At 40.3% G+C, this 486,898-nt stretch overlaps 13 protein-coding genes and 2 long non-coding RNA genes across 23 annotated transcripts; 7 read left to right on the top strand and 8 right to left on the bottom strand.

Annotated features, from left to right (window-relative positions):
• Positions 1–1,045: 1,045 nt before the first annotated feature.
• On the bottom strand, positions 1,046–10,606 carry LOC142390964 (uncharacterized). 3 transcript variants are annotated; one of them, XR_012770503.1, is made up of 4 exons: positions 10,393–10,606; positions 7,493–9,385; positions 7,051–7,151; positions 1,046–6,819 (listed from the first exon to the last, which is right to left on the bottom strand). It is a non-coding gene; the product is annotated as an uncharacterized LOC142390964 (long non-coding RNA). The 3 variants fall into 3 exon arrangements; XR_012770504.1 differs by having other exon boundaries at positions 7,493–7,685; XR_012770502.1 differs by lacking the exon at positions 10,393–10,606 and having other exon boundaries at positions 7,493–10,382.
• An 18,427-nt stretch (positions 10,607–29,033) lies between these two features.
• On the top strand, positions 29,034–31,957 carry LOC142390133 (cytochrome P450 3A40-like). The gene is given in 8 exon segments (XM_075475503.1): positions 29,034–29,088; positions 30,489–30,513; positions 30,965–31,058; positions 31,127–31,255; positions 31,368–31,486; positions 31,575–31,654; positions 31,657–31,736; positions 31,862–31,957. Coding segments are annotated over 8 exon segments (678 nt in total).
• A 1,578-nt stretch (positions 31,958–33,535) lies between these two features.
• Positions 33,536–48,808, top strand: cttnbp2nlb (CTTNBP2 N-terminal like b). Its single transcript, XM_075476866.1, has 5 exons — positions 33,536–33,909; positions 36,223–36,330; positions 43,529–43,780; positions 44,363–44,470; positions 45,660–48,808. The coding sequence occupies exons 1-5, from the start codon at positions 33,904–33,906 to the stop codon at positions 46,938–46,940; spliced, it is 1,755 nt and encodes a 584-aa protein (XP_075332981.1). The 5' UTR covers positions 33,536–33,903; the 3' UTR covers positions 46,941–48,808.
• Positions 48,008–54,093, bottom strand: capza1b (capping actin protein of muscle Z-line subunit alpha 1b). Its single transcript, XM_075476867.1, has 10 exons — positions 53,988–54,093; positions 51,967–52,030; positions 51,799–51,850; positions 51,494–51,557; positions 51,201–51,407; positions 51,031–51,110; positions 50,805–50,883; positions 49,733–49,804; positions 49,557–49,619; positions 48,008–49,449 (listed from the first exon to the last, which is right to left on the bottom strand). Exons 1-10 carry the CDS (start codon positions 54,024–54,026, stop codon positions 49,309–49,311), a joined length of 861 nt encoding a protein of 286 aa, XP_075332982.1. The 5' UTR covers positions 54,027–54,093; the 3' UTR covers positions 48,008–49,308.
• A 429-nt stretch (positions 54,094–54,522) lies between these two features.
• On the top strand, positions 54,523–65,880 carry LOC142390961 (acylamino-acid-releasing enzyme). Of its 2 annotated transcripts, XM_075476865.1 has the most exons (23): positions 54,523–54,608; positions 55,101–55,230; positions 55,322–55,448; positions 55,540–55,627; positions 55,812–55,887; positions 55,972–56,063; positions 56,529–56,603; positions 56,727–56,864; positions 56,974–57,065; positions 57,165–57,205; positions 57,594–57,715; positions 57,867–57,927; positions 58,043–58,140; positions 58,283–58,334; positions 58,483–58,571; positions 58,747–58,885; positions 59,778–59,861; positions 60,222–60,302; positions 63,761–63,849; positions 64,123–64,313; positions 64,914–65,016; positions 65,106–65,212; positions 65,325–65,880. In XM_075476865.1, exons 1-23 carry the CDS (start codon positions 54,597–54,599, stop codon positions 65,428–65,430), a joined length of 2,193 nt encoding a protein of 730 aa, XP_075332980.1. In that variant the 5' UTR covers positions 54,523–54,596; the 3' UTR covers positions 65,431–65,880. The 2 variants fall into 2 exon arrangements, with proteins under 2 accessions (XP_075332980.1, XP_075332979.1); XM_075476864.1 differs by lacking the exon at positions 54,523–54,608 and having other exon boundaries at positions 54,655–55,230.
• A 1,145-nt stretch (positions 65,881–67,025) lies between these two features.
• tlr9 (toll-like receptor 9) lies at positions 67,026–70,698 on the top strand. Its single transcript, XM_075475694.1, has 3 exons — positions 67,026–68,419; positions 68,678–69,989; positions 70,083–70,698. The coding sequence occupies exons 1-3, from the start codon at positions 67,026–67,028 to the stop codon at positions 70,287–70,289; spliced, it is 2,913 nt and encodes a 970-aa protein (XP_075331809.1). The 3' UTR covers positions 70,290–70,698.
• A 920-nt stretch (positions 70,699–71,618) lies between these two features.
• On the top strand, positions 71,619–229,788 carry LOC142390960 (ERC protein 2-like). 5 transcript variants are annotated; one of them, XR_012770501.1, is made up of 19 exons: positions 71,619–71,764; positions 73,725–74,837; positions 78,295–78,318; positions 78,444–79,187; positions 86,954–87,109; positions 90,389–90,556; positions 105,576–105,743; positions 121,856–121,993; positions 125,557–125,745; positions 132,986–133,027; positions 134,208–134,401; positions 142,280–142,373; positions 147,601–147,753; positions 151,233–151,393; positions 183,187–183,334; positions 187,970–188,134; positions 191,661–191,725; positions 225,856–225,879; positions 228,381–229,788. XR_012770501.1 is itself a non-coding variant. In XM_075476859.1 (18 exons), the coding sequence occupies exons 2-17, from the start codon at positions 73,989–73,991 to the stop codon at positions 191,685–191,687; spliced, it is 3,420 nt and encodes a 1,139-aa protein (XP_075332974.1). In that variant the 5' UTR covers positions 71,619–71,764; positions 73,725–73,988; the 3' UTR covers positions 191,688–191,725; positions 228,381–229,788. The 5 variants fall into 5 exon arrangements, 4 of the variants coding, with proteins under 4 accessions (XP_075332974.1, XP_075332975.1, XP_075332977.1 ...); XM_075476859.1 differs by lacking the exon at positions 225,856–225,879; XM_075476860.1 differs by lacking the exons at positions 225,856–225,879; positions 228,381–229,788 and adding an exon at positions 217,347–217,397.
• A 1,905-nt stretch (positions 229,789–231,693) lies between these two features.
• wnt5a (wingless-type MMTV integration site family, member 5a) lies at positions 231,694–244,699 on the top strand. Its single transcript, XM_075476858.1, has 5 exons — positions 231,694–232,831; positions 235,653–235,801; positions 237,900–238,147; positions 241,828–242,120; positions 242,671–244,699. Exons 2-5 carry the CDS (start codon positions 235,665–235,667, stop codon positions 243,127–243,129), a joined length of 1,137 nt encoding a protein of 378 aa, XP_075332973.1. The 5' UTR covers positions 231,694–232,831; positions 235,653–235,664; the 3' UTR covers positions 243,130–244,699.
• A 30,078-nt stretch (positions 244,700–274,777) lies between these two features.
• Positions 274,778–401,240, bottom strand: cacna2d3a (calcium channel, voltage-dependent, alpha 2/delta subunit 3a). Of its 2 annotated transcripts, XM_075476855.1 has the most exons (37): positions 400,748–401,240; positions 400,302–400,383; positions 374,664–374,780; positions 358,045–358,104; positions 343,013–343,175; positions 337,106–337,237; positions 336,079–336,290; positions 333,696–333,770; positions 330,285–330,374; positions 329,600–329,713; positions 322,500–322,578; positions 318,345–318,478; positions 315,708–315,725; positions 312,049–312,120; positions 311,605–311,685; positions 310,908–310,982; positions 307,766–307,849; positions 307,594–307,665; positions 306,922–306,983; positions 306,763–306,830; positions 305,324–305,369; positions 304,782–304,879; positions 304,557–304,650; positions 304,283–304,378; positions 304,048–304,169; positions 303,331–303,408; positions 290,378–290,439; positions 287,707–287,751; positions 287,551–287,613; positions 286,112–286,182; positions 284,148–284,223; positions 283,963–284,015; positions 282,377–282,432; positions 280,095–280,209; positions 276,523–276,635; positions 275,719–275,801; positions 274,778–275,597 (listed from the first exon to the last, which is right to left on the bottom strand). In XM_075476855.1, exons 1-37 carry the CDS (start codon positions 400,936–400,938, stop codon positions 275,505–275,507), a joined length of 3,345 nt encoding a protein of 1,114 aa, XP_075332970.1. In that variant the 5' UTR covers positions 400,939–401,240; the 3' UTR covers positions 274,778–275,504. The 2 variants fall into 2 exon arrangements, with proteins under 2 accessions (XP_075332970.1, XP_075332971.1); XM_075476856.1 differs by lacking the exon at positions 315,708–315,725.
• On the top strand, positions 295,695–301,412 carry lrtm1 (leucine rich repeat transmembrane protein 1). Its single transcript, XM_075476857.1, has 4 exons — positions 295,695–296,214; positions 298,027–298,411; positions 298,542–298,747; positions 299,972–301,412. Exons 1-4 carry the CDS (start codon positions 296,178–296,180, stop codon positions 300,487–300,489), a joined length of 1,146 nt encoding a protein of 381 aa, XP_075332972.1. The 5' UTR covers positions 295,695–296,177; the 3' UTR covers positions 300,490–301,412.
• Positions 401,241–424,024: 22,784 nt separating the features above from the next.
• Positions 424,025–436,815, bottom strand: atp6ap1lb (ATPase H+ transporting accessory protein 1 like b). Its single transcript, XM_075475693.1, has 7 exons — positions 436,615–436,815; positions 428,718–428,755; positions 428,139–428,221; positions 426,437–426,675; positions 426,187–426,237; positions 425,800–426,043; positions 424,025–425,438 (listed from the first exon to the last, which is right to left on the bottom strand). The coding sequence occupies exons 1-7, from the start codon at positions 436,746–436,748 to the stop codon at positions 425,202–425,204; spliced, it is 1,026 nt and encodes a 341-aa protein (XP_075331808.1). The 5' UTR covers positions 436,749–436,815; the 3' UTR covers positions 424,025–425,201.
• A 6,681-nt stretch (positions 436,816–443,496) lies between these two features.
• b4galt3 (UDP-Gal:betaGlcNAc beta 1,4- galactosyltransferase, polypeptide 3) lies at positions 443,497–451,021 on the bottom strand. The gene is made up of 7 exons (XM_075476854.1): positions 450,751–451,021; positions 448,720–449,282; positions 447,036–447,271; positions 446,036–446,226; positions 445,814–445,936; positions 444,853–444,957; positions 443,497–444,256 (listed from the first exon to the last, which is right to left on the bottom strand). The coding sequence occupies exons 2-7, from the start codon at positions 449,000–449,002 to the stop codon at positions 443,905–443,907; spliced, it is 1,290 nt and encodes a 429-aa protein (XP_075332969.1). The 5' UTR covers positions 449,003–449,282; positions 450,751–451,021; the 3' UTR covers positions 443,497–443,904.
• Positions 451,022–452,736: 1,715 nt separating this feature from the next.
• Positions 452,737–467,014, bottom strand: bgnb (biglycan b). Its single transcript, XM_075476853.1, has 8 exons — positions 466,769–467,014; positions 459,854–460,124; positions 457,045–457,157; positions 456,296–456,509; positions 456,039–456,149; positions 454,942–455,035; positions 454,218–454,356; positions 452,737–454,127 (listed from the first exon to the last, which is right to left on the bottom strand). Exons 2-8 carry the CDS (start codon positions 460,107–460,109, stop codon positions 453,930–453,932), a joined length of 1,125 nt encoding a protein of 374 aa, XP_075332968.1. The 5' UTR covers positions 460,110–460,124; positions 466,769–467,014; the 3' UTR covers positions 452,737–453,929.
• Positions 467,015–471,121: 4,107 nt separating this feature from the next.
• LOC142390132 (extracellular matrix protein 2) lies at positions 471,122–482,937 on the bottom strand. Its single transcript, XM_075475502.1, has 8 exons — positions 482,908–482,937; positions 482,587–482,824; positions 482,172–482,287; positions 480,761–480,893; positions 480,517–480,674; positions 480,153–480,292; positions 471,749–472,075; positions 471,122–471,506 (listed from the first exon to the last, which is right to left on the bottom strand). Exons 1-8 carry the CDS (start codon positions 482,935–482,937, stop codon positions 471,350–471,352), a joined length of 1,299 nt encoding a protein of 432 aa, XP_075331617.1. The 3' UTR covers positions 471,122–471,349.
• Positions 482,938–483,025: 88 nt separating this feature from the next.
• Positions 483,026–484,076, bottom strand: LOC142390298 (uncharacterized). Its single transcript, XR_012770448.1, has 3 exons — positions 483,591–484,076; positions 483,271–483,425; positions 483,026–483,142 (listed from the first exon to the last, which is right to left on the bottom strand). It is a non-coding gene; the product is annotated as an uncharacterized LOC142390298 (long non-coding RNA).
• Between the last annotated feature and the right edge of the window lie 2,822 nt (positions 484,077–486,898).

The following is a 486,898-nucleotide window of genomic DNA, read 5'->3' as shown; positions in this document are numbered from 1 at the left end:
TATAAACACCAGAGATGGGAGCCTGTTCATATTTAACCACCTAAAGAATAACAGGTGGCATTTAGGAGGTGTACCGTTGGCCTCATGCGCTGGTAGCAATCATCTATTTGAAGGTTATCCCAAAGGCATATAATCAAAAGCTTAAAGGTAGAATATATCCATGTTGTAGATGGATCTACTTAAATGCAATTTCATGCTAGTGGTTATTTGTTTTCTGAATGCTGCTGTGAGTGTATGTTTGTACTCAGACCATAAGTATGAGAGTACTTAGCCAAGGACACACTATAAAGAAGTGTTTCCTGTGTACTGTGATAAAATGTTTGTTTTCTAAAAATGAATACCAGTGATACCACATTCCAAGCATTATTTTGCCGTGTTTCCAATCTCAAATAGTTTTAAATCTCTACTTACACATGAACTTTACACAGAAATGTGAATTTTTAATAGGAATAAAATTGGCCTGTCATGTCTTCTTGCTAATGCTTTATATTATTCATGAATGTAGCAATAATGTTCTTGGACCATTTCTCTTTTCTGTGGAAGCATTTTATACTGCTCGTCTCTGGTACATGTGCCTTTGCTTGGACAGTGGATTTACCATCTAACAAAAGCCCCTGCAGAAAGACAGGAAAAGGGAAAAAAAACAAGATTTTATCTTGTGTGTCCACATCCAAATCGATATTTGTGATCATAAAGAAGAACTCTTCTCTTTCAAAACCGATTCAAACTATAATCTAAGGCAAAGTAGAGCCCATCAGTTTGTCATCAGTCATTACAGCAACTTACTAATCAATGATCTGATTAGCTTCTCAGACAATTACAGTTAACTCCAAAATGCAAATGCATAGATTAACAGTCAACAGATGTGCTGCAACAGACCCTCTCCACAATGAAGCTTCACACTCTCATTAGTATGCAATGTGTCCAATATCCACTCAAGAAATTAGTTAGTAATGGATGACGTCTGATGTGCTGCTGCAGATGATGATAAAGGTGCTTATTCTATTGGAACACAGCAAGTGAGTTATTCTCATGACTGTCTGGAAATCTTTTTTCTGTCAGAGATGCTCTTATCAGATACTCAAAGAAAACAGCTATTAGGAGCTCACCACGCAATCCCAGTCTGTCTCATCCTCCCAAATTTCCCTGGAAAGTGACTGCAAACACCCAGATTACTCAAAGCAGATAGCTTTGAAGACACTCCATCTTCAATCAGCCCCCAACTTCCCCTAAAGCACAATCAGTGCTTACCAACAAGGTTGCCTAGCACCAGTTGCTTAGTAACCGCCAGGCCATTGCCTTCTACTATAAAACGTCACACTAATTCTATGTCAGAACTAAATTTAGAAACCCCTTTGATTTATCCCCCTCAGTGGATTGACAGAAGGACTCTTAGTTGAACGGTATCAAGCTTGATTTTCAGCCTCAGCTGTCTTTCTCAAGTTGAAATCATAATCCTGCAGGTGTTGTAAACAGGTACGTTTTCACTAAATCTGTGTCAAGATGGAAAAATGATTCATACCTCCAACTGCAAGTTAGTGCTACTGAGCGTACCCAATTAACTGTTTTTGTGGCTCATTCACAAAGAGAAGTAGTTGTGATTCTCAGTGTAACTGACATTTTTGTTTCAGTCATTTTGTTTTTTGATTAAGTTGATCAGAGCACACAGTAGCTCTAAATATGTATTCACTGCATTTTGCGGTCAGCTCTCCCCATTAAGTCGCTCAGTCTGATTTTTAAACGTTTAATTTATCATTCAAAAGATTCTGTTGTCAACATAACAGTGGGGTGGATCTTTTTATTCATAAATGATAAAGAATATGTCAACACAAATCCTGTTGAGTCATTAGTAAGGTAAATGGAATGATATCAAACCAGAAGGTTGACCCTGAAAAAATTTTAGAAAAAAATTCTCCAGCACACATAACAAACACAGTGGCACCAAGACAAGGCACTCTTTTCTTTTATATAACGACTGAATACCCTGCCTCTGCCAAAACTGTGGAAGTCCAAGGTGCTGACACATCCAACTCATCTCAAATTCAAAGGGACAGGAAGGAAAAGTAAAGAGTAAGGCAAAAATATAAAACAAGGAAGGGATGCTTAGTAATGAAAGAAACAGAGGTTGAAACAGAGCATCGCCGAAAACTGAAGGCAATGGCTCTTCACATTATGGTCTATGAGTTCCCCTTATGTTTAGTATCTTAGAGTGAATGATGATATCGGTTCATGTCTGTATGGATATACTGTATGTTTTATCTCTGTTTTGTTTTCGGGTGATTTTCTTGTGTGCATGTTTGCTTATTTTCTCTTTTTAAGTGGCTTTCACTTTCTAACTCTTCAAACATCTATCAGAGTATTAATCATAGAGAAAGGTGGTGGTACCAGATATACAGCGCAACAATTTGTAGTACATCCAATTTAATGTCCACATACAATGTAGAATATACGTAGCTTTAACGATGAAACCCAAAATGCAGCAGACGATCTCAACTATTTTGCTCAACCCTGGTCCTCAGGGGCCGCTGCCCTGCATGTTTCCATGCTTGGGGATAAATGATCTATTCATTATCTATCTCATAATAACTAATCGATCTTATCATAACTTCACAAGGATGTATCAAGTCCTTCTCTGCTTTACAACCTTGTTATTGTATGGTTTAATTTTATGTGTTAGACTAATGAGCAATATCTGCTGTCAATGCTGTTGCTGAGGATTTCTGCTTCAAAACTGCAAAGTATTACCTACTTATGAGCTCAGAAAGGCAAGGTCAAGCAGCTCATATGTTCCACATACTTGTAGAACGTTGGAAGAACCAATCCTGACGCACTGGATGGGGCTGTGCAGCCAATCTGCATGCACTTTGAGGAACTGAAGACATGAGAAGCTACAAGCAAGCGACAGGAGAAGTTAAAGCGCAAGCTTTGAGGAGAGGCTATTTTGTGTGTTTTTGTCTTGTTGCAAAGTTGTGCAGACCTAATTTGTTCTTTATTCTGAGATATCATACCCAGATAGAAAACGGACTCCGGACCGGATCCGTTCCGGATTTCGGGTAGGCTCAGGAACGAATCCGCAAAACGGACCCGGATCGGAGTCCACTTGCACACCGGAACGGAACAGATCCAGATCACGGATCCGGGTTGGATCCGCCCCGGACCCTATCCGGATCCACACATTAAGTGCCACATCCGGCTCGGATCCGTTTTGGATCCGTTCATAGAACACATCATCCGCCCCGGAGTCCACTGCTATCTGGGGAGCGCGTACAATGTGCAGATCCGCCTAGAGTCCGCAACGGGTCCTATAACACTGTGTGGAAGCGGGGCGAGCGGTTGATCATGAAGGTGGACCTGCCTGGCTTGAGGGCGGATCCGCCCAGGAGTCCAATGCTATCTGGGTAATATCGCATCTAAATACCAGAGACGACACTTGTCTGCAGACTTCATTTTAAGAATGCACATTTAATTAGAATTTAAAAAAAAAAAACAGCTGGGATTTCGCCACTTACTAATTCTAAAGACTGACACTGTTTCAACCGTTTATCCTGAAGCCATCATAAGTATGAGCAGCAGGCATGATGGTCAACTTTTCTAATATCTAATCTCTTTGTCCAGCTTTTGATGGCAAATCCTGCACTCAAATCACTGGAGCTTATTGCTTGAGAGGCCCGCAATGACTTGCAGGCTCAATGACTCTCTACCTGGCAGAGAGCTAGCCAAGCTTCCTGCTTTGGCAGTTTGAGTGCAGGAATCGCAAACAAGAGATGAACAAAGAGATAACACATTAGAAAAATAAACTTGGTAGACCAACATCCTTGCTTGTGTCCCCCAAATAAATACTTGAAGCTGGGTTAGTCTTCTTCGCTTGAGAGGCTCTCACTGACTCCGTACCCGGGGCCAGAGATTTTCCCTGTGAGAGGGGGAAATATCTGTGACCGTCTTGCTGAAAATTAGACGATGCAAAAAAGGTGCCATTCTAAAAAAAGAAGCCGGAGTCTGGCCCTCAGTTGAACACAGTTAGAGACCTAATTGTTATTTTTTGCTGTTTGACCTGTACAGTATGAGATCAGAGGAGACTTTAGAGAACTGCAGATGTTGGCAGGGCTATATAGGCTTATTCATTGATCTTCATTCCTTAATATGAAGAAGAAGTCCCGTTCCGTGCAATACTAAGGACACTATAAGCTTCTATATATATAATTTAAAAAAAAAACTTAACATACACTTCTCAGGAACACGGTTGAGTTGGTATGGGATTGATAATTGCTGGAATGGGATTTACGTCTGAATTCATTATTTTATACAGTGCATTACTTTCATCACTTACATAAATAAGGCTCAGGCTCACTGTGGAATTGTTTCCTTTTTTTGAATGCTTGCGGTTTGTATGGCTATTATTCAGCCCTGCAGAGCTCTCTGCACAGGCTAAATCCCCCACTATGCCGAGATGATATGGCCAACCATGCAGAGTCGCTGAATATAATTAAAGACTTGTTTGCATTCAGACGCACTTATTTTCCAAACACTGTATAATGCATAACAGAAGATATTTTGGATTTTTCTTTTACATGGGATATAAAGTTGATAACTCCTTACAAAAGACATGTAGCTTTGCAGTGTTCTGCAAAGGGCCAAAGGGTGTTATTTTCTCCTACAAAGCCTGTCAAATGCCTGAAATGTCTAATTCCCAGTATAGGTTTTTCTTACAATGCTTCTCCACATCACCATGTAACAGAATTATTGAATGCCTGCTTAGCATGTCAAAGTTAGGTGGAATAAGCAGCTGTTTCACTATCAATAGATTATGAAGCCACCAAATCCTCATCAACGAGGAAGGATGGGGCAGATAAGTGCAGCAAAACCAACATACGTTCTGTCAATAACAGCACTTTATTAAATCTTATATGTCTCTTTCTGGTTTGATTTAAGCAATAATATTACTTCATTAGGTTTAGAAAGCAATAATGGTTAAGTTAATGCAACCCGACCATCCCCATCATGGACACCATTTTGCTGGCTGCCTTAGTTACATAAAAGCACATCAAATTGTTGTCACTTTCTGGTAGGCTTTAGAAAATGTCCTCACTTGATTAGGATTAGAAATCCAAATGATGTGGGTTAGGTTAGAAAATAATCATGGTTGGGGCTAAAAAAAAACAACATAAGATTGTTTTCATCCCTCACAGGCAGTTGCTCTCATGACTACTTGAGGTCACACACAGTAAAGAAAGTAATTCTTGGCTGCATGAACAAGCACAATGTTGGCACATCTTGGGGAGAACAGTTTCAGTAACTTATTTACTGGGTTACACTGTATGTTACAGCTGCGTGGGCTCACGGCTTCCCTTTGCACTTATTTGCTATTTGTTAGAGAAATTAAGTCAATGAAAACATCAGTATCTGGAAAATGCTGATGGATATCTTCGGTATATATGATAGACTTTTAAACACAATGAAACACTTTTTCTTAGTGCATCTTAGTGCAGCAAGTAGTGGTAGTTTGAAAGTAATGTCGGTAAACTTTGTTTATTTAAAACAGCCTGTGCAATTTTGGTTGGTTATGTGATAAACAGTTTGGAAATTTCTCATCACATTTTTTAAGTGGGCCTTAAAACTGTAGTTTTAGGGGCTAAATAGCCCTATCATTGCATCCTATTATTAGTTTGTGGCGAGGAAGGGGAGGAACTAAATAAAACTAGTCTTAACTAAAGGGAAAACAAGGAAATCCAACAACGCCACCCTGGGAATTGCACCCAGAGAATTAGGTTACGATATTAAAGGCACACAGGTAAGTCACTCAGGCAACATGAGATGAGGTTCAAGGGTTAAAATACAACTTTTATCAATTTATAAAAACTTAGTTAAAAAGGGATTCACACAAAAATAAAACTGAATAAATGCTGGGGCCAAGTGAGTGGACAAGAGCTAGTGCAAATAAGGGGTATTCCAAAATAAAGCAAAACAACCAAAATCACCCATGTGCCAGACACACTATAACGTAGACCTGGGGGGTATTCCACGAAAGTAGCTAAAGAAAGCCAGGCTATAGCCGGAAAGCGTCGCTTGAACTAGCGCCATCTCCCAATTAAGCCTCAAGTCGTTCCACGAAGACATTTTAGCTGCATCTCGGTGAGGCTAATCCAAGCGAGGCTTACATAGCCTAGCTAAGTGCGAGTGCACGAGGAACGTAAGAAGGCCTGACGAGTGGATGGTGGAAAAACGGAGATGGCAGAAAAGGAGAGCAAGACAAGAGCTGTTATTTTTTCGGCAGCTGAACAAATAATGCTTATGGAGCTGTATGAGGATTTTTGACCTAACGTGTGGAAAGTTATAAATCATCTCTGTCCATTTAGCCTTCTTACACTTGCTCTGACTTAAACTGCTACTGTGTCAATGCTAAATTATGAAAATAAGTTCTAACTCAAAGGTCACAACAATAAGGATCAAAGGAAATATGTGTCCCTGTACACTGTGTCAGGATAAACTGAGTCCTTTCAGGCACTAGAACCTGCAGGGACTCAACGAAGAAAAGACTTGAGCCTGAAAAGTTGTCCACAAGACAAAATGTATAAAATATGAAGTATACTATTAATTTAAGATGGCTCCGTCAGAAGTCAGCCATGGTGCCTGAGAACTTTAAGCAATGAACCTATATTTAATTTGGCCAAAGGTCATTTCTATCCGTGCCCTTGTTTTAGCATGTGCATGTGCATGTGCATGTGCATGTGCATGCCCTTGTTCCTGGATCAGGATATGGCGTGAGGAGGTACGGCCAGCATGCATAGCCTCTGTCCCCAAGCAGGACACCATTGAACTCTCCTGCAGAATAAGAGAAATGTTGGATGGATATACATGAGTTAAGACTTGGCAATTTGATGCAATATGTGCCTTATATGGCTATCTATAATAAAGTATGACGAGCACTTTAAATTCCTTAAGATGACCTCTACACCTGACCTCTCATTAGATTACCAAAATTCTGACTATGCTACACATTACTTCAAAAGTACACTCCTTCGGGTAAGTCAAATTCTTGCGCTTTGTGCAAACCTCTGTGCCAGTGAGGATGCTCGGAAGATCCAAGAATCATGAACTGATCCCGGCCATTTAGCCTCAATGTTGGAAATGAAATGACTTCCATCACAGATCATCTGTATGCACAGAGGATAGGAGTCAATGATGAGGTTTCATAGGGCATAAATGTAACATTGTTCAGTGTGGCGAACCGAGCTCAATGGGAATATAAGCTGACAGTTAAAACCCAACAACGCCACCCTGGGAATTTCACCCAGGGAACTAACTTAAAAATAAATTAAACAAAAATGTGATATGATGCTGCAGTTGCAACCCCAAAATCAAAGACACTCAGGTCCGTTTTACCCAAAGCAGTAGACGTGTTCCAATATGAAAAATATTTTATTAAAACAGATATGGTTTAAAAAGGAGTTAAAAACAATGAGGAAATGGCTGTAATAATAATGCTAAGGCTTACCAGTGGGGGAGGCAGGTTAGGAGGAAGACATCTCAAAATCACCCCACAGCACACGTCACACTCTCACTCACAATCACAATCACAATCACACGGTGGTGCAGCCCAAACCCAAATGTGCGACACATGCAACCACACTAGGGAGACTCTGCCACCAGAAGGACCCTGTTCCCCACCACTGGAAGCTCTCCAGCGCCTGAAATAAGAATTAATTAAAAAAAAGAAGTTTATGTAAAAAAAGGAAATTTAAACAATATATTTACAGTTTTAATACAAGACATAAAATAAACAATGAATCAATTAAGCATCAGCGGCGTCCTCTGTTATCAAACAATGATACGAATCGATCGGCACCATATGCGCCGCGCAACCAGAGGCTGCATAAAATCCAGGTCACAGAAATGAAACTTAAAGGCAAAGCAGCAGCGTTCCTGCAGTTTAGGCCAAAGCGGCAGTCAGGCAAGCAGTAGTATGTCCCAATTACTCCGGATTTGGAGCCAGTCTAGAATCCAATCAGGCAGGTGATCCAAACAAGCAGCAGCGTGAGGCTTATCCACCTTTGGAAACGAGCGCATCTACTGGGAACGTTCCAGACACACGGGAGGTCACAGAGGGAGACGATCTATCCGAGTGACAACAGTACATGGGCGGATGGCACTCAACACCCAAGTTCAATCGTCAAACATGAATCACCATCTAGCATTTATAACTAGGATGGTGAGACCTGATTGGCCAATAATCTCAACAAGCCGGAAACTCACGGGCATTTCCTGCCACATCAGCATTACTCAAAGGGGTTGATGTGGTATTTTTCAAAATGAGAAATCCAGTTGAGAGTCTTTGGACAATTATCCCCAAGTGTACCTGTACATTTAGGAGATGGAAAAATTTTTGGTTTACATAGTCAGCCTCCACGGGTCCAGCAGCGGCTTGGACAATGTTTAAATCCAGACTGAAAACAGTTCTATTTAGATGTGCATATGACACCTGAAAGTATTTTATCTGCACTCTTCACTTTTAAATTAATTAATGATTTTTTTGTTTTTTGGAATGATTTTATTGCCTTTTTGTGATTTTATGTTGCTGTAAAGCACTTTGAATTGCCTTGTGTATGAATTGTGCTCTACAAATTGCCTTGCCTTGGATGCGTACATGGGTACAGTGTAGTGCACCGATAACATTAGGGAAGCCTGAGGGAGATGATGAACTTAATGCAAATACTTCAGCCAGTAGGTTGTTTCACATTATCGGCTACTGTAAATGTGGAGCAGCAGCCTGAAAGGACAGAGGTCTTGTCCCCCCCCTTCCTTTTTCAAGACAGTGAAAGTGGTGATATGATAACAGGGGCAGTTCTAGGGTCGGGCCGACCGGGCGGGCCGACCGGGCAGGCGCCCGGGCCGGCATCGTGGGGGGGTACAAAAAATAAAAAACACTATCCAAAAAAAACGAGGGCGGGGGCGGGGGCGGGGGGCGCCAGCACCGGGTTTCGCCCGGGTCGTAAATCAGTGTGGCACCGCCACTGTATGATAACCAAAGTTTTTGTTTAATTTTTTATACAAGACATGAGTTTCGGGAGCGCAGAATTCTAGGTGAACATTTCTTTCGGAGTCTGTTTCAGCCGGTCGGACATTCTTTGAGATGCAGGCAGCTCAGCTAAGCTTCAACTTTAGCCTGCCCGAAACCAGGCTAGTTTAGCGGCATAAGTTACCATGGTTACAGCGGGCGTTCAAATAAGCCACGTTCGTGGAACGGAACTCTCGAAGTTTAGCCAGAAGTAGCGAGAAAACCCAGGCTTTCCACTAAGCCAGCTTCGTGGAATACCCCCCTGTTTCCCAGACACAGCAAAACAAAACAGGAAGGGGGAGGGGGGCACCACCAAGACACCAGCACCAGCAACTGCAAAAGAAAGACAAATTAAAAAATTGCAAAAATAAATAAAACTAATGAAAAAGTAATAAACTGAGTCAATAACAAACCACAACTAACAAAAGTAAAAGAACAAAATAAACTACCTACTCAGGACAAACAATTTATAAAAGAGGAGTTTAAAACCAACTCCAGGTATTTATGTCTTTCTTAATCATCTGGTAGGCCAGGCAGACTAAGGCTACGGCTACATGAAAACGAAACAAGGTTTTTTTTTAAAACGGGTACGAAAACGATTTCGACCACACGCTTGCTGAAAACGATGCAGTACACACGAAACACCTCTAGGTGCGCTGTAAGCCACCCCCACCGGTTACACCAGAATAGAAGAAGCAATGCGCATGCGTGTACGCCCCTACTTCTACCAGCGCATCACCTGTAAATGTTCCTTCAACAACGCCGCTGTAGATAGCAGTGTCTGCAGCAGTGCTACTATCAATGTTGTGGGGTCCATGATGATCGCTGTCTGTCCTTGTTGTGTTGTCTTCTTCCGGATTTTGAATGGAAGCCGCTTTTTTTTCTGGTCACTGACGTATGTGTATACGTCACTGCGTTAGCCATGTGACTGACGCAGAAACGTTTTCGCTGTAACAATGGAAACAAAACGACACCGTTTCAAAATCTTCCCACTCTGGAACCCGTTCTCAAAAACTATCGTTTTGGGGTAGTGGGAACGCCGGCTCCGTGTGGCCGCGACAGCCAAACGATAAGAAAAAGTATCGTTTACAGTGAAAAACGTTTTCGTGTAGCCGTAGCCAAAGACAAGGTGGTTGCGAGGCAGCGGCAAAACGCAACCGCTTCGGACGAGCAGTAGACGAGCAGCAGAGAAGCGGAGCGGTGAAGTTTGAGCAATTAAAACATCAAGCAAAGCAGCAGCAGCTCCAGTGAGCCGATTGTGGTACCCTGTAGAAAAAAAAAACGCTATTAGCAGCACTAAATGATCAGCGTATTGGGTGTGTATTTAAAAACAAACATACCTGTAGCCACAACACACGTACACACAACAACAGAGGGAGGGCGAGAGAGAGCTCGGAAACCGATGCTGGCATTCACCAGTGAAGCCCACACAGCAGCATACACAGGGGCAGGGAGCAGCACCTAAGCCGTCACCCTATGGCACAACAAGCACCATGAGCACATAGAAAAACAACAAGCACCGCGATGAAGCACCGTGCAGCCATACCTGTCAGGCCAAATGATTTGACCCGGAAGAACCTGTGGGAGGACTGGTGCTTTTATAGTCGCCAGCTCATTGATTGGCTGCAAGCAGCACTCATGGCAAGCAGCTGTAACAACATAAAAAGGCACGTCTATGCTGCTACAGGTACAGCGAACTACCTTATAGAATAGAATAGAATAGAAAAATACTTTATTCATCCCCCAATGGGGGCAATTAAAAAAATCCTTATCATTTATCAATTATTATCACCTCTGTTTAGCATTGGCTCTGCCAGACAAACTGAGAGCAGTGTTGCTTATGTTAGTATATGAGACATTTCGTTTCTTGCTAATGTTGCCTTTGCTAATGTCTCCATGATGTCGCCATGAGAAAAAGTACGTCAGATTTTCTGTTGTTGGAAAAGCAAATAAAATGATTTTACTGCCCTCCTAACATTGAAGGAACTGAGGAAACAGTGTTTTTCTATATACTGGACCAGATTGTAGACAGGTTGCTAACACAGGTAGGAGGTAAGGATTAGCAATACAAAGTTGTTTTGTTTTTTAGTAGACTGGCTGATCAGTGAGAGAACTGAGCTTTTTCGTAGGTGTGCTTGAATTTAGCATTTCGGACAGCTGGTGCCAGAATTATCAGCTGTGCTGATATACCCAATTTATTCTAACCCCGACAACCAATCATATGCAGCACACCTTTAAAAAAAAAGATCAAATAAGGTCAAATGAAATTAATATCAAAGCATGCATACCTACATAGCCCCTTTGCTTGTTTTTTTTAAAGAGCTTGCTTTCAGTCATTGCACCATCAAACCTAAATTTAGATTTTTACACCACAATTTACATTTTTATAAATTAAATTAAGCATGGGAATGTTACAACAATTATCTCCATCCACATATTGCTTATTTGATTATGACACAGCTGTCCTCTTCCCCTGAGATAGAGCCACGGACACTTCACATTGACAAACAAGCTAACTCTGAGGTAAATTGACAGAGTCACAGGCATCTACCGTTAGCAAATATTACATGAGCAGAAGGCTGCGGGACCGTGCTGGATCAGAAGAGACAGGTCATCAGAATCTCAATCAGGGCCGTGTGATTGTGTTGCTGCAGCACAGATGAAGCAGCTAACAGGTTTGATCCGTCTGTGCTCTACAGCTGCTTTGGCAGTTATATTTGGTGTTCCTTTTCTCTGCTAGAGGAAATGAATGGCCTGACGAGAGCAACACACACCATGTTCTCATTAGCTCGATGAAGCGTGGTGTTTGATTTACTGTCAGAGGCAGTGGTCGGCCTGATAGTGTGATCATGTGATACACAGACTAATGTCACTGCAAACAGCCCCAAAACATGTCAGAAAATAAACGTGTTCTTTGAGGTTATGTTTAAGAAAATATTAACAAGCTTTTAATGTCTTCGGTTTCTGCTTTCAATTCTAATTTTTCTTGTTCAGTATGATTAAAAGCAAATCTTTCATCACAAATAAAGAACTCAATATATCTAATATTCTAGTGAGTTTACCCCTCTATAGAATATAGTGATACACTGTATAAACAAACCAAAGAGTCGCCGTGACAGCTTTGGCTTAAATTCTAATGTTGTAATGCTTCAGTGTTTGCAGCCAATGTTTTTGTTCACCATTTCAATTTATTTTGGTACTTGCAAATAGCTGCAAAGTATTCATTGAGTATATTTTCTGATTAATTGGTCTCCAACATCTGTTGGAGTGGTAAAAGATTTGACCGATTGCTGCTAGATTGAAGGAGACATATAATGTCCACAAGATGATTAACGTCCGCTCTGTGACAATTATTTTTGTCCAAATATCACAGAAATACAGGAGAAGAGGCAACGTTTTTTTCACCCAAAAATTTTGCCCTCTATTCACATTGAACTGATGTAGGGCTGGAAGTTACCCACTCACTCCACTCCAGACCTCTCTTCTGCAGGGTCAGCCTCTGTCATATTATTACATGACAGAGCAAACAGTTAATAGGCTGTGAGGTAACCCTTGCACACAAAGCAAAGCCAGCTCTACCACCAAAGTAAAGCTACCACCAACCAGACTTATCCCTCCTGTTGTCTTGCGGGTCAAAAGTGGCCCACTACCATGTTTAGCTGTAGAAAAAATACCTTAAACTATCTTTTTCCAACTTGAAATTTTATGACTTTTCCTAAAGGGACCCCATCATTAGAAAAAGTCATACTTTATTTTTGTTTTATGTTTCCATGTGGGCTCTACACCACTAGGGTACAACGATTGTCTTATGGGTAATTTTTGACCCGTGAATTATAAAAAAATTTAAACACCAGAAAAAAGTTTACTGTTTTTTTCCCTTTCAATATAATTAATTCAAAGGTAATTACTTCACATTTATATAATAGCAATAATAAACCTTTAGTATGTAAAAGAAAACTGAGAAAACAAGAAAACTGTTGGTCCAACTGACAGTTGGTTTGTGGTTAAAAAAAAAAAAAAAAAAAGTGTAATCCTGAAAACTGGTGATTTTTGTATTGTGTAACAAAAAATACATGATACAAAATGTATTGAATTGAGTTGACTAGATAAATAACAGGTGGTTTCATCATACAAAATAGATTTTGGATTTAAAATTCAATTAAGTTGCTTTATTTTGGGGCTTTGGCAGGGCAGGTCATTTTTGACCCATAGGACAAGGGGAGTAAACAGAATGTTAAGACCGCACAAGGGTTAAAGATACTCAACTTGCAATATCATTCTCAAATTCACGCATTTTGCTCATGGTTGTTGATGCAACTGGTACTGATGCCTCTTTACAGAACCTTGGGCAGAGAGGACAAGAGCACTAAAAGAAACATGTCAACCTTCTAGGTTGTCCTGCACCCACACATGCTACTACACTTTGCTGTGAGTTGTTGTGACACCAGCCCTCCTGCTGTCAGTGTGCACTCAGCACAACCTTTTGACATACAATGTGATATGGCAGAAAGATTGTGAATTATGAAGTGAAAAAAGCTCTCAGTTGAACAAGCTAGATTTAAAGAAAGGTGTCATTACACTGCATAAAATACCTCTATGGATGGTACATTGTTTGTCCAGTGTCAGTCAGTCATGAAAGAGTGGAATACCATTTCATTTGATATTTCTCAAGAAAAAAACAATACAACCCCCCATATATCTATACATCTATATAGATATATATGTGTGTGTACAGTATATTACGTTGATTTAAATTAACCAACATTGAAACAACAATACTGGTCTGCCTTGATCTTCCTGAAATACTCCTTTGCTCTTTTCCCATAATGAAACCATGAGAGGGCTCTGTTAGGCTGTCGATGTGAAATACAGATCTGTGCAGATGTCAACACTTGGCTGATTGCTTTTTTTTTTTAATCAGTCTGAATGATTTCACCTACTCTATCTACCTGCTGCGATTTCCCATGAGTTTCACCGGTTCGTTTGTCTGAGCTAAGGAATCAGGCCCAGGTGCATCTCCTAGAAACTTGTGGAACATGCCATATGGTTTGCTACACTAACTGGTTTGTTTGTTCACATAAAGCACCATATCGTACTCATTTATAGGCTCATGATTTTATTTTTAAAGAGTACGAGAATATCTGTAAATGTTTTAATGTTAGAAGAAAAAAACCACAATTATTTTCAGATTTCAGCTGCAACACCCTCAGTTACTTTCTGTCATAAACAACCTATTTTACCTCCCTACAGCCCCACTCATGAAAAGCCCAGTCTGCCCTGACTGGTCTGCTGATTGGTTAAAAATGAGGAACAAGTGGACAGCTCCTTTTTTGTCTAGAAATACCTAAATACCTACACTGCCAACAAAGGGGTCTGGGAAATTTAATTTTCATTTTGAAAACTAAATTCAGTCGGTATGAGGTTTGTAAAATGTCTTTTTTTTTCAGTACAAAAAAGCTGACAAAAGAGACAATAATAGACAGATGAAATAAAGCAAATAAGCAAATTTCTCTTAACCTCTTTTACTGATAATGTGTTTGTTTATAGTGTTGTTTTTTAGGCTATGAATTTGCATACACTGCTAAAATTTGTTTAAACAAAGCAGATATATTCAATGCACACAGGTTCTAATACAGAACGAAAATAAGCTTAAACAGATGAAAGGCCAAAAATATAGTTTTAACTACTATTTTGAAAAGCCAGTCTCGTTGATTGTTATATTAAATGTAAATTCATCAGACTTCGTGGTCCATCCAGCAACAGCTTAAAACTCTTTCTCTTTGGCTGCTGGTTTTATACGTTTATAGTCAGTTGTAACAAGTTTTTGAGATAAAGATTCAGTTGAAATCCCAGCTATGTGGAGGAAATATTGAAAAACATAATGGCCCATTTTTCCAGAAATGACAGTTTCATCTCCCAAAACCATGTGAAGCACGCAGATGAGATAGTTATAGTCTATGTTACTGTGGTGGTTCCATCCATGTGGCTGCCCCACAGTAACAGCTCGACAGTGGGAAGGAAAAGAGCTGGAAGGTGGAAAGGTCTCCATGGTGGAGCGGTGGGTTGAGAGCACCTTACAAAGGCTTTGCTCTCCACATGACACTTTATAGCATGACCTTCGATCACAGCGTGACTGTGTCTTTTGTGCTGTGCATTTTCGAGCGCCGGCTAAAAGCTTTTCCGGGCTCCTCTGAGGAAATAGATTTGGTCATGGAGAGATGAGGGTGACACAGAATGACAATCTATACTCTGGGATCTGCAATTTTTTTCTGTCTTTCTCTCTCATGTTGGATAAAATGATATGAAGAAATACCCCTGTGCAGTCAATTGATGTGCATAGTTGTAGGGAGCTCTTTCCATTGCAGTTACACCACAGATTGTATTTCTTAAAAACCTCCATGCACTTTTCTTCCTCTCATCATTTTCCATTTTTTGTCCCCCACATTGCATGTTGTCTTCTTAATTTGCCTTGATCTTCAGTGGATGGATTAGAAAGAACAACAGATTGGGGTTATGTTCCTTACTTGACTGCTTTTCTGTAAAAAAAAAAAAAAAAAAAAAAGCCTTCATCTATATTGACGTCTTTGAAAAAAATCGGTTTCATAACTCGTGAATGAAAAAAAAATACGGATTTGAAAATTAGGGTCACTTTAAAGACATCTGCATCAACATTGCTCTGGGTCCTTGAGTATCTCTGCATGCACTGTAGTTTATTCTGGTCACGGAGGAACAGTCTCTGCCCTGAGCTGCATGAGACTGATGTTTATATAGCGAAGACCCTTTTATCCTTTGATCTTATTCATTGACATCCAAGATGAGCAGATCAGACCCTGCCTGTTGCAGCACTGACATTTAACTTTGCAACACCTCATGCAGAGAGTTGGTGAACATAGTGAAATGCCCAGTGTAATACATCCTGAATGTGTATGTGCTTCTCTATTTGTATTGTTTTGTATGCTGCTAAGAAGCGGGCAGAGTAATTACTAATCCTTTCACTGTATGAAACATGAAAAGCTGCATTTGACTGTGATGATGTCTCTAGAGTGATGCAAAACAAAAGGGCAGTGAGAAATGGCTGAGGAATGCGGCTGGACAGCGGAATGGGCTGAGACAGATTTATCTGGAGAGGCGCATTTTAGAAACAAAATCCGGCCAAAAAAAATTTAATTAAAGCAAACCAAAGGAAATTTAAGTTGTGATATATGAAATCGGGATTCAGTCGGCCTTAAGTGTATGCTGCTATTCCACTGTGTCTGGTGTCTGGGAGTCTGAAACACTATAAAAGAAGCTGCAATAAAATAATCCATCTGATGCAGTGGTAGCATGTAAGTTTAATGATACACTGCATACACCGAGGTATAAAACTCGGGTACCAAAGTTTTACAGCTACTGCTTTTTAAATGTTTAAATTTGATGAGTTTCCCATTATTTTGATCATTTAGAGCTTTTGGGCTAATTCAGGAGGCTGGAGGGTCCGTCTCCTTTTCAGGACCCAGCAGTCCAAAAAAAATTCATTTCCAAAAATGATTTCACATTTTGCTTTGTTAGACAACAGAACAAGTTTCCACTTGGGGAACCCAGAAAAAGGCAGCTGTGTTTCTCTTTTTTTTCCAGAGATGGAGTCTTAACTTATTTAATGTATGGCTGCAATGAGTGTGTTCAGAAATGAAACTCTGGTTTCTGAAAGTATTTGAGCCACATTCTAAGGATATAAATGAGCACGACTTCCGTACCAATGAGAGCAAGTGGGTCTCATTTTACGTGAACCAGGTTTTTCACCAGGGCGAAAGGTACCACTTAAGTGGTAGTGACGACACCACCGTTTCTAGGAAGAGTTGGAAGATTAATTTCTTCAAAGCAGAGAACAAATTAAGCTCTCTTGTCATTTTCTAGGTAATTTCAGGTTACTGATATCAGATATATTTCCCTAACCTTGATCAAAGCTTTTTGTGCTTAAGCCTAAAATGAGTCAGTGGAAAGAATGAAGAAACCTGAATGTGTTCACCTTGATGACTTTCTAACATTGCTTACTTTGATGCTAAAGGAAAGTTTCATCTCATTTAAAGCCATCGCTTCATGATATTCTGTGAAAGAGGTCGTGTACACTTCACACATTGTTGTGTTTCCTGTGTTTTAAAAGCATTACTTTAAGGATCTGAAGATCACATTCATCAGTGTTTGTCCTGTGAATACAGATATTTGTGTCATTTTTCTATCTTTCTTTCTACATTGAAAAACTCTATCGTGTAGGAGCCTCAGTAAAGCGTGTTTGAAACAGCTAGTGCCATGCAGGCTTCATGTCAGGCTTCTGTTCGCATAAGTGCTGAACTTAACTGCTTGATGCGTATTGCAGTTAATGTAATTACAGTTCACACCACCTCCATGTCAGCAGCCATTTAGTTTAATATTTTGGAAAACTAGCTTTGTCATAAGGTGTCTCCAAGGCTCATTAATTAACACACACTCTTATTGGCTTAATCTTTAGAATAAAATCATCTATTTACTGGATGTAGGGTTGGGTTCTGGACTGATACTTGTAGATGCATACGTTACCTTGATGCAGAGCAAGGCTGTTTTCTCCAGTTTTCTTTTTTTCTTTCATCCAATCTGCTGGCTGTAGTATATATTATAGCTCAAAGGCATGGGAGATTTTCTTATGTTTCTAGATTATTAATAAGAAGAAGTCAAATTATATTGCTTTAATTTGCACAAACCTTAACTGCATTTGCTCTGAGGAAACAGATCATTGCTGGATTTATGGGTTTTTACTTGAGCTCACTGTTGCCTCTTTTTTGCGAGTGAGTGTACAGCGTTGCAACCTTAAATTATTTATTCCTGCGTTCTCTCACACCTTGGGTTATTCAAACAGGCAGCAGAGCGATGTCGGAGTAGCATAAATAAGTCAACAACATGGCTTTATACCTGACACATAGCCACACACATCAGAGATTGCATCAGTGTTCAACAGTGGAGCATCACATTTGCAAAGGAGAGTAAAGGTGCACTGTTATACACACGTGCACGAACAAAACCGCAAAAAAACAAAACAAAATCCACAACAAAACTCAACTAACAACACTGCAGGAGGCTTGTCAGTTGAGACAGAAAACAAAGCAGCAGTACAGGGTAAGGCACACAAGCAAACACTCATCTGTGTGTAGTTGGTAAATGTGTCCTTAAGTAAAAAATAAAAGATGCTGTCACCTATCCACTGCATGACATATCCACTTCGACATGATGCGAGGCAATCTTTTTTTTAAAAAGCACCATTAGTTTAAAATACATCACCACCAGCCCGCATTAGATTTCTGCTGAAGTTAATGAGCAGGCCTGTTTACATGCAGGGTTTGTGTACCACTGCTGCACATGTGTTCCTACTGTGGCATCAGTGATGATGGATGTGGGTCGACATGGGAGGCTGTGTGATTCAAGAGCAGCGTGAGTCCATCACGACTCTGATAGACTGGAGTATGATAAATTGCCACTTCTTCAGGACATTTGTCACGAAGCTTTGATGTGTGCGTGTATGCCATGATGTGCTTCTTTCAACGCTGACAACTGGAGAGTTTGCTGAGGGAGGTTGAGTAAAATGGCTTGACATGCATCTTTTCCATTAAAATGTCTTATTTCAAGAACTATGTTCAAACCAAATCTGGCAGCAAGTAAGTGAAACTGAGTAAGTTTCATTAAAACATATTTAGGTTCATAAATACTGTTAGGGCTTTTGGGATAATCAGAAGATATTGCCAACTCATTCTAGCAAAAAATAGATAAAATAATGAATAAATGAAAATAAAAAGTCAAGTATAAGACTGGGAAGCTTATTGATTAACACAACTTCATTGTCACTCCTGCCACACACTCTGACGAATGTAATTGACTCTAATACAAGAGGCTGACAAAGTAAGTCCGTCTGGGTTGGGCTGCCTTTAATCTGTTGTGTTTGCAGCTCTCTGATTGTGACATTAAAGAAGAGAGTAGACAGAATTACGAGACTTTTCATTCGTAAATCCATGAAGATTTTTGCTCAAGCAACAGAGCCCTAATCCAACAATTGCAGGTTTTAGGACCTTTGCAGCAATGTTCTGTGGGGATTAGAGAGTTTGAGTGCAAAGCGAAATGAAACCTTTTGCAGATATACAGTACACACACTCATTCAGGTTCACGGACAGATTTTTGTCCTGTAATTGGATGAGACCATATGACCTGTGTTTGCCTGTGTGATGTGTGTTGCTTCTGTCTGATTTTCATTTCTGAAAACCTTAGACTAGGCTCAGTGTCAGAATGGCTCACACAGTCGGGGGCTTTAGTATGACATCTGTGTCACCTTGTACATCTTAATAAGCCACCATACTGTGGCATGGTGGGACTCAGAGAGGCACATTGCAATATGATGAGAGGCAGACAGAAATAGATTTGGTCTTTAATGGGATTCACCTTCTCTGTAACTGGGGAGCTGGAAGGTGAAGAGTTACATTGTCCGACAATGACGACGGACTCCTCCACAGACATCCCATCAACACCATGGACACTTCTCTTATTGTTACAGGGCTCTGCAGATATCACATAAATATGTCTTGTGTTGTCCTGAAAAGCTGTGTATAGCTGTTTGATTCTGCATTGCAATTGCAGCATTCCACTGAGAGACTCAAAAATAGCCACAGATTTATACATAACAGACCTAAGGAGCCAATCCTGTCATATGGAACTTGCCTGGGCTGATGAGTGGAAACCAGGCTTATCTAGCATTGGCAAAACATTATGAGCTTCTTGATGTGGTAGTCAAGCCGAATGTTCGTGTTTATTACCATTGTATTTTTCAAAGCTGTCGAGAGCAGTACATGGAATAAATTGCTGGTGTGATACATTGACTCGCAAGCAGCATTGAACAATTCTGCTCTCTGTCGTCCAATTCTTCAGAGTTGGTCTCACACTTGCACGTGTATGTCTGAATTGTCACGACTTGCCACATTGTAGCGTGGTGCACTTGTACAGCGTCTGAGTGAGCAGAGTTACACGCAAGCGTTGAAGTTGAGTCCAATTTACATATTCATAGATTCGTGAATACTGAATGAGGCAAGAGTTACATCTAAGCCATTTTAAGGCATGAAGGGATTAGTGATTAACAGAAATGAGTTTGATGAGTTTAATCAATTCCAGCAGTGTAACTTTAAAAGCATGAAGTTGTGGTATTACAACCCGTTCTTACTCCAAGGGCATCAAATACAATTGTTTTCACAAAGCCTGTGGTGTCCCTGAAGCATAAACATGGTGTCCTTCAGCGTTGGTGTGCTGATGTATCAGCCATGATAATATTACAGTGATAGCTTGTACTTTGACATCACATTAGGGTATTTCCTTCGTAACAAATGAAAAGGTCCCCATAAGGAGGTTGGAGGGAAGGAGGTGAAAAGGACTTGTTATTTACTCTTGATATTAGTTGCTTTATTCTTTGTTAGTTTAGGTATAGGCAACATGATTTTCTGGTTAATCTTAGGCACTAAAATTGGTTGTTTTGGTTTTGTGCTTTGATTTAAAATACTCTGCTTTATAAAGGTAATGCAGTATATTAGAGCCATAAATATGTAGTCTTACTACCTTGGCAACTAATACTTCAGGGATCCCTTCATTTTTATTTTCACGCCAAGAGATATGTACCAACAGCACTATGTGATGTAGTCGGAAGCCAAATTGCATAGTCAACCTAAAGGAACTTACCACTGTTGTTTCAATAGGCACAACCAAATACTGCTCAGTCTTTTGTGCCAGTGACCATATTCCCACCAAGACCTTTCAAAACTTTGTTAAAGAGGTGTGACATTTCATAACAAATATGACAAATCCAAAAGAAAAAGAGACCGAAAAAATGTGGTCGCATTTCAAAATGTCTGTCACACCCATGGACTCACGTTTTTAGTTTCATGTTTTAGGTTATGTTTGTGTGTCACTCCATGTTTAGTTTTTGCCATTTTAGTTTCCCTGCACTCTGTTTATCAGTTTCACTCACTTCACCTGTGTTTTTTCCCTCAGCTGCACTCACTCCCCAATCACTCTCACTCCCTATTTAGTTTCCTGCCTCCCCTTTCAGTTTTGCGGGATCTTTGTTTGATGTCAAGTTGTAAATCCATGCCATGTTCCACGAGCCCTGAGAAGCTAAGTATTTATTTATGCCATGCCATGCCATGCCATGCCATGAAAGTTCTTTGTTTGTTTGTTTGTTTTTTGTCCAGAGTTACGTTTTTTGAATCCGGCTTTGCCGCGCCTTTGGTTTGTACTTTGTTTCTTTGTTTAATAAATCAAGCCTTTGTTTTTTGAAGTCCGCATCCGTGTCCTACCTTCCCACCTTCACCCCCCAACCCCGAAACCTGACAATGTCAAAACACGCCAAAATGAAGCCTGGTAGAAGAAATAATTGAGAACGGTTCGTGTGCATTCCCAGCATGATAGCAAAAACATTAACTGTTTTAACATGAGCACCAGTATCTGATTTTGTATTGCACAGGTAAACATCCAGTTCTGTTGTCAGAAACCTGCATATTCTGTTTTTGAGAAAATTGTAATGTGATAATGTAAACAGAATCCAGGTTTCTCAACATGCTCTGCAATTGAAGATTATTGTGGCCAGGATACTTAAATGACCATGTAGACAAGGATAGAGAACCTCATAAATGTAAAAAAAAAAAAAAAGTGTAAGGGATACCATTAAAAACTGAGGTGAAACTTAAAACTAGCATACTAATGTGCATCTAAACATATTTCGTACATTTATGTTGCAAGAGTAAACCAATAAAACCCAAACCTACTCATTTTATTATACTTATAATAATAATTTAATCATTTTTATTGAGAGTAATAAAAGTTGTAGTGGCTAATGAGGGCAAAAAGCAACAATTTTTCAAATAAGATTGTTAGTAGTATTAAATGTTTTACAACCATTGTGTAATTTGCCCTGAAGTGCTGGTTGTTATAGAAGAAGATTTATAATGCACGAGTCTGACGGTGCACTTCCTTCTGTGCGATCTGTTTGTGACTTTGCAGAGCATTTTGCTTGTCAAGCTGAATGTGTGTGTGTGTGTGTGTGTGTGTGTGTGCGTGCGTGCAATACTACTTTTATCTGCCCTAGTAAACAAGGTCACCATTCACTCAGACAGTGGCCAGACATCCTAAATCCAGGCTCATTTCTAACAAATCAGAAAACATTTTTCAAACGTACTAAAGATAGACAGAGAGATTATGACTCCTCATCTCAAAGCAACTTTCACTCATTCAGAAATACTATTGGCATTACAGAGTAATCTCAAAATGTGACCCTGAAAATCCCTAAGACTCAATAGAGAAACTCCCTGAGAATCTGCTACTGCTACCAAAATCTGAGTTATTTTTGCTACTTCGGGTCCAGAACTGCTTAACTCTGCACAGAATAGACTAAACACATGAAGTTTATGTATCATGTACAAGTGAGTTTGATACATATTCGCATTTACTGACCAATTATTGCTCAGTCAATACAGTGGCAGTCAGGGCCCTCCCTTTTCTTTTTTTGATCATTTTCAAAAATACATCTCAGAGATTGGATAACATTTCCGTCATCTTTACATTTTTGCCACAAGCCTCTATAATATTCAAATAATACACAGGGACACATTACTTATTACATTATTCCATTATTTTAAAGACGCGTGTAGAACTAAAACTTAAAGAAACACAAATGAAAAAGATACATGCCTCTGAAATGCACTGGTTCCAATATGAAGTATTCTTATAAATCAGGTCCTATTCATTATCAATTTATACATATATGTGTCACATCTGGTTACAGTTTTATTTTTATTTAACCAGCGTAACTACAGCAACTAAATGTGGTTTGATGGTGGTACATACAGCATGAAGATTTAATATTAACAGCACTTTTATATATCAGTTTGGCACTACACATAGCTGGGATTTGCAATCACAAGTAACTGGCTCTTTACCTCCCAGATATCCTTTGGAACTGTATGAATGGGAATTTAGCAGATTCAGCAATTTAGCGCATGCATCTGTTGACATTGATGGAGTCCTACAGAGGAGATCTATGTGGGTTTCACTGCTCACTCTGCAAGACATGAAGCATCGCAACAAACTCTCAAGCCCTCTAACCCTGTAACCCATGAAACTCATGAGCATTCCCAGTGACTGACAGAAGTTAGTTTCTATGTTGTACCAATGTGTGTAATAATAACTGCTGTGACAGAGAAAATGACAGGCAATTTAGTAATGATTAAAAGCCACTAAATCTCCCTGTCACTGTACTGTGTGTGTACCAGTGCATTGTAAATCTGTGTGTTCTTATTGGTTTCCCAGCAAAGTTGACTTTCATCACAATAGTGTGCTCGGATATGTTGCCATAACTCATCGAACCTGGTCACCAGATATGGTACACACCTTTCTGAGTAAATGAATAATAAAGATTTGACATTAGACAAGTAAACAGTACACATACACAGGAGCTTGGATGACTGTTTCTGACAAATTTATACTCTCCCTTTTCCTTCTGTTCTCTGTCACACAGTGCTGTTAAACACAAAGAGACACAAGGCCTAAAGTGAGCAGCCTGCTGTCACGGTGATGCAGGTACATGACTTTGCAGTCGCTCTTTTGGGCCACAGTCACAATGTTACTCAGCTCCGTTGGGTGGGGGTCTATTGGTACATCTTTCTGCACTGAGGCATATTGCACCAGCCTGACTGCCATTAACTGTCCCTTCATAGCTCCCACCCGTGACTCAACTCTGCCATGTGACTCTTCCCGTGAGATAGCGGTCAGAGAAGAGCATCTGGACCAATGCTCGGAGGACTGAGAATAGTTGGCAAAAAGTTCAGAAGACTGCACTGAACAAAAGCGGTAGAGTAATAAACACCTAAAAGCAAAAGAACACAGATATGAAAGTGCATGTCTCATCAATTTCTATCTGAGCAAATGGTGATACTGTAGAGCGTGTGGACGTATTGAGAAGGTAATGAGGTATCATGTCATATGACCTTTTAAAAAGCAGGAAAAGGTTATTTGTTTCCAGGATGTGGCCATCATTCATTACCCTGTACTGCCCTCTGCTGGCATCAACTGTGTTTTAAGTTGACTGGATAAGTGAGAACTATAAGGAAATATTTTCAAGCCAAATGTTTTCTTTTCTTTCACACACACAGTCAGAATAATTCTCTTTGATGTGCCTCATCACTACACACTAACGATCATAAGCCTCCTCTCCATGCTCCAGTTCAAATGCCTCCTCCTTCTGTCCAGTAGCCATGGTGAGTACCTCTATCCAGCATGACTCACCATGCATTGCTAACTTATTCAAGACACCGAGAGAGAAAGGTACACAGAAACACACTCATTCTGGGTATAAAACCAAAGCCAGGGTGGTCACAGCTGGCCACACACACACATTAGCCTAACTAACTTTCAGCTCCTCCTTATAACTCTACTACGATTTGTTATGATAAAGAAAAGTGCAATACAGCTGGCTGATTAAGACTGTGTGCTAATATGTTACTTCCCATTTGTTAAATGGAATTTCACATTTGCGTATTCATGCAGCATACTCGTGCATATATGCGTGTATGAGTGTCTGTTCTGCAGTCTGTGTATAATCTTCTCTATTTAAAACTCAGGTTTGCTGTCATCTGGTCAGATGAGCAGGTGTCCACTTCAATGTCATAAACTGTCTCTGAGGTGGACAGCTGATAGGAGGAGACCAGACTTCATTAGCAGGTCAATCACTTCCTCCCAGACAACACCTGGAGGACAGGTCCACAATTCAGCTGCTGCTATACACCTGTTCATTTTCCATATGTTTAGAATAGCATCAAAGCAGAAACCCAGTCTAAGACTGTATTAGTGCGCGAGTGCTGGACTATAAAAACTTAGTGGCAACCTGAAGTAAAGTCAGATGTATTGGTTATGGGCGTGTGAGAAATTTGATATTAACGAGCTAATCATCTTTGACTTTCCATGTATTTTGTGCTCACAATTCCGCATCAGCCTTTCCTTCTGTTTTTTTAATGTTTTTTTTATACCTTGTGTCTCTCACGACTGCCTGGAAACTCATCTTTACAAAAGTGATCTGAGCCAAACAGAGACAAACAAATATATTTTCCCTCAGTGTGGTGCTGCAGGCAGATATACAAACATTTGCCGGATATTGGGCAGCTACACGCAAACATCCGACGTGTTGACATTGATACATTCACATGAGATTAAAGGAGTACATGACAAGAAATGAGAAAAACAACTCTATTTTTCTCAGCTGACCCAGCCACAGCCACGAGCAACCTCCTCACATCAAAGATGAATATATATTTTTTCGGCCAAGTCAGCTAACACGTAGGGCTGTATTCTATATGTGACCCCCCCCAACCTGTCTTTTTCCTATTTCTACAATTCAATCAAATAAATAAAATTATATATTTATGAAAAATGAGGAAATGAAGACAGCTGACAAACACCTAGAGAATTACTGTGGAGGACACAGATTTAAACGTGTCTATGTAGAAAAAGGAGATGAACAGGAAATGCTGGTAATGGGTAGTCTGGGAAGAGTCTGACCAAAGGGCTTTTAAATAAGGGGAAGTCAGGTGAGATCAAGCAATACATTCCAAATCAAATTGGGTGAATAGGGATGGTTGAATGGATCATACACAAAGCTTTCCCAAAAAAGACTTGGGTTCTTCAAATCTGAAAGGAAAAGTGAGCGGAGGCTCACCAATTTTACACTTTCTTCAGTCATTTAAAAAAAAAAGATGACTTGGGGTTTTTATATTTAGTTTAGTGAGGTTAAGGCACCAAAACAGAGTACAGTTTTGGAAAAAATCATGTTTTGATTTTCTTTTGCTTAACTGAATAAACTTTCCGTCCACAAAGGTCCACTAAGATTTCTAATACATAGCCTCCTGTAAACACAAATTCATAACGACTGCATGACTTTACAGGACTTCAATGTGCAATCCAATAATTATTTGGAGCAATGGGTAATGAATAACACTCTAAACTATCTGAACTGAACTGCGGAAAGGTAGATTACCTTGATTTACAAATCTTAGAAAAATAATATAGAAAATGGCTGAATATTGTTGATATATTTCCAACCAGCGATTGAAAATCACACATCAATTTCCCCTTCCCTTTACCCATCACGAGTTTGTTTTAGAGCCAACTGACATTTAAACAAATCTTTTGAAAACTTCGATACTGCGCTTCACAAAACAGTGACAGATAACTTTATAACATTTCAAAAATCTTTTGTTATTGGTTGTGTTCTGGTTAAAAATTTTCATAGTCACCATCCGTAATTTCAACTCAAAGATTTTCTCATCTACCCATAAACTGTGGGCCTGAGTCAGAGCGTCCCAGAGCATTCACAGCAGTTTCAAGATGCTGGACTTGGGATGAAACACTCTTGTCTTGATCAGTGGCTTCTATTATCTCATTCAGCCTGGTTATCATGCCAGCGCGGTATCAGATAACTGTTAATGGATCAGACTGTGTTCTTTCTATTTAGTTGGCTCTTCAAGACTTGCACTACTTTTTGTAGGGATACATACAGTCACATTAAAAAGTTCCCTCTCTGTCAAGTCTATGGTTTAATGTATCAGAACACGATTTAAAAAAAAAACATTAAGCAAAAATGCAGAATCAGTGTGTGAGAAACTAAATACACCCTTACTGCTTCCATAAGAATTAAGGGCTTCTCTCTTAATTCTTATGGAAGCGGTAAAGAGCAACCAGGTGCTTTTAATCAAATGCACTTGATTAATTGATCATCAGCAGGCGTGAGCGCCTTTATAAATGCAAAAACTTTAGCAGTTTGATGGTCTGGAGCATTCAGGCGTGTGTTAATACAATTCCAAGATGGAGAGACAGCAACAGTGATCTTAAAGAAGCAATTGTTGCTGCCCAACACTCTGGGATGGGTTATAAGGTCATTTTCAAACAGTTTGAAGTACATCATTCAACAGTAAGAAAGAAGATTATTCACAAGTGGACAACATTCAAGACAAAACCACAAATTAACCCCAAGGTCAGAATATGCAATCTTCAGAGAGATCGCAAAAACCGAAGAGCTCCATCTGGAACTCGACACTTGTGCAGTTAGCACAGTTAGACTGAATAAGTAAAACCTTTGTGGCTGCACAGCTTATGTTTGCAAAGTTACACCTGAAGAAACCACAAGACTTCTGGAACAATGTCCTTTGGACATGCAAGATCAAAGTAGAAATGTTTGCCATAATGCACAGTGATAAATTTGGCAAAAACCAAAAAGAGCATATCAGCTCAAACACCTGTCAGCTGTCAAGAACAGTGGTGAAGGAGTGATGATTTAGGTTTGTTTTGCAGCCACAGAACCTGAACACCTTGCAGCTACTCAGTTGACCATGAGTTCCCCCGTGTACCAAAGTCTTCCAGAGTCAAAAGTGAGGCCATCTGTTTGACAGCAAAAGCTGGAATAAACTATGACGGTTATTATTCCAAGCACAGCAGCAAATCTATATCAGAATGGCTGAAAAAGAAAAAGAACGGACCTCAAAGTTCAGACTACAACCCAATGAAAATGTTGTGGTGGGATCTTAGGAGAGCTGTGCATAAACAAATGCCTGAAAACGTCAATGAAGTGAAGCAATGCTGTAAAGACGGAAAGTAATCTTATACACACACACACACACACACGTAGGGGGCAAATGGAGGCACTAATTATGGCCACACAAGAACAGCCGGGGTCTAGCACACCAGACAGAAACCCAAGTATAGGCTGTGCAAAAAGGTCTCTGAGTCCAGCACACAGCAGCTGGGTGTCAGATGCAAGCAATTCCAGTGTGTATAGAACCCCTTAACCAAATGGCTCGAATAATCTACTGGGGCATTTCCAGTAAAAACTGGAGAAACCTCAAAAAGGGGTTGAGAATGACAGAGTTGATAACATGTGGGACCTGCTGATCCAGGCTGAAAAACTGGTAATGGCTAACAAATGTCAACAAGTTAAAACGAATAAAAAATACCAAGGGCTGAAAGAGGAAGTAGAAACGATGGGGACAATGGAGGAAACAGTGGTGCCAGGGGTAAATGGTGCATTCAGGCCTGCAACTCTCGACCAGAAGAGTGACATCAGGCTTCAGAGATCTCTGTCCCAAAGAGCATAATCCATGGAACAGCTAAGATACTGCACAGAACCTCAGGCTTCAAGGCCTCTGGTAGTATCTACTCTTATTCAATCTGACTAAATAACTTGCTTTAATATTCCCAAATGTTTATGATATCAAAGCAGAAGAATGTACTGGCTTTATAAAAAGTTAAAGTTATTTTTTGAAAGCTTCTGTGAAATTGAAATAGCCAGTCACCTGTTGCCTTATATGAACACTAGAAGTTGTATTAAGTTCTATTTAAATCTCTGATTTATAGCTCTGCGATTAAAAGAAAACGTGCTTACCGGAGACTGCTAGAAGTATATGATACAGACGTGACTGCTTAATGACAAAAGGCAGTTAATTGCAGAGTGCAAGTCTGCATTAATAATATGAAATTTGCACAGTGTGACTACAATGACTTCATCAGCAAAGCGTGATGATAAATCAAATCAAATCAACTTTATTTGTATAGCACATTTCACGTACAAAACAATTCAAAGTGCTTTACATAAAATAAAAGTATTGCAGCAGGGAGTGGAAGAAGCATTGAAAATACATAAAAGAATATAAAGAGAAACAAATAAAATAATTTAAATGAATTTAAAAACAAGCAACAGTCCAGATAAATTAAAAGATATCGTGCAGATTTCATGCATAGACTCATGAGAAAAGAAATGTTTTTAACCTGAATTTAAAAATGTCGAAATGATAGAAATGATGTTATGTACTATGTGTACATTCCAGCGTACTGGTACATCCTGAGCTTGTCTTTATTAGAAAGTGACTGAATAGATCCTACAGTAGTGAGCGCAGGAACAAAGATGAGATTCTTTCCAGACTTTTCCATCGAGACCTTTTTATTACTCTCATCTCAGTGTAAGTATGATAGTGTTCGTACATCGTGTTATTACTTTTTAAAGGCTTTTCTCCAAGTGTATCAAGACAAGACAAATCAGTCTGCTCTGGTTGGATTTCCCCATGACTAATGAAAATGAAATACAGCAAAGCATTTGTTTTTTCTACTTCTCTACCTCATGATAAGAATGGATTCTGAGGTCTGCCATAAACAAAATAATGGAGCAAACCAACTGATAACTATGTCCCTTCCTACAGCAACGCTAACATGAGAGCAAGATGAATGTCAGTCACTCACACAGTGAGCGTTTGTGTAAAACTATAAACTAATAAAATTGTCAAATAAATTTTACCTGTCAAATTTGTTTGTTTGAAATGAGTGTAAATTGCCTTAGTTTGTTCACTTTGAAGTGAACTCTAAATCCACGGCTCAAAAAAGTTGACATGTTTTTGGTGATTGTTAGATAGTCTGGTTGCATTACCCGAAGAATTCATTTAGATCTTTCACCAAAGTAAAAATAGAAAATTCTCATTGTGAAAATACTCCACTACAAGGTGGACACAAGTATTGCAGTGAAAACTGTACTGTATACAAGTGACTAACTATAAAATGTATGTATTCTACAGAGAAATCTTCCTTGTGATGTCTTACTATCATGAATGAATTAATATTACGGCTGTGTTAATGTGCAAATTTCATTGTACTACTTGCATTCCTTTAAGGTTGAGCTCATTTTAACTACTTAAGTTGGATAATAGACAGAAGTCATAAATTATATTATTGTTGTGTTGTTCTCCTGTACGAACTCTGTTTCATTCATGAATGGATTCAGTCACATTAACAGTGTACAAGTCGGTCCAGTCCAGAGTTCAGACTAAACATGGAGAAGCAGCATTTAGCTGTTATGCTGCAAACAAGTGGAACAAACTGCCAGTGGAGATTAAACTTTCACCAAATGGAGACATTTTTAAATCCAGGTTAAAGACATTTCTGTTCTCATGTGTCTATGCATGAAATATCTTTTAACTTATCTAGACTGTTGCTTGTTTTTAAATTCATTTAAATGATTTTATTTATTTCTCTTTATATTCTTTTATGTATTTTTAATGCTTCTTACACTCCCTGCTGCAATGCTTTTATTTTATGTAAAGCACTTTGAATTGTTTGTACATGAAATGTGCTATATAAATAAATTTGATCCTGATCCTGATCATTTCTGACTACATGGTGCACTCAGGACTATGTGCTATGCTGAGTGATTAATAAAGAACAATATGTCAGGGAGTTCGAAATGTGTTAACAGCTATAAGGCTGCATTGTATTCAAATAATAGTTTCTTGACAACTGGATCACAACTTGATAGATTGCAAAGATGTGGGGAATAATGTCATTAGCTAAAAACATTAAATGTCAAATTAAGTACTCGCCAGTTTGATTATTGCAGTGTCACACACTTATATAGACGTATCAGAGCCAACATGGGGTTCAGGGTCTTAACCAACGACACTTTGACATGTGGTACATTTGGTTTTACCATAGGTTTACGTTATTGTTGTCATCCAGCTGCTTATTTAGAAAAAGGCTATCTTAATATAGATTTATTGCTGCAATGTAAAATATAAAGTAGTCTGACAAATATGGTATTGAGTATTAGCCTAATATTTAAAAAGCAACTTACACAAACAGGAGTCTTTGGTCGAAAAGGTATTACATGTATTAAACACCCTCCGTACTCTAGGCTGGACAAAAATAAAAGAAAGCAACATAAAGAAACGACTTGAAAGGACAAAAGCCCAGGGGATTTCCACAGGAGAGAACAAAGATAAGAGATAAAATGGCTTTGTGTACTAAAAGGGTCACTGATCTCAGTTTTCCAATCCTGCTTTTATCTCTCAGGTATGGATATGCTCCATATGGCTTTTTCAAGAAGATAGGAATCCCATGACCCAAACCTTTACCCTTCATTGAGACATTTTTGGAGTACAAACAGGTGAGCCATATCTCTCAATTTGGTGTAGTGACCCATGCTCATCCTAATTCTCTTCTTCTATTCCCCAGGGCATCCACAATTTTGACACAAAGTGCTTTCAGGAACATGGAAAGGTGTGGGGTAGGAGTTTGATATTAAAGATAGACTATCTTATACCTTACCATAAATCATTCCATACATTCCTTATGCTGTCCCAGGTTGTAACAAAGTCTATAAAAAAATCTGTTTTTATATTTCAAGGATGTATGATGGCAGAAATCCAGTACTGGTTGTAATGGACACAGCTATGATCAAAAAATCTTGGTTAAGGCTTCAGTTGAGGTAAAGGGCGTAACCATCCCAAAGGGAACTATTGTCGTGGTACCAGTTTACACTCTCCATCGTGATCCTGCTCTGTGGCCTGAGCCTGAAGCCTTTAAACCAGAAAGGTTGTATATTTAATGAGCATCAGGTCACTAGATTTTGTCTTATGCCTTTTGTTAATCAACTTAATATCTTCCCTCCTTCTTTTTGAAGGTTCAGCAAAGAGAACAAAGACAACATAGATCCGTATAATTTTCTACCATTTGGAGCAGGGCCAAGGAACTGGGTTGGCATGCATTTGCTCTTTTAATGATGAAGCTGGCAGTAGTGGAGGTCCTACAGAACTTCAACATTTTCACTTGCGAGGAGAAAGATGTGAGAAAATACTTGATAAATCTAGTTATTAAAAAAGTGATTAAAAAAAGTTAATATATGTTCAGAGGGCAGTGAAATTAAGCTATAATGAAGCCTTGTTTTTGTACATTTTTGTGTTTTTCTAGATTCCGTTGGAGTTGGGATCTGACGTCTTTACCTCACCAAAGAACCCAAAGAAGCTGAAGCTCAAGTTGAGAACAACGGATGCTAATCCCAATTAACTGTAACTTCGGTAGTTTTACTTTCACCTCCTTTATTCTCATTAGAATATTTCTTTTTATTTAGTAATAAATTCTGTTGTTCTAAAATAAACTAAACCCTAATTTGCCTAGAGGCATATGTACTGAGTTTCAAAACCAAATTCAAAATGAAGCGTTCATGGACCAGATTCCATTTATACAAATGAAACGCTCCTGTTCTGAGTCTCTTTGAGAACTTGAGAAACAACAACAACATTTGTTCGGGCATGAAAGACAAAATGCATGCATCAATTGCTTTGTATTCCTTTTTGCCTTTGCAACATTTTGTTGTTGCTTTTTTTTATATTTCAAGTTCAATTTTTCAGGGATAGAAAAAAAGCCTCATATCAACACATTAAACAGATCACACTGATCTGATCCAGCTCAGAGTGAATCTTCAAGCAGACTCAAAGAGTTGGTGCAAACGTTTCCATGATCTGATATGTAGGACAATATTACATGTATACTGAATAAAAAACATATATTTGACTGTTTACAGAGAGCAGGAGAAGTAGGCCTTCATGCTATTTAGATTGCTGCTTTTGTAGATGGCGCACCAGAAACGACAAACTTGTTCTTAGGATACAGCATTGATCATTTTCTCTGATTTCTTTAAGTGTTTGTAAAAGATTCTAATCATAAAGCTGCGAAAAGGTTTCATTGGGATTAGACAAAAAATTGCGGCATGCAAATATGCAATTTGAGAGATGGCTTTATTATCCATACAAACATTTAAGTTGTATTCTTTAATCACAATGACCTTTGTCAGTTTGAAGAAGCACTGTATCTGCCCATGCAAAATATACATTAGGCAGGGTTAAATATCATCTGGGACTTTGTAATTGAGGCATGGAAGAATTATTTTGGTCCGTGTGTGGTCTTCCTAGATTGGGTTAGGGTTTTAAACAAGGGCATGTAGAATAAACTAGAAACATTTTCTCACAACTTCCTCTCAACAGGCAGGCTGATTTGCTGGGGTGGAAAAATATGCGATGAAAATTCTCTTTGTTAAAAAGCTACGTCCTATAAGCCCAATATTGGTTTCTCGATATAAGGAAAACAACACTTCACGATGTACTTTACAACTTTTTTTCCTGTTGTCATATTCTTAATTGGGAACTGCCGTGGCTATTTTTTTAATTCCTTCTATTGTCCTCATTGCAGGGTTCAATGCATGACCTCTCACTGTATGGCAACATCTCACTTGGGCAGGCGTAGCCTATCAATACAACGGGTTTCCCTCTTAATTCAGACTGACAGGCAGTTGTCTTGCGCGGCATAAATAAGTCTGTGGGGATGTATAACATTTTGGAGGAAAATGCCCCGCCCTGGTGCACTAAGTTGTGATACTGTCGTTTGGCCATAAAGGGGAGTTGAAACGCCGTGAGACAAGGCGCAAGCGCTCCTTCTTCTGAGCCAGCTTGAATATTTGTTTCATTATTGGTTCAAAGTTAATTTACGAATGATCTGCACGGGAGTTAAATCTTTTTTTCAGATTTTCACTGCTGCAGTGTCTTCGTAACTACACAAATCCACTCTCGATGCACAAGTCTACTTTCATACTTTGAACCTACCTAACCAAACCAGTTTAACGTTTAAGACATAGGCTACATGTAAAAAGTCTTCGACAGATCGTCCCACTATGCAAGAATGGGCAGAAAATACACCGTTGGACGTCCGAAACAAAGAGGTTTATCCCGCAGACCCGGGAACGCCTTATCTCCGCCCCCTAGTGACAACACCGCCATTTTATTGGTCAGCATGTTGCACTACGCCTCTCTGATTGGCTGGGAGCCTCGTCATTGAGCGTCTGTTGTTCACGGTCGCCTGAGAGCAGGAGCGCCTGTGAGTGGAGTGCTCTGATTCATGGTGTTGTGGAGTCTCATTTTTGGGTTTGGAGAACAATTAATACGACCAGACCAGAGCGCATGAAGGTATGTTCTCACGGTAGGCTGTAGAAACGATGTGCTGGCTTCTAGAAATTATATCTCAAATGTGAACTTGCTTATTAGTGAAAAAAAAAAAAAAATTGATAAAATAACAAAATACAAAAGTACACACGGATTTAGGTCTCCTACCAAATCGTTTTCTTTTTTTTTGTACGGTAAATAAAGCAGGACTTTAAGTTAAGTAATAACTCACAAAATGTTGTTGCATAGATACGGAAATATGGCAGGAAATCAAGGTTGTATGTTGAGTTCAGTTTCAGGCAAATGGGTGTGAGTACTTCAGTAATAATGATGCAATAGGCCTATTGATTATACCATTGTCACTAGAGGCAATCTATAGATGATAGCTAATGTGATATTTCTGCGAGGTCTGTGGCACTTACTTTAAGTGAATGTTGCCAACTCGGAAAAATAATGACAGTGCCATGTGTCAGACAAAGGCCCAGGACGGCAGGTGGATCCTCCGCTCCTGAGCAAGCACTGCGATCTTGTGTTGTATTCAACACACTGAGCAGTCTTTTATTATCAGCGCAGATCCTTCCTGGTTTCTAACCAAAAACAAATACACCCGAACCTTATTTTCCATCTGAGAGAAATCACTGTTTAAATAAAGCATAGAAAAAAATGTTGATAAAAGTGTGTCTGGTGACACTTGCAGGTAAACAGACTGAGGCCTTCAACAAAGCACATTAGTTGCTATGTTCTTCTATGTTGACTTCTAAATCTGGTCTGATCATGAACTGCTTATTCGCTTAGATACAAGATATCATAGCAAAACCATATAGAAATGTATATTGGCTGGCTCTTGTGTCATCTGTCAGTGCTCACACAGGCAAACCACATCATTGCCACTTACAAGTATGTGGGCTTCAAAGAGGGTTTCAGCAGTTTACCCCTGAGTGATGATTCCCATGGTGTGGGTATCCTTGGAATGCAGGAATGATTTTCCATGGTAGCTGATTTATAAGCCTGGATATCAAGTGACATATATGGGGGTAAGGCCAACAGCTAAAATGCACACTAACTCTGTACTAATATCAGAGTATCTGTGGTTTGGCAAGACTGAGAACCACGCTCACAGTACATGTGACAAGTTAGTAGCTAATGATTACTGTAACTACTGATTCACACTCTTGCTTTGCTTTGCTGTGATTGTGTGGCGAGCCTCAGAATGCACACAGGAATTTTGGAGACGGAGAATGTTCTAGGACGTTTCTGTAAGAAAGTAAACACTCGCAAACTTCATGGCAGTGAGGAGGAAAAGATAGGCTCTTTAAAAATGAAGACGAGGACCAGTCGCTTTCACTTTTAACACAGAGAAAAACTCAAATGGATAAGCAGATTGCGCGTGCTTCTTTACAAGGGCCCAAAAGATATGTGGATGACTTTAGAAGTATGAAAAGAATGTGGAAACAATGAAAACAACAAAACATTTCTTTTCCCCCGTGGACTTTGCTAGAGACAGATCTCAACTCAGTTGTCATGCTTTAGGTTTTGAACCCACGTGACTCACAGTTCTCACCGTCATCAACACATCGAGTTTTGCGTTTGACCGCCCAGCAGAGTTACAGGTGAAAAGCTGTGCCATGCAACTCCTTCTGGCTGCGCAGCACTTCATTAAAACACTACAGGGTATTAAAAACAAGCTCATTAGAATTGAGTCTGTCATCTGATGTCAAAGCTCACACATACCTTGTCAAACATATAGTTAACACTTAGAGGAGCAGCCTTATTCCCAGGAATAGACTTGACTTCATTGCTTAATTTAAAGGAAGAACTTTAACATAAGTTTTTTTTGCTTTCTCACAATTTGACTGATGTTGTCAGGTTGGTAGGATGTGTTATGTCTGGCCTATGTGAGCACACAGGACCTTGGTGATGACTCACAGGATACAGTGGATTAAGCAGGATGGCTTAGACCATAAAAGTCTTGGGGGAAAAAAGGCTTCAAGCAATCAAAATTGCCAAACCATTGTCTTGGGATTTGGAGAAATGGTCATTTGCGGCTGAGCAGAGCAGGCAAATGTCCTCAGTCCCTCAGCAACTTAATGTGCAGATATGCTAATAGCTTCCTGTGTATTACCCTGCGCACAACCCAGTGAGGCCACAGATGGGACCCTAAGTCCCACTGTATATTACCTCTGTTTGAAAATGCACATAAAGAGGCCACCTCTATTCACCATGCTACAAATGAACCCATTCTAATACCCTTGTATTCCTATTTCTTCGTCCATAAGATTCTTCTTGTTTAATCTTGTTTGTTTGCTTTGTTTGTTATCTCCCTCTTTTTTTTTTCAGGTAGAGAAGATGAATGTGGAGGCTCTGAGCAGAGCAGAGCTGATGACTCTCCTCAGTATCTTGGAGGGAGAACTTGAGGCCCAGGATGTGGTCATACATGCCCTCAGAGTGAGTTCAAAAACAACAAATCCCCCAATGGACAGTCATGCTTATTGCAAAGCATACATTTACATTACATTTAGATTTATGTTTGTACATTAATAATACGATAACATAATTGGTAATATCTTTGCCATCTAATCAACACATTAACTGAAACAGTAACTGCAGCTTTTAGTATTAAAATGAATTAGTTTTAGCATTACACTACCAAAAAGAATGTGAGCTAACTGGGAGGGGATGTGTAAACAGGAACCTCAGGAAACAGAGCTTGTGAAGACAATGGCATGGGGGCTATTCAGGCCTTTTATTTCAACAGAGCAACAGTATTATTGCTGGTCAGACCAGTCTTTGGCACCCTTCAGAAATGGATACAATCATTTTGTGGATGGACCAAGTTCAAACGAACAGTTCATAGATGGTGATGTCTGAAATGTGTCTTGACCAATAATTTGCCTTCACCTTGGTTTTAATGTATGAAAATCTACTTGATGCTTAAGAAGAGTTACAGAAGGTGACTTTAGACCCTTTATGGCATGCTTTCTCAAGTGCATACTTCAAAAACTTGTAAGAGCTCTGTTGCCTGTATCCAGCTGTGTTTGGAACGCAAAACACTGCCTGTGAGAATGATTACAGATGCAATTACATTCACGTTATGCTTACTATGTGGGCACATGCAACCCAGACAATCTGTGAATGCTGTCATTTTAGACAGCTTGACTCACCAAAGTGCGCATTGTGAACAGCACCTCAGACATTACTCAGCAACAACTTTGCAAATGTCTACTGTTAGATGACTGTTTCTCCTGTACTTATACAGGCCCTTGTTTCTCCTATACTTGTTCCTTATATCCCCTGTTTTTTTTTTTGTTCTGTGTGGCTCATTCACTCATACACGAATGAAAGAGCGTAGCTTTCCTTCGCAACAATGCTTTTCAGTGTGTGTCTAGTCCAATTAGCTTTCTCCATGCCACTGGCTGCTTTTCACACTCATGGCTACAGCAGCTGCCCCGAGCTTGGATGAAAATCTCCAGCCCCCCCAAATGCTTGACTCATTGTCTAAAGTAGGGACTGTGGATCTGTGATAAGGACAAGTGCTAACCAGGACTATCTTGTTGTAACAGATAAGCCTTGATGAAGAAGTTTTTCTCGAAAGCTGGCGAGGCTGTAATCACATTCAATTTTCAGTGCCAGGGCTTGAGGGAAAGCCATACCCACCACACAACTCAGATCTGAGGCAGCCAATGTTTGACTAAAACTCAATGCACACACCCAATCATTCCCTGAGGACAAATGTATGCTCGGCTTGTTGTCTGTACTCTCCTTCTTACTCAAACACATCGACTTTACGGGGGGTCTTTCGTGTTCAAACATAACCCCTGTCCTGTCTGCCCACCCACACACACACACACACACACACACAGGGACATTTTGGTGGTCTCTGCTGAGCCACTTAGAGAGACTGTAGTGTTTATTGGGAAGAGGATGTACAGCGTTGTAGGCTGAAATCACTGACTTCCCTTGTTCCCGCTGGGGGCCTGAACAGCAAATTACTTACAAGTCAATGCAAGGGCAGATTGTGTGTAGAGGGGAGTGTCAGAACTTGATAGCAGGATAAAATGTCCAGTATTGAGCTCTGTTTGTCACCCCGGAAGTCTATTTATTACTTACGTCTTTCTCTGTCTTGTGCCTCGAGCAGTAACAGTAATGTTTGACTCTAACCAGTGTGTGACCAAAACACTGTGTGTGCTGTGTGTGATTGAAAAAGAGGCTCTCAAGTCTTCCTTCTCTTCTTTGAATATTTTCTCGTCACAGCAGCAAGTACTTGGAATGCCTGTAGATTGCTCGGGACAACCGTGTTGGGTCCCATTTTAACCCCTCCTTTACACAAAACACTACAAAACTTGTAAATGTGTCAGTGTTCTCTCATATGCAAAATGAGATGGCTATGAGACTTGTCTGTACAGATTCTCAATTGCACCGTTTCTAGTTCTCATTAAAAAGTAAACTTAGCAGTTTTACCCGAGGGAGCATTCCTGAGAACTTACACCAGGCAGTGCCTGCATTCCAAGAGGTGTGGCATATCTTATGAGCTGTCAATTGTCTTTCTCTATAGAGATGTAATGCTATTTTTATCCTGGTTTAAATCCAGCAAAGAGGAAGTTCTTTGTAGCTCAATAGAAATGCCAGTCAGAGGCCTATCTGACAGACAGTTGCTCTTGATGAACTTAGTGAGGCTGTCCTTCTTGAGAACATGTTAACACAGTGATAAACAAACGGGTGACACTGTAGCTTGTGTGACCTCAAAATGGTATGAAACCTTTGAAGAATTGCTTTCAATTTTTCAGTTAAGGATGCTTATTGTCTTGAATAACAAACGTTGCCGTTTGAGAATGGACTTTAGCGTTATTGTTTACCTAGAAGATAAGATCTGTGTGGTCAAAATGTTGTGTTCGCTCCCAGCAGGACCTTTTTTGTTGTTCTTGTCATGTCCTATAATCCTAAAATGTTTTGTCTATTTTTGAAGGCTGACGTGTTTTCCTGACTCCAAAAACAATAGGGCTTGGCAAGGGTGTGTTGCTGAGATAAGAGTGTGTGTCCTTTTACTACTCAAGAGTCACTGCCAAATGCGGATATGTTGTTAGGCTATGTTGTGGAAATATGATGAAAAAAGGAAAGAGCTGTAACCACAAAGAGGGGTTGCCTGATAAGCAAAGTGGTGCTTATGACAATGATGTTGTAATGGACGCTGGCCTGTGATATCAGTGGAGCGCTTCCATATCAGCAGTCTGTGGTCTGCAGTAGTAAATGTCCAGATGACATTAAAGTATTTGAAGTATATCTTCTTTCTTAGATTAGCACACAAAATCAGGTCAGGTCACCAGGTAACCTCTCTTTTTCCTGGACCCAACTTGTACACGGGTTGATATGTATCAAAACCCCTCACTGCCATTTTCACCGATTTGAGGAGTATTTGCCTGCCACAAATAAAAATAAAATGAATAAACAATCTAAGAAGTCAGATCAAATAAAGACAACAGCCACTCCAAGATTATAAAAAGTTGCTCTCTCACCTGAGTTTTCCCATGTTCAAGTGTAAACTAGTTGTCTCGTCAGTTTAATTTTCGACTCATTCTTAAGAAATGCCAAAGCACTTCCTCCACTTCCACCCAATGATACCACCTGTTACGCCTCTCTGAGAGTCTGACCGAAGGCTGAGAGCACCTGCTCCCATATTTCAACACTGGCCACTAATGATAACATTGGAGGCAGTTAAACATTACTTTTTTTCTTTCTTTCTTTTTTCCCTCCCTTTCAGTTATCTTAGAACAATCTGTGGTTGGTGTGTGGGTGGCAGGTGTGGCAGACATGATTTGAACCTTAACCTGATTACACTTTTTAAAGTGCAGGCCTAAAATCTCATCTGTCTCTCTGTCTTTTATTTTAATTTGGAGACTGAAAACCTTTCCCAAACTATATCACCTTATACAAGTTAAATATTCTGTAGTAACTCTTAACTTTTGGACATGGAAAGGATTTGTAAACTTAGAATAATCAATAAACAAATGTCATAATAATTCAGCAGTGTTGATAAAAAAAAAAAAACAGTTATTCCCTCTAATCTCGGCAGGATCCTTCCCTATTTTTAGTGCCAATATGGTGTTTGAAGTAGCTGTTGACATCAAGACCTAGTTTCTGAAATAGATGATGGGTTTATCTCTCTGTATTATCAGGACTAACTAATCAGTGCAGCTCTCTCTGACTGAAGTAAACTGAAAATGAGTTTGTGTGGAACTGGCATAATTTAGCTGTGTGAAAGTGCAAATGATTTTTACTCACAGCTCATTCACCAGTAAATCACAGTAGATTAAAAAAAACAGCCCACGCCAGGTCTCGCTACTGTATGTTCAGTAGCCGGTGAGTTCAGGGAAAAAATGACAAGCGATTCTATAAATGTCAGGCTGTTAGTGTAAACAGTTATCAAATGCATTTGTTTCAGTTTGACCCACTTTCTTTTTATTTTAAAGCCCACTCATGTGATGAATGGCTTAATTTAGGTGATTTCATTATGCAGTGACAACAAAGTTCACAAACACAATTATTTTTGCTCAATATTGAGATCACAAGTATGTATCATGATTCCATCTATTGATGTATATTGTATCAAATTTCAATATTTTGTTATCTTTTTTTTCCTCTTCTAGCTAAAACGGGTCTCCTCTTCTTATTGGCTGCCTTCAAATCAAACAAGTGTGGACTCTCATAGAGTCTGAACAGCTGTATTTACTCAGTACTTTAGATCTGGCAATTTCGCCATCATTCAGTCTCTGAAAGCAGTTCTGGCAACGGTGATCAACCCAACCATAACAACATCTTTTTCCCTTTGAAAGATTTGCTATTTGGAATCTGTGCTCTCACAGACATTAAACGGGTAAAAGGGAAATCGCTGAAGCATAACAGAGACTCACGATGTCCACAGCTTCAGCCCTGAGGGATTTCACAGACAGTTCCATTTAAAATGCAGCAAAGCTCCCACCTTCATTCTCACTCCCAACACAAATTATCCCTCATCAGTTTAATTTTTTTCTATTCTTCTTGGAGAGTAAAATCTGCTGAATGTTATCAGTCATTGTGTGAACCTTTGTCTTACTTGCCTCACATGTTCACTGTGATTAGAATATTCTTCATCAGACTACATGAAAGTATAATGCTTTCTTTCTGTCATTTTAATTCAAGCTGAACTAAACAAAGTGAAGCACTGCAATGGAAAGGTCTGAGCTGGATTTATGACACTAAACAAAATGAGAGCCTTATAACAAAACGGGATACGAAACTTCTTCCCATAATCACTTGTAGCAAAAAAAAAGTTAATTAAAATAAAATCTGATATATTGCATAATCCTAGCTGCTACCATCATTGCTTTGATAAATCCTTACTTTTTAGCACTGCAAAGTGCCTAGAATCTTCTCTGAATAGGAACAGTTGTAATTTGAAAATCTCCCAAGATTATTTTTCATCCTATCCTGTGAAAGATCTCTTAAGAATGTTTAAGAATGTTTGTGTTACTCTTCGTGACCAGTTAGTTGATCATCGGCCCCCAGCACCACTGTCCCAACAAACTCTGTCTTCTATGCTAAAAACACACTAACTACAATTAAAACTAGTGAAAGGTAGTGATTCACAACAAAGTTTTTGAGAGGCAAGATACACACAGTAGAGCATATGCAGAGTCAGAGTGAGGACTTATTGTACATTCGTAATCGGAGAAATGCACTCAGTACCATTCAGAGCTGTGATTTTGTCCGTGCTAGCGGTTGAGTTCATTGTGTGACAGTCATTAAAGAGACTCACCAAGGAAACAGGACTCTGTGGCTCTGCTCAGCTCACAGAGGCCATGTTTGTTCCCTGAGGCTTCAGGTAACTGAATGGCAGACAAGCTTTCCAGGTGAAAGGTATCAGGTTGTCCTTCACACCTTGTTAAAGCAGGAGGAATGCATTAGAGGGTAACATGCTCCAGCACATCCATTTCAATGGCAATAACATTAAAATCTCCCAAAATACACTTGGAAATTGTTTGCATGTGATGTATTCTTTCCCACAACTCGCTATAAGAGACATTTGTCATCAGCAGTTGGGCAGGAATGAGAGCTTTTCAGCCGACAGGGTTCGCTTGTAGTGCCCTCTCATAAAGGAAAGCACACCCTGTCATTATGATCAGAACTATCCTGGCGGAAAACCATGAGAGAGAGACCAGATTCTAGGCTTGGGCCTCCACACACACACACACACACACACACACACACACACACACACACACACACACACACACACACACACACACACACACACACACACACACACACACACACACGTAGAGCCCAGCCCCTAATAGTCTGTTTAAAGAGTTATTTAGCTGGGCAAGCTGCATTTTTTTGTCTCCAGCTAAATAAAGAAGCTTTACATCTTTAACTCTAAAGACCGACACAACCCCACATAAACATACAATGGTTTACACACATATTCAAATTCTCTTGAAAAGTGAAAAAGAAGAAAAAATGTTGCACACATATACCCATACCCTCTCTCACTCATAGAGGCCTACTGGGTCAAACCTGGAGACAATACATAAGACGGAAGGCATTGAAACACTGTCTTTGTGGAAATTCTGTAATCTCTTCAATAAGGGTCACATTCTTTGTTCAGCCAGAGAAAAAGCCTCAAACACAGCGTCTTTGCTGAAGCCCTCAGGTTGTGGGTCTATGTGTGTGTTTTGCAGCGTGCTAAAGTCTGTGAGAAAAGAAGCTAATGGAAAGGCAGAAGTAGAAAGACGTGTTTTTCTAAGAAACAGCAATGAACCAGCACAGGAATGTAGTGATATGTGAGTTTGTGCAGGGAGATGACGGGGGCTGATGGACTGGGGTGTCTGATGAGGTCTCCACGAGGAGGCAGAGACGGGTGTCCCGAAAGCATGTGGAGTGAACCCTTGTTGAATGAGCTTACAGCACTTTGATTCCAGGCTGACCCTGAAGGCCTCTAGAACTCAGACCTACTAATGAGACCCCCTGATGACTCAGTGACCAGTAGTGAGGTCAACGAGGCCCTATCCTGTTTCACTCAAACCAGCTCGACAAATGTCAGCTAAAGTAAATGTAGCTCAGTTGGCTGCAATGTTTCACGCCTTTCCGATTTAGTTTTGGCTTTAAAACAAATGTATTGTCATTTAGTTTTAATCTAACCACTCAATGGAAACAATTCTATGTGTGTATGTGTGTGAGACAGGGATTTAATGACCCAGTCTTTACCCCTGCATCCCTGGGGAGGGGTTAACATCTGCCCCTTGTGGGGGGTTGGACAGCCGTGCCTCACCTCTTTGTGTTTGGGTTGACGGGAACAGCCATCTGCTTGCGTTCATGATGACGAGCACAAATCTCCTGCACACATACAGAACCACAAAATATACTTCCCGATGTTCAGTGATGATATGTAACTCTAAAGCGAACGTGTATACTTACATTATGTTTGGGATGAGTATCTTTTGTGGTTTTATTGGCACTGGCACCAAGGAATCATCATCCCATCAAACCTGTACACTGAGAAACATTCCCTTAACCCACTGGGTTCTCTCCAATCAGGACTGGACATGTCTGCTCTCCTTTAGCTCACATTTAATGTATTACATTTGTGCCATATATGTGTTTCTTTAAGGCCCAGCACAAAGATGCTTTCGTCCAGGAGCATTATGGACAGTACGACCTCAGTGATCCATTCCTGGCTCTTCAGCGGGACAACGAAGCTGCGGAGCGACAGCAAATGCTCTCCCAACCCCAAACACATCTGCAGGGCCGGGCAGTTGGCCCAAACCCTCTGGCTGTGCTTAAACTGGTCATGACTCACTGCAAGAGGATGCAAGAGAAGATGATGGGACAGTTGGCAGCGGCTGAGAGCAGACACAGGAGGGTGAGTGGCAGTTCACGCCTGTATGCAGTCACCCAAACTCATGTCACATTTGCAAGAGGGAGGCGCTCACGCTGGTAAAATAAGCATCTTGTGTGTGTGTGAAAATGTCAGTGTATCTGTTAGTTCCCATGTTTCAGCTACTGAGTCGGCTTAGGTTAGTGAAGCAGACAAGCAGCAGCTGCACCCAGGGAGGGCTTACAGGGGTGATATGGAGCTTTATCACAGCAACACAGCAGAGCTGAAGTTGGGCAGTGGATGAGAGTGATGAACACTCACACTCACACACAGACCAAACCTTGTTATCAGTTGGCAATTTGCTATTCTTTAAAAGGGAGGATATCCAAATGTGAACAACCTCTTTCTCCCACCCCAACATAGAACACACACACACACACACACACACACACACACACGTTCAAGAGAAAGATGATGCTTTTCTGTTGATTTGCTAACAAGTGAAATGCAACTACCTCACTCCCTGTTTACCTTTGGGTTTATCACAATAAGTTATGTTGTAATTATATGAAATTGTACGCCCTGAGCCCATGTCATAGTTTTTTAACTTGACTGTGTCTTTGACAGATGATATCTGATCTGGAGAAGGAGAAGCAGCGTTACGCCCAGGACTCTGCACGGCGTGCTGATTTCGCCCTCATGCTGCAGACAGAGAGAGATAAAGTGCTGCAACAGGTGTGACTGACTTGTCAAACATACAGTGTGCATGTGCATCTGTGTTCAATGTTCAACTTTTGTTTAAAAACAAAAAAACTAAAAAAAACATGCTCACTTGTGAATAGATGAGCACATTTGGTTGATCTGCTTCCTTTTCCTTTCCCTTTCCTGTCTGCACAGTGTCTGTTTTCATTGTTCTAGCTGTGATTTAAAACCCAGTGACTGAACAGGCAAGCATCAGTGTAGCTCCATGGTGTAATCCGGTAGGGCGGAGAGGGCTCAGCCCTTTTAAATTATACACTGACTCACACACACACACACACATACACACCCACACACAGAGGCACTCTTACAGTATGCACAAGCACAGAACCGTTCCACGGGAAACAGATGAGGAAGAGGCCATTGTTTAGTTGTCCAGCAGCCTTGCAGCTTTATGGCCTCAGGAAACCTGAGATAATGGATGTCCACATCTAATGCAAAGTCAGCTGGCGCACACACACTGTGAAGACATAATAGGCTTCTACACAGGGACCTTATGTAAGAAGGGTTTCCCGAGTGTCTTCCTCAGGCTTTCCTGCCTTTGGTGTTTCTTCTTTTTCTGCTAAACAACCATATACAAATACAATTGTATTTCATCCCCTCTCATTTCCTCTTAATACTCATAAAAACAGCCTGGTCACCCTCCAATGACCTCACAGCAAACAGAACTTTCCATAAACGTGCCACGCAAGCAAATAAATCTTTCGCGAGATAAAACATGAACAGCAGCACCTTTCAGTGTCTCCTCTGATGTTCAGGGGACATACTACATTCATTTTCCTCATTTTCTTATAGAGCCTTTTTTTATGTCTCTCAATCAATTAAAAAGGACCATTTGAATGAATTGATTTTAGCCAATATCATGAGTGTAATTGACAAACAGTAGAAGATAAGGAAATGACCCTTAAATAGGTCTTAAATAGGCCTAGTTTAACATTTTTAAAAAAGACTATGTAAACTGCTGCCAACTCAGTTATAGAATACAGTCGGAATTGCTTTAATGCAAAATACACAACAGAAAGTTTTAAATGATTATATATTCCTAAAAGGGGAAGGTTCCCATTCTCTGTTGGACAGTGTAACAGGAAAGTGCTTTTTTGCCTCCTTGTGGTCAAATAAGGAAAAGCTGCCCGGCTATGATGCATTTCTCTGGTTCTCTTTCTAGTTGGAAGCAGAGCATGCAACAGTGCGGAGATTAGAGAAGGAACAGGCACAAGTGGTGAGCAAGGTGGAGGAGTCCCTGTCCCAGCAACAGCAGCTCTCCTCAAGTCTGACAGTGGAGCTCCAGAAGGCCAGCAGCCAGGTTCAGGAGGAGGCTCAGAAGGTGTCACACCTTCACACGTTGCTGCAAGAGGAGACCAGTGCGCTAGAAAAGCTTCGGCAAGTTCTTGAAAATGAGAAGAGCAGGGCAGCCCAGCTGGAAGCCAGGTCTGAGAGACAGTTGGCCGCGTTTGACACAGAAAGAGAGCAAATAAAAGCCAGGCTCGAAGCGGAGGAAGAAAGGAGCAAGGAGCTGGCGAAACAGGTGGACGAACTGAGGAAGAGGCTGGCTGAACCTCAAGGATGTGAAGAGGAGGTGAAGGAGGCTGTGACCGAGGAGTCACATTCCAAGATAATGGTGTCCACCTCCGTTCAGACTGAGCTGGATGGAAAGGTAACTGTCCCTCCTAAATCCACCCCACTGCCAAAGGTCAATGGCCTTCACACTCATAAAGACACAAACTCCTCACAGGAAGGGAGAGGACCAGAAAATGGAGTTGACACCGGAGGTGGAACACCTTTGCAATTCCCTCCTCATCCTCATCCTCACCCTCACTCTCCTTCTAGCACTGCATCTTCTTCCCTCTCCTCTTCCCCCATTTCCTCTCCAGTTCTGGCTAAGCGTCTGGGAAGCCCAGGCTTCCATCAGTCCTCCTATCAGGCTGGAGTTAATCAGCGATTCCAGGCTGCCAGGCACAAGTTCCAGAGTCAGGCTGAGCTGGAGCAGCAGCATGGTGGGCCCCTATCCCCCAGAGACCTCTCCCCCACCACCTCATCAACCCCTCCTCCACCAGAGCACAGCACAGCTAAGCAGCTGGCCCGCAACACTGTCACTCAGGTGCTGTCCCGCTTTACCAGCCAGCAGGCTGGAGTCAAGCTGGCACCAATCAGTAGCTCTCCATTTGGCACAGACTACCGCAATCTAGCAGCATCTCCTCCAGGGGGGAGGTCGCCTTCTTCAGGGCCATTATCTCCAGGCATCCGCTCCCCTCTTATTCCTCGCTCAGAGAAGACCCATCCTCCTCCAATTCCACCCAAGAGGCCAGGCATGAGTCCAACTCCAGGCTCACCAAGTCACTCCGCCCGGATAACCCTTTTCCCCGAGCTGACAGGGACCTGCGGACACAGCAACAGCGGGCAGGAGGCAACCCAGGAATCAGACCTGGTTTTATCCTCCAGCAGCTAATGGCAAAATGCAAACTCATTCCTAAACACCTCGGGACTAAATCGAGAGTTAATATTCAAATTGGAATTGGAATCATTCCATCTGTGTTATCCCTGTGACTTTATAGTTGTACTATTTCAAACAGACGCAGCGTTTGTTGCACCATTGTTTCTATACCACAGGCTGAAAAACGATTTAGTTATTGTTTTTAATGTCCCTGCCTTTATGTGGAACAATTCTACAATTTAGAATTCACATATTTATCAGCTGTTTTCTACTCTATAATAAGGATGTTCAAAAACCATATGTAGAAACCCAAGCAAAAGACTTATTTCAGGAAAGAAATGTCAATGGGATTCCATTGTACAACATTGGTTTACCTTTCCTGTCATGCTTAAGATGTGCATATGTGCAGCAGCATAGAGAATGTGTGGCAGTTCTTTTTAACATGTTCCCCATGAATACTTATGCAATTTTTCTGGAGATGCACCACAACGACATTGTGATGGAAATGTTGAATAATTCAGTTTACTTCCTATTAATGAACACCACACTCATGTACTGTTGTTTCTGTAATAATGAAAACACTGAATCTTGTCTTGAAAAGGGAGAGCACACTTTGCACTGCATTACTTTGTGTCTACGCTTTCATTTTCTTTTTTTGGTTTTCTTCAGGGAAGGTTGAGACTTGCTTTCACCCAAATAAGGATGGGAAAGATATCCCATTTCATAGGAAATCTTAGAGATATTCATCATTTTTAACATAACAGGCACAAAAGGTTTTAAATGTTGCTATTGTAATTAAATATACGTCTTTCTTAAACATAGCATTGTTTTATTGTTAAAGTGTTAGACATGAGATGATTTTAATAGGCATACCCTTTATGTCTCTTCTGTCACTGGTAAATAAGCTTATCTCGAACACCTGCAACATTCAGGGCTTTAAATAAACTGTCCATGTGTTGATGCTTCTTGTTTCTTACAGTGTGTCCTATATCGACAATCTCAGTTGGATATTTTAGAACCCCTGATTAGAGACTTTTCAAATCTGTGCATGCAACAGGAGAAAAAGAACGTTAAGGTCTGGCCAAGATGATCAGTTCATTTATTAGAGCACAGTGGGGCAGTACAGTCTTGAACTTTATAACTGATCGGCACACAGTTGTACTACATTGTGAAGGTTGAACACAGCACATGATATAGCTAACAGAAACTGATCGAGAGTCAGCCTTCTTAGAAGTCATGTAACACAAGAGTTCCACGTGGCCTTACAGAAGTCATGTTCCATTTACAGTATATGATCCTGCCATTAGGCGACTGCTTTGCATTCACTTGGCATTGATTAATACACAGTTTGCTGCAGTTATGAGTGAAATACTCTAAGACTCCAACAAAAGCCAGCGTATTAAAATAGAACTTTGCATACATGAGTGGGAGGATGGAGTTCTTTACCATAGGAAAGAGATTTGGCAAATAAATCTTGGTTATTATGAGTATGTTTTCCTTTTTACAAAGGAAAAGCTGTACAGCAATGGAGGTGTTGCCAAAGCAAGAGAACAGAGAATGTGTTATGGATGCAGCAGCGCAGAGGTCTCTTTATCTCACTTCAGTCATCAGAACTTGCATGGGTGGAGAGGTCATACATCAGTGGAGCACAACGGAAAACAGGTTAACATTCCCTCAGACCTAAAAGATACTGAGAAACACAGGTGCAGGAACAGAGCTATGCTAAGGATTGTGCTCTTCTTGAAAGCCATCAATTTCATTGGCAATATGTATGTGGTCCTTGTCAGAAAAGCAATACTGCAAGTTAAAATGTAAGATGACGGTAATTCGATTTCCTGACAATGTCCTGATGTCACTAATACACTTGATGTCCAAATACGCCACATGTGGAATAAACATTTCAAAAATTCATATTTTACCAAAGTCAAACCCTGATATGTGAAGCTGTGCTTAGTTTCTTCCCATTATCTGCCTTGTGCAGAGAGCTGATGACACGTTCACAGCTCTGCATCACTTCCACTAAGAAAAGAAATTTCACTGGGACGTGTCAACTTGAATTTATGGAGGACTCTGATTCCTTGGATGGCTTAAGGAAATAAGTCCTCTAACACAGCATTCCCGAGCACAGCCCTGCACACTGTCATAACACAGCTCAAACATCCAAAAGTAAACACTTTCTCCAAACCATGACCATTTTCACGACTGCAGGCAGATATTTTTGCCTGACAGTCTGCAAGTCTTCAGTTAAACCTTTTTTTTTTTTTGTTTGTTTTTTTTTTTTCTTTCTTGCCCCATATTGATATAGTTATGCTTTGGTTAGTCCTTGCACATGTAAAGATGGGTTGTGGGCCCATGGGAGCGTGCCTCAGTGCCCGACCCTCCTCTAGGCATTCTGCATCTCCTTGCCTATTTTGTAACTTAGGATCTTATTCCAGTCGATCTTAGTGCGTGTGACAGGCAGCTGGCGACGCAAGGCCTTAAAGGTTGTGTCAGACATGGTCTGGTAGTTCTCACTGATTGCAGTCTAAGGGTAAAGACATGCAGAGAAACAAGTGTCAAATATAGATATTTTTTTATTCATACACTGCTTTAAATGTATTTTTACATTGAAACCAGCAATGAACACTTTACCTGGTAGTCATTTTCTGCATTCTCGATAATGTCAACAAATTCCTTAGCTGTTTGGCTTTCATTCTGTCCAAAACAAAAAAAAACAAGAGAAGGATGAGCTCCCTTGTATACAACCTGGAGGTAATTCTGGCATTGTTGGGATACTGTGGAAGTGTATGTAAAACATTTTTACTTACAGTCACAGGTACAGAGTCTTCTATCTCCTTATGGCTTACCAGTTGCACGTTCCCATCTTCATAATAGTGCACCTGGAGACAGACAGGGTAGCTGGAGTTTTGGAAAAATACCTGATTTATTTATAATCAACAGTTAAGGTAAAAGCTATTAAACCTCCTGTATGAAAATCAAATAAAACTTTTAGCTGTACAGGTGACCAGTGCCAGAAGTGCTTCAAGTGTAGTTCCAAAAGGAACAAAAACAAAATCTCAGTCCAGTAAAATGAAGATATTTCACTCGTGCACAGAGTTAAAGCAAGAATACACAGAAACTGAGTCAACTGACGGCAGCCTCTTTTTTCACAAGAGACGTGCATCTCTTTAAAGATTAGCTTACTGTTCCAGGGCAGATTGTTCCAACTCATGCAAATGACAAGGTTTCAGGCATGGATCTCAAGTTTAAGCTTATGCCACACTTTCTAAAAAGAACAAAGACCAGAGCTGTGAGATGGAAACTGCAAAACTTTGATATTCTGCTCATTGTTTTGAGATGTGCCTCGGGTCATTGTCCTGATGGAAACCCAGCAATGACCTCAGCCCAAAACAGAAGCCCGATTCCAAAATTATCCTTAAAAATGTTAATGACTCCACTAATGAATCATCAAAATAGTATAATAATATTATGCAACCACCACCTTATTTAGGGGCTGTGGTTTTTGGGTGAGAGACCTCTACTTTAGACTGTTAAACAAAGGCTACAAAAATGCAGCCCAGCAGCTCCATGTGAGCAACAGAGTTTTCAATAGGCTTTGACCCCAGAGCACACCGACATAAATGGCATTTCTGATGATCTGTCACTCAAAATTCTTCGACATCTTGAACCACATACTTCTGCTTTGTTTCAAGCAGAAGAGGCTGCATATTTCATATTGCTGCATATTCACATGACACTTCCTGCAACTCTTTTACCAACTATGAGACATGTGGAAATAGCAGTACAGCCATCCCCCTAAACATGGGAATGGACATGTTCCATATCCTACGGGGGATTGATTGGATTTGACCCTTGTGTGAAGTACATGTACACACTGACCTGGATTTTCAATACTCCAATCACATGAGCGGTGGACTGACCGAGGGTAAGCTTCCACTCGGACCTACAGCGACCATTCCTTTGTTGAAACAAAAGCAAGATAAGTCTTACACTAAAATAAAAAAGGGGCTTTTAAATTCTTTGACAGACTTTCCCAAAAGTCGTTGTGAGCTACAACAACAACAACAGATGCCATTAGATATATATTCTACATAGGACACCATACCAGAAGTTTTTGGGTTGAAACTGATGTCCTTCGATGCAGGCTATAATCGTTTGCTGACCATCAACTGTTTTCTCGTATACCTGCAATGCAAAGATGATAAAGATATGGTTAAGATGCAGTGAGTGATGCTTAAAGTCCTATTTTGCCACACATATTTTTGTGCACCTTACCGTACAGACTCCAGTAGGGTAGTGCTCTTTGACGTAGGCACTAAGGGCAGTATCGCTGGCATCTCTCCAGCTCCTCAGAGCCGTCTCTCCTTCATAGGGCTGCACGTCGCTGACCTCTTTTCTTAGGTGGTCGAAGCGAAACGATAAATGGTTGCGGGGGTCCAGGAAACGTCCCTGACCCAAGTCACCATGCTCTGTGATCAGGACCTATACAGAGGTAAAAAGAGAGAGATTAAAGGATCGATGTCGCACACCTTTGCTTCACTGAAATTAGAATAAAGGGGAAAGCATACTGGCTCTTCATATCCCTCTAGTTTGGCAGGAGTGAACTGATCCATGTTATACTGGGCAAAGGAGCTGGGGAAAAAGATAAATGAAAATGATGAAATGATGAAAGATGCAATGAGCATTCATAATATCAAAAAGCTTTTTAAAAAAGCCACTTTCCGACAGACCAATTAGAGGACGATTGGCATGTTTGCATTAATCTCTACCTAAGAAATAATAAACCTAACTTAAAATATATCACCGCATATGTAGGCTCTGGTGTTCAAAATAAGTAATTTGTGAATTTGAATTTTAGTTGAATGTTACTCACTGCGAAGCTCCCTCTCTGAGAAGGTTGTCGTCATTGAGAAGAAGCCGCACATCTAGTAAGGCGGAAAGAAAACCATTGTTTGTGTCATGCCTTTAAGAGGCAAAGCAATCAAATAGGAGATTAGAAGCCAAGTATGCAATATAATTCAGTCATCATCAAATGACTTACCATTGAAGACTTCATTGAACTCTCCTGGGGGGGCATGAGTCACAAAGTTGGCCGCTATGCGGACCTATGGAAATAAATTCAACGCATGTCATTAATTCATATGGTTATATGACAAAAAAAAAGAGAGAAAATGATGGCGTGGTTAATATGACTTTCAGTTCTCATCAAGCAATACAAAACCTAAAACCAAATTCGCCATCAGCGAGTTTCTAACAAACTTTTTACAAACTTGGCATCAATTTGTAACCATTTTGCTTAGATTGTCTGCATGCCCCAGATATAACATATTTTATGTTCGTATGAATGTAGATATTTGAATTTAAAAAAAAAAAATGTCAGTTAAGAATTAGACAAAGAGTGAAATAGGGCTGCAATGGTGAGCAATTGCATGAATTAAAATATTTTAATTGCAGTACATTTTTCTCCTGGTATCTTTGACCATCTAGAAGAGTAAACTGCTTGTCTTGGATTTTCTAGACCAAACAAGACACCATTGTGGACTTTGGACAACAGAATGATTGAAATCTTCCCAGTTTTCTGACATTTTTATGTCCAAAGAACTTACTGATTTGAAAGGAATGTAACCAAGAGTGTTAACTAAGACCAAAAAAGTGGACCACGTCAGTCCAGCTCTGAGGTCTTTACACTGGCTGCCTGTCCATCAGAAGATAGACTTTAAAGTTCTGATGCTGGTTTATAAAGCTCTGAATGGTCTAGGACCAAAATACATCAGTGACCTCCTGACCCAGTATGAACCTTCCAGACCCCTCAGGTCATCTGGATCTGGTCTTCTATCAGTTCCCAGAGTCAGAACCAGAAGTGGAGAAGCTGCATTCAGCTTCTATGCTCCACATGTCTGGAACAAACTCCCAGAAAGCCTCAGATCAGCTGAAACACTCAGTGTATTTAAGTCCAGGTTGAAGACACACCTATTTTCAGCTGCATTTGAATAAAGCTCCAAATCTGAAGCTTGAGTTTCAAAACTTAATCACATTTTAACTACTGATTTTATCTGATTCCACCTATTGTTCTTATTTCTTTCTTTTTTGTTTAAAATTTAAATCATGCTTTTTATTTCTACTGTTTTAATGCATCTGTAAAGCACTTTGAATCGCCTTGTAGTTGAATTGTGCTATACAAATAAACTTGCCTTGCCTTAATAAAGGAAGCAACAATCAGTTGTAGATTATGTGATTTACAAAATAACTGTTTAAACTTTTTTATTTGGTAAGGATTATCAAGACACTAAATTGTTAGAGCCAACTTGTCTGGACTGTATTTTGTCTCTAAAATCTTATCAACTTTGTCTGTGGTATGTCAACAGACCTGCATAAATGTCTCCTGTTGGAATGAGGAACATGCCACCTCTCTTAATTCCAGCTTTGAAACACCCATTTAGAGTTAATTTTTATTTTGAACTATTTTTTTGTTTAATTTGTTTCTTTTACAACCAGTATTTACCTTTCGTGGTAGAAAAGCAATGCAAAGTCTCTTATTTGTACTTTTATTAACTCTGCGTCCAGCTGATATTGTGTCCAACTGTCACTGCCTTATAGAGGGCCACGACAAGACTCGATCCATACTGAACTCAGGCCAAGCAAAGTATCTGAGATGCCACCGAATATGTTTGACCCAGAAATCTACAGCAAAGTAATGTTAGCTCCCGAAATGAGCTGACGGTAAAAGATTGAAACACGTAGCCCTCGCTGCAGTTTTTACAGCCAAGCTTGGACATTTCAATATACCCTTTGAAACAGATGTAAATGTTTAAAATAAACAATTTATCAAGTTGTTAAAGCCTCATCAGCATTTGATACCGCGGCTAGCAAACTATAAGCTTTCACTAGCATGGGATAGTTAGCCAACGGTAGCTTAAAAACACAAGTTTATCAATTCAATAGGTGACCAAAAGCTGTCATTATTTTCCAAGGTCATAATCATTAACTAACAAAAACATACAACACGGATGTTTCTATGCAAATAACATTAATCTGCAGTGAGCAAAGCTTTAGTACTCAAACCTTCTCTTCATCTGACAGCGGCTCCTCAAAGTCAGCCATCTTGGCTCTCAGTGACCCCACCTACCCCTGCTGACTGAAAGAGCCGCTGCACCAGCTGTCATTCACACGCACCCAAAAAAGTTGCACAAAATTTCATACCTAGTCTGAATACACAGTTATTTATGTGTTACATTATTTCGGCATTCAACAAACAAACAACTTGTTAAAAAATGTTATTGTTGATTAGTTAAAACTCAAGAGGGCGTTACTAGCTTAGTTAATATCTGTATTGCTTCCTGTTCGGTGTTGTGGTGGTTGTTGCCTACAAAAATAAAAGCGCATGTGTGTGTTATTGTCCCGACTAAACCTTTTAAATCTATTTTCAGTACTTTAAGTAGTCTAAATGCATTGCAGTTTTGTTTTTATTCAGCATAAAGTCATTCATAAGCTCCTATATTTCGGCACACCCAAAAGATATTAATTCAATATGCTTTTATTCTTGTACCAAGAAGCTGTAACGTATCCTAGCTTTATTGTTTTGTGGCTAACTTTGGACTGGAGCGCCCACTTCATTGTGGACTCAACTGAATTGATACGGGGTGACCAGCAGCGACACACATCGTCCCTGTCATGGAGACACAGGTATGATGAAACGTAACTAACTGAACACCGTTATCGGTGTTTACTTCCACACGGCTAACATACACAACTAATGTTGTATATATGTGCAAACGGAGAGCTGGCTGAATTACGCTGTCACTTTTTTTGATAGCAGCCTAATTAACTAGCTTTCGAGTCAAGCTAGCAGAGAGACGCTGGCGCGGTTGTTTATTGTCAGCTCCAGCAGGAAGTTCCTGGTCAGGTCGATCAAACTGCCAAAGCTCACACAACTAACAAACTACCTTGCTCACTCGGTTGCTTTGTTTCACACGTAGCTGTTGTGTAATCTCTTTCCACAACAAATTTGGCAATTTAAGGTAAAACATATCTCTAAACTGGCCTGTGTTTTAGTGCTGTAATTGTACTGATTTTTGTATGGAGGAGTAGCTTCCCAGCTAGGACATGAATAGGGCATTGTTCGCGGTCAGGCAGTTCACTTCACTGAGACGTAGTTATTCTGGTGCGGGCTGTCAGGTGATGACCAACCCGGAGGAAATCGCCAAACTCTACAGAGAGCTCAGTCTCTTCCCCTCTTTGAGCCGAGCAGACGTGGGACCCGTCGTCACCTCTCAGTATGGAGGCAAATACAGCAACATCTACACAGGTAGATTCAATCGGTGCCAACGTCGAATGTTCTCATTTTTTTACACGGGGATCCCTGTTGATGGCCTTGTGGCTTGTTTTTTCTTCTGCAGAATGGAGCCAGCGTGATCTGGAGAGGAATGAAAATGTCAAGTTTTGCCGGCAGTACATTGTATTCCACGATGACAAGTCAGTGGTCTACTCTGGAGCGTCGGGAAACTGCACGGAAATCAAAGGAGAGTACGTACAGAGATGCCACATATTATCTATGCCTCCCAGAACTAGCTCTGAGCGAACTGAACCACATCTCCACGTTTGTTTCTCATCTCAGGGTGCTGAGCAAAGATTCGCCTTCCGGTGAAATGAAGGCAGTTGTCAGAGAATGTTCTGTAAAAGGAGAGGAGAAACAGTTTCTGGAGGTGTGTGGCTGTCTGTCTGGCCTGTCTTACGTCACATTTTGCTTGTCTTTGTTCTATTTGACTGTTTTATTAGCTGGCTATAGTCTGTCTGCCTTGTCTCGTTTCTGCAGCCTGTTGTCAATATAAGATCTTTGGTTTTCTCCTCTCCTTAGCTTTTTTTTTTGTTGTTGTTGTTGCTTTTCAGATCTGGAGTAAAAACATTAAGATGAAGAGCATCAATCTGTCAGCCCTAAAGAAGCACGGCAAAGTCTACGAAGATGGTGAGTCTTCTTCAGGGAAAATGAGTATTTATCCCAAAGCAGCTTGTCTGTGCCAGTGTTCATCACTCTGTTTTGCATCCTCAGAGCAATTTGGCTGCTTGGTTTGGTCACACTCTGAGACACACCTCCTGTATGTGGCAGAGAGAAAGAGACCCAAGACGGAATCCTTCTTCCAGGTGGGTCTGCAAAACTTGCTTCGAGGTGTTAATGAGCACGGAATCTCACAGAACCCGACAGATGCTTCCCTGCTGGACTTAGAGAGCATGAAAGCTGGCACAGCGCGGTTCCATTGCTTCACAGTATTTGGAAAGATTTGCCAGATAGTTGGACGCACATGGTTACATTGGCACACTGTTACAGTGCTTCAGATTTACACACGAAGCACACTCACCAGCCAGATCAGATACTTCTCAGCGGTCGTTCCGTGCCATTGAGAGGAAAACTTTTGCACAGTCGTGGAAACAGGAAAAACGGGTTCATTCTGTCATCATTTTCAGTGATGCATTGCGTATCCGTACCAGCGTAACTTAAAAGCACTAAGTATGATAAAGCCACAGGAGCAACATTCACAAAAGTAAATTATTTTTGATAAAACGCCAATGTTCGAACTCGCTATTCCATGCTTCCTACTGTCTTTGTAGATGGAGTCGCCGGAGTTGTCTTCTATCGGCGATGAGGAGGAGACCATGAGGGTGGGGAAAAGGGACGCTGTCAGAGTAAATTCAGTTTGATTTCTTTAACTTTAAATTTCTTAAACCGCAGCATTTTTATAGGTCAGGATTTTAATTCAGTCATCAGTTTACCTTTCCATTTGTGCTTTTTCCATCTTATTCCTGCAGGGGGAGCAGTTTGTCTACCATGAGGACTGGGGAGAGACCTTAGTTAGTAAGAGCTGCCCAGTGCTGTGTGTCTTGGACATCGAGGGGGACAATGTCTCTGTGCTGGAAGGAGTGCCTGAAAATATCTCCCCTGGACAGGTTTGGCACTACAGTTGCAAGGATGTGTGGCTTTGTTCTAATATTTCTGCACTCCCAGTGGGTTCCACTTCTTTTGGCCCCTGTTGTTACTCTGTTTCCGTCTCTGCAGGCATTTTGGGCACCAGGTGACACCGGCGTGGTTTTTGTGGGCTGGTGGCACGAGCCTTTCAGACTTGGTCTCAAGTACTGCCCGAACAGGAGGTGTTCACATTTTTCACTGATCAGATAAAAGTCAGAACTGAACTTTTCGGGTGTGTTCTCATGATGCAGACCCATTAATTTTTCCATTTTCTCTGTCAGGTCATCTTTGTTTTATGTGGATCTTACTGGTGGGAAATGTGGTAAGTTAACTGTTGCTCCCTTTAAAATTGGAGCTCATACCCTTTTTCACACATGTGTAAAGACATGTTATCACGAAACCTGTGAAGTGTTATGACAAACACGTGCTGTGAATTATAGGTATAGCATTTACAATGCTTTAAAATGCAAAGCAAGAGGTTATTGTCTTTATTCTTGTTCTGCGATCTTACTGTTTACACCAGTACCGAGTATAGAGTTTTATATAGTCCTATAAAAGCATTATAATGTCATGAATTACATTGAACAATATTCAATCACACACTTGTCTTTCCTACGTAGTGTTCCCTGGACATCTTAGTCCAATTCATTGTGGTTGCAACAGCATGATGTAGCTGGTGAGGATGTGTTTTTGTTGATTGTCTCCATCAGAGCAGCTCTCATCAGACACCAGTGCGGTGTGCTCTCCGAGGCTGAGCCCCGACCAGTGCCGAATTGTCTATCTCGAATGTTCTGTCTATGGCCCACACATGCAGTGCAGCAGACTCTGCGTGGTAAGGCAGAACGGAGCCCCATATACTACTCAATTTGCCTTTTTTTTAAAAAGTGGACTATAATCACCAAAGATAATAAAGTGGAGTCAGTTTCCCTCAAAATCGAGTGAATTTGTGAGTAAGTAGCTGCATTTGTTGGCTTTATTTTTAGTATGACTGGTATACCAAGAAGACTTCAGTGGTGGTGGATGTTGTGAAGCGACCCAGAGAAGGTGAGGCATTTTTTTTTTTTTTTTTTATCTGGCCACACGAATGCACCTTTTTCGTTATTTATAAACCCCATCTGTGCATTTAAAAAGAAAAGTTTGTTTCTGTGCGGCTTTACAGATGGGTTTACTGGCATCTACAGTTCTCAGTTGTCACCCCAGTGCTGGTCAGCTGACAGTCAACGTATTATCATTGCTTGCCCTCAGCGCAGCCGCAAGGTATGTACTGTCACATACTTGGAAATTTGATAATGAGAAAACTAAGGCTGAAGAGACGACAACACCCTGCTTTATTATAAAATGCTTTCCTCTTTGGTCTGACAAAAATGGTTCATATTGTGCTGTTCTCTCTGTGTTACAGGATCTCTTAATGGTGGATATAAGCACAGGGATGATCACCTCTCTGACTGCAAGTGAGTATCTGAATGCACTTAGTTCGCACAGTTCTTAAAAGGTCTGATTAGGCGTTGTCAGTTTCTTACAGCTGCTTTGCTTCCAGATAATATGACTGTTTTTATGATTGTATTTTCATTTTGTATTGATGATGTCGTTTGTTTGTAGAGTCTGATATTGGTAACTGGTGTCTGCTGAACCTGGAGAGAGATCTGATGGTGGTCAGCTGCTCCTCTCCCAACATCCCTCCGAGTCTGGTAGGATCAGCTTTTTGTTTTTGTTTTTACATTTTCATACCTTCCTAAAGTATGGACGGTCACCTAAATGGGATCTTTGGGAAAGGTTATTTGGGTGCTTTATACGCAAAAGCTGAACTTCAAATGACAGAGGAGCTCATTTGTCACTCATGGTTGTGTCATTCCTTGTGTCCAGAGGGTGGGCTTCCTTCCAGGCAGGGATTCCCAGGAGGAGGTGGCCTGGGTTATCTTGGAAGACTCTGAGAAGTTACCTGAGATTGACTGGAAGATCATGACTTTCACTCCTCCCCCAGATCAAGAAAATAGTCAATACCGTAAGAAGACAAAGACTTTATTTATGAATTTATTTATTTATTTTTTGGTATTTTAACAGGAGTCATAGATGAAGGATTTGTAAATCAATAGTTTCAGTAGTCTTCATCAAGTTTTATGAAACAATAGTTAGTTTTGTCCTCCCTCTTATATCATTAAGATTGTATTGATTAGACTTATCGTATTGGATTACATTTGCTTTCCTTTATCTGGTAATGAGCTACATATGATATGAACTCTGTATATTACAGTTAACAGGCTTTTTAAAGAAAAATTAGGAACCTATTTGTGTATTTGTTCTCTTTGGACTGTACAGAGTTCCAAACAATGAGCGAAACATGACCCATTTTTTTATGTGCAAGGTTTGCAAAACGAAAGTACAAGTACTTCAGGAAAAGCCACAAAGGGTACCGTGTTACAGATCAACTTGCCGCAATGTTAACTGACAACCTTCAGCCAAAAGAGGCGGCGTCTGCTGGCTCTTACAACAGCTGGAGGAAAAATGGAAATAATGGCTTCCATACGCATTTCACCAAACAGGCAAAAAAAAAAAAAAAAAAAAACACCCATTCAATCTGAAAATATATAATATGAATAAATATAAAGACTCCACAAACTGATAGACACTTGACTTTGTTTCCAAGCTTACTTCTGATTTCTTAGCACATGATGGATTTGAACAATTTCGTAAACTGATAATCTCGTTGACCCCAAGAAACTGAATCATACCGTGTGATATCTACATTAAGCTCCCCCATCCGCTTTTTTAGGTAAACAGAGGTAAACAAATGCTCCTGAGATGACCGCAGGATTGATAATGTTATTAGAGTTTACTATGAATGAAACGCAGCAGATGTAACATTAATGTTATTTACTAATTTCACTGTTTTCTAGCGGGCCTTGATTTTGAAGCAGTGCTGATCAAACCAAAGGAAGCTAAGAATGACCTGAAGTTGCCTCTTATCGTCGTCCCTCATGGTTGGTTATGCACACACACACACACACACACACACAAAGAAATAAAATCTTACTGGAGGAAGTAATAAAAAGTTATACTCTGTGCCATTGATCTATGCTGGATTTATTAGGATTTGGTCTGTGTTGCGATTTGATTCTGTTCAGTCAGGAGCCACTTCTGATAGGATTCGCATTGCAGATGGTAGTTGCTATGACGATGGTGCCCTTGGTGGCAAAAACGCTTGATTATATTCTGAAAACATAGCTTGGTCTTTTTTTTCCCTCAAACAGCTTATAGCAGTTTTCGTCAGGTACCATATTCCTTATATTTGAACTCTAATCTCTTAACCTCTGTTCACATCTCTTATTTTCTTTCGACAGGCGGTCCCCACTCTGTGATTGTAGCCGAATGGCTTCTGTCCTCCTCCGTGCTGTGCAGGATGGGCTTTGCTTTGTTACTGGGTAAGTTCATTTAAGGGTGTGAAGTGCTGTTCCGTGTGACCTGTTCTGACTGAACAGTCATTTATAGGGGTGGAACGGTACAAAAAACTCACGGTTCGGTACGTACCTCGGTACGGACCCTACGGTTCGGTACATTTTCGGTACAGTGCCGAAGGAGGCGTGTAGCGAGGTTCGAGCACATGTAATAGATATCTGAATCCTGCCTCTTCTACAGTGGAATATGGGCGCATAGCAGATGCGATGTAAATTCCAATTGCTTTGGTAATTTTTTTTGCTCTGCATGTATTCGTATCCAGGGGTTGTTGTAATACATTTGGGAGACGTAATTGGTCGGGTCTTTTCATGGTTTCTATAGAACACATCTGACGGAGGTGTGTGGTGGTCGGTAGCTACGCCCCATGTCATGCTATCACGGCTGAAATGTTTCATCATACCACACAGACAGAACCGGCGCGTGTTTAATAAGTTAAACTTACACGTTGTCTCCTTTGTCTGCGGCGCGCTGCTCTCCTTTCTTCCTTCATGAAATGAAAAAGTATCGTCTCCTGACTCTCTCTGTGAGCTCTTCCAGCCTCGATGTTAGACGCCTGATGTGATCGTCCATGATTAATATCACCATCATGCAGACCATGAACACGGTGGCCTCCTAGCTCTCCATATTAGCTTCTTTGTGGTGTTTTTTCTTCTCTCGGGTTTTGTTTTGTTCCGTTTTGTTGTTGAATGTGGCGCTAAACGGCTAACGGCTAACACGTCGCTGACGCAGACGGCTGCGCGCGGCGTATCAGTCCCGACTCATGTGCGAATGCAGACTGAAACAGCTCCGCTGGGGAAGGACAGTTATCAGAACGAAATTCGAGTAGGACAGTTCTGATAACTGCGTTCTTATAACTACTCTGTCCGAAAGCGTATATCTCTACGGACAAATCAGAGCTTGCATGTGGCAGTGTTTAAATGGGTCCTGAAGGAAACTCTTGCAAAATAACAGTTCCGTGTTCAGAAAACTTCCGTACCGTGTGTAGTCTGCGTGGAAATGCGCGTACCGAACCGTGACCCCCGTACCGTGACGGTTCGGTACGAATACATATACCGTGCCGGCCCTAGTCATTTATTGATATGACAGCACACTTGGTGGCTTACCGCACGCTCAGTCTCTTCGATAATGTGCTTCTCGGGAGCATGAATGAATAACAATTTTCTTATTGAAGATCATTTTGGATCTGATCATATTTTTAGCTGTTTCATCGGTAAGTCGTACTTGCTGAGTAAATCTGAGTCTGCTGGTGAGAGCGCAGCAGAAATTCACCGACTGATGAACCAGCGAGGACACAGACGGCACAACCGTTTAGGAATTTAACTTGTAGTCACTTTTAGGGCTGGGCGGTATACCGTTAAAAAACCGTGATCTCGGTTCACACCTACACAAGGTTCGCTTTTTTGATGAGAGACGGTTTTGTTCTGTTTTTTTTTTTTTTTTTCTTTTTTCATAACGAGCCGCGTAAAGGGCCGTTTATACTCTCTCAGCAGTGTGTCGCAGTGAGCTTGTCGCAGACACGACGCAGTTATTTTTGATTTATGCCTACTTTTGAAGCGCTGTCTGCGCTATGTTAATCCCATGCCACAACGCAAGAGGGACAATCACGAACAAGCTAGGATTGTGGGTGTTACGGTTACGGAGGTCATTCAACAACAATGGCGACTGGACGAATGCGCACTTTGATTGAGATGCAGCTGATCGATCTAGAAATAGAAGAAATATTGCTACTACTGGAGCTGGCAGAGAGGGAAAGAATCGTCACGGTTAGCACGGTTAGCGTCACCATTAGCCGGTTAGCAAACCGGAAATACGCATAGTGTAGAGCGGATGTAGAGTTGACCAATCAGAGGCCTCCTTTCTCTCCTCCTGCGGCGATGTCTGCGGCACTGTCGCCCAAATTAATAGTTCTGAATAATCTCCCCATTTTTGTCAGAATTGTTGGTAATAGTTCAGTCAATGGGTCTTCTCTGTTTTTATTACAGTGTTCTGGATAACACAGTGTGTGTAAATGCCTGTTGTAGGTGAACTTCATATAGTTCATTGCAGTTCATTTTAGAAGTAAATGGGTCTTCTGTGCTTTTTTATTTTTTATTGTATAGGTGTTCTGGCTAACAGAATGTATGAATATCTGTTCTAGGTAAACTTCATGGAGGTTATAGCCATGGACATTGTGCACATTGCACATTACCAAAACAGCCTTGGCCGTATTAGTCATGCTGTATTTTATGTTAAATATTTTTGTTAAGCAAACTGAATAATAGCAGAAATTGACTTTGGATTTGAGTTAAATAAAGATTTAAATTTGTTTAAAAAAAACTGTGCAGAAAACCGTGATATCATTTTTTATCAAAAAAACCGTGATACTCATTTTTTCCAGAACCGCCCAGCCCTAGTCACTTTCTTTATCTGCATTTTGCAAAGATCTAAGCTCTAAGATAAAGTGCTCTCTTTTCCTGCTTGTTGTTTTCTCAAAATAAGATCCATTACCATCAGATATTTTAGGTGATATCCTCCAAACCAGACCAGTTACTGATTCAGCTGATTAACTGTGCTCATCATATACCATTTTGCAGTGGTTAATGCAGCTTAGCTTTGTAAATTAAAGACACCCTTTTCTTGTTGGTGTGTTTAAACTGAATTATCAGTTGCAATAACAAAAAACAAATGTATTGCTATTATGTATGGCATTACACATTGGCAGTTGACTGTAAGGATTCCTTTGTAGTTTGTAGTAGTTTCTCACCTGCTTAATTGTTTCTTCCCAGAAAGCCTTTACACTTGCAGACTTGGACCGTCTTTCCCATTACAGCAGTTTGCCAGATATTTCCTTCATGTTTGATCAGGAGGAGTGAATAATTGTTGAGCGTGGGATTCTAATTAAACCTCCTTCGGGGCAGTCATGTTTGACTTTAAGTGACTGGTGAATCCGAAGCCACGGGATCTGTTTGCAAAAAGGGGCCCTCCAATTTCAAGAAGCGGTTGTTTCACATCAATAGTCTCTCCGGGTTTCCTGTCTCTAATTTTGGAATACACCACATTAACGCCTTTTTTTGTGTGTGTGTTTCTGTACAGCTGAATCAGTTTTGTACATCAAAGGATGTGATGTAATGGCACATTTTGATGCCGTTTTCTGAAGAACTAAAATCTATTTTAGAAGTTGTACCTTCAGCTTCTTCTGTTAATTTTGACTGTGCTCTTATATTCGTCAATATATATAAAAAAAACTACTACAGACTACTACACCCTGGGATCATAACCAAAAAGCTCCATTGCAACTCACACAAGCAATTCCCATCCCACACTAATATACACTGGCTCCTACATGTTTTCAGCTGCAAAAGAATGCATCATAACATTGACCGCTGATGTTTTAGTATTCATGAGACTTATCGGTGTTTGCTTTATGTCTTTTTGTCTTTTTTAGTAAATTATCGTGGTTCTATTGGGTACGGCCAGGACAGCATCCTCTCATTACCGGGCAACGTGGGCACCCAGGATGTCAAAGATGTTCAAGTAAGAATAAAGCAAAGCAATACGGACAAAGCTGTGCTCATGCCTGTTGAATATAGCGAGGATTAGATTTAACTGCCTTCAAGTGCTAAAAATGACTTTCTGTGCAGCTTTATCATGTGATCATATACCACTGAGTTACTTAGTTTCTTTATTAAGTAAAAGTTTGTTGCCATGGTTTCTGCTCAAGTTCAGGCTCACAGCAGCAGAACTTCTGTTCGTTTCTTATCTTCATGTGGTTTCCAGATCATGTTTTACTTCTTTTCTTCCCACCAGTTTGCAGTTGAAAGTGTTCTGAAGATTGGCGAGTTCGACATTAACAAAGTAGCAGTGTCTGGGGGCTCCCACGGCGGTTTCCTGGCCTGCCATCTGATTGGCCAGTACCCAGGGTTCTACAAGGCCTGTGTGGCCCGCAACCCCGTCATCAATATGGCCTCTATGGTCGGCAGCACAGACATCCCAGACTGGTAGGTCTTGGGATGCACAGCCCCACACATGTCAGAGTTGGGCGTTGTTGTGCATCTGTGGTGTTTTATCAGTGGCAAATTATTGACATTCACCTCTGACCGGCAGAAAGGGCCAACAAATGAGCTCTTGATTTGTTTGCTTTCAACATAAACAAAACGGAAATTCTGAAATGGTTTTGTCCGCATTATTCCTAAGTGACGAGGACTGACTGTGTTTGCAAGGCGATGAACCTGTTTCTCCATGTTTCAAACAAGCATCTCATGCTGTAAACCGACTGCCTGTTTTATTTAATGACTGTGAGCTGCCGCAATTTAACTCGCACAACTCAGTCATTTCGCTGTTTCCAAGGAAATGGCAACAACTCACATTTCTCACTGCTCGGGCTGGTTTTTGAGACAGCAGAGGAGACACACTTTTCAGTTGATAGAGTTTTTTTTTTGTGGATTGATTGAATTGATTTTGCTATATTACCCACCAGCGAGTGAGTTGGATTAGGTTTGTGTGTGTGCCTCGCCGAATACGCGTGTGTAGAGCAAAAGCCCGCAAAAATCGTGCTGTGAAATTTCATCCCTGTTGATGTTTATCTATGATCTTTGCAGGTGTATAGTCGAGGCTGGCTACGACTACAGTCCAGACTGTCTTCCTGACCCTGCTGTTTGGGAGCAGATGTTAAACAAGTCCCCCATTAAACACGTGGAACAGGTATATTTGTGGAAATCTCTTGGTTCCCTTCATGCGACTTCATTTTGGTTGTTACACAATGTTGTAATCCAAGGTGATTTCTCATTTAGGTACAGACACCAGTGCTGCTTACTTTAGGGGAAGATGACAGGCGTGTACCTAACAAACAAGGAATCGAATACTACAGAGCACTGAAAGCAAAGCAGATCCCAGTTAGGTAAGCAAACACCTGGTTGACAGGTTTTATTTGTTATGTGAGAAATGCACTGCATAAGCTGATCTATTTTGCCGTGGCTTATTCACCAACACTCTCAACTTGTGTTGCTTAGGTTACTGTGGTACCCAGGCAACAACCACTCTCTTTCCAAGGTGGACGCAGAATCCGATGGATTTATGAACATCGCTTTGTGGATAATTCAACACTTTAGTCAGTGATTGTGAATTTAAAATGATACACGGTAGGGTGCGAAAAACGTTGCTTTACACTGCCTTTGTGTTAGTGATTTTTGCATTCCTTCTGTTGAGGTCCTGTCCAAAGCCAAAGCATTCTCTCCAACCAGAACACGCCTCTAAACTGAGCTTTACTCATAATTTATCTTGTGTGGAAGCTGATTTAGAAATGACTGTTTTCAACATGACACTTGAATAACATCAGTTTTGATTTAACAGAATGGTTTTATTGATACTGTTTTTGTCTATCTTTAAATTTAGAAAATAAAGGGCTTTACAGTGTGTGCTAGCTTTGTCTGAGCTTATTTTACCAAAGGAAATTCATTTCATAATCTGTCTTTTCTGTCCTTAGTGTTACTTTATCTCTGTTTTAAATGATAGCGTTTCTGAAATTAAGATCTAGTGCACTTAATAAAGTGATTATGAAAATGATAACGGTGTGGGACAAATCTTTGAGAGTTCAATTTGAGAGGGTTTTTTGAAGCAGGTGTTCAAATGTTATATATACTGGTGGTGTGGTTGGTATTGTTTTCACCTTGTGTGTGTGTGTGTGTGTCATTATGATACATTTGGTTCTTTTTAGAGGGAACAACCAAGGCTGGCAGCAGGTGTTCTCTGTCTGAGAACAATGAGTTTGCACGAAAGCATCACAACTGTGCAAGTTTTATCTATGAAGGTTTCATACCGCCATCGAAATGAAGCCAGAATTAGGAATTTGTTGTGGTCCGAGGGTTTCAGTGTCGAGGGCCGGTGCGATTTCATGTCTACGTAGTCTGTGGCATTTCTTTAAGAGTTGCTGTAAATGAAGAAAGTCCCTCTTTCTGACACTTTTCTTGGTCTGTATTTCCGAAACTTCCGACCTACTGCAGGAAAGCACGTATACATATTTGAGTTTTCATATACCAAGTGTATTTTTTGTCGAGGACATGAGGGATTATTTATTCATTTTTTTTTAAGTATTTCTGATTTTTTTTTTATTTTTTTTTTTTATCTGCATTTGATGTCTCTAAAACCACCTTTGGAAAGATGCTGAAGACCCAAATTGCTGTATTACTGCAGAGAAGTCTTTAAATGCATACAGTTCACTGTTAATATGATAAGTAGTGTTGAATGTGAGTGAGAAAAGCATTGTAAAGCGATTGTAGAACCACAATGATGTTAAAAGATGCTATGACATTTGGTGACCATAAATTTGACTTATGTCACATGGTTTGCATTACCACCGCATGCTTTCACTTCTGCATCAACGGATTCCGTTTCTTGGCACTGCACAGACCTTTCATTGTCTTTTTTTTTTATTTGTTATTCAACCTGCGCTCTCTCTACTTGGATGAAAGATTGCTGCTTTTTTTCTCTCAATTGGAATTTCTTATCCATTATGGTAAGTGACAACATTATGTTATGTTAGAAAGTTACATGCATTTTGCTGTGAGAAAATTCCGGAAACTATTGCCTCACTTTAAGAACTTAAGTGTGTATTCAATGAAAAGGCTTACATTTGCTCTCATATGCTGCTTTAATTTATATAGGATGATATGAATTAGATGCATTGCGCAATTTGTTTTCAGGCTCTGGTGAAAATGATCCTCGTCCTCAGTCAGCTTTTCATTCATGGGAGGACTATAAATCTCAAGTTTTTTCCGTGTGATGCAGATGAGACTTCCACCACGGTGGACTGCTCTGAGAGACCTCTCAGGCTCATCCCCTACTTCAAGGCTACCTCTGTGTTGTTCGTCGATTTGAGTTGGACTAAAATACAGCACGTGGGGCGGGATGTTTTCGCTGGTGTCCCAAACCTTAATGTTCTGAAACTAATGGGCAATTGCCAACCAGGTAAGCCGAGAGCCTCGGACGACCGCTCGTGCAAAATGAAAATTAACCCTGAGGCTTTCAAGCATCTGAAGAATCTTACATCTCTGTATCTGTCAGGAAACAGCCTCACCTCCATACCGTTTTTACCAGAAAGTCTGCAGCTTCTTGATCTAGAGTATAATTACATATTCAGTATTACTGACCCCTTAAACACTCCTAATCTTGAAATACTCTTGCTTTCCAAGAACTGCTTTTATGTAAACCCTTGCAACCAGTCCTTTTACATCAATGAGACTGTTTTCAGAGAGCTCCCTAAATTAAAAAATCTTACATTAGGGTATAATAATTTGACAGCTGTCCCTAAAGGACTGCCACACCCGTTGAAGAGCCTGGATTTAAGAGAGAATACAATCACAGAGGTTTTTGAAGGAACATTTGCCAACCTTACTCTTCTCGAGTATCTGAATTTGGAGTGGAATTGTCAGCGCTGTGACCACGCAGCAAGGCCCTGCTTTCCCTGCCCACACAATCTCCCTCTCCACTTACATCCAAACTCATTTTATGCCAAGAACAGCTCCATCACCTTCCTGAGCTTAAGGGGAAATTCTCTGAAAACATTTCCCGAGGGCCTTTTCAGACCATTAAGGAATTTAAAACGATTGGACCTATCTGACAACCTCCTGGCATATGCTATACGGAATGCCACCTTCTTTGGAGAGCTAGCGGGCCTCACTTGGATTAGCCTTATCTATAACTATGAACCACTGAGGACATTTCCGAAACTGATTCTCTCACCTCATATCGGCAACATGTCTGGTCTTCAAAGTCTTCTGCTGAGTGGTAACTTCTTCCACACAATATCAGAGGAAAGCTTTAAAGTTCTGTCCAGACTTCAAAATCTGACAAAACTAGAACTGAGGATGAACTTCATAAGTGCATGTAACGTGACCGCTATGAAGCAGTTGCCATCTCTCACCACCATTGACCTCTCCCAAAACATGCTTAATTTTCTCCCATCCTGCTCAAAGTCGTCATCACCTGGGACTGTTGGACAGGACAACTTTAAGAACGAGAACTTGTATAGAGAATCTTTCCAAGACCAACCTCCTATTATAATAGATCGGGAAACGACATCTACAAGTGTCATCTGGGAATCTAACCAGTCAAAGGTGCTGAAAACCACAGCCAACACTGAATGCCAAATTCCACCGCTGTGGTACTTTAAAAATAAGTTTTGCAAACACAAGCTGACATTTGACCTGTCTCAAAATGACATCCTGTCGCTTAATGAGAAAGTGTTTTTAGGCATGGAAAATGCAGTTTGTTTAGACCTTTCTTTTAATTATATGAGCCAGACATTGAGAAGTGGACTATTTAACAGCACGAAAAGTTTAGTGTTTCTTAATATGTCTTACAATAGGCTTGATCTTTATCGTAATAATGCTTTAAGTGAACTTAAATCCACTCTGAAGGTATTAGATGTTAGTAACAATGACTTTCATTTCAAAATGAGGGGCATGGGACATCGTTTTGAGTTCCTTCGTTATCTGACTCACTTGGAAGTGCTGAGTCTGGCAAACAATGGTATTTCGATGCGAATAGATCAAAGACTGATAAGCAGTTCTTTGGAGTACTTCTACTTTTCTGGAAATCACCTAGACATCATGTGGGAGTCTTTTAACAATAAGTACACTAATTTTTTCCAGAATCTGACCAAGCTCAAATACCTAGACATCTCTAACAATGATCTGAAGTCGGTGTCATCTGAAGTACTGTGTAACCTCCCCATAAGCATTAAGGCCCTCAGCGTCAGCAGAAATTTGCTGAAGTATTTCCCCTGGCAAAACATCTCAGCACTCAGAAATTTGTGTCACCTGGACCTGAGCCGAAACTTCCTCAGTTATTTGCCACCAAAAACAATAGAATTTGGAGTCAATTTTTCCATTCTGGACCTCAGTCACAATTACCTCACTTTTATCCCTGAGAGTTTCCTCAGTGAGGCAAAGTCCTTGCAATGTCTGTACCTCAATCACAATCAGATCAAAGAGTTGAACCACCAGCATCTACCCTTCCCTTTTAGAAATGGTAGTGCCCTTGAGAAACTCACCCTGCACGATAACCCCTTCAAATGTGACTGTGATGCGTCCTGGTTTGCTGATTTCTTGGGCTCCACTACGGTACAGATTCCTCATCTGACCACGCACGTTCGCTGTGAATTCCCAGAGTCTCAACAGGGTAAGAGTCTACTGTTGATGGACCAGCGTTCCTGCCAAGACATTTATGGTAGCTTAGCCTTCCTCGTCTGTTCCTTCTTGGCTGTGACGTTTACAGTTCTTCCTCTTCTGCATCATCTTTATGGCTGGGATGTATGGTACTGCTTACAGGTGCTCTGGGCGGGACATAAAGGCTACTCACAGCTACCTGGTAGAGATTCATGTTATCACTATGATGCCTTTGTAGTGTTTGACACCACAAACCAGGCTGTGAGGGATTGGGTTTACAATGACTTGACTGTCAATATGGAGAACTGCGGCCACAGGAGATTTAGCCTCTGCTTGGAAGAAAGGGACTGGACACCAGGACTTTCATGTATTGACAATCTACATCATGCTGTGCACAGCAGTGGGAAGACAGTGTTTGTGCTGTCAAGAAGCGCAAATGGGAGTGAGATGGTAAATGGCATGATCCGCCAGGCTTTCTTCATGGTTCAGCAGAGGCTTCTGGACGAGAAGGTAAAATTTCATTTTCATGAGTATTTTTAAGGCTCTCGCCCCCCCTCATTCAAAGATGTATCTCTGAAATATCTCTGAAACTCTTTTCGAAAGGTGGATGCAGCTGTGCTCGTTCTGCTGGATGAGATGTTTCCGAAGCTGAAGTACCTCCAGCTGAGGAAGAGATTGTGCAAAAAGTCTGTGTTGTCCTGGCCGAGAAACCCAAGGGCTCAACCGATTTTCTGGAATCGAATGAGAATGGCATTGTCATCAGATAATCTGAAATTTTATGACAACAAGATGAGTGAAAGTTTTATTTGATTTCCCATAAACTGATTAAAAACTACACGAGTGGAATTGCTTGCTTTTGCCATGACGTCATGTTGATAGTCTGAGAATTCTATTAATACTGCCAAATACATGACATTTTCAAGGTAATTTATTTCTTGCATACAATTTAAAAAAAAAAAAAAAAAAAACTTTTCTATGGACATATTTTACTCTTTGATATTGTTATGTTGTATTATCTGGGGGGGGGGGGAAATTGATGATTAATTGCAGACATTACAGGTTGTCACAGCAGGGAAAGCATAGATGTGAAAGCTCAGTTTTATTAAATCATTGAATATCCTATGATAATGAACCAGCAAGGGCAAGAAAAGCAACCTCCATGACATGGACCTCCACTTGAAAACTCCTGTGCTTTTCTGTTATGAGGTGTCAAAATGCTGGCTGTAAAGATAAGTTGTTGCTGTGGTTCGCTGTTAAGTGAAGCATTTATAAAGGACTATACAAATAAACTTTGCTTGAATTCACTTGAGTAACTTTCATTTCATAAATATTACGAGAGAGTTCAGTTGTGGCGTGTACCTGTGAAACACCCCCACTCTGATTTTTTTTTTAAATTTCACTTCTCTTTAGTGAGACGCTGGGAGGAAATGAAACTTGTGAAGATTTCTTGCAAGTTACAACTCCATTAACTACCATCCGAGTACAAAGAGCCACTTTAAAAAAAAAAGTAAGTTTAAGAGGAAAACTTATTAGTGGTCTGTTGTGCATCAGTGTTATAAGTAACTGAGCACAGCTTGATGGTAACACTGCATGCTGCGAAATAATAAAAGAAACGAATTTTCATGTACGCTTCCAATGTGAGCAGTGGCCTGCAGCTTCGCCCTGCTGTCTAATCTAGCCTGTGGACTGGCATCCCGAATGCTTTTTTTTTGTCTCATGATCTGGCAACACAAACCGACAGACGTCATCGCTTTTCTGAGAGTGAAACCTCCGATTAAAAATAGTTATTAGCTCATTTTCTGGTGAATGAAAGTATGGTAAACCGAACAGCTGCAGCCTCCTTATAGCCATTCAAAGAGCACCTGAGCACTGCCTCTGGTCTCCACATATAGCCTAATATTTTTACATCTAATATAACACTTTCAGCCCGATTTGTCTCCAATGTTTAAAAAAAAAAAAAAAAAAAAAGTCTGAAATAAACCTCTATTTGTTAAGTTGCTTTAATTTCTCAAATTAAATTGATCAGACTGGTTAAAGACCTTTTTAGTACTTTCTTTTTGCAGTTGACGCTTATGTGGGTGTACGGGGAGATAAAAACCGTCCAATCGTTGCTATTCGTGCTTCCAGCCACAGTGCTTGCTCGCGCACGCCCCAGCTGGGTTTGCGCGCCCACGCGGACCTGATGGCAGGACAGGTCATATCTGAGCCGATGAGATCATGGAGCCTGCGCCGAGGTCGGACAGGATACGGCTGGGACTCATCGGTGATGGAGAGGTGCCTGACCGGTAAGCTGGAGCAACACGTAGAGTGCGCACCGCACTTTGTGGCGTTATATGAGCACATTATTCAAACAAATCAAATCGTGTGCGGTCAGTTTGCGTGTCAGATTAATCATTATGTAAGGCACTAGCTCCAACTCATGTAGCCGTGTGCATATGAGCAAGAAACTAATCCTTCCAGCCGTGGTAGTGGTAGTAGAATCATTCGGGCGTCTGTCTCCAGGCTGCATGGTCACATGCACAAAGACCGTTTTCCTCGTGTGAAAACTGTTTCGGGTCTTCTCGCTTTGTCTGTTCATCACTCTAGGTTGCTGAACTTAATGAAGAGCCGTGCATGGATGATAATTGTTCATGCAAATGCAAACGGTCTTCGCTCTTGCAGTTGGGGTGGTAACTCGACTTTTCTCTCTGCAGCAACAGCTGGTTCTCAACTCCAAAGTAAGTGCAGGCAGGCGCTGGTGGACCTAAATGAAGTGAAACAAGCATTCATTTTTGAGCACTCCCATTAGTCCTCTTTTTTTTCTGTCCATCTTTTCGCTCTGTCACCGCGGTTTGACACGAGAGAGTACACAGCTGCGCAAACTTAGCGAGTGCCCATTGAAATGGACTGTTGATTGAGGATACCTCCATCTTAATGCGAATTATGTAGACAAATATTTAATAGCACCATCTGATATTTGTGCTATTCGTGTGTTTAAAACAGTCTACATCTCTACACCACGAGCTTGTCATACGATTAAATTGTACTATTCCAACAAGGTCCAACAACGTGCAATTTAATTATTAACGCAATTGGTGGTTCCCTTGTCTGCACGGGAGGCTCAACTTATCGTCTCAAACAATAATGGATAAGGGATTGACAGCTACGTTATGAGTGACAAGCAGACTTCACCAATCTGTCAGTGCCATCCCGTGCAGTGACTCCCAGCACCCAATCCTCTTAGATTAGAGGAGGGATTATGATTTGGATTTGCCTCTGCTTTGCAGACAGACCCCAATATCTGGTCCATCATGGACTGGGCTATGTTTACTTTGATTCCCTGAGGATATTTTTAATATTGGATGGCTTTTTTTCCATATCAAATCCAACTAGCATCCATAACACCACTGAATATGACCCAGAAACGCCATGTTATATGTGTGATTTATTGTAATGTAGGCACAGTACTAACATGTTATACTAAGTAGAATATAGCCTCAATCCTAAATGCCTATTTTTGTCCTCTATTTTTAGTTGAAGCCTCAGGTATGTCTACAGCATGGCAAAGTTTGACTGTAAATTTTAAGTTGCCCCTAAGGGACAGTAGATAATGAGGAATGGTCTTCCAATTCCCCCTGCTGTTTCAAGTCATAGCAAATTGCACATTGTTGCCCCCCCCTTCTTCAAGCCTGAGTAGGGATTCAAGACCATGCACTTTTCAACGATTATATTTAGTGCTGTCCATGGTGCTGAAATGGACACACCACTCTAATGTGGTGACTGTGGCCATGTTTTAAACACAGTGGGTATGTGTGTATGTAGTGGATTGTAGTATTCTATGTACCACCACCAATCTATAGTCTGGTGGTTAAGTTAGATGTCAATTTCCTGTCCTCCAAAAACTCTCAAAACCCTTGATCACCAAGTTTTGCAGAAGTTGTTCAGAAGATCAGTGGCTTCCAGCCTCCTTCTGAGGATTCACAGTCTTGTTCATTCTCTTTGTCTAGTCTCGCTGAGGAGCAATAAGGAAAAGTAGAGACTATTTCTTCAAGATTCTTGTACTCCTGTTTGTGTTTGAGCAACTTTTAACATTTGGGAACTGTGATGAGCTTCTCATAAAATTAAAAGTTCTGTGGGAAGTGTTTGTGTTTGCTTGAAGCATACAAAGTTGCAATTATCTGTCATTTTTTTCTATTACTTTTTTAATTCCTGATTCTTTTTGTATTATGATTAGTGTCAATATTTGTCTTACCTTTTCCGGTTTAGAATTCATGATGACCTGCTTTGTAGCAAAAATCACAAGACCTCTGGCCTATGTGTCTGAGATCCCTGCTGCCAACAGTCACGGCCATTTTCTTCTAAACGTACTAAATAAGACTCAAGTCCTACACATGCAGGGATGGACAGGTAAAAACTGAGAGGCTGAGAAGTGGCCTTTTCTTTTAGTATTCGTGCTTCTTCCAAAAAGGGATACAAACATTTTTCCAACTTGAACAGTTTCTTCTCAATGTCATATTTTGTCAAATAACAATGCCTTTAAACATAAGAGCCAAGCCCTCACACGGTAAGCTGCCTGCTGGCCCAAAGAGCACTGGGCACACTGATGGCAGCACATCTCATTCACGCTTCTCAAGGTCCCCTAAGGGCAAAGGCAAACAGGCTGTAAACTCAGCACCAGGGTCCCGCTCAGGGCTTGAGCCAGGCTCTGTGTCAGGGGGTGGGCCTGCACCGACATCTAAACTTACAGGGACCCAAGGGTCAGTGTCAAAAATCAAAGGTGGTACAACAGCAGGAAAAGGCTCAACTCACGGCTCTGCAACAGCTCCAGGTGGTAAAACCCTCTCCATGGAGAACATACAGTCTTTGAGTGCTGCCTATGCCACTTCCGGCACCATGTATCCCAATGAGCGAGAGACCTTGGAACCCTCTGGTGGGTACCCCAAAGGCACTATGACGTTAGGACGGAGTACCAGCCGCTCCTCCTACACAGGCCGGACAACAGCCACGGGAAGCAGCCCAAACATCACATCCTCCGGGATGCATCACATGTCAGACCCTTGTGGAGACCAAACTATGCTTTCCGTAGGGACTTCTAGTCTACGGCGTCAATCTGGAAGAAATACACAGACACCGGATTTGGCCGGGCGGGGAGAGGCTTCGTCCTATGATCTCCAGGTTCAGCTGAAGGAGCTGCAGAGGGAGAATAACACCCTCCGGAGAGAACTAGATGGAGGGAGGGATGGAAAGACAGGCCACAGCATGAACAGTGTCAACTTCTGGAGCCCAGATGTAAAGAGAGACAAGGGGGTCAGGCGTGAGGAGGGAGTAAGGACCTCGGTTGTGAAGGACCAGTACAGGGGGAACCAAGAGGATTTACAGGTAAGAAAACCTGACAAATGTTTCAGCAAAGATATTTCAAATTTTACTATCTACTGTTTCAGTTATTGAAATTCGAAACACCTGAACATTACAGGTCTTTCTTTTTGGAGATGATACGATGATCACTTTGTCGAATCACATGTTGCAAACACATGTTTTAAGTTGACCCACCCATCTCCCCTGAACATCATACTTCTCTCATTATGCCACTTCTTCTCATCGTCAAGGTTGCATTGACAGGCTTCTGTGCAGATTATTCGTAATAATGTTTGCCAGGCTCCATGTGTTTCCATGGGAACGTACACTGGTGGCATCTACTCAAGGTGTTTGCCAGATTCTGAAAAAGCTCACAGTTACTCATGAAAGAATGGTGACCAGTCTCTCCTCAGCTTCTGTCTCACTCAGTCTGAGGTGTTATCCATCTGTCTGCATGGCCACTGTGTAGTATCTGTTATCTGTTTATCTTTCCTCCGGTTTTTATCTTGTCAGCCCTCTGTTTTTCCATTTGTCTGTGAATCGTTTTACTTCCTTGCATGTCTGTGTTGTCTCGTATTATCACTAGATTTTTTGCTGTCCATGATTTATTTGAAATCCACACCATCATTTATATGAAAAAATATCTCCGAAAATATTTCATGCCATTGGAGAAGCTTGTGTTGTTGAATTTGAGTTCCTTTGTCACACAAGCATGCAAAAACTTTAATCATATCTGCGCCCTCCCATCGTGACCAAGTAGCCACCTCTGCATTTGTATTTATAGCTTTTTCATCTCACATTGTCATGCAGTGAGAGGACACTGTGACACATGCGCAAATGTTTCAAAACCAAAAACGATAAATGACAAAAGATTTGAAAACTTAAACGGAAGCGATTAGATGCCAAAGTTATGCAACATCCTTTTCACTCTCATACAGTAAGCCTGCCACAGGAATATTTAAGGACTGCTGATTAACAGTTTTTTTTTTTTTTTTTTCTCTGAACAATACTGAGCTCAGTTGTCCTTGATCACTCCTCTGCATTTTTAGTCACACAATCTGTCCAGTTTCCAGCAAGCTTAGAAAGTTCACACAGAAAAGAAGCTAACGTACACCTTTTTAGCATCTGTAGTCATTCAGTCAGTTGCTCCACATAATTTTACCATTTGTTTCTTCACATCAGTGTATATTGTCAGCTTTACTATTCCCAGCAGATATTGTCATTAAACATGGAACTCTCTCTTTCTTTCTGTCATCCACACACAGAGTCTTGGAGTTGTTCAAAACACAGAATAGGCAGCTTATTATACAGTTTCCACGTTTTGTTGCTTAACCTTATTGCGTCTCACAATGTTTAGAATCCAATTAGTAAGATTCTGAAATAATAGACATCTCTGTCCCTGATAAGGTGATCTTACAGAATAGATGACACCCCCACCCCACCCCTTCCACCCTTTTATGTGACACAGTGGCAAAAAAAAGTGTTCAGTCTGACAAGAGTCATTTTCAATTAGCATAAGGAATGTCACCTTTTCTCTCAGCCGAAGAGATTGTTGTTGCCTTCTCAGCCATCTGTTTGTTTGTGGTGTTTGCCGGCTGTGTGAATGTGTATGTGTACACATATGCATTTTGGTCTGCAGTCTCGGTTGTGTACGTGTACGTGTTTGTGCGGAGGATTGTCCTCCCACTCGAACTTGATATTCAGTGCTGGCTGTTGCATTGATTATGTGTGTTCGCCTTCGCCTCCCTCCTACATCTCAACTCTGTCTCCTTGGTGCTCCCCGCCCTCTGGACACAAGAGTCCTATTATTTGAGCAAAAATGAGTAATAGCTTTCTACAGAAAAAAAAAAAAAAAAAAAAAAGAATATACATGACATTTAAAAAAAGTATTTTTGTCAGTCATAAAGATGCCATGTGTGTATGGTTATCAGTTGTTTCATTGATGAATATATTGGAATATCACTAGTCACAACTTTTAAATTTCTTCTTTTATGCACATATTGATAAGTTGATCTCTACAAACTTATTAATATTATTATAACATTATTTAAGCCGACAACAGTTTTAACTTTTATGTGAAGATAAACTAAACTAAACTAAACTAAACTAAACTAAACTAAACCTCTTTAGTTTAGAGGACCAAGCATTCACTTTTTACAAAAAGAATTTTGAACAGAACAGTTTTCCGCTTTGCTTCAGTCAATTTTAAATGTTTTTTGGCCCAGAGAAGATGGCAGTGTTTCTGGATCATGATCATATGTGGCTTTTTCTTTGCACGGTAGAACTTTCACCTGCATTTGTGGAAGGCACGGTGAACCGTGCTCCCAGACATTGATATCTGGAGTGTTTCTGAGCCCTTGCAGTGATTTCCATTACAGAATCATTAAACCAGTGATGCCTGAGGGCCCAAAGATTATGGGGCATCCAGTACTGCTTGTCAGCTGTGTCTCTTTCTTAAAATGTTTTGTTGATATTTTGATACTGTACATGATGAAATATTCAAAGTCTTCACAATTTTACATTGAGGAAAATTCTTCTGTAATTTTTGCACAATTTGTAGGCTATTTTTTATTTATTTTTTGTAGAAAGCTGAACCTTTGTCCATCTTTATTTCTCAGAGACTCTGCCTCTCTCAGATGCTCTTTTTTTTTTTTTTACCGAATCAAGTTACTAACCTGTTGCCAGTTGACCAAATTGTTTCCAACATGTTCCTCCAACATGTTTCTTTTTAGTACCACTTACCTTTCTAGCCTTTTGTTGTCCTGTTTAACTTTTTTTAGTTGCTGCTATCAGTTTCAACAAATTACAATTTTCTTTAAAAATACATTATTAAATGAGATTTGAACAGAACAGTACAGTACAGTACAGTACATTTTTGCTCTTGTTGACATTTTACATAGAGTCATAACTCTTTTGTATTTCATGTCGTGGAACCACACTCAACATAACTTTTAAAGCAAGCAAGAGAAAATGTGTCATATGAGGGTATAATATTTTGAATTCCAAAATAAGTTTCATTTATCATTTTTATTACATGGAATAATTAATATTTCAGCTAATCATTAACTTTAGTTGCAGCGCTTTCCCTTATCATTTGAAATAAATATGGGCCCTGATTTTAGAAGATAATACAGATTATTGAATTTCTTAGTTCACTTGTAAAAAAAATAGCAATTTTCAAGCTCTCGAGTGGAATTTACTACACTTTGCGTTCCCTTTCCTCCATTTGATATTCATTTCATTGCAAACAAACTCATTGTACTTCTCCCTCCATCAGCGTCCTGGTTCTCACTCTGTTTCCAAGAGAAATCTTGCCCCCTTGTGGCCAAACTATGTAACTCTCACCTAACGGTAAACCCAAGAAGATTGAAGTCATTTACATGATGTTTGGTCTTTAGAGGCTTTTATCTGCTTTTGAATGTGGCTTTATGTTTTGTATATGTTTTGCGTTCCCTTCCTACATCACCTCTCTCTGCTGCAGCCAGGGGATATCAAAAGAAACAAGGTGTGTTTTTATGTGTCAGTACACATTTTTAGACACATTATGTTGTGTCATTTGTTAAACTTCCCTTTTGAAATTGATGATTTTTGTGAGAGATTATTGAATGAAATGGAACTTTCTCTTTATAGCAACTTCCCTTAACAGTTCAGGAGCTTCAGGAGGAACTGAGAGCTCACAGAGAGATGAACAGTCGCTTGCGGCAACACCGGCAGCAGGGGAACTCCTATCGAGAACACCATATGGACCAGGACTTCAGAGGGGGGCTCAGCCCTGGCCCCAGCCCCAGACATAGTTCCAATAACCTGCACAGTCCTGCACCAAAGAACAGCCCCAGAGCCAGCCCATCCAACACCTATAATCCAAGGCAACAGGAAGCTGACATCATCATTCACAGTCCTGGGTACGGTTGTACCACTGCAGTAGCCTCACAAAGACTTAGCCCAGCCAACACCCTTCAGCCCGCGATTAGAAACAGCCCAAATCAGCCGCTCTACAGTCTCAGCCAAGGTCCGGGAGGAGCGCCCAGCTCGAGTGCCCTTCGGCCCTGTAGCCCCTGTCAGGTGCCTGGGTGTGACGGCTTTTCCTCACCTCCTCCAGCGGATCCGTCAGAGGAGAACTTCTTCCAACTGCAGTCGGAGCATGAACGGCAAGCCAAGGAGCTGTCCCTGCTGAGGAAGACCATGGAAGAGATGGAGATGAGAATTGACTCTCAGAAGCAGACACTGGGTGCTCGGGACGAGAGCATTCAGAAGCTGTTGGAGATGCTTCAGGGTCAAAGTCAGGGCCACGGCGGACAGGGTCAGCGGTCGGGCATAATAACGATGGCAGCACAGGAGGCTGAAGCCCAGCTGGAGAGCATGCATTTGAGAGAGGTATGTTTATCTTCCTTATTGTTTCCCAAAGTATCCCCCGATATCTCAAAGTAGGCGGTGGTTATGTATGTGAACTAAGAATCTACAATATTTTTTGTTAAAAACATAATCAAGCAGCTTGTTATTGTGGTGGCTGAAGATGTTTCAGAATGTGGAGTTAAACATCCAGACAACATGCGATTTTCAATACAGATGCAGATTTTGTAAATATTTCTTCAAATATTGTTGATTTGATGGATCCATCTGTTTTTCAAGATTATTTTGTTGCCTATGATAATTGATGAGATTATCAACACGAACGTTTGGCCGTGCACTTGTGTTTGTGTCGGTGTGCGCACCAGTTAATTTGTCAGTATTATGTGTGAGTGTGGGAGCAGAGAGCAGCTCAGCAGGTCTTATCAATGGGCCAGATTAACATACGGAGCGCTCTAAGCTTGTGTTCAGCCATGCAGTTTTACAATCTCGCTCTGCTTGTGTGTGTGCATGTATGCCTGTTCCTGAGGACGAACGTGCTCATAAGGTCGTTGTTCATATACCACTTTTCTGTGTGGTGTTCTTTGCATTTGCCAGGCATTCTTCTAGATACGGCATGTGATCTGTGTGCAGCCATTTGAATAATGATTAAATTAGCAGTGAATATGTTGCAGCCCATCCAAAAACAAACAAATGTATTGTTGTATGCATCTTTCCTGATAGTCTGTTTGCTGCACAGGTGTATCCGTATTCTGTATGTGGGCTGGCAGTAGGCTGCTCTTTAGCTCCTCACTCCTGCCTTATCTATTTTTAACTCCTAAATCTTCTTAGCCTTTAATTTCTCTACCTCTATATCTGTGTGTGTGTTTTGTGTGTGTGTGCGCATTCCATTTCTGTGCATGCCTCTCATATTGTTTGTGTCATAATGTTCTTGTTTTTCTGTGTCTGTGTCGTTACTCTCTGTGTCCAGTCCAAATAAACGTGTGCGTTTGTGTGTATGTGAACATGCGTACACATCTGGATCCCATCGGCTTAGCATTTCACGCGAGAACACTCCCTCTCAGGCTTGCCGGTGGCTGACGGGATATCTGCCCATGGCCATTGAGGTGATTTTGTCATAGGGCAGTCTGGGTGTCTCACCCCATGCTAATTCAGCCGCTGCTGTGTGTGTGCACGTCTGTCTGTGTGTTATGTATGGGACCCAACCACGCTTTGTGTGTAAGAGGTGAGTACCTGTTCACACACACTGGGTGTCATGCTATTTTTAACCATTTGACAGCTTAAGACATGCTGTGTAAGCTACACAGGGTCTGAGAGGCCTGTCAGAGGGAGAGGGAGAGATGGGAGAAAGGTTCTGTTTTTCCTAAAGTAGAAAAACAGCCTGTGTTTGTCTGAATATTAATGTATGATTAATGAGCGAACACACTCTGACCTCCCTGATTGAAAAGAGAGCTGTTTGTTGATCTTGCTTTTTTTCCCTCTAGTTTCCCTCTGGTCTCTTCTGCTGTGAGATGGGGGTTGATGGAGAACTTTTTCTTTTTTTTTTTTTTTTAATTGTCAAGTTGTCTGGTAGCTAGATTCTTTCAACGCTTTGTGGTTGGTGTGGAGTTGGTCTTACTGAAGGAATTCTTTGCACAACAAGATGAACCTTACTTCCAATGTAGGCCTCTCCCTTTGTTTATGTGTTACGCTTGCACTTGTCATGGTGAATGCAAGCCAGCATTGATATAGTTTTACAATTACTTCTATTAGGGGGCACCCCTTTTACTTTTCTGATTAGCTCCAACGGAAACCAACCCAACTGCTTTTCATTACTGCACCCAAAGCACTCTTCTTAATGACCCAGCGTGTTTACTTTGAGCTGGTATCTTAAATGGCTCCATTTTCAATTTGTCCCATCTTATATTTGTCCTTAAAACATAGCTGAGAGTTGATGTTGGGTCTTCGTATTCTTGATGGTGTGATCTTAAATTTGTGTCTATGTTAACTTTTCTTTCAGTAAGCAGAAATTAGAACAGTTGATATGTGAGAATGCATGAACTTTCTTTCCTTTGTTGTAGCGTTAAAGACTAACATACCATGTCCAGATGTGAAATCCCTTGAACCAGCTGTATATGTGTGTATGGTCTGTGGATGTGCAATATATTTGGGTGTACATCCCTCCTTCACCTGCTGATGTATGTTGTCATGGTATAGTGTGTGTAGTGGTGCACTCTCACTTGTATTTCCTGTTCAATTTGGTCAGCTGTCAACCTGGCTGAACATAGCAACTCTGGCACATCTTTGTCAGTCTTCTCACTTTACTGTTTGAATGAGTACACTGGGCTGATTGACACCAGATGAGAAAAAAATTACATGTGATAAAACAGTAGGTAGGTAGGTACAAAAAACAGTATTTCATTTACCTCTTTAATTGTAAATTATAAATCTTGTAATTGCAACTGTAAATCTTTGCAGTACCAGCGAGGTCCACAAAGAGGCAGTGTTCTGTCACGGTTTGACCACTGCCGCGATTTGTGAACCAAACTTATGTTGGGACACACAAACACACACATATACACGCTGAGAGGCATAAATCTGGGCCTAATTGACTCTCCCCAGCCACCTGGTCCCTGTAGACCCAATGATAACAGCCGCACCACTGGTCTGTTCCTGCCCAGCCCTGACCTGATGCCAAAGGCGCACACAGACTCACTTGAGAGATTTTTACTTTGGCATTTCTTCTCTTTTACATATCACTCTACTGATAATGTTACATGCTCTGTAAAGACTCTGCATACAGTCAGGGTCTCTCTTTTTTATGTGAAGACACCTCACTCAATGTTATTGATCATTTAAGCCGAGTATATTGCTCTGCTGTTAAGGAAAAGCAAGCATTTATGGTTCCCTTGGCTTCAGAACTCCTGCTGCTTGTTTTTGGAGCTCTTATTTATCTTGAACCCTCTTTCAAACAATAACAGAACTTCAGAAATTTTGTTTTTTAAAACTTTTTGGTGCCAACATTTTTGAAGTGAATGTTCATGTCAAGTTTTTTTTTTTTTTTTTAGCTCTTTTTCCTAATTTTTCCTTGTGCTCACTTTCTCATGCCAACAGATTCTTAACTTCGATGTTTCCTTTGGTTGTCTGTCCATCAGTGTTTTCCACTCTCCTTTTCGTCCCCTCCAGGCTGATGTGCTATCTGTTGTGGTTTGGTTAATTGTGGAACAGCCTTTCCCGGATGGAGCTTTCTAGGCCTGCATACTCGATTGTCCACTTTCAGCCTTTTTCTAACAAAATCAGGGGACTACTGTTCTTATCAGCAAACACACACACACAGCAATTCTTTCCCTTTCCCCGCTGAGACCCGGGAATCATATACCTGCTGCACTCTGTTGATCTCCCTGCATGTTTGGGTGGAAAACCCTATTTCTCTGAAAGGCTTTCATTCACTCTGACATTCCATTTGTTTTGTTAAACTGCCTTTTTCAGCCGCTGAACTAAAGGGGCAGTGCATTTTTAACATTTGTGACAGACTTGTGTTTCCTTTTTTCCTCTTACTGAGGGAGAAGGGATGGGCATGTGACTGATAAGAGTGTGTGTGTGTGCGTGTGTGTGCGTGTGTGGCTATCTAGAAAACTGTGTAGGCTCTAGTTTTTTAATGCTGTACATGACACCATTGCCTTGAGGCTAGAATTGAACCTTTTGACCGTATCCTTCATTCAGGATGGTGGGACTTATTGCTATAGTATTACGTTTGATCCTATTCGTTCCATATGCTCTGCAAACTGACACATATGGAGCAGAAAAGACAGTCTTTGATGACATGCTCTCTTGCATGACTTAATTTCCCCCACTGAGAGACACAAGTTTCAAGAATTGTTGTTGATCTGTTGTTGATAAAGAGTTCGTAAATGCTCCATGGGACAGAAAAATGTCCACAGGCAGTCAAAGTGACGGACAGGGTGGCTTAACCACACCCAGAGTGACACTTTATTACACATTTGGTCAGTGGAAGATTAGGACTGTGGCAGCAGTAGGAATGCCAGTCTGTGGGAGGCATGTTCTGATAACAGTAATCCCTCTTATTCACAACTGACATGGACAAGAGGATAAGGTCCTTGTCTCCTATCATCTCAATTCAGCTATAGAACTGAGAAGAAACATTTCATTCTGCTGCCTCTCCCTGCTGGTCTATTCAGGATTTTTATGTCCTCTGACTGCCCGACTGCTTTCTCAATCTGAGAATTCCCTCGTCTTGTTTGCCTCTTTTATGTTTTTGCCTCTGATATTTTTTTTGCCCTGTTGAGATTTATTTCCATGTGGCCTTTTGATTTTGTGTGCATTTTTTATTTTTTATTTTCAACCCTGAGTGAAGAGGACAAGACATGTTTGCCACTTTCCCGCAGCTGCAGCAGGCAATTCTCCCACTATGATGTGGGCTGGCATTTTTCTCATTAGTAGAAACACGTGTGTGGATATTTCATCACCTGCAGCTTGTATTGTTTCCATGGAGTATGATAAGCCTCTGTTTTTCAATAAAGACAGATGTGGGTGTGGACTGAAAGAACTGTTTGGCATCACCGAGGTGCCTCTTCATTTAGGGCCACTCCCTCATTACCGCAACTGACTTGAGCTGCTTGGTGGTCAGCAAATCAGACTGTGGTTGTTAGAGCAGCGTCTGGGTGTGAATATATTTGACTGTGCTGGCGTACAGATGGTCTTTTTAAAAGAAGAACATTCCTCTTGTTCTCCTATTTAAATAACCGTTTGAATATGCTCATAACTTAACGGTTCTTTGTTCTTATTTTTTCCCCCCATATTTGCTACAAACCCACACACATGTACCTACACAGAAACTTGATGGTTGTTACAAGAGCAGATATCTTCCCTTCAAGATGAGTGAATGCTGTCCTGGTGGGGAGGCAGTTCAAAGTTATGCAGCTGCAGCAATGCTTTGGTAGAGCAGAGGGGTCAACTTGCCATTTTTAAGAGAAAACTTTTTATGCATCAGAATGTGTGTGTGTGTGCCCGTGTGTCCGTTAGCTTGAGCGTGTGCATGCTTTTGTGTAGGCATGGCTGTAGGCCAGGGCTACCATTAATTATTGATAGAAAAAGCTTAGCGCATGTGCTGGCAGAAAGTGTTGCTAAGCAGTAGCTTTTACATGCCAGAGACATCCGAGAGCGAGAGACAGAGAAAAACAAGTGGGAGATAAGCAATCGAAAGATTCAAACTGAAAAAGAAATGGACACATTCATATGCTCTAAAACTGAATGTGCTGGTCGCTAGTGAATCAGAAAGGTAGAAGAAGATAGGGCAGAGAAAACTGCCATTTGCACTTGATTTTAGATACAGAAAACGTCTTCAGGAGAGTATCAGATCAGGGACCAACCTGAAGGTCACAGAAAAACTTTTTTGGCAGCTTTTTATGGAGGTGCAGTAGATTATGCTATAGAATTCTTTAATAATACTTCACTTAAGAACAATGGAGTAAAGCAGACAGGGAGGGACAACAGCAGGGACTGGTGCGGCGTATAGGTATATCTTTTTAAGTGCTTCAGAAGCTGTAGGCGTTAGAAAGTGCTAAAGATGATGAGCCGGCAAGCTTATTTTTACCGAGTCCCTCCCCAGGAGCTCCATCGCCGGAATCAGCCCCAGGCCGATCCTGCTAAGACCAGGGCGCTGCAGACTGTCATTGATATGAAGGTAGGATTAAGACTGGATCTCAAATCTGGAGCATTCAATCTTTTAATATCGTGCTCCATTACGAGTGACCGTTACTGTAATAGGTCAGTTCTCAAATTCATAGTTAGGGTTAGGGTTCAGCTGTGTTGTGTGTTGTGGTGAGGCTGTTATGTTATTGTGTCAATGTACAGCAGTTTCCCTCTTCTGTTGCAGCATATCCTCTAATTCCATTTGATATCGGCTTCATACCCACAGACCATTGATTATCAATGGGCGCTTCTTTGATCACCAGCTGAGAATCTCTTTCAGCTATAAATGCATAGCCAAACCTACATACATAAACATTTGAAGGAAGATCGCCTTATTGTTACCCAACATCTGTATGGCAGCCATGCCCAAGTAAAGTCCATTATTGGCCCATGCAGCGTTGAGCACTTATTCAATTTGTTTCAAATGTCACATATGGAAGCTTTCACTCTCATCTCAGTCCTTTGAAGTCGTTAGTGCTGTGAAAAATGCAGTTGACTCCACATGTGTCTGTATGTACTCCCCCCACACACACATATTTAGTGTTCATTCACCAAACGCTTGTTCCAAAAGTGGCTCCTTTACAGCAAAACCACAGTTATTTTTCACACATACTTTGCAATTTGTCTGCCTATTAACAAACTGCACATGTGCAAACCAAAGATGCCTACAGTGTTGTAAAAGTATAAAAATGGCCAAATTAAATCTGACTGAAATGATTTGGAATGAGAAAATAAACATGCTTACATGAAGGCTTTGACATTTGAGGGGTAGAGTAAGACAGATAGAAACCATAACTTGCTTTGGGGGAACCTCGCTGCTTTTTGAAAGTGGCCTCTATTTTTATTGTTAGATATTGGTGCAAATGTTTTCTTCATGATCTGTGCTATGTGCATGATGTCGATAAATTTTCTCCAGTGTTTGTGTTGTTGCTTTTTCTAAGAGGTGCGTATGTCCCCTTTTTAATTGCAGAACACAAACCCCCCTTTCTGTTTTGATCCTGATGTTATCTGGCAGGTACTGTACTGAGTGCTCACGTCTTGATCTTTTCGCTAACTCAACATTAGCTACCGTTATGCGGTATTTGTGTTCACTGCTTTTCCCTTTCATAAGTTCCATCTGGGTGGAAGTGCACCGACTTCAAATACATAAGTTAAAGTTTCAGCGGCTTTGAGTTTCAGCCTTACATGCAGCGCTGTTGTGCTAAATGCTGTCTCTGGTAATCTTCTGTTCATTTTCCTTGGTAGTACTTTAATTCATGTCATCTAGGTGACAGCTAATCCAAACATAGCTTAAGATGTGTAAATCATGTCTTGTCTTTGACTTGTTTTTCTCGGTATGTATGAAAAGTACACGTCCCTGCGTCCATTCTTTTGTGTGTGTGTGTGTGTGTGTTTGAGTTATTGATGTACTTTTATGAATTCTTGCTTGGTGCATGTGTGTCCTTTTAGGAATGTACATGTAACAGCTTGTGTTAGGCAGGGCTGATGTCAGAAGATGTAATAGAGGTCAGATGCTTACATGGTGCCTGTGGTTTGTGCTGATGGCATCATGCAGTCTGCTTCCAGTTATTTAATTACCTTTCCCTTCTCTTCCTTCTCTTCCAAGGTTTAGCGTTTAACGTTGCAGCCCACGCAACTATACAACCTCAGGACCTGTCCATGACAGACCCTCCCATTCCTTCATAGATACTGCAAACATATTCATACATCTTGGCTGTATACAGATGTGTGCTTTGATCTTTCGCCTGCTTTTCCAAACATGCTGGTCATAGTGCTGAACATGAATAGGTTTATCCAGATACAGGCAGTTACTCTTAGTGCTGTTTTATAATTTGTGTGTGTTCTCATACTCCCAAATGCACAATATTTCAAATGGGCTATATTATCATTCTCCCTATCATTATCCTTGTACAGCTCGTAATCATGGAGATTTATCTTCTTAGCTTGCTATCCGTTTGTTATCTTTTATCTCTATGTGGTATTTTATGCTTAATAATTGATTCATCAACAAACAGCTGTCTCACTAAGAGAACATTCCAGAGATTCATAGTCTTACCCTGCTCTTTGCTGACTCTTTGCGTGCCTACCTGTTGCTGGTGCAGGACACCAAGATCTCTTCCCTGGAAAGAAACATCAGAGACTTAGAGGATGAGGTCCAGATGCTAAAGACCAGCGGCCTGCTGCACCCTGATAACAGACAGGATGAACTCAAGCAGGTGGAAGTCTACAAGAGCCACTGTAAATTCATGAAAACTAAGGTAGAATATCTGTGCATGGAACTCAAGCCGAAGCCTCGCTGCATGAGCCAAATGATGCATGTTTGTCCTGAGACATAAATACGTGCATGAGAATCTGTTACTGTAATGAGCATGTTATGTGTCTCCATTGCATGCTTATGGACAACGAGCCCAAAGTGTACAGAGACATTTTGGCAAAGTGTATATTACAGAATCTTGTTACTTTTAGCTGCTTTGGCTCAGAGCCCTGGCGATGCATGGATACCAAGAGCTCCTACACTCATTTCTTATAGAAAGAAGTAAAAAGTTTGTCTTGCTTATCTTACATCCTATGAAGTACTTTTGTGTTTTACCTGCCGAAGCTGTGTGATGACCAGTTATTTTACAACTTTATCTGTGGCACTTGTCTGTTCTGGGGCAGCAAACTCAGGAACTATCAGCTTTCAGTGCACCGTGTCAGCTTACTGTTTGGCCTATGGTTGCCAGCTAGGTCTTTGGAAAAGCCTGACCGAGCTTACTCCATCTAAGGCTGTAAACAGGTTTTTCATCACAAGTGTGCAGGCTACTGCACAGGTGGACACACACGTGTTTAAATAAGTCTTTAAACATTGTGGCTCAGGAGATAGGACAGGTCATAAAGCTGGATCCCACCTCCTATAGTTTCCATGTTGAAATCTCCTTTGGCAAGATACCAAACCCCGTAAGTGCTCTTGATGTTTCAGTAGTGTGTGGGTGTACATGACAGACAGAAAAACTGCCGCACAAGTAGCCTAAATATTAATGTGCGCTTGAAATGGTAAATGTGGATTAAAATGTGAAGTGATCAGAATGGTCCATAGGATTTGAAAAGTCGTTTATTAAACTATTTGTAAATCACATGTAGATAATCCCTGTTTAATCTTCAGTTTCCCTGGTTTAGTATGTAGGTGCTTGTTGACCTGTCATTCCTGCACTCAACTGAGTCTGGTTCTGCTGGAGGTTTCTCCTTGTTAAAAGGGAGTTTTCCTCTCCACTGTCGCATCCTACATTCTCAGGATGGGGGCCTGCATTCAAGAAGTTTTAATGGGATCTTTTTATTATTTTTTTTTTTTACTTAATTGGCAGTTTATTAATTTAACTAATTTGGATTTAAATTAATTTAATTTAATACGGTAATAAACAGATTGCAGTGAATTGGATTTGAATTGACTTGTATTAGACTGTAGCTGTCAAATGTCTCAGGGTGACATTTGTTGTGATTTGGTGCTATATGAATAAAACAGTTGTATTTAACTGAATTACAAGTTTCACAGACCTTCTGTCTGTGATTCCTGAGGGCCCATGAATTGTTCTACATGTGAAATTGTTTCTCTTGGGTTCATTAAGACGCTCTTTGTAGGGCCCGTTTGTCATTGCATTGGGGAAGTTCCTGATGCAATCATTAAAGAGATGTTTTTATGAATAGGCCTCTGACAGATGAATGTGCGCTTACAACGACAGAGGAACAGAGGAAGGAGCTCTCTCCTCACCCATGATATACATCACAGTGATGGTTCTGGCTCGCTCTCGCATGTCTCATCTTTCTACGTACAGTCACACTGAAACACAGACAATCGCCACACATACGGATATGCACAGATTCATTCTATATCCTTGAAGTGTTTAGGGTCCTGGTCTTTCAGCGGTTGCAGTGACTGGTGTTGAGGTGCGACTGTGATAAGAGAAACTGGAGAGGGCAAAATCCCTGTCCTCTCTGGTTACCTCTCTGGACTTTGATCTACTCAAACACTAGAAAATGGCTTCTGAGAACATGGTACGATATGCCAAATGAGTATTACAAGACATGAATTTATTCATCCAAAAGATCAATTCTTGCAGAACTTACCTTTCAGAGGCCTTTCCTGTGTGGTTGAGGAGTACTAAGTGCGAAAAACCATGGTTGTGCACACAGCCAGTGCCTTAGTTTAGGGGCTTGCTGTCCTCTTGTCTCTGTGTCTTCGTAGGAGCAGGCCTTGTCACCATGTGTGTCTTCCATCAGACCAGCTCCCACCTTCTTCCTTCCAACCCAACAGCCTTGGATCACAGAACAAGCAGAAGTACCCCTGTCATTAGTCCCTCTGCTCTCTCATTATTTCTCTCATTACCTGATAGTCTTTGAAATCTTTGCTTCTTATTTCAATTATAATGCTCCGTTGTTACCTGTAATTTTTAGTCCGCTGTTAGCTCATTTCCTGACTATTTATTTATTTTCTCCAGGAACAAATATTCTCTCACCTGTCTGTCCTTTTTTTGTTCCCCCCTCACGTTTTTGACATTTGTATCCCTTTACTCTGCCCCTGTTGCACTTTTCTGGGCTCTTTGGGCTCTCTATGTGACTAGATTTGCGTTGGCCAACCTCTGGTCTAGCCAGGACTCACTTTTATGAAGTAATCCCTGTACAACACACAATTTGAGAAATCTCTCTTTGAATCAGCTTTGTGCATTTTTGGCACCAGTCGACAGATTCCAGCCTACATAGCTAGCCTCAGTACAGAAACCTCCCTCTGTTACTGTGTGCTTTTCTGTTATGTTCTGTATGGTTTTCTTTAAAACAATCAGTCTGTCATGGTATGATTTTTTTTTTTTAACTTTTTGGCTGTTTTGCTTGGTTTATTGCTACAATAGGTCTGAGACTTCTGAGTGAGGATTGATAATGTAGGGCTAGACCAAGTTTCAATATTGCAGCACATCATCTCCAGTTAGTTGAGTCATAAAACAAATTACATATTTAGATTAAAGTTATTGATTGGTTAAAAGCGCCAAACTAAATCTGTCCCAGAAACATTTCAGCTTTTTTTTTGTTTATTAAATGGATAAATCAATATAGAAAAATAAATTAATTTCTAACAACAGCTTGATTCAGTACAAATGAAAAATATACACTTTTTAACCCATGATTTTCAATTGTGTAACAGTTATATCAAAATGAATTAGTCTATACTGCTCATTGTATTAAAGAATTTAGCCCCTTGCTGCACTTAAGAACATACACTTTAAAAGCTCTTGTTCTAATGGTCCCCTTCTTAAGAACAGTGTGTTATGAAAAATTGTCAAGTATAGTGGTTAACAACATTGTTGGATTTTTTTAAATGGTCGTGTGTGTGTGCTTTCAATAAAAAGAAAAAGAAAAGAAGTCATTTTATGAACAAAACTTTCTAAGTGATTATTAAAAAAAAAAAAAAGTCTGCAAGGATATCAGCTCACTCATTGATGATCAGACGATGTCCCTCACAAATTTCTTTGTGTTTTATGTGTGTGTGTGTGTGTGTGTGTGACTGTCAGATAGAGCAGCTGAAGCAGGAGCTGACCAGGAAGGAGTCAGAGATGCAGGCGCTGCAGACAAAACTAGAAACGCTGACCAATCAAAACTCTGACTCCAAGCAACACATTGAGGTGCTAAAAGAGTCCCTCAGTGCCAAGGAGCAACGCGCCAACACCCTGCAGACAGAGGTAAGAGTGTGCACATTCACACACACAAATGCATATAGACGTGTGTAAATTGGGATGCACTTGAGATTCCTTGACAACATAGCAATACATACAAGCTCAGATGGATGAAGCTGTTAATGCTTTTAATCTCACCCTTCCCTTTTTTCAAGTACTTTTCTTGGTAGCTTTTCAATTTGACTTATTTTGTTTAAGTTTGTAGACACAAACCAGCCTGGAGAATTTTTTTTTTTTATTCTAGTTTGTGTCTATTCTTGTGAGATAAAAGAGGTCATCACAACCACTCACATGTTAATCTGTGCGTGCGATAATGTCTCTTCCTACCTTGGCTTCTATTTCTTTCTGCTTCTTTAGTGGCCATTGAGGTGGGTGGAAAAATGTCTGTGTGTGGTTCCTTTAGTCCACCAAGGGTTTGTTCGTATGTGGGTGGGTCCGTCAGCATGCTGGAAGAAAGCTGGCAGCTTTTTTTCCATGTTTGAAGTTTCTAGACTATGGGGCTCTAATGATTTTATCACTGCTGTTGGGGATGGAAATGGATTGTATGAGGAGAAACTTATGTGTGTATATGTGTGTCGGGTGAATGTGTGCTTGTGTGTGTGCATGTGAGCATTTAGTATTTTTCTCCATCACTCTCTCGACTTGGAACTGATACTTCAGATCTCGCTGTGTTCAGCAGTTGAGAGTGGCCTGCTAACTATGTCCACTCATCATTACAGGAAGCAATTTGAGCCAAAATTAGACCTAATTGTCCATACATGTGCAAAGAATTTTGACTCTTGCTGTTTGCTGAATACATCATACTTGAAGGAATTGCTTTTTAGTGGGTGGCTTTTATGTGTGTCCATGTTTACCAGCCACGAAAGCTAAGCTGGTATTGTTTTCACCTTTTGATTCTGTGTGTATTTGCGTGCCAGTCATCATGGCAAAATGTCTTCCTGGTGACACATGCCGTAGCAGGACTAACACAAAAGTAACCTTGAGTGCTTTGGTAAGTATTTATGTGTTCGTCTGTGGCCAGATTCCATCAATGAACCATTAAAGATACAGTCACAAAACTTTACAGGTGTGTCTTCAAGTTTGAAATGGAGGGCATGTTTGAAGAGGAAGCAGTTCTTCCTCATGGTTACTGAAGGGTGTCACAGTTGCAATTGCACAAATGCATGGGACCCATGGCTCCTTTCCCCTTGCCACTTGTGCCCCATATTTTATTCATATGTATCTAAGATGATGTATTGGAGCCATTGAAGGTTAAAAAAATGTAATTTGCTTTTTGATGAGAGTGCAGGTTTTATGATGTTTTGTTTATTATAGCTAACCATGTTGTGTGTATAGCTAAATAGAAAAACTATAAAGTGGGGAAATAGTAGTCATATTCCAGATTAAAGAGAAGGGCAAAGATAGCTTCTTGCACATGTGAAATTTAAGTAATTTATGTGAAAGCGGATGTTTTAGAGTCGGAGGTTGATAAAAGCCCAAAGGTTAACCCTGCAACAGTGAAAAGCCAAAACAAACCCAAAGGAAATATTATACTTTGAAGAAAGCAACACATTTATTTATAGGAGTTGATGATGTGGACATGTCCCATGTTGCACACACAGCTTCTCAGAGATAAGGGACTCTTCAGTCCCGTCGAGTGTTCTCTATCAAAGAATCAACAATGTCTTGTCAGAGCTGTTTGCCCTTCTAGCTTAATGTTAGCTGAGTAAATGTTATTAGAACATATTAGGAATGTATATTAAATGATTTCAGAAAACCGTCTCTACCAAATTCTGAACGAGAAGCATTCTTTTGAAGGGCAGGTTCTATGTACACTGGAATATCATCTGTGTGCATGTGTTTAAACATTACTCTGTTTGGTGTAAAAAGAATGAAATGGTCGACTGTAATGCTTCTGATGTTTGGTGCATCACTGTGTTCTGCTCTGTCCTCTCACCTCTCATAGGTTGCTTTAGCAGTGCTGTAATAAGATCCAGATCACCACAGATACACAAACACACAGCTGCACTCACAAACCCATAGACACAAAAAACACATATGCTGTCAGTTCTGATTGCTCGACTCCCATCTCCGGTCTCGAGTCATTTTTCAAACTATTGAAGTGGCATTTTCCCCCACTTGGGAATGGCTTGGGTTTCTTGGACTAAGTGGGCAAACCAGAGGATGAGTAAAGATATTTAATGTGCCTTAGTGGGCCAGCCATGGGCCTGCATTCCTTTGCTGCCTGTCAGTCATTCAGCTACAGAAGACAGTTATTCTCACAGGACATCCCCTTTCTCCTCATTCCTCCCAATCGTTCGTAATTTTGCCAGCATCAGTTTGTCCCAGCTCCCCTCAGATTGCATTTAAAATGAGTCAAGAGCCCCACGTTAACCCTTGTCTGACGTACAATTAATGGCACATTATGCTCATACACATATACAACAATGTATGTTGTTTATGTATGTGTGTGTGTGTGTATGTTATGCTTTAGGTGGGTTTCACCATGAAAAGCTGTGATTGGTGCCCCTGTCCATTTACCAAGACATGGACTGTTGACTTGAGGAGCGGCTTTATATCACAGACTTTCTAAGAGCAGTTCACCTCAGGATGGGACTGAGAACAAAATAGCCAACAAACAGAGAAAGCACTGTGAGGAAGGGAATGAGAAAATGGAAGTGTATTTATCAGTCAGTCAAAGTTAAAGACAGTTTCTTAATGGGTGTGATTGAATCTGTCTTCAGATAAGTGGAAAATGTGGAAAATAATGAATGTGTGCTTGTATGTGAGCATTGTGAATCTGCCGGTGTCCGTGGAAACTTAACCCTTTAATACAGTAGATGTGTGTGTCTTTCCTGTCCTGATCAGGACAATGCGGGTCTGTAATGATACTCCAGCAGATCAGGTAACCTATCAGAGGGCCTCCTGCATATTTAACCAGCCAGTAACAAAGGAACTGGCTAGAACCCTAGTGGCACAGGAGTTTGATTAAATTCAGTTTTCTGAAGGATAATTGTTTTTGTACGTTGGCCATTTTCCAAAAAGATACCAAAAGAGGCTCAAATAAGACATTTGGGACTATTTACTTAACTGTTCTTAGTCGCACAACTAGTTAGATGGTTACATGGTTGAGACAAAGTTTTTTGATTTGTGCTCTTCGATCTCATCTGAGATTCTTTTAGATACAGGTTTTGACTCACAATCCGACGTCCGCTTGGACTCTCACTCGTGTCAGTCATGGTGGTCCTAATATGTTACACATACAAAAGTGCACAAGAGGTCAGAGGAGTCCAAGTGATCTAAATCAGAGGTTGTGTGCAAGGTTCTCTCTGGATAACTGTGCATTGACCATGTGCTTTGTTGAGATAGCATGCACTCATCTACTCACGTGATTTGCTCATACTTGGAATACCTCTTTCAGTAGAAGCTGAACTGCTAAGCAAGTATGTAGCATGGTCCTCAAACTAAAGTCTGTAGGTCCCTCAGCCGAGTATATATGAGCCCTAAGCTCACCACCTCTTTTTTTTTTTATTGATATTTCCTCCAGGTTAACATAGATGGCTTCTTTCCCTCCTTTCTCAAAGCATCCGTCTTCACTCTCCAGAATGTGATCATTACTGTCTTCAAAGGAATGTCCCGTATCCATTTAATGCGGGTGCTGAGCCTCGAGTTGAGGGGCTGACTCTCCTAAAGAGAGCTGCTGCTACCTTCATCCTGAGTTGTTTTGCCTCTGCCAAGAGAGCCAGCTCCTCGGGTTAAGACTCAGCACCTGCATCTGAATGAAAAGGCTACTTGGAAGACGACAAATTACTCACTCGATTTTGACAGAGTGAAGGAAGCCATTTCCAGTATGTTAAACTTTAATGGCCATCACAACACTGAGGTGGTACTTCAGCCTGCAACACCACAAGCGTGAAACTGGCTGGGACTCCCAGCTGGTCAGATAAAACTAAGGAGGAAAGTTTTAGTCTTTAGTACACAGAGCCTTTGTACAGTAAAGTTTTATGGAGTTCAAAGAGAAAATACTGTAGAAACATAACAAAACAAGAGCAGGAAAAAAGTTTAATATGAATCAAATTCATCACGAAGCCAACAAATTTACAATTAACTTTGCCCCCTAAAATCTGTTTAAAGTATTTACTACAGTACACTTCTTAGATTCAAGCTAATAAGATAACAGAGACTGCAGACCCTCTGATTTCCATCTGAGCCGTTACACACTCATCATAGCCCCCTGCCTAACGTTGAGTAGGTCCTCCTCATGCCACCAAAAGAACTCTGTCCAGTCAAGGTGCAGACAAAGAACATCTGATGATGTCCTAGATGTTTCTTACCTTTGTCACTGACATTTCAGCAGTGAAAACAACTTCCACTATGACATTTTTTTTTCATTAAATGGTATGGCAGATTACGGTTTGACTTGCCGTGAGTCTTCCCTGCTTTGTTTCCATCACGTTCAGTATCCTCTCACTGTGATCAGCTGCTTGTCATTGCAGAAATGATAAAGCTGTGGCGACAGACAACACACACCTTGCTGCGTGTTTATTCAATTAAATTGATTTAGTAGATGTTTTTTTTCCAGTGTGAGGAGTAAAGAGGAGAATACAGAAATTATTGCACTCAATCAGTGGGGTTACATGGCAATGAAATAATCGGATTAAGGGCTAAATTACAATAAGACTGAGTTATTAACTCATTGGCTGCCAGCCATTTTCAGTTCAGAGCCACCCATACTGCCAAGTGTTTTTCAGTATTTTGACTGATTTTCCAAGACCCACAGAAAAGTGTGTCTTATGACTATGTACACACCGAAATTACCAAAAGAAAGAGTAGACTCTCTTCTTTGATCAGGAAAAAAAAGTTTGTTTCTACCATTTTCAGTCTTTTAGTAATAGACAGTAGAACATAGGTTGGTTTCACCAAAAACAGCTGTTTCACCCAAAAAATTAAGAAAACGAGCTCTTTTATTTTGTGCAAAGTGGCACTGCTGCCACCTACCGGGTAATTTTGCCAGTATATTCTCTGTTTAGTGTTTACAAGCCTAAGATTTAGTGACGAACTCCGCTAGATTGTCCCCCAGCCCGCTCCGTTAAAAACGCAATTGACGTATATAGACGTCAATGGCACCGAAAGAGTTAAGTTCATTTATACACCTTAGTTTGACTAAAAAAAACTGGATCGGATCGGGTTACTTGCAGTCGAATTAAGACCCCGAGATAACTCGGTTGAAAGTCAGACTAAACGTGCTTGTAGACGGTGAAGCACGTGGTGAATTGGACTTTGCGTTCTGCGCATACTCAAGATTTTTTCCCGGCATCGTGACCCGGAAGTCAAAGGAGACTATATTACTGTTGTTGTCACTGCCGTCGGAAAGAAACAAACAACGCGATGGAGAATACGCCGTTGTGCATCACGTTTGTGCAATAAGCATCACAAACAAAATGTAGAGGGACGTAGCTTCATCTTGCTCTTCGTTCGCCATCTTTCTCGAATGCCTGAGTTTGTTGTTGTTGTTGGTGGTGGTGAAGCGGTCAATTAGAAATAGTTGAAATGGTACAGCGCCACCTATCGCACCGGGGTATGACATGCTTTGGGCCAATGATTCGATTCATTTACCGCCATATATCCAAGGATAATTACCCTTGCACAAATAAGGAGCATAACCCAACTATAGCTATAATCGAATTAATCTCATCATGTAGATCCACTGAATCACTGAATGTGACTAACTGGTCAGCAGAGGGTATGTGGTATGTGGGTATGAATCATAATTCATACCCACAGCTCATAAACACTCCCAAGTGTTCATTAATAATAATTACAATATGCAATCTGTGAACAAAAATTTGTCTGAATCAAATAGATTTTATTTGATCATTTGTGTGCTGGACTTTTAAACGACTGTAGAAAACATAGGAGCGTGTCTGTGTGTGTGCTCTGCTGTAGAGTTTTTTGGCGATGATTCTGTCTGACCAATTGATGCTCTGTAGTGTTTCCATGTCAGTATATAGTATCAACCCGACTTGCTTGGATTCTTGGCCAAGTTAGCACCAAAAACAGGATCAGTTTGTATCAGTTTTGTTGTACTACCTACAATGGAACGTAAATAGATAAATAAATGGTAAATGAACTATATTTCTAATTCCGTTTCCAAGCCTAGTAGACTATTCAATGCACTAATCACAGCAATAGACGCATACGAGGCAACTTTAGTGTCTTGCCCATGAATACTTTGAACTATGGTCCAGAAAAGCGGGAATCTGATTCACCGACCTTCCAATTGGTACTGAAATCTCTAGAAACGCATCTCATTGACTACCATTACTTTACTTTTGCAGCAAATCATGCTGCAATTAATGTCTTTGCAGAAGCTTGTTCATTCTGTGAAAGATTTTTTTTTTATTTTCTATAGATTCATCTCTTGAGGAAAGCGTTTTGCAGGTGGGCACTCACTGACACATGAGAAGTCTAGACCTGGAGTAGACTCAAGTTGCTTTAGTCAAAGTAAATCAGGCACATGAGTAATTCAGCAAAGCAGCGTTTTATCTTTTGTTTCTCTCTGAATGCCAAAAAAAGTGGCAAAGGCAACTTTTATTGCATATTTTGTGTTGTTTGTAGCGATAAAGAACACAGTCCTTGGTATTTCCCTTCAGCTTCCTCATTGGTGACCTCAAATTTCTCGTGTTCTCCATGAGGTTAAAATGTAATTATTGGAAGAAGATGTAAATGACTCCAGAAATACTTGCTTACATTGGCCACTGTGACAGTGATGAATAGGGAATATAAGAAGAAAGTACAAAAAAAAAGACTGATGTGTGAGATGGAATGAATCCTGGATAGATGGAGCGACAAGAGGAAGTGAAAGTGAGAGAAAGGAGCTGCTTGATGAATGTTGATGGCTGTGGGCCTTTGTTAGGGAGGGAAATAATGGTATGGTGTGCTGTGGTCCCTGTTGGATTCATTTTGTTTATCTTTCCTTGTTCTTTTTGCTGATTTATGGTTTGTATAGGTACTCAGGCAGAGACAAGATGTGGTCTCAAACTGGTTATGATCCACCCCGGACTGTCCCACTGCTGTACTCTCTCTCTTTTTCTACCTCATTGACTTTTTCTCCTTCTTTTCATATTTTCTTTGCCCTCTCTTTTCTTGCCTGCTTGCCTTCCTCCCCTGTCCATTTTTACCTTCCATCTGTCGATAACACTTGAGAAAAGGGTATGTAACAAATACAAAATAGCTGAGAAGTCAGTGAGATTACTAAAGACAACTGTGAGGTTGTAGGGTTGAGGTTGGAAACCTTCTGTTCTGCTCTTATTTTACATGGATCACTAATCATCAATTACACATTATGGACTGAACGTCCTGTGATGAGTCCCAAGTGTTGTGGACCGGTTTCAAGATGACCTCATCTGAACTAGTCTGACCATGGTCACCATTCTCAGGCCCAACAGCCTGATCCCGGGTTTCTAGAGTGGTGTGGTTTGGGACTCAGTGTGAATTGCACAGCATCGGGCCCACAAGAACAAACATGGTACGGTCCAAAATAAAGCCCCTGCAAGTTCTTCAGAGACCATGTGGAAAAGCCATAAAGTGGAGTTATTGGGGTCAAAACGCGGATGAGATATTTAATGGTTTATGCAGGGAGTGGAGTAAATACTTATGTGTATGACTAAAGGAGTCATCAAAGCGTGTGCACATGGCTACCTGCACGCTAGCATTATTGCACAAATACACAACACACTTGCACCAGTGATGTGTAGAAGTTAGATTAGTCACATTTCATTGGTGCGATGAGTATCCCACACCATGGATTTTTGGGAAATGTGTGTGCTCTCTCTGTGCATTTTTTGTTTTCCATTTTGAAACTAAACAAAAACACACATAAACACAGAGGGTGGTGAGGGCTTTGCTCGGTCCTCTGTCAGTCATCAGCTGGTCGACCAGAAAACCGTTAGGAGATGATGGGGACAGCCAACGACAATAAGCTCTTTGCTTTTTGTCCTCTCCGCAGGGTCACACTGCTTTGCTCAGACCGCGGCACGTCTAATTTCGTGCACATATATATACACACAAAGATATGCAATGACACACTTACACAAACACTCAGTGTCACAAGAGTAAAGTCAGAAAAGTTTTAGTTACCCCCAATTACAGAAAGTCAAGTCTTTGTTAACAGAATGTGTCTGAATACAGAAATGAAACCTTTTTTTCAGCACAGTTATCTTTACTCAATCTTCTTGTCCAGTCCACCAAATGATTTAAAATCAAACAATGACTTTGAGTTTAAAGTAGGTTGGGGGTGTATTGAAAAAATTCTGCAATGTTTTAATGATTCATTGTGAACAGAAAAGAACTCAAATTACAGCTGTGAGTAAGTAAATACAAGACCAGTCAGTCAGTCTGTTGCTGGTGTGTATTTAGGTGGTTTTAGTAATTTCAAACATTCTATGTTGGGTTTATTCCTGGTTTTTGATTTATTGATTCTTGAACAACTAATACAGAAAAACTGCGAGCATTTCACTGTAACTCATAATGCTTCGGTCTTTCTTTTTCATTGGTTGCTCCAGTGTGACGAGCAGGCTGACCAACTCTTCTTCTTATAGCTTATGTGTATTGACACTCGGAGACAACATTAGCTTCAACAGTTTGGACTTGGCAGATGATGTCATCGGATGATGTCATCTTGTCAGTTCTACAACATAATTCTTTGTAAAGAGGCTCACATGCTGGGAATCCATGCTGGAGGCTGAAGAGTTTCACAAAATTTTGTGGAGAATTTGCTTAGTCGTTATGAAGGTGATACCATTATCACATGACCTAGTGACTTTAGGATGAAACTGCTTGCATTCAAAGCAAACTAAATCAGCTACATGTCAGCTGCCATCTGTTCAAAGTTGTTGTCAACAGTTTCACTACCACAAGGTCAAAAGAGTGTGTTAGAGAGCCCAGAAAACCTTTTAACTTGATGACCAAACACAAATCAAGTCGAGTTCCGGTACCTACAGTAGACTGCATTGTAGACTGTGTTTATTTTACATATGTTTACCAGAGTGATGGTTCGTGTGGTTTTACAGGAAATGGATTCCCTGGAAACAGGATGTCGCTACTGACGTGTGGTGCTGGAAATGATCAGGAAAAACAATCAAACTAGGAGAAAGTGTTAATGATGGGGAACGCCTGCAGAGTCTCTTCCTTTATATGTTCATGTGTGTATGTGTATATTAGTGTGTGTGTTAGAGGGTGTAATGATGATGGATGGTGGGGAAAAGAGGGATTGAGGCAGCTGTGTGCAGTGAGGGATAGTGTGATTGTACTCAGGGTGAGTCCTCTACAGTTTCAGTGTCATTTATCCAGCCACTTGCACAATACTAAAACAACTGACTTTCATACTTTGGAGGGAAACGTTCCCTCTTTCCGTTGACAAAGATTGCTTTGTTAGTGGTTTTCACTTATTGCCTGTATACGTCTTCTTTTTTTTTTTTTTTCGGCCTTGTTTTACATCTGTGCTTTCCCATGTTGCCTTTGTTTGCCTGTGGGCAGACAGCTGTGTTGCTAAGGTTTTATCAACAGATGTTGTGGTGTACAATGAGACCATGCTCCACCCTGGAGCTCCTGCTGTGAGGCAGTTTACATCCGCTTGTTATCCTGTGCTGGCCCTGAGGTGATCCGTCCATTATACAAGTCCTGATCAGAGCTCTGACTGTTTTCCTTAACCCAGCTTGAAAAGACACCCCTCAAATGACATACAGCCTAAGCCCCAGGACAGGGAATGTCCCTCATTTCCGCACAGATCAGCCCTGGTGTTGTCATGTCTGGGACGGCCGGCAGAGGTTAAGGGAAAAATTTCTGTTGCGTGTGCTTGTTCAGTTGGTGGACAACACAATCTATATGCGACTGTACTATAATTTACGAGTGTAAAGTAGAAAAATAAGTATTGGTACAGGGCCTTGAGAAGCTAAGCCCTAGTTCGCATTTCTGCATTTGACATTGTCATTTCCACATGCTCCTGTGCATACACAAGCATACACGCAATGAATGAAGACACCATGGATGCATGATTCACTTCAATGAAAAACACCAGGTTTGGTCTCGAGGCTGTCACCCTTTAATCATGACCTTTGGAATTCTTTTAAAAGTTTCCGTTGTCTCATCGGGAAACTATAGATCTTTTAACGCCGGTCTGTATTACATCTGCTTAAGAAAATTATATCCAAAGTCAGGTGCTTACACACCATCTGTGTGAGACAGCACAGTGCATATACTGTTTGCATAGGTATTTTATAATCTGGATAAGCCCATTTTTTATTCCCCTTTCACCAGTCTTTAATAAAGCAGACATTAGTCAGAGTCAAAGCAGCAATTGGCTGTTTTAACTCAGCAGTCCACATTCATTTTCAACCTTTTTCATCATGTAAGAGTGTGTTGGCTTTACTTTGATGCATGTATTCACCAAAGGAATACTTGAATGATTATAAGTGGTATTGAGGACACTGGTGGTCCGGTATTGTCTCAAAATGAAAAAGTCTTCCTTCTTTTAGTGATAAAATCCAGACTTGGCCGTATTAAAGCCTCGACAAACATTAATTAAACGAATATTGTGCCATAAAGTTAGATGATTAATTCAACTGCATAGACCTTTAAATAAATTATGTCTAATGGGTGCCCTTTGCTGTATTTACACAAGCAGGAGGGATGTCACACAGCCAGGGAAGTGAATAGCTCACACAGCTGTGTCCAATGCACCACAGCAGCTCAAGCAGACCTCAGTTCAGACATTAGATACATTTCACCAGACCCTCTCTTGAGATTTTAGAACTTTTATGTTGGTGTTTTCAGCTGAAGTGACATTCAGACTTCTTTGAACAGCCACACAAAAAAAGCTTTAAGCTTTTGGCGTGCACGTGTGTTCGTGTGAAGGTTATAGAGTTTTAAAGACTGTGATTGGAATATTGGAAAAAAAATATGAGGAATGTTTTCCTGATCAGCTGAAGACTCTTTTCGCAATATTACACCCTTACGGGGGTGAGTCGGAGTACAAATATTACTATACGAGTATTGGTGCGTCCCCAGGCCTTTGCTGTGGTCTCTCTAGTTCTGCCGATTAGACTGTGGTCTACTCGTATAGTCCCTGTGTTGTTTATTGCGGCTCTGTGTCAGCGCTTAGCCCAATACCTTTGCAGATTTGCCTGCCAGAAAAACTTTTATGATGAAATGTGAGGCAGGAAAAAGGGAGGTGTGGACAAACAGTGAAGCTGTTTTCTTTAAGCCTCTGTTTTACTTTGCAAACCAGTTTCCAGAATCCACATTTGGCTGCCATTGCTAGCATGAGAGAGGAAGTCAGAGAGAATCAGGGTGTGCTTGTGCATCAGTGTGCATGGTTACATGTTTAATTACAGATACAGTTAGGCGTGCTTTCAGAAAACTATATGCATGTGAATATATATATCATATACTTAATATATACATGCACATGTTAAAATAGTTTGCTACTCTATTAAAAAAAATCCACATATTCCCAAGAATAATTTTTTATTTTTTTTTTCAACCACAGAATCTTGAATTCATATCAGGTAATTTTTTTAAATGATATGGTGTTGAGCGATGGGCTGGAATGTTTAAACGGGGCTTTTGAGGAGGATGGGGTTTTATAGATGTGTTTTAAATTCATTTATTCAGCTTCTGAGTGCAGTCTCCAGTGTCCCCTTTGGAATTGAAATGGGCCAGAATGGACAGCAGAGAGCCCCTCTACCCCCCCCCCCCCCAGATCTTTCTCCTTTCTTTCTGTCAAAAAAAAAAAAAAAAAAAAATCTTTTGTCACAAAACAGAATATTGTCCTTGGTGTCCTTTGACACCTTTTTTGTTGGCAGATTCAGTGAATCAGAGCGATCGCAGGGATTCTGCTTTATGGGTTATCGCCCGTACACAAAAACACAAATCCACAAATCCACACAAGCGCACAACTCTGTGTTCCTGTCCTCAAGACAACCTGGCTTAAGGACTATGGGAATTTGTCACTCCGACACATTAATTCGTCTCACCATAGGATCAGCACATTTAAATGGAAGAGGAAAACTCCTGGCGAGTTTGGAGTCTGGTTATAGGAATATGGTGTTGAAAGAGAGGTAGTTGCAGCAGGGAAGGGAGGTGCTGTTACAAGAGGACAGTAAGAAGAATGGCATTTGAGGGAATAGAAAATTGGTTAGGAAATTGAAGGAGAAGAAAGACGACATTCATCACCCTGTCTTATTAACTGTCCATAACCTCAACATATAGACCAGCTGATAAAGCTCAAGTTTATGTCTGCAACAGACCTGCTGTGGTAGTGCTTTTAGTCAGAAGAGCAACATAACAGTGGTGTAATATCCTCAGGCCAAATGATCTGTGAAGAATTGCTTTAATCTCTTTCTACCTTCTCACACTCCCCCTTGCATTCACCCTTTTCTCCAGTCCACCCTTTCATCTGTTCCTGCTCACATTTCCAACTTTTTCTCTGTGTTCCTTATGTGCAGTGTCTGGCATCGCTGAGTGCTTTAAGAGGGTATTAGCAGGGTGTCTAAGCAGTAGTATCAGAGCTTAGTACACTGATGCAGGTGAGACAGCAGGGATTTCCTGTCAGGCCCCATTGCTGCATTCTTGCGAAATTGCTCCTTGCCAGGTGAAGTTAGAGCAGGGGAGGTCTCTGTTTTTCTGTCACGCACATGCATACATTTCCACACAAACACACTGGTGTAGCAAACAACATGTAGGTGTCAGCATTAAAATAATGTCCACACAGATACTAGACATACAAAGTATTAGTGATAATCACTAATCTGAGTGTATATGTGTGTGTGCTAATGGGAATTGTGGAGGACAGAGACGTTCTCAGTATTAGGCTTTGGTTTTCTGCCAGTGGAGCAATATGAGATAAATACTTCACCATCTTACACCTGGGGGTCCCGGCCTGCTTCTCATTCTACGACACGAGAGACGCCTTCTGTGTCTCTCATGAAAACACTTTGTCATTTCACATGAATAGAGGCACACACAAACAGGCAGGTATGGAACATGCCGCAGACCAACCCCGCCATTCTATTCCATTTTGCTTTAAGTACAGTATATCCTCATTTATCCGTTTTCATTCATCCATTTTATCCTGCTTGTCCAGTTAACCTGAGTACTGAATGAGCTCCACACCCTAATGGCCCTTTCAGATAAAACATGTGCTCCAGCTGGGTTCAGCATTTCTCGTGAGCTTTGCTCGTTTTAGCGATAAATTGTCATTGTATAATGTACAGCAATGAAAAAATTGAGGTTCAGAGCACAGCTGTGCCATTCTGACTGAAAAGATTAGAACTTTAAGAGGGGGCCCAGACACCCTTTGGAGGAAGCTCCTTTGGACCACTTGTACTGATGATCTTGATCTTTTGCTCAGTGCCCACTGTTTATAAAATGGGTGTAGGGTAGAAACACATACTGAAATTGATAGAGCAGTTACACTTGAAATGTCATATTATTGCAATAAAGAGGCAACCAGTAAAACCCTTTTTTGCATCGTTTTGGGAAAATAGATTGACCAGTAAATTGATTTCTTTGCTTTTTTTTTTGCTGGGCTTTCTCTTCACCATTACAGAGTGTAACGATAATCCAACTCTTTCCTACTGAGAACGGTGGCATCAGTCATGACGGTGCTAATTTTCATCTCGGCTTTGATCTCATCTTTAAGCTTCTGAGACACCCCCCACAGAACACCTCCTATATTGAGTTTTCTAAGTCCGTAAAGCATATGTAACCTGGTTGGGCAAAATCACGAGTATTCTTTCATGTCCTTAAGAGCAAAAAGCTGTTCCAACATACTACTGGCAGAGTGAAAAACAAATAGTTTCCCCTGAATGTGAGGTACTACTGGACAAACCCTTTCCAGTATCCTGGCATAGACACTTCAAGTAAAGAGGTGTTATCCTCCTGGCATTGGAATACCAACTCACCAGTCTGCCAGTTTTTTTTACATTTATTTTAGGGGCACATTTTTCCACTGTAGTTTTAAATGTTTCATTGAACAACTCTCAGCTAGAAAAATCTAAGTATTTTCAAATTGATTTGATTTTACCTCTAGGGGCTCAGACGGCTCTCCTCTCGTTATAAATCTCTGTAATTGCCTTGTAGAATTCATTAAATGATGAGCTGAAGTGCAGTCTTTTCTGAGTGTTTTCGCACAGTCTATATTGTGTCCAAGTAACCCTTGTTAAAATGATTGTTAACAAGCTCTCTTTCAATGCCTCACTCTATCTGTGTGTGTGTGTTTCTCAAATTCGCATAAAACACACCGGTTAAGTTCAACTGGGTTCATTACGGACACCGCGGTAAGAAGTGCTGGATATGAAATTAGTTGCTGAATGAGCACAATGTCTGTTCATAACAGCCAGCTGAGAGTATGTGTGTCACTGTAGGTGGTGTAGATGAGTGCTGATGTTCAATTCCAGTTCTGGAGTCAGCTTAGACTTCATCCTTCATCTCATTTCATACAGCCAGATACAGTGTGTTTTAATGCACAAGGGTGAATTGAGTGAGCTGTGGGAGCTACGGCAGCACTGGCCCGATCATGCAACACTCTCAATAACAAATGATGGGACGGGCTCCAGGCTCCTTCTCTTTCACATACACTTTTACTACATCAGTCCACAATGGTTCATACTGTGGACATTTGGTCAAAGTCAAACTTTTACTACTTCCAAATGTCAACATGTAAATGTGTTGAAAGACTTGAGTTTTTGTACTGAATAATAACACACTGGCCACCTGACTGAGAACATAGAAGAAATGCTGGGATATTTCAAAATCTTTTTTCTTTTTTTCCAGAGTGCTTTTGCTTTTCTGTACAGCTGCCTGTCAGTCAGACGATTCTGATTGATTCTAAAATGGTCTGCTATGATAATATGGTCCAAGGTCTGACTGCCTGAGTAAGAATACTGGATATACTGTGTGACTACAGACTTATATCACAGTCTTGGTCTGTTGGTAATTCTTGTGTTCTATATCTCTTTTGATTTCCTGTCCTCACCACTTCTAGGTAGATGCTCTGCGAGTGCGTCTGGAGGAGAAGGAGCAATTCCTCACCAAGAAGACCAAGCAACTGCAGGACTTGACTGATGAAAAGAGCACACTAACAGGAGAGATCAGAGATATGAAGGACATGCTGGATGTCAAGGAGAAAAAAGTCAATGTCCTGCAGAAGAAGGTACATGATTCATGTTACTTTTAGCATCACATCCGGTAATTGCCACGTTTCCCTAGTTTTTGTATGCACATTTCAGGGCTGCACATGAAAAAATGTTGATGAAAGAAATTTCCTTGGGGTCATGTAAAGAGTTGATGCACATTAGAGCAGATTGAAAAGTCGGATGCTAATCAGTCCTAATCTAGAAAACATTTTATCAAGACTGATCAAATGAATGATCAGCTCCTCCTGCTTATGAAGAATAAACATGGTCAATTCTCTCTTTAATGAAAACAATTTTCCAAGTTGTAAAGATTTTCTGAAGATTCCTCTCCCTTTTCATCTCAGGTAGAACAAAGGTGGTTTTGTTTGCATCGCCTTACTTGACGTTGTATTTCCAGTTTGTCATCCTCTATAGCCGTACATAAATGAGCTAAAACTGCCTCTGCCTGTCAACACTAAGCAGTCTAGTTTATTTGCCTGTTGCTTATCGCCTGTGATGTGACATTTTAAATGTTTGCTTCAAATTTGCATTTGGATCGAAACAGTAAGTACTTATGTTTAAATCATTACTGCCAAATTCGTTTGGAATAAAAAATACACTTTCATCAGAAAGAAAAACAAAGCACCCCAATAAAGAAGCCAGACCTTTGTTTGCTTAACAAGGCAGCATATTTAGTTCAAGCTGCTAAATTAATTTTTGTCATATGACGGACAGAAAAAAAGAACTTCCACTTGATTAAAGAAAATAACAGATTTTTCCATCAGGAGTTAGAGGGCTTTGTTATGGACTGGCAAGCTGTTCAGGATGCACCCTGCCTCTCGCATGATGGCGACTGGGATAGACTCCAACCCCCTGCAACCCTGAATTGGACTGTGTGTAGTGGCTATGGAAAATGGGTGGATGGATGGACTTGTTATAGAGACCAGAGCCAAAAGGAGACAATGGGGTTTGGATATATCGAACAGTTAGAAACACAAGTCTAAACAAACACGTTGTCTCGTATCTCAATGTATAGCTTTTTAAGCTACCCTCACATGGTCCCTCCTAAAAAGTCAATTAAAATGGATTTAGCAAAGTTACCTGATGCTACCTCATGAACACAGTAAAGAGACATGGTAAAGTAAACTCAGCAAAGGCAATTATTGCTGAAAATGTATAGCCCAGTCTACTCAAATAATAATACATTTTTTAGTCTGCACAGAAAACAAACAGACAAACAAAACAACAACCACAAAAACTAATATTCGCTGAATGAGATCTGAATTTGGCTGTGGCCATATAATCATGCTATATTGCCTTGCGAGTCCGTTAGATTCTTGTAAGGCATGCACTATCTGAGTTAGAATGTATTCCATCTTGCCAGACATCAACCTATCCATTAGTGGTCATGGAAAGGTTGTGCTTAGCAGTAAGCATCCTATATGGGCAGATGCAGGTAAATTTAAAGGGGAAGTTCGTTTTTTTTTTTTTTAAACCTGGATCTTACTTCTGGCATAAAATATGTTCATCTACTCACTGATAACAGTTTGATGAAAGTCGGCGTCCTTCGGAAGATATTTAGATTACTCGAGATCCGTGTATATCCATATAACGGGAGAGACAGGGCATAGACAATACAGCCTCTAAATAAGGCATTATCTGTCTTTATTTCACCAATACTTTAAGACGAATGAATGAATGAATGCGTACTATTGCACTGTTAGCTCATAGTTGCCATGTTGTTGTTATCGAGGCTATCGGGGGCTTATAGGAAGCTTTCTACACACGGGTCTAGGGGATGACTTTAAATATTTACTGAGAAAGACTTCACAAATGGTTCAGTGTGACAAATCATCTGTCTTGTTAGGTTGCATGTTGCCAGCATTGTGACAATTTGAAGTGTTATTTGAATCACTGAAACTATACATCGTGATCTGCTGCTCACAGTTATTCAATGTTTCCATCACTGTATTTGAATATAGATTCCCTTGCATGCAAGTGTGTAGCGTGAGACAAATGATACAAAAAAACAGCATCTTTTTTCTGCTCTTTTCTGTTCTTTCTCTCTCCCCCTGCTCACAGACACACTTGGGCAGTATGTCTCAGAGATCTAAATGACTTTTATATGGGTAGTTATTTAGACAGGGCCTGTGGCTACCTGTGGCGCGCATGTTGGCTATTCCTCTATAGACCAATTACTCTCACATAAAGCTCTTCTCTCAACTTCCTTGTTTCCTCTCATGTCCTCAAATTAGAGCTCCCTCTCTCCTCCCTTCCTCTTGTTGAGTTTAATGAAAATGGGCTCCAAAGGTCATCCACCATGCCATCAGTGAATATGTGTAAATAGGGTTTGACTGTTATGTTTCTGCACAGATTTCACTGTGCCATACTCCTTTGAGCCTTATGTGTGGCTTTTGAGGCACCTTTGGTAATAATCTCGTTTGTAGCTAAATCTTGTTTACTGATATTTAACTTGTGCCCTTTGCAAACTATATAAATCACATAGAAGTTAAAGTTCACACTAAAAATACCCGTAGAAGAATTTGTATATTTCAAATTGGAAAAAGTCTGCTCACTTTAGACTGCTGATTTTTTTTTTTTTTATTATTTTTTTTTTTGTTTGTATTGCCTGACATTGAATTTATGTCTAGTTTCTCACTTGCCTTCTCTGATATATTCAGTATTTTTCTCTGTACACATATTTTTTCCCCTTCATCAGTTGTAATGTCACAATTGTTTTTAAAAACATATCTGAGAAACTTTGAATAGGTTGAAGTATATCACTACGACAGCAACTCATGGAAAATTGGCTAAAAAACATGAAAGAAAACATGTCTATTTTTTTTTCTCTTAAATAAACTGATATACGTTAAATTTGAATATATTGACCATTTAAGTGTTATACACTGTCAACAGGCAGGTGTTTCATCCACTGGCCACACAAGTAAACACTTACAACAATCTGACTGGCTTTTCAAACTTCCTATTTTTAAACACTCCTTTCAAACAGGGGCTATAATTTAAAGTATTTCGCTCCAGGGGAAAGGCAGGAGTGCAGCTAAAAGTCAACACTAGTTTCCTTTCTGGACTTATGTTCTATACAGAGAGACCATGTTTGTGTGTGTGTTTGGCAGGAGGAATTCTTCCTGAGACAACAAATCTTAATGCAATGGATGTTGTATTTTCTCCCCACAGGATAACTGTGAAGTTTTCAGCAATGTCAAAATCAGCAAATTAAATGTATCAGCACTGGCGTCTTTTTAACTTTGCAATTGTAATACTCTTGCATACTCTCTGCCGTCAATCAGTGATGAAATAGCTTTACACTAAAATCATAGGAAAGTTATACTCAGTGCATCTGGCTGCCTTCTGGCAGTTAACATTCCCCAGAGGATGTGAGAAAACATTGTTTGCAATTTCGATGGGCCAAGCCTGTAATATATTATAATTGATCCTTACGTGGTAAAATTCCTTTAAAAGATTTATGCCTTTTGGTGGTTCTGTTCACATGGAATCGGGACATGAATAAAATGAAACGAATCAAATGAGATGAAAATTAAATAAAAAAAATGTATTGATCCCAAAGGGAAATTATAATTTTGCAGTACATTTATATATATATTTTAATTTATTTTCACTGATGATGAGCTCAGTATTATTCTTCATATGCAGTCATGGTCTTTGCTTCTGGTAGGCATTACCTCCTCTTTCATCCTTAATTGCAGCAGAGCTGAAGAAGCCTCTGACTGAACACATTCCATTCCACTGTTTTATTACTATGTTGTGTAGAGGGTGCATTATTGGTAGCAGCTTGTGCAGCATAGTTCTTTACACAATCCCGTCCAGTGGCTCCAGAGCAGTTCAGAACAGAGAGCCGGCCTTTTTTTTTTTTTTTTTTTTTAATGAATTTTTTTTTGGGGCTGATTCTTCTGATGTTGCTCCCCCAGCAGATGGCTGCAATGCAAACTGCACTCAACTGAAAACATAAAGAAGATATGCAACATTTTGATGCAAACATTGAAGAACCAAAGCTTCCCTTAAGAAGCTGAGTCTGCTCTGTCCCTCCTTGTAGACAGCTTCAGTGTTGCATTTCCAGCTTGGTCTTTTACCCATATAAGGGCCCAGGTGTCTGTAGTCCTCTACCATCTCCAACTCTTCTCCCAGAATGGAAATGGTGTTTGGCTGATTCCCGGTCCTTCTAAAATCCACAGTCATGTATTTTGTTTTGTTTGTGTTCAAGGTGAGGTGATTGTTCCCATACCATGCTACAAAGTCCACTGTCCATTACTGAAACGCGTCACAACTGCAGAGTCATCTGAGTACTTCTGGAGATGACAGAACTCTGAGTTGTACTAGAAGTTTGAGGTGTACAGAGTGAGGAGAAATGGTGAGAGTACTGTCCCCTGTGGTGCTTCAGTGCTACTGACCACCTTCTCAGACACATAACCCTAAAGCCTCTCACACTGTGGTCTGTTTGTGAGGCAGTCAATAATCCAGACGATTGTGGAGTATCTACCGGTATTGTCTGGTTTAATTCTATGCAAATTGTTGCATTCCGAACAAAAGTAACTAAAGATCAGACTAGTGGCGTAAATATTCCTGCTGCAGGATGAAACATTTAACTGAAAGTTTAGTATACCGAAATATCAAGATTATATATCCTCAAGTGGGACATTTTACGTTGAAAAAATATTTAGTGGCACATGAAAGTTCTGAGTGTCCCTTTTTGTCTTTGCTCATATTACTTGAAAAGTGCTCAAGCCTCTTTCAGCTTGGAATGTTTCAACCAACACATTTAATTGGGCTATTAATCTAAGTTAAGTTAAGTGACTTTATTTATACCCGAAGGTAGATTTGGTCCTCCGCTTTTAACCCATCCAGGTTGTCACCTGTTGACACACACGCACAGGGTCACACACTCAGAGACAGATGCCAACCTGGAGCAGTGGGCAGCCATGAAAGCGCCCGGGGATTATAGGGGTACGGTGCCTTGCTCAAGGGCACCTCACAAGGAGGTGGACTGACACCCCTCCAGCTATCAGTTCCACCAAGCGAGAGTGGGAATCGAACTGCCAACCTTCCGGTTGTTGGACGACCGACTCTAACCACTGAGCCACAGCCGCAAGTTCTCTTGCTGTTGAAAAGGGCTCTGAGGGTTAAGATGATGCAGCTGTTTTTACGACAAGCTCTCTGTATTCACTACATACAGGTCCAATGACCCACCTGGTGATGATGATAAAGGCTGTTGACAGGGCTACTGATGCATGGTTTTTCTGCTTTTGAGAGTGTGTGTTGCCATCATAAGGAATTGATATTTCTACAACTAAGAGCAACAACAGGCTGATGTTTATGGGAGCTTATCATGAAATGGATCAGAACAAGTTGTAAAAGGTTATGTCTCTAAAAACAGAAGGCCTATTTGTGTTATCAGAATGTGTTTTATGGAGATTTTCCTGCTGTTGATGAGTTATCGTTAGTACTTTTAGCCCTCTGATTCTGCGTTGCCGTGGATATTAAAGTATTTTTCTTTTTTTTTTCTCATTTATACCATCTTTTTTCATTCTGTTTTCAGTTTTAAGTAGGGATTACAAAGCTTGACTCATTGAACATCACTTAACAGATTTAACAGTTTCTAGTACATATCTGATACATCAAGAGCCAAAGATACAAATATGAGTATTGAAACCACAATTTCATCTGGTGGACCTCTCTGACTCATGTTGCTCTAATTTTTTTTTTGTTTGAAATGTGGAATTTCAAAGAGCTCCTCTTTAGTTTCTCATGTGTGATACTTCACATATGAGAGAAATAACGGCCAGATTGGCTGATGAGACACAGATAGACACATAGAAAGACCCGCAATCTCCACCGTGACCCCACAGACGCAGACGATGCAGCACTGTTGAGACCGCATTGAACTGCAATATATATCGCTCTTTACTGCCCTATGTTCTGCTTCAGGAGAGTATGAGGAATTTTCTCTTCTCCTACAAGCGTCTGTTTGGACAGTCAGCTTAATTTGTAGCATGGTACCATGATGTCCTTGCTGTAGTTTGAGACCTAAGCTGATCCCAATAACAAGAGGCTGAATTTGACTTAAACTTGAAATAATGATCAGATCTTTTAATAAAAAGAAAAAAAAAATCTTGTGAGGGCACATTGGTCTAACGTATCACAACACAGAACAGTGGGAGCTCTGTTCAAGGCTTTGGTCAAGGAGACCATGACCAATGCATAATGATTGTATTTATTTATTTATTTTTTCCATTTTCCATTTTCCATTTTCAGTTTTTTTTTTTTTTTTCTCTGCTTTGGCTAAGGGGGTATAGCTGTGGGAGGCACATGTGCAGAGCCGGTTGTGGTGCGGTTTGGGCATACATGTGTTATTCATGTTCAAACATTGTGGTCATCTCTATCCATATTCATGCTTTTAAAAAGGCTGGCTGTGTGCATGGAAGTATAGTATCCCCTATCACGTTGCCTCCCATAGCAGCCACAGACGGGCAGATTTGATTAGGTCTACTTGTGTGAATGTTTGTGTGTGTCTGCATGGAAGGATGCTCTGTCTACAAGGAGCTCCCTAAAAAAATAAGTGGGTCTCCCCTTGACTTTCTCAGGGGGAAACTTCCTCTTTTTTCCTCAACGCAGCCTGACTCTTGCAGCACTTGCCCTTGCCTGGTGTCATCACTGGCGCTGACATTCCCCGCTCAACCCTCTGTCTCTCTGTGGAGCAACTCCTCTTTTAACTGCTGATGTCCCAAAAATGAGGTTGCTCTTTCATGGTCGCACACTTAAGTTTCATTGTCCCGCACTGAATAAATTAATAAATGTGTGTAATTACTGTCATCATTCATGCCGGCTTTTGCTGATGTTATTTTCTCAAAACAACCCTCAATGTTCCTTTTTGTTTCCTTTCTCTCCCTCCTCCCACATGTTTTACACATTGCCCCAAAACAACACTGGCACTATTGAATGTGATGCATATGATTAGCAAGGGGAAGTGCTGCATGTTGATTGAAAGGAAAATATTAGTCCAGAATTGGCATACTGTTTATTATTTATTGTACACTCTTCTATAGTATCTTTGTGATAACTAATGTAGGTGTAAGACTGTGAGAGTAAGGAGATTTTTTTGAAAAGGACAGTGTGACAAGGACTCTTTTACAGGTAGATCTTGAAAGGGCTATTTGAGTATTGATACTTAGTTTTAGGCTTAAGGTTGGAATTTGTTTTTCTTAGGAGCAAGGATAGATGTTGGTCAAAAAGGAATATTGTTTGGCTAAGGGCATCATATCCTTGAAGATGAAGATACAAGTTCAAATGTGCTCCTTTTTACAGTCTGTCTTGAAGGTGTATGACAGGTATCTATTTCTATCCAATTCTTCTGCCTAAACCACGTCTTTGATGTCCAGGATATATCTTCTTGGTGCACTGGGGATACATCACGAGTGGTTTATTTTTCTGTTTATTTTGTGTTTCAACAACAGGCACCTTCGCTCAGCCAAAGTTGATCAAATTGTTCATTTTCCCAGGACTCTAAGATGTTTAGTGACCTAGACTGACTTTCAGCTTCTGGTCAGAGTTACTGCAGAGGAGGCCACTGCAATGTTTGGATATCAACCTCTGTCTCCTTATAGCTATCAACTGATTGAAGCTGGCCTCAAGTTATCAGATGAAAATTCTTTGTGTACAGCAGATTCTTGGGTAATGCTTTTCTTATTGTTTCTTTCTCAAGACACAGAGCTCATTTTCGGCTGTTTTGTTGAGGCAAATTCTGACTCTGCTGCTTGAAGACGAGAATGAAAAATAGATATGATGAGAAGTATGCCATTCTATCTTAATTTAATAAGGATTTTTGTTCAGGCATGTTTATATTCCTCATAATAAGTGATATGCTTATTAGTAAAGCAACCAATAATCATTTTTAATGTTGATTCATCATTTCAGTGTGACGGTAGCAACTCAAAGAGCAGAGATACAGAGGGCTGCGTGCAACTAGACTTTCAACCATTTTAGCTTCACACCAAAATGATTCCATATTGATAACATTTCTTGAATACAGAACTATCACCTAACCCCATGTAGAGGAGATTAAGTGCTTCCAAAATGTCAAATGCTTTGAAATTTGAAACTTCATAGGAATACAGTGTGTTACAAAAGTTATTTCACTTGGCTCTTTATGGGGTTTTCCTTGGCATTCTTCATTCTGTTTGACTTTTGAAAGTTGGCAGGTTCATTCATAATATATCAATAGCATTGGTGTGCTGCATTCTTCAGCAGTGTTTATATTTTGCAGTTTATTGATGTTCCTTTTAATCAGTATAAACAAAAAGGAAAAAGAAAGAAAAGAACATTCCAAGTCAAAGGGATACATATGTAGGGTGCAATAAAAGTATTCCAGGTGAATATCTGAGTGTGCAACAGCAACATCTTTCAGAAAAACTAATAGATAACTCTGCAGTGCACTCAGTACACTGTACTGTATGTGAGTGTGTACAATCTTGATAGATCTGTGATGAGGCCACCAATACCTTTCATCTTAATGGATTCCAGCTGACCAATCACAGTGCAGAGACATGGCCACAGATAAGCCTGCTGGAGCTGGGAGGTTCCGGTAAACTGCCTGTGATAGGCCCCCCTGTATTCCCCTCTATTCCTATCAGCAATCAGCCGGGGTTAATGGTGAGAGCCCAAGGCTGGTTGATTGGAGCCAGGCTACACATCAGTCAAGAGTAACCTCGTGCTGGGCCACATACGTATTTGGCTTCAGCAGTTCAAGTCTGTCCTCTGCCTGTCCACAACACGTGCACTTCACTCCATGATATAAAATGTGTTTGATGGCTCTCCAAAATGATGAAGAACTCAAACGAACCCTGATGATGCCACATTATAACTCAGGCTGACCTGGTAAGCTGTTGGCAGTCCAGTATTTCATCCTTAAACATCTGAGAGAGGCACTTAAGTTAATGTTCTACAAAAAAAAAGTCACAGTTTGACTCTTGAACTGTCAGTTGAACTGTATGACTGTGCTGTATCACACTTATCTGACCAGATCACAGTAAAGTGGGTCTGAGTCAGAAGCCATAGGCTGACATACAGCTGCTGTGGTCCTCAAGGGGTGGCCACTCTTTCTTTCTTTCGTTCTTTCTTGATCAAAAGGCTCTAATCCTCTCTCTTTACGGTGGAGAAAGACTAAAAAAAACAAAAAATACTAATGGTGCTGGGAGCAAAGAACTAAAGCGGCAGTGTAATTACCCAGCAATCATTGCAGCATTCCGCAGCTGAGGGGGGCAGAGATAGAGTCTTGAGCCTAAAGAGCAGGGACGGGGATCAACTCGGTCGACACACACAGACACACTCATGCTCATGTATAGAGCTGAGCTTGCACAAGTGCAATCTGTCTTCATTGAACAGGCCTGGGTCTGCAGGACTCTCTCCCTGCTCGTTTTGCTTCGTGGTCGACCAGGAGAAATCACTATGAAAACAACACTCGCTTCGTCTCTCTCTGAATGTCTCTGTCATCCTCTCAGAGCTTGTCTGCTTCTCTTGGTGTATGTGTGTGCACATGTGTGTGCTCGTGGTTAATTGATATGTATGAATGCAGCAGAGAGTTTCTGTGTAAATGGCCTTCTGGAGGGAGGAATGTGTGGGGAGAGGGGGAGGCTGTCTAGTTGTCAAATGTGTAAGTGCTCTGTGCAGCTCCCATCGCCTGAACCTGGCTAGACATGCATGATAATAATCACGGACTGATTGTAATATGTGGCTTTTCTGAATTGGACTTTTGCAAAAAAGCCACATATTACATAGAATGTATAAAATTAGACAGTGAACATGGTTTCCTGCTTGTGTTGGTGTGTCAGCACGCCAATGTCTTAAAGCAGAATGAGCAGGCCTCATATTAAACCACTTAGTTATTGTTGTTTGAGTAACTGTAAATTTGCAGCAAGATGAAAGTTTTTGCAGAGATTGACTTTTTCAGCTTTAGAGCTTTAAAAAAAATCTGCAAAGTGAAGTATCCTTTTGTACTAATGTTTTAATACTAAACAAACAAAAAAAAACAGATTGTTACTTATTATTAGAACCAAAATCAAAATGAACAAGATTATCAAAATGATAATTATTCAATTTGATTATTATTATCATTATTGATTATTCTCAGTGGACTGTCAGTACAGAACAAAACAACTGTGCAGCCTTTAACCCTCATCATTACTTATGAATTAAACCTGATAAGCTAACGTTGTTTTATAGGAAGTGTAACACTGTCCCATTTTGTGGATTAGATTAGATTTTTTATTTTTTTATTTTTGTATGAATAAAAATACTTATTAGATGGAATTTACGCAGAAGCTGTAAGGTTTTGTGAAGCAGGAACTCCTCTACTTTAATGTGTCTTCACTCTTGAGAACTTTGTTTAGACTTACCTCAGTTTTTACAATTCCTTTTCCAGCCTATTTGGCATAATGTCTGACCACGGAATAACCCTTGTGGGTGTTGTGTTTTCATTCATTTGTTGTTTCTGAGGTTGGGCCATGAAGTTAATTTTTATCAAAGCTAAGATTATTTGATCCAGGTCATGCTTAATGGCTCATGTCTTTGAACGAACACAATGACAGTTTGCTGTTTGCAAGAAGCTAAAGCACATTTATGATGATTGATATATTTATGCAGCTTATAATGTTTCCTCTTCTTTCTGCGTTTGCTGGATGTTTGATGATGTCTGTCCACCTTTGTGCATGTTTATCTGCCTGTGTGCATGCATACAAATGAGAGTATGTCTATCGCTGATGGAAATGGGGGAATTTTGTATTTCTTAGAAAATAACGGCTCTTGCAGCAATGGAGAGAAAAGCTACTATAATCATGGTTAAACTTGTAGAAAATGCTGCCTCTTTCTATTTTCCAGTTCCACTTTTCTTGGCTGTAGGAAAATGTACCAGTCCTTTTGGTTTGTCATCTCTGAATTCTACCTCTCTGTGCTATTTTTTTGATTTTGTGGCAGAAGAGACTTTGGTGGGGAACTACAGAGAAACATAAAAAAACACTTACACACATGCAAATTGGCTTGTACATGTGTTCTACTGCAGTTAAATGTTGGAAAACATCTTTTTGACACGCAGTAATGGATAGTAAAGAAGTATGGATGATTTCAAAACTTGAGACTTCTTGATCCTCCCTTCTCTTTCTCCGTCTCGTGGGCACTACTTGTCTTATGAAGTCATTGTGCTCTGTCGTTGTGGTCGATAACAGATAAATAACGACGACTCCTTGAGCAAGGCGACATGAAATGAGAAGGGTCATTCAAGAGGAAAAGGGGAGATGTGTCATGTTATGGTTTTAAAGTCTCTGTGTGTGTCATTGTCCCTTTACATTCCAACCAGACAACTTGTGGAGATCTCTTGTATTGGTTTGTAGAGATCACAGTCACAAGTGTTTTATAGAACTTTTATGTCTGGATGCTTCTCTTATCCAGGAAGAAAGAAGTGTTTAAAGAACATGTTTTATAAGGTGCGCAAGTAAAAAATGGAGACAGTATGTTTCCATTATGTATCCTCCTCTTTTGTAAAATTAGCATGAATATCATTCCGTGTAAATAGAATTTGGGAATTTTGTATCTCCTCTGTGGTTGTGAGCTAGTGAGCAGTCGCAGTCATAGTATAAAAAGAAAAATGGATCATAAAATCAAACTAAAATAAACTAAATAATATGATATGAAGACAAAATCCTCAGTTCTTAATTAAATGAGTAATTGTTGAAGTGGATGATTGTGCTTATGGCTGCAAATAACCACATGGAGGCGCCAACTTACACAGTATGACTCCTTCACGGTCTACCAGATTTGTCCCTGTTGTATGTTACTGTCAGAGAAAAGCTGGTGGATGTACACCAGTTAAACGAGGTGCAAGCACACCACCCTCCTCACACTGAAAACATAACTGTCTGTCCTGTTTTTCATAACCAGACTTTGTTTATCTTTGAAGACCCATGTCTCAGTGCTTGGAAGTCCTTTATTGATTCATAATTTAAAAGCCTTTGATGACAAAAGATGAGAACAATATGCAAATATTCATGTTTGAGTTTGTTAAGCTCATGCTTTGCTTAAAGAAGAAGCAAAATATTTTTCTAATATGTACCCTTTCAAACTTTTTCAGTTTTACTAATAGATTTCTCCAGGGAAATGCACACCATTGCTACATATTGTTCAGTTTGAGGTTAATGTCCCAATGTGTGTTTGTGTATCCATGCACATACACATCAGTGCCAGTATCTCTGGGATTTACAACTGTCTCTATCATATTTTCAGAGGTGATGACAAGCAAGTTGCTTTTCTGAAACGGTTACCAATTATTGTTTGGTATTTTTATTGGTCCACAAGAGTTTTAAAAATACATATTATTGTATTTTCGTGGTGGTCACGCTCCACACTGGCCTCCTTTTTGCTCTGTAGAAATGATTCCTTTGGCGGCCACAGAGTTCTAGTTCTTAGGTTGGATGGAAGACAGACGGGTTGACCGGGTTTGTGGTTCTGCTCTGGAACAAGCTTCTTTTAGACCACAGTGTTTTTTTTCCCTTTTTTTGTCAGAAACGCAGATCCTTATTCTTTCCTCCAGTTACATTATAACCCAGCTTGTGCAAATCATGATGTCACACTCTTGATCCTAATGTAGAAAAAAACTAAGCCCACTGAAAAACAGTTACTGACAACTATTTGCTAAGTATGAAAGCATTTTAAATATTTGTTTAATTTAAATTATATTAATGATATTATTAACATCATTATATTTTGAAATACTCGTCTATCCAACTACCCATTAAGTACAAAACAATGCAGTTGTTATCATTATCATGCCTTGAAGTACTTTTGTTACTTTAAAAAAAATGGCAGCTGCCCCTTTCTTACTAATATATTTTGCAAAATTACAACAGTGATCGTCGCTAGTGTTTTTTAAAAACTTGTAATGAGTAAAAGTAACTAATAGTGAAATCTTTAATCTTCAACTGTGGCCGGTATGTCCAAAGTCAAGGCCAGTGGAAGGTAACTGTACATTGTCACTCCTACTTTTAAGAACAACCTGGTTTTGTGCTATCAGTCTTTTGATAAAGTTATCAGAGTCAAAACAGTATGGCTGTAAACAGTGGGAAACCATGTGTGTGGGGGGGATGACTGAGGCACACGTCATGGTTTCTCAAGAGGATACACACTCACCAAGATAGACAGTCCACACCACAGTGCCTGGCCTGGAAGCTGACTATCGTAGGTGGTCTACTTTTGGGGGAGGTGTGTTTGGTTGGAGAGTGGAATGGCATATGCACCACAGTTTGGTGATAAAAGCGTCTGCATGTATGTGTGTGTGTGCATTGTTGTATGCTCACACAAGAGACACAAAAAGAGAGATGCAGGAGTATAGACAGAGGCAGTCTCGTGGACTGAGAGAAAAAATGAATGACTGCTGTTCTCCTCATAATGGCAGAGCTACTGGAAGGGAGGCCCCTTATCCCCCCAAAAAATGGCACACAGCTGCCCTGCTTCTCGCCTGTCCACGGAAGGCTTTTTTCCTCAGTGAGTGTTATTGGAGTTTAAGGATTGTGACAGAATTCCTTGCCTTCTTTCCCATATCCATGATTCACGTTACCCATTTTCATCCAGCAGTGTATAAGGCTGAAGCTGTGTTCAATGTTTTTCTGCACAATTTCACAGAAGGCCAAGCGACAGTGCTAAATATTTCATTGAGGGGTTGTTATTTTGTGTGGCCAAGCCAAAGCAAACTTAAGACTGGTGAAGAATGTAATCATTTATCTAAGGACCAGTGGCGACATGCTCAATTTGACCTAAAATGGGGCTCTTTGGTACGCACGAGGAGATGGAGCAAGGGTGCACATAAGAGCATATGTATACATTTAGAATAAGTTGTATCAAGCTACTGGACTACCACAACCAAAGGCCAAAGCAAAAACATCCTTTGCATGTTCTCTTTTCTTTACTACGTGTGGCGTTGAGAATGTTAAGTGCAAGTCTTTTTAGCATTCACAAAGCTTGTGGATTTAGAAGTCATCAAGTTGCTTTAACGTTCCACTTGAGTAAGAGGAGCTACCTCTTCCATTCAGTCACTTCAAAAGAGAGAAATATGAATAATTAGTGAGGAAACCCACATAACCCTCATTTGTCTGAGTCCCTTTCCTTCTTAAGAGTGTACACCAAAGAGTCCCATCTAACACACCCATGGCAATAAAGAATTACAAGGAATTTAATCAGACTTTCATAGTGTGAAGCGTTCCCATCATTCCCTAAAGACTTTTATATCCCTATCGGTTGTGGACTGACCTACCAGAGCCTTTAGCCTGGTTGTGTAATGACTGTCATTAACATATCAAGATCTGCTGAAGGGTCCTGGCTGCCTTTTCCCACCCCCTCCTACCACTTTCCCTCCATTGTCGAAACCAAGATGGCTCCTTTAAATCTCCACTTGTGCCCTCCAGAGAGCAAAGAACACCAAAATCCCCAGTCTAATTGGATTTGTTTGTAAAATAGCTGCAGAGATTTGGACATTATCTGTCTATGCACCCATGACTGGAATGCAGCTTACTTCCTTTGTTGAGCTTGTTTATTTATTTATTTATTTATTTTCCCTATTACAGTAAAATTGTGGTCTCTTGATTGCCCGAATTACTCAGCTTTTTTTTTTTTGTTTTATCAATCTTGTATTCCTTGAATATAGACTTCCTTTTAATGCATATGCCTCTTTTTAGTATAATACCAGCCCTGATCTTGGATCAAATGAGGTATTAATGCCTCAAAGCAGTGAGCGAATGGCACTGTGTTTACAAAAACCACTAGAGGACTGAGTTGGAGACAGGACAATAAATGCTTTGTGTTTGTGTACAAATCTCAGGGAATCTATTAACTTTCCAAATTAATCTTTCTTTATCAAGATTATATTAATTCAGTGCTCAAAGAAACGTGTCTTCATAGAAATTATGTTAAGTAATAAGCAAGTCGCCATATCACCATGTCCCATCACCAGATGTGCTGTCCCTTTGAAAGTAATTTGTAGACCTCAGGAGTCTCATTGCATGGCACTGTGTCCCACTCCAGCTGCATCTGTTAGTGTTTTGTTTGGTATAGCTTGGGGCGTTCTGTGTGCTCCTGTGTGTGTGTGTGTGTGTGTGTGTGTGTGTCTGTGTGAGTGTTTTTGTGTGTGTGTGTGTGTTTGTGTTCTGTTTTCCAGATGTTCATCAGATAAAGGCTGTTGAACACCACAACTGGCTATTACACCACCGCTTTAGCAACATGAGGTTAGCCACAGAAAGGCAGATGCAGAGACCGAGTCCTGTGACTCAAAGGGCTGAATAAACTTTAACTAAACTTTTCGCAATTGATACCAAAGCCGATGCAGTTAACCACTCTGCCCACTGGTCGTGGACTCATAGGGCTTGGATAACAACATAAAATGACAATACAGCAATAATCGTGAAATGAAATGTGGAAGTGATATAATTAGCAACTGGGATTTAGACCTGGCATATCACAGAGTTGTCGCGATATTACATATTCAAAGTGTTGGTAATGTCTGAAAACTGCTTTTGAAGTAGAATGTTGTTAATACCAAAGAGGGCGTATCATTCTGGCCCATGCCCATCTGCCATAAGAGACTGATGCATACAAAATGCTTTGTAATGCTGCAAATTACAACAGGAAACTGCACAGATTGTTCACAACAATTAAAAGATAACCTACTGAGACACTGCACTGAGATGGGGTGAAGCAAGACTTGCACCCCTGGGAGGATGACATACCAGGTAGCTGCATCACCCTCCTCTCCTCCTCTTTTTAATTTATTTTCAGTGACTGGTTTGCATTCCTACCTATTGACCCAAGCTGTACTGTGGACAATTGGTGCTTAGCTTTGAAATGCCAGGTCAAAATGAAAGTGTACGGTTCATGGTTCTTGTGCACCGTAACATTTCAAGTCTTGATACTCCAGTTGGGTATATTGTACAAACACAACTTAACTTCACAGGCTCTGTCCAAACCGTTCTGCCACCAACTGATTTAATATGTTTGACTGTTATGTGCTTGTTATTTAACAATCCATTTTTAACATCCCTTCCTGTCTCTCCATCTCCTTTCACTATGCCATTTTTCTTTTCAGATTGAGAACCTTTTGGAGCAGTTAAAGGATAAGGACAAACAGCTGGCTGGATTAAGGGAAAGGGTTCATGGCCTTCAAACTGACTCCAGCAATACAGACACAGCTCTGACCACACTGGAAGAGGCTTTATCAGAAAAGGTACGGAGAGAAAAGGGTGGATTGCAGTTAACAGTGCACTTCTAAAAAAAATAAAAATAGATATGGTTTGTTGGTTGATAAGACAAATGTTGCCTTGTTAGAATAAACACTGGATGGAGGGCGTACAGAGTAATGCCTCTTACAGATGAAGAGGCCAAAATATGTTTGACAGATATAATTGTAATATATCATAATACCACCATGGTGTGAAAAGGTCAGGGGATTTTAATCCATTCAGGCGCATTTACTGTATCTTTCGGGAAGCTATGATGTGGCTTAATTAAGTTGGATACTTTGCTTTTGGCCTTCATTTATTGACACAAGCTCCTAATTTAAAGACCTTGGACCACACTAGATGTGCTAGATGTTCTTGTGTCTGAAAACAATGACGGGGAAAAGAAGGCAGTGGTAGAAGGGAGGTCTAAGGCAAACATAGGCAAAGAAACAGTCCCTCTCTGTAACTTTGCAGAATGTAGGGAGGAAATGATCTATAGGAGAACAGAAGAGAATAAAGGTTTAGAAATGAAGAGGAGGAACGGGCTCAGTGTAGAATGTAGGGATATAATTAATGGAGGGAGAAGTTGAAGGAATGCAAGGCTGGAAGTAGAGAAAAAAATGAATCGTTTCCATAGAGACAACAAGGAAGAGCAGGCAAGAGAGCTGACAAGAGAAACACAGCTACAAAGAATAAGGCAGGGATGAAGGCTCAATAACAGCTAAGCTGAAAAGGAAAAAGTAATAAGCTATGTTCATGACTATATTACAGTCGTAATGTCTTATGCACAGTCGTTGTCTTTATGAGTTATTCTAAGATCAAATTTGATCTTGATCAGTTTCTCTTTCTTCAGTCCCCCCTCACACTATTCCTCCCATTAAGAAATGATAACATTTGTATGAAAAATAAATATTGCATGTACATAAAACAATGCCTCACTATAAGATGCAAAAAAAGGAAATATAAGTCTATTAACACTTTAGAGGGTACTAGTAGTAAAAGACCAAAGGAGATTGACAGCAACTGGTGCTTCAGGTGGAAATCACATTCTACAAAGTCTGTTCCAGGAATATGAACTGTTTGCATGAATAGATGAGTATTTGGATCACATACTTTACCAAACGTATTGTCCTGTTCTGGCCAGCTACACTTACAGTCACTCTCCAGCTTATCAAATGGCACAGTGTCAGCATGCATAACAAGACGCATTGCACTGAAAACCATTGTGCTGAACAGCTGCCATGGGCTTCGAGGTGGACCGAACAGAACTACATCACATGGGTGGAAAGTGAGATGACCCCAGGGGCTGGTTGTTGTTTTCTGTAAACATTCTGCTGTTTGTTGTTTTCTGGCAACGTGGGAAAGCAGCTGGTCTCCATAAAGCTGCCAGCCTCAACACAGAGAATCCCCTCTGATCAGATTTTAAACTATGCCAGGGTAAGAAACCTGTTGTCAAGAAGTTGGAATACAGATAGAAATAATTGCATCGAATAATGTTATTTTACTTGTCAACGCAATTCGAGAAATTTGTAGATTTGTAATAATGCGTTCTGTTGGAGACGTGCTTGAACATAGGATGGATGTACTGACCATGACCACAGAGATGTCAGATCCTTGTCTCTAAATATTTATACTCTCCTTTGGCTTAATATCAGATTGACTGCTTTCTTACTTTCTCTCCCAATGACTGGTTTTGCGCTGCTGGCTAAGAATGGTTCCTATTTACATGTTTGTTTGTACTGCAAGCTAAACGGTGAAATTGGCTGGCAATAGATGCAAGTCAAGGGTTCCCAGTTAAGACGGAGGTGAAAAGTGGGGTTTCCTGTCCATGCTGCTATATCATGTGTTCCAAGGTGCACATGTTGTAGGAGTATATATGTTTTTGCATTTGTTGATAGATATCTATTTATATTTGTAATTTGTCACACTGTAAAAGCTTTACGTAAGAAAAGTTTGAAAATGTCAGTGTTCATTTGAAGAAAATAGAATTAATTTATTTATTCATTTGATTTTTGTCTCATTGGGGTCGGAGACAGAAAAGCTTGTTTGTTTGTAGACCTTTGTGTAATTCTCTGTCGTGTCTGGTTGATATTCTTTCCTTTTATTGTGTTTAGTTTTATTGAATTAAAAACTGATTGCTCACAGAAATATACGTCCATTAGCAGATTAGATTTTAGTGAACTTGCGCTTTGTTGCTTTTGCAGTGAATGGGCAGACACAGTACAAAGACATGTTCACTTAGAATTATCTTTTATCACCTTAAATTTGTTTTTGTTGCCCATAGACTTTGAAACGAATGGCATAATGGCACAATAAACTGTAAGTCCCTTCCCTGCGTCGGCCCATCTGTTTACCCAGAAACCACTTCTGATGCGGTTGCATATAATTCAGCTGTGATGAGGAGAGCGTTGGCAGGCTTCTCAGACTTTGTGGTCAATAGAGGGTGTGTGTAATGTGTTTACAAGGGTGTGTGTGTGTGTGTTGCTAATCACAAACTCTGTCACAAACCTGCTCTTGGAGCCAGTCGTTGGCCACAGCGCAGTGGTTCTAATTAACAGGCTGGGGAATTGTGCTTATGCCGGGCCCTGCTCTTTGGTGTATGTGTTTTTTAGTGTGTCCGTCTGTGATGTCATGGATGTGTTTTCTTTTGTGTTACATGTAATGCACACTTTGGCCCAACAGAAGTAGGTTTTAATATTGCTTCCTGCTCTCCCCTCAATATCCCAGAGATATTTCATAATGTGTGGAAAACACCCAGGACTTGTGAGCCAAGTGCTCTCTCTTGCCCCTTTTTTTCCCAAAGCCCAATATGCAGTTCTGTGCTGTGCCAGGTGTCGTTAGTGAATGTATTCATCTAATTACCCAGGGGTTTAAAGCTGCTAATCATGCGGTGATGCCACATCGTAAGCTTCATAGCTGAGCTGTGCTCTGAGCCTAAATAAACACCTGAATAAACACCTAAGTAATCACTTCAGTCTTCAACTAAACACACACACATACACGTTAACACACTCCTAATACACACACCTTTTGTGCTCAGCCACCTAGGGTGCGCACCTGGTCTCGGGCCAATGCCCTAAGCCATTGTCCTTCTGTCCATTGTGATTAAAGAAAAGAGAAAAGGACTATCTAAACACATAACCTTGGTTCATCGGTAGGTAGCGTGGAGTTGTAAGAAGTGATCTACTGCCCTGTCCAATTCGTTCAAAATAAATCTTTCTCCGTCTCTAAACCCTTCTCTTACTTCCTCCCTCTCCCTCTGTTCTGCTTGGCTCTGATCTCCTCATATGGCTGCTATTATTTATGGCAGTATTATTTATGATAGGCATTTATGAGATTGTCTTTGACCACACTTTGCAAAGCATGCTGGTGAGCATGCCCTGTGTGATACCAGCTTAAAGTTTTCAGGGATAGTAGTGAAGAATTCTAAACACCAAGAGCTGATAATGCTGCAATTTAAACGTTATCCAGTTTACAACCTTTCTTAAATCTAGTGAACAAGCTTTAACTTACATGATAGCTTAAACTTTTCCCCTCGCACATACTCTTCTGTGTATCACTATCGCAGGAGCGAGTGATCGAGAATCTGCGGGAGCAGAAGGAACGAGAGGACAGGGCTCGGCTTGAGGAGCTGGAGCAGGTGAGGAAGGAGAACCATGAATTAAAGGACAAGCTGTCAGCTCTGCAGCCCCACAAACTGTCACAGAGCCAGGCAGCTAACCTCAGCTCAACCCACAACCAGAAGCCAGATGGAGAGGTCAGTATGGATTGTTTTGTCGTTTAGATGAAAGAAAAATCCTTCCAATCCTTTATTATTTCAGTTATTCTTTAATATCAAAGTTAACCTGAAATGTCCAAAACAAAATTGAGTTGAAAATGTATGCGTGTGGATATGAGGATTGCACGCACACAAGATTGCTCACTGGAGATATGTATGTGGACTTCAGACAAACAGACCTAAATAAACCACTGTATACAGTACACTGTGTTAGTAATATCCCACTCGCACACTGTATTTATCTCGGGTAATAGTAATTTCACCCTCTCACCTCCCTTTGAGCATCCATGATATTGTTAGCAGTCCCATAACAAAGGCCCTGCCTGCACTGTGTCTCTCAGGATGAAGGGATGAATTAAGAGCGACTGATTTATTGGAGTAAAAAATCCCTCTATCCCTGTTGTGGTGCCAAGCCAGAGGCCTTGCTGTCTTTTTTCTCTTTCTTTTTTTTCTCCCGAGCTTACAAGCCAGGACAGACTCTTGTCCTGCCAGAATTTACGAGAATGTTTTCTTTTGTACCCATAAAAAAAAAAGCACACACACACATCTCATTCCTGTGAAATGATATCTTGCTGAATGTCGATGCGGCACCACATGAAAGTGACAGCAGCTCAGCAACTCTTTGTAGCGAGCAGATTCACACTCCGACAGAAGTGCTGCCATAATTGGACTATTTTGTGCACTTTGCAGCAATCAGACCTGTTATGTAAACTTGCATATCTTCAAAAAGGCAGATGATGTTTGTGTATTTATTCACACGTGTGCATGCGCCTTGATGTCCCTGCATCTACACGCATGTCCCTACATAAAACAGCTGTTGATGTGTGTGTGGATGTATTTGTGATTGTCTACATATGTTCGAGTCTTGTTTGTGAGTTTGATCCTGTTGTAGTGCAGAGGCCAGAGAACAGCTAAGTAACTGATGTCTGAAATTAGATCATGACGATACAATCACATGCATAACCTGACCTTCAGAATTGTTCTTGAATGAAGAGAGTTCCTGCTTTGAATCCCGTTCGGGGCCTATCTGTGTGGAGTTTCCATGTTCTCCCTGTACATGCGTGGGTTCAGCCGGGTACTCTGGCTTCCTCCCAACTTCCAAAAAACATGTATGTTTGGGTTAATTGGTAAATTGTCCTGAGAGTGTGAGTGTTTGTCTCTGTGCTGTAACCTGCCTCTCGCTTTGATGGGCTCTAGCTACTCTGCGACCCTGAATCAGATTAGGCGGGTACAGAGAATGGATGGATGGATATGACTTGTTAGGTACTGTTATTTCAACAGCAAGTTCGTTACTTTGTACTTTAAGGTGGTGTAGATTACATAAATCAAGCACCAACAAAATTAAAGAAAGTATTGTGTTAATATTTATTTGGAGTAGAATCTGAATAACAATTCTCCTTCCAGATTTGATTGCACTTGTGATAACCTGACTAGATGTATAGAGGTGACAAAGATACTTCCATTTCCATGCTACAGGTCCCTCTCATAAATGACTTCATCCTCTTGACTCAGATTTTTGCCTGGAAGCTCTGACCTGAAGAGATGCTTTGTGTCTCTGCTGCTGTGTTATTATAAAACTAGGTGGTTGATAATCAGTAACTTACAACATTCTCTCATCCCAAGATAGGCAGATTTCCCTAAATTACTTGCCCCCCTAATCAACGGCACACATTGCTCACAATGTCGGCATTAACAAAAATGACTGTATAGTTATCAACATACTCAACACACAAATTGAAATCAGCTGCTATTAACTTGAAAAATAGATGAATATAGAGGAGGCAATATGTACATTAAAAATTAATTCAACCAAAATGAAACACCAGGACGGGCTCTTAAACTGAGCAGCTTGCTTAAAAAGAAATAATCCATTTTCTCAGTCCACAGTCTGATGAGAAAAAAATGACAAAGCTTCTTTCAGTCCTTTTGTCAGAATTATTCATCCAGGATGTTGTCTTTGGTTCAAAAAATGTGTCGCCTACTCGATGCATTCAAGGAGCGTCATCCTGATTTAGTCACTGCCAGACTTTTTTATTTTTTTTTTGTTTTTCCTTCATTTTTGTGGAGAACAGCAGGAAAGTTTAAACATGGTTGTTTATCTGTTCATTAAATGAAGTGATCTGACTGGATCATACACCAAACTAAGTTGGCCCACAATACCCACATCGTATTTTCAGATTGGTAGTTTAGTTTAGTTTTTTTTTTTTTTAGCCATACTGAAGTGCTTCGCAGCAGTTCCACTTCTCCGTCTTGGCAATTAGATGCTCCTCCTACTCATCTTCTGTAGCAGGAGAAGTGGAGAAAACGTTTTAAAGGCTTTTCTCAGAAAAGCCTTTAAAGAACTCCAAAATGTTAACTTTCATTGTAGCATTACACAGGATGTTGCATCCTTGTGTTTTTGTTGTGGTTGAGTTTTTTTTCTCAAGTTTGAATGCACTTACTGTAAGTTGGAGAAAAACACTTTCCAAATTAATTCGACAGAATAAGGTAAGACGATGATGTCAAAAGAAAAGAAAGGTGATTTACACAGAGTTGTTAGTTATTGTATTAATCTTTCACTATAAAATTCTGTAAGATTTCAGACGACATTGTACAGCAAAATGTGCTTCATCTTATTTAGCTCAATTCTTCTGTCAAAACTCACATTGTATTTATTTATAGGTTCATAATTTCACTTTTGGTTTTGATTTTAGGTTTCAGTGGACAGTCGCTAGAGTTTTCTAGACAACCCTCAACATTCAGAGCACTTTAAAAAAAAAAAAAAAAAAAAACTAAGCTCTTTGGTCATAATGGGTAAATGTTCCCAAAAGACATTAAAATTTGCAAATTGCACATTGCTACCGTACCTCTTGTCACAGTATGTATACAAAGGCTCAGATTTAGATCCTGTCCTTTCTGGGCCTCCTTCTCAAAAAGCCCCGTCTCCTCTGATTCGCAGCTGATTGTCCTAACATGGCAGAAAGCAAGGCAGCTGCTCGGTCTATGTTTGGGGTGTGCCAGAGTAGCCACTAGGCCGGCATTATGCAGGCACGTTTCATGGTTTTGTGTCTTTTTGGTAATGGAAGAAAAGTCTGGACTACAAAAAAAGGCAGTTTAGGAGCAGTGTCCTCAATAAAAGAGAATATCCCCCTTCAGAGCATAACTTTTCAACAAGTCCTCCAGCCCGAATAGTCATATAAGTTGTTTGTTCATACCCTTCAGTACAGCTCATGATGACTGTGAAGTGCCGCCCCTACAAGCAACAGAGGGAAAATACGACTCACATGAGCATTTCCAGAACAGAGCAGACGTCGTTCTCAAGTCTGTCGTTTAAGTAGCCACAAAGTCCTCATGAGGAGCAAGGAGGGGGTTGGTTGGTGCAGTGCAGCACTTTCAACCAGGGGCTCACCTTTGTTGCTTCTTGGTTGAGTTTAGGCAATAACATTACTTGGTTAGGGGTTAGAAAACAATCATGGTCAGGGCTAAAACCTTTTTACAACATCCCTGTGCCATCGTGGACCCCATTTTTATCCTTCACATGTAGTTGCTCTTGCGACTACAAGGGGATGCCTCTTCTTTGAACGCATTAATTGACGTTTCCACCTGCATAAACAAATGCCACATGGGCATGTTTCCGGGAGGACAGTCTTGATCTTTTACATGTACAAAAAGCTATTGTGCTCTCAAGGAAAGTGAAAAGACTGTGTGCCAAAATATCATTCTGTTGAAGGAAGCTGGCTTTTTCACATTTGCTTTTGGAACTTTGCAAGCAGAGATCAAGTCACACATCACATCAGCCTAATCACTCTATGATTGTAATTCAACCCTAATTTTAAATGAATCCCAAAATACTGAACTGATATACTGCTTGTTTGCCCTCAGGGTTGTACGCACAGTGGCCCACTCACTGTATCTGCAGATGTTTAGACTGTATCGCTGACTCAGACAAGCTGTTAGCGGAGCTTTTCATCTTTACCTCAGAGCTTTGTTGACTTCACTGCATCCTCATCCTCTTCCCATAAAAACAGTATTTGTTGATTCCGAGGTTAATAAAGGACTTCTGGAACCAAACACCAGCCCTTCAAAGGGAAAAATAGTTGAGGGAAGGAAGTGACCTTTTCAAAGAGAGTTTGCGAAAATCAACAAGAAGGCCCCGCACCTTAAGATTTTTGAGTCCCATTTGAAAGACAATTGGATTTTTTTTCAAACCACACAGATGCCAGATTATCTTACCTATTTTCGCTTCCTGCTCTTTTTCTTTATAAAAACTGCGGCATATAACAAGACTGCAGCAGTTATGTCTGAGATATAAAAATAGATGATATCCTTTTAGAAGTCAAAACTGTTTCTTAGCCATACAGCATTCTCCAAGTCGCTGGGCAGCCACTGACCAGGAGCTAGAAAAGTCAGTAACCAGCCTGGTGGCTACACATTTTTAACATATTGTGAAATATTTATACTCAAGAGACATTTCCAGGAATGATAATAATAATTTGACTGTAATCATATCCTTACTGGCCTTTCCCCTCTTGTCATAATAGAACACATTCCTGTTGGACTTGCTGTCCTTTCAGGGCCTGCTCTCCACGTGTCTGTGCTCTTTAGAGGTAGAACATAACAAACTCCAGTCCACTTAACTAACTAAATGCATTTTTTGATGGCTAAGATTTGCTTTGATGTTTGTGGATGAGGTGTAGAGGTAATGTAGTGAGGCCGAGGTAAATGCAAAGCAACAGGCATGCTTCTTGCTTAAACCTTTTCATCGTGCAGGAAATCAGAATTCCCCAAGAAACTGTCTATCTGAAAGAATTTTTTTCCATACGCGCTTGCCTTGCATTGCATTATTAGGAAAAGGATACATTTGTGTCACAGAGACCTTTCTGGAAAGAGGTGAACAATTATTCTCCTTGTCAAGTGCAGTTAACTAAATAGTCATGCACAGTATATTAGAGACAGCTTAGTAGAGCTCATACCTAGAGTCACCAACATTCATATTTGCCTGTGATTAAAGTACACACAGATGTGTGAATGGAGCATTGCACCAAATAATGACAACATTCCATAGTTACATCACTGTTTTCCATGTATATTTTATCAATAACATGTGTGTCCTTGCTACTATTCACCTGCATTTGAGATGCAAGAATGAACACTTTTAAAGGGATATTTTGTGTTTTTAACGGGGTTGTGTTAAGGACAGTGATCAGAGCACTCCCGTTTTGAAGAATTAGATGGATTGTTGACAGACAAGGTAAAGCTAAAATCTACTCTGAACAGAGCCACCAAAAGAGCAATTTTTTTGCCAGCTAAATAGATTCGAACCTCAAAAGTTTCTTCACAGTCCGAGTGACCTCATATCCAGATTTTTAATCACTTCTCTTTCACAGTTACCATAGTGTTGGAACACAAGTTAGACCGAGCTGCTATGTTCTGCTGACGAGAAAGTGTAGAGACAAAGTAAACAACTGTCTGATGCAGAAGTGACGCCGTGTAAAAATCTGAACTACAGCTTTCGCTCAATTTGCTATGAAGTTTTAAAAGTTTGAACTGTTTTAGATGGCAAAGAATATGCTCCTCGCGAGGCTAAGCTCTGAGTAGCTTTTAGCTTCAGGAAACCATCAGGAAACCATCTGATCTTCTAAACTTAGAGTGCGCTGACCAGCGTCTAATGCAGGTAAGACGCTGACCACAGATAGAGGTACTTCACACAGCCTCATTTCAAACAATTCCGTGACGGGATTTTTCAAAAGAAATTTGGTGTATTTGTGATATTTGGAAAAATTGACACTCCCTTTTCTTTCTTTTTGTTTTTATTTTGTATTTTGTAGAAGAGTTGCATATGCAGACTATCATTTAGCACGTTTGCGTATATGTGCACTTGTATTTTTAATGCCACGGAGACACAAATACACTCACGGTTTTGGGAGCAGTGTTCATTTTATGGGCAGAAAGCAAAACAGTATAATGGAGTCAAACTGAATTTAGGGTTAGAGTCATATTAGGTTCATGCTAGGATAGGAGTTAATGTTACATAAGCACAGATTATGGCTGTAGTTGGCGTTTATAAAGATTGTCCAGGATATCTGTGCGTTGGATTCCAGGGGAACCATATATGAGATTGAAGTAGATGCAAAGGAAAATAAAAGTTGTGCAACCTGCCATAGTCGGGAAAAATGTGAAAGAGTCACTTCACAGAAAACATCATATTTAGACCGATCTCAATTGTTTGGAGAAGGTACAGCATTGACTTCAATAAAGGACACTGCTACTACATGGCTGTGATGTAGGAGCTGTGCAGAGCTGATGCTAAAGCATAGATTAAGCTCAGCGATAAGCAGGTGATTCGGGTTTAGCAGTAAGTTCCCTCTTTTAATGAAGCGGGGCTCAACTGTGTGGGTGACAAATAAAGATTAAAAAGATAAATGCAGATGTGCTGAGAGGGGCTGCTATTTCGGACCCATTACAAAACTTTTGTGCAATGAGCATGAGATATAAGTCGATGCCCTTGGTCCCAAAGAAAGCACAAATCGGGGTCAGATGAGGAAACCAGTCTCATTCAAGTCATGTCCTCTGAAGAGATTGAAGCACCACTCTGTGCGTGTGTGTCTAAGTATTTGTGCACTTTTACTTGATGCTGTTTAAACGAGTGGCCTCAGCTGTCTCAACAAGTTAAACAATCTTCACAAACACAGTAGACAGAGAGATAGAGACCAAGAAAAAAAAAGAAGCCAAGAGAAAGATAATTCTAGGTTTGAATGTTCCTCTGGGATATTTTTCTCTTGGAAGAATGGATTCATCAGTGCAACACATTTTTTTTCTCAACATTTACCCCCCACAAAAAAAAGAAGAATAAATAAAAAACAAGATGTTTGGTGGTCTCATAAAATCAGCCAAAGCAGGAGGAGTCAGTAATTTTAGAATGATAATGATTAGACTCCGAACTCTACATAAAGGATGCCCTGGGGAGGCAAACGATAGAAGTAAACCGCAGAAAAGAAGGCCTTGGAGGAACTTGGGGAGAAAGCAGATGAGGGTTCAGATGTGTTCTACCAGAGCTGTTTATAAAATCACTCTAACTACATATGCAGGGCATACTTTTTCTTCTGTGCGCTATGCATGCAAAATGATCTGAACCAGTGCATTTTTTTAACGTTTTATTCTTGGTACATGTGAAAGTTTTAAGATTAAGTTGATTACTTTTTATTTCTAATCAGTCGTATATTTTTGTATTAACATCTAGGTGCAAGCAAAAATAGATGGGCTTCCAGCTATCATCCCCACGGTACGTTCTTTGTTTTTTTTACATGCTTCGTCAGCAGTAAGTTCTAGCATTTTAAATTTGATAAACTGACACAACACTTAGGGTAAGAATGGAGGTGAAGTACAACTCTGACATTATGATTACTGTGAAATACATGAAGCAACTTAGTTTGGCGTTGCTCAGATTATCTGAAATAAATGAGGTAAGCACAATAAAATGTAATTACGCCATTGGATGGTCTGATGCAATGCAGTGCACCAAAGCATCAGTTTGCTCCATTATCAAATTTGTACATTGACAATTCCATAAACAAGCAAAAGAATAAAGATAATTAAATCCCCGAAATAATGAACATAAATCATAAATGTTACAATGTTTTGATCCTCCTTTATGCCACAACTGAATAACAAACCTGTAGGTGGTATGCACTAAAATTATATGGTGCCACATGTATACATGTAGTGATCTGTTTCATCAGTGTATTAAGCCTACTGAGCCTACTTACCTCTTTTCCTGTGGGTGTATTTTAAAGGCTACATATATTGTTGAAACCAGTGATGAGCCTAACTGGAAAAAAGAGTTGATTTATATAGAAGAGCATGGTACTTGTTATGAGAAAGTAACCTAATTAAGACAGCCAACAGCATAAAAACATATCTAAAGTATTATCTCCATAAGCTTAGTGACACGATTGCCATGACAGAGCCAACAATGAAGTCAGCACTTAGAGTTAAATTCAGTTATAAATGCTGTGTTTTATCGAAGCTTTTTGCTTATTTGCTCACCATAGCTCTCTTTAAGTCAACAGCTGCAGGCAACACACTTGAAAACACTTTCATACCCTTTACCTCCTTGTCCAATATTCTTGTACATCACATGTCTTCTTTCAACAACAGAGGGAAAGCGTAAACAGCTGTTGAAGAACAAGCTCACATTTGTCATCCTACATTTGCTCTGGCCCAAGCCAGACAATTTTGACAATGACCCTGAAACATGCATTTTCATCCCTAAAAGGGTATTACGTAAGGTGAATGACTGCAGATGAACAATAATTCCTTAACACACCAATGTCTAAAATGGGGGCATTCTACAGAATACTGTATCTGCTTTGATAATACCCAAGTAAAAAATTGATGTGACCTGTGGCTGTCTTTGTATCCATTCTTACCCTAACCTCTCACTTTTATGTATATACTTAAAGGCCAAAAACCCAGAAGAAACAGTCAGCATGGTTCCAGACATCACTGATCGACTTAGGCTCCTAGAGCAGGAAGTGGGCCGCTACCGAGAGGAGTCTAGGAAGTCCCAAGCTGAGGTTGAGAGACTAATGGGAGCTCTGAAGGATTCTGAAATCGATAAATCAGTCAAGGAAAAGAAAATTGCTGACCTTGAAAGGTGAGGGTCAAAAATCCTGTGACATTCACATCCATCACAATACACCATCTGGGTGTCCTCAGAGAGCAGCTTCCAAGTGACCGGATCTTTGTGAGATCTCAATTCATTCCTAAGTACTCTATTTATAAAGAAGTAATCCGTGAGATATAAACTGTCTAGATTGTGTCCTCCTGCCACTTGAAACCACTTCCACTGAATCATGCTTTTGCCTTACGTAATCACTGTCTAGAAATGCATTCTCTGACCTATTTACATGTGTTATTTTAATCAACTGGTTTAATGTCTTATCATTTTATGTCTGCAGACCTGGGTAAGTAAATATTACGTTGCCTGTTAACCATATCTTCATGGTCCCAACAGTGTCCATATTCATTGCTCTTGAAATCCTGCCATTCCGTTTGGGTTTATTTGAAGTGTTCTCAGGTATAAAGCTGGGAATAGAGGGATTTAGCTCAAATTTGATTCTCAGGAAGCTCGATTTTTGACTATCCCATTGGTATGGTAAATGTACAATCCATTTACAGCAAACAATCTCAGACTTCATTCCTGTGACACCCATAACGCAACCGGAGGCTTCATATGTTTCTTGATTTAAAACACTGGAGACATATAGCTTCTCTTTGTGTTGACTTCCGCCAAACCTTTTTTTCAAATTTCACCGCTTTCAGCTGTGCCTATTCTATTCCATCACATCACATCACAGTATGTTTTTACCTCTGTGTCTATAATCACAACAGATGAGATGTTTAGTTTCTCTCTTTATATTACTGTAAATGCATTTAGTCTTTTGTGCTTTTGTGTTTATGAGTGTGTGTGTTTTTGAGCTTGCCAGGCAGCAGACAGCCAGCGGCGTGCCAGTGGGAGGTGGTGTATCCAGCCCAGACACTGGCTGTTTATACTACTCTGTTTATTACTGGCAGAGAGCTACTCAATTATCATTTGATTTATGGATTGGCATGGTGTGTATATGTATCCAAATGAGTGGTTGTTTAATGCCAAGGCAGAAGTGCTGTGTGTTAGTGTTTGTGTACACATCATTTACTTCAGAAGTGTATGTGCATGTGTGAAAAAAGAAGCTTAGAGACCGGATTTCTTTCCCCTGTTCTTCTTTTTTTCTTTTACAGGTAATGTACAGTACGTGAACTTGAAAACATTGTAGTTTTGCCTCTTTTTAAGAGGAGCAACACCCAACATCTTATAAGTTACTAAGGTTGTGAATAGTTAAGAGTCTGGATTTGCTGTGTGCACTGGATCCCGCACAGTTTCCTGCCTCATTCATTAACCATTTTACAGACTCTCTGCTCTGGCACTGATATTGTGTGCTGACTCAAACTGTGGGAACTTCCAGGCATCAAGCAAAAAAGGAATACAGTAGCCCCTGCATAGTTAGTGTCTCCTGTTTACTCTCTGTTTTTGTGTGTGTGTGTGTGTTTGCATTTTACCCATTCAAGGTATGCATACTGTGCATGTACTGTTCACATCAAGCTGTCTCAGGCTGCACTTTTGGTTTCTGTGCATCTGTGTGTGCAACTATCTCTGGGCCAAGAACGTTTGTGATCATTGGAAGGATTTCTTTTCCCCTCAGCTCATCCATCTTATCGGGGCTGCTGTCTCATTAGTGTCAAACAGTCTCTCCTATCAGCTCGACCCTTCCTCTCTGCACAGCACAAACAGGTCAAAGTTCACAGGCGGGTCAGCCACAAGTTATCAGAGGAAAATCTACCGTAGTCATACACTGTCACTGTTCACATGAATCAGATACAATCTTTTTAAGTTACATTTAAAGACACTAGTATGTTTGGTTCCTGTAGAGCATTGGTTTAGATCTTATAAATACATTAAACATGAATAGAAGACTTTTTGCATCCTAGTCGCTGTGTGCATGTATGCAGCATCATGAATGGACGAGTGTCAGTGTACTTACTGGACTGTCTGGTCTGTTGTGAGAGCCTGCAGTGTGTGGTGTGTCTGAGCAGAAGATAAATGTCTTTTTAATCAGAGTGTTTCTGTTGGAACTCAGTCAGCTGACCTAATAACCGCTATCTAAATAGTGGGAGAGGAGAACAGATGAGCAAATAGACACTTTCTCATTCAGTTGGCAATGTAACAGAGAGAGTCAAAGATGGATGTAGTGAGTGGGTCATCGTTATAAGTCCGATCTAGCAAATGGGAGACTCACTCACAGCCATTATATAGCCTTGATATCCCAGTGATTTAGTGTAAGTCCTCATTGATAGCGCTAGGTTATTAAAGGTTGGTGTTTTGTTTAGTGGCTTTGGTTTCCAGTAGATGGTAAGCTAATTTGCCTCAGTAATAAGTTACCCTCAATGGGCTTTCTTGTATCTTTGTGTCAGGTGTCAACACGAATGCTAATAGCTGGATTTGTTAAATAGACCTTCCCGAGCCACATTGACTGATCTCATGGAGCTGTTTGTTTACATAAAATGAACTTAAATAGAACAAAAAAATGAAAACATTTTTCAGCATGACGTGTAGGGATGTCACATAAGCACAGCTCCACTGGATTTTGGCAGAGCAGATTTTAATAAATCTTAAACATGAGCAGCTTGTGAAGACATTTTTGCACTTGAGCATTTGCAGACATTTGAGACATAAATAGTGACAAAGGTTGTGCTAACACAAAGTGAGAAAAATGCTTTATTATTTCTTGAATGTGAATATAAAGCCTTGTTTCTTTTTTCTTCATTCTTTCCCTCTTGGGTATATATTATCAACCAGTCGGATTATTTTGCATAGTCTTCTTCTTATTGCTTTTACAGTTTTATACTTATATAGAGTTATATAGAGGGATATACGGCCTGCACATTGTGGTATGGGGGCTAAACTTTGATAAATAAATCATCCCCCTTGTCTCACCCTACCACATCTCCTCACAAGGTAAGCAGTCTGGTATGTAAGGGAGGATTTCAGGGAAAGGGAGCTGTACGTGTGTGTGGATATGCGTACGTACAGTATAAATACATTTGTTTTCGATGTAGAATGTGAGACTTAAAGGTATATATGTTGGAAGGGGACTTTGAAATTGTTTTTTTTTTTTTTCTGTAGAAAGGAATTAATGGTGTGTGGCTTACAAATACTCTACGCTCACTAACAACTATCTTCATTTGGTCATTTTGCTGTGACCGCAATCAAACTCCAGGTGCAGTCTCAAAACCATAACACATATATCCCCCAAACGTTCTGTTTATAATATTTCCACATGAAAGCGTCTCCGAACAGTGTGTTTTTCTGCTGCAGGTGTCGACTCGATTCGACTGGCCATTTTAACTTTAGTGATAACCCTGTAAACACCCTGTTTTTTTTTTTATGAATAAATCTAAACAAGTCGCAGCTGCTACAGAGAGGAGACGTTTCATAACTTAAACAGCAAACGCACCGACAATACTCAACATATAACCACATCACGCTTTCACATTTAAACATGTCGCTCTTCAGATCAAACTCTCACTGTTGACCCCACTCTTACACCCATTTCGACCCTCTTTCTTTTCCCCTTCTCCTCTTCTCTCTGTATCCTTCCTCGTTTTGCACTTGAGAGAAAATGTATTTACATTTACCTCAGATCGTATCGGCCTGCTGTTCAATATGGTTCTCAACCCATGTAGTAATAACTGCCCTGAAATGTCTGCCTGAAATCAGAGGATTTAGTTCCACTCTGCTGTTTATTAAAGGAGACAAGGAAGATACAGAGTTATGAAGGGGGGGAGATACAGATCTGGATATTTTTTTGTTTTTTAAAAGTTATTACTCCTTTTAACCTTTATTTACCTTGGAAAAATCGATTGGGAATGTATGTTACTTTCCTTGCTGGGCTCTACTTTATATTCACAGTTTCCCCACATTCAGATTTGGTAGAATCCAAATCTATGACTAAATCTCCCTGCCGCTGGCAACTGAGCTGTTCTATCGAAGCCATTCACCCTCTCTACGTGCCTTGCTCAAAGACACATCAGTTGTAAACCTCGAGGGGAGGTGACAAGATTTTTATAAGGAAGACAGCAATGTGAAGGAAGAGGAAAGAAAAACCAAAAAAATGGAAAAATAAAAACCAAAAAAAAAAAATAGGAGATAAAGAAAGATCTAGAAATATGTGTAAAAAGGAGGAGGAAACAGAGCACTCCTTTGACTGCCAAAAATAAAGCGGAGCTGCTTATTTTGGAATGTGAAAGTGTGGAGAGCTCCAGTTGGAAAAAAGGAAAGGGGAAATGTGAAAATTTAGTTATTACACTCAGTTAAGGAAACTGGCTTCTTGCTGTTCTCTTTTGCTCTCACTTCATCTTTCTACAGAGAGTCCCAGCAGTAAAATGCGATTTCCTCTGGAGAAACTACAAATTTTAGTGATCATCAAATCCCAAATCTCTCTCACATTTTCCTCCTGCATGCAGCCTAATCAGTTAGCTGCTCATTCGCACTCGAAGGGCCCTCATTTTCCTTAACATTGGTCTAAACACTTAACTTCATCTTGCACTGATGGCTTGATGGGGGTGTATCAGCTATCAAACGGGACCAGTGTGCCTGTTGGTTTATACACCTGTGCCAGTAGCGGTTATGTTTGTGATAGCTGATATGCCCTCATGTCAAGTTTGTTCTCCATGGACATGCCTCTGCGCTTACAAAAACATACAGAGACATCAAAGATCAGAGTCTAAACAGATTCTTCTTCTGGTTCTTGCTGTGCATGTGGGCAAATGCACACACTCCATGTGTGCATATACAACTTAAAATTGACACAGAATTGCAAGAAAGTCCTTATGTTTGCAGTGCTTTTCTAGCTCCACTCATAAAAGTGATTAAAAAAAACTCGTAAAATGAACATCAGAGTGGGTTTTTAAAAAAAGGGATATAAAGTTTCAAACCAGAGACTGAAGTGGCAGACTAGTAAACTGCATGTGTGGTTTTCTGTAGGGGATATAAATATTGTTAGAAATGTTGACTTCACCCCCTTTGGGCTCTGTCGTTTCTTGTGTTTGTGGCAAGATGAGAGTGTATTATTCAGATTTCTCATCTCGTTTGCTACATTTTGCTTTAGTTGTGCACCAACATTACTCATTACGCGCAGTTGTAAGGGTTGCGACAGCAACTATTTGCCCTCAAGTGGAGGCAGCTTGTAGTTTTTTGCCCAGGTGCGTGTCATGGCCCACGGGTTTTGTGGGTGCAAGAGTCTACCGGTTTGTGAGTTTGGGTATTGGCATGAGTGTTGTTGATCCATATTCACATGTAGTTGTGTGCGTGTGCCATAAGCTGATTGAATTAAAAGCATCAGGTCTCAGTGTGGATGTGAGTACACACAGCCATCCTGCTGTGTTAGAACACAGTTCAGCTCTATAATCAGCACTTCTGCGGTACATGATGCCGATAGTTTACTTTTTATCGCTGTGTGTATCCAAATTTTTGTGTCAGGATTTATAGCATCAATTTATTTTTTAAAAACACATTCCCCTCGTGTTTGTGTGTGTGTGTTATGCCACAACCCTGTGTTCCCGAATGTAGACCTACGGTTAGACCTATTTTTTGGAGAATGCGTGTGTTTGTGTGCCTGCACAAGCTTGCATCTCCTGTCCTCTTATGTTTGTGTGTTTTGTTGTTGAAAGATTTACGCTGCTATGTCTCACCTCCATCAGTCAAGTTTTGTCTTGTCCCTATCTGCCATGTTACTCAGACGAGGCACACACTCGGCCATTGTTCTTAACTGATTTAATGCACACACTGTGGCTCCACTGTTTCCTGCCGAATGGAAATATAGCAAAAAACAACATCCATCCATCCATCCATTTTCTATACCGCTGAATCTGTCGATCGGGTCGCGGGTGGGCTGGAGCCTATCCCAGCAGTCAAAAAAAAAAAAAACAACAATGAAGCAAAAAAAAAAAAGTTTATATTTATTTTAATCGTACTACATTTAGTTGTTATGCCAAATAATAATAATAAAAAAACTTGGTTAAAATTGTAAGTAAATATATCTCATGTCATTAATGTACATATACTATGTTCATCCCAATTAAATTGTTAGCTTTTTGTCATATTTGGGCAAGCAAACAATATCATCTTAGATATAGACCTTAGACTCAAATGTGATGTGCTTGAACTAAACCTGAAAAATGAAGCCTCTTAACACTTTATTACTGTGTTCAAGAAGTAAGTACGCCCGTTGTATTAGAAATTGTCATTGCCTCCTTTTAGTGGAAACAACTTATTTTTGGTATTTCAGTTGGATTTAGATATGACTCTTGACTTGATTATTCCATAACCCTCCAATGCCTCCTTTTGAGCTAACCCATTTTTGGATTTACTTGTGTGCTTTGGATTTACTCATTGTCCTGTTAAATGATTTATTTCTGATTCAATTTTGGCTTCAACCTTTTGACAGTTAGCTCCTTAAGCGCTGTTTGATAAGAAACAGAAATCTAAATTGAATCATAGACTTAAAGTTGCCCAGTCCTGAGGGGCCCCTACTTTAACTAAACCTCTGTATCTTTGTTTTGAGTTTCCAGAACATATCGTTCCAAAAGACACCTGGGGTCAGGTACAAAGAACTGCGTGCAGGCACCAAGACAGAAAAAGTGCCTGTGCAGTCTTTTTTTAACAGATCTATAAAGTCGTGCGTATGTGTGTTTTTCTTTTGAAATTCAGTTTTTGTGCTGTTATAGACTCCAGCACAAGCCTATTCTCTAGTACTATCTTTAGACATAAAATATGTGTAGACAATCCTATGTTTAGCCATATGAATATCGGAATATTGTTTGCGCCCCAACTAAATAGGTGTTACTGAGCAGAATGTTATTGAATGTGAAACAGAGACCATCATCAGTGAAGTAGAGGGAAGAAAATCACATGTGATCAGCTCTTGAATCACAAAGAGAACAAAAACTACTGACTATAGAAAAATATTAAAAGTTATCAGCTCTGTAAATTTAAAGCAGGAGGCACAACAGCTGTAAAAAAGAAAAAAAAAGAAATAGTTTTATTTCAAACAAGGATCAAATGTGCATTAGTTCACATAATTCCAGTATGAGGACTACAGCGGACCGAATGCCTCACACAGCTCAAGAAAAACAGCCTCTGGAAGCCTAGAGCACCATATGAGCCAACTGCCATCTGGTGCCAGAAAAATTACAGCTATCTGTAAACATTCATTTTCCTTTGGACTTCAAAGCAACAAGGTCCTCCAGCTATGCCAGAGCAGCCATCTTTACCCGTAACTGCACAAGAGCAGGTGTTAACTATCAACAGAAGAGCACGCTCCATGAAATTTTCTCTTTTACTCGATCTAATCTATTTCATTCTATTCAGTAGTCTATTTTTGATTTCCTATTTCATTTTAACACCCATTTTTTTCCATTTCTACTCTAATCTGTCAGTCCTAAATTAGTCCAAGAACATATGCACAAATGGGCTGATGTATGCACATTCTCATGGCAAAATATTAATTTATAATGACCGATGTTTGTGGAGGAAAGGCATACGTCTAGTTTTTATGTGCAAACATTGTTTATGTATCTGGCCTCTGGTTTTTGCCCATCTTTTAAATGGACAATTTTATTTATGTAATGTTTTCCTTGGTCGCCAAAAGCCTTTTTTTCTGAATTTGGAACCACACATGGTTTGATAGACTTTTTTTCCCAAAAATTATTGATTTGAATGATGTCGTTAATTTGGATGTATCACTTTGATGAAAACATTAAATCAAAGATGATCACATGTTTGCTTGATGAAATAATTCCAAAAAATCCCAAATGAGTTTGCATCATTCTCATATTGTTTGAAATACAAATTCCTTCCAAATGGTTTTGATTATTAGTTCACATTTCTTTATTGAGCCTGTCTTTAAATGGTGTCATCTATTTTCTCTGTCTCAAGGCAAATCAAGACTCCAAACATCCAGAAGCAGATGGTGCCAGGTGAGATGAGGAAAGATGGTTTGACAGATGGACACCCACACTCTTTATCACAGGTTTGAATACACATGTGTACACATGCAAATGTGTACATTTCTTGGCATGAAGTTGAGCTCTTCTTCCCTTTTTCAGCCTAGTGAGTTCAGACTGGCTCATGTTCATTTCACCTGACGTTTTCTATTTTGTTCATCTCACCTTTTGTGCTACTCAGTCCTCAGAAAGGGATTCCCCCTTTCATTTGTGTCCCTTCACACATTGCTGCAAACACTCAAACTCTGTATAACTCTGCTTGTATGAGCAGATAGAACATTATTCAAGTCATCCATGCCTTCGGTCTTCCTTCCCTTTAGAAGTCCGAAGCTGAGCCAGAAATCGACCCCATACAGTGGTCAAAAGCAGGGGCACAAAGGCTCAGTAAAGAACTGAGTTTTGACTTGACTTGCCATATCTAATACAAAGAGTATAAATGAGTAACTGCTTTTTTGTCAGTGTGTCAGCTGAGTGCATGGTTTTCTGCCTGCACACCTGTGTGCATGCTTGTGTGCTAGCCTGCAGAGCTGTGCTGAGGTGTTAATCTAAAGTGTGCAGCCATGCCAAGTCATTCCCACATCTCTATACCTCTCTGCCAAACCAGGCAAGAGTCCATTTTTTTTTCTTGTAGAGCCGCTTTGTTATTTCTGTTTATTTCAATGTGAAGATTCAACACGAGAAACACATCATAAAATTGCTACACCCCGGCATGAGGTGACTGCCAGGGTGCATGTAAGTGCAACAGAGTGGTGTCACGAAGACAGATAATATAATTAAAGAAAGAACATGGAAAAGTCCAGCGATAGTTTGATTTATTTTTGTAACCATGCGTTCTCAAAATCATGAAATATTGACCAAGGGAAATACTTCTGTTAGAGCAGATACAGGTTATCAAGCTCAAGTTCCAGTTTATTGTCATTGACCTGTGGTGGCCCACCCTCCTGGTTTCCTGCACTGCTCGGTTTTGTTAGACTCTGCTCTGGTAATGGCTGAGGACATACACTACATACACTATGGCTGAGGACGAAGGTGTTAAGTTTTTTGGTTTGTGCCAAACCACAACTCGAGAATTTCTGTAGTTGCCGTGGTCACGAAGTAGATGTGAATGTCACGTTTTATATCCACAAGGTCAAAGGTCAGCTTTACCGTGCCGTCGTAATGTCGAAGTTGAGAAAAAAAAAAAAATTGTCCATAATTTGATGCAATAACACAAAAAAACGGAAAAAGAGGGCCGCTAATTAAATCTTGACTGGGTGGTAACCACAGGTTGTATTCAAAACAAACAAAATGTAGCAAAAAAAAAAACCCAACAACACAAATTCTACAGTATACCAAATTGTTGCACTTATGTCGAAAAAGAATTCCCAGAGACAGAACAGCCTGTGTGTCATCGGTTGAAATAAGTAAATGGAGTTACGCTTTTAAAGCAACACAAATGCAAGTAAAAGTTCTTCCAACTTGCATTACATTTACAGTGAAGTGATGCAACTAAATGCTGGTAAAAGAGTTTTTATTTTGTTTTTGTTTTAGTCACCAGATAGGCATCTAATCTCTCCAGTAAATATTAATCTTAGCGAAAAATCATTAAAAAAAAGGTCAACATTTACGACTTCGTTTTCAGAGCATAAGCTACAGAGCATTAGAGCATGTCAGAGCATAAGATCATGCTACACGGTATGCCCAAATGGCCCTATCAGTCTTGGTTGCGGATGTGCACACAGTGAGCATTTCTCATGTCGCTATAACTCTTATAGTAGCATTTGTATCATTCCCAAGGACTTGATTTCCTTGTTGTTTCTTTTATTTGGCCATTTTGTAAAATGCATACTTTCAGCCATGTTTGCATGCTTTCTGTAACTGACCCCTCTTATATATTAACACTAGAGAGATCAAGAAAGTCTTTTACGCTGTGTTAGCATTGTAACTCAACCAAAATGTGAAGATATCTATTGAAATGGCTTGCAATGAAATTTGGTACAGAAATCCATGATGTTCAGAAGGTTAATCCCCAATCTGTTTTTGTAATAGCGCCATGAGGTTGACAGTTGCGCTTTTAAGCTAAATCTTTCAACACCTATTGCACGATTCATTATGAATTTTGTTGCCCGCGCCTTCGTGTCCTTTCAGGATTAATCATGTTGCTCCTCGGACTTTGCCTTTGGTGGTAGAAGGTTCAAGTCATAAATGGGTAAAACCTTTAAACTAAAAATCTCAAAAACATTCCCATGTGCATGAGCTGTGCTTTTTCTTTAGTTGAAAATGATCAAAATTACCCTGTGAATGCTTTAAGCTAAATTGAGAAGATGATTGCAAATGGGGCAGGAATTGTGAATCATGCTGGTAGCGGTGTCATGGTTTGGATCTTTGGATTGTCTGTATCTGGGCCAGGATGGCCTGCCATTATCAATGGAAGTCTGACTTGTGCCGGCAAATTCTTCAGGAAAATTACTTTTGTCTATTAACTTTTTCTCAAGGGGAGGCGGGTCATGCAGCAACACGGTAACTAAATGGTCAAGTCAAATTTAAAGTCGTAATCTTAATCCAACAGAAATATTGTAAAGGCACCTGAAATTGATTAACAGTTCTTAAGAAGAAGAGAGATTTGAAGCTGTTGTGTATGGAGGAATAATCTAAAACTCATCCAAGCTGATGAGGAGGACGGTTCGAACAGTTACTGGAAAAGATTTATCATCGGTTGTTACTCTGTGAGGTGGCCACACCAGATACTGAAAGAAAAGATTAACTTATTTTTGCTACTCACAAATAAATTGTATTGGATCATTTCTCTTAATGAATAAAGGTCATGTTTTAGGTCAGGTTTCATCACATTTTCTTTAACATTCTTTGTCTACTTTTGGCACTTTTGTGTAAATCTGTTGATGGCTTATTTATGAGGGATGCAGAATCAGTAGAAATGCTAAAGAATCATATGCTAAATGTGAAGCAATGCTACATCTTTGATTCCACTATCTAAGCAGTATGAACTTTGTCCTTTGTGTCTGCTCCTGCACTGAGGCTGTGTTGTGGCCCATGCTGCTCTCTATTTCCCCTCCTCTCCTTCTCCCTGCCTTTATCTCTGGACCCATCGGGAACAGAGCACGCTCCAAGGGTAAACACACACAAACAAACTCTCCCCATCATTCCAGGACAGTTTATGTGGGATGGAGTGATAAAATCTCTTTGCTCCATTGTCTCCATCGCACCATGCTGCACTTCACAAACACAGAGAAAACACACATCGGAAGCATTCACTCAGGCTTTCACACAGAGCTGTTATTTCTCTTTTATCTGTAACGAAAAAGCATCAGAAACTCTTAGTACCCCCTTTGTTTAGAGACACCAGGATTAAAGACTTGTTTTTTTTTTTTTAAAACCTCGTAACGTTTGGACAAGAGGGACACATTACAGTATTATTATTCTTTTTTTTCCTAAAGTATCCTGAAGCTGATGCAGCATATGAAGCTGAGAATCATTGGTGCACAGCTGCTAAAAATGTGCATTCTCTCACTCTTTGCACATTTATATAAGTGATTATAATCCTTCCATCAGACCAGAAAGAGCCAGAGCCATAATAATCCTTCCCAGGGGCCTTAGGTGATGATTGGTGCTGCAGAAGCAATTATCTTCCTATTTCTTCCTGCTTTCTGTATCTCTCTTGTTCCCTTTTTCATTCTTTGTATTCTTGAAAGCCAGCGAAATTCTCTTGTTACAAATAAAACTCATATTACACACACACACGCACACAGAAACACACACACACACGCACGCACGCACACAAAGAGGTAGACACAGCTTTTTGGTTGGGTTGCCCACGGGGGTCCAGCAGTGGTAGCCCCATCTCAGTGGGGTGCGTGTGTGTATGAGTGTGTGTGTGCATGGTTCTATGTGTTGTGTGGGGTCAGACCAGTACTTGTTGATTCTGGTGCATCGAATTACTGCCTGTCTGTCACATCTAATTACAGTTTCGGATGGCTGACACACACAGCATGCTTCTGTATGTGTGTGCGGGTGTTTGTCGCTTGCTTCCAGCTGTGTTGTGCTGACACGAGGAGACACGAGTATCCACTGGTGATTTGGCTGGCTACATATTTTTTTCTATATCATTCAGAAGAAATTCCATCGCTGCAGTTTCTGTATATGCCACTAAATGTCACGACAATTAGCCCTTTGTATTTATGGCCAGTAATGGTGCCAACATTCAAATCTTGGTCAAATTGATATTTGTTAGAGGCAAGTGATAAGTCAGTCATACACATCTTGTGTGTTCCTGGCACTGTCCAATGAAATGACTTTCACTACTTCTGGGGAATCCATCACAATTGAACCCTCATGTGTGACCTATGGTTCTGTTTGGGGTGGTGCTCCACTTTCTACAATGCAAAAAATGTGTCTATTCAGAGCACTGTTAGACATATTAGTAGACACATGCACAATCATGTTGCAGCTATATACTTGGCTGATGTTAACATTTCTGAGCATTTGAAGTCACCATGTCACTTTAACAAACACGAATCAGCTGTTTTTGAGATGAAATGTCAGTTTATGAGCATTCAGACACTTCAGTCATCATCTGGTTTCTCCGTTTTACCTGGACAGCGTCTCCTGCACATCTTTCATGTTTCCTCAGCCGCGTGACTGCAAGGCTCGTGCACTTGTCCGAGAAAAGTGTGAACGTGTGAACTTGAAAATAAGTCGGCGCCTTCGGAGCCGAAGAGAAAGTTTAAAAAAAAAAAAAAAAGGAAAAACAGAGGGAATAAGGGAGGTTTATTATTTCTGTCTAGTGTTTTCTTTCACAGTTCCATCAACCAGTGTGGAGAAGGATAATTTTCTCCTTCCCACCATAGGTGTCAGAGAGGCCACACAAACTGTGCCAGTCTGTCCCACACACGCAAATTCGCCCACTCACATGGAAGTCAGCATGGAGGTCAAAGCACTTACAAACTCTGTCGCCTATCACTCTCTTCTGTGTCTGTTTCCTCTTAGATGTATCTTGTTTCATCTCTTACTACAGTTCACATCGTCCTTTTCTTTTGTCTTTTTCATGGACTTTTCCCCTTTAGTTTTCCTTTTTTAGAGGCGATAATTGCACCTTTTTCAAATTGTCTTTCACCGATACAGAACAAAACCAGTGCAAAATGATTTCACAATGAATTTCCAGAACAATTATAATCAGAGAAAACCACCTTTCTCTCTTTGTTGTTGCTGCTATTCTTCCAAAACACCTCTGTTGAACTCTTCTCCTCTCCCACCTAGCCTCCTCTTTGCGCTTCCCAGGATGCCATGCGGGAGACAGCAGAGCAGATCATGGAGCTGGAGAGGGCACTGGGAGAGAGCATGAACACCTCTGCACATAGGGAGGCTCTCTGGGCACAGGAAGAGGCTGCCCGTGTCCAAGCCCAGAGACAGGTTTACCTGATCTTACACACAACTATAGGCGGAACCAAAGCTAGCTTTTACATGCACAGTCCTAGACAACAAAAGCCTCATTCAGGTCTATATGGTTAGCCTGATCTAACTTTTAGATTGATAGGTTACTCCAGGACCCAGAAGAACCGCTGATAAATTGTGATGAACTGAACTGCACCCCCACGTGGCTACAAACTGTAATGCTACTAAGGGATCACAAACCACCTAAAGATGTGTGTTGTTCTTAGCCAACAAATATCATCATCACAAAATAGACGGTTGTATTTTATGTCCTTTAGCTTTTAGCTTTTATCCTCTAAACCTGCTCATGTTGATTTTCTTGCCCTGGACTGAAATTTAAAAGCAAAGTGAAGGAATTCCAGTGGTCTGCTTTCACTTCTTTTGTTAAGTTTTGCATGCCGGAAAATATAAGCACATGTTGGACATGTTGTACGTTCATGTGCATATAATCAGAATTTACTAACAAAGCTGTAGAATTTGGGCTTGAAAACTTGATGGAGTACAGGCTGCCCTTTTACCCTGTACATCGTGCTATCTATCCATCTGTCTTTCTGACTGCCAGCTGTTCGGTCTACGTCTTAATGTGGCTCCAAAAGAGAAAAATGAATGTGTGTGCTTTTGTATCTGTGTGTGAGTGTAGGTGTGTCTGTGGTGGGAAAGAGAAACAAGGCGAGGGAGCGTGTTTCCTCCCGATGTGAGTGTGCATTTGAATGAGAATGACCTCGCATTACTTATGAGTTCCACAAGTAATATGAGAGCTATCGGTGGTTAAAACAAGAACAAACATTTTGAGGCAGAATGATGGCTGTATTGCTTTAAGCACACTCACAAGCAGAACTTAAAAAGATGAAGAGAGGGGACTGGTGGACAGAGGGGCCAAGTAAGAAAAGGTCAAACTCAGTTTAGAAAATTCTGTGAGAGCCAATGCTAACTGTGGCTTGTTTTTTCCTCCTTTGCGTACTTTGCACGCTCAACTTACATTCAGCATGGATACTGTGTTTATCAAACAATATTCTGAAACACTGAGAAGTCAAAAAGAGAAGTATATTTATGTCTGCGGGACTTTTCGCACGCATAGAAGTGGATGATTCAGCTTTGACCTCAGTTTACCCATGTGCAGAGGAATCGGAGAGATCCTTTTCGAACTTGTGACACATTAACACTCATTGACCCTAAAAGCCAAAGTCAGCTTGCTTCAGCATGCAGTCATACTGGCAACCTAACTGGATACAAACTGCACTTGAATGAAGTTACAGCCACACTGTTGACACAATTAAAGGTACCCGACTTGCCAAGTGCTAAAGTTGCTCGGCCGCTGATGCTCACTGGAAGCTGTCAGTATAGTGAATTTTGTAAAGCAACATAAAGCCGCTGCATAAGGGAGCTGTAAGTCAGCATTTGGACAGTCGATGGTCAACTGACAATGTTGCCTCCAAGACTGGATAAATATGTGGGTAAAGGAGGGTAAAGAAAGAGTGACAGGTCCCATCTGAAAGATCACCTGACCCTGGCACCGTTTCAGAACTCCCTGCCAAACTCACATTCTCACACCCCCCTCCTTCTCCTCACTCTTTGCCTGACTTTTTTTCTTTCTTCTACCCTCCATCCCAGAGTAATCAGTCTCATGATGCGTAATGCGCTAAAAGTCTTCCATCAGCCTGACCTGCTGAAATGGAGCATTGGTAATGCCCTGGGTCACTTTTCTTCACACCCCCATCCTCTAAGTCTCACACTCTGTCTATGCCTCCCTCTGTCTCTTTCTTTTTCACAAAATTACTTCTGCTGTTCATCCTTGTGCTATCGCATCTGGCTTCTTAAATTGTCTCGTGCAATTATCTCCACACTCCCTTTCTTTCCACTTCTGTCTCTTTTCCTCTGTGGCGTTTGAACTAGGCCTTTGAACCAGGAATACGACGCAAATGTACAAGAAGGATTTGGTTCTTACCTCTGAGCCCTCAATCAGCTTATCAACCAAAGGGGCTTTGGGACAGTCTTAGCGAGCCTGAGCCTGGCTGGGGGGCTTTGCCTTGAAGTTGAGCTAAATTAGCACGCACAGGCTCACTACTAAGCTGATTAGGTCCCTAATTTCACTAAAATCCATTGTATTCCTTATTAATGATGTGATTGTGATGTGAGGGCTATCCTGGGTGGTGTTATAATGAGGGACCGGGACGGGGGAAGCTGATATTTGATAGACATATGGTAGGTATAAATGGAGTTGTGTGTGTGACCCTTGACTTTAAAGATGGGGAGATTGGCTCGGTATTCATTTAGGTCTGGAATCAGGCATCAGACTTAAAGAAATTGGATTTTGCACAGAATGTCAGCTTGTGATTTGGTGCATCGGATTTTGGAAACCAGAGCAGTTAGTTGTTGGTAGGAAAACTGCTTCTATTTGTTGCATTCCCAGGACAAATAGTTGGCTGCTTCCATTGAGAATTTAGTTATTCCCCACTCCCTTCACTTTCACACATTCGTCTCTTGTTCCATATGTGATATTCATGAACAGTCAGAGAGCACATTATCTGACATCTGTGAAACACACCTAGAAAGCTGGAGGATATGGAGGGTGTACTGAAAATGTGTAAACGATTTGGCCCCTTCATAAAAGAGGCCCATTGCTTTTTTCATGTCCTACCCCATGGAGGGATTTTCCCCCAATACTCCTTATCTCTTTTCATTTCTTTGCCTCTCCTTCTCCTTCTTCTTATTTCTCTCAGTTTATTTCTGAATCCAATAATTCCTATATTACAGTATATGACATTTCTGCAATTTAGCAGAGCAAAGATGATATACCCCATTACATTATCTGGAAATCTTGTCTAGCACTGGATTCTATTGTGAGGCACTTGTTGTTGGACAATTGCACACTTCCTTTCTTAGGATAATGATGCCCTTAGGTCACATCCTGTCTATCAGGCACTCAGGTTGGACACACAGGCTTGCATGGCTGAAGGGCATGCGTGTGCAGAGGAAGGAGATGTACTTGAGCGAGTGAACATTATCCTCACCAGCTTCAAAGTTGAACCACACTTAAGAGCAAGACGAAATAAGTGGTGAAAGGTGGATAGAGGAGAGGGAACACTTCCCAGTGCAAGGGTCGGTGGACATGTCATTCGACTAACCTATGAACCCCAATAATTTCACTTGCTTCAAGATGTCAACTGCCCATTGATTTTCATGTTTAGGCTGTCATTTCACCTCATCTTTAAGCATTTCAGCACTCCAACACTTTGAAATGAACACAGCCCACACGCACGCTTGCAGTCAAAGTGCATTGTGTATCTGATTACTCTCCCATGGTCACATGTACATATGCGTCAATGTTGATGCTTAAGGGCAGAAGAGATCCTGTGTGTTGGATTTAACAGAACAAATAATTTCAGTGAGCACTTCTTACATTTTTCAACAGAGCAGTGTGTATATCTCACACTGTTTATACCTGTTTCCCTAAATAGTTGGAGGAACTGATGGGGGCTTTGGAGAAGACACGCCATGAGCTGGATGCCACTAAACTCCGGCTGTCCTCCACTCAGCAGTGCTTGCACGAAAGAGATGGACACCTCACCACTCTGCGGCAGGAGAGACGCAAACAGCTGGAGGAGATCCTCGAGATGAAGTTAGTGTCACACCTACCTCTCTGTCTGTCTGCCTTTTTTAATCTTACATTAAATAACATTCCGTGATAACTTTATCATGCACACCTGCACAGTGTCATTCAGTTCAGTACAAAAGACCTGCCCCATATTTCAGGAAACTCTTAGTGTTCAGGCTTAGATAAGAATGTTGGAAATGTGGAATTTAAGTCCTATATTTATTACGTAGGTCAAAGTCAAAGGCGCAGACTGTAACCAACTAAATATTCCCTATACTCTTCTAAAAATCTACTTTAAAAGCCACGTAGAGCCCACATCACGTTAGCACATGATGCAAAAATTACACGGTTGAAAACGTGATTTCTTTACAAGACACTGAGAATAACAGACAAGGCTCCTTTTTGTGGTGACATGAGTACTGCATGTATCTTTAAGTACCCACAGTAGCAAGGAGTGAATAGAGAGCAGCACACGGTTCAGAAGAAAGAACTCTCTCACCATTACACACTCAGTTGCACAGCTGCAGCAAATGCTTCTGAATATTTGCTGATATGTTCATTCACTGTTTCACCCGCTGATGTTCTAAAAATTTTACTCAGGGACTGGGTGTACAATATCAAGAAGAAGTCTGGGGCGAATGTTGCAGACATTTGAGTTCTCACACGCCACCCTTCTGAAACATCTCTTGTACATTTTTTGACCCCAGTGCATGTTTGAGAATGGCTATAGTCTGCAACAATGTGCTGCATACATACCAAACAATCATTGTCTGCATTTCTGCGATTAGTAAAAACGAGACCCTAGTTATTTATGCAAATAATGTGTGCTGGCAGTTTAAGAGGTGTTGATTACTACAGTAGGATGTACGCTGAGAAAACGACTGAAAGTGACTGACAGCCAGTAAACTCCTCTCATCAACAGTGGCATGTTTCACAGTACATTTATGGTTTTATTTAAGCATATTATTGTGCTGTACATCAGCTTTGTTGCTGTTTTACAACAAAAAAAGAAGAAAAAAAAACAGTGTCTGAACCTGTTTGAGGCACTTTTATCCCATATCCTGTTCACATGTGCATTAGTGTTATATAGACATCAATGCTGAGGTGTGCTCTGAAGCAGGGTCAGCTACAGTATAGCTGCCTTGTAAAAAGTTACATTTATTGAGGACAGGTGGTGCAGCCTTGGACAGCAGGTCAGAAAAATGTCTGTCCTGCTCTATTTTGATGTGTCTGTGTGACTGAGAGGGAGCCAGAAGAGGAGGAAGCTAAGAAAAAGCTGATGCATTTCCATATGTGAGCGTGTGTCAGTGGGTATGTGTGAACGCGTGAGGGAGTTCAGTGACCTGCTAGTGGGTCGACTACATGTGTGTCTGCTTTGAGCTCTCTGATGGAAGGAGCATAGAACCACATATCTAAGTGTCATGTGTCATAGAGAAATGCCTTTAATGTCAGCCACTCAGTACAGTACAAATGCGAAGGGTGGCACATATGAATTAAAATGACAACTTTGAAAGACCATCATGCCCTTCTGATCACGCTAATTTTAAAATAATGTTCATACACATATTGCATGTCTCTCTATATGTGTATAGACTTCAGGGGACTGGCAAGAATGTCCTTTGTCTGTCTCTTTGTACAAACACACGAGGCTGATACAAACCATCTTCCTGTCTGTTTCAATTTCCAACATCCAAGTTTACCATGAATGTTTATTAGTAGAAATGTATTTCACATGATATGGACACAATCTGTGCTGTAGGTGTGTTTGCAAAATTACAAAAATGCTCAGTGACCCAGCATGTGACGGATATTTTTGTACTTGAGTGACACCAAGTTTATATTACTATTATATTACCATCAGAGGATGACTGAGAAAGAAGTTTAGTGTGATGGTTGGTTGACATAAACAGCAACAAAGTATATGGGAATCTTTTCCTTTGTGCTCAAACTTCAATGGTAAGAGCTAATGAAGGGGGCACAGGGGGTATGAGTGCGTGTGGTCTGCTATGCATTGGATTGTGTGTATATGAAGGGGTTGGAAGCTGGGGTTTGGGGTCACTGATGATGAGGATTAAAAAGACTGCTGAATTGCAAGGGGGACAAAGCTTCGTGAGACTGACATACATCTGTACAAGCCACAAAGATACGCATGCAAATGCACGCACAACCTCAGTGGAACTCACATATAATCACTCAAGTCTGCAGACATGCACATACTTACACAAACTGTGGCTTTCTGCTTTAGAAGGGGCCATATTCCCACAGCAGAGCTCTGGTCCAAGTTAGCACAGGGAAAACTAAACAGGAAAGAGGGCATAGAAAGAAAGGTAACAAGAGGGAGAAAAGGAGTCGGAGTGAATGCTGAAAAAAAAACGTGAGACAAGCGGGGAAGGGAGGGAGGATAGAATACACAAACTGAAATATTTAAAATCTTAGAAAATATGGGAAAAATTTGAGCGCATGCCAATTTCCCCGACCATTGTAATGTGGCATTTGTCAAGAGGGCCAGCTGAAACAAACTGTGGGAGGCACGTTTCCCCACAAACCAAGAAGCTTTCTATGTGTGTTTTTCAATGTGCATGTGTGTAAGCCAGAGGATGAGGGAGAACTCCTGACTTTTCAACACCGTTAATGAAAGAGACAAGATGGGAAAAATCGTTTTCACTATTCTCTTAGTGGATGCTAGATGCCCTTAGCTCAGACGGTGTATAGTTTGTGCTTCAGTATAAAAGAGAGAATGCATTTTCATATTTGTCATTTTTTAATATGGAGCTGACTGCTTGATATATAAGGAGCAGCGAGGGTCTCCTCTATCACGCCACACTAGATTGAGTTTCCACCATACTGTACTGTGTTCACACACACAGACACAGATGGCCTCCAGAGGAGCTACTCATTAAATAATTCTACGGTCAGGGGGTGTAAGTGCACAATAGAGAAATTATATGTTTGGACATTTTGAATAGTCAGTCAGATGTTTCCATTGACTGAGTAGGATAACAAAACAAGCCACAATACTGCAGTTACTGAACCCAATCCCTAGACACTGGGAATGTAGATGATATTATCTATGTTTACATTTTGGTGATGGACAAAGATAATAGAGCCAAGAAAAGGTAGTAGCAGCTTTGCAGGTATGTAAAGAGAGGCAGAGTTGACAAAATGGAAATTTTCAGAGGTAGAGAAGGGAGCTGGAACTTTGAGAGATGGAGGTGCAATCCTGCAGACTTGAGTGGAAGAAAAGGCCACAAAACAGTGGACAGAGGAAAAGAGAAGTTGTAGCAGAGAGTTTGGGAGGAAGTGGTAAATGATGGGGGGAAAAAAAGGATGATAAAGTGAGGGAGTGATTGATGAAGGGGGTGATGGATGAAGGAAGGAGGAGGAGAATGATGGAGAGAGTGGTGGATGAAAGAGCAGGGAGAAGATGGAGTGGAGCTGTGAAGTGTGGGAGTGAGCATTGTGTGGTGGGCATAAAGGGACCAGAGGAAGGGAATAGCATTGATTTGAGAAGAATGACTGAACACAGCTTGGTGCACCAGCCCACACACCGACACTTCTGAAGAAAAAAATCACCCTCCTGTTAAATACAACTTTTCAACGTAGGAATCAATACCAAACGGCAATAAATTGAAGATAAGAATGCATATATGTAACAAGAAGGCTATTTGTATGCTGCATGTAAGAAGTTTGTGGATTGATAAAAGTGAAGATATTTAAGTAACTTGCATGTAAACATGCTTACATAATGTAGCTGAGCATGGAAATATTTGGACACAGACACACTTTATTGTTATGAATCAATTAGCTGTTTTTTTCATATTAATTATAAAGAAGCATCCCTGAGTAAGTGACACCACGAAGACCTCTCCAAACAGGTTAGGGACAAACTTATGTAGAAGACCAAAAATAAAGCTTACAATTCTCTGACAGTACCATTACATTTATGATCACAAAATGGAAATAAAATGGCACCACAATAAACACCACAAATGCCTTGATAGGGCCATCCACCAAAACTCACAGACCTGGAAAATTCTTAATAATCATTTTCATTAATAAGACAGGCAACAAAGAGACCACAGGTAACCCTGAAGGAGCTGGAGGGTTCCACAGTAAAAAAAAATTTGAAAACAGTAGAAAAAAAACCAACACCTCCCACAAACCCAAGAACACCGTCCACACAGTGAGACATGGTGGTGGCGCCATCATGCTGTGGGGATTTTTCTTTTTATCGGCAGGGACTGGGAAAGTGGTCAATTGAGGTAGTGACGGATGGTGCTAAGTACAGGGAAATTCTTGAGGAAAACCTCTTTCAGTCTTGCAGAGATTTGAAATCGGTGTGGCCACAAAGTCCAGACCTCAATCCAATGGAGAATCTGTGACGTGACTTAAAGGTTGCTATTTCCAGCAGAAACCATCCAACTTGAAGGAACTGGACATGTTTTACTTTGAAGAATGGGCAAAAATCCCAGTGGCTGGATGGGGCAAGCTCATAGAGGCATACCCAAAGAGACTAGCAGCTGTAATCCTTGTAAAAGGTGGCTCTACAAAGTACTGACATTGGTGAGGTGATAGTTATGCACTCAAGTTTTCTGTAATTTTTTGTTATTTCTCGTTTGCTTCACAATAACACTTATTCCGGTTCTTCAAGGTTGTTGGTATAATATGTAAATTCCAGGGGAGAGGGAATACTTTTGCAAGCCATTGTATAAGGCCTTTTTTTCAGGGTCACAAATGTAATTGGCTATTAACTGCTTGTTAAAAAAGTTTAACATAAACACTTAGATGAGAACATTTGCGGGGGATGACTTCATGGATTCTGGAAGTCATGGACATCACCTAAACGAATCAGTTGCCATCTTTGTGAAGCTTTTACTTCAGATGTGTTCAGTTGTTGTTTGTGGGTTTTTCTGCCTTTATTTTTGTCTTAAGCAAGTAAAATGCTGTTCAGTCAAGGTGACAACAAGAAGACTGACTTGGCCATTGTAGAATATTAAACTTCTTTACCTTCAATTACTCTGGGGTTGCTTTCGTTGTATTCTATGGCTTTTCGTCCATCTGTCCAGTCATCTGTGCAACATTAGTCTGAATCAAAACAGACAATATTTCCCAATTTGCTCAAGAATTCATCTGCTTCTGTTTTCTGTCAGATCATCAGTAAACACTAGTGACCCTCTGCCATCAATGCAATGCCTATGCCATCACATGCCCTCCATGTGTTTTAAATATGATGATGTGTACTTCAGTTTTTTAGCCATTTCAAGCTTTCTCTACCCTTCCTGTCTTTCTGGTACGGGTTAATCATAGTTTCATCTGTCCAAAGAATGCAGATTTTTTTTTTTAATTTGTGAAAGACACTACTTGAAGTAGTGTTGCACCGATACCATTTTTTGGCCCCCGATACCTGGCTGTTTAAAAAAAAAAAAATTATATATATATATATATATATATATATGAAGAGCCGCATACTACTTGGATGTAAAATGTAAAATCTTTATTAGTTTACAAGTTCATAAAACACATGGGGTGGGGGGCTCCGATCTAATGGAGAGAGAGAAGGATTGGGAACGCAGGCTTCCTTGGTCGCGACACACACGACAGGCTAACCCTTAACACAGCACACGGAATGAAATCCCACCACAAGTCAGGCTAGCTTCACTAGCTTTAAGGCACGCTTTAAACAGCACACAGAGTCAACACACCACAAAACACGCGGCTAACCTGCAGCATATGGCGCCCGTTTAACCACAGACCGTCACTCCTCCCCACGCAACCCCACCAATCAATACCACATAACAATAGGCCGACCTATACATAAACACTAAAACACAAAGTTAAAAAGAGAGGAATACTTAACTCGCCCACTTGGCGAGACCCTCCCCCGGGGTCTGAGCTTGTGCCGCCGTCCAACTCCCTGGGGCTTTGCTGGACGGCGAAGACGGTTACTGGCTGTCAGCTGGTAGTGCGCTGTCACGACCGTACAGGGAGCGATGGCGGCCCAGCACTCTCTATCGTGGACCCTGTTTTGACTACAGGAAGCACCCAGCCTCCCTTCCTCACACTCGCGCTGCAAACTCCCCCTGGCTAGCTGTCTTCGTCGCCGGCAGCTCTAGATGACTGCGAATGACACCCTCCCCAGCTGACAGAGTGCCTGTCGCCAGACGTCTTGCTCCTCACACATAGAAAAAGCTGCACCGGCATTGGTTAAGAGCGGCTATTGGCCCGCTCTCATTGGTCTGGAGCAGGCCAATAGCGATAGCTGCACAGTGATCACAACACAGTGTAGCGAGTGTCGGGAGACGTTCAAGTGTCATACAAGTATCAGAAATGGTATCGCTGCCCTATTTGTTGGTATTCGCCGATACCGATACCGCCATTTTAGTGCCGATCAGGGCCCCGCCCGATACTGGTATCGGTATCGGTGCAACACTAACTTGAAGTGCACGCTTTGTATTAGCTTTTTTTAGGTCTTGTCATCACGGCTTGATTGGGATAATAAAAAAAAAGGTTGCCTCCTGGAGAGCGTTGTTTGTTTAGCCTGAAAGGAGGATTCCATCACCCACCACTATTATTTCCCATGAATATCCATCCAAGTTTTTTTTCTTTTTACATTGCTGTGTGCAACAAACTGTACATACAAGTTTTACACACTAACTACAAATAAGGATTCTTTTCGGAGTTATACCAGTCATATGGTTTGTAGATTAACGTGACACACAGTAGAAAAGACAGAAAAAAACTAGATAAAATGATAAAAATTAGGTTTAACCACTCTTCACCCTAAAGAGCAGTTACATATAGTCTTTCAAAGCACTTTGCAGTAGGTCGTTCTGAGCATCTTGTACAGCTTACCACATTTGTTCTGTGGATTTAGGCTGTCTCTGCTGTTCTTTTCTCCTCATGAAGTTTCCAGCTGACTTAATGATGCTGAGATCAGATCTCCACTGGAGTCATGCCCTCTGTTGCAAAACTCATTGCCTGATAGGCAATGAAAATAGTTCTATATTACTCTGTAAATGGTGATTATCATACTGTAAAGCACGTAACTAATCAGGCACCTCCTTGATGGTGTTGCATGATGAATATAACTGTCCACATCTATTGTGAAGTACCTTTTTTTTGCGCAGGTCTATGTATGTAATGCATATTTCTTTGACTCTATATTGAATGACTTTTATTTATATGCACATTCAAATTAGTTCTTTATTGTTGTCGACCAAAGAAAGGGTACAATAACAGCTAATGGGGATACACAACGATGCCAAACATCCCTTTTATAAACTGCACTTAATAACATGTTGATCAATAATAGTACTAACTTTTCCCTCAGTGTAGCATAAACATAATCTGTCAGTTACATACATTCCTAAATATCAATATGTCTAACACTCAATCTCTATTCACTCAAATAGCACCCTTAACAAAGGCAAATCAGCTATTTTACTCAGGGAAATTGAAATAAGCCTTCAACTATAACCCCAAACTAAGTTCCGTGAATGATGTGTTCATGTAGCCATCTGTTGGCTACTTACTGTAGCTCATGGCATAATGCAGCTTAGAGCAGCAGCGACATTATGACTTTCAAATCCCCAATGTAGTCATCCTGTCTGCATAGCGCCATCACCATGGTTACGATGACAAAACACACAGAGAGACCAGCTATACTGGCAAGGTCATGTCCCTGCTCACTGATCTCTCCGAGGGGCCTAGACACACATGCACACTCACACAGCCTTGCATACTCTAAAAGTCACACAAAGTACATGCAGATATCGCATGTGCACACACTGAAGCATATTTGCATACAAAAATGTACATTTACTGTGTGCAAACAAGAAACAATGTTCACTTTTTCCATCTCCGACTCCTATAAATGAGCAAAATCTTGTTATATCTCCAAGCTGATCGAAGCATTTGTAGAATGACATAACTTTTGCATGCAAAAACTTAGAAATACATACACACGTACGTACATCCACACAGACATATACATACAAACACTGGTATTGCAGTGCAATTGTTGTGATAGGTAATGATGAGACATAGAAGGTCAGCGCAGCATGTGAATGGAATTCTCTGTTTTGGGGTGATGAGGAGGGGCTGACCACACAGCACCTTCCTCACTCCCTAAGCAGGTTTGTGTGTGTGTTGCCTCGTGGGATCTCCGGGCCATTCATCATATCTGTCTGTGCTCCCGTGCCCTCTGACATGCGTGTTTACCTTTGACGTGTGTGTCAAATGTCGATGTAGGTGTGTTATTATGTCAGCACCGAGGCGGGCTCCACCCTGCTCCTCCTCTTTTAAGGTTTTGTCAATAGAGGACTTGATCACATGGAAATCTATGCTTCCAACTCCTTGTTGAGTCCAGTGAGGTAATAAGAAGCTTCTACCTGGATCACATACAGTGAGAAGGCTTTAAGGGGAAGAAGCACTAGTCAAGAGATACACATGCAAATTTTGAATTGTGCCTTTGAGCTAATACAAGTGTTAAATTTAAATGATAAGTTTTGACGTAAGTTTTAACTTTTTTTAGAAATGAATTAATTAATTAACATTTTATCGGTGCTTATATCCACATAGCATGTTTAGCAATTTCTTTTTTAAATCGTTTGTCCACTGGAGAGTTTGTAAGCCCATCTTTGTAAAACTGAAACACTGATATAAACAGTTTGCTATTATGAGAACTGTTTGGCTAGGTTACTGTTGTAGTAGATGGAATTTATGAATAATGAAGTGGTTGAGTGAAAGGGCATCGTCATCTAAAGTTCACGTATGACTGAGAGAAAAGCTGGAGCATTTTTATTAAGTTGATGCTGATCTGCATTGACATAGATTGAGTAGGAGTTATAGTGGAACGTTGGACAGATAATGGCCCGTCCCACAAAGAAGCTTCAGCAGAGTCGGGGAGCTGCACAATTGTAGCAAAATGAACAAACTATGATGAGAATTTGTGTTTTATGTAAGAAAGTATTAGTCTCATTATGTCCCTGGCTGTTTGTAAATGCCTCTGCGCCAAACATACAGATGAACATATCGACATGATTTGATGCAGATGGCCAGTTTGATATGTGCACAAAGAAATCTTTCATATAGTGATGATTTCTATGAAGGAGAAGACAGCCTCTTTTAAGTCAGAAGAACAGAGCTTTTGAGTAATCATAAGCATCCCCCCTGCTGAGATATATCCCATAAAGATGCTTCTCAGTGAAAGTCAGATGGTTCAGAGGGTTCAGACAGTGACAAAGACAAAGATACAGAAGAGACTCAGTGTCAACACAATTTCTTTTTTTATTGTTTATGTTTTCTATTATTACAACTAATGCTGGAAACATAAAACACTGGGCAGACAAGCGTTTCACACATGTAAAAGCATCACCTCCTGACCAATAAATTCTCTAAGAAAATGAAAAACAACAAAACAAAAAGAGCCATTCACAGTACCTGGGGAGCATGGGGGTACGGCCATGGCAAACCTCCAACTGTCAGTTTCACTGAGTGAGTGGGAATCGAACCGCTAACCTTCCAGTTATTGGATGACCCACGCTAACCACTGAGCCATGTGATTACCACATGAACAGCCATGTCAGTTAATCGTGGGGCCAACACAGAGACAAACCAGACGGGCAAGCTTACACTTACAGTCAGTTTAGAATCCCTTATAACCTAACACGCAATTTCATCAATTTTCAATCATGCAGGAAGAAACCGGAGTACTGGATGGCACACACACACACACACACACACAAAGGGAATACATGTAAACACAGAGGTTCCTGGCCGAGATTTGGACCAGGAACTTTCTTGCTGTGAGGCAATAGTGCTGACCACCACACCACTGTAAAGCTCCCTGCCTAGTGTACCAAACTTGCTGAATTGCATCGAACAGTGTCTGACAGAATAAGACTCTTATATACATTAAGATTACAGCTGCAGCACATGCATGAAACAAAATTGGTTACACAATCCTCCTTATCAATTTACGCATTTGTATAGTCAGTAAAAAATATATATATGCATACAGAAACATACATTTCTTCTTTTTATTTTTACTTTCTTTTCTGCTTTGGCTTTAACAGCTGTGTTACTTTTCAGCGTCGTATATAGAGATTGGTCATCTGATGCCAGCTCCACACTTTTTACAATAGCGTGCACAAGTTGATAACCACTTGGTGAGATCTCCATTGCAAGTGTTAGTTCAGCCAGATAACTCCAAAATAGCCTGGATATGTTGAACATGCTTAAGAGCAAGTTAGGTTTACAACCCAATTTGCCATGACCTTTAAAATGCATGGAAACATGTTTTTTCCACCAAAACTGCTAGAAATTGAGCACCCAGATCATGTGGTTGGAGAGAAAATCCCTCATGCATACAATATATCTCTTCTATACTCTCAAATTGACTTATATGGACTTAGGTGCTGTGCTCCAACGTTCCATCTGCAAATTTTGTAAAAAAGAAAAGATGTCAAGTTTAAGCCTCTTCTTAATAAAGCTGCACTTATTCACATATTTTTCTGTTTGTTGTTTTTGTTTTTTGTCAGACAGCTAAACGTGTCACAAATTGTGAGTGAAAAGCAGCTCAGTAAGACGACGCTGCAGCTTGAGGTCGCTTAAAAGCTTTTCCAGACTGCCAAACTGTTCTAATAAAATCCTGATTTTATAACTGCTCTGTCGTCAGGTAAAAGTCACCATAAAAGGAATTTAAAGACAACATCTGCGCAGTGAGTTTTGGTTCTATTTACATGATGATCTTGCACAGTGAGAAGTTTTCTCTCAAAATAAACGAGGTTGATTTGTTTGACAGACTTCAGTCAATACCTGTATTCCTCTCCAATGCAAGTGTACTGGGACAAGGATGGTGATCCAGATAAACAGTTCACAACACAACAAGAAGCCCAAAATACAACACTTGACAAAACATAAGACTGAAACAGAAAAAGCATAATTTCAGAAAGCACAACTAAACCAAAACCAATTTCACAAAGCATGTGACTTTATATGATCTGTTTTTTCTATTTCTCTGGGTTTTTTGACTTGATGTACATTCTATTTTCTATAGTTTTTTTTTTGTGTGAAATGGTGTGTTTGCTGTTCTCTTTTTTTGTCGCTCAGCTTTGGTCTCAAAGTAATATTGACATGTTCTTGTTTTCTTTTCGAAATTCAGTGATTGACAGCCAGGATAGAAGATAGGCAGGCCACTTAAAGACAGGAACGGGAAGGCGGGAATTGTGCTGCTTTTCCCACTAAAGTAAAATCATTCTTTCAAAGTGTCTGCTGACTTTTATCTTGCTCCTTTGACACCAACCTCCTAAACTTCCTCTGGGTATTAAATGCTCCCCCCACTTCTTTTTTTGTCTCTTTTTTTTCTCTTCTCTATCTTTGGACGGTTAGAGGAAGGCCTGGAATTTATCACACATACCTAATAATTACTATCACAGGAAATGGTGCTGTGGAAGTAAGTGCACTAGCCCTGCTAATTAGTGTCAGTCGCAAACAGACATGCACACACATATGCACACACACACACACACACACACACACAAAGCTTATTAGTGTCATTTGGCCGCTCTAGACGTAGAAAAGCCCTCTCTGATTGGTCTCAGGGATACTAACACCCCCAAGGTTGCTTAGTTGTATAAATCTCAAGACTAATTGTTTGTAAGTTTGAGTGTGAATGTGTGTGTTTCTTTACATGACTGTAGAAGAAGGGATAGAAGGAAGGATAGAAATAAGCAACTGACTAGGAAAGCCATGCAGCCATAAAGAGGCAGCCCAGGACGCGGTGCCCAGAGGTAACTAGTGACAGCCTCCCTAAACGACAGTCCTGCCCTCAGGGTCACTTGAGGAATGAAGAGAAGGAATAGTGGTAAAGGAAGGAGGTGCTATTGTGAATAGATGCGGTCATAAAGCAAATCTGAATATAAATGAAAATATATAGATTCAGACATTGCAGACTGTGTGATAAATAGTAGAAGAGATGAGGCATGAGAAGTCAGTGAAAGTGTAAAGAGAGTGTGCAATAAGAGATTTTTCAAAGAGAGTGGGACGGGTTACTTTAAATTGTAGCTTTGTGTAATATGTTGTAGGAGGTGCTGTGTTGTAAAACAGCCATTAAAACAGTGGCTTAGTGAAATGCCCTCATGGTTTACCATTATAGGCACGTGAAATACTGGTATACCCACACAAGTGAGTCAGTGGAGCTTACTGGCATATATTCACACACTGTAAACACCTTCAAGCCTTTGTGGTTGGCACACACACCTGAGCTCAGACCCCTGTTTTGCTCTTTTATCCCTTCTCTGGCAGCATCTGTTGGTCTTTATCTGGGCAGAAGAATGCCTCTGTATTTATCTGTCTGCGTTTGCATCCTTCTTACCCTCTGTTTCTCACACTATAAGGATCAAGTAAACAGTCTTTATCGGTTCAATGTTAAGGAATTCCTCTGTTGTTTTAGTTCGACACATTTCATCTTAATTTCCTCAGAAAGTGCTGTTAATTGTTAATTACACCCTCGATAGGTTCTTAGTCTTTCTGACTCTTTGTTGGTTTGACTGGAGTTTTTATGGGCCCTGCACATCTCTCAGTGTTGCTCAGATGGTCCCCATGAGGTTTTAATATAGAACAATAGCTGAACGGACCATTTCCTTACACTGGGTTGCTCCAACACTGCACACCAGTCTGCATACACCACAGCACCCCCTGGCACTTCTGGGTTGTGTGTGTGTGAGTGCGTGTGTGTGTGTGTGTGTGTGTGATCTGGTTAATTCAAGAATGTTGACCCAAACTGTAATTATCATTATGTACTTCTCGGCAGAGGTAAAAAAAACAGCCCAAGCAAGTTTGGATGAGCATGTATATCCCCTCTGTTGTGCACTGAATCTGTTTTTGTGCAAAGAACAACATGTGAATACACGAATTTGTATTTGTGTGCATGGGTGTGTGCAAGTACATGTGCACATAGTGGAAATGATGTGAAGAGCATTAGAGTTATTAGTAGTGAAAGATAAGTAGCTTGTGCCAGTGGCTATGTGATGATTTTTCCTGCTCTTGTTTTGGCTCTGCTCTTTTTCATTCAGTCTTCGCTAAATGAAGACATATTGGAAACATGACTGTTCTCTTCAGGCCAGCAAGTATCTAACGAATTTGGAATGGGAAGAAGAAGATAGAGGGAAGAAAAGACCTGAGGTGGAAGAGAGGAAATGATAGAAGGAGCATTGAAAGAGCAAAGGGAGAAAAATAGATATAAAGTCAAGAAGGATCACACGAGCTAAGCTTACCACTGAGATTTCAACTCTCATAAAAGCAAAAAATTCATTGGTCTTATTTGTTTGCGGTAAGAAATTACCATTCACAAGCATCACAGACTCTGTTAACTTGCACAACTCCGCAATAAACTTTTGTCTTTTTATAGACTTTTAAAAAGCCAACGTCTGTGTCCAAGGAAAAGGAAAAGAGACGATGCAAAACACACTGAAAAGCAAAGGATAGAGAAGAAAACTCACAAAACTGAAAACCAAATTTGGAGCAAGCGTCACATATATGCAAGATGGCAACCACAGTTTAATCTGTGCAGGCCTTCATCTTTGAAGCCAGCATCAATAAGACAGAAGAGGCCTTAATGTGGGCAGACAGACTTAGTAGAGCCGGGTCACCATTAAACAAATCCTGGAATCTTGCAGAGACGAGAATGGCTGGAGGGAGTGTGAGCAAAGACAATGGCATGACATTCAGGCCTTAAATGAAACACAGAATATAGACAGTAAGTGTATTCATGACTGAGCATCTGAGCATTCACGAATGTCTTGAGATAACAGAATGTTTGTTCAGTTTACGTTTAATTGAATATATGGCGTCATTTTAAAATGTTTAACCAGAATTAGCTGGAGCTGATACCTTGTTAGTATTCAGAAATGTCAATGATGATAAAGTGTTAAGAATTTGCTAAGACAAAGATGCTAACTTTGTTGTTACAGGGCTCAAAGTATATTTTCTTTCCTTTCAGTTTGTGAGCACATTAAACCCACTGAAATCTTTAATGCATTCTGCATTTTTCTCAGTGACATCCACTAAAATCAAACCCACTGTGCTGGAATCACCTGAGCATCTCCACTGAGTATTAACTAAACCCATTTTCAGACACATATATTAAGTCAAAAAACCAACCTCAGTAAGGTTAGCTGGCATTAAATCCTAACTCCAAGTCTTGCAGTCTTTTTTTCCGTATCACATACGACAGAATGATTGTTGTCTTTACATATTTGCTTACAATGTCAACGAGTAATCCAACTAGTTAAAACAGCACAAGAAACCCTTTAAAACAAGGCACAGGTAGCCAATACGTTTCTCACTGATCTGCATAGGTATTTTTCTTCATATTTATGAATCCACTTGGGCTCATATGACGTAAATAGGGCTATCAATTGATTGAAATATTTAATTAATCAATTAATCATGATTGTCCAAGGCAAACTACTGATTAATTGCAAAATAATTGTACTTTTGATTTATGTTCTCTTCCTGTTTGTCATCAGTTAATCTTATCCGTATGAGCAGCAGTTTTTTACGTTATACTCCAAAAACAAAACACAGAAGAATGGTCCACAGTGAAGCCCGGGATTTATGGAGCCAATATGAGATTGAGGAATTACTACTCCAGTTTTGACTGGGATGTTTTGGCTGGCTGGTTAGCCATTAGGTTTTGACTGCGCAGTAATGTTTTCAGAAACTAGACCAGTTAAATACGAGAGTAATGTGTATGTGTCTAAAGGTTCGATGGGTACCAACTGTCTGTGACTGAAGCGCAGAAAAGGAAAATGTAAGTATTTGAAAATGAAACTGTCAGGCAGTCATCAATTGGGTATGTGTAGTCAATTCTATTGTTCAACTTGTAAAAAAGATGTCTCCCTTAAACTTATTTCGGTTCAAGTCACTCATTTACCTCCAAACTCACCCACTGATGGTGGCAGAGCTGCCATGCATGGTCCTTATCTGCCATCAGGAGCCAGTTGGGTTTCATTGATTGAGCAATCAAAATTGTTATCAGTTGAGAACCAGTTCGACTACTTGTGCCAAAGCTTAATTTAGAGAGTGTATCATTTGAGCAATTTAACAAGAGCTACCATGCCCCCATGGCGCCTATAGAGTTTGTGCATGTCTGCAAGCAAGTATATTTTTGCCCCTTAATGGCTACCTTTTGGTGCACAAATATTGCACAGTACATAAACTGGAAATCCTTATGTGCTTATGCACTGTATCCAAAGCTGTGTCTGTGAAAGGGCAAAAGATTTTGCTTACTGATGCTCACTAAGTCTTTATTCTTCTGCCAAGACCGAGCAGTGGAGGAGGATCCAGATCAGTTTACTTAGAAATGTGAGGTAGGACAGTGGGCTTGGCAAAAGATTGCATTCTCTAAGTGCCCGTCTAGTTCACATTGTGTCTTTCCTCAGACCCTCATCAGGCAAAAGAATTCAGAGTCTTACTGAGGAGTCTAAAGTACCATTGATCCTCAGGGTGCGGGATTCTCTGGTTCATTCTCAAAATCTATGTTAAATTGAAAAAAAAAATGGTCAAAAAACTTTTCTTTGAAGGTCTTAATGCTCACATACTCAGACTGTATATTTAATGATGTATAGTATTTTGGTCGTTTATTCATTTTCTTTTGAACATACAAGCCCCAAACAATTTAAACTTCAGTAAAACTTAAAGAAAACAGTTGTGTCACTCACAAGCCTGATGGGAGGATTTAGGATTCGGATTTCTGGCAAATAACAACAGATCCCATGTGTTCCTAAGACATGGTCTGATTTTAACATGAGCCTGTAAGTAAACAAATCCAGCCTTCAGAGAGGTTTTAATACCAACTAACACCATCCAAACGAGTGCGCTTAAATGCGTGCATCTTAAACATACATTTGTCACACCTGATGTAATTTCAATATGAAATCAAAAAGGAAATAACAAAAGTGAAATTCCTGTTTTATCTTGCACTTCTTGTGCTCCCTCCACCCCCTGTCTTTACACACGCACTCACAATAACATGCACTGGCGTATCTGACATGTCTCTGATCCTCTCTAGCCACAGGTCTCTGGGTTCAGTATTTACTGAAATCAAACGTGAGTGTTTGGCCTAGGGTTACACACTCGATTGAATTAGAGAAATGGTGCACAAGGGCTCAGTTCCGCACATACATACACACAAACACGCACACATTCTGCCTCACTGGGGCACAGTTCTCTATTAAGTTAAAAAAGAGTTGATTGTCTTCTTTCTATGCAAGGGCTTTTATGTGATAAGATCGGCTCGGGGTGCTCTCCTATGCAGGATTCCTGAGCACATCAAACAACAGTAAACCACATCACACACACAGGAAGAACTCAACTCCATTAGCCAGCCCATAAAGAACATGTGTGTGTAACAGGAGAGTTACACTCGCTATTACAAAAGGTGTACACACATGCTCTCCTTGGACTTATTGAGAAATTAGTGCATATATTGGTACGTTTGTGCACATTGTTCTGGCTTTATCTGTATCATTTTTGCATTTAGCACCTTAGTAATTCAAGCTTGGTTTTAAACTAAGGGCAATGGTCTGTTTAAAAATTGGTACAGTGGCTGGTCTTAGATACTGGCCTGGTTTAGTTTTGTGCCGCACCCCAAAAAAAATAAAATAAAAAAAGGAAAAGAGAGAGAGAGAGAGAGAGAGGTTGACCCAGATTTAGTTTACCCATTTTTCTTACTTTGATTTGAAACAGATCCTCACAGTGTCAACTGTCTAAGCCACAGGCGGTGAGATACTTGGGCTCTCGAGGATCTTATTCAGACTAAATGTCCATCACTCTGTGACTGGCTTTGCTTTGACATAAGAATATGTCTTAATCGTTTACTTTGCAGAAGTGAGTAAAGACTCATGATGAGATGATTTGATAAACTAAATGCCTTAGACTCCATCAACCAACAGAAAAGGTAGAACAAGGAATGGTATCATAAAGTGAATAAGGCCAAATCCTTCCCCACGACAGGATGGAATTGAGACACAGGGCCCACCCAGCTTTCTGCTAAACCATCCCGATGTGTAATAATCCAAAGGCTTATGCAGCCTGCTAGCACCACAGATATTCTGTAAATAAAAGACAATGATGTCCTGCCCACAGAGGTCTATATTTAATGCTGAAGATTATATGCATTCAAACAGTATTATTGCAACTGATGCCTCACAGTATATTAGCAAAGAGTCGTTTACAATCGCGTCTGATACTCGTACATGGACCTGTGCTGGTGATGGCAGCTTGAAATGTGTGGTAGAGGAGAAAGAGTGGTGAGGGGGAATCGGAGGGTGTTCAGAGAGGAGTTATGCACTGTGGCAGGCCTAATTGCTTGCGGCTCCTGTTGTGTGTTTGGCTTTGTTTGAGCATGTCCAATATAACCAGTCACAGGGGAGCCTCTGCCAGAGCAAACACGCAACACAGGGCTGCACCATAGAAAAGGCTTTTATGGTGTTGAGGATCTCAGTAACATGACACCTAGGGCAAACACTGAGTAATAAAGCAGTTGCTGCACATTGTTTAGGTCCTCCTGCTGGCATGATTTGTTTATCAGTGTCTTTTTCCTAACATCAGTTTCGTGACATGTCACTTTTGGGGCTTAGTGCACAATAAGTGCATATGCACGCACAGACACATTGGCAAATGCAAGTAGGATAAAAACCAAAAACCTTTTTACACTTATACACAGAAACACTAGCCGATGAGTCTGCACGCAGGCCGCACTTTAGACATTTTGACATGTCAGTCAAAGCATTCTTCGTGCCAGTGTCTCCTCAAACTTCCAAGCAGCTTGCTGGTGTGTCTGAATGCATGGCTGCAGATAAAAGAGCAATAAACATGTCTTTCTTGCTTGGTAAATTGTATTTATCACATACTCCTCACCTTCCTTCAGTGTTACTGCTCTGTGACACAGACAGATTATCATGTCAAAATGTCTATTTTAAATCATCTGTAGCGCCGAGGTGGTCTCCAAGTTTTTTTCAGCACAAAAATATGAGCTGTTGGATAATGCACACTTTGGTGCACACTATGGTAAGTGCAGCTTTAAAATTCCCCCCTTTACCCTACCTGCAACTTTATTAATACTGTAATACTGTAACCGTAATCTGTAATTTTTTCGTAGTATATCACCATGTTTACCTTCAAAGTGAATGTGTCAATGTGTAATGTGAAATGCAAAAACGAATCTGCCTTATTTCTGTTGCATCTGAAAAGAAACACAAACTTTCTAAACTGACACCCTTTTCACAGTAATCACAACACACACAGATACACACACGTACTCAAATATACACATGCCTCCAAAAACAGCAGGGCTAGATCTCAGGATCGTGTTTTTATGTTTTGGTCAGATTTGGTTCTAGTGGTGCTCGCAGGGAAAGGCAGGACATACTATTCACACATCTTAGCCCATGTGTGAATAAAGAAGGTAATTGTCTGGAAAATGTAATGCTTGAGAGTATGCATGCTTGTGACGTTTCTATCACAAGACTTGCATGGATCTGAATGAATATGTGGCAGTGAGGTAGAGGGGTCATTTAACAAAAAGAATTTCTAACTTCAGAGTCTGTGAGATTCTGAAACTAATTTCTGTGAGCAACCTAGTTTAAATTTGAGGATTTGTTAACCAGTTAGCCACTGATTTTTATCTGATGATATGCGTTGGAAATTATTTGATTTACTGTCACTAATACTGCAGACAGGAGGGCTGCGTTTTCTTATCTCTTTACTCCATTTTGCACCACAGACATTTCTCATCGCAGTCCATTCACAATGTGAGTTAAGCATATTAGTAAGAAACCTTAAGCTCACCTACAGTAATAATGTCAGAACAACAAGCACTGAGTAGGTGTTCTAAACATGAAGCAAGCAATGCTGCACTTGGATTCAGCATTACTATTTACAGAAGGAGTTAACTGTTGTCTTTTTTGTGTGCATGTGTTTAGTGAAGAGGGAAGTCTGAATACTTTGTCTATGATTCTGAATTACTGACAAACACAAGTACAATTTTCATGCATGAACAAATAAATAGCAGACAGAGCTGTTTTTAATTTGTTTTGTTGCATCGCTCAAATTTATTGTGAACAAGGTGTGTTTTGCATTTGATTTCTTTGTCTATATATCGTACAAGATATTTTTCATTTTCCACCACAAGACATCTAAACTTATCAAGCTCTAAGTTGTTTGCTATGATTTAATGCCACGGCTTAAGGAAGTGGAATATGTTGCACGTGTGTGGTAATACACGGAAAAATAAATAAAACTCTTGTAAATTCACGATACATTTTTCTTCTTTTAATCTTACACAGAATGAAGTTAGAAACGGGTAAATGATTGTACTTGATTGAAAAAAAATGGTAACAACAAACTTTTTGGATTGTTTACTTCATAATGTACTGCCCCCTGAACATGGGCAATACGTGTTGTGTGCTATATGCATGAAAGGGAATCTCAGAAGTGTGTCCAGCCATTGAGGGCAGTCATGCACGGAGAACTGCATTCAGCAATGAGGAAGTGCCCCTATAAGTCTATTATTTTCTATTCGTTTGAAAGATAGAGTGCAACATTGAGTTTATGATCCCGCTCTCACCCACAGCTCCCCTGCATCAGTGCAGCATATCAACTGCCTGGCCACACCGTTTACATGCATGCACAGAAAGCTTAGAGGCAGATCAACGCAGCTACCTCCCTCCTCTGCATCCAAATACAAACTCTTACAGACCCTGACACATATTTATGCAGAATTAAAACACCTACATAAACTGAATATTGCACAGAGGCAACTACAGAAAAAGAATATAAGAATCAAGAGCCAGGAAACTAGCATTCATCACCACACACGTTCATATTTTTGCATTTATTGTGGCCAGCATAAAGACTCTGTGGTTAGCAATTGTTCATGTCACTGTGATGTAATCTACCATGGGAGCTGGATTGGATGGATGTGTTATCTATCTGGAAATCAGTGGGTCTGTCAGCAGCACCTGACTGCACAGCAACACAGGTCTGGTTATTAAAAAACAGACATATGCTTGAATTTTATGCCCAGGTGTGAGGGACAAACAGCGGAGAACTTATGACATGGACTGTGTTTATGTGTGAATAATGTTTGCAGGACTTAATACTAATTAGACATCATTTTGAGATCTACAAAAATGATAGGGAAACTGGATTGCAACAGTAAGGCAAAACAAAGCAGCAACAAAAAGGTTCACTCAGCTGCAGTGATCACAAGACAAACACTTTTTTCATGCTCCCATTTGCAGGGATGTGCTCTTGTGTCAGCGCTTGCTCCAATGTTCCTTCCCTTATAAAATGTATTAACTTTTCAAACAAACCTTTCAATAAGCCTTTTCCACTCTTGTTTGCAACACCTATACTTTCAAATCAATGGTAGGTTTCTGTTGGGAATTCACACCAACTGGTGAACAAGAAAAGTCGGTGTCGCAGCCATGTACCAGAGGCATAATCTGTCTACACTGGCTTGAACGTACAAATTACCTAGATTATAGAGCGGCGGGGGTGTATATGTCTGCCTCTGTGTGTGAGACAGTGTGTGTACGTTACTGTGTACCTGTGTCTCCTTTTCTACCTGTGTGTCCACTGTACAAATCATTGTGTGTCTTTTAAGGCCGGAACACATGACTTTAAATGCATTTTGAGTGTGTGAACATGCTCAAATGTGTGTATTCCCGTGTGTACTGACAGTGAAATAATAGTGAAGTTTTTTATCAGAGGGCTAGGTAGTAATCATCTTACTCTTTGATCCCATGATCCTCACTGATCTGTCTAAATATACGGCATACGTGTCCAGACCTGGCTGCAACTCTTCTAATCAGCACCCTCACCTAACCCACTGTTTGTGTGAGTTTTTTTTTGTGTGTGTGTGTGTTTCTGTGCGTTTGTCTGCATGTGTCTATGAGAGAGACTTTCTGTCTGTCTCCCCTGCAAAATTTGTTTCTTTGACTGTATAGCTCCCTCTCCACTCTTATTAAGGCACTTTAAAGCTTGGCTAATGAAGTCTATATAAGTTAGTATGTGGTCGGGGAGTGTATGCGTAGTAGACTGTAAAGAACGATTGTGTTTCCTGCTGCTTAAACACAAAACAGAGCAGTTTTAGCTTTCCGGTCTTCTTTCTTATATTTTATCATCCTTCATAAAAAAGAAACTATTAACTTTGGTAGGAATCAGAGGATTGCTAATAATCTGCAGATGTGTTTCGTTGTGTGTTAGTCTTTATTTTACATGCTGGTTTCTTAGTCCATGCAGTACATTTACTGAAGTTCAATTTCTTAATCCTCCCAACACATTTCAAAAGGAAATACTGTACCTTTTGACTGCAAGTTGCATTTGAAAATTTTGATCAGTTTATAATAATGATGAAGCATTGCCATAATGTGTGCATTACAAAGAAGCAATTGCAGGATTGTGCAGCCCATGATGTGCCACTGCTGCACTGTCTGGGTGCTGTGTGACTCTGGCTTTTTCTTACATATTTATGTGTGAGTTCATAACATTGCAACTAGAAATCTCACATAGCATACAATTAAGCCAAGAGTTAGTCACGCCCATGCCAAATTTGAATTAATAATGAATATTTAATTCATCCCTTGGTTTCTCCTGAGTTGTCAAAGTACAGTTACACATTTTTTTTAGAGACGTCAATGATACTTTTTACTTTTTGTAATTTTTCTGACATACTTAAAACACCAGTTTCCAAATGATTCACGTCCTTTCTCTGTAATGAGTGCCAATCCCTTGATTTGTAACCAGTGAGTAATCATTGCTGTCAAGCTTTTTGAATATCTCCACTTGAATTCTGGACCTCTTGTCTTTTGCTGCAATTTTCACGTCTAAGATGTTGGAAGTCTTCCTTGACATCATACAGGGTTTTAGATCCCTCCTGGGATTCTGGATAGGATTTTGATCGAGATTCTTGAGTGGCCACTCCAAAATTTCATAATGTTCCCTGTTAATTATTTCTTGACCTGTTTAGCTTTATTTTCAGATCATTGTTTCGTTGGAAGGTCCAGTGCTCCCCAAGGCTAAGTAATCTTAAAGTTGCTCTCTTTTCCAAGAATCATCCAAGGACAAAGAATAATTACTGAGTGATGTTCCAGTTGTGGTATAACTTGTCAAAGCAGACTCTTCAGGACACTGAACAAGGCAGGTCTGCATGGATGCCAGTCAAGGAGTGCTCAGTTGTCAATGACAGACACACAAAAGCTCGCAGGGCCTTTCCAGAAACTCCCTTGGAAAAAAAAAAAAAAAGGAAGCTTTTGATCATCACTTCTGTGGTCTTCTGCAGTCTGCTGAGACAAAACTTTAGTTACATGAACGCAGGCACATGGGTCTAATTTGTTGAAAGACAGGAGAAGCATTCATCCACAAGAGCACCATTCCTACTGTCAAGCATGGCGATGGGAATGTGATGGTTTTAGTTTTCTAATGCAGTGGGACAGGGAACTTTCTCAAAGCAAATGGCATCATAAAAGGACAAAAAATTTGAGGAAAAACACATCATTTTCTTACAATTACTAAAAAATAACACATTCAGGTTCCACTAAGGAAATATAGTACTTTACCAAAAGATACACAACTCATTGTGGGTATTGTAGTGTAGTATCCTGCTGAACTCATGTGGCCAGAGAATGCTTACAATTGGAAATGATTCTGATTGGCTGATGGAGTGTGGGGTGAATGTTGGTGTGACCTCGTGTGTCCTGTACACACTGACGGGAAATAGACCAGTCCAAGCTCCAAGGAAAGCTATAATTCTGAGAGTAATACAGGCCAAAGAAGCATGCACACACCATCATGCGCACACACAGTGAAGTGAGTGAAGTCCTATATGTGCTGTAGTAACCACATTAATTGGGTTGTGTAATTGTCTGGCAAAGTTTTGTGGGAAACAGCCTATGCAGATCTGTCCCTTGACCTCAAACTACTTTTTAAACACGGACTTATTGTCATAACAGTGCTGTCCATGAAACTGCCGAACATGTGTGTTCATGTGTGTGTTTCAGGGAATACGTGTGTTATTCTGTGATCCCTGCATGTCTGTGTGAGTGTCTCTATTGCTTCTTTAGGGGAAGTGAGTGTGGTGGACTCCCATTCCACCGCATGTCAGCTGTGGTTCAGCTGTGGTCCACCGCCTGGCCCTGCATTTGGAACACAGAGAAAATACACCAGGGGTACTCGCTCCCACTGTTTTCTGAACCCGTCTTTCATCGGTTTGTGCGTTTGTGTGTATTTTGGGTGATGGCTTGTGTGTGAGTAAGTGTATGTATCTGTATGAGCATGTGTTAAAGTGCGCCACTCTGCTGTACTCTCTGCCCCTGATATTTTAAGGTCTTTTGGCCCCACGTCATGAGTGTGTGCTGTATTTCCAGGCTGCAGTTAGATGACCGGAGTGAGAGAGCCCATGTGGAGGACAGGAAAGGCAGGACGAATAAGGAGAGAGGAAAGCAAGGCGGGTAATTGAAGGGTTCAGGGTAATACTTACCAAAGGATGGCTGTTTCAACGTGTTTGCATAACCTTCTTAAACTTAATATTTAGCCCCACTTTGGAGTGAGTATAAGGCACGACAGAGTCAAATAGAGAATGATAGAAGCAGAGAGATGGCAAATGATAGAGGTCCAAGTCCAAGGTGGAGATGATGCCGTTCTCTTCTCTGATGAGTTGCTTCTCTCTTTGATCAGGAAAAAAGGAGGAGAGAGGGAGTGATGGAATGAGGATGAAGGGAGGAGCAAAGTCAGAAGGTTGTTGTCGGTTTCCTGTCCAAGAGCCTCTGATGAACAGTTTGTCAAAAGGTTTTTGTAAGACAGTGCAGCACACATGGCAATAAAGATTGGTTTTAAAATGACGCAATGCAAAAGATATTGTATTTACAAGCTGCATTGCTGAAAGCTCAGTGTTGATGCATCACTGTAACGCCTCTTACCTCAGCATAGATGGAGAGAAAAAAAAGGTTTGCATTTATTATTATTTTTCATAGGAATAGAGACAAAACATAATAAATATTTTACTTAATCGCATAATATAGCTAGTTTGTCAACAAGGCTGTCGACAAAAAAATTCTTAACAGCAAATATGACACCCAGACAAACATTTCCCCGTTTGAATGTGAGAATGTTGCCTTTAATTTCGCTAATATGTAACGGTGGACAGTTAAAAACAGAAAAGAAGGAGAAAAAGGGGATTTTTTGTTCTAAAATCGTTTGGCAGATATTGATTCTGATCGCAACAAAAACATCTTAGCTTTGCCACATATTTAACGGTTTCACCCTCTAAAAAAAGTGGGAGGAAATCAGTGTTTATACATAGGACTTTGAGCTCAACTCTTTGGATGCATGTACCGCATGTTTATTTCCTCCTTTACTATTTCTATGTATGTTTATGTGAATGCTACAGTAATGTGACTGGAGCTGTGTTATCCACTCTGTGACCCTCACCTCTTTCTCAGATGACAAGGAGCTTTAAACAACCCAGCTGCTGTGTCTCTGTGTGTGTGCACTTGTGTTTGACTGTGAAGCAGGGGAGTCTTACATGTGTGTGGTACAGTAGAGCCCCCTGTCTTGTTTCGTGTGCCTTGGGGAAACACTGTCAGTCAACTGGAGGAAAATAAAGGCAGAAAACAAGCCTCCCCTGTAAAAAAAAATAAAAATGGAAAGCTCAGCTCTGCTATTGGAAGGGTCTCTTGAGGTTTGGGTTCAGAGTTTACCTTATTGGTTAAAGCTGGGTGGGCAGGCCTTGAGCCAGACAGTTCTGGAAATTGGCAGAGGCTTTGACTAATCTGATATGGATTGTGTTTGTGTCTCACTGATGTTAAAGACTGAGGTTACATGGGAGCAAGTATGGCCACACATACACTCCAGGAGACTCGGGGAAACATGGAGACACCCTATAGGCAAAAAGACATCTGTGACATTGTCACTGGCATCCCACTAGACCGTGTTTATTTATCAACCTGCTTTTACAACAACACTAATCCACTTGAACCCTGACAGATCTTCAAACGGTGATTAGGAAAGCTGGAAGTGAGAGTGGACACATAAGGATGCCAGTTGTTCTGTCAGACGCATCCTGTGCTTGTAAAGGAATAGTGTGATATTTTAGTCAACCCAGTCATTTTCTTTTATTCTGAAAGTGACAAAATGTGAGGCTAAACCTCGCCTGCATTTTAGTTACAGGGGTTGAGTTAGAATGTGTTAAGTTGAGTTTAGCATAATGACAGGACACCCGAAGGTTGTACACTTTCTCTGGATATAGTGTCAGATAAGGTCAGGGGGCTAAAGTTTAGGATTTATACATAAAGGCATAGCAACAAACTTTTCTGTCACAATAAAATTAAGAGATATTCATGCACCATGCTGTCCCTGTGCTAGCTGTTTGCAAAGAAATAGTTCTGGTATATAACTTTCCACGAAGCCAGAATCCCCAAATTTGCTTAGCTGTGAAATATTTACTTAAACTTACTTAATTGGGTTTAAATTACAATCTTGTATCTTTTCAATCTTGTATTGGCCTAGTTTTAAAATTGAGCTAGAACACAATTTTCTTCTTGTTATTTCATTTTTCACACTCATGCACAACAACCACCTGGTCTGGCTCATTCCTTTTCTCTCTTTCTGAGTCCCTCTATATTGCCCCCCCTTTTCCTCTGGCTGGAATGCAGTGGTGGCCGCCTGGTCCTGCTCATCTCTGGGAGCAGTCAGCCATCTCTCCTCGTCCCTGCTCCCACTCTAAACATTTGGCTACTTTTGGCAGATTTGTTGATTTTTGTCCCCTCGTATTTTCCCTCTTGTTGCTGTAAAACTGATGCATACTCTTTCAATTAGACTCACACCACCACCGCCACCCACCAGTCATAGCACTTGTGTGGGAGTGGGGTGAACGGTGTAAGTGGGTTGTATATTTTGTTAGTGAAGTGAAAACACACATAACCTGGTCCAGTTCTGGGAGACCCATCTGCTGTCACGTTTTTTTTCTCGGGAAGCACAGATCAAGGTTAGCATGTAAAATGTATCCCTCTTGCTCAGGGTTAGCATTCAGCGTTGAATACGCTTGAGAGGAACAAACAAGACAGGCATGCAAGCTTTATTTGTGAAGGTAAGTCCTATCTTGTTGATTAAGATAATTAAAGGATTTAGGGTTGCAGTGCATACAAAAGAAAGCGGGTAATAGGTGGATCTTGCAAGCGGCTGCAGGTTATTTGCTAATCCAACTTATTGTAGCTAAAACTTGGACATTATAGAAACACATTTAATCCACATTTACATTTAAAACACAGATTTACCCTCTACACTGGCTTTGGAATAAGCTTACCAATAGAAGCCTTAGCATGTGTTTTATGTTGGAAATAGACATTTTCCTTACCTCCTTAGTTGTAAATAACATACTATTCTAAGATCATAAATAATAGTGTCACTCAACCATGCCCCATTTTCATGTCCTCTGCTTGCTCTCACCACAGGCCTCCAATACTGCCTAGGCTGGGGCCCCCAGACTCGTGCTGCACCGTCACACACTCACAATCAGAGAACAGCCATAAAATGCCAGTGGAATGTTTCTGGAGAGCTGGACAGTTAAGTGGTGGAAAGGCATGATCACAAACTAGAAGAGCTCATAATGGATGTTCTGCGATCAGATATTAGTGGGATCCCTGTGTTTTTGCTCACAAAATATACTCGCATGGACTTAAGGACATGAAAGCACAAACTTGTGTAATACATGCACACACATATCCACAACACATGCACACTCTGCACTTAAGGGCAGACGGTATTGATGGTTCCCTCGGGCATCTCACAGACGCATCTGTTTCTGTCCCACTGACTCTCCACACTCATAATTTCAAGTAAGTCATAACACAAATTATAAACACATATTCCTCAACCGTGACGCCTAGGAATAACAACATGGGGTGCGTGGAGCTGATTTAGGGTAGGCTGGGACTCTTAAATCTCTACCTTTGCTGCTTTCTGCCCTTCCTCCTCTTTTTCTCCCTCTCTTTTTTCTCCCATGCAGCACAGGTGGCAGTCAGTCTTGTCAAACAAATGCATCACCCCTCTCCCGATTAATACATGTCTTGGCATCTCTTTTATTTTTCATATTGCTTGTGGTCCTCATTCCCTTTCCACACTGTCGCTTCCCATCCGCTTTCTCAGATTTCCCTTTTTATTTAAATGTGAACTAATGATCACTCTTGACCCCATCTTCACCCCTTTTCCCCAGAAATACAGCTCAACTGGCAGTCTCCCACACACCCCGGGACACCCGTTAAACATCAGTCCAGTCTCAAAGATATCTTCATCATCTTCTCTTACCCTAATTTTTTTTTCTTTGTCCTGAACAAATCTTCCTTTGCCTCTCAAATCGTTACCCTTGTCTTGTTCCAGTTGTTCCATTCTATTTTTCTGTCCACGTTCATATCTCACACAAACACACACATACACACACAAAAACCCTCTCATCACTCAGTCATGTACTTTAGCCATCCATCTCCCACCTTTGTAGATGAGAACGTCTTAATATGTCCCAAAGACCATGAAGATTCAATTGGAATCACATGTTTTAGCTGGACTGAGAATTTCACCCATTATAAATAAGACATCAGTTCGGCAAATTCAAGTATTTGAGGGCCTTCCACGGTCTCTCAAATAACTTAAACTAAATTTGAGCCATGTGAGATTTATAGAAATGCATATTTGTTTATGTGAGTATCAGGTTTATTGTATTAGCTGAAATATTGTTATCTCCTTCACTGGATTTTTGACACTTATGAGATCTAGCAGCAGGATTTATTTTTGCTTTTGTAAGAGTGTTGTATGATTTCACGTTTTTTAATGGTTATATCGACTAATAACTTGTACTCACAAAAAATAACTCTTCATCGTCACCCTCTCAATTAGACAAGAAGTATTATGTAAATCTCTCCTGTCTCTCTCTCTCTCTCTCTCTCTCTCTCTCTCTCTCTCTCTCTCTCTCTATATATATATATATATATATATATATAAATGTGTGTGGATATATTTTGTTCAGGACATGCCAAATCAAAGTTAAGCAGGGAGTGGGACATGAGGGAAAGAATGAAAGAGGGTTCACCCACCCGAGATCAGCCAGCAGACACAGTACATGCATTTGTCTATGTGTGTGCATGTGCGTGTGACAGTTGACTCCTGTCTGCCAGATAAATGTACATTGCAAATGTGTTCTACAACTAAGGCCAAATAGCCACTCAAATTAGATGTGATTAAATTCTCCAGTGTGATTCGGGTTCAAAAACTGTTTGTAATACTAATCAGCGCGCACACACACACACACACTCAACAACACCATGCATATACAATCACTGGCTGTAGATGTTGGAGTCAAAGTTTACTTGCAGGCTAATCATAATAATGCCCCTTTTTATTGTTTTAGGAAGACATCGCTCAGCAGCGTCCTGCAGAACCACTCGGTGAGCACCCACAGGGTGACAGCTTTGTAATGTGCTCTGTACATTTAGAGACTGGAAACAATTTAGTTTGAATTTAAGTATGGCAGCCACTTTGGTTCAGGGATTTCATTTTGTCAAGGTCCCAGCGTCGGTCAATAATTTTTCCGTCAGGAAGTCAGTACCTTTGCTTGGCAATTTCATCATCTTTTAGTAGTGAAATTGTCAACATACAGATGGTTTTTTTCTTTAATAGAGCCCTTGTATATCTCTAAAGTTGCTGTAAAGCAAGGAAGGATGGCAGCTTAGAGAGAACTGTTAAAAAAAATAAAGTACAAAGAGGTCAACTCCAGACACACTTATTGTAAATTGAGAAATGTATTGTTAGGATTTCAGCACATTTCAGTTTGTGGCTGTTATCAGTGTCATCATAAAACACCCAGCAACCAGTATTTAAGAGAGAAAAAAAAAGAGGTACTGTATGTTCAAGTGCAAAGTAGTAAAAACTACTTAATCATGTGCAGCCACATACATACCAACCAATGGGGCAGCTGAAGTGGTGGGATGGAGTGTAATGTTATATGGCATCAAACCAAACCAGGCTGCCGAAGAAGAAAGAAATGTATCCAGGAGAAATGTATCCATGGGTGACACCAAGTTTGGCCCATAGATAAGAGAAGTACATAAAAAAGGCTGGTGCTGAAATTTGAATAACAACTGCACTGCCCCTGTGTGATGTAACACAAGTCCACCCATACAGCAATACAGTTTAAAAAAAAAACTATACTTCAAAAGACTAAAATGTATGAAAAGGAGCAGCAAGGTGCACTCTGAGAAAGTCCAGTACAATGAATGGAGGTGAAACTGTCATTCATGGAAAATGTAATATTTTCATTGCTTGTTTAATCTCACCAGTGGATTTTCTTAGTTTAGCTTCTAATATTCGATTGAATTTTTGCATGTATTGTCATCAACATACCTGGGCATGCCTTGGTTTTAAGCAGAATTCTAAAGAATATCCAGTGACTTCTAAGAGACAATTTACAGCAAAAAGGTGGTGTTCTAAGTAATAGCACAGCTAATTTAAAACTAATTGTGACATTGATTATCTGAAAAAGACATTTCAATTGTTGCTTGAAATAATTTGTAGGTCAGTTCATTTTAAGGTAAGATTTCCTGATCATTATGGCCGTAGTTGTCATATATTTTTGGATATGTTCACAGATCAAATAATAAACCTCTTGGTGCCCTGACCTTTTCACCAATTTTTTGTTTTGCATCAAATTACGCACCTCACTTCCTGTTGATTATATTCAACAGTCTTGTCTTAATCCTTATTGTGGCATTGTTATGCAGTGAAATTGCCAGAATAATACAATTACTTTTGATGGAGTTGCAGTGGTATTTTGACCCCAGAAGATACATTTCTCAAGCTACGTACAAAGTTAATCTTAAAAGAGATAAGAGGTGTAGCTGTGAGTCTGCTTGGATGTGATTCAGCAGTCTGGTGTAAAGATGGCTATCCTGCAAGTATGTTGGGGCTGTAAATCTGACTGACTGTTTATGAGCTGTGACATATTGTGCTGCATTCCTTGACCATATATGACTGTGTGCATCACCTCTTCATTCTATATAACAGAGCCCAAGACGAAACCACTAGGATTGCCATGTGTCATTTTCTAAAATGCTCAATTTATTAATGATTTCTTAGGTCGCCCAGTGGTAGACTGAATGAAAAGAGACGTACCAGATACTACGTTGGCGTTTGATCTGTGGATTTTTTTTTTCTTTTTTGCCCCCAGTCGATTTTCTTGATGGGATTCTTGAACTTAAAGAATTTTTACAGTGTGAATGGTCAGGTCAAGTAGAATAATCTTGTAGTCTACAGCAGTTGCAAGTCCAATGTAGGTCGGTATGTGTGTTCCCATTACAGTGAGCATTAAGAGGAATAACAGTGGAGGTGTGGGGAGACGAAAACTGTCACATCGGTCCTACTCTGTGATTAATGGTGCGATTAGCTGCTCCAGTCCATGTCAGAACCCACATTCATGAGCATACAAATACATGCACAACATGCAAGTACATACAATCACACAGAGGCCTATTAATGGCCTTGAATGGGAGAATCCAGATGCGGCATGCAGATAATTGTTCTAAAAACACAAAATGTGGAGTCTCAGGCCAACAGGACTTTATTCTGAGTTCGGCATGTTTATTTTTGCAATTTAGTTATTTCTGCAGGGACTTAAATCATGGAATAAAAACACCACCGTTGCAGGTCAATTTTTAATAAAGACAAAAGTGTATTTTTTTTAATGCACCCTCCCTCCCCCTTCTACTACCTCGCACCTCAAACAAACCCACACATTACCTTTCTATATTGGTTTAATGATTGATTAATGCCATTTTACAGCATGGAGTTAAGCTGTCATATTTTGATCTTACTTGAAATGCCTTCAAGGATTCTTGCAGTGACCATTCACAAAGACTTTACGAAACAGGCAAATTGTAGAGACAAACACAAGCAGAGCAAAATCTTTTGCCAATTGTCTGCTGCATGTCGTGATGATATTTTACAGCCAGTGACTAAAGTAGTGGAGGTGTGTTTGGCTGGCTATCTGTGAGAATGTTTCTGCTTCTGAGTGTGTTTACAAGAGTAGGTAGACAGTGTCGATCGCAGTTTGGATTTACAACATCCTGCTTGATCGTGAAGAAAAGCATCAAAGATCTTCTCAGAAGAACCAGACTTCTCTGTAAATGTTACACAAGACATGCCCTTCTGTCCTAAATTTGTACATCTGGTTGTGTGTATGATGAAAGTTGGCTTTGTGTTTCCTCTGCACCTGTAGACAGTCATTTACTGCCACCCCCTCAGTACACTCCATCCAGTCACACACACACACACACACACACACACACACACACACACACAACAGTGTGGTAACCAACAGTGACAGTGAAAAGATGTCATATCCTCCTCAGCCTACTCTATTAGAGTATATTATGCTATTACATACCCATGAGTCACAATGAGATACCACTAATGCAGCACTTAGCTGACCACTTCAAAGATGTCTGCTTCTTTTCTGTGGAATCTCTGTCTGGGTTTAAGGAGCTCTGGTATGAACGAGCTTGCTGGGACATCTCTACATGGACCACAGCTGCAGTCTGAATACTGAATCTGTGTTTCTGTGCCGTGCACCTGTCGCTTATTTGAAGCATAAACGTATTTTTACCTGGGCTAATATAAACACCTTGCTTTGGAGATTTTGTTTATTAATACAATTTGTGCATTATTCATTTATAATCCTACTAACCATATTCTCACCACCTCAGGCAACAGGCTTTGCTGGCAGCCATCAGCGAGAAGGATGCAAATATCGCCCTGCTGGAGTTATCGTCCTCTAGACGCAAGAAAGCCCAGGAAGAAGTGATGGCTCTGAAGAGGGAAAAGGACAGACTCATGCACCAGCTCAAACAGCAGGTACATACACCACATGCAGTCACCAAGTTATTTATATGTGCCTATTAAGAAGAATGTGATTTACAGCACTCCTAGTCTAAAAGTTCTTGTCTGCACATGCATCAGATGGAACGTGGTCTTTTGGACACAGTTTAGGACCAATTCTGGCTCAGTGAATCAAAGCAGGACTACAAATTAAAACCTGCTGGAAATGCTGAGGCATTGCTTGCATTACAGCAACCTCATGTCAAGACTTCTGAACTTTAAAAACAGAAACAGAGAGAAATTAATAATTTGTGGTTGTTAACAGAATACATTTTCCCATCTCACACCACTCTTGCAGCGTTCAGTCATCAGAGGCCTAAAAAAATCTATTCTTTTAACAATCATGTTGAAATCAGTTATTAGATGCACTTAAGTTACATGCATAGGTTGGTGTCATTGATGAGTCACTGGTGTACTTTTCTGTCTGACGCGTTCTGCCCAAACAGACACATCCCATTACTCACGTATACCTACGCGCATGCACACACACACGCACACGCACACGCACACGCACACACACACCTTTTTCCCATGCTGCCTTCCTATCAATATGACCTGGAGCTGAGGAAGGTATGTGGGTCATTAAGGTCTGGTCAGACCACATCAGTGACTGATCTAACGTGAATGCTAACAGTAATGAGCTAACAGCAGGGATGCTACGTGTACGGTCTCCTGAGTCACAGGGGCTTCTGGGAAAGATGGTACGTTTAAAAGTCAACAGATGCAGTGGCTGGTTGTGCATGGAAGTGTGAACCTTTGTATCTCGTAAAGGGTAAACAGTTCCTTGGGGGTGCAATTTCATTCAAGGAATTTCAAGGAAAGCCTATTATCTGTTTATCGTCATTTGATGCGTCATGTTTTCCCGTTGGGGAACTAACAGTTATAGTCCACCTGATGATGTGACGAGCTCTAATTGCAACGATGTGGCCTCTGGGTTTGGAGCAGAGAGGAGAAAAAAAGAGGTAGACTTGCAAAGTGAAACAACGGAGGAGGACATACTCAAGTGTTTTTGTTCTTTCAGGCTTGTAGGTGAAAAGCAAATTCCCAGAAAAGTCCTGGGTGCAAATCTGCATATTAATCCTACATCTGAGTAGTGCAGTTAAAGTTTTTGTTTGTTTTTTTGTGAAGTGCGGTGGTTCGAAGTTCTTGCGGATAGTCAGTGTCATACCTGTAGTTGATAAATTGACAGAGCAATTTTAGTTTGGAAAAGCTTTCCTGACTATAAATCTATAAGCTACTCAAAATGGAGCCACCATAAGAGCAAAATTTTCACCATCTGAAACAAGTCAACCCTAAAATAAAAGTTAATTCTGGGTCACAAGAGCCATATTCTGTATATTTACACTGTGTTGCTTCAGCATCAGGATCTCTCGCGCGAACCACTATGAAATGTCTTTAAGTTTGAGTTGCTTTAAATCATGAAAAGTTTGCTTTTCTGATGGCCTCCTTTTAAGCAGCTTGTAGCTTTAGCTTGCCCATCGGGGAACCATCTGATTCTCCAAACAGAGACCAATATGACAGCCGTCAACTGCAGGTAAGATACTGATAAGTAATATGTATTGCACACAACACCAATAATAAAAATAAAAATAAAAAAACTTAAACTGTAAGATGTGTCCTGTAGCACACACACAGTCATATGGACACTTACTGCAACGACTGATATGGAGGGACTTTGTCACCTCTCTGTGTTTCAGAAAGCATAAAATGAGTATTTCCGAAAGATAATCTGTACATTGCTACAGTTCTTTCCATCATTTCAAACTGTGAATTCTGTGGGGGTGGTTTTGCTCAACATGGCACACTCTGTCACAGACAAACATGTCAAAGTAGGGTGCCGTCCTCAACAACCTATGGCGGAAGGAAACTGACAAGGAAATGCCAAAGAATTATGGGACTCCAAGTCTCTTAGGAGAAAGCTGATCCTGAGACAGCAGATAGATTTACAGATAGCATTGCCCTGTCTGACCTCCCCACATCCCTCTTTTTTAAATATGCGTGTTTGTGTTTGGATATTTGTGTGTGTAGCAGCAAGTCTAAGACAAACTTTTCTTTCATTTACTTTGCTTCCCTTTGAAGCAAAAGTCTTTTTCCGCACAGACAACCACACATATACAAACATACAGATACTCATATGTAAATGTAGTGTTTAGAGTTCCTGAGGAGAGTCTGAACAAATGTGTCTCCCGTATGGGAATTCTCTGAGTAGTTCATCCAAGTGATGGATGGCTACACATCAGTGAGGCTTTGAAGCTGAGAAAAAATGAGTTTGGAAATCTCAGAGGCGTGTCTTTTCTCTGACTATTTCTTTCTTTCTCTTTTTTTGGACGCACTTGAGCATCCTTCCACTAATTACGGGTAACTTACAAGGCCAGTAGTGCTGGGTCACTGCTTCACTCTATTTTCTACTAAGATAGAATGGTAATGATGCACATGCACACAAACACCAATAAACGTGATTAAAAGTGTGTGTATACATGCTGTAAAACTTGTGCAGCCTCTCCCCATCTGCTTGTTTGTTTAAGGCCTTTTTTTTGTCAGCTTCCTGTGCCCATATGTGTTAATCCAACCCCTCTCTAATCAGGGCAGGCTTGTGATTTACACAGAGGCTTGTGTTGAGGTCTTGGATGCAGCTGTGAGCACAGCAGTCGCCGCTGCCATGTTTACACCAGCAGCTGCACATTAATACACTTGCAGTGATACACACAGAGCACAGATATATGGTCTGTTTTGCTGAGAGATGTCAATGAAGAACTCCGCTCTTGTCAACTCGCAGTCGTGCCACCTGTGTCTGTTAAACTGTCTGTGATCTACACTCAGGCCTGGAGGCCATTAGCTGTTGTTTACTCTGCAAAGCTACTAATTAACACTAATTAAAACACACACATTCCACCTCACAGGCTTTTTATGTGTGAACACCTTTTTTACACATGCATGCAGGAATATGTCCGAAGGAAAAGAGTTGATGAGTGTACTTTTCTGTACATATGTGCTACATGTACATGTGTTTCAATGCGTGGCCAGTGGTGGGCTGTCCTTACCACACAACAGGAATCTTCCAGAGGCAATTCATCATTTTGTTCGTTTGTGTCTCAGTTCATTAAATGTTAAATATGTGCACACACAAGCACACAGGTTTAGATAGCTGGCTTCTTATACTACCAAATATGGTAGCTATTAGATGAGCAGGAACAAGTTAGATGGTTCTTATTGCATTAGCAGCAATGACTAAACAGATGATTCTTTTTAACCCACTCTCAAAGATTATTTTTTTGAAAATGAGAGAAGTGGCGTAGAATTTTTAAGGACTTCAGAGGATTCTACATTGAAGTGCCACCAATATGTAGCGCGTAGCAGTGCGGGAGTTTCATCAGCTGCGTGGTATATGCTCCTTATTGCCCTGGCTTCAGTGATATGTGACAGCTTTAGCTGTTGAACGGAGGCCAGCCCAACCTAGTCACACCTGCTAATGTCAGTACCCGAGGCCTTGCCTTTAACAGCACTAACTACTGGTCTCTGTCTGAGACTGACCCCCTGTCTCTTTTGGCCTCTCGCCGCCTTTTCAGTGTTCTCACCTTATCTAAGCTGCTCTTCTCCAATTTAAACTAATTGCTAACCTCTTTAATACCAGCCACATCCTCTCCTGTGATCCTGACTGGCTCGTTTCCTCAGTCATTAGGCTTCAGCTTCTTATCTCAGCACTGATGTCCCTAGGCTGCTAACTACTGTAACACCATCTCCCTGCTATCTTCACAGCTGACTCAGGCTATTTGCCTCTTCCTGCCACGGCTGTCTCTCATTTAAACTAGGGAAGCCACAAGACTTTGGATGAGAAACAATTGCATGTCTTTCCTTGGCGTCATCTCTATCCCATACACAATCCCACCTCTGCAATCATGCCTGCCCTCAGGGGAAGCATCTACAGTTAAGGGAATAAAGCTGAGTCTGTCAATATATCTGCACCCACTCTGTCTCTGTCTGTCTCTCCAGCATTCAGCCTCACTGCAGTGAAGCTGATTGCTGATGTTAGTCAGCCTACACTGTTATCTCCCTCTGAAGCAATGATGTTGGCAGGATGACAGCCTCTTCCACTCACAAATACACACATATGCACATACACACTCCCAGTGGACACAAAGTCTCACTTATCCATTTAAAGGCATCCAGAAGGATACATATTTTAGTGTAATTTTAATCAATGACATCTAAAATGAGGTTGCTTCATGCAGGCCAGAAAGCCTGTGGCCGCAGGCTACACAAAGCACTAACTAACTGTACTTACGAAGATTTGTCTAATCAAATCAAATCATAATCTGCAATATGGATGACATTTGACAGACTTATGATATTTTCATTAGATGCTCCGACTCGCACAATTTATGATCTGTCAAATGTTGTTAGCAGCACAGCTTTTATCATCTTTGATGGCTTTCAACAGACTTTAACTCTATCCACAATTTCTTCAGCTAAATCATTCTGAGTCCCAGAGTACATGTTCATGAAACATATAAGCAGTGTTGGGGAAATAAATGAACTTGTGTGCGTTTGTATGTTACAATAATGCATTTAAAGTTTATTTGTTGCTTGGTTCTTTTTTATCTTCTTTTGCAGACCCAGAGCAGAATGAAGCTGATAGCAGATAATTATGAGGAAGATTACATCCATCCCCAACATCATCCTCATCATTTGCACCACTTGCATCCAACAAACGTGCATCATCATCATCTGCCAAGAGGTGGCGTCCCCCATGCCAACCACCGACCCCCTATGGACCAGGTCTGTATAACTGTGCATGCACAGTTGCACACGCGTACAGATGCTTACCTTGAAATAGTTTGGTGAACTTTGTGCTTGTTCACACAAGTTGACATGTTGTGGCCTTTCATCTTGATGCCTTTAAAGTCGATGCAGATTCATATTTGTCATCTCCACCACGAGTCTGTTGTGGTCTGACTCGACAGCATAAAATTTCCCGTCTCCCATCTCTGTCACTTCTAACTTAAACCCCAATACCTCCTGCCAAGTCAGAGTTATTCATATCATTTAGATAAGAGGCCTGAAGGTGAAACCTGCCAAATGACTGTTTTTGATTTATGGAATTTGAACAGTATGTGAGATTAGTTTATATATCATTCAACTCTTAAACAAGCTCCCTTCTCTCTGAGTATAATATCAACACTGCCCTCAGGACACACTTAATGTGTCTGAAGAGAGCTAAAAAACAACACAGTGTTGTTTTCAGCACAGTAACTGCATTGTGCGAGCACCTAAGTCTGCATAAGCATGTGCTTCTATGTGCTTGGATGCACATGGAAATGCACACCTGAGTATTTGTTTATACCATGTGCCCAGATGAAACCGCTTACAGGGAAAAGCAATCTTCAAAGAAAAACAAAGAAGGTTTCACTGTCTCTCCATTACCTCATAAAAAGCTTCTTGCTATTTGAATGTAATTCAAACTCATCACAGCTCTATTGTTGTGATTGGGGGGATTCCAAACTCTGAAAGTGTGCATGTGTCTCAGGGTGTGTGTATGCAAGTTTAAGATTAATACCAGGGAATTTCCACCTGAGTATAAATTCCTACATCTGATGTACTTAAAATGCACTATTGCATGTTTCTAAACTTCATAAATATTTCTGAAACTGCTTTCTAAATTGGAGTCAAACATGAACTGGGGTTCCCCTGTGCTTGATAACTTTAAAACGCATGCACATGGTTGAAGATTCCTCAGCACTATGCAGCAGGACTGGGTAGCTGGTTTGAATCATTTTAAGCCTTTCATGCCTTTGGAGGGACAACTTTTGATTCCTTAAAGAATCAAAGGGTTTGTATTTGATTGACACCCGTATACTTTTTCTTTTTCACGTCACATACTGTCTATTAGCGTAGGGTATGTGAGCTCTTTGAAATTCATTGGATCCATTTCAATTTTCTGCTCTTGCTCTATTCGTAAAAAAAAAAAACATTAACAACAACATGTGTTTATTCCCCTTGTATGCGTGGGTTCTCTCTTCAAAAAACGTGTATGTTAAGTTAATTGATGATTCTAAATTGATCGAAGGAAGTGAGAGTGAGTGTGCATACTGTAGTTGTTTGTCTCATTTCTCTTTGTGTGGCCCTGTGATGGACTGGCAACCCATCAAGGGTGTATCCTGCCTCTCACCAAATGGAAGCTGGTATAGGCTCCAGCCAGCCCCCGCAACCCCGAATTGGATTAAGCAGGTATAGAACATGGATGGGTGGATTTGCTTTGTCCCCTGGCTATCAGACAACACGAGTGATTTTAGTGAGTTATTGTTGTTTACTTGGAGATGACTGGACGAGTGAGCTTTGCCAGTCAGATTTACTTAGATGGTTAATTTCTGGAAAATTCAAAATGAAACAGACCACCATGCTGTGTGAACTATGCAAAAACTTAGTGGCAGCATGACGAGTCATTTCAAGCACCTTACATGAATGTGTGTACTAATGTGTGTCTCTGAGCTTCAAATATGACTCATAGGCATTCAGTGTGTGTTTGTTTGTATGTGTTGATGCATGTACAGTTTGCCTGTGTGTGTGTGAGAGCATATGAATGTAGTGCAGATAAGCAAAGTCACATCTCACATTCACTATTTTATCTCTAATCTCTCATTTCTTTTAACGGTCTTTTACATTTTGTCTGAATTTTATTAATTATTCTATTTTTCTGAACACCTTTGTCTTACTCTCTTTGTATTTCAACTACTTTACCTGACCTCTTTCTTTTTTGTGTGATACATACATCCCCTGTCTTTTTTAACCCCTTCGAGTCAACAGTTTACCCCAACTAGGTCATTCTCTTGCCTACATCTTTCCCCTTTCAAATTTAAAGTGTGGCCAGACCAGTGGTTTACTGCACTGTCGTACCAGGACCGCCACTCAAAGGATGATTGATGATGATAATGATAGTGATGATGAAGACGCTCTTGATGCACACCCCAGAGACCACAATGCCTTTCCAAGATGCAGCCAGTGCCACGAATAACATAGCAGTGACCACACATGTCCATTTTTCTGCATTTGCCCTTGAGTCAAAACAGACACACACAGCTGGTGCATTCAGAACACATAATTGGACATGCATGCACTGGTACACACTTCAAAATTTTCCAAGGAGCCAAACCTCATGTCATTCATTGCTTGTTGCGAAAGTTTGCGAGAACATCCCAGTCGTCCAACATTACTCCATGTCCACTATTTAAGTTGTGATGAACCTGGTCAAAGGACAGGTGAAATCTAATTGGAGGAGACGTGCACAGGGAGAGTATTTACCCTCTTAAAATGCATCGAGGGTCTGTGTCTCAGCATGGAGTGTGTGCAGTTTGATGGGCATGTTGCGTTCATGTTGTTCTCATTTAGGCATGCCAGCACCACTGCAAGATACTTGGCAACAACCAACGAAAGGAAATAGAAAACAGCCATAAAAGGTTTATCAGAGACTGAATTATACGGCCTTTTCTTTTGGTTTGTTTTTCTTTCTTTTTTCTTTCTAAGTTTTAACATGCTGCCTGCTTCAGGTTTATGAGAAATAGCACATGGTATTTGGTCTGTTCTTGTGCATGTGTATGTGTGTTTGTGTTTAACCTGGCAGAATGAGAGGTTATAGATCTGTCTCTGTTTACTGGCCTTGTCACAGCCATTCATTGCATGTTAGCCTTTAGCCTCTAGCATGTTCCATTTAAAAAGTCTTCATATCTATAGCTTAGCTGCTTAGGTGTAGCCTACTGAGTTTACCAAGCTTGTCATAACTGCTCAGTTCAACAAAAGTCACTGTGGACTGCAGCCAAAACTCTGTCTTTTTATTTGCTCTGGTCACATTAGCATAGACTCTGCTTTCCCGGAGCCTATTTTAGCATTATGCAGGCAAGGGTTTGATTGTAGTGAGCTGCCAGTTCATGCTAACCATCATGATGTTAGTGTCTAAGTCAATTAGCTTTCTTGTTAGCAGGTCTCTTGTCTGCACAATTTCAGCCCCAAGGAAACCTCTTATGTGTTTAGCTATTGGATTTTAACAATCACACTAAGGAAAGCATCTCATTATATCATACCCAACATCTCTGAAAAAGATCATGGACAGGATTGCTTTCATTAAGCGTCACAGCGGGACTATAAGATTCAACAATGAGTATCGACTTGTAAAGACAGAACCACTGGACCGGAGTTAAACTGTTAGCTTCAAAAGGAAACGTTTGCCACAGAATTTTTATACTTAAAAATAAACAACATGTAAACTGATGGATAACGGATGGTTAATGATGTTTCCTCTGTTTACTCACAGGATGATGAAGAGGGAATATGGGCATGAATACTGCTACCATGGGAACCTGCATCCATTTGCTCACAGTAAGTTACTATTACATATAAACATTATACTCATTCTAGAGTTTATACAGTCCTTGTCAGGGAGTAGTACTTTGTATCTTTTTCAGATTCTTTAATGGATTAATCTTTGCTTCCTCAGTGGGCTTGAGTAACCGTTTTGTAGGCAACATTGATGGTACCACTCTAACCATGGCATTACCCAACTCAGAGGGACAAGAGTGAAATAGATACTGACTCTGTTTCCATTAGTTGTGAATTTAAGACGACTGAAAAGCGTCTGTTGATTCAGAGGATTATGGGTGATTTCTGTGAAGTACCTATATGCTGGTTGTGCAGCTTGTGGTGCATGCACTCTGTAGCTCTATAGGTAACTATGTGATTAGACTTATACACACTCAGCAGCCCAAAGTGAGCCCACCGGAGCCCTTAGGTGATAAAAATGACATGGTGAGAGAAACCAGAGATGGATGCATCTGCCTCTCTGCACACTGATTTTTCTGTCAAAGTAAAATTTTACATGCTACCCCACCCCGTTGTGTGCCAGTGTGTGGGTTGTTAATTGCAAAACAATGCAGAACAGTTATGGTGTCTTTTTTTTAAGGCTGCGAGCTGAAAATGCATAAAACAAAGAATGCTGAGTCATAAAGCATAATTCCTGTTCGGGGGGTTTTATATCGAAGCCCCCCCATCGACTCAGGATGCCTTTGAACATGGCCATGCAGAAAGTGGTCTGTGCTACGAGGGTTATGGTTTCCTTGAAGCTTTTGTGTGTGTGTGTGTGTGTGTGTGTGTGTGTGTGTGTGTGTGTGTGTGTGTGTGTGTGCATGGCAAAGAGAGATGGGAAATTTATAAGATAAATTTAAAGATGGATATATAAATGTACACGTGAGGAATGAGAGTCTTAGAGGGAGAGGGAAAGGTTGCTTTTGTATTTATATGGGAAAAAGACCAGCATGCTACAATTATAGTTTCCAGTGCATCTCATTCTCTTCCCCAGTAATCCACAGGTGGACCATCAAAAGCAGATTCTGTCTCAAACCTCAATGTCTTAGTTGTCGTGCACTTTGCCCCAGCCTTTTGCTTTTGGGATTAAGAGTTATATGACTTGTGTGTGAGAGAAAATGGTTTGTCTTCTTTAAGTGTGTTCAGCTATGATCGTTGTACATGCGTTTGCAAGTGTCTGTATGTGTTTGTCTTCAAGAGAGTGTTGCTGAGCTATACTGTGCTGGAGCAGCCCACATAGCCTATAATCCAGTCCATGTGTGCTGAGAATGCAGCAGTGTCAGGATTCACTGTAATGAAACAGACCACACTGCCCCCTTTCTCTTTCTCTTTTCGTCTCTCCATCTTTTTCCATCTCTCCTTTTCTTTCCACCTATCTCAGAGCTTAGCTTTACTCTGTTTTAACTCATATTCCTCTAGGTGAACCTGGACTTGGACCTGCGAGTAGCCCACCGGTTTAGTAACAATCAGATATCTTGATGTGGAGTGTATTCGTGTGTGCGTATACGTGTGTATATTCGTGCTTCTTATCCCAGCCTAATAGAATAAGCCAGGCACATTAGCCTTCAGTGCAGAGTGGTGTTGTGGCTAGCAATATCAGTGCTGCTCATCTATCCACTCCTGTTATTTTGGCAACACGCAGCAAACGTGTGTTTGCCATTCTCCATTGGAGAACAGATGGGAGCCATTCAGTGGTATGTAGCTACAGTGCAATAAGGCCCGGGCTAATCCCCATATCCTGTCCCTGAGTGAGCCCTCCCTAATATGAGCAAACAGAGATGACAGCATAGATAGACAAATAGCTGGGAATCTGTGTGTCTCTGCACATGTGTGTATGATAGATTTCGTTTGTGTCTCTCAAGGATAACCTTGAGTCACAGCACTAGGCTACAATTTGAATTCCTCACACACCTAAGTGCTGAGTGTGAGTTGGCAAGTTTTAGTTCTAAACATCCAGGTGTGTATTTGTATTGGCTAGCCATCGCTCTGTCTTACAGGATACTGGACTTTGATTGGCTTATTTAGGTTGTGTATGTCCTGTTGTTGATTGCAGAGACTGTGGTCACCCTCCCATCCCAACCTCTCTAATGAAATAAGAATGTTCAAAGACCACAGGAGATGGGGATGGGAAAATAAGATAAAAAAAGAAGAACCTGGAGCCAAAAGAAGAGAAACTCAGTTGGAGGACAAGAAATTCTGGAAACATAATGCTTTCATCCCACCGTGAAGTTGTTTGTACCATATAAAGCAAAAAGAGGCTGAGAGGCTTTCCAAGCAGGCACATCAATATGTTTGTGTAAATATGTGTGTGCATGCGCAAATACATGTGTGTGCAAGCAGAAGGGAGAAAGGCCTTGTTCAGGTTAAAACAAGTCAAGAAAACTGCTTTCATTTGCCCGTGCGTGATGCCAATGAATGTCCCACTCTTGTGTACACAAAGTAAACTCTGAAAGAATAAACAGAAAACTGAACTAGGGCTGCAAATTCTCAATCCCATTTGTCATTCTAAATTACAGTTAATCTAAGGTGTAACCAAAATGTTTGGGCTTGCCCCTCATTTCCGATTGTTTTAAGCTCCTTTCTTTCTACCAAACCTGAACTCAAAACTGACCTCTTTGAAACGTCTAATTAAAATTGTTAGGGTTAAATCAAAAGTAAGCAAGATGTTCTGAATTTCTAAAGGTACGCACACATTCAGTCGCGTTTCCATAACTTCAGAGGGAATAGCATTCTGTTTCTCTGATGACTTGTTCCTTTCCATCCGTGCTTTCTGTCTGCAGTCTTTAGGCTTCGATCGGAATTCATTCTGTTAAAGAACATTATTTTTCTCACGACATACTGAGCATAGTTTAAGTTGTATATGACTAGTGATAGAAAAAAAAAGGATAACATTTTCACATGTATGACGTTTGTCAGTTCTAAGAGTTTTGCCCATAGTGTATGATTGTCCTAAAACAATTAACGGGTAGGCTTCATTATAGATGCTTGTTCATTTGTGGAACAATGTTTTGTTTTCTCTTGCTGGGTTTGCTTGTTGATGATGAATAACAAAATTAACTAAATGCTGACTTTTATCTGGAAATTCTTTATATGGAACTGGGGCAGAGATGGATGTATAGATCATTAAAGCTGTTCCGTAGAACAAGGGCTAAATTTGTGAGTTAGAAGTCAGTTTTCCTATGACAAACCTCTTAATATTTCTCCTTCGCAGAGAGGAGACAACTCAAACAATCTTGTTGTGCATTGAATTGATATTCAAATATACAGGAAGTCAGTGAAGTGACCTTGGGAAATCAGTTGAATGGCAGTGCTTAGTTATCCGTCTCTTTGTTCAGTTTCATGTTGTTAATATTCTTTCAAACACTTGGTCGAACCCAAGCTTTAATTAGCTGGTTGAGTTAATCATCTTTTGTTCATTTTAATTGAGGTTGTCTTCCAAAGAAAATGATGCCAGCAGTTTATGGAGTTGCAGTGCCACTTTTTCTGCTCTGTTTGCCAGGTTGAATCTTGGGTGTAAACAGCAATTACCTCACACATTAATTACGACAAGCTGATAGAACATGTTGAAGTTCCCCGAAGGCGTATTTTTCCCTTCTTATCAATACAACTCAGTAAGCTTTAATGAATGCGTTGCTCTAGTTCTGTATTTTGCAAACAGTCAGGAGTCAGTAAAAGAGATAATCGGATCTGTATGAAAATTGAATTTGATTATATTGTAAAGTCTTGGGGCAAAACTGAACACCTGCCACCAAAAAGAAAACAAGTACATTAAACTTAAGAGGCTGTATTTGTTATTCAGAACTGTTTATGAGGAGAAGTTACACAACACTCTGTTTTAAAAGCTTACATGTAATTGAAAAACTTTCTTCAAGCCATGAAAACGCCTCATAAAAAGTTGATAATCTATCAACTAATGTTTTTACTTACTTTAGTGTCGAAGTCACTGAGCCCAAGATATGTGTACATTTTTAGTAATGTTTAGGTAAATTGATATTTCCTCTTGTGAAGCGTTTCTATGCCATGTGTCTTTGGTCATCGGTGAACCATAGCTTAGAGGTCAGAAGAGGTGTCTGACCGAGGCCATCCTTCAGCCAGCTGTCAGTATCATCAGTCTGTGATGTCAAAGGTTGTTCCACCAGTTGAACATGAGTGGAGAGCAGTTATTAACCCAGAAACACCTGAGCACTGACCCTTGTGCATGCTGCATGTTGGAACTGAAAGAAGTCATCTGTCTAAAAATGCACAATGCATCAGAGCCAAGACTGATAGGAATTTGGCATTCTGCAAAAAACGATCAAATACTGTGAGATGGGTGTTCCATCAAACCTTGGCTTCTTGTTTTTACTATAGTAATGTGGCATCATGATTGATTTGACAAGAACATATTGCTTTTTAAACACCTTGCAGAATGTCACTTTTAAGACGGCAAATGATGAGCAGCAACAGAATTGCTTTGTCATTGTCTGCATATGAAGTTGTAGACAGACAGAACCCAGAGACACTTCTGCCCCAGCAGACAAGAGGAGGAGGAGGTGAGGAAGAGAGAGAAAGAACAAATGACGATGTTGTGATGCAAACAAGTTTATTCGTGTTTCCTTTTTTCTGTGGTTTTTTTGAAGTTGAAAGAGGGAGAGGACAGTGAGACACCTGATGTCTGCATCTTAAAGCATTTTGTCTGAGTAAGCACCGTTTTCCCACCCACAACACACTCATTACACACGCACAGACACGGCCACACACACATCAGCTCATGCAAACCTTCAAGTGTGCAGTAGCACCTAATAAATGGGTTTATTTCTGTGATCACAAGGAAATCCCGACCTATCAGTTCTCATCCATGCAGTGAGAATTAGCATGTGCGTGCTGCTTTTATAATCAAAATGAATCCACAAAGTCGTGTGTGGGCAACTTTGGGCGTACTAAAATATGTGGATCTGAAGAGCTTTGCAGCTAATTGATTGTATAGGTCCCGCCTCTTACATCACTCAACTGCCTGTAATGGCTCACTTGACTGTGAAGATAGTGGTAGAATTTAGAGGTTTGTCTTGAAACCATTTTGTTAAGCACAAAAGGCTGGTCTTTCATCCAAGGCCCCCCTTCTCAAAGTCTGTCGGTAACACTTTTTGATAAGGGTAAAAATCAAATATTTGAATATTTGATAAAATGCTGGAAGATTCATTCCTTTTGCTCACCATTACTGACATATGAACAACAGTCTTTTCAATAAGCTCAATGTTGATGTCAAGAAATATTTTAGTAAATTTTGACCTTTCTATGGTCTGATGAAATCAGTAGTCAATTAATCATCAGTCAAGAAATGTTTACTCACAGTTACATCACACATAAATGAATTCATATAAATTAATTAGCTGCATTTTAATAAAAAAAACAATGTTTTAGTTGAAAACCAATTAATTTGTTCACATATTAATCGTAAATGAGATATGTGTGTATTCCTTAACTGATGATCTATTAACTAATCAGACGAGCGCATGGAGTTTTGATCATTAAATAAGGTTGAGAAACAAGATTTTATGATAAAAACCTATTTTAATTGATGCATTCAGTTATTATGAGTCATATGATCTAAGTTCAGCAGTTCTAAGGTCAGTTATTTTTATTATAATTGCAAGGTATTACAGAAGAAAATATCAGAAGACTTCTTTCTCTAATGTAACAAAACTGTAATGACATAGCGTTTTTTAATATCTGCTCCACAGTTTACCATCTAAAATTCATAATTTCATGTAGTTTTAGATTATGATCTTTCACCCTGAATACTGGTGTAATCTTGTTTGGATAGGCTTAAACATGTTAATAGAACTTAAAAACTTTAATTCAAAATGATTATTTCAACGTGAACGGTTTGTATATAATATAGGTATGTAAGCTGGAATACTTTTAGTGAAGTGTTTCATCTCTCCCTCTCTGTCTGAACATGCCAGGTGTAATTCTGTCTGTGTCTGTAACCTCCTCTCTCCTCCTCTCTGTGCTCACTGTGCAAACCAGCCCACAGCCATAAATCAGTACACCTCAAACTGTTGCTGTTTTTCCCCTCTCCTACCCCGCTTATTCTCTGTTATATGTTTTATCGCTTATCTGCATCACTTCTTCAAATGCCACAACCGCAAAACATTTTCCAGTATTTTGTGGTAAAGTGTGATGTTGAAGACAAACTGCAAAATAGATTCATCGATTAAAATACCTTCGGCGAGCTCACAGTGTGCAGCCAGGTGTGTGCGTGAATGTCATGTGTATGTGTGCGAGTAAACGAAAGATCAAGTACGAGAAAAAGAGAAAGAAAGATGGAGAGAGAGATCCTGGCAGGATTAAAAGGGTGTTTTCTGAGCTTATTGGGATGGCAGCACACAAAAGCCTTTCCCTCAGGAGAAACATGCACCTGGGGAGGCTCTCTGAGTGCTTGCATGCATTTGTGCGTGAGTGTGCCTGCAAATCAGACAGAGAGCGAAATGATTGTGCATGAGAGAGCTTTCTGTGGGACGACGTGCAGGTCAAATCCCCTGTTCATGCTGGATTACTTCCTAAAGAGAAAGTCTGAACATCCACAAAGCCGCACTGATAGAGGGAGGTATCAGGATTTGGAGACAGGGAAAAGGGAATCCCAGTCTTTTCACTTTAAAGCTGTTATTTTCGTCAGACTTCCTGTACTCTCCTTGCTCTCTCTCCCTTTAAAACACACATGCACAAACACACACACACACACCAAAAGCACTAAAACAGCCACACAGGCTGTGCCTCTGTTGTTCCCCACACTGCAATTTATTTCTCCTTTTTGAACACGCAGACCCACCCCCAGGCTGTCAGTCATAGACGTGGCTGCTGCTCCAAGGCAAAGGAATATATTCAGACTCAGAAAACAGGAGGTGGGAATGTGAGTGGTGGGGGCTGCCCCAAACTTGAAGACTCACACCTGCTGACTTTATTATGTGACCGCTCACTGAGAGGATGTCGCACTCTGCAACATACTGCACAGAACTTTTGATACGCCAACCAAAGCACCACTGCAAATACTTACACACACACACACACTTAAAGTACCTAATAGAAAGCAAATATTTATGATCAAGATTGACATCCGCGGAAACACTGTGGTGGAGAAATAACACTAAATGTATTTTATTAGGTAATAGCAGAATGAATTTCTCTATTTTCTTTCCCCATTATAGGAATGCCTGAGCTGCTATTAGACACTCCTTGTAGAACTGAAGAGGGAAAGTAACAGGAATTTACTTTTTTCTTCTCTCTGAATCCCCATCCAGAGTCAGTGGAGAGGCTTCATAACTTGAGTTATCTTGAAACTGCTGTAATAACATCAACAACCTTTGGACTGTCATTCAACATTAAGAGTTGACCACTAATTAGGCCTCGTATAACAGTAGGCTGCAGTTTATTTCTCACATTAGCTGAACACGTTCCCAAAACTTGTCTACGTTTAGTAAGCTTGCAAAAAGGCGAGATGTCTCATGTTTTTTGGTCAAAATCCCAACATTTTCATTTGTGTGACCAGATAGGATCATTTATTTTCCTCAAATAGGAAGAGATTCTTTATCCGTGACCTTTTTAGACTTGTATAATGTCTGTTAGGCTACAAATTCAAAATTGGGTCATGGGCTTAATGTTGCACAGCACCCATATGACATGGCCAGTAAAATGTTTTAAAGCCCATGAGTCTTAAGGTTACAGAATAAACTTCTCATTTGGGCCCCTCACAGCTAAAAGCATGTATAAACTCAAGACCCAAATGAAAGTCAGTCCAACTCAGCTCAGCTTGCTGGGGTGTGTAGTGTTTCCAGTCAGGTTGTGTTTTCCAGTAAAACTTTAGAATTGGATGCCAGAACGACCTCTCTCTGCGTCACCATATCTGCTCAGACAAGCAGATTAGTGCTGTAACTGCTCAGTGTGTCCCTCACAGCTAACTTTTGTCACTGCTGCTGCCATCCTCGGATGTCAGACCGGTGGGCCAGGTTGCTTTACATGGAGTACCTTTGGAATGCCCCACACGTACATATTTCCACACCTATGTATAGAACGTACACATGTGCAACAGAACTCACTCTTTTTCCTCCTCCTCCTCTTATCTGTGACTGTGGAAAAGCCACACTTGTAAGATGACATTCAGCAAAGGATTAGAGCTCGTGTAAGACCCTCCTCGGCTTACACTGCCACTGCCAAGAAGGGGTCCATACAGCCACACTCTCTCATGCAACACTGTTCACACTCTGGCAGAGCCACAACTGCCACATGCATGCACATACATAGCCAAGCACTGACTCACTGGGCACACACACAGATCCCCTACCCTTGTTGTTTACAGCATTATTGCTTCAGACCTAAGAAAGTATACAGTATTTGCTTAACAAACACAGTGATGCACGCACCCACAAGATCACAAGCATGCAGACATACTGTTTTGTACTCTCTGAAACAGAGTTGTACTCGCCATTGATGAGACCAGACACAGATGCCATCTGTCAGCTGTGGAGTCATGGACACTCTTTCACCCCCTCCTACCTACTCACACAAATAAAGTACAACTCACTTACACTACTGTTGAGACTGGGGGTAGATTGAAGACAGGCTCCCTGCATTTTAGTTGTGCGAAGGGCAGACATGGTCAGGACCGAGTTAAGATGCTGCTGTATATCTAGGTCACAGTGTATATGTGTCTCATGTTTTTGTGCATACCTCCAGGGATTTATTCGTTTGGTCTGGAGAGGATTCTCAATGGAATGCATTTTGATTGGGCAAGACTGCGATCCTCTACTGATTGGTTGTTTATCCCTGGGCCTCAACTTTGGTGGTTACTTTGAATTGATGCATCTCTCACTGCCTTTCCTTCGCTCCCTGCTCTTTTCTTCTCTTTCTCAATCTCCATATCTCGCAGAGTGCCGCTGGCTGTGTGTTTGATGTGAGCGTGTTTGACTGACTAAAACAGAACCAGCAGTGCCCCGCTCTGTGTTTCTGCTGAGTTAGCCTCGCTCAGTGTAGAGGTGGCTGCCCAAAGTATCCTTGGGAGTTTTTTTTTTTTATATACTACAACATACTACTAGAACAAATGTATTATCTGAGTGTCAAATTTTTAACATTAGTGGGGTTTCTTCAGCAAAATCTATTATTCATAGAAACCACACTGCTCAAGTGTATAATGTGTTTAAACCAAATAAACTTACAAAAGCTTTGTCTGAAATGACACAATATGACACTTTACTCTAAGTAACCTGCTTGAGCAGTGTAGAGATTTAAAATTAGGCAATATTTAGATTTTAATCAGGAGCCTTTGCTTCAAATACTATAGATTTTGATCCTGATAACTATTGTGTAGACACAATCTGCTCTGGGCCAGAAAAGGGTTGACAGCATCCAGGTTTATTGGTATCATGCCACTGCTGCCAACGCACTGTGTCTTTTCCTGTTTTATGGTTTGATTATTGACTATGGTTTGAAAAAGTCCTAACTCCTATTTCAGTGACACCACAGGTGTTTGACATAAGAAAATCTCAAATAATTCAAGAAATATGAAATGTTTCACATCAAATTCTCAGAGGAAACAACCTTTGACACTCAGACTGGTCTTTAAAAACACTGCCATCATCCACCTATAACAAGAACCATATCAGATATTAACTGTACATCAGATGACCGAGGTTGCAAGGGAGATTATTTATTATTGTCTCTCACCAAAAGCAGAGATGAGTCTGGAGGGAGAAAACATTAACACTAGTCATCAATAGATGGAATTGAACTTTTGTTCGTCTCTAACATCCTATCCAAGAGTGAAATGGCCAGTAAGAGTGTATATGTGGCAAGTCTTCAACCCTGTAGCGATGGGATTATCTGTAATGCTGGGTGGTCCCAATACTGATCTCAGAACAGCATCACAGTGTAATGAGTAGTCATTCCAGGTGTCAGGATTATGAATCAGATTAGATCACTGGGGTGTGAGTGACACTGTAGCAACCATAGGATGTTTGGCCTGATCTGATTGCATTAACATAGTGCTGCTGTTTCTATAAACTCATGAAAAGCGAAAAGCCTCAAGTTTCAAGATGGCGTTTGTATCTTAAGGGACAGTGAATAGTATGGGCAGGGTTGTGAGCAGTAGCTAGGAGGCTAATACTAGGATTCCTTAAGGATCCATGTTTCTAGCTGGCATTTAATTTGCTCTGTTCCTGTGCTCACTGCTTTTGTTCTACTCTCACGACATAGCTCTGGGAAGGCAGAAAGGTCAAAAGTATGTTCTCTCTGTCTGTGAGGTCAGAAGTAGTCTATTCTGTGGGTACTGGATCGGTCGAATGAGGAAGCGGATGACATGTTTGTTGAGTATATTTGGTGTGAGTAGTGCTTTAGTCAGCTGCCAGGTTCTGTACCCGAAGGGAAGTGAGGTAAGGTGTAGCTTGCATCACTAAATAAATTACAGGTTAGAAAAAAAGACAAAGAAGGGCTTGTGATGAGTGTGCGATGCAACATAAAGCAGTCGAGACTGCGAACAGAATCATGGCTATTAGTTGCAGTATTTTCTCCCTTCCTAGGCTTCCTTTCTTTCCGTCTGTTCTTGAACTCATCACTCTTGAGCAGTTAAGCTGGTTGTAATGAGGACCGAGAACTTGTTGGCATTTCCCAGTTGCACAGACACACGCACACACATACAGAGCCAGCACATGTTCTCCATAACAAGATCCCACAGACAGACAGGTAGTGTGACAGGAACAGAGCCGTCGGAGGCCCGGTGTTCTTCCCATCTGAAGGGATGGGAGGGGAAGACAATGTAAACACTCTGTCACGCACATAAGCAAAGCCCCTCTCAGGTTTCACTGCGCAGTGACAGAAAACTCACTCTTTCTTTTATAGAAAAAGTATTTGTTCATTTTTTTATGTGGAATTCTACAGGTCTAATGAGGAAATGGGCTTTTTCAGCATCACACCACACCTGAGTTCAATTTCACTTGCTCTTTCACAGACAGATCGTAAAGATGGCATACCAGAATGGATACAATCTGTCTTTCCCTTCTATGTCTCAATTTAATTTCTTAGCCCTCCTCTTTCCCAGTCACATTCTTTCTATGTATCCCCACCTCCTCTTTTTTTTCCATTCTCCCTGTTTTAACCTCTGTGAATGATGGCTGTGCAGAGTAACTGTTGAAAAATAAATCTTGCAAAGAGGAGTGTCAAAGCAATATTATGTCAAATTTGTCACACTTTTCTTCAGTGTATCTTTTTCTGGTAATTCTGTTAGTTTACGCTATATATTTTTTTTAAATTTCCTTCATTTTATCCTGTGAACGTGGTCCACAAATTCAACATTTTTAGCTGTATATATCCCCCTCATCAATAAAGCTATTTCTACTAGTAAGGAATAGCAACATGTGTGTATGTATGCATACTGCACACATACAGGCGCACATTTTGTCTCGTTTTAAGGAAAGCATCGCTGTATGATAAAACCATTATTTATAGAATTTAGTGCCTATGTTAGACAGCACACAACACACATAAAAATGTTCATTCTTGGCCTGCTTCAGCCTCCTACTAGTCTAAAAAGGCACCATGTGTTTAGTAGCACTGAAAACAATGGCTTAGAACAGGGGTCCCCAACCTTTTCAGCACCAAGGACCGGTTTGGTTCTGCAATTTGTTCCCGCGGCCCGGTCGGGGGGGGGGGATACTTTTTTTTTTTTTTTTTTTTTTTTGTACTTTACGTTCAACAGACATTACATTTAGCAGATGCTTTTACAAATTAGGATATGATGACAGACAGACAGTCATCATTGAAAAAAATAAACGTGCACAATCGGCCTCCTATAATGCAATCTATGCAGTTTCCAAGTATAGAATCTAGCGAGTGAAATGAAAGAATTCCCGATTTCCATGTCTTTTTAAAAAAAAAAAAAAAAAAAAAATTGTTTTTTTTTTTTTTTTTTTTTTTTTTTCCCCCCCAATCTCACGGCCCGGTTTGGAATGTCTCGCGGACCGGTACCGGTCCGCGACCCGGTGGTTGGGGACCCCTGGCTTAGAAGGCCCATCTGTACTGCAGCGCAAATGGGCTGAAGTGCAAGCCAGTAAATAACATACAAACATATGTTTGTGCTGTTTTTGCCTTCTAATTACACATATACATAGCTATTTCTCCCACACAGTCTGTGTAAGATACACAGTGGATGTGTGTGTTTCTCTTGTCTTGGTGTAACGCATGCATTTTTGTCTGGAAGTGGTGTCCTTCACAGCAGACGTTTCATTCAGTCTAACCCTGTTTGTTTAAGTAATAACTGGGTTTAGCCATAATTTGTTTGTGTTTATGTTATTGTATGATGTCTGTGTGCACAAGTGTGTTTGTGTACATGTTCAAAAGAATAACTCTTTGGCATTTGACACATTTACACAAAACCTCAAGTCTGCCTTTTTTTAACTTGGATGCAAACCATCCACAAATGAATGTTTTTCGTTCTTTCACCTACTGAAGTTTTTCTGTTTTTTTTTTAAATTTTTTTTATCAGGTATTCTTCCTTTTAGCGAAAAAGATTTTGGTTTGCTTGCTCAGAATGGCATTGAGAATTTTATCTTTATGGGGCTCAAATACACTTGTCAGTGGCCTCACTGATCTTAAAAGACGCCACCTTATGAGAGCATATTTCCCCTCAACATCAGGGGTTAACAAGGGCCAATAATTCCCAGATCAGCAAAGGTGGTAAGTCCACTCCACTCACACACTGAGATCACAGGCCAGACATTTAATCATAGGTATAGGTTGTTGTGTCAACTCAGTCAGCTCTACCTCTGTCTCATCCTACCACCGCATACACTCTGATGTCAGAGAAGTGCGAGAAAGAAAAAAATGTGAAGATTTTATTAGGAGCAACAAGAGTTTTGAATGTGTTGAGAAGTATTTGTGCGTCAGTCTTCATGTTACAATAAAAGAAATGTTCAAGTAAGTGAATGTTTGTGTGCCAGCATGCATGGGATCTACTTTTGTTGTATATAGGGGTGTGTGTGTGTGTCTTTGTGTGCATAGATGAAATGAGACAACATACCGTGACTTTATCATGGCAAAGCAGAAACAGTATTAACAACTGGTGAAAGATGTTTTGTGGACATTTCTCAGATTCCCTTTTAGTGGAAGAATAATGAGGAGAGGGGTGAAGAGGACAGACAGAGGAGAATTGATAGTTAGAAAAATGAATAGCTACAGAATATTCTTAGAATGCAAATGGAGTTGCTTCTTGATCAGAATAAATCCTCCGTGTAGTCATTTTCTATCATCGCTACGTGTCAGTGATTAGTTTCCAAACGCACGTGTTGCTTGATTTCCTTTTTCTTTATGCCTGAAATGCATCTGTGTGTCTTTTTCTCTAACTTCAGCTCCCCACCACACACACACACACACACATTCTCCCCCTCTCCTCACATTCTCTCACACATGTACAGATGTGGGATAGTTGTTTGCTTTTCTTGCCAAGCAAAAATGCTTTCTTCTCTTTGCGACCTGCTTTGGTGTTACCTGACAAGTGAGTGTGTGTGCTTGCGTGTGTATGTGTGGGGAGAGTGGGCAAGTGCTAAACCCAGATCCTTGCTTGAGTGCCACTGCAAAGGCCCAGATTGACAGAGAGGATTGAGAGTGTCATCCCTGGGATTAAGCGTAATGACCAAGATTGACAGACAGGACAACATTGCGCCCATACACACATACACTAAATATTCGCACAAAAATGTACAAAGGCAATTATAAAGAGGTGTATCAAAGTATTGGGATAAGCCCTTGTTTAAATGCGTGTGAGCAGGCCATTCCATTACTGCCCGCATGCCTCAACACAGAAGAAACCAAGATTACCCCATCTTACTTTCACTCTATCTTTTCTTTTTTTGTCCTCCCTTTTACCTGTTTTACATTTTCTTTTGTACGTACAAGTATGAATAAAAAGACAGTTTATAAGTTGACTTTGCTAATCCTTCCTAAAGGTGGTATGCATGGCAGTTAGTTAGTATTAGTAGCAGAGCACGTAAAGAATAGGCATGTCCATGTGGTGCAAATGAAACGCCATCCTCGCAAAGGAGTATTGTCACCGAAGTGCACAGAGCAATATTTGTGAGAAGAAAAGCCCGCTTGTGAGGGAGATGCACAAATGCAGTCTTTTGAGCCGTGTGACGAGCACATGGTTGATGCCGCGTGCATGCTCAACAGCTGAATAGCAAAATGAAGTTATTGTACAAATATTTAGGGTTTATTGTGAAGTTGCTACCAATTTTTTATAGATCAGTCAAAGGAGAGGAGACATAAGCCACTGTCTCTGCCTCTAAGATTTCGGTAGCCAACAGAGTGAATAAATATGTGTTCTAAGCAGTTTTTAGCAATGAAGGATTATCGGGCGTGCACTTGTCACAGTCTCAATTCGCCCCACTTTCACACGAGTCTAATCAAACATCATAGCACACGTCATGATTGTCAAAGGCAGATACTCTGCTCAAGTAGAGCCGAGCATCTTACTGTTCAAGCCAATTGGTGTTGATAATCGAGAGACAGTAAGAAAGTCTGCTCTTATTATTAAGAAAAACAATTTGATTTTTAAGATTGGTACTAAACTACATCAAAAGAGGCTGAAGAAAGTAAGTGTTGATATAGTATGATGTGAGTTTCTGTGACTAGTTTGTATACCAAATAAACTTAAAAAGCTGCTGATAAGGCCCGATAAGGCAATTGCTGTCAGACATCCACAAACATTTGATGAGTGATTGAGTTTTATTAGTCGCTACATGTTCTTCTTTTATTTGTCACACAAATAAATGAAGACGCCGCATGACCCTTGACTAGAAGTCAAGATTGATAAGAGGTTATAGGTCTTTGTGCCTATTCTTGAAGCTGTTGTGCAGTTAAATTCTGAATTCTTATCATGATACTGCTGCCTAAATACGAAGGAAGCAACCTATGACAGTTTCCTTCATCGAGGGCATTATCAGTGGATAAACGTGTGATACGTTTTCAGACTCGTATTGATGGTGATCATCTCTGAAACTGAGCCAAAACGCTCATCTGAATTGAGATGGTTTTAACTTCAAAATTATGATTTCAAACGAAAACATGTTATTGAGGACATAGACTCGATGTAGAATTGCAGCTCATCTGAATGTCTTTCTTTTAAACTTCCCAGTTTTACTCTATTTAAGCTTTTTTTTTTTAATGTATTGCAAAATGCACTTTGATATTATAAATAGACTGTTGAGGTTGCTTTATCCATTCAGACCTACTGTTTTGTTTAAAACAGCCCTCTAAAACCTGAGGGTTTTCTGGAAAAATGTGCTTAAATTTGCTTTCTGAAACCTCATATTTCCAAGCCTTGGAGGTAACTAGAAACATAGAATAAAAATAATACTACTAGCTTTTATTGTAAATGACTGATTTTGCCCTAATATTTATTAGAATTTTTTCAAATTTGAATAGTGTCTTGTAAACATTGATGTCACACTGATATGACATGTGTCACTCCATACTTGAAAGATAAAATTATGCAAATGTCAGTCCAGATAATTATGGTGTAACAGTGATACTCATAGTCTAGTATTAGTGTTGTCATAAAGTGTGTTCTCATTTCCTACTCTCATTTCTAAAAGTTAGTCTTAAAACACTGTGTAAAAGTTATTAAATAAAGGGGGAAAAAACACAGAAGAAAAATATATTTCTCTGTATTTATTTGACTTTGTGTTCTTCCATATCTCCCATTTTCCAGTTTGTCAAGGTTCCGTCTGGGTTCCACATGTGCAGAAGAACTTCAAAGGACCTTGTTTGTCAGAAGATCTTGTTCATTTTTAATCTGTAATTTCCAAGTGGGAGCCTACCATCACTGTCCAATCAGATAGCAGCTGATAAGTGTGGCGTGTAGCAGTTAGCTTGGCACCCATCAAGCCCTCCTGGCTTAGGTGCAGGCTTGTTGGCACAGAGTAAACTCAAAGCTTTGCAAGCTTTTTCTCAGAAGGATGATCAGCTTTCATCTTATCATTCTGCACAGTGACACAGACTTCAAAGAAAAATGGTCATTTTTACTGGCACTGCAATGTGTACGTTTTTTTCACATGTGTCTGCGTGAGCTATTGACACATTCCCAGAAAGCTGTTCCAGGCTGTAGGACTGTGTTTAATGAAGGCAAGGGCATGGCTTCAAAGAGCTGCAATCCAATCTACATGTGTAGAAGTGCACACACAGTCATGCACTCATTGCACACATACACCTCTGTTGGCTGCAGATCGAATTTGGGCTCAATCTCTCAACCTGGTCCTATAATTTGGCATTTCACTTCTTAACCTTGACTGAAAGAGACAGATGTATATCCAACAATGTAAAGCTTGTGCGAGTGAATGTTAAAAAACACAGCGCATTAAAATAATATGCACATGTGTATGACTCTGCCTGATGCAGCACACATAGATTTAAGGTGACATGTACTAAGTTGTAGAAATTTCCCACTTAATGATCAAATTATGGGTATTGAATTAAATCAAACTTGGAGCTGAAGCAAAGCTCATTCCACATGGCATGGCACATATTTGTAACAGTTGTATAACACTTAGTATTAGTTGCAGTTTTTAAAGACAAGAGCGTAAAGGTTAACAGTTATAAGACATTTTTTTTCTTTTTATAATTAAAGCACTGGAACGATTTTCCTCTGTTTGGAAACACGAGATAGTTCCAGGCCGAGGGTTGACCCTTAAACCATTTGTTGAAAATCCCTCATGCTTTAAAGTTTACGAGTGTGCATATGTTTGAGTTTGGATGCTTTAATGTAAGTGTGCATGTTTTTTTGCACACACGCATGACTGTGTGTCTCTGGTTCCTTTGAGGTGTGTAAAGGTGTGTTACTCTCTTTGATGTTTGACACTGGGTATATAAAAGGGTTGGCTTAAGAGGCATGAATTTTGCATTGCAGCGTGTGTGTCTGTGTGTCAGCCAACAGAGTCGATGTGGTTCACCTTGCACCGGCCACCTGTAAGCCATCGAACAAAATTAGCCTCTTTAGTCCTGATGGGATGCAGAGCAGAGAAGGAAGGAGTGGTAAAAAATGTTGTAGGAGGGCTATCGATGGGGGGTATTCAGGAAGTTTGGGTATGCATGTGTGTGCGAGTGTGTGGTGGATATTAAGACGGACCAATTTCAAAACTGCATTCTCACTGTGCCATTATAAGACAGAGGGAAGGAGGAACAAGGTATGGACCATACAATGGAACCATTTGTTTCTCATTTGTCTGTGCTGTCTGGGAATCTGTGTATAAGTGTGTGTGTGCTAAAGTTATTTATCTCTGGTATTCTGGCGGCAAGCCCAACCCTGCTTCAGAGTTCTGCTATGACTCTACTAAATCCTCACAACCTGGATTCATTACACTCAGTAAACAAATAAGTCATTAATACCAGCCAGCAGGCACCACACACAGAAATGCAAACTTGTACTACTTGTTCACAGTCATGGAAACACCAAAAACTACGCCCATTCCCACTATGTATACGACTCCTATTGGCTGTGGGGTTCGAGACTGCCGAGACTAATGATGTGGTCCTTGTGTTACTGCTTCCTGTCTTCGCTGGAGGACTTCCTGTGGCAGAGTAATGTGGTCCTGATTACAGTCCACATCTCAGATCCCTGGAGCAGGACAGTTTTGCTCTGATACGCACATACACACATATGCACACAATGGATATAGAATAACCTGTGTACCCCTCGTCAGATATGTGATATCATTGACCAGGAGCACTGGAAATGCCAAGCATCTGTGTTTACTTCTCTTTACTTTTCTCTTCAAGTTTTCCTGTCTGGTTCTGGTTTTTCTGCCATCTCTTGTTCTGTAGCCAGAAGGTTGTTTGCTGTGATGAAGGGCTGACTGGTGCTGTTGTATTTTGGTCACTACTCTGCAACCCAGCCCTGGCACCAGACCTCACAGCTGGGTTATTGAACAATAAGTAGGGTGGTTAGTTGGGAGGAGAAGAACACAAAAGTGAAATTTTTGCTTTTAAAATCGGTTGTGACTAATCATGCCAACAGGAAAGTATTTAAGCAGTCAATGGTGCTTTCCAAAGTCTAACTACTGCCTCGAGTGAGACTCCAAATCTCCAACAAGTCGAAAAGGAGGCAGGCAGTTGGACAGGAGCAAATGGAGAGCAAGGAAGAGGAAGTTTAAAGTATTTCTTCCCTTGATCGTCATGGGGAATGTGAGATCCCTGACAAATAAAGTCAATGAACTTCGAGTAATGATGAGGACATGCAGTAATATTGGGAGTGCAGGGCTTAAGACTAAAGGAAGAGAGCTTGCAATGCTTGTTAACGACAGATGGTGTAATTAATGACATATTATTATGCCCCTGATATTGAGCTGTTAGCTACGAGTTTCCAGTCATATTATGTACCTAAAGAATTCAACTGTCGCAGTTCATATCTCGCCTTCTCCTTCTGTCAAGACATGTATTCGGGGATGAAAAAGATCAGTTGGCTCAAGGAGAAAGTAGATCAAACTGATGAAAGTTTGGACACAGCCAATAAGCTAGATATGTTTTCAGACAGGTTTAGATCAGGATGACCTTCAGTACTTTCCTCCCTTGTCCTCTAGCCATACAGACTCCACACCCCCTTCTTATCCCCTGTAGCATGGGAATAAGCAGGTGGAGAGACTGAACTAGTATAAGACCTCAGGTCTAGATGATGTTGGCCACGGGGTCCTGAGGGTTTGTGAGGAAAAGCTATGAGGGATTAGTAGAGTAAAGAGTGAAGTTCCAGTGCTGTGGAAGCCCTCCCTCATCTGGACAAATCAGATAGACTGTGAGGATCATGTTCTTTGATTTATCAAGTGGATTTAACACAAAGCAGCCTGCACTGCAATGCAAATTGCTCAAGAATACATAGGTGAATGTCTCCATGTCCACCCGGATTATTAACTACTTGACAATCAGACCACAGTTTGTGAAACTGAGGGCTTGTGTATCTAACGGTGCTTTCAGACCGGACGCACCACGTTGCTCGCGCGAGTTTTACCGCGGGTGTAGTTGAATTTACTCGCCTTATTCGCGCGAGTAAACAACAAGCGAATTTTCGCTCAAGGGGCTATCCATTTCATTCTCTCATCAGGCGGAGCGCCTGTCCATCTGTGTCCACGTCACTGTCGTCCAGAATCTCAACGATGATAGGCTGTCCTGACGCGAATATTTAGCCAAAGTTGGATTTTCTGAACTCGCGCGAATTCGCGTCTTGTCATTCGCGCAGCGGTATTCACCTCATTCGCGCCGCCGGCACGAATTCGCGTCTTTGCATTGACTTTGTATGTAATCACGTCGCACGAAAAATTACGGTCTGAACGCACCGTAAGACATTAGTCAGCAGCACAGGAGTACCAAGGGGGACTGTACTCTGCCCATTTCTCCTCACTCTGTACACCTCAGACTGCCAATACAACACTCATTTTGTTGTTGTTTAGTCATTTTATCTGAACGACAACATAAGGAAACTTAGGTCAATCAAAGTTTTTTCAGTAAGATGTTGCATATCTTCTGTAAATCTGCGGTAGAGAGGGTTAGTCATCTCTTGCAGTAGCAGCATCAGGACCAGTGATTCACAGAAACTGAGCAAACTGATATAAAAGACTGGCTCTGAGCTGAGGACTGCTCTGGAACCCCTAAAGCTTATTATGGAAGGAAGAATGTTGCAAAAGCTGCTCACCATAATGAACAACACTGCACACCTCCTACACAATATGTTAATAAAACAACAGGGGTGTCTTTCGTTGAAAGTTTTTCATTTCCACTGCAATAAAAACCAGCACAGAAGGTAATTTCTTATTTCTTTTTGTAAATATATTCTGTGCCAGGTTGACTCTGTTTGGATAAAATGCATGATCTACCAGGCACTTAATTGTTCTTTTTTTCTCCTTTTGCTAGATAGTACACTTCAACAATTTTATTTATCCTTTTGGATTATTAAAGTACCTGTAAATCTTAAATGATTTCATTAGTATTATTGGGATAAAGAGTGGATTTAAATAACTGACAGCAGCTGGCGTAACCCAATACTGCCTTTCTTTCATTTCTGTCATTTTTTATAGTTTGTTTTGTAGAAACAGCCCTCTTATCTTGAATGAGCATCTCACTATTTAATGGCCCCAGCATAGTGTAAAGTTGTCATTCCTCATCTGAGCTCTGTATAAGTGTGTGTGTGTGTGTGTGTGTGTGTGTGTGTGTGTGTGTGTGTGTGTGTGTGTGTAGTCTCTGTGTGTAGAGCCACTCTCTGAGGGGAAATTGTTAGCAAATGGACTCCAACTGCTGGCCTTTTAGCTTTGCAAACACAACCTGAAAGCCTCTCCCCCCATCCCCTTCTCTCTACTCCACCACCACACATCAACGCACCCTCCCGTCTGCTACAATTCACCTGCACAACAACCCCAAGGCTTGTCATCCCTCCACGTCTCCCTCCCTTCTATTCTCCCATTTTCTATTTCACTCCTACTCACTTAGACATTTCCATACCTATTCATCATTCCCTCTCCCTCCCTATCTGTGTCTCTTTCTTCACACACAGAGGGTCATTCCTGAGTGGGTAAATATAGTAAATGGAGGCTGACCCCCAGGGTTAGCAGAGGCCATGCTTTCTTTTCATGTCAAAGCCATCTGAAGGCTGATTGGTTGATTGCAGTGCTCTCAGCTTCCAAAAGGCTCCCTTGTGCTGCTGTAATTGCCCTATCATGCGCACTTACACACATCCACATACTTAACGCATATACAAAAGCATGCATGCACATACATGGAGATGCACACACACATTCTTACAACCAAATGACTTAATTGGTGTTAATTGCATAATGACAGTTGTGAATTGGACCAGGGTCAGAGGTGATACAGGTTTGAGTGGAGAGGGGGATGGAAAAAGGATGTCGAGAAGATGTCAGAGGAAGGCTAAGACTTTGGGTAAAAACCAAATCAAACTGCATTAAAAGAGCAATTTTAATTTGTGAGTGAATTCAAAATGTTTCACAATGAAAAACTAAAATGTGTACATACACAGCATTCTTGTATACATGTAAGAAATTTCATTCAGACAACCAAATGGATCAAGCTGACATTTAAACATAGTAGACCTAATCAAAAGCATAGAGAAAAACAGGAAGTTTTTCATACTTTAATCATTAGTGGACATCTAATTAAGAAAAGCAATCTTCCAGCAGCTAGGAACGATTTTATTTTGAAACAATTTTTAGTTATGTACCGCAGATAGTTTAACCATATGCCTTTGTTTTCCATCACATCTGTTTTAAGTTACTGGATTGTTTCACACCTGTGTTCTATTAGTTTATCATCCTACCCAACTTTTTACTTTCTTCTCTGCCTTTTCTTTTAACTTACTTGTCTTCCTGTTTTTATTGATTGATTAATTAATTAATTAATTAACTAATTAATTTTGTTATTTATATGAATATTTATTTACCTGTGCTTATTATACTCCCTTATTCCTTGTTGTATTCTTTGCAGGTTATTTTTGCAAAAGGACTGTTTGATAGACTTTTTTTTGCCTGTTGCTTACTTTTTTTCTTTGCATGTTTGACTGTTTTCTTATGGTTGATCTTGTTCAGGTAGTGGATATTGGACTTTAACCTGTTTGTGTTTGGGTCCTCTCTCGTCAGTAACCATTACAAGTAAGAACTGGCCAGCATGAATAACCTTATTCATTTAAATGCATAGTCTTGCAGAGTAAAGCCCCCCCAGTCTAGTGATTAAGAAGGTTACCCTGGCTGTGGTGTGGAGCGAAGGGTCAGAGAGACCTTGGTTGCAGACCTCCTTTGCATGGGTGGGCCAGGGATTTTCTAAACACCTCTGACCCACAGCCTGCCCCCAACTCCAAGCCAGCTATCCCCAAGCCATATGTCCAAATTGAATTCCCCCAGCCTGTTGCATTCTCTGACAGCTCAGAGCCATCCTCTTCCCAGCCCAGTCCAATACTGGAGTCCCTTTCCAGACACTTTTCTAGCAAACCATCTTCCACGATGTTCAGTCTCCCAGCTGCACACCACATAATCATCACCTTAACGTGAACGATGTTCCGTGGCTTAGCTGATTCCCTGAGTTGGTCGATGTTGTCTCTCCAGTTTTTGGACTGGTTTAGGTGAACTTTCAAGAGTCCCAGCTCCTGAGTCAGCCTTAGTTGGAGACATCCAGCCTGCAGTGCAAAGACGTCTGGACTGGTGGCCAACTGCCCGTATTCCCAGCCTTCTGCCTGTCTAGCCTCCTGGCCCAGGCTCAGAGTGAAACTGCCTACTGATTTCCACCTTCATCAGCCCCAAGCTCAACCTCCAGAGGTGTCTTTTTTTTTCTTGGCTCCTTGTCAATCTATAAAGAGGTCTGAGCTTTGTCACTCTTCTGCCCTGCTGTTGTCGAGGTTCCAGTTTCTTCACTTATTATGTCTATCTACTCAGCCTCCAGGCTGTCCTGTCTATCTACTCAGTCTTTGGGCTGCTATGTCCTGTCCATCCTCTTGGTCATCTGTCTGAGGGGCCTCGTCTGTCTCTCCTGCCTCTGGGTTGAACTCTGGAACAGCCCACCTTGTTTGCCTTGCCCCTGGGCCTTTCTGACCGAGTGTTTCTGTCTCCCAATCACTGGGGAGACAAAATTTCTAATCTATTATTTTTTCTAATCCTAGATTAGAAATTTGACTTGTAGTTTGTAGTTGGCCCACAAGTTTTTTTTTTTAGGCTGACCAATGCGGAGAGCATTTTCATAGCCTACGTTTTTATGCATCTACTGATGCTACCCTGTCAAACTGTACTCTTTCCATTATTAAATGAAAGATTATAATCAGCGATGACATATGTTTCTAATCTCTGCGGTGTTTGTAAGAAAGGGAACTGAGGAAGTGAAAAAGTAGCATAATTCCTGTCATTGAGGCTTAACATCAGCGACACTTTTTTGATAGTCCTAAAGAGAGAGCAGTATAACATGCAAGGATTTGTGCTTTTAATACATTCAGTCACTGACTTAAAAGAGCCAAGGTCTTGTACTTTCTGTTCATTCAACATGTGGCCTAGTGAAAGCTGTATAAATTGAACCATTTATTTTTCTTTTCAAAGCTATTTCATGCCTTTTTCAGATTGTTTCACCAGAGTATTACATAAAATGTGGAGAATAGCTTCAGGGGAATAATGTGCAGACTTGCTACCGAGGGGTATTTCTGCTCATTTTGGTATTTGCCCTCACTACTATGCTGTTGGGTTAAGACCTTTTTCCCAAGAGGCAAGACATTTTCCTTCCTTTAGTCTCTAAACTAACCTAGTACTTAGGCAGAAAGTACCCAGGCCTTTCTATCAAAAATGTTGATGAACTCAAATCTAATAAAAGCAAGATACTAATATAATGAAAATAATCACTATTGTCACTATTAACTTGAAGATCAATTGATAGTAATAATGGTTGTTTTTGTAGTGTAGCTCATGCAGAGACCTTACAGAAATTTATCTTGCCAGCTGTTCAGAGTCTTTTACAATAATCTCATTAAAGAAGGCAAAACTGGAGATTGGCCAATATTTCATTATTAGTCTGTCTCCGTCTGTCTCTGTCTTCCCCAGGTCCAAATGAGCAGTCCTCAATCTGATTGCAAGACTAGGCCCATGGGGATGACATACACATGCTTGCACACAAACAACCCTTTGTGATGCAGTGAGATGCTCAGTGCATATAACACAAGGATTCAATTTGACTCAGTGGGCATCTGCGGCTGTGTGTGTGTATATATGCGTGTGTATTTAGCTATACCAGCAGAGTATGTTTGTGTGTGACTGCCAGGGCAGCTGAAAGGGGTCTATTGGTGAAAACGTTTAAGCCATCATCATTAGAGAGTTGTTGGTACAGAGGTATGCTTTAGCGAAGGACGTAATTGGCCGGTCATAGTGCTGTGTAATCTTCTCATATTCTATGAAAACAGCAAAAGCTATTGGCCATAATGGGCTGTTTAAGGTGGTACCTTCCCATGTTAAACATACAGCATCTTAGCTCGATCTGGGCTAGGGCTGAAAAGTAGAGAGAGATGGCCAAACGAGCAATATTGGATGTACATCAGAGGTCTTTCAGACATATTTTCTATCTCTGCGCTCTTCTTAAACATTTATTTTTCCCTTTACTACTAATACATAGTTAATGGGGGGGCATGTACAGTATATAATTGCAGTTTGAAGCCAGTACTAACTGAATACTGTGATTTCAAAAACAGAGCTTTCTCAAATGGAAACATCGCTGCCTCTCAGACCACCCGGGATTAATTTCTCTTTGTAAAAATGTTATTGTGTATATGCATGCATGCGTTTGTGTGCATGTCTCATTTCTACTGCAATTAAATGAGAGAGCCAGTGTGCACATACAGTGAATTCTTGTGTGTTTTTCTGCAGTTTCATGTGTCCTTGTGAGCGTGTTTGTGTGTCCTGGTGTGTGGGAGTTACCGTATCCCACTTCCTTCTGTTTATAGCGGGGAGTGAACAATGACGGAAGGTATGGAGAGAGATGGGCCAGTGATGACATAGCCTTATGTTCACCCCCTCTGGATATGGCCCACTCGATATTAGATCTATCCATCATGAAGCTGCACTTGGCTCCCACATGCTTCCTATACCATTCATAGCTAGACTGTCCACTGTACATGTGTTAGTCTCATTATTTTTGTGCTCATATGGTACATGGTCACACTCATTCTTGTAAAGTCTGAATGTACTTTGTCATACCCACTACAAACTTTGAGTGTACGCGTGGGTATGTAGCCTGCACAGACTCTCTTCAAGTGGCTTTTTTAAGCTCAGATGATAGATGCATGGTTTGCCTCTGGTTTCTGAAATATACTTCCCTCAGGCTTATCTAGACACAAAAGGAACTGCCACTTTCTGCTTTTCTGATCTCACCGTGCATTCATTCAAACATGAATGAGTGTGCATGGTGTTGGTGGGAGAGGGTTTTTGTGTGCATTTGTGAATATCTATGTGTGTCGACACTGTCACCTGTTCCTTGTGCTCTCCACAAGCCCTGTCTCTGGGTGAGCCTTTGATCATGTTGACAAGAGATTCCTACAGTGTGAAATAGCCCTGGCCAGATTTACTCAATGACAGAGCGGGCCTTAACCACTGTTATCACCCTTTTTTTTAAACATCACTCCTCGTCTCTGTGTCTCTGGGCCTTGTTCTGTCTCTGGCTTATTCAGTCTTTATCATTTGCTCTATCCACAGTTGGAGGGGGTTTAGGGAATATTTACTGGAGCAGTCACACTCACTCAGTTGTAGTTGGAGTCAAACAACTACTGGGTCTTGCAGCCAAGATCAAGGTTACCCTTACCATCACTGAATAAAAGCTTTATGAAAATAGATGTTGCACGAAAAAGGATGTAAATGCACCTTTTTCTTTTTTCCCCAGGGTGTTCTCACTTTTAAGAGGAGGAATAGTTAACAGTCTGATGACACATATGTAAAATCATTGCTTTAAGTGCAATTTTTCTCTCTATTTAGAATTGCACACAGTTTTTTTTTTTTTTTGTGGATGTGAAAAATAACACAAAATGGCTCGTTTCAAAGTCTCACACCCTTTTCCTTTTTCTTTCACTGACTCGGACAGTCTGACTTGAGTGTGTTATTTCTTACAGGTGGTTGGGCGTGTCTGTCTGAGCTGTTTAACACGTGTCAGAGCCCAGGTGGGGAGAGACGCAATGTAATTATCCTTGTGAAACCCTATCCATGTAACACAAACACTACACACATGTGTAACTGCAATTACAGAAGCTGATGCTGATTAATTGCTGTGAATTTTCCCTTCTTAAGAACAAGGAGCGAAGTTGAGTGGATATGGAAAAATGATGGTGTCTTTTTTTTTTTTCCTATTGCAGAATTAGTTTTAAGTCAAAATATTAGAAATAAAAACTGTGCTGTGGATCTTTACTGTAGTGCAGTAAAAATGTTTCAGGGATGATGCCAAGGCCAACAGCATATACAGCAAGGCCAAGGCACCCCAGGGAGCAATTTATGTTTACTTAACCACCACTGGGCGCATTTACAACTCAGCTGGCTTGTGTAACCATAGAAATGTCATCCTATATTGCATCGTACTCAAAATATACATTCTTAAAACATAGATTCAAACTAAGTCTGTCTTAAAGCAATAAGCAGGTATCAGGAATATGTATCTGTATAAACAGTTAAACAGGTTTTGCTTACTTTAATCACTCGTACTGCTCATACAACAAAGCTGTATGGGGAGTATAGAGTCCACATAAAAAAAAAAGGGAAAAAATTTTTCAATTTTATTTTTCAAATTTATCGGAAGATTCAGACAGCAGTCACAGCTGGATCTAGCACATCATCCTGTTGTTACTATTTCTCCACTATAGTTGGCGAGGATACATCATCTGAAAAAACACAATGAACGAATTCCTCTCTAAAATTACTGAGAACATACCCACTTAACTCTCTCTATTGAAGCCTTGTGTACTGTAATCTTCTACTACATGGAAAGCATTTCAGCACAAAATGAGTTGATTTGGATTTTTTTTTCCCATCACTTCCCTTGGAAGCACTTTTTAGAGGGAATCTCTTACATCAGCCAGCATAAACATGAGGAATGATTGCGGCAAGCAAAATTAGTTTCGGTGTTCATATGGGCATGCAAGTATTGTTCTAAGACAGATTTTGAAAAAAACGTGGACCTATCCTTTAAGGTTGGAGTGTCCAACTGCTTTATTATCAACTATATTTGTAGCGTGTTTGGGTCTGAGGAGAATGAAAAGCAAGAGTCGGTCCAAAACGAGCAACTCACATTTTTGTTTGCCATTTTTCTTTGTTTTTTTTAAACAGGAACATTATTTTTAGGTATGCTTTGCCTACATTCCAAGTTCCTGTCAGTTTGATATATGTCACCATTATTTTCTCTACCATAAGTTATACCGTAGAAAACTAAATCTACTACTCTATGTGTATTACATGTCTAGAAACTATTGGGTTGACTTTGCCTTTAACTTGGTAAGTAGAGTGGGACAGCTGTCACCCACCATTACACCAAACTGGAGGAGAGATGTCAGGTATGCCAGTTAAACAGAACCACTCAAAGATGTGGAGTAATGTGAGTGATGGTTGAAAGTCACAGTCTGTGACCTGAAAAAGCTCCTACTAAACATCAGCACATGACCTTGCTTGGGAGGCCTAAATTCTTTCACTCTTAAGCCGATACTATTCCCAGCACCGCCCAGACTAAATGGACAGAGTTCACACACAAACCTACTCAAAAACACACTCACAGTAACATTTCATACTGCAAATTTTATGGGTTACTGGAAATCTGCACACACATCATTAAATCACTTTTCTACAGGTCATTTAGTATGAACTATCAGCTTCTCTCTTACTTTTTTTTTCTTTTTTCAATGTCCTGATGTCAATAAGATGTTTGGAACAGCACGTCATGAGTTTGTTTTAGTTATCGGAGTTAAATGAGCCTGAGTTGAAAAGTGATCCCTGACTTTTCTGGCACATTGATATTTTCACATCAGAGACTTTCATAAACACAGCGAGGACAGGTTTACATACATTAAAGTCCTTTCTCCACTCTATATCATTCTTGGCCATCATAACAAAGGCATATCTGCAGAGCCAGTGCATCATAACCTGTTGCAGTACTTCCACAGTAAAACAGTAAAAGTAATGTGCAAGCCCTTCCTCTGTCAGTGTGGAAGACTCTATCAGCGCTTTGATTTAATGTGTATGGGGTGTTTTTGGCAGTAAATATTACAAAACTACATGTTACTTTGTCAGAACCAGTAAGTATTTATTTATTTATTTTCTGCAGACAGAGCCAAATCTGTCACTTTCTACAATGCTTATTTATGATCTGCTGCATCTCCCTTTAGGTTTCACAGGCCAGTTTTTCTATATTGCTGCACAAAGAGCTCCAAAAGGTTGTTAAAAGTTCAAGATGACTGGACAAGGAGTATCTGGGGCTTTAGTTAGACTGAAAATGTACATGTTTAAGGGCTTACAGCACTCAAGAGGCTTTTAACAGTTCAGAGGAGTCTCAGGAATCATAACTGGCTCAGATAACTGTTTAACACCTTAATGAGAGTGTTTCTGGTCTCTGTCCTTCCAAATGTCCCTGTAGCTTAACTGAACTCATCTCAGGCCATCTTTAGGGTGTGTGATGCGACTTTCACACCACCGACTCTATCTCACCATTCTGGTGCTGCAAATATAGGGTTATTTCCCTCCAAAAATTCTATCTTACCTCCTCTCCTTTCCACTCTTCCCTCTTTGAAACTTCATAAATACTACCAGTGAGACACCACTGGTAGATGTGCACACAAATATATAAAGGTTTACATGTTATTATCAAGCATATTTGAAGCAAACTCTTGAAATGGTGAAAAGAAAATGTCATTTGGGCATGTTTGCCTTAGTGACATTTATTTTTAATCCAAATTATTTGGATTTGGGCAAATAACTTGGCTGTAAAAGAGGCAGTGTTAGTAACTGGAAACAAAACATAAAAAATAAGGAAATCTATACTTCCTTTTTTTTTTTTTTCACCAAGTGGACATGTAATTATTTTTCCATGCAAATAATCAAGTTAAGGACGTCACCAAGTCGCATCTTTTCTCAGGCTCGGAAAATCCAACATGAGCTGGCAGCTGTTTGCTGGCTACCTAACAGTCATTTCTACTGGCACTTTATAATTTACCAACAACTTTATGGTGATAACAAGCAAACAAAAAATTAAAATAATTGTTTGCATCAACCTTGGTCTATCTTCCTTATGTACGCGCAAAGAATTGTGGCTTCTTTGAGATCATGGCCGATACACAGAGGATCCTCGAAATTTCACAGAAAGTAGGACTAAGACCTTCAAAAGGAACCTTAGTATTAAAAAAACTCCTTTTGTGAGATTGGATGACATGAAATTGGAGAAATGAAGCCTCTAAGGGTCCCTCCTTGACCTTGAGAAGTACTGTACGTTCCTTCTAATGTGATCAGTCATGTGAGTAAAATGTTTTGCCACATCAGATCTTATCTTGAAAAGGTATTTCCATCTTCAGAAGGGAAAATGAAGGGAAACATTTTTTTTTCCAACAAAATTGAAAGCGTTTTTTTTTTTTTCTTTAGACTGTTGATAAAAAATGAATGACCTCCACTTGAGCTAACTTTCACATTAAGGCATCACTCTATACAAGAATCACGCATCTTTAAAACTCATGATGAGTTATTTTGCTACCGGAGCAACATTTTAGTGTTAAATATGCCTTAATTTCTTGTCACCTGTGAGAGGTGCGATTCTTAGAATGAGCAACTTGAATGAAAGTAGCTGCTTGGCATCATTTGTACGCATTCCTTCACCCTTTGCTCTTGCACACTGACATATAGGTCATACAGAGGTAGAGATCACTAGCAGACCACCAGGCATTCTGAAAGCCTCCTTCTTTATCCCCAGTGTATATCCTATATGTCTCATGTCCTGGGGCCACACTGACCTCAAAAACACCATACAGACCCAGCCGACGACATGATTGGTTCTTCCTGAGACCGGACTTACCAAGTATTAAGCACCTAGCCCTTGCACTAAGGCACTCATTCCGTTTGACAACAATCTTGACAGTTTCTCTCAGTCTTCCAACTGTTTGTAGATGCATTTGTGTCCATGATGCAAAAGAAAGAGACACACACATACCAAACAAAACCAGTGAAAACATTGTCCAAGTAGGATTGATAAATAGTGACCACATTGCTAACACTGAATGCACATAGGTTCTGCTGTTTGATAACGACACACATTACGATGGCTTACTATGTAAACCTCTTTCTAAACTTGTTCACCTCAAATACCTTTTGCTGCTGAATAGACATGGTTATCAGATTTTGTAGGCACAACTGTTCCACACACAGAGACACCCACACAGATCCACACAAATACATGCACCAACAAAAGAAGCCTGTTATTCCACAGGAGCGGATAGAGATCTCAAGGATCACATTTATTTGTTTAACTGTTTTAAGTGATCCTAAATAGATCAGAGATGACCGAACCAAATCATTTCAAATGCAACGCCTGGTTTCTATTGTCTCTGTGCCCATTTCCAGCAAGCACACATCCACACCAATGCAGATTTTAAACTTTGATGTAAGAACAATGAGCTCATGTTCAGAAATATCGTGCTATGTTCCAAATGAAGCTCAGTTATCAGTCATATTTTGTCATATTTTATTTAGGTTAAACCGGTCACGCAGGAATGAATTAAATATGACGGGTAGTTCTTGTCATGTGTTTTACCACATCAGAATCGGCTATTGAAATGCAGAGCAGGGAAGCGGATTCTATGTTTCCTATCTGGTGTGATGGAGGGGCAATGAAAGAAAGTGAAATGAACTGTGGGCAATAAAGGACAGATGGAGAAACCGTAAGTCTGTGGGCAGTTAAAGAGAGGAAACAACTAGTTGGGTCAGGAGTGAAAACTCATGGGTCAGTAGAGTTGAAGTCATCTTGAGAAGACATCAAGAGGAGGGTGGAGCATTTAACAGCACCCAGGAAAACAACAGAGTGACTGCTTGAATAAAACCAGATTATCTTTTTAATGCACACTCCCAAATACAACAGAAAGAGGCATGAAACACCTGCTGAATGAGAGTATGTTGGTGCCGAGTCTTCTTTTCCATCTCCCAGGAAAAGCTTTTGTGACCAGACCAGTGTATCCCCAACAAGAACATTTTCCTCCCCGATTGCTCTAATCATATTTTCATGTGTGTGTATTTCAACTCACAAAGAGCAAAGAAAGCACAAGGGAAAGTTGCCATAAGCGTTTCATTATAAATTTGTTTCTGTAAACGTAGAGCCTGTGCATGCACTTCAGGGTCCCGGGTCAAACCTTCACAGTATTGTGAATACCACCATGCACCTATAACCCTCCTTATTTCCAGACCCCCTCACCAAAGTCTCCACCCTGCCTCCTTGTACCCACATAAGAGTGCACCAAAACTACACTTGCATCCATTTGGCAGTTTTTTTCTTTTTTTTTTTTTTTTTTTTTGCAAATGGGGGTGGGAGGCTGTTACCGTGTCAGTCGGTATTGGCGTCTTATCAAACCATCATGCTACCCTCAGATTCTCTTTCCAGATGGAGGTGAGATAGGGCTTCAGAGGCCCGGACTCCCGCAAACTCTGTGAGCATGGAGGCCTCCCCTGATCTCCTACCTGATGGAGATGCTTTAATGTGGGCTCAGGTTTCACTCGTCTCCCCTGCCTGGCTGGGCCTGTGCTGCTTTCAAGACAGAGGCGTGTTCAGGCCTCTTAATGTAGGCCCTGGTTCTGTTGGGCTGCCACTGGTCTATGTCAAGGTTAAGCTCTAGGTCAAGGTGTTGTTATTGGGCACAAGCTCACCAGGGTTACTGAGCTCTTCTCACTACAGGTACAGTGGTGGGTTGTATACCAAGATTTTGACACATGAGCAGCTGGCCCACAGCAGAGCCCTTGACTTTTCTCTCCATAACAAAAACACTGCCAATCACACTTTCCTTCTCTTTCCCTCATGAGTCATGTAGACAAAAAGAAGTTTGAAGGACTAAGTGAGATTAGTTTGGGAGAAAATTCTGAGCGCTGAGAGACAGATCAAAAGGGAGGGGGATGAGAGATAGAATTCCAAGCACCTTTTGTTGCGCAAACCTGTATTTTGAACCTGCTCGAACATTCTTCACTTTTATGGACATAGTTTCTTTTTTTTTTGGCCTTAGGGCTTTTAAGTGATTAATGAACATTTGAACCTGTCCAATAACACTTTTTCACAATTTTGAGAGGTGTGGGGACTTTGTGCGTGTGAATTTCAACAGTCATGCACGTGTACTGTTTTTATGCAAGCATACCTAATGTACAGTCTTGTGATTGGAGGGCTGCTTGTGTCTGCAAAATATGTCAAAACAACCTCCACATTAGAGACAGGTACTGCATATTCCACCCGTATCATTTGTGCACACCTTGGCTGGACTTTGGGAACTCACTACCATTCCACAGAGATCCCACCATCATTCCTCACCGGATTAGAGACAAAAAAAAAAGAAAAATCAAGACAGTGAGAGGGAAAAAGTTGCAGAGAGGAGTTGCTCTTTTACTTTGTATGTTTGGCAGAACATGTAGTGTAATTTGGCTGAAAGAAAATAAGTTTTTGAATTTGCTACTTGGGTCTTTCCTTCCCTCTCTATGTCCATTTCAAACCAGATGTCAATTTGAAGGTGTACAAGGAATTGATGCATGCTATCAAGCCTTGAAGGCTCAGGAACAACATATGTGAAGCATACATAGTGTCTGACTCACTGACAGATGCATGCTGCCTCTCTATGGGACTTTAATGAGATTGATACGAGACATATACATTTTTTTAACAACAGTCAACTCCACCTAGTGGTGTTTGTACTGAACACATTTTCGGCTGCTGGGAGGAATGAACTGTTATGAGGGAAACGGTGCACCAGCAATTTTTTTTTGTTTTTTTTCTGCGCTGAATCATTTTACTCCAAGATTTTTGGAGAATTCTGGAGAAGGGAAGCTTAATAGTGCAGTAAGGAGTTGGTATAAGACTCCCTTAAAAACTACAAACTGCACAGATGATGCCTCTGGGATCTGGCTTAGTGCTTTTGTGGTACACACTGTCCATTACTAGAGAGCACTGCAGACTGTGTTAGTAGGTCTGCTCAGCACCTCTCAGCCTGGCATCTGTGAGGCTTGCTCACACTTGCTTTCACTCAGCATGTGTTTGCTCAGATGAAGGAAATTATGTAATTAGCCTGTGAGGAATTGTTTTCTTTCACTCTTTACCCTGCGCTTTGCCTTTACCCCGTTTCCCTTCCTCTTCTTTTTTTGCACTCATTCTGTCTTTTTCTAGACAGCAGGAGATGGTTCCCATTTAACCCGAGCCACACCCTTGCTCACCTCCTTCATTAATTGCCATCAGTGGAAGAAAATGAGTGCTTGTCATGCAGATCCATCTTACATGTTAAAGAGCAGCTTTGTTAAACATCAAAAGGGGGGAGCTTGAGAGGTAGATTTAGGAGTGGACAGTTAGGCCTTAGGTGTGCTTGGGGTTGTGTCGGACTAAATTAGATGGGCTTGTGTGCAGGGAGATGGGTTCAGGGGTACACACAAGCAGTGACGGGTAGGGGAAGATTGGGGGGTGGGGATGCGGACCTGGCATTTTGCTCTCTAATTCCAGCCAGCCTGGAGGCCTGGAGCGCTAAGAAGGGCCTCACTGTTGCTCTCTGGATCAGCCAGGTATTGCTTACATAAAAAGCAAGTGAAAACAGCTGTAGGGATAATTAGCTTGATTCTCCATTACATGCCATGAGGGCCAATAACTAAAAAATGGAGTTTTGTTTGGGTTAGAGCTGCAGCCCCAACCAGGAGGAAGTTGTAAAAGTCAGGCAGAGAAAAGAAAGAGGAAAGAAAAAAAGAGAAGTTGAGGGATGAAGGACTGAGCTCTTGAATCAATTGTTGCAGAGGAGATATTCTGTGTTCCCGAGACAGTTTGATGTACAGTAGAGGGCTTTAAAAGGCTATGATTTCAGAATGACGGAATGGAAACGTGCACACAGATCTGAACTTCATTGTCAATAATTTGAAACTCGATCAACTTTTTGTATTGCATTACAACTTGAGAACTTCCCTGTGAGAGAGCAATAGATATGCCATGTGAGTTATTTTTTTTTTTTATCGCCGTGCATATATATGTGTATTCAATAAATTAGACACATGAAAAGAAAAGCAATTTGGTGTCTTGTTATTTTTGCTGCTGGACACTTTACCAAAACTACTTCTCCTTTGATTTTCTTTTCTAAGCTTAAGTATAACATCCTCTCTGAAACATCATATGTTCTCTGGTTACATACAAGAGCTGCATCCACAGTGTCTCAGCAATAACTAATGAACGATTTAGACAGATGAGAAAGAAAGTGAGCTCACTCGTTGGTTCTTGCCCCTTTCTTCCCACAAGTATTTCACCCCCAATTTCTGCCTCTTCATTCCACCAAATGACTTGTTTTACATCTCCTGTCTTGGCAGAGTGAGCTGAGGAGGGGGCTGAATCTTTGTACTGGTAATTGAATTTGGTCCGTTTCTCTTTTCTTTTTTTTTCTGCAGGAATGAAAGAACACCAACCACAAGGTAATTTCGAGTGAAAGAGAGTTTGGTGGTCCCCAGGCTTTACAGGGATCGATTTAGCAGGCCGTTTATATTAGTGGCACATAAAGACAAGAAATACTTTAACCACTCACTCAGATTTTACATCCCATCCTCAGAGTAGACCTACAGATTTTGAGGGAAACATCAGTATTTGACAAAGTAAACACAATATAGCATCATTCAGATTTCCTATACAGTTTGGCAAGGGATATTGTGTACAAATGAATGACACAAATATTTATCACAGAGTGAACATTTGCTCGACAAAGGGGTACCAGCCTGTAACATCCAAACTGAGTTTGGATATTAGACGGCAGTGTGTATTTGGTTTTTACTTGATATGGACATCAGATTTTCCAAGAAAACTGGCAAATTTTGATTATTTTTCAGTTTCACAATGGAGGTGTATTAATATGTATTAATATGGGAGAGTTTTCACCCTGTCTGATCCCCCATCAAGCATACTGAGAGTGAAGAATTAGGTAGGAGGATGAGGGTAACACAGGGAGTTGAAGATAGGAATGGCTGATTGGATTTAGAGGGAGAAAGGAAACTATATTTTGCAAGTATGCATGTTTGCCTCTTGCAAAAGTTTCAGTAAGTCTTTTTTTTTTTACTGTGAAGTGGCTCAACAGGATAATGGAAGGGATACATGTGATCTGTTGGGAGTGAATGTCAAGTGTTGGGGTTTTAGTTTTATCAGTAGCTGTTCTGTGAAGGCTAAGGTCAGAGTCTGAATATTACACTGCAATTTATCCAATTCCAACAGGCCATCATCCTCCCAGACGTCTGCACATTACCTCTGTCTCTGTCTATCCTTTGGGTGTGTTTCTAGCTTTTCACCACCCTTTTAATGCATCACCTCCCATGTAACTATCTGGCAGCTTTTTTTTCCAATCAATCATCATTCAAACATTAGAAAATTATGGAAAAAAAGTATTTCTTTTAAGAAATGTCTTTGCCAAAAGAGTTGACACCTACTTTAATCCAAGTTGCTTTAAATCATACAACTTTTTCATACAAAGATTTTCTGTCTCCTCGTGTATTGCAGTGTACATACTGAAACTCTCCCTATTGCTTTGGCCTATGATGTAGAAAATTGCGGACAGTGACCTTTGGACGACAAAGGACAAAAAGAGCCATCTGAGCTCACTAAATGTCTTTCATTGCTTTGTCACATGTCTCCTAAGTAGGCATAATCATAACCACACTTAAACTCGGGAACATAAAATTTCATACGATTTTAACTCTCTGTCCCAACATGCTGACATGTAAAATAATCACAAGTCGATAAGCGTACAGAGGCTCATGACCACCTAGCAACACACTTCCTCATTAACAACAAGAGTCCAGGCGTCAAATGTGAGTTTGTGTCGTGAATGCGTCTGTTGTGTGGAGGTAAGTGAGGTGCTGACAGAGAAGAAAGAGGAGCAGTCTTCAAACACATCCACAGGCAGGTCGTGCTCTCCATTATGCCCTGCCAGGGGCCATATTTGTTGATTTGCGGGCCCCCAAATCATTAATTTAAGTGCAGTCAACAGCAAAGAAACCTGAGAATGGTGTCCAACACACATTCACCAACTCACGCACACCAAGCGTGTACATGCACAGACATATAGTTGGTGACACATATATGCAAGCAGAGTTATATGTGCACACACACATGACCTGCGTTGCATAACAAATGATGGCACTTTAATTGCTATGCCTGTTTATTTACCTCTACGTGTAATGGATGGTCCTGCTTTGCCTGGCAGCCAATCACAGTGATGCAGGAAGACTTTGGACACATTCCTTACAATTTTAAATTCCTCTTTATATACAACATACAATTGCCTAAAGTTCCATTATTGCAATATTGCACTAATCTCAAAGGCCTTTACACTTGTATAATCGTAGCATATTCCTCAGGTTTAACTGTACATATCTCTGGTCCCCGACAATAGAAGTTTATCTAAGTTCTTTCACAATGTCCTCTCTGGGTGAATGATGATAGTGTCTTCGGTGATTGGTAGTTATTTTGAGGGCTGTTTGCTCAGCCAATGAGGCGCCCCCAGCAAACTAGACATACATCATTGTTTCACAGCCCTGAGGAAAGAAGTGGCTTGTTGCTGACTGCTGTGCAGTCTGAATAACAGACACATTCCAATAGTTTTTTTTTTTCTCATTTTTATTAATGATTACTTGATGTTTGGGCTGCTGCCAAATGCATTTAGAGAATTCTTAAGGAGCTCCGGAGACAGTTGCAGGGGAAAAATGGTCACGCTGTAACTAGGAAAAAATGGTGTCTGCAGTCCATTTGTACCAAAATATACAATTATGGGTTGTAACATTTTTGGAGATATTTATATAAATTAAAACAACATTCTTGTTTAAATGATGAAACTTTACATCCTTGTGTGGCATGTAGATTTTAGCATTTATTTTACCTTTTGTGTTGCACCTCTTACTCACTTCTGTTTTCTCGATGTTTCTTTCCACAGATGCTTGCAGAATCGGATACATTAAGATAATCTTCAGCTACAAGTACCAGCTGATTTGCCCCCATCATCATGACAACCAGATATGCATATGAGCAGATATCCACAACTACATCAGCAGGCATACCTCCCATTTTAATGCACTGTGGGGAAGTTCAGTGTTTAAAATGCTTGGAAATTTTCCATTGAACTAATAAATGTCACATTCATGGACAAATACAGTGGCCTGCTGAGGACCTGGACTCGTTGCGGGTAAATGTCCCTTCCCAGATAATCAGCCATCAGTGTGGAGTCTCAAGGTACACCCGCCCCCCCGCGCGTCATTTCCCTAGCTGTTTTCAATAAACTGGAAGCTGGGTTCATTTTACAGTACCATGGTGCTATATAGTCCTGGCTTCACATCAAGCAGCAGTCAGTACTCTGCTGTCTACTGCGAGCGTGGCGAAGCTGAGCCAGTGGAACAAACCATAAACCCATGCCAATTCTGGTCTGGTTTATGTTGGCATGAATGTGTTTACTTCTGTAGCTAAATATTGGACTTTTGTAAATATGACAACATGGACCTCTAAAATCAACAATCCACACAGACCTTCTCAATGTACAGTGCCAAAGGAGTTGTCCCAGTCTGCTGGGACAAGTTGGGCCTGCGACTGCATCATTTGCGATCTGAGACAGCTCAGTAAACCACTTCAGTTACTCTTTTGCCCATCTAGAATTTCCTGTACGGGGGTCAAAAAAAGAAAAAAGAAAAAGGCAACTTTGGGTTTGGAAGATGCCCCACAAACAGTCTGAGGATCAGCTTCCACCTTCTCCAAAATCAGGACAACCTTAATTTGCAGGGAGGGAAATGCAACTGACCTCAAATGAGCTAGCTTACTGTATGAGCAGAGTGTTTATACATTTCTCCTTGTGTTCTTTTAGCCTGCTGTGCATTTGTTTAATGAACCAATATCATGTTCTGTTTGATTTTCTACGGCTGAAACAATTTGAGTGCCACTCTTATTCTTTCTTTTCTATTGTAGCAGCTGTGTGTGTCTTATAATACTGAGGAGTGATGTGTTTTAATCGTCTATTTACTGATCCTGTGAATCTGTGTGACTAATCTGACTACAATGAAGTGGCTTGTATTTAACAAAACTGTCATTACTTGTTTCACTTTACTGAAGGTAAAGCCGAGGTGACCATAATGTGCAGTAATGTTGGGATTTAATTCAACAGCTTAACAGTGTGTCAATTTGACCGCTACTTAACATGTACAGTTTTTGCACGGTGCGTGTGTGGTGTAGTCCCGCTCACTTGGTTGTGATGACTGTGAACGTTTGGGGGTGGCAGTACTCGCCCTTGGCTCGTTCCACAGTGTTTTGCAGCAGTCGGTTTGCATCTGTTGCTTGAATAAAAGTTGTTTTCACAAGAGCTGCAACATGTGTTTTTATCCGAGAGACAATGATGTGAACACTGACATTGGCAGTGCTATTTGTAAATTTGAGCGCAATAACGAATATTTTCACAAGATTAAAGTTTCACCGCCGCTAATGGCAGCTACAACAATAGACTCTTGCACTGCCCAAGAAAGAATTCTTCCCAGTTTTCATGGTCTACCAATTCTCTCTCCCTCTCTCTCATAAACTCAGCCAGATGTTGCCCAGTTTTCTTCCTGAGGGAACATAGGGGGATGGAGGAGGGAGGCAAAATGAGGCATGCTGGTGCTGGAGGAGGGGAGGGGGTCCTGAAATGTGGCTGAGCATGTTTTAAGTGTTCTTTGACGCAGTCACAGCCTCCCCGACATCCACCATGGTAACATTAAGTTGAACCAGAACTCCGGAGACTTCAAGTTTTGTAGGTGCCTCTCACCAAATTCTGCCACAGGCTTTCACACACAAAGGGCTTCAGTCTGATTTAAGCCCTGTATATTTGGTATAAAAGCTGACATATTTTAGCTAAATGCTGGTACGCACAAGAGCAAAGTGGATAGATGATTATTTTCTATGGTTTCTCTTTCCAGTAAACACATGGTGACCCATTTATTTATTTTTTTAAATGAGCCTCTGACATACAATTACACTTTTTTCCCGTCACAGCAGCTTTCATTTGAAACAACACAACAAAGACGAAAGCGTAACTTAATTCTTGTACATAAATGTGTGCCTTTTCTGCATGTGTTGCATCGCAAAAATCTGATAAAAATGACAAACTTCAGGTAAGAATCAAGCACCAGTTGATCATTCTAAATATGATGGTATATAATGCAGTAGGACTCATTGGAACTGTTCTCATGACATATGCTCATGCTACTGAGCCAACATTAATGTGACCAAATTCTTCTTGCCTGTCCTTTTTGTCTTGTGTTTATGGAAAGTAGGCCTTCTTTAAATGTGCATGTGGCAACTATATTTATTCTAATTTCAGATTACTGTTTATGTTCAAATGAAACATGACATCCATCTGTGTTTTGATGACGATGTTGGTGAAGCTGACTGATTATAAGAATGTCTGAATGGTGACGCACACCTTCCTTCAGCAGGCCTGTCAAAGTGATGCCACTCAATTAAAGCTACACCACGATTTGCATTGTAATCTCCTCCTTATCTCGCTTGAGGTTAAGTCTTTGTTTTGGCACGCAGCCATATATTCAGGTGACTGCCTGCTTCCAATATTTTTACCATTGTTTTAATCATTTTACTGATTGTTATTTTATCTTCTTTTTTTTTTTTTTCCCTTTACCGCAATCCACATGAAATCCTGTCCGACTAAATTGATGTTAACTGTGTTCACCTTTGAATGCCTGAGAGTGAGAAACCTTCGTGAAACTTTCAGCCCCTTTGCCCTCTGACACTCGGGCTCACTGGAAACTATCGAACTGTAAGCCGTCAGATTCCTGCAGCATGTTTTGAGATAGTCTACCATAAAATAATAATTAGCCCTACCGCTACGACCGTAATGCTTGCAGGCCTTCAGGTGATGAGAGCGGCTTGTGTAAGCACACGATATGGACCTGCTTGTCTTGATTCTACTGAGTGGTAACTTGATCTGCTGCCGGTGAAAATCCAGACTCTGCTCTGGTATGGATAGGGTAATAGCCTCGGGTACTTTATAAGTTTATTTTAGGTAATAGAGACGCTTGTTTTGTTACAGCCTGTTCCGCCCGTCTCTGTCTCTCTCTCTCTCTCTCTGAACAGAATTCTACCTTCGCAGAAATTCCTCGGTCGCTGAAAGTTAGTGGCTGGAAGAAGAAAAGAGAGGTTTGAGCAGAAATGTTAGGCGCATGCGCCATGTGAACGTGTTTTTTTTTTTTTTTTTTTTCTGCGCCTCGCATCCGTGCCCCAGTGTGTGTGCGCGTATGTGAGAGGAGGCGTCTGGAGCAGGTGAGAGAGGGAGAAAAGGAGAGAGGGAGGGATACTTCTCTGCACTTCAGCGCAGACAGACGCACACTTACAGCGTGGGAGCACGACGCACTCGGAGCCTCAGCAAATTCGCCGCTGTTCACACGCCGTGTCCTTTTCTTTCTCCCAGCACCGTGCGTGCTCGCCAAGCCGCACCGTTTGGAGACAGTCCGCGCGCAAAGGTGTTTTTTCCTAATCATTTGTTTGGAGCATACAGTCTGGAACCGAACCCCCTCCTCCCACACACACACACACACACAATTTTCTTTTTTTTCTTTTATGAGTTGGACGACTTACGTTTTGCGTTGGAAGATTTTTTTAACTCGGACTGGGGAATTGTCAAGGTCGTTCGTGCACAAAATGGAAGGTAAATTGACAAGTCGTTTATGGCGAGGCTCACCGTGTGGATCTTTCCGCAGGTAAAAGGCGCTGTGACCTGAGCGTGTGAGCGGCTGGATTTCATGTTCATGGCAGTGTTTTACTCTTTTGTGATTTGATTTAGCTTAGCCCTGAAAAGGAACGTTATTATTTTTCTTTAACTTGGCTTGGCAGATGATAACAAGACCGCTTTCAATTAGAAGTGAATCGACAAAAGTAGGCTACATCCAATGTTTCAGCGCACTGTGGGTTGCCGTAGAGGTGTTTTTTTGTTTTGTTTGTTTGTTTGTACTTTTTTTTTGCTTGATAATTGTTATCGCGACAGTCACGCACTGAAAAGTTAAAGGCAATGACTGACTCCTCACTCTGTCTTTAAACTTTGAACACTGCTTCCCACCAGACCTCTGATCTCCTAAACGCACGGAGCGCTATCACAGATTTTTTTTTAATTTTTTTTTGAGGAAGGGGGGCGACTGTTCTCACCAAAACACTAAACCTGAGGAACTTTCAGCTTCAGCTTTACACTTTTTTACACCTTCCATCAAGCACTTTCTAAGAGTTCTGGATAAAGAGACGAGATTTGCCTTCAGTGCAGAGGGAAAGCAAATCTTAAATCCACCTGGCCTGCACTGGGATTATTGGTTCGATATCGTCTGCAGAGAGTGGATTACAACTTCTAACGGGCTGAGTTCCCTGGTGAGTTGCTTGAAGGTCTCTTGGTTGACTCGGTTTTCAATTCGACTGCAATTTGGGTTTTTTTAAGAATGGGGATGTTTGTATCAGTGGGACGTTTTTGGATTTAAACTATTCTTGGATACTGATAAAGGTCCTTCACAGATGTGATGTGTGAAACATGCATGTGCCCCCCCGGTCTTCCACACCCCACTGAACGTGACTCGTGTCACTGTCTTGCTGTGCAAACAATTAATTCTGCAAAAAAAATAAAAACGACCCACGAGCCCTTTGTTGCAAAGTGCGTGTGGACGCTATCTTAAAGAGAAAAAAAAAAGAATATTCCATTGTCTTCTGAACCGATATGATGTTCTTTGTGCTGCTTCTTAATCAAATCCTTGTACCTGGCTCCCTCTCCTGGTTTTTTATAAACGCCGGAACAGGCAGGAATAAACTAATCATTTTGTTCCGTTTAACGCGGCACATCTCACTCATAAACTGGGTCGCCACATAGTTTGAGGGAATCAAATCTCCAAACTGTTTTATTTCCGTTTCACCACCTCACACACCCACATCACCTCCAAAACGCATGGGTCTACTTTGTTGAGATAACTGGCTTGCATCGGTTTCATTGTGCCGAACCTTGACAACATTGCAGTCTCGTAAAAACTCCAAAGTTCAAAATGTCGTTTGAAATTTTACAACAAAACGTCCTATTTTCAACGAATCTCGTTTTAAAACGTTTTATAACTACAAATGTCAAACCTTTAATGGTCTATTCAAAGGAGCGAAAAGTTCCAAGAAGAGAAGGATGGAGCATCGGGGATATACCCTTATTTAACTAAAAACTGAAACTTTCCACAGTTTTTCTTCACGTCCAAGGTTCCGATTTGGCCCCTAAAACCAACTCTTCACCGCTCCACAGCCAACGCTGCGCCTGTTCTCTAATCATATCGACGACGCCATTCTGATTGTTCTCTCCTGGAAAATTGAGTTCACTTCGATGCCACTTTCATTGACAAAAATGTGCAGAGCAGTCATCAGTCAATCGGCCAGTTTCTATGAGTGTTTTGCTCGGGTCAAATCGTTTCCAGGGGTCACTGAGCGCAGGATCCGCGCAGCTTATGACGGAAGTTTAAAACGATACTAATAAAATTAATGGTAAATAAGGCGATGTTCTGTAGCTGGTGATGGCGAGTTTAAAATGTAATTTTTCAATTTATAGCTGCGCTTCTTCTGATGGGGCTCAAAGTTGTGAGCTTTCAGATAAATGTTGATTTATTGACTTATACGCAGAATGACTAATTTCTCGCTCCTGCTCTTCGTTTAACCTCCACGAAGTATCCAGTTTGGTTAAAAAAAAGCGGGGGGGGGGGGGGGGGGTGTAATTGTTGACTTCAGTTATCCATGACCTGAAATATATATTTCAAACCCGCTTCCCCTCTGACGCAACAACTCTAATTACCAGTCTAAAATCAGTGTAAAACCATCGCCTTCTGCAGATTATTGCTTTTAATTTATGTGAAAAACTGTGAGTAATATAACATAACCTCACCAATTATTGCTGAGGCTGCACGCAAACTGAAAGCACATGCTCCTGTGTAGGTTGCGTGTGTGCGTTGGGGAATGCGTGCGCGTCGGTTGAACTTGGCTTCGTCTTTAATGAGGTTTAGGCAAGCCCAGGTCCCTCCGACTCAACCCTGGAAAATAAAGGAGCGTGACAAATTAGAGCTGCCTTCAGTCCCAAAATTCACACACAACCTAACTGGAGGGCTGGCACGTCGGTTTAAACACTCGAATTTAGGGATAATTATTTGAACCCATTTTCTGCCTAAATGGCAATCAAATTGTATCACCAAAGCCATGCATTTTTTTAGATTACTTTGCAGGTGACTGACCCCCCGCCCACCCCCTACTTCTTTTAATTCCATGAAGTTTTCTAGGCAAAAGCGCAAAAACATCAGGCCATCATCCGCTCCGCTGACGTGGCTCCAGTTACTTCGATCCACATTCAATTAAATATACACATTAAGTTTAATGTTTTTGCAGAGAGAAAAATGTGGTTGAGTTACAAATGTAATGGCCGCACATGTCGGTAACCAAAAAGATATGTGTAAATGTTGAATGTCCTCTTTTTAATGTCTGCATTTTTATGTATTATTTAAAAAATAATAATAATAAAAAAAAAATAGAATTATTCAAATCAACCAGAGTCAAAACGAATTGAATGAACTTCTGTCAGTTTTAATGCATTTTTTTTTCCCCAAATATGTTGGAGCTTAATATTAAAATAAACTGAAACCCTGTCGACAAATGCATTCAGCCCTGCCGAAAAAGTTCAAATGATCTGGTATCAAACACAAACTAACTGACCTCTTATTAAAGGTCTTTGTTTTTAGTTGTTTTACAAACTTTTTCTTTTTTTTTTTTTTTTTTTGTGCATTGAAATGCAGTCACACTCTCACACCGACCATCCGTCAGTCAGCCTCCCTGCTACTGTGCATCTGTTTCTCTGTGAAATGTGAGGAATGTGTCTAGCAGGAGTTTCATGATCATTGTGTCTTCCCTGTCTATCACTCTTATGCGATTCACACTCAGACCTGTTGCCAAATGACTGCTCTGGCTCTGCTGCGCAAGCTCTGATGGCCTCAGGGCTCTCATCAAACACACTGCTTGGATGTGTAGATTGGCGAGGATACGGCTGAAAAGACGTCTCCTGTACTCACTTTTGATTAAAAGATATGTCTCTGTCTATTATGTGTGATATACAATAACTTGTGTGCGACAACGAACGTCCAAACAAGCAGGCAGACTGACGTGCATCCTGCTCTCTGTTCTCCCGCAGATCCGTGGCAGTATGAACCTGGGGCTGGGCTGTGTGTGTCGGCCAGTTTGCTGGCCCTTTGGCAGCTTGTTGGACTCCAGGCACTGTGTCTTTGCCGTTACACTCCTCACCCTCCTCATGCAGGTGGTAGTGGAAGCCAACTCGTGGTGGTATGCATTCATTTTCTCAACTCTGAGTATTTCTGTTTGTGCCTCCATATTGTTCTCATAGGGCTTTTAATGTCTTTTGTTATTTGGAAGAGGAGATCGTAAGCTTCGGAAAGGTGTTTGCTTCTCTGCTGGAAACAGAACAATGCTACTAAAAAAAAAGAAAGAAACCTAGAAAAGTGCTCTAAATTGGAGCTGATACTGGATTGGGGGGAAAAAAAAAATAGTGCCTGTACTTTACGTAGCGTGAGAGATGGTTTGAAGTGTGTGTGTTCTTCCAATGGAAGTCTCCTCAGCCACAGTTGCACAACATATGAAGCAACATGCTGACTGTGGTACATTAGCTTTTCTGAATACCTTTTTTCTCCTTATTTTCATTCTTCACATATTGCCAAACCAAAATTATGAATATTATAGAAAAATATAAAATGCTGCGGTTTAAGAGTCTGGGTCCAAAAATGTACATGCATATACTGCTGCTATTAGAAAGGGGGGGGATTCTATTTGTACCCTTGAACACATGCAGGACTTCTGATGGCTGTCCCACGAGAAACACTACTTCAAACAAATGTCAATTCCTCACATCGCGTCCTTTTTTTTTTTTTCTTTCTTTTTTTCTAATTGTGCACTTTGTGAAATATCATGTATCCTAAAGAGAGTGCTTCAAGAACAATGTAAATTTAAACCTAAACGTCCGGTGTAAGATTTTTATTTTCTGCTAATGAGCGGCTCAAAGCTTGTGGTTCCATCATGAGGTGAGGGCTCAAATGCATGAATAATAATAGTGTAAGCAAATTATTTGAAGAGGAGTAATAATGTGCAGAAGATCTAATGGGTTCAGCTCAGTGGGCAGCTACATTAGAATTGAAGTAACGAGTTGGATTACAGAAACAACTGTGTGCGTCTTTCCGTTCCTCCGGGATGGGACACACAGGTTTGACTGATTTAGTTTTGGATTTTGTGTGCGTGAAACCGCATCAGCCTTCATGTGTGTTTGAGTGAACAGACATTATTTATGTCGATTTTAATTTAATTTTTTTCACCTGCTGTGCACCCGTGTGTGTGCGCCTGTGTATTCATTTTGTCTTACTCTCGCCGTTGAGTTTCCTGTCGATCAGGTTACACTGGAGGCTAATTGTGTCTCTCTAGGGGCTCAGAGATGGGCCACTCTAATTGTCCTGTAGCCTGGAACCAGATGCTTGTGTCTTTCATTCTCTTTTTTTTTATTTAGCTTTGTGCCTGTCTTTTTCAGTTCATCATTTCTCTTTGGTTCTTTGAAGAGAGCAGCGACTTTTGATGAAATGATTACACTCTTCCCCATGAGGCACACTGTAAAGGTGTTTCGGCTCCTACATTTATCCACTCTGTGTGCTGAGTCGGCATGTTTTCCTTGTCATCATAAAATGCATTTCAGAAAGGATGTCAAACATTTATTTTTTTTTCCTCCATTGGCATAGTTTGTATTCCAGCTACATGCTATAAGACAGACATTTGTAATGCTTCCAAACTTTGGGTCATTACTCAGGATACACCAATGGCCCATTAAACAAATCTGAAAGCTTTGTGCTTCTTTGTTTAGCAACAAGAAAAAAAACAAAAAACACTATTTTCTAATGTCAAAATAGGTTTTATCTTCACATATCATCTCTTAGTGAAATGCCCTGAAACTTCAAATGGTATAACAGAATATTGGGAGAAGTTCACAGCGCCACAGCTCATAGCAATGCAATAAACACACTGTGGGAAAGGGTGCACGGATAGGTTTTACTTATATCTCAGGTTTTAACTGTCTTGTCCATCATGACATGGATTTTTATTTTCTATTATTTGTACTTTACACTTTACTGTCCTTTCTCAGTTGTCTATATCTTAATTTGTAGTTCTCGGTTCCAACTGATTTCTCAGTCAAGTGTTATTAAATGATAAAGGTTTGCATGGTTTAGATCATAAGCCAACTTCACCTCCATTGCGACTATTAGCATAAACTTTATTAGCTTAAAACCAATTAAGTAAACTCGGCTGCTGATCAAGATCTTGGCCTGAAAACTTGCATACATGTGCTTCAGTGGCAGTGAAAACATTACATTATATGTCCTTCTAGGTCTCTTGCCATGAACCCTTTTGTGATCCCAGAGGCCTACATCATTGGCGCCCAGCCTCTGTGCAGCCAGCTGGTGGGCCTGTCACAGGGCCAGAAAAAGCTGTGCCAGCTTTACCAGGACCACATGCAGTACATTGGTGAGGGTGCCAAGACTGGCATCCGAGAGTGCCAGTACCAGTTCAGACATCGACGCTGGAACTGCAGCACGGTGGACAACTCCTCTGTTTTTGGCCGGGTCATGCAAATAGGTAAGAATTTGGCAAAAAAAAAATGAACAAAATGGAATATATGTGTTTGTAGGAAACGCTGATGTGAAGTAAAGGTGTTTCATGTGTTAACAACTGCAGCTATGTATTCACAAGCTTGCACGTTTCCCACGCATATTCACCACGGTTAATTAGAATCTATGTATTCTATGTTTTTATTCAATCACTGACCTCCTTTTTTATGTTTCCATGTGTAAAATGTATGGGACTGCTGATTCTCAGCAGCTGTGTGAAGGGAATAGTTGGTGGGTGAGGTTGCTGGATAAATCACATGTGGCTTTGGCCTCCTAAACCAGTCCCTGACATGGAGCAGGAGGGAGGCAGGGAATCTGCTCTTCCCCTGATGAATGGGAGACGGTCTAATACACACAAACAGGCACACATACTGAACTATAGCCGTCTCCTTGTATTTACACATAATGGGAGAGCAGCGAGGGTATGCTTCAATATATCACCCTGTCAAAGGTTACAGTGTCTGTTTGCCTGTGCTTGTAGATATATGTGCAGTGTGTTCAGAGCTCTTCTAGAAAGCCGCAGATTTACAGTCCTTTTGCTAAGATGAATCCCTTTTGTGGATCTTATCATTTTATCATTTCTTTTTGTTTCCAGTACATTTTTGCTTCTCACCGCAGTGGTAAACTAAAAGTTTGGTAATTATTGATCATTTTTGGAGAAAAGTGAAAAGAATGTTCACAACATCAGTGTTCTGATCGGAGAAGAGTTACAGCAGTCTTGGCTGATTGGTGGAAAAATATCAATGGATCACATTCTGTCAAAAGGTGCTTATCTGGCTCATATTTTTAAATGGATAGATATTTAAAAAATAGATTATTTTAAGTGTATCTTGTTCATCAATGTAAATTGCTTTTTCATACTAACTTTGTTTATGTTTTCTCACCCAGTCAAATGAATCCTTATTAGATATTTCATCTTTGAGTTTTAAAATGTCGTTTCTGCAAAGTTCCCAATGCCTCAAGAACCATAGTTGTCATGGTGATTAGTTTTGGGGGAAGAAAGTAGTTCAATTTAAACATAATCACACTAAGGTTTGCAATTCCTAAGAAACCAGAAGGATGAGCTAATCAAATCAACATATTATGGACTTCTTAGCATTACGTGGTTTTGACAATCTCACTTTTCAACTTTCTTTGTGATCCAACGTTTTGTTCTTCAAGCCCTGCATGCACTCCCAATAAAGATGGCAAGTTTGAGACCTGTGTAGCTCAAAATTGACCAATCCTCTACAACAGTGTTTCTCAATTCCGGTCCTCAAGTACCACTGCCCTGCATGTTTTCGATGTTTCCCTCCTCCAGCACACCTGAGTTGGGCAGTGGTACTTGAGGACCGGAATTGAGAAACACTGCTCTACAAGGTGGAAGGAGGTTGTTCACACAAGGAGCTGGGATGAATATATATAAGGACATAAAGAAATAGACTATTAGAGCAAATTGCTGCAAAGAGGTGAGAAAATGGCACTGCCAGAAAATTGTTAAAGCTGTAGTATTGTAAGATGATATATATTTTACCTGTTAACACACTCCAGTGGATTAACATGATAGGTGTGTATTAACGCTTTTAAACGTGACACTTGACACATTTAACCATGATACTTTAGACGGCCATTTAGGCCTGACAAGCTCTGTATTGACATATGTGAAGATCCTGTTAGATTTTGACCAAATATTTTGATTCATGGGGATTGAATATTCTCTGAGATATTTTACGAACTGTGTTTGCTTAGATGCAAAATCAGCAGAAAAAAAAAAGATTATTTTAGCAAATCACCAAACCTAAAATGACATTAAATCTGTTTCCCGCATGTTTAGGTTCCCATAGCAATGCAATGCAGTTTGTTTTGCCTTAACTGCATCACGTTTTTTTTAGTTTTTTTTTTAGTAGCAATTATTAACGTGCATGTCATTAGATTTGCACATATAGCTTGATTCCTTTGCTAAGAATCTGTGTCTCATGGAGAATTTGATCAAGAATACAATCACTGAGTGTGGAACCTTTCCAACCAATTTAATGTGAAAACCCTGAATATAACCTCCTCGGCTGCAGGTTATGTGTAACTTAAGGCCAGTTTAAGTTAGCATGGGGATTTAAACAAGTTCAAAGAGCCACCCTCATAACCCAGACCCATTAATATCACATCATATTACTCCCATCTAGACATTGTGTTAGGAAAATAGGTTGCTGGTCCATATTTTGTTGTAATGTTGTGAACACAAACTAAAATTCATTCACTCTTATTGGACTGTTGGCAAAAATCTGAAAAAATGCTTAAAGTTAGATTTTTAATTATTTTTTTTTATTTATTTATTTTTTACAACCAGTCCACATAGATTATAACTGATTGGTTAGGGAAAGTATATCTTTGACTTTACTTGTCCATATCTCCGGCACTGCTGGCTCCTTTTCCAAAGAAAGTCCTCATTGAGAAACTTCATTAGCGGCCATTCTTCCATTCCTCTTCTACTTCCCTATGAATGATCTCAGTCCACACCGGGTCATATAAAACATGTCCTCTACTCTGTTTGTTTGTGTGAAAGCTTGTGAGATTCAAATCAGTGCTCCAGGGGGTGCTGGTGTGGTTGGGTTCAGACTCTCTCCTGCCTGGCTTGGCTCACTCCTGGTTGGGATGCATTAGAGGGGAGGCTGCAGCATGGAAGATGACAGTTTCTGTCTGTCCACAGTTCCACTATTAGAGCAATATCCTCAGGCTGGATTAAAGGTTGTACTCGACTAATAAGTTCCCCACTCTCTGATTATATCTGCTCCTGCCAGTTTCCCACCTGGACAGTTATAAGACTTTCCAAAAGAGTTCCGTATTTGTCTTTTTTTTGTTCTTAGCCATTATCTGTCTTCTTTTCTTTTCTTTTTTTTTTTTTTGGTGATATTAGATGTGTGGCTCTTATTTACTTTTTTGTTTCGTTTCATTGATTGTATCTCTTTTTCTTGACCCATTTGTTTTCTCTAACCATCTGTTACTCTCATTACCGTACAATGTCTAAAGGTTAGACCAAGCTACGCATTTTTATTATGTTGCCGCCCTCGTCTTCAATCTTACCACGAATTCTCATAGTTTGGGTGTCTGTTTCTTCTTAAGTCGCTTATCTCCTCATCTGAATTTTTTTACCAGTCTGTGGCTTTTTGGAGTGACAACAAATACAGCTTATGTACATTTTTGTGTGTCTTTTTTTTATGTTTCTCAAACTGTCATTTCTGTGGAGGAAATGTTGAGGGTAGAAACAAAGGGAGTTGATGAGCAGTGGCTCCAGAATCACCCAGTCATGACAGATGAAGAGATGAAGTAAAGAGCTGCTGTCACTTTCAATTTGGGTAAAATGGCAGCTGCTTGTTAAGAACGATCTTGGTCACTTGAGGGCGCTCTTTTCTGTCTGGCTGAAGCCCAATAACAGCAAACCAGATTACACTGCTCAACGTGTTAGTGATGGTGAGCCTGCAGCACTTGGCTGATGTGCTCTGTAATCCTAAGTGTATGGTGAATGCTGTCATATGACATCACACCTCACAACACAACATACTCTTAAAGCAAAATGACACTGAGATGTATTTAATATGTTTAAACTCACAATTTACACAAATGTATACAGTAAACTATAGACATGACGTGATGCTCATGTTTGTGTATCTGCAGGCAGCCGAGAAACGGCATTCACTTACGCCATCAGCGCAGCGGGAGTGGTGAACGCGGTGAGCCGTGCCTGCAGAGAGGGGGAGCTCTCCAGCTGTGGGTGCAGTCGTGCTGCTCGCCCCACAGATCTTCCCCGAGACTGGCTGTGGGGCGGCTGTGGAGACAACCTCAACTACGGCTACAGGTTCTCCAGAGAGTTTGTGGATGCACGTGAGAGGGAGAAAAGCTATCCCAAGGGCTCAAGTGAGAGTGGACGCCTGTTGATGAATCTTCACAATAACGAAGCAGGAAGGAATGTAAGACATCCAAATTCCACGCACACACACGGTCAGATATCTTTTAAATGTCATTAGATAAGAAATAAGCCAAAAGATGTTAACCGCCAGGTCAGTCAGATAGGTCTCCGCTGATCATCTGTGCAACAGCTCCATCTGCTTGGTCGTCCTGCAGCTTTGATCTGTACAGAGATGGAGTCATTGGCGGGAGCTCTGGGGTTTTTCCTTTCCAAACATCTTGAATTCACCTCAAAGGAAACGTAATGCCAGATATCTGTTGCCAGGCTGCAGTCTTTCAAGTAAAACAAATGAGTGGACAACGTTTTATTCCGTGCACCATAGGAGACACGTACAGTATCACTTTGTCCTCTTTAGAAAAGTGATTCCTTATGGGCATATGAGCAACATACAAATATTTATATAGACGGTACACGTTCGCCATATGAATCATGTGGAACTTGGGCGTGTTATTTTTCAGCATTTTTTTCTGAGAAGAATAATCGCGCCTGCCAGCTCATCGTGTTTATGAAAACCTATTATTCACTTTTTCAACTTTTCTCTTGTCTTCTAGACGGTGTACGACCTTGCCCACGTGTCCTGCAAGTGCCATGGAGTGTCGGGCTCATGCAGCCTAAAGACCTGCTGGCTGCAGCTGGCTGACTTCCGCAAGGTGGGAGATACACTGAAGGAGAAGTATGACAGCGCTGTAGCCATGAGACTCAACTCCCGTGGAAGGCTTACGCAGATGCATAGCAAGTTCAACTCTCCCACGAAACTTGATCTGGTGTACATCGACTCCAGTCCAGACTACTGCTTGGAGAACCCAAGCACGGGCTCCCTGGGCACAGTGGGGCGCCTTTGCAACAAGACATCGGAGGGCATGGATGGATGTGAGCTGATGTGCTGCGGCAGAGGCTACGACCAGTATAAAGCTCAGATTGTCGAGCGCTGTCACTGCAAGTTCCACTGGTGCTGCTACGTCAAGTGCAAACGCTGCACCAAAATCGTAGACCAATTTGTCTGCAAGTGAGAAGAGAAGTGTTGCCTTGCAGACGATGGGTGTACATTTCTGTGTGTTCGTGAGCAAAGGAGTGGAGCACAGAGAGAGAATGGAAGAAAGAAACTATATAAATTATATTTATAGAGTTAAACAATTATGTCATTGCAAAAAGACACTTTTTAAAAAAAAGAAAAGGAAAACTTATGTCTTGAGAAACTGAGAGTATTGTGAAATATTTATTTTGAGATTGTTTTATTCTCGCCCAGTCATCACCAGCCAATTTTTTTTTTTTTTTTTAACTTCTCAAGTGCCTGAAACTGGCCTGAAATCTACCCCACTTTGCCCTCGTCCTTTTTTATTCTTACATTTTTTTTTTTCCTTATCAAATGGGTCATGCTGATGGAGGGGAAAAATTAGACTGTTCCTCCCATTTTCTAGCAAGAGTGTAAGGTTTGATATTTCCTGCATTGCTGGCTCGAAGGTCTATTATCGAATATTTGTTGTTTGAGAATGACTGCTTTGAGAGGAGAATACATGTGTTATGGGTGTATCTTCACAGGGTCAGTCCCAAACCAGCCTTCATATCGCCTACTCATCCCCTCTCACCACACGTACAGTAAAGGACACTGTTAGTTTGCGTCAGTCCTTGCAGTACAATGGCTACACCTAGAGGGCTCTTTTTGGGGACTTGGCCATTTTCTCAAGCTGTACCAGAAGCCTTAACGTTCCCCAGGTGCTGCAACAGGCCTTCAACCATTATGCACTTTGATACAGCGGCTTTTACCTGTCTGTATGTGTCTGTTCAGCTGTTATCAATATATCTATATTATAGTCTACATTTTTTTTTTTTCCATATTAATTCAGATTATCCATTTAACATTACTCTACAGTACTTATCATGGTTCGAATATATATGGGCAATGTTATGGTTAAAGTGGTGAAATATTCAGTGCTCTGTGTATATAGTATTTCTATCCAGCCAATTAATAAACTGTATTTATTTTCTTTTAATCAGATTGTACTTTAAGCTTTAAAAAAAAAAAAAAGGAAAAAAAAAAAAGATCTCTGCAATCAATACATAATCAGTTGGACATCCCTAAGTTTTAAGTTAACTTTTCACAATTTAGGTTCTCACCGATGCGGCTCTTCACTGTTTTTGGAAAAAGGGAAATGCACCTTATTGTTTTGAACCAAAATCTTTCTTTTCACTGATGTTCAGCTTTACCATAACACACTTTGAATCCCAGCCTTTTTTTTTTTTTTTTTTTTTTTTTTTGCCACACATTTCCAGTACCAGCCAGTTTAACTGCCCTCTGTCCCTGTGATGATTCTCAACACACAAACTGTTTCTACCAATTCAACTATGTATATTTATAAGCTTCTCTATGAATTTGAGGTTTGTTAAACATTATGTGTTATCGCTGATATTTTGTTACTTTTTACAAAATGGCTCAATGCTCTACTTTATTTCAATAAATATCAAATGTAAAACCCGCAGAGATGTATTCACTCACAGTATTTCTTCAAGTTGTCTGTGACTTTGAGTTCATTTTAGTCCTTTTAATAAACATTTTTCTTTTTGCAAATTGTATTTCTAAATAATTTAAGCTTCTTCAAATCTTTGTCTTTAGTTCAGATTTAACCACTTTTACTCTGAGATAGAACTTTTCTTGTAAATCTCTCTGTATGTCACCTGTGGGCAGACTGCGTGTCAGACAATCAAGCAGACATTGCTCCTGCTTTAAATGCTGTTTTTTTTTTTTTTTTTTTTTGGTGAAAAGATTTTGCTTGAGAACTTCTGGTGAGGGACTGAATATCTGGTCTCTAAGGGATGGTTAAGGTTGAATTATAATTGCGTCTCAACAATTCTTTGACAGTGGATTGGTTAATGGGATGATTAATCATACTGTGTCAGGAGAATGAGAACTGGTGGGGGGGGTGGGATGTCTGGAAGACAACCGGGTCCTGTCAGAGGCTGCTGGTGCTTGAGAGGAGACGCAGAGAGCGGGAGAGAATATTGTGTAATGAGAAATGGATGATTACATGAAGGCTGAATGAGAGGGGAGTAACAAGGCGAGGGGTTGAGAGAAGAGGGGGCCCGAGGGAGCGGAGCAAAGAGAAAGTGCTTCAAGGAAAGAAGAGCTGAAGGACTACTATTACAGTGTAAATGCTCCTGACATTGGCTAATATTTACACTTGGAAAATGATACTGACTTCAGGAGCACATCCCATGTGTGACCCTGCCAGTTAGCCCCGTGTGCGTGGCCGTAGGGTTGCGTGAGCATCCATTTGCGTAAGCCCTGCAACATCATGTCAAGTGTTTACATTTCTGATTGGTGTCAAACAGCCAGTGAGCAAAAGCAAGAAAGATGCAACGTGAGAATGTGGGGAGAGTGAGTGAGAGAGTAAAATGTTTTAAAAGAAGACTCGGAGGAGATCCAGCCCAGCAGGAGGTTTAACATATTTGAACCTTCTGTCAACAGCTAAGTTTATAGGAATGTGAACTCGCAGCTCTACTTTGGATTTCTTTTTCTACATGGTGGTTGGGTCATGCTTGACAAGGCTTCTTCAGAATGACTGACTTACCGACTTCATACCAGCAGGACTTTTCTAGCTGCAGCATAAACAAAAATCCAGGTGCATGTCTGGTTGATCCAGCAGGAGAGGGAAACATGAAACTCGCAGGTGCACAGGTACGACAACTGACACACTCAGGAAGAGGCACGGAAACTTCCAAAAGTTCAAACAAAATGCTTAGCCTCTGATCTTTGGAGTCCTTTCTCAGCGTGCACCCTTTTCTCCAAGTTTGACAGCTTATGTGGGTGACTGTAAATATTTATACATCTGTCTTACAACAGCCTTTTTTGGGCTGTGGTGACACAGTGAAAAGGTGTGGTTTGGGTTTTGCACACGCAGCTAAGCAGGGATTGTGAGAGCACTTTATAGACTCAAATCCTTCACACTGGTGCTCAAACATTGGTGGACACGTTTCTTACATTATGGTATAAATGTGACCTTAAATATCCTCGTGGTCATAAATGCAGATGCAGAGAGTCCTGTAATTAAGAAACAAATGCTTGGCCATTTAGTTAATAATGATCCAATGCTAGTGGTATAAGTATGCGAGTCTGTGCGATTAGTATTGAATCTCAAGGTGAAATTAGAAACTTATCTTATCATCACAGCACACGTGTGGAATGCATAGGAACAAAAACCTTAGAAGAAGAGTTGTCTCTTCATGCTGGAAAAAGTTACGAAAAAACATCTGCTGTGGGAAAAGTTTGGACTCCAACAATCAAGTCAGATGGAAATGTCACCTTTAAGATCTCTAAGCAACCCAGTGTAAGAATCTAAAGGCTTCTATCTTATACTAGTAAATGTTAGCCATGGTTAATATCAAGCCTCTGACTGTAGAGTTTCTGTTGTTTAATAAACGTGTCATACTGAGATTGCATACTTCTGTCCAAATTTTGTTTATTTCTTTTTGTTAAAGACACTGTTCCCCAGAAATATATATAGAACACTATTCTGGTACAAGAAGAATCTGTGAAACATGGTGGCGGTAGTATCATAGTCTTGGCCCGTTTTGCTGCAACAGGCCTCGACTGGCTTGCCATTTTTGGTGGAATAATAAATCAGGAATCATACTGGCATTTTCTAAAGGAAAAGCGGGTCATGTAGCAAGATGGCAGCTCTGAGCACACTGGCTGCTCTGCCACATAATGATTAAAGGAAAATAAAGTTGCATGTAATGGAATGGTCAAGTCAAAGTGCTGGCTTTACTCGAACAGAAATACTGTCAAATGAGCAGTTTAAGTGAAGAAACCCACCAACATCTCAGAGTGGAAACTGTTCTGTATGGAGGCATGAGCTAAAGTACCTCCAAGATAATATAAAAGACCGATCAGCAGCTACTGGAAAATGTAGTTTACAGTTTTTCCCGATCGTTTTGGCCCATTTTTCCATTCACAGTTTACTTTTTCAAAACAGCTCACACAAAGCCCTTAACAGAAGCTGAAATAACCAAAACACTTTATGATGTTTGCAGAATGACACCACTTTCTCAAAACTTGTCACACATCCATCAAAACCAAACTTTTCCATCAAAACCTACAATTTGTGCTCAATTGAACATGTATGTTTTCTCATTTATTTAATAATGGATAACAAAATTGAAACTACAGCCATCAATATCAACTTTTGTTCAACACCCTCATAGTATTGACTATTTTACAGCTGACAACATACTACAATTTGGGTTTTGTATTGAGCACTCTAACTTAGTTATATAACTTAGAAATATACTGTCACAGAGTATTTACAGTAAAATCAGAAAATGTGTATACAGTAAAATATTGTAGATCTGTTTTTGTATTGCTGAAGTACCTGTCAACACCATTGATTTACATTTGTTCTACTGTGTACAAAATGGCAAGATTCTGACAAGATTCTGACAGAAAAATATTTTTTGCAGTACTTGTCACATGCACATACTGTAAGCAATCAAAATGACAGGGTTCAATATGCAGTACAACAAAGGTCAATTCTCAAAAAAGAAAGTACTGTAAATGAAACACAATGAAATGAAACCCTGTAAATATGAAAAAAATAAAAAATACAGGAAAATTACGCATTGTCCACATGGGCCTGACGATCAGGCCACATGTTCTCATCCACGTCACAGAGTATGTCATCCATTGCAATACATTGAGGGAAAAAACGTCTTGAATGGCGAATCCACCCCTGGCAGTCTTCTGCGCGGATTGTCAAGCATGCAGCATTCATTGCATCGAGCAATGACATCTGGTCATGAGGCCTATGGTCATATGCTTTCCAACGCCAGCAGGAGAAAAACTCCTCGATTGGATTTAGCATGGGAGAGTATGCAGGGAGAAACAATATCATCAGGCGTGGGTGAGCCGTGAACCAGTCATTCACTAACCTTGAATGATGGAAGGCCACATTGTCCCAAATTATGACAAAATGGGACATGTTTGCCCTGAACAGGCCTCTCTCCTGTGGCAGTACCAGCCGCTCATGCAATGCATTGAGGAATGTGATTAGGCGATCACTGTTGTATGGGCCTATAGATGGGATATGGCAAAGGACTCCATTTGTGGAAATAGCAGCGCACATGGTGATGTTTGCTCCCCTCTGTCCAGGCACGGTTACTGTGGCCCTCTGACCAATGATGTTTCGGCCACGTCTCCTAACTTCGGAGAGGTTGAATCCAGCCTCATCGACGTAGATGAAGACATACTGCCTTTCGTCTGCTTCCAGATCCATTACTCTCTACATTCAAAAAGAAATTCAGAGTAAATCATACAGTAATATATACAGAAGATGCTGTTTTCTACTGTAATTGAATTTTACAGTATGCAGCAAGACAAATCCAAATGCAGTGACAGATCCATACCTGTACATACTGTGCACGTGCTGCCTTGACGCGGTCGCTGTTTCTTTGAAATGGCACCTTATATAGCTGCTTGGTTGCCACCAGATTGCGTTTCAGGATGCGGTCTATTGTTGCCAGACTGACACTGTTTATGTTCGTAAAAGTCACCTGGTCAGCTAAGACCGCTGCCTTTATCTCACGCAATCTGATGGCATTGTTAGCAACTACCATGTTCACAATGGCAGCCTCCTGTTCAGCAGAGAAAATTCTTCCCCTGCCACCAGTGTGGGCCAGTGTGTTGATTCTGTGAAAATAGTGCCAATGACTGTAAATACTGTAAATGTACAGTAATCAGAATTCTACTGTATATTTTGAAAGTCAGTTACAGTACTCTATTGGAAATGACTCTAGTAAAACTACAGTAATGCATTGTATTACTGTATGGCAACACTTTACAATAGTACAGAAATGGCTGTTGCCAAGAGTGCAAATACAGTGAAACACAGTACAGTACGTGAATTGACCAGCAAAGTGACTTACCTATTTTCATTGCGGAAAGTACGAACTATTGATGCCACCGTATGCCTGCTCAGGTTTGGCTGCACCCTTAGTCCGGCCTCTCTCATGGAGAGACCATGATTTACAACATGGTCAATGATTGTTGCCCTAATTTCATTGGAACTCCTAACACCAGGGCCACCTCCCCTGGCAGGGGCCTGTCTAGCTCTCCCACGACCTCTTCCTCTTCCTTGTCCTCGTCCACGTCCTCCTCGATCCATGCTTGGTGTCAACTTCAAGCTATTGACCTCTTTGATAGGTTGAGAACTACTTGCTTTGTTTTGCAAAGAGAGTTCACACAGGTGCTGATATTTTTTAGAATTGAGAGAGCAGTTCCAATTGGCTGCTACTAAGTGTCTGCAATGTGTTGCCATGGTAAATCAGTTATGTTTCGTGTCTCTTTGTGAGAAGTGTGTTAACTGTTTTGAAAAGTGTATTAAAAGCCAAAGAAAATTGTGTGAAAGCAATGAGAAATAGTTAACTGATTCACCAGAGAGGACTCTTGCTGTGCAAAGAAGGTGTGAGCATTAGATAAAGTTGACCCATGATGTGCAAAATGTGTCAAAGCAATCGAGAAAAACTGTAAGACTCGTTGTGCTGTTTTTCCTGCACAAATTGTCACAATTTTTAATGAGATCAAAGTTCCACATACATTTGTCACTTACAGACATGTTGGATTAGTTTCCCAAATAAAAGGATCATGAAGAATAATATTGTGTCTATTTGTATAATCAGGTTCTTTTTTTTATCAACTTGTAAAGTACAGAAACATTCTTTAAGGCTCAGAGCCTTTGTATCGCCACAATATTTAGCTCATGCGAACCTCTGTCCAAAGTTTATTTTCTTTCTAGCTTATCTTATTTTAGTTTCTTGGTCTAGTTCTGATAATCTTCTTCCATATGTCAGAAATCCATCAGGCTGAGGAAGATAGTTTGGAATTTTGAAAACAGAAATTCGAAATACAAAATAAATCAAGCATTTATAGTACCTTAAATATTTGGTTGCAGCTGAATGAATGTGTGTTTTAGTATTCACGCATCGATGATAATGGTGGTGATGATGGCTAGGCTGGATACAAACCGAGGTCTCTCAGTTTATCAAGTGGTTTTACCCTATTCTTCTTTCACTTCATTAAAATTCCTGAACAGTTCTTCAGAACCATCATGTGACAAGTTGTTTTTACCTAAAACAAAGCATCTGGTTGATATAAAGGCAAACTCAGATCTGCTGACCACAGGTTTAAACTCAGAAATGGCCCTTTCCTTTGACTTTGTTCCTGCCCTGGAAAGGCCTTAACTAATGTTCCTCTAGTGTAATATACCAAGCTGCACATATTGATGTAATACATTTATGCCACATTTTACCATCTGTGAAACGAAACCTCAGTTTGAACTCTGGTCTATCCATTTTTTCACCATGCCACATCATGGCCAGATGAATACTGTGGTAGGTTATATATGAGTAGTTTTATCCCCATGTATGTCACGACATGACATTATGACTCAAATAAAATTGTCACTGCAGAAAACACCTACTGTACAGCTACTTCAGAAAGAAAAAACAGACACACATACTTACAAACACAGATCTAAATACTCTAAAGCATTAGAAATGTGCTGTCAGTGCAGAAGTCTGGCAAAGCTCATCTCCCCAAGCCAAAGCAGAGCTTGTTCCATTTCCCGGCTTTTGCAGTAAAACAACAAGTGGGCCAAAATGAGGTTGGTCCAGAGAGTGGCATTTAGAGCAATTTGGGATTGTGGTCGCATCTTTTAGAGAAAGAAGGAAGGGCCCCACACTGTGACGTCACAAACAGTCTGGACTGGATCAAAGAGACCGGCCAGTGCCGCAGAGTTACCGGTTCCCCCCTCTATGACTGCCAGTTCTATCCCAGAGTCCCCCCAGAAACCACTTGTGCCACAAGTTATTTCAATGGCTCAGAGCTAAGGCTGAATTAAGAAAGGTTATACATAGAGGACACAATTTCTAAATGTGCATGACTGAGGGTTTTTTTGTGTGTATATAGAGGAGGAGGATTAGATTGTGGGAAAGATGACTTCCAGAGTAATCATTACGAGTTTGATAATTACTGCTCTCATTTACACCAGAGGTGAGTTAATTTTGGTTGAACTCGTTATCCTGGACACTGAATGAGGAGTTAATCTCATTCCACAACTCTAAGTGCTGATGGTACAGAATACAATTACAAAGCAGAAAAGCAGACGACATCCCATGAAATAATTAAAACTGAAAATGTAAACATATAAGAGTAGCGGACCACAGCTAATCTTACTTTATTGCTCACAGATGTGGAAACATATTCACTTTCATACCGACAGTTAAATGTCATACAAAATGACCATTTTGAGTCTGTTGAATTTTTCTATAAGTGCACTACAATTAGTTTTACAGAGCTTTCCTGGTCAGTGTTGAGTATTTCAGTCCGACCTTAGATCTGCTGTTCTCATACATGTGGAGCAGTTTGTTACTGTATGTCACTGTTTTGCTCTCACACAGCTCCCTTGTTGATTCAGTGTAGGATACATACACTTCCACTGTCATCACATCTTTGCATTATGGCTTCCTCTCAGAGTTCATGTAGTATATCATAAAAAGAGACATGTTTACAAGCAGCCCAGGACAGATGTTTATGGTATGCCATTGGGTCTTCCTTTTTCTTTTTCCAACTCTCGTCGCGCGGTGTATGTGTAGCTCTGCCCCACAAGGAGCTGAATGCCAGAGCCAGTAGCTGAGTGATTCTGTCAGCCTGCTAAGCCCTCGTGGATTACACCAAAGTGGGCCCATGGGGTTGCTCCGACATCGGTGCTGTTCTGCCCTGATATGGTCAAAGAATAGTACAGCAGGTGTTGAGCTTTCTTTTGCACATTCGTCCTAACTGTGTAGTCTTAATTCAACATCTTCAACTTCAATGATTCTTTACATTACCAGTGGCAAACATCACAACATAAGACAAAACCCAACAATAAATCCAACAAGAGTAGCCTGAGACAACATATGTCTGCCGAGGTCAAATTCAATTCCACCGGGTCTGCATCTGATCTGAATCAACAACAAAAACTATCTTCCTCTAAGTTGTGTCGTGCCATATCTCTGGTAAAGAAATTTTAGTTTTTGAGAAATCCAAGAAATAAATGAGCAAACCATATTTCCTTCTAGAATCTAGATGGAGGTAAATCACAATTAAACTAAAAATAAGACATAACTTCGCAAAACATGGAAACCGGGTACAGAAAAAAATCACGTTCCCAAACATAATGAAACAGAAAACAGCAATTCAGAAAACACAATAACATTGAAAAAAAACAACAACCCTGAAGAAAATAGAACAAACAGACGTGAAAGTAAGAATGTAAGAAAACACAAAAATGCTTTAAAGAACACAACGTTTCACAAAGCACAACAATATAAATAACATAAAACGCAACGTTCCAGAAAAAAGAAAACACAAAATAAAGTTTATTTCAATAAAGAAAACAAATATTTAGTTGGTAGTCATAGGGGTTAAAAAACAACAAAACAGAAAACGCATTTAAAGCCGTAAATAAAATGCTCCTTTTTTTAATGATTGTGTGTTTTATTTCATTTAGTTTTTTATGATGTGTTGTGTGTTCGGGGATGTTTTGTAGGCTGCTGTGTTAAAGATTAAAGATATGAGCAAACTCTGTATGGTTGAAATAGTTGAAAGAGAAAAACTAAAGGGTTCTCGATGTCTGCAATGATTTTGGCGGAAATGTTCAAAGGTAGGGAAGTTAGAAGTTAAATGTCTCTGATGCTGATCTCCAGAAGAAAATGGCTGGACTTGCAACCTTTAGCAGAGAATATACCCCATAATAACGACTGAAATCAATGATTATAGGTTTTCTGAAGTTTCAGGAGTTTCATCCACAATTTTGATATCACTAAATGCTGACCTATTAAATAATGAAACAGGAGGTGTTGTGGAGAAAAAGGAGTCGGACTCACCTTTGTTGCCTCTTATGGGGAATTTATTGAACAGACCGTCACCGAGACATGTACATTTCAGCATGCATGGAAATTCCCAATGATCTCAGTTTGTTACCACCTCTTATACTCTTCTCCATTATTCTGTGTGTATGTGGCCCAGATCTAATCTCTATCTGATGCCTGCTGTCTGAGAATGCTGCTACAACTTCGTCATTGTCTAGATTGTTCATCCTTACCTTGAACAATATGTGCTTCGAGCAATGTCAAGGCCCTGCTCTCCCATACTTCGAGCAATGTCAATTATGTGCTCTCCCACACAATCCCCCCTGAAATCACTTATCAGTGATTTGATAAAGAAATAACCTAACTTATCACCATCAAAGCAAACTAAAATAATCAATTAAAACATGTTCATCTAAAACTGAAAATAAAATGGAGTGTGAACGTAAACCCTGAACCAAAAATTAAACACTATCAAATCTCAGTATCAATAATACTTGAGCCCAAAAATTGTTTAAGACCATTAACATTACCATCAGGATCGTCCACTGTTCGCAGCGCATAGGAGCGAAAAACCTGCTGGCTGCTACTTTTGTAACTCATGTTCTTATTCACGGGAAAATTCTCTTATGGCCCCATCTCCACTTGGCGACTGACCACTTAATTACTCTTTCAGTGCTAAAGGTCCCGCTCCGAACAGTTGGTTCACACCAATGGCAATGGACATATGTATTATTGGCTATGATTGGTAACTGGTAAACTTAAAACGATTAAGCAACAATATTGATTGAAAGAGGAATTAACCAAATAATTAAACAAAAGGCTTTTTGGAAAATAAAAACATAACCAATACATTAAACAACCTAACAACCCTCCTTGTGGATCGTCACAAAACACAAAACAATGCACAACATTTAACCATGACATGTGAACATGATCATTTCTTTTAAGTGAAAATCTTTTATGATGACCATGTGCAGAGTCATGTAGTCTCTTCTGGTCCAATCCTGTCACGGCTTGGTGTCTTGTTCTCTTCCTAGCTGAACCTCAGTTCAGCATTCTGATCCGGAGCTAACTCGGAAGGAGAGATTACTAGCACTTCACTTCCATGAAGGGGTCTTTACCACCCCTTATCACTAATGGAAGTGAATCACGTCGGGGTCACCATTATGTTGTGGAGAAAAAGGAGTCGGACTCACCTTTGTTGCCTCTTGTGGGGAATTTATTGAACAGACCGTCACCGAGACATGTACATTTCAGCATGCATGGAAATTCCCAATGATCTCAGTTTGTTACCACCTCTTATACTCTTCTCCATTATTCTGTGTGTATGTGGCCCAGACCTAATCTCTATCTGACACCTGCTGTCTGAGAATGCTGCTACAACTTCGTCATTGTCTAGATTGTTCATCCTTACCTTCAACAATATATGCTTCGAGCAACGTCAAGGCCTTTCTCTCCCATACTTCGAGCAATGTCAATTATGTGCTCTCCCACAGAGGACAACATGCACAAATAGTACGTTATATGCACTCATGTGACATTTTAAGTCTGCTGCTGTGAGAAGTTACCGTCGGGGAAATCCCAGAGGAAGCACACGGACAGTGACTAATGTGGTCCTGATCTCTGAGATGAAGTCATGTGCTTGAATGCAAGTATTAATGAAGCATATCAGTTCAGTGTTGAAGTTCAAGTTGAATAGGAATCTTGGCCACTGCTGGCAATCTATTAACTGAGACCTAGTTTTTTTTTTTTTTTTTTACATACCCACCCCCTTCCACCACCCTAATCCAGCCAGATACTGATACTCTAATGAACAGAAAAATAACAATGATAATAATAAAAGTAAAGTAATCCACCTGCCCCAGACTTGGGACTGACTTATGAATGTTATTAAAGGCTAGGATTAAATGATAAATGACAGTATGATTATAAATGACAAGATGATTGTTATCATACTGCGAATGGAGTGACAAGAATTAAATCTTGAATGAAGATATGCGACCAGCCCATAATTTGTAAAATCACTTGGCGAAACGCACAGACTTAACTAATTTACTGTGTTGAAAATATGAACTGTGAATGGAGCATATTATTACTGCATGTTTCTATAGAAGTGCAGTCATGCTATTGTGAAACAGATTTCACTGCATCACTGCCAGTTCACTCCACAGGTCATACAGGATGCACTTGGACTGAGAACTATAAAAGAATCGACACATACACTCATCATAACTTTTACCATCACAGGAAAAATGTAATGGACCACAGAAAGACATAGTTTCCAGCAGCTTTGGCCATCTCTCTCCCTATGACTGACACCTGGGCTAGTTAGCACCTTCATTAAAAAGCACTTAATGAAAGAAGGTGTTTAAACAGGGGCTTTACACTGAGGTCTTTGTGGTTAATGAATCAAAGCAGCACTGACGGAAAAATGGAATAGCTGCATATGCAGGTAAAGTCCTGCTAGATCTAATAAATGTAACACCTTTTAAAGGTGAATATCCTGTAGGCCCTGTGTCTGCGTGTGGAATATTTACATTTCCTATTGGCTGTAGCTCTCCTAAAAGGGGAGCTTGGAAAGGACACCTTATTCCCACATATTGTGCAATCTAGCAATAATTACTAAATGACACCTACTTGAAAGGAGAAGGATTTTTTTTGTAGGTATTAGTAATGTTTGTCATTCAGATTATCTAAAGAGGAACTTTCTTCATGAGAAATTAATTATTGGACTTGGTGGATCTAGGGGTCTGTGTAACCTGCATAGGTTCTGTATAGCAAGCATATAAAAGATGAACTGAGAAACATTCCTTTGGGTACAAAGTCATTAAGAAAAAAAAAAATGATAAAAGAGTATGATAGAGAAGGGCCAAAACAAAACAAAACAAAAAATGCATCCAGAGATATAAAGTGATAATGTAGTCCAGGGTTTTGGTAGAATAATTTCTTCCTCTGGGTTAGACAGCGGTTAACAAAACTTTTGCTCAGATTAGATCGAAATAACAAAATTTCTCTCTGCATAATTCCTATCACACTGACTGTCAATCAACATGAATTTTAACAGTGCTTGTTGCCTTGGAAATATAAATGCTGTGTTGAGTCAAGTTAAATATTTTGCAAAAGAGTGTTGCGCAACCTTTTGTTAGATTTTTTTCTCAAGTGATGGTGTGAATCGGGCTCTAAATGTGAGGCTTATGCATGTATGTGTGCCTGCATGTGTTTTAGTTATATGAGTGCAAGTGAAAAAGAGTGTGGCGTTAACCTGTCTACAGTAAGCGGACGAGTGTTGGCACGATATTTTAAAACATGACATAATTCAAGATTTCTTTGCTCTTGCTTTCTTTCCTCCAATGTAATCAATCTATCAGGCCTCCAAGTGCCATAAAAAACTGTATTTCAGTCCTCAACATGATGAATATCTGACAAATTATAGCTCAGCATGTGGAGCAATAAAAAAATATGTATTTATTGCAATGTTAATTAGGTTGAGTTCTATAAAGCCTCCAAATCAAACAAACAGGCTCACTTAATCATATTAGAATCCAAGCTATTTCAAGCGTTAATTAAATTTATTAAAAGCATATACAATGGAAACTTTTATTAAAAAAAAAAAAAATCAAGAAATAAATATTAAACCTGGATCCATCTACCTTTGGTGTATGCATTTGTGTGCGCGCACATTCTGACTGTCTGTGGTAGCTCACTGACCCACTCAGTTTGCTGTTTAACTCCAGTGCTGTGCTGAGGGGCCACCCTTCCTTAGCCATTTGGCAATCCAGCTCACATCAAAGCTGATGGAAGGCTGGCCGGTGGCCCAGCACCATGACAGACTGGCGGGGAGCCCGGAACTCGAGCCCCTGGCTTAAAGCCTACAGGCCTGGGGCTGGAGGTTGACAGGGCCCAGCTATGAGGGCCTGATGAATGGGTTCTGGCACTGGGCTGGTGATGTGTGTAAGTCCTAATTCACGCACACATACACACACATATTAAACTCAGACTGTCAGGGAATGACTATGATTGGCTTCACTGTGAGGCAGAATGAGAGGACAAGCTTTAGGTCTTCTTACACCCAGATATTTGGTTCCCCGGGGTCTCACAGATGTGCAGAAAAATGCAGAAATGAGTGCAAAGACATACCACACAGTAGTGCACATCATTATAATGTGAAGTTCATCTAAGCCCTCATCCTTGATGGAAAACATTATTCATTACTAACACAGAGAATAGCTGTGTGCTTTTGGATCCAAAGAGCTCATATACTTTGACATGAATTCATATAGTTTGACTTGAGTTTAGGGCTTAAAGCGAGGCCAGTTATCTCATTTATAGGAAATACATATATCATACTTACTTGGAATTGGTATATTTTTCCCTCCATTGCATATGCCAAAGTAGGAGCAAATTTCACTGCAAACACGATGAAACGATAAGTTAAAAAGACAGACACAATATTTTTTTACTTTTGAACTCTTTAAACATAATCCACAATATCTAGTTCATTACCCCTAAAGCATACTATGTTAATACCATTTTCTAACTAATTATTGACGTGTATATTTAATTCATTTATTTGTGTTGTCATTAATGCATCCATCTATCAATTATCCATATCTTTTTCATCCTGTTCAGGGTCATGGCAGGCTGGAACGTATCACAGCTGTTGGGTATGAGGTACACCCTGGACAGGTCCCTAGTCCATCATAGGGCAGTCTATAGTTCAAGTGACTGAAAAGAAAAAAATGATGGCATGAATAGAGGATGACCTCCGTAGAGTATAGAAAAAAATGAATACGATACAAACCTGAAAGAGTGCCTTATTGGCTTTGGATGCAAAATGAGCAAAAATACAACTGAGAAAGTTTCTCTGACACCAAAGCTCAAATATACGACATAGCCAAAAGAATTCAACCCTGGAGCAAAATGGGAAATCCATCCATCTTCTATTCCCGCTTAATCCAATATAGGGTCACAGGGGGGGCTGGAGCCTCTTCCAGCTGCCATTGGGCAAGAGGCAGGGTACAGCCTGGACAGGTCTCCAGTCCATCACAGGGCCACACAGAGACAGACGAGACACATGTTCACATTCACTCCTTGGGACAATTTGGAGTATCCAATGAACCTAACACACATGTTTTTGGTTGGAGGAAGCCAGAGTACCTGGAGAAAATCCACACATACAAGGGGAGAACATGCAAACTCCACACAGAAAAGCCCCAGCTGGGAATTGAACCTGGAACCCTCTTGCTATGAGATGACAGTGCTAACCACCACACCACCGTTGCCAATATTTGCATCACTGTCTCCTCTTTCTTCACACTCCCTCGCTTTTTACTTTTCATTTACCTCACTGCTATCTAATCCTATCTTTCCCCCACTTAGCTCTTTCAGACTTTTATTTGGATGTCAACAAAAAGAAATCTGGTTTCCTGTTTATGGACAAGACAGCCAGAAACGAAAGCGAGAGCAGGACTCAGTCCACAAACAATACACAGCACTAGTTTCGCTGTTAGAGGATGAGACTGTCAAAACATGTGCAAATTGATTTGCCTCAAGTGCCAAAGTGTTAAAGTTATAGCTGTGTTATTAGTGCACTGATTCCTGGCTAATCTTCAATTTAACCTTTAACTCATCACGTGTGCTGTGGTTATTAATGACTCGTGGAGCCACACACATGTCCTCTCCCTGGGAAAGCAAGCTAACACTAACTAAAGGAGTGTGTTAACTTAAGTTATCCCACTGTGATATCTCTTTTTATACGTCTTGGATGTGACTGCTTTCAATGCTGAGTACCCAAAACACACATACTTGAAACTTGAGCTGAAGAACCAAAAAAAATACCTGGCATTATGGACTGACTACAAAAGGACTAATTGCTTCTCTATTGTCAGGTTGTGGTGTGGAGGGAGGACACGGATGTGGACTTTCAAAAAAAAAAAAAAAAAAAAAAGGTTGATTTATTAACAACAAAAACAAAAAGTTCAAACTAAAGCCACGGCAAAGCCGGATTCAAAAAAACGTTGCTATAAACAAAACAAAAAAAGAACATGGCATGGAATAAATACTTAGCTTGACAAAAACGTGGAAATCATGGGAAGCGGGAATCGTGGCATGGGTTACAAACTGACATCAAACAAGGAACCAACAAACTGACAGGGGAGGCAGGAAACTAAATAGGGAGTGAGAGTGATTGGGGAGTGAGTGCAGCTGAGGGAAAAAACACAGGTGAAGTGAGTGAACTAATAAACAGAGTGCAGGGAAACTAAAGCATGACAAAAAACCTAAACCTGGACTGAAAACAAACATAACCTAAACATGAAACTAAAAACGTGAGTCCATGGGTGTGACAGAGCCCCCCCCTCAAGGGGTGGATCCCAGACAACCCTTAAGAAATCCGAGGGTGGGAGGGAGGGGCTCGAAGCCGGTCAGGCTGGGGACCAGAAACGGGTATGTGGTACCGGCTTCGGGCAGCAGGAGGCAGTGGTCTGGCGGACGCCCAGACCACAGACGGCATAGCAGGAACAGGCAGTGGTCTGGCGGACGCCCAGACCGCAGATGGCATAGCAGGAACAGGCGGTGGTCTGGCGGACGCCCAGACCGCAGACGGCCTAGCAGGAACAGGCGGTGGTCTGGCGGACGCCCAGACCGCAGACGGCCTTGCAGGAACAGGCGGTGGTCTGGCGGACGCCCAGACCGCAGACGGCCTAGCAGGAACAGGCGGTGGTCTGGCGGACGCCCAGACCGCAGACGGCCTAGCAGGAACAGGCGGTGGTCTGGCGGACGCCCAGACCGCAGACGGCATAGCAGGAACCGGCGGTGGTCTGGTTGGCCCCCAGACTTCCGTTGGCGCGGTGGCAGCAGGCGGTGGTCTGGTTGGCACCCAGACTTCCCTCTGCGTGGCGGCAGCAGGCGGTGGTCTGGTTGGCACCCAGACTTCCCTCTGCGTGGCGGCAGCAGGCGGTGGTCTGGTTGGCACCCAGACTTCCCTCTGCGTGGCGGCAGCAGGCGGTGGTCTGGTTGGCACCCAGACTTCCCTCTGCGTGGCGGCAGGAGACGGCCCGGCGGACGCCCGGACCCCCGATGACGTGGCAGCAGGCGGTGGTCTGGTTGGCACCCAGACTTCCCTCTGCGTGGCGGCAGGAGACTGTGGTCTGGCGGACGCCCGGACCCCCGATGACGTGGCAGCAGGCTGTGGTCTGGATGGCACCCAGACTTCCGTCTGCGTGCCGGGAGGAGGAGCCGGGAGGAGGAGCCGGGGACCGTCCCACGGTCGGCCGGACCTCCGACGGGGGGGGAGCCCCCCCTTCAAGGGATGGATCCCAGACATCCCCAAAGTCTGGGGGTGGGAGGGAGGGGCTCGAACCGGTGAGTCCATGGGCTGGGGCCCCATGGGCTCTGAGGCTTTGTCGGGCTCTGCCGTCTCGTGGTCAGGCCCGGAGGCCTCTTGGTCGGATTCGGGGTCAGGCCCGGAGGCCTCTTGGTCGGGTTCGGGGTCAGGCCCGGAGGCCTCTTGGTCGGGTTCGGGGTCAGGCCCGGAGGCCTCTACGGCTGGGGCCAGCTCTGGGAACGGCTGGGGCCGGGGCCAGCTCTGGGAACGGCTGGGGCCGGGGCCAGCTCTGGGAACGGCTGGGGCCGGGGCCAGCTCTGGGAACGGCTGAGTCTCTGGTGACTGTGGCTGCTGCTGGGTCCTGGGACTGCGAAGCTGAGGGGCAGCTGTACAGCGCGGCTACCTGGTGTGGCTCCAAACCAGAAATGTCCAGGGTTGCTGCGCGCTGCACGCACATGACCTCCGCCCAGATGTCCGACACCTCCGGCAAATGCTGGAGGACCTGTTTCTGTAAAAAGTCCACTAGATCATTAGCCTCGTTGAGATGTTGCCAGGAGGTGCTGTCACGGGCCAAGCAGCACCAGAATTTCGTGACCAGTCTCCAGAAAGCGCCTTCGTCCGCCGCGTCCATTTCAGGTTGGTTCCTTCTGTCAGGTTGTGGTGTGGAGGGAGGACACGGATGCGGACTTTCAAAAAAAAGGTTGATTTATTAACAACAAAAACAAACAAAGTTCAAACTAAAGCCACGGCAAAGCCGGATTCAAAAAAACGTTGCTATAAACAAAACAAAAAAAGAACATGGCATGGAATAAATACTTAGCTTGACAAAAACGTGGAAATCATGGGAAGCGGGAATCGTGGCATGGGTTACAAACTGACATCAAACAAGGAACCAACAAACAGACAGGGGAGGCAGGAAACTAAATAGGGAGTGAGAGTGATTGGGGAGTGAGTGCAGCTGAGGGAAAAAACACAGGTGAAGTGAGTGAACTAATAAACAGAGTGCAGGGAAACTAAAGCATGACAAAAAACCTAAACCTGGACTGAAAACAAACATAACCTAAACATGAAACTAAAAACGTGAGTCCGTGGGTGTGACATCTATATTGTGTGAAATCTCAGATTTAGTAGATCTGAACTCAGTCTTAAGACATCCTGCACAATCAGTGGGAAGGTACGCTAATGAGGAAGTTGCGTGAAAGGCACAACATACAGGTCTGCCCAGGAAAATTGTTTCCTCCGAGCCAAGATCATGTTGTTCCACTCACTTTGTCGTTCTCCACTCGCTCACACCGATGTGAACAGAGGTAGACCAGTAAAACCAGTCACCCATCCCAGCAACAGTCCAGTGCAAGCCTGCAGACATACAGAGCTGTACAAATAACCCACTGTCTACAGAAACAAGTTTTTTTTTTTCCAGCTGAAAGTCTGAAAGGAGCAGAGAGGAAGTTTATTTGGGAGAGTAGAGCATTTTTGGGTCTTGTCCATTTCTGTAACGTGTGGATAGTATTTCACTGCACTTTACCTCCTGGAAGAGAAGATAAAAATGTTACTTATGTGGAGAGGGTTAGGTAGCCATGGAAAAGATGACACATGCTATATGTGAAGCAATTTTTGCATTGCTCTGTGTGTGAACACAAATGGCCTTTATTCATATTTCTGTGTGGGTGTGCATGTGTGTTTAGCCTGTATGGATATGTGTTTTTGTGAAAGCGAACATTCATGAATGTGTACGTTGGATCAGGATGTTGAAGCTCTCTGTACACTGGCCTCTATATGGTGCAGGTGTTTTCAGTCAGAGAATGGTTCCTAAGTCTTCACTCAAAGGGCTTTAAGAGACTTACATCCCTTGTAGAACTGTCCCTTTGCACTGCAGCTCTGGGAAGATTGCGCTGATTTAACCTTTGTACAGACCCAAGCCACTGACTTTTTATACTGTTCATTTGTATTTTTCAGTCTTCGGAACTTTATTTCACTGCACTCAGTAGCAGAGAAGCACTTTCTATGCAGTGTCATCAAGTGCACTCCGCAGGCACTGATGCAAACGTCAGACAGCACAACATGTAACGTGTAGTATTTCGGTCTGCTGTTCCTATATTATACAGGGGAAAGGAGTGTGAGGCAGAAAGAAAGGTGAGGAAGGGTACAGAGACAGTAGGAGGATGTGGTTGTCTTCTTTTCTGGTGATATATGGCTGTTCCCTTGAGCATCCCAGGCTTTAAGAGCCTATCATTCTGTATAGATCCAAAAATTCATATACACGCACACTCATAAGTAGCTTCACAGACAGGACTTCTGTCTTCACTTGGGTTTAAAGTCTCGGCACTGCTTATCATTTCAATGTTCTAATAACAAACAAACATTTGATAAAAAGCAAAAATGTATCCAAATATCAGAAGTGTTTTTTTCTTTCCATTTCTACTTTAATATTACAGTGTACTATTTTTAGTTTTTTAAAATGTTTTTAATATATAAGGTCATAATCAGCCCAGCCTCACATGGCATCATATATTTGTCCACAAAACAGTGTAGTGCCGTAATCCACGGTTTCAAATTATGAGATGGTAACACATCACAAGGCTGTTGTTTTATGTAAGGCAGCGTTAAGTTGATATGATATGGAAATTGTCAAGCACAAATTGAAAGATGTGTGAACTGCAGCACTGTAGATATTTGTCTAAACATGCTTTTTTTTTTTGTAATAACATTTAGGCCTAACTATGTTAAAAAATCAAATCAAAGCAAATTTATTTGTATAGCAAATTTCATGTACAAAACAATTCAAAGTGCTCAAATGTTAATTACTTTCTAACCCCAACTTTGTTGCCTAAACCTAACCATTTGCAGGTAAAACCACAGTAAAAATCTAAAAGATCATGAAAGTGGGGGAGGTAGAAAAATGTGACTTGAAAACATTGTGCATGACAGGTCTCTGGTGATTCATTGCACGAAGGGATGGATTCTTCTGTGGATTCTGTCATCACCTCTGACCCCCAAATAAGAGTTTGGGCCCAGGTAAACGCTAGCAGACATCATCATATCGAAACATGGTGTGCTAAAGAATCTAAACATAAGTTGGTTGAATAATGAAAAATTGAAAACTGTATCTGGACAACAAATTTCTGTTTGGTGATGAATAAATCTTGTTTTATTGGTTGGCTTACCTGAACATTGGTACAGATCGTTTCTCTTGTGATCTCCCTAAAACATTGCAAGAATCACACTGCTGAATCAAATAAACTAAAGTATATCAACCCCCCCCCAAAAAAAAGATGACTGTAAATTTTGGACAAAAGATAGTTTCGGTACGTGTTTTCGTCCAGGTGACCAATGAAAGTTTTCATCAAGTTGAATTTGAGTTTTTTTGGCTCCTTGCAAAATTAGTGAAAAAAATGAAAGAAAAAAAGGTTTAAAAACCTTTTTGTTTATCTGTGGAGAGGGTCAAATGCACCATCAAATGACAAATGGGCAGGAGACAGTAGTTGAAGCTGTCGGTGGTGTTCCAGAATAACATGATCTCTCTTCAGGGGAGATCCCTGCAGCTTCTGCAACCCCATCGTTTAAAACCCACAAACAGCAGCACATATTATAGTGATCAGTGCTGGCTTAAGCACACTAGCAGTTATGTTATAAGTTAACTGGTATGCAGGATGATAGATTCAGTATGACAGGGACAATTAAATTAAGCTGCCATTTGGAGTGCACAGATAAGTTGAAAGCTTATCTGTGCACTTTCAACATCAGTTTTAGGGTGTATAAACATTAAAAATCCATCTGAGGATTTGTTCATTTTGATTGGATAAGCAATTGTTAAAAATTGTAGATGTTATTTTCAATACAGTGCATTTAATCCCTTTGAAAGAAAAGTGGTCTAAGATTTAAGGTAAAATATAAACCTGTCCACTAATGTTGTGCGAACCTTACTCATCAAAGGGCCTTGAGCCATATGTTTGCTTTGATAAGAATTATCTTCGCAGGGGTGTATATTATACCAGAGAGACTGTACATGCACTCTGTTTGTCTTGCTAGCTTCAACATCCACTACTGTGTCTCACAAATCAAGTTATGTAAATGCCATAATACAGTGTGAGTGTAAGAACACAAAGCATGCGGTGCTCACATTTGTTTTATTGATATAGACCTGAGGTGAAAATTCCATATTTCTTTTATTACATGTCCAACTGCTAAGAATGTGAGCTAAAACATCCCATATGTAGGCAGCTTTCATTTCTTTTTATATAAAGTGTTTTTGATTTATGAGCCCACAATGTCTTTTTTCCTGCATGAAATAAATTGTGTCAGTTAACCCCCACCACCACCACAGACACACACACACACACACACACACACACACACACACACACACACACACACACACATACACACACACACACAAGACAGACAGAGAGAGAACCACAGAGAATACAGGTAAAAAAAACTCAGTGGAAGTCCTCAAACCAAAGTCGGACTATCTGCCAAGTCTTGAGTGTGTATCAGCCCCCCAGGTTTACACAAGAAGGTATGAAGATGTGGGTGAAAATAAAATGGGACCGCTCAGCTGTTTAACAGCTTTAATGTTTATCTTTCTCATGCTTAGCAGGGACATTAATGGGGAATGTGGGCATTCATTAAACATTTACAAAAGTAAAGGCTGGTGGGTTTATCAGAGAGCACGGTTCATGTTACATAAACATTAGGTGTTCAGCATCCACACGAGCTGAGTACACCGTCAGAATGGGTTTTAAATCTCTGTTACATCACCTATTAAACTATTACTCCTAATGCAAGTCCGGAGTTGAGGCAAAGCTGTTTCCAGCGTGTCTCTTGTTTGTCTGTCAGCCAAAATTAGCGAAAGTTGGGGACCTGACCCAGTAAAGTTTGTTTGGAACTCAGTCCATTCAAAAAGTGTTTGATATTTGGAATTTTGTCTTGTTGACGTCAGCTGTGATCAACTGTGACCCCTCAGGTTTCCCTACCTCTCTTACCAACTATAACATAATACACACCTGTTTTTTTTCACAATGTGATCAAACACAGACACACACATGCTCACACACACCTGGTACAAGCACCTGCTTCTCTTATTGCCAGTGCCATGCCAGTGAGAAGAGACAGGCCGTTTGCCAGGAGGTCCACCAGAATAGGAAATGACACCTCCCTATATAAAGCAAAAAAGAAAATGAGAAATTCAGACCAAGCAATTTGTGCCTGCTTTCACCCTCAACTCACGTCCATCCAGGGGTATAATTTACATTTAAACCTTGGAGGATACATCTGGGAAATACTCGAGGCTCCAGAAATTCTAGTCTAATTCATGCTTATATTAAACTGCACATACTCTGTAACCCTTTGGCACTCAACACAAATTAGTGATGTATAAACATAATTTCAAGGAGACAGGGTTGGACTTAATTTGACATCATGCCCTGGACAGCGTTTAGAGAAAATGGTAGTAAGCTCTAATGTTGATTTACAGTAGTGGTGATCATGTGATTATAAAAACACTTTATCACCTATGATGGATGAATGACATCATAACTGGAAAAAAAAGGCAAATATTCACTATTAAACAAGATAAACTATACATATGGTGTTGAAAACCATCAGCAGCTTCATCTTCGCTTGGTTTTCCCCAAAGCAGGACACTTGAAAACTAATTCAGTTATTTATCTTCTTTTATTAAATTTATTTTCTTTTTTTTTTACCAAACTTGCAGTCGTAAACCAGCTGAGCTATCTATATTTTAAAATCATTCAGTTAGTGCTCGAGCATTGAGAAGAGCAAGTTCTGTAGTTTTAAAAGCAAAATTATTTGCTTATTTATTTTTGCTTTTGCTCATCTAATTATTTGATTTAACGTGGACATGCTATGATCATTTCCAAAGGGTACCTCTAAATAGGCTTTGCATGCTTCATAACAAATAATTTGTGATCTGTTCAGAATAAAGGAGTGCCTTATCTTGGGGGAAGCCTCTTCCTGAGAATAGGAGGATCGAGCTAAAGTATACTCTGATTGGTCAAATTCCTGGAGGTTTGCTGATGGGTCCGAGAATGGGATGACGGTGACTTGTGAACATGCACTACTCCAGGTGCCGGCTGGGAAGCTACAACAGCACATAACCAAGAAAACACTTTACCCCCTATGGCAGCCGTGGCTCGGTGGTTAGAGTGGGTTGTCCAATAACCAGAAGGTTGGCGGTTTGGATCGCACTCTCGGCAATCAAAAAAATTGGTGAACTGACAGCTGGAGGGTGTCGACGGCTGTGGACTGCACGCCTAGAGAATTCCAACAATCCTGCCTTTCTTTCATTGTTACATGTAAGTGAAAAGGTTGTAGAAAAAAAGTGTTGTCTTTGAGAGTACGGCATGAAATTAGTTCTTTCTGCATAAAAATACTATAACATGCGTATATTTGGGTGACGTTTAAGATGATTACACATCCCTTTTTGCAGATAAGCCAGATAACAGCATGCCATGGGACCTTAAAGCTGTCCAACAATAATAAACTTGATGTTTTCAGTGTGTGTCAGGTCTGGACCACAGACTGGACAGTTTAGCACCCAGATTTTTGTTTCTGTATGTTTTCTCTATTTCCAAAGTAGATCTGGATACCCCCCACTCAATCCTCTCCTCTCTAGTGCACAGAAAGAACTAGTGTAGAATGGCTGAAAGGCCCACTCTAAAGCCAATGTTTGTTTTGTCCATCATGGGCTACAATTACAAAACGGTGCTGCATCATGACAGCGGGGCAAGCAGGGCAGTCTGCATAGTATTTGGATGTAAAATGCTTGTTCTGAGAGAATTGATTTATTTCATTTAATTCTACACCAGTGAAAACATGCTTTAGTAAATAATACATTTCTGCCATTAGATCTCCCTAAATATTCAGCGCTGGAACTTTAACATCATTTGCTTATATCTGATAATTAAAATATGCTGAACATAAAACGCTTTGCTGACGCAACTTCAATTGATCCCATTTCTATCGTGTGCACCTATTGTTGTACATTTCAAATCAGCTAAAACCGAACGCTCCTCCAATTTTTCTCTTCACATGAAGACGGCACAAAGAGTGATTTACAAAGGAGTATGCATGAACCACAACAGAGAAGGAAATATTTTGTAGAAAAGATTACTGTGATGAGACGGGTAGATGGAAGAAGGAGGGTGATAAACAGCTGTACTGTTAAAAGGCTACACTGGATATCATAAGTGGGGTAATCCCAGTGACCTTCCAGACTATTCTCCAATTTTATACTTGACCTTTGCTAGAATCCCTTAGAATTTTCAACATCAAAAACAACTACAAAAAAAATAGACTATGTCAAGTCGGACAAAGTGTAATAAGGCAGTGTTATGTGGGGATACTTCACACAGCTGCCTGCTGGGAGAGATGGAAGGCCTTTTGAATCCTTTCCATCATTGTTTCTTGGTGGGGTGTTCTGAGACAAAGAGCTTTGCAGGTAGGAATACACACAGGTATAATAAAGAATTAAGAAGAGATGATGAGTTCATTCAACAACTCACTTACTAATTCCAAAAGTTTGAAATAACTTAAAATGTACAATTATTTGCAATTGATTAATGAGACATTATATATATGCTTCTTTCTTCATCTTTAATTTCTTCACTCATTACGACATCTTATATGAAAACCTTAAAACTTGAATCATTCATTTGAACCTTTAGTTAGCCGACACAAGCAAAGCATGAAAGGATTTTTAGTGTTCTCACATGATTATTGTAAAAAGAAAATAGAAACCAGTGTACAATTTTAATAGCAGCAACACAATTAAAAAAAACATGTCAGAAGGAAGAGAAAGTTGGGAGAGTGGCAAAAAAAGATTTATACCAGCAGATTAACTGCTAACAGATGACGTGTCAGAATGGGTACTGCAATTAAAACAACAAATACAATGAGCATTACAATTCTTTACACTCAAAAAAGAATAGACCTTCCCTTTCCTGTGCATATTCAAAGATTGATATTCACACACTTTCTTGTTTCATTATATCTACCCCCATCCATCCTTTCTTTCTTGTCTTTATGGTGTCTGCCTGTTTCAGCCCAGTCTCCTGGTCCCCTCTCTGTTGTAGACAAAATCCAGTTTGTGTAAGTTTCCTATTTCCTCCCCCAGTAATAACACATTGCAGGGTTTTTGGATTACACAGCTCATTAATAAGGCTCTTTATACACCCATGAATAAGCAACATAAATCACAAACATTCACATAAACCCACCCACAGACATGTAACCATACACACACCCACACACTGTGCCTTTGAGCTATGACGAGATCATATCCAGAGAGTTTTAAAGCTCTGATTATTTTTAATCACATATGGCCCATACTGTAACTGTGGAACTGTAACAGTCACACAAATAAGAACCCTAATCAACTGGCTCCCCAGGACTCCCCTCCAACTGCAGATCTCAGAAAACAAACAGACGACATCACAACCCGGCATGCCTCAACCACAAAATACATGTCAGTGCCCAACATTGCCTTGCCGTGATGTCATAGCATCTGAATTTTACAGTTAGGGTGAGAGAGAGCAAGAGGACTTGAAACAAATATAAGCATGCCTATGCTGGACTCATAGGCATGCAGAAATTCACAGCAACATACAGATGCAGAACAGAAAAAAAGAGTGATGGTGATGAGAATGAGAGGGAACAAGAGGAGACAAAGGGCTGTGGTAGACGTCAAGAGCAAATACACTGATGTTCCTATGGTCAAGATGGTAATGATGGGTGAAGGCGAGGTAAGAACGGGGTAAGTGGGGGACACTGGGGCATATAAATGTCACATTGCTGTAGCGATTTTTCTGTCAGGGCCTGTGGTTGTAACCTTAGCCTTCCTTTCACTGCTATGCTATGTGAAATAAGGGCGTTGAAATCCTAAGACCAGGCTTACACAGAACATGTGGCTCATCAGTTCAGCCAAATGTGCGTGGAGGCACACACAATTCTTGTTTTATTATATTTTGAGGACTTGCCATTGAAATGATAATGCACTCCCCTAACCATCATTCTAATTCTTACAACTTTTACTTAACCAGTCCTAACTCAGATGGTTGTACTCTCAGATACCTTTCTAAAACTTAAGCTTTTTCCAGTGGGAATGGTTAGACTTATTAATCTTAAGGAACCCTAATGAAAATCAAGATCTCTGCCAGTACAACTTTAAGCACTTAGATTTAAGGTTTTAATCGTGTAACCTTCAAACCCTAACACTAAAGAAAACACAGTGCTGTGCAAAAGTCTTGAGCCACCCCTAATTCTTTTATTGTATGCATCCTAGAAGCTGAACTTTTAAGTAATCTTTTAAACAATAGTTTAAAAGTTTCTCAGGCATTCTGAATGTATTTAAATATTTTGCTTTGGACATTGGCTGCTGGCAGCTTTTTGCAAAAACATATCACTTATTCACATTTACTTGCATAAAAAAAAATGACAACACAGTTTGCATCAACAAGAGGATTCCCAGAGAGATAATACCTGAAAACTTAGCATACCTTCAGGTGGTGTAATGTATGGCCTTGAAGAATTTGAGGAAACTAGACAAGTGGTAAAAGAAGGAGTGGCAGACCTATTAAAAAGTCCAGCAGATGAAGAGTACCTGAGAAATGTATCTGGCCTTTCAACTGTTTATCAAAGCGTCATCAGAAAAAGTGGCTGTAAAGGAATGGAAATAGGGAAAAAGTCTGTGGTATGCGGGATGACACAAGAACTGGTCCAAAAATCAGTGGCAGCAGGTCTTATGGAGTGATGAATCCGCCCCCAGAATTCTGACCTCAACATTACAGAAACAGTGAGGGATCATCTTGACTGAGCACAGAACAAAAGGCAGCAAATATCCAAAGAGGAGCTTTGGATTGTCCTTCAACAAGCCTGGAGAACTATTCCTGAAGAATACTTTAAACAAATCATTGGACAGTTTGTCAGAGGGTTCAGGTTTATTGAAAAATAAAGGAGCTCATACCAAATATTGACTTGCAAGCTTTTCTTAAAGGCAGGGTAGGGGATCTTTTTCTGGAACATTTTTTTACATATTGCTTGAAATACTCTTCACACCCCCATTGCAACCAATTAATTTAAAGTTTTGACACAAATATGAAAAGTTTTAGTGGCCTCTAGAACGTACAATCTAGGAAAAACAGTATCCAATCATTGTGAACGGACCGTTCACAATGATTGGATACTGATGCCGTCTATCAAACTGCAATCTGCTCCTCCCTCCCCCTCCTCCCCTCCCCCTCCTCCCCCTCCTCCCCTCCCCCTCCTCCCCCTCCTCCCCCCCCCTGTGCGCGTACCCTGCTCCATGAACGAATTACACGTCCAGAAGCTTGGCAGGAAGCTAAACTAGAGCCAGCTTGGCTAGCACCTAGCATTATTAAACGTATAGTCAGCATAAACTAAATACTAAATACTAAATACGGCAACGATCGATGCTTGCTGTCAGAACAGCGCTCGTGCACCTTAGTGCTCGTGCGCGTTCATGTACTCTAGAGGCGTGCCTTCGGGAAGAAAGTGAAGAAAAGGGTTGGGACTTTTTACCTGTGTAGTTTCAAAATGCAGCTTCGCTGGACTCAAAATCCAGGATCTCCTACCCTACCTTTAACAGTTAGATTTGCACAATGTCTATTTTTACAAAAATACCATATTTCCATTTCCATTTGCGCATGTTACAATAAAATGCTGCACATATTTCCTCTTTACTGGCTATATATAAAGAAATGAGAGCAGCCCTTTAAACCTTTAAACATAGTTCTGCATTATGGTCTTCACAAAGTTGTTGGATACAGCTTTACAATGTTATATATATACCTACATATACTGTATATAGGTATATATATTTTCACAAAAAAAGCTAAACAAGCATATCACGTGTGTGATGCAAACTCACACGCATGCACACACACACACACACACACACACACACACACACACACACACACACACACACACAAACTGATGAGCCAATAAAGGCAAATATTTAGCCCTGTCCACACTAAGTTCATAGAGGGTTAGGAAGGAGCAGCTCTCCAGCTGGGGTTTAGAAATACAAATCAAACACGACAGATGGACACACATGCACACACAGACTTTCATAAAAGCTTGATGTAACCACATCATGCCCAGAGACGCCATGTACAGAAAAACACAGCATCAATTATCACATCAACATTCAGCCTTCATCAGCACAGCAGGGTTTATAGCAGGCAGCCGGGAGCCAACAACCCCAATATTCCCTAACTCATTGATCGATCTCCCATCCAATACAAACATGCTGATGCTGATGAACTGTGATCCGAGGAAACTCTAAAGTGCTTACAATACTTATTGTGGTTCTCAGTCCAAATTCAGCACCAAGACCTGGGGACAAACCAAGGTTGGAAGCCAATCGTATTGCTTACTTTGCACTATGATATCATAAGACCACCTACCCTGCCGCAATCAGCCCTCCTTTTCTCTCCATTGCCTCCTTGACCTCCAATCTAGCTTTTCTTTCTTACTCTTCTTACTGCACTCCTGACTGTTCATTTTGTTAAGTCGGCCTTCACTCTAAAAACAGCCTGCATGCATTTGAGTGGCAGAAGCAAGGCAGGGGTCTGCATTTAGCCACTTCCTGTTTAAGGGAGCCAATATGTATGCCCCTCCAGGCCATTGCTTAGCTTGCCATGTGTGAGCGAACTAGGCTTTTCGAGGGCTCAATGGTCTGGCAGAGCTCACATTGCAGCTACAAAGACTAAGATGCTAATTTGGAGAAATCTTCCCCAGCTTGTTTGGACAAAAACAGAAAGGAATGCTACATGCCTGACCTATTCTGGTTTTGTTTAACACGTAGCTGCAGCAGAGTTTAAACTAACTGAAAGAAAATTGAGAAACTTCAAGATTGTGAATTTATGTGGAATCCTCCTCCCTGATGTACACAGTATGCTAATCCTAATCTGAGCTCAAAAGCAATGAGACATCATGTTTGTTTCTGAGAAGACTCCACCATTTCTTGTTCTTGTAAAATACAGACACACTCACACACACAGAGTATTAGTACAGCTGGCTGTCAGGTCCTCAAGCTCACTAAGAGGTCCCAAAATACTGAACGCTTTTCTTCCTGTCACAGCATGGGGTTGACAACTAACTCTCTGTATGGGCACCTGTGTATTGAGAGTGTATGTTTTCAGCTGGCACCCCCTCACCTTGGCAAGAGTGTGTCTCCTGGAACTCGCAGGGACAAATCTACCTTTGGGGTTTGGTTCATTTTTTTTATCTCCAATGTGGGAGTGGGTAGGCATATGCATGTGTTGGTAGTTGAGAAATCTAGTCATTATCACAACTGCAGCTGAAGAAATGTGGCCAGAGCAGCAGGAGAAAGGGTAAAAGGAGGGTGAAGTGGTGGTAACTATGGGTAGGGCTGAGGACAGCGTGCTTAGTAATAGTAATAATAACTGCATTTGTTAAAGTGAATCTGTGAATGCTCAATCCAAAAAGTAGGTCACGAGACTGTATTGAACACAGTAACGACAGTACCGATCCCTTTAAAAACACAAGATAATATTCCCATGTTTTCCCAGCTTGTCTTACCATTGCCATGTTGTGGTCTATGTGTGTGGTCCTGGTGTGGTTCAGAATAATTTCCATTTAAATATCTGTGGTACTCAAAGCAAACCACCAATGGGATCCACTCCATTGGAGGTAACACCAAAAGCTTTGTCCTCTGTGTGACCGCCTCTCTGAGTGCATGTTGTATTCATCATGCAAGGGGTAATTCATGTTTAAGACTGAGGGTGTGTACACTGTTTGAAAGTGTGAATACTTGAAATTCACCATCATCTGTCATCTGGCGTATTGGCAAAAGGAGATTTCTCATGCAGTCAAGATAATGGCGAACAAACAATGTTAGAGCAGTGTGAGTGCTGATGGATTGGTGTGTTTTGAAATGCAGGGCCCTTTCAGGTCATTGTGTTCAAATGATCAGTGACTTGTCTCTCAGGGGTTCTTTACCACCTCAAACAGCAGTGCAGTTGGATCATTGGGAAGGAATGCAGATGCCTTTTTTGGAAATGTGTCTCTCACTTGCTTTGTTTTTGAGTGTGTCTCTTTGATGGACATAGGATATAGGTGGGAGCTTGTCCAAGTAAACAGTTGCGTCAGAGTTTAACTGCATGTTCAAATGAAAACAGAGATGTCTTTTTTAAATGTATCCAAAATGTATTTGTCAATCTTTTTTGCTGTGAACAATTTACAAAATAAAGTATGCATTTTTAGCAAAATTAGCATCTAAAAGGCCTAGAAAGGCCTAGGTCATGTATCTCCTATCAATGCAAAGCAGCTTACAGAAAACTGAGATGAGCATTGGTGACTCACAGAAACAAGTGAGGTGGTAACAGGGTTGCTATTGCGGCAACATCCACCAAAAGAAGATTAAAGAAGATTGCTTTCTCAAGGCTGCCTTTTGGGCACCTCATCTGGCAAACAGGAAGGAATCACAGACCGGATTGGATATGTGTTGACCCAAAACAGCTTCACTCCAATTATGCGGTGACAAATAACCCACAAGCAAGTTAGAGTGTTTTGGACAAAAGACAGAGAAAGAGTACTGGGAATGATTAGAGTCCCAGAGTTCTGCACAAGGGACAGAATCAGAGAGACAGCAGATATCAGATTGGACATCTAGGACACTGAGAGTTACCCTTTTAATCGAGTAGGAGGATGGAGTTAGTAAAATTGGCTGGTCGACAGGTGGGGAAAGAGAGGGAGAGGAAGCATGCCCCGCTGCTGACCGCAGGGACCTTGGTGTTGACATGCAGACCACAGCAGAGCTTCCTCTCGGTGGCAGTGACAGGGTCTCAAAAAAACAACAACTTTCTGTTGCTTTTTATTCAAACAACAGTATGACTTATACAGTTTGTTTGTGTCTACAATGTGAATTGTCAAAAAAAGCGGCATGATTGTTAGTCTCCATCTCTAAACAAACACAGATGTATCTTGTGGTCGGTCTTCAATTCAAGTGTCTTGGTCTTTATTGTTTCTCTATGGGTTGGGGAGCATCTCGGGCGGACGTGCACATGGATGACAGAATAGGAAAAGACTAGATGCACACACACAAATAGAGGCACGTGCACACACATGCTTGCTACTTCTCTGCTCATGTGGAGGCCTAAAAAGCAGCCAAATATTTCCCAACAGTGAACTACTAGGGATAGATGCTGTATGCATCAGTCAAATCTGTGAACAACAGAACAATTGGAATAAGAATTACTGGTTCTTATCCCTATAACTTAATGGCTACGTTTATTGTTCTATTCACAGTTTGAGTTCCAAAAAACTTTGAAATAACACAGCTTTCAACAACACTATAAATTTTAAACATAATTTTATTTCAAAAGTACACAAACAGAACCAATATTGTTCCATAAGGCAAAGCTCAAATATTAACAACCACTCACATCAGAGGACTCAAAATCTCATAGTCACAGTTTATGGGTACCACTTGCAAATTATAGATAAAACTTTTCTTTTTTCTTCATGTACGGTATATAGTAGAACTTTTTTTTTTTTTTAAATCATGAAAACAAAAAATATTAGACAAACATTTCATGACAACCCCAGCCACATGAAAACATATTCATTTTCAGTGTTTTCTTTTAATCTTCAGAATCAGTATTGTCCATGAAAAGTCAGGGAAAGGTGCATTTGTGTCCCTCCACATGGGTGTTTCGTGGCTCTACTGCCCAGTTCCAAGCCCAGCTACAGACCCCAGCCCTTAGCTTCTACCTGAAAAGACTGAATACTGTAGTGTTAATGTTAGTGGATTTTGCTACACCACTTGTGCCATTTTAAGCTTCTAAGTGCATTGTTTGCAGTGTGTTTGTCCAAATTAAGTTTGACCCAAAAAACGTCTCTGTGCAGCCCGTGTGATATTGCAAAAGCACCTTAATGACCATTACTTAGCATCTGTAACACTATCTATTGTCAATCCTTTCAAATATGTACCTTGGGTACAGATAGTTCAGGACTAGTGAGTTTGTAGGCGCTGAGCTGGAATTGGACACAATTTCTTGTGGGGCAAAAGTGTTATTTTCTGTGGTTTTGTTTGTGTGCCGTGCCAAGCCAACCCAAGTCAAGCTCTGGATGGAGAGGCGTGGCCAGCTCTGGTCACCTAGGGAGCAGCAACACAACAATGCAGAGCAGTGTTGCCACAAGAGACGGGGTGAGAGTCACGGCTCCTCCACACTCCATTGAGTTCTCCTGGAGACACGGGGGGGGGGGGGTGACATGATCAGACATGGAACATTTGGATGAGAAATATATCATGATAGTGAGAGGTGTATGTTTGTGTATGAAGTATATGTGCTTGTGGGGGAAATACCTCCGGATGGAAAGGGTGGCAGGTGTCCGGGCGCCTCCTGTCTTTTTGCATCTTAAGTCTCTCGCATTTGAGGGATTCATTATGTGCAGCTGAAGTTAAGGCAGTAACGGACAATGTGAACACTTCACAGGATCTTTTTTCTTTGCTTGCGTTTATTTATTGTTTGTAATAGAAAGAAAAGCACTTTCGGGACTGCAGAATGCAACAGGGTTCAACTAAAGGGCAAGGAAGAAAACAGTATGTAAAAAAAAAAAGAGAAAGGCTAGTTTTAGTAAAGTTTGATGGGTTTTTTTCCCTTTGCATAGCAACAGGATAGCAGGCTTTATACTGCACTCCACAACAAAATAAACACAAGAGGAGATGTATAAACAGCATAAAGTTTCAAAGAAATGCACGATGAAGGAGACTCCAGCATGTTTTGTGGTTAAAATCTTTCAGTCTCAAGCCTCTTTGAGCTGGCTGTGTCGGCTGTTGATCATGATTCCATCACAGTGTGTGTTGTAACATGGTTCAAACTCTCTCACAAAGCCCTTTGAGAAAGACTACATGGCGGAGTGGTGTCTCTGTGCGCAAGCCTCAGATTTTGTCCCCACAACAATCTAATTTATTTTACCCATAAGATGTGGAATGGAACAAAGTTCTGAAAAATTTCCCACACATTAAAATGTTCTATATCATTCCCATCCTAGTTACAGTGTGTGGATACACACTGCCGACAATAATTCTAACACTGGAAAATCAAAAGATGGATAGCCACCCCACCCCCCAGTACCATTTCTTCAGTCTTTGGAAATTGAAGGATATACATGATCTCGATGGGGTCCATGGTGACTGGCTCAAACATGCTGCAGTCACACTTGTTGTCCACCACCACCATGAAAAGATTACTGCTGGGGATCTGCTGAATCACAAAGGACCTGACAATCACAGCACAGACAGTGAGACAGAAAAAAAAAAGATGAGGAAACAGGCAGGGAGAGGAAGCAGTGAAGATTGAAATTGGCAGTCAAAGGTGCATGGGCATGATGTAAATGTCCATGTTCACATTCTCCACTGAGAGAGTTGATATGTACTGGAGACTCTATGGGATTCATGTCAAGGGGATGAAATATCTCATCGCCAGCTGTCAATAAACACACAGAGACACGGACAGACTCATACAAACAGACACAAGTATACACATATACATCTCTAATTCTCTCCCTCCATGTTATATCCTATCCAGGATGAGCACCAATGAAGTGTTGCCGAATATAAAACACTCCAGTGAGAGCCAAATGTGAACCACACTTTTGTGCACTCAGCTTTCCATGGATGTGTTTTACTGGCATGAGAGATCAGGCCTCGTCTCGGCCTCCTGCCCAGTGATTTATGTCCATGGACAAGTTTTATGAAGAAGAGAGCTCGTAAAGAGGATCTCTTCTTTCTATCCCCCTTTTTTTCTTGATCTCTTGCTTCTCTCTCTCCCCACTTCTTCTGCTACAGCTGGGTGATTTATCAAATTCAATGAAGCATTTGTCAGACCCGAATGAAAACATGAACCTGTTGAACACACAGATGTAAAAACACAGTGTACACGGATACACTTTCTAAGCTCTTGTTAAGGAGGACAAAGACGAAGATGGCAAGACCTAACAAATTAAAGCTGACCTGGTATCTACAGAAACATCTCCATCGTCACTGAATTAATAACATGACAAATTTAACCTGACCACTAATGTAACATCCTTTAGTAGTACTGATCCGTCACACTCTAATACAAATAACCCACTGTGACCAACATACCAAATCAAACCAATCCAGCACATAAGTCAACCCAGTGTCAATCAGGGTGAGCTAAGATCTGGTGCGATTTTGATAATTCATTCTCACCTCAGCACAGTTCCGGGCCAGTCAAGCTCTACCCGCTGACAGAAAGCAGAGCAAGCGATCTTAGAGCAAAGACTTTAACACATCCTGACAGCACAGCTGCTGGCCTTGAACATACCCAGTGCTGGGAGAGGAAGTACCATACCGCATATGAATGCACACATATCCCCTAGACACATGCATGTGTATGTACAAGACGCACAGATACACAGTGACAGACATCAATACGGTCTCTCTTGCACAAACTTAGATGGTACAGACGATTTGTTTTTAACATGGCCTCACTGAACTATGGCTTTTACATTTTGGCCAGCAGGGAAATGTAACTTCTGAAAGAAAGATACAGATTGACAGAGAAACAAACAGATCTTTGAGTAAAATGAACATGAAGCATTGGAAAGTAATTTGTGGGCTACATATTCAATGAAGGATGCTTATATTTTTAAAAGGATTGAACAACTGGATAGCATGACTATAACCACTACAACTACACTTACTGTGGTTTTCAGAAATATCTGACATCACTGTTTGACCAGTAATTTCTGAGTGCAGTTTAATAATTGTAAAATGTAGCATGTAAAATGTAATGTAAAAAGAAATTAATTTTGAGTTTTTGGTGTGAATATGTTATTACATTATTTTCTCTTAAGACTTTTGGGGTAAAAGAGCATCATCTTTCTCAATATTCTCATTCTCAAGACTTTGATCAATTTTACATGATTTCAGAACAAATATTTTAGAAAGACTCAAACAGCATTTTAAGAATTTATCAAATGTTTAGCCCCCCAAATATGTTGGGAACAGAATGTGTTGGTTGAATAATATGGGGGAAAAAAAAAGAAAAATGAAAAATGATAGAAAATATATGAATGCGAGTTAAAAAAGGAGATCCTCAGGAGGTGTTTAATTTAAAGAAATTATTTGTGGGACTTTGATGCAACTTTGATACAAACATACATCCTATAGTGTGCATAAAATGATATAGGAAAGTGCCTCCCTTCAAAATTGGTTTAAAAAGGTTTTATTAAGGAACAAAACTTACCATTTACAAAAATACAGTAATATGCATACGTCTATAAACAGTAGTGTTACTATTACTGTTACTTATAAAGACATGTAACTTAAGAATAATTAACGGATTAAGTCACATATACATGTCCGCCAGCTGAAGCTGTTGTTCGCTTGAACTTCCAACCTCTCTGTTTTCGTGACATGACTTGTCATGGTTGAGAGAGAAAAAAAAAGGTGCACATGGAGTCGAGGGATCAATGTTTTCAAATGGACAAATAGTCCACTTGAAGATATCCTCCAGTTGAAGAAACATTTTTTGTTTTGATTCTCTTGTTTCAGCAGAAAAGCAAAAAAAAAAAAAAAAAAGCATTCCTGGAGGCCAAATCCTACTATTGGGGCACTTTACCTGTTACAGTCTTCACTACAATTGAATGTTTCTAATGCTTTGTCACACCAATGAGGAAGTAATGGACATGTGCAAATAATGACACACATATGCACACACAGAGTCAAAATACTGTAAAGAGTGGTTTAACAGGCAAGGGCTTAGGGTATATTTCCTACAGCATAAAGCATACACACGTGGCTCAATGAAAATACAAGAGAAAGGCCTCAGTCAGTCAGAAACGTAAAACAGATGTTTATCACCAATATCCTCTATTACAAATATGAGCTATAAAATTCCACATAAATGAAATGAAAAGTCCATTTTACTTTGTCAGATTTGCTGTGTTTTATTGGAAGGCAACATGTTTCTTAGAGCATGCAGCCCTGCCTGCTAACACACTTCCTATGTCATCACTGGAGAAGGATGCCTCTGTCATATGTGTACATATGGGTGGGTGTGAGTGTTTCAGAAGGTGTTGTGTGTGTCTGAGGGTCTGACTGCATCCCCAACCACATTTTAGACCTGGCACCCAGGGCAGTGGTTACCCTGCTGACCTTGCGGGGGTGTACCAGCAGCAGACACACAAGGAAAACACACACACACACGTATACACACAAATACAGATTTCTGAGCTCCCTGGCAGTTCCACAGCTGGGAGCAATGAAGGGCCTATTGGAGGGATCCAGAGAACACCCCACAATTGCCTGACAGAAAATCTCAAATTGTTAATGGGGACCACACTCATTTTCCCATTTTTTAAAGGAAGCCTTTTTTTTCCACCTCTCTCCCTCATCATTGAGTGCCTCGTATTTCAAACTGCCGGAGGACAGCGTTAGTGTCTGCATGTGTTTGAGTGTGTGTCTCTGATAGACTGTCTGGATAAAAGTGGCTTCAAAAGAAAACAAATGATTTAAATGTGTTTCCCATCAGCCGGAATTACATAGATAAAATATTGTGAGACGAGAGCTAACAGAGTAATTAATTTGTTGTCGTTAGCTTCTTTCACGATACACAGTGGGTAGCTGATAATGTACAGGTCTGATTACTCAAAAGATAGATCTTTTGATTAACATCTGTGTAACTTTGTTCCCATTTGTGTGTCTCATACTTGAAGCAGCCATCACAGTCGATGTTGCCCATGTTCTCTTTGATGGTTCTCTCTGAGACGAAGGCAGGGTACTCCGTGTCACATGGTACCTGCATGGTCCGACCCATCCTCTGAGCTGAGGCAAGAGGGCAAGGGACCAAAAGTGAGAAGGAGCAGCAGAAGACAAGGAAGAAAGGCAGGAAGAAAAAGGAAAGTAAAGAGAGATGGACGAAGAAGAGTGGTAACAAAAGATTGAGTCAAAGCTGGTGGAGAAGTTACAGAACCCCCAGTTAAATCAGTTACATAAAACAGTCATTGAAACAGATTGCAGGCAAACAGTTTTACACACCACATCCATACAAATATACAAGCAGAACAGATAACAGCTTTTTTGAACCAGTACAGCCTTTTGTTCTCCTTGAAAAATTTCTATAGTAAATCTAGGACAGCCATTCTCACAACATTGCTTGATCACTCCTGCCACCAAGAGGTTTGAAACAATGCTACAACAGGGCTGGTTTAATAGTTTTCAAGTAGGGGTGAACATGCACACTTACTTATTTAATACAAGCTGACAGTTTTAATACTCGGCTTTATCAGCGTGCTCTTCTCATTTTTTACAACACACAGATTTCGAAAGATGGTGGATTATGCCCGTGATTGGAATGGAGTGGTCTAATTACAGCGAGTCAGCAGCACAGCATTGTCGTGTAGGTGTGTGTTGCATAAAAACTATATACATGTATAAACGTCTGGGATTAGTTCAGCCTGAGAAGCTGTGTAGATTGGGTTACGGGCCGCTAAGTTAGGGTGTTTCGCCTGTGTGTCACAAGCCTGTGTCTCTGTTGTAAAAAGATATAGAAAGTGCTGCTAAGACTTGAGGCTAGCCAGCTGTGAAATTGTCTCGACTGCTTGGCGAGCAGCGATGCCCAGCTTCACTTCATTCAGGATTAAAGTGTGCAAGAAAAGCATTTTTTATAGACTTTGGTTTTGTGTTTTTTTTTTCTCCCTCCCTCTCTCACATTCACAAAATATTTTATTGGTTTTGGCAACAATTAATACTACAATATGATGCTGCTTAGTGAGGCTTTCATTCCAGACAGGCAAATAGTATTCAACACTTCATAAAGTATGAGGAATCGCAGCATTCGTCTGGCAGTAATAATACGAGAATGTGCTTAAAAGACATAAAACCAGAGAAAACGAAAAACACAGAAAGAAAGCCTTTTCCTGCAATTACATAAAAGATATTGCCTCACTACTATCAATTGACATATATCCTAAAAGATTACAAAACCATCAAGTATAACCCCCATCTAGACACATGCACATACATTTGTATACATACAGACAGGCACCGTCGAACACACATAAAACACCTTTCCTCTTAGGACTGGTTCTCTTTATTTTATTTATTTTTTTAATGGTCACACTGTGACAGGCCAGGAGGAGAAGTACAGGAGATGATAGAGAACTCAGGAGGTCAGTTCTGATGACGTTCACCCAGCGTGCAACAAATCTTGTTTCACTTTAATTCAAGCAGAGTTATTGTGCAACTGTGTGCACGACGTGTTATTCCTCAGATTGTCACTTCAGAAGCACCTACCCCAAAATGAACGAGCTGGTTTTCTAAAAATTTCCATGAAAAAAATCTAACAAAACATTGTCTTTATTTAGGCTGTTATTCTATTAATGCTTTTTTTCTGTAGTTTTTTTTCTAAGATAAATGTAAAAAAATATATATATATCTAAATTTCTATGTTATTGGTTCAGAAAAGGTCAAAACAAGCCTTGAGATGGTTTGGTTTAAATTTAAGTTTTCTTTTCTTTTTTAAACTTGAGTCTTTGTGTTGAAGAGAGTAAGTACTGTTTATAAGATTATCATAAAAAAGCAATGAACACAGATGCACTTCCAATAACCAGTCATTTTATACAAGCAAGAATCCTAAAAGTAAAAGTAAAAATTTAAAATAGTTCAGGTCTGAAAAGCTGTGCATTTGAATAGAATCTGAAGATAAATAGATATCCACAAGTTGGTAGTTAGTGAAACAAAAGTACATTTTTGATTACTTTCTTAGATGCTGTGATTAGAATATTTAATGACATTTCTTATATTATTTAAATGATCTACATTTTGTTGTACTTTATTTATTGAAGTGCTGTGTACACGGATCCCATCTTGCTTGCAAATTTACTAAATCCGGTTTTTAAAACTGTGATAAGACAGTGAAAATTAAATTTTTTCGTAAGTCCTTTAGATTGAGAACTAGAGAACAAGTACATCCCGAAGAGTGCCCTCTTACCTTTTGAAGTGAGGTCAGAGTTCCACCAGCTGTACAAGTTGAATTCAACCAGGAATCTAAATATGGAAATGACAATGAACACGACATTTCACTCCAGTGCTTATGCAACACAAACTGTTACTCTCATCTGTGGGGCTGAATTGTTTCCCTACAAGTTTCTCTAAGAGTACAGAAGATCACAACTGCTTACATTTGGTCATGATAACTTCTAAAAGTAAAGGCTTAATACCATATCCTTTACAAACATTTACTGAGAATTATATTTACTGTATGTCATTCCCTCCATAATGTTGTGATACCACAACTGCAACAATTCATGCAAATTTAGTCCAACTTTCCTTCTAGTTTGACCAATCACTATATTTTCACTCAAATTCAATGAAGCTATTCACTAATTTCCCTTTTCCTGTTTTTTCAGCATATCAAGAGGAAGATCCTGATAAGAATAATTTTATGCAGAATTCACTTTGAGGTTGTATACATATTCGTTTTAAAACTGGCTCAAAAAATCTATTTTTTTAAATATAATTTTACGTGAATAAAATCTTTTTTTATTGACATTTATCATTGTTCTTTAGAATTTATTATATATTTTGTAATGCAGAAACACTGCACTGCATTTTGAAAATACTTGTGAAATACTCTCTTAGCTGCACGTCAAATAAAGCACATTTGGTGTGTGGGTACACTTTGATCCCTCGATGAACTGCACCAAAAAGAAAAAAAGGACCAGTTGGTTTTGGTATTTTCCTCGCTCGGACCACTTAATGGCAAAAAACACCAAAAACAATTTGTAATCAAATATATTTTAAAGGTTGTATCAAAAGAATTTTATGCTTCAACAATCACAGAGGAAAATAGCAAAATTCTACATGCACTGATACGTACATGAGCATTCTGATTGTTTTTAATGTGAGTAAATCATTTTATATCAGCTCTAAAATTTTACAATTAATGTCATGATGTAATCAAGTCACATCATTATCTAAATCACTGCAATGTGTTAGGGTGAATGCTGAATTTCATATGAAATACAATGTGAAAAATAGAAAAAACATTAAACATTGCATTGACTGTACAACTGCATACTTCTGTCTAGATCTAATTTGTCTGTCTCTAAGTAGGAATTAAAATGCTTTTAATATTCATTAGAAAGTAAATGGAAAATTAGGCACATAAATATATACTTTGAATGCAAAACTATTGTCTCTGTTGTGTCAAAATACAAATTTATCCCACACAACGCATGATGCAACTTCCCATGATGCATTGCGTCCGTGATGGACCACCCAGCAGGACCTAACCACAACCACAGTGCTGTATCACATGAATACCCTCGTTACAGGAAACATCAGGTAGCCATTACTGCTTATGATCACAGAAAATCTCATCAACATACTGTACTAACATGTCTTATGTGAAGACCTCGAAACAGGCACATGGTTAATATACAGTGTCTCATAAACATACAGCTAATCGTAGAGCAGAGAGGCAGGACGAGAGGACAAGTCCTCAAAACCACATATATCCCAAGAGCTTAAGCCATCACCGTAGAAACAGACGTTATCACAAAAAAAAACTCTTACATGACAAACTCAGTTAGGATCCACTTCAAAGCTGAGAAGAAAGCGAAGTAGGGCTACAGAAAAGAAGCGTGAGAAAATATTAATTGGACATGAGTTGTTTATGCCGTAATATGTAGGCTTGACATTGTACTATGTGGAAATTGTAAACATGGAATTTGGAGTGTGTCAGAGAATGTCGTACTCACATCCAGCAGTGTGTGTCCACTGTCGCTACTCTCTGAAAAGACCCAACAAAGCGCCTGGTAGTCATATAAAGTGACCCTTATGAGAAAAAGATGGTGAAGAAGAAGAGAGTGACGCAGAAGGTCATTAATAGATACAGAGATTTTACTTTTTACAATTTTGTTTTGTAAGAACCAAAAAGTTAAAATACATCTTGATTCACATATTCTCTCTATTATTTGATGCCTAAAGGGGCCTTTTGAATCACTGTGTTGGAGCAGAGAGTGAAGATCCCACCTCTGCAACAACTGCTGGGTTACCTAGATGTAATATATTGGATGGATATGGAAAGAATGGGAAAAGGAAAGCAAATGAAAGCCGAGAGCTTTCTGAGAGGTTCCTCAAAGTAATGTAGGAAAGCGTGCGTGTGTGTGTGGGTAGATGATTGGAGGGATATTGGAGGGCTATCAGAGGATTTAAGGGCTTAGTGGACCCTGAGGGTGTGAGATCTATGTCTGTCTGGGTGGGGTTATTGCAAGGTGTCCTAACACACACTTTACCACACTGGACATTCTTTGTTGTAGCACATGGAGAATGTCTGATATACCTGACGATACTTGTGTGTCTGTTCGAGCATGCCTGTAATGTCTGAGTGGGCCCATTATATCCGCAGCCCTGGGCGATGTTCAAACCTCAGTCACAGTACTGATGACACACGGCTCTAACACACCACCAGGAACCAATTAGTGCTAAGCCAGGCCACATAATGTTGTTAGCAGCTAACTTAGACTAAAGTAACATCTGTTTATGAATGAGTGTGTGTTTGCATGGATACATGATCAATGTGTTTCTCTCTGTGGATGCATGAATTATTTTCATAAATTTCTCTTTGAAATGCTTGTTTGGAATGATGGATAAAGCAAAAGTCATTGAAGACAATTTGTCTTTATGCTTACAGATTGGGTCGAATTTAAATAACGCCGTTTGAAATCGATTTTTAAAAATAAAAAAAACAATCAAAACAGAAACTGTGCCTAAACACAACAGTTTGCAACAGATGGCTCTGGGTTCAGACAGATCGTATTGGATTCATTAGTTTTAAGATCTCAAGGCTTTGTTGCTCATACTTCACCTACATAAATCATATCATTCATTTGTCATAAGTTCTCCTCAGTCTTAAACAATCCATCATTATTAAAGATTCAGTGAAGCACTTGTAGGCCTTTCTGTTTTCATGGATGGGTCTGTAAACTATTAACTGTCAGCTTTTGAGGTTCATTCCTATGACACAGAGGCACTGTTGTCGACTTGTGCAATGATTTGTCACTGATCTTTAAAACCAAGACAACATGGCAGAAATCTCTTCACCCCTGTCCTGAAGGCAGAAGTGAATTTTGGGTATAGACCTGCTGTAGAGTTGGAAATGTGGTTGTAAGCTTCTTTGCAAAATAAATTCACACTTAGCACTGTGACGACATAAAGATTTCATAAATTTCACATAATCCCACAGTGACTCTGTGTTCAAACTACAATTTATGTGTATCTGTTTCTGCTTTTCTATATTTCTGCTCTGGAAAACTGTGAAAGGTATCCTCAAGGATTAAATTTCTAAATTAATTGCAGAATGTCGCCACCCACTGCTCCTGGCGTTTTCCAGGAGACACAGCTTTACAACAAGCACAATATGCACGTCTACGTGCCCTCATTTGTGTGTGTGTGTGTGTGGGACTTCACATTTTTCTTCTGTATTCTTTTGTTTCAGGAAAAGATTTGTTCTAATCCCTTAATGGAGAAATGCACCGAGTGCTGGGTCGGAGTTCAGCGCTGAATGGCTCAACTGTCAGCACAAGGGGAGGCATGCTCTCATTCTGTGGCCTGCCTGATATTATGCACATGTATTTACAAAGATACATACGCACACTTGTGAATGCACTTGAGCTGGCAGGTCTAAGTACATACTCACACACAAGCGTTTTGAAATCCTTACCTCTTGAAAGAGCCCATCTGCAGGAGTTTACTCATTACAGCTCCTTCTGCTTCACCAAAAAATGTCCCTGTCTAAGAAAGAAAAGGCAGAAATGGTCTTTATTCAAACAATTCACGAGAACCGGATTTCTATTTTAAGATGGAAAGAGTTGCAAATTCAAAAACGGACACATGCACAGTTGGGATCATCCATGATATAAGTGTTCAATTAAATAAATTAAACTGTAAATATTGAGGATGTATTGATCAAATAATAGTGTGATTACTTTTGGTTGGCCTTATTGTACTTTGGATATAACTACTCGACCTTCGGCATAGCATTTAGGAGTGCCGATCCACTGCCACCTTAGAAACCGACCAATCCATAATTTCATGCAGAGAAGCCCCTTCTTACTTAGAAAAATAATTTGACTTCTGGCACTTTCACTTAGCTTTGACGCTGTTTCTCATTATCACAGTTCTTCTTACCAATAAAATAATCTGCAGGAAATTTGAAACTCAACAATGTGCAAGTGAACGATGACTGAAAGTTGATGTACAATAAAAATACTATGTTGGGTACAGTGTCATGCGAGAGGTGATTCAAAGTAAGGGACACCGCCCAAAAAAAAACTTCCAAAACAATTGCTTTCAATTGCCCAATTCAAGAATATTGTATTTCTTTCGCCCAGGAAGTTATGTATGGATTTGCATGAAAACTTTACAAGGGTTGGAAATGAGCCAAACTTACAAGTGGTTACTTTCTGGTGTCAACCTGGATTGGAATCCAAAAATGTCTTTATTCAGCTTTTCCAGAGGTACAGGATGTAATCTTAGATTGTTTTTGTTTTACATGTCATAACTGGACATGTTTTAGAATATTTCTGAACACAAAACGACCTGAAATGACAGACTGGGGTCGACCTACCGCTGACCCCTACTCACCAGAACTGACTTACTCCTGACCCCTCACACATTCAACCCGACATCATGATGAATGACACTCATGTTACCATATTAGTCCATGACACTTTTGCTCAATGACAAGAATGAGATGAAACGCCTCGACAGAGACTCTAAATGCTCTGTCTCTCCAAAAGATAAAATTAAGCATAGGAGCGAGCAAGTGAGAGAAAGATGAAAAGAACATTCGGGGGCAAGGAAGGGCAGTGACAGCCAGCGGACTGGCTTCTGGATGAGCCAAAGTCAGAGTGACAGCATGCCTGGTGACAGCAGAGGGTATTTGGTGGGGCACTGTAATGACTTATTGAGAGCAGTCTTAACAACAATAATAAGTATAGGATGCAGAAAGAATATACACAGAGACATAAATCTAAATTTGAGAATTCGGATTTCTCCTTTCAGAGAAAGCAAACAAAAATAAAGTTCTTTAAAGAATTATGTGAGGCTTTTTTCTGGTGTGAAGTCTTATGGGCCTCTCCTTGTGTATCCATGTCTCACCAGAGAATAGTCCTCCGCAACCAGAACGAAGCCGTTGTTATCAATTAGGTAGCAATTAATATTCTGTCAAATAGAGAATGTAGTGTTAGGGCAAATGTGAGATGCAACAGTGCTAGAATCATGGAAGGTGGACGGAGAAAAGAAAACTTGACTGACCTCATCATCACAGCTTATGGAGCATTTTCCATCTAATGCAGCACACTGAAATATGACAAATAGATATATATTTAGGTACTGTAGTACATCAGCATTTGACGTGGGCATCACAAACAAACAAGGCAGATTAGTTGAGAAAATTAGAGCTCTTTGTCAGCTGAAAACCCATCAGGATCGATTTATTAGCATTGTTTGTTTAAAATTTAAAAAAAGGTTAACAGTTTTTAAAAGGTAGAGTAAAACATTCTAAGTTCATAATTAAGCAACTGATTAAATAAGCAAACTCATGCTCCCATAGCTCTCCTTTCAATATATGAATTGCAGCCTGTCTCTTTAAGTGGAAAAAAATATTAAAAATCCAAGTGACTTGGACCAATCTGTACAAGACAATTCAAAACAACCATAAGGGGGCATTCATGTCCACGCAGTCATAAGAGTAGGAGCAAGTGAAGGAGAACAGGGCAAATTCAAATAATTTTTTAAGCAAAGCTGCCACATATTTTTTTGTTTTTGCAGTGATGGTTTTTGTGTGGCACTAGACACCTAATCCTCTGGAGCAGGTGTGAGAGACGGCGGCAACTGCTTCTCTCTTTGCAGTATTCAAAGGGATACGAAGGGTGAAAAACCAATTTAAACTCCACTGAGCTCTGCTTCTTCGCTATCAGACACGGAACATGTAGCAACTAGGCCCTGGCTCCAGCTGCACAGGGGAAAGGATGGAGTCTGCAGTAGGTTCTATGGCTCTGCAGGGTGGTGCGATCCACACTGCTGAGCCGATTGATATCCAGATCAAGTCTGATGTTTTGATAGAACTAATACAGATTGGGAAAGTTAGCCACTGAGTCACTGTAAATGTGAGTTCAAAAACTATTTCGTAAAAGAGTTAGAAAACTCAAGAAGAACAAAAAACAAACAAGAACATAAGTCAATCAATGCCTCTTAAGATGCTTAAATGTTTTAAGTTTAATTTGCCTGGTTTTATGACAGTTGTGATGGTTTATAATGGTCTTTTGGGAAGGATTTTGTTGCTACAAAAATCTAAAAACAGAATATGGCCATCGGATTACTTGGATTAGATTCTTTGCAAGGTTATAGCTTCCTTAGCTTCGTTGGTTACTTATCTGCAAAGCAGCAGTGGCTGGTGATTAAAAAGTCCAGCTAGCTACAACTCAACGTAAGACAGCTAAAAGTCAAAAGAAAATGCAATAATAGTAAGGATATTAATAAGCCTTTCAAAAGAATCCTGTTGACGGATACAGTATTGAATCGTCACTAATTAGTTTCACATAAGTAATGCAGTAAAAGACTAAACGTATGCATGTCTTTCATGCTGGCCTCGTTTCAAGTTACATTTTTAACAGCAACATATTTTGGGCAACACTTTATTTAATCTGTTATTAATTAAAAACAGATGTAGAGCTGAAATACTTGGCCACCATGAAAAATATTAAAATGATTTTCCAAAATAGTGCAGGAAAGTCTTCATCTGTTTTGGGAAGAGCAGACGTGAGAAAGGGGGTTTCTGAGATGAATGACTATTTTCAAAGTGGACTAATTTTCTGAGAAATCTCTGTTGAACCAGACTGAGTGGTGCAAAGGAGAGCTTCCACCCGCTGCTTGCTGACTCTGCCTTCTAACTGACACAGCACTTTTTCCTCAAAGCTCAGACAATGAGTTGACAAAAGAATCATGTTTGCTAAGGGCAAGATCACTGATGAAATCTGCTGTCTATAGTTAATTATCTCTCTTTGGAATGCTCCGAATAGCAGTTCATAACTGCTATATAAGTATAAGTATGTAAGTATAAAGAAACGCATGAACACACACTACCATAAACAACTGACAAAGAATGTGGAAGCAGCCATTTAAAAGCATGAGACTAAAAAGCTGAGTTGACAATCTGCTAAAACATGTTACACCAAGTGAAATCCATTGAGCCATTGAGCATTAGACTTGATGTGCCTTGTGTCATTTTAATTTTGGTTAGTAGTACTGTTTGCACAGCTTGCTGCCAGTTTGTCTGCTCAGCGCACGACAATCAAAAATTTAACAGGCACAGTTTGAATTTTTTATTTTTTTTCCACTGAGCACTGCTTCAACGGTGGATGAGATGCTCCTGCTACGTACTAACTATTCTGTCCGTGTGAATGTAGTCATCTAGAAACAATCAAAACAAGAAATTTGCCAGTTTTCATTCTATTGTGCTTTGGATGCTGCGTTTGTATTGTTGGAAACTTTTGTTTGATAAAATTTTGTCCTACAATGTTTTCTTTACTACAGCTTTGTTAAAGGCACATGCCCTCACTGTGTAAGGCCAGGATGTTGTGAGAGTCTTTCCCCTGGCAATGCGTGTTCTTACATTTTGGGGGTGTAGTTTCAGGGCAGTTGGCTATATTCAGCTGTGGATTTCAAGAACCTTTCTCCAGAATGAATTACTTCACCTGCACATAATTACTCACATGTTGGGAGTCTTCTTGTTTGAATTTATTGGTAAAGTGCGCACGTTATGGATCAGATAAGCGGAGTCTATCTAATTCCTGTTGTCAATTACTGCAGTTACTATATTACTTTAGGTTATTTTCAGATTTCTAAGTCTGTTTGCATTTAACATGGGAATTTATATACATGCCATATATATAAACATAAGTCATGTCTGTTTGACTATGTATACCTGTCTGCTGGCTGTCCAGAATTTCCTTTGAAAGAACTCCAGTTTCATCTGGATGCCCACAGCTGAAAGAGAAACAACACCATCAACATCAGATGTGCTGTGGAAACAAGTCATGCATGCTTTCTATGTTGAAGTGTAATTTACTTATAGTATATAGAACAAGCGCACTATTAGCACATTGTTCATTAACCCCAATGAGAAAAATGATACAAACAATATAATTGCAACAGATCCCTGCAGGACAAAATGTCCAAAAGGCCAAGTATCCATTACATCATACACGGGTCAGTACATTTTTCTGAAGGGCTGATGTGTGACTGAGTGTGTCTATGAAACGCTGCACTATATGCATGCAAATGTTTTTAACTTGTCTTAAAATTTCAAATGATACCAAAACTGAGCTCTCTCTGTACAGGACATAAAATCCACCCCGCTCTTGAGTCTGCTTCCATGCTGTTCTGACATGCTTTTCTAGTGTTGGTATACAGAGCTGCTCTCACTTCCATCAGCTTCGACCCAGCAGGTCCCTAAATACAAAGATCTGGCCAGAATTCCTTGCCTGGGAAATGAAGTTCCTGATTTTAAATGTGTCGGCTTATTCAGAGTTGGCTGTAGAAAGATTGACACATTCACCACAGACTTAAACTTTCCCTCCTCTTTTTCTAATCCTCCTCTCCTTATACCCCCTGCCACAAAGGCTTAGAGGAGCCTTGCTTTGTCTCAGTGGGGGTGTGCTATACTTTGGGAGTCTGTAAATCTTTCTAGTAGAACATTTAAGAGCTTCACTCAAATTAAAAACAGACAGTTTGTAAAAATGGATGGAAATTTGGATGCCATTTGAACGAGACGTTAGACTATATTATGATATATTTGTGCTGATGGATGCAACTTGTGAAATTCTTTTTTGTGACATCCATTTTGACTTCTTAAGTGATTTATTTCAGTGGGAAGTTCTTTTTATTGATCCTCCTCTCCTTTTGTATCTTTTGCAAAGGACAAGTCATGTGAGAAACTCCACCCCTGCAAATACATATTTTTTGTGATTTTTAACACTGACCATCACACTTTTTGTGACAGTTTCATGAAATACCATCAGACTGTACTCCTATATAAAATTATTTCCAGGACACACATCTTTAGAAGTGGTCTTGTGATGGCTTGACAAAAGTCATTGGCTAATATGACAGGAACATGTGTCAAACTCTCTGGACAGGAGCAACAAAAGGCTATAAAAATGTAGGTGGTACTAAAAAGAAACAGCTGGAGAAACATTTTTCATCTAATTCTGTGAATTGGCAACAGGTCAGTAACGTGATTGAGTATAAAAAGAGCACCTTGGAGAAGTAATAGCAGGCAGTAGTTCAACAATCTGCAAAAAACTGTCTACAAACTTTGGAGCAATTTAGAAATAACAGACCTCAATGTAAAATCACAAGTGAATATTCCATCATCCACAGAACATAATATTAAAAGAATATGAGAATCTAGAGACACCTCCATGAGTAGGTCGAAAATGAATTTCAGATGCCCATTCAGCCCTTCAGGCAGCGTTAGAAATAGGCATCAGGCATGAGTCTGTCACGGTGACAATTGCAGGGTGTTACTTACAGCAATCCCTGTCAGTGAACACAGTTCACTGTGCAATACACAAATGCAGGTTAAAGCTCCATATGCAGAGGAGAATCCATGTGAACATGATCCAGAATGCTGTTTTCTTCTCTCAGCCAAAGCCCATTTACAATGGACTGAGGCAAAGTATGAAACTGTTTCTGAGGTCAGACAAATTCAAATTTGAAATTATTTTTGGACATCCCCACCATCTTTAGTTTGGGAGATTAAAGAGGAGAGTGCAGATACTATATGAGTGGATTAGTGTCGATGAAACTGCTACCTTGAACATCTGGAGAGGCATCATCAATGCTGAAAGGTATATGAAGATTTAAAAGCAACATGTTCTCCCTTCCAGGTGATGCCTTTTTAAGAGAAGGCCTTTCATATTTCAGCAAGACAGTGCCAAACTGCACTTTATCTATTATTACAGCATGGCTTTGTAGTAGAAGAGTCCAGGTCCTGGCCTGCCTGCCTGCCTGGAGTCCAGATCTTTCACCAATAGTAAACATTTGTTTTGCAACATGAATTGCAAAATACGGCAAGCAGTAAGTGTCACGCCCATGGACTCTCGTTTTTAGTTTTAGGTTACGTTTTTGTGTTCATGTCTTGGTTTTTAGTTTTTGCCATTGCCTTTTCCCCTCACGTCACTTACCAGTTCATTAGTTTCACTCACTTCACCTGTGTTTTTCCCTCAGCTGCACTCACTCCCCAATCACTCTCACTCCCTATTTAGTTTCCAGTCTCCCCTCTCAGTTTGCCGGATCTTTGTTTGTCATTCATGCCATTGATTCCTGACCTGATTCCCATGTTCCTTGTCATTTTCACGAAGCTAAGTATTTATTTATTCCTTGCCATGCCAAGTCTTTTTGTTTCTTTTTCATAGTTACGTTTTTGATCCAGTTTTCCTTTCGCAAAAGTCCGCATCCGTGTCCTCCATCCACCCCACCCTGACCGTAAGAATCCTTTATCAGACAACATTCCTGTCTCAAAGGTCCAGCAATTAGTCTAATCAATTTCCAGATGTTTATTGACTCATCTTAAAAGATGAGGGGATGCCACACCACTGCCCTAACCTTTTTAAGACATGTTGCTGCCAACAAGTTCAAGTCGAGCTGATATTTTTTTCATGAAATGGTCAAATGTTTTCTATCTTATATTGTGGATCTTAAAATAATTATTAGATTTGCAAAACATCTTATGCTGGTCTCATTTGCATTTTAAACAACACAAAACTTTTTTGGAGTTGGGGTTGTAATTATATCAACTGTTAATTGACATTGTTTTGGATACCTGTTTGTGTTTGAGTCTCACAGACTTGGACAACACAAGAGTTTCTGTGAGAACTGCAGTTTATTGAATGTGCTTCAGCTAGAAATTAAATCTAATTTGCATTTCTTTTAGAGTGGCTGCAGGTATGTGCAAATGTTTACGTGCGATGTGGTGCTACTGTCACCCATTTTAGCTCTTGCCCAGAGGAACAGGTGCAGATTATCCTGTCATAAGCTTTGCCAGATCCTTTCAACAGCCCACCACTTCTACACCCACATGGAAAACCCAGCAGGAGAGGCTAATTTAAGATGCTGGGCAACCGCAATGGGAAAAAAAAAAAAAATCCAAGAGTAACTTAAATAATTAAGACAATAAAAGATACAACTTAAGTCGTCAAGCCAAAATACCAAAAATACTGTGAATTTTAAAACACTTAAAAATAAATAAGCTAGAGATGATGAACTAATTCTTGACTATGGCAAGTAAAATTACACAAATGGGATTTCATATCTGTTCAGTAAGGGGATAAAACAGTCAATCATAAATGTACAATGAAAACTGCAGGGGTTTGCTCTGTAAAATGGCATCTGGGGTTAAAAGTGCACTGATGTGAGATGGATTTGAGCTTTAGTTCTGAGCTGTCAAAGCTCAGAACTAAAGCTCAAATCCATCTCACTAATGCTTAGGTCTTTTCTGTACTATAGAGGAACATTTAATTTCTATAGGTATAATTTAAGAACTAAGGGGTATTTATGCCCTGAGCTGGGTTTATGAGCCCAAAGAAAAAGAGACAGAAAATCTGCTCTAAATCCATCCCATCACCAATCTCAATCTAGTAATGCAGTCTCAGACGTTGAGAAATGACAACCAGTTTATAGCTTACAGACATATGGGATTCTAATAAGGATAATATTAATGTATATTTATTCATCAGCACAAGAGTACTTGCAAAGGCAATTATGACTATGATTATGTGTATTAGGAATACAGTACAGTAAGCATGTGTTGTTCCATCAGTTCATATTCCAGTGACTACCAGGACAAGGAAATGACGATAAACACTTCAGCATTCAGACACAGAGATCTATAAGAGTTATATTTGCAAATTTCCTGGTCACGTGTTTACATAAAGCAACATTTATATAACAACCACATCTATGGCAGCAAGATAAAACAAGAGTGGTTTCAGATCATGAGCAGAAGGAGGCTGCCAGCAGCCTACAAGACCACTCCTGTTAAATTTTTGTTGAGACAAAACTGAGGCTTGATTGACCTGTTTGCGAAATCAGGACGAAATTTTTAGATTATTTTAAAAACAGTAAGGCAAATTCAGGGCTTTACAAGTGAAAAATATCTAAAAATCTAGAATCTGAATGAATTATTACAATAAATTGGGAAAATCATGCACGCATCATGCGGATAACTATCTTTGTAGTTTGGCCTCAAGATATTTGTGCTGCATGCATCGGGTGGGTCATAGAATGAGTCACATGAAATTGTAGGACACGTTTTTCTTTTTCTATTTTAAACATTGTGAGACATTGCAAGCTAAAACGGAACAGACTGAGTGGAAAACCTCAACATATTATGGCAATTTAGCAGATACAAAGGTACCATCACACGTATGCAAATGCATTTCCTTTAGTAGATGCACATGACCTGTAAAAATGTGCATTTGAATATTTGTGTGCAGGTGCATGTTCTCCACATAATTGTCTTTTAAAGCAACTTCATGCATACAGTATTTCTTCGATGCTGATATTTTTTTTTATTTGGCAAAATGAATTAAATTGATATAACCTGGTGACACAAACTGACTTCAGTTTTTACTGACGAAATGAAAATAATTGTCAGGCCCTTCAGCAGAAAAAAAAAGAAGATTTAAATGTGGATGGACAGCAGGACAAATACAAGGGAGCCAAGGTCAGCTTGCAAGCTTAATCATAGTCATTGTTCAAAATGATTTGATCATTAATCTCTTCCTACCTCTTTGTCCATTTTTGCCCATTCACATGAGCTTAAGAGTCAATCCTTTTCCATGCAAAAAAAAGAAAAAGATCCATTTAAATTTGCTGCAACAGCCTAATATTCAACTGTTTGTGTTTGTGTGTGTGTGGCGTGCAAATTTGTGCATTTTGTGTTGTTGTGCTGGGGGCGTGTTCTGCCAGCCCCTCTGCCCACGGCTTGTGCATAATATCATCAGAGCATGCCACGGCAACGGGTTTCCTCTGACAACATTCACTATGCGTTGAAGGGTTGGAGTATTTTTTGTCAACACACTGCAATCCAGGTCTAATTTTGTCTTGCTTAGATCTTGCCAGAGCAATGTGTAAGGTGAACATCAGTGAACGTGTTTGTGCTGTGATTTAAGAGGCCCAGCTGTCCACTGGGAGATGACACACCATCACACACACCAATGCAACTGGGGACAGGAGGGGGGGGGGCAAAACAGAGAGAAAGAGAGAGGAGGGCAGAGCGTTGATTTGGGTTTAACAGTCAAGCTCATATTCAACTAAATCAAGCAGGGAAAAGGGTAGAATAGAAAATGGTACAAAGTTAGAGCGTGGAAAAATCCAAAGAAAAAGAACGAGCGGTTGAGAGACTGTGAGAAAACAACAAAGAGAGAGATAGAGACTGTGAGAGAAAGACAGGGGGGGAGAGAGAGAGAGAGAGTGTCGAGTGATTCCCTGACTGGCTGGCAGTTAGCTCTGTGCTCTGATCTGCCCGCTCTGATGGCAGTTCTGGGGATCTTGAGAGCAACACTGCTTTCTGCTGATCTTCTTCTGTTTGACTCCCACCTATTGACTTATATCAGCCACCACAGTGTCAGAACAAGCTATTCTCAGCCGCATTAACAGCAAATGGATCATCAACCGGTGAGAGTCACTACAATCCGAAAAGGGAGCTAAAAGAACATTGAATGCAAGCAGCACAGAGACGACCAGCAGCTATGAGAGGTAGGAGCTCCATCACTAGTTAAGAGTATAGATACATTTGTGTGTGCATGTGTTTTTTCTATATAGGGGTGCATGGGTAGGCAGGCTGCTACCATCTGGTAAAACTAATGTGTTGTATAAACTGTTGTATAACTGAGTTTTTATTAAATACTTGCGATAACTGGTCTCACTGTAATAAAATTATTTTCCTAATCCCATTCGTATTTCTACATTAACTGTTGTACATTGACATTATGCAGGATTTTCTCTTGTTGTAATTAGGAAATGACTTTGGTAAGAAGCTGGTTTAAGGTGGCACTTGCTGTGCCTTACTGTGTGCATGTCATTACAAACTTGTTTGTGTATTCATTGGGCTGGAGGGACACACATGAGCAAAAAGCCACTTTCTTGTGTTGACCTCATTCCATAGCTGCTGTTATAATGCTCCACTTGGCTGACGCTTTGTGTATGTGTGCATAGTATCTGAGCTTATGTTTTAATTAGTTGACATAATATGTCTGCACAATGTAACTGAATGTATTCTTTCTTGTCATTAATGAGTAGAGCTTGCACTACAACTTGCCAAATATCAATCCAGCCATGTAATAATGCTTATCGCTGAAGCATGTTAAGATAATATCAAAGAAATAATATTGCCAAGAGGCACTGCACCAAACCGGCACCTGAGATCTGCCTTGGGAGCACCTGTGCAACCTGTAGTTCAAAGCGCACTTCAGGAAGTCAACAAGCCAGTGAGGACAAAATTACGATGGCATGAAAAATGTGCTATGAATGGCCTGGGGTACTCTAAACATTAGATGATATTTTAAATAGATGTAATTTAAAGGACTGAGGAAAAAATGTTCGTATTCATTTAGTGAAACTATTGCTATCTGCTTAATGCTAAATGAGTGAGTTACGTTTTTGGAATAGTTGAGTTTTGTACAATAAATTTTGCTGTTCCATTCACACTAACATTCCTTATGGTTGAATGGTTGTTATGGTCATTAGGTGTACAATGTTTCACAATGTGGTTCTAGAAAGAAGTATAATCTTGAGGTGAGATGAGATTTAGAGCTGTGGAAGTATCAAATATGGAATTTTAAATGTACAATTGTATCAAAACATTCAACCTGATGCAGAAGCAAATAAAACATTCATAGCTATGAAATTTGATTTGGAATTGGTTGGTGGAGTAATTTAGTGGTTGTATTTATGAGAACAAATATGGTACAGACTATCCATCTTTTCAAGATCTATGATGGCAACTTCTGAGCTAGCTACACTCATAGGCTTGGATCATAACTTCATTTCATTGAGCCTCGAGCTAGTCAAGCCAATGCTATAAATACTGCTGTTATGCACCAGAAGGAATGGACATGTTAAGTTATCTCAAAGGGAATCAGACACCCAATTTGTGCTGTGTATGGATTTGTGTGTGGGTGAGGGGTGATAAGGCTTTGGTGAAGTCACCAAGGGTCACTGTCTAAGAGGGTGGGTGGTTGGTGTTGGCATACCAGTTGAAAGTTTACTTTTATGTTCATTGGACAAATAACAATGATAACTGAGCAGTAACAAAGAAAACTAAATATGTTATTTATTCACTCCAAAAAGCTTGGGATTAAGGTGCTTAGCAGTCTACTTGAGAGTAGCCAGGGTAGCTTAAGACCCTGGTTTGAATCTAAGTTCATGTCAAATCTTTATTCGTATAGGCCATTGCAACAAGCAATCAAATTGTGTTAAGTTTTAAAACAAAACGTTTAGACTGTGGCTGCAAGTAATCCTCCCATCCTTTCAAATGTATAATGCAATGCTACATCTCTGTCTCCACAGTGATACTGGTGTGTGCCCTCCTCTCCCCCCTGTCTTTGTCACATGCCTGTCCAAAGGAGTGCAGCTGCAATAGCAACACCAAAGTAGTAGACTGCCGAGGTCGAGGCCTATATGACATTCCTCGACGACTTCATCCAGATACCCAAGAACTCCATCTTCAAGATAACCGTATCAGGGGGCTGGGATCAATGGCTTTCAGGGAAATACCTCTTGTCCGCATTCTTGACCTATCTAATAACTCTATAACATCTATTTCACCAACTGCTCTGCTCGGTCTGAGGACACTGCAGCACCTCAGCCTGGCCCACAACAGCCTGAGAGAGCTTGACAAGCGACTGCTTGGACCGATCCGCTCACTTTCACACCTTGACCTCTCACACAACAGGTTAAGCTTTAATTTAGGAAAATATCAAATTTCTTCTAATGCCTGTGGTAAACTTTGCACACTTTGCATCTATGTCAAGTAATTTGCTGAATCTCTTCTTAATTTTCTTCTGTTCTGTTCTTCCTGACAGCCTGTGGGGCTTACCTGGAGCCATTGGGGACAGTTTGAGAAACATCAGCTACCTAGGGCTAGCAAACAACAGACTATCCAGATTGGATCGCTCGCTGTTGGAGGCCCTGACTCACCTGAACAGCATCACACTACGAGGCAACCCCTGGAGGTGTGACTGCCAGCTTATAGGCCTAAAACTCTGGTTGGAGACGTACCTCTTTAAAGGTTAGAGCACTGGAAGCTTAAGGCATCAACTGAAGAATGTGTGTAGCGTAAATGGAGCAGTGTTCATTTATTATAAGTCTCTTTCTGCTAGGCACATTATAAAATCATGGTAGCATTTAAAAATGGAGGGACAGCCCCATTGTCATTATTATCATAATTATCATTATTAACATTATTACCATTATTTTTGCTATAATGAATAGTTGTTGAGGAAGACAGCAAATGTCGGAAAGAAAGCAGAAGAATGAGGTGGATCCGGGACTCTTTTTCCCCCATGTGGTTTGCACCCTAACCACTCAGCCAACATGCTGTACCCCAGCTCTCCATTAACTCAACCGATTTTCTAGAACTAGTAGGTAGAAATAAAGCGGCCTCATTGAGGACTGACACAAAAGAGCTAAGATAAGGATGAACGTTTTGTTCAGTCTTTAAAGATGGTTCCGTAATGATCAATGTGTATCTGTGAAAAGTAAAGGATGGGAGATGACAAACATGTCTGGTGTGTATTAGATAATATTATGACGATTTACAAAATTTACACTTGAGCCTTCGTTGTGACTGGTCATTCATGCATCAAGGGAAATCTCCTGAATACTCTGCGCTTCTAAAGCTATGGTGGTGAGTTCTCCATCTAGAGATAGTGTACATAGTCGACCCACATTATTTTCCATGCAAGAGCAATCCCAGCCTGCATTAGATAACAAAATTACCAGTGTACACTGAAGGCTAGGCTTACATTGTGCTGGCTGGTCCGCCTACATGTCAGCGTTATCCTGACATAAATTTTGTCTCGGAGGCTGAAAATTCTAATTAATGCAAAACAGAACAATGAACCCCGATATAAGGATGTGGGTTTAATAGAAAGCTAGTGGTTAATCAGACAGGCAGAAAGAAAGTGTGTGACAGAGCATGCTTGACGTGAGACAGATGATTAGAGATTTACAGGATAAAACAAAGGGTAGCTGATGTAGTCCTAACTCTATGCCTTTTCCATCACAGTCCATTCAATTGGCTCTTAGAAGTTGTTAATCATATTACACTTGCTAATGCTTCCATTAATGTAAGCCAACACAGATATAGAAAATAAGAAGTAATGAGCTGGCATAGACTGAGCCACAATGATTTTCCTCTGTAGTTTTGATGACACACAACAACTAATGGATTTCCATTTCCCTCTACTGCCTCTGTGTTGCTCTTCCCCATCTCTTTAATTTTGATCTCAAGGTGGAGAGGTGGATGAAGTGCTCTGCTCCCAACCAGAAGAAATGAAGGAAAAAGACCTGCAGAAAGTCCCTTACCAGCTCTTCCATGTCTGCATGACTACAAGCTACCATTACCTGTTTGCCAACATACACCACCTGGAGTCTGAGAGGTTACTGAGAGGCCACATCCATGGCAACCATGCTCATCCTTCTAGCCACTCTCTCCATGTCCCCATGGCGATGGGGGAGGGTTTTGGTGGTGGTGGAGGAGGGGGAGGGGGTATGACAGAGTGTGAAACTAAGCAGAAGCACCGGCCTGTCAACTTGCGCTATGCTATTGCCACAGTTATCATCACCGGTGTAGTGTGTGGGATTGTGTTTCTTTTGATGCTGGCTGCCGCGGTGTATGGATGCGCCTATGCCGCTATCATGGCTAAATATCAGCGAGAGTTAAAGAAGACTGAGGAGTTGGCTGCCGCGCAGGGGGCAGATCACGGCACAGCAGATGAGAAGGAACCACTGGAGAATGCTATCGCCTAGGAGACATCAAAATCTACTCTGGACTTAAAACCTAGGCCACAACCCTTTAACCTAGTTGTCTCTGGATGCCATGTGCGGGCCTGTACATGTATGTTTGTGAAGAAAAAAAACAAGAAGAGAGAGTGAGATTATTCATTTTTGCATAAATTCACCTCATGTCTGAGATTTGGGTAGCTAAATTCCACAGGTATTTGACTATGCACTGATGAGAACAGTATCTTCTACTGTATGTGGGTTTGAGGGGCAGGCCAAAGAATTCAAACATATACATTTCATTCTCACAGATAGGAACAAATTGATATATATATTTATAATTGTGTACTTGTAGGTATTTGTAATGTAAAGCTCTGATATTTATAAAGTGAACTTTAGACTTTGGCTGTTTTTTCGTTGTTGCTCATCATTTTGAGTCTGTTTTTGACTCATAGTAACTTATAGTAGGCAGCTGTCGTCAGTTAGGTTTTGTCCCTTGAGTTGTTTGTATCAGTAATGTGTGTATGAGATTATTGTGTGTCTCATCTGTGCTGGAGTGTGTGCGTGAGGAGATGTATAATGTATGCACATATTAGAAAGAATTCTAAGCGTTTGTGCCTGATAATGTTGAATAGGTTTGAAAAAGAAATAGGTCTTCTTAAAAGATATTTTTATGGCAACTGAAGTGAAAATGGGAAATTCGTTGAAGCAATAATGAAACAAACTAAAATGAAAACAACTATAAAACCTGGACTCAGCCTTTTTCTATGTCTTTATGGGTTAATAAGTCTGACTGATCACTTTGCTGCGAAAAGTCACACCCAAACACAAACTTTTGAAACTACTATTCTTAAGATCAGTTTAGTCTGGTTTGTGACTTAATGCTGGTTATATAATGGTAGTACTGTTCTTCAGTATGTAAAATATAAAATAAAAGGAAGTACTGTTCCTCATCTCTGTATGATACTGGCAATTAATCTGAGAAAGTATGTGTCCTAAAGAGGAAAAGTGACTGCCGTGGGTGCTCACATGTGCTCTATAATATGGAGAGAAAAAAAAGAGCTATTTGCTGACTTACCTCCTCTGGTGAAGACTCAGAAAGTAACTACGATGGTTAGCTTAAAATTAGAGGCAATTTGTGAGGGTTTAATGTACTGCAGGCAGTACATTATGCCAAATGACTTGCAAGAGTGAATTCTAAATGATGCAAATGATAAATCTGCAACTTCTGTAAAAAAAAGATGCAACATGCATCATATTCTGCAGTATTTTCCCTTTCAAATGATCTATTTATTGAGGATATTGCTCAACCTTCTCTTTATCTGATAGAGTTCAGAGGTATTGTATTTGTTAAAATCGGTTGGTCTTTGGATCAAATATTTGCATTAGCATTATTTCATTATATGTAAACTGTCCCAAAGAAAAAATTCAAATGATATTCAGTCAAATCATGTCCTAACTTTTAGCTTAGTGTTATGTGGAGAAACATTAAGATACACAGATGCCTTTGGTCTTAACGCCTGACCTCTTTTCTGGCTCTGTGTATATTACAACAGCAGACTCACTGCACGTGGCTCGGGATGTGACCACAAACTCTGACACACACAAACCGACATGCTGGCATACACACGTATGAATGCACACGCATTAACACTGTGACTCCAGTGATGTCTGCAGGGCCAATGGTGTGTGATGTCATCAGCCTGTCCTGTTAAGTTAGCGTGTTAGCGTATTCACAAGTCTACAGCTCAGTGGAGCGCAGGGCAGTGAAAACTGGCCCTGACTGCCCTACGCTAAATTTGCATTCTAGCCTACGTCTCTCCTCCCCTCTGACACTGTTATATAAAATCATCTTTACAGACATCAACCGATATGACAGGCATGTCGTCATTACTGTATATTGGAGCCCACTGAAACAATAGGGTCTTCATAAATCCTCCTTACTAGTTTGTCATATGGATTGCTGCTAAGCAAGATTTAAGAGAACTACATTATCTTAAAACAACAGCGATAAAATCAACAGGGTCAAATTATGCTGTGGGCTGGTGTAAACTGTGGGCTGCTTGCACACCGCTCTGCTAGGAATCTGATGCATATTCTGTGTGTATGTGTGTGTACGCTATGGCACTGCACAGACTCTCCCATCTCTGTCCTTCTGCTCTAGTGGTCTCCCCCAGGCAAAGACTACCCAAAATGCACTGCTTTTATGTCAACGCATTCAGGCACCATGAAATCTTTTTTTCTTTCTCTGCCCTTTTTTCCTCTTCCATTTATCTTATCTTTGCATTACCAAAAGATTTTCTTCCTCATCCTTTTGCCATTATCTATTTCCTGTGCCGAGATATTATTCTATCATTCTGGTGCTGGCATAACTTGACATCTTATGTTGACACGAGAGTGAACACAGATTATCATTTGAAGATGTTTTATTTTTTAAGGCATAAAAATTGTGCGCTGACCTGATTTTTTTGTATATACGCAGTGAGTACTTTTAACTTTTTTTTGCCTAAAAGAAAACAGGCCCTTTTTTGGCCCAGATGACAGGCTGAAAAGTTACGTGGTTACATGGTTAAATGCGAAAAACAGGCATTTATGAAACCGGCACCTATTAATACACTGAGGCACATACACTTTTGGATGCAAAAGTCAGTGCATTGCAGTTTGCTCATGCAGCAGCAAATGTACAAATAAAAAGAGCAGCACAGTCAGAGTATGTGGGCAGCAAGTGTTTCAGTTCAAAGGAGGAAAAGAAGTAGAGGGGGAAAAATCTGTAGAGCATGAACATAAAGTATAGCAGTGTGAGGAAGAGAATGTTGCAGTCTGTCAGCATGGAAAAAGAAAGAAAGAGCCACTTGAGTCCCCACTTACCTGCTGCTATAGGGGATTTCCTCTCGTCCAGGAGCTGAATGGCAGTACTGGCCAATACGACACTCTTGTTTTCTGATCCTAAGCCACACACATATAAGAGAACAGACACACAAAAAAACGCAGACAATATATCAGTCAATAATTATGAAATGTCTAAATAGTGACTGGAGAGAGAAACATTGAGCATAAATATTATAGCGTACTATTTCATGGCTACAGCTAACTACAACAGCACTGAGAGAGCATCTAAGGCAAGTCCAGCAAGTAAATAAGAGGCTTTTAGATCACTTGTATTAGCTGACATTAATGGAAAGCCTGAGGCTGAGGACAAATGAGAACACGTCCTGCCTTGGAGAAACAGTTGAACTGAATAAGCGGGAGGTGCTTGTGTCCTTCTGTGACTGTGTGTGTCTTTCTGTATGTGTGTTCTAAGCAAGTCACTTTCGAAAGAGGTGATCCTCTTCCAAACATATCATATTTCAACCCACAGCAATCAGTGCTATCCACAAGCACACGGCCCTGAATTAATAAGAAAGGGAGGGGAGGCACAGATGCATGGCTAGAAAAAAATGAAGTGGGTGAAGGATGTAAAAATCAAAAGGTTTTTCAAAATCATACTAAATATTGTGCAATGAGTTTTTATAACGTCGTGAAACGACTAAGGATTTAAAGTTTTCTCACCAATCCCTAAAAATCTTTAAATTCATTTATCATTACCTGTGTTGAAAGGCAGCGAGTATATAAAGGTACCAGGAACTTGCTCTGCTGCTCTCTTGTACCACAGGGGAAAGTGATCAGCATTGAACACCCCCTCTCTGTCTTCAGCTGTCAGGAAGTCTCTTGGGGCAGACAGGAAATAGATGTTAAAATGGATGCACACACAAAGCATAATACTGGAATACATATGGAGCACATACTTCAGCTGCTGAAAACGTTCTCTTAGTTTACTTACTGGTTTGTAAGTTCATCAGGCACCACAAACAGATTGATTCTTGACAGTCCTGTTCTCGTGCCCAGGTAGGCTATCTCCACGCCTTTATCAGAGTTCCTGAATGGTGTGACAAATTTAAAAAGGGACCTTTATGACTTTGTGTGCGACTGCAACCTTGGGATCAATATAATCAAAGAGACTTTTGAGATAAAATGCGTTTTGGTCTTCCATAAAAGTAGTTTATACAATGTTTATGTAATAATCAATAAAGCTTTCTGTAGCATGAGTGACATACTCGGACTTATTGAGCACAAGGCTGGTCCAGTAAGCTTCCAGTGGGGCAGTCACCACTGCATCAAAGAGTACTTCCTGAATCAGCCCCTTGTCACCTGACAAGGTAATGGCAAAAGATGCACATTTCACCCATGAATTCCCAACATTTACTTCCATGCGTTCAGAATATCAGATAGCATCCATTTAAAAAAAAAAAAAGGGCTTAATTGTAAAGAATACAACTCACACTGTAAGTTGGGATCATGCCCACTGAGGAAAATTTTGATTGCCTCTATCTGGGAAAGGTAGCGATGCTCGAGGTGCTCGTCTGTGTTGCAGTATGTCCTGCAGCACAGTAACAGTGAAAAATATGAGCATTAGTTACACAGATACAATTTGTTCCATATTTATCTTAAAATCTGATTTCTTAGCTGATAATCAATTATCAAAATCAGTATTAAACTCGTGTCATATAATCCATTTGCTCTCGGTTGACTTTGGATTGCAGCACATCTAACAAAATGAAACAGTGAGTGGAAGAGAAAGGCTCTGTTTTCTTTCATTTACAAGCATTAGCTTGATGAGCGTTTCTTATAATCTGTTAAGATGTTGCCTCACGACCCAGGTGACCACAAGTCATCTTGTGACACAAACCATAAAGTCAAAGTCTAGCAGATCCCAAAGCTGTCGTAGAACTGTTGTATTTCTGCAAACTCATGACTGATTGATTTTCTAATTAGGCAGCATATTTAGGATATAGTCCCAACAGTAGTGTCATAATTCTCTCACCATTCGTCTGCCAACGCTACATCAGGATGCTCCAAGTCATGAAGTCCTGTAACAGAATGATAACTGTATGTCTAGAAATGAATAAACACCCTTAATGTGAACTCGTAATAATAGGGGAAATCTCAAATGCACACACACTTAAACACACACCATGGGTGAAAAATGTGTTTTTTGAATGGATGTGACAGGTCTGATTAGATCAGGAAGAGCCAAGTCATGCTCAGAGGGCCCTGCAATGATGGACATGTTTAGAGAAACACACAGATAGACACACATACTACCACATGAATATCAACATGCATGAGGTCTGACAAGAAAATAGAGACATATACACATAAAGTCACACATACGGGAGCAGACACACACACTAACAAGGACACATAGACTATAACACACTTAAAACACACACACAAAAAAATGTAACATCCTGACCAGATTTGCCTTTTGAATTTAATATCGTTATTATTTCATTAAAGGTTTATGTGTGTGTGTCTGTGGAAGTATGAGGCACATAAATAATAGGCCAAAAGAAAGTCTACATGGAAAGTCTGGAGAAATGTCTAGTTAGTTGAGTGGAGGAGAACAAGAAGGTTTACTTGTGTGCTCTTCAGCAGTACACTTTAAATCTACTTTTTTCTGGAAATCCAATACAAATTTGTAGAAAGCTTCCAATACCAAGATCTCAGATGAGTTTATGATGCATAATACCAAGTTATTGATCGAAACTTGTCAACAGATAAGTCGATAAATAAGTATCAATGGTAATAATAATATGAAACCTGAAAAGGCCCATTTATGATTATACTTGCAATATGCGTATTTGTATTCACTGCTTCTGATATTCAATAACTCCATAAGGTACTCTTTTCAGCTGCAGCGTTCAAGTCAACAAGTGCTACAGTACAACATCATGCTACATGTTTTAGCCAGATATTGAAAATAGAATGATCTTCAAACAAACAACAAATATTTCTTACAATGCTACAGGCCATAGTAGTGTCCATAACCTCCTCTACATTAAGAACAAGTGCAAACAACTTTGGATAAGTCATTAAAGCCAGTGCTGAAAATCCAGCTTGTCCTTAGCTAATTAAAATGCTGCAAAATGTGAAACCTGTATCAGATCTAAAATATTACTTCTACATAAGATAGCGATCTAAGATTTCTAAATAATATATTAGTGGCAGTACAACGGTAGCACAAAAGTGCTAAAATATATAATGAGTTGAGGTTCTGGTTTGGTATTCTTCTGGATCTGACAACCACAGCAGATGAGTGAATAAAAATTTGTTCAGTGTGGGACAGATACACGCAGATACCAAGAGATACTGAGGTGAGGGAGAGAATCGTGAGGAAACAAAGAAAAACAGACCGATATGACGCTGAAAACATGAATAAAAGACTAAAGGGGAAAACTGAGAGAGAGGAAGATTTCCCACCTTCTTCAACTGTGACATTCCCTCTGAAAAAGAATTTCCCATGGCCTCTGGAAAGAGCAACCCCTAGACTAAAGAAAAAAAGAAAGAAAAAAGAACATTTTTCTAGGAAGATAAATCTAATTTCTGAATGAAATAGAGAAATATGTTCAATCCTCTCACCTGAAAGGAGTCCCTTTAATGTCAGTGTAGTAGTAATCGTTGTGCAAAATCAGCACACGTTTCTGAAATAAAAGGTTAAAACACATTCAGCAGTGTGGCAACAGTTACTTGATGAGATTCCTTACAACCTAGCACCATCTAGTGGTAAAGGAAGTGCGTGCTTGTGCACTCTCGACCTGTTAAGCTGCACACAGATGTGTTTCTGCAGAGTGTATATTCAGAGAAAGATTGTGAATATGCACATGTGTGCGTAGTTTTATATTTACATACTGAATGCTTAATAATCAGGCTAATATATAATGCTCTTTAAGCTTTGAAAATGTAAAGTACTTACACACATTCACATTCAAACACACACACACACACCTGAATGCCACTTTCACTCTCTGACAGGCAAGTAGTAAAACAGAATCACCGGGCGGCTGCATCCCCCGTATTGAGCAACATGTGCTTGGTGGAGATAAGAGGCTTACACACAGAGACACACACCAGCACATGCAGAGCAAACCAAATCAGAAACAAAATCCCCAAGTCAATCCCGTACATCACTGTGCCAAGTTTAACAACCCCTTGGCAGAGTGGATTCTCCCTGCTTGGTATTTCTCTCATACACCTTTTTGGAGAAAATGAGAAGTGCTTGTTTGTGTGCTTTCTGAATTTTGGATTCCTTACCCCTTTGTCCACACTCTTCGTCACCTCCATAGAGAAGGTCCCTGTCTTCCTGTTGACCATTGCATTTCTCAACTAGAAACAGACAGCAGACATACTTTGTAGTCTTGTAGATCAGCTTGATATTCAAAGAAGCACTGTGGCGGGTCTTAATGTAGATTTACTGGTGTCTCACCGTGTCATCCTTATCCTCCCATTCCACCTCAGAGAGATCCACACTGCTGTAGTTTGGCTTCCTTCGCTTCTTGCCATCTCCATACTGGACACACAGCCATAAGTGAACACACACGCATGAACAAAGGCTGTCACTAGTTTAAATCCGTATCTTTTCCATAATACATCCAAGCAAATGTAACAAAAAAGCACATCGCAGTTTCACAGACCTGGAGGTGTATCATTTCAAGGGCCTTTTTCATTTTGCTGAGCACGCAAGATTCAGAGTGTTTGTTTAAATTTGTTAACACATCTTAATGATTTCATCCCAAGGCTTCCGTTATTTCACTTACATGTTTCAGTTTATTTGTGCACCCGAAATAATTGTACATCTCACAGGGAGCACATGCTTATTTTTGGCAGACCTGCTCAGATCCAGCACAGCAGACCAGTCTTGTACCCGAATATCATGATACGCACTCAGAGAGGCTTGGCTCATCATGAGCTCCTAAGAAAACAAGAACTGGTCCCACACACCAATCAAAAAGAAGTACTGATCAAAAAAATCTTGTTGTGGACTTCTTACTGTGCTTATGTTGAAGAAGATAATCTGACAGAAGCTGGCAGAATCCTCAACTTAAAAGCATCCACCGACTTCATTCCTCCTGATTATCATTGTACCAACTCGCCCACTTTACTGGAGCCTGACATGAAGCGGTGACTCAAAAAGATTAACTATCAAATGATCAAGAGTTGTTCTGATCTTATCTGTCCATGGAACCGTTGGAAAATCTACCTTCAAGTATTTCATGACCCAGTCCTCAACTTGTGAAACTTGTGATGCTTTTCTTTGTTATGATTTGCTTTTAATTCAGTATTCATAGTGTTTCAGCCTCCTTCATTTGACTGTGCTTGTGATCACTTGACACCTTGTTCTTCTGGACCATTCATTCTGTAGCAGTTTTGATATACAATCGTACTGCAGGAAAACAGGTTCTTGCTAGTTTTGCATTTAATGACATCAAGTCTTTTACAATTAATTTGTAAATTGTGGGCTATTTGCAACCAAAAACTAGATTGGCCAGTGGTCAGTTTTCTATCTTGTAACTAACGGCCTCTTAATCCTATTTTGCCCAACTATACACATCTTAATATGATGTATGTTAAGCCAAGTACTTAAGCCACAAATTGTCCATCACCTGGTTAAATTAAGTAAGATTTCAATTAAGGATTATATGGTTTCTATAGTTGTAAATTTGCAAAAATACAATGACACGGTCCGAATACTGACATTCCAAATATCTGTGCACACAATGTACACGGCCATTTCCAAAACTATAGAGATAATTCTTTTACTTTTATTTCTTTATTCTTTTATCTTTCAAAAAAATATTCAAAAAAGTTTTTTTTTGCTGAATAATTTTTCTTATTTTGATTTGACTTAGGTTCTACGGATTTTAAAACATTCCCATGGTAGGATAACACACTTTTTGTGTTTTACATGCACCACAAAACAATTGGTACTGTAAATGCCAGCGACTCAACTATCTTTGACAGCTTGAGCCACCAGTTCCACTCTCTTGATGGTCTCCACCTTTAAGTTCAAACACTCAGTGGGGTTACATGGCATTGAAAGGATCGGATAATTGGCTAAATTACAATAAGACTGAGTTATCAAGTTCATGTAGACACCTTAATCGGACAAGAAATTGGATCGGATTACTTGTGATCGGATTAAGATCCCGAGATAACTCAGTTGAAAGTCAAAATAAACATGCTTGTAGACGGGTCGAGCACGTGGTGAATTAGACTTTACGTTCTGCGCATGCTCGAGATTTTTTCCCGGCGTCGTGAACCGAAAGTCGGAAGAGACGATATTGCTGTTGTTGTTGCCGTCGTCGGAAAGAAAGAAACAATGCGATGGAGAATGCGCCGTTGTGCATCGCGTTTGTGCAATAAGCAGCTCACCACAAACGAAATATAGAGGGATGTAGCTTCATCTTGCTCTTCGTTCGCCATTTTCTCGAATACCTGAGTTTGTTGTTGGTGGTGGTGGTGAAGCGGTCAACCGGAAGTGGCTCTATTAGCAATAGTTGAAATGGGTACAGCGCCACCTATCCTATCAGAGTTTGACATGCTTTGTGCCAATGGTTCGATTCATTCACCGCCACATATCCAAGGATAATTATCCTTGCTCAAATAAGGAGCAACTCAGTCTTATTGTAATTTAGCCAATAATCCGATCCTTTCAGTGCCATGTAACCCCACTGACTGTTTCACCATTCAAGACTTCTCCGTCTACATGTTTTTTTCTTTTTTCAAAAGGATTGCCAATATATATACATAGGCTAACTCATTGACCATATCTATGAAAGGCTTCAAGCTCAGTACTCTGCTCAACCCTCGGATTGGCTGGCTCCTCGGTCGGCCCATCAAAACAGTTTGATGTGAGCATTATAAACTGCCTATTAACTGCAGTTAATGTATTTGTGTGTGTGGGCCTAGAGTATGTGTGTACTTTTGAATCTCCTTCTGTATTCATCTGTCAGTGAAGACAACGTCTCATCCCTCATTAGTTGTTAAACACTATTCATTAATGTCTTTAATTAGACTTCTATTAAAACATCTGTCTGTCTGTTTTATTATCTCGCCTGTTTCTCTCACATCCCTCAGTATCTTTCTGCTTATCCAGCGTTGCCCTATGCTTTGTCACCCTTCACCTTTTCCCACATTTTACCAGTTCCTTGCCCACCTCAGCCTCCCTCTGTTTCGATGCTCTCTCCCCTCACTCTTGACTCACCTCTGTGAGGGGGTTGGGTGAGTACAATAGAGTTAATCACAGCCATTCAGGAGCTGTATCTCTGTCTATTTAGTAAAGTAGAGGAAGGCTGGAACAGACGCTCCTCATCTACATATCGCCACGCAACCAAGACACTCACACGACACGGCAGAGAGCACCTACATAATTGAACACGAATTCTTCTATGTCAAACTCATTTTTAATTTCTCACAGCATGACAACAAAATCAGTAATTTACTGACAAGAAGAGTACGAAATATCTTGAAAAATTTTAAATTCAATCTCTGCATCCTAAAAGGGGTTTTTATGATCATAAGGATAACTTTTGGCTCAGCATCTCAATAACATGGGAGGTAATACTCACAAGTGGCCGTAGATCTGGATGAGTGAGGACGTAACCGTTGTTGGTGATTGCAAAGGCGTAGCCATGAATGCCCAACTAGGACGATGAGCAGAAACACAGACAGAGCAAATTGATGCATAACAAGTCCGTACCTAATTGTAAATATGAGCTAATCAAGCTCTTTGTAATTTTTTTACTTTCTGAATAGTTGTTTTTGTGATGAAACTCCGAACAAGAGGATAGATTGATTCACGTTTGGACAAATAACAGCTTTAAAAGGTCAAAGCTGACACTCAACCAAGCTTTAGATCTACAAAAGAAATCAACACGGGGGATGTGACATGGAACACACTCAGAATGCATTAGCTTATACGTAGTGTTGAAAAATCCTGTCAATTTTGGCCTTGAGGAAAGTGCTGTGAAAAAGTGTGAAAACATCCAATAAAGCTGAGATTTATCTGTGTATGGCTTTAATATACTGCACCAACAGGGTTGAGTAACTGGTGAAGGTGCAAACTTGAGTAAGAAAAATGAAAGGCTGAATTCGTTCACTTGCTAGTTTAGCAGATAGATTAACGAAGCGCTAAGAAAGTCCAATCATGTGCTGTGGCTGAAGAGATCGGAGTTTGATTATACAAAGTATAAATGTGTGGAGGGTTATCTCAAGTGGCTAGACATATCTTTATTCATTTGCAGGAAGGGATTTTAGATATGTTACCTTATATTTGGGAATAGTTTTGAGCAGCTCAGAGACAGGCACATCTGTCCCAACCACCCCTAGAAGGATTCCATGGTTTCTCTGGAAGCATAAATATTAAAAAAAATTATTCAGTTTAGTCTGAAATGTTACTTATATAGCACAGTCTCTCACTGAGGCACTCTTTAAAACTATTTCAATTAATGATATACGCTCGATTAGAAATGCTCCACTGTATCTTAATTTACAATTTAAGATAACAACTCATATCAAACTTAAATTAGTGTCCATCCAATACCAACTTATTCAATCTTTTTTCTCTCAATGTCTAAGTCATAAAGAGTTAAATATAGAGTTCTTTAAAGAAAAACAGAAACAGGAGGTTTACTGGAGAGAAGTTTAGTGAAGCACTGGAGAGAGGATGCTGAATGGGTTATCAATCTATGACACCATATGTGAACTTACAGTCTCATTCTTGGTACTGAACACTGGCATTGCTACTGTGGTCATCAGAACTGGACCTTTACCGTCATCCAACTGAGTGCCATAAGAGATGATCGGTGACAGTAGCATGTCAGCAGAAAAAGAAAAAGAAAGAGAAGGAGAGATGAGACATTGGGGGGAGAGGGAAGCTAATGATGAAACATAATTATGATAGTAACAAACAAAATTTAACCACAGAACATATTGATTGGTATCTTGCATACTATATGAAATATGTTGCTTAGTCACATCTTGTAAGTGATTTTTTTTTCAAGCTGCGTGAAATCTCCTCCTTAAGCAGTGTAGCTGATGGTGTTTCTGCAGCAGACCCAGTCAAATGATCTTCTTGAGGGATCTGCGAAACTTCCCCAACATGTTTTATTCATGTTTATTATTTGCCTAAAATGTGCTCAATCAGAGACTGCCTTTGATCTCTTGCAAAATAAGCTTATCCAAAGGCAGTACTTCCAGTTTGGATATGGGTATCTTACCCCTCCAAAGAGTGCTGGAATAATTATGATATTTATCTTTCCAGTGGATGTCTGTATCTGACGACAATATCCATAAGAGATGAAAGCCTGACACTGTTATAAAGAGACGGGAGGGAGACTTTGTGCTTAAGAAAAATGATCAAACCTTGTCAAAATAAAAATTTACACACTGTCAATCACTCATACAGTTTATATTTATGTTACTATAAGTAATTGTCACATTAGATGCAAAGCGAACTCCAGAATAAAATCAACGATGGTTCTAGGCTAGATGAGGTAGTATACAGCACTAAGCGTGGACTGTTTCTGCAGTAGTAAAGATCTAAACACTTTTTTATTTGTTTGATTCTGTTAGATTGACCCCAACATCAGATTCCAGTATGGCATTTTCTTTCTGAGAAATACCCCATTTAAACACTTCTCTTAACTGGACATTAAACCCCTTCTGTACATCCTGTGTTCTCCATTGTACACCCGCCTTTACCATCATTAATAACAGCAATGACAGGACAGTGTTCATATCCATTCTGTCTTCCTCAAACAGTGGTGGGAAAAGGGGATTGGTGACCTGAGTTCAGACAGCTGGTAATAGCAATATGGAGTGCAGTACTGGATATCAAAGAGAGAACAAAGCACACCTAAGTACAGCTGCTCTAACAATGGATGGCCTTGCCGCTGTAGAATGTGATCGATCAAAGGGCAGAAGCGACGAGCAGAGCATCATCTAAAAATACTAAATCTATTTCCAAGGCCTATTGGATCATATATCATCAGACTTTTTGAGCAATCCCTTCAATGGACACTATCTACACAAGAACAATCATCAAAAATGTTACTTCATTCTTTCTAGTGGTTTGTATTAAAACATTTTTCCCCCAGTAGCTTTGAGAACAGATGTACTGTATAATCATGTGGATAATAAAAGCTGCATGGAAAAAGGCCATAAGCAAATGCATATCTTGGTTTCAAAGCCACCATTCCAGTTGCAGAGTATCCTAACTAACTTTGCCTATGGAGAAAAGAACTTAATATCTGTGCTTCATTATCCTAACTCTGGAGAGGACAGGAACTTCCTTGAACCTCAACTGAGCATCCTCCAAAATTGCTTTGTCCCCGAGTCACTAAGGGAGTGCTATATCTAAAGTTTGACTTGTCATAACTAACCAACAACCTTTAATGCAAGGTCAGAACGCAACAAATATTTGGGCCAATCTTCATCATCATTGCCTCTGTTGATTTATCTGTAGTCAGTCCGACTAGACAGAGTAAATGAGCTGTGTAAGTAATTTCCCCTGCTGTGGGTCACAAAATGAAAAAGAATACCACTAAGCTTTAATACACTTGACATCCCACCAAAATAAGTACCCAGGCACTTATACCTGTCAGCGGGTTTTAGATATACACTCCAGGCCTGTGTTTGGTTTTTCATAGAACACCTCATAATCCAGGTTGCTGTGACAAATTGTGTGATGGTAGATGAGGTGACCCTTGTTGCCTTGGAGACAAGGTTTAATGATGCTGGTCTGTGTAAGCACTGGAGCTAAAGCCGGCTCCAGAGGGAGAACTAAAAACAGACCCCACAGGGAACAGAACTGGCATGGATCCAGTAAGCATTTTTACTGCACAGGTGTTTTGGTATTATCTATGAACGCTCTCAATTACCTCAATCAATATTAACACTTTGTCTTTGAAATGGTGGAGTTGATAATCATCCATCATGATGCTTTGAGCAGCTCAGTATTTCAATGCATCATCAAGAGGTAATCAACGGCTCCAAGCTTTCACATTTGTCGGTTTTCATGCTTAATCAAGTATAAATCATGTTCTTTGAACTTCTGAACAAAAACCCTCCTTTCCTTCAAAGCTTTCCTTACATCTTCCCAAATGTTCACTGATACCGCTTTTCTTCAGCTGTGTTGCATGCTTGCTACATTTATTCCAAAACACCCTCCTTTAACACATTTCTCTTGCCCCAGCTTCACTCGCATCATCCGAGAGATCCACTGTCAGATCATCCGACATAGTGGGAAGCAAAGCCAAATGAGCCAGAGAATGATGGATGAGGCTGGTGAGACAAAGGAGAGGAGGGAGCAGGAGGAAAACAGAGGGGAAGAGAGTCCAGGTGGAGGAAACGAACCTGGGGAGGGTCAAGGAGAGTGAAAATTAAAAGAAAGAACAGATAAGATAAGATAAGATAGAAAAGGCAGATTATTAGGTTGTAATGAGAGGGATATGAAGAGCGGGGGAAAGAGTACAATACTCCATTGGGAACAATGTTACATGTTGGCCCAAAAACATAAATCCCAAATGCTCATCACAGACCAATTTCAAGAGTTTTGTTTACTTCTTATCTGACACTATGACCAAGCAGCTGTAGGTATTTTTATATATTACTGCCATTTCGATGTCAGTCGGCATGGGCTATCACACTAACAGTGCTATGTCAGACATAGGGCCCGCCAGCTGTCTAATGCGACTGCTCTGCACCCAGCTCCTGCTGGTGTTGAGGCACAGCACTCTTTTGTTCTGCCAGTATCATTGTTATGATATTAGAGCTGCTAATCTCAACCCACATATGATTCATAAATCATTGAGAAATAAAATACTGAAAATGATGAAAGGCATCAGAGCAGATCATCCCGCCAGTCATTACGGACTATTGGATTTTCACCCAGAAGATGACAAAACAGCTTATTTTGGAAAAATCCACCAAAACAAACAACAGTAGCAATCTTGTTTTCAAACCATAGTCGCACAGGCTGAGGAGCAAAATGTAACCTCACACTTACACGTCTGACCACACTGCCAGCCTGAAAACACTTGCGAAGCACGGACAACACTGCATAGCTTGTGATAAATGAGTGTGTGCACAGACGTGCGTGTATGCTTAATCAGACATGCAGAAGAGAGAGATCCACTGAGCCGACGACAACCACGAAGCGAGGCTTGAGTCAAGAAGTTGACGAACAACATAGAAGTGTCACGAAAAGATGATGCCATGGGCTCTTCTGATAGTTAGTTCACCCAAATAATGCCTTTGCTTTACAGACATGAAAAACCAAAACACACATGCACATGGACTGCACATGAACACACAGCAGGCCTGAACAATGCACAAGACAGCAATGGCCTCAAACCAAAAATGTTTACCTTTTGTGCTTGGGGGAGCTAAAGAGAACAGATTAAAGAGGACAGGAGGAGGAAGAGAGAGAGGGTCAATACATTTAGGGATAAGCGTGTGAAAGCCTTTCAGTGCAATTTCCACTGAATGGAGTGACAGTGGGTGCTTGATTCCACTGACGCTGACTTAGACTTCGACTTAAAAGCAGTGATTGTGTCAAGAAAGGAAAGTTTTGAGGCCAAGTTTTGCAGGAAATGAATTAAAGCTGTTGAAACAATTAATTTCAATTAATTGTTATCAAAGATTGTAATCAAAGATTGAATCTATTTACTGCAATCTTCTCAGCAGGAAACAGTACATTTATAAAGTATTATATAATATTTACATTACAACTTTTGTTTGCATAAATTTTGAATAAAGGTTTGTGAAATATGTATAAACTTAACAGATTTGTGTTTCATTTCCAAATAATTGAAATTAATTCTGATTAAAAATCTAACTCTTTAACCCAACCCTTTTTTTAGGCCATTTTAGGTTTTCTGGTCTTTATCAGGTAATAAAATTGGGCAAAAACCTCAAATGAGCAAGAGTATATTGCATAACAATGTGTCATTATTTATTTAATGAAAACTGAGCAAAAATGCAGAAGCAGTGTGTGAAAACTAAGAACACGCCTACTTCTCCCACAGAAATTAAGAATTTAAGTAGCATCCAGGCACTGCTTGCCAGATGCACCTGAATAATTGAGCATCAGCTGGGGTCACCGTGTTTTGAAAAAACAAATGTTTCAGCATTTTTCTGGTCTGGAGCATTCAGGAGTATGTTTACACAATGCCTAGGAGGAAAGACAATGATCTATAGAGAAGCAAGTGCTGCGGCCGATCGCTCTATAAAATGTCATGAGGGCATTTCCAAACAATCTGGTGTCTATCGACACAGAGAAAGATTATTCTTAAGCCGAAAATATTCAAGACAGTTGTCAATCTTCTTAAAAGTGGACGTCCCAGCAAGTCTACCCCAAGGTCAGACTGTGCAATGCTCAGAGAAACTACAAAAAACCCAAGTGCTACATCTCAGACTCTACTGGCGGCATCATGTTAAATATTACAGTTCCTCATATTACATATAGAAAAAGACTGAACAAGTTTGGTTTGTTTGAAAGCGTTGCCAGGAGAAAATTCTCTTTTCTCTAAAAAGGGCATGGCTGCACAACTTAGGTTACAAAGTTGCACCTGAACAACCTGCAAGACTTCTGGAACAACGTAGATATGATTGATCACAAAGCACTGAGCGATGTCTGATGAAAATTAAATGCCGTATACCAGCATAGACGTACCTCAAGTACGTTGATGGAGAAATTATGATCTGGGTTTGTTTTAAAGTCACAAGATCTGGGTACTTTGCAGTCATTGAGTCCATGGAATCATTTGTACACCATAGTGTTCGAGATTCAAAAGTGAGCCCAACGGTCCAAAATCTAAAGCTAGACCAAAACCGGGTCATGCGACAGGACTAAGATCCCAAGCACACCAGAATATTTACAACAGAATGGCTAATACGGACAGAATCAAGGTGTTGCAATGACCCAGTCAAAGTCCAGACCTAAACCTGATTTAAACCTTAGAGCTTAAGAGAGTTGTATATGAACAAATTATAAAAATCTAGATGAGTGGACCAGATTTCCTCCACAACAAAGTCACGGACTGATAACGTCATACAGAACACGATTAATGAATTATGGCATGTACTACTTTTTCATTAAATAAATAATGACGTGTTGTTGTTCATCTGAGGTTATATACACCCAAAAATGAGATCTGGTGAGGATGAGATGATTTTCTTTTTTTTCATAATATTCTTATATGAGAAATCTAATGTGTAAGTTCTTATACGTAAGAACTAATTAAGATAAACCAATTGAGATGATGAAGACAAAGACAAGGAAATATGCACAGACGGATGGAAAATGGTAAAAACACAGGGCACATGAAGAGGATTGTAAAGAGAAAAAGGTACATTTTCGTGTAGGCTTGCGTTCATAGTTTGTGGACATTATAAGGAAGTTATCTTAAACTCTAGAGAACAAAGAGGTGCTATTCTCACTTTAAAACAATTGCTTAGGCAAAAGGTAGAACAATCGTGTATCAATTGTCCAGTATGATGTTTGCAGATTGGGGCAGGCAGTGGATTGGTTTTTCTTATTTGGGCTGTTGCAGAGATGATGTCAGTCACAAAACGATAAAGCATGAACAGAGGATTGCAAGAGAAGGTAATAAAAAAAATAATTGCATTCCATATTCATTTCAGGATAGGGTCAATGTTCTACCACTCACACTACAGGACTCCCAAACACACACAAGAGACTCATTGACTTAATGATTCCGTCTGCTACCCACACATGCATACGCTTTCACACAAAACACATTGTCAGCCTTCTGCTTGTGATTTATCCCCACTTCTTTTTATCTGCAATACATAGTTCAGCCATCCCAAAAATGCGAATGCGCTTTGGTTAACACAAGCCTAAACACTGTGGATTTAGTGTTGATGTTTTCTCAATTCATAATAGAATATTCCAGCTCAATTAGATAAATAACTTTGTGGGCATGTAGGGTTAATAAGAACTATGTAAATTTGTGTCTGGTGCAGGTGCATGGTCAACTCACAGTACTATCAATGTATGCTTCAGTCCACACTGTGTCATGTTCCTGGTCAATCACTTTCGGACGACTCAGCACATGAAGATACTCCATCACATTCTCCTGCACGTCTGCCAGTGTGGAAATCTGAGTGAAGTATCCTGTAAAGCAAAAATGAGGAAGAAAACATTGTCAGAAAATATTTCAGGATTGTGTTGAGCTACTGCTTAGAGAACTTGAATTTGGCAGTTACCGGTCACCATCTTGGTTTCTTTAGAGCCAAAGGTGAACAAGAGGGAGTGCAAAGCTATTAGCTAACCCCAGCATTTGCTATCTAGCTTGTTTACCTATATTTCACATTAATTGGAATATTAATCATCTCCCCTTCACTGATAAAAAAAAAATAGCATTGTGCACAATGTATGAATTATACTAAAGATATATTACAAAGTTGATCAACACTGGATGACAGTGAAAACAAATCAGTTCAAAATCATTTTTATTTTTACAGAGTTTAATAAATTAATGTAACATCTTCCTTGTGTGCTTTTTAAAAAAAATCCCATTTATCTTTCTACATCACTTACCTTCTCCTACCAAATCCCCTGCAGTTGATTTCCACACCTTACCCTTTTTATTTGACTATTATAAAAAGCCTCACTGGTGTCATAACACCTTTCTGCAAAAATGTCTAAACTGTTGATCTGATGAGTGATATTGATAAAGCGATGTGATTGGCAGTATGGACAGGCAATTTATTTGAAAATCAAAAGGATTCTCTATGATGCTCACATCTAACTGTATGCACAGAACCACTACTTTTTGCAGCCTGACCAGGCTTCCGTCAAACATGGATCAGGTGGATATTTTTAGTTGTGAAAACTTTACAAAACTTGCTGCAGCAAGTCCGGTGATATGAAGTCAACACTGGAACGTGATGTTATACAGCTGCAGGAATTTGGCACATCTGCACTGACTTCACTTTTCAGAACTCATGGCTAAGTCCTTTTTTTCGTCTCTCTTTCTTTTTTATTTGTTTTATAAAAACCTGTGACTCAGACTCCAAAGTCTGCTGTGGAACCAAAACTGAGTCCATATAGAGGCTATAGTCCATGTTTAAATAACTGCTTCAGATTTTCACATCACATTCAATATCAGCTGGTCTGCATAATTCTAGTAAAATCTTTTAGTTGCCATTGTTCCAATTTTTCCTGAAAGCTGGATATGAGCAATAGCTAATAAAATTCCTTGGAATATTGTTCAAGTGATAGCAAACCAGCAGGGGTTTGTGAATCATTAAGTGGTATGTAAATGTAATGTATAAACTATCTCAGACTAAAATGATGCCATTTCCCATGATGGTAATGCCATCATTATGATGCTAATGTGCATGTGGAGGAAGGAATACTGTTATCTCAGCAGGGGGAACGAATGGGGAGAGGAGGAGGGAATCGGGACAACAGCAAGACAAAGATGGAGGACAAGAAGTGACACAGTGAGAAAGAGAAAAGAGAGAAACCACCACATTTCTATTCAACCGTAACGACAGCAAACGGCCTCCATCACTCTGAGGCACTCAAGTAGAAAATCATAGCTGGAGGAAATAGATTTTAGGGTCATTGTTCCCGGCAAAACCTTTACTGCACAAGGGAGATAGAAGTAGAGTCTAGACACACAACAAAGATCTATGAAAGATGCCATATTATACCCCAAATAACAAGCTCCGACAGTGGTAATCTAATTTCAGATCCATGGCCACAGTAAAAACCAAACAAAAAAGCTAATTAAAAAGGCCTGAAATCCTGAAAACTTGATTATTCTAGTCACTATAGTAACAAGACAACACCTGACTCTAAACTTAACCTGGAAGTGAATTTGATAAATTATTGCTTTTCATCCCCAGAGACATGTGGATCTGGCTATTATTCCACCAGACAGAACAACAACAGCACACGCATACAGACTCACATCACACACAAAGCAAGTCGTCTCAGTCTAACTGCATCGTTTATCACAGTAGTGAGCTATGGCTGACTGCTCCCTCTGGAAGGCTGAGGGCATCCTTCTGGCTGAGCCACATGGGCCACTGAGATGAGCTGGGTAAAGAAAAATGAATGTACCCTGCCCTCAGTGACATGGAGCACCTGTTGTATGTACAGGTCAGCCATAACATGGTTTAGTAAGCATGAGGGCATCAATACATTTTAAAAGGACCTTGGTTTGGGTCTTACATACAAGCAAAATTTGTAGAACATAGAATATATCCTGACACGAGAAAATAATGGAAGAGGTGGAAGTGAAAAAAGCGTCATGATATTAGGAAGAGCAACAAAACCACATGGTAAACCTTATATATCCCCAAAGCATTTTTGTACTGCACTGTTTCTGCTCAAATGTAGCCTGTAAGTGACCAATTGAATTTGACAGTTTTATTGGCCAATTTTAACTTCTGCAATGAGAAATGGCCAATATTCACAAGCATATCTCATATGTGGGGTGCATTTGAATAGTTGAGAAACAAACAAATTCAAAGCAAAATAAGAGTTGAATTCAGGCTTTTCGTACATTGCAAGAAGGTAGCAGCAGTCCAGACATATATTTAAGGACCACAGGGGCATTCTTGTGTGCTTTTGCAGATAATTATGATAATACTCCCAGAGTCATGGTTCTTGATGAAAACATGTCAGTGGGTGTTGCAGCTTTTATGATCCTACTGTAAGCTGGCCCTTTGCTCATGTGTTCCCCATTGCCATTGTCTGGAAAATGTCCCTAATGAAGTACAAACAGAAGCAAAATGGTGGTAACTGCTCTGTGGTTGTATTTGTTATCGAATTACACATCTGCTGGACCAATCACAAGCAACAGTGCAACAAGCAGCCATTGACGCCTAGTCCACATAATGTGGTGTGGTAGAATTTCACCAATCAAGATTCAAGATTAAATCAACTCTCATTCAAGATAGTCACCGATGCACAACAGAACAAATTATGCACAAGTATGATTGATATAGTACAATGAACTGTCAAAAAGCATGACATTATGACAAACATTGATTTTAGCACCTAGACATGCTTAAATTGGCGAAAAACCTGTAACCTTTTCTTGTTAAGTGGCTACCAGTCTGTTTAATTGATCGATATAGCAATTTTTCATGTATATAATCTGTTAGTACACAAAACATTCATAATTAAATTTCCAACATGAGTGGTGAATGTACAGTGTCCCAGGATGGCATTTGTGGAACTGAATTGAACTGAATCACACTCTGCCCTGTGACACATTTTTCAGCATCCTAACAATATTCTTGTTTTCCATTCAAAGGCCGTGAGGAAAGTCTGACTGGATTGCTGATGAAAGGATAGGCAAACTGAGACACGTGTATCCTCCTGCAAAACCTTTTAAAGTAAAAGAGTGAAGAAACAACCAGCATTTCTGCTGCGGTTTGGAACATATAGGTGTTGCACATAGGGCGCAAAGAGAAGATTGTTCTTCACAGCCTCTGCACACAGAATGTTATTGCCAGAAGCCCATATCATTAATTGACACACACAAACACACGCGCACACTCATACAGCATTACACAAGCACACACACTCAAACGCACTGGCCTCCTCATCACAACTAACTCCCTCAAACTGACGAGATGGGCTGTCTGATATCACTTCAATGCAACTCTGTGGATACCCTTGTCTCTTGTGTACACACACACTAACAGACACACAGATAGCTAAAAACACATACACACTTTGTGTGACCTGTGGCTTGCCTGTCTTATCAACTATTGCCTGAGACAATGGAGCCAGACTGTCTGTGTCACCCACCTCCAAGCTAAATATAGAACTTAAGGCAAAAGTGATCTATGCACTGAGATAATCGTAATCATACACAAAGCACCAAAGATGTTATATATTGCTGGGATTGGACATTAGGCTTAGAGGAATAGAAGGTAAAGTGACATGTCTTGTTTGGGCAACTTGAACCAGCTGTTGCCTGCTGTCACACACATGTGCTAATACTGATGAGCACTGACAAATTCATCTATGCATGGAAAAATAGAGACGCATGTGCCCAACAAATCTTAAGGTCCGAAATGTGATCATTTTCATCTGGCTGAAAGCTTCATGCACCATAGTTCCTCTGAAAAAACTGATTCAACGGAGAAAGAAAGCTCTAAAATCCCACCTTTGTTTGCACATGCCATCCATTTCAGATTATCTGCAAAGGCTGACTCTCGACCAATCAGGTATGGGAATATCCGAACCTACGGAGAGAAGTGAGATAATGTCCGTCATTCATTTAATCACAGTTTGATGGAGGCCAGCACACAACCATGTAGAAGATAACACTAGGCTAAAGCAAGTCAAAGTTTTATTGATTCAAATAAATGTAAGAATTTCAAGAAAATCAAGAAACTACATATTTAAGGATTAACAAACGCTGGTCTAAAAATAAAGAAAGTGCAGTTCAAAAAGGGAGATTTATGGGCTCAGTCCAGGGAATCCTCTAAACTCCATGTTGGTCAACCCAATTTTCCCCAGCAGCTCTAATTTGGCTCCAGCAGCAGTTGTAGTTGGCAGGTGTAAGTTCGCCTTCTCCTTTCTGCCCGAGTGTCGGTGAGGAACATTGTTGCCAGATTGGTGCAGATGTAAGCCTCTGGGGGTACAGCTGCTTCAGCTCCCATGCCTACATTTTTCACAGTCTACCTTCACCTTGACAGCATGTGTCAATTTGTTTTTGTTTGTTTATATATATATACATATGTATACATATGTATGTGAATGCATGTATGTGTCTGGATGACTGGCTCAACAGAAGTGTGTGAAAACTGCACAAATGGCTTCAGTGTAAAAGTGAATACCATTTTTATTGAATATCTCTTTATCAAATTATCTTTATTTCACTGTCTGTTATAAAAAAAAACTTATTTTAAGATCAACAGTGATTATAGTACCTTTAGCTGACAAATATATAAACCACAGGCATCTAATTCTAGGTTCAAATTATCCTTGTACATTGTTCTGTTGTCAACAGCAATGTGTTTCACTGAGAAGAAGTTAAGCTGTCAAATTGTCATTTTTAAGCAGCCCTTATTATCTATGCCATAATCATCTTCTATTCATCCAAACCTCTTCTATCTGAAAGAAACTGCTTAAGCCACAGATAAAAAATGAATGCTATGATATGAGCATAACAGCTCCATGCATGTCGATGGAAAAGAGAGGCTGCGGTAGGATTTTCTGATCATCTGCTCGTACTCATGTTTCATTCATTGGAAGCCAAACTGCAATAAAAAAAACTATTGAACATAGAAAACTTTTACAGTTGAAATAATTACAGCACAAATTAATATCATAGGGCCTCTAGCTACAGCATGCAATCTTTAACATACTTGAATGCACAAATTCTATACAGGCAGCAATAAGATAACACATGAATGGAGATTTGCAAAGACACAGTATCCATTTCTGTATGTGTTTGTAGACAAAACAAAAATATTAAACATTTTTATACCAAACTAATTAATTTTTGATGACTCCAGGTTCATGTTTCAGACTCTATCCTTTCAAACATTTGTATACATATATTGTAAAATACCCCTTGTCCATGTGCCTGCTTTCCTCATTTCATACTCAACTCAATAATTTACTCTGTTCTGCGGCATAAACCTTCACTAAAATTCTTAACAACTGTACCACTGTGAGGTTACAGGTGTACAAACTAGCTAAGCTAAATATTCCCACGTCTATGAGATATGTAGCTAAACACAAGAGCTGACACATGGTTTGAAAAACCCAGCTCATTCTATATTTAGGTTAGCTTTAGGGTTTTGGCCTGAATATAAAATTACATCTTAGATGGTAGTAAAAATAATCATCCCCAAAATGTATTTGTGTATAATATGAGCACTATCTGCTGTGGCTGGTGATTGGAATGTGTGGTTCATGGATAATTTAACATGTTTTTCAATAAAAAAAAGATGTCAATCTATGCAACAATATTCTTCTAGTTGCTATCATTAAATAAAATCTTCCAAATGCTAAGGTTTGTATTAAAAGGAAGCCATGAAATGTTTTGTGGAACCCTGGTGTATCATTCCTAATGTGGAACGACAATGAAAATTTATGTAAAAACCCCTGATACGGTAAAGATTTTAGCTTATCTGTTATGTATCTAATACACTTAATGAGCTGAACAAACATCACAAAATGTGCTTATGCGTATTAACAATCTTGTAAAGCAACATTTTTTTTTCTTCACGTTACAAGCCTTTTAATTTCTGATTACTGACATAGTGGCACACGAAGCTCCCAAACCTTTAGATATATTAGTAAATCAGTAGACCCCTATACCAACATAACACAATTTCTTAAGTTAGCAGCTCACAAAAACATAATTAACTCACTACATCTCCTGCTACATTGTGTTTGTATGAATTTGCTGGTCCAAATGTCTGCTCTCAGACAAATGCGGTTTGGGTAAAATCTTTATGAATGTTACCTTAAATGAGACAAAAGCCTTCTTGGAGGACAGGGTTTCTGGGCCTAAAGATTCCCGGGATACACTAACACTCACACAGGCTGACAGTGCTCACAAAGAAACTCTTTCAATTAAGATTGCGGGCCACATATTGTCATATTGACACCTTATGTGTCTGGTCCCAACAGTGAAGGGCACGGTTTCTCTCATTTGCAGGACTGAGCCCAGGGGTCTTCTCTATGGGCAGTGGGGTGCACAGTTTTGGTCAGCTCTTTGCTTATGTGACATTGGAAACAACATTGGCAAAGAAAGGGAACAATTACCATATTACCATTACCAAATGGTTGCAGCAGATAAGGTATTGTATATATACAAAGATGATAGACATGCTCAGCACATGCAGTCAGATTGCAGGGTGGTCCAGTTTCCTCTTTCCTTTGTCTGATTCCAACCAGATCAGGATATGTGAAGAGCGCAAGCCTTACAATCAGAGCACATGTCTGCAGCCATTTTTAATCAAATAAACTGAAAATCACGTGACACTCTGTTGCATGGATAATTAACCATATTACAAAGGAAATTACTAAAACAAAGTACCAGAAACATCTAAAATTGAATCTTCAAATTATTAAAAATGCCTTTACATTAAATGTGCACATACTAGGAACTATAAACTAAGTTTTGTTTTCGCATCTGTGTGCAGGCTGACAGCCAGTGGACAGAGGCAAAAAACACTGTATCCAGCTCGTGAACACACAGTGCATAACCCGTGTTTTTTTCCCCTAAGGGAAGTCCATGTGTCAAACACAAACAATCTGACAACGGATCAACTGTCTGAGGACTTCACAACTTCAAAGCTAGACTCTCAAGTAACTGACGGAATTTATTTCCACTGAAGACAGGAAAATGCTGGTTTAAGGGAGACCATTCTCACCATTCCAATCGATGTCACATGTTTTTCGCTTTTCATATTCTAGAAATGAGTCACTTCAGAAACAAATGACATTGCCAATCTGCTCTTACCATATAATGGGGTGTAAATGGTGAAAACACGACTACATCAAACACAACTATCATGTTCAAAATGTATAGCATTCATACAAAATTCCGTCAGAGTATTGTCTTATACACTTAAATTTGTTTTACTTCAACTCAAATCAGTATCACACAGCCCTTCAATTAGCAAAAGTCTGAGAACAAAGTCACGTCATGTGAATTAAATAATCTATTAAACGTTATTTGGGGAAAAATAGCTTTGAGTTCTACCCTGTATATTGTACTTTTTGGGATTAATCTGTAAGGATTACAGACAAATTTAAAGTAGTGTCTATGTCTGCTCATTTTGAATTTGATGTCAGCAACACATTTTCAAGGAGGTCAGGAAAGAGGCGAGTTTATCACTGTGTACTGGGGAACTGAGGAGACCAGTTGTTGCATCTAATTGTAGCTTAACAAAGGTCTGCGGCAGCTCAACAGTGTTTGTGTTTGCATTTCTAAAAAGGCAGCTGGACTGGACAGCAGGCCCTTAATAACAAATGATCAAAAAATTAATGGAAAATTATCATCAAAAGTAATGAGAAAACATTTTTTTTTCACCACATTGGCAAGGTTACACTATAGATGTGTTTGTATGAATTTCTTTATTCGGAAATCTGTTGATATAATTTGTGATTATTTCAAAATGACAAACAATAAACAAAAATTAATCTGAAATTAATTAATTAATCTGAAATTTGAAAAAATGCACCCTCATGAACCCCATGAAAATGAACCCCTCAGCTTCTCTTAGATGCTCTTTTGATTTCTAGTTCTGTTATTGTATAAATACAGTCTCACTAACCTGGTGTATTTATTCCATCAATTCTTTTTTCTTTTTTACCATCACACATTTCTTGTTTTTTGTTGACTTTTTAAAAAAAATGCTTTGCTAGGAGTAAAATCTAAGCAGATTTGATATAGCTTTGTACTATTTATAATCTTATATGAGGATCCAATCATTTATGCAAAACATCTCTAACCCATTTCTACATGCACAGCATATATTTTTGGGGGGGAAATGAGGCTGCAAGTAAACAAGTAACAACATCACACTAAGAGAAATATCATAAAAAAGATGCTATATCTTAGTTTCACAGTATTTTAGACTAGTTATTAGAAGTTACTGTTGTAAATAAAAAACAAATTTATGAAACAATCAATAATTTATGTGGATATATTCAGTATTTTATTTGCCTTAAAGTTTTTTTAAAGCCTGCCTTTCTCCTCAGCGTGATAATGTAAAGGGGTGAAGCGGTAAGTCTGGCTTGGAAGAAGCCATTAAGAAGCAGCAGTAGAGGGAGAGAAAGGCTAAGAGACAGACTGGAGAGAGTGACAGAGACTGAAGACTTCTATTATCAGCGGGGCTGCTTCTAAATGGAACTATCTAGCAGCCTTGTCCCCTCTCCGTTCACTGCTGTTAAGCCTTGAGGCAGGAAATGGTGGGAGGAGTGGTGGGGGCTGTGAGCACTTTTAATACAGACCAATACCACACAAGAACAATGCACAAGTATACAATTAATAGAAACTAATTAGCACTGGTATTAATAGACAGGCACATATGCACAAACTGGATAAATATTCTTTACAAATGTCTTGGAAATACATTAAGAACTGCCCAATCTCCCATTATGTGCATATTTGTTGTTTAAATCTGAAGCAATGGAGGTTTAAACGGTATGTTCCTCCTTTAAGTCACTTTCGCTAGCAGCACATTCTGAAAGTATCCGTAGACCCGTTCATTATTTTTCTAAATAGCAATGTACCCCTTTAGAATTTTTAATCAGAAACAAGCAGGACTCTTTCCTAGGACAGCCCAACCTATCAAACAGGGCAATTAGGGAAAAACGAGCCTTTGTTAAAAATGAGAATAAGAACCTGATGTTTACTTTTACTGGGGTCCAGAGATTCTGCGTGAATCAAAAACAAGATTTTCTGTCAAAGAAACAGTTTTCATCAATTAAAAGAGTCCTGAGAAAACTAGGCACCAATGCAAGCAATAGAGCATGGTGGTGGCTGCATTTTATTGCATTTGTTTCAGTACGTACAGAGAGAATGGCAAAACTTGAGGGAAAACAGAATAGAGCAACGCACAGAGATGCCTTCAATACAAAAAAACACAAGTGGGTCAAACATGGCTGTTAGTTTGTCCCCTTGCAACCTGAAAGGTTACTTAAAGGAGGGGGAGGGGTTCTTTTTCTGGAGCATTTTTTTACATATTGCTTGTAATACTCTTCACACCCCCATTGCAACCAATTAATTAAAAGTTTTGACACAAATATGAAAAGTTTTAGTGGCCTCTAGAACGTACAATCTAGGAAAAACACTATCCAATCATCCTGAACGATTGGATTCTGATGCCGTCTATCAAACTGCAATCTGCTCCTCCCTCCCCCTCCTTCCCACCCTGTGCGCGTACCCTGCTCCGTGAACGAATTACGCGTCCAGAAGCTTGGCAGGAAGCTAAACTAGAGCCAGCTTGGCTAGCACCTAGCAAATACTAAATACTAAATACTAAATACTAAATACGGCAACGATCGATGCTTGCTGTCAGAACAGCGCTCGTGCACCTTCGTGCTCGTGCGCGTTCATGTACTCTAGAGGCGTGGCTTCGGGGGGGAAAGTGAAGAAAAGGGTTGGGACTTTTGACCTGTGTATTTTCAAAATGCAGCTTCGCTGGACTCAAAATCCAGGATCTCCTACCCTACCTTTAAAGCTTGTTGTGTCATACAAAACTGCTCAAGGATGTTATTGTTACTGGGTGTTTAACAAAGTACAGAGGATAGTATCTAAACATTCACATTGATATTGTGATATGTATGTTTTCCCGATTAATAATTTTCCAAAAATATATGAAATACATATCTTTATGGATTTTCACTTTCTCTTTACTTTGTGTTTGCTTTCAGTTTCAGTTTGGTCAGGTTAAGGCATCAAAACTAATTGGTTAGGTTTGGGAAAACATCACAGTCCATTTCAAATTAGTAATTTCTCAACAAAGATGAATGAAGGATAACTATGCAGAATTGTACCTGGGGAGTAGAAAGTGACACCAAAATATACCATTTGAGTAAGAAAATGCTTAAAAATATGAGGGTGCACATAGATGACACCAATGTTACCTTGCAATAACCCTTTTTCCCCCTCTAGCTCTACTCTCCAGCTTCATTTCATTGCCTGTCTGAGTAGTACAACAATTGCATTGCATGATAGCAGCGAGACATGTCTGTCCTTAGCTACAGGGCCATTACTTGACTCTGTTTTGAAGCACTCTGAAAGACCCCACACTGGGCACACTCTTTATCCTTTGCTTGTCAAAACATTTCTCCAACATCTCAATCAAATAATAGATCTAGATAGGAAAATGCATTCTCTGTCATGAAAAGAAAAAATCTGCATGTAATTTTTTAGATGGATACTTTTTTTCCAAGGAGTCTCCCTTTATACAATTGATTATCAGTGCCTTAGTCCAAATAATAAAAATTATTTTCCCTCTTTTTTGTGGAATAATCTATTTGAGTTATGAATTTGTAGATATCCCTTTAAAATAATTTCAAATGGATGTCCTTTATACGGCACTTCAATTAACACACATTCTCAAAAGTCAGTTTAAAATGTCATCCAACGCTCTCCAGTGTTCACCCTGCATTGTGATATATGGTTGCACCCTCATGAAGCTGTGAACAACCGTTAGGTTGAAACTGAGATCTATCCAGGAGCATCCATGGTTTGCAGCATTACAAGATGTGTGCGTGTGTTTGACACACTACCTTTCTATCTGGCCAGTTATACTTGGCAAAGATGGTATCGTATGTATCCACTGCCCCATCTGTCACCAACATAATGGCTTGGCTGCACTCACTACCCCTCCCAGTCGTGTTGAACTGGAGAAAAAGAGAGAAAGATATAGAACAATTTGCCACATGTAAAAAAAAAGAAGAAAAAAAATGTCCTATGCAAATGAAAATCGAAAAAAAAAAGAAACATTTTTATTTAGTTTTAACATATTAGCTAGCGCCTACTCAAGCAATAATAATGTAAATGCAACATACGGCTACCAATGAAAATTACAGAGAAGAGTCATGTAGCATGTCATTGCTGTAGTCACAGCAGACTTTGATGGGTACATGTCAGGATAATAAATGCATGTGTCTGAGTCTTGGAGTGCAAGTCTAATTGATTAATTGCCTGATATAATGAGAAGATATCAGACCAGCAACCTGAGTCATCGAGCGCTTTGTTTACTTGGTTTTTCCATGATTCTGTGGACTGATCTATTAATTACAGCCCAGATTATCGTTGTGCATAAAACTAATATGTGTGTGTGTGTGTGTGTGTGTGTGTGTGTGTGTGTGCGTGTGTGTGTGTGTGTGTGTGTGTGTGTGTGTGTGTGTGCGTGTGTGTGCGTGTGTGTATGTGTGTGTGTGTGAGTGATGTTGATCGTGTGTTACTTACATCACCGAGAAGATTGAATGCCTCAGTAAGAGCTATGTCCAACATACCAATGCCTTGAGCAAACAGTTTGTCAAGGTGCTCCCGGAAATGCTGGGAAATTGAAGTTTGGGGAGAGGGGATTATGGTCATGGTGAATAAAAGACAGGACAAAAGTGCAAAACATTGAAAGTGAGAGATTACAGGACTTTGAAGAGTTTTGTGGAGACGTAAAAAATCAGAGAAGAAATACAATTCCACGATTCATTAAAATGATACAAACATAGACCTATTGAGTTTATTTGTTTACATAGAGCTAATAGTATTCCATATTGCTTATGTGAGAGCAAAGATTGCACCAATAGTCTAAAGGGCTCTTTACAGTCCAGAGCCAGTTTTTGTGGCTGGGCTAAGTATCACATTATGTTGGAGAGAAATGTCACATAGACTGAAAGAGATACTGTATAATGATCAGCTTTCCCTTCCCATGCTTTTAAGTGACAAATCGCCGGTGGAGTGTGTATGTGTGTTTATAAGAATGTGCATGTGTCAGTTCATACATGTGATTATGCCACAAAGGGTGCATTGCCTATTTGGCAACTCGTGATGAGTATAATGCTGTCAGCAACCGAAGGGGTTTCGTGTGCATATCTCATTATTTGTGAAAGCCTTGAGGAAGACACACACACACAGACAAACACACACACACATAAACACATGGTCCATTATGGAGTCTAATCTATTTATAGCTATTTACAGCTGGTTGTTACATATTCTAATGTTTTTTTTTTTTTGATTGCTTTATTTTTTATTTTCTTTAAGGCTCTTTAAAAAATAAATTCCACCAATGGAGGTAAAAAAAAAATTCTACAATGCCTTTCAGAGCAAATCCATTCAATAAAAGATACAACTCTCAGGTCTTATAATATAGAGACACCCCAGACCTACACCTCACCCACACCTTCATCATCGAAGCCTTTTCTGTTTTTCTGCCGTTTCTCCCCTTCTTTTCTCTTCTGCTACAGTCATCGTGCCAGTTTTTGAGTCTTCACTAATGGGAGGGGGAAAGTCTCTCAACACACAGTGGGGGACCCTGAGCAGCATAAGGCCATAATAGAGCTTCCTCACTAGGGAACAAACACAAATGCACGCACACACAAGAGGTATGGGCATACATGCACATAAAAAACAACCCCCAGCATCCCTTTAAACATACCACAACCATATGACAAAAAGACAACCTTTGCATGAATGTGGATAAAAGGTTAGTTGGTTCCAACAAAAGATTTTACCCTGGAGCACAGCAAACTTTACCTACTGCCTATGCGAGTGCCTGCGAGTGCTTGTGAATAAAGGTTGCAGTGATTTTTCCAAACACAGCAGGCCATGGCGCAGCAGCATACTTAAGGGGCAGATTGAAATTGTGTGTACGTGTTTTTTAGTTTGAGTGTCCGTGTGACACATGTCTCCATTTCATATTATCTCAAATTTTGAATTTCTTTATATTTTCTAAATACAACACTTTTCTGGAAATGGTTTGCTATATTCTGTCTCATACATATAATCGCTTGTGTGTATGTTGGAATTTGTTTGGCAGGTAACATTATAGCCACATTTACATTCGTGCTCCTGCATCCTTTAAAACAGTTTGTGCTCTGTAATTATATGTCATGATTCTGTGTGAGAGACAAGAAGCACACAGAAGAGCACACTTTTCACTCTGGGTCAGGGTCGATTGATATCGATATAACAATCCCTCCATTGTTCATCCATTGAATACCTTGCTACAGCATTTACTTCCTCTATATTTTAGAGGTGAATATGAGCACATATTACATCAGATTCTTTTACCCCATTGTGACCATAGTAAAGATCTCATCAGATTCTTTTACCCCATTGTGACCATAGTAAAGATAAAATAAAAAAGTACATTGACAGAGACATGTTTGTGTGTAATAAGCAAGCTCTTGCAAGATCTAGCATCAGATATATCTTTGTAAAATACAATCCAAATATATTGGTACATAAATATACACATATAACTTACAAACCACTCATATCCAAATCTACATTCATCAATCCACACTTTTTCTGCATTTCATATCATACGAGCTGCTTACAATATGTCATCTTTGACTTAACATGTCACAATCTGGTGGGTATTGAGCTTTTAGGCCAAACGCTCAAGGCTGCGGAGGGGTGCATTGAATCACCAAAATAAAAATAGATCACCGCAATGAAATGGAATGTAGCATGAAAATAAATTTAATCCTGATCATTTTGCTTTATCAATTATGGGATATCAAAAGAATGAATCACCCATCCCTAGTTTATGCCCAAAAACATTAAATACAGTTAATGTTTAAAGCAATTTTTTCTTTCATCCTTTAAAAATAATTCAACTGTGAGTAATTTTGAGATAGCGTGATATTTACCTCTTCAGAAGTCTGCTTACAAATTCTATGAGACTAACAACTAATGGTACTATAGTCAGTTGAATACATGTCAGATAAAAACTTGATAACTTGCATCAGTGATTAATAACTTGTATTTCTGACCAAGTATGGCGGTAAAATAATGCATAGTGGAAGAAAGGTCAGTAAGTCTGAGCCTTCCATGTGACAGCCACTTCCTCCGCAGAGTTGGAGTAAAAGACATTAGCCTTATCTGCTGTTGCAGCCTGTCTTCTTCTCTTGGCTGGCTGACTTAAACTACATTAACCTACTATCTGGTATTGAACACAGAATCCTAATCCATATGCATAAGTGTGCAATCACCAAGAAGTAAACAGAAACTGACTTAACACCAACAGAACACACACACAGAGAACTCCTCAGGACTTCAGGCAAGAAAAATGGTCCATACATTTGTTAGTAAACAAGTGAAAACAGAAATCTGGCCTGGGCTAAGGCAGGAATGTGAAAGACATGCAATGGACATTAAGACACAATGAAGGAGATCATGTCACAGTAACGCGAAGGATTTTTTTATTCTGTCATCTTAGTGAATAGATCTTGAATAGATCTTGAATTAACACGAAGTAAGTATTACAGTGTGTAGACATAAACTAATTCAAACATGTTGCACTCCTCTGATTTAGCATGGCTGTCCTATACACTGGATTTTCCTAGCATGTAAGGCAGTGGTTTGCTTAAATGTGCACACTATGCATTCAATCTTATATGTTTTATCTTAATGTTCTATTCAATTCTTGATTATATTTTTTGTCTCTTATTTGAGACCCCTTGTCTTTTTTCGACACGGTTCCAATACAATGAAATAATAAATCTATAGCTCTCACTCCAAACTCAAAGTCAAGATTTTAGATTTTTTTTTTTTCTTCTAAGCTTACTACCAGTACCAATAACTCATCAATAACTTTAGGCTGATGGTATTTGGAAGAAAACAACAAGAAACAAGGAAAGGATGACTTACATCTTTGTTGGTGACATCTGCTTGAACCAGGGTTCCATTCAGGCATGGTTCCACATAATGCAATTCTTCATTATACTGGAAAATTGGATTGGAATTTATGATAACTATGATCACTTTAAGTACTATAAATATGAATGAAATAAAAAATTGGTCAAATGTTCAAAAATACACATTATTAAAGGGGAAGTTCGTTTTTTTAAAACCTGGACCTTATTTCTGGCATAAAATACGTTCATCTACTCACCGATGACAGTTTGGTGAAAGTCGCCGTCCTTCTGAAGATATTTAGATCACTCGAGATCCACGTATAACCATATAACGATGAGAACATGGCATAGACAATACAGCCCCTAAATAAGGCATTATCTGTCTTTATTTCACCAATACTTTAAGACAAATGAATGAATGAACGCATACTATTGCACTGTTAGCTCATAGCTGCCATGCTGTTGTTATCCGGGACTATCGGGGGGCTTATAGAAAGCTTTCTCCACACGCGTCTAGTGGGATGACTTCATGCAGCACAGCTCATTCATTCCGGTAAGGACGTCCATCATCGTCCACGTCGTCAAAATCTGGTAAATATCCTGCCATGTTGCACAAAACTAGTAGCAAACTCCGTGTGAAGTTAGCCGACTGTCACAGAGCACCGAGTAAATAAGCTGTGTTGCAGCGGGGCGCGTCGATGAAGTCATCCCACTAGACACGTGTGTAGAAAGCCCCCTATAAGCCCCCCGATAGCCCCAATAACGACAACATGGCATTTATTTAGAGGCTGTATTGTCTATGCCCTGTTCTCTCCCGTTATATGGATACATGCGGATCTCGAGTAATATAATTATCCTCCTAAAGACACCGACTTTCACCAAACTGTTACTGGTGAGTAGATGAACTTATTTAATGCCAGAAATAAGGTCCATGTTTAAAAAAACTTAACTTCTCCTTTAAGACCTTACACAATTCACTCATCTTGACAAAAAACACAAGTGTATACATATATTACACAGTACATAATATACCCAGTGCCTGCCATTCTGTGATAATACTCGCCATTTAATGCATCAGTATGAATTAGACTTCAAAGAACAATAAAAACAATGGAAGTGTGTTCTCCAAAGCCAATAACTGTGCCCTAATCTGTAGCTGTGTGTATGTGTGAAGTCTTTTTTTCTGAGTGTGTGTACATATCTCCAATTGCCACACTCCCACTGCATGGAGCTATTTTCTCTCAAGTGTGTAAAAATTTGTTCCATCGGTGCTGAGACCTTTGACAAAAAACATTTTTTTGTCGTTTTCTTCATGGCGGGATGTGTGCAAGAGTCGACGTGACATGGTGATGAATAAGAGTAGGAAAATGAAAGAGATGCATGACACAATTTTTTTTAATTGTTTGAGGAAAACAGTATGTTTCTGCCTGATTGTCAAATCCCCTTTACTCTGTTTTTCAAAAGAACAGTATTGAAAATAGTCCCGTGATGGACGGGCAACACTTCCTCTTGCCCTGTGGCAGCTGAGACAGGCCCCTGCGATACTGAATAGGATGAGATACAGAAAATAGATGCGTGGATGGATGTTGAAATTATTATTTTTACTGATGATAAAAACTTTATTTTTAGTCGAAAAATAATGTAGAAGGGACTTGCTATATTTTGATATAATACACCATAAGCCATCCACATGGATGCAAGTGTGTGGACATAAGAAAGTATCTGTACATGTATATATGTGATTACATTTCTGTAATCCAATTGTTTTTCCAGTCTGATATTCATGAACCATTCATCTCACTATCATTGACATCACAGAACAAATAGCTAAACATAAATAAATGGGTTTAAAGCCCAACTTTTACAATGGCTCACAATCAGACCAAAGTTGTTCAGCTCAAAGAAAAACTGTTGTCTGTGTGAAAACGCTCTGCTTGATTTTTGGAAATTCCGAATTTCATTTTCAGAAAACAAGACCCGGATTTATTTTGTACTCTCTTTCTTCCATACTTATCTATACTTTCATTCTTTTCCATACAGCACAGGAACCCCATCAAACATGTGTGCATACACTACACACTTTGAGAGCTGCCTGAAAAATTTTAACAATAGTTGAGATGCATGAGGGAGGATAAAACCAAAACTCTCTCTTTTACATTTCAAATCTTCATTCAACTGACTGTTAATTGGTTGAGAGTGTGACAGAAGAGAAAGCTGATTTGTTCCAGGGTTTCTTCTCATGTGAAAAGGAAAGGATGGATATGAGTCCGTCTCTTTTTTTTTATGTCCCTACCCTATGTGTGTATGTGTGTCTTTTAGAGAGTACAAAAAGAGTATAGAACTTAAGCATTTTGTGTACCGCTCCCAGAGCTGTGAGCACATTTCTGCATACTTACAGCAATTATATTAAAAAAGTCATCATCTCCAAGTGTATCCAGGATGGAGGAAACAGTCTGCCTGGCAATTGTCAGTCTCAGGCCTTTCATGCTGCCGCTAACATCCACCAGGATCACTACGTCCTTTGGAGAGGTGGCAGCCTGGATGTACCACTTACGGTTACGACAGTCAAAGGCTATGACTCCATGTTCGTCTGGCTTCCATTTGATTCCTTTAGGAGGATCACAGAATTGAACATGAACAGTTATAATGTGACAGAAAATATGACCGATTCATCTGTTCTTTGAGCATTACAGACTTTCAACCACTCCTTCTAAATCACAACACAACTTTCCTAAAATATTCAGTGTTTCATTTTTAAAACCACCTCTGCCACTACAGCACCCAATTTTCAGCGAACCAGAGCTTACAAATCCTAAAAGCATTTTTTTCTACATGTTTCTACAGGTAAGTAGATATGCAGAAAAGATTTTAAAGCACAGAAAAAACACTATGTGTACCTCACAGAGTACACTCAATTTCTTAGAAGATTAACGCTGCTATTTTTTTGGCATTCAGGTAAAAAAAAAAAACAGCAGAGGATGCCCTTCAATAGCCTCAGCCGCTTCATTATGCAAGACAAAAGTAGAAAGAGATTAGGGATACTAATAAGCATAATTAAAGAACACTTATATGCAGGTTCAAAAGATAAACAAAAAAGATCTTTCCTTTGATTTTCTCATTTTCACAGCGATATACAGTATGTATTCACCAATTACATTATTTTGTTTAAATGATCCTCCTTTCATTTCTATTCATTCCACTTCACCTGTTTGTATTTTTTTCTATCCTCTTCATCCACTCCAAGCTCTACCAACTCCCTTTCCTCTTCTATCTCCTCTCCCACTCTGCTAGCCTCGAGTCACAGTCTGTCACTCACGAAGGATCCCCACGCATCCGTCATTCCGGTCTAACACGGCAGCGACTTAATTACAAACAGAGTCTCTAAGCGCCACACACCCACCCTTCCAACAAGCACACGCTTACCTGGGTACTGCCTGAAGAAGCCTTTGGCACTGCCAAAGTATTGCCATATGAGAGAGGGGTCTCTCTCAAAGTTATCCACAAACACTTTGTTCAGGGCTTCGGACCAGTACACTCCATTGACAATTGCGGAGTCTGAAGAATAAAAACAGAGAAGCAGAGACGGACACGAAAAGGAGAAAACAAAAGGTTCAAATCTGTTTTTACCGTTCAGGAGGTTTGAGCGAGTGATCTCTGGTATTTGCTCATTCAGTCGTATCAAATCACACACTGCAAGTCCACAGATCCGCATCAAGAGCTATTCATTACATAAATATTCAGAGAATATGCATGAAAACTGAGTGAAAAGATGAGAGGGGAAAAGCCATTAAAGAAACAAGAGAACAGGAGAGACAAACCATTCTTCCCTGCAGAGACAAAGGTTAATAATTAGTGAATAGTGAATGAAAGCTGACTAAAGACCTGAATCTCAATCTGTCTGACTTGTGTTTTATATAGAATAATAGGTAAATAAAAAAGCACTTTTCCTCTGAAAATGTTTTTTTCAAAGAGCAACGCAAGGCTGAACAGCAATAACTGTCCTTTGGTTAAGTTACTGCATCCTGATTTTTCTTGTCTATTGGTAAGGAAGTACTAAATGCATGGTGACTTAGTGCCTCGTAATGTCTCTGTCATACTTAAAACACAGACAAAGTCAACCAGACAAAGCTTTAAAAAAAACAAATCTGCTACATAAGAGAAAGCTAGCCAATAAGGTTGTTATGTGCATTGAACTACTGCCAGTTTAAGAATCAACTGTTTAATGGTTATATGGATGGTGATTTTATCAGATGATAGTGAAGTTATGAAATGAGCATTTTTATCAGAGCAGAGCGTAAGTCTAAACATGCTTTGACTGAGGCCAGAGGTTGACACGTAGCCTTCTCGGGCCACTCTTTAGTCATAATTTCAGACTTCTTTCAGTGTCTTACAAAAGTTAGAAAAAATGTGCGAATGAAAGCTGCATTGCAGCTGATTTTCTTATAAACTACATCTATAAACAATGGGAGAGAAGCAAATTGATGCAAATGCGAGATGATGATGCCCACCCAACCCCCCAAAACTCCATGCCAAGAACGCTAGTTATAGATGACAGAAAAGTAGATGAGAATACACTGAAATTATGCCAACTTTTTTTTTCCTGTAATGGAAGTAATGTGTTATACAGTGTGTATCTGCTAATACACTCATGTGCATTTATACAATATGTACGTGTATGCAGAATAGACTCTGATTGTAATTCCCTCCAAACTGATGTGATATACATTATGGTTTAGCATATCCAATTATGAAGACTCCTTTTCAATTTTCAGGCTGAGGGAGTCATGACTGTACTGGTTAGCGACCAGACAGTCAAGCTCATTACAGCTGCTTAGTTTTTGGTTAAGAGACAGGGCAGAAGGAATAGAAGCAGAAGAGGATGAACTGACAGAGACTAAACCATGCAGCAAGACAGACACACAATAGCCTTTAGAGAGAAAGAAAAAGACAGCCAGGAAGGCACACAGAATGAGGGGTGTAAAGGACTGAGAGACAGACACGCAGACAAGCACCCAATGGACAGAGGGAAAGAAAAGTAGATAACAGATTTCCCATCATCTCCTGTGCTGGTAACATTGTTCTGCTGTCAACAGTCATGCCAATAAGCCATAATTGAATTATGTTTCTGGAAGCTAGCACACTAAAGCCCCTCTTGATAGTAAACACCCATCCACCTCTATGGAGTGGAGTGGAGCGGAGAGGAGGCTGGATTTGATCCAGACTTCATTTACACAACAATACACTCATTTCTGGTGCAGTTTGAGAGTTTATTACAATCTGAACTCAACAATAACGAGTGAGCTAGTACGGGCTGTATCTTCCCCATAAGCTGTCATTCACATTTATTTCAACTAACACACTCCTTACTTCACTTTAATCAAAGGTAGCTGCCATCCTTCACGCATGTGCATAAACTCAGATTCCAAACTAAAAATGAAGAGCAGAACTGTGTAGTACACTCACTGCATCAGTGTGAGCAAGAAATGTGAAATCTCATTACTCAACTTATCACATTATTCAAGTTATTAGGTTACTGCCAGCAAAATGAGAGGAGAGTTTAATAAGAAAGGGAAGAAACCCTGAAGTCAAGGCTGAAAAGTGATGTGTATGTTTTTACACATGGATGTGAACACTTGCCTGCAGAGGCTTTAGAGTGTATCAACCTGCTGTGAATGTATATTTGCCTTCATTGCATCCATGGTACTATATTCTGTCAAGCTCCACTATCATGGACTTATAGTCAAATTTTTCACGGTTGACGCCAAACAATTTATGAAGTGAACAAGCTGCAGCAAGCTCTTCAGTGCCATATAGAGAGGACTCGGATGACAGCAACTGGCTTGACACGAAGGGAAAACTAATTTTCTTTCTTCATTCAAAATAGTTTTAGTACAGCCAGGTGCAAGAGCAAAACTGTGACCATCACTACCAAATGTAATGATGCCGTAATGTGTCACACTCATTTTAGGCCATGCATCTGTCCTGGATAACACTCAATTGTGGGACTCCAAAACTGCAGTAGATGCAGCTTAAACCAATTCTATCCAACCAAATCTATCTTGATTGGTGTGCATATTTGCATAATATGTCTATGACCACAATGTTTTTAAAATTAAGATCACTGGGAATCGTACACTAGGAGCACCATTAATGATGTTTGTTTGTTTTTCTTTACCCCATTCAGATCTGAAGGGGTCAGACTTATGAGTGAACATAGTTACTCTGATCAACTGTTGTGGAACAAAAAAAAAAAAAAAACAATCTCAGTGTTCATCCACTCAGACTTCTCTGTTAAAACTGCTTTTGCTACCATAACCACCTGCTTTATTATCATCACTAAGGTGTTCATGTTGTTGTTTGTTTTGTGCTCACTTCGTGAAAATAATGGGCAAGTACAACTTGTTAGTTTTGAGGAGTTTGTCCAGTTGCCTGGAAGACTTATTTTTCTTTCTACTGCACACAATAATTTACTTCTATTCTTTTCTTCGATTTCGCAGTAGCCTCATTCTTCTGTTGCAGTTCTGTCTCCTGTTGTAAACGTTTCTTTTATTCTCACTGTCTCACTCAACGGCTTACATGTGGTTCGATGGTCCTTCTGCTTTCCTCTGGCTGAGCTGGGCTGCAGCGCATATATTTTTTGGCAAATTGCTTTCAAACAGTAACAAGACTGTTCCACTTCTTGCACCACTCTAATTTTGTGAGCGTTAATAATAATAATAATAATACAAATGAATACAAATTAGCATGCCATGTTACAGCACTGTTTCCACCACATTGCTGACTAAAAGCAAATGACATGGCAGCAAAGCAAATTACATGTGAGTGCTGCCGCTCTGTCGTGAAGAATATTAAGAAACTAGAAATTCTGTGTTTAAGTAAGAATGTTAAAAATGTTTTGAACAGTTATTCACGTAGAGTTTATTTGGCAAAAAACAAGTTTTTCTGTATCCTTTTACAAGGCAGTAAGATTTGGCCACCCCACTGATGAGCTGCCTGACAATACATTACCGCTGGCCTTGGAGAAAACATACATATCTGACACTCCTACGTCTGCCTGTCTGTGCTTGTGCATGTGTGGAGTAAGAGTACCTGAGTCTACTCATTTGCTTGTGAATCAAATCTCAATCACTGTCCCTTTCTTTGAATCAGTCTGCCAGCATGCCAACCTCACTTTCCTTGCACTTTCATTCATTTTGTTTCGCTCACTTTCCTCCTGTCACTCTCACTCGTTTAGTCCCGTTTTTTTTTTTTTTTCACCTAGCTGCAATTAATCTGTTGCTCAGATCCTCCATCAGTCTGACTTAACCTACTTTCTTCCTCATTTACTTTCTCACTCTTCTCTACCCATCTCTCCACATCCTTTCTGTGTCTCTGGTAGCGGGGTTAAGCCGACATGACATTCACTCTGTCCACTGAGCATTGTATAAGGCCTTGACTTCTCTGGTTGGCTTTGAGTAAATCAGGAGAAGTCTAATTATTTAATGTCTAATTAAGTCAATGTGTAGTGGGGATCATCCAAAGAGTTACAATTAATGAAGTCAAATCCATCTCCTGTCACAGCCGTAGATGAATGTGCACTAGCGCACATGTATTTTTTTTACAGTGTACATATTTGGGCAAGTGATTTGGTTATTTTTTTTATGTTGTTAAACTGCACTGTGTGAAAATGATGACTTTATCAATATTTCTGTAATATTTTTTCTCCTTCAAACCATTTCAACCTGGATTGGCTTGTGGGATTAATAACTGGGGCTGCAAGGCCTTTCCTTGAACACACACACCCACACACAGTGTTCTCCCTGTGCATGTGTGGGTTCTTTTGGGGGTACTAAGGCTTCCTCCCACTGTCTGAAAACATGCTACATGAATTAACTAGTGATTCTAAATTGACAGTAAGTGCAAGTCTGAGTGTGCATGTTGTCTGTCTTTGTGTTGGTCCTGTGAAGAACTGGAAACCCTCCAGGGTGTACCCTGTTTCTCACCCAATGGCAGCTGAGATAGGCTTCAGCTCCCCATTACCCTAAATTAGGTAGAAACAATGGAAGGGCAGATTAATAACCACCATGTGATCATTTTTGTGTAATTGGGTAGTTATTTATAAAGAGGTGTAGTTATTTATAAAATAATTATTTGGCAGCTTCATCCCTGCCAGTAAAACGGGGGGAGGGGACTGTTCAGACGATGTGCTCAAAGAAATCACCAATATGAAACAAAATGACTACTGTATAAGATTCATCAGCTGAGGCATCAAGACTGGGTCAACAAATGCCTGAAGACAGATTTTTCTAAGGTCTTACATTATGGACAGATGAAATCGAAGCGACTCTTGCTGGGCCACAAGGATGGGCCAACAGACATCACATGCACACAAGCGCTCCACTGGTTGGCTAGTCAGCAAAGGCCTCAAAGATGAGCAAGTAATGAATTAGCCCATTTGTCACCTGATTTAAATCTTATTGGGAATGTGTAGGTCCTTCTAAAATGTGATCTTTACAGAAAGGGAAGACAGCAAACTTCTTTGAATAGAATGTGAGATGCTTTGACTGCTTCTTCAATCAAAGTTGATCATGTCAAGATCCAGAAATTGACAGAATCCATGGATGGAAGACTCATAGCAGTTAGTAGTTGGTTTTCCATTTATCATCTAAACAATCTTTCAAAAAAATAAAAGCAGATGTGAATCAGACACATTCTCAGTGACTGGTTTGGAGCGAATAAACTTGACAACATACTGTTGCCAGTAGGTGGCGTATAAGTTACATAACACGTGGTCAAAATTCACAAGGAGAACTACTGGTCCTTGCTGGAATCAAACCTTGGGGAGTATAAAATAATGATAACAACTGCTGTGGACATCCTCAAAAGGAAAATGAGAGAATTCTTCTCTGGGAATGACTTTTCCCCCTGAAAATATCTAGTATATTACACCATATCTGAGAAGATGCAAATTTGTCCTATAAGTTTCTTGATGGTCGATCAAAAACAGCTTGTGAGTCCTGTCATCTTAAGAAGGGAATTCTATCCCCAAAAAAATGTGTATAAATTCTCCTTAGAAACAGGCAAAAGAAAACCACCTCAACTTGTTTTGCTTATTGGATTAGTTTAAAGTTGCTTTTCATTCTTATCATTTCCATACAGCTTTTCTCATTTATAGATTCTGAATATGAATCAAAAATGGCAAACCCAGCTTTTGAAGAGAGGAGTGACACTCTGCTCAGTTCATGTTTTGAAAAGCCAGCAATGTATGTATGCACTTCTACAGTATATTCATCTAAGAAAGACAAAACTTCCCTTTCTGTTATTAATTGTGATAATGGGTGGTGGACCTACCTTTGTTGTACATGTTGGTGGGCACCTGGACCACACTGAGGCTAAGGTTGACCGACAAGTTGTTAAAGTGATCATTCGGTTGCAGGATAAATTCTCCTCCCAGCTCTACATTGTTCCCCTTATCATCGACCTCATTGATCAGCACTGCATTGAAGTATTCATACTAGAAAGACAGACAGAAAGAAAAAATAATAGTTCAGTCTATTGAAACTATCAATTAGTCAAGTGTCTCCATCTCAATACATTCAACATGCTGAGTCATGCTGTCAGTGTATAGGAGGGCTTGGTCACTCAAGTGCTGAGTCAGAATGGTTAGCATACTGAGGTAACTTGAATCCTTAGATCATCCCAGGACGTGTGGCTTGTTACAGAAGAAGGCTGCTGAGTAGACAAATCTAACCTCAAGCTTCTGCAGACTTCTTTTCTGCTGCATGAGATGCTCTGCCTCCAAAGTATTTTTAGTACTGCGCACACTGGTGAGAGTATTAATAAATCATAGAGCTAGACAAATATAGAGCACATGACTTTCTGCATTCCAAAGGCTCTGAGGATAACCTAAAGGGGCAATGCCTGAAATGCTACAGTTGATGCAGAACAGGAGATAACAAACAGGTAAAGATGCTCAAGCAACAGAAAGAGAAACAAAATGGCATACATTTTTTTATGCTTGCATGAAACTTAATTACATGGATATATATGTTAATTTTGATATGAACTTGTTCCATGATAACTTTGAAATAACTGTGGTAAATGCATCAGTATTTGATTAGTATTTGTGCATTTTAAGATTATAAAAGGATATACAGTATATATTTATATTTTTCAAACTTTCAAGGATTTCTTTTTTTATTTACACACTCTATGGTTTTAAAACATTGACTCTTGCTTCTGATAGTTGCTTTGAGATTTGCTTCACGTGACCTCTTCCAACAGTAACAAAGTAAACTGTCGACATGCCCAATTTTTAATTCCTCTATTCATTTCAACTTTATTTAACCAGGCAAGTTATTACAATGAAAAAAACTGTTTGCAATGATGGTCTGGCAAAAGGCAAAGCGTTTATGAAGAAACTAGGTAAGAAGAAGATAGAAGCCCAAAACATGGTGCTTTTTTAGCTGAAAAACAATAACCTGTTTGCAGCAACAAACTTTTGACCAGATCTGCCAAATTGTTGTGCTACAATTTGTACTTGATTAGGACAAGTACTGCAAATGCTGTTAAGCACTGGGTAATGTTAAAAAAGAGAAGAAAAATGGAAAAATTAAAAACAAAACTTTATTGAACTATCAATCACTCCCTTGTGCATTTGAGCTATGCTGTTCACATGAACATGGCCTGAAGCAACATTGATTTCTCTTGTAAAACTAAAAATAATTAGATTCGAAGAGGACCCCTGAGAAAAATAAATTGCAATCCCAAAGTGTTTTATACAAAAATTCAATATATGTGTTCATCAAACAGCGAAGGGCAGAAAGTCGTTGGACTGATTTCTGTAGTATGAGCAGTGAGGGAGTGAAAAAGAAAAATGCTGGCCCATGTAGGAAATGAATACAGGTTGAGAAAGAGCATACAGTAATCTTAGAATCACAAGGACTAAGACCTTAAAAGTAATTCACTGTGCTACCAGGTTATTCAGTGGACTCCTATGCTCTGAAAGATACACTCATCCGACCACCCTAGCTTTTCCATTTTAGCACCAATAGCCATCATTTGGGTGAATTCTCCCATGTTTTCATGAGAAGCACCACCATCCCTTCAGCACAGAGCAAAACACAGATAAAGCCATCAATTAGGCTAGTAAGCCTTTTGCCTATCAATGTAATTAATCAGGCCTGATTAGACTTTTATCAAAGGGAACACTGCCTTTTCAAGGTGAGAGAGCACCGTGTTGTGTACTTCTGTCTGTATTTTTATTAATCTCTTTTACTTGGCTTTTTTAATTTTTTATCCCAAAGTGACACAAAACTTACAAAGAATGAACTTTCCTGTAAGATAAGGGAGCAACAATGGGACAAACTGTTTATAAAATATTAGACGGGGCAGGACATGGCTTTCTTCCATCTGCATTTAGCTGTGTCAACATGCAACATTAAATGCAACTTTTCCTTGATGGGACTTGACCAATCACTTTCTTGAACAACTGATACAAAAATAACCCCCGATGGCAGCATTTTTTTCTTTCTTTCTTTTTTTTTACCAAAACAATACTTATCTTTTTCAGTCTAAAAGGATAAAGAGAATTCAGATAGCTGAATTTTGCAAAGACCTCAGTTTTGTGGTGTAGTTTTGGAGAATGACGAATTGTCCTTTCACGGTGCATAGAAGCATAAAATTCGTAGTGATCAAAAAAGTCTTAAGGCTTGCTTTAAAAGAAGCAAGAGTTGACACAGACCTGAAGCTCCCTTCAGTTTGTTCCACATATAATGTGCACAAAAACTGAAAGCTCCTTTGCACTTACATCAGTTACACTCAACAACAGCATAAGAAAAAAAAAACTGTACTTCTGAAAACTGAAGACAATTTTTGTCAAATCATCACCCATATCATCATCATCATCTTACAATGTCTAATCTGGGAGCTCAAAAAGTCATATAGAAAGAAAAGCTAATCCTTTTGTTAGCAAAGTCTCTAACATAATTGGCTGAGGCCCTTAATTGTGAGTTCATTGCACATAAAGCACACTTTCAACTGGGTAGCAGAAATAAGTGAACTACTAACGAACTCCGCAACTCTTCCAGCTTCTCGCCTCTGATGGGAGATACCAGTCCTTACAAACCAAAACCATTCTTTTATAAAATACCTTACTCTGAAGGCTGACAGATTAACACTGTCTGCTAGTTCCTTTTGCCACAAGACCTCATATCTCAGCCTGAATGAGTCACATGAACATACGGTACATATTGTGAACTGCACAGATCGTATGCTGTACAGTTACTAGACTTACACTGACACTTTCTGTGATCCTCTTGTGTTTTGCTGTAACCCCTGTACAGGGTTACAGTACATGTATATATTTATGATTTAATAATAAATAAATGACTCAAATCATTCAACAGTTTTAATAAGAAAAGCAAAAAACAACCAGCATCGAAATTATGCAATTGGGAAGATTAATCATAGAGGTGCAAAGTCTTGACTTTTCACTTTGTCACACCTGCTTGTTGGCAAACAAAATAACTTGAGTGCAGAATGACTGTGAAAGCAAATGGTAAATATTTAGCTTATGCATGACAGATGTACATGCTTACACGTGCTACTTAGAGACAGAACTACCTGCACCTGCAGCATAGGAGGCCTTGTTTCTACTTCACTTTGTTCTCTTCCTGACCTAAGCTCATTTGTACCTGTTCTATCTCACTTCTCTCTCTTTCCCAAGCTAAGTTCCCTTTTTTCCTCTCTGGTCTAACCTGTTTCTCTCTATCCATTGATCATGTACAAACTTTCAAGCCATAAATAAAAGAAAATAATGTAAGAAGATTTAAAAAAAGGCCATTAATTATGGCCAGATATAGGGCAGACACAGATGTCCAAAAGGTTGATACAGCTAGCGATTATACACAAATGACAATATCAGCTGAAAAATGTGCATGGAATTCAGAACATGTTCATATTTGGTAGATGGAAAAGGATGTAGAATGGAAATGGAACTGATTCGGTGCAGATGCTTTGCTTCAAAGTATTTCTAACTGCATTACCTTCTCATCTCTTTGCATTCACTCTTTGTTAAACCCTAACTGTGATTTATCATTAAATTTAATTTTTTTTCTAAGCTATACTCTATCTTAGTCTAAAAATTAATTGATTGATTATCATTGTAAAAAGACACTGAATCATTCCACACTACAGAATAAATTATCAAGAGGGGAGGTCTATACGAGCGGATGCTACTCAGAGGACACTGGACCTGACCTGGGACCCTTATGGATTTGTGTAACATAACTTGTCTTCTGAGAAAATGACTCGATAGCCTGTTCTAAACAGGCCTTTTTTTCTGACTGGATTCTTTATTTAGCAAATGATGTATCTGTGTTGAAGTTGTTTTTTCTATCTCACAATGAACAGTGCTTCATGTATTCATACTCTCATGGTATAATCAATCCAGACAGTCTTATTCTGCTTACAAAAAACAATAGAGGCAGTTTCCACATCGTATTTTAGAGTTCCAAAGAGAAATCTGCATTGGGATTGGGATTCCATGATGCAAATCTCGCGGGCATGGAGCAGGTGGTCGAAAGTAAACTGCCGGTCTCGGTCTGAAACCAGCTGTGTACTCTGAACAGGGTCATTCAGATCTTGACCAATTTCCATGTTTTGAATGCTTAAAGCAGGGCACTGTGTGATTTTTTCAATCGCGTGATTCAGCTGCTGCTCATACTGTACGAGTGAATCGCAAGGGTTAAAACGTCACAGCTTACGATTCCTGTTCTCACACTGTACGACCCGATGGTCTGATGCGATCTGGCTGCTCACACTACACGACACGTCGGACTCGGTCGCCGGTCGCTGCCATGCTGTTCTGTTGTCTTTTTCTTCTTCTGTTGACAATTTTCTCTTCCGTGCCTATGTTTGCGCATACGTAGTGTGACAGGATGAGGTCAATCGGCTCGTCCAGCTGCTTCAACTGTGCGAGAGCCTCACGAGGAGCGACCAGGATTTCAAACAAGTTTGATTTTCATCCGATCGATCGGGAGGTGGTCGGGAGGGCTTAATCGTTTGTCGTTACCCCATGTATAGTACACGATGCGAGACGCACGATTGAGCCAAAACTCGGCCCGATCTCCAAAATAGTCGCACGAGTAAAAATCTTGTCGAAATCGGGCCAGAAATCGCACAGTGTATGCCCAGCTTAACATGTTTAAATGGGTGATGGAAGAAGGCACAAAATCAACTGTATGGATATCAAGAACATTTAGAATATGTGGCAGAGAGCAATAATGGTCTGAAATTGAACAAAAGCATGATTAAGGAAACATTCTCACTCAGGGCTCTCATGTAAAGCACCAAGCTTTTAGGAACCTTAAATATAGCCATTACACAGACAAAACTCTCTTTTCTTAGAATAACAATTCCGCTAACTTATAATACCATGTTTCCCCACAATCACAACACTACAAATGTTTAGTATCAAACTGCCTCAGCCACAGTCATACTTATAACAGGCCTTGAGTATGTCAAAACTTCCTAAGTGTCACCTGAATACCACTACTAATGAAAACTCTATCAGGACATAGGCATTTGCCATGTTTCTGTATCATATGACTCTGGATTAATTGTTGGTTTGCTTGAATGTATGACAGATTTTTGATGTGGTCCCTGACTTTAGGACCACATACAGTATAAAATAACATTTCTTCTAATGAGGGCAAGTACTTAAAGATCCAAGATCCACTGAAAACTAGAAATTAAATATAAAAAAACAATTAAAGCTGTGTGAATGTTATGACCCTTCACTGTACACCAAGTGCTTTGAGGGAGACGGTACAACAAGAGGAATCATCGGCAGGGAGGTTTGCCAGAAAAAAAGTCAAACAAACTGGGTAATGCCCCTGTTATTACACTAATTTGCATTCACAGCATGTGACTTTTAAGTCTAATTGAAATAACAGTTTTTGAGTTTCAACAGTGTGGGTGTCAGTGTGGGTGTAAGAATGGTGGCAGGGGAAAAACCATGATGTATACGAGTGTGTGCATCTGTGTCCATGCAGGCTTCCGAACATCATTCAAGTCTCTGTTCAAATGTGGGTGTATGTGCTGAGTGAGTCAATTATGCCATTCCAGCATTACCGTGAAGGAGTACCCAGTGCCACTAATGTAGTCCCCGATCATGGTGTTAACAACCTGATCTTTAACGCTACAGTGCATTAAGCTGAGAGATTGCACATGTACCATCAGCACCCACTCACTTAGCTTGGGACAGGCAGAGAGGAAGCGGAGGAATTTACGAAAGGCAAAAAATGTAGCATTTATCAGCTCTCACTTTCAAACATTTTAATTAATGTGTTTGGTAATATGCACCATTTTACATTAAATATTATTAACTAGAATAATAACACAATAGTGCTAAGTGGATTATTAAAACACAACATCATTTTCTTGTTGTAACTCTATGAGACTCTATGTTGTATTCAGCCAAGTGAAAAAAGAAAACAAACAACAAAAAAAATCTTTAATTCTAAGGAAACCATTCACACTTTTCACTTATTCAAACAACCGAGAGCCAAATATCTAAGAAAAGGTCTCCACAGATAAAGGTGATTTTACTAAAATTAATGATACATAAAGTAGACATTTTCTAGAAATTTTCCAACTTTAAGCATGAAAAAAGAAGAAAAAAGATCTCTCTTACAAAAAGTAAATGCATCCTCTAAATGATCAAAAAGGGTGACAATTAAAGAGCGATACCAAATCAAAAACAGGTGGAACCCTTCTTTCAATCCCCAGGTTTCTATGATCTGGAGTTCCCCTCGTTGTTGAATCCTGTGATGTCTTGCTCGGATGCTTTGATCTAAAGTGTTTTCGAAGGACGTCACCAAATAAATATTACAACAAAAATACTACAACAACAATAGGCTTGTTTGGTCGAGATGAACAATTTTTCACCATTAACAAAGCAGGGTGGTGGAAATGTTATGGTATGGGGTTACTTCACTGCCTCGGGAACTGAGCAAACAACCTATTCAATCATTAATTCTGAATCACAACAAAGAGTGCTTACAAATATAATTATGAAAGTCAATCTGAAGTTTCAAGCAATATGTACTAGAAATCCTCAAAAACATCTTGCAACAAAGGGAATATTGTGTGAAGGAGTGAAAATTTCACAAATCAGTCAAAGTTTTAAGTATTAGACACTAGCAAATAAATATACATAACATCCACAAGTAATTATATTTGAAAAATTGAGAAATACCTTGGAAGACTATTAGATCGACTGATATATTCATTAAAGAGAACATTTTTTTTTTAAATATAAATTTTCTTTGGGATGTTGTTCAACTATACCACTTCTATTTATAGATGCCATGTAACAAAGGATCAAATCTGTCACAATTTGCATGAAGTACACTTTTCCATGACTCAACCATTCCATTAAGCTTGTAAGGTTGGTTTCATTCTATTTAATTTATCACCACACCATTACTCTTAATAAGTCTAGTTTCTCTTCAATATAATCCCTATATTAACGACTGCAACACAATTCCACAAACGCTAATTCTAAGTATACGCTTTTTAAATTTATTTTGTCACACCCACATTTTTTTTTTTTTTAAATATGTAGGCTAGTCATCTGCGTTGACATGAAGGCAAAGCAAACAAAACACATTCACAAAAAACTTCAAAAATATCAAATCAAATCAAATAAAAATGAGAAAAGAAATGTCTTTAACCTGGATTTAAAAATGTCTACATTTGGTGAAAGTTTAATCTCCAGTGGCAGTTTGTTCCACTTATTTGCAGCATAACAGCTAAATGCTGCTTCTCCATGTTTAGTCTGGACTCTGGACTGGACCAGCTGGCCTGAGTCCTTGGATCTAAGAGCTCTGCTGGGTTTATATTCTCTGAACATATCACAGATGTATTTTGGGCCTAAACCATTCTGGGATTTGTAAACCATCAGCAGGCTTTTAAAATCTATTCTGTGACTGACTGGAAGCCAGTGTAAAGATTTTAAAACTGGTGTGATGTGTTCAGATCTCTTAGTCCGGGTTAAAACTCTAGCAGCAGCGTTCTGGATGAGCTGCAGATGTTTGATGCTCTTTTTGGGAAGTCCAGTTAAAAGAGCGTTACAGTAATCGAGTCTACTGGAGATGAATGCATGGATGAGTTTCTCCTGGTCTTTTTGGGAGAGGAAACCTTTAATTTTGTTGATATTTCTGAGGTGGTAAAAAGCTGCCTTGGTGACAGCTTTGATGTGGCTGCTGAAAGTCAGATCTGAGTCTATCAACACTCCCAGGTTACGAACTTGGTCAGTAATTGTAAGGTCCCGAGTCTCAAGATATTTACCAACGCTGACCCTCTTCTCTTTGCTACCAAACAGAATGATCTCAGTTTTGTCTTCATTTAATTGTAGAAAATTATCTCTCATCCAGGTGTTTACTTCCTCCAGACACTGACACAGTACGTCTGCTGGGCTGCAGTCGTCCGGTGACAGAGACACATAAAGTTGTGTATCGTCTGCATAACTGTGATAATTGATGTTAAAATTCTGCAATATCTGACCCAAAGGGAGCATATACAAGTTAAACAGATGAGGTCCAAGAATTGACCCCTGGGGGACTCCACAAGTCATGGCCACTCGCTCAGATTCATAGCTGCCAATAGTAACAAAATAACGCCGGCCTTCTAAGTAGGACCTGAACCAGTTAAGGACCGCTCCAGAAAGTCCAACCCAGTTTTCCAGCCTGTGCAACAGGATTCTGTGATCTACAGTATCAAACGCAGCGCTGAGGTCCAACAGAACCAGGACTGAAACATTACCAGAATCAGTATTCAACCTGATGTCGTTTAACACTTTGACCAGAGCGGTTTCAGTGCTGTGATGACGTCTGAAGCCTGATTGAAACTTGTCAAGACTTCCACTTTCATTCAGAAAGTCGTTGAGCTGGTTAAATACAACTTTCTCAAAATAAAGCAAAAGTTTCTCAGAACTATTCCGAAATACAACTTCTATATAAACGGATAATAGTTTATGAGAGCATGACCCCCATATAAAAGTTTGGAAAAAAGAATAAATAAATAAATATCCTTTGTTGATTGTGACAAATACTCCCACTCCGTGGAGCAACACAGTGGATCAACAGCCTCAAGGGGAAAAGAAAGATTTTGAGTCAGGAAAGACACCATATGTGAAGCAGGAGGGACTGACCGTGACACTCCACCCTCTGGTGCTCACTTTAAACTCTAATCTCCTCTTAGACTTTACACTTCTCCTCACCCACTTTCATACTCTCCTTTTTCACGGTTCTGAAAGGGTAAGACACCACTCTCTGAGTGTGGAAATGTGACTGGAAGACAACCAGGGGGCATGGATGTAGGTAATCAGTGGGCAAACGAGGCAGCAGACTGAGTAAATAACTTGGAGGAAAGGCCAAGTAAAATGGTTCATATGGCACACTTAAAATCAGAAGTAAATTTTGGCCCCACTAACTCTGGGGAATACATGTCTAAAAGTCTAAAGCAACGGTTTGAGACTATAATAACACACATCACGATAATCTTGCTGTAATTCTGTACTCAAACTGTTAGTACAGAATACAGAATATACTTGATGTTGCTGTAAAACTGTTGAAATGATCAGAAAAAATGGCTATTCTTCTTTATCCAAAGTTAATAATCAGGGCAAGTCCCCACATACTTTTTCGGGTATGAAAGGGAAAGAGAGACATGATCTGCTCTCACTTGAGCTTAGCAGTTACATCTTATGAAACGTTTGCATAGAAAGTTTGAATTTATTGCATCCCTACTACTTTAAACAAATGAATGGTATGTACTGCAAAATGTTTTTTGTAAATACAGGTGCTGGGCAATAATGAGCAGTATATTTGTGACTTTGTTTGATGCACTAATTTTGCTGATTCAGCACCCATGTGTCAGTGTCACATTTTGTATTGCCTTCACATGAAATGTACAAGCCTAAATGTAAAACAACATACGACAGTGCTTCCTTGAAACGGCGATGAAAGTTCTCCCGTTGAATATGGTGAAGGCTTACATGTGGAAGCTAAACGGGGGATCAAGTGTGAGGTGCGACTGCGTTTTCTGAATTTATATTTTAACCTTACACAGTCTAAATTTGGGCACAAGAACTACTTGTTATGTTTAGGAAAAACAAATAGTTTGGGTTAAAATAGACCCTCTGACAAGTGACCAACATAACGTCAGGATCATTTTTAAACCATAAAAACACTCTGATTCGTTCGGTATTGAGGAAAAGAAACAGCAATAGGCTTTGTATCCTGTTGTGGACAGGCAGCTCGGCTTTGCAAAATTTTATTTCATACCGGGCTGCACTAGTGAATACTTCTGGAAGTCACTATGTTTTTACATGTTAATCACTCTTAAGTTTTGTTGTCGTTTTTTTTTCATTAATAGATAAATAATAATACATGTTGATCACCTTATAATCCAACATGTCTACACATGTATATCGTCTTATATTGTCTTGAGGCCATTTTGTCTCCACAAAATGTATTTGTGCTACTGTCACGATACAGATGTAATTAAATTGAAAAAAAATTTAATTGATCGATGTATATTCAACAGAAATTATGCATGTGGGATCAACACAATTGTATTATAAACAAAATAAAAAAGAATATTGTAGCATCATTTTTTACAGGGATTTCAATCTCGTAGATACCCAGAGCTTGAGGTGTAATTAGCTGACCAACTGCACCAACATTCAACCTCTCCAACAATAGCAAAAATTATTTGGAATAACTTTTTTTCTTTTCTGTTTTTCCTGCCAAAGACGATTAATTTATTTTGTACTTATTCTTGCAGGATAAAAAAAAAAAAAAAATCAATAATAATTAAATTGTGAGCAAGTGGGTACACTGTGTGAGAATAAGTATCTTTTTAATCCCGCTCTTTTCGATAACTGAGTCATCCTTTAAAAAAGGCTTTCCAGAGGCTTGTCAACATCACTTTCTCTAGGTAGCGCATTGTGCCTCTGTTGGAAGCCTTTTCTGATCAATTTTTTTCTGACACTGTTGACAAAGGTACCTTAAAATGCTTTGTGTGTGGGGTTGGCAAGCAGGTGAGACATAATACGTATGCAGTGTAATTGTGCATTATACATTTGACAGTCAAAGCTAACACCTCAATAAATACCTTAAAAAATCCCATCTTCACATAGCCAGGTGATGCTCTGAATACGCATGCACCCACTCGGGTCAAATCATTTTTGTGAGCGATGAGGACAGCAAATTCACTAATCAACAAACGAGTGGCTACTTCTGTGCATTTTATGGCTTACGTTCTAGACAAGTGTGAGAAAAAAAATAAAATTTAAATAAAAGAAGTATAGAGAATTTCTGTCACTGCTCCCTCCAGACTAGGGCTACATTTTTAGTCAACATTAGGCTTGGCGATTGGCTGTTTGTCTTCAACCTCAAAGGAAGGATTTCATTGGCTACAGAGGGCACGGGAGACTGCTCTCTGCTTTCCTATTTACAGCACATGAGCATTGCGGGTAAAAGAGTGAGGGAGGAAAATCGCAGCAGATTACCGTGCCAATTTCACATGGAAGCAGAAGAGCTCTGGAAAGGATAGATAAGGAAATTCCTATCGAACTGCTGCCAGCCAAATATGTATCCAATAGCAAAAAACCTCACAAACATTTTATAATAAACCCCGAATAGTGATGGAGGAGGTTTCACCCTACAGCATGGATGTGGTATTTTTAGCTCAGCTGGTGATAATTACCATCTATTCACCATGTGCTGCGGTATAAAAAACACTATTAGAAATGCCACCATCAGAGCTACACAGACATGTGCACATGTACACCTACATGGTTGTACACATAAAGCGCTCATGAAAACCTACACGCGTGTAAACAACACAGCTGTTAGTGATCACACCCTTGTAATGCTTGCAAAATCCAAAACATCATTAGCCGTGAAAAATGTATGGTCACGATACAAATTGCCAAGGAATACTAAAAACTGTTTACAACACCAATACACAAGGACACAGATTCATACAGTGACTTGCAAGAGTATTCACCCCCTTTGCACTCTTATTTTTTTGTGTTACAACCTGTATTGTAAATAGACTTTTTGGGGTATTTTGTTTTGGGGGAAAAAATCTGCAAAACGTGTTTAAACTGATGAATGAACTGAAAAAACTAAATAAATGTAAAAACTTGAAAGAATGAAAAAGACTGAAAAGAGCTTTTACAACAATGACAGCAACAAGTCTTTTAGGATATGTGTGTATGTGCTTGCATCGAGCCACTTTGATGTTTGCCTCTTCTTTAAACCGAAACTGCTTCAGCTCCTTCAAGTTGGATGGGTTCGACTGGAGTATAGCACTGAGCGTACTTTGCTGTACATTGATTGAGCTCTTGGCTTTGACAAGCCCATTCCAACACATTAAAACATTTCCCCTTAAAACACTCAAGTGTTGTTTCAGCAATATGCTTTGGGTCATTGCCCTTCTGTCAGGAGAACCTTTGTCCTGAATTTAGGAACATCCATCATTCCTTCAATTCTGACCAGTTGCCCTATCCCTGCCAATGAAAACCACTCTCCCAGCACGGTGCTGCCATCACCATGCTTTACTATAGGGTTGGTGCTCTTGGGGTGATGAGAAGTTTGGGTTTTCCACCAGATGTAGTATTTTCCTTGATGGACAGAAATTTCCATTTTGGAAACTTATTCCGTATGTTTGGCAAATCTTCCACATGCCTTGTGGCAAACCTTTATGTAAACAGTGGCTTTTTTCTGACTTCTCTTCGGTAAAGCCCAGCTGTGCTGTGTTGTGTACAGCTTATAGTGGTCCTATGGACAGATACACCAGCCCCGGTCAAGAAGCTTTCCAGCTCCTTCAGGATTACTTTTGGTGCCTGTGATGTATTTTCAAAGTTTCACTTTTTTTTTTGCCACCAACCCTGATTTGGACATCTCCACAACATTGTCCCTGACCTCTTTGGAGAGTTCCTTGGTGTTAATAGACTGAGGGGCCTTTCAGAACAGGTGTATATGTACAGAGACTTACCCTGTATACAGGTTAACCTTATCTAACTCATTTTGTGAATTCTGAAGGTAATTTGTAGCAAAACATCTTATTCAAGGCTTCAGCAATGGGGGTTAATACATATGCACACACAAACATTAGCGCTTTTTTTTCCAATTTCACTTCACAAATTTGGACTGTTTTTGTGCATTATTTTTACAAAAAATCTCCCCCAAAAAGCCATTCAAATTACAATTTGCAAATGCAAAATAATAGGAAAAACAGCAATGGGGGGTGGATAATTTTGCAAGCCACTATAGATCTCTTATCAAAGAGTCTTTTGTTTTTACTCTGATAACATACATGCCAACAAGTACCTGGTAATGACATATGACTGATTTATAGTTAAATATTTCGTCTTTCATCCCTCTCCCATCATCACCCTTTCCCACTTATTTTCCTCAAATTTTTGGAGACCTGGAAACATGAAACTGGCATGCTGCTCCAGCATCTCTAGTGTTTTTTTTTTCGGTTCCCTCTTGAAAATGTGCCTCACTCTCCCCTAGAGAACTCTCTATTACACTAGGCTGTATCAGCCAGTATCAGCTCTGTAACAGTGTCATTAAATCTGAAACAAAGGGGAAGTCGCCACGTTGGGCTCATTTCATCGCAGCCAGATAATTACTGGTACAAAACACCATTGTGATCCCACACAATGTTACTGCCCATCGAGCACCATATGAAAACACAAAGACACCTACACACAGACGAACCCACACATGCAGACGCACAGACACATGTCAACAAAAGCATGCAAAAATATCTTTGCAGATAATATTTGTCAAATAGCGCAAGACATCAATTCTATATTTGACTTAAATTATAAATTACTTAAATTAAGACTTTTTTTGTTTTTTTGTCATTCTATGTGTTGTTTAAAAATTGCGTGCAGTAGCTTATTTCTTCTCACATTAAACAAGTCTGCTACTGCACTGATTTTCAATACAATAATTCAATACACTAAAAGTGATGTTGTGTTCCATCAAATATATATCAATCAGTTAAATAATTGATATTTTGGACATCGTTGTTTTCCTGGTCACCTGGTTAGTTGTGTGGTCTAAATAGTGGAAGAAAACTTACAAAAATCACAAAGGGGGATCTCTTGTTCACGTTAAACAAACAATATCGGGGTCACATATGGGGATAATAAATAGAGGAGGAACACTGTTTCGTTACTGAGCATTCATTTTGAGAATGAAGTTGAAATTATAAATGGTTGAAAAAGTGTAGAACTTTGAGGGTTTCTTTTTAAAACGAAAACAGTCAAACTGTTGAGGGCAACGATAAGATAAGTTTAACTTTTTTGACACAAAATCATATCATCAGTGTTGGCACTTGTGATGTGGAGTGAAATATTTGCAGTAAATGGTGGAAAAAATTCTTCAGAATCAGTTTTAGTTTCTGTTTAAACCAATAAACACATTGTGGTAATAACAGTTATTGGGACTTTGAGGAGGTTCTTTGTTTCAAGGCACTAATACCTCTTGGTCAATGTTTTCAGCTGATTTGAACAACTAGAAAATCTGAAATTTTAGTTAACATTTCAACCCTATTTTCTCATCAATAAAAAAGCAAAACAATATTGTCTAGATATAAAAGACAAAAAAAAAAAAAGAGCAAATGGTAAGGACACTGTGGGAAAAAAATGGAGCTGGACAGCAGTAAGTGGTTCATTTAGATGCTAATCCTTCTTAATACCTAATGACAGCAGAAAACCACAGGGCATTCTCTGTAATACCTTACAGAATTGCGAAAGTAAACATGCTCGCTGCAGGCACAGACACCACCACACATGCCACAAACCCGATAAGTAGTTTAGCAGCAAATGCTTCATATCATATCTCCTCTCAATAACTCAAGTTTGTGCTGTTGCTTGTCTGACTTTAGTAAATCCTGTCCTGAGGTGTGCTTGATGGTCAGCACAACAGCTCTCCTGGGACTGTGAATAGCTGAGAGTGACTGTCTGAGACGTGTGTACAAAATGATCACATGATTAGTGAGAGATGTGTCCCAACATCAGCTTTTAAAAGGGAAAAGCCTGTTAAGCCTTGTCAAGCGAAACAGGTGTCTTCTCCTTTGTCGTCTCATGTTTACAGAGACTCTTGTTATTGTCTGCCTTTTGCATTGCAGAAGATTAATCTCAGAAACACTACCGAGAATAGATTATTTTAAGCATGAATTAGTTATTGAGCTTTTAAGAACAATGGGTGAACGTGGTTATTAAAATCAAGCATGAGTTATTAGAATATAGATGTAGGAATTAAAGGACGTTGTAAATATAGACTCACCTGCAGGTCGGGATCTTCGTCATGCTGTAGATGGGCTTCCTCTGCCGCCTCCACCAATCTCTACAGGTAAAAAAAAAGAGAGAAAAATAACTGCTTTACTACAAAATTGATTTGGGAGTCAGAAATGATAAGCAGGGAAACATCCATAAAGAAAGTAGCTTTACAACCAGCTTAGCAAGTACCCCTTAGCACCAGAGCAACACTAAAAAACCCCAGGACACTCGTGCACAGAAGGCAGACAGATACTGGGCCATCTCGTAAAAGGAGGCTATTTTCCTAAATGGTTCAGCAGAACAGGTAATGTCTGCCTTGGGTTCTTTGGACACTATGACAACAAACTCCATCATCAGTATACACTGTTTTAAACAGACACTCACCAACGATCACCAATATACACGCTCACAAACACACACAGACACTCATTCCATCATCACCCTCTTGCAGGTCTTGTCAGCCGTGCATGCCTGCAGGGGGGTGTGGGTATCTGTGTGTGCTTGACTTAGCATAATGCTTCTTTTTTCCACCCAATCTTATTCTTTTTATTTCTCTTTTGGGAGAGCTATCATCATTTGTATTTTTTTCCCCACAGATGCTCTGTGGTGCTCTCTTGTCCACAGTTTGTCCTAAAAGGTCTCAGGTCGAGCCCATTCCTCGATTACCTTTCTGATGACTGTCATTCGTTGCTAATAAGACTTCCTATTGTGTGATGCTCGACTATGCAGTTCATTTCTAAAGCTCTGTGTGGAATGTGGCTATTGGGTTTTGGGTGGCTTCCCTGAACGAGGAGATTCTTGGTAGGGTACTTTGTTTGACTGGACAACCAACGCTATGAAGCCTTGTAGTAGTTCCAAAGTGTGTACAGAAAAAAAGGGTACAGCAGAGTTTTTGTGTTCCCAGACACAAAAATATTTGACCAACACATAAGGTCACATATACAATAAGCATATAAGTACAGGCCCCTGGTCGTATCCAAACTCATACCTGCCATACAGATCTTTGGAGGAAGTCTGTAAGATGATGGTAAATCTGTTTTTGCGGAAGACAGGTCAAATTCCAGTCTCCAACCTGATCTGTGCCACCAGTATCTTCTTGACAGTTGCACTGTTATTTCTCACCTATTATACACTCCCTGTTTGTGACATTTATAGTATATTGCACATTACAGCAAACAAAAAGGGTAGAAAAATCCATGAACACAATGAATCCTTCACAGACGTTTCACTGAAAATACAAATAACTCCTTAAATGTGTGATTAATACCCACTTACTAATAAGCTTCCCACAAGATCTCCTCCTTACTTCATACTTACATTAATATGTCACAATTTTTCAGAGAACTAAAGCCAAGTCCCACGGTAAAGTGTCATTGAAAGGAAAGATAAAGGGGCTGCAAAGACAGCCGAAGAGCCATTTTGTACTTGACAGCTAAACTATGGGAGCCAACACACACTTAGAGGAAATATGCTTTAAGGTTTAACACTCCTTGAGTGTGGTGACTGAGACTTTCTTATGATAAAAAGGATTCAGGAACAGTATAGGAATGTGCATTATGCTGTTCTTCATCAACAACAGAAGACTGGAGGGAAAGATGGAATAAAGAAAAAAAAAGACATGAAAGCAAGTAGGACATGAAGTCTTTGACACAATTTACAGACAGTAGGGATGTGCTGATCAAAATTAGGTTAACGAAATGCCAGGTGTATAAAGTCTTTGATTTTGCTGTGAAGCTATTAAGTAGTCAAGTATGGCTGAGGGCTGAGAACTGAAGACACATTTTCAGCTGTAGTGATGATATCTGAAGATGTAACGGTCATCAGAAAAATCTAAAGTAATGCCTTACGCCATAAAAACCATGACACAAACACAGCGTGAAATTGTCAATCAGGAGGTGTACAAGAGGATTTTGAAGTGCAGAAGAGAGCAGGAGTTTCTGTATCATTCAACAAGAAAAAACTGATAACCACAGAGCCAAAATGCAAACGCAGCAATGTTTGCATGAAATTAGATCATTATCGGTCCATTTTAGTTTTCAGTATCCAACATAGCTGTCGTATAGGTGTAATTTACTGTTTTTAGATAACTCCAAAATCTCAGCTGAAACATCATATGGCTTGATGTGTAACAAAGCTTACACACATTCAAAATGAGTGTTTCCTGAAATGTCTGTTTGACTGTAAGACTGCAGGAAATACTTGGGAAAAATAATTGTGTGGTACATTCATGCACAAGTATCTTAGAATCAATAACAATTTTGAATAAATAAAAGCTACGGGTGAAAGGCCAGGATATACCTTTTTGGTCAGAGACTGTCAGATTGACTCAGGAATTTCTTTCTGCCTCTAACAGACTCACACACACACACACACACATTTCTCTCCGTTTTCCAAATGTGATGCTCTTGGTATGTTCTCATTTCGAGTAACTTCCCTCTTTCACAGCTGGTCTTGGTGCCTGTGAGTTCTAGTAATGGACTTCCATTTCACATTTCCATTCAAATGGCTTTAGCGGTTAAACTACTGCAATCAACGAGCTTATTTCAGCTGAGCCATGCGTAAGAGTGTGTGTGTGTGTGTGTGTGTGTGTGTGTGTGTGTGTGTGTGTGTGTGTAGGCAAGCTGTTTTAGGAAGCAAACACTGTTATCTAGGGTCTAGCCAATCATTTTCTTCACCATAGCAACACACCTGGCCAATGCATATTGTTGCATATGATTTTGTGATTGGTTCTATTCAGCTATTGATTCAAGTGTGCATTTTTTCTTCTTCCTTCTTTGTCTCCGAGAGATCGAATGAGGAAAGCAAATCAGAAAGGGTCTGGACACCCTCCAATCTTTCAAAGACCCGGGCCGGAAACTCTTACAACAGTGTGAGAGCCTGGAGGTGTGTGTGTCTGTGTGCATGTTTTTGTGAATCCAGGCATCGAGAGGCACACAAAAACAGAAAGAACCAAAGAGAAAAAATAATAATAATCATTTGGCAGGTACACCTGCTTGATGTCCACAACAAACACAGATAAGGGTTGTGAATAAACAAAGATAAGGACGGAAGAAAAAAAACGAATGAGGAAAGATGAAAGAGAGAATAACATTCTCTAAAGGTCTGAACACTTAGCCCCACACTCCTTACAAAATGTCAGATGCTGTCTGTAAAGCCAGTGTTGACAGACACACACTTTTCAGGTACTGGTGTTTTTCAGTGTGTGCATGTGTAATTTTTCTCTGAGCTGACACATTTGAGTCCTAGCCCACTTTTCATTTTTCTGCCACTTTTACACATCATTTTTAAGCATTCTTCACTGACTGTGTGAGTGTGCAAGCACTGTAGGGGAGTGGTGCCCAGAAAAGAGGGCATACTCTTGATTTCCACCCCATTTTATTCCAAACGGCCTGACAGGTAAAAGATAAGTGTTTCCTTCTGTTAGAAACAGCTACATGTAAGAGTACTCAAAATAATTTGCACATTCCCACATGTGAGTGAGAAAACAGGTGTGTATTTTCAATATAGCTGCATATACCCTGCTCTACACCGGTACATATGTATCATAAAGTGGAGCTCAATTTAAAGGGATAGTTCGCCTCTTTTGACATGAAGCTGTATGACAGCCCATATTAGCAATATCATTTATGAACATTTTCTTACCCCCTGCTGCGTACTGTGAGCCGAGTTCCAGCCTCGTTTTGGCGTTGACGAAGGTAGTCCGGCTAGTTTGCTAGGGTCTTGCTTCTCAAAACAATATGCGTTCAAAAGAGTAATACATTTGCATCACAAAATCGTCACTTCAGAAAAAGTCAGACCTCACAATCGCTTGGCGCTATTTTTTGCCTCACTTGATATCAATGCGTTCAGCCACCTAGCGATAGCCGCACCTGTTACGCTGTTTACTGCTCGGAAGCAGGGGAGTGCTAGGTCTGCTCTTCGGTCTGCACGGTTTACACAGCCCGTAGTGATATGAAGGTAGAGAGAAAATAGCGCCAAGCAATGTGAGGTCTGACTTTTTCTGGATGGACGATTTTGTGATGCAAATGTATTACTCTTTTGGACGCATATTGTTTTGAGAAGCAAGACGCTTTATTTTCGGGACCCTAGCAAACTAGCCGGACTACCTTCGTCAAAGCCAAAACGAGGCTGGAACTCGGCTCACAGGACGCAGCGGGGGGTAAGTCAATGTTCATAAATGATATTGCTAATATGGGATGTCAGTCATACAGCTTCATGTCAAAAGAGGCGAACTATCGCTTTAAGAACTGAAGTGAATGTATAGTGTACATGTGTGAGAACTGCTGAAAGAAAATGTATTTCTATTAAAGTTTCCCTGTTGAATTACGTAAAATCTCACCTCTTGAGTCCTCTATCAGAAACTATGATTCTGATATTCATTGATATGCATCACAAGGCCAACAGCAACAACAAATGGATGTTTCTTTGATTTTCCCTAATGCAAAATAAATATTCTAATGTGTGATGCCATCAAGCAAACAACATGCAGCACAGAATTACAGCATCAGAAACGTATTTGAACAAAAATTGGCAAAGGTTAATAGTTTTTAGAAGACGACAGTGACTAAACAGAAATAACATGATAAAGAGGGAATAACAGCACAGCAAGGGTCACTCTCACAGCCTGGAGAGTGAAGGTGTGAAGGTTCCTCTCAGTGTTCCAACAGTCCCACTCGTGGGGTTCAGTTCACATGAGTTATTGTTCCTAATCAGGAGAAGATCCATAAACGACACTAATTTCAAATAGAAATTTCACTCTGGCCAGAAGAACGATAACAAGGAGAGGAGTGTGTTGCTGCTATCTCATACACTCACTCCAGACGCTGGCGTCTCTGCTGTTGCTCAACAGTCATCAAGTTTTACAAAAATGGGTGTAGCATTTTGACAATACACTGAAAAAAAGAAAAAGAAAAAATAAAATAAAAATCGGGAGTTTTATGTTGTTGTCCTTTGCATCTGTTGTGTTTAAAGCTGATCTCAACACAAGAGATAAACCAAAATGTTACATTCCACTAGCATGAAAATGACATCATGGCACCATCAAAACAAAGTCAACAGAGAGCATATTGGCAGATATTTCATGGTTGACACTGAAATACCAAACTACATTTATCATGACACACAGATTCCCACATTTAATTGAGAAGACCCACCCCCAAAAACACTTTTTTGGAGGGAGGGGAGGGGTTGTTACAGAAAGGAACAAATACAAGATTTTCAGCCTCGAGTGTTTTTATTTCTTTGTTGATCTTTGTTTTCCATCTCCATGCTTTTCAGGATATTATTCCAAAAAGGATATTCCGATTGTTTTTTGCTTGCTGTATGGTCAGGTTTAGACATGTAGTCTTTTTTTCTCTTTTTACTCTTTTTTTCCCCCACTTACACGTCTGTCTTTTAATCAAACACCAAAAACAGCAAATAATCATTTTTATAGGGTTGGGAGAACACAAAAATGGGCAAAGAAAATTGTCAAAACAACTGGATTTCTGCTTCCTGCTGAACAAATAGATCTCTAGTCTGTTTCACAAAAATAGTGTTATCATCACATTATTCCTACACATTACATGCCTCAGCCACATACAACTATGTTGAAAGACTGTGCCTAAATAGCATATCTCTGTGAGACCATGCTGGGCAAGGAATAGAATTTGTCAACAGGTGCCACATAAAAGGGAGACATCACATCTATCAAAGAATATGGTTTTAATGGGAATTCCCAAAAAGATAATATCATTTGTTTTGTACTCTAATCATAATTTAAACTCTTGATTTACACCCATATTGTATAATCTGGCATATTTTTCAGGAAGTGTAACTCACCATGCAGTAAGATTGGAGTTAGACCACAACCGCCATATCGACTTAAAATAATGTCAACGGGTGCAGGGAGATTATAAGTTGGAAAAAACGGATTGGAGATAAACATATGCTACTCACATCTGCAAATGTAAATTCCAGCATATCACCTGGACGAGCACTCCAGGTAATGCGATAGAGTTTGTGTGCATGTTGTGTGACTACTGGCGTACACAAATGCGCGCACTGTCTGACCACTTTGCTTTCATTTTTCTGGCAAAAACTAAAACAAGCATACCGCGCGTCTTTTTTTCTTTTGCATTTTTTTTCCTCAATAGGTGGTCGTGCTAAAGTCTGTGATGGAATTTAAATAAAGTAGAAATTACTTTTGTCTCGACTCGAGCCACTCTGTCACAGCTCAGGCTTATGAGATGACAACAATAATTAAACTGACACAGTCAGAAGCAGGGCTTGTTTTCTCCTTAAAAAGACACACCCGCTTGACTACACACGTACACCTTCACAAACCTTCACGGGAGCTGACCGGGTCACAGCTAAAACCACAGAGCTTACAAGACTTGCTGTGGTAATCGTGAACGACTTGTTCGCTATGGACGTGGAGTATAGCATATTTCTGCTGTTCTCAGTCTGCACTTCACTTTCGTACCTGGCGCAAACCTAATTAGACCTGACCCGGCTGGTTTGATCCAATCAACAAAAGTTGCAAATGAAGAATAAAACTGCTGACATTTATTTCAGCAATGACAACGATTTCTACAGTCAACTGGTAACAGTTTGAAAATCTGTTTGGACTCAATTGTCAGTGTAGGCTTAGGCAGATCAGTTTGACCTATTTAGAATGCTTCCCCAGTGCACTCATGTGACTAAAAGCTATGTCTTCCACCTCAATAAAAACATAGTTTCTGTTCTGTTCGGATTTTCCATCCAACCCACTTTCACCGCCCATGCCATTTCTTCCATGTTTGTACTAATCAAACCCCTCTCACAATCTGACATCCTGTAATCATATTTAGCTTCTAAAAGGATTTGGCTTGTTTACTGTTTTAAAAGCTTAGAAATGAGCGCCTTCATTTAACTGTCAATTTGATTGGTTTATTGTTGTTCGTGCAACCCACCTACTGTGTAGTGGGTTTCTTGACGGTTGAAGCCACTGACCTTAGCAAATGCCTATTCATAATAGATGGAGCACTAAATCTGTCAAAGTTTGCGAAGGCCGTCATACATAGCTGAGCTACACTAACAGCTGCTGCGAGAGGAGCAGAGGAAGGGTAACTGAGGGGGGGTTACATACATTATTGACTGGGAGCGGAAGTCTTTGACGTTTTCTCCGCAGTACATTAAGACCTTGACTAGGCACATCCCCTCCACCAAAAGAGGGGAAGGGCAGTGGCCTAAATTTGAATTTTCTCCTGAGGTAACCCGGAATAAGAGTGCATCAGCTACAGTTCTAAATAGACTTAGAAAGAAACATTTTGATGGTCCCATGTGCATTGATACTTTTGGGGTCCAACTTTACTTTTGTCCTGAGAGCAGCAGAGTTGCTTCTTAATAAACAACCTAAAAATAGCACCTTATAGGCTACCATACATAATCATAGATGCCATATAAAATAGCTGTGTGACCTTGCAGTACAGACAGCATACAAATAAAGAATCATTAGCAAATGCATTTAAATAGCTTGCAGATGTTGGTTGTAACACAAAATGCTAACTAAGATTTGGCCACCTTGCAGGGCAGGTCCTACGGGTCTTGGTTGTGCCAGAGGCCTGGGATGGGCTGAGTGGGATTCGTTCAGCCCGTCAATAGTACTGGGGACAGCAATTAATATTGTCAAACCAGCCTGGGAAGAGTTGCAGCATCAACAAAATGGAAAAGTGCTCAGTGACACTTTGCTTCTTCTGTTTTGCACATTTAGATTGGGTCTAAGCCAAGTGGGAAGAGCATGGTGGAGAGACAGATACGGATGATAAAGGAAAGAGAGAGGGAAAGACAAAGAGATGAAGGGGAGTGTGTTCTTTGAGACATCAAGTCCCAATAATCAATAGTTGACTGTTCTCAGCAGTTTTGCTGACTGATGGGGAATATGAAGCTCAACCACCCCCTGTCCCTTTCTTTGTGTTTGTCTCGCTTTTCCTCTTTTTTCTAAATGAATTTCTTGTTCATACTGAACATTTTACTTGTATTTTCTTCTTTACATTTCCCTCTCCCAACCCCTACATGCTCACTTCATCACCCTGGAAAATAAATAAATAAATAAATAAATAAATAAATAAATAAATAGCTGTACGCCTTTCACTTCAATTTGTTGGTGATAGAAAAATGGAGAAGCAGAAGAAGAAAACTGTTGCTGTTGTGACATATATTGGCTCTGCTTTGTCATTAGAAGCCATCACTCTAAACAGAAACGACGATTAGACAATGATCTAAAGCAAGACAGCTACTTAAAGGAGGGAAATGATGGAACCACTGGCGTAGCCAGAAAAAAGACATTGGGTGTGCACCAGCAAATTCTGGGTGTGCCAAATTTTTTTTTAACAGTGTTACCTACGGTGGCCGACACGTGCAAACGCATTGCAAACAGCAAAACAAATCCAACAGTAAGACGCTGCAAGAGAAAAATGCGGCAATCACAAAAACGACCGGAGCACACGCAACGCAAACGCCAAAACCCATGCAAGAGAGAAATGCACTGCAAACTTCAAAACCAATGCAAGAGAGAAACGCACTGCAAACTTCAAAACCCATGCAAGAGAGAAACGCACTGCAAACTACAAAACCCATGCAAGAGAGAAATGCACTGTAAACTTCAAAACACATGCAAGAGAGAAACGCACTGTAAACTTCAAAACCCATGCAAGAGAGAAATGCACTGCAGACTTCAAAACCCATGCAAGAGAGAAATGCATTGTAAACTTCAAAACACATGTAAGAGAGAAACGCTGCAAACTTCAAAACACATCCAAGAGAGAAAAACACAATGGAAGTTCGCCAGGCCACTAGGGGGTCTCGACCTGTGTGGGATAGGCCCTATCCGATAGGGGATCGACTATGAGTGATAAACCATAGTAACGAAGGGGAACAAAGTCAAAAGGTACGTTGTCCTTTATGTCTTTAGGCCACGTGTTTAAAAAAGACATAAAGGACAATGCATCTTTATACTTTCTTCTCCTTCATTACTCCTCCGATCTCCCATAGTCGATCCCCTTTCCCAAAGGTCGAGACCCAGTGGCCTGGCGAACTTCCGTTGTGTTTTGAGTGAACTTGCAGCATTACTCTCTTGCATGTGTTTTGAAGTTTGCAGTGCGTTTCTCTCTTGCAGTTGTTTTGCTGTTTGCGTCACCTGTGCTCCGGTCGTTTTTGTGATTGCCGCATTTTGTTCTTGTGCCGTTTTACTGTTGGATTTGTTTTGAAGTTTGCAAGGCGTTGGCACGAGTCGTTGGCAGTAGTTCACAGCAGGTCTAAATTTTCAGATGTGACGTGCTCTCAAATAAATCAAGAACAAAGTAATACAAAAAGCACATATGTGTTCTCAAAAAAACACCGCAAAAACATAACACAGACATTGCGTGCCCAATGAGATGAACATAGTGAAATATAACCCACTCATACGCATACTCATGCACTCTCACAGAGCCATAACGTATCCACATTATGCATGATCAACAAAGCTATTTAACCATCTGAACACAACTATTGGGTTTAGCAGCAGAGTAAAGGACACAACGATATTGCTGCTGACCTGTGCGCACTGCGCAGCTCTCAATTTAAAGGGGAAGACGGCGTGGCTTGGCGATTGAACACATTTATTATTTCATCGGAAGTAACGCTACGCCAGGTTGGCAGGTGCAGGTGTCGCAACACATTGCCTGACGGCAATTTTTTGGGTGTGCCAGCTGCTTCTTTGGGTGGCACCGGCACACCCTGGCACACCCTGGCACACCCATGGCTACGCCATTGGATGGAACAGTGAAGTGAGCTCAGCGTGACTGTTGCTGTAACAGGAATGACAACAAACCTCATCAGAACAACAACAAACACGGCTAATGCCAAGTGCTCGGAACTTATTTAATTTTTCTCAATAAGGTAAAGTCTTTACTTTGTTCGACGTGTTCTGTGAAATTTTAAGAGCTTGCCTGACTAAATATCAAACTGATGTTCAAGATAAAAGAAGGAATTATCACAAATCCTTGACTTGTCCCCACATGTTATGGTGCATTTCCTTTGGGAGAAATAAATATTTTTTAGGTTAAGACTGATCACATGAATATATCACCAGACAACTGTGCCCATCTAACCTTCATTCTTCTTTTTTTTTAATCTATTTCCCTGTCTTCCCTTTAACTTACCAAATAGCAATACTTGTCTAGTAACAGGTTCTCAGGATATTCTAAACATGCATAGCAAGCATACGTCCTCTCATAAAGAATAATAATCTGGAACCCAAAAGCCTGTCTCCTGATAGGCCAAATCTTAGCCTGCATTCTCTCTCTTAAGTGTTGGAGACACTGGTGCAACTAAAAGCTTTTTATAAAGGGGTTTTATATATATTCGACCTTAGGAGACTACTGTGTGTAAGTCTAGAGCAGCAGCCACTCAGACCAAATCATGGAAAAAATAGGACTATGTGGACTTTTAAATCGCTCTCTTTGTGCGAATCTTTTTAACCAAAGAAGTTCCTTTTTTCTGTGAAGGAACAATTGAACTTCACTCGCTTCAAAAGAGATGTGTGTGCTTGTTCGGGTACGGCCGCAACATCTCTGGACAGCAGAAATCTTATGAGCAGGAAAATGAGGCATGTGAGGGACAGAGGCTGCACAGTCTGATAAGAACATAAACACACTGCTATATTTTCATGTAGCAAACAGTTGATTGCTGCTGTATTAGGGATCTTTGAAGTCATATTGTTATCTGTGTGGTTTTTCAGTCGGATTTCAAAATACATCACAGCCCTGGATTTGCCCCTTTTGAGATAAAAATATCATTAAAAATCTTTTACTTATTGTTGACTCTGTTATCCTTGTGCTTGACCTGTTGACTGCGTTTGATAAAGCGGGCCATGGCATTCCGATTTGATGTCTTGAGTGGTGTTTTTTTCATCCAAGGCACTGCTCTAGATTGGTCTGACAGACAAATGCGTTTTCATTTGCATTATTGATTCTCAATCAGCCCTTTTGACCTGTGGTGTATCCCTGGGCTCCATACTGTGCCCATTTCTGCCTTAACACTACCAAGAACCTAGGTGTCATCTTCTTCATCCTTAATTTATATTTACATATCAAATTTCCTGTCAAAATAATTTTTTCTTAGCTTATACTGTAATTTGTTACATGTCGTAATGGACCAAGAACTACATTTTTTTTAAATTTATTTCTGCTTGTTATTTTCTCTTATTTTTGCTGTGACTCAGTTGATCATTGAGTTGTGTTTAAACTTTCATTTAAATAAAGAGACCTGATTTGACTAGACTTATGAAAATAAATATTATATATATCAAATAAATAAGACAATCAACCTTAACTTCCACTGATGCTTCCTCCAAAACGAAACCCTGTCAGACTAGAATAATTAAATTGCCTAAGTGCAAAGAAGAGACAGAAACATTCTTCCAATAAATAAATAAAATAAACTCATACAAATTTAATGTTCATCATATTTTATACTTGATTTCAATAATGCTCTTTCATTTGCGTCCCTTTGTTGCAGTCTCTTCTGAAATGGCTTACTGGCCACCTCCTGAAAAATGAGCAGCAATTATCTTAAATCCAAATGAGTGCATATTATCTTCTTTCTTTGATTTTTCAGTTCAGTTTCAGTAACACTTGCATTACACTTGAGAGTAAATTAGGCTATCGTATGGCTTGTGACATTGACCATAGTCCGATAAACTATATCATGGTTTTTAAATAAGCAAATTAATCCAAAATACACCTGAAATGTCCTAAAAAAAATGTGACACGTTTACTGCAATATGGAAAATTTGGTTTTACCGTTTGCTTATGGTTTCTTATTCTTATGGTTTTTCCCCTGTCACATCTTTAGAAAAATCAATACTTGATTGCATGAACTTGATAATACTAAGAATCACCTGATAAGAAATACAAAAATAAGACTGAAAAAATAAATAAAACACAAAGAAATTCGAATGAAATGTTAGCAATTCTTAGCTGATATGAGAAAAATGTATGTTTACTCATGAATTGCGGGACAATGTTGAAATGCTAAATTTGGGCTTGAAACATGCGATGCACCTATGTAGACTTCCTCTCTACTCTAAAACTGGTAGTCACATTGACGACTACAGAGGCGTAGCTGCCACAGGTAAAATGATATCAGCAGGTACAGAGCAGAGACCGAATGCCATTACAGGACAAACAGCCCTGGCAGCACGACATCCACTCTGCTTTGAAGTGCATTTGTCACATGAAACACAGTCATGCTCGACTTCAAAGAGGCCATTACAATAGCTCCGCGCCTTTCAACTTTGATAAGAACGCCTTTCTTTAACCGTCTGCTGTTGCCACCATTTTCAGCCAGCAAACCAGCTTTTTTCAGGACCAATGGAAGGACGAGCAGAGAAGGGCTGTTATCGTCAGGACCATAACAATACCACACTGACTCAAGCAGTGATCAAGGTAATAGTAATTAACAAGTAACAATGGTGAGCTGAGCCTTGTTCAGCCTAGGAAAAAATAAACATTCCAATACATACAAAGTTCCACGGATTTAAGGCGAATATACAAACGCACCACACAAAGATAAGCTTTCCATCCTTTGCGAGCAACTCTTTACTTTAAACACTTTTTGATTGCTCTTTTTATTCCTTCTTTAATGGTGGAATTGCAATAAAATTAACTGAAGCAACTCCAATAAACAACTGTTCCTCCCCAAAGTTTAATTTTCTGTCAGACTCAAAGGGAAGACTGCACTCACCTCAATTATCTAGAGCTGACAAGAGAGGGACAATTGAGACATCAATCAATCAAGTACTCTTTCCAAATGCAATTACTCATATATACACCAATTCTGTCACTTGCTCTGCCTCTCTCAAAACATATTAAGTTAAGGTAAACACTACATTCAAAACCTGCATGACCTTTCCCAAGGAAAACTTTTTTTTTTTTTACATGATATGAACATGAATGCAACTGTGTTACCATTATTAGTTTTTTTAAATCTTCATTGTTACAAAGTGAGGTGTCGACGTGGAGATGAAGGACCCGAATGCAGATATTAAATGAAAATTTGATTTATTCAAAAGAAACTACAACAAAAACTGCGGCAAAGCCAGAATTAAAAAACCTAAACCGCCAAGACAAAAACCCCAAGAACAGACAAAAAAAAAAAACCTAACTACGACTATGATAAATAACTTGACTTGGATTATGACAAAAACCTGAAAAAAAACATAAATACTATGGAGGGTGATTGGTGATTGAGTGCAGCTGATGACAATGAACACAGGTGAAGGGAGTGGAGCTGACGACTGGACAGAAAAGAGACTGATGAAAGTGAGGAAAAAGCAAGACAAAAAGACAAACGTGACAAAACCTCAGATGCAGATCGTCACATTCATGTAGTTTTGCTACTGCAACACGTCAAAGTTTCTGCTTTGAATAGGGGTCTGAATGGTTTATCAAAATCCATCTCCAGTTATGTTAATGCACAAAAATCCCAAACATTCTGTCTTAAGGCCTTTTAAATACCAGCCACATCCACAAGCAAACACACACATTTACAGGTGCATTCTTTTACAGCACCAGAGGCTGCTGTCTCACAGCAGGTGGCGGTGAGCGATAAAGAGGGGATCGACGCAGAGACGAGGAGATAAAACCATGATGACAGGCAGGGGAGAGGGCCTGTACGGAAATTGAATCACTGGAGCACCACATATACTTTAGCAAGAAGCAGAGAGATGAGCAAAGGTGTTGCAGAAGGGGAAGAGACAGACAAAGGAGAGAAGGATACCCACAAAAGGCTAAGGAATGCACGCCAGGCCAGACAGATGTGCACTCTAGGAAGAAGAGCAGAGAGAAACTGGAGCAAGATGGAAAAAACGCTCATCCATCCATTACATGTTTGCAACTAACAATTCATCACGAGGCTAACAGTTGATACTGAAATTGAGAAAAGTGGAGACGAAGTGCTCCTGATAGCAGAGGATAAGGGTTACATTCTCCATGGATGTTAACATGAACATTTTTTCTATCATATACACTCTTCAAATCTCTTTGCTCCAACATTTAGTCTGCCTTTGTGACAGCTCAAGTGTGTCACCCATGTGACCAGAATTTCCTCTGCTCCTCACATAAACCCCATAACTTTTACTCCATGCACAGACTTGCATGAACTCACACAAGTGCACAAAACCCTCTGAGATGTACAATTATCAGGCAACCAGCATCCGGGCAAGAGCTTCAGAGAAGCCATTAGCTAACTGAATTCTCCCATTTCCAGGGGTTCAACGCATTCTCAACAAAATGGCCCACAGACAGAAAAGGCAATACATGTCAGAAAAAAAAACACCAGGTTACTTAGGCAGTTGCATAAAGCTATCAAGACAACACTCCCTGAAATCAAAAAGGAGCATCAACCCTGCTTTGGAAAACATGTTATAGCTACTGGTTAAATTACAACAGCAATTTTCACTATTATAAAAAAGACTGCATAGAATAATAATGATTTTGCATCAGAACAATGCCTTTTTTAAGTGCAAGAGTTCTATTTGTGAAATGCCAAATGACTCAGAGTAGGCTGAAATCTTTTCTATGTACTTAGTGAAGATTATTGTGCATGTGGACAAGCCAGTATGACAACGTATTCCGTGAAATTGTAACATCCAAAAAAGGACAAGGTGTATAAGAAAAAGAACACATAGCTTAAGCAAAGAAACGTTTTGTCGCCCCTTTCGTCCCCTCACTTCTTTTCAGTTTGAATCTTCGGACCAGACTCTCAGAGAGAAATCCAATTTCTGTTAGCAGCGCCATGTTGTCTTGATGGGATCTATCACCCGAAGCTATAGAGCTGCAGCCACAGAGGCAGAGCACTGTGGACACCTGTTAAAATACTGACAAATTTACACGCACACGTAAATCCACGGACAGGCAGAGTTGCCATGGGATGAATGGATTCTCCAAGTTTACTTGTTCATGTGTAGTTACATAAAGATACAAACAATGAATCACAGTAAGCCATTGAAAGGTATAAATAAAACTATGTTGCACCTCCATTTATATATAAAAAAGTTTTAAAAGAAAAACAAAAAACACATCCTGGATTTAACCAATGTAAGAACCTTCCATTGAAAAACTAGTGGCCAACATGTTTCAGCTGTCCATTAGTTATATAAGCCTGAATAATGCCACGAATAGCTTCTAGTTCCTGGATGTACTAAAACTGAGTTAACAACCATTCATCTCATTATTAAAACCAAGAGTAATAGTGAAGAGCAATCATCTTTGAGGGAAAAAAGGCATCAGAGGAAACGTATGAATGTTGGTGGTGAGCGATCACTTAAACTTTGCGTGAAATAAAATCAAAATGAAGCAACAAAAGAACTAAAAGCAATGATATATGGTGAAAGTTAGCGCAATTGCACACTCACAATGCAAAAAGAATTCAAGATAATGGGACCAAATAGCTGTGTAGTTTTAAGAAAAATGGTTATCAGTGAAACTTGTCAAAAAAGGCTTTGATTGGAAATGAGAAAGAAAACTGGAACTAAATGTTGTAACATTTGCAAACAAAATGTTCTTCTATAAATAATATCCAACAGTTGGTTTTAGACCATAAAACCATCAGATTTACGGCCTAAAACTGAAAGTTTGCAAGTAAGTGCTTCCACTTTAGAGGAAACTTCTGTCACATGGCTCATTTTGAAAATGGTCTTTAAAGTAATGGATTGTAAAATTTGCTTGAAACCTTCAATTTAAACGTAAAATTTTAGCATACAGATATGAAAAACTTTTGACTGAACGCTGCCATGAAACAATAATAAAATTATGAAAAAAAAATTGAAAATGTACGTATGTCTACCCTAATTAAACATGCACAGATCAGTCAGTATTTTGGACATTTTCCTTCAACAAACCTGAAAAAGAAATGACGAGAAAGCAAATATTCCAAAATCTGCTTCCTCGATTAAATCCAACATTCTAATTTCTGTCTATGCATAAAATGAATGCTGTAATGCGTAAGCATTAAGTGCTTACAGGTTATTAAGCATGTTAGTAAATGTCCACGACAGACTACTCTTTCTACAGTCTATCCTGTCTCCTTGCATTTTAAAGACGAAAAAGAAACCCTTTGAAATACCTAGACATGCCAGCAATATTGAACAAACACAAAAGCACCATTCATGTCACTTTTTGTTGAAAGGTATCTCCTGGATACTTTTCTTTTAGTCTGAAGCTCAGTGAAGAAGGTATAGACTCCTACAGATCGCAGTCTCTCTGCGTCTGTCACCTTACCCTGCTCCTCCACCCATTACCCTCCCACATACATACACCAGATACAAAATGTGTCTGTTTTCACTGTGAAAATGTCTGTTTCTTTTACATGTTAAGTAGAGTAAGCAGAGTGGTCTGAAATATGACACTTTACAAATTGATCAGCACAGTGTCTTACATTCATAATTTCACACCCTTCTGGGAGTAAATCAACACGAACAGCAGAAAATATACTATAATTGAATGGATTCAAATCGTCAAATCATGTTTATTTCTTTGTACTTTGGAGCTGTTTTGTTTTTCTTCCTTTTTGTTGTTGCTCTAACAATGTTCAGATTAAGTGTCATGGATGAGGATTCAATACCTTCATAGCTTGGGCTTTCTTGTGAAACATCTCTTCCATGTTTTCTGCTAGTCTCTTCACTAGCCGCAGCCCATCAATCTCCTCCACCCGCACCGCCCGCTCGAACTCCTTGTATTTCTGAAAGACAGATACATTTGCGTTATAAGGTTACAATTGCTGCAACATTACTCCCACAGTTGCATAACACAAATGACATATTTTCATGCCACTAAACTGTCGGCATGTTCGGAAAAAATGAGCATGCTGCAGCACACACGCACATGCCTCAGTGTGAACTCATCATCAGTATTCTATCTATAGTGGTGTCACTCACATAATCCCACATTCTGTGCGTTGAAGTTTAATGTCTTTGTAGCATACACTATCACTATTTAAACAGATTGATATTCAGGCAGTCTGGATGCCAGGTGAACACCTCAGACACTTTGTCCCGTTCTTTGAGCCCTTCCAATGAAACTTTTGCAGAGCCCACCCCTGTCTTGCTGTGGGACACTGTGCTGCTACAGTAGTGGGGAGTGCTGTTACCATGTGTAACTGGTTTGAAAAAAAAAATCGTCAAATGTTGATACAGTATAACATTCATGTGAATGCTAGGATGTGGGCTTTTCCAGCGGAACTTTTCGTTGTAACAAAATGAGCAATGCTCATGTTGCTCACTTTATCTATCAATAGTTTTAGCATTGTGGCTGATCAGTGTATACACAAAGAAGCCTGGAGCAGCAGTGAAATACACCAACACCACTGTTTTACCAGAGTTTACATAGGGAGGATTATGTTGTGAGTACCAGAGTGTTAGGATTACAATATCAATTATTCCCGAAGTAGAATATAACTTAGGACGAGTCAGTTCTACAAACTAATCTGCATATATAAGCAAAACCAGTCAGCTCAACCAAGAATTATCAGCCAGCTTCAAGTTTTATCAAACATACAATAGGCACTGAAGACACATGACTGGCCTCAGTATCAGCACTACACAAAATCACATTATTCTGCCATAAACCTATACTGGGGTGCTCAGCTAAGCCAGTGCCTTAACCGGGAACAGCGACTTTAAGTCTTGCTAATTCCACACCCATACATGCCACACACACACAGCTGATCTAAGTGAGGGGGTAAATGTAGAGAAAAAAGAACAAGGAAAAGAAAACCATTTTTCAAATCTGTGCAGAGCTGCAGAAGGCTGTGTTTCACTCTTGGGGGATTTAACAGAAGATTACCGTCATATCAAACAGCATGCCCTCACTAATGTTATGCCAGCCTAGTTAGATGTGTGCTCTTAGCTACTCCTGAACAGCAACACACACGAGGAGCAGGATGAGGGGAAGGGAGATCACAGTAGGAGGAGTGGAACGGGAAAGGCATCACACACTCAGGCGACAGCTTTTGGATTTAGGCAATCATCTGAAAAACTGCAGGACATCACAAAATAGAGAGGAGCCTTTGCTTCATACCAAAACTTTTGATAAGGGTGAATTTCTTTGCTGTAGCCGAATGTAACTAGTGAGAGAAGGGGAACTGAGAAAAAATGTTCTTTGATTTCAGTGGGCAACACTTGGGAAAAGTCAGTGTAACTCAAAACTGAATTCCCCGGTGACAACAATTCAGGAAAAAAAGACAAAGGAAAGCAAAGGATAACATGTTATCATCAGAGTTTTGGGTACATTTCTTGTTATTTTGCTCATTCTTGTTTCCTGTTCATTTTTTTGTATGATAGGTGATGGGCCATACCTGCATTTTTGTTGGGCAAGTAGGTTCAGCCATATAGACGAACAGATTTGTTAGAGAAATGCATGTAAAAGTGAAAGAAAAGAAATGAAGCAAGAGAAGAGAAGATGTGATAGGGAGAGTAAAGACTGAGTGGTCGCAACAAATGGAACAACAGGTAGTGACAGCAATCAGGAGAAGACAAGGCATGCTAAGGGTTAAAAGTAAAGGTGGGAATGAACATGAACAGAAAGAGTGCAGACGGAGGTGAGAGGGTGGGTGAAATTTCCATCTACAGTACTGCAGGAGGAATGTATAGCGGGATCAGGATAAAACCACTACATTTTCATTTAGTTGAATATTTTTCAATTGACATAGAGCTTTCCCTGCACAAGGTAATAGATTAAGTTCAAATCCACTGATTATCTCATTCATCATTTAAAGCAACCGGGTATCGAGAGTGCAAGGGACAACGCCTGAAGGTACAATACTCCTGTGAAGGTAGAACGTCCATGTAAGAAATTAAATAAATTTGAAACGAAGTTGTATGATATGGAAATTTGTATTTTGGTACTTTTTGGGGATATGAGTGTTCACCTTCCCCTTTAATGGAAGCTGGGAGGCGAACCACCTGCTCAGAATAAGTCTTATTTTTCACTGGTGGTGGTTCAGGATGTCAGGTACGGTTTCATCTTTATCTCCACATCACAACATCAAAACTCTTCACAGCTAAAATCTTTACGAGATGTGTCTTTAAAATGCTGTTTAGACTACCCATTTGACTTTCATGCTATAGACAAACAATTACGAGTATCACAATTCTCTTCAAAAGACCCAAATATTTGGCATAAAGTAAAGCTTGCATAAGAAAGAAGTAAAGAAAGAAAGGGTTAATGTGTTATATTGATTTAAGGCATAACAACTAGAGCGATCACAAGATTTAGACTTTCTCACACAAATTAAACCCCTCTATCAAACAGCTCTGCAAATTAATTGCAGCTTCAGATAACATGGTGTGTGGCCAATCAAACTGACTAGCTGATGACTCAGATGCCAGATCATGGCGACCGTAACGGTGGGAAAATCGGAATGTTAATCCCACTGGCTGACTGACAACTGCTATATGACAGAGGGACAGGAAATCCAGGTTTTAAACCAATCCTGCTTCCTGGCTGACTGTGGTGGGCTCTTAAAGCTGACAGTTTAGCTGCAGCTCAAGTCTGAACTGGCTTGACAGGTTTCTTTGCCAATTTTCTTTGTGCATTTTGCCTTTACTGTCTCCCCAGACCGTCTTCTTCTGCCTATTTTGTGGATGTCCTGCTTTCCACCTTCATCTCTCATGCTCTCTACTACTCCCACTTCCCTTGCTAATTTTCAATAGGAACAGACTGATTTCATAGACACAAAGACACCTTATTTTTTAAAGGCGTGCCCTCCAGTTATTTTTCACTGAAATCAATAAACATTTGTCCACAGCTCAATTAAATTTTTCTCCATGAGACTGGCCTAGAACTAGTATTTCACAGACATAAGAACAGGACAAAGAGTCCCATGGCCTGACTGGAAGCGCTTTTTGTTTGTGATCATGTTTGTGTGGTCAGTGAGAAACTAACAGGGTACGGCTGACCACAAGCTGTCAGCAGAGCTATGTTCAGTCAGGCTGACCAGAGCAGACCAGGCCCAATTAGCCTAAAGCTATCCTGCTCCTATCACATCATCATCACAGGAGAGCCAACTGACATACATCCAGGACCGCCATTTTCTAGGAAACGGGCAAAGAATCCACTGCGAGCTTTAGCGATAGAAGCATTTCAGCAGTTCACTGAATGAGAAGACAACTGAAGAATGAAATACAGGCTTCTGTGATGACAAGAATCTGCCATGCGTATGTGTTTTTTTGACATACAGAGAGATGTCACTACGGCCTAAGGGTTTCTGCTTATAGTGATATCAGTTGACTTAAAACACATGAGGTCCAACCAGACTTATTTTTGGATTTAATAAAGCTAGTTTAGTCTATTAGACGCTATGCTTATCTTCTGCTGAAAATTGCATGTTATGGCCTAACATAAACCAATAACGTTTTCTTTCAATTTTCACCAACGACTGACTAAACTGGCAAAATTTTGTTAAAAAGTAAAAGTGTTTTGAGTTAAACCCATATTTTACCAGCATTGGTCACAGGGATAATAGTAATGGAACAGTACAGTTACCTCTCACTAATGTGTCATTTCAAACAATGCACTTTTATTAAAATACCACCTTCTGTACAGACTTGCACAATGAACCAGTTGGTGTTTCTATTTCAGCAGCAGTTGTTTGGCAGTAGCAGTAATATTGGGTTTAGCAAGGGAAGCTGAAATGTATCGCATACCACATTTCATAAATGTAGCAAGTCTTTACGATAAAACATGTGATCTGAGTAATAAGGGCCTGTGGCCCAGTAGAACTTTCTGTCTAGCAACCCACCTGATTGGCTGTTTTTTTTTTTTTTCGTTTTTTTTACCAGCATTGGCTGTATAACCTAAAGTAATCTAATTGTGAAGTAACTTGAGATCTTCACCTATGCAGCTTCACCTTCGAGCTGAGGCTGCAGTTTCCTAAGCCATGCAAAATATCTACACTTCCTTTTTGTACTATGGGTAAGTCTTGATATATGCCACCATCACACCAAACATTAGGTTCCTGTGCATGTGCACTACAGCAGTAATTTCTTAAATTTTTCAGCAGTTTTTTTTACTCTGCCCCATATTCATCTATCATTCTTGTTTGTTTCAACATTGTACTTTCCTGGTTAGCTGCAAAGATATGTTCCTGCCAGCTGTGTACCTAAATGACTGGTTCAAAGAAGTCATAAGAGCCTACCTCTTGCAGTTACTAAGTTAATGATTTTGACATATCTATCACCATTATTTATGCGGCAACTACAACAAAGTAAAGGTAGATGAACTTTAACGTGGTATTTGATGCTGAGTGGACTGAAAAAACACAGCACAGTCCAGTAATTGTTTAGAGAGCTATGTTTTGTTTTTCTCGACTCGCTCAACTCGAAATATAATTGTGGATTTTCCATTAAAGCGCAAAGTCACCCTTGATTTTATTAGGTTTGCATCAGTGTGGAAAAAATTGTTTTTAATATATGGCTATTTTGACACATGCAGCCCAATTTACACGTTTCAAGATAAATGGAGTTCCTATTGCAACTTAAACTGAGATTTATTTGTAAAGCAACATAAGAAGCAAACAGGTAACCACGCAAATGAAGAGGTTAATTAGGGTCATGAATTATGAACAAGTCAACGTGGAAAACCAGGGAGCAAAAATATTGTGGATCACTGTAAAACAATCAGAATGTTTAAAAAAAAAAAAAAAAAAAAAAAAAGACAGGAGTGGTTTGCTTATTAATAAATTGTTATAGCAGTTAAAATGTTTAAAACTGATTAATCAGCTTCCACAAAAGTAATAGGAAGAAAGAAAAAAAATAAGAAATCTCATAATCCAAAGCATGCCACTTTAATGTCTCCAACATGGCTGTGATCCAGTTATGGTTTCATTTATTTAAATTTCACTGTCACAGCCAGCAAAGGGATGCAGATGCAGCTCGTCTATGGGAGAACATAACAATAGAAGGCAAAGCTTTCACTAATCACTGAATGAAATGTCAGGCAATCTCAGCAACAAATTCCAAATGATATTAAACTAGAAAGTTTTGTTTGGCTTCATTTGTAATTGTCCAGTTAGTTCTGAACCCCTAAATGTTGAAAGGGAAACAAAAGTTGACAGCAGAGTTCACTGTTGAGCATAGTACATGAAATCTTGAGGCTTCCTTGAGATTCTCTAAGTCAAAATAGATTTCTACCCTGGGACTAAACCTCAACCACAACAAATGCAATTCTCTCCTAATAAATTCGATATTAGGCTATCTCATATGTCCTCTGAAATGAATGTAGAAATCTGGCCCAGGCAGTGGTGACATGTGTTATACGTTCAGGTGAGGCAGTCCCTATCCTTTCATTTGCTCTCATCTGTTTGCTGTGCCATATCACATGACTGGGCTGATGCTGGTAAGCTTGCTCCTACTCTCTGTGTTCTGGCTTTGAGACAAAGGAGACTGGCACATACAGAGCTCAATTATTAACAGAATTAGTATACAGGAGATTAAAAAGATTCACACATCATCATACATATCACACCAAATAATTTTCCTGAGGTTAGCAGAGCAAGTATAGAGTATGTGTACAACTACTGTTTCATCAGTATTCTGCTTGTTGGTCATTCTATATGATTGTGGCTTTTGCACGACATAATGCCATATGTGTCTATATATGAAATTTCCTTAGGAAAACCATTTCTGAGCCCCAGCCCCCCCAAATCCCAGCTCATTTAATGCACCAGCAGAGCCACCTTTGCCTTGGTCACTTCACTCTGTCTCACAGCTGTTTGAATCTTTCCTATTCTCTTTCTGTTCTCGACACACAAAGACTCGCACAGAAATCAATATTCATGTAGTCCAAATAGTCCAAGCAAAAAGACATGAACAAAACATCTGCGTCTTATTGAATACAGAATTCTGTCAAGTGTATAAAGAATAATAATAGCTCTTAATTAAAAAAAATATGAAACACATAACCTAATTATGAATTACAACAGGCCAAAAAAATAAAAAAATAAAGGATTATTGATTTTTTTTTTCCAAGATGTGTTTCCTGTCCCTCTGGTTTAACTAATGAAAGTGTCAATTTACATAAGAAAGGGAGACGCAGAATATGTAATCTGGGGCCAATCACGCATCATACACTGGATCTTAGGTCGAAACTATAATTTCCCATTCAATCTCTGTTATTTGGTTTTCATTCACAAAAAGAAGACTTGGTTGTTTTGTTTGCATGCTTTTCTGACTCCAAGTGCGTGAGTTTAGTTTGATGAACAGAAGCCTCAGAGTGGCCTCTCATTGCACGCGTGTTTGTGTGCTTCAGAAACATCACAACACCCCAAATAAGTCCACTTCACAAACTCTCAGATGCAAGCAAAAATCTGGATATAAAATAAGAAAGTTGGGTTAAAAAGATAATCATTTAATACAAGGATATTGATGCTAGAAATGCAAAGAGGTAAGAAATAAAGCAAGTAGGCAGGAAGAAAGTACAAGAGCTCTGTTAACTTCCTTTCAAACGCTACTTTGCTACAGGTTTTTTTTTTTTCTATTGTTGTTTGAGAACAACAAAGAATATCCTCCATAAAAGTCGATATAAAATATCAGAAGCTGCCATTATGTTCTGAAATCCTGTTTTTTGTCAAGGTATGCTGCTGAACTTCACGATGTTAAACTTGTTATGTTAAGTCAAATATGTTATAAACTGATACAGGAGGCTCTAAGTTTACTTTAAATAAGTGCCACCTAGACAGGCTACAACATCCACATACTGTGTACAGTTTTGTTGACCTCCAACAAGCAGATTTTGTTCCTCATAAAACATTTGCAAGGTTTTTGGACAGCTGAGGCTCAGGAACCAGAGTGTTTGTCTGACAGTCAGAGGGTCGGTGGTTTGGGCTTCCCTCGTCCACGTGTTGAATACCATGAACACCTTGTTGCTCTCAATGTGCATGTATGTTAGAGGTTAGAGAATGAATTGATGTGTGAATAGGTGAATGTAGTTTGTAATGTAAAACACTTTGAGTGTTTAACAAAAGTAGAAAATACACTAATTTACCATTTTCTACAATATTTCAAAACCTGCATTATTTTACACTCTTGTTTACCAGCCTCATTGCTGTGTTATATCATCAATAACAAATAAAATACAAAGTGCAGGCACCCCTCTTTTCTCTTTAGTAAATACTATACACCTCAGGACAGGAATTCATGGCTGAAAATGATTTTTCCCTGTATACAAAATCTGCTTCCAGTTGCTTGTATGTGTTCTTTAATTCAGATTGCATCTTTGGGGAAATGAGTATTCTCCCAAAACATGTTGAGGAGAGTCAATGTTTTGCAGCTTAACCATTTAAATGTAAAGGGGCACAGATTCCCTAAAGCCATGTTTGTAATTACAGCGAACACAGTTCAGGCAGAAGGAAGAGACAGGGGGTGGAAAGACAAGTAGACCTGAGGTGAGGGGAGAAAAAGAGAAAAGGTAGGACCCCAGGGTGTCACGTGGTTTAAGTTAATTCGGTTTCCTGCCATAGTGTCACTGGGTCACTACAGAGAATGTCTGTGTGTAGAAATCAGGGTAGAAGAGAGGCTGCATGAATCCTGAGCTTTGACTGATTCTGTATTCTGCCTCCTGCGAGAAAATTAGCTTGTATCACATTCGGAATCTCCCAGGAACTCTAAATAGTTGGCTCTACTTCCTACTCCATATAGGGTATGTATGTACATATATATATATATATATATATCCCCTGATCTAGGCAGAGAATATGTGGAACAATTCATTTCATGCTTGAAACTAAGACATACAGAAGAACAAGACATCTTTTAAAAAGTCAGTAATCAAAGATGCTTCTTACCTCACTGACCACACCTTATCTCTGACTCATTCACTACAATGCAATCATTCAACATAGGTGAATAAAGAATTAATCTTCATGTCTCAAAGTTCGATCAATGCACCGTGGGTGAATTGGGAGGACTGCGAGAACACATGCATGCACATACTAGAGATGCTCGAATCTTTTGGGTGATCCGGGCTGATCGGATCATTTCGAGGAGGGGATCCGAGTTATACGGATCACTTGAATCACTTGAGTCACGTATTAAAAAAAAAAAAAAAACCTTTCTGCCGTTTAGTGGCTATGCGCCTCGCCTTTTTTTTTTTTGTCCCATTTATCAATTCATTTTGATAAATCAAAGAGCAGCCTACGGCTACAAGTTCATTCATTTATTTTTGTCAAGTAATAATTCAATGCCATTTTATCTGAAAGCCAGACACAACAGCTAGTGTGTGCATTTACACAGCGACAAATGTGGTAGCATTAGGTGAGGCAATGCTGAGTTTAGACCTACAAGTAAACAACATGGAATGATCTTGCCCTCCCTATATCACTAAATGATTCTTTTTCAACGGCTGTACAAGATGCATGAAGCCACGCTAACCGAGCCTGTAGCGAGCTACAGAGGCTTCAGCAGTCAGATGGGTTGACGAGTCGACAATCCTTGCTGCCGGCAGAATCGAAACTTAAAAAGATCCGAGTTGGCATGGATCCGCTACTTGCCCGTCTGACCGCTGAATCGCGGGCTCTGGGTGACTCAGCGGGTCAGACGGGCAAGTAGCGGATCCGTGCCAACTCGGATCATTTTAAGTTTCGATTCTGCCGCGTGACTCGTCTGGCCGTGAGTCACCTAGAGCCGGCATGATTCGCCAGACTCAGGCACCCGCTTCCACACAGAAACAACTCAATATACGATCTGACCGAGCAAGGATCCGTCATGAAGTGGCGCTGGCTTAACTAGAGAAAAAAATGCAACGCTACGAAGTTGGAACATAAGTGGTGGTGTGGCTCATTTATACAACTAAGAGTTGCGAGCGAGCAGAGAGATAGAGCCGAGCGCGAGCAGAGTGAGCCGTTCGAGCAGTTACGAGTCAGTGGGGATTCGTCCCGTCCGGACGGATCGCAAGTCCGGACGGATCAGTAGGGGGCATGGCTCACTTAACCGGCTCGTGACAAACGGGGCGGGAGTTAGGTTTCGTTTCACTCAGTGTGTCTGTGACTGTGTTCGTGACTGAACACCATGCTTGAGAAAGACCGTAGCCTAGTAGGCAACTAAAGAGGGAACACACACACATATATATATATATATTCCGGTTTAATCTTTTTTTTTATTTTTTTTTTAAGGCGGATCAAATGCATGCCACCATCCGGTCTGCCCGGGTGACGTATTTATCCGGGTTGAAAACCGGATAACCCGGATTTTGTTACAGCTCTAGCACATACAGCTTGACAGACCACTAAATCACAGTCTGTAAAAAAGGGTACTGATACTGATAGGAAATAGACTGTGACATGAGGAGCAAGATGGGAACACTTTGATTGTGGTCAGTTGATGGCCTCTTGACTTTCCCCACATGGTCAGACTGACAAGGACAAAACAAGACTAGGAAACCAGTATGACTAACAGCTGCCACTCTGGTTTAAATGCCTGCTTTATTGAATCACATACCTGAGGTTAATAAAGAACAAAACATACTACAGCACTGCTGCTAACGAAAGATAAAGAATTCTTGAGCTTCTGTGTGGCTTCACAACAATTCAAACTGTGGAACCTCTTTGCTTTTGATTGATTATGGCTCTGTTAAGTCTAGACAGATTACAACGGCTAAATAACGATCACACAAGTCTTACTTTATCATCACTGAAGCACACTGGTTTCTTTCATAAGTGTGTTGTCAGCAGTGACGGCGGCTGTAAATGTGTCATGAACCAAATTAAATCCGAACCAGCTGATGGAGACAGGAAATCATTTCATTTAAAACTGTAGTAAAATGTGTTCATTATTTCAGGATTGTTGAGGTTTCCTGGTGACAAAACAACTCCCCATATACATGAGTGTACATTTAAAATAAAGCTAAGGCGAAGAGTAATTTCATATATCTTAGATATAACTCAGACGAGAGATTTTACTTAACTGCTGTAAGACTTTTATCTAGGACACCAAAAAAAAGCCACTCTTGCAATTTATACATTTCTTTGGGTTTTTTGCAATTTTTTTTATAGATTAGCTAATTTTATGAACTGTGTCTAAAACACAGAAGCTGCAGAAGACAATTAACTGCTTTCAAAGGATAACTTTGAAATTTCCTTCTACAGCACTGTAATCAAAATTCAGACCCAAATAGCACTTTCACTACTTAATAAGGACCTGTCACGTAAATCAATCATTTTCCTCAAGGACTTAAACTTGTTTTAACAGACTCAAGGTCACATAAACTCCAAAATACAATCGTGGCTTTACTGAAGAAGAAACAACAGCGTATCTTTATATAATTTTTGGGGGGGATTTTCTTGTTAGCCAGAAAAGAGATTTAACTTGACTGCTGGAAGACTTTTACGTAAGACTCCACTGTTTAAAAAAGCCACTCTCACAATGGAACAAATACATTTCTGAGGGTTTTTTATAGATTAGCTCATTTTAAGAACTGTGTCTAAAATATGGAAACTACAGAAGACAATTAACTGCTTGGTATGTATACTGCAGACTAACACAGGATACGGTGTATGTTACCCGAAAACCTCTATCAATTGTTCATCATTAATGGTGCCAACGCAGCAGTACAAGTTACCCATGTAAGCTGTGCTAAATAACCCTATTTTGAATTGTGTGCTCATAACAGGAGTTTAACTCCTCCTTACTTTTGTTCCCTAAATATAAAATAAAAATAAGAATAAGAACAAGAACAAAAGTAAGAAGAATTCAGGGACACTGCATAAATCGAGTTTTGGGCCTCTTTCTTTGTGTGTGACTTCTCTGGATTCACTTTCACTCGAGGAACAGCTGCAAGAAATTAAGCGCTGTCGGCCTGTATTGTTCACACTACAAAATATGACTCTCTTGCATTTGGTCCTAATGTGTTTACAATACACAGCTGATCTGCAACAATATTTTTCACCCGACTGAGCCGCAAACTCATCTGCCTGATCTTTATTCCAGATGTCATGCAGACGACTCTCTCATGATTAACCTTAAACCGCACATGAAGCAAGTGACTCCCGGTTAGTTTTTCTTACCTGCTTGTAGAACAAAACTTGCTGGAAACAAAGAGGCCCAAGTGTTGTCACCAGTCTTTAAGCAAATTATGTTGTTTTGTAAGCAGACTGTAGTTTATTCACCATGCTCTCTTTCGTGTTTTCTATGAATTTGTTATTTACCTTTTCTGGGTTTCCTCCTGTCGTATCTCATTGGCTGTAGCTCCTCACTCACAAACTCCTCCCCAGCTGACTCCCCAAGGAAATTAAAGATGCTAGATATTCAGTCAGACACAGGAACCTGCATGTCTGCAAGCCTTTTGAAATGACATCTTTGAAGATTTCACACATTGCAGTTGATGACCACTAATTGACTCGCCAATTTGCCTCAGATCTGGGCCTTCAACTCGACTTCCTTAAACATTTTAAACAAGATTGTTTTTGAATATTCACCAGAGGTTTCGGATAAATCGAGTAAGATGAAGAGTACAATATTCTCCTTTGAAATGAAAACATGGGAAAATAGAAGTACAGTTGACAACACGTACCTCAAATTTATAGTTCAGAGCTGGTGATAATTGAAAATGATTTGAAACACTGTGCAATCTTATTCTGAACATTACCTTAGACATCTCTCACAATTTTATGCCTTGACTATGTAGCATCTTAACTTTTACTAATAACAGTTGAAGACAGCCTACAGGTGAGGCTTACATGTAGTGGACATATACTGACCTGGTAGTGATGCGACAAGAACATTTAAGGATTCACTCATCTGCTGCAATTATTTCCAAAGGTTACATGAGTATCTTCATAAATATCAGTAAAAGTATGTAACATCGGTCTTGTATCCACTTTTGTATATTTTAAAATCTTTCTGAAACCTGAATCAAAACTACACGCACATTCTTCATGTGAGCAAAAGATATGTGCTCTTGTTTTCATTTAGCATAATTGAAACCACTTTCACATCTCATTCATTTCTCTCCTCCACAAAAGTCATCCATCGGCAGCTCCTGGGTGTGAGTGCTTCTGCAGTGATAGTGTTAAAAGGCTGCCTGAGGGCTTTTGAGTGAAACAGTGGAGGAACAGCTGTACACTAGCACAAACACACAGAGGGCCTTATGGCATAGCTGGTAGTGATGCTCCAGGAGCTTGTCCCAGGGTGCACTGTGTCTGTTAGGTATGCACCATTGCCCCTCATATAGGGTGCCAAATACGAGCTCCCTCTAATGACCGCAATCTTTCACTGTCCTCACATGCCAAGCCATCATGGTGTACCCCCCACCTGTACTCATGTACACTTACAGAAGCTCCCAAAGGGCTTAGACTCTCATCCTCAATGCCAGCATGAAAACAAGTCCATGCAAAAATGATTAATTTACGAAGCAAATGCAGATTCACCTCCTTGAAAATTAAAGCTGCAGTCGGCAAGTTTTCAAAATTACGAGTCTAAAGTCGGAAAATTCGAACTGATACAACTTTCAGGTCCCTCCCCCAACCTCTACCAAGCTCCGAATCGCCCCCCAAACCCCTCCCCCTCTGTGGACGAGGTTGTGCACGTGAGTTCACACCAGTGTGAGCGCACACAAGCTGGGGCAGACTCACGCTCAGCAGCGTGTGCACAAGCTGTGATTGACAGGTAGGATTCCTCCACCCTAACTTGATTGGATAAAAACAGCCGGGAGCGCTCGGTTTTTGCAAGCATGATTACAGGCTTCAGAGGGAGCTACAGATTTCGTTATTTTTCCTAAACAGCCTATTTAATATTCTACTTCCAGAATCCCATGACAGTTCAAGCTAATATGACTAAAAAAAAGTTGCAGACTGCCGCTTTAACAAGCGAGTTTAAGAAGTACCATCCTAACTTCCCTTTCTTTTTGTAAGCCATAACTCACTTCACAACAAAGCATCATAGCAGCAAGAGCAGGTCTAATCTGATCATAGAGAACTGATTAATAGTCCACCGTCTTTCTGCAGTTCCTTGAATCTAGTTGGTTTTAGTAGTCTTGGAAAACATTTTTCAAGCTTAGCAGCACGCCCAAATGTGCCCTGCTGCTTCTCAATTCCCCTCCTTGCATTCTCACAGTCTCAGATTAATTCTAGCTGCAGCCAGCATGAAAGTGAAGCGAGAGAGAAAAAAAACGTCGTGGTGGATGCATAAAGGCAATATTCATCCTTGCAAGAGGAGATTTATTATGGGAAAGTTACACTTTTTGGTTTAATTTGAGTTTGCTTAGAAGCGCTCATGAAGAAATAAAGGAAATTTCTGTCTCATCGACAGTGCAGACAAGTGCCTCTGAGAACCACAACACAATCATCAGTAGACATAGTGAAGCCGAAATGAACAAATAAATATGAAAAAACTGAAATAAGTGTTGACCACAAACAAATGATGTTATACTGTTCTTACATTACAAGGTTCAAGAACATGAGCGTGAAGATAAAACTAAAAGTAGTAGAAAAATCCACACTGTGGGATATCAAGTAAGATCTCTTTTGCCAGCCTCAACTCTGAAAGACCTAAGCACCTGGCATGTTAACATGTGCACCCTACAAGCTTCAAAAAGGTATGCTATTATTCTGGGTTTTCATTCAGGAAAGCAAATGATATGATGCTGACCAAATTTGAATGTATTGTTTTTCATTTATTGTAGTGGACAATATTTTTCATCAGTTAAAAACAGAAGCACACATTTTCCAAATGTTCATTAGAGCTTCCAAAATGGCCAATTCAGACTGACAGAGGTATGTAGCGCATTTCCTCATAACTACTCATCTGTGTTCAAACATTTTTGATTTGCATTCACATGATTTGCATCCTGAAAATACAGATTATACAATATAATTTCTTATATAAAACAAAACAAAAATTTTGTCTATAGGAATGCCACCTTCCATCATTTTCCCAACAATTCTTTAGATTTTTGAGATCCTTACACACCTGTATCTCAAATGAATACTGAAAGTAGCCCAATCAGATCTAGTCAAAGGCTACACATTTCCCAGCAAGATATTACAACTGAATCCTTGTAGCTCCATGAGACTGATCTTCAGATGCATGCTTGGCAATACAATTTTCTTTAAAAGATCAATGACGAAGCTAAAATAGCTGCATGTTGTGACTGATGAATACATCAAATGCTGATTTCATGGGTTTAAATGCTCTGTTTGGACATGAATATAGAAAACAGAGCATGTTAGATTTTAGCAATATGGAGAATAAAAAATTCACCGCTAATCTCAAGTCCCTTTCAATTAGAATTTCAGCGAGACACAACAGAGAAAGTATGCATGTTTGCACAGGCACAGAAATAGCACAAGCTAGTATTTGAATGCAATGGATAAAACTTGGTAGTGCTGCCAGTGATTTAACTTCCCATTGAATCTTACTTTGGCCCCTGCACATACACACACCAGACCAACAGCGGATGGTAAAGCAATTTCAATCATTTCTAGGCTAAAATACTGATGGATATGGTCCAACCAGACCAACAACTCTAACTCTGTTGCCAGTATAGAGCCAGCTCTACATCTATGCTTTTTAAGAACTGGTAAGCATTTCAGCAGATTTTAGGAGATAACCTGACATGCACTATGTTACTGATGTTTGTCAACCATCAAATACGGACCTTTGGACTACACTTACTGTTCATCCAAGTCAACTCAGTCTAAATGTAACTCCGACACAAAGTTAAAATTGAACTTCACTGGCATTAAAATACTTCTACTACGCATTGTAACATGTAACTCATATTCCAAAATGGACTTTTTCCCAAAGTTATCTGTTATCTCCTAACATGTTTAATTTTAGTTCTTGAAGTAAGTTTTTTTTATTTGCTATTTTAGACAGCAATAACCTTCTTTTGATAGAGATCAGCAGAAGATTTGAAATTATCGTGCATTGCTTGGTGTCTTACTGACAAAGAGCGTGTCACTTTGAAGAAACCAATATGTGCCAACACAGGGATTGCCATCAACTCAGCAACCCCCTGCACTCATGGTGTCACAGCTTTGTAAATCAAGCAAGGGGTAAAGACAGCACAGCATGAACAAATGAGCTGGAAAAATAATGGGACAAGTAACAACTTAGTATGATCATGCTTCACATTTTAACTAAGGTCCGTAAGCTTCATTTTGTGTGAAAATGACAGTGCTAAACATCATAATGAGTAAAACTGATAGCCTTATGCCATTTACTGGACTGCTCAGATTTCATCACACTGAAGAAGAATTTCTTATTAACCACTGACATAATATCATTTTAAAAAAATATCAACTTTTCTGTGCTTTTTTTGATAGAAATGTGTGGAGCCAGTTCTATGTAAGACCCCATGTCTTAGGCAGAGGTGTCACAGTCTTGTGTCTTACAGTTACAGCCCATGCAAAATAATACCATATGATCAGTATTGCTCAACAATGACTAACACTGCTCCTCTGTTTTCCTGTGTGAGTTGAAAAGTGTGTCACTTTCTCACTGCTCAGCAATACATTAGCATTATCGGCACGCTGAACTATAGCCACTGAAGGCATGGACCATGAAATGTGATAGTGAGACACAAGGAGTTAAAATGAATAGATAATATGCCAAAGATTTGGTCAATTTTATGGTAATTAGTTTCGGAAGATGTTGTTGAATGATAAACTGATGTCTGTTTTCACACTGTATAACTGTGTTTATCCACCTTATGTTGCGTGCAAGTTTGTGTTTGTGTGAGATGTCAGTACAGCTGAAGGTCAGAGGGTGGGACCAATTCTGTCCAGCTGAGCAGGATTTGGCAGTCTATGATAAGTGATGGTGTGTGTGTGTGTGTGTGTGTGTGTGTGCGTGCGTGCGTGCGTGCGTGCGTGCGTGCGTGCGTGCGTGCGTGCGTGCGTGCGTGCGTGCGTGCGTGTGTGTGTGTGTGTGTGTGTGAGAGAATTGGCTGTGTTAATGTGGTGGTAAAAAAGGTGACTTGGGATATACAGTGGCATGCAAAAGTTTAGTGTAAAGTTTAGTTTAGTTCGAAGTTCCCGTAACTGTGACTATGTAGGTAAAAGTAAGGCATAAAACTAAAGATGGCATTTTTATCAATATTTCAATCAGTAATGCTTTATCATTTCCACATTGTTTCACAGTTTTGAAGATAGCAAGAAAAACGAAAAAGGACATCAACAAAAATGTGGATTTGCACGTTCAGACTTTATAACACTCTCTTCAGTAAGTATCATAGCTTGATATCTTGTTTCCAGGCAGTTCAAAGTATTTCGGTACTTGTTTGTTTTCTTGTTTTTTTTTGCTCTTTGTTCTTTTTGCTTGAGCCTGTTGAGGAGCATCAGCTCCATAGATTTTAAAGTGTGTGTAGGATAATCACCCAGCTGTAAAAGCCATCCTCTTTTCATCTTTTTTTACAGAAAACGTGATACTTGCTTCCAAAATGCTCTCTTAATATAATATTCTTACCACGACCAGTGAAATGTATATATAATGTTACCGATTGCTGGAACACTAGCCCTAAGCATAGTCCATCCATCCCCATGCTTAACAATTGGAGATGTGTTATTTTCACGAAAATCTTTGACTTTTCACGCTTTTCTTTTTTTCCCCTATTTTCCCCTAACAATCAACGCAGGTAAGAAGGATCTATTTCAGCTTCATCAGCCCCACTATTTGTGGCTCATCTATTTGTTCGTTTGCAAACTTCTGAGAAGGACTCATGAATAGTCTAGCAAAATCTTCCCGTGCATCTTTAGCTTTTAAACCGAGGAGAGTTTAAGACAGTTGCTTGGAAGGGCTTATGATCACTTCTTAGGAATGTTTGATGAATCAGAATATTTTGAAAAAGTTTTGAAAACACCCGGATCTTCCAAATTATGATTGTGAACGAGCAAGAGCCCTAAAAAGTTAAGCTGTGAGAGCTTATATGTCTAATGACTCATCAGAATCTTAGGGAGCTGGTTTCAGTAAACAAATTTAAACCAATGTTTAAACATATTAGAGGCAGATATGTCTGGTTGTGGATGCTGTCATTGACAATTCTGTCCCCATTTGGCCTGCTATGACCTTGATGATTGGACTTTCTGATGTCTTGAACTTTTTTCTGTTTTAACTTTTCCTGGTTAAATTATGTAAATTAACATAGTTTTTTTTTCAGTTTTATTTTGGTTCTATAGTTTACCTTTACTTTATCCCTTTGACAGTTAGTTTGTCTTCCACTCACTCAACAACTCACAACAAACACATCAAAGTGAGGCAGTCGAGGACCCCTTTAAGTGCAGGACATTGAAGGACTGGAACAGCGGAAGTATTTCTGAAGATCTGGACACCAACACTCCAGTTACAGCACGTCCCAATATCTTCCTCTAAGTATAGTTTAGCTCCGAATCTGCAACCAATTCATAATTAAAGCAGAGGGGTGGAGGTAGAGCAGGGACTTGTGGATAAGAAAGGGGTAAGTGGAGAAAACCAAGAGGGGAATATGCAAAAAAAAACATTTGTAAGAATGTTGACACGGGGACTGGTTGAGAAAAATGTTGAAAATATTATAGAGTGGTGGCAAATGAATGAAAGAAAGAAATAAAGAAACAGACACACAATTGTAAGTAAGTCTAAAACCAGCATGTTGAATAAGCTAGAGTTATGTGAAAATGCAGATGTTTTGGACACATACGTTAGAGTTTGTGATTGATAGGTGAGCTGTAATGTAGTCTGATGTTGTTTCTTGTCTTCACTGTATGTATTCATAAGTGAAGTCTTTACCTGCAGCATACAGGGTGGATCCAAACAACTGGCTGGATGATTGATGTGGACAGCAGCTAGTCACAAACAGTCCTTCACAGAATGCTGCACATGTTAATGTGCTTAATAGTATCAGCCCTGCCCCTTTGTAAGTTGGCTAATGTTTGCAGATAAGTCTGGAGCACAACAGATGAACAATCTGTCATAATTACAGAAATCTGTGTGTGTGTGTGTGTGTGTGTGTGTGTGTGTGTGTGTGTGTGTGTAAGTGTTCATTAATGTATCAAGTAGCCACGGTTAAATGTTCTTTATATGCGGGTCAACATGTGCAGAGACACAGCCAAAGCTGAGCAGCCAAAAGGCGCCCTCGGACCGCAGGAACCTTTTCATAGTTTTATAAATATTTGAATAAATATCTTTTTTTAAACTCGTACTTAGGAGTAGGCCATTTGCTGGCATGAGGACAGCCAGCTGTGATGCAGCTGTTTGGTTTTTAAGTTAAACCAACCTAAATGTGCAAAGATTGATCCGGATGACGTGAGGGTACGGTGAATCTTTGCAACACTGGAACTCACTTTTACAAAAAATGAAAAATACTCATTTTAATTTAGACATTCAAATAACAATCATAATGCTGCCTGGGGAGATATATGCGATGAAGGGATCACAATGTTTTTCTCACTAATCCACCACCCACAGCTGGCCACTAAGTCACTTTCTATGTGTAGCGGAAATGCAACCAGACAAAAAGGCCATGAAGGTATGCTGTCCTTCGGAAAACTCCCCTGTCCCCGTAACCCTAAGAAAGCCCTTAGAGCTGTTTGACAGTGGATATTTATCTTCAGTGCTCACATTCATCATCCGAGCAGCACAGAGCACAACATGTTTCAGTGTATACAAGCACCATGTGAGTGAATGCGTATGCCTTCTTTGTCAGAAACTTCAGGAATTGTAAAGAAAAATTCTTTCCATTATAAACACAAAATAACAATTAAATAAATTATTTGCCATCCTGAGAGAGGCAGGGGATAAATCATGGATGTAAACCACACAACAAGTCATCAAAAGGCACTTGATTTTCTAAGCCTACAAAAACAGAGTCAGCAGTTGAGCTCCTTAAGAATTTAAATAATTTATTCCAGTAGCAAAGGGCCGTTATTGCCTGCTCTTGAGCGCTCCATAGAAAAGGCAGTGTGTTTGATTCACACTGGCTTTTCTCATGCGTTTCTCACCAACAAAGCACTAATTACAGCATGAGAGAGTGTCTGTGTTGGCTAAAGCTGGCCAACAAGGACATGAAAGGATAGCTACCCTCCTGTCCACTAACACTGTAATTAACTCTGTGACAAGAAAGTCCTCGTTCTTTTCCCTGTTCTTTCTGTTGCCATCTCACAAGCACACACACACACCTTTGACTCTTCTCTTCCTCCAAGAGCACTGAAGGAATCAAATTTAGCAAGATCATGCTTTGGTCAATGAGAACACGATAGGAAGGGAGGAAGAGGGAAGCAGGAGAAGAGACGGGAGGGTGAGGGAAGGAGGGACAGTCATCAGCACACATCCATACACACCCCCTCTCCTCACCTCATTGCCAGCGATGCTGAACCAAACCTGACAGCTATTCAATTTTCCCAAAGCTAAATCTAATCTGCAGCCGTCTCCCACTCCCTGACACACTGTTACACTGGAACGCCTCAGCCATCACCCACCTTTTGCAGCAGATTGGCACCATCACAGATACTCCTTTCTCCACTTTGACACACAAATATACATTCACAAACAGTTATCAGTGGGCCAAGGAAAGTAATTAGAGGGCAAAAAATGATTTGAGTAAAAGTGCTCCTAAATTCAGAAGGAACAGAGAGAACAGTCTGACTGTACAACTTCAACTTCTGACTTTGTTTCTTCTTTTCCTTTTTGGCATTAATGGATTTGCAACAAGTAAGTAAAAACGTGCATACAATAAACAGTGTAGTAAACCCAAACCCCATGAATACTTTAGATGAGTCATTAGAAAGTCGATAAGATAGGGTTGTGCCTTAAATTGTCTTGGATAAAACTTCTGTATGCTCTTTTGTCTTGCTTCGTGTTCTGGAACCAGTGAGCACATAAATAACTGCACCCCTCCCCGTCCACCTCTACAAGACAGCTTGTTGTTATCGAGGGCGTCATAAAAATGGAACACCAGCAAAGCATTTCGCTTGACTATGGTAGCACTCAACTAATGATGCATTTTGTGCTTCCTCACAAGCAAACCTCAGCCACTTCGGATCCGCAGACACATCTACACTATTCTGGTGCTCTGGTACATCGGGGCCCTCCATAACAGTGTGGTTACCACCTTCCCGTCCATTTTTGTACAACCACTATTGAATACCCAGGCAAGAAGGGAACTACACTGTGGAGTTTGCTAACAAACCTAGCCTCACAAGTCGGCTAACAAAGGATGATGATACTTCATATCAAGAGGAAAACAACAATCTTGCTGTGTGCACACCGAGCAACCTGTTGCTCAACATCTACTGAAACAAGGATCTGATCACAAGCTTTTGAAGAAAGGGGACAAAGACATCGACATCAGTGGACCTGAGGTGAACCACATGGACTGCTTCAGGTTCCTCTGAATAGACATTTTTTTAATATAAAGATTAATGTTAACATTGGGAAAATATATAAAAAAACTTTAACTAATTAGGGAAAAAAATGTATATGTATACCTGAGGTAGTTTTTGCTTATTTTGAGTAAAACGTGATGGGCAATTAGCAGAGTGGAAACAATTATTCAAACTCAGTCAAATAGGGATTAATCAGTTATTTTCTGGCTGAAAATGACAAAAACAAGTGAGAAAAGAGAGTGGGACATTGTATTAGAGACAATGACAATACATTTTTAAAATGCCTGTTTTAATCTTTTCTCGATAATTAAGTCTTTATTAGCCATCACACCAATCAAAGGGTTCTTATAAGCACTCTTGCATAAGTCGTAGTTCCCTTCTGCTGCTTTAAAGTTTGCAAACACTGTAGAATTGCTGATTACCTTTTGGGTAAAACATTTTTGATGCAATAATATAGGAAATTCTGAAAGTTTCAAAACTTTCAAGCAGTGCATGATCCTGATGAAGACGCACTACACGCCATTAGTTTCCTTATCATTTACCAATTTGTCTTAAACACTCGTACTTAAAGATACAATTTAAATACCGTGAATAATATATGTGTGTTTGTGCAATATAAAGCTCTCAGATCAATAAAAATCCTTGAGGGAATTTTTGAGTAGCATCAGTTTATGCTAGTAAAAACATTACAATTACAGCATAATGTGAATAAATATCTAACTGATGACAAAGAAACTTTCTATGGCTATTAAAAACTGAATTTTTGAGACGTGGATGCAGAAAAAGTCCTACACACAGCTAATCATTATTCCACTCTTGTCTTCCAAATATATAATTAATTTCATATGAACGTGAAAAACGGAAATGCATAATCATTTCCATTTCAAATTTGGTTAATTAGTCATGCTCTTAAATCTAGTTAGCATGGCTTAAATGGAGATTCAAAGCAAAATGAGATATTTTTGTCTGTAACAGACTAACATGTAGCTGCCTTCTGTAACACTATGACATTTAATTTCTATTAAACAAACTGGTGAGAATCACCTCAGTTGCTATCCGTGTTTGAGAAAATGGATCTCTTGGTATGATACAATTTTTACAAAAGTATCAAATTGAATAGCATCTACAACAGAGAAGAAACTAGTCTTTTGAGAAGGTGGCAGTCACAGATAAAGTATTGCTGAGCAAATTTATATATTAATCTTAATGAGTTAATGAAGACAAACAAAGAGAAATGAGAAAATCACAGTATGTAGCTCTGAAAATGAAATGCATAGTTTGTATTGTCACATTTAATTATTTCCTCATTGTTGTAGCAGAGTAGGATACAAGCTTTCAAAGTTTTACTTTAGTTTTTAAAGAAACCCATTTGTTTTAAATCACAAAAATATTACTTGATAGAAAACTCCTTAAATCCAGCATATTGCTGCACATATTTCTGTAAGCCTTAGCCTCTTCACTTCACCAGAAGACTTCACGACTGGTACATGTTTTTCATCCACCCTTTTCTTATTCGGGATCCACTCCACTCAGTTACCCTCTTTCTTTAGGAATATTGACAGCAGACATATCAGTGGCTTGCGGCACTGAGCTCTTGGGCAGTAAAGGAAAATGGTGTGGCCCTTGCACACGCCTCTCAACACAAATACACTCACTCTTCTTCCTCGCCAAAGCAAATCAATTTCAACATAGTCTTGTCACACATCATCACACCCCCCTATCATCGCCTGCTTTTTAGCTCTGTATACGTGCATCTGTAAGAGAGAAAGATTGTGTGTATATGTGTTTGAGCATGCTTTAAGTACGTATGCAAACTTGACATGAGCAGAGAAAGCACATACGCCCACTGCCAATTCCTCGCCCTCAGACACAGCTTCTGCTTTTTACAGATAGAAAATCACCTGCATGAATAGCCACAGTCACACCAGCTGATCATTTTTCTTGTAACTTGCATTACCAAGAGGCTCCAAGTTATTTCAGTGAGGCAAAATATCTCACTACTTTGATTCCAGAGGACTAGTGTGGCCACCTCAAAACACACAGACACAGCCATCACAACAGCCAGGCCGGCTCATCTCGACAGGTTGCTCAATGATACATGAAATTAAAGATTTCAAGAAAACAGCAGTGAAGAGGGTAAAACACACAAAGCTAATTCTTACTATCAGTGGGAGACATTTTATTTGACTTACACAGAAACCTATTGTCTTTACATGGTTGCACGACTGTGGGAATACATACAGTCCATCCGTCCTGCACAGCATAACATACTGTGCCTAGATACATGAGTTATGCTAAATACTGAAGCCTTTATCGATCTTTATTTATTTTTTTCTCAGCAACGTACTAACACGTGCCCACACACTCACACACAAACTCGTACTGACTGATATAACCTTGAAACAAGAGCTGTTTCCGATGAATGTAAGAAGCGTGCAATGGTCTGGGAAGAGATGACAGATCCAGACACGCCGGGAGAAGAGAGACAAGTGAGGTCTGGATGAAAGCAGAAGTGGCTTTTTCAAAATATAAAATAAAAATTTTAACATTTTAATTGGCTTACTTGAAACTGAGTCAAAGTTTAATTCATATGCCCTACGTTCTCCCGAGTATATCAAGCTGATAACTATTTCATGTTTAAATGTAAAAATTACCGTTAAAACCTGTTTTCATTTTCACTGACATGATTGAAAGCATTCATCTGAATTATCTAAAAAGGATGTCTGTAGAAGCTAATAATGTATTTTGATTAGGACCGCACCTCAATTAAAAAAATAATTAAGATGTTTATTGAATGGTTTTGTGTCATCAGTTCTAAATTACAAACCTTTTGTACTTGTACTTGAATGTCTTATTAGAGATAATTAAATTGGAAGTCAAGCACTAAATTAACACCAACTCAACACAAAGGAAGTATCAGATTTAGTTTGTAGCTTTTCAACTTGGAATACAATGAAACAGCAAGAGCCGCAATAATGTAGGTGCCATGAATTTTACAAACTGCAGACTGTAGAGAGAATATTATAAAACCTGTTGAGCGCAGTTTTATCTTTAAGGCACGTCTGTGCCCGCTTAATTAAAGATTTCCATACTGAGCTTTTTCTTTTTAATAAAAATTCATAACGCAATTCTTAAATGTCTAATTTTTCTGAATGGTTTGAGGAGGACGATGCACATTCAGTGACTCAGAATCCATAAAGCAACAGCTGTGTGTGTGTGTGCGTGCGAGTTGAGAAGAGGTATTGCTTTTTCCAAGGGAGTTTAGTTACGCTAGGGTCAGAAAGATGACTGAAGAGAGACTCAGTCCATCTGTCCTCTGCCTAGGGGTGCCTACACAAATGCACACACAAACAGACGCACACAACTCTCAGTCTTTTTTCCTTCGTACCAGCCTACTCTCCAAGTACAAGAGTGTATTTCCCTCAGCTTGTCTACCTTTTCAAAAGCATACGTGCCCTAGGGTCAGCTGTACTGGACTCACAATAAGGAAGAGCATACTGGACACTGCGACACAATGGAAAAGCTCACGGGTAAATGCATGTGGGTATTTATACAACATGCACATTTGTGAGTAACCCCACACTCGCATTTCAACAGTTTGTTGTGAAAGGATGCTCTTAACTGACAACATGGCCCTTTATCTTTTCTTTGCTCAATTAACTCTGCGGCCTTCATTTGCATTTCATAAGGAGGTCGTCACTCTGTGGGAGGGTTATCTTCTTTTTTGGAGGCAGAAAAAGATGAGAGAGGGGAACAGTTTATCCTGTCAAAAAGATAACACCACTCATCTGCCTTATCAGCGGCTGATGAAATCCACGCTGTAGCCGCACATATGTGTATGTGACTGTGTTTCCGATGTGCAGCGCATAGTCATGTGCACTGATCCTGCGTGCTTGTGTAAAGGATACATGTAAATGACAGATGCAGGGTCTGCCTACGCAATATGTCAAATCTCCTGTTCTTTTTGTGTGACATCCAACAACAGAGTGGTCTACCGGCGATCTGGACTGATGGACCCCAAGCACAAAATTGTGTCTGTACACCTGCTGAGAGGTTAGTTTCAGCTTGACCTTTATCCACTAATTATCCATTAGCCAGTTTTAACTCAGCCTTCATCAAATGACCCACCATTAAGAAAATTTGCATTTCATCACTCTAAAATCCTGCATTAATGCCATAAGGCAGAGCAGAAGAGGGATGAGAGAGGACTGCGAAGAGGCATAAAAAGAGGTAAGAGGGTGTTAGAAATGTAAGAAACACTCAGTTGGATAGCAATAAAATAGGCTCTTTTCTGACTGTAATTTCTGTGTGTGTGTGCATGCGTTTATGTGTGTGAATGCAACTGACAGAGTGCTTTAGAGCCTACATTAATTTCAACGGCACATGCTCTGAATAAGCTTTTAAATCTCTGCCTACATAGTCGACATCCATTTCTGATTCTCAAGAGGATAAAAAGTACAGGTCCTGAAGTTTAAGAGATGAAAATCTCAAAAATGACCCAACTCCAATCATTACCATTCATAAGTTTGTTTTTCCCAACCAATGTCATTAGTCTCTTGAAAGCCAGTGTAGCTAAAGCTTTTAGATAAACAGCTCTTTTACTTGGAGTGCCACAAAATTTTAGTTTTGCAAAGGAACAATAATACCAATAATGATTATGAATAAATTTTGAACGTGGTGTGTGCTTTGTGTGTACTGACATAACTGTAGTTAAACCCTGTATCAAGGATATTGGAAGTGTTTCAAAAAATACTTCTCCAACTGTAATGTGCAAGACTTTAACTGTCCAAAGGTGGAAAAAATGCTCAAGCATTTTCTTTCTTTCTTTCGGAAATCTAATAATGTCCAAGTAATGAGACTTCGTGCATTTATTTTACACCTGATGAGTTGCGTGGAGACAGTTAAAAAGCTCACCTTCTGCAGCAGCTGGGAGCCAGAGTACTTTGCAGAGATGGACTTCATCTCCCCACCAAATGCTGAGGCCCATAGCTTCACCCTGCAGACAGCATGCACACAGGGAATGGAGCAAGAAATGAAAATGCCAGTTTAGTGAAGAAAAAAAAAGAAGAAATTGGCTACAAGCTAACTTTAAGAAGTTATGTCAAAAGCTTATTTAAAAACCCTGACTATTCTGTTTTTTTTTTTTTTTTATAGATGTTGCATGATCATTCATTGATGATACTGTAAATAGCTTCTAAATGTCATAAAAAAATATAAACGTGGAAAAAAATATATGATGGGATTACAATGCAACAACGATTTGCTGTGCTTTCTCTTTCGTGGGGCGTTTTGTTTAAGTTCTGCTTTGAAACCTCTTTGAAACGCTCAAACTTTGCGTAAAATGACATCTGGCTACTTACACAGACGGAGGGATGCTTTGGTGGGTGCCTCCCACCCCGGTTGCCCTGGTGCTTAGAGTTGAGAAAAGTAAGAGCACCCACGTAAACCAGGCACTGGAAGCCACACAGCTCCGATCCACCTGCATTTTGGGCAAAAATAACCCCCCTGCGCGCACAGTGCGAGTTTCTGGCTCACGTAGACTTTTTCCCATCCAGGAAATCCAAAAATGAAAAGGAAAATAGGAGTCACCTATGCTGTTTGACTGAATCTCTCATGGCAATATTTGGCTTAGCCTATCAATGGGAGTGGGACGCAGATGAGCGACGCGTCACAGCAGACGGAACGCTCCGCTGCTTTGTGAGTTATCCAAAGTGCTGCGGTGTGGCCCCGCTGACCGGTACGGTGCACTCGACTGTGCTTCCAGCCCCAAAGCCGAGCTCGACTCCTCCGGCTAGGAGAGTCCGCTAAGATTCTTTGATTGGCCAACCTCACACTGAGAACCCACCGTGTAGGTTCGGGGGAACCGGGGAGATCATCAAACGATGCAGCGCACAAGAGCACGCCTACTCCTCTTGAGTGATGCGACTAACCTCCTCTCCCTCACTTTCTCTCTCTCCCTTTCTCGCACACACACACACACACACACACACTCTTTTCCTCGTCGTTCCTCTCTGAGGATAGGCTACCGAGGGTCCCGGTATTGTTGTTGAATTACGCCATACTAAGGACTTGCTTGACTCATTTTTCCTTACATCTCACGGGCTCTGATACAGCAATAATAGCGAGCCTTTAGCTTTCAGGTCAGATCAAATCATGCACTGTATAACCAGTTCACTGAAGCAAGAATTACTGCTTAAGTGCTGACAAAAGAAGGAGAAAAGAAAGTGTGTAAAAAGACAGGAAGGAAGGGGGGGGTCCAGCCTCACGGTGGAAGGAAGAAGGAAGGAAGAACCAGATTAGTCAGAACTGCTGCATGAAAGCATGGCAAATGCACTTTGCAGCAGTGATGTGGCACTGGCAGTGTGGGCATACTGGTTGGGAAAGAGGATGAGAGCCCCCGGGCGACATACCCTATGTGATAGATCGCATTTCACATAGGAGGGATTCTGGCAAAGCACTGGAAGGGGATCAACTTTGACTGAATAGACTATCTCTACCCCTGCAGAGGACTCATTGTCCACCGAAGACCCACCTTTGGCAAATATGGGTCAAACATCAGTGGAAATCAAGTGGCCTGGTTTAGTGGATCTGTAAAAATAAATTAACAAAACTTAAGTAAACAAAAACAAAGCTGGAGCACACCTATTTTTTACACATAGAGAGGAAAAGTCAAACTTTGTGGATTTATGGCCTTTTACAGTGAAAATTGCACAAACAATTTATGGAAACCATTCTGTTTTAGTTACTAAATTCAGTTCTTCTGGTGGGCTGATGGGGGATTAAAATGAGCTTAGGTAAGTAACATCTATTAGCCTGGGAATTCCCATGCTGCTTTGCGCGCGATTTCATTCACACTGCAAAGGCAGCCTGGAAACTACCGCCCTTATTTTTGCCCGAGTTAGGGAACTAATCACAGAACGGGGGGGGGGTGGCAGCAAGACGATGACGACGTCTATGCGCGACACTGAAGCTTGTAGAGTGTTAATCCAACATGGCAGCGGACACAACGTTACCGTTCGATGCAGCCTTAGAAAGTGTTTTAAGTAGCTTAGAACGCAAGTTTACTTTTAAAAATGAGCAACGTTTGGCGTTGAAAGATTTCATTGCCTTCTTCCTCGTCCAATTTCTGTCGCTCTACATACGTCATCTGGTATAAGTGATACAATTGGCTATGAATCGCGCGCAAAGCAGCATGGGAAGAACCAGACGCCATTTGATAGACATTCGTAGCGCCCAATAAACGGCTCTAGGCATTCGTAAACCACGCCTCAAATACGAGAAAATGCACACCTAGTTCCCAGACCACCATCTCATCGAGATGTGGACGCGTCAGCCAGGCTAAACATCTATTGCTTTTCCTTAACATTTTCAATACTCACCAGATGTCACCAGAGAAGCTCCCTGATTGCCAAACTATCATGGACCAAACAGACAAAAATAAAGGTTACAATCAAATCATTCAGTTCAAACACACTAAAAGCTGGCAAATTGATGCAGCTCTATAATAAATATAAAACACTTTATCTGGAATTGTAATCTGGTAAATGCAATGATCACAAACAATAATAAAACCAAATGACCCTTTAAAGTTTAAAAAAAAAAAGTGCTCTCTATGTGGAAACCCATGATCTTGGCAGTAGATGTTACTTTGACACAGGGGCGTCTGTAGCTTGAGCAAACATTCGGGGCTGTAGCCCAGACATGAAAATAATTTTTAATGGGGGTCCGGGGGTTTCTCCCCCGGGAAACAAAATTAAAAAAGGGGGTGTTAAAATGAAAATTTAACACACTTCATGACCAGCTGCTACACAATTAAGAGTTCAGCTTTGGCCACTAGGGGGCCACATCTCGGAGTTCACGAGTAGCCCTACTGCTTCCAGTGAGTAACTCGAGCCACAGTCGATGGCTCGAGCCAATCAGAGGTCATCACCAAATGAAGAGCCTGCCTACTTTTTAACACAACCCAGAAGGACTGAGAAGGAACCAGCTGTGTCGTCGACCTTCATGCTGTACTTGGACGTTTGTTGTGCCTGTGTTCATATACTGTAAGTTTTGACATTTGGTTGTTTGGATGTAATGTTAGTAAGGTTATATTTCTATCTTCAAAATCAGAATTTACCGAAGTTTGTGGGCATTGCGTGTAATCTGAGCCGCGTGTGCGGCATGTAGGCTAGGCCTGCTGATTAGAAATTGCTGTTTTTATCCTGCCGTGTGAAACTGATATTATGCCTTTAATTTAGTAGTAGGCTATACTATCTATGTCTTTACGGTGTGCATAGACAACGCTGTGTATATTCATATCCTTGTCTCTACTAGGTATTTTATGTAGTGTCAGGCTGGACATTTCTGATGTGTGTTAGGCGAGTTTCTTTTAGCAATGCCCTTATCCATCAGATTCTAAAGCGAATTAGCTTTGTTTTGTAGCGAAGTAAGGTGCGCCTTGTTGGCTTTTAATCAACAGGACGATTATAGCGAAATAAAACGGTATTGTCTTTTGACTCGCCAGATGATTTTCCAATCAAGTTTTCTGAGGAATATAACACATAGTTTGTGCTTGGAACGTAGGAAAGGGAGAACATCCTGCACGAGACTCAAAGCCATCGCCTAATCAACAGAGCCATGATCACCAGGTGTTGGAGCAAGACGGAGCTCTTCTTTTTCTTCTTCTTCTTCTTCTTCTTATTATACATATTTTATTTATGTCAGTCCAGAGAGATTCGGGGCTGAACCCCGGAGATTCGGGGCTGAAGCCCCGAATGACCAGGTCTCTCGACGCCCCTGCTTTGACATGAACTGCCCAATACAAGATTGCTGAAGACAAAGTAAGCCCTCTTGACTCGGTGTTTGTCCCATAATGGAGACTGAAAGATTATCTTATCCTACTTCCGTTTTGGCTCCTTTTATTAAAGTTCCCTGTACTTCGAATGTTGTAAAACCTCTTTATGGAATCATGGTTTTTGTTCTCATTTAAATTTTTTCAGTATCTTCTCATATCTGCAAATATTGTTGTGTATTGTTTTTTTTGTCATTTTTATACAGTCATTTATTTGAGAGGCAATGGCAGAGTAATTGCAAGGTCAAAGTCGAAAGATTATCCTTATTATAGCAAAAGTTAGAGTTGAAATTCTTGTTTCTTACAGTTTCATTATAATATGTGGTAATTCCTTGTGGCAGCCATAAAGAAGAGAGAAAGGATTGTCGAATTAATTCAACCTGGAGAGACTCACACAGAGAGAGGAGACAATTGACCCGAACCTGGTGGCGGAGTCGTACGAAGGAAGGAGAGACCGAGGACCTTGAGACACCGGGTGGAGATGGGGAGGTGGTGAGATGCAGCTTGCTGGCGAACAGGGAGAGCCTTATATCTGGATGGTTGATGAGCGATTGGCCACACCTAACAAATCGGCGGTAGTTTTCATAGAATTTTCTTATTTCTCGTTTGAGTTATCCACAAGGCTTATGTCTCTTCTGACAATTCCTGAGTGCAAAGTGTAATATGTATAAAGACACTGTAGTAAGTGGAGTCAATAGCCAAGGAAAGATATTAAAACATCCATATGTACAAACAAAAGCTACCATTAAAGTGGACAGTTTGTGACTGTTTTGTCTTATTTCTTATTATCTTGTGTTTTTTAGTGTATTAGGGTCTTTTTGCTTTTGTCCCCACCAATTGTCATCATTGATTATGTGACAAGTGTCAGGTTTCGGGGTTGGGGGGTGAAGGTGGGAAGGTAGGACACGGACTTACAAAAACAAGGAAGATTTATTAACAAAAAACAAAGTAACATCATAAAACGCGGCAGAGCCGGAGAAAAACGGAACTCATGGGACGTAGGAACCTTAGCGTGGATTTTGAAACTGACATTAAACAAAGATCCCGCAAAACTGAAAGGGGAGGCAGGAAACTAAATAGGGAGTGAGAGTGATTGGGGAGTGAGTGCAGCTGAGGGAAAAAACACAGGTGAAGTGAATGAAACTGATAACCAGAGTGCAGGGAAACTAAAATGGCAAAAACTAAACATGGAGTGACACACAAACATAACCTAAAACATGAAACTAAAAACGTGAGTCCATGGGTGTGACAGAGCCCCCCCCTCAAGGGGTGGATCCCAGACAACCCTTAAGAAATCCGAGGGTGGGATGGTGGGAGGCAGTGGTCTGGCGGACGCCCAGACCGCATAGCAGGAACAGGCAGTGGTCTGGCGGACGCCCAGACCGCAGACGGCATAGCAGGAACAGGCAGTGGTCTGGCGGACGCCCAGACCGCAGACGGCATAGCAGGAACAGGCAGTGGTCTGGCGGACGCCCAGACCGTAGACGGCATAGCAGGAACCGGCGGTGGTCTGGTTGGCCCCCAGACTTCCGTTGGCGCGGTGGCAGCAGGCGGTGGACTGGTTGGCACCCAGACGGCCGTTGGCGCGACGGCAGTAGGCGGTGGTCCGGCGGACGTCCGGACCCCCGATGACGTGGCAGCAGGCGGTGGTCTGGTTGGCACCCAGACTTCCCTCTGCGTGGCGGCAGGAGACGGCCCGGCGGACGCCCGGACCCCCGATGACGTGGCAGCAGGCGGTGGTCTGGTTGGCACCCAGACCTCCCTCTGCGTGGCGGCAGGAGACGGCCCGGCGGACGCCCGGACCCCCGATGACGTGGCAGGAGGAGGAGCCGGGGACCGTCCCACGGTCGGCCGGACCTCCGACGGGGGGGGAGCCCCCCCTTCAAGGGATGGATCCCAGACATCCCCAAAGTCTGGGGGTGGGAGGGAGGGGCTCGAACCAGTGAGTCCATGGGCTGGGGCCCCATGGGCTCTGAGGCTTTGTCGGGCTCTGCCGCCTCGTGGTCGTGGTCAGGCCCGGAGGGGGTCGAGGTCAGGCCCTGTGGCCTCTGGGTCAGGCCCTGTGGCCTCTGGGTCAGGCCCTGTGGCCTCTGGGTCAGGCCCTGTGGCCTCTGGGTCAGGCCCTGTGGCCTCTGGGTCAGGGCCGGGGCCAGCTCTGGAACGGCCGGGGCCAGCTCTGGAACGGCCGGGGCCAGCTCTGGAACGGCCGGGGCCAGCTCTGGAACGGCCGGGGCCAGCTCTGGAACGGCCGGGGCCCTGGTGACTGTGGCTGAGAAAAAGCTGTACAGCATGGTTACCTGGTGTGGCTCCAAGCCAAAAATGTCCTGGGTTGCTGAGCGCTGCACGCTCATGACCTCCGCCCAGATGTCTGCCACATCCGGCAAGTGCTGGAGGACCTGTTTTTTTAAAAAGAAGTCCACCAGGTCATCAGCCACGTTCAGTTGTTGCCAGGCGGTGTCGTCCCGTGCCAAGCAGCACCAGAACTTCCCGACCAGCTTCCAAAAAGTGTTCTCGTCCGCCGCGTCCATTTCTGGCGGGATCTTTCTGTCAGGTTTCGGGGTTGGGGGGTGAAGGTGGGAAGGTAGGACACGGATGCGGACTTACAAAAACAAGGAAGATTTATTAACAAAAAACAAAGTAACATAAAACGCGGCAGAGCCGGAGAAAAACGGCGCTATAAACAAAACAAAAGAACATGGCATGGAATAAATACTTATCTTAGAAAATCGTGGAACTCATGGGACGTAGGAACCTTAGCGTGGATTTTGAAACTGACATTAAACAAAGATCCCGCAAAACTGAAAGGGGAGGCAGGAAACTAAATAGGGAGTGAGAGTGATTGGGGAGTGAGTGCAGCTGAGGGAAAAAACACAGGTGAAGTGAATGAAACTGATAACCAGAGTGCAGGGAAACTAAAATGGCAAAAACTAAACATGGAGTGACACACAAACATAACCTAAAACATGAAACTAAAAACGTGAGTCCATGGGTGTGACAACAAGTAATTATTTGTAATTATAAGCACTGGGAAGCATTAAAGTGTAATTTTAGATTTGAAAATAAATGTCAATTTTAAATCCAAAATTGTACACTAAAATATTTTCATGTAGCAGATTTCGTGAACTTAAATAGATTCGCAAACACTTGTACATGCTTAAATATCTCTAAACAAAAGATAAACAAATAAACATATAAATGAAGGAAATATGTCAGATAATAATAGTAATTATGCTTATAATACATCAATTCTGATTCAATTCACACAATATCTTTCACTTGAAACTCAAGCACCAGAATGATTCCCATTCCATTGTTATAACGACTTATATCATGATACAAAATACACAGTTTGGACAGAGTATGCTGTAGCATTGTGTCTGCATGTGACTCCACGAGCAAGAAAATATCAGTTCAGGTATAGCTTGGAGTCGAGCAGTTGTCCATGTAATATCATACACTCAGAGCTAGAAGCATGTCCCAGGAGATTTTCTGGATGGATGGGGCAATGATGTAGGAAGCTAAAGTTAGGATTAACAAGGGATTCATTTACACAGTATAGTCAACCTTGAAACCAATAAAGAGCAAACGGCTGTTTTGGGTATGAGGTTATTTACATTTTGGGCAGTCGGTATTATCAGAGGACAGAAACAAAAAAATGTGCTGTGATTTATACACACATACACACTCTCATACACATAATAAAAAAAACCTTACCTTACGTTGAGTATAAAAAATATGTTTTGTCTAACGTTTGTAGCCACCGACTAAACTAATTTTCTTGTGTTGCTTTAGATTCTGAACTAGATAAAGTAATGAGATGCCAGTGACATTACTGACAAACCAAGGCAGAAATGTTCGAAGAATTGAAACAACTGATTACAAAAAAGTAAGTGTTTGGATGTATTTGGTTACTTCCGGACGGCCTCGAGGAGATTCTGGTCCACCATCCGGCGGCTCAGGGGGGGAAAGCGGTGCACCGTCAACACCGTGTATGGTGAGGGCGGGGCTCTGCTGACTTCAACTAGGGACGTCGTGAGTCGGTGGGGGGAATACTTTGAGGACCTCCTCAATCCTACCGACACGCCTTCCGATGAGGAAGCAGAGTTGGGGAGCTCGGACGTGGGGCCTCCCATTTCTGGGGTTGAGGTTGACGAGGTGGTCAAAAAACTCCTCGGTGGCAAGGCCCCGGGGGTGGATGAGGTCCGTCCTGAGTTCCTCAAGGCTCTGGATGTTGTGGGGCTGTCTTGGTTGACACGCCTCTGCAGCATCGCGTGGACATCGGGGGCAGTGCCTCTGGACTGGCAGATCGGGGTGGTGGTCCCCCTCTTTAAAAAGGGGGACCGAAGGGTGTGTTCCAAATATAGGGGGATCACACTCCTCAGCCTCCCTGGTGAGGTCTTTTCGGGGGTACTGGAGAGGAGGATCCGCCGGATAGTCGAATCTCGGATTCAGGAGGTGCAGTGTGGTTTTCGTCCAACCGTGGAACATTAGACCAGCTCTGTACCCTCCGCAGGATCCTGGAGGGAGCATGGGAGTTCGCCCAACCGGTCTACATGTGTTTTGTGGACTTGGAGAAGGCGTTCGACCGTGTCCCTCGGGGACTCTTGTGGGGGGTGCTCCGGGAGTATGGAGTGCCGGACCCCTTGATATGGGCTGTTTGGTCTCTGTATGACCGGTGTCAGAGTTTGGTCCACATTGCCGGCAGCAAGTCGGACATGTTTCCTGTGAGGGTTGGACTCCGTCAGGGCTGCCCTTTGTCACCGATTCTGTTCATAATTTTTATGGACAGAATTTCTAGGCGCAGCCAGGGCGTTGAGGGGGTCCGGTTTGGCGACCTCAGAATCGGGTCTCTGCTTTTTGCGGACGATGTGGTTCTGTTGGCGTCGTCGGGCCGTGACCTTCAGCTCTCACTGGAGCGATTCGCAGCCGAGTGTGAAGCGGCTGGGATGAGAATCAGCACCTCCAAATCCGAGACCATGGTCTTCGGCCGGAAAAGGGTGGAATGCCCTCTCCGGGTCGGGAATGAGATCCTTCCCCAAGTGGAGGAGTTCAAGTATCTCGGGGTCTTGTTCACGAGTGGGGGACGAATGGAGCAGGAGATTGACAGATGGATCGGTGCGGTGTCTGCAGTGATGCGGGCTCTGCACCGGCCCGTCGTGGTGAAGAAGGAGCTGAGCCAGAAGGCGAAGCTCTCGATTTACCGGTCAATCTATGTTCCTACCCTCACCTATGGTCACGAGCTGTGGGTAGTGACTGAAAGAACAAGATCGTGAATACAAGCGGCCGAAATGAGTTTCCTCCGCAGGGTGTCTGGGCTCTCCCTTAGAGATAGGGTGAGAAGCTCGGTCATCCGGGAGGGGCTCGGAGTAGAACCGCTGCTCCTCCGCATCGAGAATCAGATGAGGTGGCTCGGGCATCTGGTTAGGATGCCTCCTGGACGCCTCCCTGGTGAGGTGTTCCGGGCCCATCCCACTGGGAGGAGGCCCCGGGGAAGACCCAGGACACGTTGGAGAGACAATAGCCCCTTTCACACTGCCAAATAACCGTTTAATTCGCGAATTTAGCGTGTCCGCTGTTGCGTTCACACTGCCGACCCGGGCTGCCGCGTCAACTCTACTCGCCTTTCGACCCGCGTCGGACCCTAGTCTTTTTGCCAAGCCGAGTTTGATGTGAACGCAATCGACGCGGGTCGGACGTGGGCGTGGCGTGATGTGAGGAGTTTAAAATACAGAATGGACAGCTTATTCAGAACAACAGCGACAGGTGAGGACAAGTTTTACTCTGTTTTAGTCTACATCAAGTTGGAGACATTTTTTAATATGGCCAACTGGGGAGACAAGGAGGTCCGCGAGCTCCTCAGCCTCCGAGCAGAGGACGTTATTTTCCGCCACATTTCGGGGACGGTGAAAGATGGACCTTTGCTGGAAGGGCTGGCGAGAAAGATGGGAGAGCGCGGTTTCCCACGCACCGTAAAGTAACATCTCCATGAACTGCATATACAATTGCATAAACGATATCTCAAGGTGTCCCGCCATCGTTTGTATGAAAACTTTGATGCAGACAGGTGTATTTAACCCTACCTCCGACGCATGGCTTGTGCCTACGTCATTGTACACGCCCAGCATTTTATGTGTTTCGTGTGACGCTCTTCCACTAGGCAACGCCCCCTGAACTCGGCTTCAGGCGACACGGGTCACCCTGACACGCCAAGCGTTCACATTGCTCGACGCGGGTCGAAGGTGTAATTTGGACCTGCTAAGGTAGCGGGTCGCAGTGTGAAAGGGGCTTATGTCTCTCGGCTGGCCTGGGAACGCCTCGGGGTCCCCCCAGAAGAGCTGGAGGAAGTGGCCGGGGACAGGGACGTCTGGGTCTCTTTGCTAAAGCTGCTGCCCCCGCGACCCGATCCCCGGACCAGCGGAAGATAATGGATGGATGGATGGTTATCTCAATATTTTAGTAAGGTTCACCTTAAATATAAATGATTTTTTTCTCTTTTTCTCCCCAAGTAAGCTGTTTTTTTTACAGGTTTTACCAAGAAATATTCTTTTTGTTTCCCACAATCATGTTGGTGGTATGTTAGCATCAAAGTGGCAGGTAGGACACATACATTGTATAGATTTTCGATTGAACAAAACATGTTTTGAACAAAGTTGATCACACTAATTTATTCACAGCTATAGTCACAGTAAACAAACAAGTGACAATCATGTATCGCACACATCTGGAAAAAAAAAATCCACACTGTAAATGTAGAAAATGATTGTCTATTCTCTCCATTATTGTACGCTAAATCTCCCCTTCAAGGGGTTGCCAATTTCAATATTACAGCTATTTTTGAGCCAAATTACCTTTTTCTATGCTGGTTTGTGTTTACACAAGAAGGCAGTAGGCAGCATCCTGTCAACGTTGAAGCAGAAATGTTTTCATCCATAAGGACAGTGACGGGCTCAGTTCCATTACTGCCTGGAACATCATAAATAATTCTTTGTTACCAGGCTCAGAACTCACCTTGCTCCGCAAATACCTCCTTTGCATTCAATTAATAATGAGATGCAAAATACCTTCTTCCATCAGCAACGTCAGAGAGATAGACAGTCGTATCTGATGAGGAAGAATACAGTTGCCCCTGGAATATGCACTGTCATGGATTAAAATATCCATTGAATGCAAGATTCATGGATTTGGAAAACAAGAACAAAGTGAGACAGGCTCCCGGAGGTGACCAGCAGGTGGCAGTGGTATGTCTCAACATGAGCGCCTCTGCCTGGACCGCGACCTGTGAGACCAGCACAAGGGAGATGAATGATGGCAGGGCCTTCTTCCCATACTGGCAATATGTATTTGAATGAAACACTTGATCTCCAGTGTTGTCAAATGTAGACTGAGCATTTGAGCATTTATTTCCTTTTTTCAAAAGAAAAATGGAAGTAGAGAGAAAGTGGGGGAACAATTTTTTTTTTGGGGGGGGGTTAAATATTATGAATATTATGAAAGAAAATATATTTAAACCGGTGCCTAAGAGTATATGAGTGTGTCGGAAGAGCCTTAAAAAACTGAAATATGGCAACACTGTTGCATTTTTTGGGGCCAAAAATGAGTCTTTCAGTGAGCCGCTCAGATGTGCAGCTGACTCAGGCGTCACAGCTGGAGCTCAGATTAGATTATACCGCAGCCCCATCTTAATCTCCACCCACAGCTAGAAATTATGCAGAACTGTTGTGCCTCAGAGGTGGGAACTCAGAACTCTTGAGTTGGAACTTAAGTGTAAGTGTATAAAGTGGTAAAAAAAACATGATTGCTTTGAAGTTTGTTTTCAACTTCAGAAAAGAAGAGCTGAAAATGCTCCACCATCACTTTGTTCATTGCCAATTAAATCAAGAATAATAAATTAAAGTTTTTATATTTGCTTGGAAAGCTACTTTTTGGGGGAAGTGATGTATAATGTGGACAGTAGGGTTGACAAAGCTTACCTGAGCTCCTAACAAGGAAATTCAAAGATTCAAGATTCCGCCTAAAAGAGGGATCACTGCTAAATGTCTGCGGACAAACTGCAAATAAGGGAAATATCTTTGAGAAGTAATTCAGTTATGTGATTTTCTTTTTTTGGAAGTTACTGAAATTAGTTGAAAATATGCATTTTGTAACTGGGTCAAACAAGCACCCTTTGCACTGTGTGGGCAACTTTAGTACTTCAGTGGATGTTTTATCTTCTCAGAAATGCAATCACTGATGAAATTTCCTCCATAAGTGCAGTAATTTCTACTATAGCAGCACATTATCTATGTTTTCTTATACGGTATAACATGATTCAGCCGTTATCGAATGTGTCCAAATAAACATTTTTATGGTAATGCTAAGCTGATCTCAAAAGAGGTACATACCACAAAAAAGTCAGTCGTGGCTCATTCCACCACACTCCACTGTGGGTCATCATAAATAAGGTAGACAGCATTTAGAAGGCTGCTGTGTTACTTTATGTCTGTGACATTTTGAACAAAGTGTAACACGGACATTTTGTTGGGACCTCAGGAAATTGTCAACTTGTTAAAAAAAAAAGGGCCAACCAAGTTTCCTGTGAATGAAAAGAAGTGGGGATATTTGATAATAAAAGTTAATAAATTATCCATGAAATAAATCTTTCATGACAAATTTGCACGTTTTTTTTTGCCCATGGTTTTTTTTTAACTGAGAAAAAAACTGCATTTAGCCTCTACTTTACTGTCTCTAAGGCTCTTGGAGCAGGTTATAAACTGGACGTCTTAATCTCTCATACAAAAGCCGACATTCTCTGATGGTGTAGTGTTCTGATCACAGCCAGTTTTTTGTCCCAGTGGGTGATGCGAGTCCAACAATTATTTGTCTGTGTGTGTAGATTTCTGTCTGTGTGATGTTGAGACTTCCATCCAGCTCAATGTGCAACTTAGAAAAGACAGGTTGTTGTCTTCAGCAACCTCCCTCGGAAACTTGACGTTGCTGACCATCGAGTTGATGTGTTCAGTGAAAGCTTCTACATCTTGAGTTTGGATTTTGACCCAGGTGTCGTCCACATATGTGAACCAGTGGCTCGGCGTTCCTTTGTAAAGGTCAGTGCTTTGTTTTCTACTTTCTCCATGTAAAGGCTGGCCACAACGGTGGACACTGGAGGTCACATGGCACAGCCTTGCTTATGTATGTAAAAATAGTCAATGTACTTAAAATAGGCGATGGAGAGGAAGAGGTCCAGCAGGACATTGATCTGGTTGGGGGTGAAGTTGATCCTGTTCTATAAAGAGTCATCTTGCTGTCGCTGCTTCCTGAGAGTCCCCACAGCCTGATGTCGGTAAATGTGAAAATATGTAAAAAAAAAAAAAAAAGGGAAGTGACATCAAACGCAACAATGGCTTCACCTAGGGATAGTGTCAGATGTAGATGTTGATTTTTTTGTACAAAGTTTGTGGAGTTGCGTGTGTCCTACCAGAGGTGCTAAGATGGAGGTGAGGTGTTTGGCAATGTTTTAGGTGACCAAGTTGATGCTGCTGATGAGTCTGAATGGGACTCCCTATATCCTAGGATGTCCAAGAGTGCAGTCTGTAGTAAAATGGTCGGCCAATAAATTTGTCCTCTTCCAGTTTTTGTAAGTAGTCTGTGACTCTCTTATCATAGCTCTTCAGAGCCCAGTATGTGGTGTTGTCAGTGAAGAATGTTATTTTTCTGTGGTAATCTGCTGTGTTTAGAACCACAGTGCAACTTCCCTTGTCTGTTGGCAAAATGTTGATGTTTAGATCTCTGCTGAGGGATGTTACTGCCTTTCTTTCCTGTGGTGTAAGGTTAGATGGAGAGGTTTTAGCACTAGAGAGGGCTGCTGTTACCTTAAATATTGTTACTCCTCATAGCAGATTTGCTGGCCGTGATTAGGTCCACTACTAGTAACAGCATTGGTGTGCATTTGCATTCTATTCAACTTTACTCCACAAGTATAGTTTGGCAATAACACTTTCAGCAAGCAGCTCATGTTCAGCACACAGAAAGGGAGGAAAAAAAGACCTGCCCCTTACTTGCATGTAGTGTCTTCTGACACTTGATCAATACTAAAAGAAAGAAAACTGCTTGTTCAGCAAAAGAAAAAGAAAAGATTTGGAAAATAAAGAGCCAAAGATATCCTATGAAGAGCAGAAGCAGTAGAAGAAAGTAAAATTAGCGCTTCAGGCTCTCTTAGAGGAAACCAAGGGTCCATTTGTCACCAAATCTACAAAATGGGATGCTTATTAGTGAATATAATTGTGTTTAAAAGCAATTACACACCAGCCATTTCCATTGCTTCAAGATAAAAATCAGAACAGGGGTCCATTTATGAAATAGAAGTGAGCTCATGGAAAATTTGAAGTCCCAAAATGGCCAATGTAACTATAATACTAATGGCTATCTTTGGGTGTATAATAACAACCTCTTTGCCTGGAATCACACTGAGCAGAAAAAGGGGGCTGCTGCTCCCCACGACCAGACTGAGTGGCAACGAGTGAACAAGAACCTTAATTAGCCAAGTAATTAGGTCATACATCAAAACAATGAAGTGCCTGTGTGAAAAGGGATGCAAATGGACAAAGTGAGAATTTTAAAAAAGTGGATGAAGAATGGATGAAGCTGAACAAGAGAAGAAAAGAAAAGGCGATAGGGTGCATAAATAGTCATTTTAAAGGACAAAGGTGTAAGGCAGACACAGAGGGAAAGAAAGAGACATACACTTACTTTTAAAAGGATCACATATACATGAGTGAAATAATGTGTGAGAGAAAGGCCTGCAAGTTGAAACCATTTACAGCACAACATGATAGAGGAAGAGAAAGAGTAAGATTTCTAATCTTCCCTATAAGAGTTTGCTGTGTCAGAGACAATTGAGTACAGCCATGTTGGCTCTATGGGTTTGTGAAAAAATAGCTAAATTTACTTCTTAGCTCACTTCACAGTGTGCATAAATTATGAAATAATCTATGTTCTGACCTAAATTTGTAATGTTGGTCAATCCCTACTCCTGTTTTCCATGTCATTAAAAGACAAGAAAGGAAAATTCCTTAAGAATGTTGCACATTGAGTAACTTTTATGATTAACTGTTTGAGAACTGACAGAGGGAACAACAATTTGTTTGATACACACATATTCTTAAACAGTAATACCAAAGGAATCCAAAAAACAGCGGACTGGGAGCGAGAAACAAGCAATGAGTGAGAGCTGAGAAAGACAGGGTGGGTGATGGAGGTGTGGGAATATCTATAATAATAAGTGTGGACTTTCTGGCTTTTGTGTTAATTTGTTAATTCACTTTTTCATCTTCAAACAAAAATGTCTTTAAAATGCTGACTGATTGCAGCTGACTGATTTCCTGAAAAAAAATGAAAAAAAAGAATCGATATTAAGTGGTGTCTCGTATGTCTCTATGTGGCCCTGCGATGGACTGGCGGCCTGTCCAGGGTGTACCCTGCCTTTCGCCCATTGACTGCTGGGATAGGCTCCAGCCCACCCGCGACCCGATCGACGGATTCAGCGGTATAGATAATGGATGGATGGATGGATATTAAGTGGAGGAATAACAGCCAGACAGACGAGAGAACTAGTACATTTGCACTGTTTTCCGCAGCAGACAAAAATAAATGCTCTAAATTGTTGCATTACATTCAAAGCATGTTCAGAACTGATTTGCCCAGAGCGTCCCATTTCATTTTACATTCCTCAGCCACTTCAATTAAAGAAAAAAACACCTTGCTGCTACAAGTTCTCTCCTTAGTTCAATTATTCTTTGTCTCTCTCCTTTATTTTCTATCTCTTTCCCTCCTCAATTTGTTGTTTTGTTTTGTTGACATGCAATCTCCTTTTTATCTTTTTTTTTCTGGAGTCTCATTGGCACTGCCTCAGTACACCTTATTAAAATGTATATTTTCAAATTATTCTTCAAAGGCAAACTGTTTGCCCAGAGAATCGAAGCCATGCCCCATGTAACAGGAAATTACAGCATAACCAGATAGTCCGCATCTGTGCTGCTTCATCTGTATTGTTTATGAAACATTGTGTTACACAAATGAAAAATAAACTAATTTAATACTACACACATTCAGTTATTACATTACAGTTTATCAATGTTTCCTCAAATTCTGACATGGAGTCCATGCACTAGGCGGAACTTGCAAAAGCAACCTATTTTCAGCATTTTGTACCAGCAACTATGTACCTCTACAGAACTCAGTGTGTACACACATTTAAAAGGGAAAAAAAAAAAGAAGAAGCTGAGTCATTGCAGATCTGCACATTGCGGAACGCTCTGATCCACCCTTAGACTGTTTATTTGTTTAAGCCCCACAGTCTACGCCATCTTGTTGATAACCAACTCATTTGCAATGATAACATGCCCAAGAGGCTAAAATGAGGCCATTCACTGCGGCTGTGCTGATAGAGGATGAGGAATTCTGAGGCTGTGATTGGCTAGACTGTGATGTTCAATTAATAGTCAACTCACCGAGTCCTAACGCACATCAAAGTGCCTCACTGGGGCAAATCAGTGATTGACAGAGCAGGATAATCCCTAGCATGAAGCGCTGAGTTAGAGAATATTATCTTTCTTAAACTGTATCTCTAACTTTTTAGAATGGTGGACACGCCAAACAAATAATATCAAAAGAAAAGAGTGAACGTGTTTGAGAATTTAGAAGGGGCGGGGGATAGTGTAGTATTGTCTTCTGCCCTCCAGGTGAAGTCCCAATCAGCTGTGTAACAAACATATAAACGGCAATTCATGAATAGGTCAAACTCACCCCATCTACCATCCTTAGCGTCATTCTGATCTCTTGTGCTCCCAGAATGAAAATCGGCTTAGACAGTGGGAGCCCGCCACAGTTTGGCTGGAACAACGGAGTGGTGCGGAGTACCCTGTGGGCCTGTGCTTTCTGGCTGGCAGCTTTACATATAAAACAGGCAGGCCTATCTGTCTCTGCACAGGCTGCGGCCACAGAGTCTGAATTCCCAGCTTTGAGCACTCTGAGGCTCCTCACTCTTGAGTTCTGCACAAAAAGAGATTAACAGCAAACACTAAACGTAACTCGTCAGTTCATTCCTCAGACAAGAAGGAAAAGTGCGAATAACTGCAAACTTTATACAAATTAAGTCAAAGATTTTACTGGCAGCACAGCAGATCTCTGGATGTATCTCTCAAAGCTATAGAATGAATCTTCATTGATCCTTCGGGAATATTTGTGTAGATTATTTGTTCAACAAATTATGACACTGATTCAAATTAATATGGCAACTTTGTTACAAGCTATTATTGTGAACCACCTCTGGAGCAAACACAAAACATTTAAATCCAGTCTTCATACTGGCTTTCATTAAGGGTTTACATTTGATGTGAATCAAACTGGATCAGAACTGCTAACTCACACTGACATCTAGAGTGTGTTACAGGAAGCTGCTCTTTACAAGCACTTGATGTGGAGCACACAGAAATACAGTCATGGAAACTGTTCAAAACAAATTTTGACAAGCAAACTTTTCATAGTTATTGAGAATCTGTCACTTAGAACAATAAATGCATTATTCTTAAAGGGAAAATTACTTAAGCCCTTGGTTTCAGAAGTTATATCTCCCTCCTCTGTAGAAACAAGTCATTACAGTCAACTTTTTTTTTATATTATATTAAATTCCTGAGTTGATTTGTTATCATCCTTAAAATAATTATCCTGTTAAAAAAGTCTGAATTCTGGTTCTAATTAGATTTTTGGACAGAGGACTTCCCATTGTCTCCAAGCTCTCTTTGATATGATGTACAATTCAGAGTTACCAGCAAGATGCCATCTGTGAAGAAATCCCAAATCAGCCCCAAGTGACAATAGAATTAGAAAGCGCTAGAAAGCAGATACTTTTCAAGCCTTCAAAGGGTAGACATTTTGATATTTGATAGAATATGCAAGCTGTTTCTTTTCTGTTCATTTCCCTACAAAAGTATTTCTGTTTTACAGACTTGCTACTTATATATATACACATGTATATATATACTACATATATAATATCAATATATAGTGTGCTTAAAGCTCAATCAATGGTTGAAAATGTTAATTGCAACAAATGGCAAAGAGGACTGAAGGTACTTAGCCCAAATGTCTCTCTCTGAGTGACAATTTCATCACACCTACTTGTGTTAATAACTCAAAGGTGTCCTACTTTTGAAGTATTTTATAACAATAGCATTTTGCTGTCCTCTACAGTACTCATTTCTAAATACATTGCTACTCTGACATCTAGTGGATATATTGACAAAACGTCAAGCATTTATCACAGTCACACAATGATTCACAATTCTCCTTATTTAGTACCGTGTTACTCGACGTGTCTGTTAGTGACAGCACATCTGCGTAACCTTGAAAGCCAAATGATCTCTGGCCCACAAAACGATTATTCCAGAGATTGGCTCAAGCTTTCTAAGGAGCTAAACTGGATCAGCTATATCTGAAGAAGAATCAGGTTGACCAAAACGGGGCACATAATCAGAGGCCCAGTTCATTCTTTTTTTTTTTTGTTACTTTGTTTATTGGTAGAGTTGTACAACATATACAATTTCATCATCATCATCAAAATATATATATTTTTTTTTTTTCTTTTTCTCTTTTTTCCTTTTTTCTTTTTTCCTTCTTCTTTTTCTTCCTCCAGTTCACAGTGTATGCCCATGCAAAGCTACAGTTATTTTCCATTATATTTCAACATACCACCACATAAACTTTTTTTTTTTCACAAAGATACACAAATGATACTAGACAGTTGACATATAGACAAACACGTGAACATACAAATAAATGGGACAGAGAGAGAGAGAAAGAAAGAAAGAGATAGAGAGAGAGAGGGGGGGGGGGGCATGACATCATAGAAAAAAAAAGAAAATATTTAGTGGCGTACCTGTAGGTGTGTGTAGTGTGTGTATAGTGTAGGTGTTGTATTGAATAATATGTATGTGCCGGTATAGGGAGTGGGTGTGTAGCATAAGCTTTGTGGACATCTTCATGAAAGATTTTGGTAGCCTATATTGTTGTTCTGTTTTCAAGATATAGGCGCATTTTATTGCACAGATTGTCTGGATACATTTCCTTCCATTTTTCTGAGCAATTTCTAGAAATTGATGTATTTTTTTCCATTTCCAGAACACTTTCTATTGTTTTATACCATAGCTGAACCTCTGGTTGTTTACTTTGTTTCCATAGTCTTGTAATTTGCTTTAGTGCAGTAAGTCTTAGAAGATGAAAAAGTTTACGGTATATTCTTTTTATCTTATTTGGTAGGTCGATGCCTAGTATGTTTACTGGTGTTAAAGGTTGTTTAAGATCAAAAATATATGTAATAGCTCGCCTTACCTCCTCCCAAAAAGGTTTTGTTAAAGAGCATGTAAGGAGTATGTGTGTATGCGTACCTTCTTCTCGGCATCCTCGCCAACATTTTATGTCAGCTCCTGAAATATGAGCACATTGTTTAGGCAGCATAAAAAATCTTTGGTTAAATTTCCAGCCAAACTCCTTCCAGCATTTTGACTGAGTTGTTTTGAAATTATCTTTCCATGATTCTCTCCAGGAACTATCTGTAATATTTATAATAAATTCATTCTCCCATTTTTCTTTTGCATTGCACTTCATTTTTGTCATTCTTTGTATTATTTTGTAGGCCTTCGCCAGACCACCTCCTCTTTCTACTTTTGTTTCTATTTTCTAACAAAAAAATTAAAACATAATTTGTTTCCTTCAGCCTTTTGTTGAATATAGCTCCTAACCTGTAGATATTTGAAAAAGTGTTTTTGTGGTAGACCATATCTCTCTGCAAGAGTTTGAAATGAAACTACTATGTTTTTATCAAAAACTTGTGCAAAAACGGTCAATCCTGTGTTTGCCCAAGCGTCTAAAATGCTATCATCTTTTTGTGCTTTAAAATCTGGGTCATATCTCATTTTTCTTAGCTTTACGCTTTCGCTATGAATTTTTAAATGATGGCATAATTGTCTCCAAGTCTTTGTTGTGTTTCTAATACAAAATGTGAGTAGATATTGTTTTTGTGTCACTTTTTTAAGGAAAGGTAAAGAGCCAAGTAACCCATTCGACAGTTCTTTCTCAATATTAATCCATTTTATTCCAGATTCTTCTCCCATCCAATTCATTATTGTTAGTTTTTGTGCTGCGAAATAGTACTTTTGTACATGTGGAACCCCTAAACCTCCCTCTTCTTTTGGTTGAGTTAATATCTCATATTTAATGCTATGTTTTTTGCCATTCCAGATAAAATCTGCAAATTTTTTATTCCAAGTTCTAAAAAATGTTGGTGGTACTGAAATGGAAAGTGCTTGAAATAAAAAGAGAACCTGTGGAAGCACCATCATTTTAATTGTCTCTACCCTACTATAAATTCCATCAGGGATTAAGAAGTGGAGAGAGGGCCAGTTCATTCTTGTTCACTTTTAAACAGAAAATAGCTTCATTACAGATATAGTGTTTGCTAAATAAAGAATAGCAAATGCTGCTTCTGAACAACTCATCATTGTTGTAAACTAGGCCAAATACTTAGGGCGGACTAACTGCAACTATAAAACTTTTAGTCTATTTGTCATTGATGGATCTAAATTTCATATTTATGACAGTTAATGAAAAGGTTCATATAAGGACCAGGAAAGAGAGGGAACTACAGTTTATCGAACCCACACTGACACATAGTAATGGGAAAAGCCCGGCTGTGTTTTCACGAGTCTAGAATTATACACCTGCACAAATAAAAGCAAAGTGGAGTTTAGTCGTCAACAGCATGCTGGGCCCTCTAGTTTGCATTTTTGAGAGAGAGAAAGCAACATTGTGTCATGGCAAGGTTTCCAGCTCGAAGAATGACCGAGGGCCTCGCTGTGTCGAGTTTAAATGTCCTCCTTACCCTACTTTCTACGCCCTATGATTTCTGAAATGGGCTTCAGCCCCACAGCAACACTGACCCGGATGGAAGTGGGTATCGGAAATGTACATATGTGTCGTCACACTGCAACTGAATGAGTTCCGACTGTACCTAACTGATTTCCACAAACATCCAAAAAGAGCGTTGATGGGGGTAATTAAAGACCAGATCACAAGCTCAAGCTGAGATAACATGCGATATGAACTTTACCTCAAACTTTCTTGGGTCCATTCCAATTGATGTCTATGGTGTCTTGATTGAGAGGTACTCTACAAGTATACATAAAGATATTTGGGAATTTTGAGTGCATTTTTCAGAGGATAACCTTTTTATTAGTATTCCCCGAATGTCATCTCTTTTGATAGTTGATGCTTTTGAACGGTGTAGCGACAGTGACAGCAGTCTTTAGTAGATCTTTAGTAGTCTGTTTGATCATAGGCTCAGATTCAGTCCAATCATTTAAACACATCACAGGGGATTCAACCACCAGATGTCCCCATTTTGCAATTTTAATAGCTGTAAAAAAAAAAAAAAAAAAAACATAAAAAAAGAAATCTCTTTGTTATAATTCAGTTTTTTAAAGTTTCTTCAGTGCTATCAAAGGGGCAGTGGTGGGCATGTTACACAGAAAAGTAGACATTATTAATAACTCCATTTAGGGCAGAGCAAGGCTCAGCAAAAAAAAAAGATAAATAAAATAAAATAAAAGTTCTGCCATGATGTAACATTACGCATTCCTAATAAGCATTATTAGGAAAGTGCAATAGCAATAAGGTGCTAATAGCAAAAATCACCCCCATTATATCAGTGGATTACTAATACTCATGCATTACACATACAAACCCACAAATAATGACTTAGATTATGGACTGACCTGGTGAGTATTTTCTGTACTAAATGATTGTTTGGTTTGCGAAAATTCAGTCCTCACTACTGTAACTCACTAATGTATAAAAATGACTGAATGGGAAGGCAGTAAATTTCCATATTTAGAACATGTTGGTATTTTTACATGATTCCAACAATTATCAAAATTGTTTCTTTTTGAAAAGCAATTTTAAAGACAGTTTTGGTTGACGAGTTCATAATTAAAGCTGCCAGACAAACAATGGCAAGTAAATGGCAAATTCCAAATTCCAAATGGCAAATAAGCAAGCTTATAGGCTACTGCCTGCTGCACAACTTTTACGTTACCTATAGCCATGTTGTTTGGGAGGAAGCTTGAGCTTGTAGCATCCCGCAACTACATTATTGATTTGTAAGTAAAAATTGTAATTTTTCATACCAATGATTTTAATTATTATAGGCTCATTGGAAACGCTGCTACTTGTTGTACCACTTCTTGCCACAAGAGGTCAGTATACAGTATGTCTGTGAATGACCTATCTGCAGTATTGATTCAATCATTGTCTGAAAGGTAATGCTGCAAACATAGAAACTGGCGGATGATGATAGTATCTGAGGGTAATGTGTTCTTAAAGATTGTTTTCAGCCTAAAATAAAGAGGCAAAATGGTCGGTGTAAGTCTTGCCCAGGGCAAATGCTGTATGTTAAAACATTTTATTCAGTCTCATCTTATCTCAAACGGAATTCGAATTGAAAGTAACACAGATGACATCACCAGCAGGCAAGAGATGACACAGGTTGTCTGGTTTGAGATTACACTTTCTTGCACACAGTTAAGACTTCTTAAGAGACATGCATGCGCATGATTGGATTGTACAGTTGTTGTCAGGTAAACTCCCAACCAGTCAGAGGTGCTGGTCAGAGAGAGGTGAGAGGAAAGAGCAGATGGCACTCAGGAGGGGGAAAGAGATAGCAGCAGTGCCCAGAACACTGGATTGGAAAGCTGTAACACTAAACATGATCAAAATATTTAGAACTGCATTATGCAATAAACCTCGGTGGCAGACACTGTGACTTGTTACAGTCGAAACAGCACAAATGCATTGTAATGATGGCTGCTTTCCACGCAAGGGAGTTGCTGTTTCTGTGCATGCTGTTGTCATTGTCACAGCTTCCTGGCATTCACTGGGATGGAGTCATCACCAATTCCAATTCTGTTTAATTTACTGTAACAGGTCAAAATGCTATGGTTTGATAGATTGCTCTGGCATGGAAAACCTAGATGAATGTGTAATTTGAGTGTAGCCTAATACTTAACATATAAAGACAGCAGACCTTTTCCTCAGAATACCATTTATTATTCCATCTACATCAGTAGATCATTGGACAAACTGCCTCCAATCAATTCGTAGTTTGTAGGATACATTTATGACCAAAGAACACATTTCACACTGCTACAGACTGACAGAACTGCCATATCGAATGTTAAGATATCTATTTACTGTCATGCTGAGTGTTTTGGTTTTTTTTTTTTTATCAGAAGCAATGACTTACTGATGCTGTTGCTGCTGCTAGTGTGGCTTCTGAAATAATAATGGCAACTATAAGTCCCTGTGATTGGACTGCATTCCATAGTATTGTCCATCTATGGTAAGAATTTGCACTGTAATTTACAGTTACAGATGAAACTGGACTTTACATTGTCTGGCCCAGCTTAAAACAAATAGACAATGTAACATGTCAACCCTTTGTAGAAAAAATTATAAGCATTGATACGTTAACCAATCCTTGTAGCACAGTTGCACCTATGTTTATTAGTTGTGCAGAATTTAAAGATAGTAAACAGCTATGATCGTATAGAGATCTTAATGTATCTACAGCTTTGTATATCCTTTGGGTTATGAGGATTAGCATAGTCAACCTGTACCTAATAGTATTTGATGATTACACCAAATATAAAAAAAAGACCTCAGCAGAGTGACACTTCTGTACATGAATGCATTTTTTCTTGTTTTGTACAATGGTTAGTTTTCTTTTTTTTTTTCTTTTTTTTTTTACATCGTCTCATTTTGTGTCTCACCATATGTTATGGCAACTTCTTAATCGCTTCACTTTGGCAGTCAGTTCCAGTTTTGTTGATAGAGGACCAACGGCCTCCCTTGTTCTGACAATTGACTCAGATGAGTCATTGCATCCCAAAACTCTCATTTCTGCCATGCCCTCAAACAGGCCATCGTGTGCAGCATAGTTCATTGTATAGTCTTTTATAGTCTGTTGTTAGTGCATTTGCAACTAACGGATGTTGTGCTAATTTATAGGACCCCCCCCCCCCCCAAATTTCTCTGGGTGGTCTGTAAAAGGTCATTTCACAGTTCAGTCCCAAGCAGGAGTCTTGTTCAGAGGGTGGGCGAGAGAAGCCAGAGGGTTTGAAGGGCCAGTAGTGTTGATCCATTCACTCCAGCCAGATGCTAGACCAGTGGTTCCCAACATTTCCCCTTGCATGCTCTCAAAGGCTTCTCCAGCTCCTTTCACTTTGTGCCATATCTGATTATTTTAAGCTGAAACTCCAGCAAGACCCCTCCTGATCCTTATAATTAGGAAACACTGTGCTAGCCCAGATAGACCAGCCTTTTGGGGCATGCAGCTAATAAGGCTATCTCAGTTATAAAACTGGCTGTTTGAATTTTACAGATCTTGCAACAGTATTAGACAAAGTATACTGTAATGAAAGCTTTAAAGACAATGTTCATAATGGATGCTTGTTAAATGACACTTGTGAGCCATGTAATACACACATTTAAGCTGGAGCATCTGAGTTAGCTGTATTAGCTACAGTTGCAAGCTTCTTGTTTTAACGGCTGGCTGGGGTAAAGACCTGTATGTGCTGTTACCCTTCATGGCCCCAGGGGTGCCACTGACCTTTGACATAAGGGCAATGAGACATCTCTGGGAGAGGTTTGGACATCCAAGGGAGATGCAGGTCATAAAGGAAAGAAGAAAAAGTATCCAGCCACGGTCTGCATATACTTAAAGTAGTTAAGACTTAGGTTTTCACATGAACAGGCAAAGTTGTCATTTTGTTGAACAAAGATTCAGTGGAAGATACTTTTTCACTCTTGCAGTCACTTGTTCTCCCTTTAGGCTTGCTTCTCGGGTTTCTCTTCCCCCCTCTGTTCTCCATCATCCTCCAGTTCCTCATTCTCCTTCACAGACTGTTTTTGTCTGGTAACTCTGCCTCTGGACTGCGGGGGAAGTACACAGTGGCTTTGTGCTCCTCATAGCGGTCAATATGCTTCAGGTGTACTACCATGTGCAGGGCATAGGCTAAGACGAGGAGCAGGATTAAAGATGTCACCAAGCCCATCAGGATGGCTGGCGTCAAGAAAGTAGCACAGTCACTGGCTGACGCAAACTTGTCAGACTGCACATTGAAGGCCTGGATCTGGAGGAGCAAAGAGCAAGCAGAAGATGAGATTAGGCCAAATTAAAGAGGACAACTTGCTGTTACTAGGCTTACCAAGCACAGAAACACCCGACAGATGGACAGGTTGAGACACTCTAGTAGATGGCTAAACAAATACTGTACAGACAGATTGACAGACTGCCAAACAGAAGGCAGACAGACTGACTGACTGACTGGTTGACAGCCAAACAGACCAAACACAAAACAAAATAGCTGGCATATGTACAGCCACATGCATACATATAGGAAAATAGGGAAACAAAACTATGGAGTAACAGTGAACATGCAGACATTAGGGGAGTTAAACAACAAAGGCTGTGCCCCTTGTGCAATAGTGTACCTGGAACTCAGTGAAAGTGATGTGCCAGTTTGCAGATGTGTCAGTGTGGGAGCTGGGTACTAGCAGGGTGTCATATTTGTGAAGACTGCTGACGTGCTGGCAATGGTAAGATGAAGTAGCAGGAGCGTAGACCTTGCTGGCGTTGAACGTAGCCTCCTGGGTCCAGTTGTAGTGGATGTGAACGCTGTCTAGTGTGAACCAGTTTTGACCTGCTGCCTCATAAAAGGTGTTGGACATTTGAAGCCTGTTAGACGAGACTGCAGTTAGTCACACGTATGCACTTGCAAGCGTTCTACAATTGGCCTTGATGTGATAAATGAAGGTTCTTGGGTTAGATATCCTGTCTTTTTAAGATTTTTGTTAGTAAAAAATTGATGTTCATTTTACCTGATTACTAGACCTCGCAAGTCCTCTACATCACCAAACCTTAATGAAAGCCTGTGGTGGAGCAAAACCAAACATTTTAAAATATGTCACTCAGAAGATGTAGGAAATACATAAGATTTCTAATGTTTTCTAAATATTGAGCGAAGCATTTTCTAATATAATTCTATTTCTGTCTTCTTGTCTGGGCTGTAACTATACTGTTGATGAGTGGGCTGTCTGCACAAGCAACAATTTGTTCTCCGTGACTTACGTAGCTTTGTCCTTTGTGCAGATGGAGCCTTTAGTGTCCACAGGTGAGCTAGGGTTGAAGACTCTCTCAGTCAGATCAATAAACGTATGGTTTCTGTAGCGGATTGCCAGGCGCTTTGCCTTAAACAGAATGCAAGTCTTCCCATTGTAAGACACACTGAGTGGGCCATAAGGCCCCATCAGAGACTGAAGAAGCTTCCTTTTACTGAGAGACATCCCAGGATGATGCCATTTGAAAGGCTGCAAATATATGAAAAAAAAAGGAATTTAGTTCAGGAGCAAGCAAAGTATGAGTATACTGTAGTTTTTGTATTCTTTGAATGACCTGTAGAGGGCATATAATTATTATTATTTTATTCAAAATTTTTTTTTTTTAAACATTTATGGCCTGATGATTTTTTGGCGACCTTGAAGACTTGTCAACATGCCACATCTTGTAATGAGAAACAAGGGGAGTACTGCAGTGTTTGCAAGTGTATTAGCTAATGTGAGCCAATCTGACAGTACAAAAACAATGCCTTTGTTCATGCGCATATGCCTGATGACTCAAGATGCTTTACATCTATCATCACAACGTTAACTTAACTGATATAAATACAGTTGAATAGTTCAGACACTTCAAAGAAACTACTTGCATCATCAAATTCCAGACTAGGGCAGCACCAGACTAGGAAGACATCCGATATGTGGTACTGTTCAAAATTGTGATGACAGTATGGATTCTAATATATAAACAAATACAAAAGCATATAGTATTAAGCTCAAATGTATTAATGAGAGCTGCATTCCATCTTTGCACCAGTGCATGCTGGTTGCAGATACAAAAACAGAACTGCTTCCAAGTCGAGAGTAGCCCTCATTAATACACATTTGCTTGTCCCAAAACTTAAAGTCAAAATGTCTGCTGTGAAAAATATCGATACCTCACTGCTGGTTACACAGCCACTGTAATATACATGCACATCAACGGCCTCCAAATCTTTATCCTGCATGCTAGTCTGCTTCCCTTTAATTCATGCTGTGATATTTCATTTCTTTTAAGCTTGCCACCGTGATCATAAAATGTCAGTTATGTGTAAAGTTCAGTGTTTCAGCCACCGCTTGAGCCGCAACTGCAGAAAGAGACAGTTGTGGCTGTTACACAGCACTGGTATTGCTGTGCAGCCACACAGAGACTACCCCCTGTAGCTTTTTAATCTCTTTACTTAAAGGCTTCATCTCACTGGAGGGTATTAATTTTGAATACTTGTTAAGGTGTAGCCACAGTGACCATGTGAGGATTACTGGGTTTTTTTTCAGTTAAATGGAAAGTATTTGAATAATACTTAAGCAAGTAGGTCGTGGTGACTGAGATGACGAATGCACTGTACAGTAGAGTGGAAAATGATCATTCTAGGTGTCACTCAATCTATATCGAACACATATAACTGTGTCTAGATGCATCAGTTGGGAAAGCACACTGTCGAGTTTCACTGAATCTTCAGTCACAGTGGTCCTGTATGTGGGTGGCAAAGATCTTTTACCTCTGGTGAATATGAGACCAACATTATTCCTGCATCCAAGGTCACACAGTGCGGCTGAGTGAGCATGCTCAGTTTTGTTTGTGTGCATCCCAGTGTGTTTCACCGCATGTGTATTTATGTGTGAGGGCTAAGATAGAGGCTGATGGTTGAGACAGTGAGGAAAGAACAGAGAGACTGTACCTGCAGTATTCTCCTGAGCGGGTTTTCATCCTCAGGCTTAAGAAAAACCTCTTCACTTTCTAAGCCATACTCTCCATCTTTACCTGAAACACATAACATAGTCATGACTGATTCTATCATTATTCATATGAAGCTGCTTACAATACTGCATTGCAGACTGCAACATAATCACACAAGTTCAGATGATTTCAAAGACGCTGCACACATACTGCATGCACATACACATGAAGAGCAAAGAGCTCATTGCACCTCATTGCTCAGGCTCATATCTATTTCCAGTGGTTTTGCGTCATTGTACTGACTCATCAGCAGTTTATTTCACAGTTACGCTGCTATTCAGTGTTTACAAACACTGTTTGTCTTGTTCCAGAAACATCTTTTGTCTCCATATATTTGAGGATTTTTATATATTTTTTTTATGTCTTTGTTAAAAAACTGATTAAATTACAATGCAGCAAAGATGTCTCCAGCTTTAGGAATCAAATGCGTTTGTCAGGTCTATCCAACACATCAGTGTCAAAATTACCAAGGCAGGTTTGATTGAATCAGGGCTCGTGTCACCCCAGATTTGTTACTTACGTGATGTCACTCTTGTTGCTTGATGGGAGTTATCTTTGCTGTGGAAAAAAAAAAGAAGAAACAACAAAGAGATTAATAAAAGATTCAGGAAAATGTTAGAAATGTTTCATTTTCCTGAATAATGTAACACAAAGTAAACAAGATTCATCGTTTCTGTGCTGGGAAATTATTTGTGAACAGCTACAGAAAACACACAAGGACAAAAAAACAAAAATCAGTTTATTGGTAATTTTGTACAAAATACATCTGAGAGAGTAATTAGGTATTAAAAGGAAATGTTAAGAAGGTTAATGAGGTTTGGTGAACTTGTATTTGCACAGGGCACGCCATGCGTACACCCTGGACATCACAGGGCCAACGCAGAGACAAAAAAGACAAACAACCATGCACGCTCTCACTCACTCCTACGGTCAATTTAGAATAACTAGTCAACCAAACATGCTTGTTTCGGACTGTGAGAGGAAGCCAGAATACCTGGAGAGAGCCCACATATGCACAGGGAGAACATACAAACACCGCACAGAAAGGCCCAAGATGGGACTAAAAACCAAAATCTTTTTGCTGTGAGGTGACAGTACTCGTCAATCCTCGTTCCACATTTGCACAAATATGACTTCAAGGCAGGATTAAGCAGGTATAGAAAATGGATGGATGGATGGATGGACTTCAAGACAGAGTTTTCAGAGGCAAATTCTTTCCCTTGTTTACACCACAAAATTCCCTGCTTGAAGTTTACAAATGAAAATCTAAAAATTCTGATGCACTTTTGGAACAACTTGTGTGAACTGATAAAGTGTTCCAGGAGAACCGTTTGACCTCAAAGGACAAAAGTATGTTTGGAGAAAAAGAAAAAGGTATTTTGTCATCTCTCCAACTTTGCACCTGTCTTGCAACTTTTTCACACACAAAAATCGTTTGATTGTACATTCGATTAAATACCAGAAAATAATGAGGTAAACATGATACCATCTGTAAAAGATGAGGAGGTGGGCTTCCAAAGTAGGATAACACTGGACTACCTCAACAGGTGCAAACTGAAGGTCTGGCAATGGCCCTGAATGTCCCAAACTCTTCAACTTACAAACTTTGTGCACAAACTTCAAAAGAGCATTGTGGTTGCACAGAACCAACAACCTGTTGCTGGTAGAATGAGTGGATATCCCACATCATTGACCCACATCATACACGTGTAACACAGGACAAACCCTTTCCTTGTTCTTCACATGTCTTTCCAGATGTCCTGCTCTCAGTCTCAAACTAAACCCCACATAGCCTAGACTTCTTGAGGCTAATCCTGATCCCTTTTTAACTGTCTAATCACAAACATAATGCAGCACCCCCATGGCCAGTTGTGCTTCTAGTTACGGTCCATCCAATAGACTGACAAGGTGGCCCCCGTCCTGACCTGGCCTGTTTGATCATTTGGGCTGGCTCCCTAATCCCCGCACAACAGCCAGTTATAATGAGCTTGTTAAAGGTAAACACTAATCCCTGCGGGGCTGGGAAAGACAATTAACGTTCGTTTGTCATGTCAGCAGGCATCAACTTAGTCTCTTTCTTGGCTTTGGTCATAAGTCATGTTTTGAATTTCTTCAACCCAACAAAAGCAATGTCTGCAAAGAGCTAAATTTGTCAATGCTATGCTATTACCTTTTGGGAAAAACTAAAGCTGCACTCTTATTGGAAAGACTTTTCTAAAAGATTGACTGAAGCCTAAATACTTGATAGTCAGTTGCTGTCGGTCAGTCGCATAATGTTTCTCTTAAATGAAGAACCCAGGCTCTGGTGGCAGAGCCCTTTTTACTGTAGTTAAAGTTTCTTTGAAGAACAACCGCAACCAGCGTTTCGTAATAAAATTAAATATGGCCACTATGAACACATTTGGAATTAGCAGGTTCTTTCTCTGTAGCCTTGGAAGTTACAGTTTCAGAGTAGGTCGCCAGGAATATCAGTGCCTGCAGCCTGGAGCAGTTATCTACCCGTATGGTGCAGTTTCCACCTGGGCAGTATTGTGTAGTTTGGTGCCAGATGGATTAGGATTAGCTGTAAGGCCAGGCCAGGTCCATTTGAGTCCAAATACAGAGTGACAATGGCCCTGAACAAGGTGAGAGATTAAAGAATGATGTCAAAACACTCAACAGTTTGGACAGTTCTACTTAATAATGCATCTGTACTGACCTCTGAAAACCTTTCAAGTAAATCAAAACTTGAATTAGAAATTGGATGGTTTTATACGTGGGAACAGAGGTAAGACAAATTCATGCAATCCAACACACATAGCAAATAAATGCAGACTGTTGTTTCATTGTAGTTTCAGGTCCCCCATAACACCGCTGTGTATTAATCAGGTGGTCCTTGGCAGGAAATCAAAGTGATTAGAATTAAGCCTAGATCCATTTGAACGTATAATGATGGTTGCATGATGACGTCTGTAGAATGCGAATGAGTTAGTGATCAGCGGGAAAGTACTATACTGTCGTTCCCTCCATGAAAGCTCTTCGGCCGACGTCCTGGTGTACATCTGCCAATTTCAGCGTCAGCATCATTATTGGCTAATCCAAGACTCCCCGTGACGTGTCTGCCCGTGTGCATGTGTGTTAACGTGAAAGTCCACACATCAGCCTGATTAAATACTGTGGTAAGACGTAAAAATGGCTGCACATAAATGTATGCCTGAAAATATCAATGAACTCAAGCACCAGTATAGAGAAGGGAGGATCACAATTTCTCCCACAATGATGTGAGAGTCTGACAGCATCATACAGAAAGTACAACATCAAATTTACTACAAGTTACTGCTGCTCAGATGGTTCCTGATGATGGTAATGAATTATGGAGTGTGAAAGAGAGTGAACTTACACATGACTGTATACAGTCGATGCAAATTCTTTTCTTGTATTACCCCTCCTCCCCGCCCAAAAAAAAACGACATCTAAAATTACCACTCAGGCTTAATGCAATAGTTTGTGCCCAAACTATTACCAAGGATAATTTGACAATCTGAATATATTAAATGACCATTTTTTTCTTATTTGATAGCACAGGCTTATTTCAAAATGACAGTGGCAGGATTCATTGGACTCAAATTGTGAAAGAATGGTTCAGGGAGCGTGAGGCTTCGTTTTCACACATGGATTGGCCCATACTTTGGTGGAGAAGACATTACACTGAAGCCCCATCCTCCCATCATCAAAACAAGCTCTTGGCCAAAAAAATTAATGGAAGTCTGGGGGACAATGAATGTTCTGAAATTGCATAGACTCATCGAAACAATTCCACAGCGAATGTGTGCTGTAATCAATGCTAAAGATGGTTCAACAAAATTCTTTTTTCCTTTCATTGCCCATGTAATGTTTTTCCCCCAGATAAATGCTGGGTAAGCATGGATATTAAAAAGAGCTACCAAGACCAGAACGCCTTTGGCAGCTGGGAGTTGTGACTGAAACCTCAGTAACATTGTGGATACTATGCTCAGTAATCGCTCGCATTGATATGTGTGACATTATTGATCTCATACCCCTTCTCCCCTTACGGATTTTATATCTGACATTAAAATTGAGCAGCTTCCATCAGTTACTAACAAACACACAAACTAAAGCAAATATATACGCACTTCCTCCTGTGCACCTACCGGGCCTCAGCTGGCTGATAGCAAGCACAGGACTCTGTGAGAGTGTGAGTATGTGAGTGCTAACCAAAGCTCAGCCGTTTGTTCCTGTGCCAGTTTCGCGAGGTCAGCAACCCAAGGCTGCTGCAGCCCCATCATTGGTTCAGCCTGTCACACGGTGCTAGGGTGCTGAGCAGGCCCTTTACATAATCAAAGCCTAGCCAGAGCCACTCCTTGGCGTGTCTCCGTGCTCTCCGTACATCCATAAATATGTGCACATGCCACTGTGCACACATGTACCTATGATGCATGTTACCAGTACAAGATTAACCTAAAGACGTTACAATGATGTTATTGTTAGTTGTTTTTAGATAAGTGCTGACTTTTAAATGTTAACAACAGTGCAACTCTTGGTATCTCAATCAATACATTTTCATTGGACCTCCTTTATTAAGACTACAGATGGATAGCTCATCCCTCATCTGCACCTCCGCTGTGCACAGTTGAGCAGAAAAAAAGGTGTGGTGGCTGCTCCCAAAACTTGTAAACAAGTCCTGTTTGCCTGTGTAACACAGAGTGCTGAGCAACTGCTCTTAGACACCGTAAACAAAGGATTAAGCCATCCCTAACCTTACATCTTACAGTAGTAGTATAGTGATAAGTTGAGTTCAACGTTTAACATTTTTTCTTTTTAGTTCATTGTATTATATAGTAAATAAAAATAGATCATAAGTCATTAAATTTTGGGTACCCAGCTTAGGATGAGTCAGTGTGTATCAGTTGTGTGTTTGACCAGTCATGTTTCTTCTACTCATGTTTCCCTGTTTTATTCCCAAATGACATTTTAAACCAGATAGTATGTAACCATGTACAGGATTGATTATTTTATTGGGTGATCCTGATCTTAAATTCAGTATAATTTGCTGGGAATTTTTAAAACACATTTTAATGTGAGTAATTATTAGGTAAATTGCTGTGTCCCTGATAGGACAGGAAACCTCATCTTAATCCCACTCTTGCAAGTGCTGGCCTAATAATAGATTTAATAGTGCAGATTAAGTGTCAGGTGTTTACTAAGATGCCGGTCACAAACTTGCTGCTATTTCAGTATAGCTTTGATTGCAAATTGGTCTCAAATTTGACCTCAGGTTAAGCACTCAACTCGTGAAAATCTTCCTTCTCCTCAGAAATCAAAGGGTTACGGTTAAATCACCTGAGCTGGCCTCTTAAATGCTTTCTAACACATGTTTACACCTTTGATTATTCCATTTTGACTTGACAATTTCACTGAATTTGTCTGTCAAAAAAATAAAGATTAAGTTTGAAGTTAAACGATTAATGAGTATTTCTAAGATTAGCTGTTGGTTTTATAACCTTTTAATAAATAGGGATCACGGATCAATCTTCTGAAAAAAATATTATACTCGGCCCTACCGTCTTTTGTGTCTAGACTGTAGTGTAAAGACTGTAGTTATAGTTATTTCAATATGCAAATAATGCTAACATTATCTATTGGTTTTTTCACCTTAAATCTTTCTTTAAATAGACATCAGTGAATAATCTTCAACAACAAATACCATACCTTGACCTGTAATCTGAGTCTATGTTTGACAGCGTTAAACAGTTTTAAGAGATACTAAAGCGCTTGTCGATTATGTAATGTATTGGATGTAGCTGTTGCGACATAAACATTGATGCTGATTTAAGAAAACAGAGCAAAGGTGCATGCAAGAGTAAGTGTGCACTTGGTGTTTTGAAATCCATAATTTCAAATTATTATTGGTAGCTTGAGAGTGGCTTAGTGTTAATATGAGAAGACACATTTTTCCCCTGCTGTTGTTCAGAGCCCCATTCAGTCATTAGGAGCTTTTCACCAGATAGTCAATGTAAATAATGCCATCTAAGTGTGTTCAGAACTGGATGATACCTGATTGGCTTTAATTATTAGTTTTAATTCGACATGTGATTGATAACTGAATGGACTTAGGTCCCATTAAGGGTCTCGATAAACAGTAGGAAATGAAAAAAAAAGACAAACAAATTTTTAAAAAAAGGGCACGAACAGCATCAACATTTATTTTTGTTGTTGTTGTTGATTTTCCACAAGCAACGACAAGCTGCAGCCACAAAATCTCCACTTGCAGTAGAGTTCCCCCCATGTTATGTCTCTGCTGTTGATGGATTCCGTCCAGTTGGGTGAAGAAGTCATTTCCAAAATTACAGCTTAGCCTCTAATCTGTATTCACATTTTAACGTCATTCATTTTCATAGGAAAATGTATTATGCTTGGAATGTTTTACGATCATTTGCAAATTGTAAACTTGTTTTAATTCATCACTTTTATTTGTTTGCCTGTTTAGCTTAACCGATGCAGACTTGATGCAACATATGTATGCTAATACTTTTAGCCTGAAAGCACTTTGAATCACCTTGTTGTTAAATTGTGCAATACAAATAAATTTGCCTTGCCTTGATAAAAATGTGAGCGCTGCAACATAGCTTTCAAGACACACAGAGAATTGTTATTACCATTTTTACATGAATATAAAGGCAAAGTCAATGATCCACAATAGGCTTTAACCTTTCTTGACAGAGATAAACTAAGTATAAAAGCTTTAAATTGGTTACATCAGTAAAATTTACTCAGAAAATATTCATAAACATACCTCGGACATATTTTTCTGGATACCTTTCATTAATATAAAGAAAAATGTAATAAATCGCAACATTTTACTCATCACAATTTTCCAAAAAGGGTTTTGTGAAGTGTATTTTTGTTGGCTGAAATGTTACTTTGGCCATTTTGCTATTGTATCTTGAAATGTATTTTTCCTTTTGTTGTTTTTTTGTCTTTTATACCTTAATATCACCAAAGCTATCAATATTCATCCACTTCCATATTGTATTGAAAGAACCCCACAAGATCTAACAGAGGAAATCTGGTTACTGGCTGTTATCTTCCAGTTTCCTGCAACACAAAGCCTATCAGCAGTAGAGTCTTCTGTCTCACTGCACCTTCTATATTTCCAGTGAATGTTCCTCCAAGGCTTCTGATATTGAAGGCATGAACGTTTGCTATTATATAACAACATATTTGAGTGAGTCAGAGCTGGAAATGAGAGCGGTGACTGGTGACTGGCTCCGTTGCAGAGTTACATACAAAGTTTGATCCGGCGAATATAGGCTCAAAACCGCTGGATAAATTAATGTAGCCCTTTCTCTGTCAGAGAGACTGTGGTCAAAAGTGAAAAGCAGGGATCTGTCTGGATTTTAAAAAACTTTAACTGAGTTGAAATAGCAAACCCATAAGAATTTATGCTTTTAATTTTTTAAGCCAAGTTACTGGTGACCAAAACTTGAGAACAAGCGGGCAGATAAGATAAAGATGTGCAATAAATGAAGGGATGACTGCAATACTATATTTCTAATGCTACTAATACTAGGTACTAATACTTCCTCCTCTTCCAAAGTGTATCAGTGTTCAGTGACAATTAAATTCCTGACAACAAATAATCAGCATTCAATCAGCAACTGCAGCATGTTATGGATTTGGAGCGTATGCGCAGAGAGGATTCTGTGAGCCATCAAGCATGGCATAGTTTCAAGAACCTTACATGGCTTTGGCACAATATTATAGGTCTTTGCTGTGATGTCTCTGTAAGCAGGCAGGAACACAGTGCTAAAGACCCTGGCTGCCTGCTCGGTCCTGCCACTGTAACACTGCTGTGAGTCCTGAATATTTTATCTAGATTTGACCGGCAACACGGCATGGGCTTCAAACAGACAATGCCAGCTAAAATTCCCTTCTAATGACTGCATCAGTAAACAGACACCAACAGACAATCCTTAAAGCATCTTCTCCATTCCTTCTCCCATCCTTGTTTACCTTCCCTCCGTGCTGCTCGCCTTTCTTCTCTCCTCATTCCTTTCTTCCTTTTCTACACCCTTCCTATAGGCCCACTGCTCCAGCCTTATTTAGTTCCCTCTTGCCAGACCAGCACTACTGTACAGAGACAACAGCCCCGTCCATGATCGATGAGCAGCGACTGATGCGGTCCCCAATACTGAAACAAACAAAGCCTTGCAGCTCAACCCTTTGACACATCAACACTACCTACAATACCATTCTCAGAAACACCCAAGGTGAGCTGGAAAGCAGGGAAGTGTGGCAAAGGAGGGAAAAAAAGTCCCCATAGAGAGCACATCAGCATCCCTGCATGCATCTCCCCGTAGCCCCCAACCCCCCACCCCTTCCCCTCTCTCCCCTATAGCCCTTCTCTGTTCATTTACCTTCTATCCAGAATCTCAGGCACTCCATCATAGATAAGTCCAGGCTGAAATTCTTCCTCAGAGAAGGAGAGCCCAGGCCGGCTGAGAACAGACAGCAAGGCGAGGGAGCAGAGGAGGAATGCGTGTGCAGCCATTGAGACAATGAGAGGAGACTGCCGCTGGTTGAGCACCGCTTCATAATCTGCACTTCGAGCAGCGCCTGAGTCCCAGCTCCTCTGACTGGCAGCCACTATGGCCAATCAGCAGCGAGCATTGCCGATTAGTGTGCGTCACAGTCCTCTCACTGCGCCCTCCCTCCTCCTCTCCACTTCTCCCCTTCTCACCCTACTCCCTTCCCTGTCATCCTGAGTCTGCTCACCCTCCCTCATCCACTCGTGCTGCTCTCTACACTCTCTTCTGTTTCATGCACACATAGCTGCAGGTAGGCCCTGAGCATGGACAGAAGCTTGTTCATTTACTAGAACATCGTATTATACCTATAGTACCCACAAATAAATAGCCTAACTCACGGGTTGTTTTCATGAGACAACACACGCCTGTGGCACACAAACGACCCAGAACCACAATAGTAGGCTTACACAGACAGACTCATACCACTGTGGAAAATCACCTGGGAATGTCAAGGTCAGGTGAGCAAGAGCTGGATGGGACAATGTTTACATGTATTTAGGTGGCTGGAGGAAAAAGAAAAACAGAGAAATGACTGCATGACCTAGATCTCTAGAGCGCTGCCACAGTAGCAGAATTAATGCATTCGATGTGTTGTGAGCACTGAAAGGCCCCCTGGCATAGGAAATTGTCCACTGAGGCTGCAAATATGGATGACATAAGCAGCTGAGCAGCCGTGGGATAAGACGAGAATGAGGGTCCATCCCTGACAATCCTGATGGCTGATCCCATCTCCTCCTCATTATTTAGCCTCTGCGCCGCCTCCGGATCTATGTACAACCTTTCATATCTGTTATTCTCATGTCCGATGAGTTTCAGAACAGGGTTCTTAGAGTGGTTATATAACTAAATATTGTGACCTATTATCATGGTAGGTTTTCACATTGATGCGTTATAATGAGTCAAAAAAATAGTGACTGTATCTAAAGTAGCTTCATCTGTCTTTTTCTTAAGTGGTTCAGTCTTCGCTACAGTGATTAAGTAGTTCAGTGTCATCACCAAAATGTTCTGAAATTAAAATGTTTTTATAAATCTTATAAAAAAATGTTATGCCGAAAATTAATTTTTCATCAGAGATCACAATATTGATTCCTAGCTGGTTTTTTCTCCATGTCTACTCTTTGATTTTAAATCACAACTCTCTGGAAGGGAGCATTTAGGCAAGGCAAGGCAAGTTTATTTGTATAGCACAATTCAACTACAAGGCAATTCAAAGTGCTTTACAGAGACATTAAAACAGTAGAAATAAAAAGTATGATTTAAATTTTAAATAAAAAAGAGATAAAATCAGATAAAATCAGTAGTTAAAATGTGATTAAGTTTTGAACTTCATTCAAACGCAGCTGAAAATAGGCGCATCTTCAACCTGGACTTAAATACACTGAGTGTTTCAGCTGATCTGAGGCTTTCTGGGAGTTTGTTCCAGACATGTGGAGCATAGAAGCTGAATGCAGCTTCTCCACTTCTGGTTCTAACTCTGGGAACTGATAGAAGACCAGATCCAGATGAGCTGAGGGGTCTGGAAGGTTCATACTGGGTCAGGAGGTCACTGATGTATTTTGGTCCGAGACCATTCAGAGCTTTATAGACCAGCATCAGAACTTTAAAGTCTATCCTCTGATGGACAGGCAGGCGGTGTAAAGACGTCAGAGCTGGACTGATGTGGTCCACTTTTTTGGTCTCAGTGAGGACTCGAGCAGCAGAGTTCTGAATAAGCTGCAGTTGTCTAACTGACTTTTTAGGTAGACCTGTAAAGATGCTGTTACAGTAATCAAGCCTACTAAAGATGAATGCATGGACTAGTTTTTCCAGGTACTGCTGACACATCAGATCCTTTAACCTTGATATATTCTTAAGGTGATAGTAGGCTGACTTTGTTACTGCCTTAATGTGTTTTTCCAAATTTAGGTCTGAGTCCATCACTACACCCAGATTTCTGGCCTGGTTGGTAGTTTCTAGGTGTATAGATTGAAGTTCTGTGGTGACATTTACTGAAAAGACAGAGGAACTTAGGCCTTATGCAGTATTAGACTGTCCAACAATGCAATGATCCAAAACATCCCTCAGATATGGTAAACAGGTAGTTAGCAGTATCAGTATTTTGGACCGCCAAACCGGAATCTAGACCCAAAACCTATCCAGAATCTAACGAGGGCACTAAAGACCTAAAGTTGAAAAATCTCCGTGGCAACTGAGATCTATTCATTCATTTTTACTGAAGGACTTTTCAATTGTAAAATCTATTTAAGTGCTGCTATGTCAAACAAAGGCTTAACCACTGATTACTTAGAAATTGTATGAACAATACTTGAGTGGAGATGAAGATTAAAATTGAAAAAAGCTTTTAAATTCTTGGAAAAAAGGGGGGTTTACAATAAACCGAATTTGCCAGTATGGTATAATAGTATAATAAAGTATAATAAATAAGTTTTGTCTTAACTGTAAATGTTTCACACTTCATAACAAGTACAGTAGTACTGTATCATCACGTAGAGTGGACAAAAACAGTAAGAAAACTTATCCGTACTCAGTAATGAATTCATCATTTCTAGATCTGTGCTGTTTACAAGTGACGACGAAAACTTTGGCGTCTCTTATTGACAAGTGTTACATGCACATTTTTGCGTAATTGTGGCGACTCTTCGAATTTTCATTCAGTGTGATTGTATGAGCGTGTTGTGTGAGTGCATTTTTTGCTAAATCTGAAGTTTTGCTATGTGTGAAGGAGGTCAGCTGGGTCTCGTAGGCCAAACAGTAACAGAAGGTGACTTAAGGCTGCCTCAGCCCTCTACAACGCGCGTGCCTGCCAGTCACTTCAGCAGGCAAGGGTGTCAGTCTACTGGAGGGAAAGTGCTAACTAAACTGTCACTGCTGTCATCACAGCATGACAGCATCACTGATGACCTCAAAAGATGATATTAGCCCTATGATATCTCATACCATTAAGTTAGACATCTCACCATTGTTAATACAGTTTATCATGATTAAGATGGCCTTTTCTTTTATGACATACTGGTATAAAATCTGTGGTGTAATGCAGGGTATGCACAACAATCCACATTCAGTATCCCCACTTCTAAATTCCTGCATATGTGCTTCACATTTTATTGCGTGCTGCAAGTAAATATTTGTTAACCCAGAATGGCAAAGGCATGGCCTGCCCTCATCTGCCTTCTGGCTTTAGTGGACAGCTTGGGCTTAAGCATGAAGCATCATGACCGGTTACTTGGAGTTAGGAGAAGCCAATCAAAGGGTTACTGCAGGTCATGCCCAAATCAAGCAGCTTACCTGCTCTACATGTTTTCAAAAACTAAATCTCAAGTCGCTACAACTAAACAGTTGTTCTGTGGGAGAAACTATTCTGTTGCCAAGTACTGATACTGAATACATATATTACTCTTAATTGTAAAGACATTGTTAGATAAAAAGCCTTTTTGCATTTCTAGCCTTTCTGTCATATCATATCAGCCAGTATGATACCAGATCTACCACTGGACTTCTTTTAAATGTCCCTTGGTTGCATTTAGAGCAATGCAAAGCTGTGGGATGAGTTAAAAAATATCATCAGTTTTACGAACAATCCCCTCTTTAGGTATTTCCAGCTGTGTTATAATTACTGCCTTGTCACTGGAACCAAAATATGTTGGATTTAGCTAGTATTTTCATTTATTTTACCCTGTGTCATGTTTATTGTACTAACATTTGAAATAGTCTGTTTCATGCTGATCTCTCAGCTAGGGCTCCAGACTAAACGAAGGAAGTGAAAAATAAAAATGAAACAAAATACCTTTTAAGATTATCACACACTATTAATCAAAATCCACAGTCCCCTCTGAGGATGCTGTTGTGCTGCGATAGGTTGTCAGGTGATCCATTGGTCCACCCATTTCATGAGTTTTTGTTTTGCTCTTTCTCTGCGAGTCATGCAGCATTTTAGATGATAACACAGATCGAACACACAGATCTCAGAGTGACTGTCTATTTATAGAAAAGATCTCATATCCAAGTTTTTAATCCAGCTCTTTATGCCTGCATAGAACACTGAGGCATGTAATACATGCCATGATGTAACAGGTTTGTGCAGCTGAACTGCTCTACAACATGCATTTGTGCTGCTATGTGACTGCTCATCTAATGGCTTGGTATGAGCATCTGATCTCTGCAGTGTCACAGCTGGAGGAGCACTTATCAGAATGCTAACCCATATTCATAAAGAAGCTTCGAGTGTTGTGGGAGGTGCATCAACATAAGCACCAGGTATTTATAGTAAGCCGTGTATGGTACATGCATCTATGCGGCTCCACATTTAGGTTGGCACACGAATGCCTTTCACAGAAAACATCATTCACTTTTGATTATGAGTTTTTATTGGTGTACATATTTGCTTTCTGTCACAACAATGTCCATCACACTTCACTGGTTATGTTGCCTTTTTTGCTGACTTTGCTCTGAGCAAACACACAAACACATGTACACAGAAAAATGCAGACACTCTTCAAGAGAAGGTCAGTAAATAAGGCAACCTGAAAAGATGAGCGGAATCAACATCTTTATCAGTGAAGTCGTGTATTAGCATGATAGCATTTGCCATGAATGTATGAGCATCCCACCTCTCGAAGCCAGTTACTTTTCCATCCTTCATATATACCCTTCTAAATGTGTGTTATTTATAACAGAAGAATTTCATGATCAAATAGACTCTTTAAATAAAAGAAAGGAAAAAAAACAAATAAAAAAAACATTACCATGAAATCCCAATACTTATTCCTGAATTTGCATACACATTATATATGTTCAACACTCGGCGAAAACATCCTTTATAAAAACTAACCTGTTTTTTTTTTAAATATAGAATAATCTCCAGGTAAGCACACCGTTTGCTGATTAATCTGCAGAGGTTATATAACGTCCTTAAAAGCTTTCACTGTGTCATCGTTACATGTCATACAGGATTTGTCCCAGGCAATATGATAAATGGAGGATATCTGTTAAGCATTTAAATAATCACGTTGCATAAAGCTAAGAAATTAGGCCTTATTGTCTCGCTATGTTTACTGTGAAGACAATATGTTTGTTACATAGCTCCTTTGTTTAAAAGAATACTTCATAATAAACATAGAATCCTTCTATAGAACAATGTCCATTCAAAAAACACTCTACACCATTAACATTATTATTTCTATCAGTGGATAAAATACTGAGTTGTTGGTGGGATCAGTCATATGTGGTACTGAAATGAGACACCCTCCTCACAGGGCGATGCAAAGATTTGATTGGCTGAAACCTGTGAATGGTGAACACTAATGATTAACATTCATGTCACAGCACTGCAGTTTCATTCAAGGCTTCTCTCAGCGGGTGCTACACCACACTGCGCCACTTGGGGCCGCTCACATCTAACGCCGCAGTACACCCTCAGTTCCTCAGTGATATGGCCTTATTTCATGAGGCACAATGTTAATCTAAGAAATGTAGACGTGGAGTATAAAAGGATAACAATCTGGTCTACATTGGAGAACACATCTACACCGCAAGATCACTTTTGAAGTTTACACCCTTTGCTCTATCACTGACATAATAAATAAATTAAATCAAATAAATTAAATACATTCAAATTAGGCTAACTCATACATTATCTGTTAGTGTGATGACAAAATTCCACACCAAGTGTTACAGTACCTCATCTGAAGCTATATGTAGTGGTACAGTTTCAAATAGCAGCGAACAATCCTAGTGCCTACAGATTTCAGTCCCCCCCCCTATTACACCGACTACACTCACCAGATAAACTCTCCCTTTACAAAATGAACTAGAATGAACACTAACAAAAATACATTCCAAAGGGCTGATATTAAAAGAAAGCAACCTACAAGTTAATGTCAGAAGTTGTACAAGAAGATGACGTAACTGATCAACGAAAGTGACCTACATGCATATCCAGATTGGGCAGCACTCCAAATTCTATATAAAGCGATACATTTCAGTCTGACATGTTTTCTTCTTCTTTGTCTCCACCCTTTTACGACAGAAAAGCTTCACTGGGGCGAACGAGGAGGAAGAAGAAGAAGCAAACACTCATTTGTAGCTTTAAGATGCACTGAGGCCATCTAGTTAAAAGCTGATCCAAACCCATGCACGGTGCTCCCCCCCCCCCATACCCGACTATTCTGAAAGAAACAAATGATGAAACCCATAGATAATATCAGGGGTGCAGGTCTATCCATGTATCAAGAGTTTAGTCAAAGTAGACAACAACTATCATGCCAAGTCTATGTTTGTCATTTTTGTTATGTGGTTGGATACAGAATTATCTTCCCATATAATTTGATTGTCTATAAACTAAATGTCAGAGAGAGAGGCACCAGACTATAATGAAGGACAATAAAACAAACCAGTACACAAATAAAGAAGTCTCTCCATATAAATATAAACTCTACAATTGTCCAGTAACTATGGAGTTGGTCCGCGACTGATAAATGCACGCGAATATAAAACAGCATCCCTGGAACAAATACTTAGTCTCGATCCAGGATCAGCTTTATCCTCCCAAACTTTTCCCACGTGGCAGGAGAGGTAATCTTCCCCAGGGTCAGCATCTAAAAGCAACTATATTAATCTATAAAATGCGCATAAAAGAGAGAAGGCACGGAAACACAAACCCACTGTAAAGTGAGGTGGACAGACAGCAGCAGCTTTTTTCGGGAGACAGGATGAAGCTGCAAGTATGCAGATGTGTTACTTGCAGCCTGTGATGTCTGTCTGCAGAGGGTTATGTATTTGCTGTCGCATTTAAGTGAGTTTGTTTTGGACCTCTACGTGGATATGACCGAGTTGTTCATCTTTCTACTTCTGGTCTAGTCATGGACATAATCACAAATATGCTCCTTTCACTAGAGCAAGTGTCACATTCAGTAGATGATAAACCCCGAGGAGGTGAATCGGTAGTGTTCATGAATGCACCCTTATAGGCAAAACCAGCTTCCTCTTTTGATCCAGTGGTTTACTACTTTTAACACAACAGACCTATGCTTCTTTCCTTTCTCTTCTCTTACAGATCAAAATGAAAGGGGAAGCCACTCCATGCTACAGATGTAATGATTTTTTTTTATTATATACCTCTTCTTATGTCAGCAGTCCTGTCTTCTGATGTGTGGTTTGATTTGCTGTCTTTGCCTGGGCAGGTCCTGTTTTTTGACCCGCCACCTGGGCCACAGTTCTATTTGTTGTCACATCTCCTCCCAGCTTCCTTTCCGGTTCAACTGTGCCTCCGATTTTGCTGGTGCTTCGGTGCTGGACAGAGGTTGTCGTTTTCACAGGATTGGAGGCTTTGCCCTGAGGCAGACGGGGGTCCTCTCCAATGTTGATGGTCAGATTGGTGTAGAGCGGCTCCAGCTCTTTGGAAAGCAGCTCATAGGTCAACGAGTTGAGGCCATCCGAACGCCAGTTGAGTCTAGTCCTTTTCAGAAGGTCGAATCTGGAATGACAAACACCATAACATATATGCGCGTCTATGCATTTCACTGTCAAGCTTAACTGACATAGTGAAAGGGTTTTGGAATTTATTTTGACGACTGCAACTCAAGAACCAACAAGCATTTTTTTAACTGTAAGACGATCGTTTTAGCAGTGAAACGGACACATGAAAACTGGAAATAGACCTCTTAAAAACAGTTGATTTAGCACTTTAGGCATTGAAAAGATAAATGTAATACATTTGATACAATAAGAGGGTGCAGCCTGTGGCACTAGATACTGTTGGCACCATAGAGCAGAAGGGAACGCGCATGTTTATGTGTCACCATATAGCATAGGACTACTTTTACTGCAAAACCATTTGGAAAAATTCTGATACCTGTTGCCAAATTTGGAATGAAGTCTGCAGAGAAGTATATACTGCACATTTACCAGTGTGAAATCAAATTGGATTTTTTTCAAGAACACCCCCCCCCCCCCCCCCCCCCCCCCCCAATAAGACAGCAGACCCCAATGAGAATCAAGATTAAAAAGAAGGCCCTATAAATTAAATTATAAATAAATTATTTCTGAGTCTGTGGTAGTATCCATACATACCTGCGTGGATTTTGCTCATTGCCTCTGTCTCCTTTATGCTTGATCATCTTGTAATGACCAATAGCCACCGGAGGGCGCACAATCTTCATGCCAGACAGCCGCACTCTGGATAAGCAGCAATCACAGTGGTTCAAAGAAAAAGTTGGTTTTTCACCAGTATATTTCCGAACACTAAACTGGGAAACTAATCTCAAAGTCACTAATTAGGTGATCAACTATTAATGCTATTTTTTGTTACATCTACAAAGAAAACTACTTGTTATAAGAGCATTTAGGGAATGCAAATAAGAGCTGAAAAAGTAAACTAATAGAGCAAGAAAGGAATTGTGGTTGAAAAACATACTTCTAAAGCCTACTGGTGGTGGAAAACAAAGTGGTTCCCTTTTTCCATCTTTTGCTTGCCTATCAAAATCATGCAACTAATGTTGTGCACGTCCTCCATTTTTTTTAATTTGCAAACATCATACACAGAAGTCAGAGTACTGCATTCATTGCATGGCACAACATACATGCAAAAGCTCTGAGAGCCAGGGAGTGGAGAGAGGGGACCGCAGCTCGGAATGAGAAGAATAATGAATACTTCCTGAAATCTGAAGTAAGCAGTCCTGTGAAAATCTGCAAGCTAGTCGATGCAAACGTATCCACTGAGCCCATTCCAAAAGATATAAAGCAAAGTGAAGGCAATGGGAGGAGACATGAAGATGAAAGATGATGTTAGGGCACATGAATTTAAATAAAGGGAAAGGAAAATAGGAGGTAATAAAATTGTAAACAACACAGAAAGATGAATGAGTAAAGCAAAAGAAATTGAAAAGTTAAGGAAGAGAAAGGCTGAAATGCCTGTGCTTATAGTTTTTATGTTGAACACCTGCTCACATCTGACACGTCAGCGTGCACAGTTTACAGCTCATTCTGTAATCATGCAGGGTGTGTGCCTCTGCCTCATTTGTCTGTTTTTTACCTGGCAGCGATGTCATCATCCTCTCCGCCCCAGCCCCAGTACTGGTTAGGAAAGCCATTCATCTTCATGTACTGGTCCGGGGTCACTGCAGACACCCCACCAAAATACTGTGGGTATGGCAACCTGGGAGGGCCAGATCACGTCCAGTCTTGAAAATTACGTCTAAGGCCGATTCATGAACAGAGAAATCCACTCATACACTTGTTTATGCTTTTTTACTACCTGTATCGGAACTTGTCCATGGCCACAGACAGGTGTGTGGGAAACTGTTTGTGGCAGGTATAGGTGTTGTGGTCATTCTCAGGCAGCAAGTCAACATCATGAAGGAAGATGCAGCTCCAGTCTTCATCTCTGAGAGCCTCCCGAAACCCAACATTTAGCAGCTTGGCTCGGTTAAAAGTACCATTTCCCCACTGAAGCCAGAAATAGAGCAGATTGCAATACTTTACATGTTCACCTACTACTCCGAAAAAGAGAAAGCGCCACGTTTTGAGTACATCATTTCAACTGGTTCAGGGACATTTAAGATGTATTATTGCAGAACACCAGAGTTTTCTTTCACAATGAGCATTAACACTGAGTGAGCAAAAGTATGGCTAATTATTCCTACTTTGATTTTCCAAAAGGAGATTATGTCTTTTAGGAGGACACTACATTTTCACTGCTGGAGTAGAAAAAGGAAAACAACCATCTTCTACGATGGTTAAACTGCAAGCTACAGGCATCATGACAGTGACCCGCCTGAATTCATTTAAAAAGCATATTTTACTTTCCCACAAAGCTTGAGTGTCATCTACTGTGGGCATGCAAATAATGTGTTTGTTATTGGCTCAAGTCTAAAGTTGTCAGCAGGACAAGACTGGATATACACCAGTAGCGTAAGTGGTGGAAGACATTCAGAAGTAGAGTTAGCAACACTGTAGGTCGTCAATAATCTCTTAAAAGTAAAAGATTTGTAAATTAAGTCGATTATTTACACGTGTAAATCACCTGCATTTTACAGCTACTGCCCCACTATTACTCTGTTTTTATTATAACCTTTACCTAACCAGGAAAAAGTCTTATTGAGATCAAAAATCCCTTACCTACATTACCAACATTACTGCTGCAGAATGGATAGGTTTTGTTCATGGAGAGCTACGGTCGACAGCCGCTTTGATTAACCATATCAATAATATCATCTTAAAGCACCCTACTCTAAAAGACAGATGCATAACCTGACCTGCTGTACGATGTAGATGCTGTAGTGGATCTGCTGTCTCTGTAGGAAAGGGTGGAGGTGGTAGAGCAGGGCACGGAGGTGGGTCTGTCGGTTCCGGTATGGTACCACTATTGCAGTGTGGTGGCGGGGTTCACAGTCCGGGGGCCGGTAGCGCCCACCAGGCAACACTAATGGGTTCCTCTGTCTGATCTCCTCCATAGACAGAGGAGATGAAAGGTGAACAGACACAGGTCCAACTGTAGGAAGGAAGGTAAAGAAAAGAAAAGGAAACAGAGGGGGAAAAGGATTTGTTGAATTCGTTTCAACAGGTTAGCAAAAAAATAAACACTCTGCGCCGTCGCTGTGGGTTGAATTGAATAACTATGTGTTAACTTAAACAGAATACATACACTACCATTCAAAAGTTTTAGAACTCCCCAATTTCTTTAGTTTTTTTTTTATTGAAAATGATTACTTTAATGTCTCATTGCAATAAAAATAGGAAAATTGAAGCTTAAAAAAAGAAAAGAAATCATGGAATCAATTTATGGACCAAAATGTATTTTGCCACCTTTGGCTGATATAACAGCTGAACACACTCGTGGCATTCTTTCTACAATAGAAATCAAATATTCTTCAGAAAGTTCTTCCCAACTCAGTTGCAGAAGTTCCCATAAATGTGTGGCACTTGTAGGTTGCTTTGCTTTTACCCTTCTGCCCAGTTCATCCCAAATCAGCACGATGGGGTTTAAGTCTGGAGACTGTGCTGGCCACCCCATGTTTTCAAGTTTAGCATCTTGTTCTTTTTTTCCTGAGGTAGTTCTGGCATAGCTTGGACTTTTGTTTTGGGTGATTATCTTGCTGTAGGATGAACCCCTGACCCACTAGGCGCATACCAGACGGTATTGCATGGTGCTGCAGAATGCTGTGGTAGCCGTTTTGTAGCCGTTTCTGCAGCTCGAAGCCTTCTCCTTACAGTTGAAACTGAGACTTGCTTACCACGACCACTATTAAGCTGTGCTTGAAGCTGTTGTCCTGTGAGCCGCCTATCACGCAAGCTGTTAACTCTCAGGAACTTGTCCTCTGATTCAGTTGTGGCTTTGGGTCTGCCAGACCTCTTCCTGTCAAGAGTTTCCCCCAGTTTCTGAGAGCCTTTTGATGGTGAAGGAAACTGTACTCACTGACACCTTGACTTTCTTTGTAATTTCTCTGTAGGAAAAACCTACATTTTTAAGTGTTATTATGGTCTGTCTCTCTTCCATTGTTAATTGCCTTCTTCTCGCCATTTTTGTAGCAAAACACTACTTTCTGCAGTACAAAACTGTTCAACTGATCCTCACGAGGGTACCACAGTGTGTTACAAAACAGCTTTTTTGTAGACGGGGTAATCAAGTAATGTAGGAACACCTGTAGGAATTAGTAGCACCAGCTTTAAAGGCTCGATCAACCTTGATTGTCAAACTTGTTAACCCATTTCGCGTTCCCTGAAAATGATTAATTCTGAAATTTACATTATTTTTCAGATTTGGGTAACCTAACCTTTTGTTTTAACCTCTGGAAGTTCACCACTTACGATTGTACAATTTCAAGCTGTTCATTGGACTTGCACGACTTGCATTGCAATAAATAACTGGGAAAATTGGGGTGTTCTAAAACATTTGACCGGTAGTGTACATACAATACCGTATACACAACTATCTCTTACCCAACAGAGGGGATGGCATTGGGCAGTCTCTTAGCGGTTGTCCTGTGGCAGGAATTCCAGCGCTAAAGTTGCGAGGCGGGGGAGGCGGTACCCCTAGATGACTGAGGTTGGTGTAGACGTCGTGAGGTCGAGAATAATCAAACTCAGGCTCTGTGGTGTGCACCAGGACAGAAACCAGACCTTTGAAGCCCCCAAGGGAAAAATAGAGCACAAAGGCAAACTGGAAGCCTACAAGCAAGGCTAGTGTGCAAGGAGAGTCCAGAGACCGACCGTAGAAAGCCATAATTAAGACAAAGACTGTAGAGATATTGTGAAATTCCAGGAGGAGAATGTGGATGGTGAGGTGGGAGGAGAGATTAGGACTGAAGCCAGAAGCAACTGGCTGAGGAGTGTGAAAGGAGAGGTGTGAAATGAACAAGGAGAGGCAGAAGGAGAAGAGGGAAAGGAGGCAGCCCAGAGTGCAGGCTCAGGCGTGAAGCAGGCAGGCATCCATCTTTAGGAATGGGCAGTAGTAGTAGTGAAGCTCAGTAAGCCCTGCCATCACCTTTTGACCACAGATGACACTATAAGAAAAGACAAAAATAATTGTTAGCCTGTCATTGTATCTCATCATCATCAATATCGACTCATATCACCTTACAGTGCAATCCAAATTCAACTGAACATTCCCAAGTTCTACAGCACAATGTTTATGAAAGTCAGTTTGATTGCTATAAAGTAGCGTCAAGAAAGGCTACATCACCAATTCTCAACATAGAAAAACCAAACAGCACAAGATTCAATGTTACAGACATTACACCTTTAACTCCTCAAATCCACTTAATTGTTTGGATCTAAGAGCTTGAAAAGTGTCAGGGCCTGGAGTCAGAGGTCAGATGGCAGAGTTGCAAGATAAGACGAGACTGAAGAGGGCTAAGGACCATCTATGTTGGACTGAGGAAGGTGGCAACAAGTCAAAGTTTCAGATCTTTGTTTTGCTGCAGGCAAAGTTTGGGACTTTTTACACAGATATCGCTCCATCTTCAGGTGGGATGCTACGTTCGTGGAGCTGATTAGAGAGTCCAAACTGTGTAATGTAGCAACCCCAAACACACTTCTGGGGTTGTACGGAAACTGACTATCGGTAATGTCATGGCCACCTCAGTCACCCAGCAACAACTTCATAGAACTTGTTTGGGCTGAGCTAGGATCAAAGCCAAAGGAGGCTATTTTGTGGGTCAAAGATCTAATGTCTTTAAGACTGATATGAATAAGACCCAGAATTTCTCTTTGTCCTCATAGCATTGCAGTTCAATTTAAAAAACCAAAACTGTGCTGTAAAACTTGAAAATGTTTTATTTTGGAGGGCAGGTGCTGTAGATGCAGGCTTCCTTGTTCTGTAAGGGTCTGGTTAAAAGCTATCCTTGATCCAGAAGAACGCAACCCACATTTCTCCTTCTCTTCCTCTTTTCATCAAGCTTTCTGCAGGAAAACAGACCTGAGGGGGAGACAATGCAGCAGCAGATTTGCTTCGGCTCTGAAGTCTTTTGAAAGCTAAAATAGGCTGTGCGACGACAGGCAGCTCCAAATGAATGTCATGTTTGCTGCTTAATTTAGAATGGCTTATTTTCGGCTATGACATTTCCATTTGGGCGTATCTGAAATCGTAACTGATGCCTGCTAATCAAATCAATCCAACATCCTCGCTCTCTGTTTGTCCAGACAATCACATGCCACAGAGAGCCAGGTGGCTTTAACACTGGAAATCATGTTGAGTTTCGTGAAGCAAGAAACACAGCAATTATAAAAAGTTAAAAGGGCGTAGAGAACCAGCAGCGCCATGGCTATCATCCTCTCCACAGCCCTCCATCCAGGTGATTAGCCTATTTACATGCATCTTTTGGCCTTTGAGGACATTCGTGTGCGATATCAACATCACCAAAGCGAAAATGCCTGGCTGTATGATTCCCACCGCCGCCTAAAAGGACTGTCCTTGCTTAGCCTTGTGCCGTTTTAGACGTCGCACATGCTCTGCTCCATCAGCCGACTCACCCGCACGTCCCTGTGGCATGTCAAATCCAGGCCCCGGCTTCCATGGAGAATCGACGGGCCGCTGCCAACGAGCGGACCACCACCAGATGCCGTTTTGTTACTGATGCTCGTCGCTCCTCCTCCGCCTAATCTCTCATCCGAGGCGAAATCTCTCCCGTACTGCTTCGAGACCGCTGCAGACGCTTTCATGTGCAAGGGCATCGCCGCATATCCGTCCAGTGTCAACACTTGTGCGCTCTCCCCCATAGAAACACTTCTCCGTCGAATGGGACGAGGCGCACCGCGGTGACGCGCTGAGCGGCACTTTCGAAAATAAAAGGATATAGTCACTTTGCCACTGATGCTTGATTGAGCAAATTACCAATATGTATGCAAATTAAACGTGGACCGCGTGGAAGTCGCGACACTGTTTAAATGAAGATTTTCCTATATTGTAAAACGTTCTGCCCATACACCAAACTGAATTATGTGCCTACATATTCTAGATTTTTAAATGGAAAAAGTAGTCTGATTTATTACAATCCAGTTTCCCCTCCAAACAGTCTGGACACCGTGTAAAGTGTAGGTAGTGAAGAATACCATATTTAGCACTGATTTAACCCTGAACGTTAGACAACATTATAGAACCCTGAAACAAAGATATGCTGTTCACTGGCGTGTATAGCCTAGCAAGCCAGACCCGTACAGCAAAAAGCTGTACAGTATAGCCCCGGAGCAAATTCCATTTGCGGCCGCTAGGGGCGTCTAGATTTCTAGGCTATGGCGTGTATTAGCTCGTTTTAAATGTGATGCCAGCAAGAAAAGCGTTTGGGACTGGGCCAGATCTTTAAGACTGATATCAATGTGTAACCCTGAAGAGATATGTGGCCAATACTATTTTTAAAAAAAGACGTGGTGGTGTGGTAGTTAGTTAACACTGTCGCCTCAAAGCAGGAGGGTTGGGGCCTTCCTGTGTGGAGTTTGAATTTGCCCCCTGTGTAAACGTGGGCTCTCTCCCAGCACCCAAAAAAAATAGAGCTGGGGTAGGCTCTAGTCCCCCGCAACCCTGCCTGAATTGGCGGTTCGATTCCCGCTCTCACTGCTCGAAGAGTTGCCCTTGAGCAAGGCACCTAACCCCCCGACATCTGCTCCTCAGGCACTGAGAATGGCTGCCCACTGCTCCAGCATCTGTCTCTATGAGTGTGTGGAGGACTTTCGTGTATCTCTACATGATAATAAAGTCTTATCTTAACTTAACTTATGGAAAATGGATGGATGGATAGTTTAAACCGATGCAGAGATGCTTTATTTTTCTTTTTAGATTAATTTCTGTCAATATTTCTTCACTGTGGGATGATTGGTGCTAAAGATGGCTTCAGCCTGAGAAGCTCTTTAGAAAGAGCATGAAAGGCTGGAAATGAACTCCATATCAAGCACAAAAGAGCCTTACAGTGTCATGGTTGGAATATGATAGGTCAAGGCATTTGTTATGCTAAAACAATTCTGATACACAACAACCGCAGAACACCAAATCCAACAAATAATTGCTTAGTTACAAAAACAAAATACTTTCACTATGTTAATCAATGAAATGGCATCAGTTTCTTTTGTTTAGATATACCTGCTGATTGACAAATAACTGTTTAGTCTTTATTTTCCCTCAACAGATATCAGATGAAGGCTCATATCAAAACCGATTGAGAAAAACAAAACGATTCAAATTACTGACAAATTCATGACTTCAGGACAAAACACCACAAACGGCAGTTTCTCTCTTCTATGAATCCTCACTGAATCTCCAGAGAGCGTGTAACGTGACGGTGCTGTACATGTTGGTGTTCAGGTATCAACTTCTTCTAAAATATTTTCAATAAACATTTGTTTAAACCTTTACAAAATTTAAGATTCATTCACTGAATGTTTTCCACTTTTTTTCTTTTTTTTTTTGGCATTTCCTCTTTATTTCTCACACAGTATCCAACTCAGGGGCATTAGTTGTTCTCTCGCTCATTGCAGCAGGCTAAAAATGTCTTTATTCACATGCAGCTGTAGGTTGTCAGGTTACAGAACAGAAACAGGACATAATACTTGTGGCTAAAATAGCTCCGAATAGGTCTACCAACGTAAAAAGGTTACCTCCCACCCCACCCTCCCCCAATAGTACCCTAAAGCAGATATAGCGTAAGAAAAACTGTGCAAAACATTGCATGAACACTACTATTGTTTTGTAGCACTAAGTGGACACAATGCCTACATTCTCTTTTAAAGCAAAGCTGGTGTGAGTTTCCTCAGTCTGAGAAGGACCCCTCTATATCTGTGTCACGTTAAGAAATACTGTATTAAGATATTGCTCAGATAGCTAATATTGAATAAAGGCACATTATAGACTCAGTAAGAGATCATTAAGAAAATGTCTTTTGCTCTAAGGGCACCCTTTTCCCTTTTAATCAATCAAATAGTGACAAACTTGAAGCTAAGCTAATCCGCTAACTTTTGTGTATTTTTTTGTTTCTAGAGATGGTTTAAAGAAATCCTTCCAAATCTTTGACTACCTATTTCTTAATCACAGTTAAGGACCAAATGGCCTCAGAGCAGTGAAACAGGGACAAATGTAATATATTTAACAAATAAACACACACAGGAAGTCATATATCACCCTTATATATGTATAAAACAATGTAAAATGCATCGCTTTTCATTTTTTACTCATATCTTAACCAAAATGTTAGAAGTATAAGAATGACATCTGTCACAACAATAGCTATTGTGAAAAGAAAATGGAATGAAATGCTTCACAAGTTTTCAGTATTCGTTTTTCATTGACGTAGGCTCGGGGAAAAACATTCTTCTCAAACATTCTCTTCTTCATCTGTTTCAGATGGTAAAACTCTCAAAACCCTGATTTTAAAAAGAACAAAAACCCAGTTGCAGTACTGCAGGGGTTCTGCTGTCCACTCACTTCAAGTTATGGGATTGTATATTTTATTTCTCTTTTTATTCCATCAGTTCATTGCCCATCTTCTCCATCACTTATTCTCTCTACAAAAACTACGATAATAAATGTAATAATATCAAATATAAACTCCCTTCACACCATCTCTCAAGTTTTTTTTATTTCTTATCGTTTAAATTATCTGTTTCTTCCCCATTTCTCTGTCACTTTCCCCTCACTCTTTCCATTTCTCCGTATTTCTCTGCTTTTACTTTTTATAGTTTCCAAACTGAATGGCGAACCGGTCGCTGACACAGCGGAACGTCGCTGGCTGCACTTCCCAGTAGTTGACAGGGTTATCAAACAGGCTGATGCCATTATAGAATGTCCTCTTCATCCCAAATCCTCGAGGGCAGAAGTCATCCACGCTCACCTGGCTGATGTTGTTGGAATGCAGGTACACCACCTAAAAATGAAGGAGCATCAAAGTATAAGGTGAGTACAGAGGACGTAGAATGTCTGAAATCACTTGGCAAACAACTTTTTGCAGACTAACTTGTAGGTATTTCATGTTTGGAAGGCCTTGGGGAATATGTGTGAGGCGGTTGTTGTCCAGGTGCAGCTCTCTCAGCATTGGCACATATGACATGCTGCCCTTCTCTATGTTGCGGATATGGTTAAAGCCAAGACCCAGTCTATGAAAAAAAGAGAGAAGTGGATAAATGTTAAATGGGCAGTCAACAGGGCACTGCCACCTTAATGAATTCCCTGATGATTGTCAAAGCGGTGAAGTGATATTAATCAAGATGGGAATAAGGGATTTTAAAAACCCATCGATGTTCCTGTGACCACAAACCATCCAAGGGAGAGGCATATAAAAAAGGAGGGGAACGAGAGCAGGGGTGGTTGGAGATTTTCACATTTGACAATTGACAAAGCAAATGTATGAATGTGATGGGTGTATTTGACATTTTAGGAACACAAAGCCATTGTTAAAATATGTGGTTGTGCTTTTTCAGCAACTTCAAATTTCTGTTGTGAAAAAAGCTTGTGAATGAAGCTGTTGAGAAATTTGCACGCATCACACAAAGGAACATGGGCAGCTTTTTTTTACACCGTGATGGGGCAGCGCACACCAGCACACAACAGCACTGATTTCATGCTATATTTAAGTGGCATTTAAATGTAGTTTCTGTTTTTACCCCTAAGGGGCACTGCTGACTGAGTGTATATCTTTGCAGGCAGAGTGCAAGGGTGCTGTGTTTAAGTGTGAGGAGGACCTGTTGAGGCTTTTGTAGCGGCTCAGATCCTCTAATTCCAAAGCCTGGATCTCGTTGTGGTCCAGGTGAAGTTCATGGAGAGACTCTGGGAGATCTAGAAGCCAGACACCAAACATTAATTTTGGGGTTAAGTTTAGCAGATTTATCCCATACTGTTTGGACCTTTCATGCCATTCTGACAAATTGCTCTGCAGTTAATGAATATGAAATTTTGTGAGATGGATTTAAGTTTTTGTCTCTTTTTTTTGGCCTTACATGACAGGATCGACAACACATGACATTACATTATAAGGGAGAACAGTTAGACTGGGTGTGTTCAAAGGGGGGGAAAAAAGCTGTCTACCAACACCTCTTAAACCATGAATTGGCACGTTATATGCAGCTTGCTAAATGCATCCAAGACTAAATCTAAAAATTCCTTTTTTTGGTTTCAGGGGATCCTGAATCATCACCTGGGAGTTGTCAGGCAAAAGGCAAGGAAAAAATTGCACATACTAAACCAACATGACTTAAATAAAAGGTCTTTTGTGCTTTGTTTGAGCAAATTGGCTGCTGACTTTATAAATTCCCTGCCCAGTCTCAGCCCTGTTCATTTATGCTGAAGCCTAAACACATGTTTATCTGTAAAATATATCATGGACTTATTATTACTATATAACCCTAACCATGTATGTTTTTAATGCATCCTCCTATTCAACTGTGACTGTAGGCAAATTAGAAAAATGATAAGGACTTGCACAATAACGGATCGGATGGGGCTTGAACTTGTTCTCAGAATGAACGTATCATGCAAAACCTTGGTATTTTGTCATTTCGAAAGGAATACACGGAAATTGAATCTGTTTAGAACATAAAAAGTGTAGAAATTTAACAATCTATGTATCTGTATGTATTTTTTGTGAAACTGCTGTGTTTTGCACTGTGGACCAACAGAGCCAAGTCACATTTCAGTGTGATACCGCTTTGCAATAGCATTTTCATGTAAGAGAGTAACACTATTTACAAAAATGGTGAGCTACTACTTTGGATAATCTAAAACAGTGGAATATCACCATTGTAAATCTTTCAGCATTTCAGCCACATAAGTGAGTTCTTACCTTTTGGCACCCCAGTTAGTTTAGCCTCAGATATACGCAGATAATTCAGTTTCAGTCCCTTAAATGCTCCGGGTTCAAAACCACTGTTCTTGATGGGGTTTGCCCCCATTTCTGTAAGAAAAAGGGTATTTATAGCATCAAGTAAAAAGAAAACCTTTTGATCTTGAAAATGCAATCCAGCAGCAATACAGTGGCAAAGGCTGTGGTGAACACCACATAATATTTACTGGCTTGTTGAAGTCATCAGCATTGCTAACCTATGCAATTCATGTTGCCCAGTCCTGAAAAGGTTCCAGCTGCCACCTTTTTGATGAGGTTCTCATGAATCCTCAACTCAACCAGAGAGGCAGGCAAGTTTTTGGGGATACTGGTCAGCTGATTCTTTGAAAAGTAGAGTTTCTGCATGTGCTTCAAAGGGGCAAATGCTCTGGGGTGGACTTTGGAAATGTGGTTATTCCTCACAGACAGAGCCTGAAAAAAAGGAAGAGAAGAACAAAAACCAAGGAGAGCACAAAGTCAACAGGTTCCTTTTTTTTGGTCAGTCAAATTCTACAAGAGCCTGTTTTGGTGCCCTATGCATCTGCTGAACATGTTTAAGTGAACTAAAACATGTTCAGAGACATTTTGCACAAGTTCAAATTCCGAACTAGATGGAGACTTATGAAGGCAAGAGGTAAATTCACCTTAATAGAGATGTTTTTGTATGATGTTGTGACGTGAGTTTTCAAAGCTGCCAAATTTAATGTTGCTCTTGGTCAGTGCGCTTGAATGTGGGTCAGGAGTGAATTACTAAGCCTTACTGCTAAGACAGCTTTGGCATCAGACACAAACCTTAATACAGTTAAAGCTCTCAGAGCAAAATGTAGTGGAGGTCTTTTTTTTTTAAATTAGGAAATTGCCTTCCAAATCCCAAAGGAAATGGGGATCACGATGATATAATAAAAGCTGCAGTTGCACATCTTTGAGATGATACTGAGTGGGGCGTTATGAATAACCAGACTCTTACATATAAGTTAGAAAGGCCTTTGAAGTCATTCTCTTTTAGCTCAGTGATGCGGTTGTTTTGCAGATCCAGGAACTTGGTGTCTGGAGGAATATCCTTTGGCACCTCTGTCAAACCTGAAGTCAAAACCAGAAGTCAAAACCAGTAAAAACATAAAAGGGAGACATCAGCTATTAAATGCTTCCATTGGTGGATGTCAACCAACACCCAAAACCAGTTTGTTTTTAATGGGCAGGCTCTTAGTATGTCTTACTCAGACACAGGCTTTGAAAAATAAATAGTCACAGTGGGTTTTAAAGCTCCATCAGCCCTTAAAATAAAACTAATCACACTCCCACACTATCTCAAATGAGTACTTTTGTTCTCTATGTCTATTATTATATGAAAGGTGGACATAGACACAACCATTGAGGTCACATGGAGACGTCAGCGCAGCACTAGCGATAGGACACACACACACACACACAACACACAGAAACACAAATTCCCTTCACACCAGATGGGGACAACAGATGTTTTCCATCTGGTTTCCATTTCACAGAAGTCACATAGGATGTGACTTAAATACCATCAGCAAAGTCACACATCAAATAAAAAGGAGAAGGGCGCAACCCTGCCACATACAAAGAAATACAAGCTGTGTGTGTTAATATGTGAGTGGTGAAACTGTGTTGCATTGGGAATTTGTGTCATATATTTTGGCTGATTTGCAACAAGAGAAACAATAAAAACCAAAGCTGTTAAGATTGCCCATGAATATTGTTTACTGAGTAATAATTTATGACAAGCTGACAATAGATTGTAACAAATCCACAATGAAGGGCATTAAGAAATACACCTGCATTATTTCATACAAGGATCTCCAGAGAAATAACTGACAACCAAACACAGCAACCAGCCACATCACACAGCCACGTCGACAAGTGCATCTGATGTGGTCTTGGATGTGAACACAAATCCATACCCGGCAAACCTCATTTGAACCAAGAACATGATGCAACTAGACCTGCTGGTGAGGAAGTGCCAGCTGTCCTGCTCAGATCCAGTCAGCCACCGACCACATCTGACCCACAGGACTACCCAGAACTGTCCAGCTACATTTAGCTTTAGATATATGGCTTTGGCTGTGCTGCACCACACCCTTCATGACAGCGCACAGGATCAAACCCTCAGTAGCTCCTTCTGACAATCTGCTGAAACACCACCCACACAATGCTGAGCAAGCTGGTAAAGTGCTTTGATCCTAGAAATTATCAAGATTGTGCTCACAAAGATCGGATTAAATTCTTAAAGTTCTGGGGGAGGATTACGTTTCGGTCCTTGGTATCAAGAGTAAATCACAAAGCAGACTTTTTTCCTCTGTTATTTACTTTGCTGAAATGTATCAAAGTTATTCCAGCTGCCATGAAACTCAACAGGATGTCGTCCAGCTGATTCATGTGGTCGGAAATATTACCTTCCATTCAGCACCTGCAGCTTTTGGCATGCCTCCTGCCAACTGGAAACTTCAGTCTGCACTGTCTGCCTGCATCACATCTGCAGACATCAGTTACAAACCTGACAAAAGAAACAAAATTTCACCGAGACCCTGACTAAGAGAATCCTTTGACCCTCTCAACCACAAGCCACCGCACTTTAGCCACATCTGCCACGAATCTCAAAGACTTAACTACAAGCTGACAACACTAGCACCCTCTAAAACCCCAGTTCCCCTCAATACAAATACTCAACATCATGCTGGGATGCACACTGAGAGAAGACAGGCGGCACCACCAAAATACATCTGTTCTAAATAAGCGTTTGACATCTTGGAAATTATACGCTTCCACATTTACCCACTGCACAAAGACTGGGGACAGTAAATATATAGAGCTTGTAAAATGATGATTCGACAAAACCATTATGTCTAAACACAGACATCTTGTAGTAGTTATGTGACAAGTATAAAGCGGAGAACCTTTATATCCATAAATAAGAGTGAATTCAGTTACTTTAAGCTGAACAAGAATAGACAAAGGGAGAAAAGCGTGCACTTTTAATATCTGTTGGATGCTTATGTAGACTGAGATTAAGTCTGACTGTAGGAGTATTATTAAGCCTATTTAGGTAGGATGTATTTTAGTGATCTGACAGGAAAGAACAAACTCTGCTCAACTTTATAAAACTTTATTTTTATTGATCTTGTGTTTACCTTTGCAATCATAAAACTGAATCATCTTTAATTTCAATTCCAAAACCTTCTCATGGAAACATCGCAACATCACTTTTAATCATTTATAAGTAATGTTTTAAATCTCAAAGCACTAACTCATTTTTCCTTTCTTCGTGGTTTCAATCAAACATTCTGCCCATGGTCCAGAAACCAGAGAACCATCAGAAAGCTCCCTCAAAGAAATCAAGTAAGTCGTCAAACTGCCCCTTAAAAAATATTTTGTCTTTCTTCTCAACTATGTCTCCCTCTTTTCCTGTGTTGATCCATCTTACTTTTCCGCCTCCTTCTCTCACGACAGTCTTCTTTTCTACAGACAACATCTTTCCCACCCTGTATCTACTCACAAAGTCTGGAACACAAAATCCCTCAAAGAGATGCCTTTCCTTGTCAAAATACACCAGCAATACCCAAAAGGGAGAAATTCCCTCCCCTAGATAATATAGCTTTACTCTCTGGGGCTGTAAGGCTTTGGTCATGCTCAGTCATTCAAATCCTTTATTTTTTTTTTTCTTCGGTAGCCTCAACACACTCACACACTATATGATGAAAAAACATCCCTGAGACTGAAGCTCTGCTTCTCTCACATGCACTCTCACTAACCGAGGTCAGAGCACTGGACGACCCTGCGCTGGCAGAGGCAGCCGAAGGGGCACGTGGGCATGTAGGGAGGGGGGCTGGGGTCTATTTCTATGGCGGAACCTTCCTCCATATCCCTCATCATTGCCATCATCCCACCACTGTCCATACTGTCCAAGGCAAAGTCCCAGAAGCCTTTCTGCTCGAAGGGCAAAGCGGAGGAGGGGGAGAGCAGCTGGGCCACGCACAGCAACAGCAGGATGGAGCAATGTGGCGGCATCTTCGATGTAAGCACCTGGAGAAAAACAAAGAGAAAAGATGAGCAGCATGAGTTTTTCTGCAAATACATGCATACATAGAGAGAGAGAGAGATTTATATGTATACATAGAGATGTGTATACCTAAAACTACACCATTATATTACTAATGCTTTGCAATATATCCTTCATTCCTAATGTTTATAGTGTTCAGTTTGAAGCGTAATGTTATTATCATTCAGGTTGTGTGTTTGTGAAACTGATGAATTTTGTTAGAATGTGCTGACAGGGCAGTTGGTATAGCCCCCCCCCCCCCCCCCCGTGACCCTAAATTGGATTAAGCAGTTAAGGAAAATGGATAGATGAATAAATGAATGGGTGTGCTGACAGGGGCTTTATCCACTCAAATTACAGAACAGTATAGCAATGTTTATTTGTGCACATCTAAATGTCTGGGTTGTTGTAGTATGGGGGGGTGCAAGGAAAACTGCTGGACAAGGCTGAGTTCCTAGTCTGTCAAAGCAGGTAAATGCCCATGAGGCTCAAAACTCAGAAAACCAAATGTAAGTTATTGAAACTGGAGGCTTATTTATCGAAGTGTGTCCTCTGGGGAATACTTTGTGTATACCTAAAATATCAAAAAACAAAAAAACAGAAATAGCGTATGTAATAAAAATTCAGGTATGCAGTGTTATTCCAGCACAGAAAGTTGCTTGTTGCTTCAAGACAAATTGTGTATTTTTGGTTCAGTAGCGGTGTGATTAAAGGAAGCATGCAGGAGACAGAGTCAGTTCAGCTCAGTGTCACCAGAACAATGTAAGCTTGTTCATATGCCCCAAAACATTTAGCTTTGTCACAATCGATGATTGGTGATTGTGAGATGGCAACAAATCCCTTGGCTGTTCTTTCCTGTCATAGTGCTCGGGAGACAAGAATTTCTATGAAATCTATGAATAATAAAATGTGTTGCTGTAAGCATGTAGAAATGTATGCCTCTGTGACCATGCAAACCTCACCATATATATTCATTATAAACCCAACCATTTGTGGGTGAGAGTGCAGTAGAAAATCTGAAAGAAGTCATTGCAAATGTGAGGGAAGTAGAAAAATGCACCAGCTACCAAAAACGTTCTGCAGGACAAGTCTCAAACTAGCAATCTGTTGTAAGACAGAGTAAGTTCTTTATCCCTCACTTTCTTCCTCTCAATAAGTGTTTGTGGTCAAATGAACACCAGCGAGACGTGGGAAGTGGACATGATCACATACAAACACTTATGGAGGTGCAGCATGTTGATGTGCTGACAAATCAAATCTTTAGGGTGCATTTGTGCACATGTGATGAAAGAAAATGTAATATCGGTGCAATTTTTTACATTTTATTATGAAACTTCAATATATTGCTCTATTCACAAACAGCTCTTTTACATTCTGTTGTGTGAGTGGGTTGGGTAATTATAAATGCATCAATATCCAGAAACTAGTCACAAACTTTTTGACCACAGGCCTCCTAACAGGTTAATCGGGCCATGGAGATGTAGTCGGTGCAGTGATCAAAAATATTATGAAATGGTCTACTTATCCCAAATTACAAGTCTCTACGTTTATACCACACCTACCAGGCAGACTGAAGCTGGAGGCTGGTGAGGAGAAATGCACTCATTCCCCCTGTCACCCTTGCCAAGAATTCACCCTGGGAGGAAAAGTTTCTTAAAACACACCAAAATGCCCCTGTCTGCCTGCTGCACAACACAATTCCCTTGAAAGCAAGTTTCTTTTCAGCAGCCAATCAGATAGCAAAGAGGGCATCACCCAAATGATGGAAAAGTTTATTCTGCAAATGAGCTTTGCAACAAAGCAGCCATTCACTTGCAGGGAAAACTGGGTCTGCAAGTGCAGACACATATATGTGACTGTTGTGAAATAGACTCCATGATGTCATTGTCATGCACACACACACACACACACACACACACACACACACAACACTAATTGAGGTCACCAGACATGTGAGTATGTGTGTATGTCTGTGTTTGTTTGTTGGCTTTATCCTGCTTGCACTGACCTGAAAAATATGACCACACTCACCCTCTAACTCAACCTAAAATAAATTCTTAGCTAAACATATTAATACCAGGCCCATTTATCCATACTGCCAGAATTGTGACCTTTGAGGTTAATCCTATGAAGCAAAACCCACTCCAACACGGGACCCTGGGGGGACCTAAAACCCTATATTCTTTAACTTTGTCGTGTAAGTTACTTATCTGATATTTAGCTCATTAATCCTACTAATCTTTGTCTTAATGCCAATGGTTAGCAGGGAAATACATCTTCTGAGAGTTCTGGATCATGCTGAGACAAGATCAGGGATTCTGCCCAAATTCCGCTGAATCGAGGAGCGAACAAAATTTGACTTCCCATAATCAGGGCGGAGGGTCATGAAAAAGGGATGATCCAGTAATTTATCTTAAGATGCCTGTAGGTAACACTCTTGTCTTTCAGAGTTGCTAATATGCCTCAGTCCTATTCTAAGAAATGTGACACCAGCCACACACACTTGATATTTACGAGGTTGTTTAATCTAACTTCCAAGGCCATTTCAAGTAGCACTGACTCACACGACTTAAAATAGCTTAGCATCAATAAAGCCCATTGGGGAGTTTAGAGTGATTTTTAATCTTGGGGAAATGCTTTTCATTCCAAACTTTATTAAGAATATATTGTTAAAACTGATACAGATCTTTTAACCAACAAAAGTTGAGCCTTGACGGAAACATTTCTTTAAGAAATACAGAATTGTGGTCACAGTAAGGCATCACTGTGCTTCAGTGGTCAATAAACAACACGTGCTTATCAATTTAATACTGACTCAGCACATTCATAACCTCACTAATGCTCTGTTTAGTTTTGTATAAGTTGTGGCACAACTGATCTATTATGAGGTTTTTAAATCATACTTTCAAGCTGCATATAAATTCCCTGTGAGCATTTTTGTTCTATTTAAACACATGGTGCTATCATTTAAAGGCATTAAAGACAGTAAAACAAAGAGCCTGTGCATGATAGGGACCTGGCCTGTGAGCATGAACAACTGGCCCCTGTAGTCTGCTCCCTGCAATAAAAATAGCTGCCAAATTATACCATTTTGCAGAAAAAAAGAAAGAAAAAAAACACCACGGCCTTGTCTTGACCAGAAGAATGCAGCCAACAACTAGCGCATATAGTCAGCATCACACAATGACACGCAACATACAAAGACACACTAAAAGAGCCCGATTACACACAGAAGGTTATATATATATATATATATATATATGCCTACAATTTTGGCAGTTTATTTTTTGCAACATTATGGCAAGTATATACTGTAAATCTAGAAATGTGACACCCGTGCTCTAATTTGCAGAGCTGCTTTGGCCTTCCTTTTGTCAGATGTGATTGTAGATATAGATATAGGGTATGATGGAGGAGATAAAAAAAAAGAGAGACAGGAACTGGTGCAGCCTGTCATCAGCACAACTGATGTGTATGGCTACTACACACCATGACAATAAGACTAAACTACATCCCACCACCAAGAGCCCTTTAGCTGTAATAACCACTTTTATCTGGCTCTAGTGTTTGTACATATGAATTCCTCCCTTCTCCCTTCAGTTAAGCTGTGAGCCTTCGAACGTCCGGGGCTGAGACAAAAACAAACCAAAGGCTTCAGTCTTAATTGTTGTTGCCTCAGCTTTCCTCCCACCCAAAGGCCAACAGTGGTTTAATGGATGGATGGATGGATGCATGGGCAGCTATTTCTGTCTAGCTGTAAAGTGTGGTGCAGTGGACTGTGTGTCTGTGTGTGTACAGAGGGGTGGGGTGTGGGGTCATACAAGAGAATGGAAAAAAGATAAAGAGTAGAGTGCAGAATGACAATCATGAGGCAGACAGACAGAAAGAAAAAGGGGGAGCTGTGTTTCAGCAGCGGCCAGAAGGATGTAAGAATGTCCAAGTGGTAGCATCTCTGCTGTAGTTGATGGCCAAAAGTAAGTGGACCCCTTAATGCACGTTCACACATTTTTGGTTTTACAATTAGTTAAGCCTCTAAATATCTGGAAAAAATTGGAATGCCAGTTGTAAGGGAGCTTACAATTAGGATCAATGTTCAACAAATCCCATTCAAATGTGTCCATGTTCACATGGTTTTAGACATGGAGTTTTGCTACTTAGTCCTCACAAGCATCTCAGCATTCGGTTAGGTTGAGGCTTCTTTGATCTACAAAAGCAATGATTATTTTCCCTAAGAGAGTGGGGAATTTCCCCAAAGCAAAGGTATGTAAGCTCATTACAGGAGCGTTGATCCCTCTTTTTCAGAGACACATAACAGGCAACATATAACTGACACCTATGTGAGTTCCACTGGCTTTGTGTTGTACACAGGAGGTGGAAAAAGAACAGAGGAGGCCAAGCAATGAGAAAATAATTCAGAAATGAATGTATGGATGGATATATGTCGACTGATGTCGATGTGTTGCTAATGTGTTTCAGTTTCCCACACTTGATGTTTGAGATTAGCTTTGCATGTCCTATATGCACTATCCAACAAGTGCCAGGTACTGGTCAGGTCTCAAATTCATTGAATTTACTTTGATGTTACTAAAATACAGCCTTTGCCATGGTCGAGTTACACATGCTTTGTGTTGATGCTGTAATTTCATGTTTGTTCCACAACTGCAACAAGGGAAAGACAAAAACTATGATATTTTCTACTGTCTCTCATGAAAGAGAACGATTTACTTGATATGTGAGTAGAATCATTAAATGCCACACAAATCCACCCCCTCCCTTTGGTCCCTGCAAGTTCAAAGTCAAAGCTAAAGTTGCCCAAAATCCACCTGACTTGACAGTATCAATTAAGGCATACAATGCTGCCTCATTTTTTTTTTTTATCTCTATTTGTATTACAAGCTGCTCTTTAGCAGTGTTGGCAGCCATGCGAGCAGAGTTAAGGTGGGGCGGGGGCTTACCGAGTGCCAGCTGGCATCACAACAGTTGTGCATTGGCAGCCGCCACGTCAACACTCAGTGCCGATTAAAATCACATGGTGGTTCAAAGTGATCACTGTGCTGACTGTGCACAGAATATTGGACATGATATGTTGCAGAGAATAAATCAATGTCTGCGTCACACTTTGGGATACTTCTGTTGTTTGGAAATTGATCCAAGCTGCACAAAAACACAAATGTAAAACTTTTACAAATGTTTGCATGTAGGAAGCCATGCCAGCCCAAACACATTTTCTCATGTACATTAATAAACAATCTATTCAAAACGATCTAATTTTCTTCCTCTAATGAGCAAACACATAAACAGACACACACATCCTTAAGACACGTCCTCTTCCGATATATGGGCTGTTAGTGCTAGGCGGGTCCGGTAAGAACTATAGGGTGGGGTTAACTGCCCCAGCGGCTGTAATTTGGTGACTTCTGTGCCTAAAAAAAGGAACTGTTTGGCAGCTCCTCTCATGCCGCCAAGCTTTGATGTGGTGGAAAGCTGCTCAGTGCTGCTGAGATGAAGCCCAACCAAAGCCCAACAGAGAGCAGAACAACTCAGAGCAACAGAAAAAGTGCCAAATTACTCAGCAGCAGGGGGACAACTGACCTGAGGATCCATGTTGAAAAAGGCAGGTGGATGGGCAGGCAGGGAGGAAGAGTCACAGAGCAGACAGACTGGCAGGTGCAGAGTGGTCAACCCACAGACTAATAGGCAGGCAGGCAGGAAACACACACATTTGAACCATCAATTCCAACTGTCTGACTATTTTCCAGTCAGACTCACACTGCTTACTTTGTCCTTGTATGGTAAAGAGACTCTGCTTTATGCAAAAGCTTGTTGTTTGTTAGTCTGGACAAGAATTCGTCAGCACAAGACAAGAGTATAGCTGCCGGGAGGTAAATAAAGTTCCTCCCCAATGAGCTGTCTCCGCATTACATTAATCAAAAAAATAATAATTACAGCAAATAAGAGAAGAAGCCATAGTAACACTCCCACCTCAGGCTCTCTCAAAATGTGTCAGTCTGAAGGCTGCGGTCACAAAGCTAAATTTGAGGGTAGTTCAGAACTGTGGACCAGATCAAGTCGATCAAATCCCTGAATAATGACGCAGGAATGTTGCATTTGGAGCCAAATGAGACAAGAAAGTTTCCTTGCTGTAGGGATAAACTGAACGGAAATGATTTGTCTAATTATCATCTCAACCTTTGAGAACTACATGAATGACGTGCGGAGATTTATTGCGCCATCTAGTGTACGTTTGATATTACAGCATCAAGCAAACGCTGTAACAGGTTGAGGGAAATAATCGTAAAATGAATGTATCATACGTTTATAATGGGAAAATAATTAGGGGGAAATAAACCAAGAAAACATTGCAATGTCATGTTGTCATGTATTATTTGGTGCAAACGACGTATACGTCGATAAACGTTCTTCAGCTAAAAAATATAAAAGGTAACAACAGATTTGAATAACGTGCAAAAACTAAACAAAGAATACGAGCGTATACAATGAGGCATAAACTTTCTCATTTTTTTGTTTGGACACAAAAATATTTTTGTACGGTATGCACACCCTAAGGAATGAAGTCGCTCCCAAGCAATTTGGAGGACTTAACATCACATGAAATAAGATAACCTACCTTTTGGATAGAAATAAGATAATAATTCCAATTTCCAAAAAGTAGGCTGAAGAATGTTTTCGCCCTCTATAAGTCAGTTTATCCTGAAGAGTTAAAGAAAAGTCTTATATTCTCATCACATTTAGGGATAATTGCTTTGTATCCCAGTGGTCCTCTGACACCAGCCGCAACTCCTCTGGTTCTGCGTGCGGCTGCGAAACGTGTCGGGCCAGCGTACGTGAGTCCCAGTCGAGGAATGACTGCGTGTCGGGAGAGTCGAGCCCATTAAGTTAACAAGCCAGCCTCTTTTCTCCCCTTTTGGATGAAGGAAATGGGAAGAGGAGGAGGAGGGAAAGGAGGGAGTGGGACTGCAATTAGGTCATAAACTAACACCTCACAATCACCTCACAAATTATTAAAAACTACTTAAATATACTTTATTTTGATAGTCACTCTTTTGTTACATTAAAACTTGGTTGCTTTAATATCATAGTTTTTTTCCCAATACTTCAATACATAATCATTTGAAAAACATGGATATGTCATTTATATACAAAGCAGGCATCAATGGAGCAGCACTGATGAAATTAACAAGAAAACTTGAACAACAGAAAATCTACATTATTTTTTTTGAACATGTTAAAATTTGTTCTCCATTTTGCTACTGGACCAAGACAATACTACTCTTTTAGTACTGTATCATTTGCAATTTCCTCACTAGTAGTAGCCTATAAGAAGTGGACCCCCACTGCTGATTCAAAATGAGTAGAAGAACCAAAGCAAGCGCTTAGAAAAGCTCCTGCACAGCGAGTTTATGATCTCCTTCCTACTAATCTTTCCCTCCCATCATTTCCTTTGTGCCAAGTGTCTTTGGAGGACATTCTAAAATGTCAGATGTTTGATTTAAACACAAATAGAATCTTCAGAGTGAGTTGTTTTTGTCCATGACCTTATGGATGATAGCGACCTGTTTTCACAATCTTGGTTTACATAAATACCCAGTTGCAAGAAAGTCACGGGACAAAACTTCCATGAAAGTTTTAATTCTTTTCTGGAGTTGTTGTTTTTACTTTTTCTTTTTTTTTTTCTTCTTTCTTTTTTTTTTAGATGATCATAAAATGTATGATTCTGCGTCTTTTCACAGTTTTCTATTAAATCCTTCTATTGGCAGGATGAAGTGTTCTTTTTCAGTGACTCTCTGATTTCCTCTCTGAATTGCCAGCACCCCAGAGCGAGGCAGCAAGTTTGGCAAGACTGTTTGGGAACTTCTACGAATTTGCAGAAACACCGTCACAGGCACATCTGCAAATATCTACACACTATCCATGAGCTCTGCGGTCATCCGGGACTATGAGAATGAAATCATTAGCGTTTTAATCGCCATCAAAATAAATACGAGCAGACACTGACACCCCAGCCAGTATTTCTGTTTAGTTTTTGCTCCTGTTTCTTTTTTGAAGCGCAGTCACGACAAGAGAGCAGGAGGCATGCAGGCAGGATCAATGCCCTGCAGGGGCTGTTGGCAAAGAACAGCGTTTTGATAAAGGCTTTTGCAGAGAGCATTCCATTTTTCTTTGCATCCTCTCTTTCTGTCGATTTGTAGATTCAGTCTTTCTCTGTGCGCCTGTTTCCCTGCTGCTGTGGTTCACTTGATTATGGTGTTGGTCGGTAGCTAGAGGGCTTGGCATCCAAATTAAACTCTTTTGCCCTGTACAACTAACGTGTCTCCAGAGATTAGCACACCCACTGGCTTTCTCTTGCGTAGGTGCTGCCATGCTGTGAGCATTTTTGTCTTTTGTATGAGGCAGAAAGACGACAGCAATATAGAGTAGCATGTTATTTTTGTGATTCATATATTTACGCAGTTCTATCAAAGCCTGATGGTGCTAACTTTCGAGGAAAAGAACATTGGGCTGAATGGCTACGTTGCTGCTTCTTCCACAGCCTGCAGCATGCACATTCTTGTTGACCTCAAATAGATGACCTTTAACATTGGAACTCAGTCTCGTGTATTCCGTCAAAGGAACTGTCCCTATCCTACACCCTTTAGCCATCTTCTCCTCACTTCTTTTTCTTTCTGATGACCACCTGAGTCAGGAGGAGAATTCTTCCGCTGCTTTACTCTGTGTGTACTGGGCCTTTTTATTTTATCAGCCAGCACCCCCTTCTTGTCCAATAACAAACACAGGAAACTGCTCTCCGGGTGGAACAGACAGCACATGGGAAGAAGAAAAGTTTGACACCATTCTACGGTCAACCGCTTACAAACGGGATCTGGCTTGAGGTCGACGAGATGAAAAACATCTGTTGCATATTATGCGATGTCAGTTGAACAATTTAACCATGACGCACACATTCATGATGGATTGCATTGAAGTGGCAACCCTGTCAGATTTCAAAATACCCTTTCTGACAAGCTGTGTGGGGGGGTTTAAACAGAAAAGCCAAAACATCCATCTGTACAGAAACTGCTTTGGAGAGATCCACAGAAGTGATCCAGTCTTATTGTTTTAGTGCAAAGCTTCAGATGAACCTGCAATGTGAAGGAACTGCAATATAAATGTGAGTGTGTAGTTTCTTAGACAGTAATGTGCTATTTACAAAATGACTGTACAATTATGGAGACTGCACCACATGCACAGAAAAGAGCAGAAAGCTAACATGTGATTACATGCCTAAGCACAGAGAGTGAGAAGTGTCTTTTCGTACGGTGTAATACAGCATATTCCAATCATATATGCACCGTGCGCTTGTATTATTGTTCACTTGTCATCTGCCTCCCCCAATAACCCAGTTTCATTTTCTTATTTTTTGCCTCGCTCAGTCTCTCATCCTGAGTTTGTCAGATGTCCACAGGAGACCTTCTGTTCTTCATTTTAGAGCTGCAGAAACACAGCTCTGTTGAAATCTCATACCTTGAGCCAACTAGTTTACACAGCAAGTACACCGTCTGTAAATTACTTTACACACTAAACATGGTTCCACTTTTTACCACGAAATAATATTCTTTACGCCAAGTGATATTCTGTGAAATGTGTTGTCTTGGTACAAGTAGATTCACAAATGAAAAAGACTTTCCAGCACTTAGTTGCAGTTGCTCCAAATTGCATGAGCAAAATATTTAGTTACTTATTTTCTGAGAGAAACTGAGAAAACAGATTTCTTATTATGATACAACACCTGATGTAAAACAGTATGATGCATTCAGGATGCCCATTATGTCAACTCACATCCCTAATTGGAAATACTAATATTAATACGGGCTGTGAGGAATAGAAGTAGAAGGATTTGTTATTTTTTCCTCTGCTACTTTATATTCACATCATGGCCACTTTTGCCCATAACGCAGCATTGTTGTAGGAAGTACTCCCACTCATGTCACACTCGTGTGAAACTAGAAGCATCTTTGAATCAGCTGAGGTCATTGCTATCATTAGACTTAAGAGTGGAGCATCGTAAGAGGTGGGGATCGATACATACACAGAGAGAAAGAGACAGAGAAGACATTTAGATCCAGGCAGTCGCAAAGTCAATATTGTTAGCATGGCACAAGAGTGGCTTACATTTCCAAATGGGAAAAGAGCTCTGAATTAGATCTGGCTCCCTGTCCAACCCCCCTCATCTTCCTTCTGTTTTAAATCTCCTTCATTCTTTCCCTCCTCGCCACATTTCATTGGACTTAACAAGAAATGAACTGCTTCTCTTCTCATTTTTCACTGATCAGCTTTGAAACTTTCTAAGAACAATGGCTCAGTTCTGTACAAAAAGCCAGCTTGTTGGTTGTCTCAGTTTATCTTAACCCCGACATGTACCTCGCATTTTTCTCATTTCCCCCGCTGCTTGGCCACAAAATGAAATTGGCTGCCCTGCTTCTCAAATACATACATACTTGCAACCTAATTACTCTACACAATCCTGCCATGACTGGCGTCATCTTTTCATGTTAAGAGGCCCTGACGGAGGCCCCCTTCACAATCCAAGGAACCCTATGCATGCTTACTAAGTGGCTGGTTGTGGATGTTGGAGCTAATTTGGTGATAGGGTACCAGCGCAATGTTTACATTTCTGTTCTAATGGTCCCTTTAGGTTCACACCAGACATTTTGTCTGTCTTTAAGGACAGGTTGGACTGCTTCATGACTCATCTGAATCCATGTCATACCCCTACTTTATTGCCATCTGATTAAAGGCTCTTACTGCAAGCCCTAGCAGCTCTGAACAGCAGCTTTGAACTGAAGACACATGGTCATCTTTTTCAGATGTAAAATTCCCAAAGTATCACAAATTTCAATGAAAGATATTTTAGACAAAAAACACAAGTATTTTACATAATGATAACTTCGGTTACGATATAAATGACGTGTGCTTTATTGCATACAAAAGTGTTACAGCTATTTTGTTATTAAAAGATGGCTCTGAGAAAAAAAGATCAGCTTGTGAAGAATCATGATACAGATTTTCTTTTCTTGAAAGCTCTCTGATTCCACATGCACTAAAGATGGACAAATCAGAAAAAAAAAAAAAAAGAAATACTGTGTGGTAGTATGTCATGTCAAGCACCCATGTGCAGTGTGTGGGTGGCAGTTCGTGTATGTTTGTATTATTAGCCAAGCTGTGGATAAAGGACCAGTCCCTGGGCATCAGTGACACAGGAAAAGGCATTTGGGGGGATCTTCTCCACTTCCAGGAGATTATTTTCCAGGTGGACTGAAGCCAAAGTGGAGTTACGTGGGTGACACACTGCCCACTTCCTCACCAGCCTGAAACCACAGTATGCAAACATTTAGGTTCAGACGGGGAGTCTTCATTCTCAAAAAACACAGATCATTATTCTAAAAAGTCTTAACAAAATACGAGTTGTGTAACAATGCAAAAGAAGTTTTCATTAGCATCAGACATGAAATGTCCTTTATCTCTGTCCCAGCTCCAGGGGAAATCACACCAGCAGGATTGGATTACAAGAAGGCATTCAAGTTAAACTGAGTTCTAAATGCAGCCTTACCTGATCTGATTGTTGTCCAGTCTCAGCACCTGCAGGTTCTTAAATTGCCTGATGCATCGAGGGACCTCTCCCAGGAGATTGTTGTCCAGCAGGAGCTCACTCAGTGACCGATAACATCCGACAAAAGCAAATTGCACCACGCCCTCATTGCTCAATGCATTATGGGATAGATGGAGAGACTGTAGGCCAGGCCGCAGGTGACGGAATGTGAAGGCAGGAATGTGACTGATGTTGTTGTGTTGGAGGGTGAGTTTACGGAGAGGACGCGGCAAATACATTGGGACTGAGGTGAAATGGTTGTGGGACAGTTCCAAAGCTTCCAGGGATCTGAGAGAAAAAAAAAACAGACAGAAAAATCATGATTTAACCTAAATACTTGAAGACTGTATTCGTCATGCAGCTATAGAATGCTTTGTTGGCCAATCGGTCAGTCAGCCACTCCGGTCCAGACTGACATGCCATAACACCTTACGAAGAAAGATTTTCATTATCCTCAAAAATGTGGAATTTAATTAAAGGCTAAGTGAAATGTTTACTTTTACAGTTGACTTTTAGGAACAAAATGAATGCCTAAATATTGAGGAGTCAGAATAGTGATGTCAGCATGTAATCTTTTACAGGTCTCTAGGAGGATGTTTAATAGTTACTGGACTCCTGGATAGCGCTGCTGGGCAGGCAAAGCTGTGGAGGAATAAAAAGGAACACCCAGAGAGAAAATAATGGACCCCGGGAGGTGCGATGTAAGAGAGCATGGCAATTTAAGAGGCGATTTGTGGCAGAGTTGCAGATAACGAGAATGAAAGTATTTGGTTTGGTTTGCAGGAAACAGAATGAATGACAGGAGCAGATGTGTGGGGCCTGAGGCGAAGATGCAGCACAGGGGTTCAGTATATTTGCTAAAAGATCCCACACAGATGTTGTGAGTTTACAGCACAGTTGACAGCAAGGAAACTCATTTTATGCTCTTCACTGACCCCACTAAACAAGCAAAAGTCTAAAACGCACTCCGGTGGCTAACAAATGACTACACAGACAAATGAAAGGGGTGTCAACAGGTAGGACGAGACTGAGAGGTGATGAATGCTGAGGACAGTTGAAATGGGGTGTTTCTGCAGTTCAATCAGCTAGATGACAGGTGACAATAAAAATCCATAAAAGGCATTTGGGGGGATCTGACCATTTCTGATCATTTGGGGGTAAAACATTACAACTCAGCATAAGCAGGGAGTTCTCCTCCTTCAATGTGGTCACACAAAGTCCAGATGTGACTTTGGGGAACTTTAGGATTCCTTTCTGCTTAAAAAGCGGCAATAAAACATCAGCTAAGGATAATCATAAATAAGTTACTGAATCCAAACTTAAGACTCAGAGGAGAAAGAGCACGAAAACAGATTTAACTCGAAACAAGCAACCACAAAAGGCACCTCTTGCACTCTTTAAGCTGCATATGCATTGCAGAAATATGACTTTTGAAAAAAATAGTTTCCTCTTGAAAATCAAACCTCAAATATATCATCCCCCTTGTGTCTCTGTACCAGTTCAGACCAGTTTTCTGTTGTTGATTTGTATTCTAAAAATTTGCCAGGAAGCTCAGCAGCAGTCCGCCACTGCTTGGAGCTCCACATGGTATTAATGAGCAAAAGGACACACAGTCCTCTCTTCCTCCACCCTCTTCACTCCCACCCACTGGCACCTACACACAAACACACCCATGTACACTAGTGTGCATGCAAGATGACTTGCAGCAGAAATTCTGTTGTACACAGACAAGTAAACACCCTCACAGACAGATTCAGAAAGACATGTCTGAAGGTGTAAAAATTCATTTTAAAAATCCTAATTTTGTAACACGTCTTGTATGTTCAAACAGAAAGTCAATCTGCAAGATTATTACTCAGTATTACTTCATTTCCAGAATGTTCAAGAAGAGGCAAACCACATGTTTCTGTGTACACAAATAAGGATGTCCATGGTTTTGTGCAAATAGGTGTGATCAAGCTTAAATTCTGCTTGCCTTAAGAAGAAAAAGTACAATTACAATATACAAGATATACACATTTCCATCTGTGGGCTTGGCACAGCGCTATGCATGCTGGTTGAGGAACTTTGGCAACCACGCCAGGAAAGGTACGCCAGAGAGAGCGGCTGTGCCAAGTAAGCAAAAAAAAGACTTAGCCTGGACTTAAAAGTGCAGTGATGGATCCATGATGGCAGGACATGACTTCAGATTTATTAAAGCAGCATGTGTGCTCCTATGTGTGCTGAATTTATTGAAACTGAATAATATCTGGAAGCATTTAACACCATTTGTCAAATGGATTGCAAACAGACTGAAGCATATTTGAATTATTTAAAGCTAAGGCTTTAACAATTTACTGCACCCATACTTTGTGTCCTCACTGTGAGTATTTGGATTCATGCTACGATTGCAAATAAGATGTGTTTGTAACCCTTGAGGAAATCTTTGGATGCGAACCAGAGATCGCTTAAATCCAGTGGCTTCATTTTGGCTTCATTTTGTGGCTTTATTTTGACATCTGTGTGATATTTTAGCAACGCTGGCGTGATAATCAATGGCGATTTTAGGTAGTGGCCAAGGGTGGCCAGGGCCACCACTGAAATGTCATTGGTCACCCCGATGGCCACCCTAGATCTGATAGGTAATTGATCAAGTTCGTCCACACAACAAACAAGAGAAACGCTGTCAGTCAATGGTGATGGCTGGCTGACGGATCAGTTTTACATTTTGAACTAACACAATAATGGTCGGACTGATGCTGCAGACAGCTGATTTCTGATCAGTTTTTCGAGTGACCATGCAGGTCTGGGCGGCTATGGCTTATTTTATCGTTCAACATCTGGCAACCCTGCTCAGTAGTCAACGCGAGATGAACACTGCCTGTCACCTGCAGCTCCCGCGAAACAGGATCAGAGAGCCTGCATCCATTAACTGGATTTATCGGATTCATACAATAAGGTATGGTAATATAATGATTTATGTCGTAATTTGCTCTGAGTGTGCAGGGGAACTTTATTCAGCAAACTTTATGTAAGAGGAACAGCTAAAAGACGAGAGGAGGGCACACGTTTTAGCTAAAACCGCAGCCTGCAAACCAGTTAGTCAGTTTCTTTTTTGTTGTTGCTAACAGGATAAATTGAATATGAAACCGTTCAGGACAGGAGCAGCATACGTTTCTCGAAAGTTGGGTACTTTCATGAGTAGGATACAGACAGCAGTAGGCTAGCAGCTAATTTATCCTGCTGTATGTCAAAACCTAGCACATGAAGTGAACGTTTGAAGCCGGACTCTGAAGTTGTGGTGACTTTGACAGTGAGGAGCCTCTTGTCCGTGTCTTCAACCCATTTGAAGAAGTAACAACTATAGTTTAAGTAAAGTTGGAGTGATTCATTGAAGTGAAGTCCAGATCACGGTCACCAGCCCCCTGTAACCCACAGCGCAGGTCTACTTCAGAGTGTGACTTCACCCACCCATAAAAATGCGGTACATATTTGACCACAAATGTATATCGTAATCCTGTTGTTCAAACGCAGCGAAAATAAATTGTCATTCACACAAAATCATGATACATTCATCAAAGTGTAATATGGTTTCGAAACGTTTATAATTCCTCATAGATAGAAGGCGCTGTACAAAATAAAAGTATTGTAACGACCCAGAATTAAGGTAAAAGCACACGGACTGGCTTGTTTCCTCCTCTCCCTGTCAATCACTGGACCGCAGGTCATGTCACTCAGGTGTGGGCTGGTGATTAGGGAGAGGAGTGGGCGTGGGCCAGTCAGTGTGCAGGTCTGGTGCTCTCCTGGGGTTGGTTGCGGAGCAGGACAGAGTCACCCGTGTTCTGTGATTGTACTGCTAGTGTAAAACTTAATAAAGAGCAGTTCGGCAACCGCCTGTCTCAGAGCCTCCGTGAAGTCACTACAGTAGTATTATTATTTTCAAGCCAGTTCGGGTCTCATTCATGAAACGGATTTGCACAAGAAAATCTCCAGATAACCACTAGCTACGTTTTACCTCATGTCACGGTTAGCCACAAGATAGCTTTTCAAGCCAGTTCGGTAACTATAGCTGGCGCTACCTAACTGAATAACGTTGATAACTAGCTAGCTACTGGCTAGCCTTTGACATATTGAGCTGAAACCAATTGAAGTTGTGGCATTTCATATCATTTTTGTTCTATGAACCGTTCTTAAAAAGTCTGCTAGTTGGCGTTGGCTAATATGCTAGTGGTGGCTAAGGCTAGCAGAATTTCCGTGTTTTTTGGAACCATACAGGAGTTTTTCAGCTCTTAAACTCATCAAAAATCAACTGCGTTCAACTACGTCAGAGAACAGACTCAGGTTTAGCAATTCTCAGTTTGAGATTGAGTCTAAACGTGCAAAAAAATTAGATTTGGATGAGTTTGTTAAGAGATTTGCTGCACAGCACAGCAATCGTCACATACAGCTTCTGTAAATTTGATACTGAATAGCAATCAGTTGATATACATATTTTGTTATTGTTAATGGGGGGAAAACATTTCTGCTGCTACAATAATCCCAAGGGAAACACTGTTTTAATATACTAAAAAGTGGAATGCTCATGTATGTAGATCAAATATTGAATTTATCACACTTGGGTGTTGAAAAAAACTGTTGTATATGGGCTCATATAAAGTACAAAGTACGATGGGCTTCCTAAAAAAAAATTGCCACCCCACAATATATGCCTGCCACCCCTCTACCACCCCATGTATAAATCTCTAGAATCGCCACTGGTGATAATGTGTAACGGCATGTGCTCTACTCCTTGTTTTCTTATTTATGTAAGCTTGTTACAAAACCTGGTCCTGGGCCAAATACAACAAGAACTTCCAGTACAAGTCCTATCAGGCGGAGACACATCGCAGCACAGAACTACACCCACAACTTTGGTGCGATGATCACCGAACTTGCACTTCCATGCAGTCAGTCTGAGCCTGCAGTGCTGAAAAATCTGCATAAATCTCCCACAACATCCTGTCTGCCAGACTTAAACATACGCAATGTGATGACCCATTTAAGGCTGTTATATTAAGCTGCAGAACCAACACACACACACACACACAAATCAGATTACAATTATTTTCCCAATAAAAATGTTTGATGGCATATATAAAAATCAACAACTGAAAACACATCATCCATAAAATTTTGTCATTTCAGACATGGGTGTTTATGTAGCTTTAATGAGTATAAATAATTCATAACACACTCTGGTTTTTATTGTGGACTGTTGTGTCAGGTTTCTTGGCTGGCAGCAGGGTTTGACTGACTCGGGATGGAGCAGATATGAAGGCATTTAAAGCATTAATTTGAGCCGACAAGTTTATAACAAAGCAGGAGGAGATGAACGGGCAGGTGTGCGCTTAGAAGTATGCAGCTGTGTGTTTAAAGGCTGCTGTTTTGCCCCTGAGGAAAGTCAGAGATGGCTGATTGTATTTGTATGCTACTGCACGACCAGCTTGCATAACGCTAGTATCTGGTTAGACGCAGACACACACAAAAAGTGGGGCTCAAATGTCGACATAGGTGGAAAAGGAATTTGGATAGGTAACATAAATAAATGTAAACATACCAAAGTAGAAAACACTGCATCACAAATAAAATTCCTGCATTTGAAATGTCATCTAAAGTAAGATATGTAATTAAAAAATACACAGTTATTTTGGCATATAGAGGGATACTGCATAGAACAAGAATTGTGCACTTACTTAAGCGTACTTACGTACAGTTTTGAGGACATATGCATAACTTGTTCATATGCATATATGACGTATGAACTGTGACAGCAAATGTGAAGACACCTACAGAACAACCCAACAACAACACGAGACTGATCTAAGAAACCTGGAATCTGGATGACAATACAACTATGACACGTGCACTAAACAATGTCCACGTACAGTGGCAAACAACTGTTTTCTGATTGAATAGTCGAGTGGGTCAAAGAATCTCCAAAAAAGTATAAATAAAAGTAATTATTGTATTATTGTTGTTTTGTAAAATTGTTCCATGCAAAAGTGTGGCTCCTCCTAGAGATCTCAGCTCCCAGACGAAGGTCTCAGACTTTGATTAGCTTGTTAGAGCTGTACTTTGTATACATTCATTACTTTAAAAAAAAAAAAAGGCAAAGTGATGCAAATTTCAAAGGTTTATACAAACTCTGCCCGCTCAGATTTTGTCCCACCAAAAAATAGTCACAAGCTCCTTTAAGCAGCTGACTAGCACTGTGAAAATGAATGAATTGATCGACATGTTGATAGACTCCAGAGTCTGCACCATTCGACTCTGCAGCAGTCCCTGCAAAAATATGACCTACCTTATTAGAGGAATCATTGGTAACCTTCTTTGAGTTTCACCACCAAACCATGATATATTCTGGAAATAAGTCTTGAGTTTCATAAAATAGAAACCTCTCTGTCTGTTAAGCTTAGGGGTGGATCTATCACGCTTAGGGCTTGGCAGCGTTGGGAATGTTTCCCTCGTATGATTGCAGAATGGATTCAGCCGAACAGAAGCAGATTGTGGTGGCAGACATCACACCGTCTCTAAAATGGCTCAAGATGTCAAATGTCTTCTATAAGAGGGGAAACCCACCCTGAAGGTGTTATGTCCTATCTTAGAGGTGCAAGTTGAAGGTTTTCTTGTGACTTTTATTGTCTCCTGACCTTAAACATTGTAGAGAATAGGGAAAGACCTCGAAAAAACACAAGTCTCACAAGACAACTCAAGGATCTCACAGAACTGGGAGACTTTTACGAAATCTACAAAACGAGAACAATCGCTGGCTCCAAAAAACATTTACAAGATTTGCCTTCAGGGTTGTTTTCTAAATACTGACCATGCATGGTGCCCACATTTCACTCCAGATTCTTTTCCTTTTTTTTATTTTTAACTCTGAATGACAAAATTCAAATGTAACTTTATATCTTTTGGAAATTAAATCACATTTTATTTGCATATGTCTAATAAATATTTTTGCCTGCCACAGTAAACACTATTTATGAGAACATATGATGAAGTTTGATTCTAGCAGATCACCTAATCTGCCTGAAACATTTCCCAGGTCCAGTTTCCCCAGTTGTAAAACTCCAGTATCTGCCAGCTGCAGCAACTGCAGGGGAGAACAAAAACACTGACTCCGTCACAGGGAACAGAGGCACCCACTAACTAGAAACAGCACACAGCATTAAGCAATATATTTTTCATTTTGTTTGTCCCTACTTTCCTGCCTTGCCCCATTTCGTCACATGCCTCAGAGGAATTGTCTCATGAAAACACCTCTGCAGTGATGGTTCTACATACTTTTTGCTATTATAAGTCTGCAGAATAGCAGACAATTCTAACAAATGTAGAATTCTTCCTTTGCATCATTCTTATTAGTGACCCTATTCTGTGGAGTAGAGTTCAGGGCGGCCTGCATTGGTTTGTAATTTGGTGTCTATGCAGAGCTGAGGGAAGCTCGTAAAACGGAGGATCAGCTAATAAGTCTGGAGTATCAGTGGGAATGTTGCTGCTTTTACAACTAACTAGGTCAAGTGTCAGGAATCGAATATTACTGGAGTCAGAATTCAAATTAAATCTCTGGAAAGCCTGTTTAAATGGTTTTCAGTGAACCGTGATCTCTTAAAGTTTTTTTTTTTCGTTTTTTTTCTACAGCTTTCCATCCACGATTACAAGATCCAAACATTTCTTCAGTTAAATTTCTCCTGATTATACCCTCTCAACTTTATAACTTTGTACTCCATGCAGCTCATACAAAGTCTCCACAATTGCCTCTCTTGCACTCCCTCGTCCACATTCCCTCTTCCCAAGTTTTCCCTGAAGCTCCCACTGTGGTTCGCAAGGATCCCAGGGAGCAAAGTAAAACCCACCGGAATTCACTATATTTAAACACACAAACACACATACAGGCACACAAGTTGCCCTAAAGCTCTCAACCACACGCCTGCTCATCTAAGTGCACAAAGTCAGCCGTCATAATTTGTGTGATATGTGAGAATTCCTGTGTGTGTCTGTGAGTGAGAGTCTGACGAGAAGAAAGAGAGAGTAAATGTCTGTCTTTGTAGAGAAGACTTATTGATGTCAGACATAGTGCAGGAGAGGCAGTGCTGATTTCTAATGAAAAACAGTGTCAGCCTGCAATGGTTAATTATAGAAATCGTAAATTATCACCGCTCAATTTGAAAATGTTTTTTTTCTATTCATCGATGGGAATGTGTTACTTAATTAAAAAGCCCCAGGCACAATATTATTTGGGTTCCAAAATGGGAGTAGACTGCCGTCCTGTGGCATATTAAGGAACTGCAAAACATCAAACTGGATGGTTGGATGGATGGATGGATGGATGGATGGATGTACGTACTTCAGACGGGTCCAGGCATGTGTGGCGATGCTTTGTTCGTGTATGTAGTTGTGACTCAGGTCCAAGACTCTCAAATGCATGCAGTCCCTCAGTGCCCCCTCTGTCACTTCTTCTATCAGATTTGCATTCATTTTGAGAACCTTTAAACAAGAAAGACAGACAGGAGCAACTTATTTGGAGCATTCGCAGTGATCTGGATACAAATCTTTGTGCTAAACACTGTGCATTTTCAAGTTTTTCCTCATCTTCAGCAAGTAATGTTATATCATTTACTTGCCCAAATTTGTAATAAGTTAGATTTCCTACATTTCGATTCGTGCCACTTAACATTTTATTGATTGAACAGGAGACAAGACAAGCACACCTGAAGAGATGAAGGAAGGCCCAGCGGGAGGGAACGGAAGCGGTTGTTTTCCAGCTGCAGGTATACAAGCTTCTGCAGTGGTCTAAAAGCTAAAGGTGACACACTGCCTTCGTGAAGGATATTCTCCTCCAGCTCCAGGTTCAGTAGGTTTATCAGACCTAAAAGGGAAATGAGAAATATCACCATTTTTGTACAAGATTGTGTTTTGTAGTGTCTGCTTCATCTGCAGAGACACAAGCTGTACCTTTGAAGCAGTGAGGGGTGAGTGCGCTAAGCTTGTTCTTCTTAATCTTGAGTTCCTCCAGAGATGGTGGCAACGCTGGGATCCTGGTGATCTGGTTGTCATCTAAATTTAGTTTCTTCAGAGAACTCAAGTTCTGCATGACATACAGGGGAGAAAGAAAAAAAAAGTGCTGAGCGGGCCAAGACAATAAAAGATACAAAATGGATACTTGACTCTTGGTCCATAATTTTCATCCCAACTTGAGTTCACAGAAATTCACCAAATGAAAGCATTTCCATTCTCTGCATCTCCTCCATGTCATTTATCATGCTGTATTTTTAGTAAAGCCACTGTGGGTGGCGTTTTAGTGAGCGCTGCTGTGGTGGTTGTGTGAGTAGCAGTGGACAGAATCCCTGCACTCACCCTCTCGCCAGTCCATCACTCCTCTGTCATTATGGCAATGTGAGGAGAAAATGATGAAAAAAATATATTCCTCCAAAAATAATTTCCTTTTATTCAACGCATCATTGGCTGCAGCTGTTTTCCAACAGGCTCATCCAGCCAATGCCGTGACAGCATATCAGTGGTGGCAAGCAATAATTGGTCAGAGCGTGGTGGCTGCCTCAGTGTGGTCAGGACCTGAGTTTGGCCAGTGATCACTCAGAGGTTATACCGGAGGTTATTCTTGGAGTTGATTTGTTTAATGCCTTTTCGTCACTCTAGTTTTATTTTTATGATGATGGGTCAGGTCTGCTTTTTATTTTAATAGATTTAAAGTGACTCATAAAACTCACTCATTCACATTTAGCAGGCTGCAGATGCTCTGTAAGAGGGAGAAAAAGGCTCCTCAAAACACACAAGATTGAAGGGTGAGATAGCAGATCCATATTTTTTACATTTGTTCAATTTTTCCGACATTTTCTTGTTATGTTTGTTGATTTTAAGTCCAGCCCAGATGTGGCTGGACGAAAATCATAGAATATTGAATATTCCAATGAATATTTACCTTCAGTCCAACACATATATTTTTATATATATAATGTATTTTAGCTTTCTTGTGTGTGTGATATAATGTTTTTTTTTCTCTTTCAACAGATTTTATTACCAGCAAGTTTATAGATCAGACATTTTCACCAAAAAACAAACCCTGGTTAAAAAAAAAAAAGATTGCTCATTTGTGTCTACTCTACTTTTTTCTTAAGCTCTCTTACTTGTCTTGTGTTTAACTGGCCCCCCACCTCTTCTTCCTCCAATGTTGGAGGAGAAAAGATGATTCACAAAAAAACGGTCAAGGTTTTCTGGAGACAGGCATTAAGAAAGACAATGCAGGAAGGAAAACCTACAGTTGGAAAACTTGTCGACTGCAGGCAGAGCAGGCTGAACTGGAACTGCGGGTCGGCAGGCGCCAGTTTGAGAAAGCAGTGTTACTCACAAACAGCTGATTTTGGCTGAATGACTCATCGTCCAGTTTGTTGTGGCTCAGGTCCAGTGTGTCCAGATTGGTCAGGCCGAGGAAAGTTTGTGGAGTGATGATTCCGATGTTGTTCTCTTTAAAGAAAAAATGACATACAACAATGTGTCTTATATGTAAGCGGAGAATATGGATCGTAAAGCCCTCTGACATGAGTGTGATGAGGTATCTCACTTGAACCTGTCATGCTATGCTGACATATCTGTGGTTAAGTACAGTACCAGAGTAACTTTGACAGCCTATCAACCCTGTGAGTAAAAACCCTGTGGGGAGACTAAAAAATGAGGTCGTCCAAGTACAATTAATGCAGGTATCAGATTACACCTTCATCATTCTGAACCATTCTGTCATGCTCTGACACACATACTGTACACACCTGCCATGTCTATCTTTGTGACCTCCAGGTTCTGGAAGACAGGCAGGTGAGTCAGGCCGATGCCTCTGCAGCTGATTTCTCTGTCAGTGGTCTGACACTCTGAAATGTTGGAGTGTGTTTCTGTTTGATTGGTGGGAAGCTCAGTCGGCTCCTCCTCCTCCTCCTCTTCTTCTTCTTCTTCTTCTTCTTCCTCTTCCTCCTCCTCTTCTTCCTCCTCCTCTTCCTCCTCCTCCTCTTCCTGAAATGAAAAAAGAAATGACTCAATACCATAAATGGATGATTTTGTGAATTAAAGAAGGACTGTTTCAATTATACAAAAACTTTAAACCTCTTCTTCCTCCTCATCATCATCATCATCCTCCTCATCTTCATCCTCATCATCATCATCATCTTCGTCCTCCTCCTCCTCCTCCTCCTCCTCCTCGTGTGTCTTCCCGTTATCCAGCAGCCTTCTCTTCTCTGCGTGCAGTTCCTTCAGGGCAGCCATGAGAGCGCTGCTCTCCATCTCTCCTTTTCCACGCCGTCTCCAGCCCATCAGAGGTTGGCCCAAACCTGCCTACAATAAGCAGCAGGAAACCGGTGTTTGACCAAAGGGCTGAGTAAATACTAACAAACACAGTTTCAAACAAAATGGTAAAAGCCTCTTTATTCACACAGTAAATTCCAGTGTTTCTGCAGTCTTACTATTCTATATGCGATGGCTTCTACTGTAGGGGCATGTTTCCTCCTGCTCCGGGCGCTTCTCTTTCCTCTTCCCGCCTCCAGTTCTTTCAGATCAACTTTTCCCTGCTCCATCCTTAATTCTTTGTCTATTTGGGGCTGCTCATTCTCGCTCTCCTCTTCGGGAAGGCAAGAGCGCCAGAAAACAAAAGCAGGACAAAGATTACAGACACTGCAATAATTACCCTCTTGAATGAACAAGAACACGTCAAATGTTTTCAGCGAACAAATTATTTGCCGGCCAAGAGCGAGCGAATGCAAACAGAAAAATTGCAAAAGCTTACCGGTGACATGTGTGTCTTGCAACTTCCTTCCTGTGTTAATCGCCGATGGATGAATGGTGGCTTCTGCTTCAGGTGTCTCGGAGGGAATTTGTGATATTGCATTCACGTCATGCAAAGAGTTTTGGCTTTGCACCGATGAAATTGCGCCACTCAGGCAAATGATCACAATCCATATTTTCCGCTGCACCTGTATCCCTGAATGTTGACTCATTTCAAGCTATTTCTATCGGAGAGAAGTTCAAAAGTTTTACCTCAGACCTGTGCTGAAGAGAGGAAAAAGCAAATCCACGACATGCAGATGGCTGTGCCAAAGGGAGGAACCTTTGTGAGGAGCAGTCAAATGAAGAGTTTAGACAGTATGCAACTCCTGAAAACTCTCGGATGTGAGGTTGTGAACACTGAGAGTAAAAACTGACAGTTTCTCTGCTGTTGATATGAAGAGAAAGCGCAGCCTCCGGCTCAGAGTGAATGGTGAAATGAGAAAGTGAGAGGATGGAAGAAATATCGAGGAGGTGGAAAGGTAAAAAAAAAATAAACTTTCACAGTGTTAATACAGGCCTTCAATCATCATAGCGTGAAATACACAGACACGCCCCACTCCTCCTCGTCTCCTCTCCTTGTCATAACTGTCTGCTAACACTCAAAAAAGAAAGACCTGTATATTTTGAAGATAAAGAAACACTCGCAAAAAAGAAACAGCTTCATACACCAGTGAAAGATTCCAGTTTGATCCGAAACATTTTTAATCCACTCTCACTTTTGTATTTTGACCGGACTGCACCAGAAGTGTTTCGCTGGTGTTGGACCGTGTCCAACAAGGGGTGGGGTTGATAGACAGTTCAGGCCGGAGTTAACCATGTTTGGCCAAGCTCCACTAGCATCTACATATGAAAACTAACATGATCTCCAAGGAGCGAACAATGCCGCCATCTTTACGTTCTGTACTGAACATACATACTGGTCATGAACTGTGGTGTGTGTGCATCCTCGCGCTCACCCTGCACACCCTGGCTGAGACTGGAGCCAAGATGGGATTCTCACTGCGGAGTGAAACCTGCTGACAGGCCCTCTATTTGCTCAGCAACCACACAAACATATTTTAAATTTGTCCAAAAGTTCTTTAAGATTTCTTATTAAGTTTCTTTAACTTAATCATTTGGGTTCACATCATTGGATCACATTGCATACCAGAGCCACAAAAAGGGTTTTTTATTCTTTCCTGAACAAGATCAGCTCCTGAGACAGAGGACAGCAGAATCCAGACATATTCCAAATGGCACCCTGGACAACTTAACACTAAACACTGAAACACTTTTGGACCTGATGTGCTCCTCCAAGGTAAACAGTGATGTGTCCAAAGATGATTCGTTTCAATCTTGACAGGAACATGCAGTAATCCACAGACCACATTCAACACCTTCCTTAACCTCAGTCTGACAGCACCCCAAATGAACAATTTCTAACGCAAGTAATGATGCTGAGTCTTGGATTTCCCACACAGAAACACCTCTCCTGCATCTCTGGAGACACTGGTGTAGGACACAGTGCTTATTTTCATTTTTCCTGGGAGTTCTTAAATCTCTGGCATCTTAACTCGACGGGGTCTAGTTTTTTTCGGCAAACGTGTAAACTTGCCACACCATAAACCTCCATGATACTCATTTGGGCATACCAAGTCCAGAAAAACTAGATTTTATTTTCTTGTCAAATGTGCATTGGCTTGCTTGTGCGTTTATTCATGGTAAATTCCCAAATATTAAATCCACAGTGGAATCATTTATCTAGTTGCAGATTTACAGAAGGCCGGTCCGCCCGGTTCAGTTTCCACCCGATTTATAGAGCAAGTTTAGGAGTTCAGAAAGTCTGAAATGTTGATACTCATTTGCTTACAGAGACAGATATGAACTTGATCTACAAGGCGCAGGTGAGTTTTTGCAAATCGTAAACATGTATCAGTAACAAAAAAAATGTGGACTGGGAAAATGTAAAGCTTTTATCAAAATGACTGCCTTGTGGCTACGATAAACTGCTACTTAAAAGAAAATGACTTTGATGACTGTAATGGAACGTCCCAATCCAAATTCTTGTTTTTGACAAAAAATCTCTGTGTAGAAATTTATGTTTAAATATGCAAATCAGGAATAGTCTTTTTAAAAAAAATTATATGCAGTTGGAGTTTGAATCACTCCTGCATGGATACATCCAACTTGACTCATGAGCCAACTTTCTGTCTCGTGTATATATATATATATATATATATATATTTTAGACAGCCAATAGATCAGAACTCAGTGGTGGTCCGACACTGATTTACGCCCCGGGCGAAACCCAGCGCTGGCGCCCCTAACCCCCCTACTGCTCACAGAGAGATGTTTCACTTCACTGTGCATTGTGGTGGGAGCATCAGTGTAGTGTAGTGTTAGGTTAGCAGACTGACCTGTCATTATTTCCTTCTTCGTTTTCACCCCTTTGGTCCATCACCACCTGCAATACTGTGCTGGCTCATTCTGCCTTCTTCACTTTCCCGTTAGTACTATTATTGATACCACATTCGTCGCCCTCTGGCACGTAGAAACACCTCCAATAATCAATAAAATACCAATTTTTTTATTTTTTTTTCACCCCCCCTCCCGATCACCCCGCCTCTGTCAGAACTGCCTGAAAATCTGCGCATTAAAACTATGTTTAAAGCATTTCTGCCCTGTCGCTCTGCTCTAACAAAATCCTGATGTTATAACTGCTGCGTTATCAGACAAAAATCAACAGAAGACAATGTTGGTGCAGTGAATTCAGCTTTATGCATTGTTGCACCGTCTTTTGTGTTTTGCTTTACACAGACCATAAGTTTTAAGATCACTTGGAGAATGTTCAGCTTTAAGATAACAGTGCTTCACTTTTGCTTTAAAAGGAAATGCGTAAATCCACTGTCAGATTAAAATTGAAGCTTGTAGGTAAAGTTCCAGACTTTGAATTTGGATTATGAATCAAATGTTTTGATTTCTCATTTTTCAGGGAAGAAAGAAAAAAAAAAAAAACAATAGTGAAGTTCCACAAAAATGATTTGAGATCAAATTAAAGTCTCACTTGCCAGAAGGCACACATACCTGAACTTTTGAAATGTGTGAGCAGTTCAAGCTGTACCGAATACAGAGGCGCTATCAGCTGAAGTATACCACATGGTCACAATTACAATACTAATGCAAATTAAATGTTTGACACTACCCTCTTGGTTTCCATTATTAGAAAAGTTAAACTGAACTTTTAGCATCAACTATGTGTTTAATATATGGATGAATCAAGTTTTTGAA

This window comes from Odontesthes bonariensis, chromosome 10 (assembly GCF_027942865.1).
Source record: "Odontesthes bonariensis isolate fOdoBon6 chromosome 10, fOdoBon6.hap1, whole genome shotgun sequence".
NCBI classification, from domain to species: Eukaryota; Metazoa; Chordata; class Actinopteri; order Atheriniformes; family Atherinopsidae; genus Odontesthes; species Odontesthes bonariensis.
This window is presented reverse-complemented; position numbering and strand designations above follow the sequence as displayed.

Coding starts and splice junctions, on each gene's coding strand:
- cttnbp2nlb (XM_075476866.1), top strand. Junction 36,331..43,528: donor TGGTCATACATGCCCTCAGA/GTGAGTTCAAAA, acceptor TGTTTCTTTAAG/GCCCAGCACAAAGATGCTTT. Junction 43,781..44,362: donor CTGAGAGCAGACACAGGAGG/GTGAGTGGCAGT, acceptor TGTCTTTGACAG/ATGATATCTGATCTGGAGAA.
- capza1b (XM_075476867.1), bottom strand. CDS start 54,026: ATGGCTGACTTTGAGGAGCCGCTGTCAGATGAAGAGAAG. Junction 52,031..53,987: donor CGCTGTCAGATGAAGAGAAG/GTTTGAGTACTA, acceptor TTATTTCCATAG/GTCCGCATAGCGGCCAACTT. Junction 49,620..49,732: donor AAGACTCTGTACCTGTGACT/GTAAGTAAAAAT, acceptor TGTTTTGGACAG/AATGAAAGCCAAACAGCTAA.
- LOC142390961 (XM_075476864.1), top strand. CDS start 55,029: ATGAATAGGGCATTGTTCGCGGTCAGGCAGTTCACTTCACTGAGACGT. Junction 55,231..55,321: donor ATACAGCAACATCTACACAG/GTAGATTCAATC, acceptor TTTCTTCTGCAG/AATGGAGCCAGCGTGATCTG. Junction 55,888..55,971: donor CGGCAAAGTCTACGAAGATG/GTGAGTCTTCTT, acceptor TTGCATCCTCAG/AGCAATTTGGCTGCTTGGTT.
- tlr9 (XM_075475694.1), top strand. CDS start 67,026: ATGATCCTCGTCCTCAGTCAGCTTTTCATTCATGGGAGGACTATAAAT. Junction 68,420..68,677: donor GTCATCTGGGAATCTAACCA/GTCAAAGGTGCT, acceptor GTCTTACAATAG/GCTTGATCTTTATCGTAATA. Junction 69,990..70,082: donor AGAGGCTTCTGGACGAGAAG/GTAAAATTTCAT, acceptor TCTTTTCGAAAG/GTGGATGCAGCTGTGCTCGT.
- LOC142390960 (XM_075476859.1), top strand. CDS start 73,989: ATGCCTTTAAACATAAGAGCCAAGCCCTCACACGGTAAGCTGCCTGCT. Junction 147,754..151,232: donor GTGTCCAAGCCCAGAGACAG/GTTTACCTGATC, acceptor TTCCCTAAATAG/TTGGAGGAACTGATGGGGGC. Junction 188,135..191,660: donor ACCGACCCCCTATGGACCAG/GTCTGTATAACT, acceptor GTTTACTCACAG/GATGATGAAGAGGGAATATG.
- wnt5a (XM_075476858.1), top strand. CDS start 235,665: ATGAACCTGGGGCTGGGCTGTGTGTGTCGGCCAGTTTGCTGGCCCTTT. Junction 238,148..241,827: donor TGGCCGGGTCATGCAAATAG/GTAAGAATTTGG, acceptor GTGTATCTGCAG/GCAGCCGAGAAACGGCATTC. Junction 242,121..242,670: donor ATAACGAAGCAGGAAGGAAT/GTAAGACATCCA, acceptor CTTGTCTTCTAG/ACGGTGTACGACCTTGCCCA.
- lrtm1 (XM_075476857.1), top strand. CDS start 296,178: ATGCAAGCAGCACAGAGACGACCAGCAGCTATGAGAG. Junction 296,215..298,026: donor ACGACCAGCAGCTATGAGAG/GTAGGAGCTCCA, acceptor CTGTCTCCACAG/TGATACTGGTGTGTGCCCTC. Junction 298,412..298,541: donor CTTGACCTCTCACACAACAG/GTTAAGCTTTAA, acceptor TCTTCCTGACAG/CCTGTGGGGCTTACCTGGAG.
- cacna2d3a (XM_075476855.1), bottom strand. CDS start 400,938: ATGGGAAAAAGTCTACGTGAGCCAGAAACTCGCACTGTGCGCGCAGGG. Junction 304,880..305,323: donor GTAGCGTTGGCAGACGAATG/GTGAGAGAATTA, acceptor ACTGTGCTGCAG/GACATACTGCAACACAGACG. Junction 286,183..287,550: donor TTGCGGAGGACTATTCTCTG/GTGAGACATGGA, acceptor TTTCTTTCTTAG/ACAGGGACATTTTTTGGTGA.
- atp6ap1lb (XM_075475693.1), bottom strand. CDS start 436,748: ATGGCTGCACACGCATTCCTCCTCTGCTCCCTCGCCTTGCTGTCTGTT. Junction 426,676..428,138: donor CGCTCAGGAGAATACTGCAG/GTACAGTCTCTC, acceptor ATATATTTGCAG/CCTTTCAAATGGCATCATCC. Junction 426,044..426,186: donor TTGCGAGGTCTAGTAATCAG/GTAAAATGAACA, acceptor CTCGTCTAACAG/GCTTCAAATGTCCAACACCT.
- b4galt3 (XM_075476854.1), bottom strand. CDS start 449,002: ATGGCTTTCTACGGTCGGTCTCTGGACTCTCCTTGCACACTAGCCTTG. Junction 447,272..448,719: donor AATGCCATCCCCTCTGTTGG/GTAAGAGATAGT, acceptor TCCTTCCTACAG/TTGGACCTGTGTCTGTTCAC. Junction 444,958..445,813: donor GATGATGACATCGCTGCCAG/GTAAAAAACAGA, acceptor CTGCTTATCCAG/AGTGCGGCTGTCTGGCATGA.
- bgnb (XM_075476853.1), bottom strand. CDS start 460,109: ATGCCGCCACATTGCTCCATCCTGCTGTTGCTGTGCGTGGCCCAGCTG. Junction 457,158..459,853: donor CGTCCAGTGCTCTGACCTCG/GTTAGTGAGAGT, acceptor TTTTGACTTCAG/GTTTGACAGAGGTGCCAAAG. Junction 455,036..456,038: donor ACTAACTGGGGTGCCAAAAG/GTAAGAACTCAC, acceptor TCTGGCTTCTAG/ATCTCCCAGAGTCTCTCCAT.
- LOC142390132 (XM_075475502.1), bottom strand. CDS start 482,937: ATGATGATGAGGAGGAAGAAGAGGTTTAAA. Junction 482,825..482,907: donor GGAGGAAGAAGAGGTTTAAA/GTTTTTGTATAA, acceptor TTTTCATTTCAG/GAAGAGGAGGAGGAGGAAGA. Junction 471,507..471,748: donor CTGGACAACAATCAGATCAG/GTAAGGCTGCAT, acceptor CTGTGGTTTCAG/GCTGGTGAGGAAGTGGGCAG.